General features: G+C 37.1%; 1 protein-coding gene and 1 non-coding gene across 4 annotated transcripts; both read left to right on the top strand.

Moving 5' to 3' along the window:
* Nucleotides 1–80,857: 80,857 nt before the first annotated feature.
* GPR158 (G protein-coupled receptor 158) lies at nt 80,858–515,120 on the top strand. 3 transcript variants are annotated; one of them, XM_088025523.1, is made up of 12 exons: nt 80,858–81,759; nt 117,285–117,390; nt 298,473–298,581; nt 298,875–298,895; nt 337,284–337,480; nt 391,094–391,162; nt 457,137–457,246; nt 488,242–488,480; nt 503,443–503,581; nt 509,447–509,552; nt 512,686–512,832; nt 513,645–515,120. In XM_088025523.1, the coding sequence occupies exons 1-12, from the start codon at nt 80,858–80,860 to the stop codon at nt 515,118–515,120; spliced, it is 3,621 nt and encodes a 1,206-aa protein (XP_087881649.1). The 3 variants fall into 3 exon arrangements, with proteins under 3 accessions (XP_087881649.1, XP_087881650.1, XP_087881648.1); XM_088025524.1 differs by lacking the exon at nt 298,875–298,895 and having other exon boundaries at nt 298,473–298,575; XM_088025522.1 differs by lacking the exon at nt 298,875–298,895 and having other exon boundaries at nt 298,473–298,608; nt 337,248–337,480.
* LOC114217358 (U6 spliceosomal RNA) lies at nt 464,510–464,616 on the top strand. The gene has a single exon (XR_003610964.1). It is a non-coding gene; the product is annotated as a U6 spliceosomal RNA (small nuclear RNA).
* Nucleotides 515,121–558,752: the final 43,632 nt, after the last annotated feature.

Raw genomic sequence — 558,752 nt, 5'->3', positions numbered from 1 at the left:
TGCCGCAAATAGCTTTGCAATGAACATCCTTGCACCCACACCTTTGTATCCAGTACTGATATTTTGTTTTAAATATTATAATGAAATATTTAAGACATGCAAAAGAGCACAAATCATAGTTTAAAAATACTCATGTAGGGGCGCCTGGGTGGCTCAGTCGGTTAAGCGGCTGCCTTCGGCTCAGGTCATGATCCCAGGGTCCTGGGATCGAGCCCCACATCGGGCTCCTTGCTCCGCGGGAAGCCTGCTTCTCCCTCTCCCACTCCCCCTGCTTGTGTTCCTGCTCTCGCTGTGTCTCTCTGTCAAATAAATAAATAAATAAATCTTAAAAAAAAAAAAAATACTCATGTACCCACAACTCGGCTTGAGAAATCTTTACCAATAGAATTGAGGGCGCCTGGGTGGCTCAGTTGGTTAAGCGACTGCCTTCTGCTCAGGTCATGATCCTGGAGTCCCGGGATCAAGTCCCGCATCAGGCTCTCTGCTCAGCAGGGAGTCTGCTTCTCCCTCTGACCCTCTTCCCTCTCATGCTCTCTATCTCTCATTCTCTCTCTCTCAAATAAATAAATAAATTCTTTAAAAAAAAAAAAAAGAATTGAAGCCCTTTGCATTTTTCTCGACCCTGTCCACTTTCCTATTCCGGTGGTGACCTCCTCCTATGGGTGTGTGTCATTCTTCTCCGTTCCTTTATACCACTGAAGGTATAAGTGTATCTCTGGGGCACATATATAACCACCTAGTATTTATTTTCTCAGTATAGTTTGATACTTTATACACAGTATAAAGAAAAATTTACATAGCAAATGTCATGGCAGCTTTCAGCCCCTCCATGTGGTAGGAGCCTCATCCATCTTGTTCACTGCCTCATCCCCATCGCCCAGACCAGCGCTTGGAACACATCGCTTGGCAAAATAAATGTCAATGAACACTTGCTGCATGAAGCTACATTTCAGTTTAAATAGAAGGAAATGCTAGCTAGTGTTGACATAAGGAGAGACAGAACAAATTCGGATGAATTGGGCCTGTTGCACCACTTAGCCTAGGGCAGCCTTGTGTAAGTTTCGAAGGGCCGGGAGTGATAAAAAGCCTGTTACCAATACCTGGTTGTCCCAGGTGAGTGGGTGTCTAATGTAGGCAACCCTTTTATCTGCGGGCCCTCTCTGCTTCCTGAGGGCGGGGTGCCCGGGAAGCCTGGGAGACCAACCTGTCTGTACAAGGAGAAGCCAAGGTACTAGAATGCTGTTGAGTTTAATCCAAAGTGATACCAAGGAGAGAACCTGGGATGATTCAGAGTCTAAAAATGCATTGTGCAAATACACTGGGTGCCAGGCTCCTGGGTAATTTGGCTGCACTGGAAAAGGCTCTGGATGAGGAATGCTGGGCACCATCCTCAACACATGCTCCAACAAGGAGCCAAAGTACACCTCAGTCAGAAATTGGCTGCTCTAATTTCTCAAACAGATCGTCAGCAGAAACCCTTCTCATCCTAAACAAGTAAGGTCTAGTGAGGGAAGCTAACACCTCAAAGTACTGAATGAAGGGGGCTCCTGGGTGGCTCCATCGGTTAAGCATCTGCCTTTGGCTCAGGTCATGGTCCCAGGGTCCTGGGATCGAGCCCCGCATCATCGGGTTCAGCAGGAGCCTGCTTCTCTCCCTGCTTGTGTGCTCTCTCTCTCTCTCTCTCTCTCTGACAAATAAATAAAATCTTAAAAAAATAAAAAACAAAAAGGACTGAATGAAGAAACATTACCCCCTCTCTATGTATTCCCCACATGTGCATACTCACCACACCAAAAATGTGCCCTTTGCCCAAAAGCAATTTTTCTAGTTTTTGTGGTCTTACGTCATAAAGCTTGAATGGCGGTTGGACCTGAACTGAATTCTGTTGGCAGAGTAAACGGCACCCCAGCAGTGCGTAGAGCATAATGTAATGATGATGTCAGACCCTCCTGTTTCTTTCGATGAGACAAGAAAGTCTCTCAGGTGGGCTGGCTGCATGGAGGCGACATCTTTGAGCTCAAGAACGTCGGCATCACCTGGGGAGCCACCTCCAGCCACCTGCTCTGTTTCCATGTTCTGCGGCCACCAAGCGCCATGGGAAGCTCCATGGGGCCCAAAAGGTGCAGCAGGCCCTGAGCTCTGAAATCCGGCCTTGTCAGCAGCTGTGTGGCTGTCAGCTGCCCAGCAGATCCAGGTGAGGAAAATCAACCTTAGCCCGGGGCAGGCACGGAGAGCGACTTCCAGGCTCCTTCCTCGGCCCGGCCCCTGCACCTCTCACCTTGCCTTTTGCAGGCCTGCTTTGCTTTCTCCATACCTGGGCTCTGCAGTGAGAAGGCACAGGGCCTCCAACAGCAAGGCAGAATCTTCCCAGCAGGAATTAGCTCTCTGTTCCTCCTTCTGTTCCTCCCTGTCAGGCTGAGGCTTGCTTCTGATGTCCACTTTCACAGAGGAAAGGGCAGAAGAGGAAAAAGCTTTACTGACATGTGAGCTTTGGGAGAACTTTCCTCGGGATCCTAGGAAATGTGGGCTCTTGCCCACATCCTGGCTGTAGCTAAGATGAGGTTCACACAAAATGGTAAGATCAACAAGTTTCTCCTCAGATTCTCCAACAACCCCTCCCTTCTCCTCTCTCCTACCTGCAGGCTTCCCTTCACCCCACGGCCAGGTCCCAGTGACACCTGACCACCACCACCTCTGCCCCCACGCTCTTCTCTCTCTTCCTTCCTTCCTGGCTCTGCACTTGAGACGGTTGGGATAAGACGTGGTGAAAGGAACTCACACCACTGGATTATAAACCAGCCCTTCCCTGTGACATTCCCAGGATCGACAGTAGCGTCTGGCACATGGTAGCCTCTCAACAAATATGTGCTGAGTACAAGACTGAAAAAGTGTGAAATTCCAAGAGATCCATCCACTCTCTGGGGGATTTGCTCAGAGGAATAAGGTCACTTCCTTACTTACAGTTTACAAGTCACTTTTACACACTCAAAGGACAGGACCTGTGCATTTCCAACAGCTCCGTGGTCTAATTGACGTTTTTCTTGTACCGAAGAAACCTTACAAATGATACCATTGGGGAAACTCTTTCCTGGCTTACGCGAGCCTAATCCTGCATCCCTAATCATTCTCTCCTGCAAATAAGCCTTTTTGCTCTTCACATGCCCACTGAGGTTCTTATGAAGGGACAGAAAAAGTAACTAAGCCTCTCTCTTTTCTTCCTTCCTTCCTTCCTTCCTTCCTTCCTTCCTTCCTTCCTTCCTTCCTTCCTTCCTTCCTTCCTTCCTTCCTTCCTTTCTTTCTTTCTTTCTTTCTTTCTTTCTTTCTTTCTTTCTTTCTTTCTTTCTTTCTTTCTTTCTTCTTTTTCTTCTTTCCTTCTAGACTGTTCTGGAATGTTTGAGGAAAATCTTGGGCTTTACACAGCCACTCCCTGTCTGGGAAGTCTCAGGTCAACCTCTTGCAATTTTTTCCCTCCTATTTTTCCTCTTTGTGTGTCTCTCCTGAGTGTGTTGTCCTGTTTCCTGAGGCAGGAACCTGTCTGCAGGCAAGGTCGGAGAGTCGATGGTACCTCTGGAGCCAGCTTTGTGGCAGCTGGTGACACAGTGGGGCTGACCTCATCTGTTACTAATTGCTGAAACTTGCGTCCGAAGGAACATGTTAGTAACAGCTCTCACCTCCATCAGGCCGCTCTCAGGCCCCGGGCAGAGAAGACAGGCAGTGACTCACATCATGGCAGGAGAGTCACCCAGGCGACAGGAAAATGACGTGAAAGGAGGAACCAAGAGAGGAAGCCCCCTCTTCCCCGCATCCCTCCTAGTTCCCCCCCATCTCTGCCTTCCTCCCCACCCTGGTCAGCTCTCCCCACCTCCTGCCTGAAGCCAGCTCCCCTCCTCCCACCTCATCACCGGCTCTAGCCACATGGGAGATGTGCTCCTCCATCCGTAACCTGCTTCTCACTCCTCCGTGCTTCTGCATGTCATTCCCTCTGTCTCCAAGTCTCTTCCCTCAAGTCTGTATTGGTTTGGTCTCTCCCTTGGGCTTCAAAGCCCAAATCAAATGTTTTCTGTCTTTTGCAACTATACCCTGATCCCCTTTAGGGAATCGTAGACCGTGCCTATGCCACGTCAAGAAGAATTTACAAACTATCTACTCGGTGCTCAGCTTGACAATAAATGGAGGATTCAAAAGAGGTAGAAGATACAACCTGTACTCCCAGGGGCTAGAAAGCCTCCTCTGAAAGGCAATAGGACTGTCATGAGAACATATAAACCAAGATCGACCCATCTGTGGTTGCTTGGGAGAATCATTGCGCATTTTTAAATAAATTCCTGCTTCTAATTTCCCTGGATCTTTCTATATAAAGTTACTCATGTTAGAAACAGCTTGACTGAAAATCAGTGCTTGCGGGACAGAGCACCTGCTCTTGAATTTCAGATGGAGGTGTTGATTCACCAGGCGAGGTGGCAGCCCATGACAGAAACCTGGTTTTGGTGGTATAGGAAAGATGAAACGGAAGCTGAGGAGGGTTGGAGGTTCTTGGAGTAGTTCAAGTGGGAGGTCAGAGAGACTCGGGTAGGCTGCCACAAGGAGAATAAAACTAGAAGGGGTGGCCCACATCGCTGTTCCCAACCTCTCCCAAGGCTACACAGAAGCTCTTGAAGCAGGAGGGGAAGTCTGAAATTGTGCTAGGGAAAAGAGAGAGTGTCCAAAGGAATGGAATCCCAAATCAAGAAGGGATTTTCTATCAGGGAGGCTGCCATTGTATTTGAAAGTATAACGTGCTCAAATTGCGTTTAAACTCCCCCAGGCAAGATTGTTTGTGGATTGTGAAATTGCGTGGATGTATGGCATTGTGTTTTGTGGCATTGGTGATTATCTCAAGGTATCCAGGAAAGCCCAGAGCCCCTTATTTCCCAGAACTATTTAATCTGGTCTTGAGTTGTCCTACCAGGCCTGACCTAACAACAATGATGGCTTACATTTCTCAGTAAGAATTTGTATCTACAAATATTGTTAGTGCTCTTTTGGAAGAGTAGTCATAATGTTGGCTGTAGAAAACTCACAACCCAAAAGTAATTATAAACATTTTATTGTCCCCTTTCAGTGTTGTCTTAATGTTTGTACATGTGTGTTTTATTCTTTTGTAAATGCATTCTTTTATCTTCAAAGAATCATCTTTGAATGTTGACTCCCTCTTTGCCTGGGTTTGGGAGGGGATGATGAGGAAACCAACTTCTCAGGAAAACTGTACTTTTATTCTAGAAGTAGACCTCCAGACCTCAAATACCCCAACTGCTCAGCTCTGTCTTCTTTGTCCTGGAGGCATTTGACCCCTGGGCCTGCTTCCTGCTTCCTGCTCCTCCTGCCCCTCAGGCCCAGCTCCCTAATCTGGGGGTTTAAGGGAGTAAGCATGCTTGAGGGGCAGGTGTTACTGAACTCAAGGTGTTAGAATCCATTCCGTGTTGAGATTGGAAGTCTCTACAGATAACCTTTGACCCACCTGTAAGGAGATGAATTCTCTGTGACTCCCGGAGATTCTCCAGCACTCTCCTTCTCAGGAGTCATAAGGCTGCCTCTAAATGGAAGCTCAGGGACTCAAGAGTTGAAAGGCCCGTATGCGTGGCATCGTGTCCAATCTCCCATCCGGTATAGGAAACCCTTCCTAGCGTTTCTGCCAGGTAGCCCCAACCTCAGCCAATCATCACTAGAATAAAGAAATCAAGGCTGTTGATGTCACTGTTGGACGTCCGAAAGGCCAGACAATTCTATGTTGATTTTCAGCTAAAATCTGATTTGAAATGAGGTGAAATGATGGAAAAATGACTTACTTTATTGTGATAGTTTTGCCCTCAGAGATCATTTATTTTAGGCCGCACTGAAAGACTCCAGTTTCTTAGGAAAGGGGAAGGGCCAGGAACCTCCTGAAGTTATACACAAAACCATGGGAGTATGGGCAGATGTGCTCCTTAATTTGGAGGAGGACTTGGGGCCAGAGTTTCTGTAAGCCCAGGAGTCCCACATGGTCCAGCGCCATCCCTAAAGCTCCATGTTGAGTTTAGGGTGTCACACTCCAAAGGAATACAGACCGGATATCGGATCTCATTCAGATCTTGCTCAGCGAGAGGTGCACTGACCTCCCCACCTGCCAGCTTGTCGCAGAGGGGCTAGGGCTTTGTCTTGAGCTCAGAAAAAGTCCCCTTTTCCCAAGCAGAGCCCAGTGTATGTGCAGTGTGTCTGGAGGCCAGCCACGTGGAAACACGATGCTGTCAGCGGCCTCTGTGTAGATATTGCTCTCATTTCTCAGATGTGGCCACCTGTCTGGGCCTGGACTTCTCTATGTCAGCACCACCCAACTATAGAAAAGGCATGAAGGATAATGGCTGTGTTTATGGAGCCAGAGTGTGTTACGCGGCTCTGCAGACAAAGGGGTCCAGAGGTCCCCACATTCCTGACTCATCATCTGCACACTCATTCAGGAAAAGGAAAGGACCAGCCACATCACTCCCAGAGGGTTTCTACTCATCCTTGTGGCGACTGTCTCAAACACACACACACACAGAGGGACACTCTTCTCTCTTGTTTTTAGTGGTAAGCCCTATCCAGGGGTTACACGGTCTCGGTGTTGATTTGCTTGAAAATATTTTGATATAATCTATGTGCACAGTGAGGAGGCACCCAAAATGCCTTCATCAGGCAGCGATTTTCCAAAGGGGGTTAGTTAGCATTTGAAAACCCCTAATGAGGGATCCATGATTCAGAGGGGGTTCCTTAGCTCTTCAAATATTATTGTTGAAATCTCCACCACAAAGGCTGTGTCCATGAGCATCCAGGGACGTTGGAAGTACAATTTCCACTGGAAGAATGGGTGGTATTCAAGTCATGTAAATTGGTAACACCAGGTCTCAAATGAAATAAAAGAGAAACATGCTCTGGTTTTCCTTGTCCTCTGTAGGATCTTTCAAGAGTTTATCATAGCTGTGGAATTAAATCCCAAATATTTAATTTAGCAATTCTGCTTTGCTGGGCTGGAGCCTCCTTATGGCAGTCAGCAACCCTCGCTCCTGCACAAGCTGGTTTGGCTGTAGTTACACAGTCCCACCTTCCTGGCTCAAGCAGGTCAGACTGTTAACCTTTTTAAGACCTGCTCATATGCCATTTCCTTGGCCAGAAACACTCTCCTAGATAGACAGCTCTGCTACTCAATGAAGACACTAACCATTTCTAAACCTTCATTTTCTCATCTTTGAATGAGGAAAAAAAAAATCACTCCCCATTTTATTACTAAGGATTAATGAGATAATGTTTGTAAGTGGTTTAGCTTGGTGCCTGGCATGGGGAAAATGCGGTCATTTTCATTATTAGTCACCTACGAAACTCCCCCTTGATCACCAAAACTTACCTCAAGTGTCTTCTTTTCTAGAGGGTTTCTCTGGTCACCTTCCCATACCCAAACCAAGATAATATGTCCCTGCTCCAAGCTCTCAGGAAGTCTAGCCAACCTCTATGGAAGTGTGTACCACACTCTATAGTCAATTTTCTTTTTGAGTATTTACCTCCACCTAAAAACCATTAGGTCCTCGCGGGCAGGAGCTATACCTTTAAAAAAAGAAGTCCCCAGTGCCTAGTATATACTAGATACTCAATAAATATTTATAAATTAATGAACAAATGCATGAACTAATTAGGGATGTGTGGCTCCCTAAAGAGATACTTGGGAGGAGGCTTTGAGAATTACCATCCAATGGTAAAATGGTAGTCACCTGGAAAAGGAGTAAAGGAAGTTGATTTGGAAATTTCGGATAGAAATCAATGCAATATATGGAAGCGCTTCTATGACTATTCAAAACTGGAATGAGCTGCCCCAGTGGTATTTCCTTCCCCAGAGTTATTTCAGCAGGGGCCAGAAACAATAGAGTGGATGTATCCATGGCATAAGAGAGTGGTCTATAAGATGCCATCTCACATTTTTTTGACATTCTATGACAATTCCAATGTGAGAAATAGTTTTGTGAAACATTCTGAAGTAAATACTTGAGCTTTATTGTATTGCATATTGATTCTCTATCTTAGTATCCTTAGCTCTTCTAAGTATACTTCTTAGTTTTCAAATGATCTGTGTATCTTTTTGATCAGTTTTATTACTTGCAAATGTACTTATCCCATATGTAGCTAATATCAAAGATAGTTTTATTGATAATGCATTCTGTGAGACTTTTGCTTGGCTGTTGTAAATTATTTGTATCAAATTGTTGGGTTTTAGGTCCACTTACTGGAAGCCCAAGGATGGCTGAGGAGGCCATTTTGGCTTTAAAACCAGAATGATTTTAAACCAACAATGGTTTTAAAATAAAAAATCAGGTAAATCTTGAGTTGACCCAAACCTCTAACTTCACAGTATCAGTGGATGCTGAAAAATTTTGAAAACCTCCAGAGAAAAGTCAAACCCAGAATAAGTCCAAGGCCCAAGCTACTGTTTCCAATTTATGGCAGCCAATTAATCCTTAGGTGGGGAATATTTCAAGTTATAACTTGTGTACAAGCTTTATGTAACCAGGAAGTTCCCATGTTACCTCTGGGGTAAGTCCCTTTAATCACTGAGGAACACAGGAGGGGGCTTTCCATTAAGCAGATATTATGTGAATACATAAAAAAAAAAATAGATCTAATCTACTCACCAGGAATGATCTTGTCATTTTTATTAGTCAGTAACCCTGGATTAAACATTTAGCAATTTTTTTCTGAAGCTTCTTTGGAAAAGGAGACAGACCAGGAAGGAACCTTAGGAAAGAACCAGATCACTCCAAGTGTTTGTATCTTATAAGCATTTTTTCTCTCTTTATTACTTTTTGGATCTTTCTCCGCATCTACTGGGCAAGCATGTGGGAGAGGTTGAAAGCTATACCTCAAGACTAAAGCATCTCTTTTCAACACCAAGCAGAATGAAGACCAAGATAAGCAGCTAAAATGTGAGACTTCCAGTAAAATAGCTTTGATTAGATTTGAAGATTATCCAGTTTGGCTCCCTGTCTTGGTCAAATAAACATACCCTTAGTTACATCTTGACTCCACCTGTGGCCATGTAGACAGGGTTTATTGATACTCATCTCTGAGAACTTTCCTTGGCTTTAACAAAATATAGGCTTGCTATTGTTCTTCATGATGAATGTGACAACTAGTCACACCTTGTGGATCACACTAGGAAAACAAAAATTCCTGGCAAAAGCCTATGAATAAATAAGAGGCCTCCTAGCCACTGACAAGAACAAGCCATTATGGCGTTTCTGCAGGTTATCTCATTATTTGATAATATACACCATATGGTGTTGAGGACAGACTGACAATAAACTCTGCTAAATTTCTTAAAAGATTTTGTGTTGTATAAAATTGATAAGGTAACCTTCTCAATCTCATTATAGTGAGATTCCTTTTTTCTTTTCTTTTCTAATATGCCATGTCAAGAATAGAGTAAATGACATCAAACATCTCAACAGCTGGATAGTATAAATAATCTTATAAGGGTGCCTATGTGTTGTTATGATTTTTTCATGGAATAATTTCATGGAATAATAATTCATGGAATAATTCATGAGCTAAGAGAATATTAAGCTCACAATATTTTTAACCAGGGAAGTAGCATGGACTTTTAAAAAATAAAACAAAGCAATAACACAACTGTAGTGTTTTAATTCTTGCCTTTTTGGCATTGGATAGACATAGAATTTTCTTTCTCGTTTAGAAGAGTCCTTATTTATAAAGAAGGAGGAGGAGGAGAATCCCAGTAGTCAAAGTCTGGCTGAAAATTTCCCTTAAAATCCTATAATTCTATATAAGAAACAATATTATGCCTTTGAATTTGTGACAACTTTCCTGGAGGTAATGCTCAAGAAGCTAGAGTTTTCTCTGATTAAGCCATCCTGAGAATTCTAAAATATTCTCAGCTTGCGAGAAAGTCCTATACCTGAATTGCTTGCCACTTCTCCTAAATACTGAAATCAAAATAGTCTTGAACTTTAAGAAGATATTTCGTATAATACAACATTTCAGCAACAATGCATTAGTGTATCTTTAAGAAGAGACATCTCCAAAATGAGTCAGCTCTGTTTGGGCACCGTTCTATAGGGTATGAATTTAATGTTCTGCCCATTCAGGACACTAGAATAATGGTCATACATGCCATCTAGGTCCTCCCAATTTATTTACTGGTTCTCAAAAATACCTTAACTTCCTAGAATACTAAATAAGGAACTTGGCCCAGCAGTTGAGAAACACTTCGCTCTGTGGTGGCTCTTTGTGTCCTAACTACCAACATCCACCAAGGTGGTAGTAATACTCTCTTCATTTTTAATTTTTTCTTAAATATGTTTATCCATATTGATGCAGTGTCCCCATCAAATATAAAAGCAAACCTCAGCAATTTCTTTCCGTGGAATAATTATCCCTCTAAAACTGGAAACATTTGTCAAACTAAGGAAAGTTCAAGCCAAAATGTCTCTCTGTAATTGTAGAAAACCATAGTGGTCTCCTAAGTTACATGTGTGGTTATATGCTTTAAATCGGGTTGGGAAGGAGGAAGCTGGAATGGGCGGTCTTTGAAAATGGCATGCTAAGCAAGCTACTGTTCCATATGAGACACAGTGCATATGGAGTTACCTAGAGAATGGCAATATTCAGTGCATTCTATGATATTTTTTGGCCCCAAATAGCTAAATTCTCTTTTAGTCCTGCTAGGTAAAAAAGCAAAAGGAATATGGAGGAAAAACCATGACAGTTTCGAGGCCACAAAATGGTGGTTGAGGGTGAGGTTAAAAAGCGTGTGTGTGTGTGTGTGTAATCAGCTTTTATTTTACTAAGATTTTATTTATTTGACAGAGAGAGCACAAGCAAAGGGAGAGAGAGGGAGAAGCAGGTTCCCTGCTGGGCAGGGAGCCTGATGTGGGACTTGATCCGAGGACCCTGGGATCATGACCTGGGCTGAAGGCAGCCACTTAACCGACTGGGCCACCCAGGCGTCCCTGTAATCAGCTCTTAAATAATCCTTTCTTACAGTGGTATTCACAGTGATTAAGAGCAAAGTAATTTTTTATCATTTTCATGAAAGAATTGGAGATATTTACTTTGAAAAAGATCAAGTTCTGGTGGCGCCTAGGGGGACTCAGTTGGTTGAATGTCTGCCTTCAGCTCAGCTCATGGTCTCAGGGTTAGAGCCCTATATCAGGCTCTCCACTCAGCGGCAAGTCTGCTTCTCCCTCTCCCTCTCCCTCTGTGATCTTTCTCGCTCTCTCTCTCAAATAAATAAACAAAATCTTAAAAAAAAAAAAGATTAAGTTCTGAAGATGGTAACAAGGGTCGAGGAAGGACCAGATGGATGTTTTCCACAGGAAAGGTCTGTCCAATGGCAAAGGACTTTGACTATCCTTCAGTGATATAGGGATCTTAAGGGAAACGTGAGAAGCAATGAATAAACATCATCATGGAGAATATTTTAGCTCAAAATATGCAAAAACTTTCTACCAAGTCAAGTTGCCTGACTGAACTCTATTGAACTGAATGGTTACTTTTCAAGGACACTGTGAAGAGAATTATGCATTTGGTGGGGGTGGCCTCCAAGATTTCTGCCAACCATGACGTTGGAGGTTTCTATTATTCTAAATCTAAATAATACTTGCTCTCCGCTGAATTCCTCTCTGAGCTAATTTGTTTCAGAACCCAGGCCAGAGATCAATCACATGGCTACTTACTACCAGAGCACTTTCCTAGAAGACTTACTTTTTCTCCCACATGTCCTAAAGTACTCAGATGACTGATGTACTTCAGACTGTATGTGACATGGCCAGAAGTTTCTCTGCATGACTCAAGGGAGACAAGATATATTTCTGGCCCGGGCATGTCAATAACATTCGTGACATTAACACATTCAAAAGGGAAAAGTAAAGATGAGAAAGGAATATGTGTAAAATTCAAAATCTTGTATTGTTTCATTCACCACAAGAAGGCAGGCAAGTGGCAGATGACTACATAATGGTAAGAAGAACTGAAGTTCACTCTAACAATCACTGATCTTCTTGGGGCATCTATTATCTCATAGTTCTGTCTCATTCCATCTTCATAAAAATTTTAGGAAATGGGTACAATCATTAGCCTCATTTCTTAAGCACAGAGGTGTTGATTGCTACCCAAGTATGAACAATCAGTAAATGGCATAGCTGGGACTCAGACCCAGAGCTGTCTACTTCCATTCCTACAGTCTTAACCAATATGTTCAGAGGAGAATGGAGCCCTCCACATATTTTGGATGGCTGCTGCCCAGGCAGCCCTGAATCACGCTCTCTGCAGAGGATCTTTGACTAAGAACTTGAAAAGACAGCACCAGTCCTGGATCACACCATCTCATAATTATTTAGAACTTTGGAAACAGTGGCTATCACCTATGTAGAAACAACAATACCTAAGGAGGAGATGAAATTAAGAATGTGTGAATTGTGTCAGAGACAATTTGGGGAAGTAGACCAATATTTCACAGAGACAAAGATGTACTATTCAGTTGCATTTAGTAATACAATGTCCTTTATTTTTTTTTCCTGAAAACAAAATAAGAGACAGTTTTGAGAGGAAAGGTCCAGGTTCAATATGAAGAATAAATTCCTGGAAGAGAAAATTATAAAGCTTAAGAATAGATTACTAAAGAAAGTCGTAACTTTAAAAAAAAAATTATTCACCTCTGTGGACTAAGTTGTATTTTTACTACAGGAATGACTATATATGATGCTTGAAAACATTCAGTAAGGAAAAAAGTTAGCTAAATTGTTTACTAGCATGTGGTTTTAAAATGAACCCCCTCCCCCCCCCCTTTTCTTTGCTTTTGAGCTATTTGAAGAAAAAATTTGGACCTGGCTCCCTTTTTCCAAATGTACATGCTATGACATTAACTGTACTTGCAAAGCAATGTGTATTCACATTTTAAGTTTTTTCACTTCTGTTGGCTAATTTCTGAGTTGGAACACTAAGTAGAGGTCATTTGAGTTGAGTCTCCTGCAGTTTCTTGCTGCTTTTGGCTTAAAGATCCTGCTTCTCAGACTAAAAGGTACAGTTCTTTCCAGTTCCTGTGCTAAGCCTGTATGAGTAAGGATCAGCAGTGAGCCTGGCCCTGCCAGCAGCACAGATAAATCAATTTAAACCTTCAGGAAGCCATTAAACATGTGATGCTCCCTTGTTGATTAAATGATTCTTTCATCCCAGGATGGATAAAATACTAAGTAGTCCTACTTCCGGACATGAAATTTGGGTGTCACCCAATCCCTTGGAAAAGCTGACCAATCTGCCTCCCCAGGAGTTGGTGAAACTGTGAGAACCCGGAAAACCAGATCCACGGGAGAGCTCCTTCAGCTTGGGGCAGTGGTTCCAGAGGCTTTTCCTGATGTTGAGACTTTGTTTCTTCTCCTGTAAAAGGGGGTCAATGAAACTAAGCATGTGGAAGCACTTGGTAACCTACAAAGTACCAGAGACATGCTATGTTAGGTTTTGGTACAATTATTAGATTTTCCACTGGTGTGGCATCATTTTACAATTCTGATCAAACTGGAAAATTGCCCTCCAAATTAATAATTATTAATTGCCAATTATAGAGCCTTTACTATGTGCCAGATACTGGGCTCAGCTCGTGAAAATTCAAGATCTCATTTAATCCTCACTCATAACCAAGGTAGTATTATTATCTCTGATAATAGGTCTATATATATTTATTATTAATTTGTAAATGAGAAAACTGAGGTGTAGAGACAGTGGGTAACTTGCTCCGTGTTAGGAAGCTTGGAAGAGCTGGTAGGCATCTGGCCCACATTTGTCTGATTCATTACCGGAGAATCCTACTGTGGCTTTAACTTGATCTTCTGCATTCCCCAAAAGGAAGGATTTTCATTCTGAGACAGGAATGGATTTTAGTGAACCTCCATCGTAGCTTCCAATCATGTGGCAACCACTGTTCTGCGGGGCCAAGTTCTTGCTCTGTGCACCAGGTCATGGCCTGATGCTATTCTTCTAACATGTGTTTGGGATAGTTGATGCCATGGGTGCCCCACCCCGATCCACGTTCCCAGACAGTGCACCCAACCTGTAGCTGCCAACAGCTCACAGCTGTTCCCATTCTGGAGAATCCCCTGCTCACCCTGCCCCAGACAACTTGGGATCCCTGTGTAGCCTCCCTACACACCCTAACAGATCTTGGCAGATGACAGATGGCTTTCCCCTCAAGGTGGGACCCAACTCAGGGGCCATTTGTTCTCCTGGGCATCCCAGTGGGCGCCATGCTAAACGGGTCTCCCACTGAGACTGGATTCTTGCTTAGCTTTTCCCCTCCCAGACCTTCTCTTTTCCTTTACCCTCCTGCCCAGAGAGCACAAGCCAATAAACCACTGGAAGAAGAATCCCCGTTTTTGGCTCCGCTTTTAAGAAACCTGAGTGAAGACAGTTGGGAATTGCTGAGTTTTTCTATACTGTAGTCCTTACTTCTTATTCAAAGAATTCCATGCCTTTAAAGCCTTCATTTCAATATATTTTCTCCCTGAGCTATTTATGTTAATTTTTTCCTTCATTTGTTTGAAAATAATCCTGGTTTCTTCCTTTTCTGGGGGCGGGGAGGGGGCACGGATTATTTTAGAGAGCAGGTGTGGTGTCATGAACACTTGTAATCTAAGAGTCTCTGGGAAGAGGTTGTTCCTAACTATTAACTATTGACTAATTACTGACATAGAAAAGGGCATAATACCATCTATTTGGTCCCTGATTCTTGTCATACACTTACAAAAATGCTGAGACCTCAGAGAATGTACCACACAGTTCCTACTTGGTGTACTGTAATCACTAAAACTCTAATCACCTGGGGTTGCCAGGCATTTGAAGGGTAATTATCTTTTTCCCTCTAACAGTGCCTGAAATGTCATCTTTTTTCTTCCCCCAGGGAAAGCACCTTCTCCTGGCTTTCTCTGCCTTGGCTGCCTGCTGGTTCCTCAGTCAGGCTCCAGAGAGTGTGATCATCACACCGAGACGCTACGGCTAAGCTGTTATGTGTCCCCCTGAAGCAACAACACAGCGCTTCTTTGAGCCAAAGAAATAAAAAGAATAAAAATGCACTTTCCAAAAGGACTGATCTTAACAATTGGAAAGGAAAGTTTCCGAAAATCAGCAGAGTATTAGCGGTGATGGAGGGAAAGTATCTGTTTGGGGAAGGGCCAAAAGAATCAGACCTTGAGTTTCTACCCATTAATCATTGACCATTTTAAGTCTAGGCAGATAATTCCACCACAAAGAGATAAGAAAGCTGGAGAGCTTTACAGGAACATTTACAAGTTCAAAGTCTAGAGATTAGTCTATGTAGCCAAGGTGATCAATTTCAAGGTTTCCGTTTCCCCCACAGTGAGGGCTGAGGCTTGAGGGCAATGTGAGGACGACAGAATGATTCCAGGATTCCTCGTGGATGGCACTCAGCTCTTGCTAAGCTGCCAGGCCTTCTGACACTTATGATAGACCCCTCGGTCTTCTCCACATTTCTCCTTGGCTTTTTCCTCCTTACTTATAATCTTTGATTACTTTAAAAAAAATCCTTTATTCAGGGGCACCTGGGTAGCTCAGTCGGTCAAGCGTCTGCCTTCGGCTCAGGTAACGATCCCAGAGTCCTGGGATCGAGCCCCATGTCAGGCTCCCCCCTCAGCAGGGAGGCTGCTTCTCCCTCTCCCTCTGTCTGCCTCTCTGCTTACTTGTGCTCTCTATCTCTCTGTCAAATAAATAAATAAAATCTTTTAAAAAAAAAATCCTTTATTCATTCCCCAAGTTTTCATAATCTTCCTTTCCCTGTCCACCTTATTTCTGAGCTTACCAACCTTTTCCTTGTTCCATAGAGCATTCCTCCAGGGGAGATACAACACAACAGTTAAAGTAGCTGGTACAATTGTACAAGAGCATAATCCTAGGAATTCATCGGCGTGTTTCCAAATATTGCTTCTTGCCGCTTTCTTCCCGGACCATTCTCTTTCCAGACGCTGCCTCTCCAGATGACCCAGCAAAGGTCTGAGGAAAAAATTAGTTCTTGAAGAACTACCTGCATCTGGAAAAGACACCCCAAAGCTTTCTTTCAAAACATAGGCGTGAAATGCCCCTTCATCCAGGTAGTAATTTTCTACTAACATCACTTTACCAAGTGATGTTCCTTTTCCTCCACGCCAGATATATTCACTCCATGGTATACAATGCAAATGTCTTTCAGGCTATAAAACACACCCATTCATGGACACCTGCAAATGACCAAATGGATTCTATAAAGTACAGAAAACCATTTAAGACATATTAAATGGTATTTGAGCTATTCATAATCAGCGTGAATTGAGCTAAGAATAAAAATAAAACTCCAAATGGTAACTAATTTTTCTGTTGTCTCTGCCTGGAGAAGCCATCAAAGAGATCTCAAAGTCTGTATGTTAATTTGTGCTCGCTGAAAGAGCCCGTTTTTCAGTAGGCAGTGTCTTCAATAATACTGTCACTTTTTTTTCCCCAATTTTTGATCATGGAAAACAGTGATTGACTGGACATGGTGCTGTCCTCCGACCAGGAAGAAAGGTGAAGTGAGTCCTTAAGATCCTTTCACTACTGCTTCTTCAGTCTTTCCCATCCTGCTTTGCATGCCACCCCCATGCCTGCCCTGCTTTGTCTCCCAAGAACCAGCCCTTGTTGTTGCCCTGGGTTTAAATCTCCTTTTATTTATTTAGTTATTTATTGACACTTACAAGAAGTAAGCTCTCATAATAATGGTATAAAATACATTCTTTCCAATTATAAAATTAATCACTTCATTTTAACAGGGTGGTTTCTCTTGAGAATACAAAAAAAAAAAGAGAGAAAATATAAGCCCATTTGTACCTCTTTCAGAGATATTGGCATTTTGGTGCTTTTGCTTTTTTTTTTTTTGAATTACACTAGTTGAAAAATCATTTTATGTATCAGTTCTCCAATATACTATTTTTTCCTTAACACTATTTTGTAATCATATCTCGTATCATTAAAATTATTAGTAAAGCACGATTTTGAAGGATTCATCATATTACATCATGTGGCTTCTTTATAATTTATTCCACTGTTCCTGTGCTATGAGCATGTAGTCTCTTTCTGACTTTGCTCTGGTAAATAATATAACAAATATTCTCCCCCACGTATCTATCGTGTTTTAGCAGGGGATTCTTGAAGACCCCAGAAATGACTCTGTGACACCACATTGCAGTAATCAGGTACAGGATGGAGTTATAATTTTGAAGAGAAAAGGGGTTCTTGCTTTGTTTGCTTGCTAAAAAGGTTAACTATCTTTGGGAGTGGCCAAAGTCAGAGGCAGAAGAAGCAAGTGCCATTGACCTGTGATACCTGCTTGGGTTATCATTTAGGCCACAGCCGCAGATGAGGTGAAAGTTGAGCGGTTTTTAACTAGTAAATTGAGATCCCAGGCTTCCTAGCTTCTCCTTCACATACATCATTCCAAAACGGAAGGCTGGCCCTTCTTTGTATGTTGATCCCGGTGTCTACTTTAGATATACACCGGACAGTGTCTGAATGGTTGTTTGTTGAAGGAACGTAAAGCCAAAGAGAGATGTGTCTAAGGTAGAAGGGACCCCTTCTCCCCTCCTAGCTTCTGTCGTCCTGTTTGTATTTGAGGTGACTGCAGTTTTTTCAAGTTCTTCCCCACAGATATCCACAGAAGGACCCTCACTCCCTCTAGTGGAGGACATGCGGGGCACACAAGCTAATCCGACCCTGCGAGGTTCAGAAGCCAAGAATTGGTGTCCTTAAATGCCCTCCTGAAACAATGGAAGCTGTGTTTCTCAAGGAGACTCTTCTTACTCCATAGAAGGTTTTGTCTTTAACGGGCCATCTGTGGCTACTGCTGCCACAAGACAAGACATCAGGGGATGTTTTTGTCCTTCAGGGCAATATCCCAGCTTCATTTTTTTCTAGTCAAAGATTTTATTTATTTATTTGCGAGAGAGAGAGAGAGAGAGAGAGAGAGAGACAGCGACAGAGCTAGTGAGAGACAGCAGGCTCGGAGAGGAGAGGGAGAAGCAGGCTCCCCGAGGAGCAGGCTGCTTGATGCAGGACTCTATCCCAGGCCCCTGGGATCGTGACCTGAGCCGAAGGCAGATGCTCAACCAACTGAGCCACCCAGGCATCCCTCTTTTTTTTCTTTTCATTAATTCAGTAATCTACTGAGTTGTGTTTCTTTGTCACCAGTGGTAGTGACTTGTGATTCACTTTCTGCTGTGTCATGAGCAAAAGGTGTTGCTAATATAAACAGAGCCTAGGATAAAGCAGCTGAGAACCTGGTATATTGCTTTAAAGTATTGCAAAAAGTCACCCAATCGCTTTTGTTTTGCTCTTTGTAAATGTAAAATTTTAGGAACGTTGAGAAAAACAGAGGAGAATACTACAAGAGTGAATGGCAAGACACATTTAGGGTTCTGTCCAAAGTCTCTATGGGATTCTTTTTCACAGCTGAGCCAGTCACCTCAGAGAGCCACATTGCTATTTCAAGAATGATTTGAGAAGTGTCCATGCAAGAACTGTCTAAATCCTTTATTGATCTCTTTTTATGGTTATAAAGAAGTCCTGCCATAGCCAGATGAGGAGTTCTTGTTCCTGGCACTTTCTACCTACCTACCCACCTTCTACTTACCTACCTACTCCCTACCAATCTACCTACCTGCTTACCTACCTACCTACTTCCTATCCGCCTACCTCCTACCTACCTCCTACCTACTTACCCACTTATCTGCCTACCTGCCTAAGGCAAACTGCTTGAAAGCTCTGGGTCTAGAATTTATTTGTAAAATTAGAGGATTGAATCCGAGGAGCTATGAACATCTCTTCTAGTTATAAGGCAGCATAAAAAAAAAAAAAGCACTTAGCCTCTCTGTAGAGAGCAACTTGCGGGAAGATTCCTTTCCTCTCTGCGGTCCACCATCATCACTGTTTACTAGTGATCTAAGTCAAGTTCCAGCAACAAAGCAAGAAGCACTTCCTTTTTCCGATTCCTGGCTCAGGAGTCCCCTGCATAGTCCCTTGCTGTTATGCCCAGGGCACCTGCACAGCCCAATCTGGACAGGTAGCCTTCTAGTCCCTAAGGTGCATTTGCCATAGGTTCGGGGAAAATGTCCCCATTTCCCAGGAATCTCAAGCATGAGAACACTGCACTCAAATTCTTTGCCTTTTATTTAAACTGAGATCAGAGTGAACACGATAGCTCTGACCTGTGCAAATACAATAAGCACTTCAGCCCAGAAACAGTTTTACCTCTTTTATTAGGTTGGGCTTTCAGTTTGTGTTTGAAGAGGAGCTATTTATGGGCTTGCAAACAAAGTGCTGGAGGAAAGGAATTTAAAGGATGTCCTTGAGCAAATTCAGGGGGTTTTATTTCAAGAGGCTCCACTGCACATTAACCCTTCATCTTCTGGCACACGTCATCTCCTCCAGCTGCGCCCCCAGAAGCCTGGAAGAGACGGGTGGTCTGGCGCCAGCTGAGGACACACGGCAGACACACGGCATGGCCTTGGGAAGGTCATTTCCTCCGTGTGCTGGCTCTTGCTCTGGAAAACCAGAAGGCTGATGGTGACGTCGTTCTGAGGAACTGGAAAGGAAAAGAAGTTCAAGACGCGAAAGCATTTTGTGGGTGAGGTAGGGAGCATCAAGGCTGACGCTGTTATCTTCACAGCTAATTTCTGACCTCATGTTTTCAGAGCTTAGTCGTGGCAATGTTGTTGAAAGAATGCATGAACTTTTTTTTTTTTTTAATAAGCCTATTACTTGTCTGGGATGCCCAAGGAAAGTGTAGATTTTCTCATAGAATCAATTTGTTGGACAAAAGTGCTGTTAGCCAGAGTAGACTTATCTGAATGCTGGCGGAACCCTTCTTCTGCCTCCTTAGGTGCAATAAAAATCTTTTATTGGATTGCTTGGTTGCCTTCTTAAAAGCTTGGTGAGGGAGGCGGTTGAATCTCCTGGTAGAAGGGGGCAGGGCCGCAGTTCCCAAAATACTCATACATGATGTTAATAGAGGATACTCCAGAAAGAGGTTTTATGCTCAAATGATTTAGTTAGCATTTCTCAGAGTGAACAAAGCAAGTCCTGTTCTCCCTGGAACCTCAGTTGACCCCGCTGCTGTGTCATCCCATGACTGGTGATAAGAGGCATAAGAGCATCCGTGTGCCCCCTGGAACTTGGACTTGGTCGGAGGATAGTGGCTGGCCTGTTGCAAGGGAGTATTCGTCTCTGATCAAATGACTGGACTCCGGTGTTGAAGAACGGCTGCATTCAGAGCGGCAGGCACCCCTTATGCTTCCTCCCCTGCAATCTCCACGCCACCTGGTACCCATTCTGCTGCTGCCAAGTAGCGCTGGATGAGGGGGCCCTGTCCTAGGCCCTGTGCTTAAAGCCTTGCTCCGGCTCTCTGCCGAAAGGCTCTCCTCAAAAGGCAATAAAGCAATACCCACCCAGAGCCTCTCTACACCACTGGTTCTCAGAATGCGATTTCCAAAGCAGAAGCATCACATCACCTAGGAATTTGTTAGACATGTAGATTCTCGGACCCCAATCGGAACTACTGAGTCAGAAACTCTCAGGGATGGGGACAGAGGTCAGTGTTTTAACAGCCCTCTTGGCGATTCTGATGCCTGCTCACATTTGACAACGGCTCTTTGAATCTGGACTATGCCCTGGGGTGCCTGACATTCAGAAGTTCCGGGCTCAAAGGCTCTGGGTCCACCTTCAGGGTTTGCATGGGCCTCTTCCCTGGATCCAAGGGCAGACGTACCTCCAGTGGCCAAAAGCAGCTCTCAGACAAAGCTGGGGGGGACTAGACCTGGCACGTGATGGTCTGGGTTGCTCACAATCATAAGTCACGTATCAAAGTCACTGTGAAAGTACATTTTTCAAAGAATGAGGCTAAAACATAATTTATTTAACAGTCTGTTAGTTTGAGTTATAACTTTTAAATATTTAGACATATGGTAGACAGGCCTCCAATTTTACTCTTATCCTGCAAATGTTAGGGGTGGTCCTGCTATTCAAAGTCTATGGTCTTTTATATACTGGTTCATTCATTGACTCACATATTAATTTAGGTCTCTTTACTGAGATTCCCTATGTGATGTGACATTATCATTGAACCTTTTTTTGCTTCTTTAATCGCAGTTTCCTTTCGTTCTTTGAACAGATTTATAACAGCTACTTGGAAGTCTTTTTTCTGAGAATTCTACCATCTGTCTGCCTTCATGGGCTGTTTCTGTGCCTGCCCAGTATATGGGTCATACTTTCCTGTTTCTTTGCATGTCTGGTAATTTTTCATTTGGGAACTGAACATATTGGAGCGACTCTGGTACTTCTCTCCTCTCCCGCCCCAGGTGTTGTTAGCGTTCTGTGCTTGTTGAGCTTGTGTAGTGATGGGCTTGGCTCATTTCCGTGAAGTTTCACTGCCCCCGCACCCACCTCCCACAGTATTAGGACTCCGGTGTCGCTCCTCAGGGAAGCACAGTTTGGGGTATGCCCACAGTCCCCTCCCCGGGGATGGCAGTGGGCTGGGTAGGGCGGCAGTCTTCTCTTTCCCCGACCACTCCCAGCTATTAGGATCCACTGTGGCTGGCTGATTAATTGCTCTATTGTTTTCCGCAATACCTCAGAGACAAAAATTGCTCTACGGACACATCCAATCACAGGTTCCCTTGAAGGACAAGTTCCTGAGGTCACTGTTTGATATATGTTCTGACCCTGGGAGGAGTCCACCCGGCCATGTCCTTCCTCGGTGCTCTTTCTTCTGAAAATTAGCCAGCCTACAGTTTAACCTCTGTCTTCACCAAATCCCAACAACCTCCTCCCAATTCTTCCCCCATCACCATATCTGCTATTACTGAGAACTCCCTAGGCTTGAATCTCTCTACCCCTCGGTTGCAAATGAAACCGATTCCTTTGGGAAGATTAGAAGCTATCTGTTTTATGGTCTTTCTCTCCCCCCATCAGAATTTCTGAGCCAGGGCTCTGGAGCTGGGAGTGTGGACCATGACAGGCTTCTCTCTGAGTGACACCCCTACTTTAGTTGTTGAGTGCCTGATGAAGGGGGGAGAGCTATATAGTTTGAGATCTTCTTGCCTCTCCTAGCATGGAACCACTCACTGCCTTAAAAGCCTGACCAGGAGTGATGGAGGACCCAGTATTCTTAGCAGTCCTACACCCAAGGTAAAACCTACCTTCCACCAGTGGGGGTTCAAGGGAACCCCCCACTCCCCACTACATTTGCTCACAACTTGGCCTCAGCACTGGGGAGTTGAGGCAGAATGCTGAATGCTGATGTCCTGCTCCTCCAAGGAAGAAAGCCCTCCAACTGGGAGATGAGAGAGAGGAAGCCGTGTGTCCTTGGCTCCATCAGTCTGCAGTGGTGTCTTTGCCTTGCCCAACTGGGGCAGGGTAGAAGGGAATGGTCCCGGCTCAAATACCACAAACTCCCTTTTTAACTGAATTTTCATAGATTTCCTGGCATAGATGTTTCTTCATTTACTGCATGTCCTTGGGACCTTAGGGTTTTAAATGACTGTTTCAAAAAATAATCTTCACTGGGCACCTTGGTGGCTCAGTCGTTTGGGCATCTGCCTTTGGCTCCTCGGGTTGTGATCCCGGGGTCCAGGGATCGAGTCCTGCATCCAGCTCCCTGCTCAGTGGGGAGCCTGCTTCTCCCTCTCTCCTTGGTCCTCCCCCCACCCCCATTCATAGTCGTGCTCTCTCGCTCTCTGTCAAATAAATACAATCTTAAAATAAAATAAAATAATAATTTTCACCGATTTCACTGGGAAACAGGTCTGTAGAGCTCCTCATGCTGTCATGCCGGCAATCGATCTTCATGCGAATTTATTTGGACATTCTATCGGGCACCTACTATATGCCAGATACTATACTAAGTGTTGGGAACATAACAGCAAACAAAAGGGACATAGTCTTGTAGTTTGGGGTCTAGCCAGGGGCTTGGCATCCAGAGGGAACTCAATAAATATTTGTCAAATAAATGAATGACTACCAAATAAAAATGTCTTTCTTTCATGGTTTCTGTTTGTTTTTTGTTTTGTTTTGTTTTTACAAGAGGCCTGGGACATTCCTGGAGCATCTTGCTAGCTGACTTCGCGGACATTTAGAGGCATTTGAAGTGTTAGGAGGGCAATGCCTGCCTCCAGTAGGTCTGCTCTCTTACAACGTTTGCAAAATCTCCTTCCAATTCCGGTTTTACGAAAGGAGTACCAGGGGCAGTTGCTATCGTTATTCTGTTATGGTCTTTCCTCTGCCTTTGGGGAGCTTCACTGAAGGTGAAACCTGTGCCCTTACCACACGGTTGCAGGCTTGGTGACGACAAAGGCATATTCGTTGCATATTCATTCCTGGCCAGGAAGAACCGTATTTTGGGCTGTGCAATCTCAGAAGACCAGTCTGTATTCATTTCCTTGGAATTCTTTCTCTGCTTTACTTTTCCTTTTTTTTTTTTTTCCTAGCATCTGATTATGTCCTTTCCCAATGACCCATGATGTTACTTCTTCCTACTTCTTATCGTTCTCTTAGGGCAACACTGCAGAAATGCCGGGGCTGAACTGTGTGTGATGAGAGGAAAAGTGAGGTGTCCAGCCCCAGAAGATACTTGCTATGTTCTTCCCGCTAAGAGCCTGTCAGAGTCAAGTAAATGTGGGGTTGGGGGATGAGCAGCTAATGGGACCAAAGGGAGGCCTGGGATGCACACAAGTCATGAAAACTTTCTCCAGAAGCACAGATCTAACTTCAGGGAATGAATGAGATGTCCCTAGAAGCTTACACATCACAACTAAGATTTCAGAACATTCTAGCACGCATGTCCTGTCTCAGCTCCTTGTGTGTCTATTTCTGCTCTGACCCGAGGTGCAACTGGACCAACTGGTAGTAAGTTATTTCAGTGCCCGTGAGAAGTGCTAAGTAAGCAACCCCAGAGGGTAATATCCTCCATGCACAAACTGGGGCAATGAGTCCCTTCATGGGACTGGAGAAAGCCTGGCAAGGAGGGCCTGAACTGGCCGTTGGGCCAACTTTTCCCAGAATGACCAGGGTGATCTCATGTTCATATGACTTTGTTTTTACATAAAAGCCATTCTTTGAATGTATAATAAAGTGAAGTTTTACTTTTAGCCCTTTCTAGGAACATATATTTAATTGAAAAGTCTTTTTGTCATTTGTACACTCATTTACTTAATTCATTTAACAGGTACTCACTAAATGCCAATTTTGTGCAGACACTGCCCTAGGCACCAAGCTAAAGATGAGTAAGATATGGTCTCCGGCCTTAGAAATTCCAGTCTAATAAGGTTAATGGATCCATGTGCACATAATTACAATTTGACAACATACAGAGAATGACAGAAGGGTCTTTGGGAATACGGAAGGGGTGGACCTAAGTCTGACTGGGTGGAGGAGTGTTTCCAAGAAGGCTTCCTGGAGGAGGTGACACTTAATTGAGTCTTACAAGGTGAGTGGGAATCAACCATTGTATAGAGGGTTAGGTAAGGACATTTTGGGCATCAGGTCAACCTAGACAGAGACACAGAGTTCATGTGAAAAGCCTCATGGGGTGTTCAGAGAACTAGAAGAGGTGGGTTGATGAGATCATTAAGTGAAAGATGAGGGACAAGGGAGGTGGTGCTCTCCTGTAGAATATAGCTCATTAATGAACTTGAACCTCCCTTGTCAGGCAGAGAAAAGCCACTGGAGCATTTTATCCAGTGAGGGGTATGGTCTAATTGTTGGTTTGGGGAAGAATGGACTGGGGGAACTAAGGCAATATTGGAAGGCAGGGAAACCAAGGCTGTTGGTTACTAAATGGATAGGAAGGGTTAGATGTGAGAAATAGTTTGAAGTTACAGCCTGTAAGATTTAGAGATTGATTGAATGTGAGCATGGGAGAGGAAGTAATTGATGGTCAAACCTAGGGTCCCCCTGTCAGGCTCACCTTCAGAGCACTGTGATAAGCTACGTGTTGTCCTTCCTACTGCCCCGAATAACATGGATTGCAAATCACAGTGCCTGGTAATTGATCTTTTTATGTTTTCATGTCTTGAAGATTCTCTCCCCCCCAACTCCATAATATAATGTAAAAATGACTAAGAAGCAAAAATCTTTAAAATCCGTCAATATGGGGCATCTGGGTGCCTCAGTCGTTAAGCGTCTGCCTTCGGCTCAGGTCATGATCCCAGGGTCCTGGGATCGAGCCCCACATCTGGCGGCCTGCTCGGCGGAAAGCCTGTTTCTCCCTCTCCCACTCCCCCTGCTTGTGTTCCTTCTCTCGCTGTATCTCTCTCTGTCAAATAAATAAATACAATCTTTAAAGATAAAATAAAATAAAATAAAATCCGTTAATATGGCAGCTGAAAAAAATTATTCAAATTGTCGAAGTGAGATTTTTAAAATTATGATTGCATTACATAAGAGTATAGTTGGGGACATTTTTCTTCCTCTGGGGATTTTTCACACCCGCACCTTTTAAAAGATCTTTTTTTTTGTACTTTTTCTGAGGGGAGTAGATGAAGATGGAAAAGCAAAGGTATGTTGCCCTTAGCAACTTGATTTCAACTATCATCACACCACGGAGCAAAAATAGCAACATAATTAAAGGATATGGCACTGGGGAGCATTGGCAGCCTGCAGGGGAAGGTCCACTCACTCTGGCTCTGAGTATCATTAAGAGGGTCAGCATTTCCAGACTGGAATAGAAATTTGCCCTAGGTGTAGTGTGTTTAATTAAGTAATCCAATACATGTTCTTTAAGCACCTTCTATGTACAATACAAACAAGGACACGATTTCTGTCCTCCTGAGAGCTCATATTCTGGCTGGAGGACAGAGAGAGAGAGAGAGAGAGAAGGAAAAGGAGCAGGGGCAAGAAGAAGTAGAGGGAAGAATTTCAGATAATGAGAAATGCTATGAAGAAAGTAAAGTAAGAAGGACTAGTGAGTGACTGGTAGGGGCAGAGGGGGTCAGAGTGGGCTGATGGCTTACATGATACAATTTCATTGCCCTAGCTCTCCCCCATGGGAGCTATTTGACATCTGGGGTGGACCATATTTTAACAACCACCTCCTCTAGACAACAACACTATTTTCAGGAACAATTGTAAAATTAAGAGAAGAAGAATGTCTAAAAAGAAACATGGTAAAATTTCTTTTTTCTTGAACTTTGTTAAAATAAGTATTACAGTATAAAAAAGGGGAAAAAAAAGCACAACTGTTCAATAAATTTTATATATACCCAGCAGTTGGAAGTTCAATCCTTTGGTTACAAACTGATAGAATCATATTTTAGGTAAATAACTTTTCAGGAATGAGTAAATGAAAATTCATAAAAGGGAAAAAGTATAATTTAGGCAACTATGAAATCATGTCACCAATATGAAGTTGTTTTCTGAGTTCATGCCTTAGTTTGAAAACGATTATCAATTAAAATGAAGGCATTTTACAGTCAAAGATTAAAATTCAGTAAAATAGGAATTTAAGTTTGCACCTCCCTCCCCCACAACCACACCTCATAATTCTCACTGTTTCACTGCTTTAAAATTTAAATTTCCAAAAATCCCTCTGAGTGGGTCACATGGGGTGACAGGATTGGAATTCAAATCTGTCTTTAGGATCACTCTGCTGTCATTGTCTACTTAGGACCTACTGTTTAGGTGAAGGACATGCAGTACCACAGAGTTTGCAGCCCTGAACTCTGCCTGAAGCAAGCACGAAGATTCTGGACTGGGAAAAACTTACTCTCCAAAAAACAGGAATAACTGAGTGGGCATGAGTTGGGGGCCAATTATAGAATGGGATTTCTCCTAATTAAACTGTATACACTACAATGTATGTTAAAGGACAAGTTATAAAAATGTGATCATTTGGCACGTACATATATTATTCATACTCAATAACCTGCAGCAATTGCTTAAAACTTAGATCATCTAAAGATTTTTGGGGGGGATGGAGGGGGATAATATCAATGACATTGTTTAAAATTTCTGGCGAATTCTCTACAGACCATGTGCTGCCTTCTCAGCTGTACCCAGGGCTTGAGGGCTCCCTGTTGTTCTTCTGCCCTTGATATGACTTTTCCCCAAACTCCTCTTCTCCCAAGGACCTCTTGCTTAAAATCTACCTCCTTTCACTGTGTGAGTGATAAGCCTTACGAATGTAAATATTCAGATGCCATATCTCTTTGCCCTGGTGGTGATTTTCACTTTAATCTGAGTTTATCAGAGGCTATCCCTGGAGCTTAGTCATTCATTCTTCTGTTCTTTTATTCAACATGTTTCATCATCTTACAATATGGTCCCAGGAATATGACAGGTTATGTCCTCAGGGAATGCATGATCTTGTGGGAGAGACAGACACCTAAGCGGCAATTGACATTCAATGTGATCGGGGCTGGGTGTTTGCTTGCCTGTTCACAGAGAAGGCACAGCCCTGGGAGCAGATGAGGATGAGGGACGGGGTGCTGGGAAAAGAGAAACACCCCCAAGGGGAGGCGGGGCTGCTAATCCGCATCCCTAGAGTCAGCATCCAAAGCCCGAGGACTGCTGGCTGGGCATCTCTGCAGAGGAGCGTCCTGAGCACCGAATGCTCTGAAAAGACTCATTTCCGCTACTGTGGGAGACAATGAAGAGGAAAGTTTCTCATTAGTGTGGGGAGGAGGGGCAGAGATATTGTGTGACTCTCTAGAGGGAAGGCAGGACCGCCTCTTCCTTCACAAACACCTCGGACCTGCCTCATACCGTGACTCTCTTCAAAACCCGGTTTCCTGAGAGGGTCTTTGATGTGAAATGTGGCACGAATCTCCTTTACATGAATTTCCCATTAATTAGCACACTCCTTCCTCTGCATGGGCACTGGCGAGAGAGTTCCCGTGAGCCCAGGTAAATGGACTCCTGCCAAACTGTCCATCTTGTGCCTGCTTTGCATAAGGTGCTTGGTCTGAGGTTGGACTTGGGCAGAGCAACTGGTTCTGACCCTCCCACCCCCACCCCCAGGAGTGATTTCTTAAGCTATGGTATCTGAATGCAGAAGTCCCTTTTTATCCTCAGTTTCATGTTCTGGAGTTTCAGTCACCCCAGTCAACACAGGGCCTGCAAGCTGATGATCCTCCTTCTGACGAATCAACAGAAGGTCAGTAGTTGCCTGACCCCACGTCACCATGACCACGTCACTCACCTTACTTCCTCTCATCATGTAGGCATTCAGTCATCTCGCATCATCCCAAGAAGGGTGAATATAGTACAGTAACATATTTTGAGAGAGAGAGACCACATTCACATAACTTGTATTACAGTATATCATTATTAATTGTTGTATTTTACCATGAGTTCTTGATGGTAATCTCTTACTGTGCTTAACTTATAAATTAAATTAATCAGAGGTATATATGTGCAGGAAAAAACATAGTATACATAGGGTTCAGTACTGTCCATGGTTTCACACATCCATTGGGGGTCTTGGAAGGAATCTCCTACAAATAAGTGGGGACCACTGTCGTGGTCAGAGAGCCAGAACAAATTCCTATAAGGTAAGGTTGGGAGCTGGGGTGAAGTGAGCTTGCCTGGGTTTCTGAATCCTGGAGCTGTTTTCTCTGGCCTGGGGCGGGGGGGTGGGGGCGGATGGAGACCCAGAGGAGAGAAGTTTAAACCTGAAAAGTCTTGAGAAGTCCTCTGCCCAGGCATTTCAGATCGGTGCTGGGCTGGACTCTGTGACCAGGAGCTTGGCCAAGACAGAGTGCACCAGGCTAGTTAGCATCTGAAACCTGGGCAGGAAACATCAGAAGCCTGGCTCCCCACAGCTTCTAGAGACTGGAGAAAGACGTAGAGGAAGGGTAACTGTCCCAACTCGCTTCCATTTCCTCCTCCTCACAAAGCAAAAGGGAGCCATCTATTTGATAGAGGCCGCATGGGCCAGTGGGAGGGGATAGTGCCACTCGCTAGCCAGATGATGTGGGGAGGGTGACATTTTCTGGGCCTCGGTTTCCTCTCCTGGGACAGGGATTGGTCTTTTTGATCCCTAAGGTCTCCCTTCCTGTGCTGAGAAGCTGACCTTAAAGTTCAGGCCTGCCCTGGGGTGAAGGGCAGAAAGGGCTGGTGGGCAAGAGAGTGGGCCAGCTGAAGTCCAGAGATGATGCCATCTGCACGTGTCCTGAGGAGCTGATGAGCACTGATGGGACTCCGTTGTCATTTGTTTATGAAGATCTTATTCTCACATCAAGGTGATTACATATCAGGGCCTTGAAAAGAGGAACGGTGCATAGTCCTTGCTCTCAAGCAGGGTATAACGGTGAAAACACGACATACATATATGCCGAACGGAGCATCATTCAAGATACAGAGGCAGCTCTGAGCCCTCCTCAGGAAGCATCATATGAAGGAGTGCTAGCTGAGCGTCCAAAAGAACAAACAGGCTCTTAGACTTTACCGAGGGACTGATTACAGTGTGCTGACTCATTGCTCAGGAAGCATCCATCAGGTAACATTTCCAGAGCCCTTTTGGGGAAAGTAGAAGCGACAGTAGCTGGAGGCTGGCACGAATGAGGCCAAGGTCACAGGAGCCATGTCTTAGAACGAGGATTAAAACAAATGTTCCTCGGTCGGTCACACACTGTGCCCTCTCTTGGCAGCGGAGGGGCCTTCAGTCCCCAGGGCAGGGGTGACAGAATGGCAGGAGACCCATGTGGCAGACCCTCCAGGACTGTCTGTTTCGATGAAGGGAATGAAATCACACACGGTGGCCTTTGGGCGCCAGTCCTCGCAGCCCCACACACCTGCTCGCGGAATCAGCCTCCTCTCCGCACTCCCTGCAGCGCTGTCAGCCTCCGTGGGCCCCTCGGTCCAGCCCCAGTCACAGGAGCCCGTGGTAGGAAGTGCAGGTAGGTTCTGCAGGGACCGAACCAGCTGCTGGCGAGTCAGAATCTGAGGTGGATGGAGGTATCTCTGCGGGGACACTGAGGTAATCCCTTGTCTCTGCTTCCCTCTGGGTATCTGCTTCTTCTGCTCCTTTTCCACAGCCAGACATTCTCTGCCTGCTTCTCGGGGTGCGTGCGGGAGACAATGGCTGTCCCAGCCCCAGCTTTCTTGAGTCACTCAGCTACAAGGCCTGGGAAAATTGTCTCCAGATTACAATTCTAATTCTCAAGACAAAGAATCTCTTAGCTCATCTGGGGTCCCATCTCTAGTTCGGATCTCAGCACTGTACCCCTTCATCAGGATCTGTGGACACGGCTAGTTTTCAGAGAAGGGAGTGTGGACAGAGCCTTTTCTCCAACATGCTTCTATGATGTTCCCACTGCTATCAGAACATGTCTCATCTTCTTAATTACTCACAGGTAGAGTAATATCCTCTCCTGCTGACTTGTGATTGATGAATTCCTGAGGCCAACCGTGGGGTCCTAGAGTCATTTCTGCATCCCCAGGGCAGAAGACCAGGCTTGTAACATGAGACATGGAACATTTTCGATATTCAGTAGACTTTTAGAGATAGAGGCAGTGAATGAATGGTTTCTTTAGGCTCATTTGGTCAGTAGAGAGGGCAAGGAAGTCCGCACAGGGCCTGAAGGGTGGGATTCCTAAGTGCTCTGTCTCCTATCCAGGCCTACAGAAGACCAAAATCCACTAGCTTTGAGCAGAGTGGCATTTGCTGTGTGATATTCATTTTCTTCGCACACGTTCCCTATTAATTAACACAAGTCTTCCTTAGCACATAAGTTGGCAGGGCCCTGCAGAATCAGAGCACTTTGAATAGCTGCCAAACTGTCCATCTTGTACCTACTTGGCATAATGTTCCGTGTGTGAGTGCTGACTATTCAGCCGTGCTGCCAAAGGAATGACGCTTGGCTTCTGCATTGACAGGCATGTCTCCACCTTTGCTTTTCTTTCCACATCATGGAGTTTACTTTCGGCCTTTTCCAAAGTTCAGGACCAGATCGTACTCCTGAACCAACTTGTCATATGGGGAAACGGTTATCTTTTGAAGCAGGGTCCGGTCACACTCAGCCCCAGCACTAGGATGGGAGGAGTGTTAACTACTGACTATTTAACAGAACTCTCTTCCCCATGTTCATTGGAGTCTCCACTTACAGAAAGCTGATTTGTCCCCATATTAGAGTAGACACTGACGCCCGACCTCAGGCTAGCCTGAGCACCTTGATTCCTCTCTCCTATCTTTTCTGGAGAGGTGTTCTCTCCAGTTGCACAGAGCGCTTTTTGCTCTGAGTGAAAATTCATTGTCTTAAGCTTAATCCTGTAGTTCCCATGATTAAAGTTTGGATCACACTTAAAGGGAGCGGTTGACTGGGTAGATTGCAAACCCAAAGTTCCTCTTCTTTAAAAATCAAGTAAGTCCAAACTCAAAGACATTGTTCTCATTCCCATTCATTTTGAAATAAAGCACGTTGAGAAGTGTTTACCCAGGACACTCAGTTCATCCTTCTGGAGAATGTCCTCATTTGGGGCATTTGAGAGAGATGAGGTCATGGTCAGCTGCTGAGGTTCACATGGGGCTGCTAGGGGAGACATCCTGGGACTCTCCAGTATTTTTGGCTCAGATGGCAAATGCATTTCTCATATGTATATGAAAGAAGTTTTCTTATTTATAATCAATCTCTCAGAATTATTAAATGCAATATAGTGCTTTTTGGATGTGTTGTGGGTGTATTAAAATTGTCAGAGTTTTCATAATTGTTGGCTGTAAAAATCTGCATGGACATGTGTTTTTTATTAAGACATAAGCTCACACATCATCCATTCATAACACATTACTAACTCTGCTCCCTCTCCTAGCAGCTGGAAAAAGGAATGGAAGGTTGAATTGGAAAATGAATTTATATGTTCATTTAGCTTGGCTAATTAGCTGCTGAAATAATGTCCCAAATTTTTAATGGGTGCTCTACTTGATGGATAAGGCAGGTGCCCAAGATGAGGTGACAGCTCAGAAAGGCACCTGGTTTATGATAATGTTTGTCAAAAACATGACAGGAAAAAGCAGGTTGGAATGTTCTATCTGCCAACAAACTAGATGCTGCCAAGCCTGGAGGCAGTTAACTGACAGCCTGTTTAAACTGAGCCTGCTTACATAATAATAGCATCATTTTGTATTCTAGATAATGCTAATGTATGCAGATTTACCAGTAATACATTTCTTAAAGTGCTGTGGACAGTAGGGCTGATTGTGTCTACAAGGGAAGCTGGAGAAGTGTTGGAGGGGGGGAGTAGAATCTTTAGCTCTTTGAGGGACCAAACACAAGGCTTACACAAGATTATGTTTTATCATACGTTATCCATGCTGTGCTTTCAGTTCTAGTAGTTGGCGTCACCACTGTCAACGTCCTGAGGCCACCTCTAGTTTGCAATGGCATTTTTTTTTTAATTGAAGATCTCATTTAAATGGCATAGCGTAAATTTCTGGTCTTTAAAAATCGTCCTGCAGGGCGCCTGGGTGGCTCAGTTGGTTAAGCGACTGCCTTTGGCTCAGGTCATGATCCTGGAGTCCCGGGATCAAGTCCCGCATGGGGTTCCCTGCTCGGCAGGGAGTCTGCTTCTCCCTCTGACCCTCTTCCCTCTCGTGCTCTCTATCTCTCATTGTCTCTCTAATAAATAAATAAAATCTTAAAAAAAATAAATAAAAAAATAAAAATTTCCTGCAGTGGATTCAGAACATCTCCATTTTCTTTTCCTCAGATATTCCAAAGTTCCCAGAGTTCATTTTATTAGGTCAAAATCATTTACCTTCTCAAGATGCTGGGAAGTGTGTTGCCATTTCCATTGTGTAGAGGGGACTTTGAGGTACAGAGAAGTGGAGACCTCCACCCACTTGGTATTAGAGCAAAAGATAGAACTGGTTTCTCTGATTTCTAGTTAATGCACTTTTATATTCCTCTTCCTATGTCACCACTTAGTGCTGCCTGATTAAGTGCCTCATTAGACCTGTTGTACGTGGGGCATATAGATGGAGTCGCTGGCTGAAGCTGGAGAAGGGATGTAGACATCTATTTCAGATGTGGTCAGGGAAGGGCCAGGCTCTGCCTGGACGCTGCACCTTGTGGAACTGTCTGCTACCCTTTCTTCTAGTTCCTTCTTTTTGTCAGGAACCGGGAAACAGTCTTCACTAAGTTCCTGATGAGAGTTTTATCCTTTCCAGCGTGGTGCTGCTCTTTGCATCAGACAGAATGTTGGAGATAAAAGTTACCCCTGAAAACAACCAGCTCATACTTTTCAATTGGTGGAAATTTTATGAGGAATTAGACCCACAGGGTTTAAGCAATTTGCCTGGCAAGGCTACAGATTTCTTATCTAGTTAGCATCAGCTTTTGGGATGCTCTACATGTCTTGATTCTTTACCTTTGTTTTCTAGTTGTGGTTACTATTACACCTAATTTTGTTTGAGTACTTGCTATGTGTCGAGTGCCACACATGCATTTAGTCCCCATCACAATCTGCAAAATGGGCCATGTTATCCTAATTTTGCAAATGAAGGAGCTACAGCTCAGTGAGGTTGAGTAACTTGTCTGGGCAATTGGTAAGTGAAAGACTAGGGACTTTAGTTTAGAGGGCTGGCTCATGTCAGGGAGGAAACATTTTCCTTCTACCCCCTACATTCTTTGGCTGGTCTCATAATTCAGTTGACATAGATATCAACAGGAGAAAAACTAATTGCATAAGTACAGGAGACTTATGAAAATATGAGACCCAAGAACAAGTTGAGCAGTTGAGGCTTATATGCTATCCTGAGCTAAGGGATGGGATAGGGACTTGGGGCTTCAAAGGTGAGGAGGGTGATTCACAGGACAATAAGAAGAGCAGATAGTTAGATCTTTGCCCTGCCTTACAGATAGGTCATTCAGATACAAGTTATCTCTAGTAATAGCTCTCTATTTGGACCAGGCCCCTATCTAAATTCTTATAGGTCGTTAAGGGAGAGGTAAATATTCCCGAGTCTGCTGAGTCTTGACTGCCTTCAGCTCAGAAACTCCACATGCCAAAGTGACATATTTTGGGGTTGTGTATTCTGCTCTTCTTCAACTTGGAAGTCAACGGTTTTCCCAGTTATTTTTCCCCATCACATTTCACATCTGTTCTAGCAAGAATGATGCTGTCACTCACTATCAGGATGGCCTAGAAATCTTATCACATATGTGATGTTAATTTATAGAGGAATCTTTTGTAACAAGGACTTCTTCTAAAAATACTTAAGAGCCTTCCTGCAGATATTTTGGTTTAATTGGTCTGGAATGGTATACAGGGAAAGTTTTTTTAAAGCTCTCCAGATAATTCTAAAGTTCAGCAAGGGTGCTATAGGGTATTAAAGACAGGAAAAAACTCATTGTCAATGACTACCATGGAATTGCAGCTGATCATGGAAGCCCAGGCTGTGATGTTCGGCATTACCATTCCTACTGCTGCTATCAATCATACTCATAAAATGCATGTGAAACAGGTCAAGAAAAGGGTCAGCTTTTTTCTGATGCTTCACACTGCCACCATGATTCCTTTTGCATTTATACTTATCTATGATCTTTGTGGAGAAATGTGAATGATGCCTGATTCTGTCACCTTCCCTGGCTGTTCATAGGCTTTGGAAGAGGATGTGGTATTCGGGGCTCAGTCTGGAATACTATGTGCCTCCATCACCTGTAACTCCATTATTTTGCAGGTGACCACTGGGCTCAGCTGAGGAAAGTCTCACTGGTGCTCAGATCTCTTGAAGATAACTAAGGGGAAAGCTCTCTTCATTAGGGTGATGGCACGCTGAGTTTCAGTGGAGCATTAGATGTCCCAGTCTCCTCTATTTCCAATTTTGACCTTGACTGAGGACGGATTCCTTGACTCTAGAAGTGTCCTCTCCACGTACACCAGTGAGTGGGTTAGGTAGTGATAGTGTTGAACAGAAAACATGAAAGAAGCCGGGAGCCATTATTAACTTAGAACCTTAGTAAACTTAAGGGGAAATTGTGCATCCTGTGGCTTTCATTCAGGCAGGCAGGGGTGGGGGGGATTTGGGGCGGGGTAAGGGGATAAAAGAGGCTAGTAATTTTATCGTTCCTCTCTATTTTATTTCCATTTTCATTTCCAGCCGGCCTAGAATTGGTCAGAGCAACTAGAAAAAAGGCCTGCGGTACAGAGATGCTGAACACCCATATACTTTTTTTTTTTTTAGATTTTTATTTATTTGAGAGAGAGAGCATGAGAAGGGGGAGGGTCGGAGGGAGAAGCAGACTCCCCGCTGGGCAGGGAGCCCGATGCGGGACTCCATCCCGGGACTCCAGGGACCATGACCTGAGCCAAAGGCAGTCGCTTAACCAACTGAGCCACCCAGGTGCCCTTGAACTCCCATATACTTCTAAATCTCAGGACCAGTTTAGTGCAAAAAGGAATCCAAACTACTCAGCAGGATTTTTGTAAATTATTGTAAAAGAGAGCAGACAAATGGATCTTCTGTTCTCTCAGTCACTCCCGTTTAAGATCCTCTGATGGTTCCCCACTGTCCCTTTGCCCATCGGTCCGAGAGCATAGCCTGGCACACAAGGCCCTCCACCATCTGACGACTCCTTTCTTCTCCAAGCCCCATGTCAGCCTGCTCCTCATCCTGACCACTAGCCATGCTTCCAAAATATGCCTTGCTGCCTCACACATCTCTGCTCTTTGATGAAGTTGTTCCTTCTGTTTGCGCTTCTCTCCGCCTTTCTGTCCATCTTTTGTGACCCAGCTCTAGCCTTTCCTCCTCAGTGAGGTATTTCCTGACACCTCTTTCCCTGATTGACCTCTCTTTTTTATTCACCACACAATACCCTATTTAGATATCTGCCTGAGTACTCATATCACTTTCTTTCTTCCTTTCTTTCTTTCTTTCTTCCTTCCTTTCTTTCTTTCTTTCTTTCTTTCTTTCTTTCTTTCTTTCTTTCTTTCTTTCTTTCTTTCTTTCTTTCTTTTAAGATTTACTTAATTATTTTAGAGAGAAAGAGAAAAAGCCTGCACATGCAAGTGGGACGAGGGGCAGAGGGAGACACTCTTCAAGCAGACTCCCCACCTAGCCTGAAGCCTGTAGTGGGGCTCGATCTCATCACCCATGAGCTCATGACCTGAGCTGAAACCAAGAGTTGGATGCTTAACCAACTGAGCCACCCAGGCGCCCCTGATATAACTTTCTTACACATTTTTGTTTAGATCATTCATTATGAATCTCTGAGCTCCTGTGATTACATATACAAGGGCCCCAGTGCTGGCCCCTTATTTGGCACAGCTACTTACAATGTAGCATTTTTCTGCCTCAGCTTTTTCATCTATGAAATGGAGATAATAATAGGATTGTGGAGAAGATGAAAGAAGGTGATACATGTAATAATGCATAGTAATAATAATAATAATTTATATGTCTAGGATATAGCACAACAACAAGAACAGTAATAATAACTAATACTTAGCACTTAGAATGTGTTGGGTTCTATTTTAAGGGCTTTACATACGTTAACTCATTTAATTCTCTGGGTAACCCCATTAGGTAGTTCCTGTTATTATCCCTGTTTACAGATTAGAAAATGGAAGCACAGGGAGGCTAAGTAATTTTCCCAAGGTCACAAAGCTGGTAACTGATAAAGATAGGATTTGATCCTGTGCATTCTGGCTCCAGAGTCCAAGTGTTTAACTACTATGCAAACTCCCTCAAGTGATCAGTATATGTTAATTACTCTTATGTATAAATATGAGTAAAATCTATGACTCATTTTCGGCGTGGAAGCCAAGGGCTAACGGTCAATCCACGGAGAAGCCTGCTTGGGGTCAGCCTTAAAGGTCTGAGCCAGCCCTGAGGTTTTCTCTTCAGTCCCTTGACTAATATGTGGACCAAGAGAAAGGGGAAGGAAGAAGCCTCGTTCCATCTTCAGAGAGGTTCTGGTCCATTGTCAAACAGGCAAGAAATCAAAATTTCAGCATCCTTTGAGGTTGTGCCCACTACCCTGACCCAGAAACTGCTTAAGGCGGCTTGACAGGGAGAAAGCAAAACAGAAAATTCAGTGTGGTCTCTTTGCCTGGCAAGCATCTCGTCCTTCCCCCATATTGTCTGGCAGAGATGAGGCAACAAGTCCTTTGGTACTGCAGGCATGCGGCCTGCCCATCCTCACTGCAGAGGGGAGAGGGTACCTTTCTAAACATTCTTCCCATTATCTCTCAGGATCTGGCTTGATAGGTGGTGAGTGCGCTCCGCAGTCAGGGCACAAACCTTTACCACTAGGGGGTGCCTAGGCATTTCGGATAGCTTCCAGGCAAGCGGCCTTTTCAGGACATAAGCAGTGTTCTCTGATAGAATGGATTCTTGGTTATAAGCTTGAAATTATTGTTCCAGCTTTTCTAAGCATAAACATGGGGGAAATGCTTCTTCAGGATTAAATAAGGTCAGCTTGAACCATTCCAAGACACTCAGCAGCCCTGGTAGCCAGCTCTTCCCCCCGCCTGCTGCCAGCCTAGCAGTGCCTCCCAACCCCCAACCCCACTCTCCCCTTCAATGGGCCGCTCTCTTAGCAGGGGGTGCGGCCGGTGGGGCTGGGCATCCAGCTCAGACCCTGCTTGTAGACTGGATCACTGGTGGGAGCAGCCATGATGGGGATGGGCATCCCCACTCTTGGGATCGCTTGTCGGAGGTGGTTTTATGTTTCGTGAATACCTGGCTGGCTAACTCTTCTTCATTTCTGTCACATGTTGGTCCATGTCTTTTTCCTGTTCCATCAAAGGCGATGACAGGGAAACCCAAGGAACTGGCTCCAGGAAGAAAGAAGTAGGAACAGTAAGCAGATTCAGAACTAGGATGGGGCAAGAGAGGCATCTGGGGAGTCTTGTGAGCGTACCGCCTGAGAGCAGGTGCCTCCTTTCATTTTGTGGCCCCAGCAATGTTCATGCCTCGAGTCTGGTCTCAGCCCGGAAGCCCATTCTGGGCCCCCGTGGGAGGTACCCTGGGAACTGGCAGCTGTTCGTCCTTTGTTCCCCCTTTAACCCCTGCACTCCACTTTCTTCCACTCCTACCCTCCTAAACCTCTATCTCTTCTTGTTCAGTCCTGTTAAGGTATTGGCTGGTAATGATTAATAAGGACTTCCTAATCAGGGCTTCTAGAATAAAAGTAGCAAACATTTTTTTCTGTGTTTACCAAGGGCCAGACATTCTTCTAAAGGCTTGATAGATAGTGGCTTACTTAATTCTCTCGACAACATCGTGGTAAAGGTATCTACTTTACAAATAAGGTAACTGAGGCACAGAGAGGTTAAGAAGCTTGCCTAAGGCCACACAGTTAGCAGAGGGTGTAACCCCAATGTGAGTCGAGGTCTTTGCCTCAGAGCTTGTAGTCTTAGGCATTATACTTTGCTCCAGATACTGAAAAGCTTCAGAGGTGCTAAGCACCGCACTGTGGGTTTTCAGAAGGCAAAAAGAGGTTGTGGTTTGAGATTTTTAATTGCCCCCCCACCAAAATCACAAGCGATATCCACTTGGCAGACTGGCCAGGGCTGAGAGCTACTGCCTTTGGCATGCATTTGAACAGAGTGCTGTCCTTCTCCTGAATAAATGGTTTCACACCCTTAACATCTGTTTACTAAACATTGGGTTTACTCATATCTTATTCCCATTCTGATCAGGTTCCTACTGGATGGTGGTGAGCCCCAGGAGGGAGGAGTCACATCCTATTTATCTTTGTGTTTCCACAGTCTCCAGCCCTTGCACTGAAGTGGTGCTCCCTAAGTGTTGGCCCATTAGAATTGAGCTCCTTTACTCTGTATCCACCACCTTGGATTATGGGCCATGACAGAGCTGCCCTCCCGGGCAAGTCACCTGGTTCTGCCTGCCATTGATCTTCTTTTCTTTTTTGCTCTTCCCCAATCTACTCACAGGGGCAGCATTCCTTCTTTATTCAGATTTGACGTGTGGGAGTTGGTTCTCTATGATAACTGTGACAAAGAACATAGGCATTTTTTATTACATCTTCTGACTATATATGAGTAGAGAGGACTAGAAAATCTACCTTTTGTTTCTAATTGCTTGCCTTCAATTGTAAGAGTAAACGAAATCCTATTATTCTATCTGTATTTTATCTATCATTTCAGATGCTTTGCTCTGCCACAAGCTACCCCCCCCACCCGTTTGTATCCTTCTATGAATATTGCAGATCATTCTTTTTGTTCTTCAAGCTCGGATCCCTAGCTTTCTGACAAACCTAATTCTCATCCAGATATGAATGGAAAGATTGAGGTTCATTAACCAAATGCTTTAGTCCCAGGAATCTCTAGGAGACAATTATCTTTCCTGATCAATTGTATCTCTGAGAGACCCTGGATTTATGAAATAGGGCAGACTGCTGCAGGAAGGAAATTTGGTTCTGGGACCCCTAATTTGACCCAGAGCGTTGAAGGTTCTCAAGACCAAGGCTGACTCTAAACAGAACTGCTTCCTTCCAGATCTGTGGGTAAAGTGGACTTGCCTGCTACTTGAGCATTCCAGCCCATGCCTGCTATGGACAGCCACACTGTCTTCATCTCTCCCTGCCAGTAAGTTTGCAACACACTTAAAATAAAATTCCTAAAATCACTTTCTCCATATGGCCACATCTGATCAACCCCGAGGATCTCTGAGGCTTTCTTTATGCTGCATGCCATCATCATCTAAATCTCGAAATTCAATCAAGGAAGGAAGCAGTTCTGTTTAGAGTCAGCCTTGGTCTTGAGAACCTTCAATGCTCTGGGTCAAATTAGGGGTCCCAGAACCCAATTTCCTTCCTGCAGCAGTCTGCCCTATTTCATAACAGATTACTAAAGTGGATTAAGTATATTTTTATCCAAGTTTTTATTAATATAGGCAATACAGTCATTTTTTTAAGATCTTATTTATTTGACAGAGAGACAGAGAGAGCTCAAGCAGGGGGAGCGGCAGGCAGAGGGAGAAGCAGGCTTCCCGCTGAGCAAGGAGCCTGATGCGGGGCTCGATCCCAGGACTCTGGGATCACGACCTGAGCCAATGGCAGACACTTAACCCACTGAGCCACCCAGGTGCCCCAATATAATTACTTTTGGTTTGTTATGGAAATAACCCCAATTGGGGAAGGTAGCTTAAAACACACACACACACACACACACACACACACACACACACACACACATACACACACACCCAAAACATTATCAACCAGAAAAGAATTTTGATTAATTCTTTTATTTTTCTGGTGAGAGGCATGGAAAATAATAGGAAAGGGAAAGTGAGGAGGACCACTCATCAAAAAATGTTTTAAGAAATTTGCCGGTTTCTATTTCAGGAAGGTTTACATTGACCCTGCTAATGTAGACAAATGAAGGAAAAGGAAGTGTGGCTCATTAGTTGGTATTTTTCAGAAAGGCCGATTGAAAATATTTTCATGTATTTGAGATAATCAAGGACTGAAAGCAATGGCACAGGATGTGAGTTACTCCACGTGCCAGTGGGGAATGCAGTTGATAGATGGTTGCTTATTTTCTGTCCCTTGTGCAGTACGTTCATGATGTCCCTCCCACACAGAGTCCTTGATCTTTCTTGCTCTGACCCTTTCACATGACTCTGACTCCTTATTCGTGGGGCCTTTTCCTAAGATTCCTTTGCGGAGGATCCAGTCACGCTGTACTTGCACAAAGGAGAGTGCCAGAAATAGGTCCTTCAGGGCAGGACACCGCCCTCCTCTTCCTTTGAAGGGATAATGGCCTTATTCAAGACAGCTTATATTAGGTCTTCGTTTTTCCATACAAGGCACCAGCGGTCTTTTACAGATCCCAGAGGCCAAAAGTCTATGCCACAGAGCCTGGAGAGAAGAGTCTTGGCTTCTCATGTGGTAATGGCACCCCCAATCTGAGTAGCTCTTTCAAGCCTCAGTTAGTTCTATCTTTGTGGATGAGGTGAGCTCGGAAGTTGGGCAATGAAGAGTAGGCACCAGCTCATTTATTATTTTGCTTTGTGTTTCTAAAAAAAAAAAACCAAACTGGTATTTTTTTTTTTTTCTGGCTGTAAAAGTGAAAACTCTGACTGTAGAAAATACAAGTGAAACATAAAGGACAAAATTACAATTCCACAAAATACTATTGCTACAAATTTGGGGATCTTTCCTTTCATATTTTATTTTCTGAAAACAAAAATATAAGTACCTGACAAAGTTTATATATATATATATATATATATATATATATATATATGATTCCTTTTACAGGACTGGAATCATGGTCTACATAGAATTTTGTGTCCTGCTTGTTTTCACTTAGCTTTAGAAGGTAGTATTTCCTGATTTTTTTTTATTTTATTTTATTTTATTTTTAAGATTTTATTTATTTATTTGAGAGAGAGAGAATGAGAGATAGAGAGCACAAGAGGGAAGAGGGTCAGAGGGCGAAGCAGACTCCCTACTGAGCAGGGAGCCTGATGTAGGACTCGATCCCGGGACTCCAGGATCATGACCTGAGCCGAAGGCAGTCGCTTAACCAACTGAGCCACCCAGGCGCCCTCCTGATATTTTTAAATACGTCTCAAAAGCATCATTGAAAAATTTTTCTTCAGTTTCATTGAGAAATAACTGACATACATCACTGTGTATGTTTAAGGCAGGCAGTGTGATGGTTTGATTTACATATATTGTAATGACTACCACAATAGGTTCAGCTAACATCCATCTCCTCATATAGATATAGTAAAAAGAAAGGAAAAAGAACAAAAGAAAAAACATATTTTCTTTGTGATGAGACTCTTAGGATTTACTCTTTTAACAAGTTTCCTGTATATTGTATAGTGGTGTTCTCTATAGTTGTCATTTGAAAACATAATTTTTAATAGTTGCCATATATGATATATTTTACCATATATGATTATACCAAGATTTATTTAACTGGTCTCCTACTGGTCAACATTTCAGTTGTTTTTATAGTTTTTCTACGATAAAGCAGTGATGAATAGCCTTTAGGTAAATTTATAGTCTCAGTTTCATTCCTTAGGGTAGATTTTTAGAAGAATCACTACTGCGCTGAGTAGCAGGAGCCCTTCTGGATATATAAATATAAATATAAAACATATATATATGTGTGTGTGTGTGTGTGTGTATATATATATCTCCTTCCCAGTTTCTTTTGAGAAAGGCTGTTGCAATTTAAAATTCCCACCCACAGCATCTGAGAAGTCCAGCTCCATCGGAACTTCATTAGGACTATGCACGAGTATGTTTGTGTGCAGGTAAACATACCTCTGCAAATAGGTAAAATGAGACAGATAAGAAGATACGGCATCTGATTTTTTTCAAAATTAAAAATGTTTTCCGCAGGTTTAATGAGATATGATTGACATGTAACTGATGATGTTTAGTTTAACCTGCATATTTTATAACTAGTGAGGTTGAGTACTTTTACATAGATATTTGGATAGATCAAATGATCAACTATTGACCTGAATAATATTCATTTTCCCAGGGGATTTGTATGAACGTTAAAACAAGATTTATATATATATATATTTAATCTTTATATTCCTTCTTATAGAGGCTCGCGTAAAACCAGCTTTCAGGGCTGGGTACCTTATACGTATATGGGATGCAATGTAAATCACAGAATCATTGTCGGATTTAGGAATGAATCAGGTCATACAAGGGGACACACAGCAGCAGGAGGAGAAGTATGAGAGGGACGGCCTAAAACTGGTAAGGAGATAATGATGTTGTTGGTAAATGACAAATGTGAGAAGGAAATGAGTAATATTTCCCCCGGTTTCATTTTTATAATTCTATTCCAATGAATCTAGATGCCATCCATGAGGTAGGCAGCTTCTGTATACATAACCACATGGGAAGCTTGGAGCACAGTAACTAGGAGCACTGTCTTTGCACCCAGGACTGGCTTTGGGCCAGGCATTTTCCGCTTATTCCCAAGTGACCTTGGGCAAAGCTTACCTAACCTCTCTTATCATCAATTCCATCCACTGCAGGTTGGTGATAGTAATGCCTACCACGCTGTGTCGTGAGGATGAAAAGGAAGAACTTACATAACCCTCAGCACTGTCTGATAGATGATAGGAACCTATGGTCATCTAGGGACCCGTCATCTGCCACTGGTATCTTGTACTAAAGTCACTGTGCCGTGTCTCCGTGTCATTGTTGGGCAGTACAATGATGGTGAAATAAGTCTAATTCCTTCTTCTCATTAATTCATATTTAGCCACGTGGCCTGTTAGCTGGTTAAATTCACCATCCACCCCCTCTATGTTGCAAGTGATGCTTGTTTACACAATCAGATACCACCTCATGCTTATTAAAATGGCTAAAATCTTAAAAGACAGACTATTTCAAGTGTTGGTGAGGATATGGAGAAAATGGAATCATCACGTCTGCTCCTGATTAGAATGTAAAATGGTACAATCACTCAGGAAAACAATTTAGCACTTTCTTAAAAAGTTAAACATACACCGACTGTATGATCCAGCCCTCCACTTCTAGATTTGTATCTAAGAAAAAAATCAGTTTTTGTTCATGCAAAGCCTTGTTCACAAATATTCATAGCAGCTTTAGTGGTAATATCCCCAAACCAGACACAACCCAAATGTTCGTCAACAGTTAAGTGGATAAACATATTATAGCACACTCATATAATGGAATACATTCAGCAATAAAAAGGAATGAAGTATTGGTACACAGAGCAACATGAACGAATGTCAAGATTATTATACTGAGTGAAAGAAACCACACTCACACAAACAAGACGTACTATCTGATTTCACTTATATAAAACTTTTGAAAATGTGCATGAATCTGAACTGACAGAAAGGAGGTCCGTGGTTGTTGAGGTGTGGGTTTCAGGGAGGGATGGGAGAAAGAAATTCCAAAGGGGCATGAAGAAACTTCAGGGTGGCGAATATAGTCACCTGATCTACTGATGGTTTCAAGGGATATACCTATATCATAACTTATCAAATGATACACTTTAAATATGCTCCGTATATGGTATGTTAATTATACCTCACTAATGCTGCCTAAAAAAAGACCAATCAATTATATGTCAGTGTGTTTTATTCATCCTTCATTCATATTAGTCTATGGATTTGACTAATAGATATGATAATGAGCAGGGATGCAGACCCAGAGGTCTCTGACTCCAAAGGTTGTGCTTTGATCGATCACATATTTCTTGTAATTGAAATGCTGGGACTCTTGAACTCATGTCTTTTGGCTCCTAAAACAGTTCTATTTCTATTCATTTTTTTTCCATTTATTTCATGGTTCAGACTAACTTTTAATCATATAAATCACACACACGTATAACTTGAATATTAAAATTTTCACCTATTAGAACCTGTTTTCTCTTACAACCACTCCCACTGCTACTTTCCACTCCTTTTTGCCCCCAGGTGGCAAAACCCACCTATCTGAATATGAGATACTTAGTTACCAGTTAAGGGATTTACTCAAGGGAGCTCAACAACAGAGACAAAAATAGGTGACTTTATGGATGACACATGCACCTCAAGGGCTTCCCAATGACAAAGTCACTGTTGAGATTGACAGCAACCATCCATTTGTTTTCTTTTTCTTTTTTTTAAGATTTTATTTATTTATTCATGAGAGATAGAGAGAGAGAAGCAGAGGGAGAAGCAGGTTCCCCGCTGAGCAGGGAGCCCGATGCGGGACTCGATCCCAGGACCCTGGGATCATGACCTGAGCCGAAGGCAGACGCTTAACCATCTGAGCCACCCAGGTGCCCCATCCATTTGTTTTCTTTAGCTTTTCCTTTTTGTCCTTGTACTTCATTAGCAATATCTTTTCATGGAAAAGAGCTGATAACCAGTCAGCCCTTCCAGATAACCACAGGAGAAATCTGGGCTCCCAGGATGCCTCCAACCTAAGAGGGGCCCTCCCCCACAGAACCCAAGTGGGATCCCGGAGCTGCCAGTTGCATGGGGAGGCTCCTTGACAGCCCTTCGGCTCAGGCTGATCTCCTTCCTTCATGGTTTGGTGGGCAAGAAATCCAGTTGCCATGGCAACTTCCCGCAGCCATTTCTGGCTAGATAGAACATTCCCTAAGGCTCCTCTCCATCTGTATGTCCTTGGAAATTTCCCTGCCTTGGTGAAGTAGGTGGGGAACCACTTCCTCTAGGGATCTCCCCCAGTTCACGGATAGTATAAATGGGCAGGGGAACTGCGTTGCCATGGTAGCAACTCCTCTAGTCTTCCACTCAAAGAAAGTCTGGCTCAAGGGATCTACCTGGTGCTCCCAATGGCAAAGTCAGCAAGGAACTAACTGCATTATCTTAATAGTTTCCACAAGATCTTTCCAAGACAGGGGTTGGCTTTGTAGGGTGGCTGCTGGGGGATGGGCAAGGAGTTTGGCTGAAGAGGCCTGTTCCCAGGGACCTCATTGCCATGGTAACATCCCCAGTGGCAGACACAGGGCAGGTTTCTAACCAGCTAAGCCCTGATGCCACCTTTCATGTCTGTTCTTGTTCTTCTCTGCTACCTTTCTTTTTTTTTCCCCACAAACCCCAGGGATTCTGCTGGCTACACCCCTCCGAATTCTTGAGATCACTGTGATTATGCCTTTCCCTTGCTCAAGACTAGTTTCAAGGTAGGCTGTTGTCTTTGTCTACGTTCACCTTCTCTGCTGTTCATAATTCCCCACACACAAAAAATTCCCCTTGAAAAAAGGTAGGTTTTTGTATGCAAGATAATGGAGGTAGAGGAGAATAACAAAAGTAAGCATCACGGGAAAGTCAAACCAATTCTGTAAGTTGTAACCATGTTCATCCATGTGAGGGCATCCTTTCCCTTCAGCCCTCAAAAGATCTTCTTTTCCCGGGCTTGGAGCTTTTGATGGGAACGATGGTGGCTTTGGTATTCAAATACCTGGGGTTGAATCTTGTTCAACCTATTCCTACTAGCTGAGAAATCACAGGCAAGTCACATACCTTTTCTGGGTGTCTATTTTCTTATCTGTAGAAAGCAAAAGTAAAACGTTTCTCACATATTGTGGTAAGAATCAAGAGATGAAATATACATGAGAGTACTTTGCCAATTCAGGCACTTTACAAATCTTCATAATTTTGATGATTTTCATTCTTGTGGAGCATTCTTAATTGATTGGGTCATTCAATTATTCATTTGAGTGAATGAGGGAGCTCATTCTAATACTTCCTTTCAGGCAAGTTGCATAACCTCCAGGAGGGTAACTCTCCTGGGCTGTACAGTGAGCTAACCACAATCTCAAAGTATGATTTTGAAGATTAATGAGGTACTGACTTATAAATGTATATACCAGTGCCAGGCAGAGTACCTGCTCAATTAATGGTAATTGTTGTTATTGATTATCTACTATAAACTCTTTTAGATTTCTCCTTGAAAGTCTTGAGTCATGCTGTTGTGACTCAGGTCTTCCTCATTATTCTCCTCCGTACTTTTAAAGGCTGAGAATTAGCAAAGAAGGGTGGGGCCAAGTACTGACTGTGACCAGGATCAGGGGTTATTTGAAATGACAGAGAGGGTCATAATACTTTTCAACTCCCTTTACACTCAACAGCAAATTTGGCCCTGAATCTTGGAGGAGGCACAGATTGCTTTGGGGATACCTCCCCAAGGTTACCTCTTCTTACCTTCTTTGAATCTTTCTGTCCACATGGACCAAGGGTGTCCCGCTGACACCCTTGGGACTCTCACCCAGGCCTGCCTTCCCTCAAGTGGTGCCGTCAGCTCTCAGACCTTCTCTGGGTCCTCCCTTCCTCCAAGCTCACCTGACCCACTGTTGGCTATTCCTTTCAAGTACAACTCAGTGTTCAACAGTCTAATCAATAATTTATAGATAAGACATTAAAAAATAATGAACACCTGAAACACTGCCCCTCCCAGAAAGTAATGTTGTAGTTCAAGTGGGGCTTTCAAAGGATTCACTCCTAACCCCTCTGTAAAAGCTTTCATACCTACAACAGCCTGCAGTGACTGAGTCCACCCCCTCCCTGAACTACTACTAAGCTTAGAGCATTTTAGATTTAATTGTGCTTTAATTATTTCATGTGCTAGTCTTTTCTTGCCAGTGAGATTGTAAATTTCTCAATGGTAGGATTTTTTTTTTTTTACTCTTCTTGATATATCTTACTCTGACCAGCAGTGTTGGGCATAAAGTAGACTCTCAGTAAAAAATTTACAATTGCTTTATAATGGTGAGAATTCATTCAACCAGGAAAATGGCTTCTAACACACTGAGTTACATTTGGAAAGTTGAGTTCTCCTAAATTCCTGATTGATTCTAAAAACAACTATTTTGGGGGTTCTGTCTCTGTATCCTTCCTAAGCAGCCACACTAGCATGATTTTTTTTTAAATGAGGATGTCATTTCAAGTCATGTAGCTTTAAGAGATTTCTTGTAATTGTTTTGTATAAATTTGTATCCAAAGAAGCAATTGTGGACTCGCAATATACCTATTCCAAACTAATTATTTCTGATAAACCGCTGGATATCTTCATTCCAGGAAGTCCAAGTTTAAAATAGGTCCTCTTAGGGGAAGTGATGCATAATGGAATTGCATCCTCCTTATTGATTAGATATTTTTAAGATGCACCTTTTGCTCAAAACCAAAGGACAGAGATATAAGAAAAGGGTATTCTAAAATAGTTAAATTAGAAAAAAATAGCAGGTAAAGGAACAATAAATGTTAAAATTAGCTAAGTTATCTCAGTTTGTAAAGAAAGTTCTTTTTTCTCACTCTTAGCAACCGGAAGGAGAGAGTTTCTCAGACATAGGGCCTCTCCACAAAGACTGTTGGTCTCCAGTTCCCCCAGGTATAAATTAATGTCAATATCGTACAAGATGTTATCAACTGTCACAAGGACATATAAGTGTAGAGTTGTTCTCAAAGGTAACAGTCAATGCATCAAGTTCTTTTTTTTCTGGGGGATAAATTAAAATGCCCTTTAAAAGGCAGTGCATTAGTTCACAAGGGTCAAAGTAACATCCTCTGTAATGGCAAGGAGCCTGGCTTTCTTCTGATAGCTGTTCGCATAAATGAGTTATGCTCAGTCACACTGCCAGATGAAAGTGAGGTAAGGAGGACTCCAGGATTAGTTTTCCTTCAGGAAACGACTAGAGGAAAAGTTGGGTACCTTGGGTCATCATATGGGGACAGAGACTAGGAAGGGAAGAGACATGGCCCCTGTTTGCCTTGGTCCCCATTTTCAGAGGATACGGGAGCAGGACCTGTCCTACCAGGTGCTGTGTTCTCCATTAAGAGCCTCAAATTCCCCTTCAGGACTGAAGCACTCAGTCCCCTAGTTTCCAGGAGGGTTGGCTGTTGAAAGTTCACTACTGAGTTCTTTCTAGGCAATTGTCAACAGTTTAACGGCACTGCCTTGCCCAAGGTCAGGTGCTCTCTCTGGGGGAGCTGCATCCAATGTCCTGTTAATAAAAACCCAGCAGCCCTCTTGCCTCACTTTGGGCTCTGAAGGGTCATCAGCTCTACTGCTCCCTGTGTGATGCTGGTGAAGCCTGCATGAAGCTTGCACTGCCATTCAAGCTGTGCCTCTCCCTGTCCTACTTCCTCCTCTCGCAGGAGTGTTGACCCCAAGAGCACTCCCTACAATCTTCCTCACACAGCTCCATCTCAGAGTCTGTTTCCTGGGGACACTTGAACTAAGAGAGAGCATCTTTTAAATTGTGAATGAGAATTGAGACTCTTCTACCAGGGAAGTTTACCCTGGATCATAAAAATCTAGCATCTTAAAACTCAATAGGGCAGTATTAGCTAATTTTACAGAGGAAGAATTGAGACCCCGAGATAGTAAAGGAACAAGGTCACACATTGGATACCAAATGAAGGCCAGAGCTGGAACTCGGTTGTCGTGACTCCTAAAGCCGGGTTCTTATGCACACTGTGTGGCTGCACCGACATGGCCATGATGGGAGGCAGCAGCTGATAAGCGGGTGGTAATGATTTGCTCCCTTTAGAGAGAAGAATGATGAGAGAGATACTGAACCAATGAAGGGCCCACCCATTCCTGTTTAGGTTTGTGCTGAAAAGGGGCTGCGAGGAGGTGCACTGGTTCCATTGTTGATGACTTTCCTCCAGTTTTTGTCTTTGGATGTTGAGGGGGCTATGTTATGAAATAGGTAATAAATGTCACAGAGATGAATGAGGAGTGAAGGAACCCTCCAGGCTTCTCTAGCTCAGCTGGTCCCACAATAACAATCTTGGCAAGGAGGGCTGCTGCCAGAGTAACAGCAGTAAGATGATCCTGAGCCCAGGCGATCTGCAGAGTTAGTATGTGTACAAAGCATTCCAATGATTACACTCTTATTGTTTAGTGGATTATTCTTACAAAATGCTTCACAGGCACTGAATCATTTCCCCAGATATCACTTACCATATTATTGCCTTCTTTTAGTGAATGAGTCTGAATCTTCCCCGTTTTGGAGGGTCTAGCTGTCATGTACATTATTGCTTTCCTTTCTGTCAACCTCTCTCCCCTCCCTCGGTGGCTTCCTAACACAACGTTCATGCTTGGGATTGACTCCTGATCACCCCAACCCTCAGCCAAAGGAGGAGGCGGTCCTGACTGACCTAAACCAATCAGCAAAATGGTGTCCCCGTTGCCATGGTGACTGGCTTAGAGATTACCTTCCTATTTCTAAACCTACTCCAGTCAGCCCCTGACATTCCCCTAGTCTCAGTGATTGGTTCTGAGAGGTAGGAGGACTAAGTTGGGTTAATTAGAGTGGAAGACTTTTGGTGGTTGGAGAATTAAAAGTTCCATCTCCTCTAAGATGGGGTGATGTGGAATTTGGAGGCCTGGGACTCATGCATCCATCTATCCATCTTGTCTTAGAGGAGTTTAGCCTGTGGATGAAGCTAACACACAGAGGAAGGTAGAGCAGAGACAACAACCAAGACTGTGCTGGAGTCCTGATCAAACAGCGTCTGAATCTGTCTCTATCTTTGGACTTTTCAGCGAGGCATGCGATATATTTATTTCCCGTACAGTTTGCGTTGGGTTTTCTGTTTCTTGCAACCAAACACATGCCGACTGATTGCTTCCTGTAGTGGCTGCTTTCTCTACACAGGCCCCTCTCCTATGCAGTCCTAATCTAGTCCTTCCTAGGGAAGAACAATTTTAAAAAGGAAATAAAACTCTTGCCAAGAGGAAGTCAAAAGACTAGTTCAAAGAGCATCCATCGAAGGATTTTATCCAATAGTTTTGTCTCAACCTGGTGCTCAAGGTCTCAAGCTGTAGGCCATGTATATTGGCCTATCTAAATGTTCCTTAAGTAGTTTGTAGTATCTGTGAGGACAGGAGTAGCGTATCAAAAGACTTGAACATAATCCTACAGCGCTAAGTAAAATGTTTTTGCACCAAGTAGGTGCTCAGAAAATGAGAGTTGAATTCAAGTAAATTCAACTCCTGTCACTACCATTAGCACATCTTCTAGAAGCTGGGGGAAAAGGACACTCCCCACAACACTGTCAACTTTGGGATATAAAGTAAACTGTCTTGGCCAAACTCTTTCCCTGTTAAGTCACAAGCAACTGACACAGGGTCTGGCCCAGAGTAGGCAGTCATTTATTGAATAAATTCACTTTGAATTTGTAACCACAAAACTCAATTGGTCGCTTAACAATTCTGAACAATTCTACTTTTCCAGTCTCCTAAGCTTCCTTTCCTGTATCATACCTCTCTTACAAACTAATTCCCAGTCAATAACCTTGGGTCAAAAGTGACCAAGAAAAGAGTGGACCTCCTTTGCATTTTCACCAGTAAATCCTTACATCTCCCTCTACTTGTGCACATTTGCTCATTCATGGAACAGATACTTGTTGAACATTCGCTACAGCTGGGTTCTACAGATACAAGGACAAAAAGATAGATCAAGTTTCTTCCTTGTATATTAGAGGGGAGAGAGTGGATACAAATAATCAAATAAAACAAACAGACAAACAGTATACTTTCAGAGAGTGATTATGTACTATGAGGAAAATATATTGGAGTGAAGAGCCAGACAGGGACTTGGGGAAAATGGAGTGGGATGGAGTTATCCTAGTGAGTCAATAAAAGCCTCTTTGAAGAAATGCTATTTAAGCAGGGATTTGAATGATAAGGGAAAGCCGTATTAAGATTTATAAGAACAACCTGGAAAATGGAATAGCAAATATAAAGACTCTGAGATGGAAAAAAATGTGGCTTGATTTAGGAAGAGGAAGGAGACTGGAGCCTAGCGTGAGAGGACTGGTAGAAGATGAGGTCCATGGATTGGAGAAGAGTGGGTCGTACAGGGCTAAGGACCATTTCTGCTTTCCCTTCCCAGGAAAATGGACAACTCCTTCCCACTTGAAGCATGTTCTTCTTTTGGGTCTGTGATACCAACTGCTGTCCACTTCCCCTCTTGCAAGCCTCCTGACCGCTCAATCTCAGACTTCTTTGCCTCTTTCAGTGAAGTTTTTTTTTTTAAAGATTTATTTATTTATTTGAGAGAGAGAGAGCGTGCCCATGCATGAGTGGGGGGAGGGGCAGAGGGAGAGAGAGAATCTCAAGCAGACTCCCTGCTGAGCGCAGAGCCTTGATGTAGAGCTCGATCCCATGACCCTGAGATCCTGACTTGAGCCGAAATCAAGAGTTGGAGGCTTACCTGAGTGAGACGCCAAGGCACCCCTCTTTCACTGAAATTCTTAATGTCCAAGTCGACCAGAACTCATTCCTTGGATCTGTTCTTTCTCTACTTTCTTTTTCTCTCATCTGTCTTCTCTCCTGCTCCTTCTTCTCTTTCTCTGTGTCTCTCTCAGTGTCTCTCTCTCTGGTTTTATCCAGTACCATGGCTTTAAATATCATCAACATGGTCACTGAGATAGGACAGTGTTGGCTTCTCTTAGCCTCAGAGTCTTATATTTAACTTCCTACTCAACAGCTCCATTTTGATGACAAAATAAGCGTCTTGAAATTAACATGTGAAAACAACACTCTTGACTTCACCTCATTCTAAACATGTACTTTCTGAAGTTTCCAGCATATTATTAATGGTACCACTCAGTTGCTCAAGCCAAGAACTTGGGTGTCATTCTTGATTTAGCCTTTTTCTTACACCCCATATCTAGCTCATCATTTAACTTCATGGTTCTATCTTCAGAATTCTTTGCCACTGTCACTAACCCTTCATGTCCTACATCTGTTTCTATCTTGTTACTCCACCCTTTAAAAGTCTGTCATTCATCATGTATCATATGACCTCACTGATTTGAAGAATTCTTAATCTCAGGAAACAAAGTGAGGGTTGCTGGAGTGGTGGGGGTGGGAGGGATGGGGTGGCTGGGTGATAGACATTGGGGAGGGTATGTGCTATGGTGAGCGCTGTGAATTGTGTAAGACTGATGAATCACAGACCTGTACCTCTGAAACAAATAATACATTATATGTTAAAAAAAGAAGAAGAAGAAGAAGAAGAAGAAGATAGCAGGAAGGGAAGAATGAAGGGGGGAAAATCGGTGGGGGAGATGAACCATGAGAGACTATGGACTCCAAGAAACAAACAGAGTTCTAGAGGGGAGGGGGGTGGGGGGATGGGTTAGCCTGGTGGTGGGTATTAAAGAGGGCACGTTCTGCATGGAGCACTGGGTGTTATACGCAAGCAATGAATCATGGAACACTACATCAAAGACTAATGAGGTAATGTATGGTGATTAACATAATAAAAAAATTAATTAATTCAAAAAAAAAAGAAAACCAATGGGGGGAAAAAATTCTTTGATTCATAAAACAGACAGAATGGCTTCTAAAAATATAGTCAGATCATGAGAATTACTCCTTAATACTCTTCAATACCTTCCAAGAGTTTTTTTTTAGTTTTAGTAAAATATATGTATCACAAAATTTACCATTTTAACCATTTTTAAGTGTACAATTCAGTGGTATTAAGTGCATTCACATTAGTGTGTAACCATCATCATCCATCCATCAACCATCATCTCCAGAACTTTTCATAATCCCAGACTGAAACTCTGTACGTATTTAATAATAAATCCAAATTCTCCCCTCCACCCAGCCCCTGATAATCACTGTTCTACTTTCTGTGCCTATGAATTTGATTATTCTAAATACCTCAAAAAATAAAATCATACAATATTTGTGTCTGGTTTATTACAGTCAGTATAAGATTTCCAGGTTCATCCATGTTGTAGCCTATATCAGAATTTCATTTTTTTTAAAGCTGAATAATATTCCTTATATGTTTATAACACATTTTGTTCATCCATGTTTCTGTTGGACATTTGGACTGTTCCCACTGGGTGGCTATTGTGAATGATACTGTTAGAATATTAGTGTACAAATACCTATTCAAGTCCTTGCTTTCAATTCTTTTGGGTATATACCTAGAAGTGGGATGCTGGATCATATGGTAATTCCGTGTCTAATTTTTTTGAGGAACCACCATACAGTTTTCCACCGTGGCTACACCATTTTACATTTGCACCAGCAATGTTCATGGGTTCCAATTTCTTCAAATTCTTGCCAAGACTTGTTCTTTCCTTTCCTTTTCTTTGTAAAATAATAGCCATCCTAATAAATGTAAAGTGGTATCTCATTGTAGTTTCCATTTGAAATTTCATAATGATTGATGATTTTGAACATCTTTTCATGTGCTTGTTGGCCATTTATATATCTTCTTTGGAGAAATGTCTATTCAAGTGCTTTGACCGTTTTTGATTTGGACTGCCTGTTTTTTTGTCATTGAGTTGTAGAAGTTCTTGATATATTCTAGATATTAATCTCTTATCAAGTATATGATTTGCAAATATTTTTTCCCAGTCTACAGAGTTCTTTTTTACTCTCTTCATAGTGTCATTTGATGCACAAAATTTCTCGATTTTGCTGAAGTCTAATTTATCTATTTTTGTTGTTGTTGTTGCTTGTGCTTTTGGTGTCATATCCAAGAAATCATTGCCAAATCCAATGTCATGGAGCTTTTTTCCAATGTTTTTTTTCCTAAGAGTTTTATAGTTTTAGTTCCTATGCATAAGTCTTTTATCTGATCCATTTTGAATTAATTTTTGTATCTGGTGTTCCATTAGCTTTTTTTTTTATTATGTTATGTTAATCACCATACATTACATCATTAGTTTTTTTTGTAGTGTTCCATGATTCATTGTTTGCATATAACACCCAGTGCTCCATGCAGTACATGCCCTCTTTAATACCCATCACCAGGCTAACCCATCCCCCTACCCCCTTCCCCTCTAGAACCCTCAGTTTGTTTCTCAGAGTCCATAGTCTCTCATGGTTCGTCTCCCCCTCCAATTTCCCCCCCTTCATTTTCCCATCAGCTTTTAAAATAAAATCCAAACTGGATCTAGCTTACCTTTCCAATTTTATCTCTTAGCACTCCAACCTCCCCATTCCACTCTACTCCACCCGTTATGGCTTCCTGTCTCTATTTTTTCCCCAGCTTTATTGAAACATAATTGGTATATAACGTGTAAATTTTAGGTACAACATGCTGACTTTATACATTTATATATTGCTAAATAATTACCCCTGTGGCATTAACTAACACCTCTATCCCTTTACTTATTTTTAACACACTAAACTCTTGTCCATCTCTGAGAGTTTACACTTGTTCCCTCTGTCGAGATGACTCTGCATGGCTGGTTCAACCTCACCTTTCAGGTTTCAGCTCAAACATCATGTTCCTTCAGAGGCTTTGTCGACTCTGTCCTTTCTACTTCTCCTTTCCCTTTGTCTTCCTGTCCTTTCCAGGTTATTCTTTTTATTCCATCCCATTTATTTCCTTTATAACACTTAGAAAATCTGTAAATGCTCTGTTATTTTTTTTTAAAGATTTTATTTATTTATTTGAGACAGAGAGAATGAGATAGAGAGCACGAGAGGGAAGAGGGTCAGAGGGAGAAGCAGACTCCCCGCTGAGCAGGGAGCCCGATGTGGGACTCGATCCCGGGACTCCAGGATCATGACCCAAGCTGAAGGCAGTCGCTTAACCAACTGAGCCACCCAGGCGCCCCTAAATGCTCTGTTATTTGTTTTTGTTTTGTTTTGTTTTGTTTCTTGTCTATCTCCGTTCATTGAATGAATAGGAATTATTTAGTCCTTAGCTAAGAATTCTCAGTTTTTTAAAATTTGCCTTCTGCTTAGCCTTAGAACTATGGAAAAGTATTCCATCTTTTAATGTGGTTAATCAGTCTATTATTTAGTAATGTTGATCTCAAAGATTGCTTATTTTCCTTTATTTGAGATACTATGGATTAGATCTATTTAAAGTCTAATTGTGCTGTGTTTGGATTTGACTAACTTTGTTTCCTGTCCACCAGCTCTGCCATTTTACTTTGAAGACTGAGGCACAGTGAACTTATGAAGAAGCTGATAAGGAGGCCTGTCTAGAATGATAAATAGGCCTTTCTAGTGTGAGGGGTGGGGTGAGGGTGATGGTGGTAGTGGGGAGTATTCATAGAAGGGTTTAGTGGGGCTATCTGTTTTCAAGCAATATTTCATGGAAATGGCCCTTTGCTGATCGTTGATGATTGTTATGCTGAAAGAGAAAAATGTATACAAGGACTTCCACTGTGTGTAGAAGGTGATAGTTCTCTAAGCAGTTCACATAATAACTCATTCATGATTAATATTGAGTTGGACAAGCGGTTTATTAGGTAATAATTATCTCCTCTTGTGTGACCTTATCTTGGCAGAGAACTGCCGTTACTAAGCAAGAGGAGGAGTGGTCACTCATTTCTATCAGGCTGAATAGCAGAATAACAAGGGTTCAGGGAAGACTCCTTGTTCAAGACACTTTGCAAAAACAAGAAGAGTATTTTCTGCAGAAGAGTGAACCTTGGTTGGCTAGCTGGAAATGTGTTCTGACTCTGATGTTTATATTCGTTGGCCAGCTGGTCTTTGGGAAAACTTGCACAGAGATGTCTTTGTGTGAATCCCTTCAAAATGTGCACGAAGCTGTAGTTGTCTTTTGCTGTGACTTCATCCCAAATGAGCTAGAGTGACTAACCAGGTTGGTGGAGAGTTTATCTAACTTGGTTAACAACATCTACCTGAGATCATTAAAATGTAAACAAGATAGAGTTTTCTGTTTAAACAGCATCAGGGATTGTCTTTGATCTGATGCCCTGGATGCACCTTACTCCCTCCTTCGAATTCTCTTAGCACTCTTGTTTCATCTGTGTTCATTCCTCTGTTACATTCTTTATCTTATCTCCTTAACTACAAGCTCTTGCTGGATAGTATCTTGCCTGATTTATCACTGCATCCTCCATAGCCTATGGTACCAGGGCTTTCAGATACAAAAATTGACAGTAATAATGATAATAACTAACCTTTATTCATCCTATATGCTGTGCCTATGTGCCAGGCTCTGTGGTTTGTTTGTAGTAACTTTATTTTCCCAACAATCTCTTGAGATATGTACTATTAAAATTCCTGTTATCTTATAAATAAATTAAGGCACAGAATTGTTAATTAACTTCCCAATGGTCACATAAGCGAGTATATGACCAGGCCATTCACCCTAAGGACTGTGATCTCAACCTCTAAACTATATAATAAGTGATGAATAAATGTGTGTTGAATATAAGGTATGTTTGCTCTTGGGGTGAAGGTCATTTGACTCCAGACCATAACAGACCTGATAGGTCCATACTGGTTTTTATCAACTTTGAGCATTATTTAATCAGGAAGATTTCTAAAAGATCAAGTTAGGATGAATCTTGATGCTCATTTATTTATATACACTTATTTATATTTAAATACAAATATTCATTCAACAACTATTTATTAAATACAAAATATGTGTCAGACCCTTGCTAGCTATGAAGGAAGGATAGAGAACAAAAAGAAATATGGTCTGAGTGCTGGTATAGCTTACCTTCAAGTGGGAATGATGGGCATTGATAGTTACACTAAATGAACATGTGAATTACTACAAATTGAGGTGTTGCTCTGAAGGAAGAGGAAACTAGTCCTGGAGAGCACATAACAGAGGAACCTGACTTGGGCCAGGTGTCAGGGAAGGCTTCTATGAAGATGGCATCTTTTAGTTGGTTTGGCTGGAATACTGCTGGTTCTTTGTGTTATTTTCTACTTCTGACAATTTCTTGCTCATGTTCAGTTTCCAAATACATGCCCAGAGAGTTCCTAGTTGTAATTTCCCTGAGTTGTTCCTTTCCTTAATTTTCACATTTCTTTTGGTTTCCAGGATCATTCGTTACTTATGTCCACCGCCCCCTCCCATCTCTTTCTCCCTCATTCTGTTGATCAGGGGTGTGAGCAATGGCCCACGTCATTCCTCGTCCCTCATGCCATCCCTGGCCTCTGATGCATCACTTTAATGACACTGCTAACACCTACACAGTTCTCCTAAAATCCCTCCATTAGTCATTCCTTTGGTCAGGGCTCTTAAGGTCCTTTTAAAATTCATAAATTCTCTCTGGGAAGGTAGCACATCTAGCCACTTTTTAGCTATTAGTTTTTCTCATCAACTAGGTTCGGAGAACAGGGCCATGAGGTGATTTTTAATAAAGCGTTTGAGGAAGTGTGAAGCAACGCCTTGGAAAAGATGCTTCCACAAAAACTAAGCAGCCCTGAAAGGGTTCTAAAACGAAGTAGGAGATGCTGACTGAAGGGAAGAGTGACTCCAAAGCCAGCCACCTAATAAGATGGGCAGGAAGAATCAGCCACCTAATAAGATGGGCAGGAGGGCGGTCATTCTGTTCCTACCCTTCATCTCTTCAGACTGACTTATTTTGGCAAGGTGAGTTCTAGGTGAGCACATAATTTCCTGCCCTAACAAGGGCACTTTTGAGAATGAAATGGGGGAACTTTTAAAAATTATATAGGATCAATAGCTATAAACAAGGACTGTCCTGGCAAACGAGGACACATGATCCCTCTGGTTACAGGAGGTACTGGGGAGGAATCTCCCTGCGAGGTTTAATGAGGAATTTTGTATCCTCCCTGCCGCCCCAGCAGGAGTCAAATAAAAAAATGCAGCTTCTTCCTCCTAGGTCTACACACAGTCACAAGACAATTATTTATTTGAATTTTTTAAAAAAAGTATTGACTCATATTTATGTATTCTTGGTTCAGAGTAAAAGGTGAAATGCTTTTACTCTAAGTGGAGAGGTAGGTTGGGGGCAGGTTGCAAAGGGGCTTGAATGCCATGCTTAGGAACATCAACTTAATCCTGTCTGTACAAAGAAACTGTCAGGGGAAGGATGCAAAATGACCCAGGGCTTACAAATACCACCCTAGAGACCGTGGAGAGAATGGGTGGGTGTAGCAAACACACTGGAAGTGGAGATGCTTTGGACAGACAGTGCAACATGACTGTGGTCCCAGGGAAGGTGCTGAGGATCTGAGTGAGAGCAGAGGTAGAGGTCACAGAGTGAGGGGGCTTTATCTGAAAGATATTGTGCAGTTAGAATCATTAGCCCTTGATGAATTACCAGGTGTGGGGAATGAGGAAGAAGAAGGAATAAAAGGCGATTCAGGTTTCCAGAAAGACTGACTAAGATGAAGGGCAATGCTGTTAGCTCAGATCGGGGACACAGGAAGAGGAATGAGACTGTGGATAAGAGAGGTTTTATTTTTTATATAAAATTTAAAGAACATGTATGATGTACAAGGGCTTTGCTAGAACTTTCCGTACCATCTCACCTGATCCTCTCAGTTGACTATGAAAGGAGGTCTTGGTATTACCCATATTTTACAAAGTAGGAAACTGAAGCACGGAAGGGTTCAGTGCCTTGCTCTGGCCGCCCAGCTAATACATGGTGGGGATGGAATGTGAAAGTAGCAACAGCTCCCACTCTTATTATTGTGACCCCTTCTTGGAGGTGAAGATTGAATATATCAAAGTTGTGGCAGTCTGGGGCTAACTAATCATTGACGTAAATTTGGCAGATGAAAATCTAGTTCTTTTTCTGGTTTGTTTTTATTTTCCTTCTATATATGTGTATTATCAAGGCACGACATGGAGTCCCATTCTCTTCCCTCTCTCGATTTTTTTCCCCCACTTTTATGGCTGCAACCATAACATCCATGGGATGTCTCCAAAGCCTCGATCTCAGGGCTTGACAAACAGCTGCAGATCTTCAGCTGCCTTTTAAACATCTCTAATTGCATTACTGTTGCCATGAAACTATTTAAGCCCTAACTGAGGATCTACAGTGCAAGTCTTTAAGGCCTAGGAGGAGCCTTACATATCGAATTATTGACAGGACTCTTCTCTGCCAAAGGTTCCTGTAGTTGTAACTTGTGCTATCCAATACAGTTTAAATTTAAATTTAATTAAAAGTATGTGTAATTAAAAATTCATTTCATCAGTCTCATTAGCCAAATTAAAATGCTCAGTGGCCGTTTGTCACCAGTGGTTACCATGATGGACAATGCTGATACGGAACATTTTCATCAGTACTGAATGTTTCACTGGATAGTGCTGTAGATTAACCAACCATCCACGTCTAACTCCAAAATTATCTACTCCTTGATTAGCTCAACTTCATACTTCATACCACTGTTATGGATTGAATTGTGTCCCCCATCCACCCAAAGTCATATTTTAAGCCCTAACCCCTCAGTGTGACTTTATTTGGAGATAGGGACTTTAGGGAAGTAATTAGGGTTACATGATGTCATAAGGGTGGGATCCTAAACTGATAGGGCTGTTGTCCCTGTAAGAAGAGGAAGAGACCCCAGACATCTCTTTTTTCCTGTACGTGACAGGGGAAAGATCATATGAGAACTCAGTGAGAAGGCAGCCGCCACTCCCATCCATGCCTTCATACCCAAACCCAATACATCTTCTTCTCTTGAATTTGATCTCCTCTTTTGCATATATAGGTGTTGAACAACACAAGTTTGAACTGCACAGGTCCACTTATAAAAGGATTTTTTTTGCTAAATATAGCATAGTACATAAATGTATTTTTTCTTTCTTATGATTTTCTTAATAACATTTTCTCTACTTTATTGTAAGAATGCAGTAATACATATAACATAAAAATATGTGTTAATCAACTGTTTGTTATTGGTAAAACTTCAAGTCAACAGTAGGCTATTAGTTAAGTTTTGGGGGAATCAAAAGTTATATGTGGACTTTTGACTATGTGGGGGTCAGTACCCCTAACCCTCACATTGTTCAAGGGTCAGCTGTAGCTTGAATATTCTCCTTCCTTTCCTTTTTTACTACTAACCTAGCATCATCTCATATTTAAGATACCGAACTACCTGGGGTGCCTGGGTAGCTCAGTCAGTTAGGCATCCAACACTGATCTCAGCTCAGGTCATGATTTCAGGGTCGTGAGATCGAGCCCCGTGTTGGGCTCTGCACTCAATGGGGAGTCTGTTTGAGATTCTCTCTTACCCTCTTCCTTTGCCCCTCCCCCATGCTCTCTCTCTCTTTCTAAAATAAATAAATCTTTAAAAAAAAAAGATACCAAACTACCCGACATCATTTTTCCTATTACCATTTTAGACTTATAAATTAATTTCACCAAAAGATTCTTTTCATTTATATCATTTTTTGGTCATAATCCTCAGAAGTTCTAGGGAAAAGCCCAAACTTCTTCCTCTAAGATTCCAATTTGGCCACTCTTATGCCTCTCTCCTCAAACTGCACACGGTCTAAACAAATCGATCTTCCGACTCACCCCCATACTTTAGCAACTACTGACCTTCTCCTTGCTCAGGCATCTTGCCTCAGGATGTAGGTGAATCTTGCTCTCCATCCTGACCATTCCAGCTCCTCATAATCCATCATCCCCAATGCACCTCCCATCTCCCTCATGTCTCCTAAACTCCTAAACTTCACACATCATCAGCAATAACAGCATCACAACAGGAATTACAATAAAAAATACCAATGTACTTAGTGGTTACTATAAGCCAGCAACTGTACTTAGAACTTTAATGATCCTACTAAATTTTCATAAAAGCCCTATGCAATCAATATCATTCTCACCATTTTTTACATGGAAAGATAAGGATTGTATTCCTCAAGTTAGGGCAAGTTTTAGCTTATTCTTCTTGTTACATTCTGTCCTCAACACTAATTTGGTGCTTCATACCAGAATATTTATTTTTTTCAAATGAGGATCCTATTTCCCCTATTAACTTGGAAGCTTCTTGAAGGCAAATCCTGTATCTTGCACACTTCATTCAAACATTGAAGCAGATCTCAAACTATATTCGTTCTTTCCACTCACCCATTTCGCAACAACTTGCAAGTCGCTCCTTTTAAATCCCATCTCTTAAATATTTGCCTGCCTCAGATATTAGCCGTAGTCCTTCTGTTTTTCTTACTCTATAAATTTTGCATGCTGATTTCATGAGCTTCTGGCTCCATTACCAGCTTTATATGTGGTTGAGCATTGTATGTACAGTTCAGGCCCACCTGGCATGCAGGCCAAGCAGATTTCTCTGGTAGAAAATATACTTATTCAGGGAAAGGTTGGAATCCATCAGGGGTACTGGAACTCTCTGTTGTGACCTTTGGCAGGGCTGAGACTAGAGGAGGCAAATGAAGTCCCTAGAGTGCAAAATTTGAGGAGGCATTCACTCAGGATTGTGAATTTGTTGCCCCTGCACTTGTATAACCCTGAGGGTGAGTCTTGGCCTTGACTTCTAGGGTGAGCCTGGAGAATATGCTTGGGGTACCAGTAATGTCCTGGGCTTTCCGCTTTTTAGATTTTAAGTTTCTTAAGAAAGAAACTGATGTTTCTAACCCCTCCCCACCAGTACTTTATAACACATCAGTCACTCAAAAAAAAAAAAAAAAAAAGTAAAAAAGAAAGGTTGTGATGTTGAATTGAATTCCATCTATCTTTGGCCTGTCCCTACCGAGGAAGGCTATATAGAGTTCCCATTTCCCCACTCTGAGTTTTACCCTAGACCAGCAGCGATGATATTTATAAAAGATTTAGGAACTAAAGGGAATCAACAGGCACAGGAGGCTGCAATTCAGGAACCAGAGCTAGAGCTGTGGTTCCCAATGTGTGGTTCCAGGTTCCACAGCATCAGCCTCCCCTGAGAACTTGTTAGGATTCAAGTTCCCAGGCCCCACCCCAGACCTAATGAATCAAAAAATTGGGGAGTTTTGGGCAGACTATGTTTTTATAAGGCTTTGGGTGATTCTGAGCCAGAGAATGATCAGGTAGTGGATCAACCTAATGACCAGAAAGGATTTCTTAGACCTAGCCAGTGGGAAGAAACTGTAACGTTAGGATATCAGTCTTGTTTACTAGCAGAGCTGAGTGAGACTGACCTTGGGGAATGTGGTTCTATTAACAACAACAAAATAAAACAACAATAACAATAACAAAAGTGAAATCTGAGATGCTTTAGATATTAAAGAGAAGGGTTTAGTTTTTAGAGAGTTTCAAACTGTTGAATAAAAACCCAAGGAATGACAAGGATCCTGAAGAAACTGGAGTGTCAGGGGACACTCAAGATGAGACAAGCTTGCTCAGAGGACAGCTGGATGTCAGAGCAGAACAAAAGCACAGCAGGGCATCAGAACTTGGCACAGATACAAAACTCTTGCAAAACATGCAGGTAGTCTTCAGTTTGGTCCTGTAAAGACACAAAAGAGATGGTGGAGTTGGAGAGACTGGAAGGAGAGGGTGTGTTCAAGACTGAGTTTCAGAAAGAACAGATGAACCTACAGAGCAGGCAGGCAGCCGTTAGGGCTAGGGATCCAGTGAAGCCAGTAATATTCATGCCAGGCTCACCCAGGTGAGGGAATTGATTTTTCCCAGTATTAGACCTTGTATTAGGCTTTATCAGAAGAACAGAACCAAGAGCTAGTGTGTGTGTATATATCATATATACATATTTCTGTATATAAATATATATTTTTATATGTAAATATATATAAAGTTTTATATACAAAGTTTTATGAGAAGAGAGAGAAAGGCAGAAAGAAAGATTTGTTTTATTTATTTATTTATTTATTAAATTTTTATTTTTTTAAGGATTTTTTTTATTTATTTGAGAGAGAAAGGGAGAGAGAGCATGAGCAGGGGAGGGCCAGAGGGAGAAGCAGACTCTCCGCTGAGCAGGGAGCTGGATGTGGGGCTCAATCCCAGGACCCGGGGATCATGACCCAAGCTGAAGGCAGACGCTTAACTGACTGAACCACCCAGGTGCCCCGAGAGATTTGTTTTAAGGCATTTGCTCACATAATCATAGAGGTTTGATGAGTCCAAAATCTGATGGAATAGGCCAGCAGGCTGGAGACTCAAGGAGGATTTGTAGATTGACTCTAGAGGGAGTCTGCTGACAGAATTCCTTCTTTCTCCAGAGAGGTCAGTCTTTGTTCTATTAAGACCTTCAAGTGCTGGGATGTAGCCTACCCATCTTATGAAGGGCAATCTGATTTACTCAGAGTGGATCAATTTAAATATTAATCTCATCCAAAGAACACCCTCACAGAAATAACCCAAACAACGTTCGGCCAAATATCTGGACACCATGGCCCAGCCAGGTTGCCATATACAATTAACTGTCATAGGCCTGCACCCAGGAAAGCTGCTTGCTCCCGCTGGTGGTAGTAGTACCAGCAGTGTATATAGTATGCTGCTACTACATCAGACAACTGAGAGGAGCAGAGAGCTGACAGGGAGCTCCTCCCTAAAGGGATGTACTACCTTATTTGTGTTCTGCTCATTTCTATTTATAAGCTGTGTGTGTGTAATACTCGAGTTAGAGGAAAGGAATTGTATGAATTTCTACAAATAAATCAAGTACTAATTATTCCTTAACGGTCTGAGACACTGTTTCTAAAATTTTAAATTTATTTCCTCCTACAATTCTCTTACTCAAGACTGTCCCAATTTCTAAATGCTCTGCATCAGCATAATCTCATTGCTTTTCAGCCATTTCCATATTACTCCTCATTTATTTCGACTATATTTTCTCTGCTTTCTTTTTTTCTTTGTTGTCTATAAAAATTAACAGGCATTTGGACTATTCTAATTTTTTTGTTATTATGAATAATACTGCTATGGACATTTATGTGCCAGAGTTCCGGTATCATTTCTGTTGGGGATATTACTAAAAGTGATATATAGCACATGCTCAGTTTTATTAGATTACATCATACAAATTTCCTCAAGCTGTGTCTGACAATTCCAGGTGTTCTATATCCTCACCAACACTTGGAACTCTCAGTTTTGCCATTTCAGTGGGTTTGAGGTGAGTATTTTATTGTGATTTTAATTTGCATTGTCCTGAGTACTAATAAGTTTGAATTTCCTGTCATATGTTTGCTGGCCGTTTTGATATCTTTTTTGGGAGAAAGTACCTGTTCAAGTCTCTTTCCCTTTTTTCTATTGGGCTGTCTGTCTGCTGTTGATTTTTTGGTCTTTTATGTATTTCGTATACAAACTCTTTGTAGATTATAGGTATTGTGTGTATCTTCTACTCTGTGGCTTGCTTTTTTACTCTTAATGGTATCCTTTGATAAACAGAAGGTCTTAATTTTAATGTAGTCTAATTTATCAGTCTTTTTCCTTATATTTAGTGCTTTTTGGAGGTTTTGTTATGTTAGAAATTCTCTTAGAAATTTTATGTTTTACTACTCACATTTAGTTATACTCTCACCTGGAACTGATTTCATATAAAGTATGAGGTAGGGTCAAGGTTAATTTTTTCAGGTGTGTTCCAGGTCAGGTTTCCTGGATATTGAATCTGGGGCATTGAGATTTGTGTGCAGGAGTTTTACTGGGATAAAACTTTCAGATATAACCTGAGTGGGAGCAGAGGAAACAGGGTTGGGTGGAGGGAGTTGTTAAGCTGTGGTGATACAGTTGCGTTAGAGACCTAAACTATCCCCAAGGGGAGCTCTTGAATAGGAATGATCCTTCAGAGACCCATCTAAGAAAGGACCGGGACGTTAGACCTTTGCATCCACCAGTCATTGCATGTGGGATACCCTCTGGGAGAGAGTATAATCTTGGATAAAGCAGCTTTCTTTGACTAAGGGAAATTCCCTGAGAGACAGATAGAGCTGTGAGCCATCAGCAGCCAACTTTCCCAGTAACCAGGGAATGAGTGCTGTGATCCTGAAGGTGGATCTGAGTAAACCAGTTGACTCAGCACCACTTATTGAAAAGATTGTCCTATTCCCACAAAGGTTGCTGCCGTGCCACCTTTGTCATAGATCAAATGACCGTATGCAGGGGTCTCATTTTGAACTCTATTCTGTTCCAGTGGTCTCTTTGTTAATCCATGAGCCAATACCACAGCATCTTAATTACTGCAGTTTTATGCTGAGTGTTGATATTAGGGACATTCCGTTTTTCAAGATTATCTTGGCTAGTTTAATAAATAGTATCTTACTGTTTTCTGTGTAGAGTCCTTGAAAATCTTTTTCCTCCTTTTTTCTGATGCTGCTGTAAATTAAGAAAAAATTCATTTTCAAACTACTTATATTGATATAAAATACAGCTGATTTTTACATATTGCCCTTATATCTGCCAACCTTGTCAAACTTAGTTTATTAATTCGAATAATTAAACTGTAGATTGTTTTGAATTTTATTATATATACCTATGTTTTTATTGAAAAATTACAGTTTTATATCTTCTTTTCCACTCCTGATATCTTTTAACTTATTTTCCTTACTTTAGGAACTCTGATATAATGAAGGATAAAATATCAGGCTTAATAGCCATAGTAGGTAATTATAGCACAATTTATTTAATCAATATTTGATTGAAAGACACTTAAATTGGTCCTCTCTTTTCATAAGTAATGCTGCAAGGAACATCTTTTTACAAACATTTTTATGCAGTCATCTCACTCATTCATTCCTTAGTATGTATTCCAGAATTTCTTGAAATAATCTAATCAACAATTAAATGCATATAAAGCAAATTAAAAATATTATAAAAATACGTATATGTAGCTGTCAGGCAGGAATGCATTTTCTTAGTAACTTCTCTTTTGAGTTACAATGGGATCATACTTCTACTGAAAAAAGTCTACGGTCTTGAAATGTAAATTTAGAAAAAAAGATTTTTGGGAGATGTGAGCCTACCTACTCCTTTGTATTTGTGCTTTAAGGTACCTGAACTTTCTGGGATTCTAAAAGTCTTATTGTGCTTTAATAAATCTCTTTTACAGTGTAAGAATTGTCCAATCTCTTAACCTAAATAAAAATGCATTTTTCGAACAGTTTCTTTTGATATTGCAAAAAGAAAGCAGAGATAAAGGGAAGAGGGAGGTGTGGAGAGAGAAAACTAAAAGAAAAAAAAAAAGATGTGCAGATAAACCATTTGAGACCTTAATCCTCTCCCCCATTTTCATTGCAAGAGAGTAGCCTGTAATTCATTGCCTCAGGGAGGTATGTGACAGGTGGAAAGCAGAACCATCTACAGAATGTTCTTGTCTTTGTTTCAGAAAATTTAATCCCAATGAGAACAATAATTCCCCAGAAGAAAAAATTCCCCTGGTCTAGTATTAGAAGAAGTTCATAATCCCTGAGCAACAGTGACCCAGGTCTTATTTACTGGAGATGTCCTAGGGAGGCAGTGAGATCTCAGAGAGGAATATTGGCAGGGCGGGATCATAGTAGGGTTGCCAGATAAAATATAGGATATCCAATTATATTTGAAAGTCACATAGACAATGAATAATTTTTTTGGTATAAGTATGTCCTAAAACCACACAGATCATACATACACTAAAAAAAATTATGTGTTGTTTATCTGAAATCCAAATTTACCTGGAAGTCCTATTTTTTTTGTCTGCCTATTTTTGTTTTGTTTTGTTTTGTTTTACTTTAGATCACAGGCACCTCAGAGCTCAGCTCTGCAAAATGCAGAGATTCCTGTGACCCATGTATGTTCTGGCATGCGTCAGAGAGCCACTGGATCTGGGACAGTGGGTACCTTGATGGTAGGTGGAGTGAACAGATGACTGAAGACTAAGCCCCCACACCGTCACTGTGTGAGCCTTGGAACCCAGGTCCAGTTTGGTGTGGGAGACTCTTAGATCTTTCCAGAATGTCTGAGGCTGAATTTCTGATTTGTTCATTGAGATGAAATATTACAGTAAAAATTAATTTGTTTCCTAGAATATTGAAAAGCCACATTCCATTTACGTCTGAGTTTATAAAGATTCTTTCCTGTAATCATACAAAAACCAAAACCAAAAAAGGTTTGGAGTTTCAAAATCTAGGTGATTAGCATCTTGGCTCTTGCTTCCCAATGGTCACATCTTGAGAAAGGGCTCCGTTTGTGTAGAACAGGAGCTGAACTAAGGATTCGGGATGGAAGCATGGTAACAGCTGCCTACTCCGGAGTCCTCATAGGGTTGCTGTTTCCTCTGAGGTGTTTCTGAGCTGCAGAGGGAGATCTGCCCAGCTCAGACTCACAGAGCACACACCCGGCTTAGTTACAGATGACACTCTTGTCTGCCACCGCAGAGCTGTCTGATGGCAGTGGGAGATACTAGTCAGTCTTGGTCACAGAGAATGTGGCCATGGCCAGGATCTGTAAATTCAGCCCAACTGCTTGAGGCTACCCAGGGGACCGTGTGTGTGTGTGTGTGTGTGTGTGTGTGTGTGTGTGTGTGTGTGTAGGAAGGAAAAACCCCCAAGTCATGCATACCTAATCAGTGGATCTTTCCTTTCATCTCCCCTCTGATTTCTTCTTGACTTTTGATTGGAGACTGTTTTAATTGATTTGTTTTGGCGAGAATGTTGTTGGGGAAGAGGAGGTCCTTTCTCACTAAGAGGGAGATCCTGGGCCCATATTTTTTCTTCAGCTGCTCAAATGACAAGTTTAAATAAGGAAAAAGAATCCAAAAAAGAAATTTAGGTGGGTACATTATGCAGAGACAGGAATTTTTTTTTTTTAATCCTCTTCACTCTTCATGTTTAAAAAATCTACCCCTTCGCATAGCAGCTCAGTTCTCTCCTGGTTCTTGTTCCAAATCTGCCCTCATCCTGAGAGGGAGTGGGTGTGAGGATGGGGGAAACCCAGCTTCCGGAATAGATGCTGTAATAACGAAACCAGTACACTGGAGGCAAAAAACAACTTCAGCATAATTTGTAGAAAGCTCTGTCCTGGTTTTTAGGAATTCACCAATTCAGAAGTCATTTGGCAATGTAGAACCCCATTCCTGGCCATCTTTTTCTGAGAACTAAACCTTTGCCTGACTTCCAGGTCAATTTTAAAGACAAATGTGTTGATGATCAAGGAATTACTGTAGGAAGTCTAAAATCCTCTGCCTGTATTTAAGTGCTCTTTCTCACTTCTATTCCTAACTTACTTGGGAAAGAGTTAAGTAGTAAAAAGCGTAGTTTTAAGAAATTATCGGGACTCAATGTTATCATTACATTGTACTGAGAATATGGCTATTTTTCTAACTTGCGTATGGATCTAGCTGTCCTCACCATCTCTCACGAGAGGACGGCTTGCTTCCACAGTTTCCTGATGTTTAACAGATCTGACTTGATACTTTGGCTTGTAAATGAACACTGAAATCGGCCTCTCTGGAGGTATCTAGCTATTTTCTTCTTCCAAGAGGACTAAAAGAAGGTACTCAGAGCCCAGGTACTAGCGCAGGTACTTATTCCCTGGTTCCAAGTACTTATTCCCTGAGTTCACAGCTTAAATCCTTTTCAGGGAAGGAGGACTGGAGCACTGCCCTGTGTCCTTCTGGCAGGAGAGGAGCCCATAAACTTTATCTTTTCTCTTTCCCATCTTTTATCTGAGGGAATCCCAGAAACAGCTATTATTGTCAAATATGTGAATGCCTTACTATTGCTACCCAGTTTTCAGGTGCCATAATTACCATACTACATACCATTAAATATGGCAGATTAAATTTGTGGTAAATCTTACCGACTTTCGATATGACTGTTCATTTGTGTTTAAAAATCCAGGATAATTTCATCTGGAACTAGGTTGTTCTGTCATTGATCGAAAATGGCTTTCTGGAGAATTAGGTTGTGCGGCTGTGATCTTGCCGTAGACCCCATGCTGGAAGCTTCGCTCCCTTCCCAGTGGGTACACAGCTTCTCATTTCCTCAGCCTTCTGTTCATGATTTATGGATCAGATAGGGGATGATGCTATTCCTCCATCTGGAAAGTGGGTCAGCCTGTCTTTGAGGAGAGACGTTGGAGGCCTAGAAATAGTGTTCTGGACACAGATTCCATAAGTTTAGAGACTGATAGGCAAGGGAAGAAAGGACTTGATCCTCAGAAAGTGAAATCAAACTTCATCCTGAAGTGGACTGCCATCAAAGATGATGGCTCAGCAGAGTGTGAATAACAACCATTATTAATATGAAGGTCTAGTTGAAGACAGGCGCTGAAAACCCTGCCTGATTTCAAATTGGGAGGCCTGTCTGAGCACTGAAACTTGCCACCAGTGGATTTTTGGCATTGGGAACAAAAGTGGACTGCATTAGCCAGGAGGAGTAAAACGTTGGCACCAACCGAAACATTCACACCATTGCTTTGCTGGATTTGTCAGGCCAAGGGTGAGGAGCGTCATATATCTTATAAGGGTCATTCATTTGGGGACCAGGCTATAGAAGCAAGAACAGTTAAAAGTGATTTCTCTCCCTTCTTTCTGTTCCCTTCCCTTTCCTTTCTTTTGCTCCTTTAATTGACTTCAGGACCTTGGATTTAACATAATCCTTTGTTCGATACACTTTCACCATTGGTCCATACATGATCTGAAATTTATTTATTTATTTATTTATTTTTTAAAAGATTTTCTATTATTTATTTGAGAAAGAGAATGAGAGAGAGAGCATGAGATGGGGGAGGGTCAGAGGGAGAGGCAGATTCCCTGCCAAGCAGGGAGCCCGATGCGGGACTCGATCCTGAGACTCCAGGATCATGACCTGAGCCGAAGGCAGTTGCTTAACCACTGAGCCACCCAGGCACCCCATGATCTGATTTTTAAATTTAATTATTTTAGATAAGCCCTCGTGTTCTTCCACCTAGCACCCTATCCCCTTCTCATACCTTACACCACCCAAAGAACTCATCTCTCTGAATCCTGTGTTCATAATGTCCTTGCTTTCATTTCATATGTGTGAGCACATCACAGTTTATTCACCTGTTCTGTTGATGAGCATTTAGGCTTTTCAAGGTTTTTGCTTTTTAAACAGTAATGTTATTAACGTTCTTGTGCGTATCACAGGGCATACATGTGCCAGAATTTCCTTTGTGTATATATCAAGAGTGGAGGTGCTAGATCATAGAGTAGGTGAATGTTTGACTTTGCAAGGTGATGCTAAATTATTTTCCAAAAACAATGTTACAAATTTACATCTCCAACAGCACTGCATAAGAGATCTTGTGAATTCACATTTCTTCCATCCTCTTCACATCCAGTGCCAATAAGTTGGCTTTATTGGACTTTTTAATTTTTGCCAATCATACAGATTTAACTTGTATCTCATTGTATTTTGATTTGCATTTCCATACTCAATAATGGGATTCATATGTTTACTGGCCATATGTGTTTCTTTTGCTTTGAACTTTCTGATCATGTCTTCTGCTCATTTTTCAATTGGGATAAAAGTACTTTTCTATGAATAAGTAGGAACAATGATTTTTCTAAAAAATAAAAAATTATTTTAAATCTAAATTTAGGATTCTACTATCAAATGGAGTTGGGACAAATGGTTTTCTATGTTAACATTCTTACATTAAGAAAATCTACATCAAAAACTAATGATGTAATGTATGGTGATTCACATAACATAATAAAATAAAAAAAATAAAAAAATAAAAAAAAGGAAAATCTTATTTGCATCTAACACAAGGTATTAATGGGCAACATTCTGACCTTCAGATAGTTATAATTCTGAATTCAACAGTGTTTGACCATTTTGACCATTATCATTCTGCTTTCCCTGTCCACTTCCAGTCCAAACCACCAAACTCTCTTATTTTGATTACTGCAATAGCTTCCTACCTAGTCTCTATGCTTCTGCTCATGCCCTCCTCCTTTAGTCTGTATAGCAGTCCCCATGATTTTGTCACTCCTGTCAAATCCTCCCATGACTTCCCATTGCCCTGGCAATAAAACCAAAACTCATTGCCATAGCCCCCAAAACACTATGTGATTTGATCGCTGCCTTCTTTTTCCCTCCCTCTTTCTTCAGTCTCTATCTGCACAGTCATTTTGCTGTTTCTGGGCAGACCAGATTTGATCCTCTTTTAGGGCTTTTGTGATCATTATTTTCTGCTGGGAAAGTTGTTCTCCTGAGTCTTCCCATGTATCACTCTTTCCCATCATTCACGTTTGTACTCAACACCACTTAATCAGGTGCTTTCCCTGACTGACAATCTCTCTATATCTTCTTACCCTACTTTATTTTTCTTTATAATACTTATTACATTTGAAAATTACATTATATTATTTTTAATTTGTTTATTGATAGTCTCCTCTATGGAATGTAGGCACCATGATGGCAGAGACTTGAGTTGTTTACTGCAGTATCACTTTTTTTCTAGAATGGTGTCTGGTACATAGTGCCCCCCCTTCCCCAATACCCAATAGGTATTTTTTGATGTTAAATAAAATAAAATCTTAAACAATTCAGATGAGGAAGCTACCCCAAACTTCTTCAATTGTCCAGATAAATGTTCAGAAATAACATTAAATCAGCAAATGTAGATCATATAATATAAAATGGGTTCATACGAACTAAGATGATACTAGATAGGCTCAAAGGATGATTCTAGAAAAGCAAGTGAATTATGGAGAATACCTAGAGTTGGTAGTTCTTTTTTTTTTTTTAAACAAACCTTACTGAAGTACATTTTACATATCACTCACTTAAGTACACAATTCAATGATTTCAAGTAATGTACTGAGTGATACAGCTATTACCACCAGTTTTAAAGCATTTTCGTCCCCCTGGTAAGATCCCTCTCTCATGCCAATTTACAGTTGGTTCTTGCTCCCATTTCCAGGCCCAGGCAACCAACAATCTACCTTTTGTCTATATAAATCTGTCTTTTCTGGACATTTCACATAAACACAATATCTGGTCTCTTGTGTCTAGCTGCTTTCACTTAGTGTGATGTTTTGAGCTTTATGCATGACATAGCAAATGTCAGTGGTTTGCTCATTTTTATGGCTGAAGAGTATTCTTTTATATGATCATACCACAGTGTGTCTATCCATTCACCCGTTGATGTACCTTTAGGTCATTTCTAGATTTTGGCTATTATGAATGATGCTGCTGTGAACATTCACGTGCATGTGTTTGTGTGGACATACACTTTCATGTCTTTTGGGTAAACAGTTACGAGTAAAATTGCTGGGTCATATGGTAGTTTATATCGAACTTTTTTGAGACACTGCTAATCTGTTTTCCAATGTGACTATGCCACTTTTCATTCCCACCAGCAACATAGGAAGCCTCCTGTTTTTTCACATCCTCACCAACAGTTGTTATTGTGTGTCTTATTTATTGTAGTCCTTCTAGTGGGTATGAAATGGTAACTCGTGGTTTAAATTTTCATCTCTCTAAAAACTAATGGTGTTGAGCATCTTTTCATGCACTCATTAGCCATTCATATATCTTCTAAAAGAAATGTCTATTCAGAGATTGGTAGTATTGAAAGATTTTAAAGGAAGCACATATTTATAGAAGTTTTCTCGATAAACAAAGTTAGCTTTTACAAAGGCAGGAATAGGACTGGGATGTGCAAATTACTTATAAGGGAAGAGTGTGAACAGCATAGCTTTGTCACAGTGGAGGGACTCCGAAAGGTAGTGGAAGGCTGACGGGTTGGGGGTGGGAAACTTAGTAAATGGTCTTGAATGCCAGGTTGAGTAATGCAGTACAAGAGGAATGGGGATTTTGATGCCTAAAAAAATATTTGCTTTGAATAGATATGCACTAGTTTCCCTGTCTGTGACAAGTTAACAGTCTCAGTTATTTGAGTCTATCAGTGATCTCAGTCTATCAAAGAACCGTAGGAAAGAAATAGATCCCAGTGACCATTTGGTTTGTCTGTCTATGCAGGAGGAATATAAATATAACTAATTTTTGTTACATGGATATAGTTTCTACCAAAGATCACAAATTATTCTTCAGGGAAGGAGATTCTCTTCAGTTCTTGGTTAATCCATCTCAATTAAAAATAACCTCAACATTCAGAAAGGCTTTCTTGTTATATTCTTCTTTCTTGAATTTTAATTAAATTTTAACTTTTTTCTGTAGAGTATCTGATTTGAGATATAAAAACAAACAGTTGAAACAGCTCCTTTTCATCACATTTGGTACTCATGATACAGCAGATTCTTGAAAATTGTTTCTCTTTTTAGCCTTATGTTCTCTAGTCTGCTTTTTTCTATGCAATATATAAGAACTCATTTCTGCAGAGTGCTCATGAAGAACCCATTTCTCCCCAGACACTGTGATACGTGATGGCCACGTATACTTGAAGTCAGCCCCATTACCGAAGAACATTTATTGACACAGTGAATAAAAGAAGCTGAAAGCTTCTTGTGCCAAAATTTCTCTGAAATTCTTCTGTGTCTGAATAGTGAGCTGTTGGTAAAGACCAGGCAAAATTTTCCTTGAAACTGTTTATTCCAAAGAATACATCAAAATGACAAATAGAAACAATTTATGTATGCCACAGGATTCAGACTTCTGCATCACACCACCTACTACATCTGCAAAAGTGTTTTGTACCTGGACTCACGCTTAGGTTTGTAATTTTCTTAGCCTGAAGGTATTTCCATCAGAATATCTGTAGTGATTTTCTTCTTTCACTACATTTTGTTGGAATATCTTTCTGTGTTATGTCTCCTTATTTTATTTTTCCCATACAATCCAGGTATCTGAAATTTCAACAATATCATTACTGGATTAATTTCCCCCAACTTTTTTAAAATAGGAAAACTTTAACAAGTGACTTAATATTATTATAAACTTGTTTTTTTCATTACATTTTTTTTATTTGAGTGTAGCTGATGCACAATTTACATTAGTTTCAGGTGTACAACATAATGATTCGACTTCTTTATACATTATGCTATATGCTCGCCACAAGTGTAGCTACCATCTGTCACCATACCATGCTATTATAATATTATTGATTATATTCTTCATGCTGTGCCTTTTATTCCCGTGACTTATCTATTCTGGGACTGGAAGCCTCTATCTCCCACTCCTCTTCATTCATTTTGCCCACATCCCCAACCCTTTCCCTCTGGCAACCATCAGCTTGTTCTCTGTGTTTACAGGTATGATTCTGCTTTTTTATAAACTTGTTCTTTATAAGTTTGTTTGGGTTTACAAGTTTCTGCTTTTCTTCAGGGAGGAATTGCCATTAATTCGTGTGTCTTATGTGTATACAACATGCATTGCAGGCATGGTCCTGGGCACTTGAAGTTCCCAACTTTCAAAAGCTGCTGTGTTAAGATGAAGAGCCAAGTCCTAAACTGGTCATTAAGTAAATCTTCATTATGCCCAAGGTAATGTGTGGATGAAACCACCATCATAAATTATAATAACACACACATACATGTGGCATGAGAAGCTTCCCTCCAAGAAGGGAAGCAGATAAAATTGAGCAAAGACAAAAATAATCCATTTCCCATCTCTTTCTATCCACAAAGCCTCTTTTCCAGTAAATTTTGTTCCAAATTCTTGGGTTGTTCTTATTTCTTAATGAGAAAGGGAGCCAGTCTTTCTACTAAATAGAGTTGGGCTTTCAGTTATTTGGTGTGCTTTTCTTTGTAAATGCTGTATTTCCAGCATTACTGGATGTTATGTCAGGGACATGGAAAGCCATTAAAGGAAATACCTTGCCTCAGCACACTCAGGATTTTCCTACCTAAATGCCGTTTCCTGTGTTCTCTTCCCTTGTGGTCAGAAAGTTCTTTAGGTGTCTTTAGGTTTACAGAACCATTTTGTGTGCGTGGAGGCGTGGAAGATTAGGGGAAACTAGCAGTTTGGGTCAAAGCCTGAGTGACTTTGTAGATGATACTGTTTAGCAGTACTTAAAAGAGATGCACTTTATTGGGAAGGAAAAAGCAGCCCAAGTCATGACTTTATAGTGAAAAGCAGAGGAGATAACTCTCAAAAGAACAAGAGTGTTTTTAGAAGTGATGCTGACAGGGAGTAAGAGTTTTAAGGGTAAACTGGAGGCAGATGAGAATAAACTGCGAAGTAAAAAACATAAACATCTTGCGTAAACTTTCTAAGCTGGAAATAGAGAACCAGAGAGTTTTTTTTTTCCCCTGAGCAGATTTCAGACATCTTTTCTTCCGTTGATGCTGACTTTCTTCTTTTTCCATGTGAAACACATGGAAGAGTGTAAGCATGTAGAGGTGATGGATTATACTGATGAAAAGTACAGCACAGAGGAATGGTTCTCAAAGAGTGGCTCCTGGACCAGCAGTATCAGCATCACCTGGGAAGTTGTTAAGAATGCAAATTCTCGGGCCCTACTCCAGACCTACTGAATTAGCAATTCTGTGAGGTATGGCCACTGATTTGTGCTTTGACAAAAGCTCTCCAGGTGAATCTAATGCATATCAGTGTTGGAGAACCAATGGTACAGTGATTAAAAGTATGACATCTGGAGCCAGATGGCTGCATTTCTTAGGGCAATTATTTTGTTTGTTTGGTTGTTTTTGTTGTTGTTGTTTGTTTGTTTCCCATCTGTAAAACGGAGACAGTACCAAACTCAGTGTGGTAATGAAGACTAAAAGAGCTAACCTGTGTCAAATCCTTAGTAAATGCCTGGCTACTCTAAGTGCTATATAAATGTTTAGATGATAATGATGATGATGTTAATATTACTAAAAATAATATTCTTTATAGGTGTTATTTTCATTGTTATTCGTAGGCTACCTTTCACAATTTATAACAAGGCTTTCCTAATGTCTTAGAGTTATTTTCCATGGCTCAAGGCAGTATTTCTCAGCATGTGCTCTGTGGACTATTTGCAACAAAATCACCTGTGGTGCTTATTAAAATGCAGATTCTCAAGTTCTACTCAGACCCACAGTGATATTCAGAATTCTCTAGTGATATTTCTACACCTAGAAATTTCAAAACTACTGCTCTTGGAGAACAAAGACTATGATCTTCATTTTGCAAATGGGCACATGAGGCACAGGGTAGCATATGCTTAGGGAAATCCAGAATCTCTGTAAGACCAGGAATAAGAACTGGATTTCTGAATTTGTGTCATATCGACAGACTGTGCTGTACTTTTGTAGTTTTATTTGCTTTATCAGGAATCTGTGCCACTTTGTTTACTGAGATCCATCATTATTTAATCAAAAAATATCATTTACCTTGTAAATCTAGAACGATGAGTTCTTGGAAAGTATCCTTTCACTATATCCCACTCTCCTAATCATTGCTGATTTAAACGATTTAAAGCAGCACTTAAATTTTTTTAAAATAACTCTAGCTATACTGCTCACATAAAATCTGGTTTCAGCAGTTTTTGACCTCCTTTAATTACTTTTCCTTAAAGATATGCAAACATCACACACACACACACACACACACACACAAAAGATATGCAGACATCACATCTTTTTTATAATATTGGTAAATCAGACATATGACTAATAACTCATGACTCCATTGCATATTGCTTTTTCATCAGTGCACATTTCATCATTCTCAGGCAATTAGATTGGCTTCTCAGGCTGTGATGAAAAAGCTTCGGGCCTTTTTGCAGAGGGCTGACGGGTCTTGTATGCATTGTTCTATTACGGTCAAGCTTCTACATGGTATCAACATGTTTTTGGACAACTTCATTCTTAATTTTGAGGCCACACAGGGGTATTTATCTATATGTACAAATTACATTCACTTAATTGGTGTGGTGGTGGGGGTAGGGGGTGGGTGCTATTCATTCCAGAATCACTTGATTATTTTATAAAATGATTTTCTTTTTGTCTCAATTGTTTGTACTTGGTATATTACATATGAACTTCGGGTTATTGAAGTTATTTTCTTCCAGCCCTCTTTCCTGTCAAGAATGGAATATTTGTAGTCTTAGTGTACTCATATATTACTCCCTCTAACTGAAGTAAGTTTCTTTCCATTTTACCTTTAGCTAGTTCACTATGATCTACCACCTAGTTAACTGCTCCTCATTCTTGAAGTCTCAGCTCAATTGTTACCTTTTCATAGAAGTCTTTCTTTTCTTTATTTGCTTATATAAGAGGTCCCTGCCCCCATACCCTGCAGGTTTTATCACTTTACAGTGTTTATTTCTTCATGGCACTTACCACTATATGTAATTTCTTATTTTGTTTGCTTTTTTATTATCCCTCTCTCTACATACTTGATTGTAAGGTCCATGTGTCTATTGTGCAGACAATAGCAAACCTAATGACTGATAAATAGTAGAAGCTCAATCAACACCTGTTGAGTGAATGATGTCTTTGTGAGTTGGTGTGGAATTTTGTAATTTGTTTAGAGATGTATGAATATGTGTTAAATCTTGGTCTCTTATAAAAACCTCTTTTGGATTATTTCCTTCATTGATGGACACTGACATTGACAAAGGGTTGTCTACTACTCGGTTACCTTGACTTCAAACTTATTAAATGGACCAGACCTCCTAGAGCATTTGGACCATGGTACCTCATCTTGTGTGTACCTAGGCTTTCTAGAACATTCAGGACCACAATGTACTATCTTCTTGAGCTTGTATTCTATGGTAGCTTCTGGTCACAAGTGGTTATTGAGCACTGGAAATGTGACTAGTGTGAAATGCCATGTGTTGTGGGTGTAAAATATACACTGGATTTTGAATATTTAGTATAAAAATGTAAAATATCTCACTAATGATTGTTATATTATTTACTTATTGAAATATTATTTTGGACATATTGGGCTAAATAAAATGTATTATTAAAATTAATTTTACTTTTTTCTTTTACTTTTTAAATGTGCTACTGGAACATTTAAGATTATATATATGAATCACATTTGTGGCTCACATTATATTTCTATTTTTGGCAGTGCTGTTCTAGACCCAACTAGTCTACTTCAGTTATTTGGCAGTATAGACTGAAGGTGAACCACTAAAGGAAATGCTAAAATTGCAGAAGCCTTTTTGTGCTTATTTTTGTGCTCTTTTCTTGATAGATGTTAGCTAGGGGAGGGCTGGCTGGCTGTCCTAAGACACAGAAACTTTAAATGTCTTGCCAGTGATCATAAATCTTGTTTAGAAGAATGTTGGTACCAGAACACAAATCTTTTAATTATGCTCAGTCATTTAATTACTTATAGAGGGACCTACTAATAAAATTATATCCTCTTTTTTTAAATGCCATACTGGACAATTTTAAAGAACTGTTAATAAATTGTGTATGTTTTCTAAGAATATCCATTAATGAGGAAATTACATTTCAGTCCTTTGCTGGTTATGTAGATTGAAAATCATATTGCATACTCTGATATATTAAACAAACAGAAACTCCTCCTGTTATTACTGCCACATATGCTATAGTAGAGCATTAAACTGGAATGACATTTATTTAGCAAAGGAGTACACACTGCAAAGCAAAATTTAAACAAAAAGCCGGATGTGAACATTAAATCTACTTGTAAATAAGTATAAATCTAGTAACCATTCTTTGCATAGTTATAAAAATTCACTTGAAGACCATATGCTGTAGTTTGGAAAACTCATTACTATGTTTCATTCCAAAAGTCCTTGTCACTGGCATATCAGGCAGACTTTTCTTCTTAGGTAAGGATATGAATTTTTAAATAATTAGCTTCATCATCATGATCTTCTGGTTCATTCATTAATATAGCAAATATTTAGTGAGAACCTACTATGTACCAGGCAGTTCTGTGTGTTCCAGGTGCTCAAGACATTATAGTGACCAATACAGACAACCATTTCCTCTTTGGAACTTACATTTCAGTGCTCACGTATTTTCTCAATAGGGAGAATGAAATGAAATGATAAAGTAAATCTAAGCCGTGCTATCTCAAAACGCCACCAGCAACATTTTTGTTGGCTGGGAACTGAAATGAATTTGGGATTATTTGTATCTTTCTTGGGGAATTTGAAAACAGAGGTGCCTATGGAAAGTGGAGATGCATAAAACACTACATATCCAGTAGTAATTAATATTTTCAGAATATCAGAAGACATCCTTAAAGTTTCAAGTAAAACAATTAGACTCTGTTAAAGGATTTCCCAACAATGGGGGGGGCCTTGGCATATTATTCAGCTAATTATTATTATATATATTAATATTCTGTATCTCTTCTTTTTTCTGCTGGGATATCCCAACCTATAGGTAACTGGATATCTTAGTTCTTACACCCATTAACTCTAGAAACTCCCAGTCAGAATGACTTCCCTCCTCACTCAATACAGTCTCAGTCATTCTCATTCTCTCACATCTGAGTCCTACCCCTAGTACATGTCTCTCCCTTCACATATTCACTTCCATACACTTTCACAGGTTCCCCTCCAACCGGGCTCCCTTTCAGGCAGAGGTTCCTTAAATATGGTATTTTTTTTTTTTTCTTGAAGCTCAGCCGGTAGATGTCTCCATTACTCCCTCATAGCTAAGACCTCGGCAAGTCGGTATTAATCATTTCTTTAACCGACAATAAGGAGGAGGATTTGATAATTTGCCCAAAATGAGCAGATGCTCGGGAGGACACGTCTCCATCCTACGTCCCTCCCCTTCGATTTAAGTCAGAAATGAAAACTCCTTTCTCCCTCTTTTCCAGGCAAAAGAAAAGGCTGATTTAACTAAGCATGCAAGACGCCAACACCTTCCTCTTCAGTACATCCAAGTTTCCTTCTCTCTGAGCCACAAACGCGCTGCTTCTCCCTTCACTCCCGCCCACCCCTCCCCCACCCCCTCGGGTTTCCGAGTCATCAGGGAACGCGAGTGGGTGAAAGGACTCCGCGCTGCTGCATCCCGAGCCACCGCCTCCTCCTGCGCCTCTTCCGTGCCGCCTCGGGTTCAGCACTGGACAGCTCCCGCCCCAGCCCAACAAATGGCAGTCGGCTGATTGACAGAGGAGCCGACCAAACAGAGAACAAGACGGCTTGGGGCTGTCCCTCAAGGGTTTGGTTGCGGCCAAGCTGCCTCTTTAAACCGGCTTTCCTCCAGAGCAGGGGGAGACAGGAGTGTGGTTTGTGGCCAGACCTGAGGGCTCCAATTAACCAGTTGCCTGGTCCTATAAACTCCAGAGAGACAAACGTCTTAAAAGAAATCTTCGCTCTCCGGGACTCAGTCCTGCGCTCGCGGTGCGGATCTGTGTGCGCGCACTCCGTGCCTCCGGACGAAGCGAACGAGGAGGAGCCAGCGCCGGGAGGCGGGAACGACCTGCCACGGGTGAGATGATGGAGCAGCGTCTTTGGCGGCCGCGGCGGCAGCAGCAGCAGCAGCTCTTGAAAACACCTCAATGAGAGCGACGGTGGAAGCTGCTGAGCAGAAAGACGTAAGCAGGCTAACTATAGCCGCCGGGAGCGAGAGGGGATGTGACCTGTTCTGCTCAAGGCTGTGAGGTGCGTAATCCCGAGCCGACCCATTATGGAGCGGGTGCAGCCGGCGTTGCCACAGGTGATTTGATTTCCTGTGACGGTAGCTTAACCAGCCGGGCCAATTCCGAAACACTCTTATTTTAAAGTCCCTTTCGACTGGGTGCCATCTGGAGAAGGGAGCCGACTCCTAGTAAAAGTCTTACTGTTGATAAACTGACGACCAAATTTTTAAAAAAGTGTCTCCCGTTACCTCCTCTCGTGTCTGCGAAGCAGATGGGAGCCATGGCTTATCCCTTACTCTTCTGCCTCCTGCTCGCTCATCTGGGATTGGGAACTGTTAGCACCAGCCGCGACCCTCTGGGACGGCTGGATTCCCCTCGTGAGAGAACCCTGAGGCTGAAGCAGCACGCCCAGCAGCCGGCTCGAGCCTCTGCCTCGGACCCCTCGGCTCCCTGGAGCCGCTCCACCGACGGCACCATCTTGGCGCAGAAACTCGCCGAGGAGGTGCCCATGGACGTGGCCTCTTACCTCTACACCGGGGACTCCCACCAGCTGAAGCGAGCCAACTGCTCCGGCCGCTACGAGTTGGCGGGCCTGCCGGGGAAGTCGTCAGCCCTGGCCAGCTCCCATCCTTCCTTGCACGGGGCGCTGGACACGCTGACACACGCCACTAACTTCCTCAACATGATGCTGCAGAGCAATAAGTCGAGGGAGCAGAACTTGCAGGACGACCTGGAGTGGTACCAGGCACTGGTGCAGAGTCTCCTGGAGGGCGAGCCCAGCATTTCCCGGGCAGCCATCACCTTCAGCACCGAGTCGCTGTCCGCACCGGCCCCGCAGGTTTTCCTCCAGGCCACCCGCGAAGAGAGCCGCATCCTGCTCCAGGACCTGTCCTCCTCGGCACACCACCTGGCCAACGCCACGCTGGAGACCGAGTGGTTCCACGGCCTGCGGCGCAAGTGGAGGACCCACTTACACCGCCGCGGCTCCAATCAGGGGCCCCGGAGCCTGGGCCATAGCTGGCGGCGCAGGGACGGGCTTGGCGGGGACAAGAGCCACGTCAAGTGGTCTCCGCCTTATCTGGAGTGCGAGAACGGGAGTTACAAGCCTGGGTGGCTGGTCACTCTGTCCGCTGCTTTCTACGGGTTGCAGCCTAACCTGGTCCCGGAATTCAGGTAGGAAGTGGGAAAAAGGCAAAAGCAAAGCCTTCCTTCTGGTTTCACCTTGGGGAAGGAACACTTGGCTGGGACACTTAATGCCTCCCACCCTCAAAGCAGAGGGTGGGAGGCTGAGGGACACCTTTCGCCGGCGCCTGTGCTTAGAGACAAGAAGCGCCCTACCTTTTTCAGCTCAGTGAAATCTTCTGTCAGATCAGTTTCCCTGCAAGGGGCAAGGGACTGGTGAGCATTTGGCAGAGTTGAAATGTCTGATGCCCTACACTCCTTTTAAACCCTCAGGAGATCAGGGAGGGGAGTTCCCAGTCTGGGGGTGATTTGAGGGAAGCTGGAGAGCTTGGGTGTGCCCGCCAGGCATGGAGTGGCCAGCACTGGATGAGAGAAAAGGGAGGAGAGAAAAAAGAGGAAGACAGAGTTCCTCATTTATGCCACTTAGGGATAGCCTCTGCCTGCTTCCTATATGTGTAGTTCGGGGCACCAGTCCGCTGTTAGTTACCAGAGGGCGTATGATTAACACAGTACATCCCCTCTGCAGTTCTATCCCCTCAGCAGTGAGTCAGTCTCAGCAGCTTGGCTGTTTCCAGGATCCAGACTTTGCAGTTTGGTCAGTGTGCTCCTCCTCCTTCCCGTCTCCCTCTTCCCCTCTTCCTCCTGTTCTCTGTGTCAGGCGTACCTGAGGGTTCTCCAGTCCTTCACCTACTCACACACTTTATAAGTGAACCTGAGTGAGTTATCTTAGGGAGGGCGGCATTAGTTCTGACTGAATTCACTGGGGGAGCTTTTTGGAAATTTAATCACAGTTCTTCTGTATTTCCTGTGTCTAAAAGTATAGCATTTGTGGGGAGATGAAGAATTTGCAAATTAGCAGGGGCAATTTCTGTCCTGAGACATGCCTGACCTTTTTGGTGAGGAATGTCTAAGAAATAGCACTTTAGAATGGTTGTGAGGAAGGAACGCAAAGGGAAGAGTAGAAACTCCAAAGACAGCCTGGGAGAGGGCCACAGATTGACTGGGATCCTCCTCAGTTTCCATGATGGGAGGCTCTGGCAAGAAGGTCTTGGTGGTTGAGGTTGCTTCTGTACTTTTTGGGAACTTAAAAGTGAGAAACCTGAGAGGGTGTGTGTGCATGCACCTTAATGCTCTGTTTGGCACAACAAGGACAGTGTGCTGAGCTTTTGAAAGATACCAGGCTGAGTACTGGGCGGGCAAAAGGGGAAATCAGAAAGCTTGTCTTGGCACTGTCATTTACAGCTGGATGTCCCCCAGTAAGTTGCTTAACCTCTCTGGGCCTCAGCTACTTACCTACCAAGTGAGGGAGTTGAACTAGATGGTCTCCAGGGAGCCATCTAGCTATAAAATTTTGTAGCTTTTAATGCCAGCCACACTTGAGAATGCATATACAAAAACAAACAAACAAACAAACAAAAACACTTTCTCTGATTCTGTATGACTATATTAAATGTGTGTGTGTGTGTGTGTGTGTGCATGTGTGCATGTCTGCATGTGTTTCTATCTCTTTTAAAGACCCTGTCTTAAACCAGAGTAACTCTTTCCTGCTTTCAGGATAATCTCATTTCCTCCTGATTTCTGCAGGATCCTATTAGTAAGAGGTGAGCCGAGCTTTGAGCCTTTGCCATGTTGTTTGCTCAGAAGAGGAAAGATCAGCAGATGCCATTCACTGCCAGCAAATTGTTTGTGGCCTTCGGATAAGTGTTTTTAGGGAGACCCAGTTCCCAGGATTAATCTATCATCTGTTATCTGTGTATCTATCATCTATCTACGTATCTATAACATTTACTTTCTGTCAGATTCTGTGGTAACTGCTTTGCATGCATTATCTTACTTAATTGTCACAACTCTATGAGTTAGGTTTTATTAGTTTCCCTATTTTACAGAAAAGGAACCTGAAGCAGGGAGAGGTTAAGCTTTTTTTCCTGAGATCCCACAGCAGGTAAGTAGTAGAGCCAGGATTTGAGCCCCTTTCATACTTTTAGTCACTATGCTGAACTCTATTTTATGAAGGTGTTCTAAGAATGCTGCATATAGTATAGCTGCTGCATAAAAATATATGTATTTTTAAGGGTCAGATGCGGGATCAGGGAGGAGAGCCATTCATTTTCAGAATAATTTCTCTTAAGGCTAAGAAAGCGTGAGTCACCTAAATAAACTCAGTGCCTTCTGCCAGCCAGGATGAAAGGCCAAGGACACAAAGGGTCTGAGGTTGTGAGGGCTTACATGCCCCCTACCTACTTTTTGGACTACATTCAGAAAGTGGTTTGTTTCCTCTGGCTGAGTTTCTTTAAGTGCTTTCATAGTCATCAATGGTGTTCTTTAGCCAAGGCATGAAGCCAGGCCATTTAGTATTTGGCTCTCTGAAAAGCTGGTTCATCCTCGCAGTATGTATGGAGAGCAGAGTAAGTGCACTCCTGTGAGTGCTTTGCCCCATGTCTCATGCCCCTCAAATGCTGTACTGAGGATTTGCACAGATGTTAATTATAGGAACTGGAAGAAATCTTAAAGAGATCAGGTGGTTCCTCCTGTTGTTTCATAGGTAAAGAGACAGAACTAAAAAGGTGAAGTGACTTGTCCAAATCACAAATCAATTTTATAGTAATGACAAAAGCAGGATCCAGGCCTTCTATCTCTGGTTCACACTATGCTTGATACGTATAGACCTAAATCATATTTCTGTGGCTCTCTTAACCTTTGCATACAGTGCATGCTGGGGAATAGAGTTTACTTGTCATCACATTTTAGGACAAAAAAAGAATCAGCTCATAGAACACAGTGGTTGAATTAAAAAATACTATATTGTTTATTTCACACATTTGAGATAATATTTAAATGGGTCTTTCCTGTCTCTTCCTACTCATATGAGGCAAAGGTTTTTTGTTGTTGTTGTTGTTGATGGTGGTGGTGTTTTATGATCTAAGATGTACATTCTAAAATTCTATAATATAGGTGAATAATACTGTACAGGCACGGTACAGGGCAAACCTCAAATGAATTTTTGGGAAACCATGATTAACAGCTCTTCATATGGGGGGTGCCTGGGTGGCTCAGTTGTTAAGAAACTGCCTTCAGCTCAGGTTATGATCCCAGGGTCCTGGGATCGAGCCTCGCATCGGGCTCCCTGCTCAGTGGGAAGCCTGCTTCTCCCTCTCCCACTCCCCCTGCTTGTGTTCCCTCTCTCGCTGTGTCTCTCTCTGTCAAATAAATAAATAAAATCTTAAAAAAGAACCTTAAAAAAAGAGCTCTATATATGATTTTAAATGTATTTTGAACATCCACAATGTTATTTGCAAAAAGCCTTATCTGTAATGAAAATCACATTGATAATTTTCTTATGGAAGAGAAAAGGAAGAAAAACTTTGTAGTTAAAATTGTCATTTAAGATCAGTTAGTATTTTCTCAGGTCTTGTTTATAAGATTGAAGCATTTAAATTATATTTTATTTTTTAGAGAACGTAAGTCCCAAACATGAAATTCGAAAGTAGTGTGAGAACATGGTTAACCACTTTCTTATATTAATGTGACTGTAAAATACCTCTCAGAGTAAATTTTATTCCCCTCGGTTTCCAAATGATAAAAGTATCTTAAATTTCAAAGCCTAGTTTAAGACTCACATTGGGGGGTGCTGTCTCAATCCATTGGGCCTCCCCACTCTTGCTTTTGCTCAGGTCATGATCTCAGGGTCATGGGATTGAGCCTTGTGTTGGGCTCTGCACTTAGCAGGGAGTCTGCTTGACTCTCCTGGTGCTCCCCCCCCAATAATAAATAAATAAATCTTTTAAAAAAAGACTCACATAGGAAGAGAAATTTATTACTCATTTTTTTCAAAAAATGGCATTACTCTAATCAAATGTCTCTTAGGTCATTTGTTATATAGCATAAATATTTTAGTTCTCATCTTCCAACTCAGCAAAAGAGAGAGTAATAATTTAACTATATCCTCAGTTGTTTATATTTATTACATTAGGTTTGTGATGTCTTTGTAGAAATTTTCCTTTAAGTCCCTTGGTTTTGCATTGTTATTTTTCTTTGTGGAACTTAAAGTGATATGGAGTTGGATTCCATTCTGCTGAAATCATAGATATCTTCCTGGTGGTAGTTGGTACTGTTCAGTGCTTAGGATGGATATAAGGTACTTAAGTGTTGAAGTTAAAGCAAAGGAACCTTTGGGAACTAATTATTTTTTGTTGAGCTAAAAGGGACATAGGAATTCATTTGGTTTCTTTCATCTTCTCAATTTGCAATGGAGGAGACAAGACCCAAAGGCCTAAAGGAACTTGCTTGAGTGGCACAGCTCTTTTGTGGTAGGTTAGAATTAGCGGAAACCCATATATATTGAGCACCTACTATATGTCAGATGCTTTATACATACCACTGCTCTAATTCTTTGTACTCTCAGGTAGTTACAGCTTCAGAAAGGTTAAGCAACCTGCCCAACATAACATAGCTAGTGAATTAGGGAACCCAAATCAAATTTAAAGCTATCCTGCTATGAAGCTTATATTGTCTTTCTACTACCTTATGCTGCTATCTCTTGATTGCCAACTTTGTTTTCACCTTGTTATTAAAAAAACATAACATGGTAATGACTTGAAATAATATATTTGGCCCAAATAAGTCATATACGCTTAAAATTTTTAGGCTAATCATAAAATCAAGCATGTTGTGTAGTAGGAAGAATATTAGACTTGACAGAACTTTGCCTCAAGTCCCAGTTTTGTCTCTGACTGGCTGTATTACCTGTCTGGAAATCAGCTTCTGCATAATTAATGGGCATGGACTTGATGCTATCCAAATACCTTTATAACCCTTTGTTCTACACATTCTTAATTGGTCTATCCAGATTGTCAACAAGTAGGCTTTGGAAACAGGGCTGATACACATAAGTGCAGTGCGTTGTGGAAATGATGTTGCTGGGGAAGTAACATGCAGAAGAAGAGGAAACCATGTGAATGTCAGACCTGATGTTGGTAAAAAAAAAAAAAAAAGCAATAGGGCAATGAAGGAAAGATCACAATAGTGTGGAAACCCCTTTTTAGAAACTAATGCAACAAACATCGATATCACTGATTTGCTGACTCCTGAGGGGTCACTTCACTCTCTCTCCTTCACATAAACCTCCACAGTGATTTTGGAACAGATCTCTGCTTTCAACAGAAGAGGGCACTTCACAGTATAAGGGAAATAACCATTTTGCTCCAAGCTAAACATATCCTAGGTCTCTCTTGTGGGTAATGATAGTGAAGAGGTTACCTATAGAAACAGCAAAGAGATGCTTACCTGGGTTATAGATCAAAGAGTTTTTAGATGAACTTCTGCTACTGAGATTTTTGAGTCTCAATTATTTAATCGGTAAACCGTGAATAGTAAAGTACATCTCCTTTGGGATTCTGTAACGACTAAATGAAGAACTGTGATCACACAGAAAGTTCAGTAAGTATTTTGTATTGTAGCTTCTGGCTTCCCGAATACTTACCTCAGATATAAACTTTCTTAGTTTAGCTGAATTAAAGTCATGTGATTAATAGTAATTTATAATTCATATGATGGTTTTGTTTCTTCCCTAATTATTGTGAAGATTTGTAATGACAGTGGATCAGGGTGGAAACATGGGTCTTGGAGACAGAAGATGTTGGCACCAGCTGGACCATATCTTTGACTCATGGTGTAACCATGGGCAGTGGTTGCCTTTCTAATCCTCAGTTTCTTTATCTGTAAATTGAGGGAGTTGGTCTTAGGTGACCTGTAGGGCTCCTTATAACCCTAAAAGTCTATGATTATGTACCTAACTAAACATATTACTTTAACTTTTGAGCTTTTGATTATAATGCTGAAAACAGTTAATATAATATTTAAATGCAGATCATGTTCATATATATCCAATGTATGTTTTTATCATAGTCATTTATTCATAGAATATACTCTCTATGTATACTAAGTATATATGCTAGTGGAAATGAGACCACCATTTCTCTCTCTCTCTTTTTTTTTTTGGAGGGGAGGAATGCCATTTCAAAATAAGAATAATCAGGATCTGATGTTCCAGGTCTTGAAAGATCCCGATTTTACTCAAAGGCAACATGAAGCTATTTTGCAGATTTCTAAATCAGGGGCGTCAGTATACCCGTGTAACCTCCCTCAAGATAACCAATGTTTAGGCATTTTGAAACTCCTTACCTACTCTTAACAATAACCCACCATCAATTTACTTCTGTAGTTGGCTAATTTTAAAATTTCAAAAAGGGCTATTTGTTGTCATGGAGCAGTGGCACGGCATTACTTGCCATTTTGTAGAATATGCATTTGGAAGCAGAAATGGGATTTCTGAGACTGCTAAATAAATAAGATTATGTGCCTGCCCTCTGGAGAGGGCACTGATGCCCTCATTAGACTGATTTCAGAGCCTCAACTTCTAAGTCCAATTTTACTTTCAATTTCAGAAAGGCAGCAGTTTGGTGTCCACTGTTCAGGGTTTTATGGCTACCCTTTTCCAACCCACACTGTGTTTTATGATTATATTGTAATATATTGCGATGCCAAGAAGTATGTTGTTGACGTTAAGTTGCACTTGGTTGGTACTGAGCATTAGGGCCTTGTTTATTTTCTCTCTTCGGTTCTGGATTGCTATTTACAGGGTTATTTTAGCAGAATTACTAAAAGAGTACACTGGGATTTTGATAACTTTGGCAGCTTGATGGCCACTATTGCACAAATAGGCAGCACACTGGTACTGAGGCTATGCTTGGAGAATTTGCAACCAATAGTGTTATTAAGCTCTTGTCCACATCTTTGGCATATGCACTGGGGTGGGGATGGAGGAACTTCTCCTGGTCTTTAGCCTTATTTGCTTTTCAGCTTTTAGTAAAAAACAAAACAAAACAAAAAAAAAAACATTCCTATGTGCAATTTCTAGTTTCTCTGGCATATACTCATTCAACAAGTCCTTTTTCCTTCAGGAAAAAAAACCCTATAAAAATATTTAGGTGGATAGGTTGTTCTATGAGATACTTCTTCAGTTAAAAGTCTTTCTCAGGTTTCTCCCCACCCTTTTCTACAATGCCAAGCTTAGTATAGGAGCCATGATGAACTTTCTTTTTTGTATCAAAGGATATTATAGGGCCTCAAAGCAATTACAGGATATATCTAGTTTCATCACCATCATTACAGGTAGAATTTATAGAAAACACAGAATTAGCTTAAGTGGTCTGACCCCAAGGTCATTTTTCCCAAACAAAAATTACCTACTTTCCTGTCAAAGAAGGCAGTCTCTCTCTCTCTCTCTCTTTTACATGGTTAATTATTACTTCTAATTAATTGAAATCCAGTTAATTTTTATTCATTATAATACCTGTTATAACTTTCCCCCAGTTAAAAACTATAACAAGACAACATAGAATTTTTAAAAAATTCTGTCTAATTAGCAAAGTACCCAGTGCACCTATAATTTAAAAGGAAACTTAGAATTACATAAGATTTTGCTTTATTTCTTTAACCTAGTTTTCTCACCATTTATGTGTTTTGTCCCATGGATATGCCTTTTTACATTATTATGGAAGAACTTTCATAGAAAAAGGTGAAAGATTTATGTGATCTGAAGAGAAACCAGAGTATGAAAGAAACTTCATAGAATGACACACGGCTTTTATCTGAGAAAGAGAAAAAGGTAATATAGTATAATGTATTTTATCAATTCTAAGATGCACTTTTCCCCCATTTTGATGTCTCTTAACTTAAGATCTGGCTTAGGATTGAGAGCATGTGATTTCCAATTGGCATACATTTCCTTTTAATGGTATGCAATATAATATCATATCTTTTAATTAATGGCATGTTATATTTGATATATTAGGAAATGAGAAAATAAATTCCAAGATCTCTCCAACTATAAAGATCTATTATCATCTGTAAGTTATCAAGATGTAGCAAAATACACATATATGGAAACACAAAATCTAGACATCACTGCTACATATAAATTAGATTGCTATTTGTCTTCATAATAATTTTGTTTAAAAAGACAAGCTATCCTAAAACATGGAACATTTATTTTTTTTCTTAAGATTTTATTTCTAAGTAATCTCTACACCTAATGTGGGCTCGAACTCACAACCCTGAGATCAAGAGTCGGAAGCTCTACCAGCTGGGCCAGCCAGGCACCCCCACATTTCTTATCAATGAGTGTGAAATATACAAAATACTGGGCCAGAAGTTGCAGAAACTTTTATTTTCAGATTAGGTGGGGTAAGGATTATCAAAAGCTTTCCTGCATCATATGGTGAAGCATTTCACTCATTCTGCAGGAAAATGCCTAGGACAGTGAGAATAAAAGACCACTTAAAGACCAAAAATAGATCTTTCTTTTCTAAAGGGCTTAGACGTTTCAGGGTGGAAATAAAAACTTCACCGTGTAGTCATGTAATTAGTTTTGGTTAAAGAGATTTATTTTTATTTTATTTATTTATTATTATTTTGATTAAAGAGATTTAAATGGAACTGTGGAGGTGAGTGTTTTTTCTTTTTTTCTAGGTAGCTGCCTGAGTGAAGAGTTTGGCTTTCCCTTATTTGATGCCCAGACCATTGCATAGAGCAGGGTTTCTCATCCTAGGCTTCATTGACATTTCAGGCCAGATAATCCTTTCTTGTGGGGGCCGTTTTGTTTGTTTTAAGATGTTTAGCAGCACCTCTGGACTCCTAGTAGATGCCGGTAGCAACCTCCTTGCCCACTGTCATAATCAAAAATGTCTACAAACATTGCCAAATATCACCTTGAGGGCAAAAATACCTTTGGTTGAAAGCTGCTGGTATAGAGAGAAGGCATATAAACATGTTATTCTGGGGCTCTTTATTTCAAGGGTTTTGTATGTATGTGTATATGTATGTGTATGCTTGTATGAGTCTGTCAGATCATGTTTCTATTTACTTATTCATTTGCTTGTTTGGGATATAAGATCATTTCATATATAGAACCTGATACAAATGAGAACTGCAAAATTTTGATGGATCAATGGAATATTAATTTACATTTATGTGTCATCAGGGCTCAAAAAGAAAAACTTGGCAAACTATTTGCAGAATTTGTTACTAACACGGTTTTACTATTTCTATGGTTAAATGTTTTATATTTAAAGTTTCTCAATAAAACATGCATTTTGGAAAAGAAAATACCTGTGTGGGGGTGGTGAGGGCATTCTTTAAAGAAGCAAGTTTTAGTCAATGTGCTGGGAAAGCTCCTTTTTGAAGAATTAGAATTTTAGAAGTCAAAACGATTTTAGAGATCATATAATCCAATTTATTGTTACTTTTACAGGTGAGGAAATTGAGACCCAGGGAAGTGACCATCACTTGCACAAATCATACGCACAAATAAAAACACCTCGAGTCATCAAATAAAGGTTAATTCATACTCATTATTCACTGATCTCAACCTGGCTGAGTATCAGGATCACCTGAAAAGCCTGATAATATGTTCCTAGGCCCTCCCCAGACCATGTGAATGAGATAATCTGAGGATAGGTTCAGAAGTCTATATTAAATACAAAGCCTTTAAAATTCAGAAGCAATTGGTCTTTAAGGACAAACTTGGGAAAAAGCAAGCAGTGTTTTATAAAGTTAAAAACATATAATCCATTTCCCAAGATTTTAAGAACAAAAATTAAAAATTGTAAATGCTTAGCACCTTCAGCTTTAGATACCCCCAAAATTTGGCAATCCAATATTGTGAATGATGCTATTGGTAGGGATAGAATGAATAGCAGGTTTTTTATGAAGGCAGAGAGATCACAGGTACTAAGCCTTGGAATGGTGGGCCACTGAGTATTATGGTATATCTCCCTCTCTTTATTTCAGGTTCTTTGTTTTCACACCTTTAAGATAGGGGCTAGCATGAAAGTAGCTGCTTCTTGTTATTATTGTTTGTCTCTTTATGTAAAAGTCCTATTTCCCCAACTAGTTCTACATGGCCTTCAAATGCAAGGACCACATTTTATGACTTCCTACATTCAGTGCCTCTTGAAATTGCCTTGCATATTTCAGGGAGGCAGTATGGCTAGGAGGAAGGGTTTTGGGATTATAAATCTACACTTGAATCCACGAACTTCCACTTTTGTTTACTGTGTGACACTGGGGAAGTTACTTCACTCTATGTCTTCATCTTGAAAGGGTGTAGAGTACCTCTCATTGTTGTAAAGAGTAAACAATCATGGGGCACCTAGGTGGCTCAGTCGTTAAGTGTCTGCCTTCGGCTCAGGTCATGATCCCAAGGTCCTGGGATCGAGCCCTGCATCGGGCTCCCTGCTCGGCGGGAAGCCTGCTTCTCCCTCTCCCACTCCCCCTGCTTGTGTTCCCTCTCTCACTGTGTCTCTCTCTGTCAAATAAATAGATAAAATCTTTAAAAAAAAAAAGAGTAAACAATCATATAAATAAAGAGTTTAGGATAATGTATGGAATGTACTATTCTTTTAAGAAACATTATAGGGTATGTAACATGTGACTGGCTAGGACTATAGATGCTGGGGATATAATAGTGAAAATGACAGATAAAAGTCCCTGTCCTCATGGATTTTTTTTTGTGGGGGTGGGAGGAGATAGATGATCAGCAAGCAAAATAAATATAATAAATAATTCTTGATAGAAACAAGTGCTATAAGGATATGAATAGATAATGAGATAAAGAATAGCTGAGAGGTAAGGTGGGTTGCATTAAATAGGGTGGTCAGGAAAGACCTTTGAGTTAAGAAACGGAGGATAAGAAAGAGACAGCCATGGAACAAGTTGAGGTAATCATGTTCTGAATAGGAAATAGTGAGAGCAAAGGCCTTGAGGCAGGAATGAGCTTCAAGAATAGAAACAGAATAGAATAGCTTCAAGAACAGAAAGAAAAGTGTTACTAGAATGTACTGAGAAGTGTGTAATGACATAAAAAATGAGAGTAAGATACGCAGGTGTTCAATAAGTCATTAAAATATTGTGGTAATACAGAAACGTATTAAGTACTTTAAAAATTTCTACCCCAGGGGCCCCAGGGCGGCTCAGTCGTTAAGTGTCTGCTTTCACCTCAGGTCATGATCTCAGGGTCCTGGGATGGAGCCCTGTGTCGGGCTCCCTGCTCAGCTCAGCGGGGAGCCTGCTTCTCCCTCTCCCTCCGTCCCTCCCCCCTGCTCATACTCTCTCTCAAATAAATAAAATTAAAAAAAAATTTCTACCCCATAGCAATCTGTAAATTGTAAATACATTTTCATTGTTTTCCCTTGGATGGTTTTATTGTAGTGTTCTTATTTTATTTTGGTGCCTTTTTCTCTTTCTTCCTTTCAGTCTTGGCCTTCTTGCCACAGCCTCCCTTAGCTCTAGGAGCTTGAGTTTTTCCAGTCTCTCTGATGAGATTTCAGTCAAAGAATAGCTATTTCTAGTTGCTCCATTCTCAAGTGTGAATGAATAAATTGGAATTTGAGAGGCAAGGGAGGTAGAAATAAAAAATCCAAAATTTCTTGCAAAAATAAGTTGGTTGCTTTTCTTGCTCTCTAGTTCAAACCTGTAAGGGAAGCATTTTCCAGACGCAGACAGCAGGAGAGTAAGGGCAGAGGCACAATAGGTTAACTCATGGGCAAAGCATTTTTTTTTTCTTCCTTACCAGCATGCTTGGAATGACATCCTGCGGGTCCCTGATTTCTCTCAAGCTGGTAGCTGGCAGGTCTTGTCATTTGCCATTTCCTGACACTCCTTGTCCTTTATGGTGAGGTCTAAGATGTAGAGGTCAGGGGCTGCCTGAAAATCTGCCAGTGGAGAGGCATAAGGCATGGAGCTGAGATTGGAAAAGCCAGGAGAAAGACCACAAACATTTGGGTGTGAATTTGGAGGTAGATTTTGTTATAGGTAGGAATGTATCTCTAATGAGGAACGGTAACAATGGAAAATAGGGATTATGGGTTTTAGGAAGTAAAATAATCATCATTAGCTTCTAAAATGTGACAAATGTTGGATTTAGCTTTTTATATTTCATATTTCCCTTTCCCTATTCTCTTCCTTTTTTCATTAATTATATTTAAAATTTTTCTACTGGTTACCTTGATTTTTGCATCCATAAATTTAAAATAGCATCTTCTATTTTTTACTTTTCTTTCTTTATCCTCCTACTTCTCTTGCTATTCCTGTATTTTTAGATAATTGAAGATGGTGGCATTTATAACCTGTCACTGCAGTAAAAAACCAAAAAAAAAAAAAAGTCTGTGCTTTGTCTGTTCATTGCCTCTAAGAAATGAACCTTGAATAACTGAATCTGTGCATTTTCAAAATGTTCCAAATTTCAAGGACCAATGGATTATCTCTCTCTAGACCAACTGCTCAAAACCATGCTACCTCTAGTTTACATATGTCTGCCTGGAGACTTCTCACATAATGCTTCCCTGCCTTTGGAATTGCCATCTGCTTTCCTTTTTCATATTAAAGAAATAAAAAACAACCATATATTTTGCTTATTTCTAAGATTATCTAACTTTTTAATCAATCATACTATTTGTTAAAGAAAAGTTCACATTTTTGTTGAAGGCATTCTTGTTGGAGTCCCATAATTTGTACAAGTTGCTTTAGGTCTTCTGCAGAATAACCATCATGGAAATCTTTTCAAATTATTGGAATTTTGGATCCAACTCTGTGTTGGATGCAGGTCCTCTTATTTCTAGAATTCTTATTTTTTCATCCTGTGGAGTATAATTTCAAATACTTTCTAAGCATTTCAGGTACTTTCTAAGTAAAATTTCTAAGTCTTCCCATGTCTGAAAACATGTCTTTGTGCATGATTGATTGTCAGAATATAGGTTTAAAGTAATTTTGCCCTCAGAATTTTAAAGACGTTGTTTTTAGCTGGTAAAAAAAATTTGCCAGTATCATTGATGCTGGTAAAAAAATTTTGATATTAACCTGATTTATTATACTTTTGTAGGTACTTGTTTCTTTTCTCTTTATAGAAACTTTTAAGATCTTTTCTTTTTCCTTAGGGTTCTGAATATTCATGATGATGTGCTTAGATGTGATTCTTTTTATTCATCAACCTTACCACTTAGTTGGCCCTTTCAGATTTTTCCACTCAGAAATTTCTTTTATGATTGCTTAAAATTACTTTCTCCTATCCTTTTCTCTTGCTGGAACTTCTAAGAGTTTGGCATTTGACATTCTGGATTGATCTCCATAAATTTAACTTTTCTCTCATTTTTTTCATCTTTTTCTCTTTACTTTCCCTTGTAAGAGATTTTATTTTTTCCTTTTTAGTAAATTAGTTTTCATCTGGCAATGTCTTTTAATTTCTATGAACTCTTTCTTGCTCTGATTGTTTTTCATAATTGTATGTTCATTTTCTTAAATCTCTTTGAGAAAATTAAAATACTTATTAAATTGTCTTCTGTTGCCTGAATTGTTGCTGTTTGTTCATGGTTTGGTTGTTTTGCTTTTTCATACCAGTTCTTCTTCTTTATGCTACCAGTTCATCTCAAATGTTATCCTTAGTCATCAATTTTCTGACTGAAGGGCTAGATTAATTTATATAGCTAGAGGACATGGAGTCTTGTGTCAGGTGTGTAGGCCTAGTTCCTCAGTAGACCTCTCCCTTGATTGTCACTTCAATCACTTTAGGATGCCTGAGAAGGAAGTTGGCAGTCTCTGGCCCACCCTAGACCTCTACTCTGGGAGAACTAATAGTTAATTTTAGAAGTTTTAGCTCTTACAGGTATTTCTTTTCATCTATTTACAGAATTGTTCTTGGTTTTCAGTTTGGGAAAAAATACCCTTACTGCACACAAGGAAAGATGTTCCAACTTGTGTAACTCAAGGAAGTCCTTCAATTCATCACCTTGATGTCTGCCTCCTTTTCTACTTCCACTCTTGATACCAGTTGATTTTGAGCTTAAAATCCTTCTGAAAAGTCTGCTGGAAAAGCAGTTTTCACCTCTCTTCCAGCCTTTTTCTGCTCCTGTCCTGGACTCAGCTGTCACCACTCTGGCTTATCACCAGTATGATCCCAGAAAATCATGTCAAATCTCTGGTCAGTTATTTTGCCTCATTCCCTTTTATACTTATTTACTGCCATTACAGTTGGATGTGGAGGGATGAGGTAGAGAAATATACGCTCAACTCACCAACTTGAACAAGAACTCACACTTAGGTTTTCTGACAGTCTTCTTACCCTTACCAAGGATATGCACATCATATTCAGCTCTTTTCCTTATTAGGTGTGTGTCCTCAGGCAGCCCATTTCATCTCTTTTTGTCCCAAATTTCTTAACTATTATTTAGGGGAAATGATATTGATAATACATAGTTATAATATAAACTGGGGAAATAGTATCAGTCACATATTTCAGTGAGGATGTTTTAACGGTCTTTAGCATAATGTCTGACACATAATGCGCACCCAATAAATGATAACTTAAAACACAGGGTTCAAAGCATACAAGTAAAACCTATATTTAGTTCACATCTTTGGTACCTAACCAAGGCTAGTTATTTTCATTTCAATGGGAACATTTTTTTTATTTACTTTATGGCCTTATTTACTGTTGTTATCTCTGGATCAGAAGTGGCCATTGTCACAAGCTACATATTTTTTCTGTGAAAAATTACTATTAACAGCTGACTTGTTTTTATTGTATAAAATATTAGGGTCTAGAAAAAAGTCATTTAGAGTGAAAAAAAACTGGGCAGATTATCAGATGGGTAATTTGACTTGAAAATCTATATGAATAGGAGCCAACAGGAAAAAAAGAGAGAAATTTAGTAATTTAAGAAATGGTTAACAAAAAAGATATTTTCATTTAGATATTATAGCCAAACACTAATATAAATGCATTTTAATTAAATCAACAGGAAACTGAATGTATGAGATCATTATATTTTAAGACAGATTACAGTGTTCACATTAAACCTTTATTTGCCTTGACAGATATACTTTGTCATTTTTTTCTCTGTAGACATTAAAAAAGTATGACTTTGAACATATTATATAACTTAGCTGAACCTTATTTTCCTCATCTATAAAACGAGAAAGTACTTCCTCTTTTACAGATTGTTATTTGAAAAAAATGAATCAATATAGGTGATCTCTTTGTACTGGGTTCCCTGACAAGGAATTGTCCTACCCCATTCAGAAAGGATGGAGGTGATACAAGGAACACTGTGGATGTGTTTGATAAATTGTCCTCCTGTTATTTAAAACTGAAATAAAATGAAGCTCAAAACTATCCCAGGGAAGGAAAACCACAAATTGAGACATTAGTCAGCTACCTCTATAAAAGTAGCAGACTCAAAATATATTTTTCAGAGGGACAGTCATCTATTATCAAATTCTAAACGCTAGCAATTTTAAGAGATGTGCTGCACTTAATTTTGAAAGAAGTATCACCTTGAGGAGCCCCAAAATACAAAGATTGTATATGTGGATGGGGAATACGTGTTCCTCCTGATTGACCTTACTTCATTTTATATTTATTGGTTCCTTCTCTTTTGTAAAAATCAAACGAGTTATTTATTTTTTTCCACATAAAATGTACAGATCTTCCCAAGGAAGATGTGACCTGGTTGCCAAAAAACCTTCCAAGAACAAGAAGCCAGACAGATGGAAGACGTTTGTCACTATGTAAAGTTTGGCACGCTTTCTCTGGACATGTCTGCTGCAAAGTAGTGTGGGGGAGGAGAACATTTACTTGCTTTAAGACAGACTGTTGTCAAATTCTTCTAGATGTTCTAGAGGGCATCAGACTATGTTCTTGTTTCTTTTGTATTTCTTGTAGTTATATGCTGGAGCTAAATGATACAGAGGCTGGGTGCTTTTTTGAGGATGTTTTCTGAGGATACGATGCCCCAAGTGAGGAAATGATACAAAGATTACTTAAGTCACTGAAACATGAATCTAGACTTTTATAGTTAGATGGGAACAGAAAGAAAATAGCTCTTCTTCCCCTTTAAAAAAAGTTTTTTAACTTTTCCTTGATCCCATCCCATTTGCAACTAACCTGTGAAGTGTGCTCTTCTGTTCATATGCTATTTGTGTGCAAATAATTTTAATTAAATGCTTGCTATATAGCTGATTATTCTGCTTACTTTTTATTTACACAACTCTGTTTTAAAAATCTCTTCATGTTGAGGGGGAGATGAACCATTAGAGACGATGGACTCTGAAAAACAAACTGAGGGTTCTAGAGGGGAGGGGGGCGGGGGGTTGGTTTAGCCTGGTGATGTGTATTAAAGAGGGCACATTCTGCGTGGAGCACTGGGTGTTATGCACAAACAATGAATCATGGAACACTACATCAAAAAATAATGATGTAATGTATGGTGATTAATATAATAATAAAAAAATTTAAAAAATCTCTTCATCTTGCTACATACACAACCAGTCCATTTCTCTATTGCAATATAGTACTCTACCACTGCATAATGTGTAGAAACTGTCCAGTCCCAGGGATGGGCACCCAGAATGTCTTCAATTCTTTGCCATTACAATAACACTGTGGTAAGTTTATATGCCCCTTTATAGACTTGAATGAGAATTTCTTTGAAAGGTAAACCCAAGAGCAGGATTTCTGGGTCATAGAGAGGGGTAAATGTATTTTATAAAATATTGCAAGATGGCTCTCTAGATAGGCTGCACCAGTCTACATACTTACCAGCAGGACATAAAGGATCCTAGAGCTTTACATTACTGCCAACATTTGGCATTACATGGCTTTCTAATTTTTTGCCAGTTTAATGAATGCAAAGTGATATCTCACTATTGTTTTAATTTGCTTAAGCATCTCTTCATGTGCTTGTAAGCCTGTTGGGTTTACTTTTCTGTAAAATGCTTGTTTATATCCTTTGTCTTTTTCCTATTATGATTCCTATACTTTTATTGAATTGCAAGAAATCCTGGTGTATTCTAGATACTACTTATGTGTCAATTTTAGACGTAATATCACCCAATCTGTTACCTTTCAGTTAACTTTGTTCATAATCTTTTCCCTTGAAGAGAATTTTCAAAAATTACTGATGTTATTTACTTAAAAATTTGCCTTACAGTTTATGCTTTAGGGTTTAAGAAATCTTTCAGTACCTTCTCAAAAAATATTCTCTTATGTTATCAACTACTAACTTTAAAGTTTTACCTTTCACAGTCAGGTTTTGAATATCTGGATTTACCCTTGTACATGGTATTAGGTAGGGACTGAGGTATTATTTTTGTTCACTTAGTGAGCCAGATTCCCAACACTATCATCTTTATCATACGTGTAAGTGCCTTATATGCTATATACGTATGTGTTTCTGAATTCTCTATTTTGTTCCACTGCTTCCGTCTGTTTTTCTGTCAATACTATGTTTTATTGCCATGGTTGGGCAGTACGTCTTACTAATTGCTTGAGCAAGGCCTACCTCTTTTCGTTTCACAGCTAATTTTTATTATTTTACTTACAGCAAGCTATCAAGTTTCTCAAAAATCAATATGGAGTTTTCGTTGGTTCTGCATTAAATTTATAGCTGCATTTAATGATAAATCACATTTTTAATACAATAAATTATTCCTTCTTAGAGTATGGGATATCTCTCCATATTTTTCAGATCTATTTTGTCCTTCATTAGAGTTTCAAAATTTCTCCATAGAGGTTTTGTGTATTCTTGATTAACTTTACTACTGAATTTATGGGTTCTGTTGGTATTTTAAATGGCATTTTTTTAGTTATCATTTTTCATTGGAGATTGTTGGTATAGATAAATGCTATTGATTTTTGTACTTTGATCTGCTGTCCATCAACTTTGCTGAACTTTGTTATTATTCTCATTTTGTCTGTTGATTTTATTGTCAGATAAATGATCATCTACAAATAATGATGGTTTAATCTCTTCTGAACTTTACATATCATTTTTTTCTTTATAGAATTAGTTGTGACTTTCAGTACTATATTAAACAGCATCAGAGATTGTAAGCACTCTTGACTTAAAGCAAACATCTTAAAAAGTTTCTCCTTTAAATATATTGTTGATAGAAGCAAGCTTCAAGTTAAAGTTTTATTTCTAGTTTATTTTTAAAGGAAATTAGGTGGTAGAATTTTGTAAAATGCTCTTTTATCTTGATTAAAATAATCAGATAATTTTTTTCATTTCTTCTATTAATGCTGTGAATTTCATTGATATATTTTCCTTTATTTTTTTTGGCTTTTTAAGTTTTTATTTTAATTCCAGTTAGTTAACATATAGTGTTCTATTAGTTTCAGGTATGCAGTATAGTGATTCAACAATTCCAAACGTCCCCAGTGCTCATCACAAGTGTACTCCTTAATCCCCATCACCTATTTAACCCATCGCCCACACCTCCTCCCCTCTGCTAATCATCAGTTTGTTCTCTCTAGTTAAGAGTATATTTCTTGATTTGTCTCTCTCTCACTCTTTTTTTTCCCCTCTGCTCAATTGTTTTGTTTCTTAAATTTCACATATGAGTGAAATCATATGGTCTCTGTCTTTCTCTGACTGGCTTATTATTATTATATCTCTAGTTCCACCTATGTTGTTGCAAATGACAAGATTTCATCCTTTATTATGACTAATATTCCACTGTGTGATTGTATATATGTTTATGTATAATACCATGTTTTCTTTATCTATTCATCAATGGATGGGCACTTGAGCTTCTTCTATACCTTGTCTATTGTAAATAATGAAGCTATAAACATAGGGGTGCATGTATTCTTTGGGTAAATACCCAGTAGTGTGATTAATTTTTGAGGAACCTCCATACTGTTTTGCACAGTGGCTTCACCACTTTGCATTCCCACCAACAGTGTACCTTACCAACACCAGTTGTTTCTTGTGTTGTTGACTTTAGCCATTCTAACAGGTGGGAGGTGATATCTCATTATAGATTTGATTTGCATTTCCCTGATACTAAGTGATGATGAACATCTTTTCATGTGTCTGTTGGTCATCTGTATGTCTTCTTTGGAGAAATGTATGTTCATGTCTTCTGCCAATATTTAATTGGATTATTTGGGGCATTTTTGGTCTTGAGTTATATAAGTTATTATGTATTTTGGATACTAACCCTTTATCAGGTATGTCATTTGCAAATATCTTCTCCTATTCAGTAGGTTGCCTTTTAGTTTTGTTGATTTTTTTCCTTCATTGTGTAAAAGCTTTTTATTTTGATGCAGTCCCTATAGTTTATTTTTGCTTTCATTTCCCATGCCTCAGGAGACACATCTAGAAAAAAAGTTGCTATGGCCGATGTTAAAGAGGTTATTGCTTGGTTTCTCTTTTAGGATTTTTATGGTTCCAGGTCTCACATTTAGGTCTTTATTCCATTTTGAATTTATTTTTCTGTGTGGTGTAAAAAAGTGGCCCAGTTTCATTCATTTGCGTGTTGCTACCCAGTTTTCTCAACACTACCTGGAGTGACTTTCCCCATTGGGTATTCTTTCTGCTTTGTCAAAAGTTAATTGTGGGTTTATTTCTGGGTTTTCTATTCTGTTCTATTGATCTATGTGTCTATTTTTGTGCCAGTATCATACTGTCTTGATCACTATAGCTTTGTAATATGACTTGGAAGTCTGGAATTGTGATACCTCCAGCTTTGGTTTTCTTTTTCAGGACTGTTTTGTCTATTTGGGGTCTTTGTGGTTCCATATAAATTTTAGAGTTGTTTGTTCTAGCTCGTGAAAAATGCTGTCATTATTTTGATAGGGATTGCATTAAATGTGTAGGTTGCTTTGGGTAGTATAGACATTTTAATACTATTCATTCTTCTAATCCATAGGCATGGAATGTCTTTCCATTTCTTTGTCTTGTCTTTAATTTCTTTCATCAGTGTTTTACAGTTTTTAGAGTATAGGTCTCTTATCTCTTTGGCTAGGTTTATTCCCAGGTATCATTATTTTTGGTGCAATTATAAATGGGATTGTTTTCTTGATTTTCTTTTTCTGTTGCATCATTTTTGGTGTATAGAAGTACAACAGATTTCTGTATAATTTTGTATCCTGAGACTTTATCAAATTATCAGTTCTAGCACATTTTTAGTTGAGTCTTTTGGGTTTTCTATATATAGTATCATGTCATCTGCAAATACTGAAAGTTTTACTTCTTTACCAATTTGGATGCCTTTTATTTCTTTTTGTTGTCTGATTGCCGAGGCTAGGACTTCCAGTACTATGTTGAATAAAGTGATGAGAGTGGACATCTTTGTCTTGTTCCTGACCTTAGGGGAAGAGCTCTCAGTTTTCTGCATTGAGGATATCAGCTGTGGGTTTTTCATATATGGCCTTCATTATGTTGAGGTTTGTTACCTCTAAACCTACTTTGTTAAAGAGTTTTTTATCATGAATGGATGTGTACTTTGTCAAATGCTTTTCCTGTGTCTATTAAAATAATCATATGGCTCTTATCCTTTCTCTTATTGATGTGATATTGATATATTTGTGAATACTGAACCACCCTTGCTACCCAGGAGTAATCCCACTTGATCGTGGTGAATGATTTTTTTTAATGCATCGTTGAATTCAATTTGCTAGTATCTTGTTGAGAATTTCTGCATCTATGTTCATTAGAGATATTGGCCTATAGTTCTTTCTAAATAATGTCATTATCTGGTTTTGGTATCAGGGTAATGCTGGCCTCATAGAATGAAACTGGAAGTTTCCCTTCCTTTTCTACTTTTTGAAATAGTTTGAGAAGAATAGGTATTAACTCTTTTTTAAATGTGATAGAATCCACCTGTGAAGCTATCTGGTCCTGGACTTTTGTTTGTTGAGAACTTTTTGATTACTGACTCAATTTCTTTGTTGGTTATTGGTCTATTCAAATTTTCTGTTTCTTCCTGTTTCAGTTTTGGTAGTTTATATGTTTATAGGAATTTATCCATTTCTTCTAGGTTATCCAATTTGTTGGCATATAGTTTTTCGTAATATTCTAATTGTCTGTATTTCTGTCGTGTTGGTTGTTATTTCTCCTCTCTCATTTGTGATTGTGTCTGAGTCCTTTCTCTTTTTTTCTTTATAAGTCTGGCTTGATGAATCAATTTTATTGATTTTTTCAAAGAACCAGCTCCTGGTTTCATTGATCTGTTCTACTGGTTTTTTTAGTTTCTACATCGTTTATTTCTGCTCTAATCTTTATCATTTCTTTACTTCTGATGGTTTTAGGTTTTGTTTGTTCTTCTTTTCCTAGCTCCTTCAGATGTAAGGGTAGGTTGTTTATTTGAGATTTTTTTTGCTTCTTGAGGTAGCCCTGTATTGCTATGAATTTCCCTCTTAGAATTGCTTTTGCTGCATCCCAAAGATTTTGGACCATTGTGTTTTCATTTTCATTGTTTTCCATGTTACTTTTTTTTTCTTTTACTTCCTGGTTGACCAATTCATTGTTTAACAGTATACTATTTAACCTCCATGTATTTGTGGTCTTCCCAAATTTTTTCTTACAGTTGGCTTCTAGTTTCATAACATTATAGTCAGAAAAGATGCATGGTATGACTTCAATCTTCTTGAATTTGTTGAAGCTTGTTCTGTGGGCTAATATGTGATCTATTCTGGAGAATTATCCATGTGCATTTGAAAAGAATGTGTATTCTGCTTAGGATGGAATGTTCTGGATATATATCTTTAAATCCACTTGTTCCAGTGTGTCATTCAAAGCCATTGTTTCCTTGTTGATTTTCTGTTAAGATGATCTGTTCATTGATGTAAGTGGGGGGTGTTAAAGTTCCCTACTATCGTTGTAATATTATCGATTAATTCCTTTATGTTTGTTATTTTTTATGTATTTGGGTGCTCCTGTGTTGGGTGCATAAATATTTACAATTGTTATATCTTCTTGTTAGATTGTCCCCTTTATTATTATATAGTGTCCTCCTTTGTCTCTTGTTAACACTTTGTTTTAAAGTCTTTGGTCCACTATAAGTAATACTCCTCCAGCTTTCTTTTGACATCCATTTGCATGACAGATGTTTCTCCCTCCACTCACTTTCAACCTGCAGGTGGTTTTAGGTCTAAAATGAATCTCTTGTAGGCGTATATAGATAGGTCTTGTTATTTTATCTATTCTCTCTATATCTTTTGGAGTGTTTAGTCCATTTATATTCAGAGTTATACTGATAGATATGTATTTATTGTAATTTTATTATTTGTTTTGTGGTTGTTTCTGAAGATTTTCTCTGATCCTTTCTTGTCTTTCTCTGTTTCATGGTTTGCTGATTTTCATTAATGATATATTTGGATTTCTTTCTCTTTATTCTTTGCATATTTATTAGTGGTTTTGATATATTGGTACCAATAGGTTTGTATATAATCTTTTCTGCAATCTATATTAAGTTGATGTTCATTTAATTTTGATCCCATACTTTTCTCGTCCCCTCCTGATGATTAGGTATTTATTTCTATATTTTACATCCTTTTATCTTGTGAGTTCCTTGACTGATTCTTTTTTACAGAAATATTCATTTTTACTTCTTTGTGTTTCCTACCTTCATCTTTCAGTCCAGTTGTCTGCAGAAACTCTCTTTGTCTGTTGTGGGCAACATTTGGTCCCTGGCCTGAACGTGGCATGTTTTAACTAGTTGTGCTCTGATACATTTCTGAAATGAGACCTGTCGCCACCACTGCAGGAACTGAGGCTCCTACGTTGGGAAATGCAGTGTTTGCAGGGGCTTGGGCTGGTTTTCTGGGGGAGAGGGTCCGCTACAATGGGACTGAGGCATGACTAGGAAGGGTAGTTTCACTGGAGCACGGTGTGGTAGGGTTTGGTGTAAGCAATTTAGATAGTCAGTGTCAGAGCTGCACTAGTTCCCACAGGCAGCCTTGTGCTTATGCAGAGGGGCAAGGGAGAAAAATGGCACTAGCCACTTCCTTTGTTCTTGGAGGGGTTCTCTCCATGAACACTCTCTAGTGTGTGCTCTGATAGGAGCAAATAACCCCCTCAATGTGTGCCCCAGATGCTCTTCAAATTGTTGTTTCCATGATGTGTGTCCATGGGTTGTTTGCCTGCCTTCTCTCCAAGAATAGTTCAGTGCCCTTGGGGCTCTATCACAGCCAAGCCCTATGACCTTTATAACTCCAGGCTTTACGCCCTACTGGTTGTCAGAAGTCATGAAATTTGGGCCCTCTCACCTTCCAAGCCAATTGCTATGGGGTTTCACTTTCCCATTCACTCCCCTGTGTGCTAGTCTGTCTCTCACTCTTCTCTAAAACCACTCCATCCCTATTACAGCAGCCATATTCTGCTTCTCTCCCAAACCCTGTATCCACACTTCCTACCTTCTTCAATGTGACCTTTTATCAACCTTTAGTTGTAGAATTTGCTCTGCCAGTCTTCAGGTCAATATCTGGGATATTTAGGATGATTTGATAGTTATCTAGTTATATTCATGGAATGAGGCAAGTCTGTGGTCCTCCTACTCTGTGACCATCTTCCCTCATTGATATATTTTCTGATATTAAAACATCCTTTCATTCTTGAGATATACTCCAGTGGATCATGATATATAATTATTTTAAGATATTTTAACATTTTATTTAACCATTTTATTTAGTTAAAAGGGGGCTACAATTTTTTTAGGTATTGTTCTCATGTGGTTTGGAATCAAAATCACATAAAATCCATTGTTTCTGTTATATTTTTATTTTAAAAACTTGTAAAAATATAAGAACTGTTCCTTAAAAGTTTGGTAGAATTCATAGACAAAACATGTAAGGTTTTCTGGGAAGTGAATGATTTAATTTTTTTATACTTATTGTCCTATTCAAGTTTTATATTCCTTCTTGGGCAAGTTTGCCATTTTATATTTTCTACCAATTTATCCTTTATTCATTAACTCTAGTTTTTAAAAGTTTATTAGAGAATCATTAATCATAATACTGTTTTTTAAAGCATTCCTTTGTATTTTTCACTGTGTATTAATTTACCTATTTTCTTTTTAATACTCGAGTCTCTCTTATTCACCTTTTCAAAGAACTTTAGCTTTTTTTATAACTGAAAAGTTTTAACTATTTTGAAATAACTTTAGATTTTAAGAAGATTAGCAAAGATAGTATAGAAAGTTCTCACATATTATTCACTCAACTTCCAGTAACATTAACATCTTATGTGACCATGGTAAAACTATCAAAACAAAGAAAGTAATGTTAGTACAACACTGTGAATTAAACTACAGATCTTGGGACACCTGGGTGGCTCAGTCAGTTAAGCACCTGCCTTTGGCTCAAGTCATGATCCCTGGGTCCTGGGACCAAGTCCCACATCAGGCTCCTTGCTTGGTGGGGAATCTGCTTCTCCGTCTCCCTGCCACTCCCCCTGCTTGTGCATGCGTGCGCGTGCTCTCTTTCTCTCATTCTGACAAATAAATAAAAAATAAAATCTTAAAAAAAAAACACCTTACAGATCTTAATCAGATTTCCTCAGTTTTTCCATTTATGTCCCATTTCTCTTCCAGATCCAAAGCAGGATATCATATGTTATGGTATCTGAATTGTCTTTCCCCAAAATTCATATGTTGAAGTCCTAATGCCCCCAGTACCTCATAAGTGACTGTATTTGGAGACAAGGTCTTTAAATAAGTAATTAAGTTAAAATGAGGATGGGCCCTAATCCAATATGACTGGTCTCCTTATAAGAAGATTAGGGCACAGGCATGTACAAAGGGAAGACCATGTGAAGACACAGAGAAGATGGCTATCTACAAGAAAAAGAGAGAGGCCTCAGAAGAAATCAACCCTGCTGACACCTTGATTGTGGACTCCTAGACTTCAGAAATATAAGAAAATAAATTTCTGTTGCTAAACCACCCAGTCTGTGGTACTTTGTTATGGCAACCTTAACAAAACTAACATTATCATTTAGTTGTCATGTTTTCTTAGTTTCCTCCAGTCTGTGATAGCTTCTCAGTCATTCCTTGTTCTTTAAAGATGTTCTCTTATGTTATCAACCATTAGTTGACACTTTTGAATGCTGGCATGGTATTCTGTTGAATATCCTTTAGTTTGGATTTGTCTGATGGTTTCTCAGGATTAGACTGAGGTTATGGACTTTGGGGAAGAATATATATATATATATATATTTTTTTTTAAAGATTTTATTTATTTATTTGAGAGAGAGAGAGAGAGCACATGAGAGAGGGGAGGGTCAGAGGGAGAAGCAAACTCCCTGCCAAGCAGGGAACCCAATGCGGGACTCAATCCCGGGACTCCAGGATCATGACCTGAGCCGAAGGCAGTCACTTAACCAACTGAGCCACCCAGGCACCCAATATAATAGAGAGGAACTGCCTTTCTCATTGTATCATATCACAGAGTACATAGTATCAGTATGTTTTACTGTAGGTGATGTTGACCTTGATCACGTGGTTAGTGTGGAGACCATGTGAAAACACATTGTTTGCCAGGTTTCTCTATGCTGAAGTTACTATTTTTCTCTTTTTCTTAAGTGAATTAACAAATTAAGCCCACCAAGGGCAGGTGAAGTAATTTCCTCTTCATGGACAGAGTAGTGTCAAATAATTTTGGAAATACCTTAACATCCATATAATAATGAATAAATAAATGGCTGGGGGGGATGCTTTTAAGTTATTTATTTATTTATTTATTTATTTATTTATTTATTTAAGATTTTGTTTATTTATTTGACAGAGAGAGACACAGCGGGAGAGGGAACACAAGCAGGGGGAGTGGGAGAGGGAGAAGCAGGCTTCCCGTGGAGCAGGGAGCCCAATGCAGGGCTCAATCCCAGGACCCCGAGACCATGACCTGAGCCGAAGGCAGATGCTCATCGACTGGGCCACCCAGGCACCCTGATTTTAAGTTATTTAAATATCCTGTTTCTTTTAAAAGTTTTTCACTCTAATTCTAGTTCTTACCAGCAGGTCTTGTCTGCAACAATTATTAATGTGGTATTCCAATGATGATTTTCTATTTCCCTAATTCTTTCTAAATTTATCAATTGGAATTCTTATGTAACAGAGTTGCCCCTTTTTCTTCATTTATTTAATCACTTATTTCAGTATGGACTTATAGATACTGATTTTTGGGGTATCTGAATCCAATATTATCATTATTTATTTTCTTGCTTAAATTGCTCCAACTTTGGCAATTGGGAACTCTCAAGTTGGCTCATATGTCCTTTTTGACAAGCTTTTGTCCTTATTTTCTGAAGATGATGCTTTGTTCTCCCTGTCCAGGCCCGTGATCACTCGTTATTCTGAGGGACCCTTATTCATTACTAGAAAATGGTATTTAGAAACCAGGATATGAGTGCCAAAGAACTAATTTGTGATTTTGTTTTTGTTGTTCCATCACTTTGTTGTTCCTCATTTCACTGACTTATGTTCTATCATTTATTCTGAATCTTTGTATTTTCTCTGGTGCTTCCTCACTTCCACCTTCTTGAATTAAATATTTAGATTTTAAAATATCTTGTTTCCTTATAAACGTATAGTATTTAAAGCAACAGAATTTCCTTCCAGTTTTATTTTCTCTATGTTCCATAGTTTCTTTATTTGTAATATTTTCACTGCCATTCAATTCTGAATATTCATTAATTTATTTTTTAACCTAAGGGTTATTTAGTAATTTGCTGTAATTTTCCAAACATATGAGAGGTATTTAAGGTATCCTTTTAAGAAACTTAATTTATAATTTAATGGATTATGATTAAAGGACATAGTGTATATGACATTGTTCCTTTGGAGTTTGAGGTTCCCTTTGAGATATAATCTCTGGTTTATTTTGGATAAATATTTGGTAAGTATTCTTGAATATTAAAACAGAAAAGTCAATTATCTGTCATGTGAAGAGTTCTATATATGCCAAATAGCTTAAGTCTACTGATTATAACATTTAGATACTTGCTAACATTGCTTCTTTTTATTTGATCTATCAGTTTCTCAGAGAGGTATGTCAGAATTTCCGACTCCAATTGTTGAACAATTTACTTCTCTCTTAAGTTATACAAATTGTTGATAAACATACACATATGTGTGCTTACACTGAGATGCATATATGTTCTTGATGGCTATATCTTCTAAATATACTCTTCCTTTTACCAATATAGGACATCTGTATTGGTTAGATGTCCAAGTTACCTATTTCTGCATAACTGTACAACCTAGGGGCATCAAACAAAAGTTTTGTTTTTTTCACAATTCTGTGGGTCACAAATTTGGGAAGTGTTTCTGATGTATATAGTATCATTTGGGGTGGCTGGGGCTAGAAGATCCACTTCTAAGATGGCTTCTCACTCATGTATCTGGCAAGTGGGCTGGGATGTTTCAAGTAGCTGGGGTGTGTATGGGAACTTCTTGGTAAACTCTCTTTCCACATTCACTCCACCTGGTATCTTGCATCTCCTCATAGCAAGATAATCTCAGGGTAGTTGGAATTCTTTTAGGCAAAATACACTTACCCCCTCTCACACTCCTCACCCGCAAAGTCTCATTTCATTGTGGTATTGTCTTAAAGTCAGGCTTTAGCCATTTGAGTGAAGTGTAGATGAGCATGAGTGTTATGTGTATGGCTCCTCTAGTATAATACCTCTCAATCTGAAGACCTATAAAGAAATATTATCTGTCCCCTTCCCCTGTTATCCCCCCTCAATATATGATTGTGGTAAAGGGATCGCACAACTACAGTAATACTCCAGTTAAAAAAGCAGGGAAACAGGATACACATAGCAGCTACTAGATCCTGGCAATTTTCAAATTCACTTCAATGTATATTACCAATTCCTTGATTATGATCCAATCCTGCTCCCTGGGAAAAATTCTCTGAAGGTCCTGGCTTTATCCTCTCAGTTCTTGATTCTGTCCTTTGAACCATCCTTCCTTTTCCCTAAGAAACTGATTATGTTTGCAACTGACTGGACTCCTTAGCTTGCTTCTTGCTCACAGAAGCATGGGGAGGAGGAATTGGCTTTTTTATTTTGTACTGTTTCCTTTTAATTTAAGATGACAGTGCTCCTACTTATGCTATTTGTTGAAAAATGTTCTGGGTTTTCTATGAATCTTACTGGGTTTCATTCTATTGGACAGAAGCCAGATTTTTAAATCTCTTTAAGATAGGCAATTTTCTAAATTGGGCCCTGTGGCTACTGTGCAACAAAGCCTTAAGAATCTTAGAATCCCTACTATTTTAATGCAGAGGGTCTATGAGGCATACCCATAAGACCATTAGGAGTCCTTTAATCTAGCTAAGAGGTTCTAGAAACACTGCCTTACATCCTTCTGAGGTTTTAATAAAGGATTTTACAGACCCACTCTGAAGTGGTTCTTTGACCTAAGCCCTTTCATATTCCAAGAATCTTTTCCTAGAAGAGACTGGAGATGTGCAATAGTTTTTGTTTTGTTTTGCTTTTTTTTTTTTTTCCAACTTCTGGCTCTTTAATATTTTCTCTAAATTTTACTCAAAAAACCAAACAGCTCCATAGCAGCATTATTCACAATAACCAAAAGGTGGAAACAACTCAGTGTCTATAAACAAAGGAATGATTAAACAAAATATGGTTTATAAATACATTATAACACTATTCCATTAAAAAGGAAGGAAATTCTGACACCTGCTACAACATGGATGAGCCCAGACTATATTAAACTGAGTGAAATAAGCCAGCCACAAAAAGACTCATAACTGTATGATTCTACTTGGATGAGGTACCTGGAGTAGTCAAATTCTTAGAGATATAAATTAGAATAATGGTTCCACTCCAGGGGCTAGGCAGAGTAGGAAATGAAAATTATTGTTTAAGGGGTAGAGAGCTGTAATTCTGCAAGATAAAAAGAGTTCTGGAGATCAGTTGTACAACAATATGAATGTACTTAACAGTACTGAATTGCACACTTTTAAGATGTTAAGATGGTTAAGATGGTACATCTTATGTTATGTATATTTGATCACAATTAAAAATTTTAAAATCCAAAAACAAAACGAAGCAGGTCCTTCTTTAGTCCATGCTTTTATTTTGTATTCTGTCATAGCCAGGAAAGACCAGGTAGTACTTTCCCCATTTGGACTAGAAACTTCCTTCATTAGATCCACAAGTTCCATTGTTCACAAGTGACAGTGTTGCCAAACTTTCCATATATTATGTACCAAAGTTCCTTTTTTCTCTGCCTCCAATACCATTTTCCTCATTGTCCTTTAAGACTCACCAACATATTCCCACTTTTATTAACCATCTCTTTGAGGCCTTTCCAGCTTCTGCGTCTGCCTGGTGCCCCATGTTTTAGGTTTTTGTTATGTCAGCAACCCATTTCTAGGCACCAGGTTCTATTCTGGTTAGCTGTTGTTAGGAGTAGATGACTGGTGGCAGCTGATCTACCAGCACCTGTTTTTATCAACTTTTTTTGGCAGAACTTCTTCACTTGTACCTCATCAATATTGATTATATGGACTGTTAATGTCAATTTTTTTTTTTGTAGTGACAGAGCAGGAAATTATTATCCAAGGTAAAAGAGGAAGAAGCAAAAGCTGAATTTAAAAACTTTCCTTCAACCTATCCAGTTTTTCTTTCCATCTCTTCACCCATAGTAGTCATTATAGTTTTCAGTTTGCTTGGGTATTCTCCCTCTTTTTTTTGGGAGAAAGTGTCATTGTTACTTTAGCTACTTCTTGCTTCTCTCTAGCCTCTGCAGTTTCCTGGAGGTTAATTTTGGAGGTGGACTGATTTAGGAGATATGGGAAATTTTTAAAAAATTTTTATTTATTTGTCAGAGAGAGAGAGAGAAAGAGCACAAGCAGGGGAAGCAGCAGGCAGAGGGAGAAGCAGGCTCCCCGCTGAGCAAGGAGCCTGATGTGGGACTCGATCCCAGGACCCTGGTATCATGACCCGAGCCAAAGGCAGAAGCTTAACTGACTGAACCACCCAGGCATCCCTTTTTTTAAGTTTTTATTTAAATTCCAGTTAGTGGGTGCCTGGGTGGCTCAGTTGGTTAAACATCTGACTCATGCCATGATCTCAGGGTCATGAGATGGAGCCCCACATTGGGCTCTGTGCTGAGCATGGAGACTGCTTAAGAGTCTCTCTCTCGGGGCACCTGGGTGGCTCAGTTGGTTAAGCAACTGCCTTCGGCTCAGGTCATGATCTCAGGGTCCTGGGATCGAGCCCCGCATCTGGCTCCCTGCTCGGCGGGAAGCCTGCTTTTCCCTCTCCCACTCCCCCTGCTTGTGTTCCCCCTCTCGCTGTCTCTCTCTCTCTGTCAAATAAATAAATAAAATATTTTTAAAAAAAGATTCTCTCTCTCCCTCTCCTTCTGCTTCTCCCCTACCCTGCTCATGCTGTATCTCTCTCTCTCTAAAAAAAATAAATAAATAAATTCCAGTTAACAGTGTAATATTAGTTTCAGGTGTACAATTTAGTGATTCAATACTTATATACAACACCCGGTGCTCATCACAAGGGCCCTCCTTAATCCTCATCACTTATTTAACCCATCTCTCCCCCTCCCTTCCCCTCTGGTAACCACCAGTTTGTTCTCTATAGTTAAAAGTCTGTTTCTTGGTTTTCCTTCTTTTTTCCCATGTTCATTTGTTTTGTTTTTTAAATTACACATGCGTGAAATCATATGGTATTAGTCTTTCTATGGCTGAATTATGTCACTGAGCACAATACTCTCTAGCTTCATTCATGTCATTGCAAATGGCAAGATTTCATTCTTATGTATTTACCCAAATAATACAAAAATACTAATTCAAAGGAGTACATGCACCCCGATGTTATAGCAGCATTATCAACAATAGCCAAATTATGGAAAGAGCCCAAACGTCCACTGACTAATGAGTGGATAAAGAAGATATGGTGTGTATACACACACACAGGAGCTAGGAGAAATATTACAAAGACATGGGCTATGGAAATTTTAGTTTGGTGTGGAAAACATTATTAAAGTATGAAGAAGGCTAAGTACAGTGTATTATGGTGAGAATAGGGAAGTAGCTTCTAAATTAGAGTTTACGGAAGGCTTCAAAAAGTCAGGTAGGAGCTATGATTGTTAAAGCACAGTTTAGGCAAAGGGACTTCAGGTATAAAGGCATGTATAAAAGAATGGTTTTCTGAGATAGCATAAGTTTTTAAGACACCACATGCAGTTGTGAATTGTCTGGAACAAAGAGTGTATGCAGAAGAGTGATTGGAGATGTTAGTAGTAGGAAGGGTCTGAATATAACATTATACCAAAGAGCTTGGATATTATTCTTTAGGACAGTGGGAAATACTGACTTTAAGCAGGGAATCATTAGAATCAGATTGACATATTTCAAAGATTACATAGAGAGCAGAGTGTGATGCTTAAGCTCCAGTGCCTTTTGCTTTCGTGGAAACCTTCTAAAGTCCTGGAATGAACACTAGCAATGAGTTTTGTGGTCAAGTGTTTTCTGTAAAATTTGAAAAAGGAGGATATTTTAACTGCAATCGTCTCTTTCTACTTTAACTTGCTTCTAATACATTTTCCCTAGGCTATGGGCATTTTGGAAACCAGCTAATGGGGAAGTTCAGGATTATTTAGTAATATGTGTGTGTGTGCACATGTGTGTGTGTGTGTGTGTGTGTGTGTATTAAGATTTATTTATTTGAGAGAGAGGGAGACTGACAGCAGGAGTGGGAAGGGCAAAGGGAGAGGGACAGAGAATCTCAAGCAGACTCCCTGCTGAGCCCGGAGACTGAGGCAGGGCTGGATCCCAGGATCCTGAGATCATGACCTGCGTGGAAACCAAGAGTGGTATGCTTAACATACTGTGCCACCTAGGCACCCCTAGTAATATATATTAAAGTAGTTTGTAGTTACATCTATGTATAGCTAAGTTATTGCTACTCATCCTGGTATAGAAATAGCTTCTGGTAATGATTTTACTACCCACACTGCAGTTAAAAGGCAAAGATATAGGGCCAAAGGTCATATTGTGATAAATATATTCATGATTTCATGTCTGTTTCTTAAAGAAGGACCCTAAACCATATAAACTTCAGGACCAGGATCTTTACCTGGAGCAATACGAGATAAGACTAAATCAGTAAATTACTGTAAAATTTTTTTAGTCTTGTGAGAGATGAAGACCTGAACCAAGGCAGTGATGATAGAATTGGAGGGCAAAGGTTAAGATGCAAGAAACATCCAGGGAGTACAGTCTAGGGAACTTGGCAATTGTTTTGATTGGGGGGTTGGTTTCATAACACATTATGGACTTGGATAACTGGAAGGATGGAGGCCCAGTCGTGGACAAAAAACATTAGGGGAACTGCAAGTTTGGGTGGAGGATGAATCGTTTTGGGCTTGTTGCATTTCAGGTGTCAGACAAGTAGACAAAAATGCACGTCTGCAGCTCAGCTAAGCACCCAGATGTTGGGGGATATAACCTGCTATTATTTTCTTCTCTGGAGGCCACTTACCAGGCTTCTTTGGTCCTCGCTTTCCAGTCTTCAGCCCAGGAAACCGCAGGCACTTACACACCCCCAGGGCTTCCCAGCGGCGCCTGCTCACCGGATGTGCGGATGTGCGAGCCGCACTTCCGCCCCCGGAGGCACGCGCTCAGGGGACGTTCTGCGCAGGCGGCGGGAGACTCATAGCCTGGCCCAAGCTCTGTCGGCTCCCGGCACCTTGTGAGTGGTTTCGCCTCTGCGTGGTTTTCCGCAGGATACCTTTCTCCACAGAGAGAGCGTCCTCTTTCTACTTCGTCCCCCAAACCTCCACTTTCCTCTCTGGAAGTCAGCGGCACCTCCCTGAGGGCTTTGTAGGTCTCCAGGCACCGAGGCAGCGACACTAACGAAGATGAGTCAGCGTTGATTTCTCAGGGGGTAAACTCACGACTCATTACCTTTGGTGGTTTTGCCCAAAGCCCGGAAAAGCTTCGGGAGCCGAGCTTAAGGTCTGCGGTGACTTTGGGTCTTCTATATGAACCTAGAATTAAGAGGGAAAAGTCTCAGTGATTAAAATACCTATTAAGCTAGGTTCCCCAGGAAAGGGACCAGAGTAATTGCAGCCTCCTGGAATCCCAAAGTGGCTCATGTACCTGAGCAAGCCTGAAGATTTGCACTGTCTTGTGACTAAACTCTTTCAGTGTAGCAGGATAGTTGAGGGAAACTTGACTTCATTATTACTAACAGATGTGGAACAAATAAAAATATGTAGTTTTATTAGTTTATTACTTATAAATACATTCTAAATAAGCCATTCACGGCAGAATACCAAAATGTAGTGGACAGTAATAGTCCAGTGGGTAATTTTGTGTTATTGAAGATGACTGGTAACTGAGTGTGGTATGAACCGGTTGTATACCTTGAGCCATTGGTTGAGTTAGATATCCGCCCACTCTTAAAAAAAAAAAAGAAAAAAAATCTTAACCATTCCCCTCACCTGCTTGAAGTTTTTTTTTCCATTGCCCTTTTTACTTCGTAATATATAGCAGAATTTACTTACTTTATAGCCATCATTTATTATTTGTCCCACACCAGAGTTAAGCTCCATGAAGGTAGGAACTTTTTTATCTGCTTACTGTTGTGTTTCAAAGGTCAAGAACAGTTTTGGCCCAAACTAAGCACTCAACATACACTTACTGAATGAATGAAAAAAATGAGTATGTTATTTTTCATAGAGCATGAAGTAGAGCCTGGAGTGGGTTTGTGTGATTGGCATGACCTATGTGGAACATAGTTTTATTCAAAGCCCTGCTAGTAAAGGCAGTCAAAAAATGAACAAATGTTTATGGAATATCTGATATTCCCCAAATGACAACTTTCCAAATTTCCCAGAATTTACCATCTTTTCTCCGTTAAACATTCTGACATTTTTATATTTGGCCTATGCTGTTCACCTCCATCACATCTCTTATAGTGGTACGCTCATACGAGATAAAAAATACTTGTTGAAAGAGCAAGGGAGTGAACTGGATTAAGGCATTAGGTTACCTGGGAATTCATTTATTTATCACATTAACAGACATTTTATAGAATTATGGCCCACAATAGTAGTAGTTTGCAAATTGAAGTCTATTTCTCTGAAGGATTTGTAAGTTTTCTATGATAATTTTTAGGTTTTCATTTCAGTGGTCCTCTGAAGATTTAACTTACACATGTTCTGGGCTGGCTGGGTAACCAAATACTAACAGGAGGTTTTGGTGTGTCTGTTTTGTATCTCTTTTGAGCATATTGGCACTACTTAGTGTAGTATTTTGTGGCAGGTTAATAAGAAAAAATCAGAGGCATCCTTTAAAAATGTAAAAGACTTATTCACCTTAACTGAAGCTGAAATGACAGTAAGCTACTCTGTCAGAAGATTTCACAATAGTTTAAAAGGAGAAGAGAGAAATGAGTCATAGCATGTAGTAAAATAGGCTTGCTAAAGTCTGTACCATATTCCTGTTGTGAGAGGTGATTTAGTTTGGCAAAGCATAATCATTGGTGTTTTTAAATTAATATTTTAAATTTAAATTTTGTTGACTTTATAATTTTGTTTGCACTTTATAATTTTGTGGGTGTTTTTTGTAGCTACAAGAACTATAATATGAAAAATTTGAACCTAACTTTATATTTGTACATATTTAATAAAACATAATGAAAATAGTTTAAATTAGGAAGAGGAGACCTTAAAAATGTGTTTTTACTTTTAGTGGATTTTAATGAGGTGTTTATACTTTACTCAAGTTTGTGAAAAATGACATTACAAAGATTTGAGCTTTAGGGCCTAGGACACAGAATATTTACTTTAATGAAGTACAAGGTGTGACCATTCACTGTAGGAAAAATGTTTCTGCTGCTAGTAGTGCTCATGGTGCTGAAAAATAGAAGAGAGGGATCTTAGGAAAATGTAGGAAGATTAGTTGGAGAAAATAGAGATATTTGAGATAAAATTGGAGCTTTCTTTGCAGTTTTGCTTTTGGCTCTGAATTTGTGAGTTCTCTTTTTTAGTGATTTTTCTCAAATGGCTAAGTGAAATGCAGTGTTTTTGTTTCTAGATTTAAGAGAAGAAAAATGTTAATCAGCACTTCTGTAGATGGTGCAAATCTCTGGTGTGGAACACTGGGAGACCTAAAGCGCTGTTTACAGTCATTGTGATAGAAGATCAGAGGAAAGAGATGCTCTCCCCCCACCCCAACCCCATCCCTGGTCCCGCATAGGTAAATTGGAATAGAAAGAAAGGAGATGAGGGCTTTGCTTTGGTTTACTTTAATAGAAGGGGTACTGGGAGCAGGTGTTATTTTAGAGTTGACTTTGCTACCATGCTACCAGCAATACTACCTGGAGTTCAGTCAATCCACAAATATTTATTGAGCACCTCTATGTGCCAGGCATTATGTAGGGAGCTGAAGACAGGGAACAATACAGGGTCCATGCCTTTTGGGACTTAGGTAAAACTAATACTTGTTGATTCTGTTGTATCGTGTCCCTATCTTCACTTGGTACATTTTAGTTGAATATGAGTGGGCAATGTGAACATTTTTAGTGCACTCTTTATGTTGATTTATCTGATTTCTGGGATGGAATACAGAATTAGAAATTGTAGAGCCTCAGATTAATTTGTTCTTATCTTTCTCTGTTTTTAAGGGGTGTTATGAAAGTTGACATAAATCTTCAGAAAGTGGACATTGACCAATGTTCAAGTGATGGCTGGTTTTCAGGAACTCACAAATGTCACCTTAACAATTCAGAGGTAAGAACGTGAAGATAAAATCCTCTGAAATCAGAAACTCAGAAATGTATAACTTTAGAATTATATTATATTTATGTGGGTAAGTGAACAACACACATCTTACTGGGAAAGAAAAGTCTCATATGCAGTTCTGAATGTTGCCAAATGAACTGAAAGAGGGGTAGAAAATTTTGTGCACAATAACTGTTCATTTGGGTACTAAGAGAAAGCTGAAACTAAAAATATGTTCGAGGTTTGGCGTTAGTCAAAGGCTGACCCATTCTTCAAAATGGGCTAGAAAATAGCCATGACGTGAGAAACCCAGGAGGGGTCAACCAGATTCTGCACATTTTTATGCAGTATGATGCTTGTGGAAACACTGATGCTGTACATTCAGACACACTGCCATCTGCTAGAAAAGCGATAAAGTATGGCAGGGAAATTTTGAAAACAAAGAGAAAACTATTCAGGGACCTGGATAAGAAATATGTATATTTGTGTATGTTTTTCAATTTTCAGTTCCTATCTGTGCTCGATTTCATGGGACTCTTGTTGGTAAAAAAACAGGCATAGAGATCATACTTCTGGAAATAAGACTGGTACTTGTCTTTTGTAGTTTCAAAGAGGAAATGTGATGACATCCTGATTTCATTTTCAGTAATCTATCTCTCAGGTCCCAAAATGCTGTGAAACAACTGTACTATAAAACTCCTGATCTTAATTAAATATTTGGGCTAACCAACTTTGAGTTCATGAATTTGTGAGGAAAGTCAGCTTAATTTATTTAAAATACAGGGAGATTGCCATAAATGTAGTAATTTAAATCTTCAATTTTAATTTTTGTTCTTGAGAAAGATGATTTTATATAGTGCATTTTTTTCTATCTGATACAATGCTCTTTATTTTTTATTTATTTTTATTTAATTTCAGTAGGGTTAATATACAGTGTTATATTAATTTCAGGTGTACAACATAATGATTCAATACATAGTGCTCCACCACAATATCCTTCAACCTTCCTACCCCCTAAAACCCTTAGAAACCCTCATAATTCCTCACATCCATCTAAATCCATCATACATCCCTACCATATCTCTGTGACTCCCACTTCCTTAGTACCCCCTCTACATTCCCACATATCCCCATACCGCCTCCCACATTTCTGTACAGCTCCACATAGCCAGCCCTCCACACAGCCCTCACTTCCTTCACTCCCCCCACCCCCAAATGGGGACTCAAATTATGTAAGTGAAATGTTTTGGTCTTGTTAATTCATAGAAGTTAAGGCCCTCTTTTTGCTTCCTTTCACTCTTTGTTCTTTTGATTTTGAACTTTTCTGAGTTTCCACTTCCCTTTGGATGGTCCTGGCATTTCTAAAGATACGAATTTCAATCACTGATGTAGTGAACATCTTTAGCTTGATTATTATCTCTGTGCCAATAGCATATAACCATTTAGGCTTGTCTTTTAGCTAGGGTGGAATTTTTTTTCTGCATGGGTGTTGTAGTGTGGATATTGATCTGTATGTGCTCATTTCTGTATAGCCTTGTTTCAGTAATGATCTTGGTGTAGTTTTTTTTTTTTTTTTCCTTATAGCACATCTGTTTGACTAGATGGTTATATTGCAAGAATCTCTTTCTCCTTCTGGAAGATTGGTTTATTTTCATTGTACCAGGATTATTAATTTTCTGGGTGTTGTGTCTTTTTAAAAGTTTCAAATAGACTAAGTTATTTCAAGATAAAATATTATCCTCTGTTCTGGTTAAGAAGAATTACATTGAAATATGTAACATTTTGCATTGTATATATGAGCATTATACTTATTAGATTCCTATAGGAAAAACTGGGAAAACATATCCTATAAGACTACTGACAGTTCAATGAATCTCATTTGAAAATATTGTTAAAAGAGGCTCAGTGATCAATAATAACATCAATAAACAGTGAATGTACAAAATGCATATTTTGATTTAGACTCTGGCTCTCTTCACCCCCGTGCCTTCCCATGTGCTAGAATTGGGAGTGGGAGACGTTGGTGTTCTGGGCTGGGCCCTGGAGGCCCTTGGTAGGTAGTCTGACTAGGGCTGCTGTTGGAGCTCTTCACACTGTTTTGTTGGGCTTTTCTGAGGTCCTGTAGTTGGTGCTGGTCACGCTAGGCATCTGCAACAATTCCATACCTCATCTTCAGTCTAGGGACTAGCAGTGGTCTTTCAGTCCTTCCCTGTACTGACGTGAGTTGGAGATGAAGACTGGCTTCTCTTGACCTTTTTATTGCTTGGGGAAACAAAGAAAAATCACTTGTTCGGGATATTTTTCATCTGCACTGGCTCTCCTTTGTTCACATATTTTCTGTTATGGACCCCAAAGATCCCTGTGTAAACTGGCTTATTTTGGGAAGTAGTTAACATGATATTTGTAGGGTGTAGGGGCCTATCTTTATGAATATCCATATCATTAGAAACAGAGACACTTATCACGTTTATTGTGGGTTTTAACTTACCAATGTTTAACATTCTTCTTTTATAAATACTGGTGGAAGTCGCACATTTTAGTTATATTGAGGCATCTTTTCACTTTTAAAATGTTTCTGGTGTGTTGAATTTTTAGCCTTTAGGGTATCTTAAACCAGAACAGTGAGTCTGATGTTGGAAACAGGTAAGTAGCATGTGACCAAGGACAAAAGCCTCAGGAGCATTTTAGAAAGGCATGGAATGGTTAGTGAGGAAAATAATTTCTCAATGAGTTTGGGTCTTTACAGGAACTAGGAGGCCACTAAGTATTTTTTAAAGGGCATAGTAAAACAGGATCTGAACCGACATCCTGAACTGGATTGCAGGATTATTCTGGCTGTTTTTGTAAGTGATCCAGATCATTGCAACAGGGACTTGATCATGTTGTCAGCATTCATTTAAATAATTCCTGGCCTATTTTCATATCATTGTTTGTGCTGAGTACACAAAATCCTCTCTTACAGATAGTTTATTAAAAACATTAAAATAAATTGATATTCATTTTTGTTTTAAAGGTTTTCTTTTGCTTTGTTTCCATTATAAGAATTTTTAAAAATCACTATTTAAAATAGGACAGTGGCCTTGAAACTTTTTGATTGTATTCTATTAGTAAAAATGCTCTAAGTATCCACCCATAGTATATGTGTATTTTTAATCTAGAAAGTATGAGTTTTTCTTATATTTATATATTCTGTATATTATAAATTAGAAAACTTAGGTTGAGATAAAGATAAAATAATACATATTTTTAAAGATTTTATTTATTTATTTGACAGAGAGAGGCACAGTGAGAGAGGGAACACAAGCAGGGGGAGTGGGAGAGGGAGAAGCAGGCCTCCCGCGGAGCAGGGAATGTGGGGCTCGATCCCAGGACACTGGGACCATGACCTGCGCCGAAGGCAGATGCTTAACAATTGAGCCACCCAGGCGTTCCTAAAATAATATTTTAATGTAGATTATATATTATAAATATTATATCTTTAAAGAGAACAGTAAATTAACTGATTCACAATTATACTTCATTTTTTGAAATCTTAGTTTAATATTTAGTAATGCAATGATTCAGAGGTCTCTAAGTTCAGTTTATTTTTGTACTTTGTTTTAATGTCTGTCATGGTTGAAAATATGCCTCATGAGGATATGTCTTTCCAAATTGAAGAAATAATTTGTTGACTGTGTTTGTGAAATGGCAGTGTTCATTTTTCAGTTCCATGTACCAGTTTTGCACAGGTTTTTGCAAAACTCAGCTGGCAGTCTTTCATCTAACCTGACGTCAGTTGGTCCTTACAAACTATTTGAAAAGCTGGGAATTTTAATATTTTAAGGGAATAGGTTAAAAAGTCCATTCACACTTTTGTGAGGAATATTTTCAAACAGATTAGGAGATTTTATTTCCAACTTTAAACTCTGTGGTTAGTGAGTATTTATAGTTTTTGGCAATGAAAACCACATAACACTGAAAACATTTCCAAATGCACATTTTCAAAATGCTCACTTCAGACGGCTTTCTCATGGATTATTAAACTGTCGCTTTTACTTTGAAGGAACAGCTTGTATGTATTTTTGGAAATACCTGCTGCATAGGCACTACTGACAACCACTTGTCATTGTAGGAGCAGGTCAGCAAATTTGGAACATTTTCTTTCTTTCTTTCTTTTTTTTTTAAGAGTAATGCGTTACTAGTCTTTTAGTTTAGAAACAAGTAGTTCCCTTTGAGATAATCACAAAATCTTTGTGTGAGAAAAGTTTTTCCAGGTCACACACCATCTCATTTTGAAGAACTGTAAATGCTTTACAATTTAAAATATTATACTCTGTAAGTCCACTTAGATGGTCAGATGTAAATAGTAATACATTGAAATTTGAAAGTAGATGAAGGAACCAGTTAACCACTGTCAATAATGGCGCCTGGGAACTCCTAGCTTTCCTTCAGGATACCTCAAGTGACTTACCAGTCTTGTGGTCATATGACATGTGGACTGAGTAAGAGCATGAATGTCTTTCCAAGTCTTAAATTAGTAAAGAATGATTTCCTATTTTTTAAATAAAAAGTTTAAATATAAATAGAAGTTCTATTTTCTTTTCACATGTCAATTAACCTCTTGTGTCCTCGCCTTTGGAGAACACTTCTTGAGGTTATCAGATTTTCTGTTCTATTTAGAATCACCTGAATGGTTGTGTTGTCAGCTCAGCCAGTGGTTTTATATAGTTCTAAGATGGTTTTCTGATATCTCTTTTTTCTACTGTTAGATGGGACTCCACTTGTAACTCTTTACTACTCCATTAAGTCTAAGTTAATTAATCTCTAAAGATATATTTTTAGAAAGTTAAAGATGTAAGAAAAGATGTCATTTAGTGTGCAAGAAAAAAATTTAATGCAAAAATCTAAGGAAAGCAGAAGGAGTCAATCATTCTCTTTTGGAAGCCATCTTATATACAGAATACAGCTTACTCATTTGGCTGCAGTAGGATTTAGAGTACTTTTCCAGAGATTGCTTACTGAACTCAATTTGACTGAGTGAAAATTGCATAGAAACAGCTGTATGTTAGTTCTCATCTTGTGGCTGCAATCTCACCAAACTTTTCTTTTCTCTTTAATCTCTTCTTTTCTCTAGAAAGGTTCTGCATTACAAATATTATTGTTAACCTATCTCTAGAACTCTGCTGTTTTCTATAGCGGTCACTAGCCACATGATGGCTATTGAAATGTAAAGCAGTTAAATTAAACAAAATGAAGACTTCAGGTCCTTCCTAGGCTGATTTCAAATGTATAGTAGCCACATGTAACTTAGGCTACCATATTGACTAGTGTAGTGGACAGCTGTGTTTTAGAATATGGTCTAGCTTATAGTGTAGTCGAAAGACATAGATTATTGAAACCTTTCAAATCTTTGAATTTCCTCTAATAGTAAGACTGCCTTCAAATCCACTAAGGGACGTTTAAGGACAAACTTGAATTTTGGCTTATGCAGGCATTCTTATGATCTACTCTCTTATCTCAGTTGAAAATAAATCTTGAGAAACTAGCAAATTATTTTTTTAATGCCATTATTTTACACTGAAAACTGTAAATATCTTTCAGTAAATGGAGAAAAGTAAATACTGGCAATTTTTTAGGTTTTCATTGTTCTGTATTTGTAGTAAAACTTTTTTTCCCTTCATTACTAATACAAAATATGGTTAACATGAAGTCATACCCTCCTACTAGAATATAGGGCAATGATCAGGTGTTCACTCATGCTTAGCAGTACCTGACACATTTGTTGAATTAATGGAGGCAGCCCACTCTGTTGCTAGATGGCCTCCCTGTAACATACAGCCACCGCTTTTGATTTCTCCCACTGGGATTGCCCAAAAATAGAGTTAAAATTTTTTTCTTCCTAGTAGTCATTCATTCAGATATTTGAAGATTGCTGTCCGTCTGTTTCTAAGTCTTCTTTCTTCTAGGCTAAATAGTCCCTGGTTTAGTCAATTATCCTTGCTTTACTAGGCTTAACAAAAAAAGGCCATACCACTACTATATGGATCCCCATTTGTTTCTGAAGTTCGTAAAGCCCTAACTTGTTTGATTTTGTTACATAGTCCTTCTTTCTTAAATTATTAGAAACTGATTATATTTTCCAGAGTTTTTCAGTATGCTCCTAAGAGTTATTTGGACTAGATATTCTGGAGTTGTTCCCAAAGTAGGGTTACTATTCCCAAATAACAGTACCAGGGTACCTAGAAAGTCTGTTAAGGGAAATCTGGCTTTCTCAGTTACAGAAAGGTGTTTCCAGCAACTGAGCCAAGAGTTCAACAGTGGCTATTGCCATCTTGTGGTTGGGGGAAAGAGGGGGGTAGGGACAGAGATGAAGAGGGAGAAGGGGAGGAAGGGAATCACTGATAGGAAGATCCAAAATCACTATCGGAAGACTGTTAGGTTTTTCCGTATGCCTAGTTGAAAGCTGGTTTGTATGTTAGGTTCTGGTCAAATCTTGGGCTGCTCTTTCGAACATTGCCTCATGCTACCCAGTTCTGACTTTAGCCTGTTCACCTCTAAATATGGTATCCTAGGCTTCTCTGTTTGAGGCCCACTTTAAAAGTTCGCTGAACAATTATTCTTATTGACCCTTATTATTATAATTAACAAGACATGTTTTCTTTTACATGGGACACATTTTCTAATAGATTAATTCAAATTCATTTTTTTCATTCATTCAGTGTATATTTATTAGTACCTGCTATATGCCAAGCACTGTTTTAGTGTCTTGAGATATACAGTGCTAAACACGACAGAGGAAATCCATAATTTAAAAGAAATCATTTCATTCTAGAGGGAACCAGAGAGCTTAAAAATATATCAATTGACTTTAACTTTTTAAAATACTAACTTTGCTAAGGGACTAAAATACCATACATTAATTTTTGAGACACAGGAATGAATAATCCCTATCATAAAAGACAAGTCTTTGCACATCTTCCAGAAGTTCAAGAATTTACCTATTTAATTGGCAAACAGTAAAAAAAATATATATATAATGCTCAGTGTTGGTGAGGTTTTTTGCAAAATGGACATTCTCATGCATTATTGATAGGGATGCAAATTTTTCTCAAACTTTCTAGAAATATGGTAAAAACATATCACCATTAAGAATTGCATTCTTTTTTGTCCCATCTGTTCTTTTTCTTTCATTTCTACTTTGAGTAAGCTTTATAAGGAAATAATAAAAAACTGGCATAAGTATATATGTACTGGACTACTTATTACAATATTATTTATTGTAATAAAAATTTTGAAACACCTTAAGTGTATAACAATAAAGAATTGGTTAAATAAGTTATGATGCAGGCAAAAAATACAATACTATATTGCTATTTAAAATGATATCATTCTTTGTTTGTTGACATGGAATGATATCCATGATATATAATAGGGAAAAGAATGAAGTCCTCCAGCATGGATTAAGGATTAATAAGAATTTTGGGATAGAGAGAAGTGACATTATATAAGAAAGTCTTTTTGGAATGTATTAGTAGATGAGTAGAAGACTGGTAAGAAGCAGCCAACCTTTTTCTCCCCTGAAAACGAGCCCTTTTAATTTTAAGAAGTGAAATTTGTAACTGTGGGAATTATGTGCAGAGTGATTTGTATGAGGTAGCTATTATTTGTAGAAGATGGGTAGACTGAAAGGGAGAGGGCACATGCAGTCTCAAAGGAAAAAAATCTGTATTTTCATTGTTCATGGTACATCTGTCTAGAACTTTATGGAGCTGGGAAGAAGAGGATGGAGCGAGTCAATTTGAAGAATCCTGAGAGTATCTATTAGAAGGTGGCAGATTGATTGTTATATTCAGAGACTCCTTTTTCCTTTTTGGTTCACAGTGAGGATTGTCAATGCAAACAACCAACCCCCCCCAAATCAAAGGTTACAGTTGGAAATGGATGAATCCACAGTAAAGACTGTGGATGGGTTTCACTTTTGTATTGTTTCAATTCAAGATATTTTATCAAAATCTTAAAAATAAAGCTTCTTTTTAATATTAATATCAATAATGTATGCAACTAGGGGCGCCTGAGTGGCTCAGTTGGTTGAGCATCTGCCTTCGGCTCAGGTCATGATCCTGGAGTCCTGGGATTGAGTCCTGCATCGGGCTCCTTGCTCAGCAGGGAGTCTGCTTCTCCCTTTGACCTCCCCCCCCCAAATAAATAAATAAAATCTTTAAAAAAATGATGTGTGGAACCAATTAGTAGCACTTGCTTTGGGTCAAGAATTGTTCTATATGCTTTGTTCCGCATGTTTTACATGCATTAATTTTATAGTCCCCATTTTACTGATGAGATAGGTAGGCCTAGAGAGGTTAAATAACTTGCCTATAATCACACAGTTAGTAATTGGCAGAATTGGAATTAGAGGTCAGATTTGTTTGATTCCAGAACACATTTTTTGAAATTTATTTATTTTAGAGCACACGTGTGAGTTAGCAGCGGGAGGGAGAGAGAGAGAATCTCAAGCAGACTCTTTGCTGAGCACAGAGGCCTGCCACAACCCTGAGATCATGACCTGAGCCAAAATCAAGAATTGGATGCCTAATCAACTGAGCCACCCAGGTGCCCCAGAGCATATTTTTTTAATACGACTATCTTATACTTCTTGTTATTTTCTAGGAAACACATAATGGGATAAATCTACTTTGGATTAGGAGTGAGCATGTACGGGGAGTCTTAGATTACAAAGTACATTTAACTTTGGGAATTGGGTAGCTGAGATTATGGGATATTGTCCTATGTCAGTGTCACTTTAGACAGGGTACATAGGCATTGCATTAACAGCTGTGAAAATCTAGTGTCTCTCTCATTGAAGAGAGGAATTAAGCTTAGGCTTTGGATTTGTGTTTAAGTCTAAAGCTGTATATAGAAAGTGACTGAATGGACTGATGTTAACTTGCAGTGAAGGTTGTAGCAGTTTGTTGTAGAGTTTTATTTGGGGCCTTGCACTGGTCAGAAAGTTCATCAATTCTTTGAAAAATGATGTAGGAGACAAGTAATTAAGAATAACAAATACGTCAGACATTAAAAATCAGAGACTAAAGAGATTTTCCTGAGTTGGAGAAATGGACATCTCTATCAATGAATGAAACTTAATAGGAACAAAGGTAAGATCCTGAATACGAGTACAAAAATCTATCTTTTCAAACATAGGAAGAATAAAATGGTTTAGTTGTAGCACATGTAAACAATAATATTTGGGAGAACAGTTGAAAGTTCAGTATGAGTCAGAAATATGGTGTGGCTGCAAAACAGCAAAACCAGTCTTAGTCATAGGTTGTTCTTGAGATGTTGAGAGGTTCACATCTTACTGTATTCTAAACTTAACAGAAAATACCTCAAATAGTGTGACAAGGAATATAGAAATTGAATATATAGTATATTAGCAAGGGCTTTGAAACATTGTTTTTTGAAGACTCAAATTAAAGATTTTTTTCTAGTTAGAAGACCCAGGGATGATCTGACAGCTATTTTCAAACATGAAAGTAGCTATTATGTGACTATTTATGTTTTTTTTGTCAAAGGACCCAGGAGCTAGACTGTGACTTATCAGTAAGCCAGTAGTGACAACAGAAGGCTCTGTTTAGCTAAGTGTAAGTGGAACATTTTAACAATCAGAATTGTTCAAAAATTGAGAATACATATATATAAGACATATTTATTTAATAATTATGCTGTGAACTAGGTATGCTTGTTCCTATTTTCTAGATGAGGAAACTAAGACTTAAAAGGGTTTTAAGTAACTTGACTAAGGTCATAAAACCAGGAAATGGTAGGTCAGGAATTTAAATTATAGGAAGATAGTACAGTTGTCCCCCCTTACCGGCGGTTTCACTTTCCCATAGTTTCGGTACCTGTATTCAGCTGTGGTCTAGAAGCAGATGGTCCTCCTTCTGATTTGTTGTCAGAAGGTGAGTGGCAGCCTGACGGTACATCCCAATGCTTGTCACTCACCTCATTTCATCCCATCACATAGACATTTTATCATCTCACATCATCATAAGAAGAAGGGGGAATGGAATACAATAACATATTTTGAGAGAGAGACATGTTCGCATAATTTTCATTATAATATATTGTTATAATTGTTCTATTTTATTATTATTGTTCATATCTTACTGTGCCTAGTTTATAAATTAAACTTTACCATAGATATGTAGGTATAGTAAAAAAAACCAAACATGGTATATATAGGGCTTAGTACTATCTGTAGTTTCAAGCATCCACTGGGGTCTTGGGATGTATGCCCCACAGATCAGGAGGGACTACTGTATAGGTGATCATTGGTTGTTTGGAAAGAGAATTACTGACTGGTAGTGGCCAAATGGCTGATACTGTTGGTGTTTTAGTTTTACCCATGGGAGCTTAGCTAGGGGGCATGCTGGAATCTTACATGTAGAACTGATCTAACTCTCAGGTGGCCAAAACAAATTTCCGAAATGTGTGGCAAGCTCACATACAAATTTGGATTAGAGCCGATATACAGAAGGTTCCATCTTGTAGGTGTGTGAGTGGCTGCATCAGAAGTTTCTTGCCAGTGGTGGTACTCTTGTTTCAAAGTATGGCATGACTTGGGGTGGTAGAAATGTACAGTTTGAAACAGGATTCAAGGGATATGATCCATCTCCTTAGACAAAGGTTGGTGAGGGCTGTATGTTCCTGTTCGGGCATCAGCTAAGAGGGCAGGTGTTAAGGGAAGGGACCTGCTTCCAGCAGGGAATTAGAATACACATCAGAACGGAGGAATAAAACAAAGGTGAATATGGAGGATTGCAGCTCACTGGGTACAGAGATATCAAAGGGATCCACTATATTTATGATCGTATATAAATACATTTTAGACTCTAAACTGTTGCTGAAGACAAACACCTTAAATGCTCCAAACTTCTCTGTGATCTAGGGTTAGAGTGGGGCCCAGCTTAAAGGTGGGAAATGAATAGCATATTCAGCATATTCAGCAAACTAGAGTGGGCTGGGGCAAGAGAATTGACTTGCATATACCAATGCATATGAACTCAGACTTTCTTGATCTTCTCAATTTGATGAGAGAAGCTAGTGAACATATTTGGAATATGTAGCTAAATTTATAATGGAGCCAATCAGGAGAAAAAAATCTACCTATTAAACCTTTGCTTTTGTCATATTCAGTAGCAGAAAAATTGCTGCTTGTCCAATTCTAGATGTGAGAAGCAATCAGAATATATACAGTAAGTGCTTGAGGGTGACTTTGGGGGGTTAAATATAGCTTTGCATCATTAGCTTATGTGGGAAAAAAATCCCATTATGACAGCAAATCAGATGTAATCTGGCACTCCCTCTGCTACAATTATATAAAATATGGTGGAAACTTGTCAAAGCTTTCAGTGAGAAATGAGGCTACTGATGCTTCGCAGCCCCCTTTTCGAGCACAGTGAAGAACCATGTTGCCTAGCTACAGCCCTTGGCTGATTTAGAAAGCTTTAACTGACTGTATTCTAAAGAGTTAAACTCTATTCTTTGATATCTTTTTTCTCTTAAACGAAAAAGCCTTATTTACCACCTTCTTAATTTTCTTTCTTTTTTTTTTTTTTGGTGTCTTAAACAAGTCATTTATGTGTATTCATCCAGGGCAAGTTTCAATTTAGCATTATTTTTCCCTCCCCAGAGTTTATAGAATGAGAGAGAGCGAGTGGGTGGTTGATGATACAAGCAGAACATAAAGTATTGCAATAACTTAAGTGCTTTTGCCCTCAAAGTAATGTGCAAATGTCTATTTCAAAACTGTTTGTCTTTTGAAGTCATTGTGTTTTCCCTCTCAGCTTATTCATAGTTTGGGTTGCTATTGTCTTTAAAATGCACAAGAATGTGTAAACTCACATATAGGTGTATGGAGAGATGCAGGGAACATTGAATGGAACCTGATGAAACAGGAATCAGAGTAGGGGCTGGAAGTGTCACCCAAACACTGAAAAGAAGGATTAAAAGGAAAAACGAGGAAAACTGTAAATGGATATTTACAGCAATTATTGTACATCAATTAGAAAAGTGTGCAAAGAGGGAAATGTCAGATGTATCAGAGCCCATTTCAATGGGATAAGAATACTCAAGGATTCATAAGCCTGGGGGAGACTTTAAGAGGCTTTAGTTTCATGTTCTGTCTCCAGAAAGTAGTATCTTTTTTATTCTTTTAAATGTGTGGATATTCACAGTATAGCTCTTCAAGAAAGTGAACTGTCCCTAAGCAGTGCTTTCTATTATCTTACCATAATTATTGTATTGAAGTAAAGCCATGACCTAATCTTGATTATATAATTATTTCAGTAGATTTTACTATTGGCTTGTCAGTACACTCTGTTTTATGCAGGCAAAAGCAGTTTTTCCTGCTGGTGCTTACAGTGCCATGATTACCTGGAGGAAATTCTATAGAGTTGATTCTGTATTTACATTTGGAGATAGGATAATGGATAATGGTCTCTACAAACATGGCTCCATTGAAATTCTAGTTCTGTTGAAGCCCCAAATTCATAGGGGGCATAGGGGTTTCTACGCTGGTCTGCAAATCACTTTTATTTGTCACCTATTAAAATATGTTTGTCTAAGGCAGTCATTTTCAAAGTGTGGTCCTAGGACCCCTGGGATCCTCAAGACCCTATCAAGGGAGTTTGTGATGTTAAAACTACTTTCATAATAATTCAAAGACATTATTTGCCTTTTGAACTATCCATTCTCTTATGGGTGTACAGAGGCTTCATAAGATATGATACAGAAACAGATTGAATGCAGAAAGAAATATGAGAATCTAATTGGCTTCCTATAAGCCAGCCAGACTTCAAAGAGATTTGCAGAAATGTAAAACAATGATTTTTTTTTTGTTTGGGAAAATATAGTTATTTTTCAAAAATACATTGTTTATGTTAGCATGTTATGGGCTTATTGTTATTTTTAAATGAATTATTAAATATTTTCAAAATTTCTCAGGTTTAATATCCAAGGTGGTAAATATCAATGTATATAACCAACATAAAAAAAATTCTTTGGGATTCTCAATAATTTTCAAGAGTGTAGAGAGGTGCCAAGACCAAAAAGTTTGAGAGGTCTGATCTAGTGTATTTATAAGCTACTGTATAATTCTGACATTGACTCTACTTCCTGGTTTCTCTTTTTTTCTCTTTCTTACTTTGGTGGTTCTGCTGACAGATTTCTGTACCCCATCTCTGCCCTCCATTTTCCCTCTTGATATTTTCAGCCTCAGGCCTCACTGAGCTCAGCCCAGTGTTTGTCTAAAAAAAAATACCACATATTAAATTTCATGTGTATTTCTAGCTATAGTGACTACATTCCAGGTAAAAGTCATCACATATTATTTTACTTCTTAGATAATTTGAATTAAAAAAAGAAACTTTTAGATTTTTCATTTTGATTTAATTTTTTAACAAATTTGACCAAAATGTGAAAGGATAGAATATATTTTACCCTTCCAATTTTCATATTGGAATTCTCTTTAAAGAACTATTTATTTATCTGAGAGAGAGTGAGTATGAGTGCAGGGAGGATAGAGGGAGAGGGAGAGAGAGAATCTCAAGCAGACTCCCATCTGAGCACAGAGCTGGACTCAGGGCTTGATCTCAGGACTCTGAGATCGTGACCTGAGCCAAAATCAAGAGTCGGACACTTGACTGACTGAGCCACCCAGGCGCCCCTCATATTGGAATTTTTTTATTATTTTTTAAAATTTTTTATTATTTATTTGACAGAGACAGCAATAGAGGGAACACAAGCAGGGGGAGTGGGAGAGGGAGAAGCAAACTCCCCACTGAGCGGGGAGCCCGATGCGGGGCTCGATCCCAGGACCCTGGGATCACGACCTGAGCCGAAGGCAGATGCTTAACGACTGAACCACCCAGGCACCCCTCATATTGGAATTTTAAATGTAAATTGAATCATTTACATGCTAAAGCATGCAGAATTGTGTAGAATTCTGCAGCCCTAAAGCTAAAAGTTCAATGTGTCTGTCTAGCTAATGCTGTTAATTAGGTAAAGACATAATCAACTAATGCCTGAAAATTTTCTTCTGAGGATTGGTCTGAAATTTTACTTCTATCATTGGGTAAGCTACTTAACTTTTGGTTTTAATTAACAGATTGTGAATTCAGTAACCATATTTTTTTGTGTTCAATCAAGATATTCTTAGGACCAAATAAATACCATGTATATGTGTAAAATGAAGTCAATGTAGTATTTTATTTCTTTGTTGAAATAGAGATTCCAGATCATTTTTTTTGTTTTTTAGTGAAAGATTTCAGTGATTTTTCTTTAAATAGTTTAAATATTTGATTGGTATACACTGATATTTTGTTACCTCTGTAACAGTGATGCCTGTGTTGTAGCTAAGAATGGGGATGAATGGGGAGGAGTGGAAATGAAATCCTGTGCCTTTTCTCCTGGGTCAGGGTTGATTAAATCTTCAGTTATAAAAGTGCTCAGTAGCCAGGTCTCTCGGGTGGCAGTGTGTTGAGCTTTCCCTTTCCCTCACTCTCACGTCTAGTCACTTCTGAAATGTTATCAATTCTCCCTCAATAGCTCATCAGTTTGTTTTCTTCTCTCATTCTTACTACAGCTGACTTTGTTCTAGTATTAATGATTTCTCGCTTGGATGCTTCCAGTACTCTCCTGTGTTGTTTTATTCCTCTCCAGTTCATCATCTGCACTGCTGCCAGTGTGATTAAAAAAATGATTCATGATTATAACATCATATAAAATGTAGGTACAGTATTGCATAGTACCTTTTTTTTTGAGATAGTGTTGGATAATAGTTAAAAGTGCTGGTTTGGGTTCAGACTGCCTGTTTCCTAACCTATGCTCCCATTTCTTTAGATGGGAGTGATACTATGATATATGTAAAATGCTTTGCACAGTACATTCTCTATAAATAGTAGCCATTTTCCATAGCACTTTGTATGCTTGAAATTGTTAGTTATTTATAATTATGTATTTATATCTGTCTTTTCTGGTAGACTAAGTACCATGAAGGCAAGAAGCTGCATGGCAGAGCAGGTTCTCTCCAAGGTGCCACCTCTAATGCTGTATTCAAATGACTTCATTACTGTCAATTGGAATAACTGAATTTATCGGTTGCCCTTTCACTGTCATATGTGTATGTGTGTATATACATATGTATGTAGATAAATATAAATATACATATATATTTATACATGTATATAAAGGTATTGTTAATCCTCTAAACAGTCCAAGAAGATACTTATTATCATTTCAGTTTTATAGATGAGGAATCTGAGGCTCAGATATTCTTAAAAATTAATATAGATTACATCTCAATTAAGAATTTGCACCAGTCAGTAGCTGATGCAAGAGTACCTTAAGGCAAAGGCTGTGACCCATTCATATATCTTATTGTCAAGGCTGTTCTTGTAGTTTAAGTTCATGCATAATACCATATTCTTGTAATAGAGTATCTCTTATAGTCACTGGTGTCGTCACTATATCACACCCATAAGAAAGATTTAGATGAATTCTACCATAGCTTAACAGGTTCTCCATCTTACTTCAGGAATGGAAAATTCCAGGCAGAGAGTAGTTACTCATGATACGCTTCCTTGTTTCTGAAAACCTTCCTGGATACATAGATTATAGGTCTAACTTTAATTTGTTTTATATTTCACTACATTTAAAATTTACTTCATTGATTTATTTATTCATTGTAAGCAGTTCTAATTAAAAATGAATAGAGGTTCAATTAAAATGGATGGTTTTAATTCTTATTAGGGAACTTCTATTATCACAAATACTATAATCAACTATTATTTTTAGAATAAAATAAAAACTCTGTGCATGCCATAATGACTTAGTTATGTGCTTTAGTTTCTATTGTTTTCCACTTGTGATAGATGCATTTTGTAAAATGGGTATAAAGAATTTGGAATAGGTGGCTCTACGAATTGACTAGTGATTATTGTCAATTTGCCATTGTCAAGTGTTTTTGTCACTGATCTAGATTTGAAAGAATGAACAAACACATGATGCTTTTAAAAACTGCATTACTCTTTCTTTTGACGTAAAAATAGAGAACTTTTCAAACACTATTCAGCTAAATTCTCCTCCACAACCAAACCGCCAAATTAAAAATTAGATTATTTTCTTGACAGCAAGTTTTGCAGTATATATAAATGTATAATTGGAGAAGCTTATCTTCATCAATTTTTAGCCTTCCCTTTTCCCCCTACTCTCTCCACTACGGGACGTTTGTTTTTTTTTGTCAACTGATGGTTAAAAAATTTGTGCTTAATTTTTGCTTCAGTTTCTATTTCTTTGATAACTAATAAGGGTATGTGTGTGTATGCATGTGTATGTGTGTGCACACACATACTTCTAAGTAAGCAATTTTATGAATATAATGAGAGATATTTTATATATGTACTATATCTGGGTAGTTTGGATTAGATAATATATATTTTACTAAGATATCTCAATTATGCTATCTACAAGCCCACAAATTAAGTCTAAAAACAGAGATGTGACATTTTACTAGTAAAATCTCAGGTGAGTTGAGCTTCTATTCATTAGTTGTATTTTCATTATCCTTTTATCTGAAGCTAAAAGAGAGTTGTGGTTTTTATTAGTGAACTTTCAAGTTGAATCTTCGGTGACAGAGGCAGAAATCTACAGATTTAAATGTTTTATGTACTCTTTGTGCCAGTTGTCAGTTTATCTCTTTGCTCCATATCCATCCTTCTTTGCCCTGCTTTGTGATATTGGAGCTGAGCCCTAGGAGCATTTTTCTTTTGCCAGGTAGAGAGCTGTTAAGCTTTTCAGTAGATGGCATTGGAGAGACACTGAATGAAGAAGTGGCTTTTCTTCCTAGTTCCAAAATGCTTTTTTATTCCTGCTCCAAGAGTGAACTGCAGCCAGTGGCATGCAGAATACCCAGTGTCCCACACATACTCTCCTGAGTTTTGATGGCACTCACCGTCAGCTGGGACAGCCAGTGGGACTCATCTTCCAGTGCTCCAGAGAGCTGCATTAACACCCTCTCAACACTTACCCACGTGCCCCTTTCAGGAGGCATTCTTATACTTTTTGCAGCATCTCCTAGTTTCTTGAACATATGAAGTTTTATTTGTAATAGCTGTTTAATTACCTTTTCTACAAATTCTATCAACTGTATGGTTCCTTGGAATTTTAGCCACTTGGGCCTTCCTTGACTACCATCCCTGTCTTTTCAATTCAGGGATACTGCTTAGTTTATCTCTTTCTGTGCTACAGCCTGAAAAAGTCTTTGCAGGCAGTAAAGTAGGGCAGGCATAGGGATTACCTAATTTTTCTCTTCCTCCCAGGGAATATTCTCTTTGCCTGTTGTGAAATGATGTTTTATTTATTTTTTCCAGTTTTTTATTTGGTTAAGACAGCAAAGTAAATCTGGTCCTTGTTCCTGTATTATGTTTGGAGAGGAAGTCCACTTCTGTTTTTTTTTTTTTAAATTCTACAAATTAAAAAGCATTATGATAATTAATATTTTAAAAAGTGTTTGCTTGCACTAAAAAATGCAGGTTTATCATTGTCTTTGCTGCACATTAGATTGTCCTTCCAGGATCCTTTTTATTCTTCTTGAAGTACAGTCTTTTGAGGTTCATTTACTGAGGTCTCTTGGTAGTGAACTCTGTTCTTATACTTAAATATTTTTATTTTATCATCATCATCATCATCGTCACCTAGGCACCAAATTTTGGGTTTTCCTCAACCTTTTAAAGATACTGTTCTGCTGCCTTCTGACTTCTATTGTTGTTGAGAAGTCTGCTATTCTTCTAATTGCCATAATTTTGTGAGTATTCTGCCTTGTTTCTATAGGTGCTTTTAATTTTGTCTTCTATATTTTCAGGTTTTTAAAAAAATAATACTTTAGAGCTTGGACTTTTTATTTTGTTTCATTTATCCCACCTGGGATATGTGCTTCCTGGATTGATGGGTTCACATTTTTTATCAGTTCTGAAAGTTTTGCATCCATTATCTCTTTGGATACTACCTTTTCTCCATTCACTTTTCCTTTTTGACATTCCAATGAGAGGTATATTAGAACTTTTCCTTCTGTTCTTTATGTCTTTTAACATTCCTCTCACATTTCAATCCCTTGTTTCTCTGTGCTGTATTGAAGGTAATTTTTGGACATATTTTCCAGTACAACTAATTGTTTCTAATCTGCTTTTTAATCAACTGATTAGTTTCTTCCTTTTTTTGGTAACCTTTTAACAGTTATAATTTTCATAGGTAGGGGTTCTGTCTTTTTCCTCCAAATCTCCTCCAAACCAAGCCAGAGCTACAACAATACAATACTGTTTATTTCTAACAGTATTGTATCGATTGGTCAACTTTGTAATTATGCCCTTTATTTATTAAAACAGTTTATGCATAGCAGTGCTATATTTTTTCCCTATAGTTTCTATACAAATAATACTTGCGAGTAAAAATATTGTCAGTTGTTTCTTCTGGCTCTCAATCATAAAAAATGGGTTTCTTGAGTTTGCTATTTTTGTTTGTGAACTCATTGGTTGATTTTACTCAGTGGAAGTTCTGTGGACCTAAAGTGAAGAAAATTTAAGGGGATTTGTTTCTGCTTCTTTCTGTTCCTCAGGAGTACTATTGACCTGGGACATGGAAGCCTCTTCTGAGGGTCTCTGATCAGCAAAACTGTTAGGAGGTTTCTGATTTACCTGTGACTGGTCCAAATCTTAATTTCATTGCTAAAACAGTTGCCCCTGGGCAACTTTGCCCTTTTGGCTGTCCATTGTTGTAGCTCTGGCTTGGTTCCATAGATACAGTTTTTCTGACCTTATTTCCTTTTTTTTTTTTTAAAGGGGATCTTTGGAATCTTTTGTAGAGATCTTTTATGAGACATAAAAGAGAATCTTTTATGTCTCAAACTTTATGTATTTCCTAATGTTTAGTTGTTCTGAAGCAGGGGTAACCTTTAAGCTTTCTTTACGACTTGCTGCATTAGAAATACACTGTTAAGTGGATAAGTAGCATAGATTACTATTAACTTTAAGGAAGAGACTACTTTGGAAGTGTAAAAGATTGCTTGTTTTTCCTATATAAGAAATATTTTTTATATATTTCATAAGTGCTTAAGATATAATTCACATCATGAAGTAACTCTTTTGAAATACTAGGTATTAGTACTGGACACATCATCTGTTGTACTGTCATACATTATAACATATAAACTTTCACCAAAACCCTGAACACCAGATTACTGAGTTGAAATCATCTGAGAAAACAGATTTCCATGCAGTAATTAGGAGTGTAGGGTCTGGGGGTAGGTACCTGGGTTCACATCCTGGTTTCACAATTTATTTGCTGTGAAACTTTAGGCAAGTTATTTAATCTCTGTTCCTCCACCTTTCCTTATATGTGAGGAACCGATAACAGTACTTACTTAATATAGGTGCTAAGAAGATAATTTATTCTTTTATTCATTGATATTTGTTTCTTTACCACCAACTACATGTGGCTATTTAAGTTTAAAATTAAACTAAGTCCTATTAAATAAAATTAAAATTCAGTTCCTTAGTAACACTAGCCCATTTCACATGCTTTATGACCTTATGTGGCTCGTGACTACCATATTTCATAGTGCAGAAATGAACATTTCCTTCACTGCAGAGGTGACAGCTCCTTCAAATGCATAGACATCAGTGCAGAGCCATCAAAAACATGAAGAAGCAAGGAAACGTGACACCACCAAAGGAACACAATAATTTTCCAGTAAGTGATCCCAAAGAAATGGAAATCTGCAGGTTACTTGAAAAAGAATTCAAATTAATTTTTTAAAAGATTTTATCCATTTATTTGAGAGAGAGAGAGCGTGTGAGAGAATATAAATGGTGGTGGGGAGGAGCAGAAGGAGAGGGAAAAGCAGACTCCCTGCTGGGAAGGGAACACAATGTGGGGCTTGATCCCAAGACCCTGGGATCATGACCTGAGCCAAAGGCAGATGCTTAACTGACTGGGCCACCCACGTGCCCCTCAAATTAAATACTTTAAGGAAACTGAGTGAGATTCAAGAGAACACAGAGAATTCAATGAATTCAGGAAAACAATGCATGAACAAAATGAGAAGTTCAACAAAGAGTTAGAAATAAAAAAAGAACCAAATAGAAATTCTAGACCTGAAGCATACAATAAACAAAATGAAAAATGCAATAGAGAGCTTCAATATTAGGCCCAATCATGCAGATCAAAGAATCTGCAAACTTGAAGACTAATCTCTTGGTATTATCCAGTCATAGGAGACTAAGAAACAAGAATAAAAAAGAATGAAACAAACCTATATGAATTCTGGATACCGTCAAGCAAAACAACATTCATGTTATGGTAGTCCCAGAAAGAGAAGAGAGAAAGGGACAGAAAACTTACTTAAAGAAATAATGTCTGAAAATGGCCCAAATCTAGGGAGAGACATGGCCATTCAAGGACATGAAACTCAAAGACCTCCAAACATATTCAATCTAAAGAGATTTTCATTGAGACACATTATAATCAAACTCTCAAAAATCAAAGACAGAATTTTTAAAGCAGCAAGAGAATAGCTTGGCACATACAGGGGAATCCCAGTAAGGCTATCTGCAGATTTCTCAGCAGAACCGTTGAGGACCAGGACCAGGATGAGATATTCAGAATGGTGAAAGAAAAAGCTGCAAACCTCACAGCAGAATTGTCCTTCAGAAATGAAGGAGACATAGACTCTTCCAGACAAAAGCTTAGGAAATTTATTACCACTAGACCGGCCTTACAAGAAATGGTAAAGGAAGTTTTCAAGCTGAAATGAAAGGACACTAATTGGTGAACACAAAAACATATGAAAGTAGAAAATTCACTAGTAAAGGTAAATATATAGTCAAATTCAAAATACTCTAATACTGCAGTAGTAGTATATAAATCACATTATACCCTAGCATCCAGGTCAAAAGACAAAAGTGTTAAAAAAAATAATTAGTGGTACAATATTTTATTAACTGGTACACAATATAAAGAGATGTAAATTGGGACATCAACAACATAAAATGTGAAAGAGGGCAAGTAAAAGTGTAGAACTTTTATGTGATTGAAGTTATCATAAGCTTAAAATAGAGTGTTGCAACTTATTATGAAAGCCTTAAATCACAAAGTAAAATTCTTTAAATATACACAAATGATAAAAAGAATAGAATAAAAGCATACCATTATAGAACATCATTAATTCATAAGAAAGTCAATGAGAGAGGAAAAAAAACTACAAAACAATCAGAAAGCAATTAACAAAATGGTGATTGTACCTTATCTATCATTAATTACTCTTAATGTAAGTGCTTTACATTTTCTGGATTAGAAGACATAGAGTGGCTGAATGGATTTAAAACAAACAAACAAACAAAAAAAACAAAACAAAAAAACCAACCCTAACTATATGCTGCCTACAACAGACTCACTTAAGCTTTAAGGATACTTACAGGCTGAAAGTGAAGGATAGGAAAAATATGTTCCATGCAAAAGGAAACTAAAAATGCAGGGTTAGCTATAGTTGTATCAAATAAAATAAGCTTTAACTCAAAAGCTATAATAAGAGACAAAAAAGGCCCTCATATAATGATTAAGGAGTCAATTCACCAAGAGGCTATAACTGTAAATATATACACACCCAGTATTGGAGCACCTAAATATATTAAACAATTATTGACAGATCTGAAGGCAAAAATAGACAGCAATACAACAATAATAGGGAACTTTAATACACCACTTTAAACAATGGATAGATATTCCAGACAGAAAATCAATAAGGAAACACTGGAGTTGGATTATGCCTTAGACTAAAAGGACTTAACAGACATTTACAGAACATTTCATCCAATAGCAGAAGAACACACATTCTTCTCAAGCACACATGGAACGTTCTGTAGGATAGGTCATATATTAGGTCACAAAACAGATAAATTTAAGAAGATCAAAATCATATCAGGTATCTTTTCTAACAAGAGAAAAGCTGAAAAATTCACAAATAATGTGGAAATTAAACAACACATTTCAGAACAATAGGTAAAAGAAGAAATCAAAGGAATTCATAACGAAAATCAAAAAAATATCTTGAGATAAATGAAAATGGACAACATACCAAAACTTAGGAGATACAGCAAAAGCAGTTTTAAGAGGAAAGTTTATAGTGATAAACACCTGCGTTTAAAAAAAAGAAAGATCTCAGGTAGCCTAATTTTATACCTCAAGTAACTATAAAAGAGCAAACTAAACCTAAACTTGGCAGAAGGAAAAAATAATAAAAATCAGAGCAGAAGTAAATGAAGTAGAGACTATAAAGGCACTAGAAAAGATCAATGATAGATTTGTTGAATCACACCTGGAACTATTGTAACATTGTATGTTAGCTATATTTAAATAAAAAAAAACTAAATGAAACTAGGATCTGTGCTTTGAAAAGACAAAGAAAATTGACAAATCTTTAGCCAAATGCACCAAACACAAAACAGGATTCAGGAGACAAGATTCAAATAAATAAAATCAGAAATGAAAGAGGGGGACATTATAACTAATATAAAAGAAATACAAGGGAATATGAGACCACTGTGAGCAGTTATATGGTAACAAACTGGACAACCTAGAGGAAAAGGATAAATTTCTAGAAACATATAAACTACCATGACTGAACCACAAAGAAATAGAAAATGTGAACTCATTGATCACTAGTAAGGAGGTTTAATCGGTAATCAAAAACATTCCAACAAATAAAACCTTAGGACTAGATGGCTTCACCGATGAATTCTACCAAATAGTTAAAAGAGTTAACATCATCTATCCCGGGTTTTGGCACCAAAAACACAAAAACAAAAATAACCCCAAACAATAACAACAAAAACAACAAAAAATCCTTCTCCAACTCTTCAAGAAATTGAGAAGAAAGGAACATTTCCACACTTGCTTTATGAGGTCAGTATTATCCTAATACTGAAACTGGACAAGGACACTAAAAGAAAAGAAAGTGATAGGCTAGTATCTCTGATGAACATAGGTGTAAAAATCCTCAACATAATAGTGAAATTCAAGGATCATACACCATGATAAAGTGGGATTCATCTCTGGGATGCAAGGATGATTCAGTGTACAAAAATCAATAAATGTGATATGCTACATTAACAGAATAAAGGATAACAATCATATTATCATCCAATAGATGAATAAAAAGTATTGATAAAATTTAACATCCTTTCATGATAAAAAAAAAACTCTCAACAAATGAGGCATAGAAGGAATTAACCTCAATATAATAAAGGTCATGTATGACAACCCCAGAACTAAAATCATAGTGTTGGAAAGTTAAAAGCCTTTTCTTTAAGATCAGGAACAAGACAGGGATGCCCACTCTTGCCACTTCTATTCAATATAGTACTGCAAGTCCTAGCAATGCAATTAGGCAAGAAAATAAAAGACATCTTAATTGGAAAGGGAGAAGTAAAATTGTCCCTGTTTGAGATGACATGATCTTATATGAAGAAAATCTTAAATATTCCATCAAAAAACTGTTAGACCTGATAGAGGAATTCAGTAGAATTTCAGGATACATAATCAACATACAAAAATCAGTTGCATTTCTTTTTTTAAATTATTTTATTATGTTAATCACCATACATTACATCATTAGTTTTTGATGTAGTGTTCCATGATTCATTGTTTGCGTATAACACCCAATCAGTTGCATTTCTATACACTAACAATGAACTATCTGAAGAGAAATTAAGAAAGCAACCCATTAACAATAGCATCAAAAACAATAAAATGACTAGGAATAAATTTAACCAAAGAGGTGAATGACCTGTAAACTGAAAACTGTAAGGCAATGATTAATGAAATTGAGGGATACACAAATAATTAGGAAAATATCCTTGTTCTTGGTTTGGAAGAATTAATATTATGAAAATGCCCATACTATCCAGTGATGTGCAGATTCAGTGCAATCCCTATTAAAATTCCAATGGCATATTTTACAGGAATGGAAAAAAATATCTTAAAATTTGTATGGAACCTCTGAAACAAATAATACGTTATATGTTAAAAAAAAAAAGAGGAAGATAGCAGGAGGGGAAGAATGAAGGGGGGAAATCAGAGGGGGAGACGAACCATGAGAGACTGGACTCTGAAAAACAAACTGAGGGTTCTAGAGGGGGGGGGATGGGTTAGCCTGGGGATGGGTATTAAAGAGGGCACATTCTGTGTGGAGCACTGGGTGTTACACACAAACAATGAATCACGGAACACTACATCAAAAACTAATGATGTTATGTATGGTGATTAACATAACAATAATAAAATTTGTATGGAACCATAGAAGACCCTGAATAGACAAAGCAGTTTTGAGAAAGAAAACAAAGCTGGAGGCATCACACTTCCCTGGTTTCAAAATGTATTACAAAGTTATAGTAATCAAGACATTATGGTACTGGCATTAAAAAAAGTCATGTAGACCAGTGGAACAGAATAGAGAGCCCAGAAATAAACCCACTCATATATAGTCAACTAATTTTGACGAGGGTGTCAAGAACACGCATGGGGAAAGATGCTCTCTTCAGTAAATGATATTGGGAAAACTGGATATCCCCATGTGAAAGAATGAAAGTGAACCTCTATCTTATACTATTTATAAAAATTAACTCAAAGTGAATTAAAGACTTAATTGTAAGACCTGAGAGCCTAAAACTCCTAGGAGAAAACATAGGGAAAAATCTCCTTGACATTGGTCTTGGCAATGATTTCTTGGGTAAGACACCAAAAGTACATGGAACAAAAGTTAAACAGTTGGGGCTAAATTAAACTAAAGAGCTTCTGTGCAGCAAAGGAAACAATAAATTTAAAAGACAACCTACAGAATGGAAGAAAATATTTGCAAATCCTGTATCTGATAATGGGTTAATAGCCAAACTATATAAAGAACTCATACAACTCAATAGCAAAAAACAAATCATCCAATTTAAAAATGAACAATGTAATGTATAGTGATTAACATAACATAATAAAAAAATTAAAAAAATGAACAAAGGACATTAATATTATTTTTCCAAAGAAGATATACCAAATGGGCAATAGGTTCATGAAAGGGTGCTCAGCATCTCAAATCATCAGGGAAGTGAAAATCAAAACCACTTTGAGATATCTTCTTACATGTGTTAAGATGGCTATTTTTAAAAAAAAGTCAAGAGATTACAAGTATTGGGAAGGATGTGGAGGAAAGGGAATTGTTATGCACTGTAGGTTGGAATGTAAATTGTACAGCCATTATGGGAAACAATGTAGTGGTTCTTCAAAAAATTAAAAATACAACTACTGTATGATCCAGCAATCCCACTCTAGGGTAAATAACCATAGGAAATGAAGTCAGTATCTTGAAGTGATACTGCACTCTTACCTTCGTTGCAACATTATTCATAGTAGCAAAGATATGGAAACAACCTAAATATTCTTCAATGGAGAGTTGGATTAAAAAATGTGGTATGTACAATGGAATATTATTTAGCCATAATAAAGAAGGAAATCCTCTCATTTGGGACAACGTGAATGAATCTGGATGGCATTATGCTAAGTGAAATAATACAGAGAGAGAAAGACAAATACTGTCTGGTATCACTTGTATATGGAATCTAAAAAACAAAACAAAACCAGTTTCATAGAAACATCATAGTATGGTGCTTGCCAGAGTCTGAGAGGGAGAGAGAAATGGGAATGTGCAGGACGAAGGGCACAAACTTTTATAAGAACAATGTTCTAATTAATATACAGCATGGTGACTATAGTTAATAACAGTCATTGTACACTGAAAGTTGCTGACAGTAGATCTTAAACATTCTCACCAGAAAATAAGTAAATTGATAAATGATTGACACCCAACTGATTTTGACTAACATTCTCAATTTTTTAAAAAGATTTATTTATTTATTTGAGAGAGAAGGAGAGAGAGAGAGAATGAGGGGGAGGGGCAGAGGGAGAGGGAGAGAAAATCTCATAGAGCCCCAGGGCTCAATCCCAGGACCCTGAGATCATGACCTGAGCCAAAACCAAGAGTTGGAAGCTTATTTGACTGCATCACCCAGGTGCCCCTCAATTTTTTTTTAACATTCCTTTGGTAGTTAAGAGGTTAAGTAAACTTTTTCCTTTAAATGAATTCCTCATATTTTCAATAAAGGTAGGAAAAGTGACTGAATTCTGAAAATAATATTTGGGTGTTAGCTACTTTTTGTGCTAAGTAAATTTCTGGACTTTTTGTTTTCCCTGTGTAACTTTTAACTCAGTTATTATCCAGTGCTGCATTTGCACTTTCATAAGAATAAGATAACTCTTCTCCGCTTCCTTATTTTGTTACATGGTTTTCTGTACTTCAGTAAACTTAGAATGTTCAACAAATTTTTGAATTTGGTACAATTCTTATGTCACTTGGATAGTTGTTGGACAATTCAAACACATTTTTCTATAGCTAGGCCCATTAGGTAAGACATCTCGGTGGAGGCATTTTTAAGTGTTTTAGGAAATTGTTGAGAACCAATCTCTGGTATGTATTTACCAGATATTGGCTGAATGACTAAGTTAATGTCTTGAATGAATGAAATGTTTATACAAACTAAACATGTCAGTTTCCCAAGAAAATGACCAATTTAAAGGACCTTTCAGTTGTCATATGGATTTGTGGAATTTGTAGGGAAACCCTAAACAGGAGGCAGCAGCTGCTGCTCTATTGATAGAATAATGCAACCGAGGCCACACTTAGAGTAATCCACAGATGTAGACAAATATTGGCAATAGACCTGGTGAATCTTTATTTCATTAAGCTGTCTCAGAAGCTTCATGGAAGGCACTGGATACTGAAATAAAATAAAATTTCAAACTCTGGGCAGTAGAAAGGTGGCCATTAATTTCATGGCAGTATGAAGCCATGAGTTAAAATCATATACTTTTTTAAAATCTAAAAATATAAACTAAGTTATACAAACAGATAACCTCAGTATTTTCTGAATGATTAAATTCCTTGGGGAAAGCTGGATTGAGATTAAGATTTCTCCATATAATTCTTAATCTTCTTTGTCTGTACTTACAGATAAATGAATGAGGTATATAGAAAGAGTTAATAGGAAAAAAGCATAACTTACTAGAACTAAATGTTAGCAAAAACTTTGAGGCTGATTTTTGGATTAGTTATTGCCCACTTTGTCTCTTCAGATAATCCTTTCCTTTATTTGATTTGAAATGTTTTAGATATAGGTTGGATTTTATTTTAATTAAGGTTAATACTATACTAATTTGCAGAAGAAAAATTATTTATTTTAACTCAATAACTTTTGTATGTTCTTTCTCTTTACTGTATTTTTAATCAATGAAACCTGAATTAGCAGAGATTACTGTCATATACAGGGAATCTCAGAAATTATGCATCATGAAAGGAGGTTTAAGACTCATCCAAACAGGTGCCTGGTTGGCTCAGTTGGTTAAGTGTCCAACTCTTGATTTTGGCTCAGGTCATGATTTCAGGGTCATGGGATTGAGCCCTGCATCTGGCTCTGTGCTGAGCCTGGAGCCTGCCTAAGATTCTCTCTCTCTCCCTCTCCCTTGACCCCTATCCCCACTCTCACTCTCTCTCTCAAATAAATAAATCTTAAAAAAAAAAAAAAGACTCACTGTGTGCCTGGGTGGCTCCATCGTTTAGCATCTGCCTTTGGCTCAAGTCGTGATCCCAGGGTCCTGGGATGGAGGCTGGTGTCAGGCTCCCTGCTCAGCAGGGGAGTCTGCTTCTCCTTCTGCCTCTCCTCCCCCTGCTTGCACTCTGTCTCTCAAATAAATAAATAAAATCTTAAAAAAAAAGACTTATCCAAATAGAAATAAATGCAGTGGGTCTGCACATTGTTCCTCATTGTAACTCCCAGAATTTAGCCTTGGTACTTACCTTGGTGCTCAATGAGATGCCCAATTCCTGGCCATATCCATTCCCATACCAGATCTGGAATTCATAGCTTTTGTAATGTGACAGGTCTTACACATAGTTCACAAAACTGAAGTTGAGACAGAAGACAGCAGCGGACAATGAGTTCTTATTGCTGTTAGATCAAGTGTAATTATGTCATTGTGGCTCTCAAGCCATCTACGTTGATTTTAGTTGATTTAGCCGACTAACCTCCCTTCCAGGAACTTCTCAAACCATACAGTCTTTCACGTGTCATAAAAATTCCTTTTCTAGCTCTGTACTTACTATGTTTACTGTGTCTTGAATTTTATTTTACCCTTATTAAGTTTGCTAATTCTTCAAAGCCCAGTTCAAACCCTATTACTTCATTGATCATCAATAGAAGCAAGCTATATTTTGCTCTAAAATGGAAAGAGTTTTCTATATTATGCCACTCAGTTTTGTCTTTAAGCATGCATTCTGCTTGTAAATTACTATATGTGTTTCAGAGCTCATCTTAAATGGATCTGTTTTGTAAAGCTTTTCCGAAATTACATACCCCTCACGTGATGTTTTTGAGCAAAATGAGTCAGTTAAACATAATTGAGTGCATATGATCCTGTGTCTCCTCTGCCTGATGTTTACTCATTTTTAAAAACCAGGTTAAATATCACTTGCTCTGGGAAAACATTTTTTGATACCAAAGGGAGATCTCCTTAATATAAGTTCTCATAGCACTGAGTATTTTTCATAGCACATGAACTTTTATTTAATTGTGTCTGTAGTCCCTATTATATCATGCTCTTCTAACTGGATTACATTCCTTGTTCATTAATGTGTCCCCAGTGCCAGTCAGGGATATGTTGCTTGACACAAAATGGGTAATCAATAAATTGTTTATTTAATGGATCTTTGAACTTACGAATCCTCCATCTCTGGTAAGATTAAGTGACTTGAGGATTTCCTTTATGGGTCCTTTATGTTTAGCATAAATGTTTATATATAGAAGACAAAATAATTATTTATTCCCTTGTTTCTACATAATTATAGCAAGTGAAGTAGGAAGAAAGGAGACAGGAAATGCTAAATACTGTTGGGAGAGAACTGATGGGTAGTAGATGTTTCCAGGCTTTTGGAGGCCTAATTTTCCAATCCTGAGTCTCAACAGTTTGAACCTTGCCCCATATACTTAGAACAGGAGTCATCCTTTCTGTCCATATGTTCATGGACATTTCGTTTTTTTAATTATCTGGGTTAAAGAAAATAAGTAACTACCCTTGCTTAGCTCATAATCAAAAGGCTCCTGTGGTGGATTACACCACTCTGCTATTATCATTACTCTTTCAACCTTCGTGTATTTGGTAGTCATAGTATCTCTTTTTATATTCTTCAGTCACTTCCTAGGACTGTGTGCCCCATTTGTCAAGCAAAACCAGAGATAACCTAGAGTAGGAGCTGATGCATCTTCTTTGTATGATCTTTTTCTGCCCACCAGCTTTTAAGATAGGAGTACAGTATACATGCAAAAAGTTAAAAACGCTGTAAGTGATGCTTATGTGGATATAATTCATAGAATGCAGAAAGTGACATCCAGCAAGATCAGGGAAGGTATATAGAAATTCAGAGGAATCTGGAATTATCTGCTGTTGTTTGCTACTTTGTATTCCGTCAGCTGCTCTGCACAGTGGGCGAGGTACGGATCTAAAAGCAGATCTGAGTTCTCATTCCACATCTCAGGCTCAGCTGCAGGCATGCTAGACAGCTTAGTTCTCAGCCATGATATAGTAAGAGGCTTGAAGAACAGGGATGCCTTTGACCCTAACACCATTCTGGATAAATGTTGGAGAGTCATGAACAACAGTTATCATGAAGAAGGTTTGATGCTCCTGATAATGGAGATAGTCATCATCTTGGGATTCTTACCTCTTTGTACCCTAGGTGTTTTTGGTTCTTGAAGTTAGTACTGCTGCATTTAACCTTCATTCTCTTGGGTTTTTGGTTTACTTATCCAGAGATGCATGTTTATTTTGGCACCGCAAATGATTCTGGGCCTGCTGTGGTCACTTTGATTCATTAATGCTATAGTTCTCCGCAAACTTTGAAATAACATTTACCGGTCCTTGGGCATTACCTTTTAGTCATTGCTTTAGAATTTTTATCTCTAAACTAGACTTTCTCTGAACTACTAGTTCTGTAATTGCTCTTGGAGAAGGACAAGCAAATGTGTTTAAAAGCATCTTTGTTCATGAAGATATCCAAAAGGAATGCTAATTCAATGGAAAGGGAAGTAAAAGAGGAGCCCAAGAGGGTAATTGGTACAGTTGTTCACCAAATGACCTGTCTCAGGGACACACTGAAGAGGCCCATCCTAGGTCAGGTCTTCAGGGGTGGCTCCTGGCTCAGGCTAGGGCTCCTGTCAGTGAGTCCTCTGAGTGAGTCATAGGACCATGGTACCTATGGTTAGAGTGTTCAGAGAAGAGGCAGAAAGGATTGAAAAAAGAAAACAAAAGAAAACCATTTATAGTAACCTGTTGATCTATTTCTGGTATATAACTCATTCTTCAGCTGAAATTGAATTCTAGTTCCATTGTGTGTATGAATGTTTGTGTGGGTTGGGTGGGTGTAAGACTGTGATTCTCAATCTTGGTTTGTGACAACATTGATAATTTCCAAGGTTGTGGCAAAATTCTTAAAAAAAGAAAACCAAACATTTAAAAAGATTGCTTACTAAACTCCTGTCATGGAACTTTTTAAAGAGTAGACAAAAGTGCAGTTTAATTAGTTCCCACTTTGACTATCCTCTCTCCTGACATTTTGGAAATTATATTTGAAATGTGAATAACAGGTGTTACCTTTTATAATTTTTAAGAAATATTGAGCAGAGTGGGAGATGATACTGATTATGAAATCAATTATAAATCTTGAAAACATTGAAGAAGTATATCAGATATGGATGAAAGTTATGAAATGTTTACAGTAGCTATTTTGACATTACATTAGGTATTATTATTGAAAGATACACCAAAATTATTTTGAATTTTTTTAAATACAAGGTTTTTTTTCTTATTTATTTTTTGCTTTAGTCTTGCCTATTAAAAGCAGGCAGGGCTACCCTTGGTACACAGCCATGTCTCTCCTGATGACAATTCTACTCTAAAGTGATCTATTTTTTGAGAGCCAGTTCTTTAATAAAAAGGGTGGAATGAGCCCCCTTAACCTCATGGAAAGCCTTTGCCCCAGTGTCAGTCAGGGATATGTTGTGTGTGTGTGTGTGTGTGTGTGTGTGTGTGTGTGTGTGTGTGTGTGTGTGTGTGTGTGTATACAGTTTCTGGGCTATGCTGTAATTAATGATGTATAAAGTGGCTTTGAATTGTTGATAGGAGAACTGAGAAAGAGGAGTTTTCCTTTTGATAGAAAATTATGAAATTTGCCTTGCGACAAAATAAGCAAACAATATTGCCCACTGCTTTTTGCCAATTTAGTCATTATATATAAAATTAATTGGGGAAGAACGAGGAAATCCTCTAGGAAGAGCAGCAGGAGAAAAAGCAGCTTTCTCACCCGGCCCACTTTGACCCCTAAAAGTACTGCCTGTAGGAGTACATCTGTGAGGTGGACCCGGGTCTGGTGCCAGGTCCTGTGCTGTTACCCAAGGAGATCACAGGGAAGTACAAAGCAACACTGAAGACCAGCATCCAGGACTAAGGCCTCAGGCCACACCCAGGGAAGCCATAATCTCTTTTCTGTAAGAGGGTCTCCTTTACACACCTGCGTGAAAGGACATGAGAGGGTCGGTAGAATATCTGCAGTAGAGCTGCTAGATGAATATCCTCTCTCCATCAGGTCAGTGTTTCCTGATCTCTAAATAACAACAACAAAACACCAGTCCATCAGAGGTAAAACTGTGGAAACCATAAAACTGTAGAAACCATTTACAAATGATTGTCTCAAGTCTAATTAGCATTTAGCTTGCTTTTTCCAATGGAAGGATAATGTGTGTATGGATCCAAGAGCTTTGACTATTGTATGCCATTCACTTTTGGATTATGAAAGAGAACTTCTGTGGCTAAGGACTAAGGAACATGGTATTTTTTAAGGATTTATGCTGCCACCTGTATTTTGGGCTTTGGCTCTTTGTTGTATTTATAAAACACTAAAAACCAAGGCTGCCTGTGCAAGTTAGTTATTTTATTCTGTTGAGACATCCACAAAGATGCCTTGACAAAAGTGTTTTTCTTTATGGTCAAACACAACAAATTGATTTACAAAACCATGTAAACCAATATTGACTCTAAAAATGGGTTTTTAAAAATACTATGTAATGTAGCAGATCCTGAAGAGCAAAGCTTCTCATGTCTTGACAAAAACATAACTGTTTAGATTTAAAATAGTATTGTTACTAAGGAATTTTGGTTTGCTTATTTTTTTGGATAGTTGGTAAATTTCTTTAGATATTTTGGAAGTGACTGAATCAAAGTTCTGAAAGCCTTATAAAAGAGTAAGTTCATCGGAATTCAGTAAATTATAAAATAATAGTTTAGAAGTGAAAAAATAAATTCTACTTCTAATACTATTATTGCATTGATATTATTACATTACATTATATACAATAAAACAAGGAATTTCAAGAAGGGCAGTGGGAAAAGCACAACATTTTAAAGATCTAGATTCAGAATACTTTGCTGTTTTTGTTAGAAAGCAGTTGAGTATTGTTTGTCTAGAGACTAAAAATGCTTTTGAAAGTGTATTGGTATAATGTGATTACTGATTATTTCTAAAGGTGTTAGCAAACTGACTTTCTCCTCTTTTAAAAATATCTAACTACTAGATAAATTATAAACCTACTTTTTTGAGAGAGTTAGCTAATTTGGAGGCACAACTACTTTAATGCTTAGTCCTTAAAATCAACAAAGAAAGTCTTAGGTGTAGTCCTGCTGAGTCTGTTACTTCCTGGAAATTCTTGCTGCAGGTTTTGTAATGACATCAAGTGTTCTATGAGTCTGGACTCCTGCTATTCCTGGATGCTATTTTCATCAGCCTCTCCAGTTGTGTGAATGATTCATATTCATTTTTTCTCCCCCTCTGTCTCTGTGTCTCTGTCTCTCTCTCTGCAAATAGCTCTTTTATTGGGAGCAACAGTAATTCAGTACTGCTCCCTGCAGATAATTTTAACAGTGATAGCTGAATTTTGTTTTTCTCCCAGGTTCCCTTATAGCTTTCAGTGTATCTTGATTTAGCTTTGTGCAATTAATTACCAGATACATTGTTTGGTGGCAGGGCCAAAATGACTGTCTTATTTCTTGTATGCTGTATTAATTTTGTATTGCTGCATAATAAATTACCACAAAGGTAATAGTTTATAACAATAAAAATTTATGATCTCAGTTTCTGTAGGTGGGTCCTCTGCCCAGGGTCTCAGCAGGTCTCAAGAGTATTACCTGGGGTTGTGGTCTTACCAGGAGTTTGGGGTCTTCTTCAAAGCCCATTCAAGTTATTAGCTGAACTTACTTTCTTGTGGTTGTAGGACTGAGGACCCTGTTTTCTTGCTGTCAGCCAGAGGTCACTCTCAGCTCTTAGGGGAGCTGTCCAGGTTCTAGCCATATAGTTCTTTTAGAACGTAAAGGATTAGTTCTTCCGAGCTAGGAGGAGAATCTCTTCTGTATTTGAATTCCAGTCTATTTTTTTTTTTTAAATGTGCCATTTGGCACTTTTTTTTTTTTAAAAAGATTTTGTTTATTTGAGAGAGAGAATGAGAGAGAGAGAGTACATGAGAGGGAGGAAGGTCAGAGGGAGAAGCAGACTCCCTGCTGAGCAGGGAGTCCGATGCGGGACTCGATCCTGGGACTCCAGGATCATGACCTGAGCCGAAGGCAGTCGCTTAACCAACTGAGCCACCCAGGCGCCCCGAATTCCAGTCTATTTTGAATAACTCTTGCCTAATTAAGAATAATTAAAATAATCTCTCTTTTGACTCACTCAAGATTATATCACAAAATTCCTTTGTCTTTATCATATAACATAACTTAATCTTGGGAGTAAAATTTGACATATTTACAGACCTGTCCATACTCAAGGGGGACAAAATTATGAAAAGAATGTGTGTAAAAGGGGGTAGGATCAAAGTGCTGAGTAAAAGATGTATTAGTGAGTGCTGTGACTAGAGGCTTATGGGTCTATAACTACAATAACCCTGTGGCTGCCATCAGGATTTATTATCCATAGCCCTTGTTATACAATTAGTGAGTGCTTTGGGCTTCTTAAAAAATGTATTTTTAGCAGCAAAATAAATATTAAATAACTTCTTTAATTACTATTACAGGGGCACCTGGGTGGCAAAGTCGTTTGAGTGTCTGACTCTTGGTTTTGGCTCAGGTTGTGATCTCAGAGTTGTGGGATTGAGCCCTGAATCCGGCTCCGTGCTCAGCACAGAGTTTTCTTGTTTCCCTCTGCCTCTCCCTTTACCCCATCTCCCCACTCTCTCTCTCTAAAATAAATAAATGTTTAAAAAGAAAATTGCTATAATGACTTGAAAATAATATGAAGATATTTAGAAAAAGATGTATGTTTATTTAGAGATAATGTTCAAGAATCTGAATGTAGTATACCTTATCATGTATTCTATATGGAGAATCTGATCTTTAAAAGTAGAGTGCTTTAGTTATCCTCCCTGGTTGTCCTATTCCATGCCCTAGTTAAACATATACATATGCTCAGCAAATCTACAGATGAAAAAAAACTAATAGCATTGGTAAATGTATTACAGTTACAGAATTGAGATCCAAAAAATATTCTAACAGAATAAAAGCAGTTGACTGAATTTAACAAGATAAAGTTTGATAGGTATAAATAGAAAGCTCTACATTGCTGTTTTTCCTAAATAAAAAACATTGTCTCAGGTACAGATTGGTGAATAGATGGCTTAGCATATGTCTTAAGTATGAAAGAAGACTTAAAAATTGTGGTTAACATTGAATTCCATGTGAGCTAATTGTAGTGTATGGTTGCCAGAAAAAGCTGATGGGGTATTTAAAAGTATGGGAGGTAATAATCCTGCCCTGTCTTTTAATCAACAGAGTGAGTAAACTGCATCTGCTCTCTCTTTTTTTTTCCTTTTCTGATGTATCCAAAATAATTTCTCAAGGTTTGAAAGCATCTTTTATACCTATTTATGAATTAACATTTTTTGTATTGTGCTTATTACATATAAATCTCTTTGTATTCATGTTATGTCATTAATTTGTATCAGTGTCTATTTTGAACGTCCTTAATTTTACCTGCAGTTTTTAAGTGATGTAGGTCCATTTTCATATGGGCATGTCTACTTATACAATTAGTCTTGTTTTGCAAGTTTCTTGTCCTTCAACCAAGCCTTGTCTTCTGTCCAACAGGATTAGGGAAAATGAAGAGTATGAAAAATTCTCCCGTCTGTGGCTTATTCTTGCTTTCTTATATGCCTCCTGAATTTGGGGGTTGTATAAATGCCTTTCTTCTTCAAAATGGGAGTAAAATGTGATTTTACCAGTTGATTCCAAGGCTGTATATTTAATAAAAATAATCTAGTCTCTAGCAAGCTGATTCCTTGAGATACTTTTAGCTACCAGAGAATTTCCCTTGGTACCGAGAACTAAATGAAGAGGTCTAAAACATTTAAGACAAAAAACTTGAGGCAGATTCTTAAACTAGGTGTAAGAAACTGCTCTTTCAGGGTGCTAGATCATCGTTACATAATGCATGCAGGCATGCATTTGCTCATTCATTTATTCATTTATTTCTGCATTCAAAATATACTTAATATAAAACTTAGCTGCATTATAAGCACTATAATAATTCCTATATCTTAATATTCTAGCTTAAAAAACAAGAGTGCTTCAAAATGTCTGTTGAACCAGAGACCTCTTTTAGCCTTTAAACACGGCTGCTAGACTGACTTCCTCATTTTCTCCCTCCCTTCTCTCCCTTCCTCCCTTTTTTCTTATTTTATTATGAAACCTAGTATGCATATAAATGAATGTATATAATGTATCTTAACAGAGTTAGTAATAATATCAACAACAATAATATGAAGATCCATGTAAATACCATTCAGCTTCTAAAATAAATGTTTGAAACCTCCTATGAGTTTCTCCCAAAATGCATCTTCTTGCTACTGCCTACTCTCTTTTATAAGGGAGATTTTTAAGAAAAGTTTCAAATGTTTCTTTGCTTTTTTTCATAGTTTACATTATATGTATATTTCTAAATAACATTTTTAGTTTTGATTTTTGCAATTTATACTTATATTTTTTGCAATTTATACTTATTTTGTTTAATATAAATTTTTTATATTTATCCTTATGGATGTGGGTAGCTATATTCATTCATTCAATTTTGATGTTGCGTACTATGTTTCCGTATAAATATACCATATTTTATTTAACAATTCTGTGGTCAGTGAACATTTATATTGTTTTCAGTCCCACCCCCCACTTTTTTTTTTCTTCTATCAAGAATAGTGCTTTAGTAAGCATTCTTAGACCTATGTCCTGGTGCATGTGTGCAAGAATTCCTCTAAGTAAGGTTACTGCTGGGTCACACACTAGATGGATTTCCTTGGATTTCCTTCTATCTGTAGTGCCAAAGTGTTTCCTGCAGTGGCTCTACCGATTTGTATTCTCACCAGCGTTGTGGGAGTTCTAGTGCTCTGCCACATCCACAGCCTTTGGTATTGTCTAATTCTTTAATTTTGATTTATATGGAGGATGTGAAATGGCATCTCATTGTGGTTTCAATTTTCATTTCCCTGCCTACTAATGAGATAAACTTTTTATTCTTATGTTAATTGATCATTTTTGTTTCTACTACATGGTAAAATGACTGTTTTGTTTTCTTTTTTCTATTTGCCTTTTATGTTGCTCGTATTATTGATTTTTAGGATTTAAGTATATATAAATCCTTTGGTGGCTTAATGTGATTATCTTCTGTTTGATTGTGGGTTGTATTTTAAAAATTCTCTTGATCACAACTCCTAGGGCCTTTGAGGAACCAAAGTTAATTCTATTAGCTGTTTAAAAACTTTAGATTTTTATGATTTGTGCTTTTTGCATCTTTTAAAACAAATCCTTTCTTACCCCAAAATCATAGAAATATTTTTCTGTAATTTCTTCTATGAGTTTTAAAATTTCACCATTTCTATTTATTTGTCTACTTGGATGCGATTTTTGTTGCGGCAGAACGTAGGAATTCATTCTAATTCTTTTTTAAACATCAATCAGGGGTCAGCAAACTTTCTGTAAAGGACAAAATAGTAAATATTTCAGGCTTTTCGGGTCATATGGGCCCTGTTGTAATATTTAACTCTGCCATTGTAGCCCAAAAGCAACCAAGGACAAAACTTGAATGAATGAGCAGGAGTCTTACTTGATTTGGCCCATGGACTATAGTGTGCCAGCCTCCGATATGGGTGACTAATTGTCTCAGATACATTTTTGTTTCTTTTCCCATTGATGTCCAGCATCTGCTTTGTTGTATAACATTTCCACATATGTGTGAGTCTGTTTCGAGGCTCTGTATTTTTTTATTCTTTTAGTTGTTTGTTCCTGTTCTGCCGTCCCACTTCCTAGTTATTTATAGCTTTATTACAAGGTTTGATATCTGGCAGGGCAAAAACTCCCTCCTGACTCTTCTTTAGATGTGTCTTGTCCTCTTTTGGCTACCCCTCTTCTACATGAATCTTAAAAAATCAACTTGAGTGCTATAAAAAGTCCATTTAGAATTTGATTGAATTGTATTACATCCACTTGGGGAAAACTAAGATTAGAATATTGTATTCCTATTCCTATTTACCTCTCCTTTTATTTGGGTCATCTTTAATATCTTACACTAAAGTTTATAGTGTTCTCTTAGGTCTTGCACATCACTTTTTAGACTTATTCCTAGTTACCCAACTTTGGTGTTACTGTGGTAAATGGTATCTTTCTAAAAATTGCATTTTCTAACAATTGTTGATGTGTAGAATTTCAATCAGAATTTACATGCTGATTTACCAGCTTAACTCTTAATAATTCTAATGCTTTTCTTTGGGTTTATTGTCTTTGCACAATGACAGTTTTGTTTCTTTCCACTCCTCATATTTTTTATTTATCTTATTTCACTGACTACAGCCTCTAGTATGATCATGATTAGAAGTAATGAACCCTTGTATTTTCCTTGCTTTTTAAAGAATGATTCAACTTTTTCACTACTGTGTATGATATTTGTGGTAATTTTTTTGTTTGGAAAATATACTTTATTAGGTAAAGGAATTTGCTATATCTGATAATTAGAGTTTTAGGTTTGATTCTTTATCTTTTTTCCTCCTGACTCTCACAGAAGCTTATTTTTTCTTGTACTGGGGAGCCATATCTCTCAGAATATCATCTGTAGGTATCTTTTAAGCCTGGATCAAAGTGTGTTCTTTCAAGAGAAGAATTGCTTTTGCTAGTGTGGTCACTGTCATCTCAGGACCCCTTCAAACTAACTTTTGGCCTGTGACTTTTTAGGCCACTCAGTTAATATGAATTCCTATGCAATGTAGACTTTTTTCTTTTTTCCCAAAGAATCCAGAGTTAAGGCTAAGAATGACTGGCATTCTTTTGGTGGGATAGTTTTTGGGTTTCTCTTCTCCCCCCATGCACATGTTCTGAGGATGTCATCCTTTAAATGCATCAGGCTTAAGGGAGCTTCTCTAGTTTGACCTTCCATTCTAAAAGGGTCTTTGGTTTTGTCTTCTGTTTTTTTATATGTAGCTGATTAAAACTCAGGATCTAGGTTAGCAAGAATTGCCATATACTTCAAAGCAACTGCCAGTTCCCAGGCTACTTATTTCGGAGGATTTGTGCTTTGTTTTTATTCTGGCCTTTGAGGAGTTCTCTTAATTTCTTGTCAGACGGGCAATGCATTAGAGAAAATTTTTAAGAACCTTTTATTTGGCATTTTTAGTTGTGCTATACTAGGAAGAGATTCTGTCAACATCAGTTCTGCTATATTACCAAAACCAGTATTTCCCCTTTGATTGATTATGGTGACAGCCTCCTGTCCTGAGCTCTAGCCTACTTGACCATGGCTAAACTTTAAATCAGTATTTCTCAAACTTTGCTGCACATTGAAACCACCCAGGAAGCTTTTAAAAATCCTGATGCTCAGGCCACACTCCAGATAAACTAGATTAGAATATCCACTCCAGATAAATTAGATTAGAATATCTGAGACATCAGTAATTTTTAAAGCTCCCTCAGGATTCCATTGTAAAGTCAAGGTTAAGAACAACTCCTTAAAATCTGGCTGCCCATTTCGATTCATGTCTATTCCTATTCACCTGCCTTTGCACTTCCCTCAGCCAGACATTTTACTTTTGAGGCCAGGTGACCACATTCACAATTCCAATGCTCTTGATCCTCTTCAAACCAATATGCTTCTGTATAACTAAATCTACTCTACCTGTGGTCAACTGGATTAAAAAATGTTCAGCTGGTTTTATTTTTCTTTACAACATTCTATTTTTTTCTTTTGTATCTTTCACAGTATGCTGATGCAATTTTGTTTTCCTCTGCTGAGAAATTTTTGATGCAAAGTCTCTCTAATTTGCTAATTAATTCTGATAGACTAGTTTCAGAGTCTCAGCAAATCAGTGTGTGATATGCTTAGATTATGAATAGTTTAGCACAGAAAATGATGTAATTTCAGTGGAATAAATTAGAGTCAATTAACATGGCAGAGTCAGTTATCTTTTTGAATAATGCAGATTTGTTCAGAAAAGCACTCTGTTTTATTTGTAAAGTGATCCATGATTTTAACCACTATGACTACCATCACCCTTTTCCCTTTGGAGGTGATAAAAGAGGAGAAAATAAATAACAAGAGCCGCTAGGCCAGATGTTGTGAAACAGAGAGGTACGGTTGTCACCAGATTTTGTTCTAGGTCAGAGTATGTTAATTAACCATAACATGTTATTAAATGCTGTGTTTTATGGCTTTAATGTAATTCTTAGAGCATCTAAAAATGTGACACAATTATAAATTTATAATTATTTCTTCAAGGGAAGTAATCATGACATTTCCTGCAAGTAAAACAAGTTGTTTCACTTTCTGGAGCTTATCTTTTAGGGCTTGGAACCAAGTAGAGTAAACAGAGATCTAGCTACAATATTAGCAAATGGTTAGTTTAGCACATTAATTTTAGTGTCTACAAGATAGAAGATATCTCCCCAAATGAACAGATGGCTTAACTACGAATGGCAGATATCTCATGATTTAATGGTGAGAGTTGTGGTCTGGAAAGCTTTAGAGAAAAATCACATTCTTTGAGCAAGTTGGTCTTTAGAAGCCTGCTATTTCTTTCCATAATAATGGACAATTATCATTATTCTCCTCAGGGGAACATTGTGTGGAATAACTAATTAATGATTGCAGTGCACTTTGGAAGACATTCTGAGTCACTTTTCAGTATTTTACGTTTGAGTTTCAGGAGAAAAGGAGTATGGATAAAAGAAACCTAGGAGAAAGCTCTTATTTCCAGATCCTGTGAAATGATTTTTCTGACATGTTAATAGACTTAGTTCCTTTTCAAAGATGCTGTTATAATTTTATTTCATGCTTAAAGATGCTTTTTACTATTTTTCGAAAGTTCTGTTGCTGTGTGATGATCCTATGTGCCTAGAAATGGCTGTAAGTTCCAGTACATGGTGTGATAAATTTTATATGTGTTATCTTTTGGCTCTCTAAAATAAAATAAATAAATAAAATCTTTAAAAAAAGAAAGGGGCACTGGGTGTCTCAGTCGGTTAAGCCTCCGACTCCTGGTTTTGGCTCAGGTCATGATCTTAGGGTTTTGAGATCGAGCCCCACCTCTGGCTCTCTGCTGAGCCCTGAGTCTGCTTGGGATTCTCTCTCTCTCTCCCCCTCTCTCTACCACTCCTTCTGCTCGTGTGCATGTGTGTGTGCACGCGCACACACACACACACACACACACACACACACAAATAAAATCTTTAAATGTTATCTGTTGGTTAATGCTATCTTTTGGTATTTGGAGACCTGAATTTTCATCTTATTGAACATATTTCTGTTATTTTCAAGAAAGCCATCCCTAATTGTCACACATCAGGTGTTTTTGACAATGGCTCTTATTTCCCAAACCAGTTATGTGGTAACTATTTTCCAAATATCCCTCCCTCCCAATGAATCATACCGTCCGGTGTTTATGCCCTTGTCTAGTCTTTTACACATTGAATCTGGGCTGGCTCTTTGTAACCAGATTGATAATGTACATATTTTAAAGCCAGGTTGTAAGAAGTCCTGCAACTTCTGCCCTGATTTCTTGGGATGCTTGCTCTGGGGAAGCCAGCTGCCATGTTAAAAGTCCAGCTAATCTTGAGACTTGCATTCTGCAAGGCTACTCAAGCAAGGCATTTGAAGGAGTCACTTGGGAAGAAAATATGTATACATACACGTGCATATATATTTGTCCAGTTCACAGCTATTACAGCCATCCCAGCTGAAGTACCAGACATGTGAGTATGGAAGTACCTTGGGTGTCCAGACCAGTCAAGCCTTCACATGACTCCAGGCCCACTGCCTAAAAGAACCTAAACAAGAGCTGCCCAGGGGACCCTAATCAACACACAGAACTACGAGTGGGAACAAAATATTCTTGTTTGAAGCCCCAAGGATTTGGGGTGGTTTGTTATACAACAGAGAGGACTGGAACAAGGGGCAATGAAAGAGTTTGGCATGGGTTGCTACACTGGTATCACAGTGTTTTTGTTTTTGTTTTTATTTTTTTTTTCATTTTGATTACCTGTGCCAGTAGTATCAAGCAGATTCTTCCTAAGCCAAGATAATGTTCTTGAAACTTGTCACAGTGATATCTAAAAGAGTACCTTTTTCTAGTCTCCAGTGCTATCTATGGGGTTCATGCTTGATTGAAACTAGAATTGACCCTGTGACCTATTTTTAATATTTCTAGAAGCCTAACCGAAATGGTATATTTACTCAGGATAAGGCTACATACATGTGTTAAGACAGTACATTGCTTTGCTTTTGTCTGTATTTATCAATCCTTCAGTGTAGCTCATTGAAATGAATTATACTTAAAAGCAGGGTTTTTGTTGTTCTTATAGATGGAATGTCTTAAAATATGAGATTCTTTTGAGGAGAATAACAAGTGTTTTCTTAGTATATATTAGGCTTTGTTAATGTTTCCCAGTATCTAGTTCTTCTCTTCTAAGACCACAGAAGACTGTACCTACTTACATTCAGGTTGAGCTGTGTATTGGTCTGGACAATGGAAAATGGGCTGTGAGCAGAAATTATGTGTGTTATTTCTAAGCCCAAGCATTTATTGCTGGCATAAAATATATCACACCCTCCCTTCTCCTGCTACAGTCAGCAAGAACATGTGTTCCAGGTAGTGCAATTTCAAAGTGGAGAAATGTCTAATATCCTGGATCTGTAAGTGGCCACGTAGAGCAGTCTTCAACAGACTTGAGTTGGGCATGTAATATGAATGAAAAATAAAATTTTCTTGTGTAAATCCATTTGGATTTCAGGATTAATTTTTTAAATGTAAATTATTTTTTTAATGAGTTAGTATAAGCTAACCTATCTTAATACAATATGTTAAGGTATTTTTCTCTCTTAAAATAATGACTTACAGCAAGAAATGGGAGAGATGACATGCTTCATGGATCTCGAAGCACTTAGCTCTGATTAGTTAATTGTAGAAAGCTCATAGCAAGGCAGTGAGAGAATGAAAGACCTCTCAACTGACTACAAAGGAGAAGAGAACAGGTAGGAAAACTGGAATTCTACCGACAGGCTGATCCTAGATAGAATTTTTTGGCAGAAGAACTAGGATAGTGGGGGCTCTGAAAACAAAACTTTCCTTTTTGATTTTGTTCAGAACTGTTCCTGATCTTTTCTCCCCCCAAAATCCAGTCTCTACTTTGATGCCAGAGTGGTATTTTCAAAATGACAATCTGCTTAAAACGTTATCAGTGGCTTTATGTTATTATTTGAATAAAGATCAGTATTCTTGGGTTGATATGATTTATCACACTCTTCACTTTCTCTGTTGCAGCCATACTGGATTTTTAAGGACACGTTCTTTCTTTATCTGAAATCTTTTCTTCACTCCCCATCCTTCCAAACTCCCACTCTTTTCCTAGTTAATCCTGCTCAGCCTTCAGATCTCAGCTCAGTCTTCACATTCAGGAACCTTGCTCTGACCATTAAGGACGTTTGTTAAAGGCAATCATAAACTGAAGTTTCTTTCTTTCAGGGCAGTCACCTCAGTTTTTAATTTACATTTTTAAATGTAATTATTTGACAAATAGTTGTCTTTCACTGCATGGTGGTGGGGCCTTGTTTATGAGGAGGAAACAGCATTTTATTCCCAGTGTCCAGGAAATAGCCAATATATAGAAGGTGGAATGAATGCCTTTGTAGGCCTTTGCTATGAAGGGCCGAAAAAGTCCAAATGGATCTGAAGAGCAGGAGAGAATTGATTTGTAGTGTATTGTTGGCCATACCATAATTGGATCACTGTTTTTTTTTTTAAGATTTTATTTATTTATTTGAGAAAGAGAGCATGAATTGAGGGGGTTGGGGGAGGGAGAGGGACAAGCAGACTCCCCGCTGAGCAGGGAGCCCAATGCGGGGCTCCATCCCAGGACACTGAGATCATGACCTGAGCTGAAGGCAGACACTTAACCAACTGAGCCACCCAGGCGCCCCTTGGATCACTGAGTTTTAATGCAGTTAAACAAATTAAGATCCACTATTACACACGAATACAGTTGGGTTTCAAGTGTCTGTGTTTTCAGCTTCCTGAGAAACTTGTTTCTTTTTCTTATTATAGAGACAAAAGTTAAGCTTAGCATATAGGCTGGCAAATAAACTCTCTAAATAATAGCTGCTTTCAATAAATATGTGTTGAATGACTGAACAATAATGTTTTATAAAATGCTGCGAGTTTATAATCTCATAAATATTTTTTGATGATGAGTGTGAGAATGGTCCTGGAAAGAATCACATAGAGAATTCCTTTTTGTCCCTGAAAATGGGAGTAAAGATTTTAATCTGGCATCTCTTTCAAAGTGTTTAATTTACATTCAGTGATAGTCTTATCTTAATTGTGACACTAAGTTAAGTAATTTATTTGGATTAAACTATAATTGGCAGTACCTTTCATTTGGCCATTTAAGAAAATATACTTAAGAGAGATGGTGTTACTTCTCTTCTGTTTCATCTTTCTACCCTCTAGTCCTCTTTAAATTTCAATCAAATGTGACTTAAACCTCTTTTCTGTAGTTGATTATATGCATTATAGCATGAAAACAAAAATGATTAAAATGAAATATCAATCAGGGTTTAAAAAGCATCATATATAAAAAATACCTACAACATTTATGAAGGTTGTATGTTATCATTGTCATGGAACTATTTTGGAACAGTATGTAAGAAAGAAGTTCATAACCTTACCATAATTTCACTGTTACAAATGTGTCTTTTAATTTGACAAGCTTTTCTTCATGAAACCTACCCTTTGTTTTGGATTTGTGGTTGAACCCAGCGTTGTTCTGAATAAGAGCAATGTTCTTTTTACATATTTAATGATAGAACCCAAATTTGTGGATATAATTTTTGAAAATAGGTGAGTAGGGATTCATTCCTTTTGTGTGTGTCCTCTCCTAAATCTAACATACTTTGCACATTGGAAGTGCTAAGTAAATGTTATTTGAGTTAACTGAATTGCAGAATCACCCAAAGAGGTGGAGGTTTTATAAAAATTAGATGTTTTAAACTTATTCCACTGCATGTCTTCCACTACAAGTAGAAATATTTACTAGAATAATTTAAAATTAGTACAAACTAGAATTGTGGGGAGTACTGACCAGTCCTTATGCTACTGAAGCATAAGTGTGTTTTTGTTTTTGTAAGCAGTATTTTCAAGTGGACCATATGCAAAAAGTGTCTTTTATATGTAACCTGAATATACATTTCAGTATTGTGCAACAGAACTTTCTGAATACTTTATATATGAGATCAAGTGAATACTTAATCAAGTGAGATACAAAAAATACTCTTTATCTTATGAATAGGATAAAGAGCACACTGTTCAATCTGAGAAGAATGTTTACTTGAATGTAATTCTCATAAGGGAATACTTAACCTGGGACCAAAGGTTCTTAACCCAGGACCTATCTATGAGGGTACATAGATAAGCTTTAGAATATCTGTGAACTCGTTGCAATTTTATATAACATATTGGGTATGTATGCCTTTTTAAAGGGAGAGTCTTCATGGATTAAATCAGATTCATAAATGAGATCTGTGATCCTAAGAGCTTACAAATTTATATTTGTTAAGACTCATTGAATTATATACTTAAAGTTGGTGAATTTTTTGTATGTAAATTGTACCTCAGTTAAGCGGACCCTTCCCCCAAAAGCTATGAGTCAGTATTCCCAATGAAAAACATTAAAAATACACTAGTAGCAGACAGTATGACACCTGGCAGTATCTTCTAGGTGGACCCTTTTCTTTCAGTTCTTCTAGAAGGCCATCAACATAGTATCTGTTTTTGTGTTCAGACCTCTATAGTTCACATGGAAATGGAGGCAGAAACTAGAGTAGGATATAGAAGAATAGGTTAGTCATGAGGTAACTAAGTTGCCAATCTTTGCCTTGACAGTGAGGATCAAATAAGTCAATAAAATTTCATTGGTATTCAGTAAATTGTTTTCAAGTAAAGAAGAAACTTTGGAAAAATCTGTGAGCTGTGGTAGAAAATTCCTAAATAATTTAAGGTGATGCATATGTCCTTTTGTTACTTGGTTTTTGATGATCTGTAAGGTGGGAACCAAGAAACCTGGGCTTTAGCCTTTTGCCAATAACTTGCTTAAAAAATTGCTTGTGACTTTAAGCAAATTAAATTTTTTTCTTGTCTCATTTTCTTCACATATAAAATGGAAGTTATATAACCTTCTCTTTTTACCTTAACATCTCAATACTCTGACCTAGGACCTAGCACATGGTTGACATTCCATTTTTTTTAGCAAATCAGTGAATGTCTTGTAATATTTAACATTAATTAATTGAAAGATTCACTTTATTTTGAATAGAACAGATGGTTCATATAGGGAAATAGGGGAACTTGAAGTGGATTCTGGACATTTTAGATTTTAAACATATGTTCATGAAGGTGTAAAATAAAATACTTTAGGTATACTCCATTGTAGCTTCAGAAAGATTAATTTGCACATTGTTACACACTTAGAGTAAAAAGGCAGAATTGCTATTTAAAACCATATGAACAGGGCGCCTGGGTGGCTCAGTTGGTTAAGCGACTGCCTTCAGCTCAGGTCATGATCCTGGAGTCCCGGGATCGGGTCCCACGTCAGGCTCCCTGCTCGGCGGGGAGTCTGCTTCTCCCTCTGACCCTCTCCCCTCTCATGCTCTCTCTCTATCTCATTCTCTCTCTCAAATAAATAAATAAAATCTTTAAAAAAAAATAAAACCATATGAACAAAGTGAAAAGACAACCTATGAAATGGGAAAAAATATTTGCAAACCATGTATCTGATAAGGAGTTAATATCCAAAATATATAAATATTTCATACAACTCAATAGCAAAAAATAATCCAAATTTGAAAATGAACAAAGGTCCTGAGTAGGCATTTTTCTAAAGAAGACATATGAATGGCCAACAGGTACATGAGAAGATGCCTAATGTTACTAATCAGGGAAATGCAGTTGAAACCACAATGAGATATCACTTCATACCTATAAGGATGGCCACCATCAAAAGACAAAAGATAACAAGTTTAGAAAGGATATGAAGAAAAAGGGTACCATTGTGCCCTGTTAGTAGGATTATAAATTGGTACAGCCACTGTGAAAAACAGTATGGAGGATCCTCAGAAAATTAAAAATATAACTACCATATGATCCAGCAATTCCACTTCTGGGAATATATCTGAGGGAATGAAACACTGTCAAAGAGATATCTGTACCCCCAAGTTCAGAGCAAGATTATTGATAATAGCCAGGAAATGGAAACAACCTAACTCTCCATCAACAGATGAATGGATAAAGAAAATACAGTATAGATACACAGTGGAATATTATTCAGTCATAAAAAAATGGGGAAATTCTTTACAACATGGTTGGACCTACAGGACACTGTGCTAAGTGAAATAAGTTAGAGAAAGACAAATACCATGTGATTTTATTTGTATGTGTAATTTAAGCAAACAAAAAAACCCCTAACTCCTAGAAAAAGAGCTCAAAAAGGAAAATGGTCAAAAGATACAAATTTCCAGTTATAAGATAAATAAGTACTAGGCATGATGACTATAAATAACATGGCTGTATAATATATATAGGGAAGCTATTAAGAGAACGGATCACAAAGAGATCACAAGGAGATTTTTCATCACAAGGAGAAATTATTTTTTCTTTTTCTTTTTTTGTGTGTCTATATGAGATAATAGATGTTGGCTAACCTTATTGCAGTCATCATTTCATGATATATGTAAGTCACATCATTTTGCTGTACACCTTAAATAGGGATATATGTTAATGATATCTTAATAAAACTGGAAAAAACCCTCAAAACCATATGAGCCTTCCAAAGAAGGTGGTTTTGCCAGAAGAACTCTATCAGTTTTTTGTGTTTCTGGAGAATAAATGCTCTTCTGTTTTGCCTACATACCTTGATTTTTTTTTTTCCTGTTTGCAGGAGAAGGCTTGCAGCTATGTTTGGAAGTAGAATTGGTACAGTTGAATTTTTCTGTAAAATAGAGAAACATTTGGAATTCCTGGAAGGCAGGCTTAAAGTACATGGGGAGGAGAGACAAGAAGGGCTAGGCAACAAGGCCAGAAGTCTGTGCAGACAAACCATTTACGTTTGGATGTACCACAGGCACTTCAGACCCAACATACCCTGAACTGATCTCAGAAATGCCACCCTGTTCCAATCTAGTCCTCTTCCATGCTTTCTATGCAAGTGAATGATTCCACCATCTCTCAGATTAGGTAGGCCGGAAAGCTACAGTTTTCCTTTATCTCTCCCTCTTCCTCATCACCTTATCCAAGTCCTGTTGATTTTATCTCATAAATATTTTTGTCTACTTTTCTTACTACCTACCCAGCCGCACCTCTGTTGCAAATTACCCCAAACTTAAATTTTCTAATGGATATCTTTATATGTATTGCTGTCCCATCTGCTCTGTTCTTTTCCCTGCAGTTAAGAGAGTTAGGAGGCTGATATGCCATTCTTCTGCTTAGTTTTTGATGCCATCACTCCTTTTAGGATGAAGTTCAAAATCCTCATCATGACTTAACAAAGTTCCTGCATGCTTTGGCCCTGACCACTGCTTTATGTTAATCTCAATGCTCTTCTTGCCCCACTGACAATGACTGGGCTTTCTCTTGGCTCCTCCAGTGTTCCACACTCTTTCACACCCAGGAAACTTACATGCCCAGTTAACTCTTCTTGGATGTCTCTCTCCTGTTCTTATGTAGTTGGCTCACTTTCTCCTTCAGTTCTCTCTGTACAAGCCAGTGTTTCCTTACAGAAGCTTCTGACTTCAGACTAGGTTTGGTTTTCCTGTTATTTGCGCTCATGGCAAATGTTTCTTCATAGTGTTATAATAATTTTAAATTTCATATTTCTATGATGATTTTGCTTGTGTCTGTTTTTTCCATTAAACTCCCAGCCGTATGTGTCTGTTCTGCCCCTAATTTTATCTTCAGTTCTTAGCACAATGCTTAGCATAATAGTCACTCAAATATTGAATGAAAGAAATATCATAGGAAGATATCTTATTTACATACTGTCCAATTTTTGGAGAGTTGTCTGTTTTAGGTGGTGTTCCTTGGAGTGGTGATGAACATACTCTGTTCCATTCATTCTCATCACACATTTGTCATATGGCAGGTGAAGTTAAGGGTTTATTATGTGGCTGTAGAAACCAAGGACTTTAGAATGCTGCCTATACAAGGTTCTATTCCAGAATATTTAAGTTAGAGTCGGGATATCACATTATCATGATACATTCCTTTTGGGCAAAAATACCCAGTAGTGCCCTCAGTTTGTTCTTTCGTGATTAACAAATGCCTCCTGGGTCACCTTAAACAAACCGGCTTGTATACTTCTTGTCATCAGAAAGCTCATAGGGTAGCTCTCTGAACCAACAGTGGTCAGTGAGGGCACCTAATGATCAGAGGGCAAAGAATTGTTTCTGAATTCCAGGATAACATAACTACTTAGTTCAGTGGTATTAATGTAATTTAGTAATGTTGTCAAACAGTTAAAATCACTTAAGGTTGAGTTTTCGAAATTCTTGTTAAACTTCTGAAGTGTTATTTTTAGTAATATATTGTTTGCTTATTTGCTCTTTTGATTCTCCCGTCACATTTTCTTAGCTAGGGAAATTTTTGATTTACTGCATATTTGGATAATAGAGATGGCATAGTGTCTCACTGCTTTGGCAGATGATTTATTTTGTATTTTCTATATTTTTCATTTCCTCTCCTTTGTTTTTCTTTCCTTCTTTGCCCATTTCTCTCGAGCTGTTTTTCTCCATCCTGTCTCAAGACCCCATCTCCTATTTATATGCTTTTTGGTTAAGTCAATCCATAAATATAGACAGAAAGATGTACAAATGTCAGCTTTCTATTTTGAGCGGAAATTACCTTCCCAGAATGTTTATAAAAATGGATTACTTCTCTCAGGAGATTCATTCATCAAGACAGAAGTTGGTCCTCCTGTACAAAATGGAATGGAAATAGAAACAGTCAAAATATAGTAGGATAAACACAGCAATCAGAGATTGGATGGGGAGGGGAAGCGTAATTTGGAGGAAAAGTGTTGGCTGCTTTGTGAGGCAAAGAAATAGAACAGCAAATGTTCTTTCAAATTGCAACATGAGAGGAGGATTATCCATGGATGTACTAGACTTTTAAAATTTTATCCAGAACTTATTTGAATCAAGGCTGAGCTCCTAGAATTATAGAGGAGATCCATGCATATGTCAACATCATAATTTCATGGGATTTGAGAACATAAGAGCTGGAGTACTCCTTAAGATGAGAAAGGCTACATATTACCTAGGGTCACACAACATGTCATAACTGGGAATAGAATTCAGATATCCTGATTCCCAATTCATTTTTTTAAAATGCCACTGCTTATAAGCACTGTAATTATTCTCTGGTTCCTTGGAGATGCACCTCCTATGTCACCTACGTCCTTCCCTGTGCTTTCTAGTTTGCACGTGGGATGTGATCATCAGACCATTTTAGTCATGCCTCCAACACTGGCAACCTCACTGTCAGTGGCAATGTTTCTTAAATTAAAGGAGAATGAAAGTAGACTACAGTCTAACTACAGTATTCTCACTCTTACCCAGGGAGAAGTAATTTACTTGACAAATGGGCTACTGGTGAAAATCTAAGAACATTCAAGGACTTTCTTAAGGGAATTGATATCTTAACTTTTTTTGCACATCTAACATGAAGTGAAGATTTTTGGGTTTTATTTTCCTATTATGTGTAGAAAATAACATTTCCCTTACTTTACACATAGTTTGGGGATTAAGAAAAAGATATAATTCATACCTAACTACAACTAAAGTACTTCAAATAGTCTGGGCAGACAGGTCTACTGTGGACGTTAACATATTAGGGAGAAAGCATTTATTTGCTTTCCAGTTCATTGTACCTCTTTCGTACCTTCTTTGTGCATTGAAGAAAATGGTTTTTGCTCAGTGTGATTTTTTTTTTTTTTTTTTTTGTGGTTTAGAAAGAGTCAAGTTGGTAGTGCACCACTTCCTTTGTGATTGTTCATTTAAACTTGAGACATTTTTCTCTCCACCTGGCCCATTTATTCTGCTATCGAAGTCAACATTTGTATTAAAGTTATTTACACAACACCTAAGATTGTTTTGATTTCATTGTTCAACTTTTTCTAAGAGTTTCTAGAAAACATATACACATACTACCATGATGAACCAAGTCCTTTGTAACATGTGAATAATAAAATAGGCTTGCTTCTAAAATAAATTATTCACTGTGTTTCCAGATAGTAATCACATAGAGGGGGCATAAAAGAACTTTATTGAAAAGATAATTTTATGAAAAGATTAACTTCTGTGCATCCTCCAATCAGTATGCATTAGTTAGCAACATAGGTGACTGTGTCTGACTTATAAAACAACTTGCTTTAGAAGACATCCAAATGGCCAGCAGACCCATGAAAAAGTGCTCAACATTGCTCAGCATCAGGGAAATCCAAATCAAAACCTCAATGAGATATCACCTCACACCAGTCAGAACGGCTAAAATTAACAAGTCAGGAAACGACAGATGTTGGCAGGGATGCGGAGAAAGGGGAACCCTCCTACACCGTTGGTGGCATTGCAAGCTGGTGCAGCCACTCTGGAAAACAGTATGGAGGTTCCTCAAAAAGTTGAAAATAGAGCTACCATACGATCCAGCCATTGCACTACTGGGTATTTACCCCAAAGATACAAATGTAGGGATCTGAAGGGGTATGTGCACCCCGATGTTTATAGCAGCAATGTCCACAATAGCCAAACTGTGGAAAGAGCCAAGATGTCCATCGACAGATGGTTGGATAAAGAAGACGTGGTGTATATATACAATGAAATATTATGCAGCCATCAAAAGGAATGAGATCTTGCCATTTGCAGCGACGGGGATGGAACTGGAGGGTGTTATGCTGAGTGAAATAAGTCAATCAGGAAAGACATGTATCATATGACCTCACTGATATGAGGAATTCTTAATCTTAGGAAACAAACTGAGGGTTGTTGGATGGTGGGGGTGGGACGGATGGGGTGGCTGGGTGATAGACATTGGGGAGGGTATGTGCTATGGTGAGCACTGTGAATTGTGCAAGACTGTTGAATCACAGATCTGTACCTCTGAAACAAATAATACAATATATGTTAAAAAAAAAGAAAAAGATAACAGGAGGGGAAGAATGAAGGGGGGGGATCGGAGGGTGAGACGAACCATGAGAGACGATGCACTCTGAAAAACAAACAGGGTTCTAGAGAGGAGGGGGGTGGGAGGATGGGTTAGCCTGGTGATGGGTATTAAAGAGGGCACGTTCTGCGTGGAGCACTGGATGTTATACACAAACAATGAATCATGGGACACTGCATCAAAAACTAATAATGTAATATGTGGTGATTAACATAACAATTAAAAAACTTGCTTCTCAGCGTTCACTAAAGACTATCATGAGGAAATTAGTAACAGCTGAAAGCAAATTATCAAATTCCACAGGTGAATATATGTTTCTGAGGTCAGAATATGACCCACCTTTTTGATACATCTAAAAACCCATTAATGCACATATTTTAAAAATTAATTTTCTTTGATGTTAGCAAACCAGAAAAACCATTTAACTACTTAGATAGGCACTGAAGAGGTAGGAAGTATTTCAATTCTACCAGATGTTACAGAAATGAACTAAACTACCTTTATTGTGTTCGTTGATGCATTATAATCAATTCTGTAAGTCCCCAACTGCAAATATAGATTCTTCACCTTCTGTATCCTAAACCCTGACTTTTGCATGTGCTGAGAAGTAAAGCTTTATAAAATCTGAGTTATGGTGATGAAGGAAAAGGAACTTTGTTGTCTGGAAAATAATACTACAAGAATTATAGAAAGTTATCCTTGTTTCAGAAAGTGCGTAGGGCCATTTGTTTAGGAAAAATTATACTAAATTATGCTAATTTAATAACATTTTCCGTTCTAGGATCTTGCTTATAGCTTCTTAATATTAAAGTGTTGTGTGCTGGGATTTTGTTTAACTCATCTTAAAATTTTTTCATAACGTCTAATCTTATAGGCACCATTCACAGTTTCACAACAAATTTCATTATTTGAACTTTGTTGAGCCGTCATCATTTTGAGCTTTGTGTTTCTGAAGTTAAAGTTCAGGACTGCCTTCATCAGAATTATTTGGGTGCCTGTCAAAAACAGATTTTGAGGCCCCTCCCAAACCTGACTTAATAAGTATATATATATATATATATATATATATATATATATATATATATATATAATAATTCCTGACAATAAGAATCCGAGGTGATTCTAATACACAGTAAACATTGAGAATCATTACTTTATTAAATAGTGATCCTTTTCCTTTTATACACCTTCTCCTACTGAACTCTTGAAACATCTGTTCTCCACTTAAGCCTTTCATTACCAACTACAACGACAGCAGAAGAAATAAATGACTTTCATACCAGTAACAGTTTTTTCAACACCCTTCTTTCACACCCTGCCAGGAAAAGAGAGATTGGAGAGGTTTTTAGAGGGAGAATTGAGTAGTGGATGCTTGATTCTTAAGTGCTGTCAGGCTTTTTTCTCCATCTTTCATTGCCCCAGCTCACACATGGCCTCAAAGAATGGCCATGATTAGAGGGCTAATGGTTATATAGCCCTCTGCCATTAAAAAAGCACCATTTTAAAAACTTTTTTTAAAAAAAATTCATATAACTTGCACCTAGAAGGAAAACTAGATCATTTTGCTCAATTCTGTCATTTTATGGGTGAAGAAAAGGATGCCTAGAGAAGCTGCGTGATTTGCTCAAGATCACATGCCTAATTGTTGGCAGAGCTAGAAGAGGGACCCAGATATCCTGACTTCCAGACTATTGATCTTTTTAGGACATGTTATTATGAAAATGTATATTGCAATGATTTATTTGAAGAGTAGATTGTTTTGTAGCTGGGACATTTGTTGTTCTAAATAGTTGCTCTGCTTTTCCAGGTCTATTTCGATTTATTTTATGTTTTTGGGAAAAGAGATAAAGAAATGCATTTGTTATTGAGTAAGCTTTTGTGTAAATTGTAGCTTTCAGAGGAATTGGATCTCTGTTGCTTGAGGTTGAATTTGGTAACACTTTAAGTGTCAAGGCATGATACATTTAATTAGTATTTACTGTAATAACACTGATCAGTGTGAATTCTGTTGATTAAAATGCGGATAGTAGTATTACTATACTTTGAGTGGAATCTACCTACATGCTGTTAATAGTCACTGGACTCTTCTCTGTCTTGCTCAGTTTTGGTTTAGCAAAAACACACACAAGTAATTTTCGACCAAGCAGGAAAAAATATGCAGTGGATAAAAGACAGTCTCTTCAATAAATGGTGCTGAGAAAATTGGACAGCTATATACAGAAGAATAAAACTCGACCATTCTCTAACACCATACACAAAGATAAACTCAAAATGGATGAAAGACCTCAATGTGAGACAGGAATCCATCAAAATCCTAGAGAAGAACATAGGCAGTAACCTCTTTGACATCGGCCACAGCAACTTCTTTCAAGATACATCTCCAGAGGTACCTCTGAAAAAAATCATACATTATATGTTAAAAAAAAAGAAGATAGTAGGAAGGGTAAAATGAAGGGGGGGGGACTCGGGGGGGGGGATGAACCATGAGAGACTATGGACCTTGAGAAACAAACTGAGGGTTCTAGAGGGGAGAGGGATGGGGGGATGAGTTAGCCTGGTAATGGGTATTAAAGAGAGCATGTATTGAATGGAGGACTGGGTGTTATACGCAAACAATGAATCATGGAACACTACATCAAAAGCTAATGATGTAATGTATGGTGATTAACAACATAATAAAATTAAAAAAAAAAAGAAACCTAAAGAAAGAGTTGTTTTGAGTTACAAAAGTGTTATATTCTTAATAATTTATGTGTTTATCTCAAAACAAAGTAATACATTGTCAAGATGAATAATGTAGAATATATGAAACACAAAGAAGAAATTTAAAACACTTATATTCACACCAGTAAGATTGTGACATTTAAATGAATACAACTGCAGTTTTTCTATGTATGGATATAATTTAATATTTTAAAAATAAATGTCTTCACACTGAACATAAAAAAAAAGATCTCCAAAGGCTAGTGAAACAAAAGCAAAAATGAACTTTTGGGACTTCGTCAAGATAAAAAGCTTCTGCACAGCAAAGGAAACAGTCAACAAAACAAAGAGGCAACCCACAGAATGGGAGAAGATATTTACAAATGACACTACAGACAAAGTGCTGATTTCCAGGATCTATAAAGAACTCAAACTCAACACCCAAAAAACAATTAAATCAAAAAATGGGCAGAAGACATGAACAGACATTTCTCCAAAGAAGACATACAAATGGCTAACAGACACGTGAAAAAATGTTCATCATCACTAGCCATCAGGGAAATTAAAATCAAAACCACATTGAGATACCACCTTATACCAGTTAGAATGGCAAAAAAGCAAGAAACAACAAATGTTGGAGAGGTTGTGGAGAAAGGGGAACCCTCTTACACTGTTGGTGGGAATGCAAGTTGGTACAGCCACTTTGGAAAACAGTGTAGAGGTTCTTCCAAAAATTAAAAATAGAGCTACCCTATGACCCAGCAATTGCACTACTGCATACTTACCCCAAAGACACAGATGTAGTGAAAAGAAGGGCCATATGCACCCCAGTATTCATAGCAGCAATGTCCACAATAGCCAAACTGTGGAAAGAGCCAAGATGCCCTTCAACAGATGAATGGATAAAGAAGATGGGGTCCATATATTCAATGGAATATTACTTAGCCATCAGAAAGGATGAATACCCAACTTTTACATCAACATGGATGGGACTGGAGGAGATTATACTAAGTGAAATAAGTCAGGCGGAGAAAGTCAATTATCATATCGTTTCATTTATTTGTGGAACATGAGGAATAACATGGAGGACATTAGGAGAAGGAATGGAAAAACGAAGGGGGGGGAATCGGAGGAGGAGACGAACCATGAGAGATTATGGACTCCAAGAAACAAACTGAGGGTTTTAGAAGGGAAAGGGGTGGGGGGATGAGCTAGCCCAGTGATGGGTATTAAGGAGGGCACGTACTGCATGGGTGTTATACGAAAACAATGAAATCATGAATCACTACATCAATAACTAATGATGTATGGTGACTAATATAACATAATAAAATTAAATTTAAAAAAGAAGAAAAAAACCCCCCCACACAGATAAAAACAAAACAAAAAAGGTAAAACTTTTCTGTTTCTTCCTTTAGAATGTTTGTTTGATGGTTGTTGGATATATTCGAAGTATCTAGTGGAATGGGTACAATAATGAGGTCTTTTGCCCTTCCTGATTGTGTGACAATTCAATTGAGTAGTTATTTAAGTTTGGATGTAGGCCATTTTGTATAACATACAAAGGTGATAAAATCATACTACTCTAAAAACCTAGACAGACTAAGAAATGCAGAGCAGTAGTCTAAACAGATCATTAGAAATCCTTGAAATTGGACCTTGTCTGTAAAGAGATAAGGCAAGAGGAATACTTTAACTTGAGTAAGACAAGTGTCACATTCTGTGCATGAACAGTGATAGTCCCAAAGAACAGAATCTGCTGACCACAGAGACCATTTTGAATCAAGAGAGATGTTTTCTGTACTACAAACCTAAATAAGAAACTCACCTGAATAAATTCCAGATTTTGAATCAAGAAAAGTGAAGGTAAGTAGAATGATTTCTGAACAGATTTGTCATAGAATCACTAAGAACAGTGAAGCACATATTCTAGAGAGTTTTTCCCCCACACCAGAGTATTAACACCATCCAACTATTAATTTAATTTTAATTGAAGCTTTTCAAAAAAACCCCACAAAAATTAACAGGGAGTTTTTGAGCAGAGTTGTAATGAGTAGGATTGTAATATTAGCTCCTACAGAAAATAAGTCAATAAAAAAACTCTTGCCTTTGCAAGAATGATAAATATGATATTCTGAAAAGTTGGATAAAATGAAATAAACATAATTTTAATTGAACAGCTGACTTTGTCAAAAAGTGAGGGAAATCCCCAAATGTCAAAAATAAACAAAAGATAAAAACCAAATCAAAACCCAAACCTCAGGAAATTATGGAGTTGAAACCAGTGAGATAAGCAAGTTTGGGAACTTGAATCACTGTGGGAATAAATGCTGGAATGAGGAAATTTGTCTTGGAGATTAATAGCTTTCTGATGGAGAATTCTGTGGAAACTGGACGTAAAGCCATCAAAAAGTGGTTAAACTTTGACCTTCAGAGGGATAGCACTCTTAAGAGAAAGTGGACTAGGAAAAATTTCACTTGGCTGGCACCTTGGTAACTTTGGTTTGGCATGGAAGGTAAGCTTTCCTGAGAACTTGCAACTTCAGGTCTTAGGTTTTCTCTCATTTGGATCTGGAGCTTGAATTTGAGTTATCAGCTTAGTAGGAAAAATCCAAGCCAAGACATTGTTTTAAAGTAATTTTTGTTTGGAGGCCCCCATATGGTACCAAGCAGAACCAATCTTTCCCAAAGAACCACCTGCCACCCAAGACCTCAGAATTCCCAGAGGCTATGTAAGGCCAAATAATATATAGTAAAAAATGACAACCACATTAGGAAACCATAAGCAAGTTAATGAAAATGACAAACAACAGATTTAGATTTCTAAATAGTTCAGATATTGGCATTACCAACAAAATAACATAATACACTTAACGTATAATATATAAAGATAGAAAGTAATAGATGAGAGATTGTCAAATATGGCACACAGATTTAAAGACTTCTAGAAATGAAGTTATAATTAAAAAGTCATAAACATATTAGACTTAGGTGAATAGAGAATTGGTGAACTGGAGGATGGATTTGAGGTTATCCAGAATGCAAAACATAGAGAAATAGATGGAAAATATGAGTTTAATACATATAGAGAATTAAATTGGAAGTATTAACATGTGGCTACCAGATTAGTAGATTGAAAAATATAGGCGTAGGAGGTAATAGTTGAAGAAATAATGCCTTAGAAATTCCCAGAACTGATGAAAGATAAATTCCTTGATGAAGGAAAACACAGAGTATCTCACTTAAATAAAAAGAAACCCTAGACACATCATGGTAAAACTGTAAAATAATGAAAAACAGAAAATATTAAAAGTAGCCTTGAGTGAAAAATGATGAGGAATAAGGAATAATAACTAGAAAATTAGTATCTTCAAAATGCTGAGAGAAAAAACTATAATTGAGTGCCCAGCAAATCTGCATTTCAAGAATGAGAGCTAACTAAATAACAAGCTGAGGCCATTTACCATTAGCAGACATTCACTAAAGGAACTTCTAATGGATGTACTTAAGGACAAAAGATAACAAAAGAAAAAAAAAAAGACTGAGGTAAAAAAAGAATGGTGAGCAAAGGAAATAGTATATATGTAGGAAATTATTTATTAAGCTTTATGTGTAAAACAATAATACATAATTCCTGATATTAAAAAAATTATAAGATATAAATTAAAATAGAAAAGAATCGACCAGGTCTGAGCTTGTATGGTTTTAGAGGAGGGTAAATGATAACAATAACACTACTACTATTATTACCTTACATGAATTTAGTGCTTGTCATATACTAGGCATGTTCTGATTACTGTATGTATATTAACCTACATTAGGGTCCTTAATAACTCCATGAGGTTAGTGATATTATCTCCATTTTACAGATGATAAAACTGACAACCTGAAGCCACCAGAAATAAGACAGGATGTGAATCTAGGTGATCTAGTCTGGGCCCATGATTTTAACCACTAGACTGTCCTACTACTGATTAATTTCAGTCTTTTATGCATGGTAAAATGTAAAATCACTAAAAGAAAAGTGGTGTGCAACTACCAATACAGTACCAGAGAAAAATAGAATAGGGGAGAAAAACAGTTAGGAATCCCACAGAAGCATGGAAAAACTAGGGCAAAAAAACAAGTAAGATGGTAGAAGCAAATAAAAAGATTTCAGTCATAAATAAATGTAAATCAGAGTTTCTTGTTAGAAGAGATTGACAGATTGAATTAAAAATAGAAAATCTGGCAATATTCAATATTTTTTTTAGATAAAACACAGTCAAAACACAAGGACACAGATAGTTTGACAGAATAAGGATGAAAAAAGATATTCCAGGCAAATACTAACTAAAAGAAAGCTGAGATAACCATATTAATGTAGGATAAATTAGACTTGTAGGCAAAACAAAACAAAAACAAAAAAAACCCCAAAAGACTATTGGTTACAAAGATAGTCACTATATAAAAAAGCAAAGAAAGGTTCACTACATCAAAGAAGAGATAACTTTAAACTTGTATGTACCTGATAAAATAGTTTTAAACTATATAAAGCAAAACTCGATAGAACTACTTGGAGAAATGGAGAAACCCACTGCAAGGGTGGGAGATACCAGAAATTGATGGGTCAAGTAGACAATAAGGAAATAGAAGATTAACTACATAGCTGAGAACCAAACGCTGTACCTCCAAACTATCAACTATGTATTTTTCTCAGTCAAAGACAAAACGTTTAAAAATTGACCATGAATCCATGCATCACATTTCAACTAATTTTAAAGAGTTCATATTACACTGACCATATCACATACACTGCCCATGCAGTTAAGTTACTCCTCAGCTAAACAAAATGAAACAAAACTAATCCCCTCTCTTTTAGTAGGTTAAATCAGTTCTAAATAACTCATGGGTAAAAGAAGAAATCAAAATGGAAATAAAAAATACTTAGAACTAAATAATAGTGAAAATAATATATATCATCATTTTGAGATTTAGTAAAAGTGGCACTTGGAAATGACTCCATAGCCTTAAATAGCCTATGATAGCCTGTAATAGAAAAAAAAGGCTGAGAATTAATGAGGTAAATGTCCAACATAAGTTAGGAAAAGAGTAGAATAAACTCAAAGAAAGTGGAAGGAAGAAAATAGTTAAGAGCAAAAATTAATCAAAGAGAAGACAATATGGAAAATAAAAACTAAAATTAGGTTAATAAAATCAGCAAATATCCTGTGACATTTCTTATCTTAGTATAAAATGTGAAGATATTCCTCACAGAATACCGGTATAGATGTAGAAGTATGACCTAAATAAGAATAATTTTACTTGATTTTTTCTTCTATATATTTACAATTTTTAAACTTATGTATACTAAAGTTAACTTTTTATATACATATCTATGAGTTTTGATAAATTCATGGAGTAGCCACCATTATAATCAGGTTGTAGAACAGGCCAATCAATCATTCCTCCAATTTCATTGCGTTGGCCCTTTTTAATCAACTACTCCCCACTCCCTGAAACTGCCTGGCAACCAGTGATTCTGTTCTCTCCCTAAAATTTTTCCTTCTCCAGAAAGTCATGTAAATGAAACCATAAAAGTCTTTAGCCCTTTGTGTCTGGCCACTTTTATTTAACATAATGCATTTGATATTCATTCATATTATATATGTTAATAGTTTGTTGCTTTTTATCACTGAGTAACATTCCACTGAATGATTTATACCAGTTTTTGTATCCATTCACTTAGCTGAAGGATATTTGGGTTGTTCCCAGTTTTTAACAATTATATATAAAGCTGATGTAAACATTCATATACAAGTTTTTGTGTGAACACAGTTTTTATTTCTCTTGCTAAGTACTAGCAAGTATGGCATTGGCATATGGTAAATGAATTTCATCCTTTAAAGAAAAACTGGTACCTGTTTTCCAGTGTAGCTCTACCATTTTGCATTCCTGTTAGCAGTAGCTGAGAATTCCATTTTTTTTTTTGCATCTTCACTAGCAGTTGCTGTTTGTAGTTTTTTAAAAAATGTTTACTAGTCTGATAGGTGTGTAGTGGTGTATATTTTGGTTTTTATTTGCATTTCCCATATATGACTAATGATTTGAACATAACTTTATATGCTTATTTACCCTTCATACATCTTCTTGGTGATGCTCCTATACAGTTTTTTTTTTTTTTTTTTGGTGCTCATTTTCTAATTGGTTGTCATTTTCTTATTTTTAATTTTCAGAGTTCTTTATATATACTAGATATTCTTGTTTTTGATAGGTTATCCTTATTCTATAACACTCAAATTTTTTTCTAATATTTTGTTGAGAATTTTTGTGTTTATGATAATAAGAGTGTGTGTGTATCACCTTGTGTGTGTGTGTGTGTATATATATATAGGTCACATCTGATTTATCCATTCATCCGTTGATGAGCCCTTAGGTTGTTTCCATATCTTGACGATTGTGAACAATACTGAAATAAACAAGATAAAGCATTTATCTTTTCAGTGTCTTGTTTTCATTTCCTTTGGGTATATACCCAAAAGTAGAATTGTTGGATCATATGGTAGATCTGCTTTTAATTTTTTGAGGAACCTCTGTATTGTTTTTCACAGTGCTTGAACCAATTTAAATTCCTACCAGTAGAGTACAAGGATTCCCTTTTTTCCCCCACATTCTCACCAGCACTTACTTATTTATTGTATTTATAAGGATAGCTGTCATTTATGGTTTTGATTTGCATTTCCTTAGTGATTAGTGATATTGGGCATCTTTTCATGTACTAATTGAACATTTGGGTGGGTTCTTTGGAAAAATGTTTGTTTTTAAATCAGATTGTTTTGTTGTTGTTATTTAGTTGTATGTGTTCTTTATATATCCCCTTTATACAACTTACAGTTTGCAAAAATTTTCTCCCATTCTGTAGGCTGCCTTTTCATTTTGTTAAAGGTTTCTTTTGCTGTGCAGAAGCTTTTAAGTTTGGTGTAGTCCCACTTGTTGATTTTTACTATTGCTGTGTGTACTTTTGGTGTCCTATCCAGGAAATCATTGCTAAGATCAATGATGAGAAACTCCTGCCTTACATTTTCTTCTAGGAGTTTTATGGTATTGGGTCTTTATTTTTTTTTAATTTTTTATTGTTATGTTAATCACCATACATTACATCATTAGTTTTTGTTGTAGTGTTCCATGATTCATTGTTTGTGCACAACACCCAGTGCTCAATGCAGAACGTGCCCTCTTTAATACCCATCACCAGGCTAACCCATCCTCCCACCCCCCCCCAGAACCCTGAGTTTCTTTTTCAGAGTCCATCATCTCTCATGGTTCATCTCCCCCTCCACTTTCCCCCGCTTATTCTTCCCCTACTGCTATCTTCTTCTTTTTTTTTTCTTAACATATATTGCATTATTTGTTTCAGAGGTACAGATCTGTGATTCTGTACAATTCACAGCACACACCATAGCACATACCCTCCCCAATGTCTATCACCCCGCCACCCCATCCCTCCCACCCCCCCCACTCCAGCAACCCTCAGTTTGTTTCCTGAGATTAAGAATTCCTCATATCACTGAGGTCATATGATACATGTCTTTCCTGATTGACTTATTTTGCTCAGCATAATAACTTCCAGTTCCAGCCATGTCATTGCAAATGGCAAGATCTCATTCCTTTTGATGGCTGCATAATATTCCATTGTGCGTGTGTGTGTGTGTGTGTGTGTGTGTGTGTGTGTGTGTGTGTGTATACACACCACATATTCCTTATCCCTTCATCTGTTGATGGACATCTTGACTCTTTTCACAGTTTGGCTATTGTGGACATTGCTGCTATAAACATTGGGGTGCATGTACCCCTTCGGATACCTACATTTGTATCTTTGGGGTAAATACCCAGTAGTGCAACTGCTGGATCGTATGGTAGCTCTATTTTCAACTGTTTGAGGAACCTCCATACTGTTTTCTAGAGTGGTTGCACCAGCTTGCATTCCCACCAACAGTGTAGGAGGGTTCCCCTTTCTCCGCATCCCCGCCAACATCTGTCGTTTCCGGACTTGTTAATTTTAGCCGTTCTGACTGGTGCGAGGTGATATCTCATTGAGGTTTTGATTTGGATTTCCCTGATGCCGAATGATGTTGAGCACTTTTTCATGTGTCTGTTGGCCATTTGGATGTCTTCTTTGGAAAAATGTTTATTCATGTCTTCTGCCCATTTCTTGATTGGATCATTTGTTCTTTGGGTGTTGAGTTTGATAAGTTCTTTATATATTTTGGATACTAGCCCTTTATCTGATATATCATTTGCAAATATCTTCTCCCATTCTGTCGGTTCTCTTTTGGTTTTGTTGACTGTTTCTTTTGCTGTGCAAAAACTTTTTATCTTGATGAAGTCCCAATAGTTGATTTTTGCCCTTGCTTCCCTTGCCTTTGGCGATGTTTCTAGGAAGAAGTTGCTGGGGCTGAGGTCGAAGAGGTTGCTGCCTGTGTTCTCCTTTAGGATGTTGATGGACTCCTGTCTCAAGTTTAGGTCTTTCAACCATTTGGAGTCTATTTTTGTGTGTGGAAACAGTCCAGTTTCATTCTTCTGCATGTGGCTGTCCAATTTTCCCAACACCATTTGTTGAAGACACTGTCTTTTTTCCATTGGACATTCTTTCCTGCTTTGTCAAAGATGAGTTGACCATAGAGTTGAGGGTCCATTTCTGGGCTCTCTATTCTGTTCCATTGATCTATGTGTCTGTTTCTGTGCCAGTACCATACTGTCTTGATGATGGCAGCTTTGTAATAGAGCTGGAAGTCCAGAATTGTGATGCCGCCAGCTTTGCTTTTCTTTTTCAACATTCCTCTGGCTATTTGGGGTCTTTTCTCGTTCCATACAAATTTTAGGATTATTTGTTCCATTTCTTTGAAAAAAGTGGGTGGTATTTTGATGGGGATTACATTGAATGTGTAGATTGCTCTAGGTAGCATTGACATCTTCACAATATTTGTTCTTCCAAAAAAACCCCAAAAAACAAAAAACAAACAATATTTGTTCTTCCAATCCATGAGCATGGAACGTTTTTCCATTTCTTTTGTGTTTTCCTCAATTTCATTCATGAGTGTTTTATAGTTTTCTGAGTACAGATCCTGTGCCTCTTTGGTTAGATTTATTCCTGGGTACCTTATCGTTTTGGGGGCAATTGTAAATGGGATCAACTCCTTAATTTCTCTTTCTTCTGTCTTGTTGTTGGTGTATAGGAATGCCACTGATTTCTGTGCATTGATTTTATATCCTGCCACTTTACTGAATTCCTGTATGAGTTCTAGCACTTTTGGGGTGGAGTCTTTTGGGTTTTCCACATACAGTATCATATCATCTGCAAAGAGTGAGAGTTTGATTTCTTCTTTGCCAATTGGACGCCTTTTATTTCTTTTTGTTGTCTAATTGCTGTGGCTAGGACTTCTAATACTATGTTGAATAGCAATGGTGATAGTGGACATTCCTGCCATGTTCCTGACCTTAGGGGGAAAGCTCTCAGGTTTTCCCCATTGAGAATGATATTTGCTCTAGGATTTCATAGATGGCTATTATGATATTGAGGTATGTACCCTCTATCCCTATACTCTGAAGAGTTTTGATCAAGAAAGGATGCTGTACTTTGTCAAATGCTTTTTCTGCATCTATTGAGAGGATCACATGATTCTTGTTCTTTCTTTTGTTAATGTATTGTATCACGTTGATTGATTTGTGGATGTTGAACCAACCTTGCAGCCCAGGGATAAATCCTACTTGGTCATGGAGAATAATCCTTTTAATGTACTGTTGGATCCTATTGGCTAGTATTTTGGTGAGAATTTTTGCATCCATGTTCATCAAGGATATTGGTCTGTAATTCTCCTTTCTGATGGGATCTTTGTCTGGTTTTGGGATCAAGGTAATGGTGGTCTCATAAAACGAGTTTGGAAGTTTTCTTTCCATTTGTTTTTTGGAACAGTTTCAGAAGAATAGGTATTAATTCTTTAAATGTTTGATAGAATTCCCCTGGGAAGCCATCTGGCCCTGGGTTTTTGTTTCTTGGGAGATTTTTGATGACTGCTTCAATTTCCTTAGTGGTTGTAGGTCTGTTCAGGTTTTCTATTTCTTCCTGGTTCAGTTTTGGTAGTTGATACATCTCTAGGAATGCATCCATTTCTTCCAGGTTATCTAATTTGCTGTCATAGAGTTGCTCATAATATGTTCTTATAATTGTTTGTATTTCTTTGGTGTTGGTTGTGATCTCTCCTCTTTCATTCATGATTTTGTGGATTTGGGTCATTTCTCTTTTCTTTTTGATAAGTCTGGCCAGGGGTTTATCAATCTTGTTAATTCTTTCATAGGACCAAATCCTAGTTTCGCTGATCTGTTCTGTTGTTCTTTTGGTTTCTATTTCATTTATTTCTGCTCTGATCTTATTTCTCTTCTCCTGCTGGGTTTAGGCTTTATTTGCTGTTTTTTTCTCTAGCTCCTTTAGGTGTAGGGTTAGGTTGTGTATTTGAGACTTTTCTTGTTTCTTGAGAAAGGCTTGTATTGCTATATACTTTCCTCTTAGGACTGCCTTTGCTGTATCCCAAAGATTTTGAACAGTTGTGTTTTCATTTTCATTTGTTTCCATGAATTTTTAAATTCTTCTTTAATTTCCTGGTTGACCCGTTCATTCCTAAGTAGGATGCTCTTTAGCCTCCATGTATTTGAGTTCCTTTCAACTTTCCTCTTGTGATTGAGTTCTAGTCTCAAAGCATTGTGGTCTGAAAATATGCAGGGAATAATCCCAATCTTTTGGTACTCGTTGAGACCTGATTTGTGACCTAGGATGTGATCTGTTTTGGAGAATGTTCCATGGGCACTAGAGAAGAATGTGTATTCCGTTGCTTTGGGATGGAATGTTCTGAATATGTCTGTGAAGTCCATTTGGTCCAGTGTGTCATTTTAAGTCTTTTTTCCTTGTTGATCTTTTGCTTAGACGATCTGTCCATTTCAGTGAGGGGGGTGTTAAAGTCCCCCAGTATTATTGTATTGTTGTTGATGTGTTTCTTCGCTTTTGTTATTAATTGCCTTATATAATTGGCTGCTCCTATCTTAGGGGCATTGATATTTACAATTGTTAGATCTCCTTGTTGGATAGACCCTTTAAGTAGGATATAGTGTCCTTCCTCATCTCTTATTACAGTCTTTGGTTTAAAATCTAATTTGTCTGATATAAGGATTGCCACCCCAGCTTTCTTTTGGTGTCCATTAGCATGGTAAATGGTTTTCCATACCTTCACTTTTTTTTTTTAAAGATTTTATTTATTTGACAGAGAGAGATACAGCGAGAGAGGGAACACAAGCAGGGGGAGTGGGAGTGGGAGAAGCAGGCTTCCCGCAGAGCAGAGAGCCTGATGCGGGGCTCGATCCCAGGACCCTGGGATCATGACGTGAGCCGAAGGCAGACGCTTAGCGACTGAACCACCCAGGCGCCCCTCCACCCCTTTACTTTCAATGTGGGGGTGGCTTTGGGTCTAAAATGAGTCTCTTGCAGCAGACAGCATATCGATGGGTTTTGTTTTTTTATCCAATCTGATAGCCTGTGTCTTTTGATTGGGCATTTAGCCTATTTACATTCAGGGTAACTTTTGAAAGATATGAATTTAGTTCCATTGTATTACCTGTAAGGTGACTGTTACTGTATGTTGTCTGTGTTCCTTACTGGTCTATGTTGCTTTTAGGCTCTCTCTTTGCTTAGATGACCCCTTTCAATATTTCTTGGAGGGCTTGTTTCGTGTTTGCAAATTCCTTTAGTTTTTGTTTTTCCTGGAAGCTTTTTATCTCTCCTTCTATTTTCAATGGCAGCCTAGATGGATATAGTATTCTTGGCTGCTTATTTTTCTCGTTTAGTGCTTTGAATATATCATGCCAGTCCTTTCTGGCCTGCCAGGTCTTTGTGGATAGGTCCGTTTCCAGTCTAATGTTTCTACCATTGTAGGTTACATATCTCTTCTCCTGAGCTGCTTTCAGGATTTTCTCTTTGTCTCTGAGACTCGTAAGTTTTACTATTAGATGTCGGGGTGTTGACCTATTTTTATTGATTTTGAGAGGGGTTCTCTGTGCCTCCTGGATTTTGAGGCCTGTTTCCTTTCCCACATTAGGGAAATTCTCTGCTATAATTTGCTCCAATATACCTTCTGCCCCTCTCTCTCTTTCTTCTTCTTCTGGGATCCCAATTATTTTAATGTTGTTTCATCTTATGGTATTGCTTATCTCTCGAATTCTGCCCTCGTGATCCTGTAGTTGTTTATCTCTCTTTTTCTCGGCTTCTTTATTTTCCATCATTTAGTCTTCTATATCGCTGATTCTCTCTTCTGCCTCATTTATCCTAGGAATTAGTGCCCCCACTTTTGATTGCACCTCATTAATAGCCTTTTTTTTTTTTACTCGGTTAGATTTTAGTTTCTTTTATTTCTCCAGAAAGGGTTTCTCTAATAACTTCCAATCTTTTTTCAAGCCCAGCTAGTATCTTTAAAATCATGATTCTGAACTCTAGGTCCGACATCGTACTAATGTCCGTATTGAGTAGGTCCCTGGCATTCGTTACTACCTCTTGTTCTTTTTGTTGAGGTGATTTCCGTCTTGTCATTTTGTCCAGAGGAGAACAGATGAATGAGAATAGGAGAACAAAATACTAACAGGGTAACAACGTCCCCAGAAAATATACTCTAAACAAATCTGAAAAGACCTGAAACTGGGGGAAAAGAAAGGGAAAGAAAGGAAAAAGAAAAAGAAAAAAAAAGAAAAAGATGAAAACAAACAAAAACAGAATATGATCAAATATGATCAGGCTGGTGCATAGATCAGTGCCACATACTAGATTTTGGGTGTATTTTGGTCTGTTAGAAAAAAGTGCCTCCCAAAATTTTAAAGAAAAACTTATATATGTACAAAAATAAGTGTTGATATGAAGGGATGGAATATGACTGTAAAGATGAAAATTATAAAAAATTTTATAAAAGGAATTGATAAGAAGTTGTTTGAAAAAAGAAAGAAGAGGATTTAAAAAATAAAAAGGGAGAGAATGTGATCAGGCAGGAGACTAGAACAAAGCCGTACACTAGAGATTTAGGGTATATTTAGATCTGTCAGAAGAAACTGTATCTTAAAATTTTAAAGAGAGAACAACTTATATATATATGCCAAAAATAAGGGTAACTACTATGAAGGGATAGAATATGACTCTAATAATGAAAGATAAAAATGTTTTTTTAAAAAAGATTGATAAATTGTTGGTTCAAAAAGGGGAAAAATAAAAAAAAAGACATTTAAAAAAATTAACTTTGAAAGACCAAAGAATTATGGTAAAAAAGCCATGGATTCTATGTGCAGTATTCCCCTAGCACTGGAGTGCTGCCGTTCTCATTGATCGGTAAACTTGGTGTTGGCTGGCTGTTCTTGCTGATCTTCTGGGGGAGGGGCCTTTTGCCGTGGTTCCCAAATGTCTTTGCCGGAGGCGGAATTGCCCCGCCCTTCCCGGGTCTTGGCTTGGTAATCTGCTCGGGTTTGCTCTTGAGAGCGTTTGTTCCCTGCAAGCTTTCCGTTCGGCTTTGGAGGATGAGAGTGAAAATGGCAGCCTCCCAATCTCCACCCCAGAGGAATCGAGAACTCAGGGCCCCGCTCCTCAGTGCGCCCCCAGAGAAAAGCAGTCAATCACTCCCATCTCCCCAGTCTTCGGCTGCACACTGTGCTTACCCGGCCTGTGACGGAGCATTTCTTTCTCTGGCACCCGACTCGGTGTGGTCTCCAAACCTAACGGATCCCTGTGGTGTCCTCCCGCGCCACTCCTCCCAGGGGAGGAAGGGGAGTCTCCCCAGATCTGCCGCTTGTTGGGTCCCTGCTGGAGGAGCAGTGGCCCTACTGTGCCGTGTATCACGGTTTATGGTGACCCTGAGCTGAGAGCCCCCTCCTCACTCCGTCTCTGCAGCCGGCTTCCCCGCTCTGATACCCGGGAGCTCTGCCACACTCAGGCACCCCCGGTCTTTCTGTGACCCCAAGCGTCCTGAGACCACACTGTCCCACGAGGATTCCACCCCCCCATTTAGCCACTGGAGCGACATTCCTCAGCGGAGCCGACTTCTCAAAGTTCCGATTTTGTGCTCCGCGGCTCTATCACTTGCCAGAAGCGGCCAACGGCCAACTGTCTATCCTCCCGAATATCGCCTCGGATTCACTTCTCCGCACGTCCTACCTTCCAGAAAGTGGTTGCTTTTCTGTTCAGAGAGTTATTGCTCTTCTTTTCTTCATCTCCTTTCGAGTTCGTAGGTGTTCAGAATGGTTTGATCCATGTCCAGCTGAATTCCTGAGACCAGACGATATCCGGGTCTCCTACTCCTCCACCATCTTGCTCCGCCTTGGGTCTTTATGTTTCAGTCTTTGATCCGTTTTGAGGTAATTTTTGTGAGTGGTGTAAGATAGGGGTCTAATTTTATTGTTCTGCATGTGTCAATGCAGTTTCTCCAACACCATTTGTTAAAGAGTGGAGTTTTCTTTGTTGGACGATTTTAAACTAAGATTCAAGTTCTTTAGTGGATATAGCACTCTAAAGATTATCTATTTCTACTTGAATAGTTTGTGTCTTTCAAGGAACTGATAATTTTATCTAAGTTGTCAAATTTAGGGGCACAGAATTGTTGATGGTATTTTTTATTCTCCTTTTAATATCTGTGAGGTTTTTAGTAATTTCCCCTTTTTGTTCCTGATGTTAATTCATGTCTTTTTTTATTTGACTAAAAATTTACTGGTTTTATGAATCTTCTTAAAGAACCCACTTTTGGTTTCATTGATTTACCGTATTATTTTTGTCTTCAATATCATTGATTTCTGCTTATATTTTTATTCTTCTTGTTTTGGATTTAATTTGATCTTACTTTTTCATTTCTTACATCAGAACTTGGATTAATAACTTGAGACTGAATCATTTAATGCTATTAATTTCCCCCTAAGCATTGCTTTAGTTGCCTCTAATAAATTTTTATCTGTTTTATTTTTAGTTTTTGTTCAAAATATTTTCTAATTTTCCTTGAAACTTCCTGTTTAGCTGTTTAATTTTAAATATTTGTGGATTTTCCTGATGTTTTTCTGTTACTGATTTTGAGTTTAGGTCTTTAATGGTAACTGATTATACTTTTTATGACATACATTCTTTTAAATTTGTTAAGGAAATCTGTAGCCCAGAATGTTGTCTGTCCTGGTGAATATTCCATGATCACTTGAAAACAAGATATATTCTTATTTTGTTGGGTAGAGTGTTCTATAAATGTCAAGTCAGTCAAATTAGTTGATAGTGTTTTTCAGGTCTTTGAGAGCCCTTACTGCTTTTCTGTGTACTTATTTTGTCAATTACTGAGTGAGGAGTTTTGAAGTCTTCAAATATAGTTGCTGATTTGTCTATTTCTCCTTTTAGTTTTATTAGGTTTTGTTTAATGTATTTTGAAGCTCTGTCGTTAGTTGCACTTATATTTAGAATTTTTATGTCTTCCTAGAGAATGAATGCTTCTTTACCATTAAATACGTAATGTCTTTATTTCTGTTATTATTCCTTGTTATGAAGTCTACTTTTTCTGATATTAATGTAGTTATGCAGCTTTTTTCTGATATATGTTTGAATAATATTTCTATTTCTATGTACTTATTTTTTAACCTATCTTTGTTTTTATATTTAAGATGGGTTTTCTTAAACATAGCATATATTTGGGTCTTGCTATTTCATTCAATCAGACAATCTCGTTTAATTTGTTTTTAAATCATTTGTAGTTTATCTATTGATATTCTTGGATTAAAAGCATACCATTTTCTAGTTTTATTCCGTTCCTTTTGTCCTTTTTTTTGACTTCTTTTTTAAAAAAACTGGATGTTATTTATTACTTAATTTTATCTCCAACATTGACTTATTTATTTATGCCATTTTATTTAAAATATTCTAGTGGTTACTTAGTGGTTAACAGTATGCATCTTAATTACCTTCAAATATTATACTGTTTCAATAGAGTGCAAGAACTATACAATATTTTTCCAATTCCTTCCTCTCATCTTTTGTGCTATTGTGGTGCTATTTTACTTTTATACATAGTATAAATGCATACTATAAAATACTGTTATTTTTGCTTTAGACTGTCAGTGATCTTTTAGAGTATTTAAAAATAAGAAAAATAAATTTCAGATTTTCTTTAACTTATTCCATTTCTAGCTCTCTTCATCTTTTGTGTGTAGATCCAATTTTCTGATTGGTGTTATATTTTTTTATGCTTATATCCTACTTTGGGCTATCTGAGCCCTTTGGATCTGTGGTTTAGAGTCTTTCATGAAATTTGATGTTCTCCCACAAATCTTGGATGCTCTGTGCTGTTTTTTGTTTGTTTGTTTCCACTCTTTTTTCTCTTGTATTAGTTTGGTACTTTCTATTGACCTATTTTCAGGTTTACTGATTATTTCTTTGACAGTCTTTCAAGTCCAGTGATTGGCCTGTCAGAGGTATTCTTTAATTTTGTAACTCTGTTTCTCATTATAACATTTCCATTTGATTCTTTCTTACAGTTTTCAGCTCTCTTGAAATTACCTACTTGTTCTTATATTGTCTGACTTTTCCTTTAGAGTCTTTAATCTGTTAATAATAGTACTTTAGATTCCTTAATAGTTTCCCTGTGTGTGTCATATTGAATCTGGCTCTTTAGATAATTTTGTCTGTTGACATCATGTTTTTGGTTTTTTTTTTTGTGATGGCTCATGATTTTTTTGTTGAAATATGGACACCGGGTGTAAGACAGTAGCAACTGAAGTGAATAGATTTTTTTTTTTTTTTTTTTTTTTGCCTAGAAATATATAGGTTTTTCCTTCTGTTAAGCCTTGAGTGTGCTCCTTTTAGTCAATGTGGACAGAAATTGATCTAGGTTTGGGATTGCTGTTCCAATAATTACCCTCATTGTACCATACACTTCAAATACTACTAGTTTTTAACCTTTTATAGTGATGTAGTTTGCCATGGGTTTTTCTTTCTCAATCTTCTATCCTCAGGTTCAGATCCTCCCTTTGTGCTGTGCATTAGAAAGAGTTTCTTTCCTCTTTCTTGCCCAATATCCATGCAGTATATTATTGTTACTTGATGCTTATCTTTTGGTGAGGGTTGGGGGGATTTATTACAGTATTGATTAAGCTTCTGTTTTAGGCAGGTTCTATTTTCATGAATCTCAGGGGTATGACTTTATCAGTGCTCCTATTGCATTCCCAGTTATAGGTCTGGGACTAGATATTCCTGCCCCTCTTCTAGATGTGTAGTTTCCCCCCACCCTTTTTCTTCTAGATTTAGTGGGTTTTCACTAGTGCCCTAAGGGTAATATCTTTGTTGGGTTTCTACTAGTAGTGTTTTTTTTTCTATAGGGGAAAAAAAGGGAAATGGATCTGGGTGGGCTTTCATGTCTTTTTTGAAGTGTCTGCTGTTAATTTCCTTCATGCCTGTACCATGAAGAATGTGTTTTCTAGACTCTCACCAGTCTTTTTTTTTTTTTAAGAATAGCAGGTCACGACTGTGAAGAGCCTTAAAATGCTGTGAATTCTTTTTTTTTTTAAAGAGAGAATTTTTTTTTTAAAGATTCCATTTATTTATTTGACAGAGAGAGACAAAGTGAGAGAAGGAACACAAGCAGGGGGAGTGGCATGGGGCTCAATCCCAGGACCCTGGGATCATGACCTGAGCCGAAGGCAGACCTTAACAACTGAGCCACTCAGGCGCCCTGAAATGCTGTGAATTCTACGTATGTGGCTTCCCAAGATTTTTACTCTGTTGCTAGCCCACATTTAACTTGTGCCAGTTTATTAAAAATTTTAATTGAATTCTTTCTTACTGGTTTCTGACAGTATCTGTGCCAGGTAAGCAAGGCTCACATTCTGTTTGTTTTTTTTTCTTTTCCTTTCCCTTCCTTTCCTTTTCTTTCTTTCTCCCTCTCCCTCCCTCCCTCCCTCCGTCTGTTCCTTCCTTCCTTCCTTTTTGTTTTTGCAGGTGTTTTTTAGATTTTAGGTTAGAGTTTGTTGCCCTACTACCTCAGCTTTTTAGTGAGTTCAAGAAAAGTTGGGAGTTTTCAGATTGCCCAGAATTTTCTTGGTTATTTTTTATTGTTTTAAGGGTGGAAGCAATGTTCTTTCCAACCTTTTACATCTTTCATAGAAGCTGACATTAACCATCCATTATGTTTAAGTGGGAAAACATGAAAATGTGGAATTTATATTCATGGAATATATTTTACAAATTACCAAGGCCTTTGGTTTGGATTAGCTTAAGCAGAAATCCCATTATAACATATTTTTTATATTCCTATATCTACCTTTTCACCATGGGTGAAAGTTGGAGTGTTAAGATAATAACTAATATATTCGTAGTGCTTACTCTGTGCCAAACACTATTTTAAGCATGTTCCACATATTAACTCATTGACTCTTCACCACACTTATATTTTACAGATAAAGAAATTGAGGCACAGAGAAATCAAGTCACTTACTCAAGAAAACATGCTTTCTAAGTAGTAGATTTTGGGTTTGAAACTGTTTTTCAATCACTAAGCTTTATTGCTTTTTAAGGAAAAAAATATAAAAGGATGACAGATCCAGGTAATTTAGAATTTTAAAGAGCATTTAGTCCTAATTTTTTGTTTTACAAACAAGAAATCTTAACAGATGAATTAAAGGACTTTTCTAGGGCTAGATACATAGTTTGTGGCTGATTCAGTGTAGAATTGAGATCCTCAATTTCTCATCCTATTTTTACTTTATAATAACATTTGATTACAAATGTGCGTACAGTTCCAGTACTCCTGGCACTCATTTAAATGCATCTATTTGATTTTTTTTTCAATTTATTTTTTGGGAAGAAATGTGATCACTTGATTTTCCTTTAATTTGTATTACCGGGAAAAAATGTACTCAAATATGGAAACTTCTAGATTTTAGAGACCTAGAGAGTCATTTTTTTTAACTGTTCTTCATTGGGACTAGAATTTATTTATAGGTTCAACTCAAATGGTGGAGGTGAGGGTAATTTTCAGATTGCCATTTCATTATATCACGTGTGTGTGTGTGTGTGTGTGCATATGTGTGTGTATATATATATCTGAGAACAGAACACATCCAAAGTTAAAAGTTTCTTAAATATCCATCATTGTTCAGACAGGGAAAAAATACCCATGGATTAAATTTTCTGTCAAAAGGCTCTTTCCCTATAGGTGTTTGTTAACTATTATATACAATTATAGAAGCCATTTGTTCCCCTTGGGCTTTTCCATAATTGAGTAACTCTTCTTAGTCCTCTGAATGAATGCATCTTAAATGTACAGTTCATTCATTAGTGTAGCCCTACTTCTAATTCATCCCTTCTACTTAACACAGTGCTTATTTCCATGTAGCATTTCATATATCATTTAAGGGCAGAGTTTCCATCTTATATTCTTATTTCTTTCTCTTCTTTAACTTTCTATGATGTTTATAGATACACAAGAAAGTGTAAATGGGACAGAAGTCAGAAACTTACTCATTGTGTTCTGTGACTTACTAGCAATTTAGCCTCTGGCAAATGTTTTAATATTTTTGAGCCTCTGTTTTCTGACCTTCACCTCATGATATATGAGGATCAAATGAGATCATTTATTCAGCTACAAGTATTTGTTGAACTTCTGTTATATGCAAGATACAATGATGAGCATTGGGGACAAGCAGTAGACAGGACATAGTTGCTACTTCCCAGTGAGTTCATGTCTAATATAGGGATTGATATGTAAATAATTATGACATGCAAATGTATGAGTTTAATGTAGGAGAGGCAAATTTGAGAGTGTCAGAAGAGTCACAGGAGGTGGATTTAAAGTATGAATGAAATTCCACCAAGCAGGCAAGGAGGAAGCATTTTAGGCAAAGGAAGGAGCATTTAAAATATTTCCTAAATGTGCATCAAGAATTGGTATAGGCTCACAAATGTGAGGGATTGGTGTTATTTTTAAGAATCTGTATTTTAAAGGATTATGAAAAACATAATTTAAATTTTGAAAACCATCTTGTTATGATTGTTGATAACAACCTTAGAGGAATGCTAGTTTTAAATTCACAGATAAGATATGGAGATAGGATGACAAATCAAGGCTAATAATTATAAGAAAATAGATTCTCTAAGTCTTCATTATCATGAGCCATGTTAATTAACATTATCATTAATTACCTTGACAGTGAAATAATCACACAGTGACCCTGCGAGGTCACAAAAACATAATAAACACAAAGTAACATTGCTTAGAATGTCAAGGTTAAATAATTGAATGTAGGATTGGCTGTCATTATAGTCAAAACCCATACAACACAGAAAGACCAAGAGATACGAAAACTTACTCAGATTCAGTATAGTTCTTTTTATCCAATATGCCAAAAACATTTCATAACACTGACTTTTAGAAAAGAATTCCGTATACTTTCATCCCAATTTTCAAACATGACAATTTCTATTACTACTGTCCTCTTGTATAATGTCATTTGCAATACTCTGAGCAAATTTTATCTTCAGAAGTTAGAATTTAAGAAGAAAAGTATAAGGCAAGACAGTTGATGACATATGTAATACAATGTTTAAAGATGTACTAACAGTCTACAGAATCCATTGATAAAGCTTAAAAGCAAAAGAGTACAATTCATATGGTAAAATCTTAGAATATTTATCAGTGCAAGGAAAAGAAATTGGATTTCAAAAGGGAAGGGAAAGACAATAGAAATCATCCAAGGAAGATATAGATCAAAACTCAGAAAAAAAATAGTAAAAATAGCTTTTTGTCATTAGCAATAGAAATATGCTAGATAGTCAAGTGGTAAATGACTTTGTAATGGGGAAGTGTTCATATGTTTAAAGCAAGGCATTTCATGCAGTATTTTCTTTTTATTTGTTTTAACTGTTATTCTTTCACTTTGAATATAGGTAGTATATTTTTTGTTTATTTCAGTTCTTATAACTATATGTTATGTGAATAAAATTGCCCTTTGAAATGTTTAATTAAATCCCAATCTTAACTGAACCAAATGTACTATAGTTCCTTAGTTGTACAGGGGCATCAAAGTACTGCACATTAAAAATAAAATTCTACCATAATAAAAAATTTAACCAAAATATTAAAAAATTAGTGAAAAAATATGGCATAATTGGAAAAAAGGAAAAGGAAAAAGTTTATGTACTAACACTCATGCAATTATCTTAATATTTGCACACCATCTTCTGCCTGCAGTCATACTTTTAACATAATTACAGCCATAGCATGCATTTTTATATTTTAAGTTTTGTATTGTGTATTGTATTTTGTCTTGTGAATCTCTCCCTCCTGTTAAAAGATTTAACTTAGCTTTCCAAGATATGCACAATAGAGCAAGGTTACATTAAATAAAAACCAATAGAAAAAAAAGGATTCAAGAGTAAGAGAGGGAAGGGTAGGAAAAGAAATGTGTGAGGCAATATACAAAACATACCCATTAGATTCTAAAGGTAGGCCACAGATTTATCTTTGAGTAGCCACACAAAAGGGGAAATGGAATCAATTCCTGATTTATAGTATATAGTATATTAAAAGACCAATTGTGTAGCAGGAGAAGCAACAAGTATTCTTAATCCCGAGACCATAGAGAAATTTCTTTTGTTTGTCATCACAAAGAGGATACAGTGGTTTCAGCGTTACTCTGGTATCAAATATACTCATGAGTTTCATGGAGCTGCTTTTTATAACATACATTTTTATATATTTGATGTTGGTAAATACTATAGAACCAAAGTTAACATACCATAATGCATTTTAAGGAAACATTTATAATTCTGTTTAACATTTTTAGAAAGTCTATTTTGGATGAGCTGATTGTTCCTTTGTCTTAAATTTTTTTTCAAGGTCACTTTTAATGGACAGTCTTTTGCCTTTAGTTTTGGATAAATTTTCTCTTGATGAGCAGACAGTTTAAAGCATTTCATTGACCTTAGATCTAGTTATGCTTTTCAAGACAACCTTCCTGAATATCCTTTTCATTGCTAATTAGCTCTATATAACAGAATCATTGAATGAGGGAGTACAGGATTTGATAACCAGAAGTTGAGCTAAGTTTGGTACAATGACTTGTGGAAAGAGCACAAAATTGGAGGCCAGTAAATGAATGAATGAATTTTAAAGGCATTAACCTAAATTCTACAAATGTGAGCCAGATTTCATACACAGAGTGGCTTTTATCTCTCTCTACACATACATGTACACACATACACATGTACATGTATGTATGGAAAGAGGAAGAAATTTGTTTGCTGGGCAAGACGCAGTATTTTCTGAGTTAACCTGTTTTATTTTCTCCAAGAATTATGTTATTTGCTGCAAAAGACACGTATTTGTCCAGAATTGTGTGGTTCATTAAGAAAGTAAACAATGATAGATGATGATAAAAATAAAAGGGTTAAGGAGAAATCAGTTACAGTGAGTTGGGTGTGATTTTTCCCATCAGGAAATGGATGAGAGATTTGATCAATTACAAAGACAGTATGCAAAAGGTATCTTTTGTTATTTGTAAAAGATTAACTGTCTTCTGCTGTTCCTGACCAGGGATTTAAGCTCATTGATTTCTAAATGACCCTTTGAAATTTTGTAGTTTTTCCTTTGTGGATTAACTGTAAAAGATGCACCCTTCATACACTGCTGCCTCATGAGTATTTCTTTTCTAGTAGAGAACAGGGGAATTTGCACAAAGCCATTTACTTTCTACTTTTATCTTTTTTGTTTTATGAAGAAAAACCTACATTATAACATGACTGCTGTGTGGAGTCAGGAGAGCTATCTGACCATGAAACTGAGTCTGGCTCCAGACTCTCTTACTTATGTAGTAGGTTCAGTCTGCCTAGGCTCCGTAGGTTTTAAATAAATGGGGATAATCTTCACAATGAAGTTAATCCTTCTTTAGAAGATAAAACGGTATATTATGTATCTAACACAGTGACGAGTAAATATTAGTCTCTCAAAAAATGGTAGCCATATTATTATTGCCAATGGTGTTATTTTTCTGAAGCAAATTGGCAAGAATAGTGACTAGATTTCTTGCAAGGTTCTCATAGATACCATACTTTTCTAGACAAGTGTTTAGGATTTGAGAGAGAGAATTTAGACATATTTTTTCATAGCAAGTTATATTTTTCTTTGTTTTCTTCAGCTAAGACAGCAGAAGAGATGATTTATCGTACACGTTACATTCAGCCACAAATGAAAACAGAATTAGTCTTGAAAGTCACAGGTCCAGGGCAGAAGACCAAAAGAGATTATTTTGGTATGAGCAGAGTGGGTCTCTCAAAGGTAGTCATAGGGATCAGATGGTGATGGATGTTCTAGATCCCTTGAATCAAGCTCTAGAAAGTAGGCAGGCAGTCCAGCAATTGGTACCAGTATCCCTGGCCTCCAGCTTTCCTTATTTTTTATGCTCCTGTGGTGCCATGTGTGCATAAGCTAGCAGTTTACTTGGACCTCTGCCTCATCTTTCTTCTTTTACACTTCAGCCTGCACATTTGCTTCTTTCTCTACTTAGCTCTCATGATGTAGAGGTTTCCAAAAAGATGGAGCTAAGGCCAAGAGCATATTTTTACTTCTTTGGATCATCTTGCCTCCCTAACCCTGATTTGGGGATTTTAAATAAAGTTCTTTAAATCAGTAATTTCTCATATTTTAAACAATGTAGGTTTACTTACAAATAAATTTTCTTTTGTCCCGTCATTATTGCACCAAGTACATTATATTGCTGTTGTATAACCAATCAACTAATAAAGATGAATGAGATTCCAGTTATTTGAAACAAGGGAAGGACTGCTGGCTAAAAGTAAGCAAACACAACATCTTTAGTGAGAGGACAGTGGAGGAAACTTTGTGAGTCATCATCATTTAACAAAATTTTTAATCAATATTAAAATCATGTCTTAATACTTTCTTGTAATTAAAAAAGTGTATGGAAATCCTTTAAATCAACTTAGTTTGCTCAGCAAGATAATTTCAGTTCATAAAGGTATCTTCTTGCTGAATTCTCTGAGTCATGCTTGTGACTCACTGAGCTGGCTTTGATGATGGTGAGTCATTTCATATTTTCTGGGAATAAGACTACCTGACTGTCACCACTTTATCTTTGGCAATGAGTTGAGAAAGTGTACCACTTCAGGTGACAGGGTAGACAACCAGAGGAATATGGAAAGAAAATCCATTGTCTGTGATTTCGGTGTCATTTCATATATCAGGAAAAGGGCCAGTGATCTGAATAGTAAAAGAGATACTACTCTAGCAGATGTTCTAATATTGCCAAGAACTTCCTTCTTTGCCTCTTAAGAACATAGAAGCAAAATTTTCTATAGGCAATGACACTCTCATTCCTTTCTTAAAACATAAGTTTACAGGGCAAGATATTGGAGCTGTTATTCATATGTCAAAATCTTAAATGTCTGGCTTGTCAGGTAAGCATCTGGATAATCCAAGTTAATCTATTTTAAGGTAAATAACCTTAGCTGAATAGCAACCTTACTTCCATCTGCAACCTACTTCTCCTTTGCAATGTAAAGTAGCATTCACAGGTTCTGTGAGTTAAGGTGTGGGCATTTGGGGGGGTAGGGATTATTCTGCCTGCCACACATCTTAAAATAAATTTTTCTTTGTTCTGTTTGAGTATAAATAACCTTAAGGAAATTTTTCCTTGTAAAGGTTTTTACATAACTTGCTTTACTTCATAGATAGTAATGATTTTATTAGTCTGACAAATGTTTATATGCCAATGTACCCTTTAGCATGATTGAGGATAAAAGAAACCAGTTTGTTTTATTAAATTGTTTTAATTCCCAGGTAGCCTCTTCTGATCCAAAGAAAGAGAAATATGGAAATAAAAGAAACCTCAAAGAAGATAGACAGAGACAGGGAGAGGGAGAGAGAAAGAGTGAGAGAGAAAAGAGAGAGACAGATTGTATTAGACAAAGATGGATCAAATAACAGAAATAATACCAATTTAATTCATTTGATTTTGTCTAAATGAAGCACTGTTTGATCAGAGTGAAAACATCACTGCTTCATTGATTGGCATTTGTCAGATGGAGGCTAAGACTAATGTGGTGGGTTAGTGGCTGCTGAGCTTAACGTTTTCAGCTATTCTTTTCTAATTTCAGCCATTTGTGTGCTATCAACATATGCTTTTTATGATACCTACTTATGGTTTTACTCACAATTGTTAATCCCCTCAAAATACAATTGTGAGAATTTAGAAAAAGGTATATGTATCTATGAATGGGAGAGTTTGGCAAGGGGAGAATTATTCTGAAAATAGTATTCCTGAAGAAATATTTCAACTAATAAAAACTGTCACATACCTTATTTCTCCATTTTTAAAATAAGATGGCCTACAGCATAACAAACAGCCATACCAAAATACAGCATAGAAGCAGCAGTTTGAAAAGAACCTGAGGTATACTGGAAGGAGATTTATTTACTAATCTCAGAATGTGCACTGGAGCTGGAGGGGCAGGATCTTAGGAGACTTCTTTAAGAACAAAAGAGCTGGTGGGTGCCATTTCTCTCCTCCCCAGTATAAATACCAGGACACCTGCAGGAAATAGCATGAACACTGTCAACATAGCTTGCTAACAGTGCATGCCCCATCCCATGTTCTCCTGGGGATTCACCCCATCCAACTCACCCCACTTGGCAGGAGTCTTTCCAAAGTGGCAACTAACGTACCTCATTTGGCAAACAGCCCCAGCAGTGACCAGCACCACTCCAAAGTGACTCTTGACCCAGGGAGAGGGGAAGATAACTATACACATCAGTTCAACTGCAGCCCAAGCAATGGACTGGGTGTAGACATCTAATCTGACTGCAGGCCCTACCCACCAACAGAAACTTCTCAGGGGGCAGCACAAGAAGAGAGCTTTGTAGCTTAGGGTGACTGAACCCCATCAGACAGACTGGGGGCAGAATCCAGTCTGACTGCAGGAACTGCCTGCCAACAAAAGCCTCTCAGGGAACAACACAGGGAGACTGTCCTGCAGTTTGATGCAACCAGAGTGCCAGCAAACATGTGGAGGGCAAGCACCTGGCCTGACCCAACTGCAAGCCCAAGGCAGTCTCAAACTGGCCCCTTAACAGCACAGGGACCAAAGCTTGCCCACAACAGACAAAGAGAGCCAATGCAGCCACCTGGACTGAAGGCAAACATGACTCAACCACAGTGGTAGGATATGTGCAACACACATAGGAAATACCCCTAAGTGCCTGGTTTTGGTGAACAGGGAACATTGCACTGCAGGGCGCTACAGGACCTCTTATTTATAAGACCATTTTCAAGATCATGAGACATAGCTGACTTTCCTAATACATAGAGTTAGACAGAATGAGGAGACAGAAAGATATGTTCCAAATGAAAGAAAAGAACAAAATCACAGACCTGTACCTCTGAAACAAATAATATATTGTATGTTAAAAAAAAAAAAGAAGATAGTAGGAAGGGAAAAATGAAGTGGGGGGAAATCGGAGGGGGAGATGAACCATGAGAGACTATGGACTCTGAGAAACAAATTGAGGGTTCTAGAGGGGCGGGGGGGTGGGGGGATGGGTTAGCCTGGTGATGGGTATTAAAGAGGGCATGTACTGAATGGAGCACTGGGTGTTATATGCAAACAATGAATCATGGAACACTACATCAAAAGCTAATGATGTAATGTATGGTGATTAACATAACATAATAAAAAAAAATCACAGCAAGAAAGCTAAATGAAATGGAGATAAGCAATATGCCTGATAGTGAATTCAAGGGTGGTTTAATATTTGCAAATCATTCAACATGATACTTCACATTAACAAGGGAAAAGCTAAAAACCGTATGGTCATCTCAACAGATGCAGAAAAAGCATTTGACAAAGTACAACATCCATTCATGATAAAAACTCTGAACAAAGTAGATACAGAGGGAACATACATCAACATAATAAAGGCCATGTGTGAAAAACCCACAGCTAATATCATATTCAGTGGGGAAAAACTGAGAGCTATTCCTCTAAGATCAGGAACAAGACAAAGATGTCCACTCTCACCACTTTTATTCAACATAGCCCTGGAAGCTCTAGCCACAGCAATCAGACAACAAAAAGAAATGAAAGGCACCCAAACTGGTAATGAAGTAAAACTGTCACTATTTGCAGATGACATGATACTATGTATAGAAAACCCTGAAGACTCCACCAAAAAGCTACTAGAACTGATAAATGGATTCAGTAAAGTCAAAGGACACAAAATCAATATACAGGAATCTGTTGTGTCTCTGTACATTCATAATGAAGTAACAGAAAGGAAATTTAAGAAAACAATCCCATTTACAATTGCATTAAAGTAGTAAAATACCTAGGAATTTACCAAGGAAGTAAAAGAATTGTACACTGAAAATGATAAAACATTGATGAAAGAAATTGAAGATGACCCAAAGAAATGGAAAGACATTCCATACTCATGGGTTGGGAGAGCCAATATTGCTAAAATATCCATTCTACCCAAAGCAGTCTACAAATTTAATATAATTTCTATCAAAATACCAACAGCATTTTCTCATGGAACTAGATCAAATAATTCTAAAATTTGTATGGACTCACAAAAGACCCCAAATAGCCAAAGCAATCTCTAAAAAGAAGAAGAAAGCTGGAAGCATCAGAATCCCAGATTTCAAGTTATGCTAAAAAGCTATGTTAATCAAAACAGTGTGGTACTGGCATAGAAATAGACACACAGATTAATGGGACAGAATAGTAAGTACAGATAAACCCAGTTAATCTATGACAAAGGAGGCAAGAATGTACAATGGGAAAAAGACCATCTCTTCAACAAATTGTGCTGACAAAACTGCACAACTACATACAAAAGAATGAAACTGGATCTCTTTATTATAGAATACACAAAAATAAACTCAAAATGGATTACAGACCTAAATGTGAGACCTGAAACCATAAAATTCCTAGAAGAAAATGTAGGCTGTAATCTCTTTGATATCAGTCATAGCAACATTTTTCTAGATAGTTTCCTTTGGCAAGGATAATAAAAGTGAAATTAAACTATTAGGACTACACCAAAATAAAAAACTTTTATGCAGCAAAGGAAACCATCAACAAAACAAAAAACCTACTGATTGGGAGAAGATATTTGCAAATGATATACTTGTTAAGGGGTTAATATTCAAATATATAAAGTACTTACATAATTCAACACACACACACACAAATAATCCAATTAAAAATGGACAGAGGACCTGAATAGACATTTTTCCAAAGAAGATGTACAGGTGGCCAACAGGCACAAGAAAAAAAGCTCAACATCACTCATCATCAGGTAAATGCAAATCGAAACCACAATGAGATATAACCTCATACCTGTCAGAATGGCTACAATGAGAAGCACCAGAAATAACAAGTGTTGGGGAAGATGTGGACAAAAAAGAACCCTTGTGCACTATAGGTGGGAATGCAAGCTGGTGCAGCCATTGTAGAAAATGGTATGGAAGTTGGTGCAGCCATTGTAGAAAATAGTATGAAAGTTCCTTAAAAAATTTAAAATAGTATTACTGTATTATCTGGTAGAGAATGAAAACATGAATTTATCTGGTAGAGAATGAAAACATGAATTTGAAAATATATGTACCCCTATGTTTCCTGCAGCATTATTTATTATAGCCAAGATATGAAAACTACCCAAGTGTCCATTGATAAATAAATAAAGAAGGTGTGATTGATACATATGTATATCAATACACACACACACATACACACACACAGGAATATTACTGAGCCCTAAAAAAACATGAAACCTTGTTATTTACAATATGGATAGATCTAGAAGTTATAATGCTAAGTGGAAACAGAAAGAGACACATACCATACAATTTCATTCATATGTGGAATCTAAGAAACAAAACAAAGAAAAAAAGGAGACAAGCGAAAAACCCAGACTCTTAAATACAGAAAACAAACTGGTGTTTGCCAGAGGGGAGGTGGATGGGAGGATGAGTGAAATAGATGAAGGGGATTAAGAGTATACTTATTGTGATGAGCACTGAGTAATGCATAGAATTGTTGAATCATTTATATTGTACACCTGAAACTAATATAACACTATATGTTAATTGTACTTGACTAAAAAATGCAAATATGATGTTCTTACTGGATGACCTTTTAAGATACTAGCTTCTAGTTTTGTATGTATGTATGTATTTATTTTATTTGTTTGTTTATTTATTTATTTATTTATTTATTTATTTATATTAGAGAGAGAGAAAGAGAGAGGGCATGAGCCGGGGGTGGGGGGCAGATGGAGCGGAAGAGGGAGAGAAGCAGACTCCCTGCTGAGTGCAGAGCTTATGGCAGGGCTCACGTGCTAGATTCTAATTTTGAAAGTCAGGTCCTCTAAGTCACTTCTCAACCCTTGCTATTCATTAGAAATGTGGTATATATACACAATGGAATATTATGCAGCCATCAAAAGGAATGAGATCTTGCCATTTGCAACGACATGGATGGAACTGGAGGGTGTTATGCTGAGTGAAATAAGTCAATCAGAGAAAGACATGTATCATCTGACCTCACTGATATGAGGAATTCTTAATCTCAGGAAACAAACTGAGGGTTGCTAGAGTAGGGGTGGGGTGGGAGGGATGGGGTGGCAGGGTGATAGACATTGGGGAGGGTATGTGCTATGGTGAGCTCTGTGAATTGTGCAAGACTGTTGAATCACAGATCTGTACCTCTGAAACAAATAATGCAATATATGTTAAGAAAAAAAAGAAGAAGAAGATAGCAGGAGGGGAAGAATGAAGGGGGGTAAATCGGAGGGGGAGATGAACCATGAGAGATGATGGGCTCTGAAAAACAAACTGAGGGTTATAGAGGGGAGGGGGGTGGGCGGATGGGTTAGCCTGGTGGTGGGTATTAAAGAGGGCACGTTCTGCGTGGAGCACTGGGTGTTATGCACAAACCATGAATCATGGAACACTATATTAAAAACTAATGATGTAATGTATGGTGATTAACATAACTAAAAAAATTTTAAAAAAGAAATGAGATAGAAAAATGTTGATATCTGGGCGCAACCTTTAGGTTGATTTAGGGGCATCTGGGTGGCTCAGTCGGTTGAGCATCTGCCTTTGGCTCAGGTCATGATCTCAGGGTCCTGGGATCAAGCCCTGCATTGGGCTCCCTGCTCAGGGGAGTCTGCTTCTCCCTCTCCCTCTGCCCCTTCCCCCCCAGCTCATGTGAGCATGTGCACTCTCTCTTTCTCTCTCTCAAACAAAATATTAAAAAAAATATTGATTTAATTGATTAAATTCCTCAGATTTTATCTTGATTCAGTATTCTTTCCCAAAATAAAGATCTTCAGGCTAAAAGTAAAAGTGAATATTTGTAAGCAAAATTTATCCAGAATGAGTGAAGAGTTTATAAGTTAACATTTACTTGCTTTGAATTGTTTCCTTTCCTAGATACATCATATCTTACATTAAGAGATTTTTTTTTTTGAAGAATTGGAAGATGTTGAAAGACTGGAGGGGACAAATTCCTGATTTTTAGAAAGGGAGAGTAATCCAGTATTGTGTATTGCAAATTGAGAATCTAAAATAGTTTTTTAAAATCAACTTTATTGAGGTATAATTTATGTATATTAAAATATATTTTAAGATCATCTACTTTTTTTATTGACCTGTAGTTGACATACAAGATCATCTACTTTTTTTTTTTTTTAAGATTTTATTTATTTATTTGACACAGAGAGAGAGACAGCGAGAGAGGGAACACAATCAGGGGGAGTGGGAGAAGGAGAAGCAGGCTTCCTGCTGAGCAGGGAGCCCGATGCGGGGCTCTATCCCAGGACCCCGGAATCATGACCTGAGCCGAAGGCAGATGCTTAACGACTGAATCACCCAGGCACCCCAAGATCATCTACTTTTGACAAAGCTATATGCCTGTGTATATAGCTACCTAAATCAAAATGTGTAGGATTTCCATTTCCAAAGAAAGTTTTCTAGTGTTTCTTTGCGATCAGTCTCTTCCCCCATCTCCTGTGCCAGGATTTCATATAAATGGAATCATACAATATGTGTTGTTTTGTGTCCAGGTTTTTTGTTAAGTGTAACATCTTCAAGATTTATCTGTTTATTACATCTGTCAGTAACTTGTTTCTATTTATTCCCGAACAGTATTCCATTGGAAAGTCAAAAATATTTCCTTAGCTATTCTAATTTGGCAGGACCTAACCACAAAACTCTTTTCTGTGGACCTTGCGGGCTTGCTTATTAGGCTTTGCTAGATGGGGTTACAATACATCTTACTCTTGGACAGGGGTCAGCAAGCTTTCTCCTGAAATATCCAGGTAGTAAATACTTTGGAATTTGTTAGCCACATACAATCTGTGTCAGATATTTTTAAAACAACCCTTTAAATATGTAAAAGCAAGTCCTAGTTCATTAGCTATGCAGAAACAGGCTACAGGTAGGATATGGCCTGCAGACTGTAGTTTGCCAGTTCCTACTCCAGGTCAGTGCTGATGAATACAAGTTTCTGTGATGATATTTATAGTTGAGTGGCATTATGGTAGCCACTAGCCACATGTTGAGCACAGAAATTTAGAATAGATTTTAAAAACTATTTGTGAACAACTTGAGGAAGCAGCAAACATATCAAAGTAAGTTCTGAAAATAATATATAGGCTACTATAATTTATTTCTTTGACTCAATTCCTAGTTTGGTAGGTGAATAAAATGTGGTATTCACAGCACATGACATTTGATAAAGCCGCTCGTAATAACCTCATGGTGAAATGAGGAAATTAGATGTGAGGACAGTTAAGGATTCTTAATTGGTAATTGGTTGTAGCAATTAGATCAAAGCTTTTGTATTGTGAATGCCAATTCATGGTGTGTTGTTAGTTGCTGTGCTGCCCAATTAGTGAGCACTAGCCACATGTAGCTATATAAATATACCTGTAGATTAATTAAAATTAAAAATTATGCTCCTTAGCTGCATCAGCCCCATTTTCAATGCTCAGTAATTGCATTTAGCTTGTGGCTGTTCTCTTGACAACAGAGACTTAGAACAATTCTATCATCACAGAAAGTTTCATTGGACAGCACTGCTGGATAGAGATTACTAGGGACATTAAAAAGAACTCTTCTTTAATGGTGTTGACCCACATTTTTACCATAATTTAGATAAAGATTGCACAAATAAAGAGAATGTGTAATCCAGTTTACAAATTTATAGGCAAATATGGGAAGGAAAATAAATGGTATGTTAAATGACTTCAGCTTCCTAAAAGGTTTTGACAGCATCTTTGAAATAATAGTACCCCAAACTGTTAATTAGTTAATACATGTCATATGAAAAATCTCTTTCTTGGCTGAAAAAATTTAGTAACTAATCGTTTATGAGTCAAAATGGATCTCAGTGTATTAAAGGCTCTGAGAAATCCTAGATTAAGTCAGTATGTTTTATTTTGTTTATTAACCTAGAGGGTTGGATTAGATCAAACAAGATAGGTTTTAACAAAGATTAAAGGGAAATCCTGCCTTTTGGGTCTCCATATTATTTGCACAAATACAGGAATGAGTGAAATCTGGCCTAGAAGCAGCATGTGTGTAAAGGGCTTGGGGATTTTAGCCAGTTATAGACTCAGTAGAGTCAGTCAAATAATTCCCTCCTCTGCCCTCCTCTGGTAAGCAGTTTTTGTGATTTAGGCTACACCCATGTATGTGTAATGCTGTACATAAGTGATTGTTATTTAATTCAGTTGTGAATTCTGTGTTTTTTTAAGCAGTTTCATGTTTATTCCTTATGGTGGACTTTCTCAGGAGTTTTTGTTAAAAAAGGGGTTTAGCAGACAGAGCTCAGGTTTGGAAATATCTGGCTTAAAAATCTCAAATTCATAGTTTGCTAAAGTTACCTACCTTGGCAAGTGTCCTGACTCTGTAAGTCTCAGTTTTTTCAACTATGATACTGTTAGATAATAATATTAGGTACTGTCTTACATTGGTATCCTCATGGATACCTGCGTTCAAGATTGCTAAAGGGGTTCTCTGAGACATAAATATTTCTTCCGATACACAACTGAGGTAGCCAGGTGGCAAGGTTGAAGAGGGGTGAGGGGTTTCACCCTTTGCCTAACAGAGTGTTTCAGATTGCTGACTCCAGAAGAAGAGGGCCAGGTTCATCTACCACTCTTACCATCTGTATGACCTTGAGCATGCTACTTACCCTCTCTGTGCCCTAGGTTTTTACATTTGTGAGAGAGGGATGATGGTAGAACTTGTCTCACAGAGTTGTTCCTAAGACAACTGGCACGTGACACTGCATAGGGCTTGGTGTAGGGCTAGTGCTGAGTGGCACTTAGAGGTGTTGTTAGATCATTGTAGCTGAGGCATAGCCTGGCTCTCCGTTCACCCTTGTGTCCTCCAAAAATACTGATATTCCATCTATTCCAATTTTTTCAACCAAAAATATATACCTTTCCTTTAAGCTAGAAATAGATATTTTAAACAAAATTTATTGACTTAAAATAATTTTCCTCTATATTAACCATATTGCTGATAATACTATTATCTTAGTTACTTAGAGAAAAAATGTGTCTAGACTTTCATTGGAAAGTTTGTGGTAATATCTAGAATAAATACATAATAAGTAATGCAAGGGTGAAACCATACTCCAGGTGTCAGAAAAACTTCATTTACCCAAGGCTATAAATAAGACAAAATTGATTGAAACCACAGAACCATTTGAAGTTTTTCAAATGACTGTAGATTGAGGGGGAAATTAGAAGTTTCCAGGGTGATTTTTACTGTGCCATGTTATTTTCTGTTTCAGAATAATCATGCATGGTATATGAGGAATCTATGCTATTTATTGTTTCTCCCTGTCAGTTTACTTTTGTCTTAAGATTCAATACTTTTGCTTTAATGGAGAAGCTAAGGGCACATACAAATGAGAGAAAGAATAAAAAATAGCTTGATAACACTTGCTAGAATTTATTGAATGTCTGCATGTGTGTGTATCTGCATCTTGGTGGTTTTTCCCCATATATTTTTACACATCTTCAAAACAACTCTGCAAATGAGGATCAAAGAATTTAAGGAGTTTGCCCAGAGTCACAATGGCTAATAGGTGGTAGGTTATAAAGTGGGTTTTCAAATAACTCTTCTTTGACATTGCCTCTCAGAATATGAAAAAATCAAAGGACTATAAATAGTCTGATAAACCTCAAGCACATAAGGCACATCACTGATAATATAACCCAGATATCCTCTGATTTCTGCATTGCTCTGTAACAGTTTAACAAGTGGTTAGTCTGTGTCTGAAGAACTCAACCTTTGGAATGACACATTCTACCTTTATGTGGTCCCTGACTCTTAGAAAGTTATTCTAAGAACTTCTTAGGTTCTAACTGTTGAGGTCACCATACATCCTTGGTGGTGGCTTCTAAAAACATTTCATGAAGCACAGTTTGAAAATAATTCTCTTACTATTTGTTGCCTTCTTGATCCTATCTCTGTATGGAATCTGGTTAGGTCAACTAAGATGGAAAGAACTGGCTAATAGAAATCAGTCTGTTACTTCCAGGACAAACAAAAACTAAAAGAATTTGTGAACACCAAACCAGCCCTACAAGAAATATTGAAAGGGGTCCTCTAAGCAAAGACAGAGCCTAAAAGTAACATAGATCAGAAAGGAACAGAGACGATATACAGTAATAGTCACCGTACAGGCAATACAATGGCACTAAATTCGTATGTTTCAATAGTTACCCTGAATGTAAATGGGCTAAATGCCCCCGTCAAAAGACACAGGGTATCAGATTGAATAAAAAAATGAGACCGAGTGATATGCTGTCTGCAAAAGACTCATTTTAGACCCAAAGACAACTCCAGATTTAAAATGAGGGGGTGGAAAACCATTTACCATGCTAATGGACATCAAAAGAAAGTTGGGGTGGCAATCCTTATATCAGACAAATTAGATTTTAAACCAAAGACTATAATAAGAGATGAGGAAGGACACTATATCTTACTTAAAGGGTCTATCCAACAAGATCTAACAACTGTAAATATCTATGTCCCTAACATGGAAGCAGCCAATTATATAAGCCAATTAATAACAAAATCAAAGGAACACATCAACATTAATACAATAATAGTAGGGGACTTTAACACCCCCCCCTCACTGAAATGGACAGATCATCTAAGCAAAAGATCAACAAGGAAATAAAGACTTTAAATGACACACTGTACCAGATGGACTTCACAGATATATTCAGAACATTCCATCCCAAAGCAAAATTCTTCTCTAGTGCCCAGGAACATTCTCCAGAAGAGATCACATCCTGGGACACAAATCAGGTCTCAACTGGTACCAAAAGATTGGGATCATTCCCTGCATATTTTCGGACCACAATGCTTTGAAACTAGAACTCAATCACAAGAGGAAAGTCAGAAAAAACTCAAATACATGGAGGCTAAAGAGCATCCTACTAAAGAATGAATGGGTCAACCAGGGTACCTGCATGGCTCAGTCAGTTGGGCATCTGCCTTCGGCTCAGGTCACGATCCCAGGGTCCTGGGATCCATCCCCACATTGGGCTCCCTGATCGACAGGAAGCCTGCTTCTCCCTCTGCCTTCTCTCCCTGCTTGTGTTCCCTCTCTCACTGTGTCTCTCTCTGACAAATACATAAACAAAATCTTAAAAAAAAAAATCTTTGGGATGCAGCAAAGGCGGTCCTAAGAGGAAAATATATAGCAATACAAGCCTTTCTCAAGAAATAAGGAAGGTTTCAAATACACAACCTAACCCTACACCTAGAGGAGCTGGAGAAAGAACAACAAATAAAGCCTAAATCCAGCAGGAGAAGAGAAATGTTAAAGATCAGAGCAGAAATCAATGAAATAGAAACCAAAAGAACAGCAGAACAGATCAACGAAACTAGGAGCTGGTTCTTTGAAAGAATTAATAAGATTGATAAACCCCTGGCCAGACTTATGAAAAAGAAAAGAGAAATGACCTAAATAAATGAAATCATACATGAAAGAGGAGAGATCACAACCAACACCAAAGAAATACAAATAATTATAAGAACATATTATGAGCAACTATATGCCAACAAATTAGACAATCTGGAAGGAATGGATGCATTCCTAGAGATGTATAAACTACCAAAACGGAACCAGGAAGAAATAGAAAACCTGAACAGACCCAAAACCACTAAGGAAATTGAAGCAGTCATCAAAAATCTCCCAACAAACAAAAGCCCAGGGCCAGATGGCTTCCCAAGGGAATTCTACCAAACATTTAAAGAAGAATTAATACCTATTCTTCTGAAACTGTTCCAAAAAATAGAAATGGAAGGAAAACTTCCTAACTCATTTTATGAGGCCAGCATTACCTTGATCCCAAAACCAGACAAAGACCCCATCAAAAAGGAGAATTACAGACCAATATCCTTGATGAACATGGATGCAAAAATTCTTACCAAAATATTAGCCAATAGGATCCAGTAGTACATTAAAAGGATTATTCACCACGACCAGGTGGGATTTATCCCTGGGCTGCAAGGTTGGTTCAACATCCACAAATCAATCAATGTGATACAATACATTAATAAAAGAAAGAATGAGAACCATATGATCCTCTCAATAGATGCAGAAAAAGCATTTGACAAAGTACAGCATCCTTTCTTGATTAAAACTCTTCACAGTGTAGGAATAGAGGGTACATACTTCAGTATCATAAAAGCCATCTATGAAAAACCCACAGCGAATATCATTCTCAACGGGGAAAACTGAGAGCTTTTCCCCTAAGGTCAGGAACATGGCAGGGATATCCATTATTACCACTGCTTTCAACATAGTACTAGAAGTCCTAGCCTCAGCAATCAGACAACAAAAAGAAATAAAAGGCATCTGAATCAGCAAAGAATTGAAACTCTCACTCTTTGCAGATGGTATGATACTTTATGTGGAAAACCCAAAAGACTCCACCCCAAAAGTGCTAGAACTCATACAGGAATTCAGTAAAGTGGCAGGATATAAAATCAATGCACAGAAATCAGGGCATTCCTATACACCAACAACAAGACAGAAGAAAGAGAAATTAAGGAATTGATCCCATTTAGAATTGCCCCCAAAACCATAAGATACCTCAGAATAGATCTAACCAAAGAGGCAAAGAATCTGTACTCAGAAAACTATAGAATACTCATGAAAGAAATTGAGGAAGACACAAAGAAATGGAAAAACGTTCCATGCTCATGGATTGGAAGAACAAATATTGTGAAGATGTCAATGCTACCTAGAGCAATCTACACATTTAATGCAATTCCTATCAAAATACCATCCACTTTTTTCAAAGAAATGGAACAAATAATCCTAAAATTTGTATGTAACCAGAAAAGACCCCGAATAGCCGGAGGAATGTTGAAACAGCAAAGCAAAGCTGGCGGCATCACAATTCCGGACTTCCAGCTCTATTACAAAGCTGTCATCATCAAGAGAGTACGGTACTGGCACAAAAACAGACACATGGATCAATGGAACAGAATAGAGAGCCCATTAATGGACCCTCAACTCTGTGGTCAACTAATCTTCGACAAAGCAGGGAAGAATGTCCAATGGAAAAAGGGCAGTCTTTTCAACAAATGGTGTTGGGAAAATTGGACAGCCACATGCAGAAGAATGAAACTGGACCATTTCCTTACTCCACACACAAAAATAGATTCAAAATGGAGGAAAGACCTAAATGTGAGACAGGAATCCATCAGAATCCTTGAGGAGAACACAGACAGCAATCTCTTCAACCTCAACCGCAGCAACTTCTTCCCAGAAACATCGCCAAAGGCAAGGGAAGTGAGGGCAAAAATGAACTATTGGGATTTCATCAAGATAAAAAGCTTTTGCACAGCCAAGGAAACAGTCAACAAAACCAAAGGACAACCAACAGAATGGAAGAAGACATTTGCAAATGACATATCAGATAAAGGGCTAGTATCCAAAATCTATAAAGACCTTATCAAACTCAACACCCAAAGAACAAATGATCCGATCAAGAAATGGGCAGAAGACATGAACAGACATTTTTCCAAAGAAGACATCCAAATGGCCAAAAGACACACGAGAAAGTGCTCAACATCGCTCGGTATCAGGGAAATCCAAATCAAAACCTCAATGAGATACCACCTCACACCAATCAGAATGGCTAAAATGAACAAGTCAGGAAATGACAGATGTTGGCAAGAATGTGGAGAAAGGGGAACCCTCCTGCACTGTTGGTGGGAATGCAAGCTGGTGCAGGCACTCTGGAAAACAGTATGGAGGTTTCTCAAAAAGTTGAAAGTAGAGCTACCCTACAACTCAGCAATTGCACTTGTTATTTACCCCAAAGATACAAATGTAGTGATCCAAAGGGGCACCTGCCCCCTAGTGTTTATAGCAGCAATGTCCACATTAGCCAAACTATGGAAAGAGCTTAGATGTCCATCAACAGATGAATGGATAAAGAAGAAGTGGTGTGTGTGTATATATATATATATATATATACACAATGGAATATTATGCAGCCATCAAAAAATGAAATCTTGCCATTTGCAATGACATGGATGAAACTAGAGGGTGTTATGCTAAGCGAAGTAAGTCAGTCAGAGAAAGACAAGTATCATATGATCTCACTGATATGAGGAATTTGAGAAACAAGACAGAGGATTATATGGAAAGGGATGGAAAAATGAAACAAGACAAAACCAGAGAAAGAGACAAACCATAAGAGACTCTTAATCTCAGCAAACTGAGGGTTGCTGGAGTGGTGGGAGGGGTGGGAGGGATGGGGTGGCTGAGTGATGGGCATTGGGGAGGGTATGTGCTATGGTGAGTGCTGTGAATTATGTAAGACTGATGAATCACAGACATTTACCCCAGATAAAAATAATACATTATATGTTAATAAAAAAAAATCATTCTGTTACACTTTAGAAGTAGTGTGATGGCAGATCTGTCCCAGTTTGGTGGGGTATGTAAACTCTTTTCCTAAAGAATGCCGTCCTAGGTGTCTAGCATTGTGTTGATATAAATGAGTCCATGATCTATGTTCACAGAAACGAGTGTTTTATCTCAGTTTGGTTGGATCAGAAAATGTGTCTTAGTTAAGGAGATGCCTGTTTTGTGCTAATAATAATTAGTTGGAAGTAATAAAGAAGATGAGAAGGGTACTCTGGATAGTGGGGACGTGTATGCATGTCTGGAGACTTTCTTGGCCATGCTCTTTTACTTCGGCTGGTTGATTTTATACAGAGCAGGATTAAGGAGCAGACAAACTGGCAACAATTTATAAGGTGCCTTGTGATGTCATGGAATTAAATCAAATATGATTTTGGGTGGCTCAAGTCTCTTTACATGTAAATGCATCAGAGGGAGAAGTAAAGTCAAATTAATCAATGGAGAGAAGTCTCTAAAAGTGATTTTAAAAATGGCATTAATGTTGAACATTATTTTCATTTGTTATTAATACTTTTTTTTAGTTTCTCCTTCCTCTCTATTCCCATTACTATGACAATTAGATTTATCACTTGACACTTTGACTATAGTAATTGCCTCCCAACTTATTTTCTTATTCCCTGTTTTTCTCCCCCTTGTTAATATATCTCTATCATTTCCCTAAAATGCCATTTTCATGAAGTTATTTTCCTCATGTACAATGAATCCCTATTGTCCACTTCATATATCACTTTAATTCGGTGTCTTATTTGTCTTTTAAGACCCTCCATAATTTGGCTATCCTAGGCTCTTCCAACCTTAGTTTTCACCTAGTACTACATATCTCTCCTTGAATTTCAGCTGTAGTCAAATTGACCTTTATATTATTATTTATTATTCCATAAATACGTGTTGAGGCATTGTGAATTTACCTAAGAGCAAAAGAGACATAGCCTTTGTTGTCATGATGCATAGAATGAAGACTATAAGTATTACTAGAATAATTAAGAAAAAGTACAAGGACATGAATTAGTCTTTTTACTTTTGCACAGTGTGTGCACATGCACACACACATATTTTGTTTTTATATCTTTGTATCTTTACTATATGCTGTATCTGTTACTTAGAATTATATCTTTCTACATCTGTAAATATGCTGCAAGTGTTTTGGAACTATATTTAATTGTGCATCCTTCGTTAAACTCAGGTTGAGACTCAATACTGCACTGGTTTGTATGTAAAACAAGATTTTGAAAAACTGTTCAATTAGGGATTTAGATGTGCTTTCCAAAAGGCTGAAATTTAAATGTAAATTGAATCAAAAATAGCAGTGCTCAACTAATACAACCAGTATTGATAATGCTGGGTAAGTTAGAAGTATTTTGTACCATCTTTTATTTATGAAAATAAAACATGTAGGCACATGATACAAAATTTTTATCACTGCTTACTTGGGAGAGGTTTCAAATATGTATTTTGGAATGATACCAGTTGAAGTTAAAAAAGATTTTATATTCTTTTTGACAATTTCACTTTGTAACCACAGGAAAGCTTTTTGTAATTTGAAGATGACAATATTTGAAAAAAAAAAATGAAGAATTTATGTACAAGCCAGGGTGACTGATGTCCGAGAGGTGGCTGTGGAGAGTTAGAACAATGGTTTCTTTAGGATAGCTAAAGGCCTTTGAGATGGAGGCCAACCATTGTTCTTTTTTTAAAGGAAACAAGCAACCACAAGCATTTAACCCTGTGTCTGAATATACAGTAAAACAAACTATCAGGTAAACCACTTCTCTCCTTCCTGCTCACTTTCTCTCCTTCTCCCTCTTTGCCCCCTCCACCTCTGTTTCTCCGTGTCACCACTTCCTATCTTGGCCATCTGTTAGCCTCTAGGCTCTAGTTCCTGGATCTGTTTTCTGGATCCTTTCATTTTCTCCCACTATTATTAGCCCCTTTATGAAGTTCCTTTCTCCCCTACCCAGACTGATCTATAGAACTGATTTTATGAACTATATTTTCATCATAGCCTCAGCTTTCTTGCCCTGCTGACCTTTGAACTGACCCTCTGTGTTCTCACATATCAATCATGTAAGTGGACTTCTCAGCCTACACATTTGGGGGGTTTCATGCTGCTAGAGAAAATAATCTAATAATGGGAATGTAAATTGATGAATTCTAATCTCAGTAGTATTTTCACTACCATGAATTAACTTATTTGGTTTCTCTTAACATTCGTTTCAAACTTTTTTCTTTCTTCCCAGACCATTAACCCAACCTAGCTTTCTTCACTCTTAGAGGTTTATTTTATCTTCTTTTATGTGCTCTCAAATTGAAGCTGTTTTCATAGATATAAATGCTTGTTATCTTTCCTTGGGGATTGCAAAGGATCAGATATTTTACCCACTAAAGGATAAATCCTCTCATCTCCCACTGGCCCTTGCTCCATCATGTGTCATTTCTCTTTTAATTTGTTCTTTTACACTGATACTTCCGCTTCATTAAGAAACTAGTGCCCAGTCCTGAAACCAACAAACATTATTGCCTACCTACAAGTTCTTTTCTGTTTTCCTGTCTCTTTTTTCCCATCCAGGTGACTTGTGAATGTGTTTTTGGTCTTTTCCCCTATTGCCCTTTCTTATTTACTCAAAAATCACCCCAGGACTGAAAAATCATTGCCAATTTCAGTGGATGTGGTTCAGGACTTATATGTAAGGCATCTGTCCTCACTTCTTGAAACTGTAATACTTTAGCTTCCTTCATAACAAGATTCCTAGTTCTTCCTCTCCCTCTGTCAGCTCCTTTTAAGTCTGCTTCATGTACTCCTCTTCTATAGCCTTGTGTCTTAAGGGTTGTTATTTTCTAGGGATCCAGCTTCAGCCCACCTTTCCTTTCTCTCGTCCTGTCTATCATGGGTAATCTCATCCCCTCATGATTTTTAAACACCCCCTTTGGGTAGTGACTTCTAAAATATTTAACTTAAGCTTTATTTTTCTCCCTAAACATCACCACATTTATTCAACTATGTGCTGATCATCTGAAACTCCCTGTGGTGAAAGTTTAACTCATCTTCCACCTAAAGTGTTAAAACTGGAGCTTCTCCTGAACTCCGTTTATCAACTGGTAATGTGTCACTCATGCCAGAATACTGTTTATTTATTCCTGATTATTTCTTCTTCGTCCTTCACACCTAATCAAATGTAAAATCCTCCTCCTCTTTATTCTTAGATCTTCACCCCCTTTCACCCCGTCAGCTGCCTTCTAATGTATCTTCCTGCTTCCACTCTTTGCACTTCACAATTAATCCTAAATTATTCCATAAAACAACAAAAAGATCACATAACACATGTTTTTAGTTTACAAATCCAAAAACATTGTTCTTGAGGGAAAGGAGAGAGAGAGTGAGAGAAGGAGGGAGAACAATTTAAATATTACTGATGATTTTACCCACCATTTATTCAATAATGTGTGCCCTGAAGTTAATTTAAGATGATGGGTGTTGATCTCATTCTTTTAGATAGTCTTATAACATTAGCATCTAGGCCATATGAGTAATTTTAGTATTTAAAGATGTTTTTTAAATGACAGGATCCTAAAATGTAACTAAGCTACTTCATCTCATGGTTTTTCAAGAAATAGTGGTACACACACACACACACACACACACACATTTATTCTCCTTATCTGTGGTAATTATCTGAAAAGTGACTGAAAACACTGTATTTAGTGACTATGGGACCATTGTTCCTAGAGAAAATACAGGGTTAGCTTCTTATAAGCCTCTGGTCAGAGCATTTTATCAACCAATCAATACATAACCCTGTTCTATGTGTTTTTCTGTTTAAAGATACCTTATTTTATTATTCTGTATATATATAATTGATTAAGTTATATTAAACTCATGGCCAATAGCAGTATAACTCACACCTGAATGATGCTTATATGACACATATATTTTCTCCATTAGGCACATCACAACCATCTTGTGCTTAGGAACTCAGGCAACGCTTCAGCACTACACTTAGAGACCATTTTAAACAGCAAAATTACCAGCAAAAAGCTCAAATGTGAAAAATGCACTAAATAGACCACAAAACAGACAGTTTATAATATACAGCTGAAACAAGAAGTTAGAGTGTCACCTTGTTTGACCTCAGCTTGGAATGTGTGTGGTGAGTGACTCAAATTTTTTGCTCTTCTATGCATGCCCACAAATAACTGTGAAATTGCTGCAGTTGATTTAGGGGTTATAAATCAATTTTAGTGAGTAGGTAAATTCACAAATATGGCATCTATGAATGGTGAGGAATAAATATATATATTTTTCTGAAGAGTAAATTGTAGCTCTCTTGCACCTTTAACCCTAAATACTTCTGTGTGTATTTCCTAAGAACAAGGACCATCTGTCATATTACAGTCATCAAAATCAGGAAAACAAAACTCATACAATACTATTAGCTAATCTCAACACTTTATATTTCACCAATTGTCCCAATAACATCTTTCATAGCTTAAAAAAAAATTCTGGGCCAGGAGCCAAACCAAGATCACACTTTACATTTAAGTATCATATCTCTTTAGTTTCCTTTTCGGAAACAGTTTCTCAGTCTGTTTTGTCTTTCATGATTTTGACATTTTTAAAGCATATAGGCCAGTTGATTGTAGAATGATCCTCAATTTGGGTTTATCTGATGTTTCCTCATGATTAGATTAAGTAATATATTTTTGTCAAGAATATCACAGAATCTGTGTGTCTGCAGTATATTGTAATAGGTATAAAATATGTAAGGGGTATGTGACTGGCTCAGTCATTGTCCCATGTTTGGCCAGTAGGAGTTGCTTTAGTCTGCCTCCTGTGTCCTTTTGACCTGTCCCCATTATGTCATGAGCATTTTCTTACTTTTTGACACAAGATGTTCCAGGCTTATCTTGTACTTTCTTCGCTGTGGCCCTGGAATCAGGCATTCATCCATGAGTCATAATTCCTTTTAGTGGAGAGTGGTATTTAGAAAACACAATTTGGATGCTATTGTGCTCATTGTTATGAGGATAGTATAGATACTGAGATCTCTCAGGAATCTATGTGTGCTTCTCTTCCCGCCCCCTTTCTCTGTCTCTGTGTCTTTGTGCATATTATGAGTACATATTTTTACCTCTACTTCCAAATCAACACCACAGTATTCTCACTGTCCACAATTTGTGATTCTGTGACAATGAGACACCTAGCTCTCCTCATCCTCAATCTAGATTATACCAAAAGTAGTTTCATAATCACTAAGCCATCCACTGTGATAAACAAACCTAATAATTGAAGTTCAGCATTTGCTTATATTTCTTTTTGTCTTTGATCTGAAGATAAATAGTCCAAATATTGTGTTGTTATGTTGTTCATTTGAAAATTTGCTTGTTTGTATTCCATTTTCGTGGTCTTTAATTCCTATTCTTATTGATATTATTGTTTTTAAATGTTATGCTGTTAATACGGTTCAAAAAAAATTTTAAAAAGAAATTTTGAGGAAAGAGTAATTCCTACTGCATCTCTTAGAACCCTTTCCCACCCTGTTTCCACTTATACCTGTAGGTAATTTCATTAGTTTATTTGGTTGATCTGTCATGTATTTTTTTTTCCACAAATGAGTTAACACACACACACACACACACACACACACACACACACACACACACACACACACACACATGCACACACTCTTAGTGCTCCTTTTTTCTTACCCAAAAGATACCATATTCTGAATGCTCTTCTGTATTTTGATTTTTCACTTAGCAGTATATTCTGAAAAGAATTCCATGTTAGTTCTTAGAATTCTTCATACTTTCCCACACTGTAGAGTGCTCCATTGCATGGATGTTCCGTAGTTTATTTAACTAGACTTCTATGTTTTAGCTTTTAATGATTTCCAATATTTTGCAGTTTCTTGCAGTGCTCTCATAAATAACCTTGTACATATATATTGACTCTTGAACAACACGGGTTTCAACTGCGCAAGTCTACTTATACTTGTGGATCTTTTTCAGCAAATATAGTACTGTAAATTTATTTTCTGTTACGATTTTCTTAATAACATTTTCTTTTCTCTAGCTTTATTGTAAGAGTACAATATACCATATAGTATACAAAAATGCATGTTAATCAACTATTTATATTATTGGTAAGGCTTCCAGTCAGCAGTAGCTATTAGTAGTGAAGCTTTGGGGGAATTAAAAGTTGTATGTGGATTTTAGACTGTGCAGGGCTTTGATGCCCCTAACCCCCCCTGCATTGTTCAGGGGTCAACTGTATATACGTGTGTACATATTCATATTATTGGAGATGTATCGTTAGGAAACATTCCCCAAAATGGAATTACTGAATCAGAAAGTAAACACATATATCATTTTTTTGTATATTGTTAAATTCACTTCCACATGGGTTGTGCCATTGTGCGTTTATACTAGCAAGGTTTGTTTGCCTGTTTTTCTACAACCTCACTAACATCACATGTTGTCAAGCTTCTTAATTTTGGCCAATGTGATAGGTGAGGAATATCTCAGCCTAGTATTTATGTATATTTCTTTTATTGTTAATGAAGATGAATATCTTTTCATGTGGTTATGGGCTGTATTTGAATTACCTCTTCATGTTTTCCAGGTTTTTGGTGGTTTGTGGTTTTTTTTGTTGTTGTTTGGTTATTCGTTCTTTTAATTTCTTTCAATTTTTTTTATTGTAAAGTACACATAAAATTTACTGTCTTAACCATTTTTAAGTATACAGTTCAGTGCTATTACATACATTTGTTATAAATATGAATTTTGTGAATATGAATCCTGTATCAAATAAATGGCTTGCAAATGTTTTCTTTCATTCCATCAATTGCCTTTCACATGGTTGATTGTTTCCTTTGAGCCCCAAATTTTGAATTTTTATGAAGTCTAATTTATTTTTTCTTTTGTTACTTGTGCCTGTGGTGTCATATCCTAGAAATCATTGGAAAATCTAATGTTGTGAAGGTTTTGCTTTATGTTTTCTTCTAAGATATTTATAGTTTTAATTCTTATGTTTAGGTTTTGGGCCATGTTGAATTAATTTTGTGTATGATGTTAGGTAAAGGTCCAACTTAATTCTTTTGCATGTGGATATCCAGTTTTTCCAGCACTATTTGTTGAAAAAGCTATTCTTTTCTCATTGAATGGTCTTGACACCCTTGTTAAAATCATTTGAGAGTATATGCAAGAGTTTATCTCTAGGCTCTCTATTCTATTCCATTGACCTATATGTCTGCCTTTATGCCATTGCCACACAGTTCTGATTATTATAGCTTTGCAGTGGGTTTTGAAGTCAGGAAGTGTGAACCCTCTAGTTTTGTTCTTCCTTTTCAAGATTTTTTTGGCTATTTGAGGTCCCTTGAATTCCATAGGAATTTTAGGGTGGGTTTTTCTCTTTTTGCAGAAAGCACTGTTGGTATTTGATAGGGATTACATTGAATTTGTAGATCACTTTGGGGAGTATTGACATTTTAATGATATTAAGCCTTCCAGTCTATAGACAGAATATCTTTCCATTTGTTTATGCTTTTTAAAATATTTTAAGCAATATATTGTAGTTTTTATTGTTCCTTCCTTAAGTTTTTAAGAATTCTTTCTTTATCAGAGATACTAGTACCTCATCTGTGAGAGATGTTAAAAATCTTTACTCTCAGTGTTTGACTTTGCTTATTTTTTTTGCCATGCAAAAGTTTTATTTTTTGTAGTGAAATTTATCTTCTTTTTATTCTTCTGGATTTTAAGTCGTAGTTAGAAGTCCTCTGCTATAACCAGTTTATGCTAGAATTTACTAGTATATTTTTCTAGAGCTTCTATGTTTTCATTTGTTTGGGATCTCTGATATACATGGATTATGAATGTTATGAGGTATGGATTTTATTTGGTCTTTCCCCCAAACATCTATCTAGTTGTCCTGGCACCATTTAACAATACGTATCTTCTTTTAGTTCTAGTATTCTGAAATGACTAAAATTCTGTATTGGGTTTACTTCTCTTCTAGTCCTCAGTCTGTCTATTCATATATCACTCTTTGAATTACAGAGAATGTAAAGTTTTAATATTTTGTTAGGCTAGCTTTTCACTAGTACTTCTTTTTCAGTTTTTCGTAATTCTGCTTGCGTTCTTATTTTCCACATAAATCTTAGGAACTTCATAAAAAAAACTTTCTTTACTGGAATAAAGGTTTAAATATATAGATGAACTTGATGAGACCTGGTGTCTTTATGATGTTGAACCATCATATCTAAGACAAAGGAACATCTTCTTATTTGTTAAAGACTATTTCTGAGTCTTTTAGAAGTGTTTTAAGGTTTTTCTTACATAGGCTTTTCCTTTTTTGTAAGGTTTATTCAAAATATTTTACTTTCTGTTTTGCCATGAATAAATGGTTTTATTTTACCATTACATCCATTCTGTTGGGTTATTGCTTGTATATTTAAAGGGTATTGATTTTTTTAAAGCTTTTATTTATTTATTTATTTTAGAGAGAGAGAGACTGGGGGGAGGGGCAGAGGGAGAGAGAGGAAATCTCAAGTAGACTCTGCGCTAGGCCTGGAGCCCAGCATGGGGCTTGATCTCATGACCCCAACCAAGATCATAACCTGAGCCAAAAGCAAGATTCAGAGCACTCAACTGACTGAACCACCCAGGCACCTCAAAGGGTACTGATTTTTTAAGGTTAATTCTGTGTTCTGATCGTTGATTGCATTCTTGTGTTGCTTAAAGTAGTTTTATCATTGATGTTCTGTGGTTTTTCAAAGTCTGTGCAAATACAGATAGTTTTACTTATCCATTTTAATGTTGTAAGTCAGCAGTTCTCAAGCTTTTTAGTCTCAAGACCCTTTTACAATCTTAAATATTTTTCAGATACTCCGAAGACATTTTGGTTATGAGTTATCTATTGATATTTACCTCATTAGAATTAAGACTCAGAAAATTATAAATATTTGTTAATTCATTAAAAAATAATAATGGTAAATCCAGTGTAGGCTAGCAGATTTTTTTTAATGAGTTACTTTGTTAAGTTAGTGACAAGATTGATACTACTGTGCACTTTTTAAAATCCCTTTGACATCTGGCTTAGAAGATAGGTGAATATTTATATATGTTAATGCATTCAATCTTTTGCATTATTTTTTCTGGTTGAACTATATGTAGATTATCTGGCCTCATAAAGTTTGTAGCTGAAAAACAAAGGGATATTTTAGTAACGTTTTCAAAGAATTGTAGGCATTCTGTTTTATACTCCAAAATTTGAATCGTGATAACTTCTTAAATGTTATTTGTTTTATGGAATCTGAAATTATTTTTTAAATTGAAGTATACTTGGCACACAATATTATATTAGTTTCAGATGCACAGCATAGCGATCCAAGAAGTCTATACATTATTGCTGTGCTCACCACAAATGTAGCTGTCATCATGTAATGCTATTACAGTACCATTGCCTGTATTCCTTATGCTGTACCTATCATCCAAGTGACTTACTCATTCCATATCTGGAAGCCTGAAACAATTTTAATGTATTTTTGTATGATGTTACATTAAAACCCATTAATGTATCTTGCAGTTTGAATGGGTCTTTTACTCATGCATGACTTTGTTACATATGTATGGGAGACAATTGTTTCACTGAATTATGCAGATATTCCACATGTTAACACATTTCATTAGAAAACAGAAAAAAATCCCTCATTTGTTAAAATTGCTACTCATCTCATCAGAAAAGGCTTTAATTATTGGGAAGCTGTCAAGCTTATGGTGGTAGATATAAGATTTCTAAAACTTAAATTTTGTCATTGGCAGCAAATCTCATCAGTTGTTTTTCTTGATGTTCACTTTGTGCATTTTCTAGAAAATGTATGCCAGATATCCAATCTGAATAACTATAATTTATCTGTCAATTTTTGTCATGGAAAATGGTGTTCCATGAAATAAGTGCTAATTTAGCTCACAACTGAGAGAATTGTACAAGCGATTTTCCTTGAGACAAACAGTATAATTTGGTATGCAACATTAAGTCCTTTATGCATACTTTCCCTTTTATCACACTGAATATTAAAAAGAAATGTACTCAAGGCTTGAGATTTAATAATATTAATAATTTTTACTACTAGATTAAGGACATTTAAGTGATACTTGATTTTTTTTTTTTAGTTCCTGATAGTAAAGAATATAATAGTTACTAGTAAAGTTTGATGTCATTACCGTGATTCATGCTATTATGTCAGCAGTTTTAACCTGTATGCTGTTGCACCATCGGTACAAATATCAATACAGCAGCAAAAGCAAGTAATATCTTAGTATTATTTGGGGAAAACTTTTGACATTGTGAACCCCTTCAAAGAGTCTTGGAATTACCTGGGATTTACAGACCACATTTTAAGAACCACTAATCTAATAGATTTTTGTTTTCTAATTGCATTTACTATTTCCACCAATGCAATGTTATTGGGTAGTGGAAAAAGTAGATATCTTTATCTTTTTCCTAATCTTAAGGGTATTTAATCTCTTGTGATTCTGTATTAAGATACTGGTTTTAAGACTAAGCTGTCTATATTTTATTATGTTTAAAAAGTATAGGGGTGCCTGGATGGCTCAGTCAGTTAAGTGTCTGCCTTGCCTCAGGTCATGATCTCAGGGTCCTGGGATTGAGCCCTGCATTGGGCTCCCTGCTCAGCAGGAAGTCTGCTTCTCCCTCTGCCCCTCCTCCTGCTCAGGCTCTCTCTCTCATATAAATCTTTCAAAATAAGTATATATTAATTCATGTTTTTCTGAATGCTTTTTAATCAAATAGATGTTAAATTTTACCAAAGGGTGAAAGTTTTGATTTTTGATTTTTATTTTTTTAAATTGATAGTCATAATCATATCATTTTTCTTCTTAGATGTTTTATTATGTTGTATTATATTAATGGACTCCCTAATCCATTAATATAGTTCCTGGAATAAATCTCATTTGGTTGTGATGTGCATATATCTTAATGTACAATTGGATTTTTAGATTTAGTTTGTTAATATTTTTATTTTTGGAATGACATTGATAAGTGATACTGATCTTTAATTTTATTTGCTATTGTCTTTACAGATTTGGATTTTATTTATTTATTTATTTATTTATTAAAGATTTTATTTATTTATTTGAGAGAGAGAGAATGAGAGAGAGAGAGAGAGCACATGAGAGGGGGCAGGTCAGAGGGAGAAGCAGACTCCCTGCCGAGCAGGGAGCCCGATGCGGGACTCAATCCAGGGACTCCAGGATCATGACCTGAGCTGAAGGCAGTTGCTTAACCAACTGAGCCACCCAGGTGCCCCAGATTTAGATTTTAATGTTACACTTGCTTTATATAAAGAATTTGTAAGACTTCCTTTTTTTTCTGTGTTCTGGAATAATGTATGTAGCATTAGAATAGTCTGATCATTAACGTTTGGTAGAATTCTCCAGTGAAACTGTCAGAGCCTGGAGCTTTTTAGTTGAGAATTTTTTCTAAATTTTCTCTACTTATGAGTAATAAATTTGTCTTTTTAAGCATTCTATCTCGATTGAGTAAATTTTGTAAACTATGTTTTCTTTGGAAATTATTCGTTCTATCTAGATTTTCAAATTTATTAACATAAAGATTTGCATCATTTTTATTTTTTAATTTTCAGTGGTTGCTTTCTCATTATTTCTTGTGCTGCATTTTTGCTTTCTTCTCCTCCCCCTTTTTAAATTATTTTTGTCACTTTTTTGAGAAACCCAAGATTTTGATTTATTAATTAGATCAATGTTTTTCTTTTTTCTACTTCATAGATTTTTGTGCTTATCTTTATTATTCCCCTCACTTTATTTCTCTGGCTTACTTTGTTGTTGTTGTTGTTGTTTTTCTAGTTTTTAGCTAGCTTCTCTAGCACATTTATTTTCATCCTTTTGTTTTTACTAACAAAAGTATTCAAGACTATAAATTTTTCTCTTATTTTAAATGTGTGCCATAATAATTTGCAGTGTTTTCATTATCATTGTCTTTAGAAATTCTCAAATTGCTATTTGTTTTTGCCCTTTCACCCAAGAGTTGTTAAGTGGAGAAGGGGCTTCTCCTCTTAATATTCAGTAGAAAGGGTCTTTTTGCATTTTATTTTATTATTAATTTCTAGGCTTACTGAGTTTTTGTCAGAACATGTCTTTAATACTTCTATTTTTATGAAACTTATGCTTTCAGTATGACTAATATATGGTAAACTTTTGTTAATATTTCATACGCACTTAAGATGAAGGTGTACTCTCTATCTCATGAGGATAAAAGTTATATATATATCTATGAGATGCAGCATACTGATTATACAGTTTTGGTCTGCTATATCTTTACCTGGTTTTTGTCCATTTAATCTGTCTTGTACTGAGGGTGGTATGTTAAAGTTTTTTTGCATTACGTTTCTATCTCTTCTTCATGTCTATTTCTGCTTTGTAAAGGTGGTTGTTGTACTAAGTGGTGGATGAATATTCATGAATGTGGTATCTTTATTACGAATTGTGGCAATGAGTTTCAAAAAAAGTTTTTGTTATGTTTAATTCTTTTTGGTTAAATTGTACTTTATTTGATGTCAAATTCACACTCCTGCTTCATTATTGGTTCAATTTGCTTCAGATGCCTAATCTTTTCTGAATCACTTTGTTTTAGGTGTATCATTAATTATGTAGCATGTAGTTGCATCTTATTTGTGAACCAAATTGAAGTTTTGTCTTGTAATTGGTTTGTTAAGCCAATCTACATTTATTGATATGACTGTTGTATTTCAACTCGGTAATATTGCATTGTTTTATTTGCTGGGATTTTTCCCCTCTGTGATTTGTTTGCTTTGTTCTTTAATTTCCAAAATTTTCTTTGGTATTTAGGAAGGTTTGTATTTTTTTCTAGTGGCTTCTTTTGTACTTAAAATACATTTTGTAATGCTTTTAGAGTCTGTGTTTTATTTCACCTTTGTTATCTAATTTGTCAATTTTTAATTGTACCCTTTGACCTATTGCCCATAAAACTATGAGCTTATTCTACTTTATTTTTCTCTCTCCTCTTTTGTGTAATGTTTTACTTAACATACTATACATTTGTTCTGAAGATGTATAAATAGTCCAAGTAAGTATATATATATGTATTTATATTTATATTTATATTTACGTCTATCTCCTTGTCTTCATCTGTTTTTTGGGTCTTATATCCACAACTGATATTTCTCCAGAAATCGTTAGATGATACACATTTGCTTTTAGAATGCATAAGAAGGGCTCATATGTACTGTGTTCCATGAGTTATTCCATGTTTAAAACTGTTTTTCTATAGCCTTGATACTTGAAGGACAGCTTGGCTGCATATGAAAATCATGTTTCATATTTGCTTTAGTTCTTCAAAATATTGTTCTGTTGTTGCCTTGTTGTGTAATTGCTTTTGAGAACTCTATAATGTCCATCTGTTTTTCTTGCTCTTATAAGTTACTTGATTTTTCCCCTTAGACCCTGGTAATTTTTTATAGTCTAATAGTTTTAATAAGCTGTGTCTCACAGTTGATCATCGAGGATCAATTTTCCAGGATATCTGGTAAGCTCTTTCTGTATATGGATTATAGCAGAGGTTTTTAGCTTTCTTAGTACATAGTACCCATAGGGTGTCAGAAATATTTTCGTGGAGCTCCTAGAGCCCCCCACCAAATATATAACAGTTTAAGTACTCTGGTCCAAACAATAAATATTTATGTCCTAAGAACTCGGTGGCCATTTGAAAGTAATTGAGAGAGAAAAAAAAAAAACCAACAATGTTTTTATTTTGTTCCTGACTCAAATCACCTCCTTTAGGGGGATGAGCCTGTTGAACACTGTACAGTTTCTCAAACCTTAGAATCCAATTGGATACTGCCTGTTCCACATTGGTTCCACACTGGTTCTCATATAGTATTTGCTTTTTATCACAACAACTATCGACAGTTCTACTTTGCAAAGATTTCATGCCATGAAAAGAAATGTTGTACTATCTAATGTTGAATCTGTAAACTCTTTTGACTCTGTGAATTTCAACAGATGTCAGATATTACTGTATTTTCCTCACAAGTTAAAAATATTCCATGGCATGCCTGTGAGTTCACTTAGCATACTGGTATGCCTCAGCACACCACTTGGGAAAAAAGTTAAAAGTCTTCTTTTACTTCAGTAAAGTTCTTTTAGTGTAAGATTTTAAATATTCTTTTCCATTGTATTATTTTCCTACTTCAGAGACTCCAACATTACATTTGTTATACATTCTTTGACTATTTTAACTTTCTTTTTGACTTTTTCATGTCTTCCCCCTAGTTTTATCAAGAAATAATTAACATACATCATTATATAATTTTAAGGCATACAGCGTAATGATTTGATTTACATATATTTTGAACTCTTACAATAGGTTTATTTAACATCCATCTTCTCATATAGATAAAATAAAAAGAAATGAAAGCAAAAAAGGAAAATTTTTCCTTGTGGTGGTAAGAACTATCAGGTTTTTCTTTCCTTTTTTTAAATTTTATTTTATTATGTTATGTTAATCACCATAAATTACATTATTAGTTTTTGATGTAGTGTTCCATGATTCATTGTTTGCGTATGACACCCAGTGCTCCATTCAATACGTGCCCTCTTTAATACCCATCACCAGGCTAACCCATCCTCCCACTTCCTCCCCTCTAGAGCCCTCAGTTTGTTTCTCAGAGTCCATAGTCTCTCATGGTTTGTCTCCCCCTCTGATTTCCCCCCTTAATTCTTCCCCTCCTGCTATCTTCTTTTTTTTTTTTTTAACATATAATGTATTATTTGTTTCAGAGGTACAGGTCTGTGATTCAACAGTCATACACAACTCACAGCGCTCACCGTAGCACATACTCTCCCCAATGTCTATCACCCAGTCACCCCATTCCTCCCACCCCCCCACCACTTCAGCAACCCTCAGTTTGTTTCCTGAGATTAAGAATTCCTCATATCAGTGAGATCATATGATACATGTCTTTCTCTGAAGGACTTATTTTGCTCAGCATAATACCCTCCAGTTCTATCCACGTCATTGCAAATGGCAAGATTTCATTCCTTTAGATGGCTGCATAGTATTCCATTGTGTGTGTATGTATATATATATATATATATATATATATATACATATATATATATATATATATATATATACACCACTTCTTCTTTATCCATTCATCTGTTGATGGACATCTTGGCTCTTTCCATAGTTTGGCTATTGTGGACATTGCTGCTATAAACATTGGGGTGCACCTACCCCTTTGGGTCCCTACATTTGTATCTTTTGGGTAAATACCCAGTAGTGCAGTTACTGGATCATACGGTAGCTCTATTTTCAACTTTTTGAGGAACCTCCATACTGTTTTCCAGAGTGCCTGCACCAGCTTGCATTCCCACCAACAGTGTAGGAGGGTTCCCCTTTCTCTGCATCCCCGCCAACATCTGTCGTTTCCTGATTTGTTAGTTTTAGTCATTCTGACTGGTGTGAGGTGGTATCTCGTTGAGGTTTTGATTTGGATTTCCCTGATGCCAAGCGATGTTGAGCACTTTTTCATGTGTCTGTTGGCCATTTGGATGTCTTCTTTGGAAAAATGTCTGTTCATGTCTTCTGCCCATTACACCTAAAGGAGCTGGAGAAACAGCAAATAAAGCCTAAACCCAACAGGAGAAGAGAAATAATAAAGATCAAAGCAGAAATCAATGAAATAGAAACCAAAAGAGCAGTAGAACAGATCAACAAAACTAGGAGCTGGTTCTTTGAAAGAATTAACAAGATTGATAAACCCCTGGCCAGACTTATCAAAAAGAAAAGAGGAATGACGCAAATCAACAAAATCAGGAATGAAAGAGGAGAAATCACAACCAACACCAAAGAAATACAAATAATTATAAGAATATATTATGAGCAACTCTATGCCAGCAAATTAGATAATCTGGAAGAAATGGATGCATTCCTAGAGATGTATCAACTACCAAAACTGAACCAGGAAGAAATAGAAAACCTGAACAGACATATAAACCACTAAGGAAATTGAAGCAGGCATCAAAAATGTCCCAACAAACAAGAGCCCAGGGCCAGATGGCTTCCCAGGGGAATTCTATCAAACAATTAAAGAAGAATTAATACCTATTCTTCTGAAACTGTTCCAAAAAATAGAAATGGAAGGAAAACTTCCAAACTTGTTTTATGAGGCCACCATTACCTTGATCCCCAAACCAAAGACCCCATCAAAAAGGAGAATTACAAACCAATATCCATGATGAACACAGATGCAAAAATTCTCACCAAAATACTAGCCAGTAGGATCCAACAGTATATTAAAAGGATTATTCACCACGACCAAGTGGGGTTTATCCCTGGGCTTCAAGGTTGGTTCAACATCTGCAAATCAATCAGTGGGATACAATACATTAAGAAAAGAAAGAATGAGAACCATTTGATCCTCTCAATAGATCCAGAAAAAGCATTTGACAAAGTACAGCATCCTTTCTTGATCAAAACTCTGAAGAGTGTAGGGATAGAGGGTACATACCTCAATATCATAAAAGCCATCCAGGGAAAACCCACAGCGAATATCATTCTCAATGGGGAAAAACTGAGAGGTTTTACTTTCTTAACAACTTACTTATATATTATACAACAGTGTTAGCTATAGTCATCATGTTGAACATTATATCTCTAGTACTTATTTATCTTATAACTAGAAGTTTATAGCTCCTGACCACTTGCCTCCAGTTTCCCTTCCATTTACTTTCCATCTCTGATAATCACAGATCTGTGAGGTGTTTTTGTTTTATTTTTTAAAGATTCCACATGTGAGAACATACAGTTTGTTTTTCTTTGACTTATTTCACTTAGCATAAGGCCTTCAAGGTCCAGCCATGTTGTTGCCAATGGTAGGATTTTTTTTTAAATTATTTTATGGCTGGATAATATTCCATTTATCATTCATCCATTGATAGACACTTAGGGTTTTTTTTTCCCATGTTTTTGCTATTGTAAATAATGCTGCGGATTTGGAGTATAGCATGGGGGTGCAATTATCTTTTCAAGTAAGTTTTCATTTCCTTTGGATATATTCCTAGAAATAGAATTACTGGGTCCCATGGTAGTTCTATTTTTAATTAAACATATTCTCCATTCTATTTTTCAGAGTGGCTGTATCAGTTTATAATCCCACCAACAGTGTACTAGGATTCCCTTTTTTCCCCATCCACATCAGCATTTATTATCTCTTATTTTTTGTTGATGGCCATTTTAACAGGCATGAGGTGATATATTATTGTGGGTTTAATTTGTTATTTCCCTAGTGACTAGTTATACTGATCATCTTTTTCATATACCTTGGCCTTTTCTTGAGACTGAGCCACCCAGGTGCCCCTCTTTGCCCATTTTTTAATTGGGTTGTTTTTTAACAATTGATTTGTATGAGCTCTTCATGTATTTTAGACATTAATCCCGTATCAGATATATAGTTTACAAATATTTTTTTTTCTATTAAGTAGGTTTTCTTTTCACTTTGTTGATGGTTTCTTTTGCTGGACAGATTTGTGGTTTGATGTAGGCCCACTTGTTTGTTTTTCTTTATTTTGTTGCTTGTGCTTTAGGTATCATATCTAAAAAATCATGACCAAGACCCATGTCAAGGAGATTTATTCCTGTTTTCCTCTGAGAGTTTAATGATTTCAGGACTTAAATTTAAGTCTTTAATTCATTTCAAGTTTATTTTTGTGTGTGGTATAAGATATGGGTCCAGTTTCATTGTTTTACATGTGAATATCCAATTATCCCAGCAGTATTTATTGAAAATAGTTTCTGTTCTCCATTGAGTATTCTTGGCTCCCTTGTCAAATATTAATTGACTATATCTGTGTGGGTTTATTTTTGGACTTTTAATTCTGTTCTATTAGTCTATTTGTCTATTTTTATGCCAGTACCAAACTGATTTGATGACTATAGCTTTATAGTATAGTTTGAAATCAGGCAGTATAGTGCCTCCTATTTTGTTTTTCTTTCTCAGGATTGCTTTGGCTATTTGGGGTCTTTTGTGATTCCATATAAATTTTAGGAGTGTTTTTTCTACTTCTGTAAAAAATACCACTGGACTCTTGATAGGGGTTGCATTGAATTTATAGATGATTTGATAGTAATGAAATTTTAACATTATTGTTTCAGTTCCATGAACATAAGATACCTTTACATTTATTTGTGCCATCTTCAATTTGTGTCATCAGTGTCTTGTAGTGTTCAGAGTAGAGATATTTAACCTCCTTAAATTTATTCCTGAATATTTATTGTTTTTGATGCTATTGTAAATGAGAATGACATTTTTATTTCTTTTTCAGAAAATTTGTTTTTAGTGTATAGAAATGCTACTGAATTTTGTATGTTAATTTTGTATCTTGCACCTTTACCGAATTCATTTATTTTTTGGTTGAGTCTAGGATTTTCTACATATAAAATCATGTCATTTGCATATAGGGACAATTTTACTTTCTCCTTTCCAATCTGATTCCTTTCCTTTTTCCTTTACCTTTCTTTTCTTTTCTGGGTTTTTTTTTTTTTTTTTTTTGGCTTTTTTACCTGATTAGTTAGGACTTCTTGTGTTATATTGAATAGGAGTGGTGAGTGGGCACCCTTGTCTTGTTTCTGATATTAGAGGAAAAGTTTCAGCTTTTCACCATTGGGTATGATGTAAGCTGTGGGATTCTCATATACAGCCTCTATTATGTTGAGATATGTTTCTTTTATGCCTAATTTGCTGAGTTTTATTTTTTTTTACCATAAGTCGATGTTGAATTTTGTTAGACGCTTTTTCTGTGTCTGTTGAGATGATAATATGATTCTTTTCTTTCATTCTGTTAATGTGTTGTGTCACATTGATTGGTTTGCATATGTTGAGCCATCCTTGCATCTCAGGGATAAATCCCACTTGATCATGGTGAATGATCCTTTTAATGTGCTGATGAATTTGGTTTGCTAGTATTTTATTGAGAATTTTTGTATCTATATTCATTAGAGATATTAGCCCATAGTTAGCCTGTAGTTTCCTTTTTAAGTAACATCCTTTTCTGGTGTTGGTGTCAGGACAATGCTTGCCTTGTCAAGTGAGTTTGGAAGTGGTCTCTTCATGTTTTTGGAAATTTTTATTAAGGATTGTTTTAATTCTTCCTTAAATGTTTGACAAAATTCACCAGTGAAGTTGTTTCATTCTGGGTTTTTCTTAGTTGAAAGATTTCTTTAATATTTATTTATTTATTTGAGAGAGAGAGAAAGGGCAGAGGGAGGGGTAGTCTTAAGCAGACTCTGTGCTAAGCATGGAGCCTGACATGGGGTTCAGTCTCACAACCCTGAGATCATGACCTGAGCTGAAACCAAGAGTCAGATGCTTAACTGACTGCACCACCCAGGCATCCCTTAGTTGGATTTTTTTTTAATTATTATTACTGATTCAATCTTCTTGTTAGTAATAAGTCTATTCAGATTTTTTATTTCTTCCTGATTCAGTCTTGGTAAGTTGTATGTTTCTAAGATTTTTTCCATTTCTTTTAGGTTGTCTAATTTTTGTGTGTGTGGTCTCTTACGATTCTTTCATTTTCTGTGGTGTTCATTGTAATGTCTCCTTTTCGATTTATAATTTTGTTGATTTGGATTCTTTATTTTTCCTGGTTAGTTTAGCTAAGGGTTCTTAATTTCTGTTTATCTTGTCAAAGAATCAACTCTTAGTTTGGTTAATTTTTTGTATTGTTTTTCTGTTCTCTATTTCATTTATTTCTGCTTTATTATTTCCTTTTTTCTGCTAACTTTGGGCTTAGTTTGTTCTTTTTCCAATCCTTAGGTATAGAGTTAGGTTGTGTTTGGGATCTTTCTTGCTTTGTAATACATGTGTTTACTGCTATGAACGTTCCTCTTAGATCTGCTTTTGCTGTTCTGGTCTGTTGGATCTGCATTTTTGTTTGTCTCAAGAAATTTTGTTTCCTCTCTAATGACTTCTTTGATCTAGTGGTTGTTTTAATGTCTTTTAAAGCTCACTTTCATTTTCCATTTTTTTTCAATACTTGTTCAAGTCATTTGGGGAGCCTTTGTAATTTCATCTTTATTTCTGATTTGATATCTGTCCTCTATTTTTTTCTGAATTTAAAAAAATCTGAGTTCCATCATTTATTTCTTATTTTTGATAATTTTGCTTCTACTTTTTAAACTTCTGGCTCAATATTTATTTTCATATCCCCCAAATACTTATTTGAGGATATTCAGTACTATTGAGAATATTGTGCTATAGCCTTCTTTTGCTTTATATTTAGGTTTTCATCAACTGAATTATTTTGATTCTCAGCTTGTATTTTCTTCTTCTAGTAGCTTTGTTTGTGCCTCTACTTTCTAGAAGGGCTGGCTCTTTTGATGTGAGTTGTGAGATTTCTAGTTCAAGAACCACTGACTTCTGCTACTAACAGTTATGCATAGTTTACTTATAGATGGCTTCTTTGGAAAGTGTTGAGGGGTTGGGGGAGGTGATGCGTCCCATTCAGTTTTTCTTTTTTCCTTCACTTTGTCTTATAGTATCCTGAATTTACCCTTCTGGCTTTTCTCTCCCTTTATGGTGCATTTTTTAGTGGGTGCCTCTCTCTCCCTTTATGTGTCTTTATCCATCAGGTGTCTTTATCCATCAGCATTGCCTTTTCAAGACTGCCTATTGTAATCCCATGCACTTTGATGTCCCTTACCTATAATTAACACTGATTTATTTGGACTTCTGTTCTAAGTATTTTCACATCTATGGTAGACTTTCCCTTTTCAAGGGTAATTGAGTTTAATCATAGACTTTTCATTCCATTTTTCTCTCTTCTATACAGTGTTCCCTGGACCCTGACTTACTGTCTTAAAGGTTTGGGATAGAATATTAAGAAATAACTCCACTGGAAAATGGTGTTTGATTTTTCTACATAGAGCTATTTTGATTTCTGTAGTGTCCTTGTATTCTAGTTATAATGCAAGTATATATTTATTCTTACTGGTTTCATCTGTTTATTTTGTTCTTTTTGTCAATCTATGTCATTTTTGGAAGATATTTTGCAATATTTTTATTCATATGATCACAATTGTCTTTAGCTATATTCACTGTATTTTATTTAAAAATGAAAATCTAACATGTTTCATTTGTACTTCAAATGCATTAATTGCCTGTAAACTCTTGTCAGTTACTATAACCTGTACAAATGGCTCAAATAAATAATGTTGTTCCTTGGAACACTGCAAATTGTATTTAATGCCTTGAAGTACTCAAATGTAAAATTTCTAAGCAGTGTCATGTTGATGAAACAAAACAATTCTGGGCCTTCAGGTTTCAGGTTTTTTAGACAATTTACAATCCCTGCACTAAAGGTTAAACTCTAAATTCTTTAATATGATTTGGAAGATTTTCTTTTAATTGATCCCTCCAGACTTACAGCTCCAAGGGAACTGAACTGTACATAATTCTCTACATGTACTAGGGTCCGTCAGTCTACTGGCATACCTCAGAGATATTGCCAGTTTGGTTCTAGACCACCACAATAAAGCAGATATTGCAATAAAGTGAGTCAGATGAATTTTTTGGTTTCCTAGTACATATAAAAATTATGTTTACACTATACTATAACTTATTAAATGTGAAATAGCATCCTGTCTAAAAAACCATGTACATACCTTAATTAAAAATACTTTATGGCTAAAAAATATTAAGCATCATCTAAGCTTTCAGCAAGTCATAATTACTGATCACAGATCATCATAACAAATATATTAATAATGAAAAAGTTTGAAATATGAGAATTTTCAAAATGTGACATGAGTCATGAAATGAGCAAATGCTATTAGAAAAATGGTGCTGGTAGACATTGTCACAAGGTTGCCACAAACCTTCAATTTGTAAAAAAAAAATGCAATTATTTGTGAAATGCAAAAAAGGTCACTGGCAATGAAATGAGGAATGCCTGCATTTCTTTGCTGGAATGGCCTTTGCTGGAATGGCCTTTGCCTTCCTTGTTTTCTTGGTTAATGTTGACTCATCTTTCAAGACTCTTCTTGGGTGCCACATCCATCAGCATTCTTTCCTGACTGACTTCTAGTCTAGTCTGGTCTAGAGTAGAGAACCTGCAGTGTCCATCCTGTCAACACCTCCATCATCACACTTGTTACTGTATACTGAAATTACTGTGTACACAACAGCCTAACCCATTCAATTGAATATCTTGGGGAAAGGAGCCTTGCTTTATTGGCTTTTCTTATTCCTAGAATCAAGTACACTACCTGGGACATAATTGATTTTCAGTAAGGATTTGTCAAATGCAATACTAAAAGTGAAGGCTCAGAAGTTCAAAGAGAATCACTTGGACTTGGTACACTGTGGTCTTTAGAATGAAATATAATGTGAGTAGATAAAATTTGAGAATAAGTAAAAAGCCATATTATACTTTTTTGTTAATGATGAATCTTATTTGCTGCCAAATGGATCAATTTTATTTAAAACAAAACAGCATTATAATGATGATAAATAGTTGTTGGTTGAGATTTTTTTTCTTGCTAGGTTTATCACAGTCGTAATACCATCTTTTATGTAAAACATTGAGAACCCTTACTCTTAAGTGTTACATCTTATTCATTATAGAGTCCAGGTACTTATAGACTGTGAACATGGAAGAGAGAGGAGCTACTTGGACCATCTCTAAGTCTGGTCCTCACACTCCCGTGGTGTTCTAGACAGCTGAGTTGTTCACTTGTTAGAAATAGCATCTGAAAGCACATTGAGAGGACCTTTCTAGTGGTAATAATAGTTTTGACAGTTGCTGTGTCCAGTATAGAGATAGCTCTTTGTTTATAAATTGGCAACCTGTTATGGGATACTTAGTGTGTGAAAATGGCCTTAACTATTCCAAAAATGTAAATCACAGGATCCTTGCTGCTTGCATATACACACTAATTTTTAATATTTAAATGTCATTAAGTATCATTCCTAGGATACATAAGCATTTGGGGACTGAACTAAAATGACAGTTCTGAAAAAAAAAAAAGTCACACCAGCAGGATTTTTCATTCTGATCAACTAACATGATGGGTAAGAAATGTAAAAAATAGCTATTTTTTAGATGTCAGGTGGAAATAAGTGCATTTTATCCAGTCCTCCCTTAGTATATCTAATTTGTAAAAAAATTCTGAATATACATGAATAATTTATACACTGGCATCTATCTGTGACTTATACGTAGGTAGATTACTTAGAAATTTACATAGCATAGAGTAATAGATAGGCCTTTGGACAGTATATGCAGACTTATTTTTAATCCTTGCTTGCCATTGATTAACTATTTAAACCTGGTAAGAACACTTAATCTCTCTCAGTATCAGAGAGATTTCCTTATCTGTAAAATGATAAAGTTACAGCAGACAATTTATAGACAATATTCTCCTGCCCTGTGAGTCAGATACACAATTTAAAGCTAAACGTGTATTTCTGTTGGTATGAAACTGGAGTGTAGTGCATTGAATGTTTTTGTTAGGAAACTGAACATTATAATAGGAAAGCATCTCCAGATATATTGGGATTTATATTTCCAGAGAATTGTAATACCTAATAAACATTTATACTTGAGTATTTAAATTAAAATGTATATCTTTTTTAATGAACACAAAGACCTGGAATAGTTTTGGATCCAATCTGTCTATATAGAAGAAATTAATTAAATTTTTTTAATACTGGTAATATTGTTTGTCTTGAAAACTACTTTATTTGATATTAGTATAACTCATATGGGGAGAGGATGACATTTGCATGGGGAAAAGTGGCAGCAGAGATAGGAGATAGTTTATATAGAGGAGGATTGATCAAACAAATACGTTAATTAAGGATAACAGGATCTAGGTTTCTCACTATCTGGGAAAGACGCACAAATTTGGAAAGAAAGACAACCAGAATATACCTGTGATATTGAATTAGAATTATAAATATCAAAAATTCATGAATCTATTAATTCATTATTTTAATAGATATAGAAATATAAATGTAAATGTCCATATATCTTTGTGTGTGTGTGAGTGGTGTATACTTATATCCCCTGGTTCTATTCAGCAAGAGGGTCCAGGAATAACAACATATCAGTAACAACCTATACCTAACATCCATCATTTTCCACTGAAAGGAACCAGGGCTTCTTGGAGAAATGGCTGATTCTGGGATGGGGGCAGTGAAGGTATAAGGTGAGCCTAGAATATCTTTTATCAGAAATTAAGGAAGTTCTCAAAGAATGATTGGATGTGTCCATAGTTTCTAGAATTTAGCTTGCCACTCTCCAAGTCTGGTTCAAATTTCTGTTGGAACATATAATGATAATTATCGATTTTAACCAATTGAATAATACAGGAAACCAGGAGTTGAATAAGTAATACATACATAAAGGTTTGGTGAGGAATGGTATACTAATATAATTCTACAATACTTTTCCACAAAATGTTTATTACTTACAGGGGAGAGAGCTATTTTATAGTGGAGAAGCCTGGACAATACCACCTTAATTAAATAACCATAACAATGGAACAGTTTGAACCTGTGTGCCACTGGTTGGGAAACAAAAAGAACACACTATCACTTCTGTGATATTCCTGTCAAATATGCATAAGCTTACTCTATTCATGGGAAAACATCAAGTAAATTCCAAATTGAGTTAATATTCCACATAATAACCTATCCTCTTCAAAAAGGATCAAGTCTTACAAGAGTTGAAGGAATACTGAGAGAAACTTACAGACTGAAGGGGAGTTAAAAGACATGATAACATATGATTCTAAACAGTCTTTTTCTTCTTTTTTGCTATGGTGAAAATTATGAGGACAAGTGGAGAAACTAATGGTGTCTCTGCATTAGATGGTAACAATATTAAGTTTCTGATTTTGATGGTTGTGTTGAGGTTATGTGGGAGAATGTCTGTCTTTGTAGGAGTTAAACACTAATCAGATGTGATGGGGTATCCAATTGGCAATCTTTTCTTAATGATTCATGATTTTAAAAAAAAGCTTTCTTGCATTGAACTTGCAGTTTTTCTTTAAGTTTATGATTAGCTCAAAATTTCCAGTGTTCAAATAAAAAACGTGTGCAAAGTGCATCAAAGTTGTAATCTGGGTTGTGTTATTGGCTAATTTTAACATTTTTCTAAGGAGTCTAAAGACCTAAATGTGAATTTTTTCCTAAAAGCTTTAAGTAGCCTTGAACTATCTGGGCTATTTATGATAATAACCTCTCTGGTATGAAAGGAGAATGAAAACTTTTTTGTGGTGGAGGAAAATAGGATAGGTAGTTTAATTGATTTTCTCTGCTATAAATAATTGTTATAGTCAAAAGTAAAATATAGGCTTCCTCATTTCCAAACCAATTCCTCAGAGTATTTTATAACTTAAAATTATATCCAAATACCTTAACAGTTTGGGTCCTGTATTCCTTGTTTGTAAATGAGAGAGTGAAAGTATTCTCCAGCTCCATGATGTAGATTGTACTATCTCTTTAGGGGCTCATGGATAGAACTACTGGAGTCTGGTATGATATTGCCACTATAAAGAAGACTCCCTAACAACAAAATGTCTCCCCTGTGGTCTGAAATTCCTCATGGTATATCCATTACATCGGATTAAGATTTCTTAAAGTGTCCTTTATAAAGTAGTGATCTTTTTTTTAAGGATCTTGTCAAATACATTAGAAAACTCTGGGTGAAATGGATTTCTTTACCCAGACTTTTCAAAACTGTTAAAATTCCAGAATGCTTTGTGATTCAATAAGAGAAATATATAATTCATTATTTCTCATACTTAGTTGCCCAGGCAACACTTTCAGGAGCACCTGGTGGAAGTATTGTTTAATGGAAAACATTTTGTGAAAGGCTGGATAAAGACCAAATGCATCATTAGAGAAGAATGTAAATGAATCAATATCATATGTAAAATACTAGCTCAAAATTACTATTTTGTATCAGAAAGTAGTCCTGTAGTAAAAGTTGGCAGTAGTTCTGTTCTTAAAAGCTCAGGCCATGGCTTATTCCAGTGGGAGGACAGACTCTACAGTAACACTAGGTCCAAAGTTTGAGCAGCCAACTGGTATCAGTGTCACATGGTGGAAAAAACACAGACTGGGAACCACATTGATTTGGGTTAAAATCCAGGTTCTTTCAATTCCATGCTCTGTATTGTTGGTCAGCTCAGTAACCACTCTGAGTCTCAGTTTCTTCGTCGCCAAAATGGAGATAAATCAGTAATGATAATAACAGTAGTTGTAGTAGCTTAGGTAGCACTTACATACTTATGTAGCACTCACAGCTAGGTACTGTTCTAATCACCTGATATATATTAGCTGGTTTGATCCTCACACACACACACAAAAATCACTTGAGATTTTCTTATTTCAATATAAAATTCTGACCATACAGGATTGTTGTGATGATTAGATAAAATATGTGAAATGTCTTTTGCAGTGCCTGGGATGGACTGAGCACTTAGTAGATACTAATCATCACCATTATCATCCTCCTCATGAGGGTCCTGGCTGCCAAGGATGTGTAGGCAGGGAAGAGATGGAGCTGAAGAGGGTGTGGTGGGCTATAAAAAGGAGACTGGAAGAGCACTGTAGATAAATTTCGAAGTTTTCACAGTCTTCCCTGTAGCTAATTGTGGCCATAGCTTCCCACTCTTTATTATTTTTACACACTTAAATCTTAATTTTCTCCTATACCACAATGTCACTTTGTACAAACAAATGTTTGTTTATCCACAGATCTGTTTTCTATTAAATGCTTACTATGCATGGGTAAAAAACAGATTAAATAAGATATGTCTGATAATCATAACCACAATAAAGAAAGTAAAGCAGGAGAGGCAGATAAAAAGTTTAGGAGTGGGGGTGAGGTTAATTTTTATATAAATGTCTTTATTCTTCTCTACAATTTCTGGAGATGAATCTACACAGCAGAGAAATAGGCAAAAAGAGAAGAGATGGGGAGAAAGGGAAAGAATTAAGGTGTAAAACCTGTGATTGGCATTTAACTTTTGTTTTATTCATTCAGAAGAGTGGAGTGAAGCAACACCTCCCTCAATACCTGCAATGCCCTTCTACCTTATGCATCTGGGAGCATTTTTTTTTATTTTTTATTTTGTTTATATGAACTTGTATGTATGTATGTATGTATGTATTTTTTTATGTTACCATGTGCCAGGTTCTTTTTTTTTTCTTTTCTTTTCTTTTATTATGTTAATCACCATACCTTACATCATTAGTTTTTGATGTGGTGTTCCATGATTCATTGTTTGCGTATAACACACAGTACTCCACTCAGTACATGCCCTCTTTAATACCCGTCACCAGGCTAGCCCATCCTTCACCCCCCTCCCCTCTAGAACCCTCAGTTTGTTTCTCAGAGTCCATAGTCTCTCATGGTTCGTCTCCCCCTCGGATTTCTCCCCCTTCATTTTTCCCTTCCTCCTTCCTGCTGTCTTCTTCTTCTTTTTTTTTTTAACATATATTATTTGTTTCAGAGGTACAGGTCTGTGATTCAACAGTCTTACACAATTGACAGCGCTCACCATAGCACATACCCTCCCCAAAGTCTATCACCCAGCCACCCCCCCACCACTCCAGCAACCCTCAGTTTGTTTCCTGAGATTAAGAATTCCTCATATCAGTGAGATCATATGATACATGTCTTTCTCTGATTGACTTATTTCGCTCAGCGTAATACCCTCCAGTTCCATCCACATCGTTGCAAATGGCAAGATTTCATTCCTTTTGATGGCTGCATGATATTCCATTGTATATATATATGTGTGTGTGTATGTGTGTATGTATATATATATACCACATCTTCTTTATCCATTCATCTGTTGATGGACATTTGGGCTCTTTCCATAGTTTGGCTATTGTGGACATTGCTGCTATAAATATTGGGGTGCATGTACCCTTTTGGATCACTACATTTGTATCTTTGGGGTAAATAGTAGTGCAATTGCTGGGTAGTAGGGTAGCTCTATTTTCAACTTTTTGAGGAGGTTCTACACATTTAATGCAATCCCTATCAAAATACCATCAATTTTTTTCAAAGAAATGGAACAAATAATTCTAAAATTTGTATGGAACCAGAAAAGACCCCGAATAGCCAGAGGAATGTTGAAAAAGAAAAGCAAAGCTGGTGACAATTCTAGACTTCAAGCTTTATTACAAAGCTGTAATCATCAAGACAGTATGGTATTCGCACAGAAATAGACACATAGATCAATGGAACAGAATAAAGAGCCCAGAAATGGACCCTCAACTCTTTGGTCACCTCATCTTCAGCAAAGTAGGAAAGAATGTCCAGTGGAATAAAGACAGTCTCTTCAACAAATTGTGTTGGGAAAATTGGACAGCCACATGCAGAAGAATGAAACTGGACCATTTCCTTACACCACACACAAAAATAGACTCAAAATGGTTGAAAGACCTAAATGTGAGACAGGAGTCTATCAGAATCCTAAAGGAGAACACAGACAGCAACCTCTTCAATCTCAGCCACAGCATCTTCTTCCTAGAAACATCGCCAAAGTCAAGGGAAGCAAGGGCAAAAATGAACTATTGGGACTTCAACAAAATAAAAATCTTTTGCACAGCAAAAGAAACAGTCAACAAAACCAAAAGACAATGGACAGAATGGGAGAAAATATTTGCAAATGACATATCAGATAAAGGGCTAGTATCCAAAATCTATAAAGAACTTATCAAACTCAACACCCAAAGAACAAATGATCCAATCAAGAAATGGGCAGAAGACATTTTTCCAAAGAAGACATCCAGAATTCCAAGACACATGAAAAAGTGCTCAACATCACTTGACATCAGGGAAATCCAAAACAAAACCTCAATGAGATACCACCTCACACTGGTCAGAATGGCTAAAATTAACAAGTCAGGAAACGACAGAAGTTGGTGAGGATGCGGAGAATGGGGAATCCTCCGACACTGTTGGTGGGAAGGCAAGCTGGTGCAGCCACTCTGGACAGCAGTGAAAGAGGAGAGATCACAACCAACACCAAAGAAATACAAACAATTATAAGAACATACTATGAGCAACTATCTGCCAGCAAATTAGATAACCTGGAAGAAATGGATGCATTCCTAGAGATGTATCAACTACCAAAACTGAACCAGGAAGAAATAGAAAACCTGAACAGACCTATAGCTGCTAAGGAAATTGAAGCAGTCATCAAAAATCTCCCAAGAAATAAAAGCCCAGGGCCAGATGGCTTTCCAGAGGAATTCTACCAAACATTTAAAGAAGAATTAATACCTATTCTTCTGAAACTGTTCCAAAAAATAGAAATGGAAGGAAAACTTCCAAACTCATTTTATGAGACCACCATTACTTTGATCCCAAAACCAGACAAAGACCCCATCAAAAATGAGAATTACAGACCAATATCCTTGATGAACATGGATGCAAAAATTCTCACCAAAATACTAGCCAATAGGATCCAATAGTACATTAAAAGGATTATTCACCACGACCAGGTGGGATTTATCCCTGGGCTGCAAGGTTAGTTCATCATCCACAAATCAATCAACGTGATACAATACATTAACAAAAGAAAGAACAAGAATCATATGATCCTCTCAATAGATGCAGAAAAAGCATTTGACAAAGTACAGCATCCTTTCTTGATCAAAACTCTTTAGGGATAGAGGGTCCATACCTCAATATCATAAAAGCCATCTATGAAAAACCCACAGCGAATATCATTCTCAATGGGGAAAAATTGAGAGCTTTCCTCCTAAGGTCAGGAATATGGCAGGGATGTCCACTCTCACCACTGCTATTCAACATAGTATTAGAAGTCCTAGCCACAGCAATCAGACAACAAAAAGAAATAAATGGCATCCGAATCCACAAAGAAGAAGTCAAACTCTCACTCTTTGCAGATGATATGATACTGTATGTGGAAAACCCAAAAGACTCCACCCCAAAACTGCTAGAACTCATATAGGAATTCAGTAAAGTGGCAGGATATAAAATCAATGCACAGAAATCAGTGGCATTCCTATACACTAACAACAAGACAGAAGAAAGAAATTAAGGAGTCAATCCCATTTACAATTGCCCCCAAAACCATAAGATACCTAGGAATAAATCTAACCAAAGAGGCAAAGGATCTGTACTCAGAAAACTATAAAATACTCATGAAAGAAATTGAGGAAGACACAAAGAAATGGAAAAACGTTCCATGCTCATGGATTGGAAGAACAAATATTGTGAAGATGTCAATACTACCTATTTATTTATTTTATTAACATATAATGTATTGTTTGTTTCAGGGATACAGGTCTGTGATTCATCAGTCCTACACAATTCACAGAGCTCTCCAGAGCACATACCCTCCCCAGTGTCCATCACCCAGCCACCCCTCCCTCCCACCCACCTCCACTCCAGCAACCCGCAGTTTGTTTCGTGAGATTAAGAGTCTCTCATGGTTTGTCTCCTCTGGTTTTGTCTTATTTTTCCCTCCCTTCCCATATGATCCTCTGTCTTGTTTCTCAAATTCCTCGTATCAGTGAGATCACATGATACTTTCTCTGACTGACTTATTTTGCTTAGCATAATACCCTCTAGTTGCATCCACATCATTGCAAATGGCAAGATTTCATTTTTTTGATGGCTGCATAATATTCCATTTTATATATATACCACTTCTTCTTTATCCATTCATCCTTCGATGGACATCTTGGCTCTTTCCATAGTTTGGCTATTGTGGACATTGCTGCCATAAACATCAGGTTGCGCATACCCCTTTGGATCACTACCTTTATATCTTTGGGGTAAATACCCAGTAGTGCAATTGCTGGGTCATATGGTAGCTCTATTTTCAACTTTTTGAGGAAGTGTGAGGTGGTATCTCATTGAGGTTTTGATTTGGATTTCCCTGATGCCGAGCGATGTTGAGCACTTTCTCATGTGTCTCTGGCCATTTGGATGTCTTCTTTGCAGAAATGTCTGTTCATGTCATCTGCCCATTTCTTGATTGTATTATTTGTTCTTTGGGTGTTGAGTTTGATAAATTCTTTATAGATTTTGGATACTAGCCCTTTATCCAATATGTCATTTCAAATATCTTCTCCCATTCTGTCCGTTGTCTTTTGGTTTTGTTGAATGTTTCCTTGGCTGTGCAAAGCTTTTTATCTTCATGAAGTCCCAATAGTTCATTTTTGCCCTTGCTTCCCTTGCCTTTGGCGATGTTTCTAGGAAGAAGTTGCTGGGGCTGAGGTCGAAGAGGTTGCTGCCTGTGTTCTCCTTTAGGATGTTGATGGACTCCTATGTCACATTTAGGTCTTTCAACCATTTTGAGTCTATTTTTGTGTGTGGTGTAAGGAAATGGTCCAGTTTCATTCTTCTGCATGTGGCTGTCCAATTTTCCCAGCACCATTTGTTGAAGATACTTTTTTCCATTGGACATTCTTCCCTGCTTTGTCAAAAATTAGTTTACTAGAGAGTTGAGGGTCCATTAGATTGGCAACAGAGCTATCCACAGAGACCTGGCAGGCCAGAAAGGACTGGCATGATATATTCAGAGCACTAAATGAGAAAAATATGCAGTCAAGAATACTGTATCCAACTAGGCTTTCATTGAAAACAGGAGAGATAAAAAGCTTCCAGGACAAACAAAAACTAAAAGAATTTGCGAGTACCAAACCAGCCCTACAAGAAATATAGAAGGGGGTCCTCTAAGCAAAGAGAGAGCCTAAAAGTAACATAGACCAGAAAGGAACAGAGACAGTATACAATAACAGTCACCTTATAGGCAATACAATGGCACTAAATTCATATCTTTCAGTAGTTACCCTGAATGTAAATGGGCTAAATACCCCAATCAAAAGACACAGGGTATCAGATTGGATAAAAAAAAAAAAACAAGACCCATCGATATGCTGTCTGCAAGAGACTCATTTTAGAACCAAAGACACCTCCAGATTTAAAGTGAGGGGCTGGGTGCATTTTTAAAAAGAGTATTGTGAAGCATTGATTCAGGTCACTCAGATAACCTGATTCCATTGACTTCTTCAGTTTTTCCATGGTCTTAGGTATTTGCTATCCTAATGCCTCACAAATGGCTAATATATTGCTGTGCTAAGCAGCATTTCTGCTGTCAGCAGTGCACCAGCAAATGAAGTACCTCACATGGGAATCATTGCATTAAATGGCACACACTGGACTGGTTATGTTCTCTTCCACTTCGGAATGACTTCACCTTCTCAGTTCCCAAGTGAAATAAAACTCCTTCCATCTGTGCTAGACTTGCATTCTGAAGGGGTTTTGGGATTTATGATTCTCAGAGATGGAAGGCAGAAGCACTAACAAAATGTAAATTGCCACAATGACTTTTGAACAGTTACTATTATTGGGGGGAGTTAATTGCCTGTGTACTTCATTTTTAACTATTGAGCTTAACTGGAAACTGAAAAGTTGACAAAATTACAAAAAGGTTAGAGGAGAACAAAAGAAAAGAATCAGGAAAGAGATTGGAATTCAAAATAGTTTGACAGGAAATACCAACGCTTTATCATTACTATATTTGGTAGGATGATCGAACCATCTTTAAAATTTGTATTTTTTAGAAGTTTGTATATATTAAGTTATTACAATAACTCTTAGTGGACATTCATGTTGAATGTACTGCTCTACTGTAATTAATAGTTTGGGTGCTAGATAAGCCATTTCCTGAAACTGAAGACAAAGATTTAAAAAATGGTAGTGTTAACAGTGTGTCCTATAGAGAATATTAAAATATGTACAATTTGCCCCTCCAATTTGGTTAGTCCATTGGTCTGAGGGTCAATTCCTTGAATTGTTCCAGAATATGAACATTTCTGTCTTGATTATTAAGGAAGAGAAACATATGCAGGCAGTACAAGGAATCCTCACAATTTTTGATCCTAGAACTCATCTTTGGAACTATGATTGAAGAGAAAGTCTCAGATTCAGAAAGAATGAGGCCTGTTGATAAACTTTATTTATGCTAGTAGGAAATTGTTTGTAAATGTCAATAATAATACCTTATTAAATATATATTCCAATATGTAAATATTTGGTACCATATGTGTTTATTTTGTGGGAACATTTTTTTAGTTTCTGGAAATCTTGAAGAACATATTGATAACATAATATAGATTTAGAAGCTAATATGTCAGTAAACCAATAAAAGCTATTATAAATTTTTCTTTTTGTCCACAGAAATGAAATAATTAGTGTAGCATATTAAAGAAAAAATGTGAATGGCATTTTCTATATCTTAATAATTATTCCATGTATGATTACTTTTTATTTACCATTTCTAGCTCACTGGAAATGTTCTAGGATCATTCTATCTGGTGGTTTGGTTGAAAAGTTTATAAACTTGTTTTGCTTTGTTTTAGAATGTGCATACTAAGATGTGTTTTAGTTCCGTTACATAGCCTGCTGTCCAAATATTCAATAGTTTTCAGATTTTATGATTTGGATTTGTTAATCCAGCTCTCAGATCCCCACTGTATCTCTCCCAAGGTGCAGCCCCAGAGGATAGTCTCTGTTACCTTTTACATACATTACCCAGCCCCCTCTTTTCAAACAGATGTAGGATTGTATAACATCTGTGTTTATTCTCTTTAACTTTTTTAAAATCTTTCTCTTCTAGCTAAGCTGTCCTTATACTTCTCTTTTCTATTCCACAAGCTTCCTTTACTTTTTATAATTGTTCCCTACAGTAATGGCTCATATTTATTGAAACAGAATTTTTATAATTGCTGAAAAAGCACAGAAGCAAAGTCACATATACTGAAATTTACTGTAAGGGAACTCAAATTTGCAGAGGTATTTCAATGCTCCTTTCTGATCCTTGGATAGTTTAATAAGTAGCTGTACAATAGAGACAGACCAAAATCGAAGAATACCAGGCTATCCTAGGGATACCATATAGGATTTTTAGTCTTGTGAGATTGATCCTATGATATCTTTGATATGAATGATATTTAGAAATTAGAACTTGGGAATATTTAGGAAACTGTTTATGGTCTTTGTTGGGGTTGAATTTTACTTTCTGACATCCTTCATTAAGAAAACCTTTCGTGGGGCACCTGGGCAGCTCAGATGGTAAAGCGTCTGCCTTCAGCTCAGGTCAGATCTCTGGGTCCTGGGATTGAGCCCCACGTTGGGCTCCCAGGTCAGTGCGGAGTCTACTTCTCCCTCTTCCTCTGCCTCTCTCCCTGCTCATGTTCTCTCTCTCTCTCTCTCTCTCTCTCAAATGAATAAATAAAATCTTAAAAAAAAAAAGAAAAAGCTTTCCTTCATTGATGAAACCAGGTTGACTTAATGATAAGTTGTTGAAGTTTGACTAATTGATATATGAATGGTTAAGGCCTTAACTTAGCTTTTGGAAAAACACGACTTTTTTTTTTTTTAACTACCAAAGAGAATCAAGTAGAGTTGAATGGAATGTAGCAATCTACTTCATATTGGAAGGACACCCTGTTATGGCATACCGCATTTGGTTCTATACTGAATGCCCAAATTATAATAAATAGTAATATAAAAATAAATGTCTGTTTATTTTTAAAACAGTACTTTCTCTCTACTGCCTTAATAGTGTTTTCAGATCTGCAACAGAAGAGGGAAAGATAGAAAGGGAAGACCATCTTTTCTTAGATGGTGTGGTATGTCACATTTAGTCATATTCCCAGTAGTTTTTTTCTTTGCTGAGTTAATTGTAGCATTCAGGTTACTTAGACAAATGTCACACTTTTCTACCAAGTAGTGTTGTTTTGGTGTGATCTACTGGTTCAGATCTATCTAAGCTTTATCATTATTAGAGGTAAAGATGAACAAGAGAATTCTATCTATGAATCCAGAGCAGAAAAACAGACTGACTTGAAAACATTACTCCATGAGATGTGGTAGCACATTAAAATGTGTAGGGAATAAAATGAACTGTAAGAAAGGCTGAAAGCAATGACTTTGAAGAGAAATTGCCACCACTGCCTATGGCTTTCATCAGTGTATCTGGCCTGTTTCATCCCAGGCTCTGCACTCCAAGGTAGAAAATTTGGTTATGCAGGTTCTAACTTAAGATGTGACATTATTTTGAGAAGAAACCATTTTACCATGGCTCAGAAAACATCCTTTGTTCTCTGTGGGGTTTGATTCAAAATCATGTGAGAGTGGCAGTATAGATTAAGAATCTATAATTTTTGAAAAGGACATGGTGGTTTACTGTTTGCCCTGTTTTGTGTATGTTTGAAATATTCTATAATAAAAGGTTAAAACAAAACAATATAAAAACAAAAAATGGAGTCAAAAAATAAAAAAGGAAAAACTCCTTTGTTAACATATGATATCCAAGAAGAAAGTGTGTGTGTGTGTGTGTGTGTGTGTGTGTGTGTGTGTGTGTGTGTGTGTATAGTTCTGATGTTTTAAACTTAAGAGATTTGTAGAATATGTTTATCAAAAACACATAGGGGGCCTTTTGGCAAATGTATTTCTGGGGTCCTATCACTGGAGATTCCAATTTAGTAGATCTGAAGAGGGAAACAGATTTCCATGCTTCTCATGTGCTGACAGGTTTGGGAACCATTGCCACTGTTAACTGGCTGGATTATGTCATGGAACTCATTTTGGCAAAAACAGACTTTAATAAAGATAAACAAAAGATAGAATATGATAAAATTGGTGAAATCCACCAAGTTGATGAAACTGACAGGGTTTCCTAAAGTAGAACTATGACACTTTTTCATAGTTGGTACCCTGTGATGTTGGTTTCCTTGGAATGAGATATGGCAAGAATGTTAGAGCTGGAATTTTATTTAGACATCCCTTGTCCAGTGTCTGTTTTATAGACCTAAAACTCAACAGCTAAGTTTAGCAAATATTTATTGAAAACCTGCAGGGAACCAGGCATTGTGTTTGGGTAGGCACTTGGAATACAGAATTACTAAAAGTTACTGACCTGGAGAAACTTGGCTGTATTTTCTTACTTTCATTCATTATTTTATCATACCATGCTGCCTCTCTTCTCATCTTTTTTCTAACTATATAAGTCTATTTAACTTCAAAGAGAACATTTAAATTTAAAATTAATTTTCAGGGCACCTGGGCGGCTCAGTTGTTTAAGTGTCTGACTTTGATTTCAGCTCAGGTCGTGATCTCAGGGTCCTGAGACTGAGCCCCATGTCGGGCTCTGCGCTCAGTGCAGAGTCTGCTTTGATTTTCTCTCATGCTCCCTCTCCTTTCCCCCTCCCCCGTGTGCACTCTCTCTCTCTCAAATAATAAATAGATAAAATCTTAAATAAATAAATAAAATTAATTTTCAATATTTAGTATTTCTCCTAATAACTTTAAAAAATCAGGCTAATACTAGAAATAACATCTGTTTACCACAAAGGGAGGGAAGTTACTCTCCATGTTAAGAATATTTCCAGTACATTTTAGGGTTCCTCCAGCATAAGCTTCTAAAGATAGCTTGGAGCAGCAGGGGAAAGATGGGATGCCTGAGTAATTAATCCTTGCCTGACATTAACTGGGGTTTTGAGGAGGAACTGACCATTTGAGAGCAAGTTTAGAGAAATGTGGCAAAAGGGGACTTTACTTTCTTAGGGTATGTAGGGTCATGGGACCTTCTAGATGAAAGGCACTCAAGGAATGTTGATGTTCAGTTGATTGTATTTTTTAACTTAAAGTTAGCATTAGAACATAACTCTTTCTCATGTGACTTTTCTATTTTCTCTAATTCCCATAGCAACAAAAATCACACTTTATATTACTTGAGGTTTTAGAGGCCTAATATCCAAAGAAAATGGAGTAAATAACTGTGGGCAAACAGGAACACATTAGAAATTTCTACTCATTGCCTATTAGCTAGGGAGTCAGTAGTTGTCTTAAATGCAGAATGGTTTGAATGGCCACACTTCTGTGGATAGCCCTTCTCTTGGTTCTTTTTTAGGAATCCCAGTGGTTCTCAAGTTTAATATGTAAAAGGATTACCTTATATAAGTGTATATGCATATCTATATACTGTATTTTAAGGCAAATTTTCTTACTTTTAATTATATAACACTTGACTGCAGAGCTCATCCCCATGTGGGATGTGAGTGCTGTGAGTGAGGTACTTATCCCACTGTAACTAAGTAATTGGGCATGAGACGGTAAAGAAGGGAGAATGAACGACTGAAAACTGATTTTCACTGAAAAAGAAAAGAACAATTATTTACTAGTTTCTAAAGTCCCTCCAAAATGAGAACTGTCCAAAGACATGTTAACTAAGCATATAAGCAGAAGTTATGTATCAAAACATTACTCTTAAAGCACATGATGGCTGTTCAATTTTGCTAAGAGAAGATAGCACCAACTCTCTAATTGTGGGGTGATTTCCTGGAGCTTTGACAAAAAGAAAATCACTGGGAATGCATCTTATTTTATGTCATTTGGATTTAGTTTCAAGTGTCCTGGGCCAAGTATAGACAGCCTGCTCCCCTTGTCTTGATGGGGTTCCTCAAGTGCTGCCTTTTTTTTTTAACCTATACATTGTAGTTCAAATATAATATGATTCTTGTGGAGGAAATGCATTAGCTTCATTTACAAAAACATTTTAAGGAGAGTGGTTTCCTACTAGAAATCAAAAGGGAGTATTTTACCTATAAAAAGCTAAAATGAAATTATTGAAAGGCAAAATAGGCTACTTGTATAAATTGACAACTAGAAGTAGATTTATTTCAAGTTTTAGCTAATCATCATCATAATAATACCCCAAAAGTTTAGGTATTAAACTAATCATTTTGTGGCTAGAAAAACATTTTTATGAATTTAAATAGGGAGTGTATTATGAGTAGAATTTGGAAGAAATATTAAAATAAGAACTCAAAATGGAACTCATTGTCAACTGATTCTGTTATTGCCATTTACTCAAAATCTATAATTATCAATTTTTTTTTCTTACTGGAAACATATCCTTTCCTACTTTGCTCAGTCTCCTGTCATTGTGAAGCTTTGATGCATCTGACAACAGAATTGACTTCAGGAGTTCTGGGAAGTCCAGAGCTGTTGTGTCAGTTTTAAATAAGCACTTCCATTTCTTTCATATTATGCAAAAAATATGGTATCTGAAGGAAGCAAGGCCTAAATAGGAAGAACTTAAACCTTAGGTCAGACTTGGATTTCAGGTGTCTTTGTTTCTGAATAGCTGGATCATCTCAGACATTCAACTTCTGTGTGACCCAGTTCTCCTTATAAAGTGGCATAAATATTACCTCCTTTACTATTATATGAAATTCTTGTGAGAATAAAATAGATACTAGATGTGAAAAGCACAGTACAAGACAAATATATGTAAAAGGAGATTTTTTACTCACTGCTTTTATACATTTGATTTTCTTTTCAAATTTTTAAAAAGCCAAAATCAAATGTACCTTCATTACTGATGTGCAAGTCAGGGAATGGGCAGGAATCAATGTGAGGTTTAGGAAAGATCAGAACAAAAGCATCTATCTGATGGTGAACAGCTGGCTGTTCATGAAATCTTTTTATGAAATGTCCATGAAATCTTTTATTTTTTAAATAATTTTTCTCCACTTATTTTTTTAGAGAGAATATTGCACAAACCTCTAGGATACTGGAAGACCTCAAATGTTACAAATAATTGACTTATTCAGGCTATAAGTGAAATCTACAGATTTTTGCAGTGTTATGTTTCTAGAACAGTCCAACACAAACTTTTGAGTTAGTACTGAACAGAGAGAGCAAATGAGTGCTATACTTGGATTTTTTTTGGCATAAATACATGACTTACTAATGGCTGAAACTTGGTTCAATGCCAGAAATACAACTACATTCTTGCTATTAATATTTCATTACTCACTAATAGCTTTTTGCATAGGAATAGAAATTTCTGAGGTTATGAGGTAATGTAATAACAGTTCCTTTTGTTGATGTTATAAGTGATGGAATATTGTTTTTATAAATAACTTGTTGACTTTTAAATGTTATTCATAAATCTGACCTAAAATATCTAAACATGGTAACTGGGATATTTCCTAGATTATCTATTAGAATAAAATCTTCCACTGTTACAGCTGTATGGTCCTATGGAATTTTTCTAAACACAAGAGTTTAACCTTGTTGTTGATATTTTGTCCAGTAACTAAGACCTTCTCTCTAGATAATTACTTACTCTCACTGTCCAGGGAGTTGCAGAATCTGAAGGAAGGCTATTCTAATAAGGGTCTACTGTTATTTTCTTGAAGCTTCTAGAATAGTTGTTATCATTTTGTTTACAGTTTATTGATAACCCAGTACCTTGGTTATGTCACGTTTGCTTCTCTGAAACTAAGTCATTATATTGTTAAAAAAAATCTTGATATGTATCAGGAATTAGTTCTTTATAATGGGTACCCTCTTAATAATCTTTTAAAATTGCCAGTCGTCAATATGGCTAAATGATTCCACCATTTACTAGTTGTGTCAGGACTATTATTATTAAACGTGAACATGGATAATTGTCATAGTGCTGTCATTGCAAAAGATATGCTGTAGCTATATGTATATTTACTCAAATAGTTAAACAGGCAAAAATTTTAAAAAATGAATCCGTGTTTACCTATCCTATACAAGTAAGACAAAAATGTGTGGATAAGCTAATCTATTTACTTGACCTTTTACATTTGAATTCTTTATGATTCTTGCAAGATAAAAAATACACAGATAATAGAACCGGAGAGAACATTTAAAAACTAATAGCATTACAGATATTTTGAATGATACCTAAAAACCATTTATGTTGTGCTTCCTTTATTGTGATTCAGTCAGCTGTTATAGTAGATACTTCTGGTTTCCTGAGAAACAACTATCCCTCTACCCCTCTTCCTCTTCCTTCTTAACAGAATTCTGATTCTATTCAGGTATCTGCTTACCCCTTAGAGACCAAGGTTAGATCCTGATAAATCTTACTCAATTTGGTGCACTCGTCTATTCCCCTTGCCAGTAATTAGTTTTGAGTAAGGGCACGTTCTAGAGCAATAACTAATGAGACACAAGGGAAAGTCTGCTGAAGGGATTCTGAGAAATGTTTTATTTGTTCTAAAATTTGTTCTGAACACTGTGATACTTAGAACTGGTGTAGCCATCTTGTGATCATAAAGTCATAAGTTTCAAGACAAAATTGATACATGAAGATAGCAAGGCAGTAAGATGCAGCAAACTTGGGGTCCTTGAAGAGATGTTAAGGCATTGAATTAACGAACATTGGATTTGCCAACCTCCTGGCTTCTTTTGTACGATAATAAATTCCTTAGTGGTGTCATTTAGTTGAGTCAGAATTTTCTGATATAGCTAAAAACATCCTGAATAATAAAAGCATCCTAAATATTAGCTAAAAGCATCCTATATAATATTACTCATTGTATACTTTTTCTGATAATAGCATGTTAAAAATTATGTACATGGAAAATATAAGTAATTTATAACTATAAGGGTTCCATAGATGCATAAATTCTTATACAGAATATTTTCTGAAAATACAGCATTTGACGTCTTTCTCAAATAGAAGTAGGACCACTTCCCAAAATGATATCTTAGCAATACTTGACAATATTCATTAACTTTGAAAATGTGTTAAAATTTTTAATTTTTAAAATTTATTTTTTAACTTTCAAAATTACTATAAACATACCATATATACAGTAAACTACACAAATTACATTTGACACTAAAAAAGTTTTTAGCAGTTTTTATAAAATGAACACACTCATGTAAATCACCACCTAGATCAGGATATAGAATATTACTAGCTTCCCAAAAGTGTTCCTGTGTTCCCCAGTCAACCCCATCCCCTCATCCCAAGGGTAACCACTTTTATAACACTATAGATAAATTTTCCTGTTTTTGAATGTTATAAATTGTACCCTTTTGTGTCTGACTTCTTTTGTATAACAGTTTGGAATATGAGATGCATCCATGTTATGCCTGGCAATAGCAGTTTATTTAATTTTTATTTAGTATTCTATTATATGAATATACCATAATCTATCCATTCTAGTATGGACATTGGATTTTTGGCTACTATGAATCATGTAGTTATGAACATTCTCATATACATCTTTCGGTGTATATATATATATATATATATATCCATACCTTTCTATTGAGTATATGATTAGATGTGGAATTGCTGGATCCTAAGGTAAATAAGCTAATGTCCCTCTGCAGTAGATATTGTCAAAGAGTTTTCTAAGGTGATCAATATATACTTCTACCAGCCATATATGAATATAAAATTTGCCCTGTATGCTTGCCAACATATGATGTCAATTTTAATTTTAGCTTACCTGATATTATGTAGTGCTGTCTCATTGTAGTTTTTTCATTTTTAAATTCTTTATTCTTTTCATTTTTATTTATTAATTATTTTTTAGAGGCAGGGGGAAGGGAGGGAGAGAGGGGGAGAGAGAATCTTAAGCAAGCTCCACCCCCAGGGCAGAGCCTGACACAGGGCTTGATCTCATAACCCTAAGATCATGACCTGAGCCAAAATCAAGAGTTGGATGCTTCACTGACTGAGCCACCCAGGTGCCCCTTAACTTTAATTTTATTTATCAGTTCCCTGATAACTAATGAGGTTGATGCCTTTTTATATGTTCACTGGACATTTGGATATCCTCTTTTTTGAAGTTCATATTTTAGTCTTTTAATATTTTTTCCAAAATGTGTTTTCTTTTTATTATTGATTTATAGAAATTTGTTTTATATTCAGGATACATGTCCTTTGTCAAATTCTGGTATTAAAATATTTTCTTTGCTTATATAGTTTGTCTTTTCACTCTGTTAATAATATCTTTGTGGAGAAAATAAAGTTTTAGTTTTAATAAAGTCCAGTGTATCACTTTTTCTTTGTAGTCACTGTTTTTGTGTTGTGACTAAGAAATCTTTGCCTAAGATCTAAGATCATGAAGACATTCTTCTCTGTTATCTCTAGAAGATTTATTATTTGTTTCATCCATTTGGAATTGACATTTATTTGGTGTAAGTTGGGATAAAAGTACCTTGTCTCCATATGTATATTCAGTTGATCCCTGTGTTTTGCAAATCAGGTGGATTTATATAGATCCATCTATGAAGTAGAGAGACAGAATATGAACATGTAGAAAAGAGCTTAAGAAACAGAGAATACAATGAGAATGTACAACATAGGCACAATTGAAGCCCTAGAGGAAGAGGAGAGACAGAATCAACTAAAAACAATATTTAAGAAATAGTGACTGAGAATACTGATGAGAAATATCAAATCACAGAGTTTGGAAGTACCAATAACCTTAAGTAAGATAAACAAAAATCTGCAACTATACATATAATAGTATAATGGGAAAATCCAATGCAAAGACAAAATCTTAAAAGTAGCCAGGGAAATAAACGTTACTATCAAAGGAGCTACAGCAAGACTGACAGTAGACTTTTTATCATATAAGGTGGAAGCCAAAAGACAATATAACAACATCTTCAAAATGCCAAAAGAAAATAAGTGCTGACTTAGAATGTTAACATCTTTCATAAATGAAGTGAAATAAACACATTTTCAGACCAGCAGTGAAAAAATTCATCATCGGAACAACACAAAGTAATTACCAAGTATTCTTCAGGCAGAGGGAAAATGATTCCAAATGGAAGTCTGGAGATAACAGGAAAAATTGAAGCAGAGAAAGTTTGAACATGGGTAGATATAAATGAATATTGACTATACTAAACAGTAATAATGGGCTGTAAAAATATGCTAGAATATAAATTGTATGGGAAGTTACTTGTCTATTTTAACGTTCATGCATTGTCTATGAAGAAAATTTATAGTAGAATTTGATAAATCAAGAATGGATATTGTAATATCTAGGGAAACATCTAAAGTAATAGTAAAAGGATGAATAACTATGAAGGTAACATATAGGAATACTGAAATAAAAAATGAATCCAAAAGAAGGGAATCAAGGAAAGAAGAAATAACATAGAAGATATTTTATTGAAGATTCACTTGAGAAGGGCGGAGCAAGATGGTGGAGGAGTAGGAGACCTGGATTTCATCTGGTCCCAGGAATTCAGCTAAATAGGGATCAAACCATTCTGAATACATACAAACTCAACAGGAGATCGAAGAAAAGAATAGCAACAACTCTCTGAACAGAAAAGCAACCACTTTCTGGAAGGTAGGACATGCGGAGAAGTGAATCCGAGGCGGGGAGGGGGCCTCTGTGGGCTGCTTCTGGCAAGTGAGAGAGCAGCAGAGCACAAAATTGGAACTTTTAAGAAGTCCGCTCTGCTGAGGGACGTCGCTCCAGTGGCTAAGCGGGGGGTGGAACCCTCGCGGGACAGTGTGGTCTCAGGACCCGTGGGGTCACAGAAAGAGCGGGGGTGCCTGAGTGCGGCAGAGCTCCTGGGTATCAGAGGAGCCGGCTGCAGAGACAGAGCCGAGGTGCGGGCTCTCAGCTCAGGGTGGCCATAAACTGTGATCGGTGACAGTCGGGCCACTGCTCCAGCAGGGACCCAACAAGCGGCAGATCCGGGGAGACTCCCCGTCCTCCCCCGGGAGGACCGGCGCGGGAGCGCACCACAGGGATCTGCTGGGTTTGGAGACTCCACACAGCGACAGGTGCCAGAGATAGAAACGCTCAGTCACAGGCCGGGTGAGCACGGAGTGCGGCCGGAGACCGGGGAGACAGGAGTGACTGCTTTTTTCTGGGGGTGCACTGAGGAGTGGGGCCCCGAGTTCTCGGCTCCTCCCAGGCGGAGATTGGGGGCCCAACATTTTCACTCTCATCCTCCAAAGCTGTATGGAAAGCTTTCAGGGAACAAAAGCTCCCAGAGCAAACCTGAGCAAATTAGTTAGCCGGACTGTCAAGGGCGGGGCAATTCGGCCTCCGTCAAAGACATTTGGGAACCACAGCAAAAGGCCCCTCCCCCAGAAGATCAGCAATAACAGCCAGCCAAGACCAAGTTCACCGAACAATGAGAATGGGAGAACTCCAGCGCTAGGGGAATACTGCACATAGAATTCACGGCTTTTTTACCATGATTCTTTAGTCGTTCAGAGTTAATTTTTTTAACTTTTTTTTTTTAATTTTTCTTTTTCCCTTTTTCAACCAACATCTTATCAATCCCTTTTTTAAAAAAACATTTTTATTTTTCGTTTTTAGAGTCATACTCTATCCCTTCATAGTAGTTACCCTTATTTATGGCATACATATATAAGTTGTTTTCTTTCAAAATTTTGAGATACAGTTTCTTCTAACATATCAAAATATACCCTAAATCTCTAGTGTATGGCTTTGTTCTAGTCTCCTGCCTGATCACATTCTCTCCCCTTTTTTTTCGTTCTTTTTTTTTTTAATCCTCTTCTTTTTTCAAACACCTTCTTATCAATTCCTTTTTTAAAATTTTTAATAATTTTCCTCTTTACAGTCATATTCCATCCCTTCATCATATCAACCCTTATTTTGTACATATATAAGTCTTTCTTTAAAATTTTAGGAGGCACTTTATTCTAACAGATCAAAATATACCCAAAATCTAGTGTGTGGCACTGATCTATGCACCAGCCTGATCATATTTGATCATATTCTGTTTTTGTTTTGTTTCTGTTTGTTTTTATCTTTTTCTTTTTCTTTTTCTTTTCTCTTTCTTTCCCTTTCTTTTCCCCTGGTTTCAGGTCTTTTCTGATTTGTTTAGAGTATATTTTCTGGGGATGTTGTTAACCTGTCAGCATTTTGTTCCCTCATTCATCTATTCTCCTCTGGACAAAATGGCAAGACAAAAAAAATCACCTCAACAAAAGGAACAATAGGTAGTACCATTTGCCAGGGACCTACTCAATACGGACATTAGTATGATGTCAGACCTAGAGTTCAGAATCATGATTTTAAAGATACTAGCTGGGCTTGAAAAAAGCATGTAAGTTATTAGAGAAACCCTTTCTGGAGAAATAAAGAACTAAAATCTAACCTGGTCAAAATCAAAAAGGCTATTAATGAGGTGCAATAAAAAATGGGGGCACTAACTGCTAGGATAAATGAGGCAGAAGAGAGAATCAGCAATATAGAAGACCAAATGATGGAAGCTGAGATAAAGATAAAGATAAAGAAGCTGAGAAAAAGAGAGATAAACAACTACTGGAACACGAGGGAAGAATTCGAGAGATAAGCGATACGATAAGACGAAACAACTTAGAATAATTGGGATCCCAGAAGAAGAAGAGAGAGAGGGGGGCAGAAGGTATATTAGAGCAAATTATAGCAGATAACTTCCCTAATGTGAGGCAGGAAACAGCCATCAAAATCCAGGAGGCACAGAGAACCCCTCTCAAATTCAATAAAAATAGGTCAACACCCCGACATCTAATAGTAAAACTTACAAGTCTCAGAGACAAAGAGAAATCTTGAAAGCAGCTCTGGAGAAGACATATGTAACCTACAATGGTAAAAATATTAGTTGGCCACAAACCTATCCACAGAGACCTGGGAGGCCAGAGAGGACTGGCATGATATCTTCAGAGCACTAAATGAGAAAAATAAGCAGCCAAGAACACTATATCCAGCTAGGGTGTCATTGAAAATAGAAGGAGAGATAAAAAGCTTCCAGGACAAACCAAAACTAAAGGAATTTGCAAACACGAAACCAGCCCTCCAAGAAATATTGAAAGGGGTCCTCTAAGCAAAGAGAGAGCCTAAAAGCAGCATAGACCAGAAAGGAACACAGACAATATACAGTAACAGACACCTTACAGGCAATACAATGGCACTAAATTCATACCTTTCAATAGTTACCATGAATGTAAATGGGCTAAATGCCCCAATCAAAAGACACAGGCTATCAGATTGGATTAAAAAACAAGACCCATCGATATGCTGTCTGCAAAAGACTCATTTTCGACCCAGAGACACCCCCACATTGAAAGTGAGGGGGTGGAAAACCATTTACCATGCTAATGGACACCAAAAGAAAGCTGGGTGGCAATCCTTATATCAGACAAATTAGATTTTAAAACAAAGACTGTAATACGACACTATATCCTACTTAAAGGGTCTATCCAACAAGGAGATCTAACAATTGTAAATATCTATGCCCCTAACGTGGGAGCAGCCAATTATATAAGGCAATAAATAACAAAAGCGAAGAAACACATTGATGACAATACAATAATAGTGGGGGACTTTAACACCCCCCTTACTGAAATGGACAGATCATCTAAGCAAAAGATCAACAAGGAAATAAAGACTTTAAATGACACACTGGGCCAAATGGACTTCACAGACATATTCAGAACATTCCATTCCAAAGCAACGGAATACACATTCACCTCTAGTGCCCATGGAACATTCTCCAGAATAGATCACATCCTAGGTCACAAATCAGGTCTCAACCGGTACCAAAAGACTGGGATTATTCCTTGCATATTTCAGACCACAATGCTTTGAAATTAGAACTCAATCACAAGAGGAAAGTCGGGAAGAACTCAAATACATGGAGGCTAAAGAGCATCCTACTAAAGAATGAAGGGGTCAACCAGGAAATTAAAGAAGAATTGAAAAAAATTCATGGAAACCAATGAAAATGAAAACACAACTGTTCAAAATCTTTGGGATGCAGCAAAGGCAGTCCTAAGAGGAAAGTATATAGCAATACAAGCCTTTCTCAAGAAACAAGAAAGGTCTCAAATACACAACCTAACCCTACACCTAAAGGAGCTAGAGAAAAAACAGCAAATAAAGCCTAAACCCAGCAGGAGAAGAGAAATCATAAAGATCAGAGCAGGAATCAATGAAATAGAAACCAAAAGAACAGTAGAACAGATCAACGAAACTAGGAGCTGGTTCTTTGAAAGAATTAACAAGATTGATAAACCCCTGGCCAGATTTATCAAAAAGAAAAGAGAAATGACCCAAATCCACAAAATCATGAATGAAAGAGGAGAGATCACAACCAACACCAAAGAAATACAAACAATTATAAGAACATATTATGAGCAACTCTATGCCAGCAAATTAGATAACCTGGAAGAAATGGGTGCATTCCTAGAGATGTATCAACTACCAAAACTGAACCAGGAAGAAATAGAAAATCTGAACAGACCTATAGCCACTAAGGAAATCGAAGCAGTCATCAAAAATCTCCCAAGAAACAAAAGCCCAGGGCCAGATGGCTTTCCAGAGGAATTCTACCAAACATTAAACAAGAATTATACCTATTCTTCTGAAACTGTTCCAAAAAACAGAAATGGAAGGAAAACTTCCAGACTCATTTTATGAATCCACCATTACCTTGATCCCAAAACCAGACAAAGACCCATCAAAAAGGAGAATTACAGACCAATATCCTTGATGAACACAGATGCAAAAATTCTCACCAAAATACTAGCCAGTAGGATCCAACAGTATATTAAAAGGATTATTCACCACGACCAAGTGGGGTTTATCCCTGGGCTGCAAGGTTGGTTCAACATCCGCAAATCAATCAACGTGATACGATATATTAACAAAAGAAAGAACAAGAATCATATGATCCTCTCAATAGATGCAGAAAAAGCATTTGACAACGTACAGCATCCTTTCTTGATCCTAACTCTTCAGAGTATAGGGATAGAGAGTCCATACCTCAATATCATAAAAGCCATCTATGAAAATCCCATAGCGAATATCATTCTCAATGGGGAAAAGCTGAGAGCTTTCCCCCTAAGGTCAGGAACACGGCAGGGATGTCCACTATCATCACTGCTATTCAACATAGTTAGAAGTCCTAGCCACAGCAATCAGACAACAAAAAGAAATCAAAGGCATCCAAACCGGCAAAGAGGAAGTCAAACTCTCACTCTTTGCAGATGATATGATACTGTATGTGGAAAACCCAAATGACTCCACCCTAAAACTGCTAGAACTCATACAGGAATTCAGTAAAGTGGCAGGATATAAAATCAATGCACAGAAATCAGTGGCATTCCTATACACCAACAACAAGACAGAAGAGAGACAAATTAAGGAGTCGATCCCATTTACAATTGCACACAAAACCATAAGCTACCTAGGAATATAACCAAAGTGGCAAAGGATCTGTACTCAGAAAACTATAAAATACTCATGAAAGAAATTGTGGAAGACACAAAGAAATGGAAAAACGTTCCATGCTTATGGATTGGAAGAACAAACATTGTGAAGATGTCAGTGCTACCTAGAGCAATCTACACATTCAGTGCAATCCCCATCAAAATACCACCCACTTTTTTCAAAGAAATGGAACAAAATATCCTATAATTGTATGGAACCAGAAAAGACCCCGAATAGCCAGAAGAATGTTGAAAAAGAAAAGCAAAGCTGGCGGCATCACAATTACAGACTTCCAGCTCTATTACGAAGCTGTCATCATCAAGACAGTATGGTACTGGCACAAAAACAGACTCATAGATCAATGGAACAGAATAGAGAGCCCAGAAATGGACCCTCAACTCTATGGTCAACTAATCTTTGACAAAGCAGGGAAGAATGTCCAATGGAAAAAAGACAGGCTCTTCAACAAATGGTGTTGGGAAAATTGGATAGCCACATGCAGAAGAATGAAACTGGACCATTTTCTTACACCACACACAAAAATAGACTCAAAATGGTTGAAAGACCTAAATGTGAGACAGGAGTCCATCAAAATCCTAAAGGAGAACACAGGCAGCAACCTCTTCAATCTCAGCCGCAGCAACTTCTTCCTAGAAACATCGCCAAAGGCAAGGGAAGCAAGGGCAAAAATGAACTATTGGGATTTCATCAAGATAAAATCTTTTGCACAGCAAAAGAAACAGTCCACAAAACCAAAAGACAACCGATAGAATGGGAGAAAATATTTGCAAATGACATATCGGTTAAAGGGCTAGTATCCAAAATCTATAAAGAACTTATCAAACTCAACACCCAAAGAACAAATAATCCAATCAGGAAATGGGCAGAAGACATGAACAGACACTTTTCCAAAGAAGACATCCAAATGGCCAACAGACACATGAAAAAGTGCTCAAGGTCGCTCGGCACCAGGGAAATCCAAATCAAAACCTCAATGAGATACCACCTCAAACCAGTCAGAATGGCTAAAATGAACAAGTCAGGAAATGACAGATGTTGGCGGGGATGCGGAGAAAGGGGAACCCTCCTACACTGTTGGTGGGAATGCAAGCTGGTGCAGGCACTCTGGAAAACAGTATGGAGGTTCCTCAAAAAGTTGAAAATAGAGCTAACATACGATCCAGCAATTGCACTACTGGGTATTTACCCCAAAGATACAAAAGTAGGGATCCGAAGGGGTATGTGCACCCCATGTTTATAGCAGCAATGTCCACAATAGCCAAACTGTGGAAAGAGCCAAGATGTCCATTGACAGATGAATGGATAAAGAAGTGGTATATATACACAGCTGAATATTGTGCAGCCATCAAAAGGAATGAGATTTTGCCATTTACAGCAACGTGGATGGAACTGGAGGGTGTTATGCTGAGTGAAATAAGTCAATCAGAGAAAGACATGTATCATATGACCTCACTGATATGAGGAATTCTTAATCTCAGGAAACAAACTGAGGGATGCTGGAGTGGTGGGGGGGTGGGAGCGATGGGGTGGCTGGGTGATAGACATTGGGGAGGGTATGTGCTATGGCGAGTGCTGTGAATTGTGCAAGACTGTTGAATCACAGATCTGTACCTCTGAAACAAATAATGCAATATATGTTAAGAAAAATAAAAGAACAAGATAGCAGGGGGAAGAATGAAGGGGGGTAAATCGGAGGGGAGACGAACCATGAGAGACTATGGACTCTGAAAAACAGAGGGTTCTAGAGGGGAGGGGGATGGGGGGATGGGTTAGCCTGGTGATGGGTATTAAAGAGGGCACGTTCTGCGTAGAGCACTGGGTGTTATGCACCAACAATGAATATGGAACACTACATCACAAACTAATGATGTAATGTATGGTGATTAACATAACAATAAAAAATTTAAAGAAGATTCACTTGAGGTTGAAGTGCCCATTAGAATATCTGGGCCACCGTATTACCAGCAGTGGAAATTCCTTTGTTCTTTTTGAAATAAGTAAACCAGTAATTTCCCTACTCTTTCATAATCCAGTATTTATTTTATTTTATTTTATTTATTTATTTGAGAGAAGGGGAGAGAGAGAGAGCACAAGTGGACAAGAGGGTCACGGCAGAGGGAGAAGCAGGCTCCCGTTGAGCCGGAAGCCCAGTGTGGGGCTCTAGCCCTGGAATCATGACCTGAGCTGAAGGCAGATGCCTAACTGAGCCACCCAGGTATCCCTCATAAACCAGTATTTTTAGTATTCTTCTATCAAGTAATACTTGCTCTAGATTTTGGCCTGACACTGTCTTACAGATCTGTGATAATTTTCTGTAGCATTTATCCAAAGTTCAGTCCATCCTTAATGTGTTTTCTGAAAAACAAAAAACAAAAAAACCCATAAAAATGAAAATCTAAGCATATGAATGATCTACTTTCTGACCCCCCTTTCCTTAAATGCCTCCCCTTTTCATAACCAGCTGTGATTTAAGTGACAGAGTTCTTGGTACCTAGTGCTCTTGAATTATTTTCTCCTCTAGCATTGTCATTAGTGATACAAATATACTGTACCTCCGTATCTTCTTGAAATGTGCAAAAACCTAGCATACACATCTGTCTGAGCATAATTTATTTTATTCTTTGGGTATTAGTTCTCTATAATAGCATGCTAAATTACTTACAAGTTCTTATTTCTTCACGTAGACCTGAAATGTATACCTTATCTCTAGCCCTTTAATTACTGAAGGGATCATTTACAAGCCTAGATACCAGCATGTTTGCGATTAGCCTCCACTTCCTTACATCATTCCCTCTCCTGTTTCTAATTGTTTCTTCACCTGTGTAGTCTCTTGCCTTCTTTGGATCCTGATACTTACCTGATACTCTTTTTCTTTAATAACTCCCAGAAATGTGTTTTTCTAAATAACTGACCATCTTTGCAACTCTCACTTTTTACAACTCTATTATAAGAAAATAATTTTTGTTGTAAAATTTTAGAAGGAAGAGTAAATTGCCACAACAAAAACAAATAAAAAGCTCTTGAATGTTACCATCCTAAGAGAATCACTATTAAAATTTTAGTGTATGTTCTTGGGGAAAAAGATGTAATTTTTTCTGTTGTTTCATATATCCTCACTGCTTTTGGAATTTATCTTTTTTTTTTTTTGCTGATTAATGTATAGGGAAAGAGATTAGTTACTTATTTCCCATAGCTTTGTTTTATATAAATTGTAGTCTAAGAATGAGGACTAAGTTCTTTTATTTTTCCAAGTAAGTCATAGTGTCTGTTGCAGGGCTCATGATTTTGCATGCTTCTTGGTTTTAATGCTCTCACAGAAGCTCAGTGCCTCTTGTTAAGAGAAGTTCCTATTGCCAGTCTCAGCCCCAAGGGGAATATGTTAAGGATAAATGGGTCTTGAGCTTTCTTCACCTACAGAAGGGATTGCATTTTCATGGGTCTTCTGATAGAATATTCATCAAGTCAAGTAAAGCATCAATGAACGTCTCTGATTTGAGCAAAATGAGACTGTTTAGGTGACTAGCAAACTTCTATTTTATAGGAGAGTAAGATTTATATCTTGGTCATATGGGGATGAGTTTAATGTGCCTTGGCAGACCCTTTTAATCTGCCCAGGTATTAGAAATGAACATTGTTTGTCTCTTTACGCAAACTAACTATCCAAAACTTAAAAGATTTGATGTTTAGGCATTTTAAGAGGTAAAGGAAATTATGACTCTGGATTCTGAATTTTGGCTTAATTGGAGGAGGAAGAAAGTAAGCAGATGACTAAAACCTGATAAGATTCCCAATTCATTTAATTTTGTTCAACTCAGTTAAAATTGAATATAAAAGACCTGTTTTGACTACATTTGTTACTATCTGTATGTTCTTATGAAGATACTAAATTGCCTAAATCTGTTAGCATAATTCAATTATTCTGCTTACAGAGACGATATTACAAATTTTACACATATGACTTGTTTTGTGTATGATTCGAGTTTGGTCATAGAATCCTGGAGTTAGTGATCTTACAAGTCATCCCTGATTTATCAAAACCTTGTTTAGTCATTTCTAAAATTTATAATGCATAAAGATCATCTAAGGGGACTATGAATAGTTCAAATCCCTGGTCTTAATTCCCAAGATATTTTGAATTAAATAGATGTAAATGTGTCCCGAAAAGCACCCATGACAATTCTTTTTTTTTTTTAAGATTTTATGTATTTATTCGACAGAGAGAGAGAGGGAGAGAGAGCACAAGCAGGGGCAGCAGCAGGCAGAGGGAGAGGGAGAAGCAGGCTCTCCAGTGAGCAGAGAGCCTGATGTGGGGCTCGAACCCAGGACCGCAGGATCATGACCTGAGCCAAAGGCAGACACTCAACCGAGACACCCAGGCGCCCCCACCCATGACAATTCTTAGGCAGATGTTTTATGGACTATTTTTTAAAAAGCATTGTTTAACTTATATTACTCCTAGCAGGTAATTATTTATCTTGCTAGAAGGTACATAAGCTCTATGGACTTAGGATCATTGAAAATTGTCAGCATGTTCCTAAGAAATAGAAAAAAATATATTATCATTTCACAGAAGAGGGAGGTGCTATTAAATTAGGTGTTTTACTTAAGATCATTATGCATATCTAGTTATAGGAGTTGGAATATAACTCAGACCTCCTGCACTAATCTGAAGCTACTGGGTCACATTTGCCTTCCTTAGTATCTGAATTTCCATTATTGCTCTGTGCTTGACATTCTTCTCAAAAGAGACATTCATCAGAACTCATTGATTAAAAGTTCAAGCAGCTGGAAATACTCTTCATATTGTGCAGCCTTAAATTTAAAATAGATCTCAAAATATGAAGACATGGAGAATTCACTGGCAGTGTTTTTTTGGTGTTATTTTGTTGGGGCTGGAAATGAAATTAAGAACTAATTATCTTGATTTTTTAAAAAGAGGTTGCAGAATCTCATTCACCTGTTTTATGGTTTAATCCATTCAAGATAAAACATTAGAAATGCTTTATATTAAAAAGTAAATGTCTAAACATAAAGCATTTATACCATCATTGACTAGAAATGCTAGTTCTATTCATAGTTACTATATTCAAGTAATGCACCTGCATTCTTTGAAATGAATTCCATTTGCTGTACTTAATCCTGTCTTGAGATGGAAGCCAGTGTCCGTATTTGCCAGGTAAATAAGGACAGACTCCATCTGTCCTGTATTGCCACAGCAGACCATCTAACCTATCCCTCAGTGGTCCTGTCAGGCAACATTATGCAAACAGAGACAAAAAGGACCCTCCTGCTGGCTGACCAGTGGGAACTCTACTAAGCCTCTCTCTGATGGAAGCATTTTTCTTGCCCATCTTACTGTGTGGCAAGTCTCTTGACAAGATTTCCGACTTCTGTCATTGAAGTTAAAGACCTCTTTGTAGTACTCTGATCTCTTATGAAATCAGGGAACAAGAGTACCCTTTATGAATCCAAAGCCTAAGTCTGGAAAAGATCCGTATGTCTCATAATCTTGTAATGTAGCCATTTGTATTTTTATGAATCATAAATTTGAACATAAGCAGATTAAACTATTGCAAAGGAAAGAAGTAAAAGATTTGCTATTTAAACATGAAGCAATATTAGCTCCAGTTTCATAATCGTTATAATTTATGATCATTAATAATCCAAATATACTAATGATGTTATAAATCTGCTTGTTTTTCTTTTGTTTCGTTTTTTGGAAGTCATTAGTATTAGCTATATTTATCTTGGGAAAATCAAAATTTGCTAGGTTCTATTGGTTTTCACCATAGTTTGTACTTCACCTATATCGGAGGTCTTAATAAGGGATTTCTTTGTTTTACAGATAGGGAAAACAAAGCAGAGATAGCCCAAATAACTGATTCTATTCCAGAAATCCCCCAGAGGATATAACAATCCATTTTAGCATTGGGCAGCAACACATTTGTAGGATGTAGTAATGCGGTGTCTAGAAAAGTGTTGGATTGAAACCCTATGAGCAATTTGTGCTGCTTCTAGAGCATACTGAGCAGAAGGCATAATGAGATAATGAGGAAAGTGGAGTTTTAATGTAGCATATCTAAAGTCCCAGTCCTGGAGCTGAGCTGCTGACCCAAATCACTCCTAAATGGATTTAGCAAGGCTGTGCTTATATATGCAATGTATGATGAGAGTTATATTTTCACCAAATTATCCCTAACAGTTTCAATAGCCATATTTTAAGTTCTTACAAAGCTCTCATGTTTCTGGGTGCTCTCATAATTATTTTGAACAAAGAAATATTGTTCTGGGAAGACAAAATAATTGGATATGACTTTATTCAATTTTAGCTTTAATGCTCATAAAATCACCTGACAGAGTAAAATTCACCAACCCACATTCCCTCCAAAAGGCAAAACCACCTTAACATAGATTTAGGAACTATTCCTAACACCTCAAAATTATAAGTGTTTATTATAAGCAAACTTTCCTCTTTTGTATGTCTGAAAGAAGTAGTAATTTTAAAAAGAATTTTTATAAAAAAGAATTAAGCACACAAGATAACATTTCATTTTTTAAGTGTTTTCAGATGTAAGTTTAACTTGTCCAACTTTTTTCAGGTACATGTGTTCCCAATAGATTTCTTGGGTCTTTTTGTAAGGTATTCCATTCTTCCTATGGGGCATCTAGGTAAGAAAAGAAATCAAAATGCAGTTTGATAAATATACAGGGTATTGCATTTCTGAAGGCAAGGCTGAATTCATCCTTTGTTTTGTTGCCTATAGAGACTTCATGTTGGGGAAAATTCCTGAAAAAAAAAATGAAGAAAATAGATCAGAGTTTTGAGTTATAGAACTTGAACCTGCTCATTTCAACAACTAATGAAAGACCTAGATTCTCTTTTCTGATATCCTCCAAGGGACCTGACACAGGGAGGGAAAAGCCTGGACCATCAGATGAAGAACACAGATGTGGAGTCAGATATAGCTAAGTTCAAATCCTGGCTTGATTTTCGTAAGTTGTGTAACAGAAAACTTACATAATCTGCCTAAGACCCAGTTGTATCATCTTTAAATTAATAATTATAATTCCTACCTCATAGGGTTGTGTTGAGGATTAACTGAGATGCTTGTGAAGTATTTAACATATCTAGTGCATGCATTAGTTTTCTATTGATGTTATAACAAATTACCACAAATTTAGTGGCTTAAAACAACACAAATTATAGGGGCACCTGGGTGGCGTGGTCATTAAGCGTCTGCCTTCGGCTCAGGTATGATCCCGGGATCCTGGGATTGAGCCCTGCATTGGGCTCCCTGCTCAGCGGGAAGCTTGCTTCTCCCTCTCCCCCCCTGCTTGTGTTCCCTCTCCCGCTGTGTCTCTCTCTGTCAAATAAATAAATAAATAAAATCTTTAATGTGAATCATGTAAGACTGTTGAATCACAGACCTGTACCCGTGAAACAAATAATATATTATATGTTAAAAAAAAGAGGAAGATAGTAGGAGGGGAAAAATGAATGGGGGGAAATTGGAGGGGGAGATGAACCATGAGAGACTATGGACTCTGAGAAACAAACTGAGGGTTCTAGAGGGGAGGGGAGTGGGGGGATGGGTTAGCTGGGTGATGGGTATTAAGGAGGGCACATATTGAATGGAGCACTGGGTGTTATACGCAAACAATGAATCATGGAACACTACATCAAAAACTAATGATGTAATGTATGGTGATTAACATAATAAAGTAAAAAAATAAACATAAACAAACAACAACACAAATTATAATCTTACGATTCTGTAGGTTGGAAGTCTAATACAGGTCCCACTGGGCTAGGTGTATTCTTTTTTGGAGGCTCTAGGAGAGACTGTTTTCTTGTCTCCTCTAGCTCCTAGAGGCCTTCCACATTTCTTGGTTCATGGTCCCCTCCCTTCATCTTCCAAGCAAGCAGTGCAGCATCTCTCTCACCCTTCGTTCATAGTCACACCTCCCTCTGACCACAGCCAGAAAAGGTTCTCTCTCTGACCACAGCCAGAAAAGGTTCTCCACTTTTAAGAATCTATATGATTATATTAGACCCACTCTGATAATCCAGGATAATCTCCCTGTCTCAGGGCTCTTAATTTAGTGACAAGTGCTGTGTTTCTTTTACCACATAAGGTAGCATTCTTTGGCTCCAGGAATTAAGATGTGGATGTGTTTGGGGGGCCTACCACAGTGCCTATTGCATTATTGGTAATAATAAATCCTATCATCATCATTGTGAAAGCCATCATTTCTGTTTTCATCATTTTGCATTTGGCATCTGTTAGGAGGTCAAAAATACTGGTGTCTTTTTTTTTTTAAATAAAGGACCATTTACAAAATTGGAAGACATTCTTTATGGAGTACAGATAGTGGCATAGGCTACATATTTTAATAATTCATTCATGTGTTATATTTTCCTAATACTTCTATATCTTTTTACATAGTATTTTGAACTTTTCAGAAGAATTACAGCATTTTGAAATTGAAAATAATGTTGGTGATTTTATGGTCCAATTATCATTTTATAAAAAAGCTGAATAGGCAAGGTTACTCACCTGACTATAGTCATGCAGTTTGTTAGAGGCAGTGCCAGTGTGACAAGTGTAGTCTTTATTCACTCTGCCATGTTGTCCCTACTGCCATCAGTGTCAACACTCAACATTTTTGTGGGCCCTTTTGGCCCAAGCCTTTGGTGCAAATGTCTGTTGAAGGACCTTTGTGCCTGTTGTGGTATGTGCATGCCTTCTCCTTCCATACTTCTTGGCTACCATTTAGAGCTTTGGGCCTATGCTGCCTGAAAGCTGAGGAAGAGTTAATGCAGCTCTCTGGATTATTCTATTCTCTGGATTATTCTATTTTGAAAAATTATTTTCCTGAATTTTTTTATTCTCTGACTTCTTTATTCAAAATTGTGATATATGAGTAGATTATATCCTTTTCATGTTTCAAGTGAGTGGAAAGAGGTGTTAGGCTGACTCCTGAAAATCTTAGGTGGAAGGGCTATATTTTAGAAAAAAAAAAGAGAAATGATATTTTAGGAAGGATGTAAGACCACATTATATACTGTCCACATACTAGAAAAAAAAAGTTTATATTCTCATTAATAAGTGTTAAAATTTTGCATAAACAGGTTACAATATTAATGGCTAAGAATCTATAAATAGTACACTGGTGGATAAAGTTAATGAAGGAAATGCTGTTGGTCCTACCTAGCATCCATATTGCCAAGGAAATAGAAACTGAGCGCTTATCTTTTCTGGTGGAGCTAAAAGCAGATTGTTTTGGAGTGCACAAATAATGAGTCTGTAATGTCCTCCAAAAGTTCTCTCTTCTTTAATTCAAGATGAGCTCCTCACCCTCATTGACAGGAGAGCCCCACATTTCTGGCGGACTAGGATGTATTATGTAAAAAGAAGCTTCAGTTACAGGGCTCTTCAGGCCACTTGAAACTTGCTTTGAAGATTCACTCTAGTCAGGCAGCTGTTTAATTTATAAAATGTTAAATTCTAGATTGGAGTCTAAAGAAAACCACTCAACCCGAATCCTGATGTTTCTCATTATTTCACTGTTGACATCCCAATTCTAAATGTCTGTGAACAGATGCATTAATTTCCTATTGCTAAGTAACAACACAGATTTATCATTTTACCATTCTGGAGGTCAAAATTCTGAAATCAGTCTCACTGGTCTAAAGTCAAGATGTTAGCAGGACTATTTCCTTCTGGAGATGCTAGGAAAGAATCTTTTCACTTGCATTTTCCAGCCTCTGCATGCTTCCTGCATTACTTTCTTATTGACCCTGTCTAGCATTACACCATCCCCCACTTGTGTTGTCACATTTCTGTCCCTGACTCTAACCCTCCTGCCTCTCCCTTGTAAGGAGCATGTGATTATATTGGGCCCACGTGGATAATCTAGGATAAATTCCCCATCTCAATATCCTTAATCACATGTGCAAAATCTCTTTGCCAGATAAAGTAACATAGACATAGGCTTTGGTGGTTAGGATATGGACATCTTGGAAAGGAATGTTATGAGCCCACAGAATTTACAACCACCCCAGAGTCCAGTGAAATCAAACTGGTGACATTTTTTGGCAAGACTAAAGGAAAGCTGTGCTTGCCAACTTCATCTGGAAATTTTGCCAATGGAATAATACCAGGGAAATCTGTGTTGCCTGCTTTGTGGAAGTAGTTTGACTTGTTGCAAAGATGATCTTGGTGACAATAAAAGTTGAATAAATTTGAATTATAAGGTGATAGAGGCTGAATTTTCATGTTTAGCTAATGAACTGCATCCAGGCCTACCTGACAAAAAGATGCATTAGAATAGGCTTTATCTTAACTGGGTTGACCCTAACTTGGAAAAATCAGTGCGGCATGGAGGATGATCTCTTTTATTAATAGCTATGTATTGTGAATATCCAGAAATTAATGCTTTTTAGTAAAATTCTTTATTTTTTTAATAAGATGGGGTAGTGGCCATAAAATTTTGCTGGCAGGGTTACATTCTGTAGAAGACAATTGGAGAAATGGATTAACAGCACCCTTGGATTCCTTTTCTCTAGCTAACAGTTCATTGACAATTTCTTTATCTGAATCCATCAAAATTCCTCTGAATTGCTATCTTTTCTTCACTTCTCTTTAACCTGCCCTTTTACACGTGAGCGTAGTATTGAAGGTGCTCTTTGTAGAGCTACAACACCATTTTCTTGACTTAGCCCATTGGCCAGTTTCGTATACTAATTTTAAAATGATTAGGGCCAGGATCAGAAGTGGGGATGATAGAGAAGGTGAGGGAGTGGAAGCTTTTTCATGTTTATATGTCAGGGAGCAGTGTATTGACAGGGAAGTCAAACTTTCTTATTTCCTAAAGGTTTTCTAAGAATTGGTTGCCTTGGAGACAGGACAGTACTTTCAGGATTAGATCTGAATCTTGGTGTCTGTTGATGACCTTTCCACTACCTTTACTAGGATTCAACCTCCTTTCTTTCCTTGTCTTCCTGTATAAAATAAGACTAAATGTTTTTATATACATGTGCTCATCATAGTATTTTTATTTCCTGGATTTCAGTGTCTTCCATTCATTAATTTATTCATTCACTAATTCACTCAACAAATATTTGGTTGCCAGGGACTTATGAGTATGGTAAGATGTATAATAGAAATGTGACCAAAATGCTAAGAGAAAATAGCTCTGCCCAGGTGAGACGGAGAATCTTTCACAGCAGAGGTGACATCTGTGCACAGTCTGGAGACGAAACAGGTGTTGGCGTCCTAACCCTGCGCTCACTGTAAATCTCCCCAAGGCACAAGGTATGCCTGTGAAGAGAAGGAATTCTGGGGATTCTGTTTCAAACTTAGTTTTCTTTGTTTCAAATAGGGTGTTTAACATTTGAAATAAAAACGTGACCTCTTTTTAAGAAGTCTCCAACTAAGACAGACTGAAGGAGGGATGGGTAAGCCAGCCTGTGTGATGACTTCAGCAGAAGGCAGTGGGTGGCAGTGGTAGCAAGTAAACAACTTTACTTTCATGTGAAATTGTCCTGGGGAGCTGGGATGGAGGGTGGCAATGCCTGTCCTGGGACACATAGTAAAACACCCAAATCAGACAATACAGGATATAATGAAGGTCTGAGGGGATTTCAGGCTTCCTGAATTGGACCAAATGGTGTCATTATAAAAAAAGGCCAAGGGACAAAGGCATAAAGGTAGCTACTCTCTCCTTGCATTTTAATTCCCATTTAAAAAAAATTAAAATTTTAAAAAAGATCTATTTATTTTAGAGAGAGCGAGCGAGTGAGAAGGGGGAGGGACAGAGGAGGAGAGAGGCAGGGAAGCCGACTCCCTGCCAAGCATGGAGCCAGATGCAGGGCTTGATCCCTGGACACTGAGCTCATGACCTGAGCCAAAATCAAAGAGTCAGGCTCAAAGGACTGAGCCACCTAGGTACTCATTGAATTCCCATTTTTTATTTGTATCAGGTGGGGACTTGCTTCTGTGAAGGGTGATACCCTGGCTTGGTGCATTAAAGCTACCAATAAATTTCTTTCTTTTTTAATATGGGAAAGTAGCCATTGCTCAGAACCACTCAGATACCTAAGTCACCACACCTCCCCATATTGGCTTCTTGGTCAGAAACCCGTGGATCTCCTCAACTAAAAGCCGACCTCTGGATCTGCAGAGGACCTCCAGGCCCATGCTCTCGTACTGTGGCGGACCTTGTTCTGATGATTTGGTATCAATGCCATACCGGGCAGTAAATATTTTTAATCTCAGTCCAGTGAAACTTAGTTAAGACCTTCAATTTAGTTAGTGAAAAACTAACGTTGCTAGCTTCACAGAAAGCTCAGCAATGTCTTACAACTGAGTAGGGCAGTCCTTGAATTGTGTCAGAGAAAAAAAGGGAACCTCTGGGCACCTGGGTGGCTCAGTTGGCTAAGCGACTGCCTTCAGCTCAGGTCATGACCCTGGAGTTCCAGGACTGAGTCCTGCATCGGTCTCCCTGCTCAGCAGGGAGTGTGCTTCTCCCTTTGACCCTCCCCCAACTCATGCTCTCTCTAAAATAAATAAAATCTTCAAAAAAAAAAAAAAAAAGGGAATCTTTGAGATAGCAATTGAAAATAAAGAAATTTATGCAAAATTCTTTTATATTTCTTGGTATTCACCCTTGCTTTAAAATGGTTATCTCAATTTCTAGAACCTTTTTTTGTAGAGTATAAGCTTGCTTATATGTTTATATTAATACCGTTTTAGTAAGTGTACAGTGATTAAGCATAAAAGACAAATACATCTTTGCTGTTTGGTTGCTTCTGTCTTTTCAACTATCAGAGCCTAATGCAATATTGAAGACTCAAATTAACCATTCTTAAAAACTACCCTGCCATTAGAGATGCTTGTTCCAGATTAAAAGCACAGGTTCTGGAGATCTCTTCTATGTCTAAAAGGATATATGCTCAAAGAAATAGATAAAAATATGAAATATATGACATGTACAGTGCTAGATAGAAGATAAGAGGTAATCTGAAGTGGTTGTTTGTAAACTAATTGTCTGTAGCTTTGCTTGTGTTTCTTCATGTCCTTAGTATTACAGGTTGCTATGATAATACTTCTTCAGTTAAACAACCTTGTTAAAATCCTGCAAGAGCAATGATGACTAACACTATGTACAATTTAGGGGAAATAGATTTCTACTGTTGAGTACTTTGTTCTCTAAGAAAATCCAGTTTTTTATTAAATAGCTAATTTTTGTAGTACTTAAGCTTATTATTTAACATCTCTGTACACTTGGTATTTAAAAAGTACTTAGTACAATGATTACTCATTTCCTACACCTTACTTTGTAAGGCAGATTTAGCCTAATAGAATTGTTGAATATAGCAATATAGTGTTTTGAACCACTAAAAGTTTCCATTACTGACTTTTTAGAATAAAAATTGGCATCATAGTCTTGAAATGTAAGATTTAGAGTTTTGAACAGTTATCTCCTTACCATTATGCTTACTGTATCTTATTGTGGGACTGGAAGAGGATCTTCCCTTCACTACTAAATAATGGAATTTCCTCTGACAGAAGGCTCAAAAATGTTAAAGTGGTGATCTACTAATGTCCAGTTAATCTTTTCAAGTATATAGAGTAAAAAATTTTAATTCAATAGTAAAGTGTTTCCATTTGTGAAAATCCCTGAATATCTTGCTTCAATTGCTGCAATGACTTAGGCTCTAAATAGGAAAATAAGTATATGTTTTTATGTAAAAAACTGAGTATTTTCTTCATCTGGTTATTCTCATGTAAAATATATTGTGAGTGTTTAACAATCATTTTGTTAAAAAGTGATCATCAGGACCATATTTGCTTCCTTTTCTTAACTCCAAATATAAATTTTCTTACATAAGAAAAAATTGATATAATTAACATTTGTGACTGATCATTTGTTCTTAATATGCTCACATTGTTTTTTATACTTAATAAATGCAGTTCTTACCTGTTATCATTGGAACTTTAATACCAGTTTTGTGTTAACAAATTGTAAGAAGTCATTATATTTTCTTCATGAAGTTTAGCATTATTTACAACTTCAACAATTGGTGAATCATACTTCATTTCTGTGATAAAAATAAAGAAATCATTGTCATTTTTCAGATATCTGATCTTCATTTTCCAGTGGGAAAACAAGTTATTGTCTATATTTAAATTGAAAATCTTAGATGTACCAGGGAAATAACTGGTAAAATACTGGTTTTTACCAAGCTGGTAAAATATTTGGTCATGGATTATTTTCTAGAATTTTAAAATCAGGTTTTGGGAGCCATACCAACATTCTTCTAGTTCAATCCATTTATCTAGTTTTTGTTTCTTTTTCAGAACATCTTTCATAAGTGCTTAACTACTAAAGCATGAAACTTGTAAGGACAGAAAACTCAACACATATTTGTATTTGACCATGTTTCTCTAATAGATGTTCTTTTATATTGAGCCAAAATGTTAGTTTCATTCAGTAGAAGTAACCCCTCTGTGGTGAGTTGAAGGATTTGGGGACAGATCAAAGAAAAAACATAACCATGAGGTGACAAGAACACAGAATGTGCTTTATTTGGGTGTCTCTTGGCCAGTCACATGAGAGAAATCTCTCACAGTAGACTTTCCAGAGTCAGCAGGGCAGGGTCACCACTCAAAAGGAGAAGTCAAGAGAACCCCTGGGAGAAAGGGGACTTAATGTGTATAGGTGGTGTTGCGCAGCTGCAAGATGGGAAGTCTCTGGATGAGAGAGTTCCAAAGGGCAGGAGAGGCTCGGGATCTTTTATAGCATAAAGTTTTGTCTAAATTGCGACTAGCAGGTGTTGGATGCAGTTTAGCAGGTATGTACAGCAGGCAGACCCTAAATGGCTAAAAATATGCTTATTTGGGCAGTATTTAAAGTGATTGATATATAAAAATCTGAGTTTGGCTTTGGTGGGTTTGAACTAATTATGAACCTGATGTAAACAGGTATAACATAGGCCCAATATAAAGGAGCCATCTTTAGCTCATTTATATAACACCCTTAGAGGTGATTAGAGAAATATTTTAATATATTGGCACAGTACAGATACATATAGCTCTGTATGATTTTAAAGTTTTTAAGACAGTGTTCATGTCTTTAATGAGTCTTTCTTTTTCTCTGACTTAAATATTTCTGATTTCTCCAAATTTAACTTGTATAATACTATTCTGAGCTTTCATTTCCTTTATTTACAGTTTATTTTTTTATTTTCTTAAAATGTACAGTCCAGCGGCTTTTAATATATTCAGAGAGTTGTAAAACCATCACTACTATCTAATTCTAGAGTTTTTTTGTCACTCCAAAAGAAAAGCCATACCCTTTAGTGGCCATACTTCATTACCCTCTTTCTTTAGCCTTTGGAACTACTAATCTACTTTCTTTCTCTATGAATTTGCCTATTTTGGCTATTTCATATAAATGGCTATTTGGCTATTTCACATACAATATGTGGCCCTTTATGCCTGGGTTCATTCACTTAGAAATCATCCATGTTGTAGTATGTATAAGTATTTTATTCCTTTTTATGGCTGAATATTCCGCTGTATGGATATATTCCATTTTATTTATCCATTCACCAGATGATGGACATTTGGATTATTTTTATTTTTAGGCTATTATGAATAATTCTGCTATGAACATTTGAGTACAAGTTTTTGTGTGAAAATATATTTTCAGTTCTCTTGGGTATATACCTAGGAATGGAACTGCCAGATCATACTGTAAGTCTGTTTTTAACTTCGAGGAACCCCAAACTGTTCCCCACAATGAATACATCATTTTACATTTCCATCAGCAAGGTATGAGAGTTTCAGTTTCTTTACATCCTTGTCAGTGTTTGTTATTGTCTGTCTTTTTTTGATTATAATTATCCTGGTGCATATGAACTGGTATCTCATTGTGGTTTTGATTTACATTTCCCCAGTAACTAATGATGTTGAGCATCTTTTCATGTGTTTATTGGCTTTTGGTATATCGGTTTTTGGAGAACTATCTATTCAGATTCTCTGCCATGTTTTTCACTGGATTTTTTCTTATTGTTGAGTTGTTAGAGTTCTTATATATCCTAGATATAATTTTCTTGTCAGTTATATGATTTGCAAATATTTTGTCCCATTCAGTGAGTTGTCTTTTCACTTTATTGATATTTTTTGATTTCCAAATTTTTTAATTTTTTGAGGTCCAATTTTTTCTTTTGTTTTTCACCTTTTTGGGGTCATATTTAAGGATAGATTTACAAATCCAAGGTCATAAATATTTACCCCATATTTTTAAAAATATTTTTGTAGTTTTAGGTTTTTGATTCATTTTGAGTTAATTTTTGTATATGGTATGAGATAGGAATGTATCTTACTCTTTTGCATGTGAATGCATATCAGTTCTCATAGCACAATTTATTGAAAAGTCCATTCTTTCCTTCATTGATTTATATTGGTACCCTAATCAAAAAATCAATTGATCATAAATATAATTCTTTATTTCTTGACTCTTTAATCCTCTTCCATTGATGTATATGTCTATTTATATGTCAGTACCACACTCTTGATTACTGTAGCTCTGTAGTAAGTTTGAAATCAGGAAGTGGGAGTATTCCAACTTTGTTTTTCTTTTTTCAAGATTGTTTGGCTATTCTGGGTTCCTTAAATTTCCCTAAGAATTTTAAGATCAATTTGTCAGTTCTGAAAAAAAGGTACCTGGGATTTTGGTAGGGATTTTGTTGACTCTGTAGATCAATTTGAGTAGTATTGTTATCTTCGAACCATGAAACACTATGGACTCTGAGAAACAAACTGAGGGTTCTAGAGGGGAGGGGGTGGGGGGATGGGTTAGCTTGGTGATGGGTATTAAGGAGGGCACGTATTGAATGGAGCACTGGGTGTTATACGCAAACAATGAATCATGGAACACTACATCAAAAACTAATGATGTAATGTGTGGTGATTAACATAACATAATAAAAATAAATAAATAAATAAATGGGTAGTATTGTCATCTTAACAATAATAGGTATCCAAACATGAATATAGGATGTCTTTCCATTTATTTAGGTCTTCGTTAATATTTTTTCAGCAATGGTTTCTGGTTTCCAGAATACAAGTTTTGTACTTACTAAATATATTCCTAAGTATTCTTTTTGATACTATTACAGATCCGTTTTTTCTTATAACTTTATATCATTGCTGAATTAGTTTATTAATCCTAATATTTTTTGTTGTTTATAAATCCTAATATTTTTGTTGTTTCCTTTGGATTTTCTATATATAAGATGAGGTCAGCTGCAAGTAGTTTGACTTCTTCCATTTCAATCTGGATGCTCTTTTCTTTCTTCCTTTTTTTTTCTTTTTTGCCAGTCACCCTGGCTAGAACTTCCAATACAATGTTGAGTGGAAGTGGTGTTCTGCTAAGCAGAAAACTTGCAGTCTTTCACATTAACCATTACTGGGTTTTTCATAGATATCTTTTATTATTAAGTTGAGGGAATTTTCTTATATTCCTAGTTTGTTTTTTCTTTTTATCATGCCAAATGTTTTTTCTATGTTTATTGGTAAGATCTTTGTTTTTGTGGCTTTTGTCTTTATTAATATGATACATTAAATTGATTTCAAAAGTTGAACCAACCTTGTATTCTTGGAATAAATTGCACATAATCATGGTATATATTTCTTTTTAATATTCACTGGATTTAATTTGATAGTATTTTGTTGAGGATTGGTGTGCCTGTGCATTAACAGGTATTGATCTGTGTTTTTCTTGTGTTATCTTTGATTTTGGGTATCAGGGTAGTACGGGATCCTAAAATGAGTTTGGATGTGTTTTGTCCTCTTCTGTGGTTAGAAGAGTTTGGGAAGGATTAGTGTTAATTATTCTCTAAAGGTTTGGTAAAATTTACCAGTAAAGATGTCTTGGCCTGTACTTTTTATTGTGGGTAATATTTTGGATTATTAATTCAATCTCTTGTTATAGATGTAATTAGATTTTCTATTTCTTTTTAAGTCAATTTCGGTAGTTCTTGCTTTTGTAGGAATTATTCTATTTCATCTAGGCTTTCTAATTTGCTGGTATACACTTGTTCATAATATACTTTATAATCCTTTTTATTTCTATAAGGTTGGTAGTAATGTTTCTTCTTTTATTCTTGATTCTACTAGTTTGTCTTTTCTCTCTCTCTTTTTTTTCTTTTGTTGGTCAATCTAGCTAATGATTTGCTGATTTTGTTGATCTTTTCAAAGAACCAACATTCAGTTTTGTTGATCTTTTCTATTTTTAAAAAATGTCTGTTTCATTAATTTCCATTCTAATATCTATTCTTTTCTTTCTTCTCCCTATTTTGTGTTTTAATTTCCTCATCTCTTCTAGTTTCTTGTTAGACATTTATATTAATAATTTGAAGTCTTCAGTTTTTTTAAAGATTTTATTTACTTATTTGTCTGAGAGAGAGAGCATAAGCCTGGAGAGTTGCAGGCAGAGGGTGTGGCAGGCTCCCTGCTGAGCAAGGAGCCAATGCGGGGCTCCATCCCAGGACCCTGGGAGCACGACCTGAGCTGAAGGCAGATGCTTAACCAACTGAGCCACCCAGGCATCCCATGAAATCTTTATTTTTAATATAAGCATTTACAGCTATATATTTTCCTTTATATACCATCTAGGTCTATCCTCTATGTTTTGGTATGCTGTTTTCATTTTTATTTATCTCAGTGTCTACTTTATGATATTTTCCTTCACTGTTTGTGTTTTTTAATTTCCACTTACTTGTGAATTTCCAAATTTTCTTGTGTTATTGATTTTTTTATTTCATTTCATTTTGGTCAGAGAACATATTTTGTATAATTTAAATCCTTTTATGTTGATTGAGATTTGTTTTATGGCCTAACCTATGGTTTATCTTGGAGAATGTCTCATGTGCACTTGAGAAGAGTGTGTATTCTACACCGGTTGGATGGACTATTTCCCAGATGTCTGTTAGCTCTGGTTGGTTTATAATGTTGTTCAAGTCATTTATTTTCCTCTTGGTCTTCTGTCTGGTTGTTCTGTTTATTATTGAAAGTAGAGCATTGAAGTCTCCTACTATTATTGAATTTTCTGTTTCTTCTTTCAGTTTTGTCAGTTTTTGCTTCATATATTTTGGGACTGTATTTTTAGGTGCATGCCTGTTAATAACTGTTAGATTTTCTTAATATATTGATTTTTTTAATCCTTATAAACTATCCTTCTTTGTCTCCAGTACCAGCTTTTATTTTAATTTATATAATATTTGATATTAGTACAGCAACACCAGTTCTCTTTTGCTTACTAATTTAATGGTATAATTTTTCTGTCCTTTTATTTTCAACTTACTTATGTTTGAATCTAAAGTGTGCCTGTTTTTTAAAATTATTTGAGCATAGTTGACACACAACGTTACATTAGTTTCAGATGTATAACTTAGTGATTTGACAAGTTTATACATTATGCTATGTTCACAAGTGTAGCTACCATCTGCCCAGTTATATCACCGCTACAATACCATTTATTGTACTCCTAATGCTGTACCTTTTATTCCATGACTTATTCATTCCATAACTAGAAGCCTGAAATCCTCCCTCCCTCATATCCATTTCGCCCAACCCCCATCACCCTCCCTTCTGGCAATTTTCAGTTTGTCCTCTGTATTTATAGGTCTGATTCTGCTTTTTGTTTATTCATTTCTAAATTCTCTTTAGGAGTGGAATCATATGACATCTGTCTTTCTCAGTCTGAATTATTTAACTTAGCGTAATACCCTCTAGGTCCATCCATGTTGTCTTAAAAGGTATGATCTCATCCTTTTTATGGCTGCATGATATTCCATTGCATCTGTACACCACATTTTCCTTATCCATTCATCTTTTGATGGACACTTAGGTTGCTTCCATGTCTTGGTTATTGTAAATAATGCTGCAGTAAGTATAGGGGTGCCTCTTGTGTACCTGTTATGTACAACATATAGTTGACACATGGGTTTTTTTTGTGGAGGAAGGAAATCATTCCTTTTTGTATCTCTTCAATTTGACTATACAATTTCTCTTTAAACTGAGATTTTAAATTTCATATTAATAATCCATATGTGAATGGTATTGATTCTATGTTACTTTATTAATGTTAATGCAGCCAAAGTTTGTTTTAGTATTTTTTTGGCAGCCATTATCACAATTTGGCAAATTATGTGGCTGGTTTCTGTAAATCTAATCAAAGGACCCTATATTTGTTTGTTAAATTTTGTTTTGTTTTACTTAACCTATTGTCTTTTCAATATCTGTTTTTAGTAAATTTAATCTTACTAGTAAATTCATCTAGTAACTTTAGTATCACTCCAATGATGATTGTGATGAGTTCTAATATTTAATGAATATGAATGGACATTCTGTACATCTAATCTAAACTCCACTCTGCCATGTGTTAGATAGGTGACCTGAGGCAAGTTACTTAACCTCTCTACCCCAGTCTCCCATCTGTAAAATGAGGATGATGGTAAACAAACACATGTAGCTCCCTGGGTTGCTTTGAGGATTAAATAAAATAATATTTATAAAGCATTTAGAAATAATGCCTAACATAATAAACATCATATAAGTATTTGTAAAATGAAATAGTGCATTCTGTGAAATAGAGAAGACGTTATTATTTCCATTTTGTGTGTAAGGAAAATAGGATTTAAAGAGATTAAGTAATTTCCCCAAGGTTCCATTGCTATTAATTAGTGACTCTGGGACTTGAACTAAAGTGCCTCACTCCAAAGTCCATGTTCTTGACCACTAATTCTCCAATATTATCTTCTTAATGCTTCATCCAAACAATTGTTAAACACATTAAAGAAAATACTGCCAAGAACAGAGGCCTTAGAATGCATTGCCATAAATTTCCTTTCATTAATCAGAGCCCCTTTTCATGATTACCCAATAATATCTCCAAAACTTTTTATATTTCTCCATGAATTAAAAAAATCTAGTAAAAATAATGGAAAATTCTTCGGTGTAATTGATATCTATGCCTTCTCTGTATTGCCCTGATTGGCCATTGCAGACATTCTCTCAAAAAGAAAATGAGGGTACTATAAAGTTTTAAGCTTTTAGTGCTAATGCTTATTAACCCTTATGTTCCTTAAAGGGATTTGTTTTCTGATTCTATAGTCAAATTGGTACTTTTTAGAACTTCTTGAGACACCTGGGTGGCTTAGTCAGTTAAGCACCTGCTTTGGGCTCGAGTCATAATCCCAGAGTTCTGGGATCGAGTCCCACATCTGGCTCCTTGCTTAGCAGGGAGCCTGCTTCTCCCTTTGCTTGCTGCTCCCCCCTGCTTGTGCACTCTCTCTCTCTCTCTGACAAATAAATAAGTAAAATCTTTTAAAAAAATAGCACCTCTCAGTGTTCCTGAATATCTTTATTTTCTGAATTTTATGTATGTTTTATTGAATAATTTTTCCTTCTACCTTCCTTTTTATCATTTTTAAAGTTATTATTAAATTCCAGTTAGTTGACATACAATGTAATTAGTTTCAAGTATACAATATAGTGATTCAGCACCGCCATATGACACCTGGTGCTCATCACATGTGCCCTCTTTCATCGCCATCACCTATTTTACCCATTCCCCCACCCACCTCCCCCCTGGTAACCATCAGTTTGTTCTCTAGAGTTAAGAGTCTGTTTCTTGGTTTTCCTCTCTTCCTTCCCCCACCATGTTCATTTGTTTTGTTTCTTAATTCCACTTATGAGTGAAATTACATGGTATTTGTCTTTTTCTGACTGACTTATTTCAGTTAGCCTAATACACTCTAGCTCCATCCTTGTTATTGTCAATCACAAGATTTCATTCTTTTTATGACTGAGTAATATTCCATTGTATATACACATACCACATCTCTTTATCCTTTCTTTATCCAAACACTTGGGCTGTTTCCATAGTTTGGCTATTGTAAATAATGCTCCTGTAAATATCAGGGTGCATGTGTCTCTTCGAATTAGAATTTTTGTATCCTTTGAGTAAATACCTAGTAGTGCAATTGCTGGATGGTAGGGTAGTTCTATTTTTAACTTTTTGGGGAACATCCATACTGTTTTCCAGAGTGTCTGCATCAGTTTCCCACCAACAGCGTAAGAGGGTTCGCCTCACCAACACCTGTTGTTTCTTGTGTTGTTGATTTTATCCATTCTAATAGGTATGAGGTGATATCTCATTGTGGTTTTGATTTGTATTTCCCTGATGATGAATGATGTGGAGCATCTTTTCATGTGTTTGTTGGTCACCTGTCTGTCTTCTTTGGAAAAATGTCCATTCATGTCTTCTGCACATTTTTTAGTTGGATTATTCATATTTTGGGAGTTGAGTTTTAGAAGTTGTTTATATATTTTGGATACTAACTCTATCAGATATGTCATTTGTAAAATATCTTCTCCCATTCTGTGGGTTGCCTTTTAGTTTTGTTGTTTCCTTCACTGTGCAGCATTTTATCTTGATGTAGTCCCAATAGTTTAGTTTTCTTTTTTCTTTGCCTCAGGAGACATATCTAGAAAGAATTTGCCATGGCTAATGCTAGAGAGATTACTGTCTGGATTTTTATGGCTTCATAAAATCTCCTCTAGGATTTTTATGGTTTCATGTCTCACATTTAGGTCTTTAATCCATTTTGAATTTATTTTTGTGTTTGGTGCAAGAAAGTGGTCCAGTTTCACTCTTTTGCATGTTGCTGTCCAGTTTTCCCAACACTGTTAGTTGAAAAGACCGTCTTTTTACCGTTGTATATTGTTTCCTGCTTTGTGAAAGATTAATTGACCATATAGTGTGGGTTCTGTCCTGGGTTTTCTATTCTGTTCTGTTGATCCAAGTGTTTTTTTGCACTAGTACCATACTGTTTTGATCACAACAGCTTTGTAATATAACTTGAAGTCCAGAATGTGATGCCTCCAGCTTTGCTTTTCTTTTTCAAGGCCTTCTGTTTTAAAAAGTCTTTCTTCTTAAAGTCTAGGGTACATGTCAATTATAGTTGACATTTTGACTCACAGATGCTAGGAATGATAAGATGATGTAGTTACTTTATATTTCCATCCAAATGTTTTCTGTTGGTTAGAATTAGGTTCAGAGCAGCATGTAAGGCAAAAGCATACTAAAGTTCTGTGATTTTAAATAGTGTATGAAGGGCTTTGAATATTATATCATAGAGATTATTTAGAGCAGCTTATTTTAATTATAAAGAAGGCTTATAATTAATGTTTTAATTTTCTGTATAAAAATATATATTCCTAAAGTACTTGAGAGCATTTTTATGTGTTAAATATTTGCTTAAAAGCTGTCCTATTTAAGGAAAAAAACTTTTATTTTTTTTGTGGTTCAATGATGAACTAAGGACATTCATGCATCTTGAAATTTTTTCTAGAATAAGATAAATTGTTTAAAGAATCTTGCATGTTTTTCAGCTAAGAATGATAGCAATTATATCAATTAAAATGATTTTCTTTGTGAATGATAAATAATATTTTATATTTTCCTCCTCATAAAAGAAAAGCTCACTGCCACTTGAGAATATAGCATTTAGTTTTGATTTAGCATTTAATAGGCAGTGCAGTTCCTGACTTTTGGTTTAGCCCTATGCCCTTTATTCTTTAGCTGATTTGCTAATTACAATTGAAAATCCTCTAAAGTTCCACTGGGGAAATGCAAATGTACATTCAGATTCTAAATATTTGAGAGGCAGCCAAGTACTGAGTGCGTGCAAACACATTCTGAATTTTACATAATTTTTTATATAATTACTTTTAATGTCCAGAGGCTTCCTTCTTCATTATCACTATATAGATCCCTTCTCTTTTAGCAAAAATGGAATGAACAGAATGTTCTGATTCTTTCAAATAAATCAAAATTAAAAAATAGAATTTCTTTAATAGGTGAAAGAGAAGGGAGCTGAAAGATTTGTGGGGGGAGGCAGAAGTTTGGCATAGTATTAATTTTTAATTTTTTTTGAAATAAAAATTGTTGGGGGTGCCTGGGTAGCTTAGTTGGTTAAGCAACTGCATTCAGCTCAGATCATGATCTCGGGGTCCTGGGATTGAGCCCCATATTAAGCCCCGCATCACACTCCCTTCTTGGTGGGGAATCTGCTTCTCCCTCTCCCTCTGCCCCTGCCCCTACACTCCCTCTCTCAAATAAATAAAATATTTAAAAAAAAGAAAGAAAAGACATTGCATAAAAGCACTGAATCATAAGTATACAGCGTAGTGAATTGTCACAAAGGGAACACACTTTTGTAAGTACCACTTGTTTCAAGAGAAAAAGCATTACCAGTATCCAGAAGGCTTCTGTGCTCCTACCCATCACCTCCTCCTCACTATTCCCCACATTATCAAATGTCCTGCCTTTTAACACTATACATTGCGTTTCCATTTTTAAACATTATATAAATAGAATAATGTAGCATATATGACTTATTTGATTCAACATTGAGAGATTAAGAGATTCACCCATGCTGTTACACATAGCATTGGTTTATTATCATTGTTGAATAGTATTCTGTTATGTAAATAGAGCACAATTTATTCCTCCACTCTACTCTAGATGAACATTTGGCTTTTTATCAGTTGTAGACTCTTGGAAACTTTTTTGCATGTCTCTTGGAGAGTGTTTGCATACCTTTCAGTTGGGTATATATCTAGGATTGAAATAGCTGAATAATAGGATATGTTATTTTCAAATTTAGTAGATAATGCCAATTTCAGTTTCCAAGAAAAATGTACCTATATGAGGTTCTACTTATTCCATATCCTAATACTTAGATTGTCAGTTTTTTAAGTTTTAGCCTTTTTGGTATGTCCTGGTTATTTTAAATTTGCTTTTCTCTAGAGATTAATGAGATTGGAAACTTTTTATATGTTTATTAACCATTGTGACATGCTATTTAAACTTTTGCTCAATTTTATATTGGAATGTATTGATCTGTAAATTTTTTCATATTCTAGATATGAACTGTTTTTTATTATATATGTTGAAATAACTTTCTCCTCTTTGCAATTTGACTTTTTACTTTATAAATGTTGTCTGTTGATCAAAAGTGTTTTAAATGTTAATGTATTTCTTTATATTTAATACTACCTCTAAATCCTGAAGGTGTTCTTCTATGCTATATTCTAAAAGCTTGTTTTATATTCCATATTTTATTTTTTAAATATTTTATTTATTTATTTATTTGTCAGAGAGAATGAGAGGGTGAGAGAGGCAGGCAGAGGGGGAAGCAGGCTCCCCGCCAAGCAAGGAGCCCGATACAGGAATCCATCCCAGGACCCCGGGATCATGACCCAAGTGAAGGCAGACACACAACCGACTGTGCCACCCAGGCATCCCTATGTTCCATAGTTAGATCTTATTTTTATATATGTTGGGGAATAGGAAGACATTTCATGTTTCTCCATATGAATAGCCAAGGGACCCAACACCATTTATTGAAAAGACTCTTCTTTCCCCTACTCCTCTTCAGAGCCACCTTTGTCATAAGTCACACTTTCCTTGGGTTTGCTTTCAGACTTCCTTTTTTGTTGTTGTTGTTGTTGTTGTTGTTGTTTTGTTTTGTCTCCATGTCCAATACAGAGCCCAACATGGGGCTCAGACTCACAACCGTGATATCAAGATCTGAGCTGAGATCAAGAGTCAGACACTTAACCAACTGAACCACCCAGGCACCTCTAGACTTTCTATTTTGGAGCTTTTTATAATTTTTCTTGACTTGTGCCAATACCACATTATTACAATTACTGTTGCTTTATGAAAAGTGTTGATCACCTATGGAGCCATCCTTTGAGGGTTTTTTGTTGTCGTTAAGTTCTCGTTGGTATTCTTGGACCCTTACATTTCCTTTTAAGTTTCCATATGAAATTTAGAATCAGATTATTGGAAGTGCATTATATCCATAGATTGAATATGGAGATTGAACATCTTGACAATAATTAGTCTTTTAACCCATGAACATGGATATACCCTTTCATTTATTTATATTGTCTTTAATTTCTCACAATAATGTAGGTCTTTTGTGTATAAAGAGGCTACTCAGACATCTTTCATTTATTACTTTATATATTTTAAAGCTACATTTTTAGATGCAGATAAATTTGGATTGTGATATATTCCTGAGAGTTTGATACCTGTTTTTCTCTGGTAATATTTCTTGTCTTAAAAATCAACTTTGTCTGATTTTAGTGTACCTACACAGCTTTCTTTGGTATATGTTTGCATGTTATATTCTTTGCATATGTGCCAATGTTCCACCCATATTCTTTTAGGTCTCACCACTGATTATAGTGCACAGGCTGATTTACAATTGCCTGGGGACTCTGTTGGCTAGACTATGGAAAGTTCAAGTGCCAGAGAATTAATGTCCTGAACAGCCTTAAACCATATGCAGGTGGGGTAGCTTTTAGCTCAGTTTAGGTAGTTTAGCTCTTATTCTAAGTGGTTTCCAGAATTTTTTAGAGGAAATAAGTCCTAGTTATCAGAGTAGCAGTTCTCTGGATGAAGCATCACTTATTTGATTCTGTCTTCCTTTTCCTGTCTTCATTGTTCCCTTTCTTCAGTTTTACGGAATTACCTATGAAATATAGTATTTTATTCAATCTTTGTTTCAGGATTTGTGGATGTTCAAATAAGATACTGTATTTTCCATCCTTTTATTTCTGACTTTATTTAAAATGTATCTCTTGTTAGCAGCTTTTGAGTTTGCTTAACTCAATTTGATGATTTTAATGTTTTATTTGAAGTATGTATTTCATTTTTTTCCTTTGTTCATTTGTTTTGTTTCTTAAATTCCACATATGAGTGAGGTCATATGGTATTTGTCTTTCTCTGACTTATTTCATTTAGCATAATACTCTCTAGCTCCATCCATGTTGTTGCAAATGGCAAGATTTCATTGTTTTTTTATGGCTGAGTAATATTCCATTGTATGTGTGTATATATATGTATATATATATATATGTATATATAACACATCTTCTTTATACATTCATCAGTTGATGGATGCTTGGGCTGTTTCCATAGTTTGGCTTTTGTAAATAATGCTCCTATAAACATCAGGGTGCATATATCCCTTTGAATTAGTAATTTTATATCCTTTGGGTAAATACCTAGTAGTGCAATTGCTGGATGGTAGGGTAGTTCTATTTTTAACTTTTTGTGGAACCTCCATACTGTTTTCCAGAGTGGCTGCATAAGTTTGCATTCCCACCAGCAGTGCAAGATGGTTCTGCTTTCTCCACATCAAAAATAAATAAAAATAAATATATAAAAGGAGAGAGAAAGAGGAAGAGAGAGAGAGAGGCAAACCAAGAAGCAGACTCTTAACTATAGACAATAAACTGATGGTTACCACAGGAGAGGTTGGTGGGGGAATGGGCGAAATAGGTGATGGGGATTAAGGAGGGCACTTGTGATGAGCACCAGCTGTTGTATAGAAGTGTTGAATCACTGTATCATACACCTGAAACTAATATTACATTATATGTTAATTAGCTGGAATTTAAATAAAAACTTTTAAAAATGAAGTGTGTTTTTCAGGTATATATATAATAATTATTGCTATAGTTGGGATTTAAAGCTACTAACTGTTTTACCATTTCTTTTTTCTTATTTATGTGTCTTCTTTTGGGTTAATCAAAATATTCTTCAATCTTCCTTTCTGAAGACTTTCTACAATGAACAGGGATAGACATTCATTCCTTTCTTTTTTTTTTCATTCATTCCTCTCCAAACAGGAGAAATCAGAAGGAGGAAAGGAGTGATAAGTCTCAGGCAAGTTCAAACTTAGCAAAGCAAATTTCATTAGATCTTAAGGTTCAAGAACAATGGTTTGATGCTCTGCTATGTAGGCCCACTGTGATGGCAGCATCCTCAGTAATACTTGTTAGTTTGCCTCTTTTATGTTAGCCACCCTAGTATGTGTGAAGTGGTTCCTCATAGTGATACTTGGTTATTTTTAAAAACTTTTATTGATGTGCAAAATACATACAGAATAGTGCACAAAATGACCATACTTGTTTAACAAGCACTTAGATATAAAAATAGAATGCTAGCAAAAATTCTACTTTTGTTCTCTTCTCTATTATGTGACTCCAAATACATGTATGTCAGATCTGTTTACTATGAACTGTATATTCTTTGTGTTCTTTTCTATTATTTAATTTTTTTTTCACACTTCAGACTGGATACTTTCTGCTAATCTATCTTTGAGCTGGCTTATCTTTTTCTTTTCTGGTACCCAATCTTGGTTTTATTAGTTCTAGAATATCTACTTTACTCTTTTTCTGAAAAAATAGATTCCAGTTCTCTGGAGAAATTTTATTTTATATTTTACTTTAATTCCAGGATAGTTAACATACAATGTGATATTAGTTTCAGGTGTACAATATAGTGATTCAACAATTCCATATATTACTGAGCGCTCATCAAGATAAGGATACTGTTAATCCTCTGGGGGAATTTTATATTATTGTCTTATCTCTTAGACATATTGATTATAGTTATTTAAAAATCTGTGTCAATAACTTGAGTACCTAGTCATTTGTGGATCTGTTTACATTGTCCTTTTTTCCTGGTGTGTTTGGTAATTTAAGAGTTAATGCCAGACATTGTGTTGTTAAAGTGGTTCTGTATGCATTGCCTTCTAGAGAGGCTCTATCCTGTTTGTGATACTATACTAGACAGATCACCTTAATCCAAGTAGTGCATGATCAGTACCAAAATGAACGGAAATCTATGAAAAGCTCAGATTATTTATTCACTCCTACTTCCAGGGTATAACACTCCAGAGGGCTCACTGAGAACCTTGGATGGTTATTAGAGACCTTTGTCCTTGGAAGGTCCTAAACTCCAGTTTAAGAGTTTAAAATTGTAATGCTGCCAAAAATTCAATTCTGTTTCCCTTCAGTTTCTGCTTTGCTTCTTTGACTTTCACCGTAGGCAACTTAAAAATTCAACAAAATTTTTGGGGGCTCAGTCTTCTTTCCTTGCACTTTCATTCTCTCTGGGATTTTGTCTTTAGGCTTGAGTATTTTTACAGCCCCCAAATTGATTATTTTTTCCTCCTCAGGCCTGTGAGATTACCTAATTTTCCTGGCTTTCTACCTCTTACCAGCTTCCATCTGTCAGATTCTTAGTCTTCCCCCAGTGCCTCATATTATCAAATATTAAGTTTGATTCAGAAATGTAGAATATAGAATAGCTGTGCATTCCCCTTCTTTCTGTGATCTTGGCCCCTCAATTCTGGCTCCATTGGCAGTTTTCTGATGTCTCCACATAGGTAGGTATGTTAGTTGGTTTCTTTCTCTCCTCTTTCCCTCCCTCCCTTCTTTTTCTTTCTTTCATTTTATCCAGATGTTTTCATTGTTTTTGGTGGGAACTTCAGCCTGTTACAAGATAATGTATCATAGCTAGAAATTAAAGTCAGTTCCTTCCTTCCCTCATTTTAGTAATACTTACTGGTACCTACTGTATGTCAAGGAGTTGGGATGTTAGGAGCTGGGGCTATTGCAATAAAGATTGTACCCACTATTCAGGTTAAAAAATAGATTGTTACCAGTATCTTAGAAACTCCCTGTATACTCCTCCCTCATCCTATCCCACCAAAAGGTAACCATTATCCTGAATTTTATGTAATCACTCTGTTCTTTAATTTCACATATGCATATATCCTTAAACAGTACTTTATAAAAGTTTTATGTTTTTGAATTTTACAAAATCAAAATCATATTACATATATCCTTTTATTAATTTTTATTCTTAGTACAGCAATTTATATTTTAACAAATAATTCTAGAAAAATATCTAAAGATAGACTACTCAAAAAGAAAGGAACAAACGTTTATGAAGCCCTTTAGCCATGAACAGGGCATAGCACCTATAGTAACTCTGATTTTGCTCTTGTGCTTGTGGGTTGTGCTCTCTGAGAACGAGACCATGACTTTGTTCCTCTTTGTTACTGAAGCAAATAGCATACAATGAAGCTCAGTAAACAAGAGCTAAATTAAGTCAAGAATGAAAAGAAAATCCCCAGTGGTTATGAGCTGTGGCCACAGGAAACACAGGGTGTCAAAGGTAGAACATAGGTGCTTCATAGTGAGTTTGGGGTTTAGGAGAGGGCAGTGTTTAATTTTTTTTAAGTGTTGAGCATATTAAGAACTGTGCTGCTCAGGGCGCCTGGGTGGCTCAGTTGTTAAGCGTCTGCCTTTGGCTCAGGTCATGATCCCAGGGTCCTGGGATCGAGCCCCGCATCGGGCTCTCTGCTCAGCAGGAAGCCTGCTTCTCCCTCTCCCACTCTCCCTGCTTGTGTTCCCTCTGTCACTGTGTCTCTCTCTCTCTGTCATATCAATCAATCAATCAATTAATCAATCTTTAAAAAAAAAAAAGAACTGTGTTGCTCAAGCGTTTGTGGCTGTTTCTTTTAGGAGGGTCTGGAAAACTGGGCTTGCTCACTCAATGAGATATAATCCTGACATTTCCCTGAGTCGGTTTCAACCCCCACAAAGCATCTCGCTGTGTGTCAGTGTGAAGTTTGTAGACTTGTAATGTGTTTGTGCCAGATGCTGTATTGTTGTCCTTTAGCTCTGTTTTGTGACAGATGGGTATACAACAAGCATGTCAAAAATTAATAATAGAAAAGTTTCTTTTTAAATTTTAACTGTATCATAAGGTAAAATATCCCCTCATTCCTCACCCCCTCCCCTGCTACAGTCCATCATGCTTTTTAAACTAGAGTCTGCCAGCTAATGAATAATAGAGACAAAACATAGTTCTTTTCACCCTGGTGAAATACTGCATTATTTGTTATTCATGAGTTCTTGTTTTCTTGGAAGATTGTTTGATGAAATATATGCGTGATGTGTACCCCATCATTTCCTGGAGGCCTTTTAGATTTCCTCAGAGTATTTTCCTTTTGTTTTTAATAAACTTGCAAATAGTTGTGGAGAAGAGCCACTGGATGATAGTATAACTAACCTGTTTTAGTACCATATCTCCCCAAACTCACTCCCAAATTAACAAATTTGAGATTTTACAGTATTTCTTCACAAGGTACATAGAAGGAGTAAAAGGGAAAAAATGCTGCTGTCTTTTAAAAATAATCTGGAAGACCCACTTACTACTGCATCTTGCCAGCATCAGGCCTCTTTCTTTGTGCCTCTGTGTTGTTGCCATCTGCTTTTTGAATAAGGTTCAACAAATTCAGTACAACAGGAAATCCTTTCTGGAGATAGGTTAAGTCTTCTTTCCAAGCAGAGCAGAGTCATGTTTTTGCCAATAAAGAGAAAGAAGAAGTGACAGTCTAGATGGCCATGTATGTCCTTGGCTTCCATTGCTGTGCTTGCTGAGTTTAGTTTGGGATCAGGCATCTGTGAGCTGGCCTCATGATTCTCTTCAGACCCAAAGGGGCTTCTGTTTCAGGAATTCAAGTAGAGAAGAGATACTTTATGTCTATGCCCTGAAATGAAGATTCCTTTTCCAAGATCTGAGCTAAGGAACTCTGCATTTGGGAAGGCAAAGGTTTGCTTTTAAAATTTGTAACAGGTATAAGAATTAACTGCATGCCTTAAAATATATTTTATGTACATATATTTTAAAATTAATAATTTTCACTTACCTGAAGCTAAATGATCCAGCAAACTGATCCATTTGCATAATGCCCCAAACCAAGAAAAATGGAAAAATAAACCTCTTAGAACAATCAATATACATTCCAAAGTGACCAGGTGGTAACATCTATTCTTGTTTATAGAATGCTACTATGTACCCATATTTTGTGGAGAGTAGTCATTCTGAAGTCACACCCCTGGAGTTGAATCCAGGCTGTCAGTTACTAGTTGTGTGGCTTTGAGCATGCTACTTTAGTGGTCTATGCCTCGATTCTTTTCATCTTTAAGATAGAGATAATAATAGAATTGATGTAGGATTAAAAGTGTTAACACTTGTGCAGGCATTAGAACAGTGCCAGGCATATGGTAAATACTCAGAAAATATTAACTATTATCTTACTCTTACCTTGTTATTTATTATTGCATATACTCTTGCTTTTCATGCTTTGTGATCTAGTTTCCATGTATACAGGCAATTATAACTATAAATTGGAAGGAAAAAGACAGTTCTAGCAGTATGTCCGTGTTTTACATTTAAAATATGACAACTGTTCAAAATAAAGAAGGAAAAAGGAAAAAAACAAAAACAAAAAAAAACTAAGCATAAGAAATCAAAAAGTTCAGCAGTCTTAGTATTTAGTACATGAGAAAATAGGCATAAAGCTTCAGTAGCTCCAGAGGGCATCAGTGTATTTCAGCATCATTTTGTACCCAGTGTTCAAAGTAACAATTCTGACTCAGGAAGAAAATGTTAAATTCTGTTCATGGTGTTCAGTTCAGTGAAGCCAGAAAGTGTTTTGCATTTTAGGAAGATTCCAAAACAAAGTTTTAAAAAAAGTATTTAAAGACCCATTTCTAGAGGATTTTGAATTATATCAACTTTATTGTATTTGCATTTTATTTTTGCCTCCTTCAGGTCCAAATTAATTTTTCTTCAGAATTATATGTAAATGTGATCCTTAGGCACAAGCATTATTTCCATTAAATGCCAAACATACCTAAGTTTAGCCTTTGTTTTAGCCATTGCATTGCTCAGTAGTACCTTCGTACAAAATCTTCATGACTGTCAAGCTGGCCAGGTTTTGTTTTGCAATTATGTTCCCCAGGAATTGAGATGAATTATATGTCTTGCCAATTATGTGTTGCAGTATCATCTGTAGAGTTTACATACACATTGTTGAGGAAGAAAGACCATTTTTCTCTAAATTCTTTTTTAAAATTTTTGATTGTGGTAAAAAACACATAACATGAAATTTACCATCTTAACCATTTTTTTAAGTGTACAGTTCAGTAGGTTAGCTGTATACATATTGTCGTGTAACAGATCTAGAGCTCTTTCATCATGCAAAAGGGAAATGCTGTATGCCCACTAGACAAGTTCTCATTTCCCCTTTCCTCAGTCTCTTGCAGCCATCATTCTACTTTCTTTTTCTATGACTTTAATTACTTTAGATACCACATACAAATGGCATTATATGGTATTTATCTTTTTGTGATTGGCTTATTTTACTTGACATAATGTCCTCAAGATCCATTCATGTTTTAGCATGTGACAGGATTTCCTTCTTTTTAAATACTGAATAGTAATTCCACTGTAATTATATAGCACATTTTCTTTATCCATTGATGAACATTTGAGTTGCTTCTACCTCTTGGCTGTTGTGAATAATGCTGCAGTGAACTGGGTATCAAATAGCTCTTCAAGATCTTTTAGTTATTTTGGATATATACCTACAAGTGGGACTCCTGGATTATATGGCAGTTCTGTTTTTAATTTTTTGAGAAACCTCCATATTGTTCCCATAGTGGCTGCACTATTTTATATTCCCACCAACAGTGCATAAGGATTCTGATTTCTCCACATCCATGCCAATATTTGTTATTTTGTTTTACTGATAGTGTCCATCCTAATGGGTATAGGCTAATACCTCATTGTAGTTTTGATTTGCATTTCTCTAATGATTAGTGATGTCAAGCATCTTTTCATATGTGTCTTGACCATTTGTAAGTCTTCTTTGGGGAAACATCTATTCAAATCTTTTGCTCATTTTTAAATCAGGTGATTTTTTGTTGTTGTTGTTATTGTTATTGAATTGTAGTTTTTATATATTCTGGATATTAACCCCCTATCAGATATATTGTTTACAGATCTTTTCTCTCATTCTGTAGGTTGCCCTTCATATTGTTGATTGTTTCCTTTGATGCACAATTGTTTTTAAATTTGATGTAGTCCCATTTGCCTATTTTTTGCTTTTGTTGCCTGTATTTTGATGTTATGTCCAAGAAATCGTTCCCAAATCCAATGTCATAAAGGTTTTTCCCCTGTTTCCTTCTAGAAGTTATGATTTGGGGCCCTATGTTTAGGTCTTTAATACATTTTGAGTTAATTCTTGTGTACGTTATAAGGTAAGGGTTCAACTTAATTCTTTTGCATGTGGATATTCAGTTTTCCCAGCACCGTTTATTGAAGAGATTGCCCTTTTTTTCCCATTGCATGGTACTGGCATCCTTGCATAAGTCATTTGATCATTATATATGACGGTTTATTTCTGGGCCTTCTATTCTGTGCCATTGGTCTGTATATTTGCCATCATGCCAGTACCACACTGTTTCGATTATTGTAGCTTTGTAAATGTTTTTGAAATTAGAAAGTATGAGACCTCCAAATTTGTTCTTTGTTTTCAAGATTGCTTTGACTATTTGGAGTTCTAGAGATTACATATGATTTTTAGGATGGTTTTTCTGTTTCTGCAAAAAATGCCATCAGGATTTTAATAGAGACTGCATTGGGTAGCCTGGGAATTCTGGCAGTGTTAAGTCCTCCAATCCATGAACATGACTGCCAGTTCATGTGTTTGTATCTTTAATTTTTTCAGCAATGTTTTGTAGTTTTCAGTTTGGTTAAGTTTATTCCTAAGTATTTCATTCTTTTTGAAGCTATTATAAGTGGGATTGTTTTTTAGATATCCTTTCTGGATTGTGATTGTTTGTGTATAGAAACTCATCAATTTTTGTATGTTGATTTTATATCCTAGAACTTAGATTAATATGGTTATTAAATCTAACAAGCCTCTTTTTTCTTTTTGGCAAAATCTTTAGGGTTTTCTACATGTAACATTATGTCTTCTGCAAACAGATAATTGTATTTCTTTCTTTCTTTTTGAATGCCTTTTATTTCTTTTCCAGTTACTCTGCCTAGGACTTCCAGTAATGCTGAATGGAAGTGACAGTGGCCTTGCCTTTTTTCTGATCTTATAGGAAAATCTTTCAGCATTTCACCAGTGGCCATAATGTTAGCTATAGGCTTTTCATATATAGCCCTCATTATGTTGAGATAGTTTCCTTCTATTCCTAGTTTGTTGAGTGTTTTTATCATGAAAAGGTGTTGAATTTTATCAAATGCTTTCTCTAAATTACTTGAAATAGTCATGTAGTTTTTGTCCTTCATTTTGTCAGTATGCTGTATTGCATTGAATGATTTGCATGTTCAATTATCATTGTGTTCCAGTAATAAGTCCCACTTGGTTATGGTGTGTAGTCCTTTTAATGTGCTGAATTTGGTTTGCAATTATTTTGTTGAAGATTTTCACATCAATATTAATCAGGAATATTGGTCCGTAGTTTTCTTTTCCTATAGTATCTTTGTCTGATTTTGCTAACAAGGTAATGCTGGCTTCACCAAATGAATTAGGAAGTATTTTCATTTCACTTTTTTTGAAGAGTTTGAGGAAAAGTTTGGTGTTAATTTTTCTTTGACTGTTTGGTAGAATTGTTCATTGAGTCTTTCTGGCCCTGGGCTTTTTTCTCCATTGGGAGGTTTTTGATTCAATCTCCTTAATAGTTATAAATCTGTCCAGAATTTTTATTTCTTCATGACTCAGACTTGATAGGCTCTATATTTCTAGGAATCTATTTTTCTCTAAACTCTTGACCACCATCTCGTTCCGTTTGGATCTGGATTACTCCCAGGAACATGACTTTGATTGTATGTGGTCAAGACTATCCTTAGTATATCTCAGCTGATGGCTTAGTAAGTATGGGCATTATAGGTTCATCGAAGAGGGCATCCAGTCTTGTGAGTTGTGTTGCAGGAGTTGTGTTCCACTTCATTCACAGGGATACCATAAGTCTTAATACAAGATGCTTAGTGTTTATCAAAGGGTATCATGGAACAGCTACCTCTGTGGAGGAAGAAGTATTGCTTTTTCCATTTCTACCCTCTTGGACTTCTATGAAGAGAAAGGAGAAAGGTTTAGGCTTGAATATCTAAGATGAATGAATGTCTTAAGTACCTAAAATTAATACTTTAAATGAATATTTTAAATAATGTTAAATTATAGTAAAATTTTGAAGACTTTCCTGTATTACATGAGAATATTTTTAAAATTCTAAATTTTAAATAGAAAACAGCTCCTCAGTCCATATATGATCAACATTAGTTGAGTAGTCATCATACTTATGTAGATTTTTAAAAACTAGTTTGAATACTAAACTAATTGCCTAATCTTGAAAATGTATAAGTTTGGTTGGGAGGTGGCAGAGTTGGAGTAGCTACAGAATGGTGATGGCAGATGGAGCAAGAAAGCATGGGAAGTTGATTGCAAATTTATAACCATTAATATGAAAATAAGCCAGGATCACTTTTATACTAAGGCAAACATATATAAGCAATAGCACCTGAGTTCCATGCAGGTCCCACAATATTGAAATACAGCAGGATGATATTCTTTTATTGATGCTATCTGACTGAATGTTTTTTTCTTTTCTTTGAAAATGTAAGATAATTTAAGAATAGAACAAAAGAGTTTGAGGTAACTAATAATTCATAATTCTGTGTTTTCCATAATAAAACTGGAAAACTTTTTTTTATGCTCAACAGGCTTTATATTTGATCATATTTATCTGATCAGCTAGGGTTTTTTTAACCTTCATTTTTATTTCAAGTTTAGAGTTAGCTTGTAAAGAGATATTCTTATTCCAATAAACTCTCAGATCTGCCATAAACATTTAAAATTTTCAACTGAATTACTGTTGCAAAACTGTCATATTATTAGGGAATTTAATGCTGTTTTAAGGAATAGCATTAACCTCCAAATTCCAGTGAGGCAGAATATTTAGAGTATACTATTGTATTCTTAGTATCTAAGACTTAGTTTACCTGGATAAATCTATGCTGTGTGAATGTTTACTAAATGCAACTCACAAGAAATTTCACATGTTATGTCCGTAGTATCAAATCTAGTTAATGAGATAATGATAACACACTGAATTACTCTTCTAAGTATTCTTTGTTTCTTCCTTTCTGCCTAACCTTTTAGCTCTAGAGTGTCTTGAGTCTCACCACTTTGGACCTCTGTCCTCTACAGCCTATGGGCACTCCCTTAGTGATCTAGTCTTATCTGATTTCATGGCATTACCTATCATTTTTGTGCAAATCAGTCCTAAATTATACAGCCCAGACATCTCTCCTAAACTCCCTCCTACTTTATCAGCCTGCCTATTTGATACCTAGAGTTAAATTTCAAATAGGCACTTCAAACTTAACATTTGCAAAACCGAACTTCTGCTCTTTCTTTCAAATCTCCTCCAGAAGCCTTTCCTAGGTCAGTGATGGCACCTCCAGTCTTAAGGCCTCTCAGGCAAAAAAAAAAAAAAAAAAAAAAAAACAGAATAAAGTCACCCTTTATTCTTTTCTTCCTCTTACACCCCATATTTAACCTATTAGGACATCTTGGTGTTTCTGCCTGCTTCAAGACTGTACGTGAATTTGACTGAATGATTGTTCTTACAAATTAAAAAACTAAGGCTCAAAGAAGTTAAGAGAACATCCCAAGTTCACATAGCTAGTTAGTGATAAAGTCATAATTCAAATCCTTATTTTCTGACTGACCACAAATAATATGCTCTATTCATAATAGTAGTGCTTCTGAAAAGTGTTACAATTGTTTTTAATTTATATAGTTCAGAAATATCATCTGACCTATTGTATAACTGGATTTTTATAAATAGTATGTGTTATTTTGGTTAGGTTCTATAGGAATTTTCTAAGCCCACAGCAGTTATTTCATAAATACTTGCCAACTCAGTTGAATTGATTCGTACTTGCCAACTCAGTTGAATTGATTGGTACTTCTCTCTTCTCATATATTGCTCTGGGTCAGGAACTGTGTTTTCAATTGTAAGGTATAATTAGTTACAAATTGTGTACTGGGTAAAAAAAAAAGGCTGGGAGTAGGGGTAGAATTAATGAAATAAAATATTCAAGGAGGTCTCTTAGAAAGCTCTTTGTTAAAATTTTTTGTTTTATCTGTATGAATTTAGAACATGTACTAGCTCTTGCTACCTTATATATAAATACTTTTCTATTTCTTGGAATTTTCATAGTATGTAATATTGATCTTGATACCAATCATTAAGCTTAGATTGTGGAATTATTATTTAAATTATTTAGAGTTTTCTCTTCAGGGCTTCTGTATTAGGGAGACATTTTATAACTAAAATCTATTAGATTGTAAGACTTTCTAATTGATCATAATGGCAAAAGGTCAAAGGATTGGCATCTTGGTAGAGAGCAAAAATTAAATTTCAGTGTTGACCGTATTCTTGAGACACTCCTGTTTTATTGATGTACTATTTGTATTTTAATAAAAGTTATTCTGCGCTTATGTAATTAAATGTAGCAGAAATGAAGTATGTTAAGCCAAATTTTATGAGATTTAAGTGATAGATTTTCGAAAGAAACCAAGATTAAGCTTTTGGGAGATGTCTATTACATTTATTGATGTGACATATTTAGAAAGCTGGTCATTTTTTAAAAATGTATGTAAATGTAGGACACTTATCTATGAAAGAGATTTTAGGTAAAGAGCCTTTGGGATCATTATTTTATCTTTATTTTTCTCTTCCAAATTTGCACTTTAAGGTTTACTTGTTTTGTTATTTCACCAACTTGTTATTTTATTTATTTTATTTTATTTTATTCCAAGGATGAAAATTTGGTGAATATTTAATTCATAGAAGCAATTTTCACATCCTGAATTCTATCCATCCACCTACCTACCTATCTGCCTCCCTTTGCGATGATAGAAATATTTTTCATGGAGTCCTTCTTAAGGCATTCTTACAGGCTTTGGAAATATCTCTTAAAGCAATAAGATTATATTTGAGGCATCAAACCCAGAAGCCATGCCTAGAAGTTTACTCCCTGTGGCAAATGAATGAGTTAAAGTTGTGTGGTGCCTACAGCCATAATGGCATGTATTTAGAAAGGAAACTTAGTTTGCGGCATCTAAAAAATGTCTGTTGACAAACAAACCTAAAATAAGAGTTCAAAAAAGAGATACTTTATTTCTGGAAAATGTGATAGTTCTGTTACCATTTGTAGTGATGGATATCTGTGAGTCTTTATACTGTGAAATAAACTGTGATCAACTCTACTGCTGTCTTTTCTTTTTCATAGTGTATGCCAATTAAAGGTCTAGGATTCGTGCTTGGAGCCTATCAGTGCATTTGCAAAGCAGGATTCTATCATCCTCAAGACTTCTCAGTGAACAACTTTCAGAGTAAGTGTGCTTTGCTTCTCTGCATATTTATGAGTCCACATAATATACACCATTATTAATTATTCATATTTTCTTTTGACCTTGTTGGAGTTATTTGCTTCAGTCCCCACTGGTCTGACATTCTTTCATCCCTTAAGGAGTTTTTGCTTTGGTTTGTCATCTACTATGCCCTGGAGTACCACAGAATAATGTGTTTATTTTCATTATGTTTTAGTTTTCAATGCATTTCCTGAAAATAATGTTAGCTACACAGTAAGATCGGTTGGGATTCAGTTATTGAGAGCTGTTGCTACAGAAAGTTCCTAAACCTAATTTTGCTGGTTTGTTTACTTTGTTTATTAATTTGTTTATATGTTAGTTTTCTATACAGCATAAGGAGCTACCACAAAGTTAACAGTTTAAAGAACACAAATTTATTATCACACGGTTTTCATTGGTTACCTTTCCAGTCACAGGTTAGCTTGGTTCCCTGTCTCACCAGGCTAAAATTAAGGTGTCATCTGGGATGCAATCCGATCCGGGGTCCAGGGTCTTCTTCCAAGCTCATTCAGGTCAGCATCTTGCAGGCCCCCCCCCTTTTATTCTGCTAGACGTTAGTCTGCTCTCAGCTCCAAGAGGTCCTTAAAGCCTGTCCTTGTGACGGTCTCGCAACATTGCAGCTCCCCCTCCAAGGCTAGCAAAACAGTTCCCTCACTCTGCTCAGACTGAATCGTATATAACATAAAATAATCATGAGAGTGAGCATCCCATCCTCTCGCCAGATAACGTAACCTACTTGAAGGAGACACTATCTCCCCATATTTACAGGTCCACTCACATTCCAGGGGAGGTGATCATACAGGGTGTATACTCCACAATCAAAACTTGGTCATCTGCTATTTTATTCCTACTCCAGAAAATGTCAGTGTTACAATTTGAATATTGATTTTTTACTTTATCTCTAGAGAATGCAGGTGTTACCACACTGGCTTGTAGCCAGCTGTTGGATATAAAGAAGGAGTGTAGTGGTAAAAGGGGTGGTTTTATAGAAAGTTAGGGCTTGGGGTTACTGAAACTGGGGTACAGGTATCTTTTAGATAGCCATTGACAAATCTTTGCATGCCTTATTATTGGAGGAGAGGAATTTGCATTTCTACTCGGCATACTTCAAAGGGTACATTGAGATTGAGACCTGAGTTTCTTCCTCTGGGAATTTCGGTAGACATTTGTAGATTTTTTTGTTGTTGTGTTTCCTGCTGGAAAACATTATTCTTGGTATTGAAGCTGTTTACATTTAACATATAGGCTCTGGAGATGAGTAACACTTTGCTCTCTCCTCTGTCATATATTCAGAATTCAGCCTTTGTTCTGATTCATCATTACAGGTATAATTCTAAGATGGCCTCCAAGCTTCTGTTCCCACAGGCCCTGTCCAGTACCTTCTCTTAAGTGTGGGTGAGATCTGTGAATACAGTGAGGTAGTGACTCACTCCCTGCTTAGGCTGTATTATATAGCAAAGGTGATAGTATGGTCACCTATGTGATTACATTGCATTAAATAAGATTCTCTCCCAGCATAGCCAACTGAAGAGAGATTCTAGGGCTGGCCTTGAAGAAGTAAACTGCCTTGTTGTGAGAGGGCCACATGGCTAAAACCTGAGTGCGGCCTCTGAGAGCTGAGAGCAAATCTCATGGACAGCAACCAAGAAAACACGGACCTCAGTTCTCTAACTTCAAGCAACTAAATTCTTCTAGACGCCTGAATACACATGGAAGAGGATCTTAAGCTCCAGATGAGAATACAGCCAGGCCAAAACCTTGATTTCAGTCTAGTAAGACCCCAAGCAGAGAGCCCAGTTACACTATGTCCACACTTTTGATCAACAGAAACTGGGAGATAATGAATAGGTATTTTAAGCCCCCAAATTTCCAGTAATCTGTCATGTAACAATAGAAAACTAATACAATAGCAGTGATGATAACATTTTCAGGGTAGATGTGCTTTTCCTTGTATCTGTGTGTACCAAACCATGGCAATACCAGGGCTACTTTGGTCTTCTTCACATTTACGGTCCAGACATAACAGATGATTCAACATCAAAGAATTAAGGGAATAGGTTTTAGCTTATGTTCTGTGAAGGTATTTTGTATCTGGTTTACCCACATTTGTTCTCAGCTCCCACTATGTGACTGAAATAAAACATCTAAATATTTTAGAACCAGAGAATGACTATGCCATTTGCTTATAACACCACCAGGAGAAACTAGTTAACCTTTAACAACTTATCTTTATTTAATTTGCACACTCCTACTTTCTTCCTTATTTTAAAAGCCAGTGTTTTTCACTGGACCTACTTTCTCTAGGAAAAGGCAGCTTCTCTGTGTAAATCTAACTCCTGTGTTGTACACATTGCAGCCATGGAAAAGAGGCCACAGTTTTTAAAAGATGGTCTATATTTAGACATTAGCTGTGATTCAGCTTTGACCTTAGGACATACTTAACCAGACCAACCTTCCTCAATGACAGAGCAGAAAGCTAGCTACATGTTATAATTTGAAGTCAGTAAAATGCACTTTGACCAAAACTGTCTTTCCTGATGGCCTTGTCAGGTTGCAGGAAAATCCATTGTTATTCACTCCTTGTGCTAAAGAAAGAATACAGCAATCTGACCAAGAATGCAAGTTATAACTTACCAGGGTCCTCACCTAAGGACTGTCCAAACATTTTTTTATTCCTTATTATTATTAGAAAACATTTACTACTTATTTCTGCATTTTAATACATTCAGTCTTTTAATCATAGTATCCAGGCAGTTCGTATTGACAGTTGTTTTCTTATATTCTTAAGGAGCTACCCATGACTTAAGGAATGACTATGGGTAGCTCTGGAACCAAGGGTAAAGAAGGCTTTGAAGATCCCCAAAATGAGATAACATATGTGAACCTGCAAGCATAGTACATGGCATGTGATAAGTGTTTGTAGGTGTAGTTAAGTGATAAACAAACATCAGTGATGTATGTAAAGAGATAATCCTTAAACATCATTGGTCATTAGCACTTGGTCTCACATTTTATCGTATTACAATAACTAATTTTTTAAAACTAGAACTTTTGGAGAATGAATTTGACATGGGGGACAGCAGAAGTATAACAACCAGTGCTGCATTGAGAAGGGCAGTAGGCAGACTACTTGGGAGCTAGAGGCCACAGGAAAAAATTAGTTGCCTGATCAGGAGCATAGGATACAGAAAACAGAAAAGAACATACCTCAAAGATTAAATGCACTTACTTTACAGTTCTACATCGAAAACAAGATCGGAAATCCCCACATCTGTTATTGTCATGTTACTGCATTTGGAGAGAAGAGCTGAGATATAGTGCTCACGTGTTAGAGAAAATGTAAATGTGACTTAAAAATCCTGTTAAACTATGAAGTGATTTAAAATCTTTATTCAGACTAAGACCCACGGTAAACAACGGGCTTGTAAAGACCAACAAGGATATGTTTAAATGACATGATTTAAAATTGTGCTGACAGCCCAGAGACTGTGTTCCTGGCATCTCTCTTGAAATTGGTGGTCATATGTGAACTAATAAGATCTGACATCTGGATGATAGCAGGATTTCAGAATAACCAAGTACTGATGTATAACTGTCTCTTCAAATCCAGGCTGTTCACTTCCAGGTTGCTGAAAAAGAAGCAGCTTATGACATGCTCATCTCTCTCAAATCCATCTATCTTAATACGAATTCTGTCTTCAGTGAAACCTCTTTTCTCTTTTCTGTAGATACATTCCCAGCCTTTCAGTCTTACTTCTCTTGTCTTTTGGACTGACTTTGGCTTATGTGCCTTTCCAGAGAAACCTAATTGCAAATGACCCAAACAGGGACTAAAGCAATCCCTGTTTTGGCAACTCTTGTGTTAATGATGGGGTGGGGGGTAAGACAAGAATGTAGAGATTTTAAAAAAGGTATTACTTTGGGAGAAAAGAAAAAGAAGCTCTTTGAAAGCAGGTACAATATAGCGATGCTGCACTCTCAGCAAACTGTTAAGCAAGGCTAACCTTTCTGGAATAAGCTTATTCCTCCTCTTTTTCATGGCCGGCGAGCTGGAGATACTTGGCTTTCTGCAGACTAGGTCCTGTGTCAGTCTCTAACAGCACCCCCAGATTTAGAACAGATTAGGAGAGCTCGAACATCACGGTCTCATTGTCAGCATCATCACTTTTGCTGTTGGTCTGTGGCCCCACTCACTTTTGCTGTATTACAGTTAGTCCTGGTCAGTTTCATTCCAGTTACAGTGGCACAGTTGTCCATCTAGTTGTGCTCTTGTTTTTGCCTCATTCATTTGCCTAGTTTTCAGTTTTCATGTCTTCCTTCGTTAGTCCTGCTCGTAGTGAATGGAGTCCAGTCCCTCGATGTGTCTGGAAGATCTGGAAGGGAGGGTGAGTTGCCAGTGGAAGGGTTCCCGGTGCTGTCCACATTCTTGCACTCTTGACTATTGCATTTAATCTGTTAATCTTTGACTTTGTTCTTTCCAACTGTTGGGACATACTCCATACCATGTTGGACTTCCCTGGTGGTTAAATTTCTACCAGAGCTGAATTTCTATCATAGTTTAGCCCAGTAATTAAGAGCATGGTCTTTGGAATAAGTCTAACTTGGGGTTGAATCCTAGCTCTACTACTTACTTGCACTGTGCTATATTCTTTAATTTCCCTAACCTTCATTTATGACCTATGTAAAACTGGGATAATATTACATGTTTTATAAAATTGTTATAATGATTAAATAATAAATTCAAAGTTCTAATGGCAGTTGACACATATTAAATGCTCAAAAATATTGTTTTTATGATTATTATTTGGAAGTTTGTATCTATTCCAGTCCCCTCTTTCCCCAGTATCTCCCCATTTTTATTCCTTTCATCTAGTATCTGCCCTACTTCCCAGCAGAAGATCATATTCCCATGTCCCAGATTTTTTCTTTAAAACTTTAAAATGGGCCCCACTCTCATATATAATATTCAGTCATCCAAAAATCTTCCTTTTTCCTACTACCCAAAAATTTACTTCATTAGATTAAAAAATATTTCTATTACTACTTTTATTTAGTTACATTATTTTACTTTATTAGACTGCTAATTTGAGATTCACTTTTCTAGACAATCATCTTCCCCAAAATATTAAAAAAAAAAAAAACCAAAACCCTCTGGCAGGGAAATTTGACTGTCAGTCATTCACAAATAATTTCATTGTAATAGGCAGAATGATGTCAGTTCCCAGCCTCCAAAGATGTACATGTTCCCATTTTTATGTTCTGTGACTGTCTTTACCTCACATGGCAAAAAGGGACTTTGCTGATGTGAGTTACAGACCTTGAGATGAGAAGATTATCCTCGATTATTGGGACCATTCTAATCACATCAGTCCCAAATAGCAGAAAACTTTCCTGGCTGTAGTCAAGAGACAGAAGTGAGGGTACAAGGGTCAGACAAATACTACATGGCGGGGTTTGAAGATGGAGGAATAAACTCAGCCAAGGAATATAGGTGGTCTCAGGAAACTGGAAAAGGCAAGGAAATGGAATCTTCTCTAGATCCTCCAGGAAAAAAAAAAAAAAAAAATATATATATATATAGCCCTGCTGACACCTTGATTTTAGCCAAGTGAGACCCATGTCAGACTTCTGACCTATAGAAGTGTAAGAATGAATATAACTATATTATATTTCATTTAAGAAGCAATATAAATTTGTGTTGTTTTAAGACACTGAGTTTGTGGGAATTTCTTATAGCAGCAATAGAAAACTAGTATACTCAGTTAGCTTGCTTCCCACCCAGCATTCATTCCAGTGTTCACAGTAGGCCGTAGTGCTTTCTCTAGAGGAAATTGTTCACAATTCCAAATAATTGACTCAGAACAATTTATAATCTGGTGGGTCTTTGAGTCATTCATACTTGGGTTTAAATCTTATGTCCACTTACTAGCAGGAGACTTGGGCCAGTTTCTCATACATTCTGAGATTCTCTTTCCATATTCATAAAGCAGGAATAGTGGAATCTATTCCTTGCCTGTTGTGAGGAAGGAGTAAATGAGATGACATATCGTATCCCTAAAATGGTGGTGATGGTTATATTAATGTGAATGTGGAGAATTTAGTCCTTTTGTTTATAGTATTTATGTATTGGATGTCATGGGGATTGAATGAATAAAGTGTCTATGGGCAAAAAATCCATTTGTGTTTATAATTTTGTAAGTCATATCAGAATCTTTCTAAGATCTAAATGGTATTTTTGTCCAAAGAAAAATACTACTAAAAATATAGGAGACAATAGAAAAGTGAATATAAAATGTATAGGTAAGCATATATCAAAGTAGGGAAAAACTTGAACTCTGACTATATTCATGGTGAGGAAATATAAGTTTTAAAATGCTTGCACTGGGCTTTATATTGAACTTATTTTCACAACTAGCCATTCGTGTGCAACTATATGATGGTATATGAGCTAATCCTGATTTTAGGATATACAAATATACATTCATGTCCCAACAGTAAGAATCTTTTTGGACAGCAGTCTGTATATAAGCATATTCAGCTAACTCTTCTCTCCGTGTGGATATTATAGATATTGAACCAAATATACGTAGAAATCTCCTGATTGCGTTGGTTACTCATGTACATGTACCTTTTTCCACTTAATTTTTGGATGTGATTTTAACAACCTGAAGACTGGAGGCAGATTATTTCATCATCCTAAACCATGAAATAAATAACAAATATATCTTCCCATGATTAGCTAATTGCCGCATCTTAACTACAAACCTTGATGGATGAATATGTTCCCTCTAGTTCTTCCCCCCGCCCCGATTCTAATAAAAAAGCAAATATGTGTATGGAAAGAAAGGAGATGTTTAACCTAATGATGATTTCAGATGAGCATTATTTGTACCTAGAGCTAATGTTGAACTCTCATTGTCTGAATTGATTCTGTTACTTTGAGCTGAATTATGTTCATTGTTTGTGGTCCATCTTTTTCTCACATGCCTGTAGAATGGAAGGAGGAGGGGGTTTTGGCAAATGGTCACATGGGCTAGTCTTGCAAAGGTCTGGCCTCTATCTTCCTCTGCCAGAACCAGTTCCTGTCACTGAGGGCTACAGTACCTCCAAGGGACCTCTGACTGGTTTGTTGATTGATTTATGTCCGAAAAATCCATCTGCCAAAAAATATTACTGAGCACCAACTGTCCCAGACATTCTTTTCAGCAGTGCAGGACAAAAGTGTCTAAGCTTCCAGGACAGACCCACATCTTCCCAGAACATATTGCAATACCCACAAACAACAAATGAAGGCAGTCTTGAGTAAAATACAACTCAGCGTTCAATATTAGTAAATCAGATCAAATGTAAGAGCTTTAAGATTTAACTGGCCTTAAAAGGTAGTCATGTTTTCTCTCCATACTCCAAATATACAAATATTACCTTTTTGCTCTTGTGAAACAGTTTTTCACAGAATCTTACCCAGCAAAGCACTTAATATTTCCATCTGATGTTTGTACTACGAAGACCTGAAATATGTAACTTCTACTTCAATTTACCCGACCCACTTCAACTCATTCTTTTCTAAATCAGAAACTCTATACTTTTCTTCCATAAAACGTAAGAAGAAAACTTTCTGTGGTACCTTTTGACGGTAGGTACCACAAGTCATAAAAATGTGGGTACATTTTGATCTATCAGTTTGATACTTCTATTCCAAGGAAATATCAATCTAAGGGATTAAGAAAGTTGTATATTTTTTATAAAAAAAAAAGAGGAGAGAAGAAAAGTACCCCTTCAATTTGTTCATTAGTTGAATCTTCAGAAAACCAAACCAAAAAACTGATATTTTAAGAAAATTTTTGAAAAGTTTTAGTGTTTCATTAGCAATGACCTAATTTACCACTTGGGTTTTTATGGTAGATGACAGAATTTCTCAATGGATACCCAGTGTAATTTTTGTTTTGGTAGAAGGCATTCAAATAGAACTTTGCCACGTAAGTTTTCTAATGTTACCTATTAATTTCATTTGCAAGTCTCATGACAGTATTACCTTGTTGAAGGAGAAAGTTTTAAGTTACTACATTATTTGTAATATTATTTGTAAGGACAACTTCTAATTTTAATAATGCAGTTTAATCTTCCCTGAACTTTTTTTTTGTGGAAACTGGTATTGCTATGGGAATGACAGCACTATTTTTTTTTATTATGTTCAGTTAGCCACTGTATAGTACATCGTTAGTTTTTGATGTAGTGTTCAGTGATTCATCAGTTATGTATAACACCCAGTGCACATCACAACACGTGCCCTCCTTAATGCCCATCACCCTGTTACCTGGCCCTCTCATCTCCCTCCCCTCTGAGATCCTCAGTTCATTTCCCAGGGTCCATAGTCTCTCATGGTTCATCTCCCTCTCTGATTTCTCCCTGTTCAGATTTCCCTCCCTTCCCCCGTGGTCCTCCGTGCTGTTCCTATGTTCCACATATGAGCGAGACCATATGATAATTGTCTTTCTCTGCTTGACTTATTTCACTCAGCATAATCCCCTCCAGTTCCATCCATGTTGATGCAAATGGTCAGTATTCATTCTTTCTGATGGCTGAATAATATTCCATTGTATATATGGACCACATCTTCTGAAATTCCTGTTTAACAAAGTGAAAGGATGACTAAGAAAATTATTAAAAACTATGTCTCTGCATTTTTTGTTATTTTGAATTGTCTAACTTATTTCAATAGATTTTTTTTAAAAATCTCCAAATAGAGTGAAATATTTAGAAAGGCATTGTTAATAGTGTTAACTGTTCTAATATTAGAATATCAAAAAGTAGTACAAAGTTTAAAAGGACAGCATAAAAATGAAGGACTCACTATGGAATCATCTCTACTTTCCAGTTTAATGATAGAAAGTATTACACTTTATTATTCAATGTAAAATAATGTAGCCAACAGTAACATACAGGTACAGGATTTAATATTTATTATATGCATCTATTATACATTATTTTTCATAGTGGTATGTTTGTTGTGTGATAACAATCTTAAAATTTTACTGATTCATACTTTGTAAAACAAAAATGTTATGAAACATCAAAACTTGCAAACTGATCAGCAGAGTTTTTTTGGAAGACTAGAAAGTTTTTTGTTTGTTTTTTTTTCATTTCCAAGAGTATGGATTTAATTTTCCGGAATGAGATTCTCTTATAAGTATTTATTTTTTTTTATTATGTTAAGTTAGCCAACATATAGTACATCATTAGTTTTTGATGTAGTGTTCTTCATTAATAATGTTCCAAATCAGAGACTAGAGACATGGCACCTAAATGCAATGCATCATAACTGAGAATTTATGGAATTTTAATATGGACTATTCATAAAAAATATTGTATCAGTATTAAATCTCCCAACTTTGATAATGATAATGTGGATTTACATGAGAATGCTCTTTTCTTAGGATGTACAAACTGAAGTACTTATGAGTAAAGGGACACAATATCTCTACTTTACTCTCAAATGGGTCAGAAAAGGTAGTGTACGTGTAAATCTATAAACATCTATCAATCTGTCCAGGGACTATGAATGATACTGTAAATGCTATAGAATATAAATAGTGGATCTGGGTAAATAATATATGGATTTTTCCCCATTTTTGTTATGTTTTATAGATTTAAGGTGTATAGCATATTACTTTGATATATTTCTTTATTTTATTATGATTTCCATTGAGGCAATATTTGTTACATTACATCATTACAGTACAATATTATTTATATTCATTATACTATGTATTAGAGCTCTACAGCTTATATACTACTCGTTACAAGTTTGTAATCTTAAACACCATCAGTCTTATCTTCCTAATCCCTATCTCCTGGTAACCGCCGCTTTGATCTCTATTTTTTAAGGTTTTGACTTTTTTGGATTCCATATGTAAGTGATATCATACTGTATTTTTCTTTCTTTGTCTGATTTATCCTTTTTTTTTTTTAGAGGATATTTTCTTTTTTTTTAAAGATATTTATTGAGAGAGAGAGAGAATGGTAGAGAGAGCATGAGAGGGAGGAAGGTACGAGGGAGAAGCAGACTCCCTGCTGAGCAGGGAGCCTGATGCGGGACTCAATCCTGGGACTCCAGGATCATGACCTGAGCCGAAGGCAGTCGCTTAACCAACTGAGCCACCCAGGCGCCCTGATTTATCTCTTGTAGAATAATCCGTCTATGGTGTCAGAAATGTCAGGATAGTCCCCTTTCTCATGGCTGAATAATATTCCCTTGTGCACATATACCACATTTTTTATGTATATATATGGAATTTATTTGTACCATTCTTGCATCTTTCCTGTACATTTCAAATTATATCAAAATTAAGTTAAAAATCTAATTTTTAGAACATTATTTTAATTCAGAGGTCTGAAATTTTTCAACACTTGTAGCATTGATGAGTTCATTAGGTCTTTGGGATTTGGAGCAAAAATTCACTTTGTTATTCATGCTATCTAAGGGTCACAGATTTAAAATATTTATGTTTTCATTATAAAAATATTACATGCTCATTTAGGAAAATTTTGGAGTGTGTAGAAAAGAATTTCAAAAGCCATTTGAAATCTGTTGATACTTTAATTCTTTAAGTTTATTGTTTTTATAAAATGTACCTATCTTTCTGAAAACTTAGTATTATATTCATTTTAATATAATACATAGTCTTCTTGAATGTAATTTTAATAGCTCCATAGAATTCCATTGAGTAAATGTACTGTGATTTACTTACCCATTCTCGTTTCTATTTTTACTAGTTTATATAAATATAAAACTATACTTAAATAAAAATGCCCCGAGGTTTTGTGTTTTTCTGAGGTCAGTGTAGTAAAATTAAAGTAAGAAAAAAGGTTAACATATTGTTCACAGATTTCACAATTTATCTCGCCAGGCTCATGTTTACAGGTGAATATTTGATTCCTCAGATATCCTGTGGTGCCACTATAAACTTCTCCCAATGTCCTTTTTTATATTTTTGCTCAAGGCAGCATATTTGATCATCCATATAATGAGCTGAAAAGCTGCTATCGATTGCCAAAGCTCATAGCTCTTCATATTTGTCATTTGTCTTCAGGAAGCATTTGTTTTATCTGAAAGTTCCAAGTATTATCTTCATTTTTAAACTTTAGCAAAGCAGGTTGGGATTCTGTGCGTGGAGGATGTTTTTAAGTTGCTCAGAACTGAGATTCCCAAATCAAATTATCCTCCAAGATGATTTCTAAACACACTTTCGGTTCCAAAGACACCTGTAATAACTCCTATTCCTAACATATTTTTCCAATTTGTGTCTAGCATCTTGAAAAATACCATTTTGAATGAATTCTTAAGCATAAATGATTTGAGAGTCTGAAGATTTGTTGGGTTGGATATTTTCAGCTATACATTTGTATTGCATTTATTCATTTTGGAAGATCACTTTCATCATTAGCAATTATTTGCTGAGTGCTCAATATGTATAAAATACTGTGTTCAGTGCTGAGTGCATGAAGAGATATATATAAATCATGACCCCTGTCCTCTAGGAACTTAAATTTTTAAGCCATCATAAATTAAGGTACCATTTAGTAGATTAATTAACAAAAAGCCCATTATTATTATTTGGTAGTAGTATGATTTATACGAGCTGCATATATTCCCTTGTCCTGGATAGAGAACTTCAGCATAAATTGATAAAATGTTTTTGGAACCAGAAGATTATTTAATCATGCTTTGAGTCCTATAGGAAGAACTGAATGTAGAAAGTTCTGTCTGTAATTACAGCTTTTTTGTGCTTTAGAAATCGGGTCTCTGACTTGTGGTTTTTCTTTCTCTCCATTTTACCACTTTGTGTCCCTTACAGAACCTCATGATTTTTCATATTCAAATAAAGTTAAGACATTTATTAAAGAGGAAGTTTCTCATGAGAGCACTTCACTATTCAACATTTGTGGGTTGATCTTCTGATACTTCTGAGAACAAAGAATAAAATGTGACCATAATTTATTTTCTAACAAATTGCTTTTATCCACAAATATTGAAGCATTCATCTAACCAACATAATTTAGTATTACCTATATGAAGAAATATAGAATGGTTTGGACTTGTCAATTTCCAACCTTATATCTAGCTGCTACTATGTTAGTAGACATAATACCTGTAACTTATTTCAGCCTTACCTGGGGAAGATAATGCAGCATATGAGCTTTTTCTGTTGTATGTCCTGCACTCATGATTGTATTTTATGGCGATCTTTTGTAATATTAATCTAGGTTGGAAAATATAAAATGATTGTCCTATTCTTATTGCTCTCATAGCTTATTTGGGTACAGCATATACATCTGTAGAACTTTAGCCATAGGCAGAGTTAGAAGAACACAGGCAGATAAAGATAGTCACAGGGACTTGGAGCATCAGGAAGAGAAGTGAACAGAGACGGAGTGCATTAGGCATGAAAAGTCCTCTGTGTTGGTATAGATCTGGATAATAGGTTGGTGAAGAAAATAATGGGAGAGAGTAGATAAGTTTAAGTCCAGCTTTGGACAGCAGGAATGGACTGTTCAACAGTACTGTCTGAGATGATTGTGTTCCTCAATGCTACCTTGCATTCAGTAGGTTTCAATAGGTTGAATACAGACAAGTAACTCAGTCTCCCCAGTAAATCAGAATTGGGAGACATTACAGTCACTGTGAAAGAACCTTTATTTATGTGAATAACAAAATATATCAATGTAGAGGGGACCATAATTAGGAAATAAAGATGAGCAACAAAATTGGACTAGTGAAAGAATTGTATCTCTATCGTAGTACAGAAATGATGTCTAAGTCTCATTTAGGAATAAGCTTTTCTGGTAAGAGAAAGAAGGATGGAAGAGTGGCTAATTTTTGTTAATTATATAAATGTAATACACAATAAATTTCAGAAAGAATGTATTCCTTCTTTTAAAGTTCTTTAATTCCAATTAGTTAACATACAGTGTTATATTAGTTTCAGGTGTACAGTATAGTGAATTAACGCTTCCACATCACCCTGTGCTCATCACAAGTACCGTCCTTAATCCCCATCACCTATTTAACCCATCACCCACACACCTCCCCTCTAGTAACCATCAGTTTGTTCTCTATAATTAAGAGTCTGTTTCTTGGTTTGTCTCTGTGTCCATCTCTCTTTCTGTTTTTCCCTTTGCTCATTTGTTTTCTTTCTTAAATTCCACATATGAGTGAAATCAAATGGTATTTGTCTTTCTCTGACTGACTTATTTCACTTAGCATTATACTGTCTAGCTCCATCCATATCATTGCAAATGGCAAGATTTTATTCTTTTTCCTGGCTGAGTAATATTTCATCATATATATCTCACATTCACTATATATATATCTCACATTCATTATATATATCTCACATCTTCTTTATCCATTCATCAATCCATGGACACTTGGGCTGTTTTCATGATTTGGCTATTGTAAATAATGCTGGTATAAACATCAGGGTGCATGTATCCCTTTGAATTATGTTTTTGTATTCTTTGGGTAAATACCTCATAGTGCAGTTGCTGGATTGCAATAGGATAATTCTATTTTTAACTACTTTTAGAGGGGGAGGGGGACTAAGAAGGAGAGGGAGAGGGAGAACCTTAGGCAGGCTCCATGCCAGTGTAGAGCCCAACGCAGGGCTCGATCACACAACCCTGAGATCATGACCTGAACACAAATCAAGAGTCAGATGCTTAACTAACTGGGCCACCCAGCACCCCTATTTTTAGCCTTTTAAGGAACCTCCATACTGTTTTCCAGAGTGGCTGTCCCAGTTGGTGTTCCTACCAATATTGCAGGATTGTTCCTTTTTCTCCACATCCTCAACAACACCTGCGGTTTCTTGTGTTGTTGATGTTAACCGTTCTCACAGGTATGAGGTGATATCTCATTGTGATTTTGATTTGCTATTCCCTGATGATGAGTGATGTTGGGCATCTTTTCATGTGTCTGTTGGTCATCTGTATATCTTCTTTGGAGAAATGTCTGTTTATCTCTTCTGCCCATTTTTAAATTGGATTATATGGTTTTTGGGTGTTGAGTTTTATAAGTTCTTTATATATTTTGGATATTAACCCTTTAGTGGATATGTCATTTGCAAATATCTTCTCCCATTCTGTAGGTTGTCTTTTAGTTTTGTTGATTTTTTTTCACTGTGCAAAAGCTTTTCTGCTTTTGTTTCTCTTGCCTCAGGAGACATATCTAGAAAGAAGTTGCTGTGGCGGATGTCGAAGAGGTTATTGCCAGTGTTGTCCTCTAGCATTTTTCTGGTTTCCTGTCTCACATTGAGGTCTTTCATTGATTTTGAATTTATTTTTGTGTCTGGTGTAAGAAAGTGGTCCGGTTGCATTCTTTTGTGTGTGGTTGTCCAGTTTTCCCAACACTATTGTAGAAGATTCACCATGTAGTTGAGGATTTATTTCTGGGTTTTGTATTGTTTCATTGATCTCTGTGTCTATTTTTGTGCCAGTACCATATGGTTTTGATTACTACAACTTGTAATGTAACTTTGAAGTTTTGGAATTGTGATGCCTCCGAGCTTTGGTTTTCTTTTTCAAGATTGCTTTGGCTAGGAGGCGGAGCAAGATGGTGGAGGAGTAGGAGACCTAGATTTCGTCTGGTCTCAGGAATTCAGCTGAATAGGGATCAAACCATTCTGAACACCTACGAACTCAACAGGAGATCGAACAGGAGAGTAGCAACAACTCTCTGAACAGAGAAGCGACCACTTACTGGAAGGTAGGGCGTGCGGAGAAGTGAATCCGAGGCGATATTCGGGAGGATAGACGGCGGGGGAGGGGCCTCCGCCGGCCGCTTCTGGCAAGTGATAGAGCCGCGGAGCACAAAATCGGACCTTTTAGAAGTTGGCTCGGCGGAGGGACGTCGCTGCAGTGGCTAAGCGGGGGGTGGAATCCTCCCGGGACAGTGTGGTCTCAGGACCCTTGGGGTCACAGAGAGACCGGGGGTGCCTGAGTGCGCCAGAGCTCCCAGGTATCAGAGCAGGGAAGCCGGCTGCAGATACGGAGCAGAGTCGCGGGCTCTCAGCTCGGGGTTGCATTAACTGTGATCCGCGGCCCAGTCGGGGCACGGCTCCCCCAGCAGGGACCCAACAAGCAGCAGATCCGGGGAGACTCCCCTTCCTTCCCGGGGAGGAGCGGTGCGGGAACGCACTGCAGGGATCTGCTGGGTTTGGAGACTCCGCGCGGGGTCGGGTGCCAGAGATAGCAACGCTCGATCACAGGCCGGGTGACCACGGAGTGCGGCCGGAGACCGGGGACACGGAAGTGACTGCTTTTCTCTGGGGCCACACTGAGGAGCGGGGCCCCGAGTTCTCAGCTCCTCCGAGTGGAGATTGGGAGGCCACCATTTCTGCCCTGGTCCTCCAAAGCTGTACCGAGAGCTTGCAGGGAACAAAAGCTCCTGAGAGCAAACCGGAGCAGCTTCCTTAGCCCGGACCAACAAGGGCGGGGCAATTCCGCCTCCGGCAAAGACATTTGGAAACCACAGCAACAGGCCCCTCCCCCAGAAGATCAACACAAACAGCAAGCCAAGACCAAGTTGATCGATCAAGGAGAATAGGAGAACTCCACCGCTAGGGGAATACTGCACATAGATTCATGGCTTTTTTTTTTTTTTTTTTACCATGATTCATTATTTCATCAAAGTTAATTTTTGTTGACTGTTTTTTTTTTTATTTTTCTTTTCCCCTTTTTCAACCAACATCTTATAAATCCCTTTTTAAAAAAAAAAAAAACATTTTTTATTTTTCATTTTTAGAGTCATATTTTATCCCTTCATAGCAGTTACCCTTATTTTTGGCATATATATATATAAGTTGTTCTCTCTTTAAAATTTTGAGGTACAGTTTCTTCTAACAGATCAAAATATACCCTAAATCACTAGTGTATGGCTTTGTTCTAGTCTCCTGCCTGATCACATTCTCTCCCTTTTTCCTTTTTTTTTTTCTTAAATCTTCTTTCTTTTTTCAAACAACTTATCTTACCAAGTCCTTTTATAAAATCTTTTATAATTTTCATCTTTACAGTCATCTCCCATCCCTTCATTGTATCAACCCTTATTTTGTACATATATGTCTTTCTTCCTTTAAAATTTTAGGAGGCACTTTTTTCTAACAGACCAAAATACACCCAAAATCTAGTGTGTGGCACTGATCTATGCACTAGCCTGATCATATTTGATCATATTCTGCCTTTTTTGTATTGTTTTGTTTTTGTTTTTATCTTTTTTTTTCTTTTTCTCTTCTTTTTTCTTTCTTTCCCTTTCTTTTCCCCTGGTTTCAGGTCTTTTCTGATTTGTATACAGTATATTTGCTGGGGACGTTGTAAACCTGTTAGCATTTTGTTCTCTCATTCATCTATTCTCCTCTGGGCAAAATGACAAGACGAAAGAAATCACCTCAGCAAAAAGAACAAGAGGTAGTACCGTCAGCCAGGGACCTACTCAATACGGACATTAGTACGATGTCGGACCTAGAGTTCAGAATCATGACTTTAAAGATACTAGCTGGGCTTGAAAAAAGCGTGGAAGTTATTAGAGAAACCCTTTCTGGAGAAATAAAAGAACTAAAATCTAACCAAATCGAAATCAAAAAGACTATTGATGAGGTGCAATCAAAAATGGGGGCACTAAATGCTAGGATAAATGAGGCAGAAGAGAGCATCAGCGATATAGAAGACCAAATGATGGAAAATAAAGAGGCTGAGAAAAAGAGAGAGAAACAACTACAGGATCACGAGGGCAGAATTCGAGAGATAAGTGATACGATAAGACGAAACAACATTAGAATAATTGGGATCCCAGAAGAAGAAGAGAGAGAGAGGGGGGCAGAAGGTATACTGGAGCAAATTATAGCAGAGAACTTCCCTAATGTGAGGGAGGAAACAGGCATTAAAATCCAGGAGGCACAGAGAACACCTCTCAAAATCAATAATAATAGGTCAACACCCCGACATCTAATAGTAAAACTTACGAGTCTCAGAGACAAAGAGAAAATCCTGAAAGCAGCTCAGGAGAAGAGATATGTAACCTACAATGGTAGAAACATTAGATTGGCAACAGACCTATCCACAGAGACCTGGCAGGCCAGAAAGGACTGGCAAGATATCTTCAGAGCACTAAACGAGAAAAATATGCAGCCAAGAATACTATATCCAACTAGGCTATCATTGAAAATAGAAGGAGAGATAAAAAGCTTCCAGAACAAACAAAAACTAAAGGAATTTGCAAACACGAAACCAGCCCTCCAAGAAATATTGAGAGGGGTCCTCTAAGCAAAGAGAGAACCTAAAAGCAGCAAAGAGCAAAAACGAACACAGACAACAGACAGTTAACAGTCACCTTACAGGTAATACAATGGCACTAAATTCATACCTTTCAATAGTTACCCTGAATGTAAATGGGCTCAATGCCCCAATCAAAAGACACAGGCTATCAGATTGGATTAAAAAACAAGACCCATCCATATGCTGTCTGCAAGAGACTCATTTTAGACCCAAAGACACCCCCAGATTGAAAGCGAGGGGGTGGAAAACCATTTACCATGCTAATGGACACCAAAAGAAAGCTGGGGTGGCAATCCTTATATCAGACAAACTAGATTTTAAAACAAAGACTGTAATAAGAGATGAGGAAGGACACTATATCCTACTTAAAGGGTCTATCCAACAAGAAGATCTAACAATTGTAAATATCTATGCCCCGAACATGGGAGCAGCCAATTATATAAGGCAATTAATAACAAAAGCAAAGAAACACATTGACAACAATACAATAATAGTGGGGGACTTTAACACCCCTCTGACTGAAATGGACAGATCATCTAAGCAAAAGATCAACAAGGAAATAAAGACTTTAAATGACACACTGGACCAAATGGACTTCACAGACATATTCAGAACATTCCATCCCAAAGCAAAGGAATACACATTCTTCTCTAGTGCCCATGGAACATTCTCCAGAATTGATCACATCCTAGGTCACAAATCAGGTCTCAATCGGTACCAAAAGATTGGGATCATTCCCTGCATATTTTCAGACCACAATGCTTTGAAACTAGAACTCAACCACAGAGGAAAGTCGGAAAGAACTCAAATACATGGAGGCTAAAGAGCATCCTACTAAAGAATGAATGGGTCAACCAAGAAATTAAAGAAGAATTAAAAAAATTCATGGAAACCAATGAAAATGAAAACACAACTGTTCAAAATCTTTGGGATACAGCAAAGGCAGTCCTGAGAGGAAAGTATATAGCAATACAAGCCTTTCTCAAGAAACAAGAAAAGTCTCACATACACAACCTAACCCTACACCTAAAGGAGCTGGAGAAAGAACAGCAAATAAAGCCTAAACCCAGCAGGAGAAGAGAAATCATAAAGATCAGAGCAGAAATCAATGAACTAGAAACCAAAAGAACAGTAGAACAGATCAACGAAACTAGGAGCTGGTTCTTTGAAAGAATTAACAAGATTGATAAACCCCTGGCCAGACTTATCCAAAAGAAAAGAGAAATGACCCAAATCCACAAAATCATGAATGAAAGAGGAGAGATCACAACCAACACCAAAGAAATACAAACAATTATAAGAACATATTATGAGCAACTCTATGCCAGCAAATTAGATAACCTGGAAGAAATGGGTGCATTCCTAGAGATGTATCAACTACCAAAATTGAACCAGGAAGAAATAGAAAACCTGAACAGACCTATAACCACTAAGGAAATTGAAACAGTCATCAAAAATCTCCCAAGAAACAAAAGCCCAGGGCCAGATGGCTTCCCAGGGGAATTTTATCAGACATTTCAAGAAGAATTAATACCTATTCTCCTGAAACTGTTCCAAAAAATAGAAATGGAAGGGAAACTTCCAAACTCATTTTATGAGGCCAGCATTACCTTGATCCCAAAACCAGACAAAGACCCCATCAGAAAAGAGAATTACAGACCAATATCCTTGATGAACATGGATGCAAAAATTCTCACCAAAATACTAGCCAATAGGATCCAACAGTACATTAAAAGGATTATTCACCACGACCAAGTGGGATTTATTCCTGGGCTGCAAGGCTGGTTCAACATCCGCAAATCAATCAACGTGATACAATACATTAACAAAAGAAAGAACAAGAATCATATGATCCTCTCAATAGATGCAGAAAAAGCATTTGACAAAGTACAGCATCCTTTCTTGATCAAAACTCTGAAGAGTGTAGGGATAGAGGGTACATACCTCAATATCATAAAAGCCATCTATGAAAAACCTACAGCGAATATCATTCTCAATGGGGAAAGGCTGAGAGCTTTTCCCCTAAGGTCAGGAACGCGGCAGGGATGTTCACTCTCACCACTGCTATTCAACATAGTATTAGAAGTCCTAGCCACAGCAATTAGACAACAAAAAGAAATCAAAGGCATCCAAATCGGCAAAGAGGAAGTCAAACTCTCACTCTTTGCAGATGATATGATCCTGTATGTGGAAAACCCAAAAGACTCCACCCCAAAACTGCTAGAACTCATACAGGAATTCAGTAAAGTAGCAGGATATAAAATCAATGCACAGAAATCAGTGGCATTCCTATACACCAACAACAAGACAGAAGAGAGACAAATCAAGGAGTCGATCCCATTTACAATTGCACCCAAAACCATTAGATACCTAGGAATAAATCTAACCAAAGAGGCAAAGGATCTGTACTCAGAAAACTATAAAATACTCATGAAAGAAATTGAAGAAGACACAAAGAAATGGAAAAACGTTCCATGCTCATGGATTGGGAGAATCAACATTGTGAAGATGTCCATGCTACCTAGAGCAATCTACACATTCAATGCAATCCCCATCAAAATACCATCCACTTTTTTCAAAGAAATGGAACAAATCATCCTAAAATTGGTATGGAACCAGAAGAGACCCCGAATAGCCAGAGGAATACTGAAAAAGAAAAGCAAAGCTGGCGGCATCACAATTCCGGACTTCCAGCTCTATTACAAAGCTGTCATCATCAAGACAGTATGGTACTGGCACAAAAACAGACACATCGATCAATGGAACAGAATCGAGAGCCCAGAAATGGACCCTCAACTCTATGGTCAACTTATCTTTGACAAAGCAGGAAAGAATGTCCAATGGAAAAGAGACAGTCTCTTCAACAAATGGTGTTGGGAAAATTGGACAGCCACATGCAGAAGAATGAAACTGGACCATTTCCTTACACCACACACAAAAATAGACTCCAAATGGTTGAAAGACCTAAACGTGAGACAGGAGTCCATCAAAATCCTAAAGGAGAACACAGGTAGCAACCTTTTCGACCTTAGCCGCAGCAACATCTTCCTAGAAACATCGCCAAAGGCACGGGAAGCCAGGGCAAAAATGAACTATTGGGATTTCATCAAGATAAAAAGCTTTTGCACAGCAAAAGAAACAGTCCACAAAACCAAAAGACAACCGACAGGATGGGAGAAAATATTTGCAAATGACATATCAGATAAAGGGCTAGTATCCAAAATCTATAAAGAACTTATCAAACTCAACACCCAAAGAACAAATAATCCAATCAAGAAATGGGCAGAAGACATGAACAGACATTTCTCCAAAGAAGACATCCAAATGGCCAACAGGCACATGAAAAAGTGCTCAACATCGCTCGGCATCTGGGAAATCCAAATCAAAACCTCAATGAGATACCACCTCACACCCGTCAGAATGGCTAAAATTAACAAGTCAGGGAACGACAGATGTTGGCGGGGATGTGGAGAAAGGGGAACCCTCCTACACTGTTGGTGGGAATGCAAGCTGGTGCAACCCCTCTGGAAAACAGTATGGAGGTTCCTCAAACAGTTGAAATTAGAGCTACCGTTTGATCCAGCAATTGCACTACTGGGTATTTACCCCAAAGATACAAATGTAGGGACCCGAAGGGGTACGTGTATCCCAATGTTTATAGCAGCAATGTCCACCATAGCCAAACTGTGGAAAGAGCCAAGATGCCCATCGACAGATGAATGGATAAAGAAGAAGTGGTATATATACACAATGGAATATTATGCAGCCATCAAAAGGAATGAGATCTTGCCATTTGCAACGACGTGGATGGAACTGGAGGGTGTTATGCTGAGTGAAATAAGTCAATCAGAGAAAGACATGTATCACATGACCTCACTGATATGAGGAATTCTTAATCTCAGGAAAGAAACTGAGTGTTACTGGAGTGGTTGGGGGTGGGAGGGATGGGGTGGCTGGGTGATAGACATTGGGGAGGGTATGTGCTACGGTGAGCGCTGTGAATTGTGCAAGACTGTTGAATCACAGTTCTGTACTTCTGAAACAAATAATGCAACATATTTTAAGAAAAAAGAAAAAGAAGAAGATAACAGGAGAGGAAGAAAAGGGGAGTATGTCAGAGGGGGAGACGAACCATGAGAGATGATGGACTCTGAAAAACAAACTGAGGGTTCTAGAGGGGAGGGGGGTAGGGGGATGGGTTAGCCTGGTGATGGGTATTGAGGAGGGCGCATTCTGCATGGAGCACTGGGTGTTATGAACAAACAATGAATCATGGAACACTGCACCAAAAACTAATGATGTAATATATGGTGATTAACATAACAATAAAAAATTAAAAAAAAAAAAGATTGCTTTGGCTATTTGGGGTCTTGTGGTTCCATACAAATTTTAGGATTGTTCATTCTAGCTCTGTGAAAAATGCTGTTGGTATTTTGATGGGATAACATTAAATGTGTAGATTGCTTTGTGTAGCATGGACATTTTAAAAATATTTGTTCTTGGGGCGCCTGGGTGGCTCAGCCATTAAGCGTCTGCCTTTGGCTCAGGTCATGATCCCAGGGTCCTGGGATTGAGCCCCTCATCGGGTTCCCTACTCGGCAGGAAGCCTGCTTCTCCCTCTCCCACTCCCCCTGTTTGTGTTCCCTCTCTTGCTGTGTCTCTCCCTGTCAAATAAGTAAAATCTTAAAAAAAAATAAAAAATAATTAAAAATAAAAATATTTGTTCTTCCAGTCTATAAGCATGGGATGTCTTTCCATTTCTTTGTGTCATTTTCAGTTTCTTTCATTAGTGTTTTATAGTTTTCACAGTACAAGTCTTTCATCTCTTTGGTTAGGTTTATTCCTAGGTATCTTACTATTTTTGGTGCAAATGTAAATGGGATTGTTTTCTTAATTTCTTTCTCCTGTTTCATTATTGGTATATAGAAATGCAACAGGTTTCTGTACGTTGATTTTTTATCCTGTGACTTTACTGAATTTGTGCATCAGTCAGTTCTAGCAGTTTTTTGGTTGGTTTCACGTTTCCTATATAGAGTATCATGTCATCTGCAAATAATGAAAATTTTATTTCTTCCTTGCTGATTTGAATACCTTTTATTTCTTTTTGTTGTCTGATTGCTGTGGCTAGGACTTCCAGTACTATGTTGAATAAAAATGTGAGGGTGGACATCCCTGTCTTGTTCCTGATCTTAGGGGAAAAGTTCTCAGTTTTTCTGCATTTAAGGATGATGTTAGCTGTGGGTTTTTCGTATGTGGCCTTTATTAATTTGAGGTATGTTCCCTCTAAAGCTACTTTGTTGAGGATTTTTACAAATAGATGCTGTATTTTGTCTAATGCTTTTTCTGCATCTACTGAAATGATCATATGGTTCTTATCCTTTTTCTTATTGATGTGACATACCACATTGATCTGTGAACATTGAACCACCCTTGCAAGCCAGAATAAATCCTACATGATTGTGGCAAATGATTTTTTTAATGTAATGTTGAATTCGGTTTGCTAGTATTTTATTAAGGATTTTTGCGTCTGTGCTCATCAGGGATATCAGCCTGTAGTTCTCTTTTTTAATGGTGTCTTTATCTGGTTTTGGTATCAGGATAATGCTGGGCTCATAGAATGAATTTGGAAGTTTTCTTCCTTTTCTGTTTTTGGAATATTTTGAGAAGATTAGGTATTAACTCTTCTTTAAATGTTTGGTAGAATTCGTCTATGAAGCCATCTGGTCCTGGACTTTTGTTTTTTGGGAGTTTTTGATTATTGATTCAATTTCTTTGATGGTTATTGGCCTGTTCAACTTTTCTGTTTCTTCCTGTTTCAAGTTTGGTAGTTTACATGTTTCTAGGATTTTATTCATTTCTTCTAGGTTGTCCAGTTTGTTGACATATAGGTTTTCATATTATCTCATAATTGTATTTCTATTGTGTTGGTTATTTCTCCTCTCTCATATGTGATTTATTTATTTGAGTCCTCTCTCTCTCTTTTTTTTTTCTTGATAAGTCTGGCTAAAGGTTTATCAATCTTACTGATCTTTTCAAAGAACCAGCTCCTGGTTTCATTGATTGGTTCTAATGTTTTTTTTAGTTTTTATATCTGCTCTAGTCTTTTTTCTTTCCTTCATGCTGCTGATTTTAGGTTTTGTTATTCTTTTTTTAGTCCCTTTAGGTATAAGGTTAAGTTGTTTATTTGAGATTTTTCTTGCTTCTTGAGGTAGGCCTGTATTGCTATAAACTTCCCTCTCAGAATTGCTTTTGCCATATCCCAAAGGTTTTGGACCATCATGTTTTCATTTTCATTTTTTCCCATGTACTTTTTGTTTGTTTGTTTTATTTTATTATGTTAGTCACCATATAATACATCATTATTTTTTGATGTAGTGATCCACGATTCATTGTTTTTGTGTAACATGCACTTTCAAATTTCTCCTTTTATTTCCTAGTTTATCCATTCATTGTTTAGTAGCATGTTATTTAACCTCCAGGTATTTTTGGTCTTTCCAAATTTTTTCTTGTGGTTGACTTCTAGTTTCCTAACATTGTGATTTCAGTCTTCTTGAATTTGTTGAGGCTTGTTTTGTGGGCTAATACATGATCTGTTCTGGAGAATGTTCCATGTTCATTTCATGTTCCATTGAAAATAATGTGTATTATGCTGTTTTAGGATGGAATGTCCTGAATATGTCTGTTAAATCCATTTGGTCCAGTGTGTCATTCAAAGCCATTGTTTCCTTGCTGATTTTCTGTTTAGATGATCTGTCCATTGATGTAAGTGTGGTGTTAAAGTTCCCTACTATCATTATAATATTATTGATTAGTTCCTTTAGGTTTGTTATTAACTGTTTTATGTATTTGGATGCATAAATGGTTACAATTATTATATCTTCTTTATTATCATATAGTGTCTTCCTTTGTCTCTTGTTACAGTCTTTGTTTTAAAGTCTGTTTAGTCTGATATAAGTATTGCTACTCCAGCTTTCTTTTGACATCCATTTACATAATAGATATTACTCCATCTCCCCATTTTCAATCCGCAGTTGCCTTTATGTCTGAATGAGTCTCTTATAGGCAGCATATGCATAGGTCTTTTTTTTTTGTTAATCCATTCTGTCACCCTGTGTCTTTTGATTGGAGCATTTAGTCCATTTATACTCAGAATAATTATTGATAGGTATATATTTATTGCCATTTTATCACTTGTTTGTTTTCTTTTTCTGGAGATTTTCTTTGACCATTTCTTGTCTTTCTCTGTTTCGCGGTTTGCTGATTTTCATTAATGATATATTTGCATTTCTTTCTCGTTATTCTTTGCATATTTATTAGTGGTTTTTAATATATGATTACCATTAGTTTTATATATAACCTCTTCTGCATATTGAAGTCTATATTAAGTTGATGGTCGTTTAAGTTTGAGCCTGTTCTTTTCTCCTCTCCTCCCCACGTTTTATGTATGTGTTATTATATTTTATAACCCTTTTTTGTCAGTACCTTGGGACTGATTTTTTTACAGAAATGTTTTTACTGGTTTGTGTTTCCTACCTTCATACTGTCACCTTTGGTCTTTCCTTTCCACTCAGAGTCCCCTTTAATATTTCTCACAGGGCTGGTTTAGTGGCCATGAACTCCTTTAGTTTTTGTTTGTCTGGGAAACTCTATCTCCTTCTAGTCTGAATCATAACCTTGCTGGTTAGAATATTCTTGGCTGCAGATTTTTCTCAGTCAGAGCTTTGTATATATCAGGCCACTCCTTTCTGGCTTGCCAAGTGTTTGTTGAGAAATCTCCAGCTAGCCCTATGGGTTTTCTCTTGTAAATTACTTACTTCTTTTGTCTTGCTGCTTTAAAATTTTTTCTTTATTATTATGTTTTGCAAATTTAATTATAGTATGTCTTGGTGTGGATCTGCTTTTGTTGATTTTGATGAGAGTTCTCTGTGCCTCCTGGATCTGGCTGTCTGTTTCCTTTCCCAGATTAGGGAAGTTTTCAGCAATTATTTCTTCAAATAAATTTTCTGCTTCCTTTTCTTCCTCTTCTTATTCTGTGACTCCTGTAATACAAATGTTATTATGTTTGATGGAATCTGAGTTCCCTAAGTCTATTCTCGTTTTACATAATTCTTTTTTCTGTATGTCAGCTTGATTACTTTCCATCATTCTGTCTTCTAGGTCACTAATTAATTCCCCTGCTTCTTCCATTGTGATGTTCATTCCATCAGTGTGTTTTTCATTTCATTTATTGAGTCCTTTATCTCTGCTATATTATTCCTTATCTCTGTGTTAAGGGTCTCACTAATGTCTTCCATACTTTTCTCAAGTCCAGTGCATATCCTAATGATCATTGCTTTAAATTCTCTATCAGGCAGTTACTTATATCTGTTTCACTTAGATCTCTGGCCATGACCTTGTCTTGTTCTTTCACTGGGGATACATTTTTCTGCCTCCTCATTTTTTCTGCCTCTCTGTGTCTGTTTCTGTATGTTAAGAAGGTCAGCTATGTCTTCTGCTCTTGAAAGTAGTGACTTTATGAAGAAGAGTCCCTGGAGTGCCCTGCAGTGCAGTGTCCACTGTTCCCCAGAACCAGGCACTTCAGGAGAGTACCCTGTGTGTGTTGCTTATGCCCTGCTGTTGTGTCTGAGTCACTTTTTCTTTAAGTGAAGTCATCTGCACTGACTCTCTACCTCTTATGGGCTGTGCTTATTCTCTGTGGTGTTAGTGGGACCCAGGCTTTCAGGGGGACGTGCCTGCCAGGTAACTTGGGAGCGGGGTTGGGATGTTAACAAAATTTGCACTGGGCCACTTGTCCTATGTCAGATCCCCTGAAATGATGCACCAGCTAAGGGCCAAGGTGGCCAGGGGTGCATCATATTGGGTAGGCTTGGCATACAGTGGCAGCTGTGCATCTGGCAGCTGAGTGGGGCTTATATGCTAACAAAATTTGCCCTGAGCCCAGGGCTGAGGCTAGTAGGCTTGGAGTATACAAGTCCTCGGGTACACTGCTACCAGGTTAGATAGCAAGTGTCTGGAGAGCCACTTCCTGCAGGTGGCTCTGTGTGTGTGCTGGGAGGCAGGGGAGGAAAATGGCACCTGCCAGCTCCCTCATTTTTGGAGAAGTCCCTCAACATGCTCTGAAATCAGTATGAACAGATCTATCTCCCATTCACCACCACCACCACCCTACCTTCCTACTCCCTGGCCTTGTTGTGTAAACTGCTGTTTCTGTGTTGTCTCTCTGCTCAGGCTGCTTTCTCTTTCAGGGCAGAGACCCAGCTATCACTCACCGTCCTGGTTTGCCCACTGCTGAGTCCACTGACTTTTAAAGCTCTAGGCTGGAAGTCCCCTTGGTTTTACAAATTTCCACAATTCAGCCTCTCTGGTTTTCAAAGCCAAATGTTATGGGGTTATAGGGATTAATCTTCCTCGTGAGCTTTTTGGTGCAAGGGCCCATTTCTCTGCCCTCTTCATACGTGCCACTCCCTCCTTCCTGCTGGCAGCCTCCCTCTGCCTTTCTGACCTTCTTAACCTTTCAGATGCAGCTTCTTATATTTATTTGTGGAGTTTGTTCTGCCAGTCTTTGGATCACTCTCTAGTGTATTGACATAGATGTGGATGATATCTAGTTGTGAATGTGGGATGGGGAGAGTTCAGGGTCCTCCTACTTCACCATCTTCCCAAGCTCCCAAAACAAATGTACTCTGTTTTTAATTGCAGTAGAGAATTTGTTCTTTTTCCTTTTTTTTTTTTTTAAATCCTTGGGTAAGTCTTACAGAGAGGAAATAACTGATCTTAAACCCAAATGTTTAGAATGTTGCAAAATGTCTTATGTGAACCTGTGACAGTACCAATCTGAGTTGCTGAATATGGCAACATCTGAGAAGAGAAACTGTTTTCTTTTTCTTTTCTTTTCTTTCTTTTTTTTTTTTTTTGCTAGTGTGAATGTAAGGTTGTTCCTTTGGTGATGATTTAAGCTTATTGGACCTCCAAGTCTTGAAAATCTGGTTTGGGTAGTTTGACCAAGCTAGTTTATTAGAGCGTCTCACCATCCTGCAATTCAGTTACAATCTATATAACAAAAAGTGAACTGGAGTGGGTCCTGCTCTTTAAATAAAATAGTTTTAATTGGGAGTAATTAATTGTATTCTCTACAATATTTAACAAATTGATGGAGACATAGTATTACAAAGAAAAGAAAAAGACCACAGGAAACAATAAACTACTTCTGTAAAATAAATTGCTTCGTGAATGTATAGGGAAGTATTTAATAGCATAATTAGAATTATCTGTGTGACCTTCAAGGTCCCAAGCTTCTTCACCTCTTTGTGCGCAGTTCATGGTAAGCATGTTGTTCAGATCTAGGTGGCACCATTCAAATTGTATTCTATATGAGTGGCACCAGAAACAGCTGATTTTGGAACCTAGAAGCTATCATAGTTTTTGGTTTTGGTTTTGGCCTTTTTTTTGGTGCCTCGTATCACATACTTTTGACCACTTCATATATGATAGTTATGGGACATGCTGCCAGTATCTTACCCCAAATGCCCACAGAATTTCTTCCCTTTTTTGCCTCAGGGCTTTCTCTGTAGCCCTCTAACCTTGCTCATCCTTATCCAGGAGTGCCTAGAAATTGAAGGCCCCTGGGAACAGCTATCAATCAGTGGGATTGGTGGTTGCTGCATAAGTACACCAGCATCTCCCATTGGACAGACAAATCTGAGGGGTGTTGTATGCAGCTTTTAGGTGCTCTCAGGAAAATTTAGCTCACATGTCCCATGGTGATATCCAGCTCAGTACTTTTTATTGCCTTTGCTTTCTTTCCTGTTTGTAGCTCATTTTTCATTCCTGTTTTTTGGGGATCACCTCCAAATCAGCTACCTATACTCAGATCCTTTTTTCAGGCTCTGCCTCTGGGGAACCCAAACCAAAACAGCAGTTTTAACTATTTGATAGTTGTAAGTCACATTTAAACCCAAAGAAAGTATTTATCTGCTGGTTGGTTGTTTTAAAGGTTTTTGAATCTTTGGTTATGGAAAAAAATAATGCAGTAACCTTTAAAATTTGAGTCAGAGCCAGGGAAAATTCTGTGTGACTAAGAATTTTTGTGGGACATTAATATTGGAGGACCTTAAGAGTCATCTCTATCTACACTCATTCTTTTGGTGATCTGCCCTAGTCTCAGGGCCATAAATGCTATCTGTGAGCCGATGAACTTTGTGTCTTTATTGTCAGTGCAGACCTTTCTTCCAGACTCCAGACTTGACATCATCACTTCAGTCTCTGGTAGACATCTTCAAACTGAAATGTCAAGTTTGAATTTATGGCCTTCTCCAAAAACTTGCACATGCATTCTTCTCCATCTTGGTTGTTAGTAACTTCATCCATCTACTTGTCAATGCCAAACATCTAGGAATCATCCTTGACTCTTTCTCTTATTCCATAACCAACTCATCAGAAAATCCTCTTGACTCCATCTTAAAGCTCTGTCGGAATCTAGCCAGTTTTTACTGTTGTACTGTGGTCCCAGCCACCATCAGGTCTCACATGGATTACTGGAAAGCTTCTCACTAATTTCCCTGCTTTTACCCTTACCCACTCCAGTATATTTTTCATACCAAAGTAATCCTATAACAACATAAGGTATATCATGTCACTCCCGTACTCAAAATCCTGCATGGCTCTCCATCTTACTGAGGGTAAAATCCAAGTCCCTACAAGTGGCCCACAAGGGCCGTTTATGATCTGGCCCTGTTATATCTCTGCTTTCACCTCACTATACTGCCACACACTCAAGCTGCTCTAGCCACAATAGTGTCTTTGCTCTTCCTCACATATGCCTGATATGCTCCCACTCCAGGATCTTTGTACTGGCTATTTTCTCTGCCTGGAATTCTCTTCAGTCACAAGTCAGAATGGATAACTCTTATCTCCTTCAAATCTTTGCTCTGATATCCCCTTTAGAATGAGATCTACATTAACTACTCACTTCAAGTTGCAGCTCCCACCTCCAGTAATTCTGATTCCCCTGCCCTTGCTCTACTCATTTTTCCTCTTGGCACTTCTCAGTTTTACATACAGTGTTATTTACCTGTTATGTTGATTGGTTGTGTCTATTTTCCTTAGTAGAACATAAATTCCACAGGCACAGAGATCTTTGTTTTGTTCACTGATTTATTCCAGTAAAATAGTTTCTGACACATAATTTGACACTCAGAAAATAGTTGTTGAATTGAATAATAATTTGTTTCTGTCAAATTCTCTAAAACTTGAAGTATTATTTTATCAGTACTTTCTATCTTCAACCTCATTCCAAAACTGATTAGGAGTACCTTACAGAACGCAACAGAATAACAATTAACAATTAATGAGGAAATTGGGCAAAAGTAAAATATTGGTCATGAAAAAAATCAAGGAACAAGGTTAGGTGTTGAGCATTTACTAAAAATGGACTACAGGTTTGGTTCTAAGCCAAAAGAAACTCTCAAATTAAGATTGGTTAAAAATGATGGAAAATTTAGCAAAGCTGGAGGACTTGTCAAATGTAGTTAAAATGTAACTGAAACTGCTTGCCATGGTCATGTTACAAAAACTAACAAGTTCAGATATACAAAGCACTTAACATCCCGCAATGCATTTGACCCTTTGAACAACATGGGGGTTTGGAGTGCCAATCCCCTGCCCAGTTAAAAATCCATGTATAACTCCTGACTTCCCCAAAACTTCACTACTAATAGCCTACTGTTGACTATAAGGCCTACCAATACTCTAGAGTTGATTAACACATATTTTGTATATGTATTATGTACTGTAAGTTATTATTACAATAAAGCAAGCTAGAGAAAAAATGTTATTATGAAAATCATAAGGAAGAGAAAATACATTTACAGTATTGTGTTATAGTTACCGGTACCATAAAATTATGTCATCTGTTTTCAAGATGAATCATCTGTCACTACCTACCTCAATATTATCTTTTAAGCGAAAAGACACTGTAGATGTTATATGTATTACTAACAGTAGACCTCAAAAATGAAAAGATAATGTGGAAAAGGAATTCATATTTATTTATAGGTATTACAATTCATGCATTGATAAAGAAGCAGCAATATGATTACTTTATAGTAACCTCGTGTAATCAATACAGTTGCTTCATGATAGCCTACCCTGTATGCTAATGAATGAATCATTAGAACATTTGTATGGCATACAGGGGCGCCTGGGTGGTGCAATCAGTTAGGCATCCAACTCTTGGTTTTGGCTCGGGTTATGATCTCAGGGTTTTGGGATCAAGCCCAGTGTCGGTCTCCATGCTCAGTGCATAGTCTGATGGAGATTCTCTCTCCCTCTGTCCCTCCTGCTTGTGCTCTCTCTCTTTCTTTCTAAAAAATAAATAAATAAATAAGAAAAAAATTTTAGGACGTATAGTATTACAGTCATTTTCTTAATATAGTATTGGAAACATTGTTACATTTTTAGAAAAACACTTACTTGTGACAATAGGCCAAATACAGTTTCTCCAATTATGAGAGAGAGAGAGGCATAGTATATGGTAACATAATTCTTTGAAAGCCAAGTTATAAAACAGTAAGAAAGCTAACCCATTATTAATTTTATATTAAATATCACTTACTGCATGTCTTTGGAAGGATAGCTTCTCCGTTTCCATACACGTCTTGCACATGATGTTCTACACAATGAATGCTTAAGCGAGGATAGTGATGATGACACAGAAATGTCTCATACAGTTCTTGCTTGGCAGATAGATTTTCACATGAAGAGGCATACATGCACAAAAATAAGTTTATTAACTGTATGCCATGATTATTCATTACTATTCATTAAGTGGAAGTAGATCATCATAAAGGTCTTCATCCTCATTGTTTCCATGTTGAATATAGGCTGTGGAAGAAGAGGAGGAAGAGGGGTTTGTCTTACTGTCTTAAGGGTGGTACAGGTGGAAGAGGAGGCAGGAGAATCAGGCACTCTTGCTGTAACTTTACAGAAATACATTTATTTTTTCATTTCTCTAAAAATGTTTCTATACAGTACCAATCCTTCTACCATCGTTTGCTGTAGTTTTAGTGCCTGTATCATAGAATGGTCCATGCTGTAAAAGAAGTTAAAGCAGTCTTGAATAATCAGAACCCTTCTGCCAGATTGTCTAATGTCAATTTGTTTTCTGATACTGCTTCTTCTACCTCTTCTTTCTCATCATCTGGCACTGGTTTGGAAGCACTCATCTCCATCAAGTGGTCTTCTGTCAGTTCCTCTGCTGTGGTATCTATTAACTCTTAAATTTCTCCCAAGATCCATATTACCCTTTACCCCCGCCACACACACACACATTTTTTGCCATGGCTCTGTTGTAAATCCTGTAGTTATGCACAACATTTGTCACAGGTTTTTTTTCTGTAGGAATTTAGTTTTGGCCTTGATGGCTTTCATTGCTTTTTCTGTAATAATGATGGCATCCTCAGTGGTGTAATCCTTCTAGACCTTTATGATGTTCTCTCTATTGTGGTTCTCTTTCTTTTTTTTTTCTTTAATTTATATTCAATTAGCCAACATACAATAATACATCATTAGTTTCAGATGTAGACTTCAGTAATTCATCAGTTGCATATAATACCTAGTGCACATCACATCACATGCCCTCCTTAATTACCCCATCCTTCCACCAACCTCCCCTCCAGCAACCCTCAGTTTGTTTCCTGTAGTTGAGTCTCTCATGATTTGTCTCCCTCTCTGATTTCTTCCTATTCAACTTTCCCCTCCCTTCCTTTTTGATCCTCTATACAATTTCTTATATTCCACATATGAATGAAACCATATTGTCTTTCTCTGACTTATTTCACTCAGCATAATACCCTCCAGTTCCATCCATGTCAGTGTAAATGGTAAATATTCATCCTTTCTCATGGCTGAGGAATACTCCATTATGGTTCTCTTTCATAGCCATGGCAATCATTTTCATAGACTACCATGGAATGAGCCTTAAAGGTCCTTATGACATCTGATCTAGAGGCTGAATTAGAGACATTGTGTTTGGGGACAAATAGAAATTTTTCATGCCTTCAGTGTTGAATTCATGGGGTTCTGGCTGGCCAGGGGCATTGTCCAATATCAAAAGAACTTTAATAGGCAGTATTTTACTGGAAAAGTACTTCCTGACTTCAAGAACACAGCATCGATGGAACCAATCCAGAAAATGGGTTCTTTTAGTGCAGGCCTACTTGTTGTAAAACAAAAGACTGGCAGCTGGTGTTTATCTTTTCCCTACAAGTAGCGGTATAGATAAGGGCAGTCCTGATCATAAACCTGACTGCATTTGCACAAAACAGCAGAGTTAGCCTATCCTTTTCTGCCTTAAATCCTGCTACTCACTTTTCTTCCTTATTAATAAATGTCCTTTGTGGCATTCCCCCCCCCCATCTGCATTAAAAACCTGTTCAATGATTTTCTTAAAGGCATCTGAGAACTCATCTGCTGCCTCTTGGTTGGCAAACACTGCTTCTCTTGTTATCTTGACATTTTTTAAGCCAAACGTCTTTCTAAAATTATCAAACCGTCCTTTGCTGGCATTAAATTCTCCAGCTTTAGATCCTTCACCTTCCTTTGCTTTAAGTTTTCATATAATGGCTTCACTTTTTTTCAAATCATGTGTCCATAGGTATGCTTTTCTTATAGCAATCCTGTACCCACATAAAAGCTGCATTTTTAATATGAGATAAAAAGGTATTTCACAAAAAGTGCGAGGTTTTTGTGCCTGCTGGCATAGCTACAGCAACATCTTCACAAATTTCCTTTTTCTTTTCTTCCTTCCTTCCTTTTTCTTTCTTTCTTTCTTTCTTTCTTTCTTTCTTTCTTTCTTTCTTTCTTTCTTTCTTTTCTTTCTTTCTTTCTTTTCTTTCTTTTTCTTTCTTTCTTTCTTTCTTTCTTTCTTTCTTTCTTTCTTTCTTTCTTTCTTTCTTTCTTTCTTTCTTTCTTTCTCTTTCTTTTCTTTTCTCTTCTTTTTTCTTTTCTTTTCTTTTCTTTTCTTTTCTTTCTTTCTTTCTTTTTTCACAATGGTCCTTACTGGATTCTTTTATGTTGAAACGGCAGGCACCTGCAGCTGCAGACCTCAATCTATGGTACATATCAAGCAATTCACCTTTTTCTTGTAATGTCATGAGTTTTCTCTGCTTCTTGGAAGCATCACTAGTGGCACTCTGTTTGGGTCTCATGGTATTGTTCAGGGTTTACAGTATTGTACTAAACACAATAAAAAAATACATGAGAAACCTGTAAGATCACTTTTTATGCAGTACAAATTTACTGGAGTGACATGCAGAGATGATTAGCATCAGATGGGTTTTAAGTGGATACTGGCAATGCTCAAGCTCACCACAATAGCAACGGGAGGTGGCTGCAAAATTATTAAGTAGTACAGTATTACTACATTTACTTTTAAACACTTATGATTTTAATACTATATCTTTACACTTGTTTACATTTTCCTCAACTGTGGAATGGTGCTATGTGTGGTCTGTAAGTGTGTATACATTTTGATAAATGTTAAGTTTTTATAATAGATTTGTATATGTTTTATGATAATAAATGTTAAAATAGACTGGTATTTACATATATTTTATGCATTCATGACATATCCAACTTTTTCTTTAATTTTTCAATATTTCTAGGGTACACAGTTTATCCGCTAGTTTTTTCAAATTGTCAAAATTCTCCAAAAATTTCTCAATATATTTATTGAAAAAAATCCACGTATTAGTGGATCATGTGTTTCAAACCCATGTTGTTCAATTGTATTTTTCAGGCTTGAGTGATTCAAAGTACTAAATAGCTCATACCTTCTAGGAGAATTATACCATTAGATATGAGTAAAGTTTCAAGTTTAATTTGTATTGAAAGTAAATAGTATGTACTGCTTGGCTTATAGGCAGGTAGGAGCTTCTTAAACCAATGAGAAAATATCTGCCTATTTAGCTGAAGCACGAAAACAAAGATTGGGTTAAGAAGGACTATTTCATAAAACCAAGACTTTCCATAGATACTTTTTCTTTACTAATTTAACTTTTGTTGTGATTCTGTTTATAGTAGTTTGGTTTATTGTATTTGCACTTGTTAGGAATTACTGTCCTTCGTTGCCAGATGTCCAGTCTGTAAAACCATAACCATAATATTTTGTCTATTCTTGTCATTGTTTCTGATAGGAAGGTAAATTCAATCCATATTCTTCCATCTTGGCCAGAAGGGGAAATACTGACCTTTGTCTTCTGTATTTGTTCATAGAGGTCTTGACATTTTTGTCACCATCATCAGACCATCTGAATCCTTGACAACTTTATCTTATTCAGTGCAATGACCCCTTTTTACTTCATTCACATGACTATCCATTTTCTACTCAGAGTTAATTTATTGTTTTCTTAGTATCCTAGACTTTTGTACTTTGTAGCTTTTGACTTGTGTGCCAGTTTTTGTCCATATTAGATACTTGTTTTTAATCCCTTCAAATGCCACTTGGCCTTATGTCTTACTCCAGTCATTGTTCTATTTCCTGAAAGCTTTGAGTGTTTTGCATAAATACAGTTGTATTATGCTTTGCTTCAGACTGGAACCTCATACCACACTTTTAAATTTCTTTTCTGCTGTGGGGCACCGCTGAAGTCATGGCCCAAGATGCAAAAATCTGCTCCAAATTTATGAGTCCATAACCAAAAATTGTACAGGAGTTAATGACTCTGGAGGCTACCCTTGAACAATGAATAAGGTCAATGGTGAAGAAATGTTTTCCTCTTTAATGCCTCAGATTGACTCAGACTCAGGAGGTCTCTGGAGGATTGAGCCCCAGCTGCCCTCCATTACAGTCTTGTAATGGCTTTCCCTCCTTCCCTGTGATGTAATGCCACCGTCACAATCCTTTATTCTCTTTCCTCGACTGCTCTATCCTCCTCATTTATTTCTATGCTACTGATAATTGTAGAAAATAAGAAAAAAAAAACATTTTGGATAGATCTCCTAGTAAATCATACCATCTTACACTAAATGGATTCTTTTTCTGCCAAGTGATCCCAACTAGTCATCTTGTGTAATATTGCTGCTTTGATCTTTCATGTCTTCATCCTCAAAACTGGCCTTCCTCATTCTCAACCTGAGTTGTTGAAAAGTATAAGACTTTACAAGATTGGCTTCCACATTGTCTTTTGTCTATATTTCAAAACAGTTTTCAACTGATTTCTCCCCTTTATAAAAAAAATTATTTTAAAAAATCTTTTTTAAAAATCAATTTTATTTAAATTCAGTTAATTAACATATACTGTGTTATTAGTTTCAGAGGTAGAATTTAGTGATTCATCACTTGTATGTAACACCCAGTGCTCTTTACATCACATGCCCTCCTTAATGTCCATCACCCAGTTACCCCATCCCCCCCACACCTCCCCTCCAGCAACCCTGTTTGCTGTCTGTAGTTAAGAGTCTCTTATGTTTTGTCTCCCTCTCTGATTTCATCTTTATTTTTCCCTCCCCTCTCCTATGATCCTCTGTTTTGTTTCTTAAATTCCACATATGAGTGAAATCATATGATAATTATCTTCCTCTGACTTATTTTGCTTAGCATAATACCCTCTAGTTCCATCCATGTAAAAAAAAAAAAATCTTTAATCCACCTCTACTTCCAATGTGAGCAGAAACATCAGTTATTCTTAGAGTTAATTTTTCCAATTGTGCTTTTGATTATTTTCAATCCTGACTTCTCCCATCCTTTTTTACCAGCCTTCCCATATCCTTCCTTAATTTCTAGTAGTGGCTCCTTTTGCGGACTGCAGCAATGCTCAGATCCTACCTATAATAGAAGAAAACAAAACACAAAATAAAAATCCTTTTTTTTTAACTTCATCATTATTCCTATTAACCATGAAATTTTCTTGCTTTTTTCATTCAATGGAACATTTATTGAAATAGTACTCTATTTATCTCATATTTATTCTTTAAGCCCTGACCAACTAGTTGCAGTCTCTATCACTCCTTGGAAACCACTGTCTTAAAGGTCAGTGAAAGATTGGGGCGCCTGGGTGGCTAGTTGTGAAATGTCTGCCTTTGGCTCAGGTCATGATCCCAGGGTCCTGGGATCGAGCCCCGCATCAGGCTCCCTGCTCGGCGGGAAGCCTGCTTCTCCCTCTCGCACTCCCCCTGCTTGAGTTCCCTCTCTCGCTATCTCTCTCTCTGTCAAATAAATAAATAAAATCTTTAAAAAGAAGAAAAAGGTCAGTGAAAGATAAAATAATCATTATACCTCATAGCCTTTCCTCAGTCATCATCTTTGATCACATTTCAGCATGTTCCAATAAATCAGTTTTCTATTGTGATATCGTAAAAATTTCTATCTGTCTAGCTTCTTACTCTTTGCATTGCCTAATCATTGCCTTATCCACTCCCAGAGCTCTCTGTAGGTTCTTTCTCTGACTGATCTTTCTCCCACACCCCAGTCTTGTATTATTGCTCATTTCTTATTGTATATTACTGCTGGACAATGAGTTGAATCTCAAAGTTAGTTTCTCTAAAATGGAGCTTATTATTCCCACTTCCTCTTTACCTCAGCTGTTTCTTCTAACTTTCTTGTTTTTGAACAGTAATACTTTTTTTTAAGGCACCAGTGGATTTCAACTCCCTCTTTGCATCTTCAGTTTTTGGAGAAGAGAAAACCAAGCACTCTAATTTATAAATATTAACTTGGTTAAGACCCACAACAATTCACATTTCATACATAAGTAAACTAAGACCCAAAATAGTCAAATGAGTTGACTAATATCTCAGAGCTATCTAGCAATGGGAACCATATCTGCTGGATACTAAAATTCATACACTTTTCACTGTGTAACAGAATAGTGACTCTTAAACAGCATACTATCCTGAATCATCAAAGAAATATTCAATTACTTTTTTGCTATATATTAAGGAAGGAGAGCAGACAAATACATTTTAGAAGGATTATGAACCTTTTCAACAAGAATTGAAAGTAATAAATACTTTGTTAAACTTTGTATTATTAAAATGCTGTTAACCAGAGCAACCTCTTTCCCAGATTCCTCGTTCAGTCAAGGTTGTGTTACATATTTAACAGGGTGGTTGTGTTATATACTAAACTGGGTGGTTGTATTATATACTAAATTGGGTATATATTCACTAATGTCTTTCATATTGAGTTCAGAGTTGGAAATAGGTTTTTTTTAATTTTTTAATTAACATAAGGTATTATTTGTTTCGGGGGTACAGGTCTGTGATTCATCAGTCTTACACAATTCACAGCACTCACCATAGTACATACCCTCCCCAATGTCCATCACCCAGCCACCCCATCCCTCCCAGGAAAAAAATTTTTAGTATATGTTATTAATTGGATATTTTCCAGTGTTTCAACAATTAAAGAAAATCTTCACCCATTGAGCTTCAGAGCTAAGTTAAGTTCGACAACTGAGACAGAAAAATCTAAAAGTAAAGGGAGGATCAATAGCAGCAGTTAGGTAATAGTGAGGAAATGTCTTATGAATAGGCAAAGTAGGAAATTACATGATAGCCTATAAGTATGGATTATACTCTGGGCAAAGGATGCACCATCATTAGGCAATTGCACACTGAACAACTGCCAGTTAAGTACCATTTTATCCAATTTAGACCTAATGAACTTAGTAGATGAGATCTCTGCTGAATTAAGGAGCAATCAAAGCCTCATTCTGGATTCTGTGCCATCTAGGTCAAGGCGTTCCAAAAGTGTTGTGTATTACTTCGCACAGAAAAGAGATAACTTTCTTATCCCTCCTTTTGGTTAATTCTTTTTTTAAAGATTTTATTTATTTGAGAGAGAGAGAGTGAGAGCAAGAGCAGGGAGGAGAGGGAGAAGCAGGCTCCCTGCTGACCAGGGAACCCAATGCTGAACTTGATCCCAGGACCCTGGGATCATGACCTGAGCCAAAGGCAGATGCCCAACCGAATGAGCCACCCAGCCACCCTAATTCTTTAACAAATATTTATGGAATATGATTTGTGCCATAGAAAGTATCATTTGGTGATTGGTAGGTAATGATATGACAGAATTGGAAAACTGTTCTTTGCCTTTAAGGAGTTTTATTTCCATTTTTGCTAATTTTTTTCAATTACTCTCAATGACTTTTTTTTTTTAATCAAAAGGATAAAAAGAATTTTGTTTAGGTCTAAAAGCAAAGTAATTCTCCCTTAGCAAGCAGGTTGATAAAAGGTCTTTAGTAAAAACAATAAGGAATGAAGAGGTGAGGATGTGTTTTGTGTACTGAATCTCACCTATCTCAGAGGTGCAATGACACTGTGGTTTTATTTGGAACTTTCAGGAAGTGCAAAAGATGTGTCAGAAGAAGCCCATGTCTGCCTACCCTGCAGGGAGGGCTGCCCTTACTGTGCTGATGACAGCCCCTGCTTTGTCCAGGAGGATAAGTATTTGCGACTTGCTATCATCTCCTTCCAAGCCCTGTGTATGCTGCTCGACTTCGTTAGCATGCTGGTGGTCTACCACTTTCGCAAAGCAAAGGTAAACCCAGGTACCCTGGTTATGAACTTCCTTTTTATTATGAAGTGGCCTCTTCTTTTTTCAAGCAAATAGAGTTTTTCCAAGTCCTACTTGCCTCTCTATTTAGTAGAAGTCTTCCTTTAATATAATCAGACTAGAATATGAACATTATATTCTTTAGTTTCCCAGGGGAAATAGGGATTAAAAATATGGAATCTTGTTATAACATTTTCTTCTACAGAATGTTTCTCCCTATTTAGCATGAAGCTTGAGTACTTTATTGCCTTAAAGGACTCTCTTTTATATCTCTTTGGTTTCTAGAAGAACTTATTCTGCCAGTACCCAAAGTATTGTTAATTTTTTTCATATATAGAAAGCTTTTTGATATTTATTATATTTCATTTTTATTTCTCTTAGCCATATTTGAAGTTAGCAAATGGACTTGACCATTTTGAGCAAATGTGCTCAAAGTGTAATGATACTTTGAAGAATGAATTTATTCATGAACTTATATTTACTCTTGCATTAGTGTCCCAGGATAATAGTGATCCTACAAAAAGCTTATATGGCTTTTGAGAGAGCCTGTCCTTCCGTCCTGTTCTGAGAAATCAGAGTAGTATAAACATTTGTATGTTTCTCAGTCAGGGGTGGATGAAATGGTAACATGTTCAGGGCAAAGCTTTCTGGGGAGTTGTCCTGAGTTGGTCCCCCAGTTAATTATATGTAGCCAGTGTTGTCAGAATTTGTGGTTCTCTTGCTTTCAGAAACTTATTTGTGCTGTTGGGAAAAAAAACACAAAGCTAGATTTTCCACCTTTTCTGAATTCAAATGACCCCTTTGTGTTGGCAAAGTTGTACAGATTGGTTTAGATCACAGAGCTCATTGGAAGCATAAAGTGTTCCCATTAGAAATTTAAAAAATAAAACACCTCTGTGAATGGCATCTATTAAAAGGCCTCAAGTTAACATAAAAAAAATCCCCTCTATTGAGATTCTAGGAGAAAGTATCCATTATGTTAATATCATAGACTTAAATAGTTATTTTAAATAGTTTCGTTAACAGAAGCATACAACACAAATTAAAATCAAGCTTTAAGTCAGCAAGAAAGTGCAGACAGGCAAATTGCTCTTCATTTAACCAATACTTGTCTTTCTTTTGAAACAAAATATGTGTTAAATTATATATATTAATAAAGTAGGAGGCAAGTGGAGTTGAGAAATACCTAACCACAGTTACCTAGATAAAATTTAATCAGTTTTTTAAAAAAAAAAACCTGTCATTGGTAGAGTAGGTAGAGTTGAAAGGTCTATTTAATAAACTGTTCTGAAATCTCTCTATATGATGTCATTCATTCATACAGGGGATAACAGATAGTTCTTTATGAATTTTACTTGATTATAATAATTAACGATTGCTGTGCTAAATGTAGTTAATAATATATGATGGGTAGAATATTACATTGGATATTAAGAAAACTGAGACAGTTCTTGCTAGACCAAAGTCTTAATCTATGTTGATGTTACTTAACATTTCCAGAATTATTAACTTTTCAAATTTCTGGACCTTCATATGAAATGCTACTTTATAGGGCTATCATGAGAATTGGTATCTTTACATATCATTTGGTGAAATTTTTATAGATACAAACTGGTTGGAATAGACAAATTAGACATTATCTAGTTTTAAGATGGTCACCTTTTGAAGAATCAGTTTTCACAGAATGTGACATAACATAGGGGGGATTATTTTTAGGAAATAATATAGGTTAATAAAGTCAGTGAACATGGATCTAATATATTGAAGAAAGAAAACATTTGGTGAACTTTTCTCTTCTGATTTCAGTTACCAAAAAGAATGATTAACTGTAAAAGCAGTAAACCATTTCCAATATAGAAATTGCATGTTTATCACATGTGGACATTGGCTTTGCTTTTTAAAGTTTTTATGTGTCTTTGCAGCATTTCTTTGCATAAAGCAGAAAACTGATGATCCCTTTTGAAGTAATACTGATGTCTTTCTTATGAGTTTTCCATTGTATTGCCTACCTACCAATAATTAAAAGAACAAAAACCTTAATCTATCGGTTTATATACATTTTGACAAAAGAGAAAAACCTTAGTTGCAATATAGAAGTAGCATAATATTGTGGGTAAGTGTGCAGACTTTAGAGTCAGATTGTTTAGACTTGAATCCTGTCTTAGCCCTTGAATGCTATTACACTTTGGAAAAATTTCTTAGCTTCACTTTGCCTAGGTTTTTCCTCTATGAAATGGGGTTTAACACACCATATACAAAAATTAATTTAAAATGGGTTGTACACCTAAATATAAGGCCCAAAACTAAGAAACATTTTTAAGTAGAAAACATAGGCATAAATCTTCATGATCTTGGGTTAGGCAATGTTTCTTAGATACAGCATGAAAAGGATAAATGACAAAAGAAAAAAATAAATAAATTGGACTTCATCAAAATTGAAAAATTTGGGGGATGCCTCAGTCGTTAAGCATCTGCCTTCAGCTCAGGTCGTGATCCCGGCGTCCTGGGGTCAAGCCCCACATCAGGTTCCCTGCTCAGCCAGGAGCCTGCTTCTCCCTCTCCCACTCCCCTTGCTTGTGTTCCCTCTCTAGCTGTCTCTCTCTCTGTGCATCAAATAAATAAATAAAATCTTTAAAAGGAAAATTGAAAACTTTTTGCATCAAAGGACACCAAAAAGGTAAAAAAGACAACCCATAGAATAGTAGGAAATAATTGTAAATTATACTAGAACCCAGAACATATAAAGAATAAAAAGATAACCCAATTGAAAAATGGGCAAGAGATCTGAATAGACATTTCTACAAAGAAGATATATAAATGGCCAATATGCATATGAAAAAATGCTCAATAACATTAGTTATTAGGAAAATTCAAATCAAGCCCCCAGCAACACACAGCTACTAGCGTAGCTAAAAATGAGAAGACAATAACGAGTGTTGTTGAGGATGTAGAGAAATTGAAACTCTCATTCATTGCTATTGGGAGTGTAAAGTAGTACAGCCACTTTGGAAAACAGTTTAGCAGACCCTCAAAAAATTGAACATAGACTATGATATTACCCAGTAACTCCACTTCTAGGTACATACCCAGGAAAATTGAAAACATATGTCTTCAATGGCTAAAATAAAAAACATAGAAAATAACAAGTGGTGGCAAGGATGTGGAGAAAAAAAACCCTCATGCACTGTTGGTGGGAATGCAAACTGGTGCAGCCACTGTAGAAAACAGAATGGAGGTTCCTCAAAAAGTTAAAAATAGAATTATCAGATGACCTAGTAATTTCACTGCTGGGTATTTAACCCCCAAAAACGAAAATGTTAATTTGAGAAATATATACATCCCATGTTTATTGCAATATTATTTACAACAGCCAAGATATGGAAACAATCCAAGTGTCCAACCATAGATGAATGGATAAAGATGTGGTGTGTGTGTGTGTGTGTGTGTGTGTGTGTGTGTGTGTGTATGGCAGAATATTACCCATAAAAAAAGGGTGAGATCTTGCCATTTGCAACATAGAGGATGGATTAGAAGGTATAATGCTAAGTAAAATAAGTCAGAGAAAGACAAGTATATTTCACTCATATGTTGAATTTAAGAAACAAAACAAATGAAAAAAGAGAAGAAGAGACAAAAAACTGACTCTTAAATACAGAAAACAGGCTCGTTATTGCTGGAGGGGAAGTGCACAGGTAGAAGAGATAAAATGGATTACAAGTATACTTACTTTCATGTGCACTGAGAAATGTGTAGAGTTGTTGAATCATTGCATTGTACACCTGAAACTAATAAAAAGAAGAAAACATTTGCCTACACAAAAACGTTCACATCGATGTTCATAGCAGCATATTTATAATAGCCAAGAAAAGGAAACAACCCCACTGTTCATCAGTTGATGGATGGATAAATAAAATGTGGTATATCCATTAAATGGAATATCTTTTTGTTAATAAAAGGAACAAATAGCGATACATGCTACAATGTGGATGAATCTTGAAAACATGCTAAATGAGATAAAACAGTCATGAAAGATCATTTGTATGAAGTTTACATTTATATGAAATGTCCAGAATAGGCAAATCAGTAGAGCCAGGTAGATCAGTGGTTGTCAAGAGATACAAGGAGGGAAGAATGGGGTGTGACTGTTAATAGGTTCAGGGTTTCTTTTGGGGAGGATGAAAATTTTCTAAAATTATGTTATGGTAATACGTTTGACAAGTTTGTCATACTAAAAACCACTGGCTTGTACACTTTACAAAGATTTAAGGTATATTAATTATATCTCAATAAAGCTATTACAAAATTTTTAAAGGAGTTTATTACTTACCTCACAGGATCCTTTTGAAGATTTAATGAGATAACTCATATAAAGTACCTTACTAGACATTTGTCTTTTGTTATTAAATTATTTTAGACCACTTTGTGAAATTAATAATCTGTTTGCTTCCCATGTTAGGGGTTAAGTATGACATTTATTTTTTTTAATATTTTTTTATTTTTTCACTGAGAGAGATAGACAGAGAGAGCACACAGTGGGGGAGAGGCAGAGGGAGAGGGAGAAGCAGACCCCCTCCCGCCCCACTGAGCCAGCCGGGGAGCCTGATGTGGGCTCCATCCCAGGACCTGGAGATCATGACCTGAGCCGAAGGCAGATTCTCTACCATCAGAGCCACCCAGGCGTCCCAAGTATGATATTTAAAATGCTTAAAAGATAAGGTTTTGAAAAAATATAGCCAGTGGGATTCTAGGCAATAAATTCATTTAAATTGTCTTATAATTGCAAACAGTCATCCTATACTAATCCTAATAGATTATCCAGATAGCTGAAATGAACAACACACCTGTGGTACAGATTCTTTTATTTTGTCTATATCTTCATCATGGAAGAATGAAAGGTATGTTAAACTGTAAGCAGGATAGTTTCACTTAATTGATCTCAATTAAGTGGAAAAAAAGATCTTTTCTTTTTCTTTTTTTAATTTGGTTACTTATTGAGGATCTGCTGTTGTTCAGCATTGTGATACCCAATACAATTTGAAGAATAAATGAGAGTAATTATTCTTTTTTATTTAATAAATTTATTTTTTTAATTTAAATCCAGTTAGCCAACATATAGTACTTTATTAGTTTCAAATGTAGAGATCAGTAATTCATCAGTTACATATAACACCCAGTGCTCATCACAATACATTCCGTCCTTAATGCTCATCACCCAAATACCCGACGCCCACCCCTCTTCCCCTCCAACAACCCTCAGTTTGTTTCTCATAGTAAAGAGTCTCTCGTTTCCCTCTCTGATTTCTTCCCATTCAGTTTTCCCTCCCTTCCTTTTTGATCCTCTTCACTGTTTCTTATATTCCATAGATAAGTTAAACTGTATGATAATTGTGTTTTTCTAACTGACTTATTTTACTCAGCATAATACCCTTCAGTTCCATCCATGTTGATGTAAATGGTAAGTATTCATCCTTTCTGATGGCTGAGTAATATTCCATTGTGTGTGTGTGTGTGTGTGTGTGTGTGTGTGTGTGTGTGTATACATACACCACATCTTTATCCATTCATCTGTGGACGGACATCTTGGCTCTTTCCATAGTTTGGCTGTTTTGGACATTGCTGCTATAAACATTGGGGTGCATGTGCCCCCTCATATCACTACATTTATATCTTTGGGGTAAATACCTAGTAGTGTTAATTGCTGGGTCCTAGGGTAGCTCTATTTTTAATTTCTTGAGGAACCTCCATAACTGTTTAGCAGAGTGGCTGTACCAGCTTGCATTCCCACCAACAGTGTAAGAGGTTTCCCCTTTCTCCACATCCTTGCCAACAAATGTTGTTTCCTGATTTGTTAATTCTAGCCATTCTATCTGGTGTGAGGTGGTATCTCATTGTGGTTTTGATTTATATTTCCCTGATGTCAAGTAATGTTGAGCATTTTTTCATATGCCTGTTGGCCATTTGTATGTTTTCTTTGAAGAAATGTCTGTTCATGTCTTCTGCCCATTTTTTGACTGGATTATTTGTTTTCTGGGTGTTGAGTTTGATAAGTTCTCTGTAGATCTTGGATACTATCCCTTTAACTGATATGTCATTTGTAAATATCTTCTCCCATTCTGTAGGTTGCTTTTTAGTTTTGTTGACTGTTTCCTTTGCTATGCAGAAGCTTTTTATCTTGATGAAGTCCCAGTAGTTCATTTTTGCTTTTGTTTCCCTTGCCTTTGGAGATGTGTCTAGCAAGAAGTTGTTGCTGCTGAAGTTGAAGAGGTTGCTGCCTGTGTTCTCCTCTAGGATTTTGAGGGATTCCTGTCTCACATTTAGGTCTTTCATCCATTTTGGGTTTATTTTTGTGTATAGTACAAGGAAATGGTCCAGTTTCATTCTTCTACATGTGGCTGTCCAATTTTCCCAACACCAGTTGTTGAAGAGACTATTTTTTTCCATTGGATCTTCTTTCCTGCTTTGTCAAAGATCAATTGACCATAGAGTTGAGGGTCCATTTCTGGGCTCTGTATTCTCTTCCGTTGATCTATGTGTCGTTTTTGTGCCAGTACCATATTGTCTTGATGATTACAGCTTTGTAATACAACTTGAAGTCTGGCATTGTGATGCCCCCAGCTTTGGTTTTCTTTTTCAACATTCCTCTGGCTATTTGGTGTCTTTACAATTTTTATACAATTTGGTATCTATACAAATTTTAGGATTGTTTGTTCCAGTTCTGTAAAAAATGTTGGTTGTATTTTGATAGGGATTACATTGAATATGTAGATTGCTCTGGGTAGCATAGACATTTTAATAATATTTATTCTTCCAATCCATGAGCTGGTGTTCTTCCAATCCATGAGCATGGAATGTTTTTCCATCTCTTTGTGTCTTCCTCAATTTCTTTCATGAGTGTTCTATAGCTTTCTCAGTACAGATTCTTTACCTCTTTGGTTAGGTTTATTCCTAGGTACCTTACGGCTTTTGGTGCAATTATAAATGAGATTGATTACTTAATTTCTCATTCTTCTGTTTCATTGTTAGCATACAGAAATGCAACTGATTTCTGTGCATAGATTTTATAACTTCCCATGTTGCTGAATTGCTGTATGAGTTCTGGCAATTTTGGGGTGGAGTCTTTTGGGTTTTCCACATAGAGTATTATGTAATCTGTGAAGAGTGAGTGTTTGATTTCTTCTTTGCCAATCTGAATGCCTTTTATTTCTTTTTGTTGTCTGATTGCTGAGACTAGGACTTCTAGTACTGTGTTGAGCAACAGTGGTGAGAGTGGACATGGACATCCCTGTTGTGTTCCTGATCTTAGGGAAAAGCTCTCAGTTTTTCCCCATTGAGAATGATAGTCTCTGTGGGCTTTTTTGTTATATGGCTTTTATGATATTGAGGTATGTTCCCTCTATCCCTACACTGCAGTGAGTTTTAATCAATAAAGGATGCTGTATTTTGTCAAATGCTTTTTCTGCATCATTGAGAGGATCATATGGTTCTTCTCCTTTCTTTTGTTAAGTGATGTATCATGTTGATTGATTTGCTGATATTGAACCACCCTTGCAGTCCAGGAATAAATCCCACCTGGTCATGGTGAATAATCCTCTTAATGTACTGTTGGATCCTATTGGCTAGTATCTTGATGAGAATTTTGGCATCCATGTTCATCAGGGATATTGTTCTGTAATTCTCCTTTTTGGTGGGGTCTTTGATTTTGAGATCAAGGTAATGCTGGCCTCATAGAATGATTTTGGAAGTTTTCCCTCCATTTCTATTTTTTAAAAAAGCTTCAGAAAAATAGGTATTGTTCTTCTTTAAATGTTTGGTAGAATTCCCCTGGGAAGTCATCGGCCCTGGACTCGTTTTTGGGGAGCTTTTTATTACTGCTTCAGTTTCCTTGCCAATTATGGTTCTGTTCAGGTTTTCTGTGTTTCTAATGTTACTACACTTGTAGGTTAAGGACTTCTTTTCTTGAGCTGCTTTCAGGATTTTCTCTTTATCTCTGAAATTTATAAGCTTCGGTATTATATGTCAGTCTGTTGATCTATTTTAATTTTTATTGATTTTTGTTGATTTTGAGGGGCACTCTCTGTGCCACAGTTCTCTGTGTCTCAGGACTTGAATGCCTCTTTCCTTCTGCTGGTTAGGAAGTTCTCAGCTATGATTTGCTCAAATATGCCTTCTGTCCTTGACTCTCTATTTCCTCTTCCTCTGGAACTCCATTCAATCTAATATTGTTTCACTTATGATATCACTGATTTCTCAAAGCCTCCTCTCATGAACCCTGAGTTGTTTTTCTCTCTTTTCCTCAGCTTCCTTACTTTCCAACATTTTGTCTTCTATGTCACAGACTCTCTCTTCTGCCTCATTTACCCTAGCCATTAGAGCATCCATTTTAGACTACATGTCCGTTAAAGCATTTTTAATTTTGGCCTGAGTAGATTTTAGTTCTTTTATTTCTGCACTAAGGAATTCTCTAGTGTCTTTTATGCTTTTTTCAAACCCAGCTAGTAACTTTATAATCATTATTCTGAATTCCAGTTCCAACATTTTACTTAAATCCATATTGATTAAATCTATGGCAGAGTATTACCTCTGGTTCTTTCTTTTGTGGTGAATTCCTCCTTCTAGTCATTTTGTCCAGAGAAGAATAGATAAATGAGAGAACAAAAAGGAAATAAGAAATAAAAAATTAAAACATCAACCATGACCCCAGCAAAATATACACTAGACAAATCAGAAGAGAACAGAAACCAAAAAAAGAAAGAAAAGAAAAATGAGAGAATATAATTAAACAGGTAGACAGAACAGAGTGATACACTTGGTCCTGGGTGTATTTTGGTCTGTTTGTTAGAAGACACTTGATCCCACAATTGTAAAGAAAGAAAAACTTATATATATGCAAAAATAAAATTGAATACAGTGAAAGGAAGCCAAAAATGAAGAATATATCTATAAAATATAAATGTAAAAGTGGAAGTTAAAAAAGACTTAAAAACAAAGACTTGATAAAATAAGAAACTAGTTGAAAAGGAAAAAAAAAGAAAAATTTTCAACTGAGAGATAAAAGAATCATGAGAAAAAAACCTCAAATTCTATATACTATTTTCCCCTACCACTGGAGTTTTGCAGTTCTGTGTGCTCTGTAAACTTGATATTCACCTCACGTTCCAGCTGATCTTCGGGGGGAGGGACCTGATGCAAAGACACCTGAGAATCAGGTGTCTTTGCCTGGGCAGAGTTGCACCACCCCCTTGCTAGGGGGGCAGGGCTCAGTGTAAGCTGCTTCAGGTTGCTCTATGTGGCTTTTGTTCCCTGAAGGCTTTCCACGGTGCTTTAGAGGATGAAAATAAAAATGGCAGGGCCCCAATCTCCAGCCCCAGACCTGAAAGATTGTGTGTGGCCCCCTCTCTTCCATAAACCCTCCAGGGATAAGTGGTCTTCACTTTTGTGTGTGCCAAATTCTGCAGACTCCTGTGTGCACACCCATGCCAATCCTCCCTGGGGAGTGAGGAGAGTCGCCCTGGGCCTGCTGCTTGCAGGGACCCCGCACAGAGAGTGGTCGCCCATTCCTGTTGCAGTTCTTAGTTTATGGCAAAACTGAGCTGAGAGCCCACTTCCGGGCTCCCTGACCATAGCTGGTTTCCCTGCTCCAATGCTTGAAAAGTCTGCTGGGTCAGGCACCCCCATTCTTTCTGTGGCCTGGGGGATCCTGAGACCACACTGTCCCACCTGGGATTCTGCCCCGCTTCCCTGAACACCTTTCAGCAGGGACGTATCTCACTGGAGCAGACTTCTAAAAGTTAGGAATTTGCTCCAGGCCTATATCACTTTCCACCAGCTTACAGAGACTCCCTTCCACCCACCATTTACCTTCTGATATATCCCCTCAGATTCACTTCTCCACACCTCTTACCTTGCAAAATGTGGTCATTTTTCTATTTGTGGAATTCCAGCAATTTTTTTCTTACATCTCAGGTTGAATTCACAGATGTTGAGAATGATTTGATAGATATCTAGCTAAATTCAAGGGACCAGATGAAATGAGGTCCCCTACTTTTCTGCCATCTTGCCTTCCCCTCAAAAACAATATTTTGAATACCCAAACTCCACAAGTCCTCATTCACATAGTCATATGGAGTTACACAAATATTTCTATAGTGATGATCATCTTTAAAAAGCATTTACTATGCATTTATTTATATGTAGCTTTTTGTTCTTTTTATGAGTGATTTAGTGTACAACTAAACTATAGTTACTCACTATTTATATTTATCTATATCACTGACCTTTCTAGGAGGGTTCTATCCTCTACCTTCAAAATGGGAAAGTTAAAGAAATCTTGGGAGATTATCAATTATGAAGTCATGGAACACATGCTTCTTGTGTTATTACAATGGTAACAGTTTAAAAGTTGATAATGTAAATAAATTTGTTAGTAATTTCTTGGTTTTTACTTAGAAAAATGAGAGGGATGCCTGGGTGGCTCAGTTGGTTAGGGGTCTGTGTTCAGCTCAGCTCATGATCCCAGGGTCCTGGGATTGAGCCCCGCATTGGGCTCCACACTCAGCAGGAAGCTTGCTTCTCCCACTGCCTGCTGCTTCTCCTGCTTGTGCTCGCTCTCTCTCACTCTCTCTCTCTCTCTCTCTCTCTCTCTCTGACAAATAAATAAATAAAATCTTACAAGAAGATGACAAAATATGAGAACTAGAGAATGAAGCAACCCCTCTTTTCATAGAAAAGAAAATTCAGTCTCTGAGAGAGTGTCAGTTGCCCAAAGTTACCCATCTAGGTTGGGATATTTATAATAGTTTTGTCTTACTCCAGCACACAGAATAAACAGTTCTAGAAGATTAAAAGTATTAAGTGAATAGATTAAGGCTCAGGAAAAAAAGAATAGGAAAAATTAGTTGAAATCAAGGGTGAGGTTAAGATATGGAATGCACTCCATGAGAGCAGGTATACTGTTTTAGTTCGGTGCCAGAAAGAACTTTCTGGGGTTTTCTAGTAGCACTGCAAAGAGGAGAAAAAAGTGAGTCAGTGTTCATAAGATAAAAACTGACCAGTCACCTAAGTGAAACTTGAATATGCCTTCAGTAAGTCTTTTTTTTTTTTTTTTAAGACTTTATTTGAGAGAGAGCATGAGCAGTATGGGGCAGGGCTCAAGAAGAAGGAGAAGCAGACTACCTGCTGAGCAGGGAGTCCAATACAGAGGCTCCATCACAGGACCCCAGGATCATGACATGAGCTGAAGGCAGACACTTAACCAACTGAGCCACCCAGGTGACCCATCTTATTATTAAGTCTTGAGAGAAATTTTTCCAGTGGATTCTTATAGAGAATATTGTTAAATGTACTGAATGATAAACATCGTTACAGGAAAGAGAATAATTTTCATAGTTTTATTTCTGTTAATTTTCTTGAAAGTGTGCTAAAGTTTTAATGCTTAAATATAGCGTAGGCAAATCAGTTCTGTAGAGGCATCACAAATGTGGTCCTGATACACTGTTCTTTGCTATTTAATGTTAATGCAAGGATACTTTTAGAATATCTAGGTTAGAGTTGGCCAGTCTGCATCACACGTGCTGCCACTACAAGACGGTGATAGACACATATGGTCCTTTTTCCCATTTGATCCAGATTCAGCATCAAAACCCCTCTCATTAAGCAGGACTCCCCCAGGTTCTAGGCGTGAAATCTGGTTACCATCCTGGATCTAGAAAAATGGGAAGACTGCAAATTCATCACATAAACGTTCTTAAATATTGTTGTTCTTTCCTGTTTTCAAAAGTTATTCACTGAATGACACCAAATTTGAGGTTCTAATCCGTCAAGATTGGATGGCAGCTTCTCCATATTTCTACTGAGTGTGAGGCTGTGTGCTGTAATATAATAGTGAGTCAAGCTGGTAACAGAACTGATATGCACTAAGGTTGGCTGAGGCATCTAGTCAGGCATGCACCAAAAGAGAATTTAGAATCTGAGACTTATGCCCACTTTCCTTTCTCCAGCATGTGAGCCATATTCTTTTATCCATTACATCAGAATTCATGGTATGTAGCATCTTAAATGCTTTTAGTATATAGACTCTATTTCATTTAGTGCCTATTGGAAATGGATCACTTGAAAACTTAGGCCTCTTGTATTTATTAGACTTTTTCTGTGAATTCACAGAAATAACCACATTCACAGATCAAAAATAGGAAAAGTGATGGCAATGTCAAACCCAGCAGCTGATCCTGTACATGTAGACAGCATGCAAATATGCTGTAATGGTAATAGAGAAAAAGTTCTCTGTTCTAAATTGAAATACTGAGAGACATAAGGATGATACAGAAATTTATCTTTTAGTTGCACTATTTCTCCAGGAAAGCCTGATTATAAGTACATTTAGTTAAATGAGGTTTACCCATGCCAAAAATATCAGCTCTGCAGTTAAGTACCAACAAACATTGGTCAAAGGTTAATTGAACATTTTACCATTTTAAGCAACATAAACTCGATTCCATTATATTTTTAGGTGAGGTTTGTAGTAGGATACCACAAAGAGCAAGTTAAATTTTACTCTGCACAAACATTAAGAAAACTAATTATATACATTTGTCCTTGTGCCCTTGGTTAAAGATTAAATCTGTCAACCACCTGAATGATTGTGACCCCAGTGAGATATTCTAAAATAGCAATTTTAAAATAATATTTTAAAGATGCTGAATATTAAATATTTTGAAATTATTTCTACATTTTTAAACAAATAATATGACAAGTAACATATTTTTCTATTAGCTATTCTAAAGAGAGTTTGGTTTGTTACAGCTTAATAATGTCAAGTATTAGTACAATTTATTTCCAAATGAAAAATTTGAAAGAGAAAAGATACACTGGAAGGAACATCAGCATATTCCACTTCTGAAAAAAATCATTTGCTTGATTTATTCTTAGTAAATTTTAGCATGTTTTGTTTGAGCTTAGTAGTTTGGGGGAAAAAAATGATAGTCATTTTTTTAAAAGTGAGAATACTGTGTGTTAGTGTTTTCCCTTACATTCCTATAGTAGTTCTAGTTTTTCAATTAGAAATTAATTGACAAGGGATTTTATAGCTGTACATTTTTGGTTTGGAAAATTAGATGCTTTTAATATAGACTGTGACTGATAATAAAATTCTACTAGACTAATGATGATGTACTAATGCCTGTTTTGGTGAAATAAAGGAAAATATATCACTTTTTTATTGTGCTGAATATACATAACAGATAATTTACCATTTTTAAGCTCACAATTCAGTGACATTAAGTACATTCATACCATTGGGCAGCCATCATCACTGTCAGTTCCAGAACTTTTTCATCATTCCAAACTGAACTCTACCTCCTAGTAACCTCTCTTCTACTTTCTGTCTCTACAAATTTGTCTTTGGAAAGTGTCTCATATAAATTAAATCATACACTATTTGTCCTTTCCTAGCTGGCTTACATCACTTAGCATAATGTTTTAAAGGCTCATCCATTTTGTAGCGTTTATCAGAGCTTTATTCCTTTGAATTACAAATAATATTCCATTGTATGCATTTATCACATTTTTGTTTTATAAGTTTATTTGTTGATGGACATTTGGATTTTTTTCACCTTTGGCTGTTATAAATAATGCCACCATGAACATTGGTGTACAAGTATCTGTTTGAACCTCTGATTTCAGTTCTTTGGATATAACCTTGGAATGGAATTACTGAATCATATGATCATACTGTGTTTACCTTTTAGATGAGTCACCAAACTCTTTTCCACAGAGGCTGGACCATTTGATATCTTTACCAATAATTCATGAGGATTCCAGTTCCTTTACATCTTTACCATCATTTATTATTTTCTGTTTGTTTGTTTTTAATAATGGCCATCTAATGAATGAAAGTGGTATCTTATTGTAGTTTTGTTTTGCAAGATTAGTTACAGTTGAGCATCTTTTCATGTGCTTATTGACTATTTGTATATCTTCTTTGCAGAAATATTTATTCAAGTCTTTTGCTCATTTTGAATCAGGTTGTTTGGTTTTTCATTGTTATATTGTAAGAGTTCTTTATATGTTCTGAATATTAATCATTTATCAGATGTATGATTTTCAGATTTTTTATCCCATTCTGTGTGTTGTCTTTTCACTCTCTTGAAAGTATTTTTTGATACCCAAAAGTTTTTAATTTTGATAAAACTCAATTTACCTGCACTTTCTTTTGTTGCCTGTGCTTTTGGTCTCATATCTGAGAAATTATTCAAAAGCCAAAGTCATGAAGCTTTTCTTCCATGTTTTCTTCTGAAGTTTTATACTTTTAGGCCTTACATTTAGATCTTCAATCCATTTTGAGTTAACTTTTGTGTATACTATAAAGTAAGGATCCAACTTCAGTCTTTTGCATGTGAATATCTAGTTTTTCCCAGCACCATCTGTTGAAGAAACTGTCATTTCCCCATTGCATGGTCTTAGCACCTTTATCAAAGATCATTTGACTACATACATGAAGGTCTACTTCTGGGCTCTCTATTCTGTTCCATTGATCTGTGCCTTTATGCCAGTACAACACTGTTTTGATTACTGTGGCTTTGTAGTAACTTAAAATTACGAAGTGTGAGGCCTCCAACTTTTTCTTCTTTTCAAGATTGTTTTGGCTATTTGGAGCCCCTTGAAATTTCATATGAATTTCTGTTTTTCCCAGAAAACCATCAGAATTTGAATAGGGACTGCATTGAATCTGTAGATCACTTGGCTGTTATTGCCATCTTAACAGTATTAAGTCTTCTGATCCATTAACACAGGATACCGTTCTACTTATTTATGTCTGTTTTTCATTTTTTCAGCATTGTTTTGTAGTTTTCAGCACACAAGTCTTTTGTCAACTTGACTAAATTTATCCCTAAGTTTTGTGATATATCATTTTTCACAAATTGATTTTGTGATTTATATTGTCCTTCAGTTAAATGGGTATTTTCACATATTGTCTTCCATAGTGCCAATGAACCATGTCTATAATTTTCCTTTTATAATTAGTAGTTGATACTCCTCTTTCATGCTCTTCATTTTCTTTGCCATCTATGGAAGAGAGTTGCAACATAATACATGAAAAGGGGTAGAATGGTTAGAAGCCAGGATGTGGTACCTTCAATGCAGCTATAAAAGTACTGTAGAAGTTGCATACTGATTTACAAAATGTTTTTCTTTTTAAAGATTTACTTATTTATTTTAGAGAGGGGGGTGCAGAGGGAAAAGGAGAGAGAGTTTTAAGCAGACTCCATGCTGAGCAGGGAGCCCGACTCAGGGCTCCTATCTCATGACCCTAAGATCATGACCATGAGATCATGACCTGAGCCAAAACCAGGAGTCAGAAGCTTAATGACTGCACCACCCAGGTGCCCCCCAAATTTTTTTCTTAAACCTCTTTCAAGTACTAGCCAATTACTATACTCAACATAAGACATGTTATTTATTTCTATACATTTATGGTATATGATATTTCCCTTAATTTGTTTCCCTAAGGATGACAGTCAATACTTAAGACCAATTTAGGACCCATTCTTAAATCTTACTAGATATTTTAATTCTGTTGAGCTAAGAAAATATCACACAATATCACAACAATATTTCGCTCTCCACTATTGAGTATATATGAGAAATTTGGCACTTTTATTTTCCCTCAATCTCCTCCTTCCCATTTTATTAACATGTAATTTATGGTTAGTTTCCATCAGTTTTCAGTAAGAGCCATCATGAGTTTCAAAGGGGAAATAATTCTTTAAAACAGCTCTGATTTCTTGCCTTTGAGTTCTGAATTTTGGCCAATCTGTTTTCATTATAAAATATATGTATCTTCAAGTAATTTGCTTTGAAAAGGGTAATTTTATACCTATGTCATACCTGACCTCCCATCCCCACCAACTGTGGCTTTCAATGACAGCACCTTGGCTAGGGCAGAAATGGGGGGTCACTTTCATTTTCTTTCAAGGCTCTACTATTATTGCTTCATTTATGTTTCAGAAATGAGCACTGTGGACAGTTTCCAGGATGGTCCAGTTTTTGTCCTTTATGGAGCAATATTTCTCATCTGAATACTTGCTAACTTCTTTATTTACTTTTACCATCACAATATGGTCCTTGTTTCATTGAGGTTGCAAAAAATATGATCTATACTCTCAAACTTCAGACAGAGCTTTTTTTGATACTGAGAAGTCTCCTTTATGTTAGTTCTTATATTATTTCTTCTCTAGTTATTCTAGGCTTCTCTTTTAAGATCTCCTATTAAGTATAGATTGGGTCTCAAGTCTTTCTTTTTTTAATATTCTTTTTTTAAAATTTTATCTTATTATGTCAGTCATCATACAGTACATCGTTAGGGTTTGATGTCGTGTTCCATGATTCATTGTTTGCGTATAACACCCAGTGCTCCATGCAGTACGTGCCCTCCTTAATATCCATCACCAGGCTAACCCATCCCCCCACCCCCTCCCCTCTAAAACCCTCAGTTTATTTCTCGGAGTCCATAGTCTCTCATGGTTCGTCTCCCCCTCCGATTCCCCCCTTCGTTTTTCCCTTCCTTCTCCTAATGTCCTCCATGCTATTCCTTATGTTCGACAAATAAGTGAAACCATATGATAATTGACTTTCTCTGCTTGACTTATTTCACTTAGCATAATCTCCTCCAGTCCCATCCATGTGGATGTGAAAGTTGGGTATTCATCCTTTCTGATGGCTGAATAATATTCCATTGTATATATGGACCACATCTTCTTTATCCATTCGTCTGTTGAAGGGCATCTTGGCTCTTTCCAGTTTGGCTATTATGGACATTGCTGCTATGAACATTGAGGTGCATAATATGGCCCTTCTTTTCACTACATCTGTGTCTTTGGGGTAAATGCCCAGTAGTGCAATTGCTGGGTCATAGGGTAGCCCTATTTTTAATTTTTTGAGGAACCTCCACACTGTTTTCCAAAGTGGCTGTACCAACTTGCATTCCCACCAACAGTGTAATAGGGTTCCCGTTTCTCCACAACCTCTCCAACATCTGTTATTTCTTGCCTTGTCAATTTTTACCATTCTAACTGGTATAAGGTGATATCTCAATGTGGTTTTGATTTGAATTTCCCTGATGGCTAATGATGATGAACATTTTTTCATGTGTCTGTTAGCCATTTTTATGTCTTCTTTGGAGAAGTGTCTGTTCATGTCTTCTGCCCATTTATTGACTTGATTATTTGTTTTTGGGGTGTTGAGTTTGAGAAGTTGTTTATAGATCTTGGATATCAGCCCTTTGTAGTGTCATTTGCAAAAATCTTCTCCCATTCTGTGGGCTGCCTCTTTGTTTTGTCGACTGTTTCCTTTGCTCTGCAGAAGTTTTTTATCTTGATGAAGTCCCAAAAGTTCATTTTTGCTTTTGTTTCCCTTGCCTTTGGGGACGTGTCTTGAAAGAAGTTGCTGCGGCCAACATCAAAGAGATTGCTGCCTAGGTTCTCCTCTAGGATTTTGAGGGATTCCTGTCTCACACTGAGGTCTTTCATCCATTTTGAGTTTATCTTTGTGTATGGTGTAAGGGAATGGTTGAGTTTCATTCTTCTGTATATAGCTGTCCAATTTTCCCAGCACCATTTTTTGAAGAGACTGTCTTTTTTCCATTGCATATTTTTTCCTGCTTTGTCAAAGATTATTTGACCATAGAGTTGAGGGTCCATATCTGGGCTCTCTGTTCTGTTCCATTGGTCTATGTGTCTGTGTTTGTGCTGGTACCATGCTGTTTTGGTGATCACAGCTTTGTAATATAGCTTGAAATCAGGCACTGTGATGCCCCCAGCTTTGTTTTTCTTTTTCAACATTTCCTTGGTGATTTGGGGCCTTTTCTGGTTCCATACAAATTTTAGGATTGTTTGTTCTAGCACTTTAAAAAATGCCATTGGAATTTTCATCAGGATGGCGTTGAAGGTATAGATTGCTCTGGGCAGCATAAACATTTTAACAATGTTTATTCTTCCAATCCATGAGCATGGAATCTTTTTCCATCTTTTTGTGTCTTCTTCAATTTCTTTCATGAGTGTTCTGTAGTTCCTAGAGTAGAGATCTTTTACACTCTTTGGTTAGGTTTATTCCAAGGTATCTTGTGGGTTTTGGTGCTATTGTAAATGGAATCGATTCTCTAATTTCTCTTTCTACAGTTACATTGTTAGTGTATAAGAAAGCAACTGGTTTCTGTGCATTGATTTTGTATCCTGCTGCATTACTGAATTGCTGTATGAGTTCTAGTAGTTTGGGGGTGGAGTCTTTTGGGTTTTCCACATAAAGTATCATGTCTTCTGCGAAGAGAGAGAGTTTGACTTCTTCTTTCTTTAATATTCTCACTGTATTATGTTTGAAGGGTTTTCTGTCTTGTGAGAGCTATTTGTCTTCTATGCCATTCTTTCCATTTTTATCAGCATTGAAGCTGTGGTCCCCTATCTGCAGAATATTTTAAAATTCAGCAACAGTTATTAATCTCTGTACTATTGTTCCTTATGTTTTCTCTCTTTCTTTGCAAAAGTTGTGGGGTCAAACAGCCCTAAAGTTAAGTTAAAATCCTAGTTCTTCAATTTTCTAGATGTGTGACCCTAAGGTTACCTAGTTATGTACTTAATTAACCGATCACTTAAGCTTTCTAAGTTACTTTTATCATATGTAAAATGGGGACAGTTGTGATGTATATCTAAGGGTTTTTATGAAGAATTAATGAGATAATACGTCTGAATCACTTAGCATAGTGCCTGATACATGCTCAGTATTACTGCTGCTATTACTACCAGTCTTGCTATAAGTTTCAAACAGGGCAAAGTTCTCCTGAACACCACCAAAAATTCAAATAACATGTGTCTGTATTCTGTTTCTTTTTTGCTATCAATCTGTCTCAGAGGCATTTCCTCAAAAATGATGGATTTATTCTTTTTAATTGCACTAATTTGGACTGTTTATTTTTATCTTCTATGGTATTAGCCTAGAGTCAAAAGGAGGAAGATCAGAGAAATTCAAAGTCCAGATTTAAGTTAAAAGAAAGAGACAGTTATTAGTTAGAGATGCAGCAATGGGGGTAAAGGGGTCAGAAGGAGGCTGAAATATCCCATTAGTGAAATTTGGAGTATTTACTCTTTGGGCTGCTGATAAGGACCAGTCACTTTGGAGGGAAACTCATGTATCTCCTACAACCCTTTTCACTCCACCTCTCCCCACACTATTTTCAAGTTTGTTTTGTTCTCTGTGCACTCATTTATACTACAACTAACCCGAGTCCACTCACTGCTGAGGGAATGGCCGAGAATTTGTTTTTTCAGAATTGGTCACTGGTCAGACCATAATAGTTTTTTTTAAGTCAGGATTATATTTACCTATTTATTGTTTACTGGCGCATGAACACCATTCATTGCTGGTTTTCATGGCTAAGATAGATTTTTTTCATTTGTATAATTTTAAAATCATATCAGTTTTAGAAAGGGAAAGAGAGGAAGTTGCATTTTATACCTTGCTTGCCCTGCTATGTTACTAGGAATACCTGTATTCTATTATATTTTATATCTGCTGTAAATTCTTAGAATTGGTATAAATTCATTTTTGTGAGCTTGGCAAATTTTGTATTCAACTTGCCTATTTGCTCGACCTCACAACATATTTAATATTAGTATTTTTCTTAACATAGTACTTACTTCACCATATGTGTTTCCATTTAAGATAGCTGCTAGTGCAAGACTGATTCGGTGAGCTTGAGTTCATAGTTGTTATGAATTTAAACATGCCTGATTATGTCCCTATGATAATTACTTCATCTTGCTTTTGGTATATACCATAAGAAAATTAAGATTATTGTTTTATTGGCATACTTCTTGCTAAAAGAAATGGGTTGAAACATATTTCAGTTACCGTAACAATATTTAGAAGGTTTATTAATTAGTTTCATTAATAAATTATGTTGGATTATTTTATACACTTGTTTCACTGATAATAACTGTGTTTAAAGAAGAAATTTATAGGTAACATAGCAAAACAGTGTTAAGGTAATTGTAAAAGGGAAATACGAGTCTCTGTAAAATATTTACTTAATTTCCAAGTGAAAAGCACTCTGAATATATTCAAAATTAATTTATTTAATATCTACTTTTTGTGACCTGGGAGTTAAAGAGACTATTCTGCTGCTATTTATCCTTTTATTTATCCTTTCTCTTTAAAATAGTGGATTTGATGAGGTACCTTGCAAGCAACTGAGATTCTATGATTTTTTGAATCTGGGAGATTCACATTCTTAATTTGATATATACTAACTGTGTAGAAAGGTTAGCTAGCACTGCTGAGGCCATCATTCCTCTAGCTAACAGATTGTGGACACAAGTGTCATTGTCACTGGATCCAGAGAACTCTTTTAGTGAGTTCAAGAGTTTGGAAAACAGTTACAACAACAGTATATGAACTCTAAAATCAAACCTGACTAATGTCGTAATTCAGGGGAGTATTGAGTATACAAATAGGAATCATTTCATACCAGCTAATGTGAGATGAATTTTTTAATGACTTATGTGTATATACAGACTCATTCATTGAAGGAATTTCTGGAACGTTCCAAGAGTTACTAGAGGAGAAAGTATCACAACTTTTTATTCTACACTTTTGTCCTTATGGGGGTGAAAAAAAAGGAACAAAGCAAAAATTATTTCATTTAAAATAAAATATTTGATTTTGTAACATGATGCATGATATCATTTGTGGAAATTTTTCCTTCTATGAAATATATTTAAACATAAACAAACCTGAAATGCTAGGCTTGAAAACTAGAGAAATATAAATATGTTTTCTGAATTAACCTTCAAATGGTCTTCTTTAAGTTACAGGAAGTCTGAGTAGGGCCAGCCCTGGCGTTACAGTTAGACACAGGGCAGTGTGATCAAGGAAGTGTGGACTAAGTATCTCTGTTCCAAACATCAGTGCCACTGTCCCCAGTATTAGGGCTTCATGTATTTTGGCCTTGAAAGCTTTCCACTCTTTAAGGGACATGAACCACGAGAGACTATGGACTCCAAGAAACAAACTGAGGGTTCTAGAGGGGAGGGGGATGGGGGGATGGGTTAGCCTGGTGATGGGTATTAAAGAGGGCACGTTCTGCATGGAGCACTGGGTGTTATACGCAAACAATGAATCATGGAACACTACATCTAATGTAGTGTTATACGCAAACAATGAATACATGGAACACTGCAAACTAATGATGTAATGTAAGGTGATTAACATAATAAAAAATAAAATACAGATACTGTCTAAATCGGATTAATTGTCATGCTAATGAAGAGTGGAACTGGAGATAAAACATGATTGCCCCCTCCTTTCTGTTCATTGGAGCGCAGTGTTAAGAAGGATTCAGAGGCAGTGCCTATTGTTACTGGATAACTTTAGCAGCCACAGGTGTTAGCAGGGGAACTAATGACATGTGACCACAGATTTGCCACTCCTTCTCTGGGAGTGTCAGGCTCAGAGGAAATATGTACAATGTTAAGAGGGCCTTGTGATAACAATAGCCCTGAAATGGTTTTGTCTAGGGGTAGCCCACTTCTTGAAGAATTCTATCAAAATTCAGGATTTCTACAGATGATGAACTGCTACGTCTATCCAAGGTATAATGGATTTACCATCAATTATCCCATTCCATAATTTACTAGCCAGGTATTTTGAACTTGATGCAGTCTGAAATATATTTTGACAGGTGCTTTTCCCTAAATATTTAAAGGTAAGCGTATTTCAAATAAAATGCAGTGCTTTCCATTTTTAGTCATTTTTACTTTTCTTCTGACAAATATGTGTGGTATATTTTAATAAAAGTGCCAGAAGAAATTTGATCTTAAAAAATTACAGTCTGCATCCCAGCATACAATATGTATCCCCCAATGTATTTTGTCAACACAAAAATACTTTATGAGCTCTGAGTAGAGCTTAGTCCCCCAGCTCAAATTTAGAATTTCATCTCTTTTTTTCCTCTTGTTACTATAGAAATTATTTAGCTCACTTGTGGTTACTTTTCCTTAAAGCTACTTTGATTAGTGATCAGGAATATCTCCTCTTTCTTCTTTTAAAATTGTAAAAAGTGAGCTTTAGAACTAAGTATGACATTTAAACAATTAAAAAATTAAAATGTAAATTGGGGAAAAGGTGTTTTTGATGTACTATGATACTAAAGGATTAACATTCTTAATATAAAAACAAAACGCTCTTAGAAATCAATAATAGAAGAATATCCAGTAGAAAAATAGGCAAAGAACACACATCAGCAATTTGTAAAAACAACATCAACAACAGTATAAAAATGCATTCTGTACATTCACGAGTAATTACAAAATGCAAATTAAAACAATGACATGTACTTTTATAACAATAATAATTCTCTGTGTTGGCAAAAATGTTAGGATCTAGGTGCTCCTCATCTATTGCTGAGGGTTGTATAAACTGGTAGAGACTTTGAGATAAAATTTGGGGTTATGTATAATAAACTTAAAAATTCATAGTTTTACTTCCAGAAGTCTTTACTAATGAAATCATATGTGTGCACACAGGAATTTACAAATATATAAATATGTGTATGTATGTTTATCATAGCACTATTTATAATATACACAAATGGGGAACAGTTAAGTGTTCAAAATTGAACTAGGACATCCATGCATTAAAATATATAGCCAATAAAAGTGATCTTTCAGAACACTGAATGATGGGAGAAAATGGTTTTAATATAGTTATTTAATCATAACCTTTACCACCACATTTCCACCATTTAGCAAAATTTTGTTTCAGCATTTTCCATTTTTTATTTTCCCCTCTCTTTTCTTCTTATGACATCCCTCTATGCCTCCCTCCCTCCATCCCTTTTTTCCATTCATCATCCATCTGCTGAGCATCTACTGAATGCTTGGAACTATTAACCATCTTGGGAATATAATGAAGAACAGGACAAATAAGATCTGCCCTTGAGGAGTTGATATTCAAGTGTGGGGCTGGTGGAGATGGGCAATACAAAAAATAAATACAGGGCGCCTGGGTAGCTCAGTCATTAAGCATCTGCCTTCGGCTCAGATCATGATCCCAGGATCCTAGGATCGAGCCCCGCATTGGGCTCCCTGCTCCTCAGGGAGCCTGCTTCTCCCTCTCCCACTTCCCCTGCTTGTGTTCCCTCTCTCCCCATGTCTCTCTCTGTCACATAAATAAAATCTTAAAAAAAATAAATAATGTATCAAGTGGTAGTAAGTGCTGTGATCAAAAGGAAATAGTGTAACATCATAGGTTATGAATTTGGAGTAACAGAATTCTTTCAGCCACCATGTAAGTTGATATCCTCATTTTATATTTGAGTAAAGCAAATCATAAAGAATTTAAGAGATCAGTCTAATGTTACATGGGGAAGCTAGGGTTAACATTCAGGTCTGTTTGACTTTATAACTCATGATATCTCTTAACTATACTATCTGTCATATAGTTATAACACAATTTTATCTTCAAATCTAAGAAGTAGACCCAGCCAGCCCTGGTCCCATTGTAGTAATCCAAATTCTAGGCCTGCACACTTTCTTTTTTCCTTATTCCCTTATGCCCCATCAAAGCTTACATGTCCTATGCTTCATTCTTGCCAGATGCCTACTAGTTAAATGGAAAAAGTTCTTGCATGGCACCATTTTAATGGCTCTATATGTTCCTTGGTTCTGTTCGAGTTACTACACAGCTTTGCATTCTATTGGCATCATTTAATGCTTTAACCCAAGAAGTAACTCATACATAATGGTTTAGGGATGTGTGCACGCGTGCCTCTGTGTGTGTGTGTGTGTGTGTGTGTGTGTGTGTGTGTATGTATATAAATATCAGGGTGGCTGGTGGTAAGGATGAATATGGGGAGAAGCAAGAGAGTAGAGAAAAATAGTTTAGCTGAAGGGAATCTCTTTTCTTTCTGTGCTTCTTGAGAAATACCACTTAAATAACCTCCTACTCCATCTGGTGGCAGCAATATTAATTATGAGTTATGAAGAACAACTAGAGTGATTATAACATATTTGTATATGCCTTGAGAGACATAAAATGCTTAATGATTACCAAATCTCCATTCCTCTTTTGAGGCACTTATATTTACTTATGCATATTTGAATGGTAAATTCAGTTACATGTAAGTGTACTAAAAATAAATTATTTAAAATTGTTGTACTAATAAACTGAATTCCTTGCTATTTGAAAAATATTGTGAGAAACGAGTCTGTTTTTTCTGAATTTCTTGGATCTTCATTTTTAAAGTCATTCAAATATTTAGGTAAATGATTTTACAAAATTATAAATTAATGCTTTCCTTAACTATTCATGAATATTTAGCTAGGTTTACAAAGGTGATTTTGCTACTGCTTGCCCATGAGAAGCTCACAATCTAGTGAGGGAATGAATATAAGGAAACATGGGATATATGACAACATGTACTATAGGGTGTTGAGTACTTGGTGAGGCAATAAGGAATAGTGATTAAGGTCACAGACTCTAAAATATGTCTATCTACATCCTTCTCCTGGCCTCTCACATAAGAGCTCTTAAAACTTAGGTAAGTTACCAACCTGTCTTTATCTCAGTTTCCTCCTCAGTAATATGGGGATAATAATAAATCTAATCTCATAGGGTTGTGGTGAAGATTAAAATGTGTGGGATGCTTATAAACTTCTTATTAAACTAATGACCTGTGGAAAGTGCTCAATAAATATTAGCTATTCATATGGTATGTATAGAATATGATAGTGGCATAAAAAGAAGAATCGTTAAGGGGTGGTCTGGGAAGACTTCAAAGAAGAAATGACACTTGAAAAGAATCTTGAAAAATGAATTTCACTGGTCAGACTAATAAGAGGTAAGAAGGACAGGCTAGGCAGAGAGACATATATGCAAAGATATTGGAGAGCAGATGACACGTTCAGGGAAATTCAGATATTTCAGTATGGATCCTGAAAAATCTGGCTAAGCATTTTTGGATTTTGCTTATAGGCCATTGAGATGAATTGTTGATCTGGCTAAAGATGTTAGACATATGGGTGTGGCACCACAAAAATATGTTTGTCAGTCATTCACTCATTCATTCAGTGTTTTTTGAGGATGTACTAAGTTCCTGGGCATTCTTTATGGATAGTGAACAAAACAGGCATGGTCTGTGATCTATGAATGGAGTTCATAATCTTGTGGGGGTAAAGATAAGTGAATAAATAAATTAATAAATACCAGTACTGATAAGTGCTATGAAGAAAAGTAACAAAGTGAGAGAGTACAATAAGGTTGAAGAATGGGGTTGGGGAAAATCTGTTTAGATGGGTTGTTTAGGAGGACTTCTCTGAGGCAGTATCATTGCATCTCAGGTCCTGAAGATAAGCAGGAAGGGCAAGGGAAAAAATAGGGACAGGAGAGTATTCCAGGAAGAGAAAGCCACATCTATGAAGGTGCCAAAGTGTGAAGAAGCTTGCAGTGTTTTAGGTACTGACGGAAGCCAGCAAGGATGAAGAATGGTAGCAGAGCGGGAGAGTAGAGAGAGCTGAGGTCAGAGAGATAATCAGGTGCCAACCATTCAGAGTTCTATAGGCCAGAGTAGAGAGTTCTATTTTATTTGGAGTGCAGTCAGAAGCCACTGAAGGATTTGAAGCAAGAAATAAATGATTCCATTTAGGTATTAAACTAATTTCTCTAGCTGCTCTGTGGTTAGTAAGGGACAAGTGTCAAAGTGGGGGGACATGATAAGAAGTCTATTGAATTAGTCTAGGTGAGAGATAATGGTGGCTGTGGGAATGCAGAAGAATGGCTAGATTTGAGATACATTTAAAGATAGAACTGACAGGACTTGCTGATGAATTTGATGTGAGAAGTGAAGAAAAAGATGAATCAAGTTTGATTCCCTCAGTTTTATAGCTTGAGGAAGTGGGTTAAGAGTGTACTATCTACTAAAATTAAGAAAATGTGAAACACTGGGGAAAAAAGGGTTTGAAGGGTGGGAGAAGAAAAAATTAAGAGTTCCATTTTGAACATAAGTTTACCTAAGGTTGCCAAATTTAGCATATAAAAAACCAGGATACCCAATTAACTTTGTATTTTAGATAAGCAATGAATAATGTTTTAGTGTAAGTCTGTGACAAATATTGCATACTCATACTAAAACATATGTTGTTTTAAAATGCATTATTTTATCTCCACTTTATATTATCTGGCAACCCTAATGGTTAACCTACCTGTGAGAATCAAAGTGAAGTTGTCAGGTGGGCAGTTAGAAATATGAGCTGGAAGCTGAGTGCAGGAGTTTAGGCTACAGCTATGAATTAGGAGTCATGAGCATTAAATCACAGGAACTTAAAGCTGTGCGAATGAATGAGATTACCCACATAGGAAATGTACAAAGAAGAGAAAGAAGAGAATGCTCAGCACTGAGTTCTTCAACAATTTGAAGTAAAATGCAAGAACCCTTTTTGAATAATTGAGGAGTGGCCAAAGAGAATAGAGGGAAGCCAGATCAGTCTCCTGTTCCAGAATCCAAAAGAATGTAGCATTGAAAAGAAGGGGAAAATGAATGAATGAACGAATGAATGAGAGAGTAGCCAACTATGGGGACTACTACAGAATGAGAAAATAAAATGAGGGGAGAAAAGCATGCAGTGGATTTGGCAACACAGAGGTCACTGGCAACCTTATCAGTAAACTTTTATGTAACAATTGAGGAATTAGGGAAAGCACGTCTACCCAAAACTTCTAAGAATTTTATTTGGGAAGAGAGCAGGGAAATAGAGTTGACTAGATGGTGACAGTTAAAACCATGAGAAAGTCTGAGCTTTCCCAGGGGAGTGTTCAAAGTAAGAAAAGAAGAAACAGAATCTTAGGAATAGAAAGAAGAAAAGAGGAACGGGGACAGAGGAATGGGCGGTATGAGCCAACAAAGGAATTTTACAGAAACAAAGAGAGAGTGGCTCAAAAAGAGGGAGTCATTAGCAGTCACCAATAATACAAAGCAATGAAGAAAAGTGAGTCCAAAACCAGTTTATTGTTCTCCCCGTGTCACACTGTTTTAATTGGTTTTACTGGGTCTTAAGTGTTTGGTAGCTGGTAGTCTTAATCTTTAAAACATTTTGGATGTTGTTAGTCTTTACTCTTCCATATTTAATATTAAGGAAAAGCTCGTCAAACCCAATGCAAAATCCTATTGGGATTTTGATTAAGATTGCATTTAATAGAACAGTTGTATAATTATATAGAAAAATACAGTGTTAGATCACTCCCTAACACCATATGACACTATGGATTTACTGATTATGAAGGTACTGAAAATTTTGCCTGAGCAGTGCTAGGCACAAAGTCAGATTGTAGTGGAATCAAAGGTGGATTGGAGATAGAAAAGTAAAGAATAAATATATAGAATTCTTTCAAGGAACTTGTCTCTAAGGTAAAGAGAAACACAGTATGACCAAATGACCAAAGAGAGGAGACACTGGGTTGAGGGAGTTTCATCTTGAACGGTCGGAACCTATTTATAAAGCATTAGAGAAGGGAGAAAACAACAGGTTGAAAATACAGGGAACTATGGAATAATCGTTGGAACAGGTCCCATGAGCAACAGAAGGGAGTAGGATCCTAAGTAGAGTTGGGGATACTCACTCTGGACAAGAGAAGATCTGAATTGTATCTGAGATAGAGAAATAGGGATGCTGATGAAGCAGATAGCAATAATTTGGGGTTGAGGCACAAAGTTGAAGAAATTCTTGAAATTTCTGTCTGAGATTTAGAACAAGGTCATTTATGGAGTGTTCTTGAGGAGTGAGCTGGAGACTTGAGAAGAATGTTGAATATCTGATATAGCCAAGGGAAGGGGAAGGAAGGGGCGGGGTCCAGGTGCACATAAAAGGACTGCTGAGAGCTCAGATCAAATTGGAAAGCACAGATGTTCGATGAAGTTCTGTTGAAAGGCAGAGAAGACAGACAGTTGAAAAGATGGAAAGTATCAGCACACAAAGTTATGTTGACTGAATGGTTATCATTCAAGGCAGCACAGATACTTTCCAAGGGGCATTTTGCTTTGTGTCCATTTGCTTTCTCTTAAAGTAGATTTATAAAATGTTCACTCTCCAAGTTTCTGAGTCCATTTACAGCACTAACATGTGTGACCATTAATTAATTTTAGAGAAATCTCCAGGAGGGAGAGAAATAACAGTAATTAGCATCTTTCGTTACAAATGGAGAAAATGTTGCCTAAAGATACTCCTGAGGTCATGATGTAAACTGCTGTTTACTCATAATTAAAGGAACAACATCCTCCAAAGTCAATGAAAAGAACAATTTTATAAGACTTTAGCGGGAATATTATAGTTACATGTCATCTTGAGCCTGTCATAGGAGCTCAGTATATAGTTAGGCCTGTCAATATTATTTTAGTTAAACTGAAATCAGGGAGATTTATTTTTTTAATATTTTATTTATTTGAGACAGAGAGAGAAGGAGATCACTTGAGCAGGAACCGTGGGGAGGGGCAGAAGGAGAGGGAGAAACAGACTCTCTGCTGAGCAAGGAGCCAGAGATCATGACCTGAGCCAAAGGCAGACATTTAACCAACTGAGCCACCCAAGCACACCTCAGGAAGATTTATTTTGTGAGTTTTACTTGCTGATACAGCAGGGGTCAGCAAACTATGACTTGTTGCCTGTTTTGAAGAAAAATCAAAAGGCTATTTCATGACATGTGGAAATTGTATGGAATTCAAACTTCAGTGTTATTTTATTGGAATACAGCCACACTCGCATATCTACATATTGTCGCTGGCTGATTTCACACTACAGTGGCAGAAGTGAGATGGAGCTAGTATGGTCTGGAAAGTCTAAAATATTTACTAGTTGCTCCTTTACTGAAAAAGTTGGCTGTCACTTAAAATACAGCACCTGCCTGGTCTAGTGTCCATCCCCATCTCCGCATCTCTCAGTGCCTTCCTTATTGGTGCTACACATTCCAGAGGTATTTGTCTTTTTATAAGGAACTCTAAAAATCCTAAACCCAAATGAATACATGCTCAATGATGGAATTTCAAGTTCAAATCAGGATGCCTGGATACATTTTGATTAAATGTCATCTTGGCATCCTGTAATTCCACCATGCAGTCATTTCTATCAGCTACAAAGGTGATTCTAATTTGGAGCATTTGCTAGTTTCTTACCTGCTGCTCTCTTTTGACATAGCAGACCCTGCAGATCCTGAACTTAAAATTTCAAAACAATTTCCATAGGTAGAATAGTTGAGCAAGGAAGCAGGAGAGCTAGGCCTCAAACTGCATTTCAAACATAGCTACTAGGAGCAAAATCCACTGCCTGGTTCTAAGTTCTGCTGGCCTCGAGAAGCATAGCTTAGCCGCCTTGGTCATAAGTTTATTAACATTTTTACTTTACTAAGCAAAATTTCATTTGGGCTATCAGCTCTTGGACCACTGCTAATTCATGTTCAATTTAGCCTTGCCAGTGCTTGAAAGGTTGATCTTGCTCAGCTAGAGTGCAGTGTGTGTCTTTTGTACATTTTGAGACTCATAACTTTTCTGTATCGGTATTTCTCAAACTAGAGCTATCCTTGAGGAGACGTCAGAGCTCATTTATGCCCCCTTCCTTCTTTGTATCTGTATCTGTAGTTCTTTCTGTCCTTCGGCATTCTCTGTTCACCGAGTTAGAATCACAGGGCTCTAAAGCACCAGGAAGGGTAACCGTGACAAGGAGTTCTACATTTTTTTCTTTCCGTTGGAGATTTTTAGAGATGAGCTGTCATAAAACCAAGGTTCTGTCTTATCTCCGTCTTCCACATCTATAAAAATCATACTCTCCTCCACATACCTATAAATATATAATCTGGCTTCCTGAGGGCAAAAGGTGAGCCTCTTCTTGGTATGTTTTCTTCTCTGCAATATTTCAAAGTGATAAGTTTCTCTGGGGTTCCACTTCAGTATTGGATCTTCCTTCAGATTATCCATCTTTCTCTCTGCACCACACATTCAAAGGAGAGAAATGGACTGAATCCTGGCGGAGGACATGAGCCTCGGCCACCCTCTTCAGACTGGTGCTTACCCCTGAGGGGTGGGTTCAGGCTCTTTAATAAGAAAAGACACTACTGACTACGCCTACAGCTGGGTTCCTTTACAGTAGCCAGTAAGAGAAAAAAGCCCTCTTGAAATGCCTCCTTTGACTCTTTGCTAGTTGGTGTTTGTAGAAGCAAAGCATAGATTTCTATTTTTCCTTGTAATTATTTATAGTAACACCCCACCAATAGGCCTAAGAAATACATCTGATAGGGAGACATTTATTTCATTTGGAAGAAAGCCCAGTTGAGAAAAAAGTTTAAGTTCAAGAGAAGTAGGATTCTCATTGCCCTTTTTTCTCTTCCTTCTTTTGCTTTGCAAGGTCTGTGAAACTTAAAGTATCTTTATAATGCTCATTAGCAAAGTGATGATTTCTTACTTATATCATATCCTAGAAATGTGCAAAATTTTTGAGAAATTAAAGTCTTTAAAGCTTATTTATCCATTCTAATGAATTCCCAGTTTATTTTATCATTTCTTCATAAAATCTTACTAAATTTAAGGATAATACTGCTCTGTAATACATCTGAGGGCTCCGAAGGGTGTACGTTATTTTCTATTTCAGAATATAATATTCAGATAGGATCATTTTTGACATTTCAGTAGTACAGTCAATTTTTAACTCTGGGACCCAAATATAAAACAGATTAGAGGTAGGACTCATTGTCTCATTTCTAAAACATGTGGCCTCATTTTCACTATGAAAAATAGAAAAGTTATGGAAGCAAGGTGAATAATAATAGCAGAGAAGCTTAAAACAAATAAAAAAAGGCCATAACCTTTTTTGGCTTAGGCCAGTAGAAATTTAATACATAATTATTATGGGAGCTACTATCATCCTATTTACTGTTTGCTCAACCTGTGTCTGAGCTTCAGCACTTTTATCTCTAGAATTTTTTCTTCCTACCCAACTCTACCTCCTTAACTCAGCATATGCAAATCCTTCACTAATGTCATGGTTCTGCTGCTGGTGTCTCTACACCTGATTCAGTTAGCAAGTAGAATAGCATTTGCCAGCGATGCAAAGATAACCAGTTTACCTACTTCTTGTTTTTGTGATTTGGGGTTTACCCTTTTTGCTTTGGAATTTATTCCATGATTCTGACCCTTCTGACTGTTGGACCCTGGCTGGCCTATTTAGACTCCAGTCACTCACTGCTGGTGGGTGATTACTATTTCCAGGGAAGTCTTTTGAGCTTGGGTGGGGTCACTATCACTTAAATCTATTAGGCAATCAATTTCAGGTTCTTCTGTATGGGCTTTAAAATTTGTATGAGCAGACCCCTCCTCAGGTCTTATGAATAAGATTCTTGGAATGGGGTCTCCAAGCACATATAATTTTTTAAATTGTCATAGGTGTTTCTAATATACCTCCAAAGTTGAGAACCATTGACTTATAACCTTGAAAATTATTCTTTATATTCTCTTCTGTGGCCGAAGGTAAAACCTAAAAACAGGGATGCCAGGGTGGCTCAGTCGGTTAAGCGTCTGCCTTCGGCTCAGGTCATGATCCTAGGGTCCTAGGATCGAGTCCCACATTGGGCTCCTTGCTGAGCAAGGAGCCTACTTCTCCCTCTGCCTGTCTCTGTCTCTCTCTCTCTCTGATAAATAAATAAAATCTTTAAAAAAAAAAAACCTAAAAACAGTTCTTCTTTTCTGGGAAAGCAGAAATGAGACTCTTCTTTATTAATTTGTGCTTTTCACAATCACATGAACACTAAACCTCTTAGAAATTATAGTTAATCTATCTTTTCGGCTTTCCTTGGTCAGGGAGAAAAAAAGCCAAAGGAAGGTGTATCCCTTAAGGGCAGTGAATTTCAGAAACAGTGGAGCACGTGCAGGAGAGAAAAGAGGCTATTCCAACTGATCAGGATTCACTAGGTGAAATTAAATTCACTAGCTCTTTACCCCAGACCATCAAATAGCTAAAAGGAAAATTTATTTTAAAATGACTGTGAAAAAAGAAAATAAATAAATAAAATGACTGTGACAGTAGAGGGGGCACAAGCATGAAAGCTGATTCTAAAAGAAATCAAATATGGAGGAAAGCCCTTTCCGGGTATTAGCAGCATGAAATGACTAGGAGAGACAATAAAGGCTACATAAACTCGAGAGGAAGTTTAGGTTTGTTTTTTTGTTTTTGTGTTTGTCTTTGACACAAATAAGCAGACAGAAATCCTTGTGTGAAAGTAAATGAGCAGTTAGGCACAACAACAAATGAACCAGCAATGCAGAAGGCAAACACCAGTGGCTCACCCGTGAGATAAATATAGGAAATAGGCTAGAAGACATGACTACATAAGACAGATGTAACAAACACAGACAGCAGATGAGAATCACATATAAATAATAGAGGCAGCTGGAATTCTACTGAATCCTAGACCTTCTCTCCTCCTAGTATCTCTGCCTAAACAGTCACAGACATTTCCTCTGCTCTCCAAGCCCATGGTCCCAACTGCCTAATTGATATTTCTGCTTGTGTCTCAATACATCAGTAGGTTTAAAACCAACTCCTGGATCTTCCTTTGCCAGGCCTTGTCTTCTACTCTTTCCTGTCTCAGGGAATGCCACCACCATCCATCAGAGAGTAAGAACCACAGCATCATCTTTGGCACTTCTCATTTCCCTCATCCTCCATAGCCAGTCTGTCACAAATCCCTGTCAAGTTGGCACCCTCAAAAGGATTCACTTTTCTCCATCTTCATTGCCACCACCTGCATTCATCTGAGTCCTCAGTGTGTTCTCTACCTTGCAGCCAGAGAGATCTTTTCTACATTCAGTTTTATCATTTTAAAACCCATACCTTTCTTCAGAAACCCTTTGATGGCTTCCCAGTGCTATAGGATAGAGACCAAAATCCTAACCCATACTTCTAAGTACAAGCATGACTGGCACTGACTATCTTTACAACTTCAGGACTGACTTTTATCCCCTTCCTTTTGGTACTTCAGCCATACCCTACTCACTTGATAAACCATGCACATCAGGGACTTAATAATACCTGTGGTCCTCTGTTTGGAACACTGTCACCACTCTACCTGTTGAGCTCTTTTTTTCTCCTTCCAATCTTTCAGATCTCAACTCATCCATCATTCTCAATAAAGCCTCTCCTAAGCTCTCATTCCTGTTCAGATTTCTTTTCTGTGTCCTGTCACAGTTCTGAGTAGTTTTCCTATAAAACAGGGCTCTTCAGCATCAGCACCATTCACATTCTGGATTAGATAATTCTTTGCTGTGGGGAACTGTCCTGTGTATTGTAGGTAACATCCCAGACATCTACCCACTAGATGTAAGTCATGACACTTAAAAATGTCTCCAGGCATTGTCAAGTATCTACTTCCCCACTGAGAACCATAGCTTTAGATTAACTACCTCTACCTCAGTCTGTGACGTATGTCTTTTCTAAAAAACTGAATACTCCATGAGAGTAGGAACTGTGTATGTTTTGAATGCAAGAATTAGGGAAAAAAAAACAAAACACCAGTGGGAAATAATGTCACTAATTCTCAACTCCAAAGTTTATTCTTTCTTTCTTGTCCAGAAGAAAATTTGAGAATTATATCCGTGATATTACTGAATTTAAAATCTGCATAATCTTGAGGTAACGTCACTAGAGAACATTAGTCATGATATATATATGCTTCTGGTCTACTACTTGAAATCTCCAGATTATGCTCCCTGAGGCTCCGGATGATGCTCCTTGAGGAGGAGGCTAAAATCCTCTATATCTAAATAAGCATCCTAAAAATCACACATCCCTCATGTAGTTACGTGGCAGTTTGGTATTATTAGCTATTTGGGGGAAAACTATTTCTGTGATGTAGCTAATGTTTAAACTTGAAATGGAGATGGAGTACAAAGCCTTTCTTAAATATAACAGGAATGCATTCTGTGTCTTCTGTGAGGTGTTTTCTAGAAGCTCTAAGTAGCTGGAGAAAAAGGTAGATGATAGTGGGTATACAGAGGGAGTAACAGTTGACTCTAAAAAAAACATCAGGAACATCTTTCCAGAAAAGGCAGTATTTGAACTGCTTTGGAAGATGAGTAGGAATTTTCTAGGTAAAAGAACAAAATCTACAGAGTTCTTGGGATTAAAAAGAACACAGTGGAACACAGCATGTGGTCTACGGAGTGTTCGAGATGAAACTGGAAATGTTGGAAGGGTCTAGAACATGAAGGATTTTAAATGCTGAGATAAGGAATTTGGATTTATATATAGCAAGCCATCACAATGATTTAAGAAAGAAATTACTTGTACATGTATATTTTACAGAAATCTCCCTGGCTGAAAGTGGAAGTTAACCTAGAATTTGAGGACTGGAAGTGTAGAGACCGATTAGGAATCCATTATAATAGTTTCCAGAGAAATGAAGAAAAACATGATTCAAGGCAGTGACCCTAGGGGTGAGAAAAAGAGTGATTTTCAAAGATAATTAGAAAGTAGAAATGACAGTATTATTGGCAGTGATGATGAGAGAGAGAGGAGTCAAGGATGATTCTCAGGTTTCTAATTTGATTTTCAGCATGCACTGTAAAGCCATTAACAAAGAAAGGGGATTTAGAAAGAACAGGTTTGAATGGACAAAGAGGAGTTTGGTTTTGGATATGATGAGATTAAGTCATCCATGAACCTCTAGTGGGAGTAGCCAGGACTGGTGCTTAGAAAAGAGATCAGAACTAGAGGTAGATTTGAGTTACCATGATGAGGTTGGTAACTGATGCTATGGGAATGAACGAGGTACCCCAGAGAAAGGGTATGAAGAGAGGCAGACTCCTATTTTGTATCACCCTGGGAGGGCTTAGAAAAAAAAAAAAACTTGTTCTAAGTCTGTATCCAAAACTTGAAGAACCTGAGGATTTGCATTTTAAGATTCAGGAAGAGAAAGTAATCAAATTACTTTTATGTCCATTTACACTGATTTATTTATTCTGCTGGTATCAGGAGAACTAGTGTTAAAATGCCTTAAAATAAGTTCTATTTACAGCTCTCTGTGAGTCAGGAAGTCACAAAATCTTTGTAGATTTTGCAAGTCTTCAAGAACAGCCTTCCAGATATGTGCTTTCAGACCATAGGCATATGGTGAGAGAGTTCTTGCCTTCCAAAAGCAGTGATTAAAAAATAGGAGAGTTTGAATATGGTTTGGACAGTTTTTTAACTGATTTAGCACTAATGGACCCATTCTGTTTTAATGACTACCTTAACTTTATTCACATGAGAGAGTACTTTGTCCATGGATTTCCATATGTATCTGTTTCAGAACTTTTTGTATTTTATCTGGCATGTGGGCCTTCATGTTTATGACCAGACATGTGATTATGGCCATTTTAATTATGCAAACCAAAACATTCTATTTAATTATTTTATAAATGACATGCCCAAATCACATTTAGCCTATTTTTATTGAAATATATTTGACATATAACATTATGTAAATTTAAGATGTACAACATACTAATATGATGCATTTATAGATTATAAAATGATTGCCATTTTAGAGATAATTAGCACCTCTATCATGTTACATTATCATTTCTTTTTAGTGGTTAGGATAATTAAGTTCTAGTTCTTTAGTAGGTTTGATAATTGTAATATAATACTGTCTGTATTCTAGCTTATTTTCTTGTTACGTTGGGTTACCATAAAACTATATGCCAAAACTAGTTGTAAACAACTAAGTACTGTAAACAGATTCTGATATGAATTGATCTGAATGCTCACCAGCAAATGGATACATCGTCTTTTCTGTTAGCCATAAGACAAGCCAGCAAATTTTTTATATTTGTAGTGATATTTTTAATTCGTAGATAAGATAGGGAAGATAATCCAACAAAATCTGTCAGGTTTAATAATAGCAAATGGGGGTTTTGTTCCTTTATTTATTTTTATGATGCCCTTTTGGAAAAAGGCATTATCTGAGGCCAGATAAAAGTGACTAACCAGCTGAAAGGTCATAAAAATGTTATTGCAAATTTAAACACAATTTTAATATACTAGCAAAAATTCACTCATATCAGAATTAAATTTAAGAACTCATTGAAAGGCAAAATTGTTTATACCTAAGGAGAACAGAATCAGAATTTAACAATAGATTTCTAGAGACTGTTTTCAAAACAGTTTTTACATGCACTGAGAAATGAGCAGGCATATATATGTTTTATGTAGTTAGGGTACATTTTGCTATAAGTAGTTTATTCTCAAAAAATCATATTTAATTTGAATTTTGATGGTTTTTAAAATAAACTAAAATTAATACTAATATAATAAAGTTTGCTCAAAGACACAGAGCCAGTAAGTGGCAGAACTATTATGCAAAACTGAGGTCATAAAAACTGCAGAGCTTATATATTTAATTACCACTCTGTGTGAGTGTTCCTAGTCTTTGATAGACTGTGGGTAGAGAACTATGAGCTTCTTTCTGTCAATTTCTTACACCCTTTTTTTTGTAGGGCTTTCTTCCATCTTTGCTAGATGATCAGATAGATGTAAATGAGTAATAAGTTTGGAAATGTTATTAGCTTCAATGTAAGCTAATAGAACATACAAGTTGAAGGTATAAATGGTAGAAATACCAGAAAATTATAGTCTAGTTTCTTTGCTACTTTACCTCTTCTGTAGGAAGTCTTACAAATTGGTGGCACCAGCTTCATGAGATTTGAGGAATAATAAAAGCTCTATTGATTTTTATCTTTAACTACATTAGTGTGAGTTTCAGATCCTTTTTTATTATTTTTTGTCAAAGTATAATTCATGTAGAGTGAAATGGATTGATCTCAATTGTACAGTGCAGTGAATTTAACAAATGCATACACCCATGTAATTCACACCTCTGTAAAGATGTAGAAATTTCCATTTGCTCCAGAAAATTCTCTGATGCCCTTTCCCAGTCAATCCCCCGGCTTTATCCCCCCACCAACCAGAGGTGACCACTGTTCAGATTTCTATCACTATAGATCAGCTGTACCTGTTCTAGAACTTTATATAAATAGAATCATACAATATGTTCTTCATTGGGTCTGGCTTCTTTAGTATATGTAGTTTTTGGGATTTATCTTTGTCATGTGGATCGGCCCTCTCCCCTTCATTTCTGAGTCGTATTCATGGTATGAGTTTTATACAATTTGTTTATCCATTTTCCTGTTGGATGGTTATTTGGGTTGTTCTGCTTTTTGATTATTATAAATAAAGTTGCTGTGAACATTCTTGTTCAAGTCTTTTTGTGATCAAATGTTTTTCTTTCTTTTAGATAAATGTCTATGAGCAGAACTGCTTGGTCACAGAGCAGATGTATTTTTAGCTTTATAAGAGGCTGCCAAACCACTTTCCAAAGTGGTTGTACAGTTTTAAATCCCCATTTTATATTACCATTATCAACATACAGAAATTCCACTTGCTCTAAATCTTCTCTACATTTGCTATCGTCAGTCTCTTTAATTTTAACAGTTCTAGAAGGTAGGTCTTTATGACTTTAATCCTTTCAATCCTTTTATGAAATTAGAATCCTAAACCGTCCCATCTTGTAAAAGCAATATATTTTACAGTTTGAAAAATGCTGAAAATTTTAAGTAATGTAAAAATCACCTATGAGTTCACAATTTTATATTTAAAAACATTTAATATTTAATATAAAATATTTCTATGTATAAAAATTATAATCGTATACTCTTTTGTCATTAAATGTACCCCCAAACCTTGAATTTTATGACATCATATTCTTATAGAGTATATCATAATTTATTTTACTATTTGTCTGTCTCTTGGGATATGTATTGTTCCTAATTTTCTCTCAATATGAATGCTGTGCATGAAACATTCTTAATAACTACACCTTGTGAATGATTCAGATTATTTCTTTAGGACAACTTCCTACCAGATCAAAATGTTGTATCATTTTTTGGTCTTTATAGCTCTTATTTCTTTTTCTTATCTCATTGTATTTACTAGAAATTCTAGAATTATATAAAATCTCAACGTTAATATCAGGTGTCCTCATCTTATGTCTGGTTTTAGGAAGAATGCCTGCCTCACCACTAAAACCTGGCAGTTTATTTATGGTAGATGTTCTTTCTGTTAGGAAGTGACCCTCATGGATGTTGCTTTCAACATTAATTTCAGTTGTGATAAGAGTGCCACTCATGGAAATACTGTGTGTAATGAGCATAAAACATGGGAAACCTTACCCAGTTTGGGTCGTTCACAAAAGTCTCTGAAACTCCTGTGTCTGCCACCTTGTCTGACACAGAGAAAGCATGCATAAAACCTTTATTGTCTGAAAAGTCAGTGAAATTAAGACCTGAGGAATGAGCTGAAGTGAGCCAGATGCAGGTTGGAGAGGGAGGTGGAACTAGGCCAGGGTGAAGGAACAGGATGAGCTCTGACAGCCCAAAGGTGGGGAGCAGCTGCATTTGTAGAACTGAAGAGTAGCCAGGTTGGCTGAAACATAGTGAGTAAAGGGGAGCAGAGTACAGGTGGGGCTGAGGAGGACACAGGAGCTGTGTGGTACAGGGCCGTCAGTGTGCTCCCCCAAAATGAATGGGCTCAAAAGGAAATAATATCATTTTTATTTACATTTCCCTATTTGTGAGGATGAGTACCTTTTCAAATTTTTATTTCTACTTGTATTTCTGCTTTGAATTCCCTCTTCACAGCAGGGTTATGATTTGCTATTTCACATGTGTCTTTATATTTTAGTGGGAGGTTAGGAAAGGTTGCTTCATTTATTGAAGAGACTATCTTTTTTTCCATTGCATAGTCTTTCCTGCTTTGTCAAAGATTAGCTGACCATAGAGTTGAGGGTCCATTTCTGGGCTCTTTATTTGTTCCCACTGATCTATGTGTCTGTTTTGTGCCAGTACCGTACCGTCTTGATGATCACATCTTTGCTTCAGGAGCCGCCGTCCAGATGCTGTTTTAAATGACAGCTTTACAGAGTTGGATTTTGAAAGTGATAGGGGTAAAGTTGAGTGCTACTACTATGTGATATCAGTTCTGTCAATTTCCTTGGGGCAAGTTTTTTAACCTCTCTAAATCTCAGGCTCCTAATTTACAAAATGGGGATCCTAACAGTACCTACTATTTGTGGTGAGGGTTAAATGTTTTTGTGTGGGTTAACTAACATGAAGTGCCTGGAGGAATAGCTGGTATAAAAGTTCTGTCATTATTGTTGTTGTCATTACTACCACTTTTATTATCAACCTTTGATTTTAGCAAAAATCAAAAGGTGTCTTCCATTGGGCAAAATGCCACTGAATAAGCCAACTAGCCATGCTAGACATACTTCTAGGTTCCTGTTTTACCAAATACAGTGGTTCTGGATTTATTCCCCATTCCCCTAAGTTGGCTGTTTTATTCCCAGAATTTCTGCATTTATATCTCTTTCATGGACTTAAAAATGTAACCAAAAAAGAAACAAAGAGAAAACTATAGCAAATGGAATGTATTCATGGGGGTGGAAGAGAGCTGTTGTTCTGGACGTTGGAGTCATACTTACACAGCAAGTCCTGAAACCTATCACATAATGAAAGCTGTATTTTAAAGGCACTTCCCTATCATAACAAAATTCTGCTTCAAAGAAAGAAATGAATAAAGGGAAGCAAACCTACTCATTTAGCCTGCCCTTAACAGAGGCTTAGGGGGTTAACTCAGGCACAGATATGTGGTAATTTTGGTTAGATAGACTTATTCTTGATGAATTTAAATGCGCAACTGGAAATAAAAGGTTTTTTTTGAAATATGAATTGCTTGTAAAATAAACCTTCAACAAAAGATGAGGATGATGGGATCCCTTTCATATCTAGAAAGCATCTCTACATCCTCTGAACGGTTTGCTTACGTAAAGGAAGAATCTTAGAGGAAAAGAGGAATCTTAGTGGAAAGAGTTGTGGTCTCTTTGGGCACACCAGAGAACCCACTGTGTTAATAACTTTGCTCTCTTAACTTTTAAAGTTCAAGATCTCTGCTTTTAGGTTTTAACTATTGACTATTTTATCTTCCAAGTCCTAGCTGGAGGAGCAAACATTGAATTATTAGTCACTAAGGCCCTAATTGGCATTTATTATATCCCTTTGGTTTATAACTAGTAAGTAAGATTAAGCATGGAAGAAATTAAAAGTTGGAGATTAAGACGAATTAGGGAATTACTTTGAAATATGCGCCTTACTTGAAGAGGGCAGGCCTGAATGAGATGACACCAAGGATTCCCTGAAAGTACTGGCTGTCTGAGGTGGAAGAGCTGAGGGCAGGAGAATTCAATAAAGACAGCAGAAGGATTCTGTGAGAAAGCTCAGAGAACAGTGACTTCATTTATGCTTGAGTCCGGTTCTTCCTCCACCCACCCATCTGCCTCCCTCATTTAATCTGTGTGAAAACAAGAACCCCAGGATGCTAAACCAAACATAAACAGATGGTTTCTTCTACTTCCCTCCTCTCTTCCTTTTCCTTTTCCTCCTCTTATTAAGATTTTGATTGTTTAATTTATTCTCTGATTCATAGAGAAAACCCATAAATTAAAAGTGAAGAATTTCCTCTCCACTTGAATATGGATCAGCTTGCTTCTCAGTTTACTCATTTAATTTGTTACTTATTCATTTATTTATTGAGACAGTCAACAAAATTTTGGAAGTTCTGAAAAATACGAAAAGTAAATCCATGAATATGTCGTAAAACCCACTTCATTTATTTCTAGCCTACAGATGTATATTTCAGAGATAGTTTGATTACAAAATAGTAATTGATTACTATTAACCATTGGAAAGTTTTAGTTTTGAAATCTTGAGTTTTAGGTGCCTATAGGTCATTCAGGTAGAGCTGTCTTATAGGAAAGTGAAAATATGGGTCTAGACTTCCAGAAAGAGGTGTAGGCTGAAGATAAAGACTTGGAATCATTAGTTTAAAAAACTTCAAAATTTGATTACTTCTAGAAAACTGCTTTAGTGATAGTTCGATTTTTGATGAGGTTAAACACAAATTTTTAAAAATCTCTTACATTGTAAAACTTTTTTCTCCTTTTTTATAACATTAACTTTTCAGTAATTCTCTACTGTCAAATTTCTAAATGTACTTATTTCTCTTGTGTGTCTTTTTGAGTTGATAGCCTAATCCTAATACATTTTTATAATATATTTTAGAGCAAAGAGTAACTAAGTAGGATCCGAACAGAGAAGAAAGACTAATTAAAACATCCCTCAGTTATTGTGACCTTTTTGAATTCTGTATGGAAGGGTTAGCATTTATAATCTAATTAAAACTTATGAATTTATTATTTATTATTATTTGAAAATCTTTCCAGAACCATGTCTCTAATGTAAGATGTAAAACTTCAAAATACCAAGATAATTACCTAATGGCAAACATGTTATGATTTGCTAATAAACATTAAGACTAACTGAAACAGCAGAATTTAGTGAAACAAATAGTTAGAATTGACCATCAAAATGTAAACAGGATTAGTTAATTAATATATCCCTCCTTTTTTTTTTATTTTTTCATTTTGTCTTCAGGCAACAAGTTTAGGAATGATGCACATGTGGACTGAATTCCATAATACCCATTTAATGGTTCTTCTTACTGCTCACAAATTTGGGGAAAATCAAAATCCAATTTACTCTATGTAATCTAGAGGTATTTACACTACTTTTGAGGCTGAGTTTTGAATTCCTGTCTCCATCATCTTTGCATCTAAGTAGCAGTTGTTTTCCCACAACACTTTATAATCTGCTTTTACTTTTTGCCTGTCACATATAATACTGCTATTTTAAATTTCTGAACTGGCTAACTCTAGCATATAAGGAGCATCTCATACACCTCATTAAATCATCTGTTGGTTTATTCACTGAAATGCTCATCATATTTCTTTGTACATGTGTAAGTATCTTGTCAGAAGTGAAACTTTTGTGTTAACATGGAATATAAGGAACATAAACAAGTCTTAGCATGTTTAGACTATTTCCAAATATCAGACAAAGTATGAAATGTCTCCTTCTTTTACACTTTGTCTAGTCATTCCATATACTTCCAAACATGCTATAGAAGACAGACAGTGTGTCAAAGACAAGCTTAACAGTTCTGAGCAGTTCTGTTCCTGTTCTCACATTGTTTTTTTTTTTTTCCTTAAACAAGGAGGTAAAGAGATGCTGATGTTGTCTGGCTAACATTTGCCTATGTGTGAGCAGTAGTACTTCATTTGGTTTTGTTTGTTTGTTTGTTTGTTTAAAAATTTATCCGTTTATTTTAGAGAGAGAGAGCATGAGTGGGGGGAGGGACAGAGAAAGAGAGAGAATCCTCAAGCAGACTCCCTGCTGAACACAGAGCCTGCCACAGGGCTCCATCCCAGGACCCCGAGATCATGACCTGAGCTGAAATCAAGAGTCGTCGGCCATTCAACCGACTGAGCCATCCGAGTGCCCCATGGGTGAACAGTAGTATTTTAAAATAGTTGCCTTGCAGATCACAATTTTCAACATACCAAACTGAAAAAGAAAAAAAATTCTGAGGTTAGACAGTGTTCAAATGATGGAGAAGGACGGCTGAGATCTGTTGCTACTTAGCAATTAGGTGAAACTGAGCAATGATTTGTGAAGTTTCTTTTGAATTTCTACAATTATAAAATACATTTATGTTTACAAAATGATTGATACCAAACTAAATGATATTTGAGTTCATCTCTATAACAAAGATTGATTATTCAAAGAAGCAAAATGCTTTACCTTATTAGTATCTTTTAAACTACTTAATATTTTATATTTTATTATCATTCCATTAGGATTCTTCATGAGGAGGAATTTATTGTTCTTTTAATTAACAACTTTTTATTTGAAAATATATCAATCTCAATAGCTTTCAATCAATAATAGAAATCTAAGCAAAAGGCATATTTTGTTTCAGTAATTTCATGCCACTTTATTTGAGGATGTATAGTAATCCTTCTCAAGGTGAGATCCTTCAGTTTGTGTACTTCACTTGTGTATGCTTTTTTGACACTTAGAGACTTTATCTTCATTATGTGAAATATGAGTTGCTCTGCTTATTGGGACTGAAAGAAAAAGAGAATTGAAGTTGGCAAATAGATTACAGAGAAGTGAAAGCTATTTTTGTAAGGAAACTGTGGGAAAAATGAGGACAAATAAGGACACAATCATCTACATTTTAGGAATGCATTCTAGTGGCATCTTAGCAGAGGAGAGGTGCTGAGAGGTGGGGATAAGTCTGAAGGAAGAGCTCTGGTATTACGTTGTTGAGGACATAAGCATGAGGGATGAGCTTAGCTGAGTAAAGTTTATCCACAATGCTCCCTCTCATGTATCTGTTATTCTGCATCTCTGCCCTTGCTGTGATAGCAACTTTGAGCTATAATATCAGGCACTGAAATTCTGAAAGATGAGCCATTTCAGGGGTAGGAGGGGAAAGCACCTGTATGTGTTCACATTATCTGAAACAAAGCTAAGCAAATGGGCAAGTATCTCATATAAATCCTGCAAAAGCAACTATTAGATGTTTCCGTGTCACAGTAAGTGGTGAATCATAATTAATAATGAATGACTTGTTATTTCTGATTTCACATGTATAAAAATATCATTGTTTTTTTTTAATTTAGTGTGCTATGGTGTTTTAAAGATATGAAACTATATATGTTACTCTGGACTTTATTTTTGGATAAATTAATTTTCCCAAAAGGTCTTAAACAGTTCAACTACAAATTATCAAATTATGTGAAAACGGGCTTTCTTGTGAGCTTTTAGACATTAGACATAATTCCTAGAATGTTACAATTTCCTCTAAAGTTTTGCATAAAACTGTCAAGGATTTTAAACTGAATAGTAACTTTTTAAATAACATTTGAAGCAAACTCCTTACTTGTAATTTATTTTAAAATGCTCTAGTAGTGCTACATGTTTTTGTTATTATATTACATGTAATTCTGTTCCTTTGGGCAAGAAAATGGCTGAGGATCAGATTAGATGTACAGAAGAAATCACATTGACTTGGGAATCAGCAGTGGTAGATAGATGATGGGACCTTGTTCTGTCACTCATCAGCTGAGTGAGCTTAGATAGACTGTTGACCTCACTTTATCCGTCCATGAAAAATTGATGATGAACTACCATTGACCGAGTGCCTGCTCCATGCTAGGCAGCATTATTGCCAGTTTTTATAACAGAACTGCAAGGAGGGGTATCACTGCACTCATTTTATAAATGAAGAAACTCAGAAGGTTCAGCAATTTGCCCAAGATGACACAGATAATAAGCAATGATGAGATTCCAAACCAACTGGATATAAAGCTCATGTATTTTATTCCATGAATTTAAAATTTTCTGTGGTACTGTTTGAGAAGATGGCAGTGTAAGAGGATCCTAAGCTCACCTCATCCCTTGGTTACACCTAGATAACAGACATATCAGTGGAACTAACCCAGAAAATGAACTGAACACTAGCAAAATAGACTGTCCACAGTTAATTGTAGGGAGGAGGCCATATCAAAAATGGTAGGAAGGACAGAGTTCCAGTCAAAAACCAAACTGACCTGAGAGACTGACCACAATGGGGGGACACCACAAGAATGGAGAAGGGAGAGAAACATACCCCACACCAGACACCCCAGACCTGAGGGGCCTACACTGGGAAAACAAACCCCCAAAACATTTGGCTTTGAAAACCAGATGGGCTTAACTTCACAAGTTTTTATAATCAGTGGGGTTTAACACCAGGAACTTTAAAAATCAGGAGTGCTGGAGGGCAATAGGAAACTAAGTCCCCGTGGTTAAAGAGCCAGAATAACAAACAGCACCTCCAAGATGCAGCCTAGAAGGAACAGTTTGAAAGTACCTGGGGTATACAGGAAGATTTATTTACTAGTCTCAAAACATGCACTGGAGGGGTAGGGGTCTTTCGAAGACTTCTCTAAGAACAAAAAAGCTGTTAGGTGCCATTTCTCTTCCCCCTGCCCAGCCTAGATACCAGGACACCTGCAGGAACCAGCACAAACACACACCACCTAGTTTGCTAACATGGCATGCCCTACCCCTGCATTTTCCTGTGGACTTCCCCTATCTAACCCACACCGCTGTGCAGGGGTCCCTCCAAGCAGCACCTGACATGTCTCATTCTGCAAGCAGCCCTGACAGTGACCAGCATCACTCCAAAGGGACTTTTGCCCTGCGGGAGATAACCACATACACCAGTTCAACAGGAAGCCCAGCAATGGGCTGGGGGCAAACAACTGATCTGATTGCTGGCTCTGCCTACCAATGAAAGCCTCTCAGGAGACAACACAGGAAGAGCATCCTACAGTTCTCTGTGACCCCGGGACTAGATGAGGGCAGGTATCTGGTCTGACCCAACTATAAGCCCAAGATGGCTGCAAACCGACCACTTCTCAGCAGAGGGACCAAACTCTGCCCACAACAGGCAGAGAGTGCCATTGCAGATGACAAGTTGAATGCAAATATGGCTCAACCACAATGGTAGGGTGCATGCAACATACTTAGGAGACACCCCTGAAATGCCAGGTTCTGGTGAACAGGGGTCACTGTGTTACAGGGCACCACAGAATCTCTTCTTCATAAGGCCACTACTTTCAAGATCAGGAGATGTAGCTGACTTTCCTAATACATAGAAACAAACGCGGAAAGTTAGACAAAATGAGGAGTCAGGGGAATATGTCCCAAATGAAAGAATAGGACAAAATAACAGTAATAAAGAAAGATATTTACTGGACTTGAGCAAAGAATGAAGTATCTCTGTGAGACATTCAACAAAGAGAAAATATAGAAAAGAACCAATCAGAGATGAAGAACTCAATAACTGAAATTAAAAATGCACTAGAGGGAATAAGTAGTAGACTAGAGGAAGCAGAAAAATGGACCAGCAAGCTGGAAGACAGAGTAAGGGAAAGCAACCAAGCTAAACAGCAAAAACAAAAAAATAATAAAAAATTAGAAAAGGTAAGAGAACTCAGCGACTCATCCAGCATAATAATGTTCACATTATAGGGATCCCAGAAGGATAAGAGAGAGAAAAGGAGGCAAAATTTTATTTGAAGAAATAATACCTGAAAACTCCTCTAATCTGGGGAAGGAAACAGATATCCAGATTCAGGAGGCACAGAGAGCCCCCAACAATAACAACCCAAGGAGGAGGTCCACACCAAGACACATAACAATTAAAATGGCAAAAAGTAGTGATACAGACAAAGACAAGACAAGGATGTCTACTCTCACCACTTTTAGTCAACATAGAACTAGAAGTCCTAGCCACAGCAGTCAGAAAACAAAGAAATAAAAGATATCCAAATTGGTAAGGAAGAAGTAAAACTTTCACTATTTGCAGGTGACATGATACTATATACAGAAAACTTTAAAAACTCCACCAAAAAAAAAAAAAATACTAGAACTGATAAATGAATTCAGTAAAGTCACAAGATACATAATGAATATACAGAAATCTGTTGCATTACTATACACTAATAATGAAGTAGCAGAAAGAGAAGAAAGCAATTCCATTCACAATTACACCAAAAAGAACAAAATAATTAGGAATAAACTCAACCAAGGAGGTGAAAGACCTGTGCTCTAAAAACTATAAAACACTGATGAAAGAAATTGAAGATGACATATACAAATGGAAAGATATTCCACGCTCATGAATTGGGAGAATTAATATTGTTATAATGTCCATACTATCCAAAGCAATCTACAGATTCACTGCAGTCCCTATCAAAATATCAACAGCATTTTGCACAGAACTGGAATAAATAATCCTAAAATTGGTGTGGAACCATAAAAGACAACAAATAGCCAAAGCAATCTTGAAAAAGAACAAAACTAGAGGTATCACAATCCCAGGTTTCAAGATATACTACCGACCTATAGTAATCAAAACAGTATGGTACTGACACAAAAATAGATACACAGATCAATGGAACACAATAGAGAGCCCAGAAATAAACCTACATTTCTTTTTGACAGTATGACAAAGTGGGCAAGTATATACAATGGGAAAAAAGTCTCTTCAACAAATGATGGGAAACTGAGAATGAAACAGAACTTTCTTATACCATACACAAAAATAAACTCAAAATGGATTATAGACCTAAATCTGAGACCTGAAAGCATAAAGTTCTTGGAAGAAAGCATTGGCAGTAATCTCTTTGACATGAGCCATAAAAACAATTTTCTTAGATATGTCTCCTTTGGCAAGGGAAACAAAAGTAAAATTAAACTATTGGGACTACACCAAAATAAAAAACTTTTGTACAGTGAAGGAAATCATCAACAAAACAAAAAGACAACCTACTGAATAGGAGAAGATATTTGCACATGATAATCTGATAATGGGTTAATATTCTAAATATATAAAGAACTTATAAAACTCAACATCAAAAAAATAAATAATCCAATTAAAAAATGGGCAGGGACCTGAATAGACATTTTTCCAAAGAAGACATACAGATGGCCAACAAATGCATGAAAAGATGCTCAACATCACTCATCAGGGAAATGCAAATGAAAACCACAATGAGTTATTACCTTACACCTGTCAGAATGGCTAAAATCAAAAACGCAAGATGTGGAGAAAAAGGAACCCTCGTGCACTGTTGGTAGAATGTAAATTGGTGCAGTCACTGTGGAAAACAATATGGAAGTGCTTCAAAAAATTAAAAAATAGGGTTATCATATGATCCAGTAATTCCATGACTGGGTATTTACCCAAAGAAAATGAAAACATGAATTTGAAAAGGTATATGCACCCCTATGTTTTTTGCAGCATTATTTAATATAGCCAGGATACTGAAGCAACCCAGATGTCCCTCAATAGATGAATGGATCAAGAAAAAGTGGTATATATACACAATGGAGTATTAATCAGGCATAAAAAAGAATGAAATCTTGCCATTTCCAGCAACATGGATGGATCTAGAGGGTATAATGCTAAGTAAAAACAGAGAAAGACACATAACATATGATTTCATTCATATGTGGAATTTAAGAAACAAAATTAAAAAAAGAAAAAAGAGAAAGACAAAAAAAACAGACTCTTAAACATAGAGAACAAACTGGTGATTGCCAAAGGGGGTAGGAGGGTTGAGTGAAGTGGTGAAGGGGATTAAGAGTATATTTATCATGATGAGCACTTAATGTATAGAAGTTGTTGAATCATTATATCATACACCTGAAACTAATATGGTACTGTATGTTAATTATACTTGAATAAAAATTTAAAGTAAAATAAATAAAACTCTCTAAATTGCTTTTATTTCACTTTAGCAATCTCTGTCCTGAATATATTCTTTTGCTTTTTCTGTACCTTTTTCATTGCTGATAATGTTTTGGAAAAACCAATACTGATTTTAACTAACCACATTTTGGGCAATTGTTCCCTGAAAAATTTTCTAAATGTGAATGGTTTTTCAATATTTCATCACAGATCTTCTAAGACAAAATAATTGCATGTAGTCTGTCAAACCAGATGTAGTCTGTTCTCATTTATTTATATAACTGTAAATAAAATGATTAAAAAATAGCATCCTCATATTTCTCAATGTTAGGATTCTCTTTAAGGCCACTTTTACATCTTGCTTCCAATTTGTTACTGTGTAATTGTTTCATCACGTGTTTGTTTATTTGTAATCTCCCTGTCCATGGATTTCTCTAAAGAAAGAGAAGTCTGTTCTGCTAGCATGGCTAATTCTTTTTGTAAATAATATAGATTTACAGTCTTGGTTTATGATCCAAACCTATGCCAGTTCATTCTTTTCAGAATCTAATTCTATTGCTTTATTATATTTTCATCATGCATTCTGAGGTACTAGCTGTGTAAAACTACCTTCATGCTCACAGGTTCCTTTTGTAAGAGAAAGAAACTTTCATTGCTACAAGACTAAAGAAATCAGCTATAATTCAAAATAGCTGTACTGTTTTAGCAAGATATACATTAATTTCCCCAGTGGCTAAAAATGTCTTAAAAATATAAATGAAGTAGTTAGTCCTTGTAGAATCAAGGAAATAATGACAAACCATTTTAATTGTTTTTTAAGAAATCAGACTTCAGCATTCTCATCGCCTTATTACTTCCAGTGACTTAGCTTCCTCTGGATGCCCACATCATGAGCAAATCTTGTGACAACTGCAACTGTGCTTCATCTTATGCCTCTCTACCTTGCATCCAAGGATTATGGAATTTAGAAATTGACTTTGACGTAATTTAATAAAACTTGTATAATAAGATTAGCTCTTTTCTTTAGTATACAGGTTTGATATCTGACTGTTACAAACTTTCTTTAAGTCAGTTCAGAAAGTTTAAGAAATGGGGCAGGTGGGGTGGAGTGGAGTGAGGTGAAATCTGCACACCTCTATTGTAAACTCTGGAGTTACATTTATTAGGCTTTATAGAGTCTAAATGAGAGAGTTGGGCTCAATGATAACTCCCCCAGCTCTATATTTACCTGTAAGTATCATAAAAATACTGTTTGTTGATTTTATGCATCCGGTTGGTACTGAATAAAAACTTAAGTAGATACTAGTTGGGAAGACCTTCGTTTAGACTTCTTGGCATATTATGATGCCTAGTGGTGGAATTTTCCAATAGCTAAATTGTCACATTTTAGAATACTTTAATTTTACTTAAATTATTAAAATGCATATTACATAGCAGTACATGATTACATCTCCAAAGAAATGAAAATATTTTTGAATAAGTTGCTCTGTCCTCAAATCTATCCACTTCTCCAGAAGAAAAAAAAACATTGTATCAGCTTGGTATGTATCTTCCAGATATGTATTTAATATATTTATATATATCTAGAATATATATGGTGTTGACTTGTATGTATGTATTTTAAATAAATAGTGTATTATATATTATTGATCCTCTTTCAATAAAGTTTTCTCAGAGTTTCTCAGTTAGCAATTCTGGTTAAAGGGTTACATACCACCATTTCTATCTCAGGCACTACTGTGAAGGAGATGAAATTATCTCTTGAGTATAAAATTATTATATTTTATATATCTATTATTTTGCTCATTATATCCCTTGCCCATCTTCATTTTTCTTTTTTTTAAAGTTTTTATATTAATTCCAGTTAGTTAACATACAGTGTAATATTAGTTTCAGGTATACAATATAGTGATTTAACACTTCCATACCTCATCCTGTGCTCATCACAAGTGCACTTCTTAATCCCCATCACCTGTTTCACCCATCCCCCCACCACCTCCCCTCTGGGAACCATCAGAGTCTGTTTCTTGGCTTCCCTCTTTCTCTTTTTTCCCCCTTTGCCTGTTTACTTCGTTTCTTAAATTCTACGTATGAGTGAAATCATATGGTATTTGTCTTTCTCTGACTGACTTCACTTAACATAATACTCTCTAGCTCCATCCACATCATTACAAATGGCAAGATTTCATTCTTTTTGTGGCTGAATAATAGTCCATTGTAAATAAATACCACATCTTCTTTATCCATTCATTAGTTGAGGGCCAATTGGGCTGTTGCCATAATTTGGCTATTGTAGATAATGCCTATAAACATAGGGGTGCGTGTCTCCCTTTGAATTAGTATTTTTGTATTCTTTTGGTAAATACCTAGTAGTGCAATTCCTGGATCATACGGTATAGTTTTATTTTTAACTTTTTGAGGAACCTCCATACTGTTTTCCAGAGTGGCTGCACCATCTTCATTTTTCAATCCCTCCTCTTTCCTTCCTCGTCCTATCACTTAGACTTCAAGGAAAAGATTTCTGTTCTTCACTTTGAACTTAAGTCAGCATGTTATTTACAACATTTGTATATTAATCCTTGGCACCAAGTATACAATAAAAGGCTTCTCTCTAGTTCAAAGAACTTCCAGTACCAATAAGACAACAGGGAAATGTTTTAGGGAGCATGAGCTTTCTTTTTTTGTCCCTGAAGTCCTACCTATTAGGTACCTACTCATTCTGTGAGGCCATGAAGCCAACTCAGTCCAAGAATATTTTGAAAAGAAAAGTGTACATTTGGAATAGGCCTTCCATTTGATTATAGAACCACTTGTTGGGATTCCAGTTAATAATTTGAAATTATGGGCTCCTCTGCTCAGCCAAGAGCAAGGCAGTGAAGAGTTAAGAAGATTGCTCAACAAAAGGAAACAGGTTATTTACTCTGAGAATATATGCACCACTACCGCTGTTATGTAGTAATAACTATTGTAACACAGCTAAGAAATACTGGCCCTGAAACAAACAAAAAAAAAGAACTCTTGGATTCTCTACCCCCACTTTGGGCTCTTCTGAGGCCATCTGGATCTCAAGCATTAAGAAAAATATTTGACTGCTACTTCTATGGATTTCAAATTCACTATCCTGGCGCTGTTTCTTACTTTGAAGAGTGTATACCTACTTGCTAAGAATTGGGCATAATAGTAGCCATTTTGTATACTTTACATTTTGTTAAAACCTTCAGATTTAATAAGATAAATATTAGGATGCCCATTTTATGGGTGAAGACTGAAATTCAAAGTGACCTACTCAGTAATTGTTTCATAATTCAGACAGATGAAGAGAACTTCAAAGTCTGTCTTTTCCATTAAACCTTGCAGCTTCTCATCATATCCCTTTCTTTAAAACAATATTGCATAGAGGGGGCACTGGGTGCCTCAGTCGGTTAAGTGTCAACTCTTGATTTCTGCTCAGGTCATGATCTTGGGGTCATGGGGTCAAGCCTGGTGTGGGGCTCTACCCTCCTCAGGGAGTCTGATATTCTCTCTCTCCCTCTTCCTCCGCTCCCACCCCCCCCCACCCTGCACTCAAACGAGCACGCTCTCTCTCTCAAATAAATAAATCTTTAAACAATATTACATAGATTGTTTTATAAGCAGTCTTGTATAATATTTTGGACTCTCACTCAGTGTCATCTTTTTGTAAAGTTTTAAAAATCTAGTATTCATAATTAGGTATGAATGTAATTTACCATCTTAGAAATTCCACCAGCCAAAATCCATCTACAGGCTTGCTGATAGAAGTTTTCTTTTCACTAAAAGCATCTGCTAGCTAAAATAAAGACCAATAGTGAGAAGCCACTTGAATAATCAAGTCTGTTCGCTGACTAAACTTGTTTCTCCATTGCAAATTCTTAGATTAATGAAAGCCTTGAGTTCTTTTGAGGGATTACATAAAGTATTCCTCTATGTCTAACGATGTCCTAGCAGTGTTTTGAAGAGATATTATAATTTTTTTCCTCTGGCTGTCATTTATCTGACATTGTGTGGGGTTTTTTTTTTGTTTGTTTTTATTTTTATCTGATGTTGTTTTAATGTAATGGACTCTTGTGGCTTGAGTTTTTAGCTTCTTTTTGTTGTTGCAAAATCAGTTGCTACTACTTCAAATTATTTTCCTGTGAAGGTACTATATTTGCACCAGGTGTCATTTTTGTATATATTTCATGTTGCATTTAGTGAAAACACAGGTACTCTAGAATAACCTGTTTTTGTGATTGTATTCTTTTTTTAAAAAAAGATATTTATTTATTTATTTGTTTGTTTATTTGACAGAGAGAGACATAGCGAGAGAGGGAACACAAGCAGGGGGACTGGTAGAGGGAGAAGCAGGCTTCTTGCAGAGCAGGCAGCCCGATGTGGGACTTGATCCTAGGACTCTGGGATCATGACCTGAGCTGAAGGCAGACACTTAATGACTCAGCCACCCAGGCGCCCCTTGTGTTTGTATTCTTAACTAATATATTTACTCTGTATTGATACTTGAACTCATTGAAGCAAAATTTTTTATTAGAAGATAAAATTATTTGGTCTTTTATTTCTTGCCACAACTTCAGTCATTCTGCTTTGGAAAGATAATGCTATTTGAGTCTAACAAAATATCTTAAGATTATTAAGCATATTTATGCATAGTAAACTTTAAATAATTAGGAAATTATTCAAAAATCAATTTATTCTATTGAATTTTCAGTTAAGAATAATTTAAGCATATTCACAAGGTGAAATACCTCTGTTATTTAATGTGACTTATATTATTCACATAGTGAAGCTCTGTTAGGTGAGCTTGGGTGACTATTTTTGACATGATGAGGTATATATTACTGAGATGCCAAGACCTTGTGTGTATGTCTGTTTTATCCACTAAAACCGTCCTGGAAGTATTTGTGAAATGGTTAAGGGTTAGCATTCCATATGTACTTGTGGTTGATGTTTCAGAAATACAAGCAAGATATTTTCTATCTGTGAACTTCTTGGATTGAAAGGATCTTCTAAAAAGTGTTCTCAGCTGCTCAGATTGCTCATGGATTCAAATTTTAGAGAACAAAATTCCGTGAAGCCACTGGCAATATCATCAAGTCCACCACCACCTTTATAGTCAGTCTTTTTGCATGTTTCAGTTAAGTTCACTTCTGAAATACTAGCCAATTTTCATTTACTGGTTGAGGCATTGTCACACTAGCATAAGTTCTTCCATTCTAGGAATGTAAATTAACAATGACTCTTTCTTTTTCTTTTTTTTTTTTTTTAGAGCATCAGGGCATCAGGCCTTATCCTGCTGGAAACAATTCTCTTTGGGTCTCTGCTTCTATACTTTCCAGTAAGTGACATAATTGTATTTTAAAAATAACCATCTGTTTTATTTTGCTCAGGCAGTAATTTTATATATATATATATGTGCGTGTATTTATATATATATATGTATGTATATGTGTTTATATAAATGTATGTGTATATATATATGTATGTATATTATAGTATCAATAACTCTTCAAATATATATTACTTTTTTACATATGTATATACAAGTTTATATACCTGTATCTATATATAATAGACATATAAAGTAAAGTGGAGGTAATTGTACTTTTCTTCCCAAATTTATGAAGAGGGTTGACTGCTTAAGTGAGCTAACATAAAAAAGGCATGCTTGATATGTATGCTTGCCATATACATATAAATATTGGTTTCCTTCTTCCCTCTCTACTTGAATCAAAACCATGAGACACACCAAGTTTGTGCTGAAAAATTCCAGATGGTTACATAGAAAAATAAACAAAATAGATGTATGTGTGGTATTTGTGGCGTAGATAATCCTAGTAGACTCTTCCTGTCACCCTGGTAACCTGTCTGTAACCACAAGGTAAGTACTTATTTTCCTAATTCAATTCAACTGACTTATATTCAGCAGTTATTGTGTGTTAAGTACTATTGTGTGTTAAGTACTATATTAAACTGGGAATGTTTTGTGAGAGAAACTTGATTTCTCCTCTCAGGAAGCTTACAATTTATAGAATGAGATGAGTCCGTACAGGCAATTATAATATAATTGAAAAAAGCTAAGATACTGTGGAGGCAGGGTGCTGTGGAGACACTTAGGAGAGACAACTAACCTAAGTCTAGGGAATAAAATATCCCTCGACTGAGATCTGAAAGATGAGTAGATGTTAGAGAAGAAAAAGGTAGGGCTTCCATGGCGCCATGTTCTTTTTGGTTTACCTCTTACCTCACTAGCTGCTCCATTTCAGCCTTCTTTGCTGGTTCTTAATCTTCTTTCCCACCTCTTAATACTTAAGTGCCTCAGGCATCATCCTAGTGGAGCTTTTGATATTCTGCATTCTCCCTCAGTGATCTCATCTAGTCTCAAACCTTTAAATGCTATTTATATACAATGACTCCCAAATTTATATTTCCAGCTTAGACCTTTCCCCTGCGCTCTAAATTCATATTCAGTTCCTTACTCTGCAACTCCACTTGAGGGTCTACCAGAATTCCCTATCATGTTCTTACCTGAGATACTTTTTCTCCCACACACCCAAAGTCAGTCTCCCCTATCTCCATTGATGACAACTCTTTCCCACTGTTTACTCAGGCTAAAACTTGGGAGTCATTCTTGACCACTTTCTTTTTCTCACATCCATCAGAAACACTTCCAAAACACTCCCTCCACCTCATTCAGTGCTACCATCCTGGTCTAAACCACAATCAGCCTCTTCTGGATTATTGGCATAGTCTCTCCCTGGCCTCTGTCTCTCTACACTAACACCCCTGTGATCTGTCTATTTTCAAAGTATCAGCTAGTTGTAATGCCCAGTTTAGACCATGACACCCCTCAAAACTCTCAAAAGGTTCACAATTTTACTTATAGTAAAAGCCAGTATTCTTAGAATAAGCTCCAAGATCCAACATGATTAGGATCCTGCCCCCCCTCCATTTCCCCATTCTCTAACCCTCTTCCCCCACTCAGTGTTTTTAAGGGTTCTTAATTTATTCAAGTTTTCTACTTCTTGAATTATATTTCTTCTTCAGATAGAAATTTATTTGGGTATAATCATTTTAACCTTTTCCATAAAATCATCCATATTACTGAAGTTGTCTAATTTACTAGTATGGAGTTATGCACAGTAATAAATAATAGAAGCAATATAAGCAATATAATACAAAGAGTCTTTATCATGCCCGGGATTGTTTCTGTATAAATGGCAAGTTATATATCATAACATTTTATCTTCCCCACAGAACTACCAGAAAGATGTTTAGCCAAAGTTATAGAATCACCCACTTAGGAAGTAAAGACCCAAATGACTTCACTAATCTGAATAATAATCATCTGAATATCTGTTGTTGCAGTCACCATCATCTTTTTTCCTGAACCTCTGCTATTTTAAAATACACTTTGTATCCAGTAGCCAGAAGGATATTTTTTTAAAATATAAAATCTAATCTGTCACTACTTCTATAGCTAGCTTCCCAGAGTTCTTAGAATAAAGATCAAAACCCTTGATATGGTGTATGATGTTATATATAGTGTGATCCTTGCCCACCTCCCCAGCCTCATCCAGTACCACTTTCCTTTTCACTTTGCACACCCAGCTACTCTGACCTTTCCGTTCATAAATGATATATAATCTCTCTCATGGTGGTATTATAATGGCTCCCCAAAAATGTCCATTGTCCTAATCCCTGGAACCTATAAATATGTTGCCTTACATGGAAAATGGGACGTGATGAAATGAAGGACTTTGAGATAAAGAGGTTATCATGGATTTTGTAGATGGGCTCAAGGGTCCTAAGTGAAAATGAGAAGAAGACAAGAGAGAACCAAAGAGAAACCATCATGAAAAAGATTGGACTGACTCTTGCTGGCTTTGAAGATGGATGAAAGAAACCACAAGCCAAGGGATGTAGGCAGTCTCTAGAAGCTGGAAAAGGCAAGGAAACAGATTCTTCCCAAGAGCCTCCAGAAAGAACACCATGATTTTAGATCTGTAAGATCCATTTTGAACTTCTAAATTCCATAACTGTAAGATAATAAATCTGTATTGTTTTAAGCCACTAAGTTTGTGGTAATATGTTACAGCAGCAGTAAGAAACTAATATGCCTCTTAGGACATTTCCACATGCTTTTCCTTCAGTTTTGAAGAGTCCTCCTTTCTTCCTACCCACCCCCCACCCCCCCGCCATCTCATGACTTCTTTTGCCTAATTAACAACTTGCTAGTCATCCTTCAGATTTCTACTTAAATATCACTTTTTTAGGAGAGGTTTCTTTCCTTGACTCCAAATCAGAGTCAAATTCCTTTTAATAGTTTCTCATGGAATCCCACTGTCTTTCTTGACAAACCCCATCTCAGTTTGTAAGTGTACATTCACAAATGCCATTATTTGATTAATGTCATTCTCCTGCACAAACTCTAGTTCTTTGAGAATAAGGAGATGATACAGTTATTTTGCTCACAGCCAAGTACCTGTAACCATAGTTGAAGCACAGTAAATGTGTAAAATTTTCTGTGAAAAAAATGAGGTTATACTTGAATGAATTTAGACCTGTACCCCAAACTAGTGGCTATTGTCCTACTGAAATAGTAGCTTCCAAAGAATCTGCTTGATTGTGGAAGACTAAGAATGATGATCCTTATTAATATTACTTTATTTAGTGCTAACAGGCAGTAAAACACTTACTAATGTTATTTTGAGATGTTAGCAAAATTTCATTTTATTTTTATTTATAAGGTTCATACTTATTCAAATCAAGTGGTTATATTAATGAGCATGGGCATAAAATCTATAAAAGGATTTTAAAGCCTCTTAAATGGATGAAGTGCTCTAGAAAACAAGAACATTTGAAAGAAGAGTAAATTTTATGCTGCTAAATGTTCAAAGCAGTTATTAAAGACCCTTTCATTGACAGGTATACAATTTTGAAAGATATGTGATGGACCTGTACCTATTGATGATGTCAGATACAGAGAAAAAAAAGGAGAAAGAAAAAGAAATTTAAGAGGAATGTGAAGATAGCACTTCTGCTTCATAATTCTGATATGCCTGAGAGGGAAAAAAATAACAGAAAAGAAGACTTACCAAAAAAAGTCTAACAGAAACCTCATTAGGTTGACTTCATGATTAATTAGGTATCTCTTTCATCATTTATAATATATATTTTTCTGTAACTGCTTGAGATATTATCTAGTTCCCAAGTTTAAACTGTGTACCTTGGTTTCAAGTTAGTTAGTGTTCATGCTCTGAAGACAGAAAGGGTCAGGTTACTTAATGAAGGTTTGAATGGAGCATAAGACACAGGACAGGAAAGGAGATTAAAATATACTATTGATTGAGTCTGGTAAGGAAAGTACTTTTATTTTAGGTGAGAGAATGGGAGATGATATATCAGAAATTGTTAGGAAAGCTTTTTGCTACATAGGCTGTGTATATGTGCGTGGGTGCATGTGCATAAAACATTCTTGACAAGAGACATAAGTAATTTAGTTATTGGACCAAGGCTCATTGACTTCCCTGGGTTTTACAGAAATGAACTTTATAACTTTTGGCTAGACTATATGCTGCAAGGAAGATCTCTGTATTAAGTGATAAAGGTGTAATTCAGTAAACCTAATATAGCCGAAAGGTCTAATCATTTGATGATATAAATATGACCTATACTTTTCCTATTTGTGAAATATCTTACCTACTTTCTGTGTTCCTGGCGTGGTCCATACCAAAATTGCTTCTGAAAGTTTTAATGGTGATTATAGGTTTTTGGTTTTTTGGTTTTTTTTTTTAAAGTATGCTTGAATAAAGGAAAATTGTTTTCAGGGCTGGGTAACTCCATGGAAGGAGGCTTTGGGTATTCACTGTTCTACTGAGTTGTTATGCAATGAGCCTTTTCTTCTTCTTATGCTGCATATTGTTGTTCAGATTTGCAAGAATTAAGGTTATTTTTGTCTTTTCTAAGCAATCTTAGACTACAGACAATTTCATAACAATGCTTATATTGGAAAGTCCAAATTAGAGATTATCATCATTGTGCAGATGAGGACAAACCAAAATCTGACTAAATTTAGCATTGTTATAATTGGATAGCAGAGAGCGAAAGCTTTTAATACATTTTCTTACAGATTCTCAAGAGACTCATGATTTGAAGTCCATACATTTGTGAACAAATGATTAGTCTTCATAATCATATAAAAACTTTCATATAATTTATAGAAAAAAGAAAAAACTTTAAAATATCAACTAAAGTATATTTTACCTGTTAAATTACATAAAATGACATTTTGTGGATTAGTAAAACATTTTAAGTGATATGGAATCTAGAAGTTCATTTTTGACTTGTCTAAACCACCAGTTTCAGCTAATAAGGTGAATTTTTTCCTGTAACCTTGATTAGCTATCTGGATGGCTGATGTGCCTTTCTATACCCATACATGTGTAAATAAATACTAATTTTCATGTTGTTTCCCTACTCCACCCGAGGCCCTAAAATAAAGAACTATAAAATATTAGAACAGGAAGGAATGTCAGACACAACTTAGTCTTTATTCAATGCCTGTTTTGCAAATGAAAAGAGAGTCTGAGAGAAACTGTAACTTACCCAAATTTTCTCAGCTGAGTAGTGAGAAAGCCAGGATTAGAATCTAGTCTCTTGACCCCTGGTCTAACACTGTCACTCTATGACAGTACTTGTGATAGAGGGGTGAATGTGTGATTGAGATAACATTAGACAGGATAATCAGGGATGCTCATGTTCTACCCCCTTGTTCAGGCACCTTTCCTCATTAGGTCTCCGAGGAAATAAAAGGCAAGAGGATAAAACAGGGAACCAATTTAAAATAGTTTAAGGTTTGACTGTAAGACCCAATATAAAACTCCTGTGAACTTGGATGGAGCATGTTATTGAACCATATGAAGTTGCTGATACTGAATCATTTTACTTACAAAAATGGCTATTTTATATTTGGACCTAATAAATAACCCTGTAGACCATATCAGGTTGGTTTCAGTGGCTCAAAACCTAAGTCAGTTAAAAGACTACTTTTTTTATGATCACTCCAAAGCCTAAAACTGATACTCAGATTTTTTTATCTCCAGTGTAGAGCACACACAACATTCAGAAGCAGAGTTAAAACAGGAGCATATTGTTCTGAGCATAGAGCTTAAGGGGAAGGAAATAAAGACAGAGAGTTGCAAGCAGGAAGGAAGAGTGAGAATGTGACCCTGAGAATATAGCTAAAGCAGCTGAGCTTTTAATCCATTATTATTATTGTAACTATTTATTTTAAAGATCAAATTAACCTAAATTTGCCCAGTGGAGCCCCTTCGACTGTCTCCTTCTTTTCACATTATCCTATCATTCTCAGCACTTCCCTACATTCTACTTCAACAGAGAGTACTTTCCCTAGCCCAGCCCTGGAATCAGCCTTTTCTCCAAGGAGCCCTGGTTCTTTTTGGAGAGAAATGGTAGCAGTTCAGCCCTGAGACAGATTCGCATAGGGCACAGAGTTCCCAATTTTACAGCTAGGCCAGTGTTCCTCAAATCTCAGTTATCTAGGGGCTTTTGTAAGGAGATTTCTCCTCAACTGAAAGATTCCATCCTTAAAACACAGTTTTTTTAAGCTGATCTAGGCTGCATCTTACTTGGTGTTATCTAGATCCATTTGGATGAATCCAGAGCAAAAGGGAAAAAGTAAATTGGAAGGAAAGTTAAATACTCATGAGCTTACCAGTACTGTCAAGAAAATAGTAGTATGGGAATAGTTGTTTCATGCCAAGGTAGCTCAAAGAGTATAGGAATAGGAGACTCTTTTTTTTTTTTTTTAAGATTTTATTTATTTATTTGAGAGAGAGCATGTGCCCATGCGCTCATGTGCTTGCGAGCACGGGGAGGAGTAGAGGAAGAGGGAGAGAATCTCTAGCAGACTCTGTACTAAACATAGAACCCAACATGGGGCTCGATCCCAAGAACCTGAGATCATGACCTGAGCCAAAACCAAGAGTTGGATGTTCAACCAACTGAGCCACCCAGGTGCCCTGGGAATAGAAGACTCTTAATCCTCAAACTGCTAGCAAATTTTAGGAATATTGGTTAAAATATTGAGATTAAATGACAAAAACCAGACCACCTCCTTCAAGGGAGCTTAAAGAGTGTAACACTAAGACACTCTGTTCTCTATTATAAGACAGGTTAGAGGAATAGAAGAAATAGTTATAAATGTCCTGGAATTCTGTGCAGTTCTATTTATCCACTTGTTCCCTATACTCTTTCCTCAGCCTACCAGAGAGAAGACTGATTGTTGGTAGGTGTGGTCTTCTCATAAAAGCATGGAGGCTATCCAGTATGCATATTACAGGGTATCTGGTTAAGAGTCTTGGATCAGTGTGGCACCTGGGTGGCTCAGATGGTTAAGCGTCTGCCTTCGGCTCAGGTCATGATCCCGGGGTCATGGGATCAAGCCCCGCCTCAGGCTCCTGGCTCAGCGAGGAGCCTTCTTCTCCCTCTGCCTCTCTCCCTGCTCATGCTTTCTCTCTCTGTATCTCTGTGTCTCAAATGAATAAATAAAATCTTAAAAAAAAAAAGAGTCTTGGATCAGTGATATGTCAGGAACTAAGTAATTATCTTCTTTTAGCTGAAAGTTTTAATAAACTGAGAGAGCCTTTTAAATCATTGAGAATTTTACCCCTAGCTTTAGTTTGTGAGTGAAAAAGCAACAGTGTTTACATTTTTGCTAAAATAAATACCAATTAGACTGTATGCCTCTTGAAAATACTCTGTTTTTTTTTTGAGATGTAATAATTACCATTACTTGCAAACTAAGCACAAAGAAAAAGTCACAACCAAAAAACCAAAGTCAGTATCATCCAGAAATAATCACTGTATACGTTTGATCATTTGAGACATCTGTGTATGCACATTTATAAATTGAAATAGAAAATGGATGAATGGTCGAAATCAAGATACAGATCTATGACATTTTATAAAAAATTAATTATAATATTTATTGTTTTAACCAAAAAACTGAAGTGAAACTAAAAATATTACTAATTTTTAGATAAATGAATCTTCACAACAAGCATTGTTAGTTCTAATAGATCTTTCTAAGATTAAAAAAGACTATAAAATGTTTTAAAAGTTGGGTTAATTCTTTTTCACTTAGCTGTATGTTTCAACTTTAGACAGTATCACTTTACTTCAGCTGGGACAGCTAAGAAATCAAACATAAATACAGTTCCTTTTGCCCCTTCCCTCTACTTTTTGATTTTTCTTAATAATTTTTGAATTGTTAACGTTTATAACGTAAATAATATGCAATTACAAAACTATTATTCACATAGTTGTTTAACCTTAGGTCTGTATTAAATAGGTTTAATATTTTCCACTGATCTTTGTAACCTGACTTCTTCATTCGTCAGTTCTTTATTTTGATTTGTTCCTTGGTTTTCATTAACAGATTTTTCATGAAGGAAGAATGAGTCCTATAGTTCTTGAGTTTTTATATGCTTGAGAATCTCTACCCATTGTCCTTTATACATGAAGAATAGTTTAGTTGAGTATAAAAATTTCCGGACACACTTTATATTGTTCAGAACTTTATATCCATTATCTGAATATTTTCAGCTCTTGAAATAGCCTGATTGCATTCTTCAGTCTTGAAACTAAATAAGCTGGGAATTACCTTGAAATTTATCATTCTGTCTTATTTTTTTTTCTTAGATCATAGTGTTTCTTTTCAATATATAGATGTAAGACCTCTTCTATTCCTGGACTTTAAAAATACATGTATTTAATTTTTTGTTTCTTCTTCAGGAACAGGAATTATGTATACATTGGATTTTCTTTTCCTTCTTTATCTATGTTTCTAGTCATTTGTATATCCTTGTTTTTTTCTATTTTGCTTTGTGTGTTTCCATCAAGCCTTTATTCCGTGACCTTTACACTATTCTCAGGTGTGTATATTCTGCTTGAGTTGATTCTGATATTCCTTTAACCTCTCTACTGTTTTTATTTTATTTCCATTTTCACTTTCTTCCCTCTTCTCCAGCTTTCTTGGAGCAATTTTATCTCTTTCTCTGTTTTTCTTATCTCTTCTTTGACTCTGAGCTTCTTTATCAGAGGGAACATTTTTTTGTAATTTCTTTGAGGCCATGAGAATTATTTATTTGAACTTGTGCCAATTTTCTTGGGTAACGTCACTTTTGTTGTCCATTCTTCATGTGCCCCTTTCCTCCGGTATTTAAACAAAGAGTCTGTGCTGGTTCCTTTCTGATTTCTTTTTTGTGATAATTCTTTTTTATTGCAGTACAATATACATAAATATAAACTTACCATTTTAATTATTTTTAATGTACAGTTTAGTGGCATTAAGTACATTCATAGTGTTGTGCAATCATCACCACTATTTCCAGAACTTTTCCATCATCCCCAATTAAAATTCTGTCCGTTGAATAATAACTTCCCATTCCTCCCTTACCCCTAGTTGTTGGTAACCTCCATTCTACTTTCTCTGTCTTGAATTTGCCTATTTTCAGGTACTTCATATGAGTGGAGTTGTATGGTAATTGCCCCTTCGTACCTGGCTTATTTCACTTAACAAAACGTTTTCAGGGTTCTTCCATGTTGTAGCATATGTTAGAATTTCATTCCTTTTTACAGCTAAATAGTATTCCCTAGTGTGCATAACACCATGTTCTGTTTACCATTTATCTGTGATAGACATTTGGGTTGCTGTCACCTTTTGGCTATTGTAAATAATGCTGCTATGAACATTGGTATCTGAGTCCCATCTTTCAGTTTTTTCAGGTATATACCTAGGAATGAAATTGCTCGATTATATGGTAATTTAACTCTTAAGAAACTGCCAAACAGTTTTCCAAGGTAGCTGCAGCATTTACATTCCCACCAGCAATGCATGAGGATTCCAGTTTCTCTACATCTTTACCAACACTTATTTTCTGTATTTAAATAAAAAAAATTAATAGCCATCCTAGTGGGTGTGAAGTGGTATCTCATTGTAGTTTTGACTTGCTACTTTTCATTTTTGAAGAAAGCAGTTTTTATATGTAGCTCTTTTATGAAGAATTAAGTGGAGAGCAGCAGGAGAAGTAGATTGATGCAGGCTACTTCTTTATTTTGAGGTCACATGAAGCCATACAAATTTAGGTTATATTATAATCCAAGCCTTCGCCTTCCTTTTTTACCCCACTTAAGCTCTGGTGACCTTCCTTGGCTAGTGTGCCAACTTAGGTACATCAACATCTAAGATGATCTCTCCAGATCTCTCTCCAATCTGGGATGAAACTGTGTTTCTATAGGAAAATCCCCCAGTTTCTTTTTGGCCCTCCTATACAAATATTCACTCTCCAATGAATAGATCTGTTAGAATCATACTTTTTAATTATAAGCTTTTCAAGAGCAGGACTATGTTTGCTGCATCTGCTTCCATTATAGCACATTAAAAATTTGTCGAGCTTCAACATAATTCTAACTAAAGCAATTAAACACATACACATACACATACACATACATAATTGTACAGCTAGAAATCTCTTCTTTATCTCTGAGTTCCCTATAGAGAGGTGGAAAATAATCTAGACCGAAAAGGAACTTTTAATTCTAACCTACACAGTCTTGCATGACCTGGCCCCACTTTTACCTCTTTGACCTTGGACTCCCCTGCTCTCTGCCTCTCTCACTCTGCTGCAACAGTACTGGTCTTGATGCTCTTCCTTGAGCAGACCTGGCATACATCTACCCCATGGTCTTGACCTTGGCTATTTCCTGGAGCAGTCTTAACCCACATATCTCCATGGCCAGCTCCCCCATATCCTATTCTTTAAATCTTTCAAATGTCAACTCTTCATTGAAAGGAAGTTAAGGAATTCATTATTTTGTAAAAACAGGGAGAGGTTAATTCAAAAATTAGGACATTAAAGTGAGAATAAACCACCACAATTGCAGCGAATTTCTAATGGGACCAAATGGAGACAGATTCAGTGATGATGTGGAGGCAAAAATGTCACAATTTGGCAGTAGACTAAGAACATAATAAATTATCCTGAGAATGCCTTTATAGCAACAAATAAGGAGATCCTAGCTCTGGCAATGAGAGAGAATTTGATAGTCAGATGGTTTGAGTGAAAAGATAAGAAAGTGTACCTCTGCAGCAATGTCCTAGATAGCATATTATAGCTCTCTAGTTAAAAAAAAAAAAAAAAAAACTTATAAAAAAGGGTAAAGTCTCAGTTCCTTTCTAACTCCCTTGCTAGAGTTGGTGAGATAATGTTTTTGCCCATGGGAAAAAAAACACATCAGGAACTCATTCTGCCTCTTTTTTCAAGTTACTATTTCTCCTCTGTTTACAAAAATGCATCTCAAAACCTCAATGAGATACCACCTCACACCAGTCAGAATGGCTAAAATTAACAAGTCAGGGAACGACAGATGTTGGCGGGGATGTGGAGAAAGGGGAACCCTCCTACACTGTTGGTGGGAATGCAAGCTGGTGCAGCCACTCTGGAAAACAGTATGGAGGTTCCTCAAACAGTTGAAATTAGAGCTGCCATTCGATCCAGCAATTGCACTACTGGGTATTTACCACAAAGATACAAATGTAGGGACCCGAAGGGGTACGTGCACCCCAATGTTTATAGCAGCAATGTCCACCATAGCCAAACTGTGGAAAGAGCCAAGATGTCCATCGACAGACGAATGGATAAAGAAGATGTGGTATATATACACAATGGAATATTATGCAGCCATCAAAAGGAATGAGATCTTGCCATTTGCAACGACGTGGATGGAACTGGAGGGTGTTATGCTGAGTGAAATAAGTCAATCAGAGAAAGACATGTATCATATTACCTCACTGATATGAGGAATTCTTAATATCAGGAACAAACTGAGTGTTACTGGAGTGGTTGGGGGTGGGAGGGATGGGGTGGCTGGGTGATAGACATTGGGGAGGGTATGTGCTACGGTGAGCACTGTGAATTGTGCAAGACTGTTGAATCACAGTTCTGTACTTCTGAAACAAATAATGCAACATATTTTAAGAAAAAAGAAAAAGAAGAAGATAACAGGAGAGGAAGAATGAAGGGGAGTAAGTCAGAGGGGGAGACGACCCATGAGAGATGATGAACTCTGAAAAACAAACTGAGGGTTCTAGAGGGGAGGAGGGTAGGGGGATGGGTTAGCCTGGTGATGGGTATTAAAGAGGGCACATTCTGCATGGAGCACTGGGTGTTATGAACAAACAATGAATCATAGAACACTACATCAAAAACAAATGATGTAATATATGGTGATTAACATAACAATAAAAAAATTTAAAAAAAATTTAAAAAAATGCATCTTAAATTTTCCTGTGCAGACCCAGGACACATAAGTAGTTAACTATTTCTGAAGTTTGGTAGTTTATTTTTAATTAATAAAAAGACCAACAAATTTATACCTTAGGTTTTGGGTATTATATGTGAACATATAATTTTAGATAACTTTAATGGTCTCTAAAAACATCCTAAGAATTTTTAGACATTTATATTAACAAACTACCAATACCATGAAATCTAGGTTTATCTGTGTTGTCTTATACGTGAACAATTTGACATAAGAAGGTAAAAAAGACATTTAAAGATATTTAAGAGATAATTCAGAAAATAGTCACAAACAGAAAAATAGTTGTGAAAAAATTGAAATTAGCAATGTATCTTTAAAAATAGTTTCCTTTTTAAAGCTATTAGAGGAAAAAATCATGAAGACTTAGATATACCGTGTAAAAGGGTAGCAGGTATTCTTTTAAAAAATGACAAGAAGATGACGTTTTGACAAGGCAAATCATACCTTAAATGTCAGGGACGACACAATGTCACTAAGGAGTCGCAATTCAATAAAGTAGATTTATTATTTAAAGAAAATAGCAAAAGAGGAAAACTATAAAGATGTAATACTTACATAGAATCATATTAACAAAAACCTAACATCAGAGTATCCTGAGCCTCGTATAAGTGTGATTAAAGAAAGCATTTGGACCGATAGCTTAAATTAGAAAGGTCAGTGTGAATGTCTGGGATAAAGAACAGATTGCTTTCCTGGAATGTATTGGAAAAGTGTGTTAATTTATTTGTTTATTTCAGTTATCCATTTACCTAAAAGCTGTGATTATTGTATACAAATGTCTCTTCATGTTATAATTTCTGTAATATAAAGAAAATAGGTTAGTTATATATTGTGAAAATATAATCATTATTGATAGACCTTTAGGAATACTTAATATAAATTATTTAAAGGAAATTTAGTTTATGATTAGTTGTATATAAATCTCCATGATTTATCTGTTCTTGAGTATGCAAAATGAGGTTTATTTTGAATGCCATCTCTAGGCTTCAGCAATAATATAGATATGTTCAGATGACATTCTAATCCAAAACTTACTTTCAGTTTAACTTCGACTTTCTTCATTCTTCACACTTTTTCATCACACACCCATCCTTTTCATCATGCTTATAGAAATGTGGAAAAAAATGCTTGTCCTGCTCTGTGGTCTTGTCTCCTTCACACATCAGTCATGCCGTTCTGTTGTTCATTGTGAGGAGGATATGAGAGGCTTTGCTGGTCATATGGGTTTTTCTCAAAACAGTTGCACATTTTGCCTTCTGATGTAAAGCACAGCATTTCATCATATGCTCTAAAATAAAAGATGCTCTAGAAAAAGAAGAGGTCCAGTGTATTTGTCAAATGCTCGTACTTAGGGAGTCACAGCAAACACTTCTTGTTAAAGGCTTTGAGATCTGCAGTAAAGGAATGCACTTAAAACCGAGCCATTTCTCTATCTTGCTTGATTTCATTATACCCCTTTCTACATAATACCTATTATATAATTTATAATTATAATTATATAATTAATAATATAAATCCTATCTTTGCCTTAAAGAATACATATTAAAAATCCCATAATGCAGTATGATTCCATTTATACAGAATGTGAAATTGTGTGTGTATGTGTCTGTGTGTCTGTGTATATAATATGAGCATATGAGGTAAACCTTAAGAAAGCAGAAAAATGCCAAACACAAAATTCAGGATGATAGTTGCCTGAGACAGAGGGGAAGAGCATGGGATCAAAGAGGAAGCAGGGCATAAAGGAAGCTTGTAGTGAATAGCAAAATTCTCTTTCTTAAACAGAGTGGTGGATAAATGGGTATGGGTATTTATTGTATCTCTATATAAAATCATCATGACAGACCGACAGATAGATAGACAGACATGTTGTAATGGTTGGAGGTCCAGAAGATGAAGAGGATCCAGCAAGGGAGACTGGGAATGCCCTGGCAGGGAAGTAGCAGTAGGATCAATTGAATTCAGTCAAACACATTTTGTTTCAAGAAGGAGAGAGAAGAGAGTGGTTAATTCCTTCAGATGCTGCTGATTTGTCTTCTAAGATGGGGGACAAGAATTGCCTGCGGGACTTGGGAATGTTAAGGTGGTCTTGACAAGACCAGTTTTGGAGCAATAGTGGGTGATAAATGGAGAAGATGAAATAGAGACAGCAAGTAAACCCCTTTTATCGGTACGTTTTACGGTAAAGAGAAGTAGGGAATTGGGGACTGGGGAAAGCTATAGGTCAAGTGACTTTTTTTTAATGAGATAAATTACATGTTTGCATGGCGATGGAAAATGACGGTGTGGGAGAAATGTGAATATCATCATAAGGGAAGCCCTTAAATAGGGTCCAGTAAGTGGAGGGGTTGAACTTAAATCAGAACATGTTCAGTTCACACACTGATTAGTAAAAAAGGAGGTACTGGCTTCTTTTCCATAAATAGCAAGTGAAAACCTGGGGTCAGGGCAAAAATTAGAAGTGGGGTCATCTCTGATGTGTACATTTTGGCTGTTTCTCTCATTTTCCTGTTGTTCAGGACTTCACGCTAGATTCAGGCAGTATCTCAGTGCAGTTGGTTGGGAGCCCTTATGAATAAACTGCAACTTTCAAATAATTGATGGTGACTTTTCAGACTTTAGGATCTGTTCCACAGTCTGTGGTGGTCTGGCTTCATGTATCTCCTCCAAAAACTGTACGTTCTATGGCAAAATGACTGTCTCTGATGGAATAACAACAAAGATGCTGGTACTGTTCAGGCACATCTGGATCCATGCACTCTTCAAAGGCTGTCACTGTACCGGTCATTCAGTCACTTAGGCTATTTCTGCCATCATAAAGCAAATGAAAAATTCAAGTTACCTACAATACAGATCTACAGGACTAACACTGAACTGATCTGTGATATAAGCTCTAATGGAATTTTAATTAAAAAATTTAAGCTACAGGGCGCCTGAGTGGCTCAGTGGGTTAAGCGTCTGTCTTTAGCTCAGGTCATGATCTCAGCATCCTGGGATCAAACCCTGCATCGGGCTCCCTGCTCAGTGGGGAGTCTGCTTCTCCCTCTCCCGCTGCCCATCCCACGGCTTGTGCTCTCTCTCTGACAAATAAATAAAATCTTTTAAAAAATTTAAGCTACAAAAATGAATTAAACACTTAATAATCCAGACTTTTTGGCAGCTGTCAACAACATTGAGTAGTACTGAAATTATTTTTCCTTCACTTGGTCAACCTTTTGCCATTTTATTTCACCTTCTTGTCTCACTCTGTTTAAATAGAATGTTGAAGGTAAAAGCTGAATGCCGAATGTTGGTGAATTGTACAATTTTTAGTTAATGTTTAAGCAGCATTATTTTCACCTTGGAAATCTTGGCTTTAAAGGAAGTCTCACATTTATCCTTCAGTGTCTTCTCAGTTCTTCCTTAGAAAAATATATTCTATTTCTGCCCCTTTGTATTTGAGAGAAATGAATCCATGATTCTCTAAAAAAGTCTTATGGTAACATTTTAAAAGCGTTGAGAAATAAAGTCCTGTCTTCAGAGTCCTGGACTTCAGGGAGGTGGAGCAAGAAGAGAAGGAGAGGGAAGAAGGAGATTATTTCTCTTATTAACATTGTTAATGAATTTAGGGGAAAAGTAATAGTATTACAGAACAACTAAGTATTGCAACTGTCATTTCTCTACTGCAGTATTACTGCATTATGTTTGGTTTTGTAGCTGAGTTCCTGTGTTTCTCTCTCCATTATAAACAACAACAAAAGGATCTCCTTAATAATGAGAGTGGACATTTATTGTATGATTTTCCATATCATATATCTGAAGTGTTTTATATGTGTTATCTTATGTCTTGTACATCCTCGCATTCCCCAATGTGTAGCATAATGCCTGGCATATAGTAAGGATCCAATAAATATTTTTCCAGTTACTTGTAAATAAGGAATTAGATGTGCCAAAAACAATGCCGAGCTTTCGCATGATAAAAAAGTTGCTACCTGAGAACAGGATATAAAAGTCTCCGACAAAACCCTGTTACAGAACCCTGTCTTCATGGTTGACATACTAACAAAATTAGAATTGTTACTTAACTTTCTAGAGACACGTGATTAAATTATGTTAAAGTAGTTGTTTCCTGAAAAACTTAATAGACTAGCTGGTCAACACCTTATCTCTTATTTACTTATCTGATCAGTCTTAGGCTTTATAGTATAGTGGTTAAGAGCATGGACTGTGGAACCATTGTAACTGACACTTGGTAGCTGTGTGACCTTAGGTTAGTCATTTAACCTCTCTGGATGTCCATTGCCTTATCTGTAAAATCAGAATTATAAATGTACCATTGGATGATTTTATGCATGCAAATGCATAATATGCTGGCACATGTTATGAGGTGTGTAAGTATTAGGTAACAAAGTAGCATAACTAAAGTAGTGGTTCTCTGACTTTACAAGCATCAGAATCATCTAGGACTTGTTAAATCCCAGATTGCTGAACATTAGTAAATTCAGTAAATCTAGGGTAGGGTCAGAGAATTTGCATTTCAGATAAATTCCTAAGGGATGCTGCTGTTGCTGGGCCATGGTCCTGGAACCACACTATGAAAACCATTGGCCTACAGCAGTGCTTTTTCAAACTATGTGTCGGTGAACGAATGAATGTTTTTAACTTGTCTATTTTGTTTTATGTCAGTCTGTCATAGATTGTAAAATACAATTGATATTAATCACCTGGAAAGAGAAATGAAAAGAAGAGTTATTCTTGGATTGGAAGTTGATTTTGTTACCAGATAAATGGGAATTTGCACCTTCAAAAAGGGAGACAATTCATATAGCAAATAAAGTGAATGTGTACACTCAGGTTTCATGTTAGGCTAGTCCCCTCCGGCATTTTAGCAATCTTTTCTTTTTTTACCCTCTTTCAATTGGAGACGAAAACATAACGTATCCATAGGTTCCTGGGCTTGAGATATGGTTATCTTTGGATGCTATTATTCTGCCTACTACACCAGTCATCCAAAATTCTCATGCAACATACCAGTCAGGCAACCCTGATCCAACTAGAGCTACTAAAAATCGTTGAGACACTTTAATATCCAAAGCCTGATTTTAAATATAACTGGCCAACAGACCAAAAAAAAAAAAAAAAAAAGTCCTACAGTGCCTATACCATGAATTTGTCCTTCAAATAATTTTACTCTACATAGGATTAATTTATTTTTCTATAATCACTCACCAACATCATTTAAAAATTAGCAAAGTCCCCATTAAAAGTCATTTTTCTCCATGATTATAAATCCTGGGCCCTCGGTCCCTCGATGCCAGACATCTGCTGGACTTGCATAGTAGCGATCCCAGTTAGGAATGTGCCTATGTATTCTTGTTTTCCATGGTCCCACCTGACCTACTTTGTTTCATACCGAGTAAGTTACTGCCTGGCTTTCAGTACAGTGTTTGATTTTGCTGCCCGTAAAACTGAAAATTTTGACAAGAAAAGTAAAAGCATCCTTCTTTTGATGCCTACTTAAAACTCCAATTCAAAAGAATAACACAGTATTTAAATTAAAGAAGTCTCCCATATGCTCCAAGAGTTCCTGTGTAAAATAAACAAGTAAACTAACTAAAAATAAGAATTTAAAGAGGTATTGCATAATTGTGGCTATTCAAAAAATCAGAAGGTAGGTAACAAATGGTATTAGGATCAGATAAGGTGCCAGGGTCAGAATTAGCTGCAAGTACCAAGGCACATAAGAACAGAAGGTTTAAAATGCTGAACTCTCTTTCTCCCATAAAAAAGAAGTATGGCAGTGAATAGTCCAAAGCTAATTGTATTTCACACTTACAGGGATCCTGGGTGACCCATTCCCTCTATTGCCTTCTAACAATTTCATCTTCATCCAAGGAAGCAGGTGGGAAGAAAGTGTGAAGGGGGAGGAAAAACTATACTTCTCTTCCATTTAGCCAATCATTTGTCAGAATTTCATTACATGGTCGCTCTTAGCTTCAAAAGAGGCTGGGAAATAGTTTTGTTTTGTTTTGTTTTTTAGCTAGGGGGCCATGTGCCCATCTGAAAAAAACTGGGAATTCTGCACATTATGATCTCACCTCTGCCATGCCTGTAATTGTTGCTGGTTTGCATCTTCTGTATTTCTTCAATGCATATATGTTATCTTTATTTTTTTTAGGGAGGTTTTTTAAAAAATTATTTTTTATTATTATGTTCAATTAGCATATCATACATCATTAGTTTTTGATGTAGTGTTCGACGATTCATTAGTTGCATATAACACCCAGTGCTATGTACACAATGTGCCCTCCTTAATACCCATCACCCGGTTACCCCACCGCCCCACCCCCCTCCCTTCTGTAACCCTCAGTTTGGTTCCGGGAGTCCAGAGTCTCTCGTGGATCATCTCCCCTCCGATTTCCCGCCCTTCCTTTTTCCCTTCCTTCTCCTAATGTCCTCCATGCTATTCCTTATGTTCGACAAATAAGTGAAACCATATGGTAATGTCTTTCTCTGTTTGACTTATTTCACTTAACATAATCCCCTCCAGTTCCATCCATGTCGATGCAAATAGTGGGTATTCATCCTTTCTGATGGCTGAGTAATATATTATCTTTATAAAAGAAAAAAAAAATGTAAACTGAAGTCCTGTCCCTGACTCTGCCAAGCCATGACTTTTGAAGAGAGAGAACTAAGGCTACTGAGATACTGATTATGCAACTCGCAATGCAGACTTCGTTTTGTGGAGGACTGCGCTCATTATTAATTGTGATCTTTATATAGCTCCTCTTGTTTCTTTCACTTCCCTGGAAAAAAAGTAATTATGTAACATGTGATTCAGACAGGAAAGAAAGTCCTTATTTAATCTATGGGGCTATTAGATAACTACTAAAAGAGGGACTCACCTAAGATAGATTTTCTCACATGGGGTTTTCTGGTGACAGCTCAACTCCTTTTAGGGTGTACTAATTTCAGTGGCTTAAAGACCTTTGAAGTTATTTTAAGCTATAGTGTAGGCACACTAAGTATAGTATGCTCAAACCGGGAACTATGGTTTTTACTCTAAGCTTCATTCCCTTTGCTATGAATTTTTTTAAGAGAGATAATATTGCTACAGATTACTAATTTTGATGTTCAACAAAATGCTCCACATTTCTTTGAAGTCAAAGATGTCTCAAATTGGAATAGTTGCTACAGAAGTTTGTTTAAGGAAGCTTCACATTTAAAAGGCTGGAAATTTTATCTGGACTAAGGCTAGGACCAATTTTTGGCAACTATTGCTTGTCATCATATATTTAGCCTTTGCCTCTACTTCTGTTGGTCTCCTATACTTCTAAATTTTCCTCAATCACTGGGTAGATGTCAGTGATAAGGTCTCATACTGTAGGGAGTGATGATAGGAATTGTTAAGGACTAGTAAGACATATTCTGAGAAGCCGTTTACAAATTGAACTCCCAGATATTACAGGGTACTGAATAAGGTACAAAGTTTTTTTAGTGATCGTTTTATTCTTGTTTTTACAGATGTATAATTAGCATGCAATGTTATAGTAGTTTCAGGTATACAAAATATTGATTCAACAATTCTATACATTACTCGGTGCTCATCGTGACAAGTGTAGTTGCCATTAGTCACCTTATAATGTTATTCAAGTATTTTTGACTAGATTCCCTTCGCTGTAATTTTCATCCCCATACAAACAGAAGTTTGTACCTCTTAATTCTCTTTGTCTTTTGTACCCAATCCACCTTTCCTCTGGCAACCACCAGTTTGTCCTCTATATTTGAGTCTGTTTTTTGGTTTGTTTCTTTATTCATTTGTGTTTTAGATTCCATATGTAAGTGAAATCGTATGATATTTGTCTTCCTCTGCCTGACTTACTTAGTATAAAGCCCTCTAGGTCTATCCATGTTGTCTCAAATGGCAAGATTTCATTTCTTTTTATAGCTGGAGTAATACTGCATTGTGTACATGTATCACATCTTAGCCATTCATCCATCCATGGGCACATAGATTGTTTCCATATCTTGGCTATTGTAAGTAATTCTGCAATAAACATGGAGGGTGCATGTATCTTTTTGAATCAGTGCTTTCATCTTTTTGATGAATACTCAGAAGTGGAATCACTAAATCATATGGTCATTCTATTTTTAACTTTTTGAGGCACCTCAATACTATTTTCCATAGTGACTGCACCAATTTTACATTTACATTTCCACCAACAGTGTATGTTCCCTTGTCTCCACAACCTCTCCAATATATGTTATTTCTTGTCTTTTTTATAATAGGTATGATTTGATGTCTCATTGTGATTTTGATTTGCATTTCTCTGATGATTGGTGATGTGGAGCATCTTTTCATGTGCCTATTGCCCATCTTCTTTGGAAAAATGTCTCTTCAGATCCTCTGCCCATTTTTCAATCAGATTGTTTATTTTCTTATTATTGAGTTGTATGAGTTCTTTATGTATTTTGGTAATTAGCTCCTTATCGGATATATGATAAGCAAATATCTTTTCCCATTCAGAAGGTTGCCTTTTTATTTTGTTAATGATTTCCTTCACTGTGAAAAAGCATTTTAGTTTGCTCTAGTCCCAGTCATTTAGTTTTGGTTTTGTTGAAATTACGTTTGGAGTCGGATCCAAAAAAATACAGCCAAAAATGAGGTCAAGGAGCTTACTACCTATGTTTTCTTTTAGGAATTTTATGGTCTTATAGTCAACTTTTTAATCCATTTTGAGTTAATTTGTGTATATGGTATAAGATAGAGGTTCAGTTTCACTATTTTGCATGTGGCTGTCCAGTTTTCCCAGCACCATTTATTGAAGAAACTGTCCTTTTCCCATTGTATATTCTTGCCTCCTTTATCATAATTCATCATATATGCATGGATTTACTTCTGGGCTCTTTATTCTTTTCCATTGATTTGTGTGTCTATTTTTATTCCAATATCCTACTGTTTTGATTACTATAGCTTTGTAGTAAAGTTTGAAATTAGGGAGTGTGATGCCTGTAACTTTGTTCTTCTCTGTCAAGATTGCTATTCAGGGTCTTTTGTGATTCCAACAAATTTTAGAATTATTTGTTCTAGTTGTATGAAAAATGCCATTGGAATTTTTATAGCGATTGCATTGAATCTGTAGATTGCTTTGTGTAGTATGGACATTTTAACATTAGTAAGTCTTCTAGTCCATGAGTACAGAATTTGTGTCTTCAGTTTATTTTATCAGTGTCATAGTTTTCTGTGTACAAGTCTTTCACCTCCTTGGCTAGATTTATTTTTAGGTATTTTATTCTTTTTGATGCCTTTGTGAATGATATTGTTTTCTTAGTTTCTCTTTATGATAGTTCATTATAGTGTATAGAAACACAACCAATTTCTGTATATTGATTTTTGTATCCTGCAACTTTACTTAACTCATTTATTAGTTCTAACAGATTTGGGGGGGTCTTTAGGGTTTTCTATGTGTAAATCATGTCATCTGCAAATTATGATAGTTTTACTTTTTCTTTTCCTATTTGGATGACTTTTATTTCTTTTTCTTACCTAATTGCTCTGTCTAGGATTTGCAATCTTGTGTTGAATGAAAGTGGTGAGAGTGGGCATCCTTGTCTTGCTTCTAATCCTAGAGGAAAACATTTCAGCTTTTCACCATTGAGTATGATATTAGCTATGGGTTTGTCATATATGGCCTTTATTATGTTGAGGTATGTTTCCTCTATCATCACTTTGTTGAGAGTTTTTATCATGATTGGATGTCGAATTTTGTCAAATACTTTTTATGAATCCATTGAGATGATCTTATGATTTTTATTCTTCATTTTGTTAATGTATATCACACTGATTAAAATGCTGATGTTGGACCATCCTTACATCTGTGGAATAAATCCCCCTTGATCATGGTGTGTGACCCTTTTAATGTACTTTTAACTTCCATTTGCTAATTATTTTGTTGAGGATTTTTGCCTCTGTGTTCATCAAGGTTATTGGCTTGTAATTTTCTTTTTTTGTGGTGTTCTTGTCTGGTTTTGGTATCAGAGTAATTCTGGCCTCATAAAATGAGGTTAAGAGCATTACCTCCTCTTCAGTTTTGTGGAAAGTTTGAGATTAGCTATTAATCTTTGAATGTTTAGTAGAGTTTACCAGTGATGCCATCTGGGCCTGAACTTTTGTTTCCTGAACGGTTTTTGATTACCAATTCAAATTCCTTTCTACTAATGAGTCAATTCAGATTTTTTATTTCTTCATGATTCAGTCTTGGAAAATTGTATTTTTCTAGGAATTTATTTATTTATTGTAGGTTTTCCAGCTTTTTGGTGTATAATTGTTCATTATAGTCTTTTATGATCTTTTGATTTTTGTGTTATCAGTTATAATTTCTTTCATTACTAATTTTATTTGAGTCTTCTCTCTCTTTGCTTGGTGAGTCTAGCTAAACTTTTGTCAATTTTGTTTATCCTTTCAAAGAACGAGCTCTTAGTTTCATTGATTTTTTTTTTTTTTTTTAGTTTCTATTTCGTTTATTTCCACTTTGATCTTTATTATGTCCTTCTTTGTACTACCTTCAGGCTGTTTTTGCTCTTCTTTTTCTAGTTCCTTTAAGTATAAAGTTAAATTATTTATTTGATTTTTTGTGTGTGTTTCTTGATGTAGACCTGTATTGCTATATCTATTCCTTCTAGAACTGCTTTTGCAGCATCTCATAGATTTTGGGTTGTTGTATTTCCATTTTTGTTTGTCTCAAGGTATTTTTTGATTACCTTTTGATTTCTTCATTGACCTGTTGGTTAGTCTGTAACATGTTATTTAATCTTGTGATTTTTCCAGTTTTCTTCTTGTAATTGATTTCTAGTTTGATACCATCTAGTCATAAAAAAAATGCTTAATATGATTTCAACCTTATTAAATTTATTGAAACTTGTTTTGTGGCTTAACATATGATCTATCATGGAGTACATTTCATGTGCACTTGAGAAGAATGTCTTTTCTGATGCTCTGTGGATGGAATGTTCTATATATCTATTAAGTCCATCTGGTCTAACGTGTCATTTAAGGCTAATGTTTCCTTATTGATTTTCTGTCTGGATGATCTATCTGCCAGTGTAAGTGGGATATTAAAATCTCCTACTATTATTGTATTACTGTCAATTTCTCCCTTTAGGTCTGTTAATTTTGCTTTATATATTTAGGTGCTCCTATGTTGTGTGCATATGTACTTACAAATGTTATATCCTCTTTTTGGATTGACCACCCCCATCATTATGCAGTGCTCTTCTCTGTCTTTTATTACACTCTCTTTTTTTAAGTCTGTTTTGTCTGATATACATACAGCTATACCAGCTTTCTTTTCATTTCCATTTGCTTAGAAAATCTTTTCCGATTTCTCTACTTTCAGTCTATGTGTGTGCTTACATTTGAAGTGAGTCTCTTTTAAGCAACATATAGATGAGTCTTATTTTTTAATCCATTCAGCCCCTATGTCTTTCTACTGAATTTAGTCCATTTAAAGTAATAATTGATATGTATGTACTTATATTGCCATTCTGTTATTTTTTGGCTGTTTTTGGCTGTTTTTTGTAGTTTCTTTGTTCCTTTCTTCTCTTGCTCTCTTGTGGTTTGGTAAATTTCTTTAGTATTATGTTTAGATTCGTTTCTCATTATCTTCTGTGTATCTACTGTAGGTTTTTGCATTGTGGTTACCATGATGTTTACATATAACTGTTTATATACATAGCAGTCTATTTTAAGTTTGTAGCAACTTAAATTTGAAGACATTCTAAAATCTCTACATTTTTAGCCTCCCGCACATTTTATGTCTTTGATGTCATATTTTACTTTTTTAAAACTTTGTGTATCCCTTAACTAATTATTGTGGTTACAGTTAATTTTACTACTTTTGTCTTTTAACCTTCACTCTAGCTTTAAAAGTGGTTAATCCCCTACCCATATATACATATATTCACCTTTACCAGTGAGATTTTTACTTTCATATATTTTCTTGTTATCAGTGCCTTTTGAGCTTAAAGAAGACCCTTTAACATTTCATGTAAGGCTGATATAGTAGTGATTAACTTTTTTATCTCTTAGTTGCCTAGAAAACTTTTTATCTCTCCTCCATTTCTGAATCACAACCTTGCCATGTAGAGTATTCTTGGTTGGCAGGTTTTTCCTTTCAGCACCTTGAATATATCATGCTACTCCCTTCTGGCCTTCAGAATTTCTGATAAGAAATCTGCACATAGCCTTATGGGGGTTCCCTTATATATAACACGTTCTTTTTCTCTTGCTGCTTTTAAGATTCTCTCTTTAACATGTGACATTTTAATCATAATTTGTCTTGTTGTGGTTCTCTTTGGGTTCATCTTATTTGAGAATCTTTGCTTCCCGGACCTACGTGTTTGTTTTCTTTCCAGGTTAAGGAAGTTTTCAGTCATTCAAGTTAGTTTTCTGCCCCTTTTTTCTCTCTTTTCTCATTCTCAAATTCCTATAATGCAAATGTTATTCCGCTTGATGTTGTACATTAGGTCTCCTAAACTATCTTTACTTTTTTTCATTCTTTTTTCTTTTTGTTGCTGTCTTTGGGTGAGTTCCCTGCCCTATCTAACAGGTTACTGATTCATTCTGTACTTCAACCAGTCTGCTGTTTAACCCTTTTAGTGTATTTTTCATTGCAGCAATTGCATTCTTCAGCTCTGTGGCTTCTCTTTGTTACTTTCCTGTATTTTCCATCTCATTGTTGAAGTTCTTAACTGTGTTTGTCCTGAATTTGGTAAGCATCTTTAGGGCTATTATTTTGAACTCTTTATCAGGCAGATTACTCCATTTCATTAATTTTTTTTTTTTTCCTGAGGTTTTTGCCTCGTTGTTTCATTTATAACATATTCCTCTGGTTGTTTGTTTGTTTGTTTGTTTGTTTCCTTTCCCCTTTCATTTTGCTTGACTCTCTGTTTCTATGTATTAGGTAAAATAGCTACCTCTCCCATTCTTAAAGGTGTATTCTTGTGTAGAACATGAACCTTATTGTTCCGCCCTTAAACTTTGTGATTATCTAAGTAGCCTGATTTTTTCTTGATAGGTCCCAGTTGTTGAGGGTATGGCAGGATCTGTTTGTGTTCCAAAGGGAATGATCTTAGTCAGCAACTAGATTCAGGCTGAGTGGAAGCCAGATCATAGGCAGCAGCTTCTAAAGTATACAAATATATATGCATAGTCCCACGGGACCACAATCTTAGACCCTACTGACCTCCAGACCAGGAGATCTGGAGGTGTCCCCTGGGCAACAGTTGCAAGAACTGGGGCTTCAGACAAATGTATAAACTCCTGTCTGGGAGGTAACAGCAAGCTGTGGCAAAGCCAAGGGAGGGTGTACACATGATGTCTCCCTGCCTGTGTTCCCTGTAAACACCTCTCTCTAACCTCTGGATGTGTACTAAACCTGAAGCCTGTCCTTCAGCTGAAGCTCCAGGGCAATTAAATGGGCTTCTTTCATGTGCAAACTAGGGGTGTATTTCGGTCTGCTGTCTGTGTAGTGCCTTGGGTATGATACTCTGCCCAGAACTGTCTTTCTTATTGTTATGGTCCTGTGGGGCCCAGGAGCACAAGCCCCTCTGGTCACCAGAACCAGGCAATCAAGAGGCATCTCCTGTATAGATTGTGCTTTAGCAAGGCTGTGGAAGAGTGTTGGGCACACCTGTAGCCTTAGTGAGCCCTGAGATGAGCTCTGAGGCAGGGCATACTCTAGCAAGATTATGTCTGGGCATGCCCACCTGAGCTAGTGAGGTAGAGGTGGAGGGCAAAAAAATGACACTTTCTAGTTGCCTCTATCCCTAAGGAAAATCCCAGCTAATCCCTGCCCTCCAGCAGATGCTTTAAGATTAGCAGCTGATTGACCGTCACATATAATCTAGTCATCTTCAAACTGCTGCTTGCTGCTTTTGGGTTCCTGGGACAAGTGAGTCTGCACATGAGTCCCTCAAAAGTAAAATCTCAGATCCCCACAACTCCCTGGATACCCTAGATGTAAGCCCCATTGGTTTCCAAAGCCAGATATTTTTGGAAATGTCTCCTCTCTCTGGTGCAGGTCCCCAGAGTTGGGGTGCCCAATGTGGGGCTCAAACTCCTCACTTCTCAGGGAGCAACTCTGGCCCATGAGATCCCTCCCTATAGTATGTTGTCATGCAGGTGTTAAGGTTTTTGGCAAGACCTTGTCTCTGCCTCTCCTACCCATCCCTTTTATCCCTTGTGAAGAATGCTGTTCAGATAGTTTTCAGTTCTTTTTCATCAGGGATTATTCCATATGTTGTAGTTTTGGTGTATCTATGGAGGAGGTGAGTTCAGGGTCTTCCTGTGCCAACATCTTGGACCTCCCCCTTGCTGTGGCAGTTTTGGAGGACATGTTTTCTACATGGGGTGGCTGCAAAATGGAGGAGGATTGCCTAAGAGACGTTGGATTTTTTAAGAGTGAGATACAGTCTTTGTTTAAGTCACTGGGATTTCTGAGTTGATTTGTTCCTGAAGCTTAGCTTCGTTGAACATTGACTAATAACTGTCTCCAAAAAAATATACATTTCTTGGGGCACCTGGGTGGCTCAGTCGGTTAAGCAGCTGCCTTCAGCTCAGGTCATGGTCCCGGGGTCCTGGGATCGAGCCCCACACCGAGCTCCCTGCTCAGCGGAGAGCCTGCTTCTCCCTCTCTCTCTGCCTGCCGCTCTGCCTACTTGTGCAAGCTCTCTCTCTCTCTGTCAAATAAATAAATAAAATCTTTAAATACATATATATATATACACACTTCTCAAAATTATTGAGATAAATTATCATATATGGTTCACTGTAACACACCTGGTTTCTCCCTATGTCCCTAAAAGAACTCAAATTTATTCTCAAATTTTTAATGTAATTTTAATGTTTTATTATAAAAATGTTTATTTTTAGAAAAGTTAGAAACTAAAGTATAAAGATAATAAAAAATACCCATAATTCTACTACAAAGATAACTTGTTGAGGGGCACCGGGCTGGCTCAGCCAGAAGAGCATGTAACTCTTGATCTCGGGGTTGTGAGTTCAAACCTCATGTTGGGTGTGGAGATTACTTAAAAATAAAATCTGAAAACAAAACAAAGATAACTTGCTGATACCCCCAGTTGTTGGACATTTATGTGGTCAGTGTGGTTTCCTGTATTTGTCATTACAACTAGTGATATGAAGAACATTCTTGAATCAAAATCACTATTCAAACAGAAAAGAGTATGATGAATTTCCTCTATAAAACACTGTCTGTTGCTTACAGACTTTCCTCCACCATCTCTAGCTTCTTCAGTGGCAGTATTTTTTTTTAATTCGGTCACATGCTGTTTAGGAGATACAACTGTCAAAGGGCCCTACTCATTGTCTACTGTGATTGTGTTGTAGTGAAAGAGTTAATCTTCCTAGTCTACTTCTTTTCATCCTTTAGTCTTGGATAAAACACTACCTTAAAAAAAATATTTTCATATCTGGACTCTAAGCTCTTTTCTTATGCTCTAATCCAAAACATTACAGACTTTTTGACTATGCATTATCTTCCTATGGCCAAGTCTCTTCAAACATGCAGTGGAAAGACTGTCTACGCGTGGGAAGATACTAGAGCAAAAACCAAGACATTTCACGTGAAAGGGTGAAATGAAAATATTCATCATAATGAGCTTCTTTTACTGGTCTTGTAACAAATGATAGGCAGTTCACTTATCCTATCAATGAAAAATGAACTTTTTCTACTTTGATACTAATGATATTTATTATCCAATAGGTAAATTTGTATTTAAAAGACCTGTTTTCTTAAATTATCCTTTTTGTTTTATTTTTTTTAATATTTGAAAATTATTTATTGGGTTTGAGTAAAAATTAGCATTTACAAAGAGTGAAATCACAATGACTTCAGGAATCTTTATGTACAGAATTGCAACTTAAAAGAACACCATATTTCCTAGTAGATTTAAAAAATTTTATTGACATTTCGCCCTTTCACAAAAAGAGAAGTTTGGGATGTGTTTATTGTGGAATCATACATGCCTTTGTTCAAGGAGCACTGAAGAGCTAGACTTGAGAGGTCCCCTAGTATGGGGCCTACTTAAACACAATTGCAGTGAAAGCCCTGTGCTCTGCTTTTGTCTTCCCTGGTTTGACTTCAGCCTTACTCAATTTCTCTCCCTTTTGTATAACCCAGCACCATTCTATTCTAGCCAAGTTTATCTCTGCACCACTCAGGGAAGCCCCATGCTGCTCTTTGTAAATGTCACTCTTAGAAGGATAGTCTCAGGGTGTTTCCTGAAAGAATTATTTTTTAAAGGGTTCACTGACTGAATTCGCTCTGAAGGATAGTTTGGGTTGGGGGCTTTTTTTAACCTTCCTGAAGAGTGTCTGGAGACAGAGCAGGCAGCCCATTATTGACTCAGAAAACCCTCTGGACTTGTTAGGTGGATAAACAGTAAAAGAATAGGTCTGAGTTAGATGCTTCCGCAGTGTCTGATGCAGCAGCTGGGTTTCTTAGTGACCTTATCTGTCACCGATTTTCACATCTGTACTGGAAAATTATTCAGTGTTACCCATTCAGACTAGTGAATTAAACATCTGTAATATAACTTATCATTGTAATATCAAAGCTGTGAAGATGCATATTTTGTGACAGTTTGGTCAGATTTAGACTGTTTAGTCAGAAATGATAATACAGATTATCTTTGAGGGCTTCTTTATTTACAAAAATGTATATGAGAGGATTTTGTACTTATTTGTGTGTTGTGCTAAAGGTTTTCCTTGGAAGTTCATAAATCATTCTAAATGACGGCTCCTAAGATTTAAATCATTTTTAAAACGTTACACAAAAACAAATGTCACTTAACATCTAGAATGTTTTAGAGTTAAAACAAATTTATCCATAATAAAGTCACAAAAATTTTGTACACTACAGAGGAAGGTTGACTTCTGCATTTGGGGTCGTCAATTACCTAAATACTAATTTGAGGGAAAGGGGAGGGAAGCCAAGAATAAAATCTACCAGGATAATCTAGGGTAGGAAGAGGAGTCTTTGGTATGTGTAGTGATATTGCTTAATAATACCTCTTTTGTATAGCATAAATCAATACAGAGAGATAATTCACTTATCTCTATTATGAATTAATTTTAATTCAAATACTTGTTCACTAATATCTCAATAGATTTTAACTTTTTGTATTTTTTTCTAATCATAAATTATTCTTCATTTAGAAACTTATTAAATGTAAAGCTGCATTAAAAAAAGTAAAGATCACCCATATCCCATTACTCAGAGATAACTATTATAGTATAGTCATGCATTTTGGTCAGTACTACTTTTATCTAAGTGGAAAAATTAAAATTCTACTTTAGATAGTGTTTTTATCTTTTTAAAGTTTCATTTACCTATATCATTAAGTATTCACCAGTGTTATCATGTATAATAGTTGCATAGTAGTTCACTATATGGATGTACTATAGTACCAAAATTAATTTAGTTCTTCCTGAACCTTTAGTTTCTTTTTCTTTTTTTCTCTTCTCTTCTCTTCTCTTTTCTTCTTTCTTTCTTTCTTTTTCTAGTGTTTGAGGCTATCTTAAACCATTCCACAGTGAAGTACTTTGTATGTGGTTACTTATATATATCTCTAATTGTTTCTGTAAAGTGCATCACTCTGAGTGGGTTAAAGAAGATGAACTCATTTATGTTTAAAAATGTGAATATTTTAAAACTAATGTAGTAGTCTTAAATAACTTTTATGTATTTACTTTAAGAATAAACTGTTTATTGTAAGAGCCCAAAACTGGAAACAACTGAAATGTTCACCAACAAGAGCATATTGCCTTTCAGAAAACTATATACTGTATGATTTCATTTATATGAAACCCCAGGAAAGACAATTCTAATTAATAGTAATGGAAAGCAGTGGTTGCCTGGAGCCAGAGGTGAATGGTGGGAATTGATTGACTGTAGAAAATTTATAAAGTACAGATAAGCAAAGAGAAGGGAATTATTCTTACCATTTAGAGATTTGTATAGCACACTTTTTTTAGATACATAGGTACATGAACAAATTCAGTTTAGTGAGGTTTATTTACTGACTTAACAGTCAAGATTTCATAAGTAACTCTGCCACTTTTGCTATTCTTGATATTATTTTAAGCTGTCACTCTTTTATGATCTTTTTAATTTTTTAAAAAAATATTGTGCACTGCTCTGTCACTTAACTGTAAGAAGAAATCTCCATATGATGATGAGGTGTATGTTAAGTAAGTTTGTCTCCTATTAAGTATCTCTGCAGCTTTGATCTCCATTTATTATAGGAAGCAGTAGAGATTCCTAAAATTGTTATTATTTTCCCTATATTTAGCCTACATTATAAAATTAGTAATATGCATTTAAATTAAACAATAGCCTCTCTTCTGTCCTTCAGCTGAGGAATTTTCCATGCTTCATTATGTTCCACTGTTTACCTTAGAGTAAGGTAATAACACTGACGTGTTATTGGGGGGGTACTCCTGTGCATTGTGGTATGGTTAGCAGCATCCTGGCTCAACCTCCTAGGTGCCAGTAACATCTCAGCTTGAGTTGTGACAAACAAAAATGTCTCCAGACATTCCCAAATGTCCTTCGGGAGGCAAATTCACTCCTAGTTGAGAGCCCTGACTTAAAGATAAGGCAGCACTTTATTGTATTATTAATAATCCTTAATTACATGTATCTCCCTCTCAGTCACCCATTATCCTTCTGATTATTAGGCTCTGGACTTTGTGTTCTCCTGTGATTTCAGATTAATGAGATAAAACTTTGAGAGGCCTTGGCTGTGTATGTCCGTATACATCCCAGTTACTTCTGAACATCAACTAAATAAAGGCACCCTTTGGAATGCCACTGTCTTGGACCATGAGAAATGGAGAGACACTACAGATCTGACCAGAGTTCTTACAACTTTACAGCTGGTGTTTAACTACACATGACTGTCTGCTAGATTTTATTAAAAACAAATTAAGCAGACTTAATTTTACTTCTGCATATAAGCAGGTGTTTAACAAGGTTAAAAGTAAAGGACTCCAGGGGAATTTTCAAGTTAGTGGAACTCATTGGTGCCTTTCCAATTAGCTGGGAAAGAATTAGAGGCATTTGAGAAGAAGGAGAGAGTTTTTTAACAGCGGAAATAGCTATCCTTATTGTCATTTTGGGTTAGATAAAGGTTATTTTCCAAATGGGAGGCTGGTGAGTATACCTTAAAACAGTTATTAACTCATGTTCAACAGTTACTGTCCTAAAGAAACAATCTGGGAAAGAAATCGTAAAACAGAGTTGTCCTCATGGAGCTTACAGTATTGGGGAAAATTATACATAAACGCTTTTATAGTTGGGTAACTTTACTAACAGTTACTTTATCAATTGACAGTGTTTCATCAGTTGCCAAATGGGTCCTGCAGACAGTAACAGCAGGAGTTCAGACAACAGAATTCTGTAGACTGGAGAGTTCAGAAATGTGGGATTAGAAAAGCTCGTATCTGAGCTTAGCAAGGAAATAGGCAGGGGAGGTAAAGAGGAGAATCTCTGTGGAGGAGAGTGGCATGTGTTAAGGGGCCGATATAAGAGAGCTCAAGGCATATTTGGTGTGTAGAACTAGGAAAAAAAAAAATCCGGAAAGAGAGGCTGAAGCTAGATCCTTGAGGACTTGACTATGAGGCTAAGGAATTTTAACTAACTAATAGAAGCTAATGTTTCCTACACTGGTTCTGTGAAGCAGTAATCCCAACAGATGCCTTTTGAATAAAGTGTTCTATGGCTAAATAAACTTGGAAAGTGTTGCATGCTAGGTGTGTATGCCCTCCTGATGACTTAAAATGCATATTGGTATTTAAAGGTTATGATTAGCTTCATTTAAGCCAGCATTTACAAATGCATTTGATCACAAGGTACATATGGAGGGGGGTTATGAGGAATAAGAACATAAAGTACCTATCAACAGTGGAACAACTTAGAATTTGCAGTTTGATAATAGGGAGGCTTTAACCATGTTTTAGAAACAGGAGGTGGTATTATCAAAGAGATTGTAGTCAGTATCAGCTTGAATAAAATATTCAAAAGATAGGACCCTTACAACAGAGAAAACTTCTGTTCCAGATTTTCATTGATTTGGTTTTTCATTCTTTCATCCCTCCACAAATACTTATTAAGCAAATACTATCTGTTGTGTGCTAAGCAAGGTGAATAAAATGGTGAAGAAAGGAGAAACGGTCTTTGCCATCATGGAGTTTAGAATCTAAAGGAAGAAGACAAATGTAGTTTTAAATTTTTACAGATACTGTTTAAAGAAAAAAAAGAAAGGCTACCCTTCTACTTTTTTGTTGAACAATGATGCTGAAAGAGACCATTTCACTTCCTCTTAAATATGTCACTAAACCTTGTTAAAATAATTTAACTTTGCTGGTCTTGAGGTTTAAGTGTAGCTTTATTTAATCTTGGACCAGCTTAGCATTTTGAAAATAACATTTTAAAATACCAATTTGGAGAAAAGAAAGGAAATATAAGGAGAAGAGAAAGAAGAGTTTTTACTTGTGATGTTTTTACTTTTGTTTGACATATATGCAAAAAAGTGCACATATCATGAATGTACAACTTGATTAATTTTCACAAACTGAACACACCTATGAAACCAAAACAAAACAGAATGTTATCAGCCCCCTGAAACACCCCTCATTTTCCTTCCAGTTATGACCTTCCCTGCCCATCAGAGTAACCACTATCCCTACTTCTTTCATCAAAGACTGCATTTGCCTTTGTGTGGTGTGTGTGTGTGTGTGTGTGTGTGTGTGTGTGTGTTGTGTATAAATGCAGTCATCCATTATATAGAGTTTTAAAGGAAGACAAGAAGGCATATTTGGTTCTAAATACAGATCTTTCTGTAATTCAGTGGTTCTCAAAATTGGTCACACATTGGTAGCACCGAGGAGCTTTTTAAAAGTTGCTCACCTCACAAACAATGAATCATGGAACACTACACCAAAACAAATGATGTAATATATGGTGATTAACATAACAATAAAAATTTTTTAAAAAAGTTGCTCACCTCTAAATCTTACCTTAAAAGGATACTTAACGTAGTCGGTATGAGGTGAGGCCTGAGCAACAGCCTTTTAAAAGCTCTCCAGATGAAGAGCCAAGATGTCCATCGACATATGAATGGATAAAGATGTGGTATTTATATACAATGGAATATTATGCAGCCATCAAAAGGAATGAAATCTTGCCATTTGCAATGACGTGGATGGAACTGGAGGGTATTATGCTGAGCAAAATAAGTCAATCAGAGAAAGACATGTATCATATGACCTCACTGATATGAGGAATTCTTAATCTCAGGAAACAAACTGAGTGTTGCTGAAGTGGTGGGGGGTGGGAGGGATGGGGTGGCTGGGTGATAGACATTGGGGAGGGTATGTGCTATGGTGAGCACTGTGAATTGTGCAAGACTGTTGAATCACAGACCTGTACCTCTGAAACAAATCATACATTACATGTTAAAAAAAAGAAGAAGATAGTAGGAAGGGAAAAATGAAGGGGGGGAAATTGGAGGGGGAGACGAACCATGAGAGACTGTGGACTCCAAGAAACAAACTGAGGGTTTTAGAGGGGAGGCGGGTGGGGGGATGGGTTAGCCTGGTGATGGGTATTAAGGAGGGCACATATTGCATGGAGCACTGGGTGTTATACGCAAACAATGAATCATGGAACACTACATCAAAAACTAATGATGTAATGCATGGTGATTAACATAACATAATAAAATTAAATTAAAAAGATAAAATAAAATAAAATAAAAGCTCTCCAGATGATTCTTCTGCACACCTAAAGTTGAGACTCCCTACCGTAATGTATTGAAAGTCAGTCAATAGATGTTTACATAATATTGGAGCTAGCTTTATGCCCAACTGTCTAATATTTGTAAACCTGGGCTTTCTGTATCTAGATTTTAGGTTGTGATTTGGCAGAAAAAGTAGATATTACATGTGACTAATAACCCTCCCATGATCTGTCACCTGGACAGCAAACCATTTTTTTAATTCAGTACACTATGGGAGGTAAATACAGTTGCCTTGTCTTGGAGCAGCCCCTGCTTATAAGACACTGGAATGTTACCACCTACTGGATTGCAGAACTGTCGGATTTGTGTCAAAAGGCTTTACCTGCTGGGCACTGAGACCAAAAAGCAGTGAATCATTTGTTTGAGAGCTTTAGGAACCCCTTAAGCCTATAGGGGCTGTGAATGGCCCTGGAGACTGGGTACGGTTTTCTTCTCAGGGCCTAAGGAAGCCTTCAGGGTAGGGTAACTAAGGTATTTCAGACTTGGAAGAATACAGAGTTGAGTTCTTAGGAATCTAGAAAAGTGGGAAATGTAGAAGCATCTGAATTCTATGAAATGATTTTCATTGAGTTTAAAGATTGACTTAGTAGCAAGCTGATAAAAGTAGATGTATTTCATTTATTTTTTATCTTTTCTCAGAAGTTTTCTGATACTAGTAAAATTTTGAGTTTTCTTTTGCATATGATAAATTGCAATTTTAAGAATCTTGAAGGGGTTCATTAGGATTCAGTGAAAGGGCAATTTACCTTCTCTGAAATACAATGGAATCTGGGGTTCCATACTCAGAGGCTCCAGTTCATTTTGCAAAGTCTCCTAAAGAATGACGGGTTTGAGGATCAAAAGGAAGCACAGTGAGCAAGAGGAAAAGCTCAAAGAGGTAGACAAGGGTGTTAGAGAGGGCCTTGGTAATAGGAGTTTGGATTTTATTCTAAGTTCATTAGGAAGTTTTTTGAGTCCAACAGGTTGAATACCTTCACTTTATTTTATTTTAGCACATAATTAACCAGATTTTTAAAAAGCAGAATGAATCCATTTTTCTCAGAAGATTAGACATTTGTGAATTTTATTTCAGCTTCATATCAACCTCAGGAGGATCAGTACCATAATCTCAAAGGAAGATATGAGAGAGATGTATGTTTAGATTCTTGCTCTTTAACGTATTAAAATGATTGAACTTGTAGTCTGTGGTAATCATGAGTTGAATTTGGTTTGCTGAGAGCTGCAGATTTCTTTAAAAACCTGTATTTTGTAAAACTACATTATCTATGTAGTGCAGGTAAATATGGAAGGACGCACCAGTGTGAGACCTTCATTGGATTTTAGAATGATACTTGCTTTTAATTTGATGGCCTACTTTGACTTTTTCAAAACACCTGGGGATCACTCCATGCCTTTTGGCAGAAAAAAGGAAGAAATGAAGGCGCAGATTAGATTCTTATCACTTTCAAATCCTGAAAGAAAGTCAGACAGGACCCTTATTAAGTTACTGTAGAATGCAACACATGGAACCTTCACACACTGATTTATTTAAGATGATCAATCTTAACTAAATAATCAAGTTTTTATTTGTTTGGAATTAAAGCATAAATGCTGGTGAATTTCCTCTGGATGTTTTCTTTGCTGACACATAGAACTGGTTGGGTTTATACTGGGGCAGATGCATGCATTTAAATGTTGGAGAGGTATACACAGTGAAGTGACTGATAGATGAACAGGGCTTACAACTGGAAAGTTATTACACATGGCAGCTTATTGGCATATAAATTAAACTGCTGCAAGGTAGAAGAATAGAAGAAAAAATTAGGTTGCTGTGTGAGATCAAATTAATTCAGGAATCATTTGGACATTTTATTCCTCTGAAAATAGTTTGCTTGGAGGTCTCCAGCTGTGTTTGGCATCAGGCCATATTCACACTGATGAAAAACGTGCTTTAAGACTTGCAGTTATACAGCACACAGTGCTTTCAGTCTGTCATGCACATAAATAGATGGATGCTTTATAGATATAATTCCTAGTAGGAGGTGGAAGCCAGAAAGCGCAGAGGAAAGAGTGGGGCACAGACCTGCTTTGGGCAGACCGGACAGGAGAAGTCGCACAGGCTGGGGCCCAGCACAGGGACAGTCAGGGCTACTTGGGGAGGAGAGAAGGATGATTAGCATCCGTGTAGGGAGTCCTCACAGGGAAACTGCACTGTGTATCCCCACTAGAAGGGCACAGCGCCCTTCTTCTCGCTCATCTCCTGGGTCTCACCCTCAGTGCCACTTCTTCAGAAGGGTCTTTCCTTAACCATCTTACCAGAACTTCTCTTTCTGTTATTTCCTATCACTGAACCTAGCTTTCTCCCCTTTCATGATAATTTTAAATTATATATTTATTTCTGTGTTTTTGTATTTATCGTCTCTCTCTCTCTTACTAAATTACTCACAATTTGCACTAGGGTAGCATCCTGTTTTCTTTGTCAGTGTGTTCCCAGCAATTAATTCAGCACTTAACTCTCCCTGAAAGATAGTAGGCAGGTAGGAAATATTTGTTGAAGGAACATAGAGAACCTGGAGGGAAACAATCTGAAAACTGCTATGGATTGGGTTGTGTCCCTTGTACAACAGCCTAGAGAATGCAGCTCTGGCTCAGAGGGACATAAAAATTCCACACTCAACTAAGCCTGAGGAGATTAGACTTGAACCTGCAAATCAAATTGGTGAGGGTACCTAACTCTACCTCATAACTACTCCTAAAATCCTGTGAAATAGGCTGGGGAAAATCACAGTTCCCATTTTAGTATTGAAAACAGTACCAAATATAAGAAGAAGCTGCCCAACTTGGATGCTAATAAATAGCAGAGTCAGGATTTGAACTCTAAGATCAGGCCCTGTGTTCCCTTCCATTTCATCTTCTGATGCTGTTCCCTCTATACTTGGCACTCCCAGTAGCTGCAAAGTCTTATCTTTCCCCTAACCAATACCGGGGACTTGTCCCATGGTTCTATAAAGCTTCAGCCTCCAAAGCCAGTCTTTAACTCTCCCCCTCCATGTGCTGCTGCGTCAGGCACCTTTTGCCTGGGAAGATGACCAGCTCTGATTATTACTTCTTGCAGTGAAACAGTTGAGCCCAGGGCTAGCCCCAAAGAGGGAATGCCTGAATCTAAGACTGTTTTAAGCTTCCCCTAAGACAGAGATAGGCTTCTGTCATCTCAGAACAGTCATGATTTTCAAAGCTAACTGCAGAGCAGATTAAAGTAGATATAGCTAGGGTATTTCCACAATAAACTATCCTCCCCAGGAGCCTTGGCAGGGAAGAACACTACCACGTACTGAGCACCTACCGTGTGCCAGGCACTTGACACAGATTATTGTCTATAGGTGACCCAAGGTTAAGTGTGGCATCTAACCAAAGCTCTGAGTGTTGCTCTAATTTAGAACCACATTTATAGGATTGCCCTGGTATCTGCACAGTGACAGAGGGTCAAGGTGGAACCACTTTGCCGTCTGGTACTCTTCTAAACACTGAAAGTAAGCTGGCTTGTTTTCCCTGCCTCTGCTGGGCAATGATGCCCTATTCCAATATTGGGGGACTATCCTGAAAAAGGTGTGATGTGCAGATTGGGAGGGCCAGAGGAGGTAACACCCAAGCACATGGCCTACAGGCTGTGCCATGTCTGTTGCCAAGGAAATGGACTAGTAGTAAATTTCAAGCAAGGAAAGATTCGGAATTACATTTATATCTTTTTGTAGACACTTTTGCCTCCATGTGCCCCTTCACATGTTAAAGCTGTTGTATTTATAACATTCCTTCCTATAACATTCTTATATTTAAAACATTCCTTCCTATAAATACTGGTATGTCAAAAATAATAAACACAGGTAGTAAGGTGGCTGATACCTTTGTATTGTTTATTATTATGTATTTTTTATTATTTTTACCTAACCCATAGAATTACTCAAAATTTCTAAAGAAAATTCCCAAGCCACCTTTCCTCTATTTTAGCTGTAGATAGTGCTATCCAAAGGGCAAAGCTTCTCTTCCTTGATAAAACGTTTCAGGGACAGTAATTTTAAAATACTTGATCTGAAATCATGAGTGTAACTTCATAGTTTCAGAAAAATCTAGGATTCTTTATGATATCAAAATTCAGTCCTGTTTTAACAGTCGTTAAAAAAACCCAACCTTTACCATAAATATCTTAGATACCCTTGGACATGTGGTTCTTTGTCCTTGTAACAGGTTCTACATCATTGAGAGTGAAGAAAACGAAGTGAGTTCAATGCCCTGGCAATTGGCACAGGCAAAGGAATTTAGCTCTCTTACTAAAGCAAAATCTCCAATATATAGTATTAGGAGGAGACTGTGTGGCTCTTTCCATTCCTTCCCAGTTCCTCAGAGCTCACCAGACTCTGTACAAATAGACATGCTTTGATCCATGCCTGGAATTATTGTCTCATGCTTATCACTTGACTGAAGACTGACTTCCTGTCATGCCCTAAATGTCACCTCTCCAGAGAGGCCTCTGGCCTCCTTTACCCATGGTAACCTCCCTCACTGTTGTTTTCTCTCTGTATGCTGTTTGTTTCTTCAGTAACGTTTATAGTAATTTATAATTAATACTGTTTTTTTTTTCATTTATGGGTCTCTCCTTTATTTGGTTTGAACTCCATGAGTTCAGGGACTGTATTTTTTGTTTACTAATATATTGTCCTTTGCCTAGCACAATGCCTGTCACATAAATTCAAATATTTGTTGAATAAATGAGTGAATGAATGACAGAATAAAGAAACTAGAGTGATAGGGTGGCCAACTGAGTATTTCTGCCTTTTTCTAGACATGTTGAGTCCCCAACTTAACTTGCTTTGGTTTTCATTAGCTCTGAGAAATGTATTGCTTTAGTCTTGTGGCCCAGGAACAGACCTCAGGCTCAACCTTGCCTGGTTCCTTACTTCCTGACCCCTGGCAGCTTCTACATGGTGAACATCACTCTACAGTTCATTCTATGGAAAATACCTTTAAACCCTTATCACCTTCGGAGGTAAGACCAACAAAGGCAGATTTTAACCCTGTAGCAGCCTAGAGCATTTCTATTCCTACTGAGTTCTGCTTTCTGTGGGATAGGTCTTCTATCCAGAGTGATTAATATTATTGAGGACCTAGCTCTTTACATGACATATAAACTCCTACAGGCAGGAATGTGACTTTTCTCTACTGATTCAATCTTTTTATCATGGCTGGATACTCTAACTCTAAATTCATATAGTATGGTTTTATCTCTTAATAGAAATTTTTATTCTGTTGCATATTGTAATGTACACTGGATTAGAAACATGAACATTAGTTCAGGATAAACCATTACCTATGTGCCTTACATGCAATTAAAGGTAGAATTGAGAGCAGGAGCTCTAAAATAATACTACCTGGAATCAATCCCACCTCTAACATTGACTAGCTGTACAATCTTAGGAAAATGATTTCATCTCTATATGCCTCAGTTTCCTCATCTGTAAAATGTGAATAATAACAATACCTGCCTTGGGGCGCCTGGGTGGCTCAGTCAGTTAAGCATTAGACTCTTGATGTCTGCTCAGGTCACGATCTCAGGGTCATAAGATCAAGCCCTGCATCAGGCTCTGCACTCAGCGTGGAGTCTGCCTAGGATTCTCTCTCTCCCTCTCCCCTCACTTGCACCCGATAGATGATAGCTAGCTAGCTAGCTAGCTAGATAGTTGATAGATAAAATCTTAAAAAAATAGTACTGCCTTATAGGCTTGTCATGCAGGTGAAATGAGATAATATATGTAAAACTTAGAACAGGATCTAATACATGAGACATTATATAAATATTAGGTCTTATTTTGATGATAATGATATCAACTAAAACCTATCTCTATATTTTCTGTTCTCTGTTTTTCATTATTAAAGTAAAGTTGTTCTATGAGATAAGCTCTAAGGTCTTTTCCAGATCCAACCAGATCCAAGAGTTTATGCACTGTTTCTAAGCACTGAATTCTAAATTGTATGGTAACTCCTTAACATGACCTGAATGCAAACTCAAGATAGGTTTCTTTCTGGAAAAACAAGTCATTTTTATACTTGCCCCATGCTTTAAATAAAAACTGCCCTGAATAGAGGTTCTCTGCTCTCCTACCAGGGTTCTAAGCTTCAAGGTACACCTCAATTCATTCATCCTCTGACCTTCCAAATCCCTTTGCTTTCTTGTATTTCTGTATTTCTTTTGCAACTTTTACCTCAATTCCATACATCTTCCAAACAGATGCCAGGATGGATTTTTCAAAAACATAAATTCAACCATGTCACTCTACTGTGTAAAACTCCTAAGTGGCTTCTAATTAACTTTAGGATGAAATTTCAGTTGCTTGGTATGGCATACAACCCTCAATGACTTGGCCTTGTCTTCAGACCCAGCCTTTCTCTTACCACTACTCCACACTTTGTGCACCCGCAAATAAGAGAGTGCTTGCACTTCCCTACCACCATAACACTACCCCGTGCCTTCATGCCTTTGTGCGTGCCTCATGCAAATACCCTGTTGCTTTTCTTCAACTGGATAATTCTTACTTGTTCTTTAAAACATTTTTTCTCATCAAGGAAGTTTTTTCACTGAGTTTGGCTCTCTTTGTATATGTTCCTCAATCAAAACTCCTTTGTTGTATTGAAATGATTTGAGCACAGATTCATTTCCTCCTTTGGACTCTATATTCCTTCATGGCAAATGCAGATCTTGGTTATCCTTGTGTTCTAAACACATGTCTAATAAATTTTAAGCAATTAATGTTAAATTGAACTATTTTATATCCTTTGAAAACTTTATGTCATTTTCAGTATGTATCACAAAATTGTGTGATTTGTCTTGAAAAGCTATAGTTCTACCACAGCCAGCCAGTCAAAGAACAGTTTTTGTTATGTGGTTTATATGCTTCTAAAATAACCATCAAAGAAGAATTGCAGAAAATATTTAAGATAATGATAGCATTAAGAGAATAGGTTATGTCTTCCCTAAATATTACTTTGAAAGGTATATTCTATTAAGCCTTCTTAAGTTATAGTCATACAGAGGTCATTTAAAAACTATCCTCCAGAAAGTAGACCCCAACTCATGCTGAAGGAGTTGCCATTCATTGGTATATTCCTAATTTAACCCAACATCAGGACAGTGAAAATAACATATAAAAATATAAGTAAAGAAGAAGATGACTTTTGAAGCATCCTGTTTTGGTGAAGCAAGAAGTTATTAGTCTCTCTATGTACTGTAGGACCCTTTAAAAATACTGTTTATTGCTGTGCAGTCTTACAATAGAGACAGAATTATCTCATTCAAGTCAATAATTATGTCATTCAGATAAGTGTGTCATATAACAAAGAAAGAGGGCAACATTCACATCCAAGTCTTTCTTTTTTTATAAATTTATTTTTTTAAGATTTTATTTATTCATTTATTTGAGAGAGCGAGAATGAGAGAGAGAGAGAGAGAGAGCACATGAGAGAAGGAAGGGTCAGAGGGAGAAGCAGACTCCCCGCTGAGCAGGGAGCCCGATGTGGGACTCGATCCCAGGACTCCAGGATCATGACCTGAGCCGAAGGCAGTCGCTTAACCAACTGAGCCACCCAGGCGCCCCTCGCATCCAAGTCTTAACCAGGCCCAGTGCTGCTTAGCTTTTGAGATCAGACAAGATTGGGCACGTTCAGGGTGGTATGGCCACAGACTGAAAGAGCTACACTGATAACAGATTGACTTAATTTTTATTCTGGGATAGATAAAAAACAACGATTTGGAAAAGTTGACAGAAATGTCTCCAAAAAAAAGTAACAAAATAATTCAGAAATTATGAAACACACAAAGGATTTTTGAAAACTTTATAGAGGTATCTACAGAACAACAAAATAATAAAAATAGCTCAGAAATGAAAACATAGCAAAAAAAGAAAGAAAGAAAACAGAAGTTTAGTGCAGAAATCAAAAGGAAATGAAAGTTAGTAGGAAAAATAATTATGATTTGTTATCCTCTAGATAAATTCCATATGCTTTGTGGTTTCATAACTTGACTAGAAATGGACCACAAATTTGACATGGAACTTGCTAACAGCTAGCACAAAGGGGGAAACATAGTTACATGATTTGAGCTTCTCTAAGATAAAAAAGCAAACCACTTTTAGCATATTGAATAACAGATTCTCATCAAGAGAGAACACTGTTGTGCTTTCATGTTTCTCTGACAAAAGTAATAAAGAATTAGGGTATTTCCTGAAACAGACTTCAGTGAGGTTACTAGCATGACTCTAAAATTGCAGCTCAGCAAAATCTTAAGGGACCAACCAATGTTGCATCAGAATGCAGTACTCAGATAATATGCTTTAATTCATATACTTAAGAGTATCTGGAAGAGTATTATTATTCTTATTATTATCCTTTCTTGCAACTTGGCTTTTGCTACATATTGGTTAGCATAGAATTTAAGTTTGTACTCTGACACTCAAAGTACAATGTTATTTTATTATTTGAGGATCTAATTATCACAAAGGATGATTGACCAATGTCCATTTACCAAAGTGTATCACACAAGATAAACTAGACTATGCTATGGTACTGAACAATCCCAAACTCTCCATAGTTTAAAACAAAAATATCTATTTGGGGTTCATGCTATACATCTACCATGGATCAGCCAGAGGCTTTAGTCCACATGCTTTTTTGCTCTTCTCCTTCTGGGACTCAGGCAGTGATAATGTAGCATTGCTGACACATTACAACTCCTGACCAAAAGTCACTTGCCATTCGTAATTTTAAGGGAGAGTGGAAGTGTAATCTTACCATTGTGTGGAAGGAGAGAGAGGAAAATTTGTGATCAGCACTAATTACTACACAATGCTGAGGAGCCTGGTTAAAAAATTACCACTCTTCAGAAAGAAGATGGAACCAAAAGGTAACACATCTAGAGCTAATATTTCTCTCTGAAACAGTGTGAGAGCTAATACTTTCTATAAAATATGAGTAATTAAGCCAAAAACCTACTAGAACCGAAAAAAGAATTTAGTAAGATTGCAGGATACAAAATCAGTATACAGAAATCCATTGCATTTCTTTTTTTTATTTTTTTATTGTTATGTTAATCACCATACATTACATCATTAGTTCTTGATGTAGCGTTCCATGATTCATTGTTTGTGCATAACACCCAGTGCTCCATGCAGAATGTACCCTCTTTAATACCCATCACCAGGCTAACCCATCCCCCCACCCTCCTCCCCTCTAGAACCCTGTTTGTTTTTCAGAGTCCATCGTCTCTCATGGTTCATCTCCATTGCATTTCTATATACTAATGATGAAGTAGCAAAAGAGAAATTAAGAAAACAGTCCCATTTACAACAGCATCAAAAATAATAAGATACTTTGAAATAAACTTAACAAAGGAGGCGAAAGGCCTGTACTCTTAAAAACTATAAAACATTGATAAAAGAAATTGAAGATGACAAAAACACCTGGAATGATATCCCATGGATTGACAGAAACAATACTGTTGAAATGTCCATACTGCCTAATGGATCTACAGATTCAGTGCAATCCCTATCAAAATACCAACAGCATTTTTCACAGAACTAGAACAAATAATCCTAAAGTTTGTATGAAACCACAAAAGACCCCCAAATAGCCAAAACATTCTTGGAAAAGAAGAGCAAAACTGGAGGTATCACAATCCAATATTTCAAGATAAACTACAAAGCCACACTAATTGAAACAAGATTCTACTGGCACAAAACCAGACACACAGATCAATGAAACAGAATAGAGAACCCAAAAATAAACCTACAACTATATGGTCAATTAATCTTTGACAAAGGAGGCAAGAATATGCAATGGGAAAAAAAGATAGTCTCTTCAACAAATGGTTTGGGGAACACTGCACAATTACAAGCAAAAGAATGAAACTGGACCACTTTCTTACAGCATACACAACAATAAACTCAAAATAGATTTAAAGACCTAAATGTGAGGTGTGAAACCATAAAAATCCTTGAAGAGAACACAAGCAGAAACTTCTTTGACATCAGACATAGCAATATTTTTCTAGACATGTCTCCTGAGGCAAAGGAAAGAAAAGCAAAAATAAACTATTGGGACTACATCAAAATAAAAAGCTTCTTTCCAGCAAAGGAAACAATCAACAAAACAAAAAGACAACTTACAGAATAGGAGAAGATATTTGAAAACGACATTGATAGAAGGCTAGTATACAAAATATATAAAGAACTTATACAACTCAACACCCAAGAAACAAATAATCCAATTAAAAATGGGCAGAAGACATGAACAGGTATTTCTCCAAAGAAGACATTCAGATGGCAAACAGACACATGAAAAGATGCTCAGCATCACTCATCATCAGAGAAAGGCAAATCAAAACCACAATGAGATATCACCTCCCACCTGTCAGAAAGGCTAAAATCAAAAACACAAAACCAAGAGCTGGCAAGAATGTGAAAAAAAAAAAAGGAATATTTGTGCACTGTTGGTGAGAATGCAAACTAATGCAGCCACTGTGGATGGAAGATTCTCAAAAAATAAAAAAGAGAATTACCATATAATTCCACTACTGGGTGTTTACCCAAAGAATATGAAAACACTAATTTGAAAAGATATATGCACCCCTGTGTTTATTGCAGCATTATTTACAATAGCCAAATTATGGAAGCAAATCAAGTGTCCACTGATAGATGAATGGATAAAGAAGATGTTGTATATGTATATAATGGAATATTATTTGGCCATAAAAAAGAATGAAATCTTGCCATTTGCAACAAGCATGGATGGATCTAGAGGGCATAATGCTAAGTGAAATAAGTCAGTCAGAGAAGGACAAATACCATATGGTTTCACTCATAAGTGGAATTTAAGAAGAAAAGCAAACAAACAAAAAAGAGACAAACAAAAAAAGATTCTTAAATATAGAAAACAAACTTACAGGTACCAGAGAGGAGGTGGGTTGGTGGATGGTGAAATAGGTAATGGAGATTAAGAGAACACTTATCATGATGAGCACTGAGTAATGTATAGAATTGTTGAATCACTATATTGTACCCCTGAAACTAATATAACATTGTATGTTAATTATGCTGGAATTAAAATGAAAAATAAAAAGTTTAAATTTTAAAAGAGTATGGATAATTGAGATCCTAATGTTTATGCTACAAAACAGTAACTTTCATGTTATACTTTATACAATTCAAGAAATTCATGTCATGCTTTACAGATTCTACCAAGAAAAAAAAGGAAACCTCAATTTGGCTATAAAAATATGTTTATAGCATTCTTTAAGGTAAGTTATATATCACAAATGAACACAAACAATTTCTTAATGTTTAGAATTAGATACTTGGAATATAATCTCCTTTTGGTAAGATGTCTTAGCATCTTTTTTTCTTCCACCTGTCGAGAATTTCTTTCACAAATAGCTACTAATTGCTAAGGTCTACATAAACAAGAGTTTTGGTTGGCTTAATCCAGAGATTCTCTACTTTGACAATATTGACAGTTTGGGCTAGGTAATTCTTTGGGGGGGACGGTGAGAAGGAGCTGTCCTGTGTATTGTGGGATGGTTAACAGTATTTCTGGCCTCTGTTCTCTGGATGCCAGAAGCACCACTTCCTCAGTCATGACAGCCAGTAATGTTTTCAGACATTTCTGAATGTCACATGGCAGATGATTGCCCCTAATTGAGAACCCCTTGTTTAATTAAATTAGAGCCCACCCTTGGGGGTGGATATAAAGTCAGTGTCCCCTGCATATCATGGACTTTATTGTACAGTGTTGCTCCAGTTTACTATGACTGCATAACACATTACCTTAAAATTTAGTGGCATAAAACAACCACTAATTATGCTCATGGAATCTGTGAGTCTAGAATTCTGACAGGGTACAGCCAGAGTGGCCTTTATTCCACAATGTCTAAAGCCTTAGCAGGAAAACTTAAAGGCTTAGGGTGAAGTTTTCTGAAGGCTTCTCACTCCTACATCTAACACTGATGCTCACTATTGGCTGGAAGACTATAGCAACTGGAGGTTGGCTCTTACATTTACACCTGGCCTTTCCATGTTAATGCCTGGTTTCCTTACAAAATGGTGTCAGTGTTCCAAGTGTTCATCCCAAGAAAAAGAGAGCCAGTTGTAAGCTGTATTGCTTCTTATGACCCAACTCCAAAGTCCCATAACATTACATCTAGCATACTCTGTAGGACCAGGCAGTTACAAGGCTCAAGGAGACATATAAACATCACATTTTGCAAGGAGAGCATGTGGGTTAGGACAGGGATCAGTGTATTCATCTTTGGAAAAAACAGTATGCCACAGAGATTGGATGTGACATCTGAGTTCTGTTAGTGATGAAGAAGGGAATTCTGTTTGGATAGACAACCAGCAATGTTTACTAATGTACTATTATTTGATAAAATAGTCCAAAGAAGAATAAAAAATACATATCCCATATAGTTAATAAAGTCTCAAGATGATATTATGTAGAAGCTTTACATTTTATCTAAACTAAAATAGCCACATTGTAAATCCCTCCATTTTACTTATTTTACCATAACATATGTAAATGAATACAAAGGTGATAAAATATAACTTGCTAACTTGGCCCAGTAAAATCTAAGTGTTTAGATGAATTTTTGAGGCTCCATCAAATGAATTTAGCAAAAATAATGGCAGTTTGCTGATGGCGTGAAAGCAATGGCAGAAAACATCACACAAATAATAGTGTATATGAGGACTGTTGCCACCATGAATTTAAGGAGTCATTGCAACCCTACATGGACAAACAGTAGCTGTGAGAAAGTGCTAACAGTCACTGAAAAGTTGAAACACCCAGGGTGAAAGGAGATACAAGCCCAGAGACTTATTTGCTTGATCTTCTATCTTGACCCTTACAAATAACCCCTGGGATGCTTCCACAGAGTCCAGTTTAGTAACCAGTAGTTAGTGTAAAGAGTAATGAACTAGGAATCAGGAAACCTGAATTAAAGTCCTGGTTTGGCTAACAGACTTACTTTTCACAAATCAGCTAATCTTTTTGGGTCTCACTTCCACACTTTGTAAGTTAAAGACAATTGGCATAGGTAATTTCAGAAGCCCTTTTTACTTCTATAATTACTTGCCAGTTTTAGGGAAATGTCCAAAAATAATCAAATGAGCATTTTCAACTAGTCTCTATTAATTCTGTTACTGTGCAAATAGGAGGCCATATCTTGGCATGGTCAGGGAATGTAACAGATCCCCTGCTTTTAAAGGGCTCTGGAAATCTATGTGGGTCCTGTTTTCAAGGAAATTCTATGCTTGCTTTTTCATAAAGAGAGATCTTCCAACAGAGGTATAGCCTCCTTATTCCATGTAATGTCAACTTTCATCAAATTCTCCTTGGCTTTAATAATGAGATATAGGAATAGGGGGAAATGAATGATGAAAGAAGAGGTCTGAATTTAACTTTGCCTTGATGGAAATTGGATCCATTTAACTTAATTCACTATAAAGGCAGACCTGTGAATTGCAAAAGGCTAATCCACAATTTACCACTTATATACGAATTTTATAACTCACAAAATAAGGTTACATATTATTTATGGATACATATAAGTAGAACAAAAGTAGAAAACATGTTGTGGATGCTTTTACATCAAATTCATTTTAGTGCTTGCCTCAGGAGAGGGTGGGAGACAATGAGACTGGAAGAGAATTAGGAAGAATCTACTTGATACTGATAAAGTTTTAAGTTTTACTTAAGGACCCAAAGCAATTAATAACAAAACTATAGACATTTATTCATTTGTGTGGTGTGCAAATGACAAAGTTATATTATTCTCAGTTTTTGTATTAAAAAAAAAACTTCACAAAATAAAAAGATAAAATTGTATTAAGAGTCCTGTGAAGAGCTGAGCTGAGCTGGAGAGAGCTGAGCTGTCAGGTGTCAGAATAGCTGATTGGGCAACAAGCCAAAATGAAAGTAACAGAAGGCCTTTAATCACTTAAGGCAATAGTATAAGCAAGAGGCTAAGCAGGAAAAAGTGCTGGCTTCCCCACTGTTCCTTTTTTCCCCCCATGGAATGGCACCAGGTGAGGGTCAGATGAATCAGCACAGGCATGGGGAAATCTTTCTGCTAGGGGAGCCCTGTGTAAAAGGCTCCTAAAATGTTGTGCACCCAGGGGCTGGCTGGGGGGAGGGCTAAGAATGAGTACTGAGTTAAAGTGGAGAAAAATGTCTTCAAGGTCCTTCAATTAGGAGACCTCAGGATGGAGGCCCCTATACTAAGAATGCATATATGAGTAGAACGTGGCTGGCCAGAGTCCTAGCCTATAAATCCGTATAGAGACTGTAAATCCCTATAGAGACTGTAGGTCTGGTGTGGGGAGGGCAGCTTTTCCCCATGAGGCCTGCCAGGTAAAGCCCTTGTAATTGTCCATAGTTGGCCTGAAAAATGATACAGAAGTTTTTGGCAAGGAGCTGGACTCAAGACTCAAAACTAATGAGTTTTTGAGCTGGACTCAAAACCTAATGAGTTTTCCCACTTTGAAAAAGTCATGTGGGTGAGAAATAGACAATTTCATAACAGTATTTGGAGATTCCAGTACCCTGCTTTCAATAAACAATAACACATCTAAACAGAAGATCAAGGAAATAATATAAACCAGCTGGACCCAGCAGACATCTACAGAATATTCCCCTAGGATTAGGAAGAAGACAATAATGTCTACTGTTACCAATCCTAGTCAACATTGTACCAAAGGCTCTAACCAGAGCAATTAGGCAAGAAAATGAAATAAAAGGCATATAGTTTGGGAAGGAGGAAGTAAAATTATCTCTGTTTGCAGATGGTATGATGTTATATAGAGAAAATTCTAAGGAATCCACAATAAAACTATTAAATTAATAAATAAGTTCAGCAGGGTTACAGGATAAAAGATGAATATATAAAATCAACTTCCATATTTGCAGTGGACAATCCTAATATGAAATTAATAAGATAATTCCATTTAAAGTACCATCAAAAAAGAATAAAATATTTATGAATCAATTTAACAAAGTACAAAGACTTGTACAATGAAAACAAAACATTTAAAGAGATTTAAAAAGATCTACATATATGGAATTCAAGGATTAGAGAGCTTATTATTAAGATGTCAGTACTCTCCAAGTTGATCTACTGATTCAATGCAATCCCTATAAAAACCCCAGTTATCTTGTTGCTGACTTTCCCATACTGATCCTGAAATTTATATGGCAATACAAGAGGCTAGAATATTCAAAACAAATTCAAAATGAACAACAAAGTTTGAGGAATCATACTTTCTAATTTCCACACTTACTAGAAAGCTGCAGTAATCAAGAGATACTGCAAGGCTGCCTGGGTGGCTCAGATGGTTAAGCGTCTGCTTTTGGCTCAGGTCGTGATCTCCAGGTCCTGGGATCAAGCCCCGTGTCAGCATCCCAGCTCAGTGGGGAGTCTGCTTCCCCCTCTCCTTCTGCCTCCTCCCTGCTTGCTCTCTCTGTCTCTCTCAAATGAATAATAAAATCTTAAAAAAAGAGATACTGCATAAGTCCATGGCAAAAGGATAGATCAATAGAATATAAATCAGTGGAACAAATTGAAAGTCTAAATATAAATCCTTACATTTATGTCCAATTGATTTTTTATAAGAGTGTGAAGACAATTCAATGGGGAAAAGAAAGTCTTTTCAACAAATGATGCTAGAAGAGGTGGATATCCACATGCAGAATAATGAAGTTGGATCCCTACCTCACACTATATACAAAAATTAAAATGAGTCAGACCTAAATGGAATAATTAAAACTATAAAACTCTTAGAAGGAAACACAGATATAAATCTTCGTTAGGCAGTAGGTTCTTAGATATGATACCAAAACCACAAGATAAAATAGATAAGTTGGATTTCATCAAAATAAAAAACTTTGTGCTGCAAGTGATATGTCAAGAAAGTGAAAAGAAGGGGCACCTGGGTAGCTCAGATGGTTAAGCATCTGCCTTTGGCTCTGGTCATGATCCCAGGGTGCTGGGATTGAGCCCCGCATCGGGCTCCCTGCTTAGCAGGGAGCCTGCTTCGCCCCCTCCCTCTGCTTCTCCCCCTGCTCATGCTCTCTCTCTCTCTCTGTATCTCTATGTCTCAAATAAATAAATAAAAAAATCTTTAAAAAAAGTGAAAAGAAAAAAATAGAATGGGAGAAAATATTTACAATTCATACATCTAATAAGGGACTTGTATCCAGAATATATAATGAACTCCTATAACTCAATAATAAAAAGACAGATGACCCAATTTAAAAATGAGCAAAGGATCTGAGTAGACTTTTTCCAGAGAATATATACAAATAGCCAATAAGAACATGAAAAGATGCTCAACATAATTAATCATAGGTAAATGCAAATCAAAAATTGTATGATACCACTTCATACCCACCAGGATAGCTGTAATCAAAAAGACAGGCAATAACAAGTGTTGACAAGAATGTGGAGAAATTGGAAACCTCACATATTGCTGGTGAGAATCTAAAATAATGCAAACCGTGTTCTAAAACATTTTGGAATTTCCTCAAAATGTTAAACACAGAGTTACCATATGACAACAATTTCACTCCTATGTATATAACCAAGAGAAATGAAAACATGTTCACACTAAAACTTGTTTGTAAATGTTCACAGCATTTTTCACAATAGCCAAAAAGTGGAAACAACCCAAATGTTCATCATCTGATGAATGGATAAACGAAGTGTAATATATCCATACAATGGAATATTATTCATGAATAAAAAGGGGTGAAGTACTGGTATATGCTACAACATGGGTCAACCCTAAGAACATTATGCCAAATCAAATAAGGCAGTTTAAAAAGACCACATATTGCATGATTCCACTATATGAATTTTTCAAAATGGGCAAATTTATAGCAACAGAAAGTAGGTTGCCCAAAACAGAGGACAAATGGACAGTGGTTGCCAGTTGGTATAGGGTTTCTTTTTGGGGTGGTGAAAATGTTCAAAAATCAGTTGTGATAGGGGAAGCTTGCTGGTGCAGTTGGTTAAGCATTTGACTCTTGGTTTCTGCTCAGGTTGTGATCTCAGGGTTGTGAGATTGAGCCCGCGTTGGGCTCGGTGCTCAGCAGGGAGTCTGCTTGGGATTCTCTGTCCCTCTCCCTCCGCCCCTCCCGCTCGTGCTCTCTCTCTCTTTCTTTCTCTCTCTCTAAAAATAAATAAACCTTAAAAAATTGATTGTGATAATGGTTAAACAACTCTGTGAATAGAGTAAAAAAAACATTAAATTGGATATTCATTTAAATGAATGTTATGATATGTGAATTATATTGCACTAAAGTTGTTTACAAAACTCACAGCAATTCTTTTTTTAATTTTATTTACTTATTTGTCACAAGGAGGGGGAGCAGCAGGCAGAAGGAGCAGCAGGCTGCCCACTGAGCAAGGAGCCAGATGCAGGACTCAGTCCTATGACCCTGGGATCATGACCTGAGCCAAAGCCTGATGCTTAACCAACTGAGACACCCAGGCGTCCCTCACAGCAATTCTTGTTTGAATGATAGCAGTGTGGCTTATGTTGAACTAACGTTACCACACATAATAATTAGAAACTCTGGATTATATATATAGACTATTTGAAGGTATTGGAAAACTACCCAAAGCAGACAGAAACTGGAAGGAATTTAACCCTTGGGTAACAGAACTGCACTGGATGGGGTCCATATCATTTGACTTTCCCCTGAAGGCACTCCCCAGCTTATGCAGTGTATGTAAGCTAGAACCCAAGCAAAAACCTGAAATCTAATTGTCTTGAAGTATTGGAGGATAGATTTTAGTTCTGTTAGAGGACTTAGAAATTGAGGGGATATATTATGAAAATGGGGGAGGAGGAATGTGTCAGTGTGAGTCCAATCTGGCGAGAAACTATACAGCAATTTGAACAGTGGAAATTTAATATAGTTATTAAACTATGACAGAGAGTTAACTATAAAGATGTAAAGAGAATTCTAAATGGCATCCTAGGGCTGAGGGAAAGTACCTAAGAAAAGACAAGCTTGGAAAGGGGCTCCATCCCCAAGGCAGGAGTTTAGACCTTGTAGAAGTTGTGGCCGCAGCCCGCTGGATGACAGAGAAATGTACTGGGTTGCCTAGAAAGTGCTGGTCCACAATTGCCAAGAAAGCAAAAACCTACCTTCTGGGACCCAGGCAAAATAAGACTAATGGTCAAGCATGCAGAGAGAGAGAGAAAAGGCTTTGGGAGCCAACTCACAGACTGGGCAGCACTTGGGCATAGATTGCCAGATATAGAAAAAGCAAAGCTTAACTATATGCTGTCTACAAAGGATACATTTTAAGTAGACAGGATGAAACTAAAATGATTTAAAAGGACATACTACGCATAAGAAAACTGGAATTTGTTAATAACAAATTGGCTTTGTTAATAACAGACAAAACAGATTTCAAATAAAGGGATATTAACAGAAATAAAGAGGTACATTTTATCATAATGATAAAACTGTCAATACCTCAGGAAGACATGGCAATCCTAAACATGTGTGCACATAAACAACAAAACTTTAAGCTACATAAAAAAGCTAAAAGATACCTAAATAAATTCACAATCAAATTAAATTTTTATACTCCTGTCTTATGAGATACAATACAGCTACACAAAAATCAGTTATGATTGTAAGATTTTAAAACACTTGGCATAATTGCTGTTTATAGGACACTACACAAAACAATGGAAGAATACAAATCCTTTTAAGGTACATGTGAAATATTCATCAAAATAGTCAAATGCTGTGCCAAATAATAAATCTCAATATATTTTTTATTTTTTATTTTTTATTGTTATGTTTTTTTAAAATTTCTTTATTGTTATGTTAATCACCATACATTACATCATTAGTTTTTGATGTAGTGTTCCATGATTCATTGTTTGGGTATAACACCCAGGGCTCCCCCCCTCCCCTCTAGAACCCTCAGTTTGTATTTCAGAGTCCATTGTCTCTCATGGTTCGTCTCCCCCTCCGGTTTCGCTGTGAATTGTGCAAGACTGTTGAATCACAAATCTGTACCTCTGAAACAAATAATACAATATATGTTAAAAAAATCAATATACTTTTTAAAATGGAGATCATACAATGTACATTCTAGGACTTCAATTGAGTGAAATTAGTAATCAATAATTGTAACTTAGAAGTCCTCAGATAATTGAAAATTAATATCTAAAAAAAACAGTTTGTAAAATAAGAAAATCATAATGGAAATGAGAAAATACTTCAAACTGAATAATAAGGAAAATACAAGTTATCGAAATTACTTAGATACAGCCAAAGCAGTACTTATAAGGACATTATAGGATTATATGTTAATATTAGAAACAAAATATGACTCATGCATTCACTTTACAAATCTAGAGAAAAATTAAACCCAACATAAGTAGAAGAAAGAGAATAATAAACGTAAGAATCTATTAAATAGAAAACAAATAAAAGAGAAAGCTAACAAAACCAAGAGCTGGTATTTTATTTTAAAAAGTAATAAAGTTGACAAACCCCTAGCAAGACCGATCAAAAAAAAGAAAAGAATGCACAAACTACCAGTATTAGAAATGAAAAAGAAAATATCACTGAAGATTCTACAGACATTAAAAGGATAACAAGATAATATTACAGTAAAACTGTATCACAACAAATTTCAAAACTTAGATGAAATGAATAAATTCTTTGAAAAATACAACTTACCAAAATTGACAAAAGATGAAATTGAAAATCTGAGTAGGCATGTTCATATTAAATAAATTTGTAATAAAAAACTTCTCAAAAAGAAAAGAATAGGCCAGGTTGTCTTTATTAGCCATTTCTATCACAAATTTAAGAAAGAAAGACTGTCAGTCTTATGTACCTCTTTCAGAAAACAGAAGAGAGAATACTTCCCCATTCATATGTGTGGGGGGGGATGATGACAATATTGGGGTAGGTTAATGATTTCATAAATATTTGCACATTTTGTATGCATGTATATGTAGGACATTTTTCTGGAAATGTTTTAACATTTAAGAGAAAGAATCACATGTTCATCCTGACAGCCTTGCCAGGCTTGGCCACCCAGTGAGTTACGCACACGCGCGCGCGCGCACACACACACACACACACACACACACATTTTCTGGGAAAAAAATTTTCTGCATTTTATTAGTTTTTGAACACTTTCTTCACCCTTCCCTAGTCTTAGTCTGAGCTGTGGCTACACCAGCTCCACATGTGGCTTGCTTCTGAGCTGTAAACTAGTACCTTAACCCTTGTTAAAACTACCTGTAGAGGAGTTTTTAAAAGGCAAATTATTCAGACTGTGCTCTGGAACTACTGACTCAAAGTTTCTACAAGGGAAATCAGGGCTTTCACATGCTCTAATACCATAGTGATTCTGTTGAGTCAGAGTTGAAGACCATTGCATTGGTTCTGGCCTACAAATTTTCCCACGATTATGGCTGCCTCTTCTCTGTGACTCAGTAGTTCAGTCTCTGGGATGTCACTCTTTTCTTTCCTAATTTTCTTCATGAATCATTCCAGTTTTATTTTTTAGCGTTCATTTTCCCATTTGTTAATTGCATTCTTATCTTTAGTTATATTTTCATTTCTTTTTACTTGAAAATTATTTTTACCCTATAAACATTATTCAGTTGAACCCCTCCATGTTTACTACACTGAACAAACTGGTCAAAGTTCTTGGTGATCAGGCATTCTACAACATCCAGTCGCCATCAAAAAACCCTGTCTTTGCCTTATTACTCTGTCTTTCCTGCACAATGGTTGGCAGTGAGGCATCATGATAATGAGCTGGTGCTGTAGACTCAGGCCAGGTTTAAACCCCAGCTCTGCCACCTACTAGCTGTGTGACCTTGCACAAATTCCTCAACTTTTCTGTGCCTTGGGTTTCCCACATGAAAAGTGGAAAATATTACTAATGCCTACCTTAAAGGATTTTTGTAAGGAATAAGTAATTTGTTTCATGTAGGACACCTTGAAAGTAACTGGAATATAGCAAGTACTCATTAGATATAATTATTGTTATTACCCAATTCCCCCCAAAAAAAGACTGTGAGACAGACCCCTGAGGGGCTTCTCTCTCTTCCGGTACAGGTTTTCACTTTTTTTGATTTCTTCATCTGGTTATACATTGCCATCTACTTTCCATCTTCCAGAATTTTGTTGATATCTATCATCTGTTGGCATTTCTACTCATACTCTCTTCGGTCTTGAGTGTTTTACCATCATTAACTAGAGTTTCCAGAAGTAGCAGGCATACACATGTTCAATTTGCCAGGTTTAACTTGAAGTCTTCTTTCTTAGTCATAATTTAAACATAGACATAAATACTTGACAAGATCCAAATTATTTCTCCCAACCCACCATGACCATATCATATTTATCTCATTGTTTAAAAACATTAAAACCAAAAAAGTCATTTCTCAGCAGTTCCTAGTCATGAGCTATATGCAACAATCCCAAAATTGTGAACTTCACGATGAATTGGACTCCATGGAGAGACAGCCTTGATAGATTTCTTTTCATCTTTTAAACATTTCTCCTTTAGGGGCGCCTGGGTGGCTCAGATGGTTAAGCATCTGCCTCTGGCTCAGGTCATGCTCTCCATGTCCTGGAACCAAGTCCCACATCAGGCTCCCTACTCAGCAGGGAGTCTGCTTCTCCCTCTCCTTCTGTTTCTCCCCCCGCTGCTCATGCTCTTTCTCTTTGTTTCTCTAATAAATAAAAAAGAAAAAACTAAAGATTTCTCCTTTAAAATTATTATTCACATTATCCTTTCTCTAAATGCATGCCCTGTGTATTTAATGGCTTTTTATTCTATATTCCTCTTACATTATTCACTGTGAACATAACAGCATTTCTGACGATTTTTAAATTAAGGTTGCCTCTTGTGGTAGATAGCTTCTAAGATGGCCCCAATGATTCCTTCTTCCTCGTATTTACAGCCTGTGCAGTTCCCTCCCCTTGACTAACCTGTTTCTAATCAATAAAACACATCAATGTGAAATGAAAGAATGTCACTTCCATGATGAGGTTATAAAAGATTATGACTTCCATCTTGCAAACAGACTCTTTCTTCCTACCTTCAGGGAAGCAAATTGTTATGCTGGAGAGGTCCACATGACAAGGAATTGAGAGAGGCCTCCTACCAACAGCCAGCTCAGGGCCCCACCTCCCTTAGCCCTCAAGGAACCAAATCCTGTCAACAACCACATGAGTTTAGAAGTGTATCCTTTCCCAACTGAGCCTTCAGATGAAACCCCAGCCCTGATTAATACTTTCATTATAGTCTTGTGAGAGACCCTGAGACCAGCAATGCTTAGATTGCTAACCCACAGATACTGTGAGATAGTAGATATGTGTTGTTTTAAGCTGCTAAGTTTGTATAATTTTTTACACATCAATAGATAATGAATACACCTGGCTTTCCTGCCTTTACCCATCATACTAACAGCTCTCCTACTGCTTTAAAGACATAGTTTGCCTTGTCTGTTTCTTTCACATTCCCTCTATACTCCATTCTCAACTCCATAGTATTCAGAAGCTTCTTTTCTGTCAGTATTTGAAGATACATGTACATAAGAGGGCTAAACAGAGTTCTGATTCAAATGTGACAAATATCCAAAGTAATTCTCATGTTAATAATAAAACTGGCATTTGCTATTTATCTGTCATTTATTAAATGATTCTATAAATACTATAGGATTTTGCATTATCTTCATTAAACTGTTGAGGAAACTGAATCCCACAGAACGTAAGGGATTTGTAGGTTGTATGTCTAATTAGTGGTAGAGCCCAGACTAGCATTTATGGCAGCTAACTCCAAATTCCTTTTTTATCAGTTTCACTAGGCTGCAGAATCTCTTCCACCTGATTGGTAGGCAAATCATATTTGCATTATTTTACAAGTGAAAATTTTCATCTTTTAAATTTTTTTCTCTTATCAGATCTCTTCTCCTGCCTCATATATATTTTCCTTAAGCTAGCTAATTCATTCCATGTGTGTGTTTATTTTCATTTAGCTCTAAACCAGGTAGGTATATCATTCTACCAGCAATCACAGCAAAAATTTCTAAGATACCTATTGCATATATTTTATATTCTGAATTAAGTAAAGTCCCCCAGTGTCTAATGGCCTTTCATTACCACTCCATTTACCAACTCTTGTACTATTCTTTGTCCATTATTTTTTTTAAAAATTGAATCTGTAAATCATTGATCATATTTAGAGCTCATTTGTTCCTGAACCTGTTCAATCTCAAGAGATATGTTTCTACTTCTCTAACAATTTATTAGCTCACAGATAAATTATACCTTTCTTATTATCAAATTTTAGGAGAGGACCCAGAAGGCTTAACTTTACACTCCCATTATCTGCATGAATTAAACTAAAAGATTCAGTTATTCTGTGTTGTCTTACCATTTATTACATTCCTGGAAGAGATATTGGAATTGATTTTTTACTTAAATTAACTTTTTTTTTCTAATTACAGAAAAATTTTTAAATACTAAGAAGTATGTGCATACTTAATACTAAAACCAGAAAATCGCTGGCAATACTGTTAAGTTTGTGAGATACATATATTGACATACATACCCACATATACATATGTATATATTTACTCAAACTAACCCTTGTTTAATAAAAATTTGCAATAAGATTTTGAACTGAACCCTAAAAAGAGTTTATGACCATTTCAAAGAGTATAAATTTCATAGTAACAAAACAAAGCCAAAAATACCTTAACTGCAATACTTTGGTCATAATCTCACCACTCTGCTCACTGGTGTGTTTTTCTCAGAGGAACATGTAGTTCACTCATAAGAGCATCAAGAGAGAAAATAGGAAGCAGAACCATAGCTTTAGATTTTCTGTTTCTTTGTTTTTGCCTTTTTGATAATTATAGAAAACATAATTTTGAGATGGACTTCTTACTAGGAATAAACAATACATTTTCCCAATTGGCTTTTATGGGTAGCCCTTTCATGATCTGCCTTCTGGAATAAATTAAGGGTATTAAATTAAGGGTAATAAGCAGGAAGTAGATATGTTATTGTTTATGTGTATGTGTGTGTACATATATATTCATATATACAAATAAATTTTAAGCATAATCAATATCACACTGTATGCTCTCTCTATATTTTATGTGCTGCTTGTTTTTTCACCTAACATAAATCCCAAGAACTTTACCATATTCATCCTAACAGTCTGTTAGGATGGTATAATCTTCTATCCTAAGTCATGCATCATAATTTACTCTTCACCAAAAAATTATTCCTTCTGAACACATAAGCTGAGGTTGTAAAAGTTTTAGGCAAAAATAGTCACTTGTTTCTATATTATGTTTGTTGGGATGGGGTATTTCTACAAAGGGCCTTTTCTTGTGGAGAGATAGGAAAACAGACCAGGGAGCAGCATACTGCTCTTCCCTCCACCTTGCTGTGCTTTCCTGTAGGCCTGTAGGCAGCTAAGTATCACATTTCTGAATGCTGCATCCTGAAAGTCCTAAACCCTGAATGGATGAAGAAGAGGGGGAGCTGACCAAGAAAGGTGGTCATGGACAAGAAGGCTCCAGGACTGGCTGGAGGCTGAAATAGTCTCTGCACAGTTAGGGCATGACCGAAGATTTTTCAATGTTTAGTAAAACCTATGGGTCTCAGAATTAGACTCTGACAAGGAGTAGGAATGCAAATCTTTCCCTGTTATCTTTGGGCTTTTAGATCTTATTCTGGTTCAGAAAATGAGGCATGTGATGTTTTATTTAAAAGGTGCTTGTTAATTCGATACCATCTACTAGACAGTGAGTAAGTAGAATCACCAGTGAGACTTTGGCATCTTGTCATCTTTGCCTTTAGTTTTTAGAGCTGTGACCCTTTTAAATTCTTTTTATCTTTTCAGCGGTATTATAGTGGGGATTTTAGAGGAGCTTTGTCAGGCATATCTCATCTGCTGTCAAAGTAACCCCAATATGTTACTTATATATTATAAATATATAAAAGTTACGTATATATTTTATATTTTAGTCTATTAATTTATCCCTCTTTTGTTGGTTTGAGTAATAGGAGCCAAGTGCAAGGTAGTAAGTTCTAGACCATGGTTCTGTAAAGACACAATCACAATCATATTCCCTTTAATTTGTATGGTAATTGCATGGGTGTAAAGTTGCATTAAGTAGTTTTTATTTTTTGTCACTTGATCCAACTTTAGATATTTAAACATTTACAGGACACACATTTTCATCCTAAATATTTCCTGTGTACAGAATCATATTTCTTCCCAAATATAGAAAAAATAAATTTAGAACACACTCATGGAACTTCAAAAATACTTATTTTATCAAGCGGATCCTGTATAAGTGTCCTTTAATATACATAGTCCCACCTACGTGATTCATTTCCAGCCTCCTACTTCAAGAGATAGCAAACCTGGTTGGATTAAGTAGTAGGTTTTAATATTAGATATTTCCAAGCGTTACCTTTGTGGACTGTCCTCCAGACAAGATACCAGCTTTATTCTTCACTCGTTCAGTAGGGATTATTGGGAGCATGGTAAACTGGAGAAGGTTAAGTGGCCCTGGAAAATATTGAACTGGAGAGACTCTTCCTTGTACAAAGAAGAAGGAAATTGTAGATGTGGCAGAGAGAGTCCATAAAGCTTTAGAAGTCCTTCACATCCTTATCAAAAGACAACTTTATCAACAGAAGTCTTACCACGGGCATCTGTCACTGTGCTCCCATTACCCAGTAATCTTTTTCTGTAAATAAAACTGTTCCTACACAGGAACACTAAAACTAAAACAAAACACTAAAACATTGCACCTCACTCACCTATACAAGTGATTTAATTCACAACCAATTTCACTGAACTGAAGCAGGTAACACTTGACGAGTCAGTTAAGAAAGTAGAACTGCTGTGTCCCACACTATCAGGAAACTGTTGCTCAGATCCTTAAAATATCAGGCCTAAAGCCAGAGCTTCACACCTTTCCTCTCAGAACTCTGGGAAGAGCATCGGACTGTGCTAGCTTCTGACCGTTTTACCTTTCCAGCATTCCTCTTCTGAAAGCACTGGGCCTTGCATCTCCTGAGCCAACACAGCAGAGGTTAAATTTCTATCTCTGGTGTTGTCTGTATTTACAAAAGAAAGTTATTCTATTTAAAAATGTTCTTCTATTATGTGCATATTTGGAAAGCCTAATATTCTTTTCTCTTGTGGTTCTCTTTTCTTCCCCATTAGCTCTGTTCAGTATCCAAAGAGTATAGGCAATCAAGCTGACTTCAAAACTAACTGAAAAAAAATTCATATTTGATGAAATGGGTGTATAATCTGTGCAGATTTGTTTGTAATGAGGGGAATGCTTGGAAGGCCATTTCCAGAACAGCAGTGCTTTTTAAAAACACAATGCCTAGAGTATCCCCCGACTAAGATCAGCTGATTGAATTTTGTAAGCATCTGAAAAAACTTCCAGTGTTGAAGAACCAAGTCCTTAAAATATACAGAGGGTTTCTCTTTCTCTCACCCTACCCTCCTAAACCTGCTTACAATCTATACCCAGTGCTCATGCATCCAGCAATTATGCATGCTCTTGGGTCCTTAGAGTACTCAGTGATGGGTGTGGTACACTTATGTCCTACTTCTCACACACTAAATATCTTTATGCCTTATCATTAGGTTCTAGTATTGGAAAGAGAACGGGAAAAGTTTTCTCTTGAAATATGTACTTGAAAATATACTTGAGGCAGTTATTCTAGTAGAGGAACTTTTTGTGGGTTCTGGTTGAAAAACAATCTTTTATAACCAGGGCAAATTAGGTAACCCCATTAAAGTTCAGTCTCTTTATCTTTAAAATGGGAATAATAAAGTATACCTAGACCCTAAATGTAAGGAAGATGTCTATCACAGTGATCAGTGGGGGGGGGGGGGGGGGCACAGGAAGCTATTATGAATGCTACATAAAATGGCAGCTATTTGTATTATCATCATCATTCATAAATTCTTTGGCCCAGTGGCTTAGGTTTTCTCCATTTCTTCCTTTATGAAGGTTTGTCATAAAACTTGTCATTAATTTGGAATTTGGGAAGGGATATTTACAATAATTTGTAATCTATACATTTATATACATTATATTTAACAAGAAAAGTTGAATTATTTAGATTTGAAAAATATTGAAACTTCCTCATCTTTTTTTTTCCCCCTTTCTCATTACGAAGTATATTAACTACTAAAAAGCTAGATCTGGGTTAGATGTTGTATAGACAACTTACACTCAATATATCAAAAAATAAACTTAACCATCTTTTCTCCCTCCTTCCTTCCCCTCTCCTTCCCTTCTTCCCTTCCTTTTTTAAAATTTCTTTCCTTGGTTACCTACAATTGGTTACCTACTGTTGGCAGGTACAATACTAGGGAAGGGGTATGCAATCATGAGTAAGATAGTTACAATCCCTGCCCTCATGCAGCTTACAAACTAACTAGTCGAAATATTTAACAAATGAATTACAGAAACAGTTATATCAAAATAGAGTTGATAAGTGTGATGAAGGAAAGCTCAGAATTCAATACAAGTAAATAGTGTGCAGATAAGATGGAAACCTGATTCAGTCTGGGGAGTGCCAACTCTGAGCTGAGACATGAAGGATGAAGTGGGGTGAGGAGGTTTCTAAGTAGAGCTTAGTTATACTCAGATTGATGCATCTTTTTTATTTTATCTGTTTCTTTCTAAACACAATCATCCTTCCAGTCACCCAGGCTTAAAATCTTCACATTATTTTTGACACTTTATTCGCTTTTGCCTCAACAAATAATCAGCTGCCTGCCCAATTTTCTTGATTCAGCATGTTCTTTCCTCTGTTCTCATGAATGCCTGAATTCCCATTCTCACTACAGTAGTTATGTCCTTCTTTACCATTTTCCTACAGCTGTATTTTTTCTTTCATTCAACACATATTTATGAGCACTTTTGTGTGCCTGGACTTTAGTTAGTTAGTGCCAGTATTACAGAATTGAACGTGATAAACATGGTTGTCACAAAGCTTACAAATCGAATGCAGTGCTGTGGATCCAGTGCTATGATCAAGTAGGGACGGTGTGCTAAGCCACAGGGAAGGCTTCTTCTTCCTAGAGGGGGAGTGATTTAGACTGAAGCCTGAAAGGTGAATAGGAGTAAGCCAGGTACAGGTGAGACAGTTGGATTGTATGAGGAACATCCAGTCAGAAGGGACAGCATATGCAAGGATCGGACGGTGTGAGTAGGTGGAAAGTAATGATGTAATAGAAGTAAGCTGGTATCTATCATCCTAAATAATTTAGACTTTTGGGGCACCTGGGTGGCTCAGTTGGTTAAGCATCCGACTCTTGATTTTGGTTGAGGTCACTCAGTGTGGAGTCTGCTTGGGATTCTCTCTCTCCCTCTCCTTCCTCCCTGCTCCACCCCCTGTGCACACATATGCACGCTCTCTCCCCCCTCTCTCAAATAAATAGTCTTTTAAAAAAATAATAATTTAGACTTTTTCATAAGAACCCTGAGTTAAGGAAGCAGAAGCATTTGGGGACTAGAGTAAAGGAGGATGCTAAAATAAGACGTAAGAAAAGGAAAAGGTTCGATGAGGAAGATGATGAATTCGTTTTGTTTTGTTGTGATTTCTCCTAACTGGCCTTCTCGCCTTCAATATCTTCCCTTTCCATAGCATCCAGGCATCTCGTGTGATGCTGCCAGATTAACTCCCAGGAACACACTTCTGATCTCAATTTAAAGAAGTTTAATGATATGTTTGGTCATGGAATAAAATCTGAATTCCTCACCCTTTTATTTAAAGCTTACAGTGAACTGGTCCCACCTCTGTTTTAAAGCTTGGGTGGCTCAGTCGTTAAGCATCTGCCATCGGCTCAGGTCATGATCCCTGGGTCCTGGGATCGAGCCTCGCATCGGGCTTCCTGCTCGGCCAGAAGCCTTCTTCTCCCTCTCCCTCTGCCCCTGCTTGTGTTCTCTCTCTCACTGTGTCTCTCTCTGTCAAATGAATAAATAAAATCTTTAAAGCTTGGTTTTTAGTACTCCCCTTTATGTCTTCCTGTCCATAACCATGCACTCCACACTCTTGAAGCTTTCCCACAACCAGGCCTTTGTCTTGGGCTCCCTCCCCCTTTCCTGTTTGCTTACATACTTAAACCCTCTCCTCCTCCAGGTCCTTACTCAGATGTGAACCCTCCCACGATAATTCACTTGTTTCCACTGAGAGTAATTCCTCTTTTCTCTGAATCCTCAGTATGATTCAGTTCACAGTATAATAGCATTTGTCACCTCCCCCATGTGGTAGAACTATTTAGAGAGGCAAGACATGAACTCAGGAAGTCAACTGCCTGGATTCAGATCCTAGCCCTGACATTTTCTGGCTGTGTGATGCTGAGCACATCTCCTAAATTCTCTGTGCGTCATTCCTCTGTTGCAAAATAAACAGTCCTACTGTATAAGGTGTTGTGGGGATTAAATAAGTAAATACTGTAAAAATGCTTACTTTTGTGTCTAGCAATAGTGCTGTATAAATATTTGGTATGATCATGCCATTATTTTTATCATGTACACGGAGCATCCACTCTTCTAAACTATAACTTGAGGACCTAATCCACATCTGACTTATTATAATGGCTTCTAAATTGCAGACTAAATAAATAGTGAATGAGTGAATCAGAGTCACAATGATTAGTGAATCCTAATTGGACTTTTCACATAGTTTATCTTGAAGATAACATTTATTTCTGACCAACTCATTTACAGTAACAAGCCCTCAAATTCTTCATTTGTGAAATAAAAATTTGAAGCTATAACAGTAGTTCCTGAACAATTCAAGAGCAATTCTTTCCTCCAAATATTCCGACTTCTGTCTCACATTCTTCACCTTTGCTTATTCATGCCCTTAATCATTGTTCGGTGTGCAATGGAAAACTTTGTAATAAGTCACAGGATTTTGTAGATTCCAGGAATCCTCTGTGTTAGAATAAACTCTAAAGTCATTTCTAATAGAAATATTTGAGATTTTTGTATATTCTAGACTTTAGGTCTCTCTCTCACTAGTTTCTAATCTGTCATTTCTCTCCGCCATGAGAAGGAACACATATCCCCTAACCTCTTAATCTTCTACCAAGTTTTCTCCATTTGTTTTTTTTCCCCTAAATTTTCCCTTCTTCCTTCAGCTCATATTCCTTACTAAACAATACAGCTTATTTTGCAGAACTTATAATTACTGCTGGACTCTTGTGTAAAGGGACTGTTTCTAAAATATATGAGCTAGGGGCGCCTAGGTGGCTCAATCGTTTAGCGTCTGCCTTTGGCTCAGGTCATGATCCCAGGGTCCTGGGATCGAGCCCCACATCGGGCTCTCTGCTCAGTGGGAAGCCTGCTTCTCCCTCTCCCACTCCCCCTGCTTGTGTTCCCTGTCTCGCTGTCTCTCTCTGTCAAAATAAATAAATAAAATCTTTATAATAAATAAATAAATAAATAAATAAATAAATAAATAAATAAGTAAATAAAATATATGAGCTGAAACCTAGAACACACATTTACAGAATTTAACTTATTTTGTGAAAATAGCAAATAAAGGAAATGTTTTTGTATCAATTCTTGGATAACTCCAAGTACTTTCCTGGTAGAATGAATTTTAAAATCACATCTTTATCTGCATCTTTCAGCATAGACCTAATGAATTAGAAAATTAAGGACAAATACTACATATACATAAAGCAACATTATCTCTTGGCCACACCTATTTTTACCTTCCTTTGATTTCTTCTTAATACCAGCCTTTTTGCCACTCCTTGAGAATTTAATTCTAATGGTATTGAAAGTACCTAGTTTAATATCTTTATAAGGTAGAACTATTTGAGAAATACCATCAGAGAGTTGTCAGTAATGTCATTCCTGGCACTGTTGGAGAGTAGGACCCCACTAGTAAGATATCAACAAGAAAATGTCAGCACCCACCCCATGTCACCCAGCTATGCTTTGTTTCCCAATATTTATATCTTTGGGATTTAAAAAAAAAAAACCTAAAATAATAGAGTTTTAGGAGTGAGTATATTTTTCTGTTATGATGACCTTCTTTTCAGAAAAATCAGTTTAGGCCTGCCGCTCCAGCATAAGAGTAAAAGTCTACAGTCTTCAACAACATTTATTCTTTAGATTTCTTGAGCAGGGCCAAACCTATTCCTGTTCTATGAGGGCTTGTTCAAAACCACCAATAGCATATGAAAGGTAACACATACAGTGCCTTGCACATGCCTTTTGACTGCCCCCACCCCCGCCCAGAATTGACCACTTGTTCCTTGGGTCCCAATGAACCTGCCAGATGTTTATCACAGCACTTTTGCTACTTTAATGCAATTCCTCATTTACAGGTCTCTCTTCTCTTATTGGCCTTTGTATCTACAGTATCTAGTATAGTATCTGGCTCATGGTAAATGTTTAATTAATATTTGCTCAGTGAGAACTCTGGAGTGAGAAGAGAAGAGTTAGTGAGGCGACTGAGCCAGGTACTAAGTGGTGGATTGACTGGGAAGTACGATACAGGATGATCCTCTCAGGGCTGGTTCAGACAGGGGAAGGGTACTGCTGGAAGTATGGAGGTGGGAATCAGCGAGGCTCCAGTGGAGTATGGCAATGGAGGACAGCCTGGCTGGCCTATCTGGGGAAATAAAGAGAGTTAAGTTTGAATGTGCCAAAGGCTTAGAGACAATTGATAGAAACTCCTGAGAGTCAGAATCAAAGAACTTAGCTTTGATTTGAAAGCAATAGGGAGACTGTAGTCTTTTGATTTGGACCATGAATGATCAAAATATTTTAAAGTGTAATTTAAAAGGATGTGTGCTTATGTCAAAATTCATATATGAAATATCGATTTTAGTCTGTGGGTCATCAGTTGATCCTGAAGGTCTCTTTCTTTCTGTTCTCATCCCACAGGTTGTTATTTTGTACTTTGAGCCAAGCACTTTTCGCTGTATTCTCCTCAGATGGGTCCGTCTTCTCGGTTTTGCTACTGTTTATGGAACTGTCACTCTCAAGCTTCACAGGTATATTCTATTTCACTAGTTTTCATTCCCATGATAGGATCAAAGTATTTGGCTTAGCATGTAATTGCAAGCTGGGTCAGCCACTTAAATGGTTTAATTTCAAGAATTTAGACGGCAAGACAATACACTTTTTTTTTTCATTTTCAAGGCAGTATCATTAGGATTCTCTAGGGAAATCTTTAATACAACTGAATTTGAACAACATATTTCAATAAAATGTGCCATTGGGTATGGAAAACTTAATTCTGAATAAAAAAATAGTTTAGAATGAATTCAAGAGAGTATTTATTAGCTAAGAACAGGAAAGAATACAAAGATGATACAGCTAAAAATCCAGGTCCAGAGCTCCCAAAGAATCCTTATATAGTAGAATTCAGCAGTCCGCTGACTTGACAGAGACTACTGTTCTTCATTCATGAATTACATGCCCCAGGGTAATCCTGCTGATGGTCAATGGGTGAAGTTCAAAAAAATAATGTTCTTGACTTTCCTCCTTAACCAGTGTGCTGTAGTGTAAATTAGATAATGGGGTAAATGCTCTTATACTTTCAAAACCACCTACTTTTCTTAATGTATATGATAAGTTTGAGGAACAAAGAGGCATATAGTACATTACCTGTCCACAAAGGGCTTTCCCTTGCCTCCTCTTTCCAAGCTCTCTCAATGCAGTGATACCAAAGACCACTGGAGAGAGAATGTAATTTCTCCCTCATGATAAAACTGCAGCTCTATAGAGGAAACCCTTTATGCTGCTTAGCTTTAAAGTTGTTTTTATAACCATAGTAAGCCATTCATATTTCCATGCTAATATGATCATTAAGTGTTTCTCAATAAAAGTATTTTAATATGGCTCAGACAACAGTTTATCTTAGAGCCATAATATGTGTTATATTTGTCTTTAAATATTCCCCTTTCAATCTTTCTTAAAATGTGATCATTTTACTGTCTACTACACAAGAATCTTGATTTCTTTTTTTGGGTTCTTGTTTTGTTTTGTTTGTTTTGTTTCACTGGTACTTATTTACTGGGAATGCTCCAGAGTATCTTTTTGGAATAAACATAAATATCCTTACCTCTCAAGATTCCTTTCTTACGTATGTCCTATAGTACAAAGAACATTGGACTGGATGTCAGGAGATCCAGGTTAAATCTCATTTCAGCCTCTAACTCTAGGAAATCGTAGGCTTCTATATCCTATGAAAGGAAAAGATTAGACCAATCTCTAATGTTCTTTCTGACATTCATTTTATTCTTTCCACATCACAGCACACTTTGCTATTATGTCCCTGTAGTCTTCAAGTATCTTCCGGTTTCCGTTCCTTATATGATAGCTATTTTCAACTGATGCTCACCAAAGGAAATGAGTAATCACTAGCAGCCTATAACAGACAATAAGCCTTCTAGAATTCCTGAGAGAATGGGTGACCTCTTGAGATTTAAAAAATGATCCCTCTCCCTATGAGTCTAGCACTTAGCATCTCTTGGGTCCTCTATTATATAACACAGTTTGTTTAATTATCTTCTTCTTTTTTTACCTAATTTACTTTCTTATTGAAGTGAGGGTCTTACCATTGAATCCCCAGCCCTTAGCACAATGACTGATACATGGTAGGTGTTTAGTACATATTAGTTGATGATTGAATGAATAAAAATGTCAGATACAGACTTAGAAGCTGTTTCCAACAGTTCTCTCCGCACATAATGCATTCATAGTCCCCTGACTCCCTGGATGTCCCCACATTTCTAAAACATATAACTCTGTGGTCTGCAAGAAGCTGTTTGGTGGGATGCAAACACAGTATTAAATAGCACTGAATCATGTCATGAGAAAATTACTTCCATTCAGAAGCTCTTTCCATCCTTCTGATTATTTCCAAGAGAAAAATTAGTGTGGAACTAGTAGGTCTCTAACACCTGCTAAACACTTGCTAATCTCTCTTTGCAACAAAGAGCAGATCAAGTTTCAGGCTCAGAGCTTTCCATTGCAATGCTACCTTGATAAACTTAATGACCATCTCACTGTATTTCTATAGTTACTTTCTATTTCTATATTATCAGTTTTTCATTTAAAGTAGCAATATAAAGTTTCCTTAAAAATATTTTAAATAGAAATTGATTTAAAGAATATATAGCTAGTACACAGACATAGGCAGAAATCTTGACTGTGGTATGCAAATGATTGGAATTTGAGAAACTATTCCATCATTCTTTAGTTTATTTCAAAGACTGGACTTAAAGCTATTTTTCTATGTCTTTAGAAGTCATTGTAGTGAAGAGTTACCACTGAAGGTTTAAATCAAGTAGAAACTGTTTCTAACTTAATGAGCTGAATTTTTCTTATCCTGTCTGAACCATATGGCTTTATATTATATTATGTTTTTTTATATTGCTTAAATTTAACTGATTCCGATATTGTTTCAGTCTATAAAACTGAACAGTTAGCATCCCAGAGGAATGTAAATAACCCACTGGAAGTGACTAGCTGAACCAGTTTCTTGTTCCCGGTTCTTAGTTGTGCATGTGCCTATGTTTATATATTTAGGTATTTGATAAGTGAATGAATGGGTGGATGGTTATGGTGAATGCAGCTGCCATGGGTGTCTTTGGCTGGTATCTTTTAGATTCAAGTAACATGTGGACTTCTAAGATTTGGTAGTAACATGATAAAGAGGAAAAACATAAAGGGGCTCCTGGGTGGCTTGGTTGGTTGAGCATCTGCCTTCGGCTCAGGTCATGATCTCAGGGTCCTGGGATCAAGCCCTGTGTTGGGCTCCTTCCTCAACAGGGATTCTGCTTCTCCCTCTCCTTCTCCCTGAGCTTGTGTGCTCTTGCTTACTGTCTCTCTCTCTCAAATAAGTAAATAAAAAACAATCTTTAAAAAAATTTAAAAAGAGGAAAGGCATAAATCCTAACAAATCCAAATTCAAATTTTAGTTCTGCCATTAACTATTTATACAACCAAGAATAAATTATTTTAACATCTGAAAATCAGTTTTCTCACCTCACCTGTAAAGTTGTTGTAAAGGCTAAACATGACTGGAATATGTGTAAAGATATCAAGGGAATGGGGTTACTATGGCTGAATTAAGCGATAAGGAAATTCATTGGAAAAATAGGGAGAAAGGCATGGAACTAGGCCTGACCCAAGATAGACTGAGGGATCAAGATAGCATGGCGAATGCCATATAGCATTTTCATAGAAACTTCATTTTTGTAATCCCAAGATTTTTTTCAAAAAGTAAATCCTACCTCTCTAGGCAAAAAATTCTAAGGAAATTATCAGTACAGATACATAAAGTGACTGTTAACATCCCTTGAGAACAGGACGGCAAGAAAGACTTGAGTTTTTGTTTTTATTTCCGTTACTTCCCTCAAGGCTTAGTAAAATTATGGAACATTTCTTTCTCCATCTCCTGGCTTCTCACTGATTGATGGTAGTGTTTACAGAATTCCAGTAGCCCTGAAAACTTGGCGCAAATATGAAAAAGGAACAGGATCTCACGCTGTCACAGAAATGATACTATTAGCCTGGGAGGGATCTTAAAGGTTTCATTCACTTTTACCAAATCTTCCACTTTTTAATTTAGTGGTCTCTCCCTGTATTTGAGAATTATACAGTCAGAGACTACCATGCCAATCCAAAGGAAAATTGCAAAAGAGTCTTGTGTTTATTAACAGTGCAATATAAGGGTGTAACAAGTTGGGGGCAGGGTGAGAGTGGTTTGCCTCTTCACAGAGGAGTCTTTTATCACTGACATTTAGAATCACTATCACAAGATGGTGATAAAAAGCCAATCAACTTTTAGTAGTCTTTATTATTGCCCTAAGTTCTCTACAGGCAAATGGGTCCCTTTGTTACCTCTACCCTAGGGCAAGCCAGTCCCACTGCCCCACCTCATTGGCAGGCCATTCATGCATGGCAATTTACTTGAACCTGAAACTTTTTCCTTTTTGGAGAAAGAAGGAAGAATGGTACAGGTTTTAGCTCTCTTGATATGGATCAAAGAGAAAATAGAGCTGAAGTAGGAAAAATGAAGAAGTTTATTTGTAAAGATTTTGCTTCAGTAACCATACAGAAGTTTGACTTGGGACATGAATGATACAGGACAGATCTAAAAGAACATCCAGTTCTTTGTGTTGTTGTGTGGGTTCACAGAATACTTGCTAAGCTAGGTTTGTTTGTTTGAAGAAATTTGGTAAGGCAATATCCCAAGGTTCAGAAAAGCCCAGTGTATTTTCAGGAGGCAAAATGAGGAAATGTTTTAAATGAAAGGGGGTGGAGAGAGATTAAGAAACTCAATGCTAAAAGAACATTTTCCTATTCCCTGTAATATGGTTTCGAAAACAAATTGCCTTTTTCCTTTTTCCAAGGCTAATCAAGAAAAAAACAAAAGACTTTTTTGTACTATATTTTAAAATGAATATTTAAGCAAGCTGTGAAAAAGCCTTCTTCTGGCTCTGGACTAGGAATTTTCATTTCATACATTATTCAGTACTCCTTGCTCTAGATAGAACACAATACATAGCAGTTTTCTCTACTGTGCTCATTAGCACCAAATATTTACACTTTGTGGGAAGGTTTTGTGTTTTATTTTTTTTTTTGGTTGTTTCCTCCTAAATTTTAAAAAGTGACTGGAAGTTACCTATATTTATTTATTTTATGTATTCTTTATAAGGATACATAAAATACACTAAGATACCTTAAATTTTTGAAAGAACAAAAGAAAAGCAAGTAAGGACTGTCTAGAGAAGCCAAGAACTCATAACAAAATGAAGGTTGCCTTCTTTAGCTTAACTTATGATAACCACTGGCTGGAAGGCAATTTGAGATAGAGACTCAGGCAAATTAGACTGTCTCTTAGCTGCAGAACCATCTGCCTTAGCAAAGTGTTGGTTAGCCTTCATTTATGAAAGCCAAAAAATAATAATAATAATAAAATAACAACCTTTGTTCTTAGGTGGCTGAGCAAAATGCCTGTGGGCGTACACAGATTCTTCTAAAAATCTTGCATTTACCCCAGCTCACAGATGAATGTTGTTTAAGGTCCCAAATCATGGCCCATAGGGGTTTGAACATGGAACAGTTTCAAAACGGTTTTAGCCGGTTGCCTACCTCAGCCAAGATAACATTCCAAGAACACTTCCTTTGACCATGTAGCCATGGACATTACATTTTGACTAGGAAATAGGAAGAGTTTGCCATATGGATGCTGGTAATGATGGGGATTTCAGGTCCTCCCTTCTGCTGAGCTCACTGTGATTGATCATCTTTTCTGGCTGGCGATCTGGATGTAGAATACCTTCAAGTGAAGAATTACTCATAGTGACATTTCTTAAGAACCATATTGTCCCAGAGAAAAGAGACTCATTCATAAGCTTCTGAGGAAGCTCTCTTTCCCTGTCAGGGTACTATTCCGACATTGTTAATGAAAAAAAATTATTCTGACACTTGTTAAAGAATGGTAAGACAGACTTTATTCAGGGGCACAACAACATGGGATTTTACAGCTAGGGAGAGAGATTAGGTTCAACTCAGAATACATAAAGGAAACGGGATTTATAGTTAAGGAGCAGGGTGTGGTTCAGTGGATGAAATACTACTAAGAGAAAGCATCAGAGGCAAAGGAGAATTTCTGGCTAAACCAACTTGACAGGAGTCTTGAGAAAGGCAGGCGGTTGTGGTCTCAGATATCAAGGGTGGGAGATTCTCACTAAGCTGACTTAGTAAGATTTTTGCTACAATTGGGCAATGCAAAGACAAGGGAAGTCCAAAGGTTGGGCCCAGTCGAGCAGAAGACTCAGAGGAGCCTGGCTAAAGTTTGATTAAGGAGAGAATCTTTGTCAATAGGTAGCAAGTAAGTTATAGTATACCATAACAACTCATGCTACTGCACAGAACTATTTGTGTGCTATCCTGATTCTAATTAACTTTCAGAAAGTGTGTAGTTACACACCTTAGTTTTGCAGGCTCTTCATTTCTGTCATTCTGATCATTCATACGCTTGGAAGGACCTAGAAGAAGAGAGGCCCTTGAAACCTGAGAAATTAGCATATTGTGCCCTGTCACTTCTCCTTCCTGTACTCATCTCCCCTTTGTTGGCATACTCATAATCTGTCTGGAGCTGCCTGAGTCTGAGTCCTATGGGACTTTGCGTACAGCCAGTCCTTATGGATGGCTCCCCAGAAACCATGAAAACAGAATCTCCTAAGCTCCAATGAATTACTTTTTGATATAAAATCTTTGACTAACTAGAGAATAAGACAATTCCCTCTGCTCATTCCTTCCCACCCTGCCCCTTCTAATGACTTCACACTGCCCTATCTAGCTTCCTGTAGGACCCCAGCTGAATGACCTAAATATTGTTAATTATGTTGGTTTATTCTTGTCACTTTCAGAAGCTAATTAAATGATGCTGGCTTGAATAGCTTCATTTATGAATTAATATGTTCAATTTAATCTACTTATAGGAAGTAAAAGATTTGGGAAATATAAGCTTATTGATAAAAGATGTCTTTTATTAACTAGAGGTCTATATTCATATAGGACCTTTAAAACATCAATGAGTAACTTTTTTTAATGCAATTAGAAATAAAAGTAAAATTCATTTTTAATTGTTCTACTTTTCAGAATGTATTAAATATTAGGAATAAAATGGGAATGTATCCCACTCAGAAAATGGAAGAGACTTAAAACTTTACTTATTTTGTCTGACATCAGATGTCCTACTTGATTTTTTTGTGACACATAATTTTGAAATACACTTTATTTTATAACATCTAAACTCAGAGCTTTTCAATATTAAACTTCTCTTTTTGTTTTTGCAATATATATATATACATGCTCCAGTTTCTAGTCACAGCATCAACATTTTATGTCAAGATTTCTGGAAATAGGTTTGAATTAGAATATATAGTTTAGGGGCTGTGTGGCACATCAGAAACATGGGGTTTTTTTTATTGCCTGGATTGTATGGACTTGTCCATGTGTGCATACGTGTGTGTGTGTGTGTGTGTGTGTGTTAATCAACGTTAAAATTATGAATAAAAACCCATCTGGTAATTCAGAATTAGTACTTCTCAGACTATAGTTGATAAATACTTTATCCTAATGTTCTTCATTAGAAACTAACAAATCCTCTATGCCCTCAAGTGGAAATATTTCTTTTCCTCATGTGAAGTAGATATAAGAGAATAAGTGGGAAATGAAATTCATTCATTCATGTAGCAAAAAGAAGGGCAGCCAGGCTTTAAAGGCCACAGTGAGTGCTCACTTCAGCAGCTCATATACTAAAATTGGGATGACACAAAAAAGGTTAGCACAGCCCCTGCACAAGGATGACACGCAGATTCGTGAAGTGTTCCATATTTTTGAATAAAGACCTGCTGTAATAAATATATTAACTTAAACAGGAAGGAAGGTAGGAAGGAAGGAAGGAGGGAGGGAGGGAGGGTGGAAGGAAGGAAGGAAAGGCAGGCCAGCCACAGTGAGACAGTCTGCTTTTGCAAGCCCTTTACTGCCGCCCTCACTGCTGTTGTCAGGACCCAGAGGCAATGGCTTGGCTTGAGTTATTGGATGGACACACTTGTGTCCTTTCTGTTGCACCACCAGTTCCCCTGGCTTCCAGTTACTCTGTTGCCCGTCACTTAGCATTTACATGTATCCAGTTCAGAATACCTGAGTTATGTTTACATTTTCATTCAGTTCAAAATAATTTCTAATTTGAATTACTCTTTGACCCACAGATTATTTAGAAGTATTATTTAGTGTCCAAATATTTGAGGGATTTTCCGAAAATCTTTGTTTTTGATTTCTAATTTAATTCTGTTGTAGTCAGAGCACATACCTTGTATGACTTGAATCCTCTTAAATTTAAAAACTCATTTTATGGCCCAGAATATAATCTATCTTGGAAAGTGTTCCATGGGCACTTGTATTCTGTGGTTTTGTGGTTGTTCAATAATTTTGTTCAAGTTTTTTATATCCTTATTAATTTATCTCTACTTGTTCAATTGAGAGAATAGTTGGAAATTTCATATTTGCCTGTTTCTCCTTGTAGTTCTTTCAGTTTTTGCTTCATATATTTTGAAGTTCTGTTCTTGGATACATAAACATTTGGAGTTTTTAGGTCCTATTTATAGGACATGGACTCATGTTAAGCTTGTGATTTTAGATAGTATTACCTGTGTAATACCTTCTAACATGCCATTGGCTCACCTGGCCTCTAGTTACCATCATGCACATCACACAGAATTCACATGTGTCCAGTCCAAAAAACTGGATTTGAACTAATAAGGAACTTAATACTGGAAGCACAACTGTTCTAGAAATTCCTAGATAGAAGCAAAATACCAAAACTGAGTCAAGAAGATATAGAAAATCTAAATAGATCTGAAAATAAAGACATTGAATTAATAATCAAAAATCTCCCCCCACCACACATACAGCCCAGTACTAGATGGTTTCACTGATGAATTATACCAATAATTTAAAGAATTAACACTAATTATTTGCAAACCGTTCTGAAAAATAGATAAGACAACATTTCCTATTCATTGAAAGAAGTCAGTATTACCCTGATAGCAAAAATAGATAAATATATCACAAGAAAACAAAACTGTAGACCAATATCTCTTATGAATATAGACATAAAAATCTCAATCCAGACAGAATCCAGCAACCAAAAAGAATTATATATCATGACCAATTGGGATTTAGCCCATGAATACAAAAATCAATCAATGCAATAGAGTATATTAACATAATAAAGGACAAATCTCAACAAATGCAGAAGAAGCATTTGACAAAAATCCAACACACTCTCATGATAAAAACACTCAGCATACTAGAATGGAAGGGAACTTCCTCATCCTGATAAAAGTTATCTGTGAAAAATCCACCGCTGACATCCTGCTTAATGATGAAGGACTGAAGTCTTTCCCCCTAAGATTAGGGGCAAGATAAGAATGTTCAGTCTTGCTACTTCTATTCTACGTTGTCCTGGAAGAACAGATGGAGAAAGAAGTAAAATTATTTGCAGGTGACATGATCTTTTGTAGTGAAAATCCTAAGGAATCCACCAAAAAACTATTAGATGTAATAAAGAGGTTTAGCAATGGTGCAGTATACAAGATCAATATGTAAAACTCAGTTGTATTTTACACACTAGCAACAAACTAAAACTGAAATTAAGGGGATATTTTCATTTACAATAACATAAAAATAAAATATGTAAGAATAAGTTTAACAACAGAACTACTACAAAGGTGCTCTGAAGACTGCAAAACACTGTGGAATGAAATTAAAGAAAACCTAAAAAAATGGAAAGATCCCTTATTCATGGTTTGGAAAACTTAGTTTTTTCAGATTGCTATATTTCCTAAATTGAATCAGCCTAATTCCTATTAAAATCCCAGCTAACTTTTTTGTAGAAATTGACAAGCTAGTTCTAAAATTCATACAGAAATGCAAAGGGACCAGAATAGCCAAAACAATCTTAAAAAAGAAGAATAAAGTTGGAAGACTCACACTTCCTGATTTTAAAACTTACTTCAAAACTACAGCAATCAAGACAGTATGATACTGGCAAAGGAAGAGACACACAGATCAATACCAGGTTTCTCTAGGCAAAAGAATGAGGTTGGACCTCTAAATATACACCATATACAAAAATTAATTCCAAATTGATCAAAGACCTAAGTGTAAGACCTAAAACTATAAAACTCTTAGAAGGAAACATAAATATTCATAGTCTTGGAGAAAAACCCAAAGCACAAACAAAACAAAAGAAAAAAATAGATAAATTGGACCTTAACAAAATGAAAAACTTTTGTGCATCAAAGGATACAATCAAGAAAGTAACAAAATAATGAGGGTGGGACTGTGGGCAAAATGAGTGAAGGGTAGTGGGAGATACAGGCTTCCAGTTATGGAATGAGTAAGTCACAGGGATAAAAGGTACAGCATAGGGAATATATTATGATATTGTAATAGCATTGCATAATGACAGATGGTAGCTACACTTGCAGAGATTATAGCATGATGTATGAAATTCTCAAATTACTATGTTGTACACCTGAAAGTATTAGAACATTGTGTGTCAACTATACTTCAATAAAAAATAAGGTGACAGAATGAAGGCAAAAATCATATCTCCATTTATGATAAAAACTCTGAACATTAATAGATATAGAGGGAATGCACCTAAACATAATAAAGGCCATACAGGATCTCAAGGCCACAGCTAGCATCCTACTCAATGGTGAAAAGCTGGAAGCTTTTCCTCTAAGATCAGGAACAAGACAAAGATGCCCACTTTTTTTTTTTAAGATTTTATTTATTTATTTGACAGAGAGAGAGAGCACAAGCAGGGGGAACAGTGGAGAGAGAGGGAGAAGCAGGCTCCCTGCTGAGCAGGGATCCCAGCAAGGACGCTGGGATCATGACCTGAACCGAAGGCAGATGCTTAACTGACTGAGCCACCCAGGCACCCTAAGGATGCCCACTTTTATCACTTTTATTCAACATAGTGTTTCAAGTCCTAGCTACAACAGTGAGGCAAGAAAAAGAAATAAAATGTATCCAAATTGGAAAGGAAGAAGTAAAACTGTCACAACTTGCAGATGACATAATATATACAGAAAATCCTAAGGACACTACCAAAAATCTGTTAGAACTAATAAATGAATTCAGTAAAGTTGCAGGATATAAAACCAATATACAAAAATCTATTGTGTTCCTTTATACTAATAACAAACTATCAAAGAGAAATTAAGAAAACAATTCTATTTAAAATTGCATCAAGAAGAATAAAATACCTAGGAGTAAATGTAACCGAGACCTGTACACTGAAAGCTATAACACAGTGATGAAAGAAATTGAAGAAGACATAAACAAATGGAAAGAACAAAGCTGGAGGCATCATGCTCCCTGATTTCAAACGATATTACAGAGTTACAGCCATCAAAACAGTATGGCATTGGCATAGAAAACAGTCACAGAGGGACACCAGTGTGGCTCAGTAGGTTGAGCATCCTACTCTTGGTCTTAGCTCAGATCTTGATATCAGGGTTATGAGTTCAGGCCCTGTGTTGGGCTCTATGCTGGGCATGGAGCCTACTTAAAAACAACAACAACAGCAACAACAAAACAGAGACCAGTGGAATAGAAGACTATCCAGAAATAAACCCATTCATATATGGTGAATTAATTTACAACAAAGGAAGCAAGAATATACAATGGGGAAAGGATAGTCTCTTCAATAAATGGTGCTGGTAAGACCGGACAGCCACATGCATAAGAATGAAACTGGAGCACTATCTTACACTATACACAAAAATTAACTCAAAATGGATTAAAGACTTGAATGTAAGACCTGAAGCCATGAAACTCTTAGAGGAAAACATAGGCAGTAAGCTCCTTGATGTCAGTTTTGGCAATGATTTTGAATCTGATTCCAAAAGCAAAGGCAACAAAAGCAAAAATAAACAAGTGGGACTGCATCAAAATAAAAAGCTTATGCTCCGCCAAGGAAATGACCAACACAATGAAAAGGCAACCTACTGAATGGGAGAAAATATTTGAAATTCATATATCTGATAAGGAGTTAATATCCAAAATATATAAAGAACTCATAAAACTCAATAACAAAAAAATCTGATTTTAAAATGGGTAGAATAGATATATTTCTAAAGAAGACATACAAATAGTCAACAGGCACATGAAAAGATGCTCAGCATCTAATCATCAGTGAAATTTGAATCAGAACCACAATGAGATATCTCACATCTGTAAGAATGGCTATTATCAAAAAGAACAAGAAATAACAAGTGTTGGCAAGGATATGGAGAAAAGGGAACCCTCTTACACTGTTGGTGGGAAGGTAAATTGGTGCAGTCATTATGGAAAACAGTGTGGAGATTCCTCAAAACATTAAAAATAGAACTACCATATGGTCCAGCAATTCCACTTCTGGATATTTATCTGAAGAAAACAAAACACAAACTTGAAAAGATATATGTACCCCATGCTCATTGCGTCATTATCTGTAATAGCCATGATATGGAAACAACCTAAGTGTCCACTGATGGATGAATGGATAAAAAAGAGGTGGTAGATATAGACAATGGAATATTATTCAGCCATAAAAAAGAATGAAATATTGCCATTGAGACATGAATGGACCTGGAGGGTATTATGTTAAGTGAAATAAGTCAGAGAGAGAAACACCAATACGGTATGATCTCACTTATATGTGGAATCTAAAAACAAACAAACAAAAAAAAAAAAACAAGCTCATAGATACAGAGAACAGACTGGTGGTTGCCAGAGGGTGGGTGTGGGGGATGGGCAAATGGGTGAAAGGAGTCAAACGGTATAAAATAAATAAGTCATGGGAATATAATGTACAGCATGGTGACAATGGTTAATAATACTGTATCGCATATTTGAAATTTGCTAAGAAAGTAGATATTAAAAGTCTTCATTAAGAGAAAAAATTTTTAACTATGAATGGCAACAGGTGTTAACTAGACTTACTGTGTTGATCATTTCATAATATATGAATATTGGATCATTATGTTATATACCTGAAAGTAATATAATATTATTTGTCAGTTATACCTCAACTGTTTTTTTAAAAGGACAAAACAATCAAGTTACAGAGTGGGAGAAAATATTCATCATATATATCTTTCAAAGGACTTTATCCATAATATATAAAGTTCTACAAATTATGAAAAATCAAACAATACAATAAAAAAGAATTGAACAGACACTTCATAAAAGAAGACACACAAATGTCCAATAGCACATAAAAATATGCTAAATATTATTAGTCATTAAAGAAATTAAAATTAAAATCCCAGTGAGATACCATTTTATTATTACTGGAATGGCTAAAATTAAAAAGACTAACACCACCAGTGTTAGTGAGAATGTGGAACAGATGGGACACTCATACACTGTTAGTGAAAATGAAAAATGGCTTAGCCACTTGGAAAACTGTTTGGCATTTTCATACAAAGTTAAATATACATTTACTATATGATCAGCAGTTCTATTCCTGGACATTTACCCAAGATAAATAATAACATACCCACACAGACTTGTGCAAGAATGATCACAATGGTTTTCTTTATAATAGCCCCAAACTTGACCCGACCCAATGTCCATCAACAGAAAAATGGATAAACTAATTACAATAATTCATACAAAGGCATATTATTGAGTAATAAAAAAACTACTTATCCACAATAATATGAAAAAACCTCAAAAACATGTTAAGCAAAACAAGGCAGACACAGAACAGTTCTTACTATATAATTCTATTTATCTGTAAATCAGATGTAAATCAGGTAAAACTAATCTGTAGGGGAAAAAATTAGAATGGCAGTTGTCTCTTGGTGAATGCCAATGAAGACTGGCTGAAACAAGCATACGGGAACTTCCTGAATTGATGGAAGTGTGGGTTACATAAGTTGTTGCATTCATCAAAAGTCATTGATTTGTGCACTGATCTGTAGATTTTGTTCTGTGTAAATTTAACTTTTAAAAATTTTTTATTTAAATTCAGTTTAATTAACATATAGTGTATTATTAGTTTCAGAGGTAGAATTTAGTGATCCATCAGTTGCATACAACACCCAGTGCTCATTACTTCCAGTGCCCTCCTTAATGCCCATCACCCAGTTACCCCATCCCCCCACCCATCTCGCCTCCAGCAACCCTCAGTTTGTTTCCTATAGTTAAGAGTCTCTTATGATTTGCCTCCCTCTCTGTTTTCATCTTATTTTATTTTTCCTTCCCTTCCCCTGTGTTCATCTGTTTTGTTTCTTAAATTCCACATATAGGTGAAATCATATGGTATTTGTCTTTCTCTGTAAATAAATTTAACTTTAATAAAAGAACTGTATAGCAAAAAAAGTGAAAATCTGCAGAATAGGAGAAAATATTTGTACATTATATATCTGATAAGGGTCTAGTATCCAGTATATGTAAAGAAGTATTACAACTCAACAACTAAAGTACAAACAATCCAACTTTAAACATGGGAATTGAATTGAATAGACAATTTTCCAAGAAGATACACAAGTGGCATGTATGTACTGAAAAGATGCTTAACTTTTATTAGTCATTAGAGATACGAAAATCAGACCACACTGAGATAGCACTTCAAACCCACAAGGATAGCTGTAGTCAAAGAGTCATATAATAACAGTGTTGGTGAGGATGTGGAGAATTTGAAAACCTCATACATTGCTGGTGGGATTGTGAAATGCTACAGCCATTTTCTGAAACAGTTTCGTTCCTCAAAATATTAAACATAAAGTTACTATATCACCCAACAGTTCCACTCCTAGGTATATACCCATATATCAACTGATGAATGGATAAACAATCTGTGGTATATCCATACAATGGAATATTCCTCGTCAGGAAAAGTATGAAGTGTATTGATTCATGCTACATAGTCTATGATTTCATTTTGTGAAACATTCATAATAGACAAATTTATGGAGACAGAAAGTAGATTTGTGGTTACCAGGGTCTAGGGGAAAATGAGGAATGGGGTGTAACAGTTAGTGGGTATGAGGTTTCTTTTTGAGGTGATGAAAGTGTTCTGGAATTAGATAAGGGTTATGATGCACAGTTTTATGAATATACTAAAACCACTGAATTTTATAAATACACCATAAGATGGAGAATTTTATGAGCATGTGAATGCTATCTCTGAAAGAGAATTCTTCAAATAATTATAAAATTCAATCAAGAAAAGGTAAGCAAGGTGTATAGATTTGTATGAAAAACAGTACCTTTCTATTTACCTTTAAATTGGAGAAGGTAATGATGACAATTTCCTATTCACAATCTTACATGTAAACCTGAAATACCTAGGAATAATCCCAAGAGATGATATGCTTTAGCAAGATGAAAGCACTACGAAACTTTTAGAGAGAAAGCTTTCCAAAACAATAGAATGAGAATGGCCAATTCAATAAACAAGCATCTGAAAATTAGCTCTTTGTCTAGAAAAACTTACCTTACAGTCTCATCTCAACTTACAAGAATTTCAACAAATTATAAAACTAAATTCAAAAAAATTGAATAAAACAATGAGAAATTATAGATTAATATTTCATTTATTTCAGGAGAAAGGTTTTTTTTTTCATTATAACTATCAGTAATATTAAGTATCCAGGGGGTAAGACAGCCTCATACTTTGCAGAACAGAGTATAAATGGTACAATCCACTGGAAATGTTTGGTAATATGTATCAAGAGCTTTTTAAAAAATGAGTTATTTTTTGAAATCTAAAGAAAAAAATTAAGGGTGTACACAAAAATTTATCTGCAAGAATTTCATAAATACTCTTAAAATACAGGCAAATGGGTAGAACAAACATATTCAGAAACATAGATTACACTCTAGGTGTCAGCAAGAAAATGTAATATCCAGTCAGGCAGTCTGGGAAGGTGACATGAAAGAAAGAGGTTTGTCAGTGGTTGTGGAGGATTTGAGAACGTGGGAGAGAGAAAAACACAATACAGCAGGCCCTAAGTATATAAGCAAAGAAGTTATGAAGGGCACCTAAACCAAACAGATCAAGCTCATGTAAAAGGGGGCCTTGAAGGCTGTAATTGCAAATACTTCTTAACTTGCTAAGAAGAGTCCATCTGCAGAAGGTTGCTCAGTTTTTTTCATATTATAGCCAGGTTTTACGTAGATAAAATTTTTCCTATGTTCTTTAGTCACTAGAAGATTTTTCCTAAGTTGGCATCTGTTGCAATATAAAAATATGAAACTTCATATCTTTAAAACTTGTTAACCTTGTACTACCACCCATCTTCTCAGTTGCTTTTTCAGTTAATTTTCAATGCATTCTAAACCTGACAAAAGAGATGAAACAATGTTCCCCAGTATGGATAGTAACAGTGGATACATATGGTAGATTTCTATTTTCCATCCTTAGACTTTCAGGGTCTTTGAAGGAGTGAGAAAAAAATGTCCACTAGAGTGTAGCTTATAATAAAAAAAAATGATTTGCTTAATAGATTGGGTGCCTGTGCAGTTCAGTTGGTTAAGCGACTGCCTTTGGCTCAGGTCATGATCCTGGAGTGCCAGGATCGAGTCCCGCATCTGACTCCCTGCTCAGCAAGGAGTCTGCTTCTCCCTCTGACCCTCCCCCTTCTCATGCTCTCTCTCTCTCTCATTTTCTCTCTCTCAAATAAAATCTTAAAAAAAAAAAAAGATTATTTGTGGGCTCCTGGGTGGCTCAGTCGTTGGCGTCTGCCTTCGGCTCAGGTCATGGTCCCAGGGTCCTGGGATCGAGCCCCGCATTGGGCTCCCTGCTCGGCGGGAAGCCTGCTTCTCCCTCTCCCACTCCCCCTGCTTGTGTACCCTCTCTCGCTGTGTCTCTGTCAAATAAATAAAATCTTTTAAAAAAGAAAGATTATGTGCTATCATATATCATGCTATTTATAAATATAGAATGTTATATGACAGTGCTCAGAATTCCATATTATATTTTAAAAATCATATAAATTATATATTATAATCCTAATATTATAAAATATTTTATATACATTAGAAAAAATACTAGAGAATAAAATTCACCAAAATGCTAACAGTGTTTTAGGCAGTGTTCATTTTTTTCTTTTTATTTGCTCATAGTTTTCTTTTTTAATTTGATCATATATTATAGTTTTAATGGAGGAATCAAATTGCATGTAAAAATAGGTGGGTCTTTGTGATACTGTGTAACACTTAAATGATCTGTAATAGGCAAGTTGATGCAGTAGGGACTTTGGGACCTGCAAAGTTTAAGTCAAAGAGTTTTAAATCTAGCAGTGAGACAAAGTGTAAATAAACAGCCCAAGAACCAAAGAGCAATCACAATTATACTTTATAATTAATTTCCAAAAGTTTCATTGACAATAACTGAAAGTTCTTATATTTCAAGAATAATTAATGCCATCTAAAATGTTAAAAATATTACTAGTCAGATAAACTGAGCAGTTGTTACACACGTAGCAGATCTGAATTTCTTTTGCGGTGGCATCTTCTACTTGCAAACTAATATATTTTGTGTATTTTACTGTGGGTTAAGGTGAAAGTGAATGCAACAGTAATTTTAGAGTATTTTTATATTAATTTTTTATTATTTATGTTGTTTAGAATTTCTTTTGTTTAACATTTCTTTTATATGAGACTAACACCTAAAATAGGTTAAATAAGTTCATGTGTAACTATTCGTTGAGAATTTTGTTTCTTGTTTTTATAAGTAATCATACATACAAAAGAGTAACTATATGCAAAGATTTTTGTCATCTTTGTGGTCCCCTATGGTCTGGTAGTATTCTTTATCTTTAAATATATGCTAAAGAGACTGAAAGACTCGAATATTCGATCTTATAAAATCATTAAAACTGTCCTTAGAAAGAGAAACAAGTTTTCTGTTTTTACCACATTCCAATTTGAACAATCATGATTGAAGAGCAAACAGGTTCAAACAACTTTGCCTTAATATATGCCTGGGGAAATACTTATCTGTGATTAACCTATTTCAGAGGAAAATTTTGTTTTGTTTTGTTCAGACAGCAAAACTAAGTCATGAATTAGAAGTAAGAACAGATCAAAATTTAAATAGTAACATTAAAATGGTGTCATTTAAAAAATTTTCTAACTACAAAACAATTAGTGTTATGTTTCCCTTTTGAGACTGTAATATAATTGCTCATTTAAGTAATGATGCTATTAGACAACCATCTGTAATAAATTTGTTTTTATGGTTTGTCTAAAATCATGTTTTTGAATACCAAAATGTCATATTAATAGTAAAACATTAAATTTTAAAAACACTGAAACTTGGAATGAAATTTTAACTTAAAATTATTTCTGCTGGTGCACCTGGGTAGCTCAGTTGGTTAAGCAGGTGACTCAATTTCAGCTCAGGTCATGATCTCAGGGTCCTGGGATAGAGCCCTGCCAGGCTCTGCACTCAGCAGGAGCCTGCTTGAGGATTCCCTCTCTCCTTCTCCCTCTGCCGCGCCTTCCCCTCATGTGTGCACTCTCTCTCTCTCAAATGAATAAATAAATCTTTAGAAAAATTATTTCTACTAATTAATCAGTGCTAAGTAATTGAAATACAAGGACAGAACCTATTTTTATACTTGTACTTGGAAGACAATGGCCATAGAATTTATATTTACTCTAGATGTAAGGAAAGGAACAGCATGTAATTCTTAACTTTTGATAATCTGATTTCTTCTCCTTCGTCTTCAGAATGATTCATCATCTGCTTATTGTTTGAAATATCTTTCTGTAGTAAATTGGGGGTGGGAGAACAGTGGAGAAGGAGCAATAGTATCTATATTTAAATCTTTTTCTGCAAGATTTTATCCAAAACTTTTCAAAATTAAACATCTTTGGAGCACAAGCACACCATTGCTAGGAAATGTTCTTTATTTGCAATATTGTTACAATTGAAACAATTCCAAAGGAATGTGGTTTAGGAAACAGGTGTTTTTGCCAAATAAAGAAAGAAGGTCTGATTTTAGGTCAATTAGTATTGTTGACCTCTATTTAGGGAATCCACCATGCTATATTGATTATCAAATTTCTTCCATCTTTTTTACAAGCCTAAGATTGCAGAATGAACTCTTGTGAGAGGGGAATGGTGTACATAAGTTTAAAATAGTCGCACTGCAAATAAACTAGTGCAAAGTCCAGGTTTTAAGGCTGGTGCTTCTCACCTCAGCACCTGCGGGAGGGAAAGAACAACCAGATGACTAAGAATACCCTGGGACTACAATAGACAAGGGCTGCAACATTCAGGAAGGTACAGAAGAATTTTCTCCTTTTCTGCAGGAATGAGAACCATTGTATGTTTTTTATTGAGGTAAAATTCATACAACATAAATTTCATCATTTTAACCATTTTAAAGTGTACAGTTTTGGCTTTTAGTACATACACAATGTTGTGCAACCATTACCATTATCTAATTCCAGAATATTTTTCATCACCCCAAAAATAAACTTTAAGCCTGTTGAGCAGACCACCCCTTCCCCAAATCCTGACAATCACAAATGTGCTTTCTGTCCCTACAGATTTACCTATTCCAGACATTTTCATAGAAATGGAATCATATAATAATGTGACTCTTTGTGTCTGGCTTCTTTCCCATCACATAATATTTTCAAGGTTTGTCCAAATTGTAATATGTATCAGTACTTCATGCGTTTTTATAAAAAAGTGATATTCCATTGTGTGTGTGTGTGTGTGTGTGTGTGTGTGTATGCTACACTTGGCTTATACATTCATCATTTGATGGATGAGTTGTTTCCACTCCTGACTATTATGGATAATGTTACTACGAACACTCATATACAGGCTTTTTTGTATGAATCTATGTTTCAATTCTCACAGGTATGGAATTGTTTGGTCCCACGGAAAATCTATGTTTAGCATTTTGAGGACCCACCAAATTGTTCTCCATGGAGGCTGTATCGTTTTCTATGACCTGAGCCAAAAACAAGAGTTGAACACTTAAACAACTAAGCCACCCAGGCGCCCCAAGACTATCCCTTATTGAATGGTCTTGACACCATTGTCAAAAATCAGTTGACCATGGATGTAAATAAATGTTTATTTCTGGATGATCAGTTTTATTCCATTGATCTATATATCTATCCTTATGCTAGTGCCATACTGTTTTGCTTGGTTTAGCTTTATAACATTTGAAATCAGAAAGTGTGAGTCTTCCCACTTTTTTTTCCCCCTAGGTTGGCTATTTCAAGTGTTTGCAATTTCATATGAATTTTAGTATCAGTTTGTCCATTTCTGAAAATAAGTGATTTGGATTGTTTTTTAAGATTTTATTTATTTATTTGAGACAGAGAGAGAGAGAGCACAAGCTGGGAGGAGGATCAGAGGGAGAGGGACAAGCAGACTCCCCACTGAGCAGGGAGCCTGATGCAGGGCTGGGTCCAAGGACCCTGAGATCATGACCTGAGCCGAAGGCAGACACCCAGGTGCCGCTCAGTTGCAATTTTAATAGGGAATGCATTTCAGTCTCTGGACTGACTTGAATCTGTAGATCAATTTAGGAAGTATTGCCATCTTAGCAATATTATATCTTCTGATCCCATGAGCACAGAATGTCTTTCCATTTCTTTAGGTTTCCTTCAGTTTCTTTCAGTGTTGTTTTATAGATTTCAGCATACACATCTTTTACTTCCTTGGTTAAATTTACCCCTGGGTATTTTACTCATTTCCATGATATAATAAATGGAATTGTTTACTCAAGTTCTTTTTTGGATCACTAGTATACAGAAACAAAAGTAATTTTTTATATGTTGAACTTGTATCCTACAACTTTACTAAATTCGTTTTTTAGCTCAAATTATCTGTGTGTGTGTGTGTGTGTATTCTTTAGGGTTTTTTATGTTTAAGATCATGTCATCTACTAATAGAGATAGCTCTACTAATCGAGACAGCTCTGTTGCAGTATGAATACCTGTTATTTCTTTTTCTCAACTAATTGCCATGGCTAGAATTTCTGGTATAGTGATGTGTAGAGTGGTGAGAACAACATTGTTGTCTTGTTTGTGATATTTGGGGGAAAGATTTCGGCTTTTCACCATTGAGTATGATAATAGCTGTGAGTTTTTCATAAAATCCCGATAAGAATCAAGTTGAAGAAGTTACCTTCTACAGCTAGTTATTGATGTTGTTATCATGAAAGAGTGTTGGATTTTTGTCAAATGCTTTTTTCTGCATAAATTAAGATGGTCATATTTTCTTCTTCATTCTATTAATATGGTATGGTTTTTTTCTTCATTCTATTAAAATGGTATATTATATTGATTGATTTTTGTGTGTTGACCACTTTGCATTCCCAGGATAAATCCCACTTGGTCATAGTATATAACCCTTTAATATGCTTTTGAATTTGTTTTGCTAGTAATTTGCTTAGCAATTTTGCATGTCTATTCATAAGAGATATTGGTCTGTAATTTTTTTCTTGTGATGTCTTTTTTTTTAAAGATTTTATTTATTTAGAGAGAGAGCATGCAAGCATGCAAGTGGGGACAGTGGGGGAGAGGGAGAGAAAGAATCCCAAGCAGGCTCCACTCTCAGTGCAGAGCCTGATCTCCCAACCCTGAGATCATGACTTGAGCCAAAATCGAATCAGACACTTAACGGACTGAACCACCCAGGCACCCCTATTGTGATGTTTTTATCTGGCTTTGGAGTCAAAGTAATGCTGGTCTCATAAAATAATTACAAATGTGTTTTTTCATCTTCTATTTTTAGAAGAGTTTGAGAAGAATTGGTGTTAATTCTTCTTTAAATATTTGGTAGAATTCACTGGTGAAGCCATCTGGTCCTGATCTTTTTTTTTTTTTTTTTTTTTTTTACTGAAAAGCTTTCAATTATTGGTTCAATCTCTTTGCTTATTACAGGTGTTTGGAGATATCCGACTTCTTCTTGAGTCAGTGTAGGCAATTTGTGTGTTTCTAGGAATTAGTCCATTCCATTTAGGTTATCTAATTTTTTGGTATACAGCTGTTCATAGTATTCTCTTATAATCCTTTTAATTCTGTAAAGTTGCTAGTAATGTCTTCTCTTGCATTCCTGATTCTAGTAATATGAATTTTTCCCTCTTTTCCTTGTCAGAGTAACTAAAAGTTTGTCAATTTTGTTTATCCTTTTAAAGAACCAACTGTGGTTTGCTTATTGTCTCTATTGTTTTTCTATTACTCATTTCATCTTATTCCACTCTAATATTTATTATTTCCTTCCCTCAGCTTTCTTTGGATTTAGTTTGCTTTTTATTTTCTAATTTCTTACAGTGGAAGGTTATTGATTTGATATATTTCTTCTCTGTTGAATACAGGCGTTAGCAGTTATAAATTTCCCTCTAAACATTGCATTTGCTAAAACTCATAAGCTTTGGTATGTTGTTTTCATTTTGATTTATCTCAGATTATTTTCTAATTTCTTATGTGATTTCTTGTTTAACTGATTGGTTGTTTAAGAATGTGCCATTTAATTTCCACGTATTTGTTAATTTTTTTAGATTTCCTTCTGTTACTGATTTCTAATGTCAATCCACTGTGGTCAGAGAAGATACTTTGTATGATTTTAATTTTTTCAATTTATTATGACTTGTTTTGTGGCCTGATTTGTATCTCTCTTGAAGAATGTTCTCTCTGCACTTGAGAAAAATGTGTAATCTGCTATTGTTGGGTGGAGTGTTCTATATATGTCTGTTAGATCTAGGTGATTCATGATGTTGTTGAAACCCTCGATTTTCTTATTGTCTGTCTAAATACTCTATCCATTATTGAAATCAGGGTATTGAAGTCTCCAACGATTATTGTAGGACTAACTCTATTTCTCTCTTCAATTCTGTATTTGCTTCATGCATTTTGAGACTCTGATGTTTGGTGCATATGTATTTACAAATGTTAATACTTTGATGGATTGACAATTTTATAATTATGTCTTTCTTTGCCTCTTTTAACAAATTTTGCCTTAAAGTATTTTTTATCTGATATTAACATAGGAATCCCAGCTCTCTTTTGGTCACTATTTGCATGGGATATCTTTTTCCATTGTTTCAGTTTAACCTATTTGTTTCTTTGGGTTTAAAATGAATCTCTTGTAGACAACATACAGCTGGATCTAGTTAAAAATCTATTCTGCCATCTCTACCTTTTAGTTGGAGAATTTAACCAATTTACATTTAATGTAATGACTCATAAGGAAGGACGTACTTCTGTCATTCTGGTACTTGTTTTTATATATCTTTTTTATTTGTATTCCTCAGCTCCTCCATTACTGCCTGCTCTTATGATAAATCAATGTTTTCTAATTCCCCATTTTTATTCCATTTTCATTTTTTACTATATATGGTTATTTTCTTAATGGTTGCCCTTAGGATTAACAATTAACATTCTAACTATATAATAACCTAGTTTAAATTAATACCAACTTAGTTTCAGTAATACAAAAACTTTGCCATATATTACTCTGCCCTCCCTTTTACACTGTTAGTGTCACAAATTATAATCTTTCAACATTATGTGCCCAACAACGTAGATTTATACTTATTACTTTATACAGTTGTCTTTTAAATTATAAGAAAAAAAAGAAGAGTTACAGACCAAAAATACATTAATACTGACTTTTATATTTATTTCTATGGTTACCTTTACCAATGTTCTTCATTATTTCATGTGCATTTCAGATACTGTCTAGTGTCTTTCATTTCAGCCTGAAGGACTTCCTTTAGTATTTCTTGTAGATCTATTAGTGATGAACTCTCTCAATTTTATTTATCTGGAATATCTTAATTTTTCCTTCATTTTTGAAAGACAGTTTTGCCAAATATAGAACTTTGTTGACATTTTTTTTTCATTTAGCATTTTGAATATGTTATCCCACTGCCCTCTGACTTCCATGGCTTCTGATAAGAGACTAGATCTTAATCTTACTAAGAATCCCTTGTATATAGTGGGTACTTTTCTCAGGGTGCTTTCAAGAATTTCTCTTTGTCTTAGCTTTCAACACTTTAATTATAATGTGTCTTAATGTGAGTCTCTTTGAGTTTATCTTACTTTGATTATTTGAGCTTCTTGAATATGTAAATTTAAGTCTGTTGTGAAATTTGGGAAGTTTCAGTCATTTTTTCTTCAGATGTTCCTTCTGGCTTTTTTCTCTCCTGTCTTTCTGGAGCTCCCATTTTGCAAATCTTGATATTCTTAATAGTGTACCACAGGTCTCTTAGGCTCTGTTCATTATTCTTCATTTTATTTTCATTTCTGCTTCTCACACTGTATAATCTCAATTGACCTATATTCAAATTTACTGACTCTTCTACATGGTCAAATCTGCAGTTAAATCCTTTCAGTGAATTTTCCATTTCAGTTATTATACTTTTCAACTCCAGAATTTCTATTTGGTTCCTTTGTATAATTTCTATCTATTTATGATATTCTTTATTTGGTGAAACATCATTCTTTCTTTAGTTCTTTGTACATGGTTTTCTTTAGCTTTTTGACCATATTTAATATAGTTAAAGTCTTTGTCTAGTAAGTACAATGCCTGGGCTTCCTCAGAGACAGTTTCCATTAATTTCTTTTTTTTTTTAATATGGGCCACACACTCTTGTTTCTTTGCATGTTTCTTTTTTTTTCTTTTTTGAAAACTGGACATTTTTAATATTATAATGTTGTGAATCTGGAATCAGATTCTTCATCCTCCCCAGCATTTATTGTTCTTCCTGGGGGTAGTTGCCGCTGTTTGTTTGCTTACTGGCTTTTCTGAACTAATTCTGTAATATCCATATCCTTTGTTATATATAGCCACTGAAGTCTCTGTTCTGTTGGCTTAGTGATGAGCTAGTGATTTAACAGAGATTTCCTTAAAGCCTTGAACAAATAAAACCTTTTTAAATTTTCTTATTTTTTGTACATGGACTTTGCGTGTGTATGTGCATGTTGGGACTTGCCTTCAGCACTCAGTCAAACACTTTATAACTTTGCCTTAAACTTTACTTCCTGCTTGTGCAGTGTCTCAGTTCAGCAAGATATGAACGTTTAAGGCCTTCTTAGATCTTTTATGAGCATTTTTCAGCTTTCCAGATGCCTGGGAATATATGGAAGCTTTTCAAAGCCCCTTTTGCCCAGAAGATCTCATTCCCCAGCCTTTCTTCCTTTTTGTTTAGTCTGTTGTTTGTCCTAACCATTATCCCTTGTTCCAGGTAGCATCAACCAATCCATTTGCCTTTAAATGTTTTAGTCAGATGACCCCCAGGTAGCTACCTCAGCCTTGGGAGGGTTCCCAGTTGGGTGAAATAAAGCAAGCCCTTTGATGTGCAAGTCAAAACTACAATAAGATATCACCTCACACCTGTCAGAATGGCTAAAATCAAAAACACAAGAGAACAAATATTGGCAAGGATGTAAAAAGAAACCATCATGCACTATTGGTGGGAATGCTAACTGGTACAGCTACTGTGGAAAACAGTATGGAGATTCCTCAAAAAATTAAAAATAGAATTACCCTATGATCTAGTAATCACACTATTGGGTACTTACCCAAAAAAAAAAAAAAAATACAAAAACAGTAATTCAGAGGGATACATGCACCCCTAATTGCAGCATTTTTTAAAATAGCCAAATTATGGAAGCAACCCAAGTGTCCATCAATAGATGAATGGATACAGAAGATACACACATACACAATGGAATATTATTCAGCCATAAAAAGAATAAAATCTTACCATTTGCAATGACATGGGTGGAGCTAAAGAGTATAACGCTAAGCAAAATAAGTCAATCAGAGACACAAATGCCATATGAATTCACTCATATGTAGAATTTAAGAAACAAAATAAATGAGCAAAGGAAAAAAAGAGAGAGAGACAGACAAACCAAGAAACAGACTCAACTCTAGGAAACAAACTGATGGAGAGGAGGAGGGTGGGAGGATGGGTGAAATAGGTGGTGGGATTAAAGAGTACACCAGTCATGATGAGCACTGAGTAATGTATAGACTTGTTGAATCACTGTATTGTACACCTGAAACTAATATAACACTTCATGTTAATTATACTGGAATTAAAAAAAGAGAAAGGCAGACCCTTTGAACTAGTCTTCCAGGGAGCTGCCAGAAAGGTCAAAATGAGCAACCACAATTTTTTAAGAATAAGGTCCATTGTGTTTGCCTAGTACTAGTTACCTGTCCTGAGAATGCAAGGTGTTGTCTTCAAGTTCACCACTGAGCTGGGGAATGGGAAATAGGACACTGGGTAGAAAAGTATGTTAAAATGTCACAAAACTCTTTTACTCAGATTCAGCTGTTTTTGTCTTGGTTAAGCATCCCCCTGTTTGCTATAAGCTTTTGATTCTTTTTCAGGGTTCCAAAAAAGTTGATTATAATAATTTTTGCCACTTTATTCATTGCTTTTATGGATGGATGGACTTATGGGATTCTTTATTCCACTATTTTTGCTGATACCATTTCCCAAAACCATTATATTTTAATTGCCTATTCATTTATGTTTACTAAATTATAATGAGCCTGAGAGCAGGTAGATACTGCATTTGCATTTCTAATAAGTTTACAGATGATGTTGTTGATAATGGTTTGGGAACCACTGGCCTAGAGCAAGCAACATCTAAACTGAGCCATGAAAGAATAGGTAGGAATTAGCTAAATTAGGTGTTGATATTGTTGTGGGGGGAGGAGCAGTAAGGAAAGCTGAGGGCAAAGGTTCAGACAGAGGACACCTGCATATGTCCACAGGGACCTGCAGGTCTGTAGGAAAGGGAGAGTGAAGAGATGAGGCTGCCAAGGCAAGGGAGAACCAATATTCAAAGGCATTTAAAGGCCTTTTACCATACTAAGGAGCTAGGATTTGGGTGGAGGGCCACTGAAAGAATATAAACAGGGAGCAACATAATCAGAAGTGATCATTGTGGCTTCAGTGTAGCGTGTGGGTTGAAGGTGGGCAAGACCAATAAGTAGACTAATTAGGAAGCTACTGTAAAAGCAGGTTGATGACCAAGAGCTATATAGTGGCAATGAAAATGGAGAAAAAGAAAGACTTGAAAGATATTGAAGAGGCAGAAATTAAATTCCTGAAGCCTCATTTCATGTCTGGAATGTAGGTGAGGGAGAAAAATTAAAGTTTGTTCCTAGGTTTCTGCTTTGATCAGTTAAGTGGTACTAGTCACTCAGACAGGTAACACAGGAGCAAAGAAGCCTGGAGGAGCAAGGAATGGAGAGAGGGATGATTTACATTGGGGAGCTGCTGATGTCCAGTAGGTCACTGAGTAGAGAGATTTTGAGCTCAGGAGAGAGATCTAAACTAAGACCTAGATTTGGGACTTGCCAGTCCGTCGATCACTGAAACAGGGGAGTAGATGGAATTCCCTGGGTACAATATGTGGAGCAAGAAATAGATCTAGATGGCTACACTTAGGAGATCCTTGAGAAACACTACCACTTAAGGGGAAACCTGGTGAAAAGGAATCTGCATTAGAGACTACAAAGTTGCTGACAGAGGAACAGGAAGAAAATCGAGGACATGACAGAATGGAAGCCAAGTGCATTAGCCATGCTGAAAGGTGGAAATCAAGTAAAATTAGGAATAACAATATCAATTAGATATTTGAAGAAAGTAATTGATAACCTAAGTACAAATCCTGACAGTGGAGTTTCACAAGTTCAAACCAGAAATGCATGGGAAGTGAAAAGTAGAGGCAGGTAATATAGTGACAGCCAATTCATGGGTTGCCCTTTTCATTGTTTCAACATGACTGCTATGAATTTATCTACTATTAATAATGAAAACTGAATATATTTTTTAAATACGCCTTTTTATATTAAATTCTGGAAATTTCTTGCAGTCTTCTTGTATATGTTACTGCTTTCCTTCAGAAATAGTGAGACCTTCTGAACAGATGGGTAGCCTGAAGATATTTCTCTGAAAAAAAAAATAGTAGAAAAAGTAACCTAAGAAGTTTAATGATTGTATTTTTTCCTACAGCTGTATTTCATATAAGTGTATATCTAATGATTTCCCTTTTAGAAGTTGGTTTCTAGGGAATGAACCATATAAACTAACAAGAGCTTGTCTTTTAAAGATATGGCAGAATTTTCTCATTTTATTTTAAGGCAATGCTAGAAAAATGCATCTTATTCCATTATACCAAAACCAATATCCTGAAATGCTTAGATTGAGGTACGGAGTTGTGTTAGTGTGTTTCCCAGGATTCAAAAACCATTTAAAATCAATAACGGGAGATTCATGAGGGCTTTTGCTTTGGTTTTTCCTCTCTGGAAATGAGGTTATGGGATCTGTGACAATCTTGAATTCTCAGACTATATAATAAATACCCAGAGGGTCACCTGGAAAACATGAAAATTTCTGATAATTTAGAATTGGGATTTATTGACTAAAAGATTACCAAACCAGGATCATACAGATTTCCTCTGCAAAATGCAGCTTATATTTCCTGCTCTGTATTTTGTTATGTGATTTCCTTCAGCTAGAATATCTCCTTATATCTTCTTCACTATCCTCCATTTCTACTGGTATCCATCAAAGTCTAGATTAAATACCACCTATTCTGTTATGTTACTAGACTTACTAGGTACATACAACATAGAATATATGCTGTTTTATATGGCAGTTATTTGCACACTTATTTCTAGTTAAATCGTAAGCTTCTAGAACTATATCTTATTCCCCCGTGTTGCCTAGCATGATACCCAGCATATGATTGTCACTATATAAATATTCATTTATTATACTTATATGTCAGGTATTAAAATTGTGTCTAGAATTAAAAGAATTCCCTTTTTTTCTGCCTAGCCAAAAAATAGAAGACCATAAAAAGGGGCAAAATTTCCTCTTTTGAGTTCCTAGTCATTCAAAATTTAGAATTCATCCAGGTATAAGCAGAAACAAATATGTGTACCTAGTGGCTGCAAGTTTCTCCTACAGAAAATAAGATTGGCACAAGCAAAAACATTAATTTGTTTTAAAATTTCTCTTATTTCTAAGGGTTCTCTGAATATTTTGATCTGCTAATTATGATAGAAGGCTTCTTATAGGATTAGTCATTGGTCAATAAGTTGATAAGCTTGTTTAAAGCAGAAAGGCATTAAAGAAGTGTATTAGAGGCTATAATTTAAAACACACAAATAATCATTTACCAATATTTTTTAAAGGTTTATTTATTTTAGAGGGAGGGAGAGAAAGAGAGAGATAGCACGAGGTGGGGAGGGGCAGGAGAGGGAGATAAATCCTCAAGCAGACTCTGCAATGAGCATGGAGCCCCATGGAGCCCCATGGACCCTGAGATCATGACATGAGCCAAAATCAGGAGTCAACGCTTACCCAACTGAGCCAACCAGGTGCCCCTCATTTACCAATATTTTTGAGAAAAGGCCCCTTCTTTGACTATGTGTCTGGTATTTGGAGTGCACTCTTCTCTTTCTAACATAAATTACTGTAATGCATTATCTACTGTTCACAATGCTGGTTCTTAAATGAGTGTAATTCTAAAGATTTTTGAAGTAATCTGAGTATAGACTCTTTCTAGATTTTTATATTTATTGACCACCCCAAGTTTATTTAATGACTCACCTACATGGAGTCTTTCCAAAGCATTCAAGATAGATTTTATACAAATAAGTCTCCTTTTGTTTCACAGTCATATGTAATTATTTTATTTATAATTTAGTTAAATTGTGTAAGGTGATAACAATGGGCACAATTTGGGGACAAATACAACTGATTCTTAACAAGTAGCAATTCAGCTGGTTGGAGCAGAAATGTTTGAGGCATACTAGACAGGTGCAAGTTAGCTGCCAGTGCTGGAATTTAGCATGACATGGGCAGTACTACTGTGTTTTACATAGAATGGAGAATAACTGTTAATCTGGTGAACTACTTAAATGGAGAGTAAAGAGATCTTCTACTATACTCCTATATTATATCTTTCTGACATTGTTCCAAAGAAAAGTTAAGGGGTAGGTATTTTATTCAGAATTAAATATCTTCATCCTGTGTGTTAGCTGAAGGACAATGGGGTTAAAGGTATAGGGGAGGGGCGCCTGGGAGGCTCAGTCATTAAGCGTCTGCCTTAGGCTCAGGTCATGGTCCCAGGGTCCTGGGATCAAGCCCCACATCGAGCCCCGCATCGAGCCCAGCATCGGGCTCCCTGCTCAGCGGGAAGCCTGCTTCTCCCTCTTCCACTCCCCCTGCTTGTGTTCCCTCTCTCGCTGTGTCTCTCTCTGTCAAATAAATAAAGCTTTAAAAAAAAAAAAAAACTCAGGTTAAAAAAAAAGGTATAGGGGAAAGAAGGATAAAAAAAATCTGCTAAAAAAATAACTTTCTTTGCTCGATGTGTTGATTCAGGAAGAGCTACCAAAGGTCTATAGAGAGAGAAAAAATAGTATAATACCATCTAGGCTATTTCAAGTGTGTATGTTTCATTTCTGGATTTATAATGATTTTTATGAAGAATTCATAGGAATACTTCATAAAAAAATTTTTGGTGAAAGTGAGACTGAGGAGGGAATAGAAAAGTTGGGAAAATAAATTTATTTTTGCCTTTTGGAAATTGATTATGGATAGTATCATGAGCCACTCACTTTTGTGACATAAAATATCAGAATGAGAGTGGGGAGTTAACTCAGCTAAGAATATTCTGGAGATAAAATTATAGAAAAGGGTAGGAGGAAGGACCTCTGTAGTAGGGTTAGATTTTGTCTTCACACAATAACTAAGATGGAACCGTTCTTAGATATCACTTAATCCAGCTATTCATTTGAATTACACAGAAAAAAAATTTTTTAATCAATTTCTTATAGGTCATCCTAATCCTCTTAATATGGAGATCTTAATTCAGTTACTCTAGTATTTAAATCTCTCTCTCATTGTTTTCATATTTATTTCATTATTATTTTTGGTAATGTGATAATTACAAAGGGAGGTCATTTAGAATATTTTCAGAAAATACCTTTCATATTATTCTACTGTAAAAAATAACTGGTTCAAGGAAATTTTTGACTTAGTATAATATTGTGAAACCGACTACTCATTTTCAGGACTATTTTTGATCCCTCAGAAACCCTGTTTGAGCCAGCTTGCCTATGGATCTTTTTTTTTTTTTTTTAAGATCTTAAGCATGTTCCTTAAAATATTAAGACACATTCAAAAGAATTCCATCCTATACAAATCTATTGACTCACTGGCATCTAATGTAGGATATTTGTTTTGCTTTTGGAAGATAAAAACTAGAATAAAATTAAGTGAAAATATAAGCAATACTGTTTCTGGGTTTTTTCCATGTTAAAATTCTGCTTAAGTAGGTTTTTGGTGTGTTTCATTTTCACCTAGAAAAGTAAAATATTATGGAGTTTTTCTGAGTGTTAAGTTTGCCTTCACATTTTGATGTTTTGCTTTTCCAGGGTTTTGAAGGTGTTTCTTTCACGAACAGCCCAGCGGATTCCATATATGACTGGTGGACGGGTCATGAGGATGCTTGCAGTAATGCTTCTGGTAGTATTCTGGTTTCTTGTTGGCTGGACTTCGTCTGTTTGCCAGAATTTGGAGAGGCAGATTTCACTTATTGGCCAAGGGCAAACATCTGATCACCTCATCTTCAATATGTGCCTCATTGAGCGCTGGGATTACATGACAGCAGTCGGTATGTGGTCACCTGGTTTGTGTGGATGGCTTGTCCTTTCTCCAGTGGCATTAAAATAGACTTCTTTAGAAGCCTTACCACACCCTTCCACAAAACTGAAAGGAATTTCACCTAATGTGGTTTGGGTAAAACAATGTTATGAAAAGGACAGTAATGACATGTGAAATGCATACTTTTTCTGAGTTTCCATTCTTTTTCAAAGGTATGTAGCTTTGTAGCTTTGTTGAGAAAATGTAATCAAGTAAATCAGGAAGGAGAAATGCAGCAAATAAGAGCAACTTCTTCATACAAAGAGACTTTCTGTTTTGCATCTTATCAATGTGTTCCCATTTGATTAACAATAGCTATTCTCTTGATTTATTTCTTTAGTTGAGAGAAAAAAAGGAAACATACTGGTATTTTTTATATAGTTTTGGTCCTGTGATATTTCAGACTTGGGATCCAGGGCACTCTTTGTGTAGAGATTTTCCCTGCAAACTTTTTAACTAATCTATCATTCTTCTAAAGATAATTTATTAGGAATTCTCTGGAGGTCCAGTATTACACAAAAATGAAGTCATGCTCCTTGGGATTAGTTAGAAAGAGTTCTGTGACTGAGAAACTGGAAAACTTGGGGGAATCACATGACAACTTAGGCCAGAAGCAAAGGTTTTTCTAGTACCCTGGTTTTGTGAAAAATGAGGAAGAGAAATCAATAGGAATTTTTCTGTTGTTAACATTAGGCTATTTTAAGCCAGGCCTCTAAAGATACAAAAAATAATGAAAAATTTTTATTATTTTGTTGTCATTCCCTTCAGTAAACCACAGAACAAATCTTATTTTTTATTTGGCAGATGTCAAAAATAAACACATGAGTCTAATTCCTATTTTCTGTCTCCCCCACATTTGGCAATTGTTTGTTGAATATTCACATTTAGTATTTTGCTAGAAGTTAATAAAAGGTATATTTAGTTTATAATTCAAATGTAATATTTTTCTGGGCGAGATATTTTAGGAATTTTATTGGCCTGATATCTATAATAATAAAGCAATGTGGGTATGTAAAAGGAATGATTATAATGATTATATGTGAAGCCAACCGTCATTATTTTGATCAATATCAAAGAAGATGTCAAAAATATCAGTAGATATAAATATCAGAAGATAAAACATAGAACTAATCTGATTCTGACTTTAGTATAGATATGAAAAGTAAATAAATTGTATAGATACAAAATTTCTACTCAATAGAAACCTCTAACATTATTTTACATTGTTCAATCCAAATTAACCAAACTAGGAAAAGTCACTTTCCCATATTACTGTGAAGACAAAAGCCCACTGTATTTCTTTTCTGTTTTATAATACTCAAAATATATGATGAAGCATCACTGGGTAAGAATAAACAAGCAGAAAACATGGCCTATTTCCCTAGCCTTTTTTTTTTTTTTTTATTTTGTACACCTTGGTTGTGAGATATATTTAACGCCTTTTAAAAATTTCTTTTACACTCTGAAGGAAATCACATTCATGATCTCTGACTTCTATGTAGAGATAAATAGGAATACATAGCTGACAGTAACCTGCAATTTATTTTATATAAACTTTCTTTATATAGAAGTAAAAGTTTCATATTATAAACAAGACTCACTGAGTATCATTTCTCTAGTACTGTGTTGAACACTTTGCAGGAGACATAAAATGTATAAAATTTTTGTTCCTCTCATCAGGTAGCTTACTATTGGTTTATATAAATGGGAATTGTTAAAAATTATTAAAAAACAAAATTATGTATTAAAGACTCTTGGTAAAATAGTAGTTCAATAAAGGAAGACAACAGTTTGGACCAGAACCCAGGAATCCTTAAAGAGAAGTTCTTTGAGCCATGGGTAACAGGTTATTGTACAGAGAACATTCTCTTGAATAGGAATAATGGTGGAAGTGGATGGAAATTATATGAAATGTGAAGGAAATGCCCAGCTTTAAAAGAAGATTATGTTGGACTACATTGTGATTAATTTTGGATAGTTAATGTAAAATAATGTTAGAGGTTCCTATTGAGTAGAAATTTTGTATCTATACAATTTATTGAGTCTTGAAAACCTGTTATAGGAATTTGGAGAACTAGGAATGTGATGTGATGAATCAGATCAATCTAGAAGGATCCATCTAGATTGCCTTTAGGAGATGTGTGTGTGTGTGTGTGTGTGTGTGTGTGTGTGTGTGTGTACGGTATATATGTATGTAATGGTATATATATGTATATCTGTAGTAGATATGTGTGTGTGTATATCTCTATCTATATATATATGCACTAAATTCATAGGTTTGGGAGGAAGAATCATTAGAATGGAGAAAGAGAAGTGGTTCTCAAAAGTGTGGTCTCAGAACCAGCGACAGCGGCAAGACCTGGGCACCTGTGAGAAATGCACATTCTTGGGCCCGTCTACAGACTTCCTTGGTCAGACACTGGGGTAGTGGGGCCCAGCAGTCTGTGTTTAACAAGCCCTCTAGGTAATTCTGATGCTATCCTCAGGTGTAGAACTACTGACTCAGAGAAAGTAAATCAGACGGACTTACTAGAACATACATCACTTAACTGTCCTCTGGGCACTCCATAATACTCTGTTTCCCTGATCAATCACTAGAACATTCTTCAAAATGATTATTTCAAGTCTTGTAGCATATCCCCTCTTGACACCTCCAAACTATCCATGTTCCTCTTTTCTCTTAAAAAAGCAAGGTAGCAGTCACACATCAGTTGTCTTCCAATTCTTGTCTACATATCTACAAATCTTCCTATATTCCTACCCATTCTTATTCACCCCCCATTACCTAAACTCCTGTGCCACACTCATCCAACATTAAACCCCTTGTATCCAGACCTGTCTCACTTTATATGACTTTCTTTTCATCTGAAATGCCCCTACCTCCCAAATCTCTCATTGAAGAATTCTATTCTGACCACAACTTTCTCTCTTAGGTTATTTGTTTGAGTACCCCATCTGCAATAGCTCTTTAGATTCATGGGCTATTTTTATTGTACTTTACTGCCACTAAACTCTGCTTTCCTCCAGAGAGAGCACTTACCAGGTAGCAAATTTTTCCACTAGCAAGGATGAAACTATGAGAAAAGTAGGCATTTTTTAATACAGTAATTCTGGATCATACCAGAAAAAGGGTGCACAGAGAGCAAGGAGGACCCTGAGCTCACCTTCCTGAGGAGCCTGGGTTAGGTAGTACAAGAGAGAAGAGCTTGTGGTCCATAGCTTGAGAGGGCTACAGGAAATGCAATTCCTTAGACAATAAGCAGGTCTCAGTTAATGTAAGAAGAGAGAGGGAAGCCAAGAGAAGAGGTTGATTATTATGATGGAAAGATCTAGGTCATGGCTTTAGGAGTGAGATAAAATTAGCAAAACTTGAGAGGCAGGCATTAAACTAATATTCCCACAGGTGTTAAATGATAACATTAGGGTCTCAGAAAATAAAAGACTAGTGATAAGGTACAGAGACAAAAAGGTGAGAGGAAGTGAAATGGTGGTGGTGGTGGTTTTGTTATCTCCAGGCACTGTTTCCAGCCTATAAACTCCTGGAACACCTTCGTTTCAATAATACCCTTTTCCTGCAGTGACACCTTTCTCTGAAGAAAAGTTGAGACACATGTTTTAAAAACAGGAACAAATATTTGAAATGAGGACTGTCTTAAAAAATCAGAGACATGTGGTTGCTGTGATTTTTTTTTCACACTACCCTACAGCAATTCCATTTGTTTATCTTTCGTGTATTTTTCATTTTTCTTTCTAGTGCATGTAGCACTAGATATTCTGTATTTAACCTCTCTTAATTTAATGTTTTCTAATGTGTGGCAGATGCTTCTTTTCAGTTCTCTTTATATATTTCTATAAGTAGTATGTTTGCCCTCAGATTTTTTTATACTCAGACTGTTATTCAAGAATAAATTCTTGTATCTTCAGTCAGCCAAGAAGAAACCTGTACCAAAAGCTAAATTATTCCATTTCCTAAATGGAAATGCTTCTACATAGGGGACAGGCTGCAGAGAAGCAATAGATAGGTTTTACCTTGAGGTTGTGCAAAATTTTGTCAGGAAGCTCTGTACACTTACATTAGTGTCAGGAGTCAATTTAGAAAAAAAGAGAAAGTGATGGTTAGTATATTTATAAACATGCATCGTGGATTAGCTTTACCTGTCAAAAAGGATCTATTTTTTAAAAATACAAATTAAAGAACCATTTGAAAGAGTGCAATATTAGTCTTCCCACTGAAGTAGAACTCTATTTAGAAATATGGGTCATAAATGTAAAGGATGGGTCTGTTCTGTTTTGCTTACTGCACAGGGCACCTCCAAAACTGCTCAGACAGCTGATTTGCCTGCCACAAGTGTTTCGGACAGGAAACAGGTTTAGAAACTCCTTGGGAAAATCTCCGAACTTCTATGAGACTCAGTTTCTTCTTTGAGGAAATACGTGAAAACAGAAAGGGGGAAAAAAGGACTTTCAGAATCCCATTGTTATTTATATATATTTATAATTTTCAATTATCATGTTTGTCCATATAAAAAATTGTGAGGTCAGCTGTAATGGAAAACAGATAAAGGTGTAAACATTGCGACCTTAAAAGGTGAGCATGGGGCAATGTTTTACAGGCCCAATAGTCTGGGACTTTTTTAATGATTTTTTTTTTCTAATCTGGTGGAAAATGAACTTCAAAATGTGAATGTTCCAGAATATTTCTAGACTGGAGTTCCTATAAAGACTTGAACTGCCATATCTCTTTGAAAATCATCTATGACTATAATAACTATAATAGTATAGTACTATAATACTGTAGTACTTATACTATTCATCATCTCATGGCTCGGCACTTTAAATTTTTCTGAGTATGTTTAAGTACATTATCTGCCGTTCATATTCTTATATCTGCTCACCCCTCCTTTCTCACCCAATCTGGTAGCTCTAACGCTTCTCAACAACATTACCTAGATTGTTCTCAGTATATCCCTGACAACTAACAAAGTATCTGTCAGCTCTTGATAAATATTTGCTGAAAGAATAAAGGATGAGCTCAGCTCCTTTTATCTTGTAATATCTTCTATGGTCAGAATTAGACCAGTGTGAGGAAAAATGTTAAAGCTAAAATTCCAGAAGTTACACAGTTGTCCCCACATTCATTTTAATGTGAAGCGTATGTTCAGATTTTGGGAGGTATTTTTGAGCAAGTTATAGAAACTAAATTGGCAGTCCCTAGCCCTTTTATGAAATTCTACCTCTGACTTGTCCAACAGTCAGGATAGGAGATCGGTATAAATTTGGCATAGCAAATCAGAATTACAATTTTCAAAATATCACATAATGCATTTACAAATATTGAAATAGAATGGAACTGATATGCTATCGATAAAAATTTTTATTTCACCATCCTTTTAGAGCTATGTAAAGGATAAGGGAGTTGTGACTGAGAAACATTCTTCTAAATTAATGGAGAAAGCAAATAAATATCCTAAAAATGTTGGTGGCAGGATTCTCAGATTTTTTTTCTAAATCTATTTACCCTATTTGGTAAGTTGGTAGTCAGTTGTGCATGTTCAGGATTTTGCACAATAGCAATAAAATTTTTCATGGCTAAAAAGTTAAAACTCTGTTACCCTAGGAGTTTCCTAATTTGTTGGTAAAAACTGACAAATGAGTAGAATTAACTCCTCATGCCTGAATTACCTTCATAATGTCACCCCTAGCATAAGGAAGACCACCTGGATTCAACGCTTGCAGGCAGGGTCTTCCAATATCGGGCTTCCAAGTTTGGAATGCATAAATTTGAAAGAGGGGGTGATACAATGGAGTTCATTCTTTCGTTGGTTAGCAGTCAGTTTCTGACTACACATTCAAAACATAGACTGATGATAGTGAAACATACCAAGATAAGTTAGAATAAGTGAGCAGATTCTTATCTTACCTATGAGAAACAACAAGGTGGCAAAAGGGTGACTAATAGATGGTAATGTCAAGGACATGGGGAACTTCCATTCCATGGCCAAATCTCTGCATCAGACTAGTTCAGATCTAGGCAAGCACAGAAATGTTTCCCTGGTTACTTCTAGAAGTTAGGTGATGATAATTTAATGTGATTTAAAAGGGACATAATTGAGAATAAAGCTATTTTGCTGCCTTCCTTAACTGAGCACAAGAATATATACAAAAAGTTCTATCCAGGTTTCTCTTTACCTCCTCTTATTTTCTGTATCTTTCTTTATCACTGTTATGGCCTAACTCTTCTCAACCACATTTATATGATTTAATAACTATTCCCTGACAAGGACTCTTATAAATTAAGATCTTTGCCCATGTCTTCATAGTTGTGAAACGTCCAGTGCATGAAGTATCTTGTGCTTTTGGGAACTTCTTAGAGCTTGACATTCCTTGCTATATATTTTATTCACCAACTTTTAAAGAAAGACATAGAGAAAAATCCAGCAATAATCAAACTTGGGTTCACATTCCATTTGGGAATTTCTAAATATTTGGTTGTTTAAGGTAATCCCAATACTGATTCCACCACTATTCAGAAGTTCTAATTCATTTCCATGAATTTCACATAGAATGTGTTCACTGCAGAAAACATAATCTTTGCTTTCCTCTTCATTGACATGCTCTTTGTTCTCTTCCTTCCTGGTATAGTATTTTAAACCCACAAGACAATATGTTCAGTAATTTAATTAGTCATATGCCACTATTTAGAAGGAACCAAGACTACAGTAACTGTCTTACTCAGTTATATAGGAAAATTCTAAAATAGCAATTATTTCTAAGGATTTAAATACTTAATTACCCTAGAAGATTAGGCTATCTTATGGCAGGTGAAATGTGATATAAGCACCATTTAATGAGTGTGAGGGAAAATAGATTAGGCTTCCTCTTCATCTGACTTAGATTAATGTTCATGATGTAGCTTCATGTACATACATCTTCTTTTATTCTGTTGTACTGTATGTCTTAATCCACACTGCATCACTTGTGTTACCACTTTAAAAAAGTATTTTTAATTTTTTTCTTTAAGATTTTATTTATTTGACAGGAGAGAGAGAGTACAAGCAAGGGTAGCGGCAGCCAGAGGCAGAGGGAGAAGTAGGCTCCCCGCGGAGCAGGGCGCCCGATGTGGGGCTCCATCCCAGGACACTGGGATCATGACCTGAGCCGAAGGCAGACACTTAACAGTCAGAGCCACCCAGGTGCCCCAGTATTTTTAATTTCAAAGGATAAAAGCCTTACCACATAGACGGCTTATTTGCCTTCATTTGGGCTACATTGCTAGAAACTCGCATATACTTTTGAAAGGTCTTGCTTGAGTGTTTTTAGAAAGAGTAAAGTGAGGGTTATTTTCTTATTTATTTATATACCTCATCTGAAAAATATTTTGCATCTTTGAGGAGTATTTATTTATATGATGCTACAGGGCTGAATGGACAAATTATTTTGTATCTTAATTTTATCCTTACAGTGCCACTTTTCTTTTTGGAAGTTAAAGAAATTTTGTGATAGGGCTGGGGATTATTTTGGGACAGCTCCTGAAGGACATGGAGCAAGAACAACTAAGATATCTTCTTAGTCACAGTTTCTTCTACGGAGTTTCAGCTCCCCGATGGAAGCCTGGAATTTTAAAGCGGGGAAGCAACATTAAGGAGAAAAAAAAAGCCATCTTTTGTTGCTTGAAGAAAAATAGGCTATAGATTAACTCATTTGTCAAGAAGAGTTTGACAGATCTTTTCCTTGTATTAAAAGGACTGTCATAGTTTAAACAACAAGCTGTTAGTCCTTATGGACTGCAAGTTTGAGTGTGTTCTTACAGCTCCACATTCCGATTCCTGCAGTAATCCTAGAGAGCCTGGTGCTACCACTTCCTCTGAGATTAGATTACATAAAGTAGAAAAGTGTGTGGGTTTTCAGTTTCTACTCCCTGAGACCCATTCCCCAAAGTAGTCAAAACTCTGGGATAAATTAAATAAGAAAGAGACCACTTGGCCAAGAAAAAGCAGATTTATGATGACTATGTGAACCCCCACTCTGTGGTCAGGCAATGTCCTGAGCCAAGCCTAACTCAGCAAAATTGTCTCAAAGATTTTATAAGCTAGAAATTGAATTAGGAAGTTAATTTTTTTAACTTTCAAAAGAGAAAATGACACTATAAGTATAAAAATAAGGTATAAAATAAATTATTTTATTTTGTAATAATTTAAAGCACCTTTAAGGTCATACAAAGAACTCCATCTCAAAAAAGTAAAATAATTTTCCCCAAAGGTAGAATATAAACAAACAGAAATATAACCCCCACTATAATCATCCTAAAACCACTCAAGCTAGTCCTTCAAAAAGTATGTGTAAATCTAGAGAGTAGCCCAAGCAAAGGCAAATAATTGTCAGTGCTTTCAGTCTTTAAAAAAGATGGACAATTTTAAATGTATTTTTTAAATGGTAACAAATAATCCCAATTCCAGCGCCCTCCTCAAACAACACACATGCAAATGACGGGGAGAAGGAAACAGAAGGATGTTACTAGAAGACAGACCTTGCTGCCCTGACACTGACCCTGTGCCCTGAGGGATCCCCAATCTTATTCTGTCTTTGTGAGCTCTTCTTACATTCATGATCTTGAATGGGTGTCCATAAGCTGTGAGGTATCTGAATTTCACTAAATTCCTGTCACCTCATATCAAACTTTAAAAAAATCTTAAGTGTCCATGCCAGAGACAGAGGGAAGAAAATGTACCTACTCTAACTTTCCCTCTCAAAACACAGTGGAGATTATGAAAAACTTGATCCAATTTCTAGAAATGTGTGAAAGGAAGCACTAAGGAAAAGCCAACCTGCAAATGTGTGACTGTTCATGGCAGTTCTTGCCTCAGAGAGCTCCCTGGCAGTGCACGGGGAAGGGAATAGAATCATCAAGTCACTATATGCCCTACACAGTTTGGATGATTAACAACAGTATTCCTTGGTATTACTACACAGGATCTCTGACACAAGCTTGAAATTGGGGCATTCAGAATTTTGCCCCAGCCTACAATAAAGCCTTTGTGCATGTAGATAATGTACAAAATGCATTTAGCACAGTGCCTGACACATTCAGCAGATGTTAGCTACAAAGTCAGATTGAGGGGACAAAAAGTCATTCCAAATGGAATTACTAGCTATGTATGATTAGCATATTGATTGTTTAAAATACAAACAATTACTGCTTGGAAAAATACTTATTTTCTTCACTAGGCTTAAAACAATATTTCCCCGGGTTTTGTCTATGCCTGTTAGTAATAGAGCAAAAGAAACCCTCAGGCCAAGGACGTAATTTTGAGAACACTGAACTAAGGAGGGAACTAAGGAGCCCTGTGCTCCAGGCTCTGCTCTGCTGTGAACACTGTGAGGGCAACAAGGGTACAAGGTTCTCCACAGGCATGTTCTGTAGCCCAAAACTGCCCATCCCTTGGCTCACTGCTTCCAGAGAGCTGAGGAGGGAACAGACAGACATTCCTGCCTCCACTGTCCTGCTTGTGAAACCCACTGCAACATCCCCCTTCTCCATCACTCTGTCCCAACACTGAATAAATTGACCTCAGGCAAACATAGTAACAGCAATTCACCAACCACCCCTTGACAGCCATATATACACTCAAAAAAGTACCCCAGGCTACATGGTCTAATAAAGTTACTTCCAGCTTCAAAATTCTATCAAAGGTATCATTTTCATTTTTTTAATGTACTAATTTTAACCAAAGAAAAGACAACTAAGCCTCCAGAATATCAAGGCTCCTATATGCCAGTTGAACCCTAGAACACTGGAACTTGAGCAACTCTCAAGCATTATTGAAATTGTTTGATTTAATACTTCATGATCACTTCTGTGCCACCTACCATGTTCTTAGCATAAAAACAGTAAACACAGATAGAAGTTGAAGGAGAGAAAAATAGAGGAGGATGTTAAAAGAAATACTTGGACATTAAAAGAAATGAAACCTAAATGCTTCATTTGTATATTTATTTGTGCTACCTAAAAATATTTTTAAAGGGGCTAAAAGTGTAAAATGTTATTAAGAAAAAATGCCTTTGCAACATGGCAAAGCAGGGGACCACCGCTAGAGAGACATTTGTACTTTGAAGCTGTTTTTTTCTCAGTCCTTGTGGGTGTTCTAAGATCACAGAGCTGAGGCATCTTCAGCGTCCAAGACCTGATGCAAATTCTCACTTCTTTGCTTGACCCAGCCCTTTGGAAAGATTAATGTGAAATCACTTTCATTATGGTCTATTAATTTTTAAAAGGCTATGATAGTTAACTTTCAAACTGTTATCCCTCATAGATTAAAAGTAAAATACCTCAGTTTTCTGAAAGCCCTATTTGGATCTTTAAATATAAATGCAATTCCCTTTTTAACTATACTCATGCCTCCTATCAAAATCATTTAACAGCAGAAATTATTTTCTAAAGCAGAAGCATATTTCAACTCCCACGTAATAACACTGCAAAATTTGGTAACATCTGCATATTTTCTTTCCTAATTGCGATGTTAGTTTGAAGTTAATTATATGAAACTGATTTTTTTCCCAAGCACAACTTTCATATATCACATTTAGTTTAATTGGTACTTAGAATAATAAATTGTTTTTCAGCTAGAGCATATTGTTTGATATTGCTAATGAAATTATTTTAATGTTAAGCTTAGCTATTAGGAGGAATCTTATTTTATCTTATTTTTTAATATAATTCTACATTGTAGCACCCTAATTAACCTAGCTATTTTCTCTTTTTTTTTTTCAATCTTCAGGATAACATTATATAAAAACACTACAATAAGTGGCAGGGAATAGTTTCTTTAAAAGAAGGTCGTAACTAGTTGGAGCTAAGGAATGGAGTGATTAGCAAGACTCCACAAACAATTTTCTCAGTTATATATTGTGTGGCATTATTCTCTGCATTGTGTAAGAGATTAGATAAGAGATTAGAGGAAGGAAAATTCAGTGCAAGGTGAGATCAATTCAGGTGGCTTTGTGATGGAAGTGGGACCTGAGTTAAACATTGAAAAACTGGTTGGGATTTGGAAATGTGGGTGAGAGGATATTTCTTGTGTGAGCAATAGCATGAACAAACACTCAGAAGCAGGAAGAATCTTTGAAGTGTTCAGAGGATGAGTCTGCCTAGGTCAGCTTAGAGTTCATGCTGGGGAGCATTGGAAGATCATGCTGGACACATAACATGAAGTCATAGGGGGCAAGCAGTGCCAGGACCAAGCATTTGTAAAAGAATAGTAAGCCACTGAAGATTTCTGAGTGAAAGTGGATGCAGTACCTCACAAAAGCCTGCCCTGAGGGTCAGCAACTAGGTAAGTCAGGGGCCAAGAAAAATATACAAGCACAAAAGAATAAAGCCAAGCAAAGTGGGCAGCTAACATGAAACCTGGGTGGCAAGAAAGTCTTAAAAGTGAGGACATGTCTGCCCAGGCAGGAATCCCTTATAGTCTTCCTTTTGGGGGCAGGAATTATTTCCCGGGTCCTAAGTGGGTATGAGTGAATCCTAGAATGGAAATGTGAATCAGCTAACCCAAATGGAGTACCAGGGATTTGGACAAATCCGATGTAATCAAAGTGGAGTTTCAGTAAATGAAGAATGAACGAACCCAGGGTAAAGCCAGGTTTAGATGGGGCAGTTGAAAAATATTTGTAACAAATAAGGAATGACATGATAGGCGCTTAAAGGGTAGTCATTGTGGGCATTGAGAGGAATGATATGTATAAAAAACAGCTCAGAGTAGAAATGTATCAGTGAAAGGCAGCACTGAGATTTCAAACCCGGGTAAAAAGGCAATAGTAGTACCATGGACAGAAATACAAGAGTTGGGAAGGAAAGTTCTACATGAAGACCTCAGCATTTCCTGATTTGCTTTTCCTAATCCAGTAGAACTCGGCTGGAAAGAACATTTATAGCACATGGTCAGTGACCAACATACTGAATAATTGGGACTGAATAAATCTCATGGAGATCTTTGAGTGTGGCTTATTTTTTATTTGGCTTCTGACCACATGAGGGTTTTAGAGGAATAAATCCCATTTGGTCGTGGGGAATAATCCTTTTAATGTACTATTGGATCCTATTGGCTAATATTTTGGTGAGAATTTTTGCATCCATATTCATCAGGGATATAGTTCTGTAGTTCTCCTTTTTGATGGGGTCTTTTTCTGGTTTTGGGATTGAGGTAATGCTGGCCTCATAAAATAAGTTTGGAAGTTTTCCTTCCATTTCTATGTTTTGGAACAGTTTCAGAAGAATAGGTATTAATTCTTCTTGAAATGTCTGGTAGAATTCCCCTGGGAAGCCATCTGGCCCTGGGCTCTTGTTTGTTGGGAGACTTTTGATTACTGTTTCAGTTTCCTTACTGGTTATGGTTCTGTTCAGGTTTCTGTTTCTTCCTGGTTCAGTTTTGGTAGTTTATACTTCTCTAGGAATGCATCCATTTCTTCCAGATTGTCTAATTTGCTGGTATATTGTTGCTCAAAATATGTTCTTATAATTGTATTTCTTTGGTGTTGGTTGTAATCCTGCCTCTTTCATTCATGATTTCATTTATTTGGGTTCTTTCTTTTCTTTTTGATAAGTCTGGCCAGGGGTTTATCAATCTTATTAATTCTTTCAAAGAAACAGCTCCTAGTTTCGTTGATCTGTTCTATTGTTCTTTTGGTTTCTATTTCATTGATTTCTGCTCTGATCTTTATGATTTCTCTTCTCCTGCTGGGTTTAGGCTTTATTTGCTGTTCTTTCTCCAGCTTCTTTAGGTGTAGGGTTAGGTTGTGTATTTGAGACCTTCCTTGTTTCTTGAGAAAGGCTTGTATTGCTATATACTTTCCTCTTAGGACTGCCTTTGCTGGATCCCAAAGATTTGGAACAGTTGTGTTTTCATTTTCATTTGTTTCCATGAATTTTTTTAATTCTTCTTTAATTTCCTGGTTGACCCATTCATTCTTTAGTAGGATGCTCTTTAGCCTCCATGTATTTGAGTTCTTTCCAACTTTCCTCTTGTGATTGAGTTCTAGTTTCACAGCATTGTGGTCCAAAGGTATGCAGGGAATGATCCCAGTCCTTTGGTACCAATTGAGATCTGATTTGTGACCCAGGATGTGATCTATCCTAGGGAGTGTTCCATGTGCACTAGAGAAGAATGTGTATTCTGTTGCTTTGGGATGGAATGTTCTGAATATATCTGCGAAGTCCATCTGGTCCAGTGTGTCATTTAAAGCCTTTATTTCCTTGTTGATCTTTTGCTTAGATGATCTGTCCATTTCAGTGAGGGGGGCATTAAAGTCCTTTACTATTATTGTATTATTGTCATGTGTTTCTTTGCTTTTGTTATTAATTGGCTTATATATTTGGCTGCTCCCATGTTAGGGGTATAGATATTTACAATTGTTAGATCTTCTTGTTGGATAGACCCTTTAAGTATGATGTAGTGTCCTTCCTCATCTCTTATTATAGTCTTTGGTTTTAAATCTGATTGGTCTGATATAAGGATTGCCACCCCAGCTTTCTTTTGATTAGCATGGTAAATGGTTTTCCACCCCCTCACTTTAAATCTGGAGGTGTCTTTGGGTCTAAAATGAGTCTCTTGCTGACAGCATATCTATGGGTCTTGTTTTTTTATCCAATTCGATACTCTGTACTTAAGGGATTTTCAATAATTAGGGCACTACCTATTGTTTGATTACTGACAGAAATATGCTGACAGGTTGGCAGGTAAACAACTTGGCATATGGGAACGGAAGTCAGTGTTTCAATAGATACGCAAGTAGGTTACCTCGAGGTGATGCATTTGATGAAAAGTTTTCTCCAAATTAAAGCTTTCTTCTTTATTCTTATTAATTAGATATTATCTTCTTTAAATGTTATCTTTCAATGAGGTCATGTCGCTAAGACATGATAAAATGGATTGAACAATTATTGGTCAGAATGAGTTAAAATAGCAATGTTCAATTTGAAAAAAAAAGTCAAATGAGATGTTTAACAATATGAACCATTAAACATGTGTTTTTATTTATTCCTTTATTTATCTAATATCTACTATGTCAGAAACCATGTTAAGTGCTTTCTATTCATTATTTGATTTCATTAACAAATAATCTCATGAAATATGTACTTTTGTTATTCTCATTTTCCAGAAAAGCTAACTGTGGCCAGAAAGGTTAAGTTGCCTCAGATTATACAAAGTTAATTAGAGATAGAGCCAGAATTTCCAGTCAGGTCTAGTGTGATTCTGAAGCCCTTATCCTTAACTGCTATCCTATGCTTGTCTCTTCTGGCTTGAGCCCACAAACAAGGTGATTGTGAATTTTACAAAGCCTTCAACACTCCACCCACAAAAGATATGATTTCTGTCATGTGTGAAAAAATAATGGTTCATTTATAAAATATGCCACTGAATGTTTAACAACCTATTTTCTCATATTTCTGGCAATGGGTATCTTTATGTTGTGGAACCAGATTCAATGCAGTAAGAGCTTAAATTTCTAGAAGCTGCAAATAAACACATTATAAGCCTTTGTTGCCTTGAAGACTTCATTATGACCCAGATGCTCTATGAATATCTCAAACTTAGGTTGGGGATGTGGAAAATTATTTTACAGTTGTTTGAGGAAAAAGCCAGATATTAGCAAAAGAAAAATCTGAGAAACCAACCACTCTTTTAAAACAAACAAACAAACAAAAAAACAGAACAAAAACCAAACTGTGCCTTTGAAAAATCCTGTTACACTGAGTAAAATCTTAAATATATGTCATATGTATTCATATATGAATGACATTTTGTATGCATCTATTTCTAACTGAACTTATGTTTCTATAACACCAAAAATGCATGCTAAAGAACTTAAATTTTGCATTTTTATTCACCTGTAAAACTAATGGAAAATTGTTTTTCTTTTTTTTGTTCTTCTCACAGCTGAATTTTTATTCCTCTTGTGGGGTGTTTATCTCTGCTATGCAGTGCGGACAGTGCCATCAGCATTTCATGAGCCACGCTATATGGCTGTTGCAGTTCACAATGAGCTCATTATCTCTGCTATATTCCATACAATTAGGCAAGTGCTCTGTGGAGCTAGTAAATAACTGTTTTGTTTCTCTGATGTGTTGCAGTTTAATTTAAATAGCAAAATTGGATAACACACATAATGGAAAGATTTAGGAAGGATAGTGTTTTTAAGCTAATTTCTTTGTCACAGAAATGCCAAATGAATATAGCTCATTTTTTTATGATTTATTTATTTATTTAGAGAGGGAGAGGTGGGGGAGAGGGACAGAAGGAGAGGGAGAGAGAAACTCAAGTAGACTCTGCACTGAGCACAGAGCCCAGCGTGGGGCTCAATCTCAGGACCCATGAGATCATGGCCTGGGCCGAAACCAAGAGTCAGACACCTAACCAACTCTGCCACCCAGACACCCCTATAGTTTTGTTTTGTTTTGTTTTTTAACTGCTGTTCTTAGTTCCTTCTGTTTTGTTATCACTTTTATTTATTTGAAGGTTAACTCGATATTATTGTATTATATTAAACAACTTATGGGAATGTCATTGAATGTTGTTATGATATATAATGGTTTTTGTTCTGAAGATAGAAAGCAACACATAGTTATAAAGTAGATGTAGATAAATTGTGTTTCCATTCATGTTAGTACACTGGTTTACATTTTTAAAATCTTCATACTCAGTCAACTTATGTGTATTAATTCTGCTAAATTCAAAACTAAAAAACCACTCCAACCCAATGACTCGATTTTTGTGTGCAGTGAGGTTTTATCACTATCATATTTTAGCAATGACTTTCTATTGGAAGGAGTGTGGCCAGGCCCTCCATTTTTTAATATCCCATTTATTACTATAGTCGGTAAGTACAAAGGAGGAAGAAAGTAGCTTATGATAAATGAACAAAGTGAAATATGTATGACTTCTGAGAATTTATACCTATTTATATCTGAAAATGAAATGAAAACCTCAGAACAAAAAAAAAAATCCTATAATTTGAAAAGCAACAAGAAGATGTCATTCATTCGCTTGACAAAGGATATACATAAGAATTTAATGAGAAATTTTGAATATTTGTATTTTCCCTCAATTGAAAAACAGAGGTTAACAATAGTGGGAGTCAGAGTGGGAAAGTGTGGGTCTATGGAAGTTTTAGAAGATACTTATCATTTCTCACTTTAGTCAATAATTATAAAATGATACTTTGCACTTGTAGGGATAGATGTTGCCAGAGAGCAGTTGAACCTTAGGCATACCTACACTTTGTTCACTTTTAAGTAAAAAAGGAAGTATTTATGATTTGACAACCCTAGAAATTCCATCAAAGGGCCAGGAATCAAAGGAAAATTTGCCTCCTTGCTTTGTCTTGCCCCCCCTCTCAAGAAAGAGAGGAAAGAGAAGAAGAGAAGAGGAAAGAAAGATAAGCAAAATATGATGTTATAAATAGGCAAAAAGAAGGCTTTCTCACTTCTACTTGGACTAGAGCTGAAGGATGTGAGAGGGGATGCTGCAGGTCCACAGTGTAGTGAGCACCGGAGAACACTCTGTCACGGGCAGGACTCCACAGTCTTCACATATCTCCCAAACCATCTCCTAAGAAAAGCTGCATTTTTGTTGTTTTTTTCCAGAATCTCAAACACCTGTGTTTCAAGATATAACAAACATGCTTCTCTAGAACCATTTATAAGTTAAATGCTGTATTAACAAACCAATTAAAGAGTTATAAGCATGCCAGAAGAAATTTACAGACGAGTTGAAATGTCTTCTGTTGTCAGAATGTGACCATGTCATGCAAAGGGTTTCCTACTTTTGCCCTCCAATCAGCTGCTGCATTTCTTAGAATCAAATTAATTGCCCAAGAAATTAAATCTGTTCAAAGCATTTACCTAAATTGATCTTTATCCTTTTCTATCTTAAGATTTGTATCTGTTCTGTTTTCATCATTAAGTATATTTTTTCAATGGACTTTTTTTTTTTTAAGATTTTATTTATTTAACACATAGATAGTGAGAGAGAGAGCACAGACAGAGGGAGCTGTGGCAGAGGGAGAGGGAGAAGCAGTCTCCCTGCTAAGCAAGGAGCCCAACGGGGGGGCTTGATCTCAGGACCCTGGGATCATGACCTGAGCTGAAGGCAGATGCTTACCCGACTGAGCCACCCAGGTGCCCCTCAATGGACTTTAAACTCTCAACTTGCCCAAGCAGGCAAGGTAAAGTTATTTTTTAAATGAACTTTAAAAAATTCCTATTAAGGCAATAGGTGGTTATTACAGATAAATCATAAAATGATAAAAAATAAGCTCCCTAATCCAATCACCCAAAGATGATAAGCACTGTTAATATATTAGGATATCACTTTTAGATGTTTTTATATGCTTGTGTATATTTATGACACATTGCCTTTGATAACTCCCTTTTAGGAATGTCACAGCACAAAGTGACATACCGAGAAGTCCTGCTGTAAGGAAACCTAGTTAACTTTGTTTAACCAGTACTTTCCAAACCATTCACCATGATATCCTCCCATCCCTCAATTGACATCTGATAATAGCAGCCACTCTTCAGAAAATTCTGTTTTAATACTGGGCCGAAGTGAGGAAACCTATTCTAAATATTCATTCAGAATAGCTTTCTGGGGGCACCTGGCATGCATGCGACTCTTGATCTCAGGGTCATGAGTTCAAACCCCACACTGTGCATAGAGCTTGCTTTAAAAAAAAAAAATAATAACTTTCTTACTTTCCTTAGGTCTTTCCTACAGAGTCCCAGACAACCCATCAGCCTAGCTGGGTTCACATAGACACAAGCTCTGACTGAATTGCTCTTATTGAACCTAGTAGACTTTGTGTTAGTAGACATGCCCTACTTAAAAGATCAATTTTCCTCAAGACAACTGTGTAGTCTCCTTTAAGTTTTGAATAGGGAGGACTTCTAGTGGTAGCACGGTGACCGGCCTTGGTAGGCTTTGGTATTTTCAAGCCTAAGAAAACCTGAATGGGAGCCCAACTTTTAAGTTCCAAATTCGACTTCCCCTCTGCATAGACCAAACCCAATAGATTGTGGCATGCTGGCTTCAAAGAATTATAGTATAGATTAGCTACTCTGTCTTGGAAATTTCATTGTATGGCCATAAAGAACCAAGGATGGAATTATAGTTTAACACAGTAAATCTACAGAACACTGATTTTAGGGAGATGAGCAGGGAGAAAGCAAAAGGCAGTGATAATTAAAGGAATCAAGTATATATAATTTCTTATTTACATGTGAACTGAATTCATACATGCTGTGGTTCCAATGTTGATAAAAGTCCAAGAATAGGAAGCAATAACATAATAATATAAATCAACTGGACCCATCTTTGTAATTTTTTACTAGAATTCAATAATATTAAATAAGGTATCCAACATCAGCAAAGATATTCTCTGTCAATAGGCATATATGTTTGTTCTGGTTCACTTAAAATATAAAATTATATAAACATAACTGTGTATACATATATACATACATAAATATATAAACTTAAAACTATGACTACATATTTATATACAGATTTACTTTTATTCTCACCAAATTGCCAGATCGAACAAAAATAAACTAAAAGGATTAAGTCTAGAAGTCTAATAATGCAGAAGGCATTTTGCCTAATCTGTTCTATAATCCTTTACTAAGTGTAGAGCAAAGCTTTGGGAAAATGCAAGACTTTTAAAAGTTTGCTTTTATTCTTAACCTCAATTTTTAACTATTTCTATGTTCCTGACTGTTTGATCTATTTTTTAGAAGTTGAAATAGTCTTTTAAAGAAAAATCTTTAAAAAGACTGCAAAACCCAATTTTTCTTAAGATATTTCTACGCAGAACTGCAATCTAACAAACCTAGCAGTATTTAAATGCTGATTAATTTAAGGGCAAGTAGTATGTAGTACTTCAAATAAACTTTTTGGAAGACTCACCATTTTAATTTAAAATATATGTAACCATTGTTCCTTCCAGATATTGTAGACTAGCTTAAAGTTCACTTGTGTTGGCATTTGAGATAGAAATTTCCAGTGCATGAGAACACTTTTAGAATGTAAATCCATCTCCTTTGATATAACTCTCTGCTCCAGTACTGGAAATGACCCCAGCAAATTTGGATTATATAATTTTCCAGGTCACAATTTTATATTGCTTCTATGCCTCAGTACTATGCCTCGGGTACTGTTACTTGTTACTGAGTATGATGATCCGATTTCAATGCTTAAAAAAAATCTCACCTGACCCAGCACAGGATCTGTCAAAAGTATGTCATCCCTGAACAAAATGAATATTCATTTAGTCATATTCAAGGCAGGTATAAAGCCACATTTCTCACTAAGGAGTTAGAGAATACGTTAATTCATAAAATCGTATTTGGTTATAGGTGAGCTATCATGAACTTTCTGTACTTCTGTGTATATATTTTAAGCCCATCTTATGTCTCCAAACACAGAGGAAACTATCTCCATTTTGAACAACTCTTGAGCTTCCATTTTAGCTTGATTTTGGGGGGTGGTGGGGGAAGGTGAGAAGGCGGGGGAGAGGATGGTGGTGAAAATGAAGAAATCCCCTTGATGGAAATTTTGTTTTAAGTCTTAATAATACTAATTTACTTAGTAAATTTGTCATGAATATGGCATAATGCAGGTATAAAATTAGTTTCTTCTATTTTTAGATTCATGTGTTTTATGATTATATCATAAGCATTTTCTTAAGATGTTAGCTTTTCAAAGATGATGATGTATATCACTGAATCAAAATGCTAATTCTCTAGGGGCGCCTGGATGGCTCAGTTGATTGAGCATCTGATTCTGCATTTCAGCTCAGGTCCTGATCTCAGGGTGGTGAGATGCACCCCGCCTGGGGCTCTGCAATCAGCCGGGAGTCTGCGTCTCTCCTTCTTTCCCTCTCCCTCTGCCCCTCCCACTGCTCACTTTCTCTCTCTCTCTCTCTCTCTCTCTCAAATAAATAAATAAATAAATAATCAAATCTTTTTTAAAAATGCTAATTCTCTAATTCCAAACACAATAAAATCTCATATTTAGCTTTCATGGATAAACAATGCATGGAAAAAATTAAAAGAAGAATATGATTGCAAAATGACTTTAATAAAAGCATCACCTGGTTTCTGCAAGAGAATGAGTCCTTAAAACCTGAGTTTTAGTTTGTACATATACTCTTATGGATTTATGAAAATATTCCAAAATCACCAGAGTAGGTATCAGTACTGAATTTTTCCTATACATGTTTCTCTACAGGACTGTCCTAGAACAGTTTTATAAATTCCTCAGCAAGATATGATTTTAAATTATTTTGGAACAATCTGATAGTTCACAACTAAAATTTTTATTTTAAAAAATATGTTTTACAAACCATTAATATCTTCATTTTATCCATTGCATTGTTTATCATTTAAGCCTCTGAGGCCATTCACAAAGACAGATAATTACCTACTCTTTTTTTCTTAATTTTTTCTTCATTGTTTTCAAAGGAAAAAGATTAGAATCAAGAGTTAGGTGGCTGTGTCTTATAACCCAAATTTGCCTGAAGCCAGTAGTTTATAAATCTGTTCTTCTTTTGAATTCACATGTGTTCACTGCTTTTGCTTTAGACATTCAATTTACATACAAAATAATTATTCCAGGAAATGATTAGCATATTATATATCTATATGCTGTCTTTCTTACTACTGATAATTTAAAATAATAAATAATAAAGAGTTCATGTCTTATGCATCCAGTCAGGTTTACTTAGGGCCTATTCTGTGATGAAAATGTATGCCACAGAAACAACAGTACAACTTTTCTCATGCTTGCTTGCTTTTTTTTAATACACTGAGGAAAAAAAATTCCAAGTATAGTGTTTTAAATAGAGATCTTGTTGGATTACTAACTTGGTGAATTCTCATTTCAGATTCGTTCTTGCCTCAAGACTTCAGTCTGACTGGATGCTAATGCTATATTTTGCACATACTCATTTGACTGTGACAGTCACCATTGGGTTGCTTTTGATTCCAAAGGTATTCCTTTAACATTACTTTTCTCTTGCAAGACAGTTATTTTAAATAAGCATGGAGTTGTTTCTCGTTTAAAAAAATATCTGCCAATATAGGGAAAGGGAGGTGTGGAGATTTGCTTGACACACTAAAATGTTTTTAAAGCTCCCTCCTCGGGGAACTAAATGTCTCTCTTCTTTTAGGATTTATTAAACATCCCGTATAATTTTTAAATGCTTTAATTTGTACAAAACCCATCATCTGGTTTGGTTCTTTCTCGAATATTTTGATATACAGATATGATTTAATTATGGATTCAAGGTAACTTCTTTGTAGCTGTAACATCAAAATAATTTTTAAAGACAATTATCCTATTCTAAGAACCCTCCTGTTTGGATTTACATTCAGGAAGCATTGTGTTGTAAACATTCAGAAAATTTTTATATAAATAGTTATAATATTGTGTATAGAAAAATCTTGCTTTATAATGATAGATTCTGGCAAAGACTTATCTAGAAGCATACCGAAGTGGGGGAAAATGGGCCAGCACTCAGAATACAGGGATTACGAATATGTGCTCCACCCACGCTAGCTATACAATATGACACTAGCCAAGACTCTTCATCTCTCTGAGGTTCAATTTCTTCATCTATGACATGATAGCAATAAAGATGCTTACAGTGAAATAATATGATATCAGAGTATGCGGAGAAAACATACGTTAGAGTATTATTATTATTTTCCTCATTTACACATAGAAAAACAAAATATTAGAACATTATATATCCATATTAGTACCACACAATATAATATTAGCACAGCTGAGACAAGAATTTGTGATTGCTTGTCATTCACTCCAGGCTTTACCTCCTCTCACAAGCAAAACATTGAAATTCAGCCTGATTGAAAGGGCAAACAAATGTAAACAGAAAAAAATGCCTATTTTCTTCCTTACTTGAATTATACCAGATAGCTGCAGTTTTCATGAATTAGTCTGTTACTGCAATTTATCTTATCCATTTTCATACTTTGCATTATACGATTACATTTTTATTAGATGGATGTCCTGTATACCCAGACTGCTCACTCAATTGTAAGAATTGAAAACATATATGCATACAAAGATTTGAACATGAATGTTCCTAGCAGCCCTATTCATAATAGCTAAAAAGTGGAAGCAACCCAAATGTCCGTCAACTGTAAAAACACAATGTGATGTATCCACACAATGGAACACTATCCAACAATAAGAAGGAATGAAGCACTGATACGTGCTACAACTAGTACAGACCTCAAAACATTACACCAAGTAAAAGAGGCTAGACAGAAAAGGCCACATCCTGTGTGGCTCCATTTATATGAAATGTCCAGAAGAGGCAACTCTGTTGAGACAGAAAGTAGGTAAGTGGTTGCCACTAGCTGGGGAAAAGGGGAAATGGAAGTGACTGCTTTCATGGGTTTAAGGTTCTTTTTTGGGGTGATGAAAATATTCTGGAATTAAATAGTGGTGATGGTTGCACAGCACTGTGAAATACCAAAAATCACTCTATTGTACAACTGAAATTTGAGAATTTTATGGTATGTGAATTATACCTCAAGTTCAGATAATTTAACAAAATCATTTGAGCGGCTTTGCTAAGCACAGTTCTATATCCTGGAATAAAACTAATGAACAGATAAAAATATGTGCTCTTGTAGTACTTATATTATGGAGAAGGGGAAAACAGAAGAAATAAATAAGATAAATATTTAAAATACTATTTTAGATAGATTATAAGTACTCAGGACAAATAATAAAGCAGAAAATGGGCAATATCTGACAAATAAGTGTTTCTTAAACTCAAGATCATCTCTGAGACTGCGCTTAAGAAGAACAATTCCACTCTTACAAATAACCTCTGGGTGGTTTCCTAGTAGCATTTGAGCTTTTGGAGGAGAGGATTGTGTTTTATTCATCTTTATGGCCTTAAATTCCTGACACATGTCAGAACCACAGATGTAGTACAAGAGTAAAGGAAAGATTCACCTGTTTCTGTGGTTTCTCAGTCAGTTCCAATTACAAAACATTCATGATTCCTTACATAGAGAATTGCTGTTTCTCACGTTATGTTCACCTGCCCACTTAAATATTTTAACAAACATTGACAGTAAAATAGCTCTGTATCATGAAAGGGTGATCTGTTAATTTTTTAAAGGAATATTTGACCTGATGACAAGCTGGGAGAAGAGAACCCATGTTCCCTAGACCATTCTCTCAGTTTTCATAGGACAGTCAGTTGGTTTATATGTTGTGTGAAGTGGCGAGATTGTTTTGCGTCTCCCTGCTTTCCATCATTTGTCCGAATCACTTCTCCATGTCTCCATTTGATGAAGAATAGAGATAGCAAGAGTCCGTGAAACTGAAAAATATCAAAAGGCCACATGAAAAGAATAAAAATACCTCAAAATGTAATGAAGGAGGAAGTTAAGAATACTGAGCTTGAGAAAAAAATTCTGTAATTTCAGTGAAGGTTTGAATTTTAAACTTAGATATCATCACTTTAGGCTGAGAGAGCATGGTGCTCCAGGGAACTTCCGTGATTTGTTTCCAATCTCACTGTCAACGTAGTTGATGCTAGCATTCAGACCTCCTGTCCCCTAGGTCTTGGAGGCAGCTTTTTTGGAGCCATGTGTAGTAGACTCAAAGTCACTGTCTGTGATCAGGGCCAATTGTACCCCTCGGTGACATACAGCCTCCCCTATATGATGCAGAACGACAAACACAAGGTATACCCTACAGCTCAAAAAATATTTTTCCCTCCAGCTGCCAGTGGGTCTAAATTGCTTGGAGAACATTCGTGTGGGTTTTTCTACTTATTTTCATTTTCAGAATGCAAATATCATGTATGAGGAGTAATGTAAGTGAACACTGGGAGCCTAGAGAAAAGACGAGGATGAAAATAGGAGTCGGAGAAGGAACCACATAAACAAGATGGCCTAAGAGCTCTAGTGTGTAACATGAAAAGCAAAACACAAATATAACAGCAGATCTTTTATAAGGAATTTACAAGGAACATCTAAGCTGAAGAAATGATGTGAACATTAGAACCTTTAGAAAATCATTCTGCTGTCTGCCAGTGGGTTAATGTCTGCAGCTCACATTGCGTCTCTATTGCAGTTTTCACATTCAAGCAATAACCCCCGAGATGACATTGCTACAGAAGCATATGAAGATGAGCTAGACCTGGGCCGGTCTGGGTCCTACCTGAACAGCAGCATCAACTCCGCGTGGAGTGAGCACAGCTTAGACCCGGAGGACATTCGGGTAATGCCAGTATTTCAGCCTTCCTATTTCAGGCTCACCCCATGCACACAGGCAAGCATGTGTGGGCTGACATATGCATATGCTCACCTGTGTGCACACATGCCCAGAGAGAAAAAGGGAGGGGGAATGTGTGTGTGTAAGAACTGAAAACATCAAATGCAGAGTTAACTCAGTTCTGAAACACACATCATGGTACAAATTACACAGGCCAGTCTTGATAGTCTCAACTGACTTATGAGCAGTCGTAATGATGAACTGGTGACACATGTTCCCTACTATGGTTTGTGACATTTTGCTGATGGAAAGAAGTATAGATCTGCGAGCAGAGAGCCCAGAGTACTGAAAGTAATCTGTGCCAGTATATCAGCATTTGGACTAAAGCTGCTTTTAGTAATCGATAGTCTGCTGTCCCCTAAACCTAACTCAACATTAGGGGTAATTTTATCAATGGCTACATGATGCTTCCAATATGGTTTAGGGATATGGTTTGTCAGTGGACAATATGCTGTGTTTTGTTATGGTCCAGGTCAAGTCTGGCCCACACAAATTGTAAGTCCAAAGGGCTCACTCCATGAAACCAGGGCACAATGCATGTGTTCAAGTCTTAAAGTTCAAACTCTATGTGTAACAGAACACAAATTTGTCAGAAAAGTAAGAATGAGGAGAAAGTTGATGAGCACACATGGTATGAAAAGCTGTAGGGCAGTTTCCCTAAAGAGCTTGAGCTTACTGACTTCAGGTTACATTTAGTAATAGTATCTAGCTGAACCACTAAGTTCCACATCTCTGTGAATTTGCTCTTGTTCTGGCAGGATGAGCTGAAGAAACTCTATGCCCAGCTGGAAATATATAAAAGGAAGAAGATGATTACAAATAACCCCCACCTCCAGAAAAAGCGGTGCTCCAAGAAGGGCTTAGGCCGTTCAATCATGAGGCGTATAACCGAGATCCCAGAGACAGTCAGCAGGCAATGTTCCAAAGAGGACAAGGAAGTCACAGACCACAGCACAGCCAAAAACACTGCCCTGGCCAGGAAGAACCCACAGGAGTCTTCAGGTAACACTGGGAAGCCCAAAGAGGAGTCCCTGAAAAACCGAGTCTTCTCCCTAAAGAAATCGCACAGCACTTATGATCATGTGAGGGAGCACACGGAAGAGTCCAACAGTTTACCAGTGGAAAGCCAAGAAGAGGAAGCTACAGAACAATCTACGCTGGAGTCTCTGTCAAGTAAAAAACTAACACAAAAACTGAAAGAGAACAGTGAGGCCGAGTCCACAGAGTCTGTGCCTTTGGTGTGTAAGTCAGCAAGCGCTCACAATCTCAGCTCAGAGAAGAAGCCGGGCCACCCCCGAACATCCATGTTGCAAAAGTCTCTCAGTGTCATAGCAAGTGCCAAGGAGAAGACTCTTGGATTAGCTGGGAAAACCCAAACATCAGGCATGGAAGATCGTGCTAAATCCCAGAAACCTCTGCCAAAAGATAAAGAAACAAACAGAAAATACTCAAATTCAGATAACGCAGAGACTAAAGATTCTGCCCCCCAAAACTCCAATCATTTGGAGGAGCCAAGAAAACCTCAGAAATCTGGGATTATGAAGCAACAAAGGGTCAACCAGCCCACTGCCAATTCTGACATTAGCCCAGGCACCACCCAGATGAAGAACAACTTTGACATAGGGGAAGTGTGCCCTTGGGAGATTTATGACCTGGCCCCTGGTCCCGTGCCTTCAGAATCAAAAGTTCAAAAACACGTATCTATTGCAGCTTCTGAAATGGAGAAAAACCCAACTTTTTCCTTAAAGGAGAAATCTCATCAGAAGCCCAGGGCAGCTGAACTGTATCAGCAAACCAATCAGAAGAGCATAGACAAGGCTGAGTTATGCCCTTGGGAGAGCCAAGGTCAGCCCAGTTTTGAAGATGAGAAGCCTTTGATTTCCAAGACTCAGGTTCCCCCAGGGAGAGCCAAAGATGAGAATGGCGGTCAGCATTATGCAGCCAATGTGTGTGCTGGACAATATGAAGAACTGCCCCCCAAAGTTGTAGCATCAAAAATCGAGAATGAAAATCTCAACCCAACAGGAAACCAGGATAAAAAGATATCTTCCCCTGAGGAAAATGCGCCCGGCTCCTATAACTCAAGTAATAACTTTCAGCAGGCTTTAATATCTCGAGCTGAGGTGTGCCCTTGGGAGTTTGAGACCCCAGATCAACCAAATGCTGAAAGAAGTGTAGCTTTACCTGCCTCTTGCACTCTAAGTGCAAATAAGATGGCAGGGCCTCGGAAATAAGAGGTCTGGGATACTTTTAAAGTGTAGCATCCCCAGAAAGAAAAGGAGAAGGAAGAAACCCTTAATTCAACAGAAGATGGAAGGATCAAAAATTCCCAAGGAGTGTTTGTCAGTTGAGGGAAATGTGAAAGGCACGGGTGGAAGAAGACTGGGAGGGCAGAGTAACAGCAAAGTGGAAGAATTAGACTGGCCAAGGGAAGTCTTTCCCCTGGGAACACGAGGAGAATCCTTACATTTCAGCATGGTTAGCGGGAGTCACCCTCACTGTCTGCCCCTGATCAGTATTTACCCATGGCACTTTGAAGATCCTAAGCAAGGCCAACCAGAAGACACAGAAGAGGTATGAGATTTTGCAAAGAACAAGAAGGTATAGATCCATATGACCGAAATTCTTAAGTAGCTAACTGAACTTACTTTACCTATTTAACCGTGATAGCACTGCTAACTTAATGCATCCCAAAAATACCTTTTATATTAATGATTGCTCTCATTTTCTTATAAATGTATGTTTCAGTACATTGTTGTGTCTCATATTCAAGCATTCCAGATTGTATAATTTTTGCAAATAACTTTGATATTACGTGACACAACACATTTATGCAATCCGCAGCTACTCAGTTGTTATTGCAAGTTACAGAATACCTGCTATTTATCAACTTTAGTTGATCCTTGGAGTACAATAAGCTTTCTCTGGCTTGGGAAGCCATAACCGTTATGATAAAATCTTTTAGTTTTGGCTGTGGTTTATATATTGTGAATTTGGATTTGACTCTATTGTTTCACATCATAGTTTCTGATACTGTCTTAATCAGGGTTTTTTATACAAGTTGAGTTACTTGTTTTGCACTTCTTGTTAGGACTCAAGAGATCAAGTGGTCCGACTTAGTCATATGTCTCAGTAAAGGACAACTTACCTATTGTTTGTTCAGAGTCAGAGACAGGTAACACCTTCATTCCAATTTATTGTCCCTTTTAACTCTTTCAGTATTTCATACTTAGCAGCATTTCGCCAGGAAGAAGCTAAGAGTGAGAAAAACACACTGCGCATTATTATTACCACTGAAAAGGGAAGACTCTAGGAACGACATGAGAATTGTCACAGTACTGCAGAGCCAGGGAATTTGCCTTTCAAAACACAGACAGGAAGGGAGCTACTGATAGCACTTTCAAGGGAGTATTTTTTTAAAGAGAAAAATTATGATAGCATCAAGATCACTGTATGGATATATTTTTATTATGCATACTGAATATATATTTTAAATTACCTGAAACTACTTATTCTCGTAAACTCTTATTGTTTGCTTCAGCTAGGGGTAACACTTGCTGGGCTTAAATCCCAAAGAGGTTTATAACCTGATATATTCAAAGCCTATAAGGTGGTGTGGGCTCTTCCTTTTCCCAAGCACTGGAAAACTTACAAGTCCTGCAAATTGCCATTGTGAGCCACCCAGCTCAAAATGAAAAGCGCAAGGTTTATTTGCAAAGCAAAACAGCCCCCAGAGCAAAATTTGTAAATCATACTGCCTTCCACCCTGATCACTTGGCATGAGAATCCTAAGCTACTGACTTCGCTGACTTAGCCCTACTGATGTGATCATGCAAAGAGATTCCATTCCAAAGCTCAGTCTCATTTTATTTAAAGATGAATCGCTTAAGAATAAAATGCAGACTTCCCTTTCTCTCGTGCTAGACACACTGAAGGATCAATGTCTTCTTTGGCCAGGACATTGCCAGCCTAACTAATGGCTTTTCATTTCATGAGCAGCAAGGAGAACATGCTAGGAGGATAAAAGATAGGAAAAGAGAATCAGAAGGTAGATACAGGGCTGTTCTGAGAAGATACCATTCTCAGTGGAAACTAGAAACTAGGACTTCTCCTTATTCATCATCAAAATTTTCTGAGCGGTTTGTATTCAGGAGTAAGTGAGCACGTCACCATTTTGCAAAGCTGTGCATCTATCTTCCTCGCCCATTCGCTTGCTTTGTGCATTACTCAGGTTGGTGGGGTAGGTGTGAAGAGATATAGAAATTCTATTTTTCTGTGTTTCCTCTATTTTACTTCCTTCATTTCTCCCTTTTCAGTCAAGGCCTCTTTATTCGTTAACCTCAGAACACAACTTTAAGGAATATTTATATTGAACTTGGTTTGGAATTTCCAGGTCCACCTACTTGTTTCATTTATGTTCAAGGTCTGTTAGCACTTTATTCACTTTTTAAGAAATAAGCAGTTCAAGCATCGGTGACTTTTTACTGCACTTCAGGATGATCCTGCTAGAGATGTGGCTTAAAGAAGACTTGCCAAATTATACCTTAGTGACATTCTACAGTCCATAGATTTTTCTCCACCAGCATAAATCAGTGAGAGTGCCTCCAGTCTTTCCTAGAGTTTTATTGCCATTACTTATCACCAAGAGAAGTTTAAATCTACAATTCTTGAGGTTATTTTCCTAAATCAATAACAATAAGAAAGTGAATCAACACTGTTAAGGTCACAAACATTTGCTAGGTTGTCCTTCTCAATGCATGTGCAGGCTGCATCCTCTCCTCGTTTTTAAGCCAGGGTTTATAAATAAGTAGATTTATACCAATCTTAATAGAACTGTATATTTTATGCAAGAATTAAATGCTTTACGACATGAATTATAACTCAGCCCATTGTAAACTTTGGTGGCAATATGGATTTGAAACTCGACAGTTCTCTTGTATTTGCTTCCTAGGTTTCTGCATGCAAGTGGTGACAGGTAGGACTGAGAAACACTGCCTTTTGACTTCTAGCATTTAGCGACCGAGAGTTGTAGAGTCAATAAAGCTGTAAGTCTCTTCACTTAATCTGTGGTTCTTCTGAAACTATTATCTGAAACCAACAGCATCCCACCATGAAAAATATTTGGTAAATTTATGTTGTGATGTGTTACAGCATGTAAATAATTATAACTTCTCTGCAATAAAACATATTTATATGAAAGTGATTTATGGTGATTTGTGTATTTATCAAAAATCAAATTTATTTCACCTAGCCATCTTGAGAGGGAATCTTATATATCTTTGGCCTTGGTACACTTATGCACATACATCCTCTTAGGCCTGTCTACGGAAATACGTGATTAGCCGCATGTGGCCTCAAACATCCAGGTCATCATTTGGAGCCAGTAAAACCTGTTAGGGCTAGTGATTTTGATTTAAGAAAGCTCTGCCCAAATGGGAAGTAATCCAGTTACCTTTTTTAATTTACTGAACACACATAGGCAATTTGCTAAACAATGATGATGATCTTTAGATGAACAAGAACTCCAATATCCAGTATCCAGTCACCGCTGTAGTATTACAGAGGAGAGCCTGACTAATTCATGGAGTCAGGGGAGGCTTAAGAGAGAGAGCAAATTCCCAAGGCTGAAATTCTGCAAAGGTGTAAGTTATGAAGGGAAAAGGTGTAAGGCCAGAAACGTAGTTATCAAAAAGTGGTAAACTGGGTCATAATCAAGTCATACTCTACTCCATGAGTAGAAGGATCATTTGGGGGGCAGCCCAGGGGTGGACTGAAGTGGGAAGAGACTGCAAGCAGCTACATTAGTTAGAAGACCAGAGAAGACAAGAGTTAAGGGAAGGGAAAGTGAGGGCCTAAGAAGGAGAGGAAAAGATTATTGGTTATTTTATCAAACTAGCATCTCCAGATGAGTTTCGTTTATGTTATATGAGGTCAGAAAATCAGGGTCGTAGATAACTATCAAATATGAATGCTCCTTCTAAGTTTATTGACATTTTGAATAGTTTCAAAAATTTTAAAAACCCTCTCTGAAAATCTGTAGACCTCATATCACCTGCTCATGAGAAAAGCTGTGGAAAAGAATACCAGATTCATGCTATGAGAAACCTGGATATTAACTAGGCTGGGAAAAGAGCAAAGGGTTTGCTGCAGTATGGTCTTAACTTCCCATATGGGAATGGGCAGCTCTCTGAAGCCAGAGAAGCAGAGGAGGCAAGGGGCAGAAAAGGGAGCTGGATCTCCCTTCTCCCTGCATTCACCTTTCCTGTAACCAAATCGCTAGGAATGCCCTTCCCCATCTCTTCACACCATGTGTGTCCTATATTCTACATATTCTTGGTACTTATACATAGAATCAGTGGTTTGAGTTCTTTGGCCCTAAAGGGCTAAGACAAAAGCAACTGGCAATTTATAAGTCATGAAAGTCAAGTCTACTTTCTTGTGTGATAAGATGGTCTTCTCAGTGTTTGTGGGACTCACTTAGCTGATGGCTGTATTATTTTCATACATATGCATAGTGCTAGGCATTATCTCTTTGTTCTAAATTTAGAACTTTCTGGTAAGAAATACCTAAGGGAGATATTTCCATCAGCAATGGTCTTTACTGCACAAGTAATAATGTAAACCTATTGTTTAAAACAATGCAAGTTGGTTGAGATTTTCTTTATTATTTCAGCATATCCCATTCTTTTTCCCCTGAATAGTTATAAAGACAGAAATAATATCTTTCTAATTTTGGTTACTTTCTCTTTAAATACTAGTTTCTTGGAACGTACACAAAGTCCAAGCACATTGTATGTTCTGATTCAGTATTAACTGGTTAGAAGGCAGATGATGAAATGTATGAATTGGTTTTTAACTTCCCTCTCTTCCTCTGTGATGTGAAAATAGTACTTTGTCAGAAATAAAACTGATCAAATGAAAATGGAAAATGAAGGATAAATATAGAAAAAGGTTTTTGCATAATAGTCACATTCCTGGAAAGAAAAATAAGTTAAACACGCAAACAGAAAAGTTCATGAGAGATCTCCTAGAACATACTCCCATTTCAATTCAAACGATAGGAGAAGGGGGAAAATGCCCTCTTTTGAGCACAAAAGAGAAAGGGTCATAGTTTTTCCCCAAACACACCATGGGATTTTATTCCTCTATGCCTTCTGACTTGCTGTTTGATCCATCTGAAGTTTTTTCTCTCCTTCTTTTCCCCGTCAACATCATATGGATGATTCAATACTAGTGCGATCATATAATTTATTGTCCAAAGAAAACCTTTCAGCATGAAAGGGCATTATTATAATTGTGCCTGGATAACAACACAAACTGGGACTGACCCAGGAAACCCAGGGTGTTCCACTGTTTACCCTATTCAAGGAACAGCACAAATGCCCCACTCCCTCTATGCAGAGCCTTTCCTAATGCCCCAAATCAGAATGAATTCCTCCTTCCTCTGTGCTCACCTTAGGAATTTGTTTTAAGTGTGTGATTGCGTTGACTCACAATTTAGCTAGTTACATACTTCTCTGAATCATCTGCTAAGTTAAGAGCTCCTTGAGGGCAAGGAATTTTTTACTCATTTATATATATCCCCATTTTCAAGCAATGTGCTTTTCTCTGAGTTCAATAAATATTTGCAAAATTGAAATTTTGATTACTAATCATTATCTAAAATGCACTTGGACAGAAAGAAAAATTCAGGAGTTGGACGAAAACTTGCTGCAAAATTTCTCAAATGTTGAACACTAACTCATCTTCCATCTACACCCTGGCAGTTCCTGGGAAAAGCACAGATTACGACTGAACCATATTAACTGTAACTCTCAGGCATTATAAGGTAAGTATTGACCTATCACCATAAGGAGGGAGAAACCTAAGGTTTGGGACAAGGCCCAGTTTGTTAGAACTATAAAAGATACTGTCATATTTCACAAAAAGTAAATATTTGGCTGTAGAAACTTGCTATTAGTTATTTGAACTCTTTCTGAAAAATAAATGTGTCCAGTCTATATAAGACATCCACATAAAAATAGATCTTGATGTTTAACTTTCAGTTGTTTCTGAGAAATGAAATAGTTTGAACAAACTATTTGGATATTTGACTGACTATAGGATTTCTTAGTCATATATTTCATGTTAAATAGAAGTAGTCCTAATATGCATGCAATAACTATAAAGGTATTGTATGTGAAAGAAATAATGTACATACACATAAGCAACTTCTTGGTAACTTAGAATATTATAAAAGTTATCTAAATTTGCCAAATAGTAAAGATATTAAAAATCATGGGGCGCCTGGGTGGCTCAGTCGTTAAGTGTCTGCCTTTAGCTCAGGTCATGATCCCAGGGTCCTGGGATCGAGCCCCGCATCGGGCTCCCTGCTCAGCGGGAAGCCTGCTTCTCCCTCTCCCACTCCCCCTGCTTGTGTTCTCTCTCTCTCTCTCTCTCTCTCTCTCTGTCAAATGAATAAAATATTTTTAAAAAATCAGTACTGAACCAGAGTAAAGGGGTGGCTTGTAGGCGAATTACTTTCTGGTACATGAGAAAACTGTAAGGGGGGTTGTTCAAGAATACTCAGGTACAAACTCCGTTTCAAAACCACTTGAAAAAAAAGAGTCGGCAGACTGACTCTCCTGGAACCACTTGCTGGAAAGCTGGAAAGGCTGTTATCCAAACATACATAGGCACTGTCCCTTTTACATCCTCCAGCAAAGGTGCAGAAGAATCATCTGTTTGCTCAATTCTGACAATATCTCCCTGTGCAGAGAGAATCACCACGCAGAGCTGTGTACTCTCCTCAGTGGTTAGAGACCCAGAAGCCATGAAAAAGCTAAAGCAAAATGCACCTCCCCTCATGCTCTGTGTCCCTACTTACTGTAATTATATTTCTATAGCTTTAAGTTTATTATTTTTAAAGATTTTATTTATTTATTTGGCAGAGAGAGACACAGAGAAAGAACACAAGCAGGAGGAGTGGGAGAGGGAGAAGCAGGCTTCCCACGGAGCAGGGAGCCTGACGCGGGGCTCGATCCCAGGACCCTGGGATCATGACCTGAGCTGAACGCAGACACTTAACAACTGAGCCATCCAGGCGCCCCTATAGCTTCAAGTTTAAAAACATATTCAAAACATAATTTTAAAACACATAAAAACAAAAATTTTTTGAAAACCCGTTAAAAACGTTTGTGTAAGTTGGGAGATATTTTATAGATACTTTATAACATGCACGAATAGTGGGAAATATTGCTGATATGTGACGATAGAATGAAAAAAACTGGGAGTTCAAAATTTTCTGTAACCTCGTTCTGCCACAAGTATGTTTGGTTTGTGAAAGTCTCTTCAACTTTTTGTGTTTACATTTCCTAACCTGGACAATGAGAGGTCTGGGGGAGATAGTATCTCAGGACCCCTCCAGTTCTATGAAACATGATAAGTGTAAAGCCCAACTATGTAGTAAGATTTGTGGACGATTAATCCAGAATCAATTTTGTATGACAAATGCCTACCCTTCCAAAATGATCCCCAGAGTACAACAAACCATATTCTCCCTTGATGTTCAACTGAATGTCAGCTCGGGGAGTAGACAATGACTACTATTCAGAAAAGAAGTAGAATGAGTAACACAAATTATGTACTATTGCTTTCTCCACATTAATGTTTACAACTTCCTCACTTTATTTAAACATAAAAAGGATAGCATCAATTTAAAATTGATTCAGTCTTCCTGAGATCTGGCACATTTTACAAGCAGACATTACATCCTATTATTTCTCTGTACATTGAAAGAGCAGATCTCCCAAGTCCAAATATTGCACAAATGCATCATGGTCCCTTTGCATTTTATTTCTCTGGTAATTATCCCCTGTTGTTTCATAAAGCTGTGTTTAACTTAAGAAATTTTTTTATTATCTTTCATCCCAAGGGGTAAGTGAAATACTGGGAATGGAGCGAAGATTGCTACATTGAAAGCCTGTGTTGTGTAAGCAAGGAGTTTGGTTCTCTATAAGGGATAAAAAAAATATTTGTAGCAGGCAGCTATATAAGAAAGTTAGTTTAGAATAAAATTTTTTTCTTGAAATTCCTTTCTAGTTTCCCATTGAAATTAAAGAAACTCAAGTTTCTAGACCATTTGGCCTGGGACCAGAACACACAAAACAGCAACCATAGCATCGGCATGAATGGTACAGAGATTTTGAGATATCTAAGGTTGGTCCTGCTGAAGCCTTCCAGTATGCAATTTAAAGGGGCAGGATTTATATCCAGGTAAGTTCACCATTTTCTTAAAGAGATGGATATCTATGGGGTACCTGAGTGGCTCGGTCAGTTAAATATCTGACTCTTGATTTCGCCTCAGGTCATGATCTCAGGGTCATGAGATTGAGCCCTGTGTCAGGCTCTGCACTGAGCGTGGAGCCTGCTTAAGATTCTCTCTCTCCCTCTCCCTCTGCCCCAACCCGCCCCCCCTTTAAAAAAAGAGAAAGAGAGAGAGAGATGAATATCTAAAGATAGTAGAACAGATAGTAGAAGTATAGCTAATAGCAAGAACAAAATGAGGGCGGGGCTAACACTAGCCAAAACTTTGATGTTGATAAAAATATTAATGGACCCAGCTTAACCCTCTGTGCTATGGTCTAGGAGGCCAGTATTTAGTTTATCTCAGTGGCTTAAATCTTACCAAATATTATGTAAATTGTGTTGGCTCTCAATGTCTTCTACATGACTAAGGAGATTTTTTTTTTAATTTTTTATTGTTATGTTAATCACCATGACTAAAGAGATTTTTCATTTTAGTTTTAATAATGCACATAAAAGTCATAGGTCTCTGCACTATTTCTTTCAATAAATCAATAGGAAACTGATGTTTCTTGGGTATATGAGATGGGGGGTTGGGGGCGGGCAGCAACTTGTCTTTTTAGTTCCCAGGATTCTAGATCAAGGAAAGCTTTATCTGACAGAGGGACTGTCCTGAGATGGTAGACACTCAGCTCCGTATAGTGACTAAAGAGAAATTTACTCTGTATTCCTTGGAAAAAGGGGTATGTGAGTATTTTGCTTGATGGAGGAAGAGAACATGGACTGCACTCCCTGTGAGAGTATTCTATGTACATCCTTGCCCACTGGCACATGACTTGCAAGGCCTTCCTGGGGAGGAAGGTACTACCTTTCCTCACTGACTTCAGGCTCAACACATTCAAGCAGAACTTTTGGAATTTTCATGTGGTTCTGGCTTAGTTGTTTTCTCCCTGCCTCAAGAACAGCATGTCCTAAATTGTCACTTCTTCTCTGGCCTAGATCTCAGAATAAAAAAGGCACATGGAGCAGAGCCACACAGAGCCCAGCAAAACCACAGTAGTTCCATAGCCAACACATAATATGAGCAAAATATAAAACTTTGTTTCTGTGAGCTACTGAGAATTTAGGGTTGTTTGTAACCACAGCTTAACCCAGTGAAAGCTGACTGATACTGAAAGTCTATTCAATTGATTGACCAAACTGTAGCCTAAACTCCATCATTATAGTCCTTGCTTTGGACCTGTCTACCATGGAGGCATGTGAGGAGGAGGCAATGTCACAAATAGAAAAATTATTGAGGAGATAAATGGCCTTTGATAGAGTAGGAAACCATCCTGTTAATGAGGAATTCGTTCTAGGAAGGATCTGTATCATTTATATAGATATATATTCCCATTCTACCTACTGCTTGAGGTGACAAATGAGCGGAAGGTCCATTTTAAATATAGATTTTGAGTGTACTCTTAGAATGTACCAGCTTTATCAAGTACTATGGAGTCAGTAATACTACAGGTCTGAACCTCTTTTGGCGTAAACCTCTTCATGGTGGGCTTTGGGTGCACAGAAATTTTAATTGTATAATGGCGCTTCAGGAAAAGAGAAGTTACAAAGTGAAGTAATCTGCTTCTCATGATGAAGTGTATGATACTATAATATCCACCTGGGGAGTGCACATTGAGGGACAGAGTTGCATTTTTGACTACTTTCAACCAATTTACCTGAATGGTCACCCCTTCTTAAAATTGACATTGCAGAAGGTGATGCTCTGGGACGTAACAGCAAGTAAGTCATTTTGTAGCGTGAGTTTCTGTTTCCTATATGTTTTATCCCGTTGATCTGAGATGGTCACTGCATTTTTTAGGTTTTCCTATGATATAACATTAATATAATTTACTTGTTTGATGTTCAGAATATACACTTGACCCTGAACAGCTAGAGAAAGATGATAAAGCACCAGTGGCATGCACAGTTGGTGGTTCTAAGTTTTAACAGAGCAATTTGTGAAAACCCAGAAAATTTCTCAAGAATATTCCTTTTATATGTTTTGCAATCAAGAGTCTAAGATAAAATCCAAAGGAAACTGAGCATAATACCATCATGAAGATATAATGCTACCTTTTTCTAGAAATGATAATTTTTTTTTACAATTTTATTTACTTGAGAGAGTGCACGAGAGAGAAGGCACAAGCAGGGGGGAAGGGGCAGAGGAGAGGGAGAAGCAAACTCATCACTGAGCAAAGAGCCCCACACGAGACTTGATCCCAGGACCCTGGGATCATGACCTGAGCTGAAGGCAAACGCTTAACTGACTGAGCCACCCAGGCATCCCTAGAAATGATAATTTAAAAATAACATTTGAATTAGACAATTCCCAGTCTGTCTGAGAGAAACTCTTTCCAATATTAAATTCAAGCAAGAAGATCATGAAATGACAGTCTATTTCACTGAGTTGTTGGTTTGGTCTCCACAATGGGCTAGCATTCCTTTCCAACCAAGTCAATTCAGTCAGTTTTTATTGAGCACCTTATATGAATTGAGAACTGAGCTTTGAAGATCATGGTCCCTATCTTTAAGATACTTGATATTCTTTTTGAATCTGTTCAGTCCCCCAGGTCTACCAAATAAACAGAAAGTTGATTATGGATTAGGATTCAAATCCTTTTGAGACCAATTTGTAAAGTATTAAAACCTAGTTAAGATATTAATATTTTGATAAAGATCTTTAACCTTGTTTATCTACCTTATCTGTGAGACCCCTGGTAACCTTCCTCCAACTGAATGAGTCTGTTCCATTAAAAACTGAAAACATTTGTGTTCTCAAGATTCTGTTCTCTTTGGATAATGCTTGACCTTTTCGGAGCATCTTAAAGTAACAAGGATATAAAAATAACCTGGCATTTACATAACACCTCTTTTCCCAGCTCAAGAAGTTCATTGTTCTAGGAATTCCCACAGCTGTTTTATTCATCTGTGTGTCCCCCAAAAGAAACATCCCATTCTATGACCCAATCATTTTCTTCTCATCTTTTTAGTTTTTCAAGGAAGTATTTATTTTTTTAATTTTTTATTGTTATGTTAATCACCATACATTACATCATTAGTTTCTGATGTAGTGTTCCATGATTCATTGTTTGTGCATAACACCCAGTGCTCCACGCAGAATGTGCCCTCTTTAATACCCATCACCAGACTAACCCATCCCCTCCCTCCCCTCTGGAACCCTCAGTTTGTTTTTCAGAGTCCATCCTCTCTCATGGTTCGTCTCCCCCTCCGACTTACTCCCCTTCATTCTTCCCCTCCTGCTATCTTCTTCTTTTTCTTTTTTCTTAACATATGTTGCATTATTTGTTTCAGAAGTACAGATCTGTGATTCAACAGTCTTGCACAATTCACAGAGCTCACCACAGCACATACCCTACCCAATGTCTATCACCCAGCCACCCCATCCCTTCCACCCCCCACCACTCCAGCAACACTCAGTTTGTTTCCTGAGATTCAGAATTCCTCATATCAGTGAGGTCATATGATACATGTCTTTCTCTGATTGACTTATTTCACTCAGCATAACACCCTCCAGTTCCATCCACGTCGTTGCAAATGGCAAGATCTCATTCCTTTTGATGGCTGCATAATATTCCATTGTGTATACATACCACTTCTTCTTTATCCATTCATCTGTCGATGGACATCTTGGCTCTTTCCACAGTTTGGCTATTGTGGACATTGCTGCTATAAACATTGGGGTGCACGTACCCCTTCGGATACCTACATTTGTATCTTTGGGGTAAATACCCAGTAGTGCAACTGCTGGATCGTATGGCAGCTCTATTTTCAACTGTTTGAGGAACCTCCATACTGTTTTCCAAAGTGGTTGCACCAGCTTGCATTCCCACCAACAGTGTAGGAGGGTTCCCCTTTCTCCGCATCCCCGCCAACATCTGTCGTTTCCTGACTTGTTCATTTTAGCCATTCTGACTGGCGTGAGGTGGTATCTCATTGAGGTTTTCATTTGGATTTCCCTGATGCCGAGCGATGGTGAGCACTTTTTCATGTGTCTGTTGGCCATTTGGATGTCTTCTTTGGAAAAGTGTCTGTTCATGCCTTCTGCCCATTTCTTGATTGGATTATTTGTTCTTTGGGTGTTGAGTTTGATAAGTTCTTTATAGATTTTGGATACTAGCCCTTTATCCGATATGTCATTTGCAAATATTCTCTCCCATTCTGTCGGTTATCTTTTGGTTTTGTGGACTGTTTCTTTTGCTGTGCAAAAGCTTTTTACCTTGATGAAATCCCAATAGTTCATTTTTGCCCTTGCTTCCCTTGCCTTTGGCGATGTTTCTAGGAAGAAGTTGCTGCGGCTGAGGTCGAAGAGGTTGCTGCCTGTGTTCTCCTTTAGGATTTTGATGGACTCCTGTCTCACGTTTAGGTCTTTCAACCAATTGGAGTCTATTTTTGTGTGTGGTGTAAGCAAATGGTCCAGTTTCCTTCTTCTGCATGTGGCTGTCCAATTTTCCCAACACCATTTGTTGAAGAGACTGTCTTTTTTCCATTGGATATTCGTTCCTGCTTTGTCAAAGATTAGTTGACCATAGAGTTGAGGGTCTATTCTGCGCTCTCTCTTCTGTTCCATTGATCTATGTGTCTGTTTTTGTGCCAGTACCATACTGTCTTGATGACGACAGCTTTGTAATAGAGCTGGAAGTCTGGAATTGTGATGCCGCCAGCTTTGCTTTTCTTTTCCAATATTCCTCTGGCTATTCGGGGTCTCTTCTGGTTCCATACAAATTTTAGGATTATTTGTTCCATTTCTTTGAAAAAAGTGGATGGTATTTTGATGGGGATTGCATTGAATGTGTACAAGGCTCTAGGTAGCGTTGACATCTTCACTATGTTTGTTCTTCCAATCCATGAGCATGGAACGTTTTTCCATTTCTTTGTGTCTTCTTCAATTTCTCTCATGAGTATTTTATAGTTTTCTGAGTACAGATCCTTTGCCTCTTTGGTTAAATTTATTCCTGGGTATCTTATGGTTTTGGGTGCAATTGTAAATGGGATCGTCTCCTTGATTTGTCTCTCTTCTGTCTTGTTGTTGGTGTATAGGAATGCCACTGATTTCTGTGCATTGATTTTATATCCTGCCACTTTACTGAATTCCTGTATGAGTTCTAGCACTTTTGGGGTGGAGTCTTTTGGGTTTTCCACATACAGTATCATATCATCTGCAAAGAGTGAGAGTTTGACTTCCTCTTTGCCGATTTGGATGCCTTTGATTTCTTTTTGTTGTCTGATTGCTGTGGCTAGGACTTCTAATACTATGTTGAATAGCAGTGGTGAGAGTGGACATCCCTGCCGCGTTCCTGACTTTAGGGGAAAAGCTCTCAGCTTTTCCCCATTGAGAATGATATTCGCTGTGGGTTTTTCATAGATGCCTTTTATGATGTTGAGGTATGTACCCTCTATCCCTATACTCTGAAGAGTTTTGATCAAGAAAGGATGCTGTATTTTGTCAAATGCTTTTTCTGCATCTATGGAGAGGATCATATGATTCTTGTTCTTTCTTTTGTTAATGTATTGTATCACGTTGATTGATTTGCGGATGTTGAACCAGCCTTGCAGCCCAGGGATAAATCCCACTTGGACATGGTGAATAATCCTTTTAATGTACTGTTGGATCCTATTGGCTAGTATTTTGGTGAGAATTTTTGCATCCATGTTCATCAAGGATATTGGTCTGTAATTCTCCTTTTTGATGGGGTCTTTGTCTGGTTTTGGGATCAAGGTAATGGTGGCCTCATAAAACGAGTTTGGAAGTTTTCCTTCTATTTCTATTTTTTGGAACAGTTTCAGGAGAATAGGTATTAATTCTTCTTTAAATGTCTGATAGAATTCCCTTGGGAAGCCATCTGGCCCTGGGCTTTTGTTTGTTGGGAGATTTTTGATGACTGCTTCAATTTCCTTAGTGGTTTTGGGTCTGTTCAGGTTTTCTATTTCTTCCTGGTTCAATTTTGGTAGTTGATACATCTCTAGGAATGCACCCATTTCTTCCAGGTTATCTAATTTGCTGGCATAGAGTTGCTCATAATATGTTCTTATAATTGTTTGTATTTCTTTGGTGTTGGTTGTGATCGCTCCTCTTTCATTCATGATTTTGTGGATTTGGGTCATTTCTCTTTTCTTTTGGATAAGTCTGGCCAGGGGTTTATCAATCTTTTTAATTCTTTCAAAGAACCAGCTCCTAGTTTCATTGATCTGTTCTACTGTTCTTTTGGTTTCTATTTCATTGATTTCTGCTCTGATCTTTATGATTTCTCTTCTCCTGCTGGGTTTAGGCTTTATTTGCTGTTCTTTCTCCAGCTCCTTTAGGTGTAGGGTTAGGTTGTGTATTTGAGACCTTTCTTGTTTCTTGAGAAAGGCTTGTATTGCTATACACTTTCCTCTCAGGACTGCCTTTGCTGTATCCCAAAGATTTGGAACAGTTGTGTTTTCATTTTCTTTGGTTTCCATGAATTTTTTTAATTCTTCTTCAATTTCCTGGTTGACCCATTCATTCTTTAGTAAGATGCTCCTCAGCCTCCATGTATTTGAGTTCTTTCCGGCTTTCCTCTTGTGATTGAGTTCTAGTTTCAAAGCATTGTGGTCTGAAAATATGCAGGGAATAATCCCAATCTTTTGGTACCGGTTGAGACCTGATCTGTGACCTAGGATGTGATCAATTCTGGAGAATGTTCCATGGGCACTAGAGAAGAATGTGTATTCCGTTGCTTTGAGATGGAATGTTCTGAATATGTCTGTGAAGTCCATTTGGTCCAGGGTGTCATTTAAAGTCTTTATTTCCTTGTTGATCTTTTGCTTAGATGATCTGTCCATTTCAGTGAGGGGGGTGTTAAAATCCCCCACTGTTATTGTATTGTTGTCAATGTGTTTCTTCGCTTTCGTTATTGATTGCCTTATATAATTGGCTGGTCCCATGTTAGGGGCATAGATATTTACAATTGTTAGATCTTCTTGTTGGATAGACCCTTTAAGTAGGATATAGTGTCCTTCTTCATCTCTTATTACCGTCTTTGTTTTAAAATCTAATTTGTCTGATATAAGGATTGCCACCCAGCTTTCTATTGGTGTCCATTAGCATGGTAAATGGTTTTCCACCCCCTCACTTTCAATCTGGGGGTGTCTCTGGGTCTAAAATGAGTCTCTTGCAGACAGCATATTGACGGGTCTTGTTTTTTTTAACCCAATCTGATAGCCTGTGTCTTTTGATTGGGACATTTAGCCCATTTACATTCAGGGTAACTATTGAAAGGTATGAATTTAGTGCCATTGTATTGCCTGTAAGGTGACTGTTACTGTATATTGTCTGTGTTCCTTTCTGGTCTATGCTGCTTTTAGGCTCTCTCTTTGCTTAGAGGACCCCTTTCAATCTTTCTTGTAGGGCTGGTTTCGTGTTTGCAAATTCCTTTAGTTTTTGTTTGTCCTGGAAGCTTTTTATCTCTCCTTCTATTTTCAATGACAGCCTAGCTGGATATAGTATTCTTGGCTGCATATTTTTCTCGTTTAGTGCTCTGAAGATATCATGCCAGTCCTTTCTGGCCTGCCAGGTCTCTGTGGATAGGTCTGTTGCCAATCTAACATTTCTACCATTGTAGGTTACATATCTCTTCTCCCGAACTGCTTTCAGGATTTTCTCTTTGTCTCTGAGACTCGTAAGTTTTACTATTAGATGTCGAGGTGTTGACCTATTTTTATTGATTTTGAGAGGTGTTCTCTGTGCCTCCCGGATTTTGATGCCTGTTTCCTTCCTCACATTAGGGAAGTTCTCTGCTATTATTTGCTCCAATATACCTTCTGCCCCCCTCTCTCTTTCTTCTTCTTCTGGGATCCCAATTATTCTAATGTTGTTCGTCTTATCGTATCACTTATCTCTCGAATTCTGCCCTCGTGATCCTGTAGTTGTTTCTCTCTCTTTTTCTCAGCCTCTTTATTTTCCATCATTTGGTCTTCTATATCGCTGATTCTCTCTTCTGCCTCATTTATCCTAGCAGTTAGTGCCCCCATTTTTGATTGCACCTCATTAATAGCCTTTTTGATTTCGACTTGGTTAGATTTTAGTTCTTTTATTTCTCCAGAAAGGGTGTCTCTAATAACTTCCACGCTTTTTTCAAGCCCAGCTAGTATCTTTAAAGTCATGATTCTGAACTCTAGGTCCGACATCGTACTAATGTCCGTATTGAGGAGGTCCCTGGCTGACGGTACTATCTCTTGTTCTTTTTGCTGAGGTGATTTTTTTCGTCTTGTCATTTTGTCCAGAGGAGAATAGATGAATGAGAGAACAAAATGCTAACAGGTTAACAACGTCCCCAGCAACTATACTGTATACAAATCAGAAAAGACCTGAAACCAGGGGAAAAGAAAGGGAAAGAAAAAAAAAACAAAAAGAAAAAGATAAATACAAAAACATAACAATACGAAAAAAAACGAATCTGATCAAATATGATCAGGCTAGTGCATAGATCAGTGCCACACACTAGATTTTGGGCATATTTTGGTCTGTTAGAAAAAAGTGCCTCCTAAAATTTTAAAGGAAGAAAGACTTATATATGTACAAAATAAGGGTTGATACAATGAAGGGTTGGAAAATGACTGTAAAGATGAAAATTTTAAAAGATTTTATAAAAGGAATTGATACGATAAGAAGTTGTTTGAAAAAAGAAAGAAGATTTTAAAAAAAAGAAAAAGAAAAGAAAAAGGGAGAGAATGTGATCAGGCAGGAGACTAGAACAAAGCCATACACTAGTGATTTAGGGTATATTTTGATCTGTTAGAAGAAAGTGTATCTCAAAATTTTAAAGAGAGAACAACTTATATATATATATATGCCAAAAATAAGGGTAACTACTATGAAGGGATAAAATATGACTCTAAAATGAAAAATAAAAACAGGTTTTTTTAAAAAAGGGATTGATAAGATGTTGGTTGAAAAAGGGAAAAAGAAAAATTCAAAAAAAACCATTTAAAAAAATTAACTTTGAAAAACTAATGAATCATGGTAAAAAACGCCATGAATTCTATGTGCAGTATAGCGCTGGAGTTCTCCCGTTCTCCTTGATCGGTAAACTTGGTCTTGGCTTGCTGGCTGTTCGTGCTGATCTTCTGGGGGAGGGGCCTGTTGCCGTGGTTCCCAAATGTCTTTGCCGGAGGCGGAATTGCCCCGCCCTTGTTGGTCCGGGCTAAGCAAGCTGCTCGGGTTTGCTCTCAGGAGCTTTTGTTCCCTGCAAGCTCTCGGTACAGCTCTGGAGGACCAGGGTGAAAATGGCGGCCTCCCAATCTCCACCCGGAGGAGCTGAGAACTCAGGACCTCGCTCCTCAGTGTGCCCCCAGAGAAAAGCAGTCACTCCCGTGTCCCCGGTCTCCGGCCGCACTCCGTGCTCACCCGGCCTGTGACCAAGCGTTTCTATCTCTGGCTCCCGACCCCGTGTGGAGTCTCCAAACCCAGCAGATCCCCGCGGTGCATTCCCGCACCGCTCCTCCCGGGGGAGGACGGGGAGTCTCCCCGGCTCTGCCGCTTGTTGGGTCCCTGCTGGAGGAGCAGTGGCCCGACTGGGCCGCGGATCACAGTTTATGGCAACCCCGAGCTGAGAGCCCACGCCTCGGCTCCGTCTCTGCAGCCGGCTTCCCCGCTCCGATACCTGGGAGCTCTGCCGCACTCAGGCACCCCCGGTCTTTCTGTGACCCCGAGGGTCCTGAGACCACACTGTCCCGCGAGGGTTCCACCCGCTGCTTAGCCACTGGAGCGACATCCCTCAGCGGAGCCGACTTCTCAAAGTTCCGATTTTGTGCTCCGCGGCTCTATCACTTGCCTGAAGCGGCTGACCGAGGCCCCCTCCCCCGCCGTCTATCCTTCCGAATATCGCCTCGAATTCACTTCGCACGTCCTACGTTCCAGTAAGTGGTCTTCTCTGTTCAGAGAGTTGTTGCTACTCTCTTCTTCGATCTCCTGTTGAGTTCATAGGTGTTCAGAATGGTTTGATCCCTATTCAGCTGAATTCCTGAGACCAGACGAAATCCAGGTCTCCTACTCCTTGCCATCTTTACATCATTCTTCAAGGAAGTATTTATATGCTTGTTTCCACCTTCATTTAAAATAACAAAATTCCAGAGGTACCTGGGTGTCTCAGTGGGTTAAGCATCTGCCTTCTGCTCAGGTCATGGTCTCAGGGTCCTGGGATGGAGCCCCATGTTGGGCTCCCTGCTCAACAGGAAGTCTGCTTCTTCCTCTCCCTCTGCTCCTCCCCCTGCTCATGCCTTCTCTCTCCAATAAATAAATAAAATCTTTAAAAATAAATAAAATAACACAATTGTAGTACTCTTCTTCATTTGCATCTCAAACAAATTAAGTAGAAGTAAATTATTCAGTATCTATTCACCATTTAGCAGCCATACTTTCTTGACTTTTAAAATTCTCCGTTTAAGTTTCATCTGACAGATGTTTTGGTTCCATCATCTTGACTTTTTATTTCTGTTTTTGTTTTATTTGCATTATAATACCTATATTTTCCATGTGTGGGATGTCTAACAGCCTCAGGGTTCAGAAACAGCCCCAGACTTGGATGTGAGCTAGTGATTGACAATGACTGGCAGCCAAAATAGCCAAGAAACGTTCCAAGTACAGAAAACAGAAAATACAGAATATCCAGTGGGAAAGAAGAGCCTGATGTAAATAGATGAGGTTGTTAAAACCTAGTGCCAGGAGCATCAAACTGACAAGTATCAGAAAAGGAGGGGGGGAGAAATAGGAGACAGCAAGGAATAATAACAGAGATGAGTAGTGATGGGGTCAGCAAAGCACAGACGGACTGACTGTTGCCCTGAGTGCCCTCAGCCAGCAGGGCCATCTGGGGTCCTGAAATGTAGAGACAAAAAACAAGCAAACAAAATAGAAACTTGGACAAACTCTGAAAATCATGATGCTATTGCACAATTATACATATACTCAAATACTCAACACAATTGCTTTGCTCTCCTTCACACCTTTATATAAGACGTATTCCTCTCTTATCCCCGGTGAATAAAAGGGAACTCCAGTCACCAAATTCACATTGTGACCAGTGTAAAATATGTCATGTTCACTGGAAGAAAATTTATTCTCTTCCCTTCAGGAGTTTACAGTCCTGCAAATATGAAAGGCATCTAACAGAAATATATAGTTTGTAAAATGCTGTATTAAAAATATTTTAATTTTTTGTTAATCAAATCCATGACAAGTCATTCTGAAGAAATAAAGCAGTTTTATAGAAAATTCCCTTTATAAGATGAAAAATCCAGTTACTGTTCCTAATAACCTTATTTTTCAATTTTCATTTAGAATGTTCAGCTTGCTTAAGGGGCTTTCAGAACACCATATAATCAAGAATGAACTACTGTACAGACTGAAGCAGAATTACCCGACACTTAGATACATAGAGAAAATGTAGTTTTCTCCCCCACAGCAATGCTCTGCTCTTCTTCCCAACTTCACCCCTCTGGGAGACAGGAACAACTTTGATTTGCAAATTATTAGTATTTCAGTTCCTTCTAATCTAAGCACTTTTTTTTTTCATTTGTAAGCATTCTGTTCTTTTTTTATTGTTGTGGTAAGAACACTTAACAGGAGAGCTATCCTCTTAACAGGTTTTTAAGTGTGCATAACACAGTATCGTTATCTGTAGGCACGAATGTTGTAAAGCAGATCTCTGGAATTTATTCATCTTGCATGACGGAAATTTTATCCCTGTTGATTAGCAACCCCTCATTCTCGCTCCCCCAGCTCCTGGCACCCACTATTTTATTCTTTGCATCTGTGAGTTTTACTGTTTTGGATGCCTCATGCAGTGGAAGCGTGCAGTATTTGTCCTTCTGCGACTGGCTTATTTCATGTAGCATAATGTCCGTCTTTAGTGTGATGAACTTCTGTGTAAATAAGGGCATATTTGCCCTTCCCCTTCTTCTCTCCCATGCATCTGGGTGTGGAAAGGGTCTTACTCTGGGTTCTCATAGTGAGAGGGTGACATGGTCCTTGGTTCTGATTGCTTTGATCGGTTCATGTTCACTGGGCAGCTGATGGAGGAGCCACCTCCATCCCATCTTTTGAAATCCGTACTGCTGCCACCCTGGAGTCTGCACCCCCAAAGACTTGGCCCAGATTTAGAAATCCCTCTCTCTTCAGCCTTTGGTGATTTTCTACCCCAAGGCACTGCAGTCCGCTGCTAGGAACTCTTAGCACCTCCATATCTCATAACTGGGGCACACAGTCATCCAGCTTTCTCACACCTCAAGTATAGGCCAAGGGGCTCAGAATAGCTGCTGTACTCAACAATCTGTCATCTGCTACCACCTTCCCACCATCAGACCCCCCCTCTCTGTGTGTCAGAACCGCCTGTATAGAGTTTCTCCTGAGGCTCCACAACTTCCCCTTGGCCCCTAGGACAGGGGAAGTATGCCATGAACCTAGATATTCTTGGACTTCCCCATGCCCTCTGAGTTTCCTGAAGCCACATTCCTCCACTCCAGATGCTTCCACCCAGAAGTTGTATTGGGTGGAGGGATGAGAACCTGGTATCTGACCTTCTTGCTTTCCTCCTCTCCCCTTTCTCTGTCCCACAGTCCCACCAGACTAGAAGGGGCAGGCTTCAAGTTTTTCCTTCCTCAGGTTTTCTCCCCAATCCCTCATGAGTGGAAGAGTTATCTTCTCTACGTTTAAGGAATAACCTCTATGATCCAAGTCATCCAGGCCTAAAGTAGTTTAGAAAATCCTCTCGCCCTACATCAAGCCAGGCATGCAAGCCTCTTCCTTTGTTGCAAAATCATATTTAGAATAGCAGAAGTTTAATATGAACTATTTCCTTTTAGATTCCTTCTGTATAATCCTAATCCAGATCCCCATTTTAGGCAGATATCTCTATCAGGCTTAATAAGGGAGAGTGTAATTTTCACAGAAATACAGAAGAGAAAAATACATTAATTTGGAAAAAAGTTACCTAAATATTGAAACTATGCTGCAGAAATGAAAGTTAAAAAGAACTAAAGAAGTTTTGAGTTCAGTTTCAGAATAAGAAATTAGCAATAGTGTTTGGGTAATACCAGAGGGGAAATGGTTCTTGAGCAGGAGAGCTTGAAAACGCTCTGGTGGATCAATTCACTACACCTAATTTCAGGCTCCTCCCATGTCGCGTTCTCTGGGTCCTCTAGCCTCCTCTTCTCTCCCTGATACAGAATCCCTGGACAGTTTCTTCGGAGGGATGATTCTCTTTCTGACACATTCAAGAATTTTCCAACTTTTCATAAAATGCATAAAATTTCACCATCAGACCTTCCTAATCAAATACTTACAAAAGCAAGTTTCTGGATGACCATATGTTGTTTTAGAACATTTTGCCAAAATGACAAGTATAATAAGATTAGCTATTTGTTCCTAACTGCTCCAGACAGTATGGGCAAAGAAAAAGGTAAGCTCAGGGATTCCAGTCCCACCTCTAGCACAACATAATGACCTGGAAGCATCTATATCTGCCTTGAAAAAAATCCTTAGTCCCTGAAGCCATAGAATGGAGATTTATGGAAACCTAACCCAATTTGATGCAGTAAGTGAGTGGCTGAATTACAATGCAAATTGAACTCCCAACTTTACAAGGCACTAAAGTAAGGGCATTGATTAGGAAGGAATGGAGTCCTGAAAATTGAAATGGGACATATGAGCAGATCCTGATAAAGCTGGGGACACTGAGTCTTCCTCACTTGTAGAAACAGCCCTTCATCCCCATCTGAGGAGATGAATCCTGCTTTGCCTGATGAAATTATACTGGCAGGAATTTCCTTGAAAAAGACATGGGTGATTCACCTCAAAACATGCCTGTACCACTCACTCCTCTTTGCTTCCAGACCCATAGTTAGACTTGAGTTCCAGCAGGGCCTCCAAAAGGGGAGGTACAAAGAGTGACTAAGGAGGAGATATGTTACATTCCAAAAGACTACATGATTTTTCTAATTTATATAGACAAGAATCTGGAGAATATGTGTGGTAAGTGATATTAAAGTGTGAGATAATGGGGAAAGGAACATAGAGTTGGATCAGGCTGAATTTACTGGGCATTCTAAAGAGCAATTTTGGATTCAGTGTTGTAACTTGAGGACTTAGAAAGGGCTCTATTTTTTGGTTTGCTGAAACATGGACCAAAAGGTGACCTACACTAAATGAAGTTGAAATGCTGGAACTTCCTTGATATACTATAGAAAGATAGATCCAGGGACACCTGGATGGCTCAGTTGGTTAAGTGTCTGACTTTGGCTCAGGTCATGATCTCTGGGTCCTGGGCTCAAGTCCTACATCGGCTCCATGCTCAGCAATCTGCTTGGGATTCTTTCTCTCCCTCTCCCTCTGCCCCTCCCCCTACTCATGCTTGCTCTCTCTCTCTCTCTCTCTCTCTCTCTCTCATATAAATAAGTAAAATCTTTATTTAAAAAGAAGAAAACTATATCCAAAAGCTTAGGGAGATTGGAACGTTAGAGTTGATTTATCTGCTCAACCCACTGGCCAAGGGACCATAGGACATAACTTTCACCATGACTATGAAAAATACATTCGTGAAGGAAGCCTCAGCATTCTAGAACTCTGTGGTCACTCTTTTTTATAGGTCAAAACTCTAAGGTGAACTGCCACCGCTGACCTAGTCATGGGGATAATTGGATCCTAGATGGCAAGAGCCACTGGTGGCACTTAACCACCAAAACCCCTTGGCAGTAGTTATCATAGTGAACATCAGAGGCAAAGCAACAATCAGAACAGCCTGACTCACAGAGACCTATATTATTGGCTACTTTATCATAGTTTCCCTAGAAGAGAAATAGGCAAGCAGTCTACTAAATTCTTCTTTGATTTGCATATGTGGGAAAGTTTTAAGTCAAGTGATAGAAGTCTAACATGAATCACCAAAACAGAGAGTCATGGCCCCTGAGTCAGTTCCTAGACTTGAGGCAGTTTACATACCCAGAACCCCTTGAATGAAGAGGAGAAAATCCCACTATACTGCCAAAACTTTATACTGTTAATCTTTCTCCCAGCTTTCCCCAAAGAGATCTATAGCCTTTCACAAGGGTGACTCTGCATAGGGGAAAAGGAAATAATCACACTTTTCAGGGATGACTGGACACTAGCTCTGAACTGACACAAATTCCAAGAAATATAAAATGTCACTGTGGTCTGTAAAGCATGGTAGGAAAGGCCAAGTGGAAGCCACTAGAATCAGGTCTACATAGGAATATAGTAAACCAAAATCAATACTGCATTTCTGGAAGTATTGAAGAGATTAGCAGCATCGTCAAAGACTTGAAGAATGCAGGAACAATGATTACATTCAACTCACTTATTTAGCCTGTGAAGAAAACAAATAGTTCTTAGAGAATAACAATGGATTATCATAAGCCTTACCAGGGGTGACTCCAACTGCAGCTGCTATTCCAAATGTGGTTTCCTCACTTGAGCAAATGAACACATCCCCTGGTACCTGGTGTGTAGTCATTGATCTGGAAAAAGCTTTTTTCTCCCTACCTATTTGTAAAACGATTGGAAGCAGTTTGCTTTTTGCTGGGAAAACTAGAAATATACCTTCACTGTCTTACTTCAGAGGTTTATCAATTCTCCAGCCGTATGTCATAATTTAGTCTACAAGGACCTTGACTGCCTCTCTTTTCCACAGGATATCACAGTGGTCCATTACAATGATGATATTATACTGATTGGAACCACTGAGCAAAAACTCTAGACTTATTGGTAAGACATTTGCATGTCAGAGGGTGGGAGAGAAATCCAACAAAAATTCAGAGACCTTCCACCTCAGTGAAATTTCTGAGGGTCCAGTGATGAGGCATGTTTCCAGATATCACTTTTAAGTGTAGGATAAATTGTTACATCTAATCCCTGCTATAACCAGGAAAGAAGCACAATGCCTAGTGGGTCTCTATAGTTTGGAGGCAACATATTCTTTATTTGGGTGTGCTACTTCAGCCCATTTACCCAGTAACTATGAAAAGCTGCCAGTTTTGAGTGGAGCCCAGAACAAGAGAAGGTTCTGCAACAAGTGTACACTGTTTGCAAGCAGCTCTGCCACTTGGGAGAATGGATACAGTCAGTGGCAGATAAAGATACAGCTTGGAGCCTCTGGCAGGCTCAATAGGCCAATCACAGCTCAGACCCTTAGGATTTTAGAGCAAAAACCTACCATCCTCTGCAGATAATTACTTTCCATTGGAGAAGCAGCTTTTGGCTTGCTGTTGGGTCTTAGTAGAGACTGAATGCTTAACCATGGGCCACCAAGTTGCCATGTGACTTGAGTTGTCCATCATGAACTGGGTGTTATCTGACCTACCAAGCCAGAGTGAGGTGTAATTAGCACCACTCCATCATCAAATGGAAGTGGTTTATATGACATCAGAGTAGGCCCTGAAGGCATGAGGAAGTTACATAAAGGAACTAGCCCAAATACCCTTGGTTCACTCCTGCTACATTACCTTCATAATAAGGTTTCTGTGTCAGTATCAGGGAGCAAAGATCAAAGCCAAACCATAACCAGGACCAAAATAGAGGAGAGAAAACTGACAGTTGAAGCCAAATGGATCAGAAGCCAAGGATGATCTATTCTTGAAAGGGTTCTATATCTCAGGGTTCAGTAAAAAAAAAAAAAACAGAAACCACACTAGTAATTTTGACTGGGAAAATTTAACACAAAAAGCATTAACTAGTAACAAGGGATCAACTTCTAAGAAGAGTAAAGAGAACTATTAATAATACTAAAATCAAGCACATAGTGCAACCACTACCTCTAAGGCTGAGAGAGAGTGCCCAGAGAAGTAACAAACTTGGAAAACACTCCACTCCCTAGCTGAGACTCACTTCTTTGGAGAGGATATATCTGTATATGTGTAACCTGCTGGATGGGGACATTTGCTGAGATGCCACAGGCCACGACTGGTGGAAATAAACTGCCTGTGGGGGTGGGCACTGCACTGGTGGAATTGTCTGGGAAGTCTGTTGCTGGGGTGGTGATGGAAATCACTGGAAGGGTGTGCATCACTGAGTCTTCTATGCCCCAATGGCAGGAGAGCCCCCGCCATGCCCTAAAACAAGAAAAATACACCAGAAAGAGAAAGAAAATCTCTCTCCTCTTGCAGTGTCTTCCCCATGCTCTCTGAAGTCAAGTCCTAATATTGCACCAGCTGACAAAAAAATAAGTGTTCCAGGGTCCATCTCCAGGAGCACCATGCGAGCAAAGAAGAATGGATTTGGAACTGAAACATTAATAACTGGCGTAGTTTCAAAGTAGGCAAAATGGGAGTATGGGTTTAGAGAATGTCCTTAGTCCACCAAAGTGATTTTCAGTGTCATGTTCGAGATCACTGACAAGAGGATATTGGGACTAACTAGTAAAATATGGTAGACATAATGGCTCTGACAATTAATCTACTCCTAACTATGGAATCACAAGTTCCACCCTCCCCAGCCCAGTTCTTGAAAGAAATGTAATACGCCAGTTCCCTTCTCTCTGCGGGTTGGTCTAGACCTAATGAGATGGATGTCTGCAGCCTGCTCTGTGTTAGGGCTGCATGCCCATGACTAGTAACTTCCCACAGCATAAGCTGGAACTGAACAAAGGGAGATTTGGAGTAAACATTTGCTACAGAAGCATATAAACCCAATTTGAATATCTTAAAATTTAATTGTTACTATGAATTACTATGAATAAAATGAATTCACCAACTAATTCAGTCAAAAGAGTCAAGCTGGTTGCTGCTACAATTCAATTCAAATTCCTAACCATGTAATGGATTCGTTGAGAGACACTGGAAAGTCCTTTCCAGGGAAACTTTTAAGAATAGAATTTTACCAGCCAGGGTTTCAGGGGACTTAATTTAGGTATAATTGCTCTTTTTTCCCTTTCTACTGCTAAAATATGGCGAGTCTCTGACTAATTGAAGTTCCACACAGCAGTCTACCCACATAACCAGAACAAACTTTGAAGTAGGCTAAGCACTGGAGAGTTCCCATTCATTACCTGCAGGTCTGGGTTAGTTTTCTTTTCTGGCCTGGAAGCTCATTTCTCCTGAACTGAACTAGTAAACCTACTGTGGATTCAGCTCCACACTCAGTGCTGAAGGAGATTTCTGGAGAAGAAATAGATAGTCTAGTCAGAACACAGAATTATGAGAAGCCTTTGTTCTTTTGACAAAGGAACTAAGAAAGGACCTTAGTTGCGTGGCACACACATTAACTACAAGGGATACTCAGAGGTAGGGATGCCTGTGTGTGCAGAATTCCCTGTGCAGGGCTCACGAAGAAGACAGCACTGGCTTCACCTGGCACTTTGTTGGGTGAAGTGGCAGTGGGGTACTAGTCATAGAAAGATTTAAGCGGTTAATGATATAACTCCTAGGTCCCAGTTCTAGCTCATCTACTCACTAGTTCTGTGACTTGAGGCCAAGTACTCACTAAAGCTCAATCTGCCTATTCCTGAAGGGAGAATGGTAACAGACAATTTGCCCACCCACAATGAGACTATGTAAACAGTAAAGCTCCATCACCATTTATTATTCTTGAGAAGGCACACTTAACCATGGCTAATCAGAATATCTCTTTTCCTGGCCTTACCTATTTATAGTCACCTTTGAAAAAAATGCATTTAAATAAATTTGAAAGAAAAATCACCTTCAGCTGCATAATTCACCCAAAATAGAGACAGTAGGAAATGAAACAACATCCCAGATTCACACACTTATATTTGTTTGTTCTTTCTTTTAACCTAAAGAATGCAGTGATTTTTTTTTTTAAAGCTGAAAAGCAACCGTGCCAAGTGTCCAGGTTTCTACAGCATATGACAGCTGAGAGTCCAGGATGGGTTGAAAGCTCTATTTTTAGTTTTTAGTCAAAGGATAAAAATCAGACCTTCCTGTGGGAATCATCTACACTGAGTCATGCAACACCATCAGGCCAGAATAAAATAGCTCTATAACCCAAAGCGTTCATTACCTATGAAATAAAGAAACAGAGGCAATTTTAGAGATCCCTCTCCCTGTAACCTTAGAGCTTTTGTAAAATTCTGAGATAAACACGTTGCCCTCAGTCAGTGCAAATGGACCAAGCAACAGACCTGAATGTTCAGTGGGAAAGAGAAAAATTAAATTAAAACTTCGGTGTACAAATTACAAATTCAAGGTTATTTAAATCTAAAGCAAGGAAGAAAGCAACTGGTCCCTCTAAATATTATTCAGTAAGTAGTTTGATAATGTTTAAGCTTGCTGCCCAATCTGGAGTCTGTTTCCCTTTTCTAGGGTCAAACACACAATACTCAGTTCCTTTAGGAATGTGCTGGATGTGAACACAGAAATGATATTCAATATTGCCTAAGCATTATGGACTCAAACTCAGAAATTTAGATACCTCCATTTTTAGAGGGAGGTACCTGACACCTATAGAGTTTTAACAGCTTGCCCGGGCTATTAACAAGTTAGTGGAAGAGCGGGATCTTAAACACACAGAGCAGAAAAGCTCAATGACTGTAAATGGTTAGTGTCCTGGTTTGCAACAAGGGAAAGAACAGGCTCCAAGAACTACAGACTAATGTAATGGAGGAATCGTAAATTCAGAGGCAAAAGAACCCCAGAAATTATCTTTTCAGAACCACTCATTTTAGAGATGAGACAGGACAAGACAGAGTAAGGTTCTGGCCTAGCAGCATTCAACTCCTTAGCAACAGAGCCTGGGCTAGGACCTGGGTCTCTTGATCTTTGCCTGGGGATCTTTCCACCACACTAGCATTGAGATTCTTCTCAGGCAACATTCTAGAATTGATTATTAAACAGATGGCTTGGGAGCATTTAAAAAAGAAAGCAGTCATTAGCAGCCAGCATGGGTTTGGTTAGAACAAGTTAAGTCATGCCAGGCTAACCTCATTTCCTTTTTGATGTGGTTACAAACAAATGTATACATTATTATAGGAAACTAAAGTTGGGGGACACTCCAGCAGAACTGAAGTGAGCTGTATTTACTGAGTTTAAGACTATAAGCAACTTATCTTGGTCTATATTTTTCCTCTCCTTGTTTCCCTGCCCTGTGCTTTTTTCAGGACTCAATAGTCCTCCATTTACCCACCCAAGACTGGAACCAACCAGTGAGAATCTACATACCTTCTTTTATAACATTTGTACAGCTGGGATCCTTTGCCTTTTCCAAACTGGAGGTAGAGGATTCATATAATTGTAGAATTGGGGTTTTTTTGTGAATAGTAAATATTGGGGAGAAGACACATAAACATAACATCCTTAGTGCAGGAAGACATTCGGAGCTCTAGATTCACCTCGTGATTTTTCTAGTATGACTGGGCGTATACTATGCATCCCCAAATGCCAAGAGCCCCAGGAAGGAAGGAAGGTACCATTACTAGGAGATATATGCAGAGATGGACATTTCTCAGTTTATGATGAAATCAAATTATCAGGCTCTTCCACAGGTCATCATAGCATGGGTTATTATGGAGATAAGAGGTAAAGGAACTTTGAGGGGATTTTGAAAAATTTGCAATGAGAGAAGAGGTGTTAATCTATATAAATATTTGTCAAATCCCTCCCTTGGGCTTAACATTGCCCACTACCAGGGTGAGGTCACCAGATCTCCTAGACTAGGGAGGCTCACCCAGGAATGTTCACAGAATATATAGTGTAACTTAATTGCCAAAGATCTCCATGATCTCCTCATCAAACATTGCAGCCAGATTTTAGGACACAGCACATGTTGATTGATGGTTCTAGAGTCCTCTGGACGTTGACCACTGTCCTCTGTTCTTGACTCTTCAGGGTTTAATTGATGACTTGGGTGAAAGCATATGTTAATTGTTGATCAAGTTAATAGCCAAAAATTTGGGCTCAATTTAACTTTCTAACAATTCCATGCAAAGATGGTGCAGCCCCAGGAAGAGGAAATTCCCATTACCGAGGTGGTAAAATAGAGGCTGGATAAAGCATGGTGGTGACACAGCCAAGGGGATATAATGCACCCATGAGGCTATGGGCCTAAATATCTTTAAGAATTCTTTCCATTTTGTGGTTCAGTTATTCTAAAATAAAGGTCCATGAAAATATCTGAAATGCAAATATGTACCACATATTAATGGTTAGGGAAAGTAGTATTGGCTTCTTTTTTATTACCCTCTTTTGGTTTTGCCTGTCCAAGGTGACACATGCCATATGGACTCAATATGCTCAAGACCTGGATGAATAACTCAGAGGAGACCAGCCGACAATGGAGAGTCTCTACGTTAAAAGAGTGAGAGTGAGTCACAAATGGATGTAAAAATTATATTTGCAACACAATGTTGGAATGAAAAAAAATATCCCAGAGGAAAAATGATCTGTTTACTCTGTAATACCTTAGTGTAGGGGAAATATTACTTAAGGACAGAAACTGGGCCTAAAATATGTTTCCATTTTAAATCAAAGAATTCATGATGAGATGTTTTATGATCATTTTTTATATGACAGTATCCAGGGTGCTTTCAGACAAACATGTAGCAAGAGGAGCTCTTGCCCATAAAAGGGACTTCTCTCCCTTTTGAAAAGGAACCCAAGAGTGCATGGTTCCATGAACGCTGTTAAGCATGCATCTTTGCAGTTCTCAAATAGTCAAAACCCATCCTGCCAGAATCAGTTTCAACCATTAGGAAATTACTTAACATCAGCAACATCCTCCCCATTTTCCTAAACATTGTAGTCAAAATAATGCAAACAAAAAAAAATAGATGAAATGTCCGTATAATTTAGGATCTCCCTAGTTAGTGACAGAGAAATGTATATAAATCACAGGTTGGCAGAAGTTATGGCAGGGGTGGTAGACAAGGAGTAGAAAAGGTGGGCCCATTCCAGGCTCCATGCTTCCACAACTATGGACCCTCATCTGGGTCTCACATTCTCCATAAATCCTCACTTTAGAAGGAAAGATTCTTGGAGATGAGATATTCTAGCTAAATCCCAAAGGATGAGAAGAATTCAGCCACATGAAGAGGTTTTCAGGCAGACTCATCAGGTGCAAGGGTCCTCAGGAGAGGCAAGTTGGGGTTATACTTGAGGAACTTACAGGGGCTGGTGTGGCTGTGAGTCGGGGGAGCTATATGGGTTGGAGGTGTTGGGTGGGGCCAATCATGTAGGGCCTTTGTGCATGTAGGTTTTTTTATAAGCACTACAAAAAACAGTAAAGGATTTTAAGCAGGGCAGAGACGGGTCTTGAGTTACGACGTTTAAAGCTTACTCAAGCTCTTCGATGTAGAATAGATTACAACAGCATCAGGAGTGTAATAAGTAGGAAGACCAATTCGGCGGCAACTAAAGTGGTACAAGCAAGAGTACTGAAAGTTTCAAATAGAAGTGTAGAGGGGAGAAGCTGGAATTGAGATACAGTTAAGTGGTAGAACTGACAAGACTTGTAGCTGATGACTGAGATGTTACTGTATGGATAATCCAATGAAGTATAAGTAGGTTTTTTGTTTTTTGTCATTTTTTTAAATGCAATATACTTTACTTTTTTAAAATTATTATTATGTTATGTTAATCACCATACATTACATCATTAGTTTTTGATGTAATGTTCCATGATTCATTGTTTGCATGTAACACCCAGTGCTCCATGCAGAACGTGCCCTCTTTAATACCCATCACCAGGCTAACCCATCCCCCACCCCCTCCCCTCTAGAACCTTCAGTTGTTTCTCAGAGTCCATGGTCTCTCATGGTTCATCTCCCCCTCCGATTTACCCCCCTTCATTCTTCCCCTCCTGCTATCTTCTTCTTTTTTATTTTTTAACATATAATGTATTATTTGTTTCAGAGGCACAGGTCTGTGATTCAACAGTCTTACACAATTCACAGCACTCACCATAGCACATACCCTCCCCAGTGTCTATCACCTAGTCACCCCATCTCTCCCACCTCCCACCATTCCAGCAACCCTAAGTCTGAATGTCTGTACAAATGCAAGGCATTGCTATTAATATGACAACACAGACCAGAATACATGATTCAGGCTATAAAAGGCTACTCTTGGTAAACATTGTTGCTAAATTTATTCCTGAGCAAGCTACCATATGATTCAGCAATTGCACTACTGGGTATTTACCCCAGAGATACAAATGTAGGGACCCGAAGGGGTACGTGCACCCCGATGTTTATAGCAGCAATGTCCACAATAGCCAAACTATGGAAAGAGCCAAGGTGTCTATCAACAGATGAATGGATAAAGAAGAAGTGGTATATATACACAGCTGAATATTATGCAGCCATCAAAAGGAATGAAATCTTGCCATTTGCAGCATCGTGGAACTGGAGGGTATTATGCTGAGCGAAATAAGTCAATCAGAGAAAGACATGTATTATATGATCTCACTGATATGAGGAATTCTTAACGGTTGCTGGAGTGGTGCAGGGTGGGAGGGATTGGGTGGCTAGGTGATAGACACAGGGGAGGGTATGTGCTATGGTGAGCGCTGTGAATTGTGTAAGACTGTTGAATCACAGACCTGTACTTCTGAAACAAATAATACATTATATGTTAAAAAAAAAAAAAGAAGAAGATAGTAGGAAGGGAAAAATGAAGGGGGGAAACTGGAGGGGGAGACAAACCATGAGAGACGATGGACTCTGAAAAACAAACTGAGGGTTCTAGAGGGGAAGAGGGTGGGGGGATGGGTTAGCCTGGTGATGGGTATTAAAGAGGGCACGTACTGAAAAAAAAAAATTTATTCCTGAGCATAAGGAAGAAAGAGTTGCATATATACATTTACCCACCAGGCAACTGAAGAGCTCTGATGGGTCCTTTCAAGTAGGCAGGGCAAAAAATTATCAACAATAATTACTATTCCAAGTATTTCCCACTATAATGCCCCCACTATGGACAAGTTAGAGCTGCTCCTTTCAAGACAGGTCTGTCCTTGCATACCTAGGCAACATCTTGAAGTCACCAGATCCATGCGGATCCCGTGACTGGTTCCATGACTGTTTTCCAAGAGAGGTATTCCCAGCCCCTACCCATGGAGTCACCTAGGACATCCTTGACGGCCTACTACTTTTACAGGACATTGGGACTTACAAAAGATGCACCCACCAAGGCAAAAATAGCCATGCAATTTTGGAAGCTCCAAATAAAACCATATACATGATGTTGTATAGAAAAATGAAGTGGTTTATTATCTGAACTTTTTATCTTTGACTATAAGGATGAGCCTTATTTAGACTAGCCCAAATCACTGCTCCATAAAGGGCTTAGGACTACCCTGATTCTGGAAGATGCTATATAAAAAACCTGGTTCTATTTCCAAGGCTGCTATAGAACCAAAATAAATCATCAGCAGTCTGTACATTCATTTATACATACATACTGTACCTTCTCTAACTGAAAATATTCACACAACAGATTGAATTCAATATGCTTTCCCTGAAGATGTTATTCTGAAAAATAGAAGTGTTATTACCTAAAATAAAAAAGATAAGAACATTAATTGCACAGTGTTTCTATTGCCTCCACACTGTCTCCACTGATGATTCTCTTAACCTCTCCAAACACAAAATGATCCAAATAAGGATCTGAGTTGAATTAGAAAGTATATGGTCCCATCCCAATATTTTGAGCAGCTTGCATTCACAAGTCAGAAATTAACAACTGTGGTCTAGGGAATATGTTTTAGGAAATGTTTCCAGTCCCCTTGGGATCAGTATTTGTTTTCTAGGTATTGCAAAGCAGGAAACCAGTATACAGTGGGCAACGTGGAATCCTTTTGAAATTGTACAGGTACCTTTTTCTTTGTAAAATAAAGAAAGACTGTTTTAAATGATATCACTCAAAGCTAGTAAGGATAGTATCAGTTGCTAACAGCACTCACAATTATTCTCCTTTTTGAAAGTAATTAAACAATATGAATCAAAATAAAAAAGATTTATACTTTTTACATAGGTTTATCCTCAACTTACGAAATTGTAGCCTAATAAAATATCCAAAATATGGGGACAAAGCCCAAATGCACAAAGAAGTATTTTAGATCATTAATAGTAAAAAAATTGGGGAAAAACTATTTAATAGTAAAAAAAATTAGAAAAAATATATCTAACAACAGGGAAATGATTAACTCAATTATGGTCCATCCACTTAATCTAATATAAAATCTTTTTTAAAATTAGGGTTGGGGCACCTGGGTGGCTCAGTCGGTTAAGCATCTGCCTTCTGCTCAGGTCATGATCCCAGGGTCCTGGGATCGAGCCCCACATTGGGATCCCTGCTCAGTGGGGAGTCTGCTTCTCCCTCTCCTGCTCCCACTGCTTGTGCTCTCACTCTCTGTCAAATAAATAAAATATTAAAGAAACAATTAGGGCTATAGGGGCACCTGGGTGGCTCAGTCAGTTAAGCATCTGCCTTCGGCTCAGGTCATAATCCCAGGATTGTGGGATCAAGCCAAGTCAGCTTCCCTGCTCAGCGGGGAGCCTGCTTCTCCCTCTCCTCCCTGCTCATGCTCTCTCTCTCACCATCTCTGTTGCTATCTCTGTCCCCAATCTTTAAAAAAAATTAGGGTTATAAAGACTATATAACAGTATGAATAGTGCTTCTTATAGTAAATAACAAGTTAAGCTTTATAATTACTTGACATCAGTAATATAAAAAGGAAATGCCCATATTGGTAAGGCCAACTCTCCAAACTGAAGTAGGGTTTTACTTGGGAATCAGCTGAATAGAGTTGTTAAAAGATAAACTGAGTCACATTAATATTTTTTAAGAGTTGATGTGAGCATTTGTCAATTTGAACCCAGCAACGCCAAACAGGAAGTGGTTGGAAACATTCTACCACAGGAGCCAGACTTCGAGAAAGTGTAGAAGCCAAGAAAGGAAATGATTTGGTTGGCTATGGCTTGGTCCAGTTGGTTGTTGTGCTTGGTTGTCCTGAGGTTGTTTTCGTTTTGTAACCCTGAGATATTTGCAGGCTTAGATTTTGGATTTCCTTATGAGGCCACCATAGCATTAGAGCCACATCAGCCCAACAGCCTCCTTGTTCAGTGTAACAGAGAGATGCCACGCTCCAGCCTTCCCCTTCTATGCATTCTGTGCGGGTTATAAAGTAGCACAGAAGCTTGGCCCCAGCTGAAAGGCTGCGCTGTGATTCCTCCAGATTCCACCTGAGTTGTGGGTCCTCTTAAAAAAAAAAAAAGAAAGAAACGCGTCATACTGAATGGAGTGACACGTTGTGAAGACAACCAAGGCTAAGTGCTATTAGGGCTGGCGCCTACTGCAGTGTCCATGCCTCTCCTCTACAACTGTATGAAAATCGCTGGAAATAGAAACCAAAACAAACAAACACCCACTAAGATTGTGTCAGTAATGCATTAATATCCAGCTGGAAAATGTCAAAAATCAGTCTGTTGTGGTTATCATATATGATTCCTTATGACTGATTTTTTTTCTCTAAGTTCACCAGTTAATAGTAATGATCTATTGCTGAACCTTGAGAGTGATGTTGTAATGATCTCCCTCTGAAATAGACTTCCTTCCATTCTACGGCCCTCCCCAGTATATCTTTGTTCGGCTGCAAACGTGCCATTATTAGGCACAAAGAAGTTTTGGCTTCAGAGCTCTGTCTCTGAATCCCTGGCTTATGTCTGTCCAGCCCTCTGAGAAGTATGATTTGTAAGGAAAAGCCACCGTGGGGCTCACAGATTCACAGTTTATCTCTACAGTTATCATGTTATTTTATTATCCTGGTGTTACCTTGAAGTTCTTCAAAATAACACTTAAGAAGATTCACATGTCTCACATCTAGAGGAAGTTTGTGATTCCTTTTTTTATACCCCCACCTTGTTTGGAAAAGGAGCAATGGAAGCTTGGAATAATACAACAGATTTAAAGAAAGAAATGAAGATAAAGAGAAAACAATGGTAGAAAAATAAGTTGCTGGTGGGGTAAGGATGGTAGCCATAATGCATTTTCAACAACCTTAAAGGACTGAGCTGTACATTTGATTTCTAGCTCCCCAGCCCCCATGGCAAGCATGGAGAAGTTATTATTATCACTAACATGTATTCTTTAGAGTTATTTTGGAGAAGTTTCCAAAAAGTGTCCATCAATGGATGAACCAGTAAAGAAAATAAGGTATATATACACATAATAGAATATTACTCAGTCTTAAAAAAAAAAACCAGAAATTCTGCCATTTGCAACAACATGAATGAACCTGGAAGACATTCTGCTGAGTGAAATAAGCCAGTCACAGGATGACAAATCCTACATGATTCCATTTATATGAGGTGTCTAAAATAGTCAAATTCACAGAAGCAGAAAATACAATAGTGGTTACCAGGGACTGGGAGAAGGGGAAACACACAGTTGTTTCATGGGAATAAGGTTTCAGTTACACAAGATGCATGAGTTCGGGAGATCTGCTGTCAACACAGTACCTACGGAACATACAGTACAGTATTGTGCACTTCACAATTTCTTAAGACGGTAGATCTCAGGTTTGTATTCTTACCGCCAAAAAGAGGGGGACACGGGAACACAGGAAACTTAGGGAGATGTTGGATATGTCTATGATCTTGATTGTGGTGAAGGAATCACGGGTGTTTGTATATGTCCAAACTCATCAAACGGTATGTATTGGGTATATGCAATTCTTTGGATATAGATTATACCTCAGTAAAGCTATTGAAAACAAATAAACATAACCACACTTAACCATTTTTTCTAATATTATCAAACAATAGGTTGGCTGAACAGAATAATCAGAACAAAACATAATCAAGGATTGTTAGTTAATAGGGTAATGAGTCTAACACAGAGAATATAGATGACCTACATAATCTATGTTCATTTCTGTCAAAATGTTCTACTTTTAAGCATAATACATTGTTAAAATAAATAAATAAAAGGACTTTTCAGAATAAGGTTATCTTTCCATCATTCATATTTGATTATCTGTAACTTTTTCTATTGGAAGGTGGGTAAAGGAAAATTTTCCCTGCAAATCAATGTGGTCAAGAGCATTGATCAGGGCGCCTGGGTGGCTCAGTTGGTTAAGCAACTGCCTTCGGCTCAGGTCATGATCCTGGAGTCCCCGGATCAAGTCCCACATCGGGCTCCCCGCTCAGCGGGGAGTCTGCTTCTCCCTCTGACTCTCCCCCCTCTCATGTGCTCTCTCTCTCTCATTCTCTCTGTCTCAAATAAATAAATAAAATCTTTAAAAAAAAAAAAAGCATTGATCAATGTCCACACACTGATAAGCTCTCCTTAGGTAACCTCAGGACCTTAGCTCCAGTAGTATGTATGACAATGTAGGACTGGAAATGAAGTTACTTGGGTTCAGGGTGGATATAACATCTCTGCTTCCTGTATTTCCACAGTGCCCTTCAATATATGGGAATAATGAGTTAAAACAATCTTGTTTATAGAACTGAGTGTGGTCAGGAGGTATGATGCAGCTTTTATGCTGATTCATCAGCTCACAGTGAGATAAGCCTGCATGAAAGCACCCAAGAAACACTCGACATTCATTAGATTTATCTTCATACCATAATTCTTTAAGGTAAAGTGAGACTTTAATAAGCTTGCAACTGGTTAATAAAACAGCTATAATTCCATGTACACTTGTCTGCAAGTGATGATAGCCTGGCTGGTTATTTTTAAGTCATAGATGTGTTTTGAGTGTTTGCTTGCTCTACAACTGTTTTGAGGTATAATTGATGTAAATAAACTGTCCATATTGAAATTGTACTATCCGATGAGTTTTGACATAATAAAGTCCCATGAAACCATAACTACAGTCAAGTTAATGAACCTGCCAATCACCCTTGAAAGTTTTGCTTGTGTCTTTCACACTCTTTTATTATAATTGTTTTTATCTGCCCATTCCCAGTATATGGCAATGAATTTACTTTTCAGCATCCATTTCATTGTGATGCAGTGGATATTTAAAAATGCAATCAATGATTGTCACTTTTCTAGGAATCATGAAAAGGACTTCCTCTTCCACAGAAAACTTAGGCTCTAGAAGTGAATTAGCTTCTAGGTATTTAAGTAGGCTAAGCTACCAGGAAGAACTGGCCAGTCACTGTCTCAGGACAGAAATAGAACACCCAAAATGAAGAGGAGGTGAGGACGGGGGTGGGGGACCTGGCATCACTCTGTATGACGAAGTGGCATCAGGAAGAGATAGCCCAATCTGATAGGCTGTGGCAAGGCCAGTCCACCATCATTCCATAAAAGGAGCATATTGTGTAAAAATATGCCAGGGATGGGTGAAATCCTCCATAAAAGAAAAGAAAGGAAGAACAAGGGGATCAAAAGGAAGAGAGAATTGAAGGGAAGGAGAGCAATAAGATATTAAGAGTGAGAGGGAAAAGATAAACAGCAAACACTGCAGTGGGGCCTTTGGCTAACGAACATACGTAGAGTGACTTTGGTGGGTAAGAAGCCAGAGAAGGTCCTGAAATGGGTCCCCTCCAATGCTGGCCCCATGTGACACAGTGACCGGGGCCAGAGCACGAGACCGGAAAGCGACTGAGCTGGAATAGGATTCCTCCACCTTCTCTGCCCATCACCAGGGCTGGAGACAGAGGAAAACTTTCCCTCCTCAGGAAAAAAAAAGAGCTATTTTTGTCGAGTTAAATGAGCCTGAATTGGCAGATGAATATTGTTAATTGGTGCGGTTTCTTCAGTGCAAGAAAGAGTTTCCAATCAGACTAGCAATTCCTCTGCCACCCAAACAACAACGTATTAATAAAAATGAAATGAAGTTTCAGAATCCTTGTCGATAATGAGCTCATACTCCTGTGTCCCTTCACTTTGCTAGAAAAGGAAGCTCCATCGTAAAGCTGCCACCATGACATCCTCTCTGTTCCGGCCATTCTTTCCATGGTGACAATGCAAATGTGATTTTTTTTTTCCTCTAAGAATTTCTACACTTAGATGGCAAATCAAGCTGTTCTAATGACCTAATTGTGATCCTTCCCTCATCAACAGACTTTTCAAGGAGTTTCTGATTGAAAGCAACCAGGCAACTCTGCTAGGTGCATCTTGTTCTGAAAAGCAAGGTGAGGAGGTGGCGGATAAAACAGGAGAAATATTTCTCCTTTTAAGAAATATCAACTTTATCTATTTTACAGTTTCATGAACTTGACAAATGTATATTCCCACATAACCACAACCACATTAAGATATGGAGAATATACATCACCCCAGAAATTCCTGGTCTTAGCCAACCACCGATTTGTCTTCTGTCACTGTGGATGAGTGTTGCCTTTTCTAGAATTTCATATAAATGAAGTAATATCATGACTTCTTAAAAACTCAATTTAGTGGGTTTTTTGGATTGATTTGTTTGTTTTAGAGAGAGAGCATGCACACACATGATTGCAGGGAGGAAGACGGGGAGAGAGTATCCTCAAGCAGACTGCCCGCTGAGCACAGAGCCCCTTGTGTGGCTCTATCCCATGACACCGAGATCATGGCCTGAGCTGAAACCAAGAGCCCGTTGCTTAACCGACTGAGCCACCCAGGTGCCCCTCAGCTAATGTTTTTGAAATTCAATCCATGTTGCATTGACATCAGCAGTCCATTCCTTTTCACTGGTGTTCTATTATATGATTCTACTTCAATGTGTTTACCCATGGACATTTGGATTCTTTTCTGTCTTAGTCTATTATGAATAAAGCTCCCACGAATATTAGCATCCAAAAATTTTTGTGGACATATGTTCTCATTTTTCTTGGGTAAGCACTTAGGAATGGAACGGCTGTCTCATATAGTAAGTGTATTTTTTACTTAAAAGAAACTGCCAACTGTTTTCCAAGTTAGCTATACCACTTCATATTTCCATCAATAATGCCTAAGATTTTCAGTTGCTCCAAACTAGAGCCAGTGAAATGGGTGTAAAGTTATATCTCAGTATGGTTTTAATTACACTTTCCCGATGACAGTAATGTTGAATATTTTTTCATGTATTTATTGGCTATTCATTAAGTTCTTTTGTGAAGTGTTTAAAATCTTTCACCCATTTTGAATTATTATTAAATGGTTTGTAAGAAGAGTTCTTTAAATATTTTTAACACTCTTGTCGGATATATGTATTGCAAATATTGTTCTGCAGTCTATGACTTGCCTTTTCATTTTCTTAAAGGTGTCTTTCAAGCAACAGAATTTTAAATTTTAATGAAATTGAGTTTCTCCAATTTTTATAGTTTGTGTTTTGGGCTCTCTCCATAATTGCCAAGATTTTCTCCAGTTCACCACTAGACAAGTTTCAGGTTTTAAACTTGGATCTATCCACCATCTTCCCCCGCCCCAAGCCAAACTATATCCAGCTTTATTAAAGATACTTTTCACAAACACTCATGGTATCTCAGACAATCGTTAACAGCATACAACAACTTTCAAACTCTCTTCTTCAGTGGAATACCAAAATCAGAAAGCCATTATAAAACCCAATGAAGTCTTCATGTGATGCTCTGAACAGGGAAAAGTTAGGGTAAGGGTTGACATTTCACACTTAGCATGTTGTTCAACGGGTTTTCACAACCTGAGCCTGACTTTCAGGAAATGAAATCAAAATGGCAGAGGTATCCATCTGAAGATCCACAAGCTAAAAAAGGAACTCCTTTGAGGGATGCCATCTCCATGGTGACATTGGAGAGTCCAGATTGCCTGACATACTGGAACCATGTCTTGGGGTCAGGTTCCAACAGGTCTCTGGGCTTAAGGGAGTCAAGTCTATGTTGAAGGCAGAGAGAAAGAAGAAGACATAAAAAAAATGAATTTTAGTTTTTCCACATCACAAGGCCTTTGTGCCAAGGTGGCTCATGTGTGTCAACATCAAGGACTCCCTCCTTGATGTTGAAACCAAGAGGAAGTTTCTCAAAACTAGCGGGGAGAGGTGTTTTCCCTCTGTACCAGTCTAGCTTTGGAGATGTTCTGTTAGTGCCCTTCCCCCCTCATACAACAGTGAAATGTTCTCTGTGCTAACAACAGAGCTTTAAAAAAAGTAAAACAAAATTTTGCATTTTTATAAAGTTTGATAAAAAATAGTACTTCAGACTGTACAGTCACCAGAAGTACAGTTATCAAATATGCACACACTTCACTTGGCTTGTCCAGCACCGTTAGCTTTCGGTGCCTGGTCTTTGGGCATCTCTATTTGGGCATCTCCATTTGGGCATCTCCATTTCTCCAAGGTTATTCCCATCCTTGCCAGCATCAGCTTTCCCCTTTTTCCCTTTGGGTACCTTCTCTCCCTTCTTGGCAGGGGCCTTTTTAGGCTTGGGCTCTGGCTTCAGGGAAGCAGGTTTAGCAGGTAACTTTATAGATCTTCTCTGTGGCTCATCCTTCACCTTGGCTTTATCTCCTTTAGCATCCTCTTCAGTCTTTCTCTTGGGCATGATGGCCATGGGGTGGGACACAGGCACTGGGCAGGGGGCAGGGAACACAACGCGGGCTTTGGCCAATCCAGGAGTCATTTTCACCTATTCTTCTGATCTGGCCTCCATCTTGAGTAAATTTTTGCATATGACATGAGAAACAGATCTTGAGGTTCTTTTTATTTAATCTATGTTTATTGAGATATTCAAGACCTACTTGTTGGAAAGACTATCCTAATGGATTAACTTGCATCTTTATAAACAATCAATTGACCATACATGTGCTATCTATATCTGGACTCTAGACCATTGGTCTATATGTCTAGCTGTATGCAAATACTACATTATCTTGATTAGTTACTTACTAGCAAGTCTTGAAATCTGATAGTTATAAGTCCTGCAACTTCATTCTTTTTTTCCCCTTAAAATTATTTTGACTATCCTATGTCCTTAACATTGGATTCCACATAAATTTTAGAATCAGCTTGCCAATTTCTACCCAGAAATCCTGTTGAGATTTTGATTAGCATAACATTCCATTTATAGAACAATTTGGGTTCAACTGACATCATTTTATTTTATTTCATCTTACTTTATTTTATTTTATTATGGTAAGAATTCTTAACATGAGATCTACCCTCTTCACAAAATTTTAAGTATACAATTCAGTATTGTTAACTCTAGACACAATAATTGATTAATAGATTAGTTAGCACAAGAACTGATACCTTCACATGTTGATTTTCCAATCCTTTAACATGCTACATCTCTGTATTTATTTACATCATCTTTAATTCCTCTCGTTTTTTATGTTTTAGAGTATAGCTCTTGCGCATATTTTATTAAATTTATTCCTAAATAACTCATGTTTTTAGATGACACTAAATGGTGTGATTTTATAAAATTTTATTTTCCAATTGCTATTTTAGTATATAAAAATATAATTGAATTTTTATGTTGACCTTGAACCCTATGACTTAGCCAAGATATCCAAATCTGTATATTTTTGAGCTATAGTTTGTTGTTGTTGTTGTTTTAAAGATTTACTTATTTATTTAGAGGGAGAGAGAGAATACTCAAGCAGACTCCTCACAGAGTGCAGAGCCCGCCATGGGGCTCCATCCCAGGACCCTGAGATCATGACCTGAGCCATATTGGTTGCTTAACCAACTGAGCCAAGCAGGCGCCCCTGAGCTATAGTTTTTAAAAATATTTCTTCTAACCTTCATTTTTATAGGAATGAAATGGCACATGTTTGACTGCTTGATATCATCTCACAGGTCATTGAAAGTCTTAATTTTTTTCTTTTTGTTGTCTCCATTCGGATAGTATGCACTCAAGTTCATTGCTGTTTTCTTTTGTAGTTCTTAATACCTACTGTTTGCTGCATTCAGCAAAAATGTAATTTAAATATTGCATTTTCAACTCTGTAAGTTCCATTATGTTCCTTTAAGATATATTTTCCACATCTTACCTCATGATTATATTTTCTCTTAAATCCTTTAGAGCATGTCTAGTAAATATTTAAGAGTCTTTGCTAATTTGATCATGTCTGTCTTTTCTTGATCTTTAATATATTTTTCTCCAAAGTGCAAATGACATTTTATTGTTTTTTTCATATGTCTAGTAATTTTTTTATTGGAAGCTGGGCTTTGTGATTAGTATGATGTTGAGTACTAGATTTTGTTGTCTTTAAAGAGGATTGAACTTTGTTCTCATATTGCTACAACTACTTGAGGATCTGTTTAATTTTTTTAAAGCTTGTTTTAAATACATATTTGGGCAAGGCTAGTGGTGCCTTTACTTTAGGGATGGTTTCACCCTACTGCTACCCTGTGACCTTTCAGGGAACTCCAGGTGTTTACTTTTGTGGGGCTGACAGAAAGCTGAACATCCTCCAGCCCCTGTGAACTGTGGGAATTCCTATCCCATAAATCCTATGCCATTCTTTCTCTTGGCCTCATAGAATTTTCCGCTGTGCATGTGCAATTTTGTATTCCACAGACTATGGTGACCTCCATGCATGGATCTGGATCTCTTCACCAACATACCCTTCTCTTGGGGACTCCCCATTCAAATCCCAGTCACCTCAACTCATGCAGACTCTGATCAATGTCTTCTCTGTGTCTCCACTCAGTGAGACCAGGCATGATCTGTCCAAGTTTCTCCTGCCCAGAAAATGCCTCCAGGCAGAAAGCCAGGCTTACCAAAAGGCTCAAAAACTTTCTTCGTTTCTTTTCTCACAAGGATTTCACTTCTACATTGCTCTTTGTCTAATGTCTCAAACCAGTTTTCTAGTTTATGGCAGGACAGTGAGTCCGGTGCCCATTACTCCATCATGGCTTGTAGAAAACATTCCTTTTAAAAGGTAAAATGTAGAGAGTTACGTAAGGATACAGCCAATACAGTAAAATTATAATTGCTTATATTTTCTTCAGTTGCACGAGAACTATGGTTTCATCCTACAGTTTTATGTAATCCCAAATAGAACCACAGCAACCCCTTTCTTTCTACAAAAAAGTTCTCAAAATGTTGATAGAGAAACCAGGTCTAGATGCTTTAATGAAAATTAAAGTTACTTACTTCTCCTGGAAATTTGCATGGAGAGTCTGTTTTTTACTTTCATAAATTCTGTCATAAAGTGAGACTCTCACCATGGATAGATTTTATTGTTCCATTTTATAATGGGCAGGGGAGTGTCTAATCACTAAAAGACAACTATAAAGAAGGGTCTTTTTTCTCTGTCTTTGCCTTTTTTTCTTCTCATATGATTAATCTTTAATGAATATTTTGAGGTCCAACTCAAGTCTATTCCTCCAGGGAATCATACCCAACTATTTCATCCCTGTTGAAATTATGATAAAGCTAAACAACTGCCAGAAAAAGAGACAGCACACAGTGCCTTAAAGTAGATGGAAATTTCTCTCTGCACTGACAGTTTCAAGGTAAATAGATGAGAGTGAGCAGTGCAGCTCCTTCCCAGGTATCTTTCAAGTCACTGTAGCACCATCGTTTCAGTGTTGGATTTCTCCCACTTTCTGTTCCAGAACAGCCTGGTGTAGGTGAGAGAATATAATGGAGGCAAGCACATCCACTAAGTTCTCACCACCAAAACTCACACTTTGGTGGTGA

The sequence above is a fragment of the Eumetopias jubatus genome, unplaced genomic scaffold (assembly GCF_037043125.1).
Source record: "Eumetopias jubatus isolate StellerSeaLion01/CBP00866 unplaced genomic scaffold, mEumJub1_p1.0 scaffold_8, whole genome shotgun sequence".
Classification (NCBI taxonomy): Eukaryota; Metazoa; Chordata; class Mammalia; order Carnivora; family Otariidae; genus Eumetopias; species Eumetopias jubatus.
Note: the sequence above shows the minus strand (reverse complement) of the source record. Positions and strands in the feature narration are given on the sequence as shown.

Bases quoted from the DNA above. Each gene is read 5' to 3' on its own strand.
- GPR158 (XM_088025522.1), top strand. From the start codon at position 80,858: ATGGGAGCCATGGCTTATCCCTTACTCTTCTGCCTCCTGCTCGCTCAT. The intron at 337,481-391,093 runs GTAAACCCAGGT...TTTTTTTTTTAG, and splicing joins ACCACTTTCGCAAAGCAAAG to AGCATCAGGGCATCAGGCCT. The intron at 503,582-509,446 runs GCAAGTGCTCTG...TTCTCATTTCAG, and splicing joins GCTATATTCCATACAATTAG to ATTCGTTCTTGCCTCAAGAC.